The sequence below is a fragment of the Anomaloglossus baeobatrachus genome, chromosome 9 (assembly GCF_048569485.1).
Source record: "Anomaloglossus baeobatrachus isolate aAnoBae1 chromosome 9, aAnoBae1.hap1, whole genome shotgun sequence".
Lineage (NCBI taxonomy): Eukaryota > Metazoa > Chordata > Amphibia > Anura > Aromobatidae > Anomaloglossus > Anomaloglossus baeobatrachus.
This window is the reverse complement of record NC_134361.1, coordinates 76,908,768-77,485,483: the sequence shown is the minus strand read 5'-3', so window position 1 is coordinate 77,485,483 and position 576,716 is coordinate 76,908,768. Positions and strand designations below refer to the sequence as shown.

The following is a 576,716-nucleotide window of genomic DNA, read 5'->3' as shown; positions in this document are numbered from 1 at the left end:
ACTTTTTCTCCACTTTTTCTCCATTTTTTTCTCCACTTTTTCTCCATTTTTTTCTCCACTTTTTCTCCACTTTTTCTCCACTTTTTCTCCATTTTTTTCTCCACTTTTTCTCCACTTTTTCTCCACTTTTTCTCCATTTTTTTCTCCATTTTTTCTCCACTTTTTCTCCACTTTTTCTCCATTTTTTTTCTCCACTTTTTCTCCACTTTTTCTCCACTTTTTCTCCACTTTTTCTCCATTTTTTCTCCACTTTTTCTCCATTTTTTTCTCCACTTTTTCTCCACTTTTTCTCCACTTTTTCTCCACTTTTTTCTCCACTTTTTCTCCACTTTTTCTCCACTTTTTCTCCATTTTTTTCTCCACTTTTTCTCCACTTTTTCTCCATTTTTTTCTCCACTTTTTCTCCATTTTTTTCTCCATTTTTTCTCCATTTTTTCTCCACTTTTTCCCCACTTTTTCTCCACTTTTTCTCCATTTTTTTCTCCACTTTTTCTCCACTTTTTCTCCATTTTTTTCTCCACTTTTTCTCCATTTTTTCTCCACTTTTTCACCATTTTTTTCTCCACTTTTTCTCCACTTTTTCTCCACTTTCTCTCCACTTTTTCTCCATTTTTTTCTCCACTTTTTCTCCACTTTTTCTCCGTTCTTTTTCTATGGTTGGTCTACCCATTAGCTCTGCCATGCATACTGTAGCTCTACACCTACTGCACATGTTACTTTATGATTGACATCTCTTTCGTACCAGAGCTGTCTAAGCCTACTCTGACCCCATATTTGTCATTACTATATTGTCCTTGTACTGTATTATGACATTTGTATCATGTGTTTCATTTCTTGCTGTGTTGCAATTTTTTTGCTGCATCCCAATTGTACCTCTACATTGTTCGAGTTTATGTTATTGTTCTCTCACTCTTATGTGATACTGATTATTGTCATTTTTCATGATTACATGCAGATAAGTCCAATCTGACGAAGGCTCAGGCCGAAACGTCATTTGTAACTTGTTTTGGACAAAAACATATATGCTTATGAAAATTTTTTTTCTTAATACGGACCAATAAAGAGTGATTTTGCATTACTATCCGTTGTGACTTACTGACTTAGTCTGGGAGATTTAGAGTGCCGAGGTTACTCACTAATTTTATCTATTATTACCTCTGAGCACCTATATACCAGTGAGCAGAGCTTCCTCTACAGTAGTTCTCCTGATTAGGCATGCCCTTACCTCATGAGCAGGGCATTGCAGCTTTGGTAGCAACCATTACGACATGGACTCTGCTGCTGTGGACCCAAGAAGAGTGAGTGCAGATTCATTGCACCCACACTCCTCACATGAAGGGTCCGCACTCCTAGAAAATGGGGGATACGTTCCCTGAGTGTCACCCCCCATATTCTAGACGGTCCAGAGTCGTCGTGGGACCCCTTTATTTTTTTTCTTACAATAAATTGGTGAAAGAGGAAATGTTTTGGGGACTGTTTTTTCAAATAAATTTCTTTTGTCGATTTTTTTTTTTTGTTAGTACTGACAGTTTATGATGTTGGGTATCTAATAGACGCCATGACATCACAAACTGCTGGGCTTGATCTCAGGTTACTTTTCAGCTAGTATCAACCCGATTTATTACCCCGTTTGCCACTGCACCAGGGCACGGGATGAGCTGGGGTGAAGCGCCAGGATTGGCGCATCTAGTGGGGTCGAGACGTCTGGGGTGCCTGCGGCCTGCTATTGTTAGGCTGTGAAGGCCCAATAACTATGGACCTTCCCACCCTGAGAATACCAGACCACAGCTGTCCGCTTTACCTTGGCTGGTGATCCAATTTGGGGGGGACCCTACTTTTATTGTGTATTTATTAATATTTATAAAATAATTATAAAAAAGAGCCTGAGGGGACCTCCACATTGGATCCCCAACCACGGTAAAGCTGCCAGCTGTGGTTTTCAGGCTACAGCCGTCTGCTTTACCCTAGCTGGCTATCAAAAATGGGGGGACCCAACGTCATTTTTTTTTTTAACTATTTTTTAAATAGAAAAAATTAATGGGCTTCCCTGTATTTTGATTGCCAACCAAGGTAACGGCAGGCAGATGGGGGTGGCAACCCATAGCTGTCTGCTTTATCTGCGCTGAGAATCAAAAATACCGCGCAGCGCTACGTCATTTTTTTAAAGATTTATTTTTACAGCACTGTGATGTCCAGCAATCAAAATACAGGGAAGCCCATTTTATTTTTAGTTATTTAAATAAATAATTAAAAAAAATATATATGGGCTCCCGCTGCATTTTTTGTATTGCTAGCTAAGGGTAATCCAAGCAGCTACTGGCTGCTAACCCCCACTGCTTGGTGTTACCTTCACTGGCAATGGAAAATCCAGGGAAGCATTTTTTATTTTTTTTTGCCAAAAAACTACAAAAAAAGGACGTGAGCTTCGCCATATTTTTGTATGCTAGCCAGGTATAGCAGGCAGGTGCTGGAAGAGTTGGATACAGCGCCAGAAGATGGCGCTTCTATGAAAATGCCATTTTCTGAGGCGGCTGCAGACTGCAATTCGCAGCAGTGGGGCCCAGAAAGCTCAGGCCAACCTGTGCTGCGGATTCCAATCCCCAGCTGCCTAGTTGTACCTGGCTGGACACAAAAATGGGGCGAAGCCTACGTCATTTGTTTTCTAATTATTTCATGAAATTCATGAAATAATAAAAAAAGGGCTTCCCTTTATTTTTGGTTCCCAGCCGGGTACAAATAGGCAACTGGGGGTTGGGGGCAGCCGTACCTGCCTGCTGTACCTGGCTAGCATACAAAAATATGGCGAAGCCCACATAATTTTTTCAGGGGGCAAAAAACTTCTGCATACAGTCCTGGATGGAGTATGCTGAGCCTTGTAGTTCTGCAGCTGCTGTCTGTCTGTATGGAGAAGAGCAGACAGCAGCTGCAGAACTACAAGGCTCAGCATACTCCATCCAGGACTGTATGCAGAATTTTTTTGCCCACCAAAAAAATGACGTGGGCTTTGCCATATTTTTGTATGCTAGCCAGGTACAGCAGGCAGCCACGGGCTGCCTCCAACCCCCAGTTGCCTATTTGTACCCGGCTGGGAACCAAAAATATAGGGAAGCCCGTTTTTTTTTAATTATTTCACTTATTTCATGAAATAATTAAAAAACAAATGACGTGGGCTTCGCCCAATTTTTGTGTCCAGCCGGGTACAACTAGGCAGCTGGGGATTGGAATCCGCAGCACAGGTTAGCCGGAGGTTTCTGGGTGCCTCTGCTGCGGATTTCAGTCCGCAGCCGTCCCAGAAAATGGCGCTCTCATAGAAGCGCCATCATCTGGCGCTGTATCCAACTCTTCCAACAGCCCTGGAGCCGGGTGGCTTGTTGGGTAATCATGAGTTAATACTGGCTTTGTTTTACTAGCCAGTATTAAGCCAGAGATTCTTAATGTCTGGCACGTTTGACCCGGCCATTAAGAATCTCCAATAAAGGGTTAAAAAAAAACACCACACAGAGAAAAAATACTTTAATAGAAATAAATACACAGACACATTAGAGACTCCATCTTTATTACCCCCTGTCAGCCCTCCACGATCCTGCTCTTCTGTCTTCTTTCTTTCTAGTGTAGTAGTAGTGACGATTGTAGTGAGGATGAGGTGCCCCAGCTCATCACTTGGGGCTGGGGAACCTCCATCCTCACTACAATCCTCACTAGTGTAGTAGTAGTGACGATTGTAGTGAGGATGAGTTTACCCAGCTCATCACTTGGGGCTGGGGAACCTCATCCTCACTACAATCCTCACTACAATCGGGAAGCAGCGTGCAGCCTTCACTCCGTGAGTGATCAGTGCTGGCTGTCAGCGGTAACAGCGGTAACGCTGACAGACGCGTTACCATAGCAACGGTGCTCCCGGAGCCGCGGTTGGCGGTGACGTCACCGCTAACTGCGTTGCTATGGCAACGGTGATCTCCGTTAATGACCGGCTGTGTCAGCCGGTCCCTAACGGAACGGGGAGTCGACCGTGTGCTAGAGCATGTCGCTGGTACACGGCGATACACATATGTGCACCGTGTACCGGAGAGATGCACTCGCAGGTCCTACATGACGCGTCATAGTCATGTGACCAGTCTGTAGCCAATGAGATAATAGCTACGTGACTGGTCACATGGCTATTTTGACGTCACGATAGGTCCTGCTTCTCTGCTGGCAGTGCCGTCACCGGGAGGATTCAGCGATCATCGGATGGAATAGCGGCAGGAGACAGAGTGCAGAAGGGATCGCGAGGACCGGTAAGTGTTATGGCAATGTAAGTGTTATGGCAATGCATTTTTATGTGTTTGTGATTGCCTCCCATTATAGCCTATTGGTTCTAGTTCGGTTCGCTCATCTCTATTCGGCAGTCACAGCGACGACGCTGACCAGGTAAGTGCGTGTGATGCTGCCGTAGCGATAATGTTCGCTGCGGCAGCGATCACCAAATATCGGCATAACGATAGGGGCGGGTGCTATCACACTTGCCATCACTAGCATCGGCTAGCGATGTCGCAGCGTGTAAAGCCCGCTTAAGTTTCATGACAACTAGTTTGAGTTCATATGAAGACAATCTTTTAAAACAAGCTGCATGAAGATTAAAAAGAAATTCGACTTGGGGAATCCTACTTGTTGAAGCACTTGATAATTCTTCCCTGTAAAAATGTTTAGACTGCAACCCCCGGCAGGACATCTTGTCTGTTGAACATGATGCCATTTTTTATGATTTACCGTCTTTTCCCTATGGTCGCTCCTTTGGAATTTTACAGACAATTATAATAGAATTTCACCAGTGCATTATACTTTTTCATGTAAACCTTTACATAATGTCTTTTCCTTTTACAATCTTATAATTTTATACTGTAATAAATCTTTTTTATCTCTATTGCTTGGCTTTGAGGCATTGACTTATTAGGATCTATGAGTTATTTGGACTAATAAGAACTATTTCTATACGACTAAAGGGGGCTTTACAGGCAGCGACATCGCTAGAGATGTCGCTGGTGAAAGCAGCCGCCCCCGTCGGTTGTGCGTCACGGGCAAATCGCTGCCCGTGGCGCACAACATCGCTAGGCTCCTTCACACGGACTTACCTACCTAGCGACATCGCTGTTGCCGGCGAACCACCTCCTTTCTAAGGGGGCGGTTCATGCGGGGTCACAGCGGCGTCACTAAGCGGACGCCCAATAGAAGTGGACGGGCGGAGATGAGCGTGCCGAACATCCCGCCCACCTCCTTCCTTCCTCATTGAGGGCGGCCGCAGCTACGAGGTTGTTCCTCATTCCTGCGGTGTCACACGTAGCGATGTGTTCTGCCGCAGGAACAACGAACAACCAGCGTCCTGCAACAGCAACGATTTTATGAAAATGAACGACGTGTCAACGATCAACGATAAAGTGAGTATTTTTGATCCCTAACACTCGATCGGAGCTGTTACACGCAATGACGTCACTAACGACGCCGGATGTGCGTCATGGAATCCGTGACCCTAGCGATATATCGTTAGATACGTCGTTGTGTGTAACGGGGCCTTAAGAGTAAATCGTAGGGAAGGAAGACAGCTTACTAATGAGTGTGACAGTGACCATGTGCCTATGAAGACTGGCCCATTACATAAGTAGTAAGAACAGCCTGTGTGAAATAATCCCAATGAGAAGCATCAGATTGAGCTGCCAATGGCCCACCAGTAACACATGTATCTGTAGTACTATGTAATAATGTGCTGGGTAGTTTGTTGAGTGAATTATGAGATGCTGCTTTTTCTGTACATAGTGAATAATGTAAGGCTATGTGCCCATGGGGGAAAGTGTCCTGCGGTTATATCCGCAGGACATTCCGCAGGAGCTCCCAGAAAACCGCAGCACAACTTTGTCTGTTTCCATGCTGCGGTTTATTTGCGGAATGTCCTGCGGATATGGTGCGGGCATTCTGCATTGAGGATACAGTACCATGGCTTCGGCACTGCATCTGTGATGCCCTGGACTAGCCAGGTAGTCACAAACATAACATCACACACACCCCCTCCCCTGGATAGTCTACATCAGTGAAACAAAACCCTTGTTGCCTCCCTCCAAGGTCTGATGTCCACACCAGGTGGGGCGGAGCCAGGCGGTTGGCCCCACCCACCGAGGAGTTCACAGGCCTGGAGGCGGGAAAGGCAGTCAGTTCAGTTCAGAGTGGAGTGGAGTGAAGTTCAGTTTTGGAGGTGAAAGTGACAGGACAGAAACTGTTGGTGTCTGGGTAGGAGCCCAGGCACTGTCAGCAAGGTCGCCAGACGGTGGTGGCCGTCTGCAGGAGGTGGTGCAAGTCAGCGGAGCCGTAGGACCGGGGACGGGCGATGGCCCGCCGGTAACGAGCCGGGGAGCAGATTTGTACTAAGCACAAAGGCAGGGCCATGTGAGCCGCCGACAACGGTCAAATCCGAGAGTGACCGGAACCCCAGGAGTTTCCTAACACCTAAGACCCGACAGAAGGCAACCGTCCACACAGTGAGGATAAAAAGCCACCGCCATAGGCTAGAGATCCAAGGGCCAGCGCCTGCGGGCAAAAGGGGCTCCTTCGGTACATATACGCCGGGGAGTGGACTACCGTTGGGCAACCATCGGAGTCAGTACATACACAATGGTGCAGAGAAAGACAGCCACCATCAACCTGTCCGGGGAGAGCAAAGACACTGCAGCCAGCTGCGGGATCCGTCCATCCAGCCGTTTGGTTTACCAGAGACTCTGTGAATCTGTGCCTGAGTGAGTACAACAGTGCCATCCGGCACCACACCGCGCTGCCTCTGCAACCCTGTACCCCAGCTACCCTGCCTCCCCGTATCACCACAGGGCCCCGGGATCACCAACCCCTACCCACGGAGGGGGAACCAACATCCCAGCTGCTTCCTGCCATCGCTCCCAGGATCCCCGTCACCAGCAGTGGTGGTGCCCATTATCACCATGATCCATGGGTGGCGTCACGGACTATCTCCCCAAACAAACCACCCCCCTTTTCACTCGTGGGTGAGGAGCGCTGCTCAAGTCCCCCGAGTCCGGCCCACTGCTCGAGCCACCAAGCAGCAGCAGCAGCCGCAGACCCGAGCGTAGCGAGCGCGGCCCCTCCGCCCACGACACATCCTCAATGCAGAACAAGTGCTGAGTGATCGGGGCATTCATACTTACCTCCATCATACAGCACTTCTCTCCAATCTCCATCCATGTTTACAATGTGAAGGAGAAGGTGGGCGGGCCTGAACTAGCTCCGGCTGTCACATGACTGGAGCTCGTGCAGGCCCCACCCACCTCCTCCTTCCTGCTCCTGTGCACTGAGGGAAAATGACCGGGTGTCTGCTATCAAGGCAGGTAAGTATGGGACCAAGGCAGGGGATTTCCACAGGTAATGCCGCAGGAATAATTGACATGCAGTTATGTGCGGCTGCGGGATATCCGCAGTATATTCCGCAACCGCACATTCCGCAACGTGGACACAGCACTCCCCATGTCCCATAGGATAACATGGGGAGTGTCTGTACATGCTGAAACCTGCGGATTTATCTGTAAAATCCAGATAAATCTGCAGGTTTTCTGCGGCAAAATCCGCAGAAGCAAGCTCCCGTGGGCACAGGGCCTAATAGGACCAAATACTGCTCATATTGGAGGGTAAGTGGCTCATTACAGCAGAGGGGCCCACCGGGGAATTCTCCTGTTTCCGTGTGGGCCAGTCCGAGCCTGTCAGTGAGGTTGCCTAAGCCGAAAATCAAGGGGAGTCTAAATAAAAGTGTCTGCCGTGGAAAAAAATTGGTCAATAGGGCATAGCCTCCTAACACTCAGTGGAGTGGCTGTGCAGTCATGAGAATACCCAGGAATATTCCTCCTCTTTCTGAGAAAGTAGACACATTGACAAGTGTGACTGCAGACTTGTGAATCCTAACATCGCGCTCACTGCACGCTGTAGGGATTCTTCGGTGCCGTCGCTGGAGTATGTAAATTTCACATGACCGCCTGCTCCTGGTACAGAAAAATCCTCAAAACACATTATGCACAATGTGAGGATTCACAGTTCTGCAGGCACACAGAGTGACTGATGACTTGCAGCCTATAGAGTGCTTTACACGCTGCAACATCGCTAACGATATATCGTCGGGGTCATGTCGCACATCCGGCGCCATTAGCGACATCGCAGCGTGTGACATCAAGGTGCGACAATCAACGATTGCAAAAGCGGCAAAAATCGTTGACACGTCGCTCCTTTTCATAATATCGTTGCTGCTGCAGGTACAATGTTGTTCGTCGTTCCTGCGGCATCACACATCGCTATGTGTGACACCGCAGGAATGACGAACATCTCCTTACCTGCGTCCCCTCCTCTGCTATTGGGCGGCCGCTTAGCGACGCCGCAGTGACGTCGCTATGACGCCGAACGCACCTCCCCCTTGAAGGAGGGATTGTTTGGCGGTCACAGCGACGTCGCTGGAAAGGTATGTGTGTGTGACGCTGCCGTAGAGATAATGTTCGCTATGGCAGCAATCACCAAATGTCGCACGAACGACGGGGGCGGGTGCTATCGCGCACGACATCTCTATGTATCGCTAGCGATGTTGCAGCATGTAAAGCACCCTTAAGGCCGGACAACCCCTTTACCAACCAAAACTGAATCTAAAACCGTATCAATATATTTATATGTGTGTATTATTGACCAACCAAGAGTCAAAAAGTTACATGAAAAAAATATCTGAATATGCTCTGGTTGTGCATAAATCATAATATTTGTCAACGTAATAAAATTAATTACTTTATTGTACTGACATGTATTTTTTTCCCAAAACAATATAACCTGTCAGGAAGATCTAAAAACTTGACGAAAAACCTTTAGGACAGCATAGCTAAATTCTGCTAGTTATAGGCTCAACGAAAGAGGAATATAACTAAAACAGCAAAATAAATATAACATGGAAGGTTGAGCTAAAAGCAATCCTGATGTGTACACAATTAGCTATCTGCAGTGGTGCAGTCGGACTGTCCCGCCGTCCGACAATCCGGCAGTTAGGTCACCTGAGGTCACACCGGTGAACTGAGTGATGTCACCTGCTTACAACCGGGTCTTCCTCAGCTATCAGTGATTCCCAAAGCCTGCAGAGAGCGGACATGTTTTCCCTCTCTACAGCCTCTGAATGTAGCAGAGCTGAGGATCGTCGAGGGACTTCGTATGGATTACATCAGATCTGCAAGGGTGTTTTGGGGGTTAATAAAAGGGTGAAAGAGAGTATATGTATTTTATTTCAAATAAAGGATTTTTTCAGTGTTTGTGTTTTATTTTTTTCACTTACTGGATTAGTAATAGGGTTGTTTCATAGATGCCTCCCATTACTAATCCAGGGCTTGATGGCAATTGTCATTTTTTTGACAAGTCACAGCTGTCATAAATCCCTTATATTACCCCAATTCTCACTGCACCAGGGAAATTGGGATGAGCCCAGTAAAGAGTGGGCTGGTATTTTTAGGCTTGGGGAACCAATATCCATGACTCCTCCCATCCTGATAATACTAGCCCTCAACTGTCTGCTTTACCTTAGCTGGCTATCAAAAATGGGGGGCACGCTATACCTTTTTTCCCCTTTATTTTGATATCCAATCATGCTAAAGCTCACAGGTGATGACTGCAGCCTGTAGCTTTTGTTTTACCAACACTGTCTATCAAAATGTGGCGGGAGCTGTGTCAATATTTTAAAATTATTTATTTACTTTTTTTATACTAACATACAGCAAACTAACTGCAAGCAATCACAGATGTGGACACAGGGTGAAGGGCATGTATAGCAGTCTGCAACCAATCACAGACACTGGCACAGAGGGTGGGAGGGGGAAGCAGTGAATATTGATAAACCTTAATTAGTGGGTCTGGAAAAGAGTCTGACTGCAGTTAAACCTGTGGGAAACATAATATGTATAACTATCCTGCTTTTACTACAAATTCACTTCTATTTGTAGCCCACATAATTTTTTTTACAGTGATTTCCCTGGCCAATCACAGCCATGCCAACACCTGGCATGGCTGCGATTGCTCCGTAAATGCCCACAGCCTAAAAGCTTGCTGATTGGCTTCTCTGCAACCCTTCAACAAGCTTTATTCGGGTGACAATGCCAAACAGGAACCAGACGTACAGTAAAAGTCTGTGTTCGGGGTTCAGCACCGGTATGGACCCCGCACTTTACAGTTTAGATTGGCTCATCCCTAGATATGGCCTTTATGCATTTGACAAGAATGTTCTTTTGTGAAAAATACATGAATTGCTGTTTGATGGGGGCAGAAAGGTAGTGAGATCATTCACTATTTTCTGCTAAAATTAATGTTCCTATTCAGTATCTATCTATTTTGTTAAAAACCCATCTTGTCATATGTGAGAATATAATAGTTGTCTTGTACTTACTCCAGGCGTAAAACTAAATAGACAAGAAAACAATACAGTGAAAAAAAAATTAGCCCAGAGCAAACCGACACAGAAATGGTAGACTGACATAACGCGACAGATGCATTCAGTGCATTATATAATTAGGTTTTGTTTCACTACTTAAATCAATGTTTATATAATATATATCACATATGGTGTAATAGTAAGCTATACTAATAGCGCAGCAAATCTAAGTATGGTTATAGGGAGCTATTAAAACTAACAATAATATTCTCATAGTCCTAGAATTGTCTTCGAGGGGCACCGGCACAGGTCCTGCTCTTCTACCATCTATTTTGAGTCCTGTTGGCCCAGAGAGAGGTGAGTCACTAGATATAGGAACAAACCTGATTGGGTACAGCTTGGCGCAATGGGATGGCTTTTACACTTTTTCAACAAAAAAGGTTGCTTTCCGCCACTTGAAGGCTTAGTCTGACCAAGCTTTGGTCTCCGTATACACTGTTTTTTATATAGCACATACTGTATTTTTTGGTTTATAAGACGCACCCGAAATTTAGATAAAAAAAGAGTCCGTCTTTTAATTCGGTGGTGTCCTACCAGAGGGGGGCGTCAGCGGTGGTGGAGCAGGGTAACTGGAGGCAGGGGCGGTGGTGGAGTAGGGCAGTGCTGCAGGTGGTGCAGCGGGTGTCCCAGATGCTCGCTGAGGGCGGCTTGAAGTAGGTAAGATCCAGAAACTGCTGTAGGCTGCGTGCCGCTGTGCTGGGGGCTGTTGTCCTTCGGGCGGGGAAGCAGGGGCATCCTTAGGTTGGCAGTCCTGGCGTCAAAGAAATGGCGCCTGAGATCTCATCCGGACATGTGCCAGCTCCGTTCTCCATTTTCCTTAAGTCCACAGCTTGCTGGGCTAGAGGCGGTGATGAGATCTTGAGCCGAGAGCTCCATCTGTGCATGTGCCAACTTCGGGCCATTAGTTGAAGCCCTCACCACCAATCTAAGGATGACCCCTGCCTCACCGCTCACAGCAGCAGCAGCGGCCCCCAGCACAGAACAGCAGCAGCAGCAGAGGCCCCCAGCACAGCGCCAGCAGCAGTGGCCCCCAGTACAGCACCAGCAGCAGTGGAACCAGCACAGCGCCAGCAGCAGCAGCCACCCCCCCCCCGCACAGCGTCAGCAGCAGCGAACCCCGGCACAGTGACAGCAGCAGCCCCCAGCAGAGCGCCAGCAGCCTGCAGCATTGTCCCTGCCTTCTGCTACCCCACCCCCACCACCTCCTTGGTAAGCTACATTTGAATTATAAGATGCACCCCTCATTTTCCTTACAAATTTTTGGGAGGAAAAGTATGTCATATAATCCGAAAAATATGGTACATATTAGAGATGAACAGATTAAGCAAAATTAGAATTCGCCTGTCACTTGGATTTTCTAAAGAAATTAAATTTGCAGAGAAGTTATTTTCCATGAATTGATTGTTCCTTATTTTACTCCGGGGTCTTTCTCAGTAATATGTAAAAACTTAAAAAATGTCACCTCTCCGACTCCTCCGCTCCTCACCGTCACTCGTTCGGTCCTTCTCATATCTTCTGATCCCTACGTGAAGGGGTGAAAGCCCCTGGCCTCTCACTCTGAGCCAGGACTTCTACACAATCGTGTGAAAGGTCACAATATTATGGCGTTATGATATCCACCATGATCTTGTGCGCCCATGTGCACAATTATCATGGACCTCAGAAGAGCTAGTGTGAGAGGCCCGAGGACTTCAGCTCTCGCAGAGGGGATCAGGATATTCAATGGGGATCTGGACTGTGGAGGTGATGGGTAAAGGGAGTATATTAATTTGTTTTATTATTTTTTATCATTTGATGGACCTTAAGGCCCTGTGCGCACGCTGCGGATTTACTGCGGATTTGCCGCAGATTTGCTGCACAAAATGCTTTGCTGCAGAAAATGCAGAAAAGATTTGCTGCACTCATTCCCCAGCAAAGTAATATGAGTTTTAAAAAATGCTGTGCGCACACTGCGTTTTTTTATACTCGCGGATTTTCCACTGCGGAATTAATGAGCATGTGTCACTTCTTTTCCGCAGGTACCTGCGATTTTTGCCATAGATAACGGTAAAAACCAGCAAGGACCAACTTACGGAAAATCTGCAGTAAATCCGCGGCAAATCCGCAAAAAAACCCACACCAAAACGCAACAAATCACAGCAAAACCGCATTCGGATTTCGTTGCGGTTTTAGTGCATTTTTTTTACTATTATTTAAGAGGGTCCGGATTTTTCTTGAGGAAAAGGCACTCTCTCTAATGCGCACATAGCCTTACCGTTCTGAAAAATAGGGTCTGAATTCACGCAAAAAAAAACGATTTACGTAAACATTTTAGCAAATGTTTGTAAAATTCAAGTAGAATTCAATTCCACTCAAATATATTCACTCATCTCTAATACATATATAAAAACATAAATATTTATATAATTAAACAGAATACATTTTTCAGTATGTAATAATATATTTCATCTATTGTTTCTACGCATTCCTACATTTTACACTTTCCCTTTGTCTTTGCGTCTGACACCGATATATAAATAACTTTCAGGTTCCTGCTGAGTTTAATTAATCCTGTGCCAAATCAATCGTCTGATTAGCTGATGAGATCTGTAACAAAATAACTGTTGTTTGCTTTCATTTGCTCTATAAAAGTCACTTAAAAATGTGAAAGCTGCATGTCAGAAGATGGAAAACTAAGACGCCCAAGGCGGTTATTTATACATTTATAATTCTAAGCATTTCATGGTAAAGTGCAGTCACTTATTATAATCAGGGGATACGTCTAGGTAAAACATTTACTTCTTAAAGCTCCACTCTGGCATTTTTTTTTATTTCCCCACCGGTGTAGTATCACTAATATATGTTACCTACCTTTAGAAAAATCCTTACTAGCCACCGTCTTTAGTTCTTCTCTGGTCCCATGCCACCATCTTTTGACCGCTGCTCCTGACTGAGTCAGAGCTAACAGTCATAAGCTCTCAATTTACGTCTATGAGAGCCTTTTCTTGTTTTCATAGACTTTCATTGAGAATTGACCTTTGGAGCAATCCAGTAGGCCACAACCAGCAGAAGACAACAAGAAAACGGCACCAAAAAACAAAAGTAGATGACGGCTGTGAAAAATTAAAGCACAAAATTACTGTATATTTCGTTTTATAAGACGCACTGGATTACAAGACGCACCCCAAATTTAGAGGCGGAAAATAGGAAAAAATATTTTTTAATGTTAAAATGAGAGTCCGTCTTATAATCCTAGTGCGTCTTAATCCTATTGATCACCAGGGGGGAGCGGCGGTGGTGTAGTGGTACAGAGGGGTCACAGGAGGCAAGGTAGGCGATGCTACGGGCTTAGAGGACGGGGTGTTGCAGCTCAGGATGGATGGCAATGCTGTGGGCTCCAGGGTGTAGCGGCGGGCACTATTGAATCCCCCGAATATGGCTTACCAGGGCAACGGTGGTGGAGCGGGGTCATAGGAGGCAGGGTCACAGGACACGCTTGGGGATGTCACGATGGGCGCCATTGATCTGTGGGCAGGCGGTGGAGGTGTCACAAGACAGAGTGTCTTGGCGGCAGGTGTGTTGACCTGACTGCCGGCTCCATTGAATTGCCCATGGTTGACGAGATGGACTTCAAGAAAATGGCTGCAGAGGCGACGTGTGCGCAGGACTCCATGGCCATTTTCTTGAAGTCCATCACGTCAATCTATGCACGCGCCACCTCTCTGACCATTTTCTTGTAGTGGAATGCGTCAACCATGGGGGAGTCAATGGAGCCGGCAGTCAGCTCAATGCCGAGACAAGATAAGATGCCTGAGATGTATCGGGAAATCACTTAGCAAATGATGGTTAACGTTGGTACTGTAAATGTAGAGTAATGCACCTAGGACGGAGTAATCCTATAGCTGCGTATACATTAAAGGAAGTAAACTCGGGACTACAGAACAGGAGAAGGACTTGGGTATTCTTATTACAAGTAAGCTGAGCAGCAGCACTCAATGTCAGGCAGCAGCTGAAAAAGCCAACAAGATTTTAGGGTGTATAAAAAGCGATTAGATCCCGTGATCCCAACGTATTGTTACCCCTCTATAAATCACTTGTAAGGCCACATCTGGAATATGGGATCCAGTTTTGGGCTCCACATTTTAAACGGGATATTCGGAAGTTAGAATCACTTCAAAGGCAGAAACTAGATTATTACAAAGGATGAATGGTTTCTTCTATGATAAGAGTTTGAAAAAGTTGGATTTGTTTAGCTTAGAAATAAGGCATCTCAGAGGAGATCTCATTTATATGTATAAATACATGTGTGGTCAATATAAAGGACTGGCACATGACTTATTTATTCCATCATTAGGACCAGGGGTGGAAGAAACGCTATTCATGCAGCCAAATAGGGAAGGGTTCTTTACTGTTAGGGGTACTTTGCACACTACGACATCGCAAGCCAATTGTAGTGATGCCAAGCGCGATAGTCCCCGCCCCAGTCGCACATGCGATATCTTGTGATAGCTGCTGTAGCAAACATTATCGCTATGGCAGCTTCACATGCACTTACCTGCCCTGCGACGTCGCTCTGGCCGGCAACCCGCCCCCTTAGGAAGGGGGCGGGTCGTGCGGCATCACAGCGACATCACACGGCAGGTGGCCAATAGAAGCAGAGGGGCGGAGAAGAGCGTGATGTAAACATCCCGCCCACCTCCTTTCCTTCCTCATTGCAGCCGGGACGCAGGTAAGGAGATGTTCCTCGCTCCTGTGGCTTCATACACAGCGATGTGTGCTGCCGCAGGAACGAGGAACTACATCATACCGTCGCAGCAGCGACATTATGGAAATGCCCGACACTACACCGATCATACAATTTCGACACTTTTGCGCTCATTAATCGTAGTAAAAACTATTCACATACTCCGATGGCGACAACGACGCCAGATGTGCGTCACTTTCGATTTGACCCCACCGACATTGCAGCTGCGATGTCGTAGTGTGCAAAGTACCCCTTAGGGCAGTCAAACTTTGGAATGCCCTACCAGAAGAGGTAGTACTGGCTTATAACATATATTATATCATATATAATTATATTATATATTATATATTATAATTATAACAGCTTTTAAATAAGGACTGGATGCTTTCCTCAACAAAAATGGCATTATGGATTATAGATACATTATTTTCGTTTTATATGACGCATTGGATTATAACACGCACCCCAAATTTGAAGGAGGAAAATAGGAAAAAAATATTTTTTACTGTTAAAATGAGGGTCTGTCTTATAATCTTAGTGCCTCTTATATTAGCTCACCAGAGGGGAGCAGCGGTGTTGGAACGGGAAGGTCACAGGAGGCAGGGTAGGCGATGCTGCGGAGGAGGGCGTGTCACGGCTCAAGAGGATCAGTGTGCGGAGGTTCGGTGATACTGTGGTGTCACGGCGGCGGTCGCTAGGAGGAGGCAAAGCTGCGGCTCAAGAGGTTAAGTGTGCAGCAGCAGAGAGTCGGCAATACTGCGAGCTCGAGGGATGTCACAGCTGCGAGCGCCATTGATCTGCCGGCGGACTGTGGGCTCCATTGAGTCGCCGGCCGTTGACACGATGGACTTCAGGAAAATAGCCGAAGAGGCAGCATGTGCGCAGATTGGCCTCTGCGGCTATTTTCTTGAAGTCCATTGTCAACTGCCGGCGACTGAAAGCAGCCCACAGATCAATGGTGCCCGCCTCCATGACACCCCATGAGCCCACAGTATCGCCAACCCTCCACTGCTGCACACGGACCCTCTTGAGTTGCGAAACCCCCTCCTCCGAGCCCACCGGCAGATCAATGGCGCCCACCGCCGTCACAACCCATGAGCCTGCAGCATTGTCGACCCTCCGCTGGCACACACTGACCCTTCTCAGCTGCTCCACTGCAGTGACACCCTCTCCGAGCCCTCCGTATCGCCAACAGTGCCGCCCCGGTAAACCACATGCGGTTTGTAAGACGCACCCCCATTTTTCCCCAGTCATTTAGTGAAAAAGAATATTTAATGGTGGAAAAAGGTGAACTTGCTGCACCTAAGCCTTTTTTTCAGCCTATGTCACTAATTACTATGTAGCTATGTCCCACAAAAAGAAGCCCTCATACTGTTATGTCGTTGGGAAAATAGAAAAAGTTATTGCTCTTGGAAGAAAGGGAACAAAAAAACAGAGGTGCAAATGAAATGATGAGCCAGGGGCGCCTCTGACCTTGTAGTCGTGGCCCTTGAGGATTGACTTACCCCTGGCTCTACCATTACTGGAAAACCGGGCTCTTCTCTTGTGGGGCAGTGTGTGACGGCGCCTTCGCCGGATGGTGCACAAACAGTCTTCAGGCAAAAGCTGGTTATAATAAAAGATGACATTTATTGGCACAATACAATCCAGTCAGCAGAATCCGGCACTTTCTGTTGAGCTGGGGACAACCTGCCCAAACGCGCCCTCTGGTGGGGATATGCCCTGGGTACTCCGCTTCTCCGGGCTCCCACTCCTAGGTCAAGCACACACCGGACCCACACCAGCGGTTTCAGACCTTGAGGTTACGTTCCCCTCCGTTACTCCGGCGTCCCCTGGTGTTCCGCTCACACACACACTGCCACCGATGTTCACACACTGCTGTCCCGGATCCCTCTCTCCCCACACACACAGACCTTCCCTAGACATCCAGCCGACTCCTCCTTCCCCGGTGGCAACAGCCGTCCCACCCGGCCACTAGGGGGTGCCCTAACACTAGACATCAATATCAACAAACATTTTTATTAACAACATTTCCGGTCCTTTAGTAGGGGTTATGAGCACCCACTACACAAAAATAAAAATTGACCCTGATAACCCAAATACTGCAGACTGCCTATTAACAAAAATATTAATAACTCTTTGTTTAAAAGTGTTGGTTCATTAAATTACTTTAAGTGTTACTGGACATGTATGTAGAACCATATTAGAAGGAAAAGAATGTAACTGGGGCACACGAATCTGCAGTTTACTGGAAATAAGATTTCAGTCTCATTACCGCTTGACTAAACAGATGTACACATGTGATTCATTCATCCAGAACATAATGAGTGGTGTAATATGGAGAGAGTATGTGTGAACTCAAGCAAAATCTACATTCATCATATGTGCATGTAAATTGAAAGTGACGCAGCTGATTTTCTGATGAAGGCTATGAGATTACCATGTGGAACTTCATTCCTAATGCTATTGATAAAACATAACATAGGAAAATGTTGGTTGACCAAAGAATCTCATGTCATCGCCTACTCTTCAACGAGGGATTTGTTTTCTATGTCGTTTAAAGGTAATTCAAGGACAAACTAAAGACCTGCTAAGAATAAAGGTGTTAGTAATTCTCTTGTTTTTGAAGATTGCAAAAGTAACTTTATCCCTAAATGTAATCTGTCATGTGATTTCTAGTATGAAACTAATAGTATCCTGTAATAGGGCTTGGGTAGCCCTTTCAGGATCAGTAACTTTTATTGCTCTACCTTAGGCCCGTTTCACACGTCAGTGAAAAACAGTGACGTTTTTCACTGGCGTGTAAAACACGCACATGTCCCTGCGTGTGCCGAAAATCACGGCACACGTGGGTTGTCTAAGTGCAATCCGGGCTCCGTTCTCCGTGGCCCGTGATTGCACTTACAAATCAACTCACCTGCGCCCGCTCCCGCTCTCCATGGTGCTGATCGCTCCCGCGGTGCAGCATCCGGCCGGCGGTGACCCCTGCAGCAGCTGCTTCCGGGTCGGTTGTGTCGCGCATAATGAATATGCGCGACAGTAATCAGCCGGCTTAGAAGCAGCAGGGAGAACGGGCTACAGAGGACATCACTGGACGCCGGGTGAGTTAAAATGTTTATTATTTTAAATGCACGTTTTTTTCTGGCACGTGTTTCACGGACCACACCACTGCGGGGTCCGTGGAACATCAGTGATGCCAGAAAAAAATGGACATGTCTCCGTGCAGCAATCACGCACACGCGGGTACGCTGCACGGAGACACGTGCAGTGAAACATCACTGATGTGTGAGCAGACCCATTCATTATAATGGGTCTGCGTATGTCAGGGATTCTGGTACGTTTAAAAAAAAGCACAAACGTACCAGAATCACTGACGTGTGAAAGGGGCCTTATCCTGGTATCTTGCTGTAAGCCCCAGAGAATTCAGTGTTGCACACTGGCTAGTCAAGCACATGTAAATCCACACTGAATATGCACTGCTCCCCAAGCCCAACTCTTGATAAAAGCTGAAGGGAAAAAGCACAATAGGGTCTTAAGGGTGCTTTACACGCTGCGATATCGCTAACAATATATCGTCGGGGTCACAGTGTTTGTGACGCATAACCGGCACTGTTAGCAACATCGCAGCATGTAAAATGTACAAGCGACCTTAAACGATCGCAAAAGAGACAAAAATCGTTGGTTTTGGAGAGGTCGTCCAAAAAACAAAAATCGTTGTCTCGTACGAAGTGATGTTGTTCGTCATTCCTGCAGCATTACACATCGCTATGTGTGACACCGCAGGAGCGACGAACATCTCCTTACCTGCCTCCACCGGCAATGCGGAAGGAAGGAGGTGGGCGGGATGTTACGTCCCGCTTATCTCCGCCCCTCCGCTTCTATTGGTCGGCCGCTTAGTGATGCCGCACATCACGGACATATAAGACACATAATAATGGAATGTGCTCACCTTATGGGGTTATGTGTCACACAAACTATTATAAGTTAAAGTATGTAGTCAGCTGCTGCAGAGTCCATGTGCTAAAAAAACCAAAGCAGATCAGGAACAAAATTGATGTGAAACTATTACTGCGCCGCTGAAGATATGACATAAATCCAGGAAAGTTAACTGAAGGTCGTTTTATCCAACACATTTCAAAGTGTCACCCCACTTCTTCATCAGGAAATCCACCGATATAACCATATTAGTGGATTTCCTGATGAAGAAGTGGGGTGACACTTCAAAACGTGTTGAATAAAACCACCTTCATTCAACTTTCCTGGATTTATGTCTCATCTTCAGCAGCACAGTAACAGTTCCACATCTACTTTGTTCCTGGTCAAGCCCAACTCTTGGCAGTGATAGTAAAAATCTTCAATGTCATTCATTATCACTGATGTCAGCATTGGAGAGGTGGGTGTGGGACTCAGCTTGGATTTACATGTGCTTGAATAGCCATTCTCCGGGGCTTAGATACCAAGAAAAGATACCAGGAAAAGGTAGAGCAATAAAAGTTACTGATCCTGAAAGTGCTCTACAAGCTCTATTTCTTGATACCATTAGTTTTGTACTAGAAAATCATCTGAAATATTGCCTTTAAAGTCAACTTGTGTCAACTTATGCGACCCAAAGGGACAGGGCCTATTTCCACCTCCAAAGCAGGTGTAAGTGTGTATTATGTTTAGTTATTGGCTTCAAAGGGTCAATATATTATTCTGGAAAAAGGGCCTCTTCTGTTTGTTTCTGCTCCTGCCTTAAAGGGTTAACATAAGTTATATATTATATATGGGACACGAGGGTGCAAACGGCACAAGGTAAAATAGGTAACTCACTTCCTGAATACGACAGAGAAGGTTATGATAAAACTCTGCACATAATGAAGAAATTACCTAAACCTTTTAACTTTCCCGTAAAATAACAATCTATTGTTGGGCTTCAAAAGACTATAGAAGCCCCCTACAAAGTAATTTATTTTGTAGAACTTTAAAAGAACTACAGAGCATTTCAGCGTTCAATTCCATGGAGGCTGTTAGATACAATGACGATGTTGATGTCTGTATTATCTGTTGTATAAAGGAAGCTTGCAAGGAAGAAAAAGCCTATCGCTAAAAGAAAACATAAATGCATGGAATAGCTCGGCACACGCTGTAATTCTTTTATTCGCCGGGACTGCATAGAAAAATTGTGCAAAATTTAAATTATAAATAATTTTGATTGTAGAGACTATATAGATGAGTCAGAAACATGAATGCCACGGTGAGGTTAGAAAGGCGCTGCGAGCAACCCAGGCTATATTTGTTTTATATAAGTCGTTCGACCTCCATTGTGCCAAAGCTTCTTCATCCCCAAAAAAGTCAAAGATTAAAGACCTCAGCCCCCGGCTTCTGTAAATGTTAAACATGCTTACATCCTTTTCATCTAATTCTTATTTTTAATTTAAAAAAAATACCAATTTACTAAAATATAGCCTAAGTCCAATAGCATTTTAAATGAATTACAATTAATATTTAGTTATTTGTACATATTTAATAATTTCCAACATTTGATGTACCTGGTTGGTGTTAAAGCTGTCTCTTTGAAGATTTAGGCTAGTCTTTATTACTAGATTGGACTAGGAGCTCAAAAAAATACTATCAAATGTAAAAGATTACTGTTCACTTCTTTGATCTCATTTAATTGCTTTGACATGTAAAACAAAACTTGATTAAGAAAAGTATGTTGTCCATTTAAGACATTTATTTGATAGGTTTGTAGTGCCTGTGTAATGATGTGCCAGGGGCGCCTCTGGCCTTGTAGTCGTGGCCCTAGAGGATTGACTTACCCCTGGCTCCACCATTACTGGAAAACCGGGCTCTTCTCTTGTGGGGCAGTGTGTGACGGTGCCTTCGCCGGATGGTGCACAAACAGTCTTCAGGCAAAAGCTGGTTATAATAAAAGATGACATTTATTGGCACAATACAATCCGGTCAGCAGAATCCGGCACTTTCTGTGGAGCTGGGGACAACCTGCCCAAACGCGCCCTCTGGTGGGGATATGCCCTGGGTACTCCGCTTCTCCGGGCTCCCACTCCTAGGTCAAGCACACACCGGACCCACACCAGCGGATTCAGACCTTGAGGTTACGTTCCCCTCCGTTACTCCGGCGTCCCCTGGTGTTCCGCTCACACACACACTGCCACCGATGTTCACACACTGCTGTCCCGGATCCCTCTCACTCCACACACACAGACCTTCCCTAGACATCCAGCCGACTCCTCCTTCCCCGGTGGCAACAGCCGTCCCACCCGGCCACTAGGGGGTGCCCTAACACTAGACACCAATATCAACAAACATTTTTATTAACAACATTTCCGGTCCTTTAGTAGGGGTTATGAGCACCCACTACATGCCTCCCCTCTTAAAATCCGAGCCTCCCGGCACGGCTCTTCTTTAAAACACACATAACATGAGAAAACCTTTAGTCCAGTTCACAACAACAGAGACACCAGTCCAGCACCCGGCAGCTCAGCAGCGCTCCCGATCTTTAGGTGGCGCCCGGAGACGCAGCAGCGCTCCCGGTCTTACATGGCGCCCGGAGGCTCAACAGCGCTCCCGGTCTTAGGTGGCGCCCGGAGGCTCAACAGCGCTCCCGGTCTTAGGTGGCGCCCGGAGGCTCAACAGCGCTCCCGGTCTTAGGTGACGGGCAACAGGCCCGTAAAACTTTTAACCCTTTGGAACAAAAACTTCTGCCGGTCTAGGAACGATACCGGTCTTCAAACAGGATATCTGCGGAGATCTATTCCGGAGGCCAGGACCGCTTCCACTCCTCCGCCTGTGCCTGTATGTAGGCACCCAGAGACTGCCCCGGTTGGCGGCGTATTCTCCGGAATGACACGGGGGCAAAAGGTGGCTCCGCTGGCACAACTTCTTCAGCTCCCGGCGGGGGTGATGGCGTCGCTCCCCGGGGTGGTTGTGGCGCGGGTTCCGGCACGTCCAGAACTATGACCGGTCTGTTGGTCACACTCTGATTCACCGCTACCACCGGGGTAACCCTCTCCGGGTCAGCGGTCGGGCCAGATGGTACTTCCGGTGCAGCTGCCAAGGGACGCCTGGAATGAGAGGCCGCGGTCGGTACCGGTTTTGGGTGGCTCCGGTGCCGTTCCTGTTGCTCCTCCCATTCCAGCTCTTGCTGCCACTGGGCCGCTTCCCGGGCGGTCGGCATCCGAGTGACCCCCACCGCGAACAGGCCACGACTACCCGCATCGGGCAAGAATTGCACCCTCTCCCCCGGATAGAGCGTGTGGAGACGTTTCGGCAGCCCCTCTACGTCCAGGTGGACCCGATTGTAAAAGTAGTCGTCCCCGGTGTTTGCTTCGCGGATAAACCCGTAGCCCTCCTGCTGATTGAACTTCACCACTATGCCAGTGGTGAATTGCAGGGCCAGCTCCTCACCGCCGGGACCGGACAGCATTTCCCGGACGATGGTTTCGGCAAGCAGGCGTTCTCGGACAGGGTCGGGTACCGGTGACGGAGCTCTGGGGTGCGGTACGGGGGATGGGACGATTACCGGATCCCAAACAAAGCCCAGGTGGTCTGCCTCCAGCCGCTCGGCAGGCACTTCGGCCGGCTCCCCAGATGGGACAGATGGTGTGGCGGCGGTGGCGCCAGGCTGTGGTGTCTCCCAAGGGGAATATGTAATCCCCGGAATCCGGTCTCTCACTGGTGGCTGGGTGGCATACGTTGCCCGTACCTCCGTAATCGTACCTCCGGTCTTCGCATCCCAAGTGGTCTTCCAGGTCACCTTCTCGGGACGCGTGGAACCTCCCGGCCCGGTCGGAAGGTCTACTAGGGATGCCTCGCTTGCGGCAGCAAACTTGGGACGCCCCCGGCCTAGGCTGACCAGAGCCATGGTGGTGGCAAGTTCTTCTGGTTGTCCGGAAGTCTCCATCACTGTCTCCGATCGTTGTACTAACAATGGCGGCGGCGTCAGAGCTGAGACTGAGGAGAGAGGAGGCGGGCCTTTGTTTCCCGCTCTTAAACAGATCCCTCCACCAGCCTCACGCATCATCTTGACTCCTCCGCGGCGGTACTTCTTTTTCTTCCGAACACCGCCCACTTCGTATGTCTTCCTCAATGCCCTGGGACTGGCGCCTCCCCTCTTTGGGCGGAGTACTCTGTACCTCTCCTTCGGCACCGGCCAGCCCCAGGCTCTTCTTTTGGCGCCAACTTTTCGCGCCTTTTCTTCATCTTCACAGATAACGGCCCTCTTGCCGCCATCTTGTGCCCGGTCCAACGCTGCGGGCACTGTGTTCTCTTCCCACCAGGGGACTGGAAATCTTCTCCCGTAGTCGGGATCCTGTGCCCCAGGCACCACTTGATCTCCAGCTTCTTGGGTCCCTGGCAGGGGATTCGCATCCTGCCGACTACGCCACATGTAATGATGTGCCAGGGGCGCCTCTGGCCTTGTAGTCGTGGCCCTAGAGGATTGACTTACCCCTGGCTCCACCATTACTGGAAAACCGGGCTCTTCTCTTGTGGGGCAGTGTGTGACGGTGCCTTCGCCGGATGGTGCACAAACAGTCTTCAGGCAAAAGCTGGTTATAATAAAAGATGACATTTATTGGCACAATACAATCCGGTCAGCAGAATCCGGCACTTTCTGTGGAGCTGGGGACAACCTGCCCAAACGCGCCCTCTGGTGGGGATATGCCCTGGGTACTCCGCTTCTCCGGGCTCCCACTCCTAGGTCAAGCACACACCGGACCCACACCAGCGGATTCAGACCTTGAGGTTATGTTCCCCTCCGTTACTCCGGCGTCCCCTGGTGTTCCGCTCACACACACACTGCCACCGATGTTCACACACTGCTGTCCCGGATCCCTCTCACTCCACACACACAGACCTTCCCTAGACATCCAGCCGACTCCTCCTTCCCCGGTGGCAACAGCCGTCCCACCCGGCCACTAGGGGGTGCCCTAACACTAGACATCAATATCAACAAACATTTTTATTAACAACATTTCCGGTCCTTTAGTAGGGGTTATGAGCACCCACTACACCTGTAGGTAAAGTGCCAGGAGGAGCTTGTCGATGCATGGGAATGGGTTTTATACGGACTTGTTTATAATGGTTTTTGCCTGATTTACACTTCGGACCAGCACATTGTGTCACAGGTGTGTCATGGGTGACAGACAGTCATGTGGTGTTAGGTAATAGGAGGTCACAGTGTTCGGCTGCGCAAAATACTCCCGTCTTTCCTGGTCTGGAGCTGGTGATATTATTCAGTTCATTCTAGCTCTGATTGCAAGCAGGTGGCTTGCTCGCATCTGTAGTATTGTTGCTTAACCGCCTGCCTGAGTCATCTATGGATAAGTGGTTCTTGCACCTTTCCCTGTGTGTCCTACTTGCATCTTCCTTTAGTGTTTCCTGGGGTTGACAAAGAAGTCATCCCACCAGTTCCCTATTTAGGATCAAGCATAAGGGATAGCTAGGGTCAGGTATTCGGCTCGGCACATAGGTACGGAACCTATCTAGGGTGGTGAGGGGCCCCAGGGACCAGCAGTAGGTATGGTCAGGGGTCACCATCTCCCCCTTCCCTAGATACAGCAGTCCCATTCTCTTACCTTTCGCCGCTTGCTTTGCACTTCCCCTCACCTAGCATAACACATTATCACGCCACTCGCCTGATCTTTGTGCTCCAGACTTCCATATGAGACAGCTTTGTCTCTGCAGCATTAGAGGAGCAATAAAGCATTGAAGTTGGCCTGGATCGGGAGTTTACAGTGCACTCCAGTTATCCAGGGCAGCTTCAATGCAGCATTTAGAATCATTATTTTACTAAACCCTAAAATAATAACTATACTTTTTAAATAAATCAACATAACAATTAAAGGGAACCCTGTCACCAGTTTTTTCAGTATTGTCCCAAAAGTATCACCTTCTGCAGCTCCTGGGCTGCATTCTATAAAGGTGCACCTTGTTCCTGACTCCCCTTGTAGACCCCAGAAATAACTTTATAAAATCTGACCACCACGTATACAAATGACCTGTTCTGGTCGGATGAGTGTACTCTTTTTTAACTCCTGTCCCCCCCTTTGCCGCTGTTTGCCGTCCTCCTTTGATGATTGACGTGTCTGATGCCCCCTTCATCATCCACATAGCTGTGCTGAATCTCGTGCCTGCACAGTCATTCCTCACTCACGCAGGCCCACTTTGCTCTGCCCCACTGTGGGCAGACCCAAAAACATAGGTGCGTTTGCGTGAGCATCTGCGCGGAAAGCTCACGGGCTCGCGCAAGCGCACCTATGTTTTTGGCTCTGTGCGCAATGGGGCAGAGCATAGTGCACCTGCGTGAGCGTGGAATGACTGGGCAGGCGCGAGATTCAGCCCAGCTACATGGATGATTACAGAGGCGTCAGACACGTCAATCATCAAAGGAGGACGGCAAACATCATCATGAGAAGGGACAGGATCCGAAAAAGAGCACACCCATCCAACCAGAACAGGTAATTTGCATACGTGGTGGTCAGAATTTAGAAAGTTATTTCTGGGGTCTGCACGGGGAGTCAGGAACAAGGTGCACCTTCATAGAATTCAGCCCAGGAGCTGCAGAAGGTGATACTTTTGGGTCAATACTGAAAAAACTGGTGACAGGTTCCCTTTAAAGATAAAAACTTTGTAATATATCTGTGGGACCCTTGAGGCTTCAGTTGCCACAGACTATTGCACTTGATTTAAGGTGTAATGCTACACCTGGAACCTAAAGAGGTCGGTACCAGTTTCACCACTTACACACTCAAATACACAACTAGGTTGCCCTCCCCAATGGGGACCGGGCTAGGGTAGGGTCTTAAGCCTGCTTTACACGTTGCAATTTTGCATACGATATATGCGATTTGCAACGCCCCCATCGTATATGTGGCACGTTCAATTTGTTGAACGTGCCGCACAAACGATTACCCCCTTCACACGTACTTACCTTCCATACGACCTCGATGTGGGCAGCGAACGTCCACTTCCTGGAGTGGGAGGGACGTTCGGCGTCACATCGACATCACGCGGCAGCCGGCCAATAGAAGCGGAGGGGCGGAGCTGAGCGGGACATAAACATCCCGCCCACCTCCTTCCTTCCGCATTGTGGGCCGGGAGCCGCAGGACGTAGGTAAGATCTGTTCAACGTTCCCGGGGTGTCACACACAGCGATGTGTGCTACCACGGGTACGATGAACAATCTGACGTGCAATTCTAGAGAAAGGTACGATGTGTATGCGACACCTGCTAATAAGGACAAGAGTACTACTCGAGATGAACTAGGGTCTCCAAGTAGCTTCAAGCCACGGGGATCCAACGCACATAGCGCTAGGAGGAAGGAACTCACCGAGCACCACACCGGACTGACCTCTGAAAGGATCCGGGTTCGACGGAGCTCATCACAGCAGGTGACGGGTATTACCCGGTCGAGTGGCACTAAAGACTGAGTAAACCACCTGGAACCTAAGCAACTGGTTTGGACTCTATTACCGGCGGCGTCGCCCCGCTCCTCGGCGCCAAACGCCATCACTATTCCTCTCATCATCCTCCCCGTGGCCCGCTCCACCTGTGGGGGGTGATACCATCTCTGACTGCTACTATCATCTGCCCCAGAGGACAGTGACAGCAGCGGCAGCTAATTCCCTGGCCGCATACTACACGTGGTGTCACGACATTCATCCTACTACTACCCCCATCATCATCCCTCATTATTGGTGTACATCTCGGGGCACGAAGCCAGGCAGGCCACCGCGACGTCCAAGATCATAACACCAGCCCGGTGACGAGTAACACAGGTACGTGAGAATCCCGTGCCTGACACCCCTGCCCCCTGGGAGCTACATATCTTCTTAGAGAAAAAAGTACGGTAATATTTACCCCTTCTATCAGTCACTTTCTGTTTCCTGCACTTTCACTCTAAAAAACAAGCTCAAATCTGTCTACAAATCTGTCTGCTGTGAGGAATCAAATTATATCTGCTGCTCTAAGGGGTACTTTGCATGCTGCGACATCGCAGGCCGATGTTGCGATGCCGAGCGCGATAGTACCCACCCCCGTCGCAGCAGCGATATCCTTGTGATAGCTGCCGTAGCGAACATTATCGCTACGGCAGCTTCACATGGACTCACCTGTCCTGCGACCGTCGCTCTGGCCGGCGACCCGCCTCCTTGTTAAGGGGGCGGGTCGTGCGGCGTCATAGCGACGTCAAACGCCAGGCGGCCAATCAGAGCGGAGGGGCGGAGATGAGTGGGATGTAAACATCCCGCCCATCTCCTTCCTTCCGCATATTCTACAGAAGCCGCAATGACGCCGGTAGGAGATGTTCCTCGCTCCTGCGGCTTCACACACAGCGATGTGTGCTGCCGCAGGAGCGAGGAACAACATCGGACCGTCGCGTCAGCGTAATTATGGATTACGCCGACGCTGCAGCGATGATACGATTACGACGCTTTTGCACTCGTTAATCGTATCATCGAGCCTTTACACACTACGATGTCGCATGCGATGCCGGAAGTGCGTCACTTTTAATTTGACCCCACCGACATCGCAGCTGCGATGTTGTAGTGTGCAAAGTACCCATAAAATTCTGTTGAGAGTGAAGGGATGAGAATCTAGAGGGAAAAAAAAGCAGAAATGCACATGATGAAACTTCTGAAAATTCTAGAGCAGGAGGCAAACTCCTAATCATACAGGCAAAAGTATTATAAGGGCCAGAAAATTCGTTATCCCATACATGCTAGCATATACTGAAAAGTTACCTGAAAGGGCAGATACACTTTAAGGCCAGGGACAGACGGCTTTATCTTCTCTCACATGCAAGAGAATCTAATCGAATTTGCTGATGACACTTGGCTCAGACACTCATAGTTTGAGCCGAATGTCACTTTCTGCAATCAGATTTTCTTGCATGTGAGAACTGGAACCCAGGTGCAGAGAAGACAGAAAACTTAGTTTCTTCATCTTCTCCATTGTCTGTGTCGAGGTAAATCGGACTGCACGTAGATGACATCCAAGTGCAGTCCGATGTTTTGCACTTACCTATTGCTTTGAATGGGTGACCCATGGAGAGCCTAACCAGTCTCCAGACCTTAATCCCATAGAAAACTTATGGAGGAGCTGAAGCTCCGAGTTGCAAAGCAACAGCCTCACAATCTTAATCATTTAGGGATGCAAAGAGGACTGGACCAAAATTCCTCCTGACATGTGCGCAAACCTCATCATCAACTACAAAAAAGTCTGACTGTTGTGCTTGCTAACAAGGGTTTTGCCACCAAGCATTAAGACTTGTTTGCCAGAGGGATCAAGTACTTATTCCTCTCTGCAAAATGCAAACAAATGTATACAATTTATACAATGTGCTTTTCTGGATTTTATTTTGGATATTCTATCTCTCACTGCTAAAATTAACCTACCCTTAAAATTATAGACCGTTCATGTCTTTGTCAGTGGACAAAATTACAAAATTAGCAAGGGATCAAATACTTATTTCTTTCACAGTATACTCATGAGAGCGAGCTCTAAGAGTTATCTTCAAAAACGTAAGAAAAGCAGGCAACTCATCGATCAGTGGAAAACATTCAGAGGACTTTTAATCTTCAGGCCTGTAGGGGAGGGGTAGGGATGGATGCACACAAACGACGGCCGTTTCGCTCCTGACACAGGTGCTTCTACGGGTCAATGACAATCAATTTGCAGTGCACCACACCGAGTGGCAACTTGTTTGATCAGCGTGATACTGCGCTACTAGTAAACAGGTCTTCATAACAGCAGCAGCGCTACGTTGTTCCACTTAACTTACAGCAGGGAATAGTGCCCGCTTTTTTCCTTCTTAAAATTGTAAGGCCTTAGGGGTACTTAAGGTACTCGGCTAGCGATGTAAGTACCCGCCCCTGTCGCACATGCGATATGTGGTGATTGCTGCCGTAGCGAACATTATCGCTACAGCAGCTTCACATGCACATACCTGCTCGGCAACGTCGCTGTGACTGCTGAACTATCCCTCCTTCAAGGGGGAGGTGCGTTCGGCGTTACAGCGACGTCACCACGACGTCACTAATCGGCCGTCCAATAGAAGCGGAGGGGCGGAGATGAGCGGGATATAACATCCCGCCCACCTTCTTCCTTCCGCATTGCTGGCGGGAGGCAGGTAAGGAGATGTTTGTCGCTCCTGCGGGTTTACACACAGCGATGTGTGCTGCCGCAGGAACGACAAACAACATCGTACCTGCGGTTGACCCGACATTATGGAAATGAATGACGCTACACAGATCACCGATTTTCGGCGCTTTTGCGATCGTTTATTGTCGCACCTAGGATTTACACGTTGCAATGTCGCTACCGGCGCCGGATGTACGTCACTAACGACGTGACGCCGCCGATATTTCGGAAACGATGTCGCAACGTGTAAAGCCCCCCTAAGAGTTATAATTCTTTGACTTTGACACATTGTTCACGTTATCTTCATATTGAATTGTATCCCCTCCAAGATAGGGGAAAAAAAAGAACTAATCCTTCTGGTTCCTGGGGGGGCAGTATGTAAAGGAAGCAGGTCTTAGGCTGCTTTCACACATCAGTTTTTTTGCATCAGGCACAATCCGGCTCAAAAATCTATGCAACGGATGCGACGAAAAAAACGGATCCGTTGCATAGGTTTTTCCATGCGGCCCGTCCGTTTTTTGACAGATCCGTTTTGATACTGAGCATGCGCAGTTCAATAAATCGCATCCGGATGCCAGATGGGTTTTTTTGCGGCAGGACGCCGCATCCGGCGTCCATAGGCTTGCGATGTAAATCACGCCAGATCCAGCGCAATGCGGTTTTTAGCCGCAGACAAAAAATGCTGCAAGCAACGTTCCATCCGGCCGCCGCATTGGCTAAATATGCCGCATCCGGCAAAAAATGGACGCAATGCAAGCCATTCGGCACAATCCGGCGCCAATGCAAGTCTATGAGGAAATAACGCATCCGGCGGCAAAAACAAGGGATGCGTTTTTTATGCAAAGTGCCGGATTGTGCCTGATTACAAAAAACTGATGTGTGAAAGCAGCCTTAAGCCCCCGTCACATTTAGCGACTTACCAGCGATCCCGAAAACGATGTGACCTGATAAGCATTGCTGGTAAGTCGCTGGGAGGTCACTGGTGAGATGTCACACAGTCAGACCTTACCATCGACTCAGTAATGATACAGGTCGCAGTAGCGACCTGTATAACGACCTCTGCTGTCATTGGGACCCTGTCACACAGTGTCAAACACAGCGATGCGTCCTGCCCAGCATGACATCGCCTTTGAAGAAAATAGTCCAGGACATTCAGCAACAACCGGCGGCCTCATAGCAGGGGCCAGGTCGTTGCTGGATGTCACACACAGCGATATCGCTAGCAAGATCGCTGTTGCGTGACCAAAACCGTGCCTCAGCAGCGATGTTGCTAGCGATGTCGCTTAGTGAGACGTGGCCCATGGTCAGAGCAGACATGCTGCCTGCCCCTCTGGATAACATATCACTGGTGGGAGGGGATATATTAACTTAATTAATGTGGAAATAAGTAGTAATTGTCTTTCTTTATTCTTACAAGATCCGAATTTCAGTAAAACTGAAAATTTTGATGAAGTTCCATTTGCAGTGCATTTATAAAAATCATTGCACATATTGAGCTAAGTAACACATTTAAGAACAAATCTTTGCATAACAATGCCGAAAAGCTGGAGGGTGATATTCCCACACAGATAAGTCCCTTAGGAATCACATTAGGTAATAATGTTACCTGAGGATAGACTACTTGCTACAAATTTATATGAGTTCCTTATTGAGGATCTGTTATCTGATAATGTGTTCATGATTCTTGGGGGAGTTTTTAGCGGAGGTCCCAGGTCCACAATGTTCTTGCCATTGTCACCGTGTAGCTCTTGTCAAAGGTTCAATAGAGCTGTTGTGGGAGAAGTAAAAACTTTAATATACCCAAAAGCACCCTAAAATTTATCAGGGGGTAGATTACAACCATCAGAATGAATTAACGAACATATCAATTTGTTCCTTTAATCTGGATAACAAAGGGGGAACATGGTGGGAATGAGCAAGGAATATTACGTAATGGGAGCTTTGAGAGTTAAGTGATCCTACAATAAATAGCAGCAAAGTTTGAGTTCTATGTTGCTAAATGATATCGAGAGCAATATTATACCCAAAAGGTTATTAGATACTTATTTATTGTACTCACTTATATAGCACTGTTACTTCCACAATGTTTTACAGATGGGATCATTGATGTCCCCATTGGGGCTCACAATCTAAGTTCGCTATCTCTATGTCTTTGGAGTGTGCGAAGAAATCGGAGAACCCGGAGGAAACCCACACAAACACGGGAAGAGAATATACAAACTCCTTGCAGATGTTCTCTTTTGTTGGATATGAACCCAAGACCCCGCTACAAGACTGACTGACAGTCCATTAAAACGTTATTGATATTTTTTCCCAAAACGCCATAAAACATTGGTTAATCCACCTGGCAGGGTATGGTTCTGTCATAATTTCTCAACTGGTATTTGAGATTATTCTTAAGTCATGTTACTTTGCACTTAATGAATATAAAGGAACTGATACAGAATCTAAGTGACCTAAAATGTCAGGACTCTTAGAGGTTAATAATTATTGATTTTGTTAGCTTGCATACAAGAATACTCCATATGGATGGGATAGAGGCAATGAGAACCTTCATCAGAAGATCAGAAGGTCTGTTAAAGAAGATATATGTCCTTAATTTATATGATATATTATATATATGCCAATAATAATGGTGCTGGAAAGACAAATGGCGCAAATAGGGTCTTATTCTAGTATAAGGGATCAGAAAACACGTGGAATTGCTCACTTGGAATGATTGTGGAGCAGTTGCAACCACTATAATAGCGTAGATGAAACAGCTGTCATAGTCCCCATGGAAGGATATCACAAGATGGAGAGGAAAGCGTTAAAAACCACACTGCCGTGGAGGAAACAATCAATAATAGCCTGGACAGTCATTTTTTTTTTCTACGCGTTTTGACGAAAAACCTCCTTCTTCACTATGCAATCACAGATGTACATTACGTGGATTAAGGGTAAATCTCTGAGAAACGTAATTGAGACAAAATTCCCAATGAAAAATTCACTGTAATGAGGTAGAGGGAGTCTTTTTTAACTCCTCTCTGGCCCATGGTCTGACGGTGACCATCTTTTTAGACATGCCCAAAAATGCGGTGATCAACACTTTTGTTCACCTTTGAAAAGAGACCAACAGAGTCCTGAGTAAGGGGCACTTTGCACGCTGCAACATCGCAGGCCGATGTTGCGATGCCGAGCGCACTAGTCCCTGCCCCCGTCGCAACTGCGGTATCCTTGTGATAACTGCCGTAGCGAACATTATCGCTACGGCAGCTTCACATGGACTCACCTGTCCTGCGACCGTCACTCTGGCCGGCGGCCCGCCTCCTTATTAAGGGGGTGGGTCGTATGGCGTCACTGCGACGTCACACGGCAGGCGGCCAATAGGAGCGGAGGGGCGGAGATGAGCAGAATGTAAACATCCCGCCCACTCCTTCCTTCCGCATATCCTACGGAAGCCGCAGTGACGCCGGTAGGAGATGTTCCTCGCTCCTGCGGCTTCTCACACAGCGATGTGTGCTGCCGCAGGAGCGAGGAACAACATCGGACCGTCGCGTCAGCGTAATCATGGATTACGCCGACGCTGCACCGATGATACGATTACGACGCTTTTGCGCTCGTTAATCGTATCATCGAGCCTTTACACACTGCGATGTCGCATGCGATGCCGGAAGTACGTCATTTTCAATTTGACCCCACCGACATCGCACCTGCGATGTCGTAGTGTGCAAAGCCCGCCTTACTCTGCTGTCTCATTATTGAATGGATTTGTGGAGGGTTTCACCTGAATCACGTATTTTAGAGATCTAGTTGGAAACCCTGAGCACAAGATAAATGTGAATTGATCCAAAATGTACTGTACCCAAACCGACACTAAATAGCTATCAACTCAAACCACAATCAAACAAGTCCCCACTCGGGTCCTTTATTTGTTAACAGAAATATAGGGGCTTCCAAGTTACTGGACTGGAAAATGCTATGGCTCCCCTCCAAAAAAGAAATCCAGTATTTCTGCTCTCCCAAGTCCAAAATCCCCCCTCCCTTCTGAGCCCCACATTGTGCCTAAACCACAAAACCACAGTTAGCATCCACTTGTTTGGCATTCTTGTAGTGAGGAAAGCCCGCTTAATTTATGGGGTGCAGGTTCCCAGAAGCACGAGCTGAGCACAATGTACAGGCACTACAATCTACTGGGCACAACATCGACTTATTTGACATTATTAATTCTGCAATATTCACTGTGTTTGACTGCATGGGCTTTTTCCAGAGGCTAAATCTTCACTACACCCATAGACGAATTTCCAGAGGGGTGTAATTTCCAAAAATTGTTCACTCAAGGGGGTATCTGTTGTACTGGCACTTAGAGGCTCAGCAAATGGCGTCCGCAAACTATTCCAAGAACATTTCTGCTCAAAAAAATCAAATTGTCCTCCTTTCCTTCCGAGCCCTGTGGTGCAGCCAAACAGTACTGTACGGTCACATGTGGAGTATTGCCACGTTTAGGTGAAATTGTGCAACGCATTATAGCACTTTATGAACCAATTCCCCTTGTGAAAATTGGAAATCCGTGGTTAAAACAACATTTTAGTAGTAAAAATTAAATTAATTTTTCTTCACCGCCCAATATTATGAAATTTTGTGACACACCTGTAGTGTCAATATGCTCACTGCACCCCATTCATTGAGTGGGAACCCCATCCGTGCCCTTAGGTGAAGTCATTGAACTCAATGTCGGATTACTGGATTAGGAAATGTGTGAACAGTGAATATTTCGGTGCGGACATTTCTGAACCAAAACTGCATCTCCTAGCAAACATACGCACCAAAACAAAAACGCATCAAAATGCATGGTAACATTACAAACCATGACCATTCATTCATGGACACGCTGACAGAGCCACAGCTGTAAGCGGTGATGTTAATGAGGTCACCTGATTTCACAGGTGTGGTTTTCAATGGTACCTCAGCTGTGACCTCAGGTGAATTGACCTGAACTTATCTTATTGAACTCAGTGACATCACTTCAGGTAAAATCATTCAACTCAATGCCGAATTATTGAATTAGGCAATGTATGCACAGTAAGTATTTGTGTGCAGACATTTGTACACCAAATCTGCATTTTCTGACAAAAAAAGTGCACCAAAACCGCATGCATTTTGATGCAGTTTTGGTCCTTTTTTTCCAGGAGATGCAGTTTTGGTGTAGAAGTGTCTGCACCCAAATACTCATTGTGCACACATTGCTTAATCCAGAAATCTGGCATTGAATGTCATGACTTCCCTTGAGGTGAGGTCACTGAGTTCAATGAGTTCCTCTCATTTTAGATCACCTGAGGTTACACATAGGGTACTGTGGGAACCTCTAGCGGTGACCTCAGTGAAGTCACCGCTCACAGCTGTTGCTCTGTCAGTGTGTCTCTGAAGCCGCAGTGAGCCGTACTCAAATTTTCTAATGTAACAGCGTACTGCGATCTCAGATGTAGCAGAGCCATGATTTTGTGGGATCTCATGTAGATTTTGTCAGACCTGCAGGGGTGTTAATAAATTGGAGAAAGAGGGTCTTTTTTTTTTTTAAATAATTTTTCTCTGTGTTTATTTCTTTTGACTTGCAGGGTTAGTAATCGGGGATTTCATAGACCTCTCCCCATTACTAATCTCAGGCTTGATGACAGCTGTGATTTTTTGACAAATCACAGTTGTCATTAACCCTTTATTCTACCCCGATTACTACCACACCAGAGCAATCAGAATGAGCCCGGTAAAGTGCCAAAATTGTTGCATCTAATGTGACAATTCCAAGGCAGCTGTGGGCTGCTATTTTTAGGCTTGTGAGGGCACAATAACCATAGGCCTCCCCAGCCTGATAATACCAGCCCTCAGCTATCCACTTTATCTTGGCTGGGTATCAAAATGGGGGGGAAAGGGGACCGCAAGCCGTTTTTCTTAAATTATTTTTTTTAAAAAAAATCTGCATGCTGTCCCTCTTATTTTGATACACAGCCAAGATAACGCACACCTCTGGGCTGCAGCCTGTAGCTGTTTACTTTATCTGTGCTGGATATCAATATACAAGGGACCCTACATAATTTTTTGCATTTATTTATTTTTTACACTCTACAATCGATCACAGATGCCAGCACACCGGGAGACTGACTGCAACAAATCACAGACGTTGTCACAGAGGGTGGGCGGGAAAAGCAGTGAATATGCATGACATTTAATGAGCTACCCAGAAGCAGTGTGACAGCTGCGTGAGAGACTCGCTAAGTATAATTGTCCTGCTTTACAGCCCCTTAGCCTTTACTAACACTATTTTACAGCACAATGTTCGGATCCCCATAGACTTATATTGGGTTCAGCATCCAGACAGATGTTCAGGTTCAGGTCTGGTCCCAAATCAAACGTTTTTTAAAAGCTCGAACATTTTTGTGTTTGCCCATCTCTAACCATATATTTACAGGTTAATAGCAATATCAGACTTAGGTTCTGTTTACAATATTAATTGTACAATTATCATTATACATTAATGAATTTCTGTACTCTGCAGGTTCCAAAAAATTGTTGCAGAAGGGAGTTCATTTCTATACCACTAGCAACACTAATTTGACTACTCGGAATTGTTCTCATAATTAAATCCTACGAAGCGCCCCTATACTTATGAGCGTCTTGTCCTTATGGTCAAAAGTTTCCAAGAATTCTGCTTTTAGTGAAATGTGTTATCTTAATTATCAGCCTCAGCGGTAGAATAGATATAGTTAAAGGTTTGGAAATGTCACAAGTCTTGCAGCAACTTTTAAATCCACAGCACCATTTATTCTAAATGCTTTTTTCTCACTTATTAATAACCTGCTCTGGCAAATTACTCCATTGAGATGTTTCAATTTAGCACCTGCATGCTTTACATGGCTGGCAGTAATTGGGTTAATTGTTTGTTTTCATATATGGCATATGATGACAATTTTATCCCTCATTTAAGGACATCAACATCTTTGTTATCAGCTTTTATTATAGCTGCTAGAATTAGAAGAATTGCAGGCAACACTTTGATGACCCACTTCTTCTTTATGCTTAAGGCCAATGGCTATCGAATGCTATCTTAGGAATACACAATGCGCAGCCAGATGGCTTTGTTACAAGACATATATTCTCTACCAACGTGGACTGTTCCCTTATTGCATTTTATGTTTAAGCATTGTTTGTTTGGGATTTTTTTTCTTTAATTTACCCGTTCAGTGATATTTCAGAAAGTATTTTTGAACGCCTATAAGTTATGCGCAACATTTCCCTCTTCCTGCCCAAAAATACCCTTAATCAACCTAAAAGATGCCTAAAGTCATAACTTAGCAGATCAGTAAACTGGTGCCATATTAGACTTGTTGAGCTGGTCCAGAGGGTATGCGATACACAGAAGAACTAACATTTGTTTTAATTGTAAGCGCACTACTAAATATGTTCCGCCAAAGCTCATGCAAAAAAAGCTCTGCTATCGGCACCAGCCAAAAGACATAAATAACCTTTTACTTTTGGAGAAATCATTCCATAGTCATAATCAGTGTGAAATTCTTCTACCTACAGTATGATGTCAGGGGTAAATTGTACAATAAATCTTTGGTTAGGCAGTAATGAGTGAGAAGTTATGAGACAGCATTACTTTTTAGTAATTCTTTTCTCTAATAATCTTGTGTTAATGCACATTTTCAGTGACTTTATTTGTCATGGTGTGACTATGTAGGATAACGAGGGACAGGGGCTCCTGTTATGATCCGGAACCATGGAACACCACCACAAATCATTGGCAAAAGGTGACAAGAGCATTGGCAACTAATCTGGCCGCCATCCCCTTACTAACCATCACAACTAGAAGTAGCCGAGGGGTGAACTAACATCCTGTGCACCGCGAACCCAGCCAGAGAACTAACTATCCTAAAGGTAGGAAAGATGAATAACTCTCTGCCTCAGAAAATAGAAAGAATAGCAAGCCCCCCACATTCAAAGACTGCGGTGATATAGGAAAAACACAATACACAGGTAGATGACAGGATTAGCAAAAGGTGAGGCCCCCGCTGACTAAAATAGGAAAGGACAGGAAAGGGACTGATGGTGGCCAGAGAAAAACCCTGCAAAATACCAACTTCCTGATAGTACAAAAAGGCCCTCAGATCGCATGATCTGAACTCCGTCCTATACCAGGTGCCCTTGTCATACTAATGAACAGAAAACAAGAATCACAACAAATTCAACAAGCCACAAACACATGGACTCAAAGGAGCTATACTCCACACAGAACTGCAGGGAGTTCCCCAACAAACCACTGAGGGGGAAAATCCCTGCATGCAAATAAACTGAAAACAACCACAGCAAAAGACAAACCCAGATAAGCAAAAGAACCAGACAATAAATAAAGGGCAAGCACTTATCTGGGATAGATGTGGTGTAGAGCAGGATGAAGCAGGCTGGAGATACAAAGAACAACTGACATCCGGCAACAGCCTGCAATCAGACCAGGATTTAAATAAGCAGAGAGTTAGCAAAGGAAACACCCACTGCAAACACACCTGGTCCAAGTCCAAACCGTTCCTGGCCACCAGAGGGAGCCTCCCAGAAGCCAAAACATAACTAACATTCACAACAGGCTCCTATGCTGTCATGCTAGGGGACCCTAGGCTATCCCTAACCTCAGGGTTACTACTGATGGTAAAGATGCCTGAGCTCCATGCCTGGCTGTGCTTCTAGCCAGATCTAATCTGATACCACCCTCTCATCAGAGCTAAAGTGAAAAGGAAACACAGATAAAGATAGACAAGGGAAAACCAAAATTCTAAGGCCCCTTTCACACATCAGTTTTTTGCCATCAGTCACAATCCGTTTTCTCGATGTCGCAGATTGTGGCAAATGTAATCTGTTTTTCGACGGATCTGACTAGCTGGGGGCTAAATAATACTTGGAGCATGCTAAGTTAAAAAATTGGAATCCGTCGCCGGATTCCGTCATTTGACGGATGACGACGGATCCTGTGCCCATAGGCTTCCATTTTACCAAACAACGGATGGTGACGGATCCGTCGCTGTCAATTTTTTCAACGTACACAAAAAACATTACTGTGGGCGTCATCTCTGTTCGACGGAGAAACATTTTACGATGAATCCGTCAAACGACGGCTGAAACGTGAGGTCATCGGTCGCAATCCGTAGCTAAAACAAGTCAATGAGAAAAAAACTGATCCAGCGGCATCAGTCGCTGAATCCTTTTTTTCAAAATTCAACGGATTGTGGCTGATGGCAAAAAACTGATGTGTGAAAGGGGCCTAACACATTGCACACACACACTCATTGTCATTGAATAGACAATGAGAGACTCAAGAGAAAAGCAAGAGCAGGAAGGTAGCAGCAAAAGGCAACAAGAGTTAACTCCCCAAACACACTCAGCAACAAGTACCACAATCGCCCGATAGTCTGGATCACAACATTTTACCATCCCAGCTAAGATAAACTATAGCTGGCATAGAATTAAAGGGAACCAAACATCAGGATTTTGGTATATAAGGTGCAGCCAGTGCAGTACTGGCACTATCAGGCACATTGTGTACATACCATTAGTGGGCAGCTCGGGTGTTTAGGCTGTGAAATCCAAGTTTCTAAAGTTTGAACATTCATCCACTTTTTGATTGACTTGTGCACCTCTGCTGATAATGTCTGGGCGGGTTATGCACATGATAAACACCCCCCCCCCCCGCCGCCTGTTCCTCCCTCTCACTTGCTGTATGTCAATTTCTCTATTCAAAAACACGGCGTCGGAGTTGGCGCCTGCGCATATCGCTTATCTCCGGCGCCGTGTTTCTGAAGCCTGCAGTGCCCAGTATTGTTCATGAGAGGGCGGCGCATGCGCCCTCACTTCTTCAGATCTCGTTATGACCACGGGAGTGCGCGCGGTCACAACAGGACTGGAGAACAGCTGATCTTACCCCGATTAGCTGCAGCAGACGATATCGTAGCTGCAGCTAATCAGGGTAAGATCAGCTGTTCTCCAGTTCTGTTGTGACCGCGCGCGCATCCACGGTCACAACGAGATCTGAAGAAGCGAGGGCGCATGCGCCGCTCTCTCATGCACAATGCTAGGTACTGCAGGCTTCAGAAACACGACGCCGTAGATAAGCGCTATGCGCAGGCGCTAACTCCGACGCCATGTTTTTGAGTAGAGAAATGTACATACAGCCAGTGAGAGGGAAGAACAGACGGGGGAAGGGGGAATCATGTGCATAACCCACCCGGATATTATCACCAGAGGTGCACACGTCAATCAAAAAGTGGATGAATTTTCAAACTTTAGAAACTTGGATTTCACAGCCTAAACACCCGAGCTGCCCACTAATGGTATGTACACAATGTGCCTGATAGTGCCAGTACTGCACTGGCTGCACCTTATATACCAATAAAGAAAAAACAAAAAAGCCAGCACCAAATGTGCACTTCAGCACTAAACATTCCAAACTGTACTTATTATAAAAATTTTGAGATTTTTGGCAAAAAATTGCAATTTCTTGAGCTGCCTCGCCACGTCACGGCAAATCTCATTAGAGGCAGTCCTACACTAAAATATTTTTATAAAATGTGCCATACGGCCTCACATATGAATAGTAGAACTGCTCTCAGCAGCACTCACCTGGTCTATTTCAATCCCGTACCCATGACTGAGTCATGGCTGTGGGCGGGACAGGTCCAAGCAAATGCTGCATGAAGTAAATAGCCTGTGGACAAAGCCTGATGACTCAATGTGAACAGTCACCAACCGCCAAAATCTAGACAGATGGAATACATCCCAAATTGGGGTGCATAGCAAGGTGGAGGTCAACCACCGACCAATTCAATGAAGAAAAAACAAAAAAGCCAGCACCAAATGTGCACTTCAGCACTAAACATTCCAAACTGTACTTATTATAAAAATTTTGAGATTTTTGGCAAAAAATTGCAATTTCTTGAGCTGCCTCGCCACGTCACGGCAAATCTCATTAGAGGCAGTCCTACACTAAAATATTTTTATAAAATGTGCCATACGGCCTCACATATGAATAGTAGAACTGCTCTCAGCAGCACTCACCTGGTCTATTTCAATCCCGTACCCATGACTGAGTCATGGCTGTGGGCGGGACAGGTCCAAGCAAATGCTGCATGAAGTAAATAGCCTGTGGACAAAGCCTGATGACTCAATGTGAACAGTCACCAACCGCCAAAATCTAGACAGATGGAATACATCCCAAATTGGGGTGCATAGCAAGGTGGAGGTCAACCACCGACCAATTCAATGAAGAAAAAACAAAAAAGCCAGCACCAAATGTGCACTTCAGCACTAAACATTCCAAACTGTACTTATTATAAAAATTTTTGAGATTTTTGGCAAAAAATTGCAATTTCTTGAGCTGCCTCGCCACGTCACGGCAAATCTCATTAGAGGCAGTCCTACACTAAAATATTTTTATAAAATGTGCCATACGGCCTCACATATGAATAGTAGAACTGCTCTCAGCAGCACTCACCTGGTCTATTTCAATCCCGTACCCATGACTGAGTCATGGCTGTGGGCGGGACAGGTCCAAGCAAATGCTGCATGAAGTAAATAGCCTGTGGACAAAGCCTGATGACTCAATGTGAACAGTCACCAACCGCCAAAATCTAGGCAGATGGAATACATCCCAAATTGGGGTGCATAGCAAGGTGGAGGTCAACCACCGACCAATTCAATGAAGAAAAAACAAAAAAGCCAGCACCAAATGTGCACTTCAGCACTAAACATTCCAAACTGTACTTATTATAAAAATTTTGAGATTTTTGGCAAAAAATTGCAATTTCTTGAGCTGCCTCGCCACGTCACGGCAAATCTCATTAGAGGCAGTCCTACACTAAAATATTTTTATAAAATGTGCCATACGGCCTCACATATGAATAGTAGAACTGCTCTCAGCAGCACTCACCTGGTCTATTTCAATCCCGTACCCATGACTGAGTCATGGCTGTGGGCGGGACAGGTCCAAGCAAATGCTGCATGAAGTAAATAGCCTGTGGACAAAGCCTGATGACTCAATGTGAACAGTCACCAACCGCCAAAATCTAGACAGATGGAATACATCCCAAATTGGGGTGCATAGCAAGGTGGAGGTCAACCACCGACCAATTCAATGAAGAAAAAACAAAAAAGCCAGCACCAAATGTGCACTTCAGCACTAAACATTCCAAACTGTACTTATTATAAAAATTTTTGAGATTTTTGGCAAAAAATTGCAATTTCTTGAGCTGCCTCGCCACGTCACGGCAAATCTCATTAGAGGCAGTCCTACACTAAAATATTTTTATAAAATGTGCCATACGGCCTCACATATGAATAGTAGAACTGCTCTCAGCAGCACTCACCTGGTCTATTTCAATCCCGTACCCATGACTGAGTCATGGCTGTGGGCGGGACAGGTCCAAGCAAATGCTGCATGAAGTAAATAGCCTGTGGACAAAGCCTGATGACTCAATGTGAACAGTCACCAACCGCCAAAATCTAGGCAGATGGAATACATCCCAAATTGGGGTGCATAGCAAGGTGGAGGTCAACCACCGACCAATTCAATGAAGAAAAAACAAAAAAGCCAGCACCAAATGTGCACTTCAGCACTAAACATTCCAAACTGTACTTATTATAAAAATTTTGAGATTTTTGGCAAAAAATTGCAATTTCTTGAGCTGCCTCGCCACGTCACGGCAAATCTCATTAGAGGCAGTCCTACACTAAAATATTTTTATAAAATGTGCCATACGGCCTCACATATGAATAGTAGAACTGCTCTCAGCAGCACTCACCTGGTCTATTTCAATCCCGTACCCATGACTGAGTCATGGCTGTGGGCGGGACAGGTCCAAGCAAATGCTGCATGAAGTAAATAGCCTGTGGACAAAGCCTGATGACTCAATGTGAACAGTCACCAACCGCCAAAATCTAGACAGATGGAATACATCCCAAATTGGGGTGCATAGCAAGGTGGAGGTCAACCACCGACCAATTCAATGAAGAAAAAACAAAAAAGCCAGCACCAAATGTGCACTTCAGCACTAAACATTCCAAACTGTACTTATTATAAAAATTTTGAGATTTTTGGCAAAAAATTGCAATTTCTTGAGCTGCCTCGCCACGTCACGGCAAATCTCATTAGAGGCAGTCCTACACTAAAATATTTTTATAAAATGTGCCATACGGCCTCACATATGAATAGTAGAACTGCTCTCAGCAGCACTCACCTGGTCTATTTCAATCCCGTACCCATGACTGAGTCATGGCTGTGGGCGGGACAGGTCCAAGCAAATGCTGCATGAAGTAAATAGCCTGTGGACAAAGCCTGATGACTCAATGTGAACAGTCACCAACCGCCAAAATCTAGACAGATGGAATACATCCCAAATTGGGGTGCATAGCAAGGTGGAGGTCAACCACCGACCAATTCAATGAAGAAAAAACAAAAAAGCCAGCACCAAATGTGCACTTCAGCACTAAACATTCCAAACTGTACTTATTATAAAAATTTTGAGATTTTTAGCAAAAAATTGCAATTTCTTGAGCTGCCTCGCCACGTCACGGCAAATCTCATTAGAGGCAGTCCTACACTAAAATATTTTTATAAAATGTGCCATACGGCCTCACATATGAATAGTAGAACTGCTCTCAGCAGCACTCACCTGGTCTATTTCAATCCCGTACCCATGACTGAGTCATGGCTGTGGGCGGGACAGGTCCAAGCAAATGCTGCATGAAGTAAATAGCCTGTGGACAAAGCCTGATGACTCAATGTGAACAGTCACCAACCGCCAAAATCTAGACAGATGGAATACATCCCAAATTGGGGTGCATAGCAAGGTGGAGGTCAACCACCGACCAATTCATGCAGCATTTGCTTGGACCTGTCCCGCCCACAGCCATGACTCAGTCATGGGTACGGGATTGAAATAGACCAGGTGAGTGCTGCTAAGAGCAGTTCTACTATTCATATGTGAGGCCGTATGGCACATTTTATAAAAATATTTTAGTGTAGGACTGCTTCAAATGAGATTTGCCGTGACGTGGCGAAGCAGCTCAAGAAATTGCAATTTTTTGCCAAAAATCTCAAAATTTTTAAAATAAGTACAGTTTGGAATGTTTAGTGCTGTAGTGCACATTTGGTGCTGCTTTTTTGTTTTTTCTTCATTGAATTGGTCGGTGGTTGACCTCCACCTTGCTTTGCACCCCAATTTGGGATGTATTCCATCTGTCTAGATTTTGGCGGTTGGTGACTGTTCACATTAAGTCATCAGGCTTTGTCCACAGGCTATTTACTTCATGCAGCATTTGCTTGGACCTGTCCCGCCCACAGCCATGACTCAGTCATGGGTACGGGATTGAAATAGACCAGGTGAGTGCTGCTAAGAGCAGTTCTACTATTCATATGTGAGGCCGTATGGCACATTTTATAAAAATATTTTAGTGTAGGACTGCTTCAAATGAGATTTGCCGTGACGTGGCGAAGCAGCTCAAGAAATTGCAATTTTTTGCCAAAAATCTCAAAATTTTTAAAATAAGTACAGTTTGGAATGTTTAGTGCTGTAGTGCACATTTGGTGCTGCTTTTTTGTTTTTTCTTCATTGAATTGGTCGGTGGTTGACCTCCACCTTGCTTTGCACCCCAATTTGGGATGTATTCCATCTGTCTAGATTTTGGCGGTTGGTGACTGTTCACATTAAGTCATCAGGCTTTGTCCAAAGGCTATTTACTTCATGCAGCATTTGCTTGGACCTGTCCCGCCCACAGCCATGACTCAGTCATGGGTACGGGATTGAAATAGACCAGGTGAGTGCTGCTAAGAGCAGTTCTACTATTCATATGTGAGGCCGTATGGCACATTTTATAAAAATATTTTAGTGTAGGACTGCTTCAAATGAGATTTGCCGTGACGTGGCGAAGCAGCTCAAGAAATTGCAATTTTTTGCCAAAAATCTCAAAATTTTTAAAATAAGTACAGTTTGGAATGTTTAGTGCTGTAGTGCACATTTGGTGCTGCTTTTTTGTTTTTTCTTCATTGAATTGGTCGGTGGTTGACCTCCACCTTGCTTTGCACCCCAATTTGGGATGTATTCCATCTGTCTAGATTTTGGCGGTTGGTGACTGTTCACATTAAGTCATCAGGCTTTGTCCACAGGCTATTTACTTCATGCAGCATTTGCTTGGACCTGTCCCGCACACAGCCATGACTCAGTCATGGGTACGGGATTGAAATAGACCAGGTGAGTGCTGCTAAGAGCAGTTCTACTATTCATATGTGAGGCCGTATGGCACATTTTATAAAAATATTTTAGTGTAGGACTGCTTCAAATGAGATTTGCCGTGACGTGGCGAAGCAGCTCAAGAAATTGCAATTTTTTGCCAAAAATCTCAAAATTTTTAAAATAAGTACAGTTTGGAATGTTTAGTGCTGTAGTGCACATTTGGTGCTGCTTTTTTGTTTTTTCTTCATTGAATTGGTCGGTGGTTGACCTCCACCTTGCTTTGCACCCCAATTTGGGATGTATTCCATCTGTCTAGATTTTGGCGGTTGGTGACTGTTCACATTAAGTCATCAGGCTTTGTCCACAGGCTATTTACTTCATGCAGCATTTGCTTGGACCTGTCCCGCCCACAGCCATGACTCAGTCATGGGTACGGGATTGAAATAGACCAGGTGAGTGCTGCTAAGAGCAGTTCTACTATTCATATGTGAGGCCGTATGGCACATTTTATAAAAATATTTTAGTGTAGGACTGCTTCAAATGAGATTTGCCGTGACGTGGCGAAGCAGCTCAAGAAATTGCAATTTTTTGCCAAAAATCTCAAAATTTTTAAAATAAGTACAGTTTGGAATGTTTAGTGCTGTAGTGCACATTTGGTGCTGCTTTTTTGTTTTTTCTTCATTGAATTGGTCGGTGGTTGACCTCCACCTTGCTTTGCACCCCAATTTGGGATGTATTCCATCTGTCTAGATTTTGGCGGTTGGTGACTGTTCACATTAAGTCATCAGGCTTTGTCCACAGGCTATTTACTTCATGCAGCATTTGCTTGGACCTGTCCCGCCCACAGCCATGACTCAGTCATGGGTACGGGATTGAAATAGACCAGGTGAGTGCTGCTAAGAGCAGTTCTACTATCCATATGTGAGGCCGTATGGCACATTTTATAAAAATATTTTAGTGTAGGACTGCTTCAAATGAGATTTGCCGTGACGTGGCGAAGCAGCTCAAGAAATTGCAATTTTTTGCCAAAAATCTCAAAATTTTTAAAATAAGTACAGTTTGGAATGTTTAGTGCTGTAGTGCACATTTGGTGCTGCTTTTTTGTTTTTTCTTCATTGAATTGGTCGGTGGTTGACCTCCACCTTGCTTTGCACCCCAATTTGGGATGTATTCCATCTGTCTAGATTTTGGCGGTTGGTGACTGTTCACATTAAGTCATCAGGCTTTGTCCACAGGCTATTTACTTCATGCAGCATTTGCTTGGACCTGTCCCGCCCACAGCCATGACTCAGTCATGGGTACGGGATTGAAATAGACCAGGTGAGTGTTGCTAAGAGCAGTTCTACTATTCATATGTGAGGCCGTATGGCACATTTTATAAAAATATTTTAGTGTAGGACTGCTTCAAATGAGATTTGCCGTGACGTGGCGAAGCAGCTCAAGAAATTGCAATTTTTTGCCAAAAATCTCAAAATTTTTAAAATAAGTACAGTTTGGAATGTTTAGTGCTGTAGTGCACATTTGGTGCTGCTTTTTTGTTTTTACCTTATATACCAATATCCTGAGGTTTGGTTCCCTTTAAGGATCTAGCCAGCATTTACAGGAGAGGAGCATATGTAATTGGCTCCTCCACAACATGTGATCAAAGGAGACTAACAAGCAGACTAACAGAGAATAACTCTTGCTAGCTTGTCTATGAACTACCACTCTGCATGTGGACACCCGAGTCTGCCTGCATTGATCATAGCCACTAGAGGTTATAGGGTGGAGTGTCAGTATCAGTAGTCTGGACAGATCCCAACAAATCTCCATGTGACAGTATTATTAGTATAGCTCCTCAAACATGGCGCAGTCTGATAATTACCCTGAAGTTATGAAGAGAATATCCAATTTGCAAGGATGTCATTTGCTTTATGCTTGAGCTACTAGGCATAGTCAATTTTGGTAAGATAAAAAGATACTGTAACTATACTCATACAGGATTTTAATAATTTATCGTCTATTTAAAGAGGTTTTCTATGCTTAGAATATGTCATCTATATAATCTTTACAAGCTCAGTTGGGGTCCAGCACCTCCGACAATCAGCTGTTTCCAGCTCAGGTTGACTGTAAACAGTGAACGGAGCCAGAGCAGCACAGCTCCACTCACTGTGTAGTGGCCATTCTTGGGCATTGCAGCTTAAATCCTATTCACTTCAATAGAAGATGAGTTGCAGTATCTTAGAAAAGTCACTGCTTAGTGAACAGAACTGTGCATTTTTGGCACCATTCATTCACTGTTTACACTATGAAATATTCCTTTAAGAAATGTATGCCAAAAAATATATGATATTGAAAAATTTCAATCAGATATAATAGGTCTTCAAACATATTTTACAGAAGAGATAATGACTTGGAGGAAGGGAAAATGATGTGTGTGACAGAAACAAAAAGGTTACCGCTGTGCACTATAGTAATACCAATAACTGCAGTTCCAGTCCAACTCATGGACCTCCAACTGAAACATCCTCATTCTCGAACCAAGGCAATAGTGATCTAATAAACTGAACCCATCACTAGGTTTTTACTACACTACCTGAGAGCAGCAGGATGTAGGGAGGGAAGTCCTGATTCCAACAATGTGTCACTTACTAAGCTGCTTGCTGAAGTTTTGAAAAAAAAAACCCCATACTATTTCATTGGCTGCAGAACTACCAGTTTCATAAAAGAGTTACTGTAATCTACCACCGCAGTGCAAGACACTCGGCATGCACGGATCAAGCGCTCTGAACCGCAGGTAATCATGGACAAGGAAGGAAGGATCCTGCTTCCGATATATCTTTTAAAATCTTTTGATCTTTTATTCAATTAAAATCCCCAAAAAATGTAAAAAAGTGGACATATATCAAAATGATGGATTGAAGCCAAAGGAACAATGGAAACGGCAACGCTTTTCGAACGCAGTCTGCGTTGTTTGTCAAGCCTGGCACATTATAATAATAATAATTATAATAATAATAAAAAAGTTTGTTTATATAGCGCCAACATATTCCACAGCACTTTACAATCCGGTGGGGGGTTGTATAAACAAATACAAAACAAAATAGTACATAATTCAACAGCTACAGTAGGAATGAGGGCTCTGCTCGAAAGCTTACAATCTATGGGGAAGAAGGGGGACACAAAAGGTGAAGCACATTTGTATATCTGGCCGGCCATTGTTATGCTAGTTAATTGGTTACATATAAAGATGAATGATCTGGTCTTTAGACAGTAGCCTTTTGGGTGCCCTTACGTGCTATTGGTTGTATGTAGGATGTGTGGACAAAATTAGGAGAGAGAAGGTTACGAGTAGCATTTAGAAGGTGGGACGGGGGAGAGTTAGGTTAGTAAGTTATTATGATAAGCTTGTCTGAAGAGAAGTGTTTTTAATGTACGCTTAAAAACTTGGGGGCTGGATATTAGTCGCATTCTTTGGGGTAGTGCATTCCAGAAAACTGGCGCGGCACGAGAAAAGTCTTGGAGACGGAGGTGTGAGGTTCGTATTATGGAGGAGGTTAGTCTAAGATTATTTGCGGAATGAAGGGGGCGGGTAGGATAATAGACAGAGATGAGGGATGAGATATATGGTGGTGCAGAGCTGTGGAGAGCTTTGTGGGTGAGGGATATGAGTTTGTATTGTATTCTGTAGCTGATAGGTGGCCAGTGTAGTGACTGGCATAAGGACAAAGAACGCAGACTGTGTTCAGAACTACCAGTTCTCTGAATGAGTAGCTATGTATAACCCGGCCTACATCACTGATTGGCAGCTTTCTGTGTACACTGTGCATAGGGAGAAAGCTGCCAATCAGTATTGGAGCAGGCATATATAGAGCACATGAATATGTAGGACTAAATGGAATACTGTTTACTAGACTTCATGCTGATAAAACAGTGATTTTATCAAAACTGTAGCAAGCAGCCCAGTAAGTGATACATTGGTGGAATCAGGATCTCTGTCTCTAAATTGTACTGTGCTCAGATTCTTCTTGTCTTTTATCAGCCTTCAACTCAATCTCGAGCCATGGCGAATTGATGGATAAACGTTCTGTAGGAAGAGCGATGTTGTGCAGCCTAGATAGATCCACCAGGGTCTTCTCAACCGTTATCTTGATAGTATCAAGCCATCAGTTGCTGGTCTTCCTCTTCGCCTTGCTACTTCTACTCTTCCGACCATGATATCCTTTTCCACTGATTGCTCTCTTCATATGATGTCTTCAAAGTAGGCAAGTCGTAGCTTGGTGATCCTTGCTTCGAGTGACATGTCTGATTTGTTTCTTCTTCTTGCCATCCATGGTATTGATAACCACCTTCTCCAGCACCACATTTCTAAGGTGTTTGTTCTTCTTCTGTCTTGTTCCTTTATCGTGTCAAATCAGGTGACAAAAACCCTTTAAGGTCTCAGAGATTTCTCAAAAGATTGTAAGGTACCAGTAGCCTACCCAAGACACATCTTGATTCGTCTATAGTGCCCTATATGTAATTGACATCCAAAAAGAGGTTTATTGACCAGTAACTTCTCATATCTCTTTAGTTTCTTTAAATATCACAATAGGAGAATGTAAGTTTACCTTTTAATACCAAGGCTCTGTATTCTGATGTTACTCATTCCCCTTTTTTACATAAAAGGGTGATTTCATTCTATGGCCAGGCGCTGCTGCAAACCATACAGCAAGGCCACATGTTGTAAAGGAATGCCTTCAAGTCCAAAATAATCCTCATCCTTAGGAGGTTAAGAAGATAAAACACCTTCTGTAATGAAAAAAGGTTCTCTTTTTTATGTCTGAAGCCATCTGCTATTTCTGCAATGTCTGTTACTGTTAGAAAGCCTAACCTTCAGCTTTCCTCTAAAGACGTGCGTCGAACCTGATAACCTGTCTTTCCATTTGATGTCAATATTGAAGTAGATTTGGATTCTGATAGAGATAAAAGAAAATATCAATTTCAAGATGACGATATGGTGAACTGTTGTGTTGTCAGGAATACTATGGAATCTGAAAAAAAATAAAGTAGAGAACCTTGTAGCAATCAGCGGGAAATGTTTAGTGGCTTCAAGTGTTTAGAGCCTTAAAGAGGAGTAATTACTTCCAGTAGGCTAAGGTTAAAATTAGGGTTAGATTCCAAAAATAGCTGTTCCCTTTGTCGAGGTGCTGAAAAGATGCTTGTGCTCTTCTTAGACTTATTTGAAGAACTGAATATACTGGAGAACAGAAAATTATTTTTAAAAAACGCTAGCCTCTCCTGCTCTTATTAATCCTAACATTGTTTTCATCTGGTTAGAGAAGTCCATGGCATCATTTATAAAGCAGGATTAGCACTTAAAGAGGACCCACCACCAGAATTTTCCTATATAAATAAAGCCAGTGCTATACTGGCGCTATCATGCTGATTCTATACATACCTGTAGGTAAGCTGTCATAGAAAAGAAAAACAACAAAAGCCTCAAAAACTGTCCTGGATCTGACAAAGTTGTCTTAAAGAGGACCAACCACCAGGATTTTCATATATAAACTAAAGCCAGTGCTATACTGGCGCTATCATGCTGATTCTATACATACCTGTAGGTAAGCTGTCATAGAAAAGAAAAAAAACAAAAGCCTCAAAAACTGTCCCAGATCTGACAAAGTTGTCTTAAAGAGCACCAACCACCAGGATTTTCATATATAAACTAAAGCCAGTGCTATACTGGCGCTATCATGCTGATTCTATACATACCTTTAGTTGTGAGATCGGATGTATAGTTTCTGAAATATAGGCAAGTAAAGTTTGTGAAATGCACTGTCATTAGAGTTGAGCGAGTACCTAACTATTTGTACTCACTATACCCATAACAAGTACTGCCTAATACTCACGTATTCATTCCGAATAGCATGTGCAATGTAAGTCGATGGGGAAAACACATTTACTCGTTACTTTGTGATTTTTTCTCTATTGATTTGCATCGCACATGCTATTCGGAATGAATACGCGAGTATTAGACAGTACTTGTTATGAGTATAGCGAGTACCAATAGATAGGTACTCGTTCAACTCTATAGGGTGCTTTACACACTGTGATATTGCTAACGATTTATCATCGGGGGCACGGTGTTTGTGACACACATCTGGCGTCGTTAGCGACATCGCAGCTTGTGACACATACGAGCGACCTTCTACGATCGCAAAAGTGGTAAAAATCGTTGGTGTTGGAGAGGTCGTCCAAACACCAAATATCGTTGTCTGGTGAGTAGCAATGTTGTTCGCCGTTCCTGCGGCACATCGCTATGTGTGACACCGCAGGAGTGACGAACATCTTACCAGCGTCCACCGGAAAAGAAGGAAGGAAGGAGGTGGGCGGGATGTTTCGGCCGCTCATCTCTTCCCCTCCTCTTCTATTGGCCGGCCGCTTAGTGACGCCGCAGTGACATCGCTATGACGCTGAATGCATCTCCCCCTTGAGGGAGGGATTGTTTGGCCGTCACAGCGACGTCACTGATAAGGTATGTGCGTGTGACGCTGCCGTAGCGATAATGTTCACTATGGCAGTGATCAACACATATCGCACATACAACGGGGGCAGGTGCAATCGCTCGCGACATCGCTAGCAATAGCTAGCGATGGAGAAAGGACAGGCAGCAGACGGGGTGGAAATAAATAGCAAAACCGACCCATCTATTAGATATTCTGTATGAAGCACTTGCTTTATTCTTCTTTTCTTTCTTTTTTCTTTGATTTTTTCTTTTATTACCAGGGTGACCGGACCCGAAGAATTCCTTGAGAACTCCGGGCCTGGGGTCGGCACTCAAGTTCTTTTGAATCTTTGCCGATCCGGGCTATTGCCACATTGATTGCAAGATTTCAGTGATGACAACTTAGGGGTACTTTGCACGCTGCGACATCGCAAGCCGATGCTGCGATGCCGAGCGCGATAGTACCCGCCCCGTCGCAGCAGCAATATCCTTGTGATAGCTGCCGTAGCGAACATTATCGCTACGGCAGCTTCACATGGACTCACCTGCCCTGCGACCGTCGCTCTGGCCAGCGACGCGCCTCCTTGTTAAGGGGGTGGGTCGTGCGGCGTCATAGCGACGTCACACGCCAGGCGGCCAATCGGAGCGGAGGGGCGGAGATGAGTGGGATGTAAACATCCCGCCCATCTCCTTCCTTCCGCATATTCTACGGAAGCCGCAGTGACGCCGGTAGGAGATGTTCCTCGCTCCTGCTCACACTCGCTCACACACAGCGATGTGTGCTGCCGCAGGAGCGAGAAACAACATCGGACTGTCGCGTCAGCGTAATTATGGATTACGCCGACGCTGCAGCGATGATACGATTACGACGCTTTTGCGCTCGTTAATCGTATCATCGAGCCTTTACACACTACGATGTCGCATGCGATGCCGGATGTGCGTCACTTTTAATTTGACCCCACCGACATCGCAGCTGCGATGTCGTAGTGTGCAAAGTACCCCTTAGAATTATATACTACAACATCCATGCAAATTAAAAAAAAAAAAATCATGTTTCAATGGGCATCAAAGATTTCCAAATGTCAGCTCAAAGAAATTTCATACTATATTAGCTGCACCTGAAAATTTCACAAAGTTGATTGTTATATAATGTATGATGTGAGGATAAGAGACCTATCTGTAGTATTGTTCTCTAAATGTGCTTTTATATCAAAATCAGAGGCGACTCTAACAACAATTCCGGATGATATTCAGATTGTGGTTGCATTTTCACACTGAAAATATCTATAAGAAAACACTCATAAAAGTTCAATTAAACTATATATAATCTTGGACTATTTATATGAGAAATAAATCTATTTTTAAAGAGTAAATAAATCTATTTTTATTTCATTATCTTCCAGACATTGAAAAAAATTCTCCATTACCTTATTTTACTTCTTTTTATTCCAAACCCTACGTTGCAGAGCTGTGTAAATGCCCAGTTCGTGCTCATTTAGATGGTTCTCTCCACTGCTGCTCAGCCAAGAATCCATATAATGTATAAAGTCTGTATATGAGACATATCTGAAATCCTCTGCCCCTCACCCTTGAACTTTGTCAGGGAAATTCCAGTACACAGGCTTTCTGAATATATTATATAGATCTCTGCAGTTAAAAGCAGCCTCTAAAAGGAGCATGAGATGGGCAATGAAACAATGTTTGGAAGAGAAGCAGAATAAGGCAATGAAGTTTATTGCGAAAAATTATTAACTTTGCAATTCCTGAAGAATAATTTTTACATATATATATATATATATATATATATATATATATACACTGCAGTTCAAAAGTTTGGTGTCACCCAGACAATTTGTGTTTTCTATGAAAAATCATACTTTTATTTATCAAATAAGTTGCATAATGAATAGAAAATATGGTCCAGACATTGACGAGGTTAGAAATAATGATTTTTTTTCCTTGAAATAATAATTTTCTCCTTCAAACTTTGCTTTGGTCACAGAATGTTCCTTTGCAGCAATTCCAGCTTTGCAGACCTTTGGCATTCAAGCTGTTAATTTGATGAGGTAATCTGGAGATATTTCACCCCATGCTTCCCCCCTCCCACAAGTTGGATTGGCTTGATGGGCACTTTTTGCGTACCATACGGTTAAGCTGCTCCCACAACAGCTCAATAGAGCTGAGATCTGGTGACTGGGCTGGCCACTACATTAGGCCTGAAACACACTTCCGCATAATCGGATCGGTAAGTATGAGACAGGGGGAGATACAGACCGACCGACAAAGGGATATTGACTGACAACCACAGAAGAAAAGGGAGATTGACTGACAAAAACATAAAAAATAGACTGACATCACTCACTAAAAAACGCACACAGACGGTACGTGTAGCACACGGACATGCTACGTGTGCTGTCCATGCAGGCACGGACCCATTGACTTTAGCGGGTCCATGCCTGCATGATGCCGGCGAAAAACGGACATGTCGAGCAGGTTGGAAAACGCACACACGTACAAACGACACGGACACATGTTCCGTGTGGTTTTACGTGTGTGTGCATGCTACCATAGGGTAGCATTGGTCTACGTGTCTCTGTGCCGCCGGTACGTGCAAAAACGTACCAAACATGTACCGGCGGCACGGATGTGTGTCGGAGGCCTTACAGATAGAATACCAGCTTCCTGCTTCTTCCCTAAATAGCTCATGCATAATTTGGAGTTGTGCTTTGGGTCATTGTCCTGTTGTAGGGTGAAGTTGGCTCCCATCAAGCGCTGTCCACAGGGTATGGCATGGCATTGCAAAATGAAGTGATGGCCTTCCTTATTCAAAATCCCTTTTACATTGTACAAATCTCCCACTTTACCAGCACCAAAGCAACCCCAGGCCATCGTATTACCTCCACCATGCTTGCTTTTTTGCAGTAATACCTTGTGGGAATATGTGTGTATGTGCTTTTTTATAGTGGCTCAGTATTGACCTACCTGCTTTTTAGTGAGTCTTTTTTGGCTTCTAAGATCAGTTTTTAGATTTTTCTTAGGATTTTTTGTCCATATTTACATATGCTGAATCTAGGCCATTTTTTAGGGAGTTTTTCTTCCTTGCAGCCTGGGATTATTGTTCCTTCTTCTAATCTTTATCTGGTTCAATTTTACATCTTTTGTAAACAAATTTTATCTCACTTGCCGTGTCTGTAATTATATGTACTTTTCATGTAAAAGCAGGAATAAGAATTAAGTATGGCTTTTGTGATTTTTTATTGTGTTGATCTTACACAAACAACCCTTTTTTCTAAGGTTTTCTATTATCATGTGGGTTTATTGCATTTTACGTGCAAAATGAGGTCCCCTTTTCTTGGTATCTTTTCAATTTATAATGGACTCTGTAGCGGATAGGCAACCAGTGCAATGACTGGCACAGAGCAGAGGCATTGGTGAAGCGGTTGCAGAGAAAAATTATCCTGGCTGCGGTATTTAGGATGGATTGGAGAGGGGAGAGTTTAGTAACAGGAAGACCAATTAGTAGAGAATTACAGTAATCAGGCGAGAATGAATATGAGTGACAGTAAGAGTTTTTGCAGAGTCAGAGGTAAGAAAAGGTTGAATTCTAGAGATGTTTTTGAGTTGGTGGCGACATAAGTGAGCGAGTGAATGAATGTGGAGAGTGAAGGAGAGATCAGAGCCAAAGAGACCAGAGGAGAAAGAGATTGAATATTTTAGTTAGGTGAGTGGTGACAGCCGGGGTGACAAATTTAAGGAGCTGTGAGGGAATGGGGTCACTGGTGCAGGTAGTAGGGCGAGAAGATGCGAGGAGCCTGATAACTTCTTCCTCTGTGACCGGATCAAAGCGTGAAAGTGATATAGATGAAGTGTAGGAGGGAAGAAAATGTGTGCTACTATGAGGCTGTGAGGAAATTTTCTTGGTGCATATGGTCAATTTTTACATTAAAATAATTGGCCAGGTCATCTGCGCTGAGGTTGATGGTTGGGGCCGGAACTCTTGGTCCGAGGAGAGAGTGAAAAGTATCAAAGAGTCGTTTAGGATTGTTGGCTAGAGAGGTGATGAGGGTGTTAAAGTATGCTTGTTGGAGAGGTGAAGGGCAGCATTGTATGTTTTGAGCATAAACTTATAATGGATGAAATCTTTGGCTAGATTGGATTTTCTCCATTGACTTTCAGCGCACCTAGAGCACCACTGGAGAAAGCTTGTTTGCAAAGTGTGCCAGGACTGCTGCCATCTCTGCCGAGTTGCTCTGCGTGTAGCAGGTGCAGCTTCGTCCAATATGCTCTGCAGTGTTTCATTTAAATGTTTTACAGCAGAGTCAGGACATGAGAGGGAGGATATTGAGGTCAATAATGACTACAATTTCTTCAGAAGTTTCTGGGTGTCAATGGCATGTATATTCCTATAAGGGTTGTAAGTGGGGGTGTTCTGAGTGGGTAGACAGTTCTTGACAGAGAAATTTGTGGTCACGGAGTGGGAGAGGGGAGTCAGTAAAATCATTCACTGAGCAGAGACGGGAGAAGACCAGGTCCAGCGTATTCCTACCTTCATGTGTAGGAGAGTTAAGGTGGTGTCACACACTGCGACGGCGACAACGACGTCGCTGCTAAGTCACCATTTTCTGTGATGTAGCAGTGACGTCCCGTCGCTCTCGCTGTGTGTGACATCCAGCAACAAGCTGCCCCCTGCTGTGAGGTCGCCGCTCGTTGCTGAATGTCCTGCTTCATTTTTTGCTTGTCGCTCTACCGCTGTGAAGCACACATCGCTGTGTGTGACAGCGAGAGAGCGACGAACTGAAGCGAGCAGGGAGCAGGGAGCCAGGAGCCGGCGTCTAGCAGCCTGCAGTAAGCTGTAACCACGGTAAATATCGGGTAACCAAGGGAAGCCCTTTCCTTGGTTACCCGATATTTACCTTAGTTACTAGCGTCCGCCGCTCTCACGCTGCCAGTGCCGGCTCCCTGCTCCCTACATACGTAGCTGGAGTACACATCGGGTAATGAACCCGATGTGTACTCTTGCTAGGAGTGCAGGGAGCCAGCGCTAAGCGGTGTGCTCTCACGCTGCCAGTGCCGGCTCCCTGCTTCCTGCACACGTAGCTGGAGTACACATCGTGTAATTAGCGGCGGACGCTAGTAACTAAGGTAAATATCGGGTATCCAAGAGAAGTGCTTTCCTTGCTTACCCGATATTTATCTTAGTTACCAAGCGCTTACACGCATCGCTGCTGGCTGGGGGCTGGTCACTGGTTGCTGGTGAGATCTGCCTGTTTGACAGCTCACCAGCGACCATGCAACGACGCAGCAGCGATCCTGATAAGGTCAGGTCGCCCGTCGTGATCGCTGCTGCATCGCTATGTGTGACCCCAGTTTTAGTTAGTTGTAAAAGGCCAAGAAAGGAGGTTAGAGATAAAACATAAGCGGCAGCTGGGGAGAGAGGATCATCAATAGGGATGTTAAAGTCCCCCATGACAAGAGTGGGGAGGTCACAGGTAGGAAATGTGGAAGCCAGGTGGCAAAATTATCCAAAGATCCAAGAATTTAGCAGTGTTTAATGTATCTGTTATATTCATCTTAGTTCATCTTATTTTTTTCTACCTTCAGTCATGTGTCAATGTAATGTTATACTTCTGTGTCAAACAAAACAAAACTATTATGGAAGTGATATCTTTATTGGGTAACCAGAAATTTCATTTACAAGCTTTTGGAGCACAGCGACCTGATGAGAGGATCTTTGTGTTCAGAGAGCTTGCAAATTAGATATTTCTGGCTAGCCAATAAAGGTAACACTACTATAATAATTTTGGCTTTTTTATACAAAACTTTTGCTAACACATACAGTAGATATTTCTGCTTACCAAATTTTTTTTTTGTACATAGTTCATTTTTCGAGAAACTGATATTTTAGTAAAACATATGTAACTGGATTAAAACTAAGTAATAAGTCAGTACATAAAAAAATAGCTAAATCATTATTTAACCATTTATAGAACTACATATATGTTATGGTCAATATTTTCTACCTTGCATTTCTTCATTATTTAACTAATTTATATATCTAAATATCTTTGATAATTTTGTGTATTTGCATTAGTTTATAAATGCAATAACACTGGGTGTTGTCTCTGTTTAAGATGTCTTTGTCTAAAGTTTGTCTTTGTTAGTGAAAGTATAGAAAACTGGACAGAACTAGTTTGAAGGAATTCAGTTGGATCCGTAATTTATGATCTTGTTATTCCCAACTTACATATCCTTTTTAGGTAATGTACTAAGCCATTCCCCTTTTCTTTTTTGGTTGTAATAAACTGGTGTTTAGTAATGATGGGCGGACTAACAGATAACGAAGATCGGCGGGTCCAATTTATCTGCGTTTTAAAATCTGGTTCTGGGCCAGATTCCAGTATCCATATAAGTCTAGGGGAACCAGAATGTAGCGATTAAAAATGTTGGTAGAAGGGATAGGATGGTACCAATCGTGATGTACTTACCAAGGCCCCAATTTGGCTGTACACTGCTCCCGCAGCGGCGCAATCAATTCTGGGGCTGATAATTTACCTTCATTGCATATGCACTGCTTTCCCCGCCCACCGGCATCTGTGATTGGCTACAGTCAGACGCACTGCTACACTGAGTGACAGTGTGTCAGCTGACTGCTTCCAATCACAGACCCTGTCCACGGGTCAGTATCATACAGTAAAAATAGATAAATAAAATATTTGGCATAGGGTTCTCCCGTATTATGATACCCAGCACAGATAAAGCATACAGCTACAGGCTGTTGTGCACCTATCTTGACTGTGTATCAAAATAAGAGGAACTGTTTGGGGCTTTTTTTAATTATTTTAATAAATAATTTTAAACAATGGTGTTCAGTCCCCCCAATTTTGATACCCAGCCATGATAAAGCCAACAGCTGAGGGCTGGTATTCTCAGCCTAGGGAGTCCCATGTTATTGGGACCCCCCAGGCTAAGAATAGCAGCCTACAACCGCCCCGGAATTGTCACATCCATTAGATGTGATAATCTCAGAGCTTTATTCTGCTCTTCCCGATTGCTCTAGTGTGGTGGCAATTGGGGTAATAGGGCAGTGCACAACTGTCATGAACCCCAGAATTAGTGATGGGTAGGGGGTCTATGAGACCCCCCCCATCACTAATCCAAAAAAAATAAATACAGAGAAAAATTCTTTATTTGAAATAAATACAGCACCCTCTTTCCCCTCTTTATTAACCCCAAAAGAACCTTGAAGTTCCACCATAATCCACACGATGTCCCATGATGGTCCTGGTTCTGCTACATCTGAGCCTGGAGAGACTGAAAACATGGCTGAACTCTCCAGGTTCCAGGAAAAACCGAGAAGGGGGATCCAGATGGCAGCAGTAATGTCACTCAGTTCACCTCAGTTCATACTCGGGTTCCCATGGCATGACCTTTGGTGACCTGAGTATCGCACTCTGACTTAAAGTGCGAGGCCATGCCCCGCACCCCGCTAGCCCTTTAACAGTGACAGTGCCAGCTGGACTCCCCTGCCCACGGCCGGCACTGTCATTGTTAAAAAGCTGGTGGGGTGCGGAGCATGGCCTTGCACTTTAACAGTGACAGTGCCGGTCAGGGAGGAGGGTGCCGGGCATCCCCACACTTCCCAACCCCCGGCCGACACTGTTAGTGTTAAAGAGCTGGCAGGGTGCAGGACACGGCCCTGCACTGTAAGTGAGAGTGCTTCAGGTTACCAAAGGTCATACTGTGGGAACCTGGGTATGACCTCTAGTGAACTGAGTGACGTCACTGCTGCCAGCCAGGTCCCCCTAGTCATTGTTTCCCAGAACCTGGAGAGATCGGATATGTTTTTGATCTCTCCAGGCTTGGATGTAGCATAGCCAGGAGCATCATTGGATGTCGTGGATTATGGCAGAACTTCAAGGGTCTTTTGGGGGTTAATAAAAAGGGTAAAGAGCTTGCTGCATTTTATGTCAAATAAAGCATTTTTCTCTGTGTTTGTGTTTATTTCTTTTTACTTAAAGAGTTAATGAATGGGGGGGTCTCATAGACCCTTACCCATCACTAATTCTGGGCTTTATGACAGTTGTGCACTATCATTAACCCCTATTACCCTGCATTGCCACCGCACTAGGGCAATCGAGAAGAGCAGGGTAGAGGGCCAGTATTGTTGCATCTCATGGATGTCACAATTCCGGAGCAGCTGTAGGCTGCTATTCATAGCCTGGGGGGTCCCAATAACCATGGGACTCCCCAGGCTGAGAATACCAGCTCCCAACTGTTGGGCTCTATCATGGCTGGGTATCAATATTGGGGGAGACTGCACACCGGATTTTTAAATTATTTATTTAACTAATTAAAAAATAGCCACATGCGTTTCCTTTTATTTTTGATACACAGCCAAGATAGGCGCACAACTGGGGGCTGCAGCCTGTAGCTGTAGGCTTTAACTGTGCTGGGTACCATAATATGGAGTGACCCTACGTCATTTGTGTTATTTTTTTTTATTTCTATTACCACGATACTGACCCGCACACAGCGCCTGTGGTTGGTTGCAGTCAGATGCTGTCACACAGGTTGGGGGCACCTCTGACTACAACCAATACCAGATGCCAGGCTGGCTGGTGGGTGGGGAAAACAGTGCATATGGATGAGCAATGATGAGCGGCCAAAGAAGTTAAGGAGAGGCCGCGGAGTAGTATATGCCGCGCCAGAGCCTTCTTAAGTATGAAACGCTTGCTTTATTCTTATTTTATTTATTTTTTTTTTTTAATTTGCTGAGTGCTGAATCCGGATCAATATCTGGAATCCTGGGCCTGCGTCCGGCACCTGGGTACCTTTCAAACCGCGCGGATCTGGACTTTTACAGTCTGGTTCTGCCCCTCACTAGTGTTTAGGCATCTGTGATTCAGACATGATTGGTACACTTACAGATACTGGCTGTATGTTCTTGTCTCTGATGCATAGTTATTAATTGGACCAACTTTGGCAGATCTGGAGATCCCTTGCATCTCACCCAAAATTAGCTTTCCCAGGAAAGAGGTTTCCTCAACAATATGTATGTAGATTTTAAATATTATTTGAGCAGTGGAAGATATATGGATATACTGATTTTTTTTGTTCATATTAAGCTTTAGTCTAAATATCGTTTTTCAGGAACACACTGACCCCAACCTACAGACTCCCTGATTATTGTTGTAGGGCATGCATTCCTGCTTGAGTGACAGTTCAATCCAGCAGCATTATCCTTGGCCCAAACCCTGCACTCTATAAAGCTGTAAAAGATGCTGCTTTATAGGACAGTTTTGCCTCTGCAGCATCAGAATCACAAAGGGACTGAAGCTGGAAAGGATCAGAAGCAAACAGAAGCTACTCCAGCAATCCTGGACAACTGCAGGGCAGTGCTTTCAAACTCAGGAAAGAGCTTGTAAGCATAGGACCTGCTCAGCCACTGCTGCTAGACAGCAGTGATGGCCAGTCTCCTAGGCAAAAAGCAGGTAAGCAAAATTAAAATTGTGAATATGAGATTAGGAGTAAATTGGAAAGTTGCTTGGTTTTACAAAAACTACCCAACCAAACTCATCCATGAAGATCTGAATAACATCCAGTGGTGTTTACAATTTAATTCCATACACTATGGATAAAATCACAGGAAGGAATTTACCATTAAATTTATGGCATATAATGCTTACAAGAAAGTAATTGGCTTCGACATATGTCAGAAAATATGGCCCTTAGTTCATACATCAGACTTGCACTAGTAAGTGTTCACTCACTTCTTATAAGTGGGCTCATCATCAATTATTTGGTACTTCCCACTTGTTGCATTTTTATACAGGCATTATTTCTAATTTGCAAAAGGCAACTAAACCCCTAAACTAAAGACTCTTGATAAAACTTAACTTTTAATTGATATCTAATATATACAAACATGCACTAAAAAGGTTAAAAGAACATAGCGCAGGACTACATAATTGTTATACATTAAATCTCTATATTGTCATTACATCCTATAGGTGAGACACCGGCTGTGTGTCAGACCTTATTAACACAGAGAGAATTAGTATCAATAGTCCCTGCACTAGCAATCTAAAATGTTAGAAACTAAGCCTCCCCAACATGTTTCCCCCTTTCAGGCATCATCAGGGGGGATTTTATTTTTTGAGCCTCAATCCCCCTGATGACTCCTGAATGGGTGAAACATGTTAGAGAGGGCCTTTAGCAAATTGGAACTAATATTATTATCCCTACGCCGACTTATGAACTAATCTCATTAAGTCTTTATACAGGTGTCTAAATAAATAGGATTGAGTAGCATTGGTAGGATTGGTAATTTTCTATTTAACCTCTTGCACATACTTCAGATGACAAATTAGATGTCAGTTTATGGTCAATAAGACTGAATTCCAAGGGATCATGCACACAGCCATATAACAGCTCTAATGCTAAAGACAGAATTTGATCCCTTCTTGTGATATAACATAAGCCTTCTCCAAAGCTGGCTTTCCTGCTCAGAATTGAATTTAATCCCCTCATTGGCACTCCATTATAGATAATAAGCCGTCTATAGACGCCCATGAAGACATAATGTACTTCTGTATATTTCTATAAATCTTCCTATGCATACAGACTTTATTTCTTTGATTTAGTATGGAATCCACAGCAAAACAAATTGCTTCATGCTGCATGGGATTTTATATTACGGTGATTCTCCTGCGGAATCATTGCTTTTAATGGAGATTTTATCTGTAATATGGTGCCATTAGGAACCTTATTAAGGAGGCACATGTAGTGTCTAAAGCCTGCTTTACACGGTACGATCTATCGTGCAATTTCACGATCGATCGTACCCGCCCCCGTCGTTTGCGCGTCTTCCTGAAGGGGGAGGGACGTTCGGCGTCACAGCGACGTCACACAGCGGCCGGCCAATAGAAGCGGAGGGGCGGAGATGAGCGGGACGTAAACATCCCGCCCACCTCCTTCCTTCTGCATAGCCGGCGGGTGCTGCAGGACGGAAGTAAGCTGCTGTTCATCGTTCCCGGTGTGTCACATGGAGCGGCGTGTGCTACCCCAGGAATGATGAGCAACCGGCGCCATTTTAATTAAACGAGATTATGAAACCGAGCGACGAGTACACGACTCACGATTTGTGAGCGATTCTGCGTCGCTCGGAGGTGTCACACAGCCCGACGTCGCAAGCGATGCCGGATGTGTGTCACAAAAACCATGACCCCGACGATCTATCGCACGATAGATCGTCTCGTGTAAAGCACCCTTAAGGCTCAGAAGTACGGACCCATAGAGACTCAGCATGTGCCTTACAGGCTCTTTGCAATGCACCTTAGTAAGTAGATATTACTGTTTTCCAATTTGACATACGGTGCAAATAATCTCAGTGCGGAAAGTAAATCTTGAACAATGAATTCTGAAACTGAAGTGTCATGATTCCTCTTGTGCAGAGCATCTTGCCTTTGGAGATGATCTACTGCACTTTTCTGTGTTATCAATATAAATCAACACTAACAAATTTTGCATGGTGACCAAAAATGGTAATAGACCATATATAATGACCTAAAATCATGCAGAAGTAATGGACCTGAGAAAATCGCTAAAATAAACATAAGCCAGAGGAAAAAATGCGATCAGACACCCATGTACTAAAAAAAAAATGAGGGACTTTTTTAGATAAGTAAACAATGGTGGCAGGTAACACAAACAAACAAGGGGGCACCATTCCAAAGGGTAAACCCAAATAATAGATAGCGTCAATGCTTGGCAAAGAGTAAGTAATGACCACAAAGTATACTTAGACCCCGCACTCACATAGGGAGGAATGATGAGAGGTCCACTAAAGAGTAAATATACTAGCATGAAGGGCCCTTAATGTATTGCACACTCACCTATATGAAACAGGGTGGACCGGTAAGAATGGCATCCGCCCCAATGTCTGTTTTGGCTAGGAAGCCTTCGTCAGGGGGGCGGTGTCATGGAGGGAAGGGGCAGTATAAAAAGCGGCATCAACCAATCCATACTCGGTGGGCGGGGCTATGACGCATGCGTAACTATGGTAGCGGGAATGTCACTCGCACGCCGCGCCATACCGCACGTGACCCAACCGACCACATGACCGCCACGTGACAAAGTCACATGGCGGTCACGTGAACAAGAGCCACAAGGGGCAAAAAGACACAGAGGTACGTTGGCGCACCAGCACCTTTGGAGGCGCATGCGTATACACACACCGGGAAGTGAAGAAGGCCAAACTCAATGTATGTATTTCCACATAGAAACGGAAATATGTGGATTATGCAACAATTAGCAACTCACCATGATGGTATATACATATATCTATTATTGTATGTGAACAGTAACTACTTGTGTACAAACATCTATATATATATATAGACCCAATAAAACTGTATAATCTATAGACCTGCAATGCTGCAATTCATATATAAATATCCATAAAAATGTGATTAATTTTTATAAATAATTAAGTAAATATACATAAATAATTTCCTGTGATACTAGACAGCACTGTATTTGATAGCACGGGATTCCATGTTGGTACTGATTACTCAGGTGTTCCACCTCCCTAGTAATTGCTCAGGCTTCTTTATTGAGCGTTCTCACCCAGGACATTGCCAGTTGTATTCTCTGGTTCTGTAGTTGTGCTGTTGCCTTGTGTGTCTTCTAGTGTTCTGATCTTTGCTCTCTGACCCCATACTGTTATTTGACTACTCTCTGCCTGCCCCCTGTTCCTGTCATGATTTAATGCCTTTTGACCTCGGACCGTTACCTGACCACATCTCTGTCTGCTCCCTGAATCTTATACGTACTCTCCTGGAATTCTAACCCTTGGCCTGTACTTAACTACGCTTCTTCTTACTCCCTGTGTCCTCCTGTTTCCAAACCCTGGCTTGTCTGATTACTCTTCCATCTATACTATTTATAAGTAGTGACTAGCATCACATGAAGCCTGCTAAGATGTGTTTAGTATATTCCAATGTGTTTGGTACACTTCTATATTTTAATGTGAATGTGTTTTTAAAAGGTTTCACTTTGTGTATTTTTTCTAATGACTGCGGTCAACATTGTGGCTTTAATTTTTATTGCCTTAATTTCTGTTTGCGCTGATATAGAGGCGAAAAATGGTCAAACATTTAATAAATGTTCTCAATTCTAAAACATCAGTAGGTAGGAGAATGATATTGCCTAAAGTAACACTACTGGGAATATCTTTAAGTAATTAAACCGCAATGGGAAAGGATTCCTTTCACTTTATTAAAATACCAAGTGATCTGATCTATTCAGACTAATGAAAATAAGCCTAGGGCTTCAATTCCAAGGCCCAAACATCATTAAGTTTCTGCAAATCACAATATCCTCATCTAACTAGGTTCCAAGTACGATAACTATGGTGAGTTTCTATTAAAGCGCATTGTATGCAATAAACATTTCATTTTAGTAGTCTGCATTAAAGTGGAAACAAAACAAACTTATTTCTGATGTGTCATTCTCATCATAAATATACGGCACAAAATGAAATATTCAAATGCCTCCTTTGCTCTCTCCCCAGCCATTAAGTGTAATATTTTAGTAAGGAAAATTATTAAGGGGTGATACAGTAATGCACGTGACCACTTTATATTACACTGTTCTACATATTTTCAAAACTTGTCAGGTTCAGTTATGAAATGAGTCATTTTTTAATGATTTTGATTTGAATTCAAATCTGACAATGAATATTTTTATTTGGATCTTGTTTCTATGATATAAAGTTTTCCGTTTACTGCTACATATAATTAACGCATTAAAGTTTCAGTACTTTAACACATTATTGTTTTTGCAAATATAAAGATGCAGAACATTTTATGCCAGTTTTCTGATATTTATTTAGACAAAACTTAGCAGCAATTCAAATAACTAAACCTGTCTAAACACTATTATAGCGAATTATAAACAGTTGCAGAAATAGCACTACAAAATTTGGTTATAATTTAGTGACAACTAGAGATGAGCGGTGTTCGAATCGAACTGTTCGCCAATCTCAAATTCGACCTGTTTTAGGCGATGTTCGAGTCGTTCAACGAACGCGAAGAATTAGCTTCAAGTTCGACAGTTCGAGGTTATGTTCGATAACGGTTCGATCACAAAAAGCGTAACTCACAAAAAGTAATACTGTCATTCAATGTTAATTCAGTGGAACCTTGGTTAACGAGAACAATCCGTTCTGGGAGTTGGCTTGTTAACCAAGTTACTCGTTCAGCAAAGCAAGATTTCCCATAGGAAATCATTGCAATGCAGACAATTTGTTCCACAACTTGTTAAATGTCCCATCCTGGTCCCTATTGTGCTATTCCACACATGCACAAACACACACAAACACGTACAAATACATACAAACACACACAAATGCGTAAAAACACACACAAACATGCACAAACATACACGTACACACACATATTATGCTCACCTTACCTTCTGTTCCATCACTGGCCTCCTGGGACTTGCAGTTTGCTGGTATAGGATGTGTATCGGATAACCATGGGACCGATGCCCCGGAACTTCCGCTGCCAGAGCACTGAAATCAAAGGCAGGAGCCTCTTGCCTCTGATTGGCCAGCACGCTGCCTTTGAGTAGCGTCTGACAGAGGAAGTTCCTCCCTTGTCGCAATGGTTACCCGATACACATAGTTCGCCGCTACAGGATGTGAATTGGGTAACCATCGTGATGAGGGAGGAACTTCCTCTGTCAGACGCTACTCAAAGGCAGCGCGCTGGCCAATAAGAGGTAAGCAGCTCCTGCCTTTGACGTCAGCGCTCTGGTAGTGGAAGTTCCGGCATCGGTCGCAATGGTTACCCGATACACATCCTGTAGCGGCGAACTACTTGTATCGGGTAACCATCGTGAGGAGGGAGGAATGTCCTCTGTCAGACTCTACTCAAAGGCAGCACATACACATCCTGTACCGGCAAACTGCAAGTCCCCGAAGGTCGGCGATGGAACGGAAGGTAAGGTGAGCATAATATGTGTGTGTGCGTTCGTGTTTGTGCATGTTTGTATGTTTTTGTGTTTGCCTGCCATTGTTTTCAATGGTGTTCGAAGGTGTTCGAAAGTGTTCGACAAACACACCTGCCATTCGACGAACCGAACTCGAACACTAGGGTGGTGGCTCATCTCTGGTGACAACTCTTTTTTACTTGTCTCTTGTACTCCTGTATCGGATCATCTCTTACAATTATCCAACAATAATCTGCAAGCATTGATGGATCACATTTGTTTTATATCTATTGTCCATAGCCACAATATCTTGGTGAAATCTATCACTATGCTCATCATTCATTGCTTCGCAGTTTGGTGGCAAAAAATGTCTACAAGCATATGTAAGAAATTAATCTTTAAGAATATGTTATAGCCAAGATTCCTATACATTTTGAGGAGATTTTCCACCAACATTTCATAGTTGTCAGCTTCTGGTTTCTCAAAAAAATTAGTCACCACTAATGCGATGTTACCCATACAACCTTTTTCCTTGACCTGCAGCAAACTAAGAAACCCCTCATCTTCAAAAATCTTAAGAAGCTGAAGTCCAATAAAGAATCCATCCTTTATTTTTGCTTTACTTAACCATGGAAATTAACCAATGAAATACTTAAATGCCTTTGCATTTTTATCTAATGCCTTTATTAGATCCAACTTTATATGCAATGGTGGTAACAAAATCTTATCTCGGTCAAGTGTTGGATGGAGGACATTTTTACTCCCTGGCTGAAGTGACTGTCAGAGTGGCCGGTCTGTATTATTGGAGTGATATTCTCCTGCATGACTATCCCACTCACACAGAAAGCAGCAGTACTTTGTGTATCCACCCTGGAGACCTCGTAAAAAGGCAACCACCTTTAAGTCACCACAGAGAGGCCACAAATGTTGGTCATAGTTCAGGCACCTCAACAGCTGTTTCATGTTGCCATAGGTTTCTTTTATGTGGACTGCATAACCAACTGGAATTGAAGGTATCACATTGCCATTATGCGGCAACATGGCTTTTAGCCTTATTTTGGATGAATCTGTAAATAACCTTCATTCCTCTGGATTATGACTTATCTTCAGAGATTCCACTAAACTGTTGATGTTGTTGCATGCCCAAAGACTGCACTCCATATTGAAGTATTGGACAAAATCTTCATCACAGTTGCAGAGCAAAGAAATCCAAACATCACCCTCCAGGACAGGGTTCCCCAACTCCAGTCCTCAAGAGCCACCAACTATGCATGTTTTCAGGATCTCCTTAGCATTGCTCAGGTCATGAATCATCACCTGGGGACGTAATTAAATGATCTCCTGTGGAATACTAAGGAAATCCTGAAAACATGACCTGTTGGTGGCTCCTGAGAACTGTAGTTGGGGAACACTACTTTAGGACATTACACTGTTTAAGCATGGAACTTAAGAGCTCTTGGGTAGATCCAAATCTCTAACAAGATCACTCAGTTCACTTTGTGCTATAAGCTGTGATTCACTGGAGGTTGCTGACAGAAAGTCTGGATTGTGAGAGGAAGATGCTTCTCTTCACCAAGTGTCCTCTTCTTCCTTAGGCTGCTTTCACACATCCGGTTTTTGCAGTGCGGCTCAATCCGGCTCAAAAACCTATGCAATGGATGTGGCGAGAAAAAACGGATCCGTTGCATACGTTTTTCCATGCAGCCCGTCCGGTTTTTGAAGGATGTGGCTTGATACTGAGCATGCGCAGTTCAAAAAACCGCATCCGGCGGCCAGATGCGGTCTTTGCCGCAGGACGCTGCATCCGGCGTCCATAGGCTTGAATTGTAAATCGCGCCGCATCGGCACAATGCGTTTTTTTCGCCGCAGACAAAAACGTTTACTTGAACATTTCATCTGGCCGCCGCATCGGCTAAATATGCCGCATCCGGCAAAAAAACGGATGCAACGCAAGCCATGCGGCACAATCCGGCACTAATAAAAGTCTATGTGGAAAAACTGCACCCGGCGGCAAAAAAAACGGATGCGGTTTTCCCGCAAAGAGCCGTATTGTGCCACACAGCAAAAACCGTATGTGTGAAAGCAGCCTTGGGCTGCTTTCACACATTAATTTTTTGGCATCAGGCACAATCTGGCAAAAAAACTGATGCAACGGATCCGGCGAAAAAACAGATCAGTTGCATCAGTTTTTTCCATCAGTTCCTTCAGTTTTTTGACACATCTGATGTGATACTGAGCATGCTCAGTTCAAAAAAACGGAGCCGGCGGCCAGATCTGTTTTTTTTGCCGCATTACGCAAGATCCGGCATCCATAGGCTTCCATTATAAAACATGCCGTACGGCGCAATCCGTTTTTTTTGCCGGACACAAAAACGTTCACTTCAACGTTTCAACGTTTCACCGTTGCCGGACAAGTAAATTTTGCCGGATCCAGCAAAAAACGGATGAAACGCAAGGCCATCCGGCACAATCCGGCACTAATGAAAGTCTATGGAGGAAAAAATGGATCCGGTGGCAACAGACGCTGGATCCGTTTTTTCATGTTTTTGCCGGATTGTGCCTGATGGCAAAAAACTGATGTGTGAAAGCAGCCTTACTTGACTCGACTAAATATATTTCTGTTGCTTTTGGAACCGGTAGATCTTCTGTATATGGTACTAGATATATTGCACATGGAATGTTTGGATACCGTAAAGTCCACTTCTTCCTTGAAACTCCTTTCCTAATGAGGACACCATGCAGAAATACCAATTGGTAGTATGATCAGTGGTCTCTCTCCAGATCATTGAGACTGCAAAGGCATAGATTGACTCTTTCCATTCAACCACGGTATGAGATATGAAACACATATTGTAACATATGGTGTGGAGACCAAGTATTGTCCTCATCTCCTATTCTACAGCCAAAATATAGGTTGTAGGTTTCCCTACACTTTTCAAGTCACTTTTCCACATATGTTTCAAAAACTATATGCTTTGTTAATTAAAAAGTGAGGCATATCTAAAAAAACACATAGAAACATGTCAATATACTAAGATATAAAGGATAGGCTGTGGAAAAAAAGCACAATAGGGTCTTACCAGGCAGGGCAAAAGGTAAATGAAGGTGGACACACTCACCTAGTGCGTTTGTGGAAGTCACAACTCCTATAATTATAGGATAGTTGTAGGATAGGCGAACAGCTGCAGCCCTGGAAAGAATCGGTAAATATCAAATGGAAGGAATCGGGTTTATGCCCCACTATTACCAAAGGAATCGATGTTAATAGATTATTTCATCCCTTTATTCTTTGTACAGGTCAAGGCGTTTCAGCGATTGCAGTCTCCTTCATCAGGACATCAAAGAAAGAACATTAACAAAGATGTACAAAGAATAAAGGGATGAAATAATCTATCAACATCGATTCCTTTCGTGATAGTGCGACATAAACCCAATACCTTCCATTTGATTTTTAATAATATACTAAGATACTAAGCTAAGAAATTCTAAACCTGTATACCTTACACAGACAGCTGAGTTGGCCTTTTTTGATTGGTCACCCTAAGATGATAGAATACTGAAGGCTCAATAGACTAAATAGATGATGTAATACACTAGCTCCTAACAATGCAATAAAGATGGTGAAATAATAATGATGCAATTTTTCTATAAGTCTGCATGAAAGATGACATAAGTAATTACAACCTCCTCTGGTTCTTGAAAATTAGAGCCCATCTGTAAATGTAAGCACAACAAAATTGGTTATGTTCAACTGTTTTCATCTTTGAACCAATTTGGCTGTAGAACAGTGTTACCCATAATATTCAAGCTGTAGGTTGTATAGAGCCATAATACACTGACTATAAACTTCTATGGTGCTCTGGGCCATATGTACATTTACCTTGGTTACCAGCGTACACTGCTTAGTGCTGGCTCCCTGCACACGTAGCCAGGGTAAATATCGGGTAACTAAGCAAAGCGCTTTGCTTAGTTACCCAATATTTACCCTGGTTACCTGTGCAGGGAGCCAGTGCTAAGAGGTGTACGCTGGTAACCAGGGTAAATATCGGGTAACCAAGCAAAGCGTTTTGCTTAGTTACCCGATATTTACCCTGGTTACCAGCGTAAGCTGCTTACACAGAGTCGGTGCTCGTTGGTCTCCCACCGTCAAACACGCCGATGCGTGCTGCACAGCGGGAGACCAAAGAGCAAAAAAATGAACCAGAACAATGTGAAACGATCAGCGATTTCAAAGCAGGGACCAGGTCGCTGCTTAGTGTCACACACAGCGAGATCGCTGATGAGGTCACCGGTACGTCACAAAACCTGGGACTCAGCAGCGATCTCGCTATGTGAGAAGTACCCCTAAGTCACACGGCAAGGCTCATATAAAGGTCGATATTGACATTTAGGATTGCAACCTCCAGTTGGTGTCCTTAGAGTTCTAGTCATCTTCCTCTCTGAAGAAGATATTTGCATATATAAATTGTAAGAGGAGCATTGCATGGCCTATAAGTCTCCATATGTAAGCTTGGCACTTTCCATAACGGGAAACATTGCCTTATCATAAACTTGTTCAAAGGCAACTCACTTATCCTAATCAGACCTCCTACTCTGCACTAATGAGGAACATACATCCCAAAACAAAGGGTTTGCAGATGGACTGTGTGCTTTGGCTTTTTAACCTAAAGGCCCATTTACACACTGAGACTTTCAGCGATCCCACCAGCGATCCCAACCTGACCGGGATCACTACAAAGTCTCTGGTGAGTCTCTGGTGAGCTGTCAAACAGGCAAACCTGGCCAACGACGCAACAGCGATCCGGACCTGCAGAACGACCTAGCTAGTCAAACACTGGAAACGAGTGATGTGTCACAATATCTGTCAATCACTATTCTCTGTCAGTCGGTCTCTCCCTCTCGGTCTCTATTCTCTCTCTGTCGGACCGTCACTATCTCTGTCCCTCTCTCACAGTCTGTCGGTCATTTTCCCCTCCTCTCTTATACCCACCGATCCCCGATCCCCGGCGCGGCACTGCACGGCGTTCACACTGCTGCGGCGGCTTTTACTATTTTGAAAAAGCCGGCCGCTCATTAAACAATTTCGTATTCCCTGCTTTCCCTGCCCACAGGCGCCTATGATTGGTTGCAGTGAGACACGCCCCCACGCTGAGTGACAGGTGTCACACTGCACCCAATCACAGCAGCCGGTGGGCGGGTCTATACTGTGCAGTGAAATAAATAATTAAATAATTTAGAAAAACGGCGTGCGGTCCCCCCCAATTTTAATACCAGCCAGATAAAGCCATACGGCTGAAGGCTGGTATTCTCAGGATGGGGAGCTCCACGTTATGGGGAGCCCCCCAGCCTAACAATATCAGTCAGCAGTCACCCAGAATTGCCGCATACATTATATGCGACAGTTTTGGGACTGTACCTGGCTCTTCCCGATTTGCCCTGGTGCGTTGGCAAATCGGGGTAATAAGGAGTTATTGGCAGCCCATAGCTGCCACTAAATCCTAGATTAATCATGTCAGGCGTCTCCCCGAGATACCTTCCATGATTAATCTGTAAGTGACAGTAAATAAACACACACAACTGAAAAAATCATTTATTAGAAATAAAAAACACAAACAAATTCCCTCATCACCAATTTAATCAGCCCCAAAAAGCCCTCCTTGTCCGGCGTAATCCACGGACCTCCAGCGTCGCATCCAGCTCTGCTGCATGCAGGTGACAGGAGCAGCAGAAGACACCGCCGCTCCTGTCACCTCCACGCAGCAAATGAAGACAGCCGCGCGATCGGCTGAGCTGTCACTGAGGTTACCCGCTGTCACTGGATCCAGAGGTGGCCGCGGGTAACCTCAGTGACAGCTCAGCTGCTCGCGCTACTCACCTCAGTTGCTGCGTGGAGCTGACCGGAGCGGCGGTGAGTAGCGCGATCAGCTGAGCTGTCACTGAGGTTACCCGCGGCCACCGCTGCATCCACCGCTGGATCCAGTGACAGCGGGTAACCTCAGTGACAGCTCAGCCAATCGCGCGGCTGTCTTCAGTTGCTGCGTGGAGGAGACAGGAGCGGCGGTGTCTTCTGCTGCTCCTGTCACCTGCATGTAGCAGAGCTGGATGCGACGCTGGAGATCCGTGGATTACGCCGGACAAGGAGGGCTTTTTGGGGCTGATTAAATTGGTGATGAGGGAATTGGTTTGTGTTTTTTATTTCTAATGAATGATTTTTTTCAGTTGTGTGTGTTTATTTACTGTAATTTACAGATTAATCATGGAAGGTATCTCATAGACGCCTGACATGATTAATCTAGGACTTATTGTCAGCTATGGGCTGCCAATAACTCCTTATTACTCCGATTTGCCAACGCACCAGGGCAAATCGGGAAGAGCCGGGTACAGTCCCAGAACTGTCGCATATAATGTATGCGGCAATTCTGGGTGGCTGCTGACTGATATTGTTAGGCTGGGGGGCTCCCAGAGATCAAAACAGAGAGAAAACAGAAGCATTTTGGTATTACAGTCTAATTTACTATGCAAATTACCTCTTTCTATTGAAAGTAATAATCCTAAAATTAAATAACAACCCTTTAACAAGCCATGCCATTTGACTTAGGATATACTGTATAAGCCAAACCAGAATCTCAATTTGCAGACATCCTGTTTTGGGTTTTTGCCCCTCATCAGTGCAAAGTATGAGATCTGATTTGGCTAGGTGAGAGGCTAAAGGTCGCTTTACACGCTACGACATCGCTAAAGCGATCTTGTTGGGGTCACGGAATTTGTGACGCACATCCGGCCGCTTTAGCGATGTTGTTGTGTGTGACACCTATGAGCGATTTTGAATAGTCGCAAAAACATTCAAAATCGCTCATCGGTGACATCCCCCCTAATCTCGATTATCGTCGCTGCTGCAGGTACGATGTTGTTCGTCCTTCCTGTGGCAGCACACATCGCTATGTGTGACACCGCAGGAACAAGAAACCTCACCTTACCTGCGGCCGCCCGCAATGAGGAAGGAATAAGGTGGGCGGGGTGTTACATCCCTCTCATCTCCACCCCTCCACTTTGATTGGGCGGCCACTTAGTGACGTCGCAGTGACTCCGAACGGACCGCCCCCTTAGAAAGGAGGCAGTTCGCCGGTGACAGCAATGTCGCTAGGCAGGTAAGTAGTGTGACGGGTCTGCGCGATTTTGTGCGCCACAGGCAACGATGGGGGCGGGTACGCACGCTAGCGATATTGGTAATGATATTGCAGCATGTAAAGCGGCCTTAACACTAGGTCTAAGGGGTACGTTTTCTTCTTATGGAGAGTGACACACCAGGCCTGGCATGCTGCTATGAGGAAACTTAAAAACCTTGCATGCTCCTCTGGAAAATGTAATATACAAATGTCTTTTCAGAGAGGAAGAGGACTTGAACTCTAGTGCCATCTATTGGAAGTAACAATTCTAAAAGTCAATATCAAGCCTTTAACAAGCCTTGCTCTATGATAAAAGCCAAACAGAATCTCAATTTGCAAACACCAGGTTTTGGGTTTTTGCCACTCATCAGTGCAAAGTATGAGATCTGTTTTGGCTAGGTGAGAGGCTAAGGGGTACTTTGCACGTTGCGACATCGCTACTGCGATATTGCCGGGGTCAAATCGAAAGTGACGCACATCCGGCGCCAGTAACGGCGACGCAACGTGTAAAGCCTAGATGCACCGATAAACGACCGCAAAAGCGTCGTAAATCGGTGATCTGTGTAGTGTCGGTCATTTCCATAATTTCGCTGCAGCAACAGGTACGATGTTGTTGCTCGTTCCTGCGGCAGCACACATCGCTATGTATGAAGCCGCAGGAGAGAGGAACATCTCCTTACCTGCGTCCTGCCTGCAATGAAGAAAAAAGGAGGTGGGCAGGATGTTTACATCCCGCTCATCTCCGCCCCTCCGCTTCTATTGGTCGCCTGCCGTGTGACGTCGCTGTGACGCCTTACGAAGGAGGCGGGTCGCCGGCCAGAGCGACGTCGCTGGGCAGGTAAGTGCATGTGAATATCACAAGATATCGCATCTGCGACGGGGGCGGGGACTATCGCGTTCGGCATCGCTACAATCGGCTAGTGATGTCGTAGCGTGCAAAGTACCCCTAAGACTGGCATTTAAGGGGTAAGTTTTCTCCTTAAGGAGAGTGACATGCCACATCTGGCACGGCAGCATGAGGAGACTTAAAAACTAATTTATTGCATGTTAGTAGTGCAAGTGGGGGAAGCTTCTAAATACATCACTGATAAATATAATTATGTTAATGCTTTACTAAAACAAAAGCAACAATTTACTATATTTTAATTTGCATTAGTTTGAAATAATATGGATCACTCAAAATGATAGATTAGATCTTGACGTATATTTACATCTAAAGGAACTCGTGTTTTTAATAGCTAGATCCACCAAGTTTCTCTGCTGGTGAGTTTTAATTTAATATCCCCCCTCGCAAAGGATATTTAACCTTTTAATGCCAATAGCTTCAAATGTGGAGTTGTTTCCATTATGTTGATGAATAAAGTGTTTTGAAATTGCAGAACTTTTGTGCGAGATTTTATTGATTGCATCTGACAAATGACGCCTGATGTGGATTTTTAGGGGTCCACCTGTGCAGCCCACATACTGTAAGTCACAGGCTGTATATGTGATAAGTTAAAGGACATTGCTGATGTTGCAGTGTATATGTAATGATGTCATATAATTTCCTAGTTACCAATGAGGAGAACATTTTTTAATTTTTTATATATTTACAGCAAGTGCATATTGTGTGCTCACATTTATAGGAGCATATCATGCTCAGCAAAGTTTTTTCTTGAGATATGGTGTTACTAAAAAAATTAGACTTGGTGCAAGAATATCACTTAGTGTCAAAACAAAACAAAAGTGTATATAAATATAAATATACTAGAAGGTGGCCCGATTCTACCCATCGGGTATTCTAGAATTTACGTATTGTGTAGTTCATGTATGATTTTTGCTATATATATATATATAGATGTTGTTGTGTGTAGTTACCAAGTGTTTGTGTAGGCGCTGTACATGTTCTGGGTGTTGTCTGGGTGTGGCGGGGTGTGAGAGCGGTGTTGTATGTGTGTTGCGTGTGTTGCATTGTTTGTGGAGTGCTGTGTGTCTGTAGCGTTGTGTGTGTGTGTGTTGCGCGGTTTGTGTGGGTGTGGTGTGTTTTGGGGGGAGGTATGTTTTGTGCAATGTGTGTGTTGTGCGGTATGTGCGTATATTTATGTATGCCGCGGTGTTTGTGTGTTGGGTGTTGTGTGTGTGCGGCGTTGTCTGTGTGTGTCTGTGTATGGCGGTGTTTGTGGTTCCCAGTGTGTGTGTGGTGTGTTGTGTGTGTGTGTGTGTTGGGGGGAGGTGTGCACCTCCCATCATGCTCCATCCCCCATGCTGTGCACCCCCCATCGTGCCCCATCCCCCATGCTGCGCACCCCCCATCGTGCTCCATCCCCCATGCTGCCCACCCCCCATCGTGCTCCATCCCCTATGCTGCACATTCCCCATCGTGCTCCATCCCCGATGCTGCGCACCCCCCATCGTGCTCCATCCCCCATGCTGCGCACTCCCTATCGTGCTCCATTCCCCATGCTGCGCACTCCCCATGCAGCGCACCCCCCATCGTGCTACATCCCCCATGCTGCGCACCCCATCGTGCTCCATCCCTCATGCTATAATAGTTCTCCTATTATACTCAGAGAGAAGTATAATAGGAGGACTATAATAGGAGGAGTAGTCCTGGGGGGAGAGGAGTATAATGCCGGCTCCCTGCACATGTGTACCGGGAGCCGGTGTACGCTGGTAACTATGATACACATCGGGTAACTAAGGGACCTTAGTTACCCGATGTGTATAATGGTTACCAGCGTTCACCGGCTCCGTCAAGATCCCAGCATCGCAAGGTTATGTCTGGCGATGCGTGCGGAGGGCCGGGGCGAGTGGCCAATCCATGCGGAGGGCGGGGCCATGGCGAGCCCAGCGGCCAATCAGCTTTGTGTCACCGTAAGGACACAATTTTGGAGCAAGACAGACAGACAGACAGACAGACAGACAGACAGACAGACAGACAGACAGAATGAGGCAATTATATATAGAGATATTTAAAGTGATGCCAACTGTAATCAATGAGATTAAATGAAAATAGAAAATATTAATGCTTGACATCCAACATATATACAGTAGTGATTGGAAACACACACAGCAGAGTAAAACACCAAAAGTATACTATATTTTTTTTTTTTTTTGCGCACCCCAAATTTAGAGAGAAAAAGGGTAAAAAAAAAATATGGGATCCATCTTATAATCCTGTGGTCATACCGGGGTGGGGGCGGCAGCGGTGGTGAAGTGAGGCCACAGGAGGCAGAGGCAGTGCTGCAGTAGGGTGATGCTGTAGGCGGTGCGGCGGGTGTCCTGGATGCTTGTTGTGGGCATTGTGAGGCAGGAGCATCCAGATACTGTCGGTGGCACAGGCTTCAAAGAAATGGCACCAGGAGTCAGCGCATGTGCAGATTGAGCTATGGGCTCAAAGATGAGCCAAGATCTTATTTGCGCACACGTCACTTCCAGGAACCATTTTCCTTAAGTCTGCTGCTGGGAGATCAAAGGACCGGAGGCGGCACATGCGCAGATGAGATCTTGAACCCTATGCTCAATCTGCGCATGTGCCGACTTCGGGCACCATTATTTGAAGCCCGCACCACCAACCTTTTCAGAATGGCCCCTGGCTCACTCTCCACAGCAAGCACAGCCCGACATCAGCATCAGCACCGCCTGCAGCATCAGCACCGACCGCAGAAAGGCGGAACAGCCTGCAGCATCACCCCTGCCTCCTGTGACCCTCTCCACCATCCCCCGGTAAGCTACATTTGGCTTATAAGATGAACTCCCTATTTTCCTTCCAAAATTTTGGGAGGAAAAGTGTCTTATAATACGAAAAATATGGTAATTTAATAAAAACAAAATTCCACCCTGGTCAAATGCATGGTTCCAACTAAAGTAAATGAGGACTTTTAGTGCATGACATGTGTTTCACACCGAGTGCTTCATCAGGGGTACTTTGTTACTTTACATCAATGACTCATCCTAAGGGTATCAACATTAGATTAAGGGTGCGACATTTGACTCCCCCATCAAACAGCTGTTCTCAGGGCCAGTGGAGGGCAAATGTGTTTGGTTATAGAGCAGAACTACATATTATAATAGGAAATTAAAACATACCTTTAACTTTGATATTTTAGCTCTATTAAATTGCTCCTAGGGAACCCCATCTAGGAGGCCAGCACTTGTGTAATTAAAGCAGTAAGTTATGCAGTATTGATTTTGAGATTTCATAGCATCCTGCATAGAAATAACAGAGCATTTGGGCAGCTTCAGCCGTCATCAATGCAGTGTATGGAATCCACAAGATAAGATCTTTAATTTAGAGAATGTATATTTCTATGTGTAATTGTTATTACTTTAGAATCCATTTAATTGAACATCCTCCTCCAACCTTTTGGTTTTTCAAGGGCTATAATGTAAGTCCTTTATTGATTGAAGATTCTTAATGAAAGTACAAAAAATCCATTGTGTTGGATAATTTATATTCACCTAACACAAAGGGGCGATAGAGCAACAAATTATATTTTAATATTTGCTGTACAAATGAGTTATTTGTCACGAAGGCACAAAATATGTAAATTGCTCCCATCGTGACATTTCTTGGAGCAAAATTATTATTTGATAAGCCTTCAATCAGTGATTCCCACTACCAGCCATTTGCCTTTGTGCAGCCAATGCATATCCATAATTGGTCTACTCCAGGGATAAAAGTTGCTTCATAATTATGAAACTAATAATAGAAAATAAAATGATTAAAAAATGATTTATTTTTTTTCTAATTCAAGTTGGTAAATCTTGTATGTGAAAAATATCAGAGTTTTGCCATATATAACACTTGAACATTTAGCAGAACATTACAGCTACCAAGGTTAATATATACAGCTAGCAAACTTTTAAATTATAGTGTTCCAATTATTTCTTATTGATACATATTTGTACTAATGAATAGTTTAATAAGGGTTTCTAGCTGTATATTCAGTAAAATGTAAATGAATATGTTGTGCTTGCTATTACTAAGATCTACAATAACAGAAAGTAATAAAAATGGGTTTTCAACACCGCGCCAATGACCAAAAAGAATTGAAGATAGGATTAATATGTCTTTATTTTCATGCACAGGTCAACACGTTTCAGGAGTCTCAGCTCCCTTCATCAGGACAAACAGGCAAAAAAACATCAAACCCTGATGTTTGTCCTGATGAAGGGAGCTGAGACTCCTGAAACGCGTTGACCTGTGCATGAAAATAAAGACACATTAATCCTATCTTCAATTCTTTTTGGTCATTGGCGCGGTGTTGAAAACCCATTTCTATTACTTTCTGCTATCTGCCAATTCTGGGACTGCAGCCTTTCACCTGGAGTGTACATGCTTATATAGGAGTTGTGACTGGCACAACTTCTATAGGTGAGTTTGATTTTATTATTTAACCCCTTCCATATTGGGGTAAGACCCTATTGCGCTTTCTTTTCCACAGTTTTTTCCTTTATAAGATCTACAATAAGAAAGATTACAGAACAAGCAAGAATATCGGAAATACGATAAATGAGATCTACTAGAGATTGATTGCACATGTATCAGTGACACTGGCGGACACAGACAGATAAGGGCCCCTGTGCAAGAACAGTATAAGGGCCCTTTTCAGTCTAATAACTCATCAAAATTCACAATTTCCCCTTTTTTGGAGGTAGAAAGGAGTCCCCTAATCTCCTGAGCCCCTGTGCGACTGCACATATTGCACCAATGGTATGTCCTCCCCTGATCAGTGATCTTTTCTGGACACTCCACATGTCAAAGTATTGATTTACTATGTACCGAACTCTACATTAGTAAACATGGATGGATAGTACTATAGAAGTAAAAGACTGGAGGTGTTCAACTGTCTACATGCCAAAGGACATACTTAACAAGTAAAAAATGAAAAGGGGTGGGCGCTATATTTTTATATTAAAAAATGTGTTTCAGGCATGATTTTGTGGCACTTACTAATATACAATCGATATCGAAAAGTCTACACACCCCTGTTAAAATGCCAAGTTTATGTCATGAAAAATATAATATAGCTAGAAGTATTAATTTACAACTTTTTTCAAGTGGAAAAAAAAAATAAAGAACAAAAATAATGTATCTGCATAATTACGCACACTCTTCAACAAATACTTCTTTGACGTATCCTTGAATTTATGACAGCATTCAGTCTTTTTGGGTAGGCTTGGAAGCCTATGAGTGTGGTAGATCTAGAATTGGCAATCGTTGCCCACTCTGCCTTGAAGTAGGTTGGTCAAATGATGAGGGCAGCTCCTATTTACAGCACTCTTCAGGTCACACACAGATTTTCAATTAGATTCAGGTCTGGGCTTTGGCTGGGCCAGAACTGTGATCTTCATCTGGCAAAGCCATTCTTTTGTAGATTTGGAAGTATGCTTAGGGTACGTGTCCACAATCAGAACCCGCTGCATTCTGGATGCAGCGGTCCTGACCTGCAGGGCCGCAAGTTTCCTCCACAAGAGACCACAGCTGCCCATGCCCACGATCAGGGTTCAGAGCACTGTAGTCTCTCGCTTCTGTTCTTCCTGCAGAGAACGCTTCCGACTTTGCAGCAAACAATTGACATGCTTGCGGCTCGGAAAGCCGCACCACAGGTCAGTTTTCACTGCGGGCCATACACGCACAGTGGGCATGGGATTTTTATAAATCCCATCCATTGTGCTTGCACAGTACAGTGCAGCATTTTGGGAGCAGTGAAAACACGCTGGATCCAAAATGCCGCAAACACTGATAGATAGCACGTCCTCTTAGGGTCATTGTGCTGAATGGTGATATTGCTCTTCATCTTCAGCTTTTTAGCAGACGTATGAAAGCAAAATTGACTGATATTTCGAACTCTTCATAATTCCCTCCACTTGACTAAAGCTCCAGTTTCAGCTACCAAAAGACAATGTTAAAACATAATGCTGCCTCCCCCATGCTTCAGTGTGGGTATGGTGCTCTTTTGATAGTGTGCAGCATAATTATAATAATAATATTTTTTATTTACATAGTGTCAATATATTCCACAGTACTGTACAATTCAAAGGGGGACATATACAGACAATATCAAACATTACAGAATAACACAATTCAGCAGATATCAAGAGGAGTCAGGGCTCTGCTCACATGCTTACAATCAATGAGCAAATAGGTTGAGGCAAAAAAGGTAAATGGTAAAAAGTGCTTGTATTGTAAGGTCCAGCCATCAATATAATAAATATGGAATTCAAATAATGCTGCATGAACCGATCACCAGCAGTATGTGTACAAGTACTGGTAAAGAGTTTTATTAAGTGTATGGAGGGTGTATAAACAGATGATAAAAAGGACCAGATTTTGAAGAAAATATTGTAAGGGCAAACCAGGAATAGTTAGATAAGTGAGGTGCTAGGCTAGGCTAAAGAAAAGTGTTATTAGTGCACACTTAAAACTATTGGTATTGTGAATTTGTAAATTTTTTCTTGGTAGTGCGCTCCAGAGAATTGGCAGCTCGCAAGAAGTCTCAGAGACAGGATTGGGAGGTTCGGATTATAGAGGATATCTGTCTTAGCTCATTAGCAGAATGGAGGGTACGGGTAGAGTGATAGACAGAGATGAGGGAGCAGATGTAGGAGAACTTTGTAGAGCTATGTGCGTGAGAGTAATAAGTATATATTGTACTCTGTAGCAGATGGGCAACCAGTGCAATGACTGGCACAAGATGCAGGCATCGGTGTAGCAGTTGGAGATCAATATAATCCTTGCTGCAGCATTCAGGATGGATTGGCAAGGGGAAAGTTTAGCAAGAGGGAGACCAATTAGTAGAGCATTGCAATAGTCCACATAAGACTGAATAAGTGTGACAGTAAGAGTTTTCGCAGAGTCAATGGTAAGAAAAGGTCCAATTCTAGAGATGTTTTTGAAGTGTAGTTGACATAAGCAAGCAAGTGCAAAAAGAGAGACAGTTTGCACTCTGAAATGCTAAAGCATGAAAACCATGAATGTATGAATATAGATATGCATTACTCCTAAGGTAAATCTAAGAAAAATTAGATATTTAGCATACAAAAATAGCCATTTTTATATCTGCCCAATTGTCACGCCATATCTCGTAACTGGGTACTTACTCTATATTGAAGCCTCTCTCTGGGTTATAAAACTATCTCTTTTTTTGTAATTTTATGTCATGTTCAGTTATGCACCTGTTCACATTGCAGTTTTGTGTGTGCAGTCTTTCTGTCTAGATTAATAGGGGTCTTACCTTCTGATCGTGCATCCTTCCCCCACTAGCCACAGGTGATTTTATTCACCATATCAGGTTCCTACTTGCCCACACCCAGGAGGTTTTAAAAACCCAGAGAGAGGCTTCAATATAGAGTAGGTACCACCCAGTTATGAGATATGTCATGACGTGGCGACTGGGCAGATATAAAAATGGCCATTTTTGTATTCTAAATGTCTAATTTTTCTTAGATTTTTTTTAGCAGTAATACATATCTACTGTATATTCTTACATTCATGGTTTTCATGCTTTAGCATTTCAGAGTGCAAACTGTGTCTTTTTTTGCAATTTTATGTCATGTTCAGTTATGCACCTGTTCACAATGCATTATGGTGAGTGCCATCAGTCTTTTTGTCTATTAGCAAGCTAATGATCGGATGTAGGGAGTGAAGGATTTGATCTGAATCAAATTTGACCTTAAGACAGCAAACATGCTGCTGGGGAGTAATGGTGGAACCCCATATGGAAATGGTTATATTGGGTTTAGGAAGGCTAGTAGAGGGAGGAAACATGAGAAGTTCAGTTTTTGACAGATTCAGTTTTAGATAGAGGGAGGACATGATGTTGGAGACAGCGGACAGACAATCACTGGTATTTTGTAATAATTCAGTGGTGATGTCAGTATTGGCTTTGCATCAAACATTCCTTTTGGAATTCTGGCCAAAAAGTTTATCCTTGGTCTCATCAGTCCATTACAAGGTTTCCCACATTTTTTTGCAAATTTGATGTAGCTTTTGGCAAAACATAGCCAAATATATGAAGAATTAGTGTCATATCTGGGATACAGAATCAGTACTACCCAAAGGTTACTGCAGTTCCTACAGCGTGGCTGTAGGCCTCTTTTCAACCTCCTGGACCAATTTATTTTTTTTACTAATTTTATTGACAATTGTTGTTTATTAAAATTACATATATTTAAAAAAAATTTATGCTCAGGAAAATAAGTAAAATTGAATAATATGAATTGTACCTTTATAGATACAGTCATATGAAAAAGTTTGGGCACCCCTATTAATGTTAACCTTTTTTCTTTATAACAATTTGGGTTTTTGCAACATCTATTTCAGTTTCATATATCTAATAACTGATGGACTGAGTAATATTTCTGGATTGAAATGAGGTTTATTGTACTAACAGAAAATGTGCAATCTGCATTTAAACAAAATTTGACCGGTACAAAAGTATGGGCACCTCAACATAAAAGTGACATTAATATTTTGTAGATCCTCCTTTTGCAAAAATAACAGCCTCTCGTCGCTTCCTGTAGCTTTTAATGAGTTCCTGGATCCTGGATGAAGGTATATTTGACCATTCCTGTTTACAAAACTATTCCAGTTCAGTTAAGTTTGATGGTCGCCGAGCATGGACAGCCCGCTTCAAATCATCCCACAGATTTTCAATGATATTCAGGTCTGGGGACTGAGATGGCCATTCCAGAACATTGTAATTGTTCCTCTGCATGAATGCCCGAGTAGATTTGGAGCGGTGTTTTGGATCATTGTCTTGCTGAAATATCCATCCCCTGCGTAACTTCAACTTCATCACTGATTCTTGCACATTATTGTCAAGAATCTGCTGATACTGAGTTGAATCCATGCGACCCTCAACTTTAACAAGATTCCCGGTGACGGCATTGGCCACACAGCCCCAAAGCATGATGGAACCTCCACCAAATTTTACTGTGGGTAGCAAGTGCTTTTCTTGGAATGCCGTGTTTTTTTGCCTCCATGCATAACGCCTTTTTGTATGACCAAACAACTCAATCTTTGTTTCATCAGTCCACAGGACCTTCTTCCAAAATGTAACTGGCTTTTCCAAATGTGCTTTTGCATACCTCAGGCGACTCTTTTTGTGGCGTGCTTGCAGAAACGTCTTCTTTCGCATCCCTCTCCCATACAGCTTCTCCTTGTGCAAAGTGCGCTGTATTGTTGACCGATGCACAGTGACACCATCTGCAGCAAGATGATGCTGCAGGTCTTTGGATGTGGTCTCTGGATTTTCCTTGACTGTTCTCACCATTCTTCTTCTCTGCCTTTCTGATATTTTTCTTGGCCTGACACTTCTGGGCTTAACAAGAACTGTACCTGTGTTCTTCCATTTCCTTACTATGTTCCTCACAGTGGAAACTGACAGTTTAAATCTCTGAGACAACTTTTTGTATCCTTCCCCTGAACAACTATGTTGAATAATCTTTGTTTTCAGATAATTTGAGAGTTGTTTTGAGGAGCCCATGATGCCACTCTTCATAGGAGATTCAAATAGGAGAACAACTTGCAAGGGGCCACCTTAAATACCTTTTCTCATGATTGGATACACCTGCCTATGAAGTTCAAAGCTCAATGAGGTTACAAAACCAATTTAGTGCTTTAGTAAGTCAGTAAAAAGTAGTTAGGAGTGTTCAAATCAAGAAATTGATAAGGGTGCACATACTTTTGCACCGGTCAAATTTTGTTTAAATGCGGATTGCACATTTTCTGTTAGTACAATAAACCTCATTTCAATCCAGAAATATTACTCAGTCCATCAGTTATTAGATATATGAAACTGAAATAGCTGTTGCAAAAACCCAAATTGTTATGAAGAAAAAAGGTTAACATTAATAGGGGTGCCCAAACTTTTTCATATGACTGTATATACAGATGAATATCACCAGGGGATGCAGTTCCTTACACAGTTATGTCATCAGTAAATTGAACAATACCAATTAATATATTGATTTAGGTATATTAACAGACTACATGTAGCAACATATAATGATAACTAAATGAAAAAAATAAAAGAAACATATCTAACTTTAACAACATAAATTTGTGCTGCCAAACATAAATCAGTCACTTACGCCTAAAGTCTATGTTTCTCCTATGACCTTATGATAGGGGCAGAAAGTCAGTTGAGAGAAACAGTTAACACTGATGAGTTCCAGGAATCCCATTCCTTGGCATATTTTCTAAGTGCAGCCCCTATTGGTATAAACTGTTTTCTCGTATGGGATTGAAAGAGGTTTTCTCTGATAGGGTTTCTAGAATGATGGCATCATATTCCTTCCTTTAATATCCAAAATAAACAAATTTTAGAATGCTAAAATAACAGGGATGGATATTAAAGAGGATAAGAAAGTAACTATAGCAAACCACACCATGTCAGAAATCTGCGTAGAGTGTACTGTAGCACAAACACTCTGAAGATGATAGTCTACCCGTACGGCATAACCTTAATGAGGATAGATAGGATTGATTAATGCTTTCTAAAGTAATCATTCTGTTATTCGCTGAAGGAGAGACATAACTGAGAGATTCCAAGATCTCCTCCCAGTCCTCATCACAGATATTGGAAATAAGAAATTACCATTTGTCTTTTATTTTCACGGGTGTAGTTCCAATTTATATTTATACTCAGGTACTTAAATTGAGTATCTACAGGAGGATGTGATAAGGAATCTAGGTGCATAGTAGGATCGTGGGTGAGAGGCATTAACACCGATTTATTACCATTTATAGAGAGAGCAGGAAATGTGGTAAATGTCTGGATAAAGTGTCTCCAACCTGGTCCATAAAAATGATCATGCCATCTGCATCCAATCATGTCTGTCCGGTTACCTATGTATATGCCTTTTATTATTGGTCAGAAGCATATTCAGATAGCTTATGCTTCTATAGTTAAAGAAAATAAAGTGAGTGATAGAGAAAAACTCTGAAGGGTTCCCTTTTCTAAAGAATAGGACATAGATGAGAGGTTGCTCATTACTACCTTCGCCTTAGGGTGGCTTTACACGCTTCGATATTTGTCCCGATATCGCTAGCATGCGACCCGCCCCTATTGTTTGTGCGAAACGGGTATATCGCTGCCCGTCGTGCACAAAATCGCGCACCCGCGTCACACATACTTACCTGCATAGCGACGTCGCTGCAACCAGCGTACCGCCGCCTTTCTAAGGGGGCGGTCTGCTCGGTGTCACAGCGACGTCACTGAGCGGCCCCCAAATGAAAGCGGAGGGGCGAAGATGAGCGGGACGAACATCCCGCCCACCTCCTTCCTTCTGTATTATGGCCGGCGGCAGGTAGGAGATGCTCCTCGTTCCTACGGGGGTCACACACAGCGATGTGCACTGCTGCAGGAACGAGGAACAACAACGGTAAAGCGATAGTATCGATAATTGGGAGCGGACCCCCATGTCAACGAGGAGCGATTTTGGACGTTTTTGCAACGATCTAAAATCGCTCCTTGGAGTCAGACACTACGAGATCGCTACAGCGGCCGGATGTGCGTCACAAAATCCGTGACCCCAACGAGATCGCTGTAGCAAAATCGTAGCGTGTAAAGCCTGCTTAAGAGAAGCTAAGAAAAAGTGTGAAAAGTCCAAAAGACTATAGTAGGAATAGCTAAAACACATACATCCAAAATGAATGTGTGAAAGAAGCCTACTTTTAACATTTGTATCCATCTCCAAAGTTTTTGTCCAAATGCAAATTTTTAGAGACACAATGACAAAAAGGGCCATTCTACTGAGTTAAAAGATTTCATGGAATCAAGTGAAGCACCAGTGTCCATTTTTTTGTTGGGCTGTAATGAGCACAGTATATTGGACTACAGATTGGACTCTTCTGATATTGATAGAAGTGTTCTTACTGAGCATAAACCCATCTTGATATGTGATGTATAATTCCAATGGTAGTCCATTGAGACCTGCTGCTTTGCCCGAGGCCATGTCACTCATTGGCTATACTTATTTTTTTTAAAGTGACGTCAGCATCTAAAATGGCCTGCTGACTTTCACTCAGATTAGGGAATTTTAAATCAGTTAAGAAAGGCAGTCAGCTATATTAACATTACATTTAGATATATGAAGTTTCATAGTAGCTTTAAAAGCACTGGGAAATGCCCTCTGCAGATGCTACAATGGAGCCACTAGAAGCTCTGACATGTTATGTTGACAAACTATAAAAGCTAGTAATTTGCTACTTTGATACTCCAATTCAAATTAAGCCTGACAATTAAATAACAAATTGAACTTAGATTTAGTTTCAATGTGTTGTATATAAAGGCGCTGTTCCTGGACCAATTTTCCTGCTGGGTCTGTGGATGCTGAGAGCTGCTGGGCCTGTGGATGCTGGAAGCTGCTGGGCTGTAGGCGGTAAGGGCTTCAGATAATGGTGCCCAGAGTCAGAGCGTGCCCAAATGAAGCTCTCAGCTCCAGATCTCATCTGCACATGTGCCGCCTCCAGGCCATTGATCTCTCAGCAGCAGACTTAAGGAAAATGGTGCCTGGAGGTGGCGCGTGTGCAGATGAGATCACGGCTTATCATTGAGCTAATAGCTCAACCTCCTCACGCACCGACTTCAGGCACCATTTCTTTGAAGCACGCACCACCAACAATTTCTGGGACAGCATCTGGGAACACCTTCTGCACCGCCCGCAACATCGCCCTCCTCCACCACCGCCCCTGCCTCCTGTGATCCCGCTCCACCATCACTGCTACCCCCACTCCAGTAAGACACCATCGGATTATAAGATAATAGTCCGGTTCATGTTATAAACCAAAAAATACGGTGTATATATATGTGCTGCAAAATCACACTGTAACACATTTGTTAAAATAAAATAAAAGTGATCAATCCCTTTTAAGTGAATCGGTTTTAGAATTGTTATCAATGGAAACTGAGTGCAAAAAATAATGTGGCATGCTATTGTTGTACAAGGAGCAGTATGGTTATAGCTTTACAGAAAATCAAGGTCAAATTTATTTTTTACTGTAAAGCTCTACTCTTAAAAATAATATTAGGGCATTTTGGGAACAGTGCAACAAACTTTTAGTTTTAAGACAACACTCCTACAGGGGAGATTAGAATTATACAAATCCTACTGAATTCATTACATAGGTGGCATATGGCCCACAGAGAATATATGAGAATCTCAGCCAAAGAGTAAACCCTCTATAAACTGAGAATCTCATAATTTGATATTTTATGAGTATGAAAATTGTCAGGTTCAGGAAAGGATAAACCGGGGTAAAAATCTAAACAGTCAGATATTTACCGTAGTCTTCATTATTAGTAGGCAAGACCTAAAGCCATTTTATTGTTGATTGATTTTTTAAAACTTTGAGGGGTCTACCAAGAAGAAGGTATCTGCTGCAAGTTACCTGATTCCTCTTCAATCCTTTAGGAACGCAGCCAAATTTCATTTTCATAATTACATTTTTTCCTCCTCTTCTTCCAAGAGCCATAACTTTTTATATTTCTGTCTACATAGATGTGTCTCAGGGCTTTTATTGTGGGATGAGTTTTAATTTTCAATAAAATAGTTAAGTCTACTAAATAATGAACTAAAAAACTTAATGGTATTTACCATAAGTGTTAAATAACTTTACAATTTAATAGTTTGTACTTTTACATAAATGCCAGTACTATAGTGTATATGTTTTGCAGTTCTTTATTTTTAACTGGGGAAAAAGGGGTGATTTTTTAAAATATTTTTTAAAACTGTTTTTCATTTTATACTTTCTTTTTATCCCATAATGGGTCTTCACAGAAGTACCAAAATGGCAGCAATGAAGACCTTTAGCAGGCCCCCAGATGCCAAGACAACTCATCGGTTATGGGGGTTGTCACAAAAGGGCTGAAGGTTGCAGGAGAAATGCCCTTTCCAGAATTGGGCCATCTAAATGATGAACTGCGTAGCCAGCACCTGCTCATTTAGGAGTGTTTTCAACTGTCCTGAACTCGCTCCATATACCTGTGCGAACAAGTATGTCATGGTGATGGAATGGGATAAAAGTTTTCTTCTTTTAAGATCCTATCCCAGCTACCACGATAGAAAAATAACCCATCACTACATACTGTACTTCTACAGCTCCAGATAGCATATCACAGATTGTCTACATCTAAACTATTTGCTTTTGCAGAAATGGGACAAAAGCCATCATAATGTGTAGACCCAAAATCATCAATTTTCTGTACTGTCCATGAAGAAGCAAGCAACTACCATTTGGTTATTTTTCCATAGTGTGGCATAGTTTTCAAGGAGTTGATAGTGTAGCTGTTACCCTATAGGGTGGTTCCATCTGCTTTCTCTCACTAGTTGGGGGCAATTGGGGACACTACTTAGATATTTGCAGTATTTGGATATTTGTACTTTGAGCATTACACATCATTCCCATGTAGACCAGATATTTTTGCAGCTCATAAACCAGAATTATAGAATTGAGTGAGTACCTAACTAATCGTACTTGTTATACTCATAACAAATACTGTCTAATACTCATGTATTCATCCCAAATATTGTGTGCAATGCAAGTCAATAGGGAAAAACTCGCAATGTAATGAGTAACCCGAATGCTGTACTATTCGTGCGAGTAGTGAATAGTGTAAAATTCGGGTTACTCATTACATTTGCGAGTTTTTCCCCATTGACTTACATTGCACACGGTATTCGGAATGAATACGCGAGTAGTAGACAGTACTTGTTATGAGTATAGCGAGTACGAATAGTGTACAGAATTACCAATAAGTCAACCTTACGTTCACCCATACTGAAAAGAAACCATTTTTGGTAAATTTCCAAAAATTATCAATTTAGTACAATGACTATGAGAAATGTATACAGTCCACAAAAACATTATTCAACTGACACAAGTAGAGAATTGGGGCTTTAGCAGCTAAAAATATTGTAAGACGTTTTGTGAAGCCAATCTATTTCGGAAATTAGCTAATATGGACTATAAAACCCTAGTCTGATCTCCAGGTATTTGTAACATTTTGAAATAATTGAAATCAGCAAGTATCTTAGAGCTTTTGATATCAGGCTGGCGAGATACTGAAATTCTTTAGTGCTCAACTTGTGGCTGGGTTTTATTAGGTTAATATCTATGTTTTGGTATCTTTTCCACAAAGCAGAAGAATCCTGGCAGGTAAAAAAATAACAGCTTCCTATTTAGGAATTTATCTTGACTACAGTAGGTTTTGAATTTAAAAATAAGAAGCAAATTTTCTATAAATGGTATGAAAATGAGATATTTAAGGGTCAAAGTAGCTACTATTCTGCTGCCAAGTGGCATTAAAAAGGTCTGCTCAGCTTCCTAAAGGTCTGTTATTAAGGAATCTTCTAAAAATGCAACAAAGTATGATTTTTGTAAATATAAAGCATATAGGAACCGTAGGTAACATATAATAGGCAACAACTCAGAAAATGCTACAATCTTAGATTAAAGAGTCTTTAAATTTACCAAGTATGAAAATACCCAAGAAATAGACGTGATTGAAATGTATAAACATTTTATTTTCAATAAATTCATAGGGTATAACATAGAAAATGAACAAAAAGAAAGAACCAGAGTATGAGGAGTGATGAAGGGGAAGAAACCCCACGTGACCCAGGAAAGGATACCAGATCTGCACAAGTGCCTAGATAGGCAGCTAAATGCCGAAATGCAAGTGCAAAAAGTTGCTGGCAAGGAGATAGAAAAAGTCTCAATGCATAGCCTAACAAGGCAGAATGGCTTACCCAGCTGGCAGATCACCAAATTTGACCCAGGTCCCCCGACGAAGCACACCACGCGAAACACGTGTTGGGACGCCGGTCCCCACGTGTATACCTGGGTCAAATTTGGTGATTTGCCAGCTGGGTAAGCCATTCTGCCTTGTTAGGCTATGCATTGAGACTTTTTCTATCTCCTTGCCAGCAACTTTTTGCACTTGCATTTCGGCATTTAGCTGCCTATCTAGGCACTTGTGCAGATCACTTGTGAGATCTGGTATCCTTTCCTGGGTCACGTGGGGTTTCTTCCCCTTCATCACTCCTCATACTCTGGTTCTTTCTTTTTGTTCATTTTCTATGTTATACCCTATGAATTTATTGAAAATAAAATGTTTATACATTTCAATCACGTCTATTTCTTGGGTATTTTCATACTTGGTAAATTTAAAGACTCTTTAATTTAAGATTGTATGATTTTTGTAAATAGTATAAAATTCCGCGTCAGAAGGTAAATGGTAACATCCAGTTCTCCATTCATTCATAAACGTACGGGAGGAATGAAAGAGGAATGACACAGCACAAAGTTTAAGCAAACGATGGTACAGATTTATTTCATGAAGAATACAAGAATTTGCCAAAATTGATATATCGGAAGTAATGACAGGTCCTCTGTGTTATGTGCTGCAGGCGGCCTCCCTCACAAGTCAGACTCCGGGTGCCCTCTGTCTCTCCCTTGCCCGAGATTCCCTTTTGCGGCCACTAGCCCGCCTAGGCGCCGGTCTCAACGTCTGGCTCAACCTCGTGAATTTCTGCTGGCTGCTCTGCCGCCAGAGTCTAAGTGCAGAAAACGGGCCACTGCGCATGCGCGGGCTGAATCTGCTCAGCCAGAGTCTAAGTGCAGAAAACGGGTCACTGCGCGTGACGTGTCACCTTCTGATTGGCTGTTGGATGTCAGCTGCCCTGATGATGAGGCATCCCTGGAATGGCCGGTGGGCGACACCCAAGATCGGATCATAGTCACAGGACTCTTGGCTGACGCACGCAGCAGAGGGTCATTGGCATATCGCTTCCGATGCTTTTGAAGCTATGCGCAAGTGGAACCAAGGCCTAATGCACATTAAGTTCTCTTGACTCTTGACAGTGTTGAAATACAAAGGTGGATTTACAAAATACTAACAAAATAATACAAATTTAGTTTTTAGGAATAAAATATTCACATGACAATAATCTGCATAACTAATTATATGCTAAATAGTTGCAAGTCAGATTTATGTATGAGATAGTCAAGATGATTGTCTATAAAATGAAGGTCACATTGAAAGCTGTAGTGGATGGTGAGATATGGAGCCTGAAAGTCAAAAGTTAAAAATAGTGTTACCCTTTTGCTCATCAGTGTATGGTCCCCTTTATCCAGTACAAAAATGTAGCTTTGTTAGCCAAAGAAGTGGGGTCCTCAGGAAGATGCCCACAGAGAAGAGTGGAAGGATTACATACAGAAGACTAGATTTACATATGACTAACGAGACTAGATTTATATACGAGGAAGAGAGGGCCACATCCTAGGAACAGCAAGGAACAAAAGCAAAATAATGCCACATTCTTAAGAACATTGTGATTTACCCCAAGGAAAAAAATAAATACAAATATTGTATGTAGTGTATGTAGTGTTTTGTGCAGTTTCTGCTATTTTTCATTGTAACAGGCCTTAGTATAGAAATATTAAAATATACATTAGTAGACTTGTATAAATATTTCATGTGGGAAAGCATTCCTTGTGTGCCCTTGGCATTTACATTTAATTGAAAAATACCAAATGATAATCTCTATGCCTATGAGAACCCACACGCATACACAAGCATACTGCCCGTTTTATTTTAATTGTATTAAGGCACACAAACATTAAAGTTCAAAGTTACTATCAAAGTTTTCCAAAAACAGATAAAATTAAAAAAAATAATTTATGTTTCAAATGACCTACAAAACATGGATACAGAGTTCCTTGTATATTGTTATGCTATAGAATAGATATTTGCTACAAAAAAATTACCATTGTCACTACTGAAGCTTTCTGTTATGAATATTTAACTGTTTCTAGTATTTGATGGAATTTTAGTTTAGTTCTGAAAGGTAATGCACAGTTCTACAGCTTGATAATAGCCCCTTCACCCCTGGCGATTTTCCGTTTTTCGTTTTTTCTCCCCTTCTTACAAGAGCCATAACTTTTTTTATTTTTCTTTCAACAGCCATATGAGAGCTTGTGTTTTATGGGATGAGTGGTACTTTTGAATGACACCATTCATTCTGCCCCATATTGTACTGGAAAATGGGGAAAAAAATTCCAAGTACGGTAAAATTGCCCAAAAAATGCAATTGCTCAATTGTTTTTTGGGTTTTTTATTTTCCATGTTCACTATTTTGAAAAACTGATCTGGGATTATGATTATCCGGCTCAGTACAAGTTTGTAGATACCAAACATGTATAGTTTTACTTTTATATAAGTGGTGAAAAAAGTTCAGAAGTTTGTCCAAAAAAATTGCGCTTTTGTTGCCATTTTCCAAGACCAGTAGTATTCTCATTTTTTGGGATCTGGGGCTCAGGGATGGCTTATTTTTTGCGTCTTGAGCTGGCATTTTTAAAGGATACCATTTTTGCATAGATATGATGTTTTGATTGCCTGTTATTGCATTTTAATGCAATGGTGAGATAACAAAAACAATGTAATTTTGCCAATTGGAATTTTTCCTTGCTACACCATGTACAAATTGATTAATTGATTCTATATTTTGATAGATATGGCATTTCTGAAAGCGGCAATACCAAATATGTGGGGTTTTTTTTATTGTTTTATCTTCAATGGGGCAAAGGGGGGGGGGGATTTGAACTTTTAGGTTTTTTATGTTTTAATATTTTTAAAACTTGTTTTACTTTTTTTTAATTGATTTTACTAGTCCACCTAGGAGACTTTATCACTATACAGTCCGATCAGTTCCGATGCTTCGAACACAATCCCCGCCGGCGTGCATTACATTGCGCTTTCAGAGTTTGACAGCGGGATCTAAAGGGTTAGAAAACGCGGGTGGATCTTTCATCCACTCTCAAATGTTAGCCTCACATGTCTGATGATCAGATCAGCAAACATGTGCAAGAATTACAGCAGACCTGCCGCTGGAGTAGGACAGACACGACCAAGGACATACCAGTACGTTCTTAATCGTGAAGGGGTTAAACGATACAGCAGAGTTAAGTTACTTTTAAGATTATAGTTATGGTCTGCAGAATGGAAATTAAGATATTCACTATTATTAGTGATGAGCGAGTATGCTTGTCACTACTCGGTACTCGCACGAGTATCACTGTACTCGGGCTACTCGGCGGGGACCAAGTAATCTCGCGATACTCGTGCTGTACTCGTGGTCTTCATCTCTGCATGTTGGCGCTCTTTTGAGAGCCAGCCCTCATGCAGGGATTGGCTGGCAGACCACTGCAATGCCACAGCCCTGTTAGTTGTTGAATTGCAGTGATTGGCCGGCCTGCACAGCGTGACCGAGCCTTTATACCGGCGGGCGCGCTCTGCTCTGCACACAGCCATCCAGACAGTCAGTGCAGGGAGAGTGTTGCTGCTTCAGGGAAAGGTTTGCGGCCCTTTATAGTTATTTCCGTAGCAGGGCTGCAAGCAGTGTGACCAGAAGTCCTTCTCAGGACTATTATAGTTGTATACAGGCAGGCAGGGTATAGCCAGGTCGGAGTACAGTAGCAGAGTCCTTCTCAGGACTATTGTTGCTGTATACAGGCAGGGTATAGCCAGGTCGGAATACAGGCTAGTGACCAGAAGAGTCCTTGTCAGGACTATTGTAGCAGTATACAGGCAGGCAGGCAGGCAGGGTATATAGCCATTCCTAGTGGTGACCGTATACCAGCCTTCATCATATCTGGGGCTGGTGTACACAGTCTAAAACAGTCCTGATAGTGTCAGACTTCTCAGTAATTGTCGCTCCTAAAAACCTGTTAGGTTCTTATTGCGTCCGTGCTTGCATTTAAAAACCGCACGTGTGTGGCAGTCGGTGGCAGCGTCAGGCTCCATATTGTCCCTGGATAGAGACGTGCATGATGGCCTGTAAACCTGAAGTGCCCATTGTAAGGAAGTGGGTCTATTGTAGTATAGCCCTTTGGCAGGGCAGCCAAAAATTGGGAGGCTCCACATTGTCCCTGGATAGAGACGTGCATGAGGGCCTGTAAACCTGAAGTGCCCATTGTAAGGAAGTGGGTCTATTGTAGTATAGCCCTTAGACAGGGCAGCCAAAAATTGGGAGGCTCCACGTTGTCCCTGGATAGAGACGTGCATGATGGCCTGTAAACCTGAAGTGCCCATTGTAAGGAAGTGGGTGTATTGTAGTATAGCCCTTTGGCAGGGCAGCCAAAAATTGGGAGGCTCCACATTGTCCCTGGATAGAGACCTGTTAGGTTCTTAGTGCGTCCGTGCTTGCATTTAAAAACTGCACGTGTGTGCCTGTTGGTGGCAGCGTTCAGGTGCACTTGTGTGCGTTTTGCACAAACTTGGATATAACGCACAAGTCTAGTGAATACACATCAGCACAGCATTGCAAAATGCGCAAGGGCGTTGGCAACGAACAAGGAAGAGGACGTGATGGTGGTGCAGGCAGAGGCCGAGGTCGTGGGCAAGCTCTAATTTCGCCACAACAAAGGGCCACATCTACTCGCTCGCACGTCCTGTCCCAAATTCTTGGGGACCGCAGCAGTACACCACTCTTGAACCAAGACCAGTGTCAACAGGTTGTTAGTTGGATAGCGGATAATGCTTCCAGTCAGATTGGCACCACCACAAACACTCTGTCTTCCACACGGTCAAGTGTCAGTAGCCGTGATACTGCACCGCACATTTCAGAACCTGATCCTCCTTCCTACCACCAGGCTGAGTACACGTCCACGGACATTACTGATCCCACACTTGGACACTCGGAAGAGCTGTTCACGTTTCCATTCACACATTCTGGCCTCTCGCCAGCTCCTGTTGAAGTGGGCCATGACGAGATTGTATGTACAGATGCCCAAATATTTGAGCAGCCACATTCTCACAAAGTTGGCAACGTGTCTCAACAAGGGGTGGACGATGATGAGACACAATTGTCAGGAAGTCAGGAGGAGGAGCAGGGTGCGGAAGAGGAAGACGACGTGGTGGATGATCCAGTAACTGACCCAACCTGGCAGGAGGATATGCAGAGTGAGGACAGCAGTGCACAGGGGGAGGGAGGCGTAGCATCCCAACAGGCAGTAAGAAGCAGGGTGGTGGCCCCAGGCAGACGTCAGGCAACCGTTCCCCGGAACAACAACACGACACAAGGTGCCTGTACAAATGTTAGGTCTTCCCGAGTCTGGCAGCTTTTTAAGTTGGCTCCAGATGATTCTAAAAAGGCCATTTGCAACACCTGCCATGCCAGCATCAGCAGGGGTAGCAAAACTAGCAGCCTGACCACCACCAGCATGATCAGGCACATGTCAGCCAAGCACCCGACTTTGTGGGATGTACAACAGAGTCGAGGAGCAGTGCTTGCTGATGTCACTGCTACGTCTTTGCTTGTTGTGCATGCGAGACAATCCCCTGTCTATGCTGCCCGCGAACAAGCCTCCTCCGGCCCTGCACCTGCAGTTGCCCACGCAGAAATAACACCATCATCAAGCACGTCCTTGTCCCAGCGCAGCGTTCAGTTATCCATTCAACAAACCTTTGAACGCAGGCGCAAATACACTGCCAACGCCCCACATGCCACACAAGAATGTGGCTGCTCAAATATTTGGGCATCTGTACATACAATGTCGTCATGGCCCACTTCAACAGGAGCTGGCGAGAGGCCAGAATGTGTGAATGGAAACGTGAACAGCTCTTCCGAGTGTCCAAGTGTGGGATCAGTAATGTCCGTGGACGTGTACTCGGCCTGGTGGTAGGAAGGAGGATCAGGTTCTGAAATGTGCGGTGCAGTATCACGGCTACTGACAATTGACCGTGTGGAAGACAGAGTGTTTGTGGTGGTGCCAATCTGACTGGAAGCATTATCCGCTATCCAACTAACAACCTGTTGACACTGGTCTTGGTTCAAGAGCGGTGTACTGCTGCGGTCCCCAAGAATTTGGGACAGGACGTGCGAGCGAGTAGATGTGGCCCTTTGTTGTGGCTAAATTAGAGCTTGCACACGACCTCGGTCTCTGCCTGCACCACCATCACGTCCACTTCCTTGTTCGTTGCCAACGCCCTTGCGCATTTTGCAATGCTGTGCTGATGTGTATTCACTAGACTTGTCCGTTATATCCAAGTTTGTGCAAAACGCACACAAGTGCACCTGAACGCTGCCACCAACAGGCACACACGTGCAGTTTTTAAATGCAAGCACGGACGCACTAAGAACCTAACAGGTCTCTATCCAGGGACAATGTGGAGCCTCCCAATTTTTGGCTGCCCTGCCAAAGGGCTATACTACAATAGACCCACTTCCTTACAATGGGCACTTCAGGTTTACAGGCCCTCATGCACATCTCTATCCAGGGACAACGTGGAGCCTCCCAATTTTTGGCTGCCCTGTCTAAGGGCTATACTACAACAGACCCACTTCCTTACAATGGGCACTTCAGGTTTACAGGCCCTCATGCACGTCTCTATCCAGGGACAATGTGGAGCCTCCCAATTTTTGGCTGCCCTGCCTAAGGGCTATACTACAATAGACCCACTTCCTTACAATGGGCACTTCAGGTTTACAGGCCATCATGCACGTCTCTATCCAGGGACAATGTGGAGCCTCCCAATTTTTGGCTGCCCTGCCTAAGGGCTATACTACAATAGACCCACTTCCTTACAATGGGCACTTCAGGTTTACATGCCCTCATGCACGTCTGTATGCAGGGGCATTGGTGAACCTCACAATTTTGGACTGCCCTGGCAAAGGAAAATTCTACAAAGACTCACTTCCTCAAAATGGGCACATTAGACTCAAGAGGCCTTCATGTACGTCTCTTCTCAGGGACATCGGAGTGCCACACAGTGTTTTCACGTAAAATCTTTCATGTAATCTCCAAAAGTAACATACACCAGCTCTATCTCACTATTGGGTATGTGCCCTTAACATTTCCGCCATGAAAATTCATTTTGGTGTCATTTTGGAAGGTTTTCTGGTGAGTCCGTAAAAATGGCGTAAAACGCGGACAAAATTGTTCACAGCTGTGACTTTTGAGTGATAAATGCTTCAAGGGATCTTCCCCATGCTGTTGCCATGTCATTTGAGCACTCTTCTGAGACTTTTGTGACATTTTTAGGGTTTCTACATGCTGCCGGGGGTCATTTCATAAAAATACTCGGGTCTCCCATAGGATAACATTGGGCTCAGTGCTCGGGCCGAGTACATGAGTATCTTGGGATGCTCGGCCTGAGCCTCGAGCACCCGAGCTTTTTAGTACTCGCTCATCACTAATTATTATTTAAATATATTTTAATGCCAATGTATTACAAGCCATTCAATGTAAATCAAATTCATGCTAAATTGTTAGGAGTTTCACTAAACATGATTTGTGTGAATTGCCAAAAATGGACCCCATGTTATACACTTTGCAAAAAAAATTGACGTGGCTTTAACATAATTGCATTTTTGCTTGTATCTAGCAATTTTTTGTTGTTCCTATTTCCGAAAAGAGGAATTTTATTAAAAAAATACAAAGGAAAAATAATACAGACCTTTAACTCTGATGCTGTCTGCATCATAACGTGTGTGTGTGTGTGTGTGTGTGTGTGTGTGTGTGTGTTAGAAATCTGATGAATGGGAAAGTGTGAACTTTGAAATTCAGTGTAGTAAAAATATATGGTAAAAGAAAAAGCGGCACTGGCATTGATTGGATGGGGTAATTTAAAAACATTCCATGGCATCTGACAATAGGAATTTGTGAGCAGGTACCCTCAAGGTGTTTTTCCATAACGCAGTACAACTGGCTCTTCTGGTACACTTTTCACTTGGACACCAGGCAGTAGTGTAAGGAAGTAGACAGGTGAGAAGATGCATACAGTTAATATCTTACAAAGTGTCTGCAAGTGAACAGTGCCGTCTGCTGGTCAGGAATGATAGAGAAATGACAAGCAGGAACTTGAGAGTGAAGTGCATGTTTCCTCGGGGGAGAGATTAGAGGAAGTTATAAAAGGATTGAAAGGGCCGAGATTGGGGCTTAACCCCTTCGCGACCACGGGCCGTAAAATTACGTCCTTGCGGTCATAACCTTACTGCCTGCAGTCTGCCGGCAGCATCATGCTGCGATCGGCACACATCTCAGCTGATTTTCACAGATGAGATCTGTGGCCTGCTAGGCACGAGCAGAATCGTTATCTGCTCGTGCCGTTTAACCCCTTATATGGCGCTGTCAATATGTGACAGCGCCATTATAAGCGCGATCGCGGTAAAATTTTACTTACCGCCCGATACCGGAAGTCACGTGACACGATCACAAGACTCCCGATAGTTGTCATGGTAGCACAGGGTCATGTGATGACTCCTGTACTACACCTGACTTGCTTTCACTTTCGCTGTGCCAGCGGCACAGCAAAAGAGAAAGAGAGCGTATCTGCTGTTTACAGCCTTGTAGCTGTGATCAGCAGATACTGCAGAGCGATCGGATTGTTGATCGCAATAGCCCCCTAGGGGGACTAGTAAAATAAAATAAAAAGTTAAAAAAAAGTTTTAAAAAATTAAAAAAAAACTAAAAAAACCTAAAAGTTCAAATCACCCCCCATTCGCCCCATTGAAAATTAAAGGGTTAAAAAAATAAAAAATATACACACATTTGGTATCGCCGCGTTCAGAAACGCCCGATCTATCAAAATATAAAATCAATTAATCTGATCAGTAAACGGCGTAGCGGCAAAAAAATTCCAAACGCCAAAACGACGTTTTTTTGTCGCCACAACTTTTGCGCAAAATGCAATAAGAGGCGATCAAAACGTAGCATCTGCGCAAAAATGGTACCGTTAAAAACGTCAGCTCGAGACGCAAAAAATAAGCCGTCATTGAGCCTAAGATCCCGAAAAATGAGAACGCTACGGGTCACGGAATATGGCGTAAAACGTGCGCCACTTTTTTCGGACAAACTTCCGATTTTTTTTTAACCCCTTATATAAAAGTAAACCTATACATGTTTGGTGTCTACGAACTCGCACTGACCTGAGGCATCACACCCACACATCAGTTTTACCATATAGTGAACACAGTGAATAAAATATCTCAAAAACCATAGTGCTATCGCACTTTTTTTGCTATTTTTCAGCATTTGGAATTTTTTTGCCATTTTCTAGTACACAATATGGTAAAACTGATGGTTTCATTTAAAAGTACAGCTCGTTCCGCAAAAAATGAGCCCTCACATGACCATATTGACTGAAAAATAAAAAAGTTACGTCTCTCAGAAAAAGAATGGCGAAAAAAAAAAACGGAAAGCGAAAAATCGGCCGGTCGTGAAAGGGTTAAAGTAATTTAATCCAGATAACCAAATAATCCCTTTCCCATTTCTATTTCCTTAATACAACCCCCGATATTCTAAGATAGGGGTGGTATTGGATAGACTTTACAAGGCATGATGGAATAGAACTTCATGGTGTAAACCTAAGACAGTGAATATTTTCAATTTGGTGGGCTCCTGGACTTTGATGGGTCCTTCTCCATGGAATTGGCTGTAAACTCTTCAGTGCTCGGCTTCTATACTGTTTCGGTCACTTTCCCAGCACAAGTGCATAGAGGTGCCTAAATCATACATTAAACAATTGCATCAAACATCACATATAGAAAATGCAGCGATACAACACATTATAGTCATCATAATATCTTCATAGGGTGTTTTTCTTCTGCTATATACAGCCGCACAGAGCCCTAACGTCTCCTCATCCAATACCTTTCAGATGAACTAGAATAGAGATTGTAAGCCAAGGCTCCTCATCCAATATCAGTTTCTGACCTCACACATCCTGATGACTGGGCAAAAATTTCCACAAACACCTCCGAAATCTTGTAGAACGCCTTCGTTGAAGAGCAGAAGCTGTTTTAACCATAAAGGGGAGCAACTGCATATTAAAGAAACCTGTCAGGTGCAATCTGCACCCAGAGTCACGAGCAGTTCTGGGTGCATATTTCTAATCCTTGCATGTAGTAGCACAGATAAAGAGATTTTTAGAAAAAGTATTTCTAAAGATCCTTTATGATATGCTAATGAGGCCAGGAACTAGTCACAAGGGCGTTAGTTCCTTCGCTCATTCCGTTCTCTTAGCATGTTGGCACACACACAGGGGCAGGCTAACATGCTCGTCAATGTAGCATCACTAGCGGTGACGCGTGTACCTGTGTCCGCTGTCACCACTCTTCTGAATGCCTGACACTTCCGGTCATTTGCAGTATAAAGCCGGGTGTATGCGTCCTGGCTTCAGAGAGGTCTACTGCGCATAACCGGAAGTGCCGTGACTATGAATCAGCGGTGACAGTGGACAAAGGAACGCGCATCACCGCTGGTGATGGCGCATTGAATAGCATGTTGGCACGCGCCTGTGGGCATCCTGCCATGCTAAGAGGGTGGAATGAGAGCAGGAACTAAACGTACTTGCCACTATTCCCTGTACTCATTAGCATATCATAAAGGATCTTTAGAAATACTTTTTCTAAAGATTTCTTTATCTATGCTAGTGTATACAGGGACAGTTAGGCAGGGGTTAGCAATATGCACCCAGAACTGCTCGTGGTCAGGGGTGCATATTGCACCTGACAGGTTCCCTTTAATATGGGATGCTCCTGTAGGTGTAATGTACAGGTGTCTGAATACTTTTGCCCCACAGTGTATATTGAGCACAAAAGAAATGCTGTACATGTTATTCCAAAAATATGTATAATAATCCAGAATGGTGGATTAGCAATATAGAAACATACAACTCATTTTCATAGTGACTATACTTAAAATATCCATTCCTTCATGACAAAGCTAAAAGAAAAAAATATTTCAAAATTGATACAACTTTTTGGCATCAGTGTTTTTCATTTCTTCTGTTATTCACTGCACTGAATTATAGGACATCCATTTTAATAATACTAAAGTCATAGAGCGATAATACGTTTTTCTATCCATCATTTTAGAAACCAAAGTGCCATAAAAGATGTCATACTTGATATTCAATTTTAAGATATATTACATCCTTTAGATTTCCTACATAAAGGCAGAGAATGAATGTAAAAAACTGATAAGATTGAAGAGAACTTATATACCAACTGTATTTTTTGTACCTTGTTTGTTCCAAAAAAAAGGAATTATTTTACGATTTTATTTTTGTCACTTTATGCAATGAGTTGCTATTACATTACCTTATTTATGTCAAAGAGTGTTAAGTCTCGGCTATACGTCCAGTAAATGATATAGGCAGACAGTTGTTAACTGAACATAATCAGTACCTTGTACGTCAAATCCAATTATCACGCACTAAAGGAAACTACTGCCGAAAACATGGCCAGGGCCAAATACTAACTTTAGAATATTTTTAAGGAGGTTTCTCACTGCTTTTTCACTCCCTCACCATATATCATAGCTCTTCAAAGCTATAACTGCTTGTGATAGATGTACAGTTAGGTCCAGAAATATTTGGACAGTGACACAAGTTTTCTTATTTTAGCTGTTTACAAACACATGTTCAGAAATACAATTATATATATAATATGGGCTGAAAGTGCACACTCCCAGCTGCAATATGAGAGTTTTCACATCCAAATCGGAGAAAGGGTTTAGGAATCATAGTTCTGTAATGCATAGCCTCCTCTTTTTCAAGGGACCAAAAGTAATTGGACAAGGGACTCTAAGGGCTGCAATTAACTCTGGAGGCATCTCCCTCGTTAACCTGTAATCAATGAAGTAGTTAAAAGGTCTGGGGTTGATTACAGGTGTGTGGTTTTGCATTTGGAAGCTGTTGCTGTGACCAGACAACATGCGGTCTAAGGAACTCTCAATTGAGGTGAAGCAGAACATCCTGAGGCTGAAAAAAAAGAAAAAATCCATCAGAGAGATAGCAGACATGCTTGGAGTAGCAAAATCAACAGTCGGGTACATTCTGAGAAAAAAGGAATTGACTGGTGAGCTTGGGAACTCAAAAAGGCCTGGGCGTCCACGGATGACAACAGTGGTGGATGATCGCCGCATACTTTCTTTGGTGAAGAAGAACCCGTTCACAACATCAACTGAAGTCCAGAACACTCTCAGTGAAGTAGGTGTATCTGTTTCTAAGTCAACAGTAAAGAGAAGACTCCATGAAAGTAAATACAAAGGGTTCACATCTAGATGCAAACCATTCATCAATTCCAAAAATAGACAGGCCAGAGTTAAATTTGCTGAAAAACACCTCATGAAGCCAGCTCAGTTCTGGAAAAGTATTCTATGGACAGATGAGACAAAGATCAACCTGTACCAAAATGATGGGGAGAAAAAAGTTTGGAGAAGAAAGGGAACGGCACATGATCCAAGGCACACCACATCCTCTGTAAAACATGGTGGAGGCAACGTGATGGCATGGACATGCATGGCTTTCAATGGCACTGGATCACTTGTGTTTATTGATGACATAACAGCAGACAAGAGTAGCCGGATGAATTCTGAAGTGTACCGGGATATACTTTCAGCCCAGATTCAGCCAAATGCCGCAAAGTTGATCGGCCGGCGCTTCATAGTACAGATGGACAATGACCCCAAGCATACAGCCAAAGCTACCCAGGAGTTCATGAGTGCAAAAAAGTGGAACATTCTGCAATGGCCAAGTCAATCACCAGATCTTAACCCACTTGAGCATGCATTTCACTTGCTCAAATCCAGACTTAAGACGGAAAGACCCACAAACAAGCAAGACCTGAAGGCTGTGGCTGTAAAGGCCTGGCAAAGCATTAAGAAGGAGGAAATCCAGCGTTTGGTGATGTCCATGGGTTCCAGACTTAAGGCAGTGATTGCCTCCAAAGGATTCGCAACAAAATATTGAAAATAAAAATATTTTGTTTGGGTTTGGTTTATTTGTCCAATTACTTTTGACCTCCTAAAATGTGGAGTGTTTGTAAAGAAATGTGTACAATTCCTACAATTTCTATCAGATATTTTTGTTCAAACCTTCAAATGAAACGTTACAATCTGCACTTGAATTCTGTTGTAGAGGTTTCATTTCAAATCCAATGTGGTGGCATGCAGAGCCCAACTCGCGAAAATTGTGTCACTGTCAAAATATTTCTGGACCTAACTGTATAGCTTCTATGAGTATATCTCAGCTGCAGGACTACCATCAGGGCATTATAACCGTGACTGGTGTATGGGGCCCAGTGAAGAGAGGGTTCGGTCAGGCCCATGGTAATTACTTCACTTTACTAAGCCCCAGGCTTCTGTCACTACATATCGCTAATTTGCATTGCATGGAAATTAGCCATGTGTGCTGGAGGCAGGGTCAGTGGGGCAGAGCAGGGCTCAGCGTGCAGCAGTGTGATGAGGTCATCACTCTGCGACCTCACCACACTACTGCAGGAAAGCAGAGCCATGGAGGTGGTGAGGATTCGGCAGCTGGCGGGGACAGGTAACTAGTCTGTGAGACGAAGATAGGAACGGACGATCATCGTGGGGGGGTGGAGGGGCCCGCCGACTCGAGTACCTGCCTTGCTTCAGCTGGATGCATGTTGGAAGGCACTTATCCAACTGAAATGCATCACGGCTCTGAGAGGACGCAGCGTGTTGTAGGAGCCAGGGAGGATGAAAATGTTTTTTTTTTTTGTTTTTTTTTTTGCGGCATGTCAAGGCAATCTCACATTACTGGGAACCTAAACTGAACTGAAGCCTCTCTCTGGCTACTGGGCAGCACACGTGGCTAATGGGCAGTTATAGAAATGGCCCTTTTTATATGCTATATATCTAAATTCTTTCTTAGATTTTCTTTATCAGTAATGTATGTCTATATTCTTACATTCATGGTTTGCAGGCTTTAGCATTTCAGAGTACAGCTGTTGTGGGGTTTTTTTTTGTCATTATACAGTATGTCATGTTCAGTTAGGCACCTGTTCACACTGCAAATTTGGGAGTGCCGTCAGTCTTATTGTCTAGATTATGGGGTCATACCTACTGACTGTGCGCCCGTCCCCTATTAATCAAAGGAGACTTTATTGTTTAAGCAGGTTCCTACTTGCCCATACACATGGAGGTTTTTAACCCTGAGAGAGGCTTCCGTTAAGTGTAGGTTCCCAGTAATATGAGATTGCGTTGACGTGGCTACTGTAATGCTGGAGAGGAGAAATGGGGTTAATGCCGCGCTGCTGCCGAAGTAATAGACTGTTGATTTAATCAATTCTTCTTTATTTTACAGGTCTACGAGTTTCAGAGGTCAGAGCCTTCTTCATCAGGACAAAGAAAAATTGACAATGATACATTATGCACCATGCACACTGAGCCGAAATCCAATGTTGGGCTGCGATGGCAGCTGAGAGGTGAGCGCGACCATCCTCTGACACTGCGTATTCATTAGCATGATAGCACACTCACAGGGGCTTGCTAACATGCTTGTGGGGCCGACTAGCCAGGGAAATAACAAACTTGCGACTAGTCCTCGCGCTCATTAGCATATGATAAAAGATCTTTAGAAATATTTTTTCTAAAGATCTCTTTATCTATGCTAGTGTATATGTGGCGCCCCTACGGCTTCAGTCACCACAGAGTATTGCATCTGTCTTAAGGTGTTAAGGCTACTTTACACACTGCGATATCGGTCCCGATATCGCTAGTGTGCGTACCCGCCCCCATCTGTTGCGCGACACGGGCATATCGCTGCCCGTGCCGCACAACATCGCCCAGAGCCGTCACACATACTTACCTGTCCGGCGACGTCGCTGTGACCGGCGAACCGCCTCCTTTCTAAGGGGGCGGTCCGTGCGGCGTCACAGCGACGTCACTGAACCGCCGCCCAATCGCAGCGGAGGGGCGGAGATGAGCGGGACGTAACATCCCGCCCACCTCCTTCCTTCCGCATAGCGGCCGGGAGGCAGGTAGGGAGACGTTCCTCGCTCCTGCGGCGTCACACGCAGCGATGTGTGATGCCGCAGGAACGAGGAACAACCTCGTTACTGCTGAAGTAACGATAATTGGGAATGGACCCCCGTGTCGCCGATTAGCGATTTTTCACTGTTTTGCAACGATGCAAAATCGCTAATCGATGTCACACGCAACGGCATCGCTAATGCGGCCGGATGTGCGTCACGAATTCCGTGACCCCAACGACTCCGCATTAGCGATGTCGTAGCGTGTAAAGCCCGCTTAAGAGGAGGTTAACCGCTGGTGTTTGGAGCTTACACAATACACTTACATAAACACCCAGTTAGCGAGCCAGCACTTACATTACTCAGGAAGCCAGGCTGGGAAATTCCCGGGAAGGATGAGTCATCAAAAAGGTGGGGGCTGCCTGGGAAGTGAGCAAAAACACTTAGTTTCACTGAAGAAGGAGTTTTACCTCAGAACAGTCTTGGAGCAGAAGGGAGCAGGCAGCTTTAGGAGGGCAGAGTTTAGCAGACTGTTCCTGGGGACGGGAGGCTGGTGGAATTAGTCCCAGGACCAGGGGCCATGACACCGCACTGAGTTTGCACAGGACGGACAGAGAGAGAAGCAGGAGATAACCGAGTGGAGCTGTGAGACAGAGGAGCAACTCGGTAGCCGGAGGGTGAGCCCCCAACAGCTCCTTCAGGACTGGCGCCAGTCAGGGTGCAGAGCTCTCAGTTAGGGGAACCTTCATGGACTCTAACAAATCTGCAGAGAAAGAGGATTTCACGTCCCATTGCCCACCACCAAAAGACCCGGGGCACAGCAGCAGATAGGGACAGAAGTCACGGCCATGGTCGGGTCATAACAAATTTCGCGCTGCCTGCTTATGGGACAGCAACTAAAGCCAAGGACACTGTGGTCCCCAAGTAGCTTCAGGCCACGGGGATCCACACGGCAAGGCACAAGGAGGAAGGTCTCACATGCTTCACAACACCGGTGGTGACCTATGCTTCATCCGGGATCGGCTGGGGCCCATCATGGTGATGACTGGTACTCTGCGGGCATTTCTTTTCCCCTGAGAAGCCACACTTGTAGCGGCGATACACATGGGGTTCCACCATATATCACTCCCACCCCCCCTCTTCTTTTGGGCCGGGCACAACAATTTTCTCCACAGGAGTGTGAGTATGGGTCTGACCTTTTTTCTCCTACTGCTCCAGTAGTAACCTTTTTTTTTTGCTGTATTAAAGCAGCTCTTTGGAGATCTACCCACTTATTCTGAGGGATTCTTTTAGGCTTAGGACTATGCTATGATACATTTGGTACATTATTGTGATAAGTCCTCCAGTTGGTACAGTTTAACTTTATTCCTCAGCTTACACATTCATTGTGTGGGTATATATGCTTGAGCCCGGCCATATTTGATGTCTTTTCCTATTATCCAGGCTAGATGTACACTCCAATTGGAGCATAGAAAACTGTGACATAAGTCTGGTTATTTGTTATGTATTGCCTGTTTTCCTTTTTGATATATTAGCCACTTTGTGTATATATGCACTTGTCGCGGGCGGAGGGGCGCGCTCGCTACGCTCGGGTCCGGGGCTTCTGCTGCTGCTGCTCGGTGGCTCGAGCGGTGGGCCGGACCCGGGGACTCGAACAACGCTCCTCACCCGTGAGTGAAAAGGGACGGTTTGTTTGGGGGAGATAGTTCGTGACGCCACCCACGGGACGTGGTGATGATGGCACCACCGCTGCTGGTGATGGGGATTCCGGGAGCGATGGTAGGGAGCAGCTAGGGTGTTGTCCCCTCCGTGGGTAGGGGTTGGTGTTCCTGGGACCCGGTGATGATGCGGGGAGGCTGGATGGCTGGGGTGCAGGGTTGCAGGGGCAGCGTGGTGCGGTGTCGGATGGCACTGTTGTACTCACTCAGACAGAAAGTCACAAAGTCTCTGGTAAACCAAACGGCCAGATGGACGGGTCCCGCAGCCGGCTGCAGTGTTTTTGTGCTCTCTCCGGACGGCTGATGGTGGCTGTCTTTCCCTGCACCTGTTAGAATGTTCTGACTCCTGTGGTTGGTATTGTGAGTCCTGCACCTTCTTGTACGCTCCTCCTGTGCTCCGGCTTCCAGCTGGCTCCCCGGTTTGGTACCGGACGGGCCACCACCCTGTCCCGGCTACCTACAGTTCCACCAAGACTGTCTTCCCGGCTCCTGCAGATGGCCACTACCATCTGCCTGGCTGCCTACACGAGGGCCCTAGGCTCCAACCTAGGCCCCAGTCTGCATCTGCCTCTCTGCACACCTCCTCTCTCTTCCTCTGCCTGGACTTGTCTGAACTTGTTTTCTGCCTCAGGCCAACTAGACTCCTCGGTGGGCGTGCCCATGTGCCTCACTCCGCCCACCTGGTGTGTCTGTCTGAACCCGAGGGAAGAAATCAGGTCTCACTGGGGATGACTGCTGTGAACTGCGGGCGGTGGGGGGGTGTGTGTGCTGTTACCTGTGACCCCTGGCTAGTCCAGGGCGTCACATACTTTATGGGGTTTTGGCGTGATGAAGATTTGCCTTTATAGGCTTTTTAAGTGTTTTTATGTGTTGAGTTGTGTGTCCGCTACTGCTCTTTGAGCGGTTATTTTGTCTATCTGTCTTTTTCTGTAATCATAATAAAGTTTTTGTATTTTTTCTAATCTATTGTATTGGTGATCCCTGTTTGGTATACCCTTTTTTTTCCTTTTATTATATTGGTTTACACGTGTTTTGCATACCGGGAGTTTCCAATGGGTGGTGCCCTTCTTACTTTTATAGTGGTACTCTGCGGGCGCAGCACACAAACTATGAGTAAAACACCTGGAACCATAGCTTGCCGATGCCGCCACGTCACGCTTCGGCACCAACGGCCCTTCCCTCGTCACCACCATCCTACCCGGGGCTCGCTCCACCTGTGGGGAGCTGGACTATCTGGGCTGCAGTAACATCAGCCCCGGAGGAGAACGACATCTTGCAGCGGTGGCTAATCCCTGGCTGCACACCACGGGTGGCACTGCAAAGCATACCCCCCTCCATCCTTTTTGACTCTCTCTTTGCCTGTAGCCGAGGGGGCCATGGAGCCGGGTAAGGCCATTCACAGCAATCCCACAAAACCACTGCCTCGGTGACGAGTTATGCCCTGCAAGTCCCGTGGTGTGCTACATATACAGGGACTGCTAGGCAGGGATTAGCAATTTGCACCCACAACTGCTCGTGGTTCTGGGAGCATACTGCACCTGACAGGTTCCCTTTAATGCATTTGCATTAAAAGCCATGTGCTGCCCCTACTTATCATGTCCTCCCCTAGAAGCAATGCCTTCCGTAATATAATTCGTGGTGGAGCATACAATTACTTTGCTGTGATGTAAGGAATGGTATGGGCCAATACTACTCAGCAAGCACCATATTATAGACTTGTACATCATGGATCAATAATACAGTATGTGTGTGTCCTTGTATAAATGAATGGCCAAAAATTCCAAACTCTTACGGCTGCCTGGAACACTTTTTAACAAAACATGGACTTTAACTTTTCAATAGACTTTAACAGAAATTTTAACTATACGATATTCAATTCACACTACAAGGCAATTGTGCCATATTTTTTAAAGATAAAGATGTGCCGGACAATACAACAAGATGTATGACCACATTCGCTACTTGCTACTCTAGAAAGTAAATTAGACATGAATGGTAACTTCAAGAAGTTTTAATTTTGAGAATATAAATTAATAAATACAGAGATCAATGGGAGCATTTTGGTAATTGATCAAAGTTTTAAAATTGGAAACGTTAAAGGTGTGACAATTAGAGATGAGCGAACCGGTCGCGGTTCGGCTCGAGGTTGGTTCGCCGAACGGACCTCCCGTTCGAGTTCGGTTCGACGAACCGAACTCGAACTGCATAGGAAACAATGGCAGGCAATCACAAACAGAGAAAAAAACCTAGAAAACACCCTCAAAGGTGTCCAAAAGGTCACAAACAACTCACAACACATGGGAAAGTGACAAGGACATATACTCATGCGAAAACAAAAGAGCTGGACAAGGAAAAAGAGGAGGACACACAGATATATGAGTATATGCAAGGAAACATCGATTCCATTAATGTGCAACTTGAGCCCTGCTCATTCTTGGCTTCCAATCTTGATAAATTGCCTGAGCTCGCCACGTACGTCTTGGGGATCTTGTCGTGTCCTGCAGCCAGCGTTCTCTCGGAACCTGTCTTCAGTGCTGCTGTGGGTCTGCTGGCAGATAAGCACACGTGTCTGTCCACTGACAATGTGGACATGGCTCTCAGAGGACTTTTCTTCCCCTGGGTCAGCCAGGGGACGGGAAAGGCACGCGTATTTTTGAGAGTGCTTCATGCAAAGCATCTTTTTCTTTTTCAAAAGGGAGCTCAACCGATGCCAGTCAAGTGGGGTGTGTGTGGCCCAGTGAGTGGCAACCAGGGAGACTGTGGTTGGAGTCCCCTCGCTGTGTCTCTAAAAGAACCAAGATGAACAAGTCATGGCTCTCAGAGGACTTTTCTTCCCCTGGGTCAGCCAGGGGACGGAAAAGGCACGCGTATTTTTGAGAGTGCTTCATGCAAAGCATCTTTTTCTTTTTCAAAAGGGAGCTCAACCGATGCCAGTCAAGTGGGGTGTGTGTGGCCCAGTGAGTGGAAACGAGGGAGACTGTGGTTGGAGTCCCCTCGCTGTGTCTCTAAAAGAACCAAGATGAACAAGTCATGGCTCTCAGAGGACTTTTCTTCCCCTGGGTCAGCCAGGGGACGGGAAAGGCACGCGTATTTTTGAGAGTGCTTCATGCAAAGCATCTTTTTCTTTTTCAAAAGGGAGCTCAACCGATGCCAGTCAAGTGGGGTGTGTGTGGCCCAGTGAGTGGAAACGAGGGAGACTGTGGTTGGAGTCCCCTCGCTGTGTCTCTAAAAGAACCAAGATGAACAAGTCATGGCTCTCAGAGGACTTTTCTTCCCCTGGGTCAGCCAGGGGACGGGAAAGGCACGCGTATTTTTGAGAGTGCTTCATGCAAAGCATCTTTTTCTTTTTCAAAAGGGAGCTCAACCGATGCCAGTCAAGTGGGGTGTGTGTGGCCCAGTGAGTGGAAACGAGGGAGACTGTGGTTGGAGTCCCCTCGCTGTGTCTCTAAAAGAACCAAGATGAACAAGTCATGGCTCTCAGAGGACTTTTCTTCCCCTGGGTCAGCCAGGGGACGGGAAAGGCACGCGTATTTTTGAGAGTGCTTCATGCAAAGCATCTTTTTCTTTTTCAAAAGGGAGCTCAACCGATGCCAGTCAAGTGGGGTGTGTGTGGCCCAGTGAGTGGAAACGAGGGAGACTGTGGTTGGAGTCCCCTCGCTGTGTCTCTAAAAGAACCAAGATGAACAAGTCATGGCTCTCAGAGGACTTTTCTTCCCCTGGGTCAGCCAGGGGACGGGAAAGGCACGCGTATTTTTGAGAGTGCTTCATGCAAAGCATCTTTTTCTTTTTCAAAAGGGAGCTCAACCGATGCCAGTCAAGTGGGGTGTGTGTGGCCCAGTGAGTGGAAATGAGGGAGACTGTGGTTGGAGTCCCCTCGCTGTGTCTCTAAAAGAACCAAGATGAACAAGTCATGGCTCTCAGAGGACTTTTCTTCCCCTGGGTCAGCCAGGGGACGGGAAAGGCACGCGTATTTTTGAGAGTGCTTCATGCAAAGCATCTTTTTCTTTTTCAAAAGGGAGCTCAACCGATGCCAGTCAAGTGGGGTGTGTGTGGCCCAGTGAGTGGCAACCAGGGAGACTGTGGTTGGAGTCCCCTCGCTGTGTCTCTAAAAGAACCAAGATGAACAAGTCATGGCTCTCAGAGGACTTTTCTTCCCCTGGGTCAGCCATGGGACGGGAAAGGCACGCGTATTTTTGAGAGTGCTTCATGCAAAGCATCTTTTTCTTTTTCAAAAGGGAGCTCAACCGATGCCAGTCAAGTGGGGTGTGTGTGGCCCAGTGAGTGGCAACGAGGGAGACTGTGGTTGGAGTCCCCTCGCTGTGTCTCTAAAAGAACCAAGATGAACAAGTCATGGCTCTCAGAGGACTTTTCTTCCCCTGGGTCAGCCAGGGGACGGGAAAGGCACGCGTATTTTTGAGAGTGCTTCATGCAAAGCATCTTTTTCTTTTTCAAAAGGGAGCTCAACCGATGCCAGTCAAGTGGGGTGTGTGTGGCCCAGTGAGTGGCAACGAAGGAGACTGTGGTTGGAGTCCCCTCGCTGTGTTTCTAAAAGACCCAAAATGAACAAATCATGGCTCTCAGAGGACTTTTCTTCCCCTGGGTCAGCCAGGGGACGGGAAAGGCACGCGTATTTTTGAGAGTGCTTCATGCAAAGCATCTTTTTCTTTTTCAAAAGGGAGCTCAACCGATGCCAGTCAAGTGGGGTGTGTGTGGCCCAGTGAGTGGAAACGAGGGAGACTGTGGTTGGAGTCCCCTCGCTGTGTTATACATGCTTTTAGAAGGGCATGACATGGCTTGGAGGTTGACTTTCATAAAATGCAAACTGTTGGCTACCAAAATGCTGCCTTTCCAACAACTGTGGTTATAGGCAATGAGGAACATACTGATGAAGATGAGACGCAGATACCCGATTGGGATGACAACTTAAATATTCGGTCAGGGCAAGAAGAGGCTCGGTCTGAGGGGGAGGGGAGTGCAAACACAACAATTGATGATGAAGTTCTAGATCCCACCTACTGTCAACCCCCAGTCAGGCACTCGAGGAGGTCAACAGAGGCGGTGGAGGAGGATGCAACCGACGACGAAATTACCTTGCGCCTTCCTGGACAGAGTCGGAGCACTGGTAGCACGTCTACAACTGCATCCTCAGCCACCACTCTGCCTATGAGCATTATTCGGGGTGCATCAACAGGTCGCATGGCCTCTAAGCCTTGCCTAGCCTGTTCCTTTTTTGACATAGAAAAAGATCGCCCAAATCATGTGATATGTAAAATTTGTCATGATTCTCTTAGTAGAGGTCAAAACCTCAGCAGTTTGACAACTTCTTCCATGAATCGTCACATGAATAAATATCATAGGTCCCGGTGGGAAGCTCACTGTGCTGCAATGCGGCCTAGCGGAGCGAACCATCCACCGCCCGCCCCTTCCAGTGCATCCGCGCGCTCTTCATCTTCTAGGACTGTGGGGACAGCTGTCACACCTGTTTTTCCACGCAAAACTTCCACCACTGTAACCGCAACAGGCAGTTTGCTTGGTAGGTCGTCAGTTGGTTTGGAAGGGGAAACAAGTGAGTGTGTACAGCTCTCTCAGACATCGATAGCACCTACGTTGGATGAAGGCAACATCATGTCTCCGCCTGCACTTTCCTCACAAACCTGCATTTTTCCAGGGACACCCTACTCAACACCGTCTACACACAGCAGCCAGATCTCTGTCCCTCAGATGTGGTCAAATAAAAGGCCACTTCCTCCGACCCATGACAAAGCTAAGAGGTTGACTCTATCCCTCTGTAAGCTGTTGGCTACCGAAATGCTGCCTTTCCGCCTAGTGGACACACAGGATTTTAGAGACCTTATGTCTGTCGCTGTGCCCCAGTACCAGATGCCTAGTCGCCACTACTTCTCTAAGAAAGGTGTGCCCACGCTACACCAGCATGTCGCACACAACATCACCGCTTCCTTGAGAAACTCTGTGTGTGAACGGGTGCATTTCACCACCGATACTTGGACCAGTAAGCATGGACAGGGACGTTACATGTCGCTGACTGGGCACTGGGTAACTATGGTGATAGATGGTGAAGGGTCTGCTGCACAAGTCTTGCCGTCCCCACGACTTGTGTGTCAATCCTCTGTCTGTCCAAGTTCCGCCACTGCTTCTGCATCCTCCACCTCATCTGGGTCCTCCACCTCCGCCCCAAGCCTGCCTGGTCAGGCCACCAGCGTTCTCACTGCGCAGAAGGAATCACGCACCCCTCATTACTATGCTGGCAGCAGAGCGCAACGGCATCAGGCGGTCTTTAGCTTGACATGTCTTGGGAATAAGAGTCACACAGCTGAGGAGTTGTGGTCAGCTCTGCGGTCCGAGTTTAATAAATGGTTGTCTCCACTCAACCTGCAGCCTGGTAAGGCCGTGTGCGACAATGCTGCAAACCTGGGTGCGGCCCTTCGCCTGGGCAAGGTGACACACGTGCCTTGTATGGCTCACGTGTTGAACCTTGTTGTCCAGCAATTTTTAACACACTATCCCGGCCTAGATGGCCTTCTGACCAGGGCACGTAAACTGTCTGCAGTGCTCACTTCCGCCGTTCAACCGCCGCAGCTGAGCGACTTGCATCGCTCCAGAAGTCTTTCGGCCTGCCGGTTCATCGCCTGAAATGCGATGTGGCGACACGCTGGAATTCAACTCTCCACATGTTACAGCGACTGTGGCAGCACCGGCGAGCCCTGGTGCAATACGTCATGATGTATAGCCTGGGCCAACGAGATGCAGAAGTGGGGCAGATCACCCTGATGGAGTGATCTCAGATCAAGGACCTATGCACCGTTCTGCACAGTTTCGACATGGCGACGAATATGTTTAGCGCTGACAATGCCATTATCAGCATGACGATTACAGTCATTTACATGCTGGAGCACACGCTAAACACTATTCGGAGTCAGGGGGTGGGACAACAGGAAGGGGAGGAACTACAGGAGGATTCATATGCGCAAGACACAACAACATCACCAAGGTCCAGACGTTCATCATCACCAACGCGGCAGGCATGGGACCATGGGGGACAGGGATCAACAAGGGCGCATGGTAGCAGGCGAGATGTTGAGGAAGGTGCAGGAGGACATGAAGATATGGAGGACGAACTGTCCATGGACATGGAAGACTCAGCGGATGAGGGAGACCTTGGTCAAAATTCAGTTGAAAGAGGTTGGGGGGAGATGTCAGAGGAAGAAAGAACGGTTAGCACCTCTATGCCACAAACACAGCGTGGACTTGGTCCGCATGGCTGCGCAAGACACATGAGTGCCTTCTTGTTGCACTACCTCCAACATGACCCTCGGATTGTCAAAATTAGAAGTGATGATGACTACTGGCTTGCCACACTATTAGATCCCCGGGACAAGTCCAAATTTTGTGACATAATTCCACCCATAGAAAGGGACGCACGTATGCTGGAGTATCAGCATAAGCTGTTACTCGATCTTAGCTCGGCTTTTACACCAAACAACCGTGCAGGTGAAGGGAGTGATTCTCCCAGTTGTAACTTGACAAACATGGGACGGCATCGTCATCTTCAACAGTCTACCCGTACCAGTAGGACCGTATCTGGTGCTGGTAACAGCAATTTTATGGAATATTTTCATAATTTTTTTAGACCCTCCTTTGCAAGGCCACCAGAGACAACAAGTCTGACACATAGTCAACGGATGGAGAGGATGATACAGGAGTATCTCCAAATGAACATCGATGCAATGACTTTGCAAATGGAGCCTTGCTCCTTTTGGGCTTCAAATCTAGAAAAATTGACAGAGCTCTCCAGTTACGCCTTGGAGATTTTGTCGTGTGCAGCTGCCAGCGTTGTCTCTGAACGTGTCTTCTTCAATGCTGCTGGGTGTGTGCTGACAGATAAGCGCACGCGTCTGTCCAGTGACAATGTGGACAGACTGACGTTCATCAAAATGAACAAGTCATGGATCCAGAAGGAATTTACTACCCCTGTGTCATCCTGGGGAGAGTAAATGCTTGTGGATTTGGAATGTGCTTGATGCAAATCAAAACATCCTGTTTGCAACTAGGGCACAAGTGCTGCCACTGATGGGGTGTCTGTGTGCCCAATGTTGGGAAAAAAGGTAGACTCCGCTTGGAGTAACCCTTGCTTGATGTGTTTTTTAAAAATGATACAAGATGAACAGATCTGAAGGCAAGATGAAGGCAACATCATGTCTCCGCCTGCACTTTTCTCACAAACCTGCATTTTTCCAGGGACACCCTACTCAACACCGTCTACAGACAGCAGCCAGATCTCTTTCCCTCAGATGTGGTCAAATAAAAGGCCACTTACTGCGACCCATGACAAAGCTAAGTGGTTGACTCTATCCCTCTGTAAGCTGTTGGCTACCGAAATGCTGCCTTTACGCGTAGTGGACACACAGGATTTTACAGACCTTATGTCTGTCGCTGTGCCCCAGTACCACATGCCCAATCACCACTGCTTCTCCAAGAAAAGCATGCCCGCGCTACACCAGCATGTCGCACACAACATCACCACTTCCTTGAGAAAATCTGTGTGCGACAGGGTGCATTTCAACACAGATACTTGGACCAGTAAGCATAGACAGGGTCATTACATGTCACTGACTGGGCACTGGCAAACTATGGTGAGAGATGGAGAAGGGTCTGCTGTACAAGTCTTGCCGTCCCCACGAGTTGTTTCAATCCTTGTTCTGTATGTAGAAGTTAATACACTGCTTCTGCCTCTTCAACCTCGTGTGGGTCCTCTACCTTGGCGCAAACCCTGTGTGGTCAGGCCACCCTTCCTTGCAACTGCGCACAAGGACTACCACACACCTCCTTACTATGCTGGCAGCAGAGCTCAATGCCATCAGGCGGTCAAAGCTTTACTTTGAAATGTATGGGAAATGTGAGTCACACCGCTATTACAGAGAATAGTAGTCAGGCAGGGTCAAAACATTAATTGAGGAACAGGAACAGAATGGGACGGCCAGGAAAGAATCAGAAAACAAGCAGAGTTGAAATGCGTATCGGCCAACAAGGTACATAAACAGCAAGCAGGAAAAGTAGTCAGGTAACAAGCACACAAAATCATAAAACTGAACTGGGGGTAAAATTAACCAGAGGTTCATAGCTATGTCTGGCAGTGGTCTGCAGACAGGATGGGCATAAAAAAGGGTGTGGTGTCTTCCCATTGGTTGTAGCTGAATGATGGTATTTCATCTGTGAGATACCCACCAGCTACATTCAGCCAGAGATTCTGCATCTGTCAAGGTAATGCAGCCCAGTGGGTGAGCATAACCTGCGTCCACCTGCGCCGCTGGCATCGACTACTCTCACATCATCAGCACTATTCATGAAAGGAACACGTTGTCACCTGGCAACCGGAGTACAAATTGACGGAGCGGACTACGTTGGTGACTTAACAGCCGTGTGCGGCAATGATGCAAACCTGGCTGCGGGCCATCCTCAGGGCAATGTGACACACGTGCCTTTTAGGGCTCACGTGTTGAACCGAATTCGCCAGCAATTTTTAAAACACCATCACGGCCTACATGGCCTTGTGCAGTGGGCACGCTCGCTATGTGCTCACTTCCATCGTGCGCACACAGCAGCTCAACAACTTTCATCACTCCGGAAGTCTTAGGGTCTGGCAGTTAAACGCCGTAAATGCGATGTTTCGACACGCAGGAATTGGAATCTGCACATGTTGCAGCGTGTGTGGCAGCACCGCAGAGCCCTGCTGAAATACGGTAAGACATATAGCCTGGGATAACTTGATCCAGAGGTGGTGCAGATCACGCTGCTGGAGTGGTGTCAGATCAAGGACCTATGCACCCTGCTACACAGTTTTGAAATGTCGACGAAGATGTTTAGCACTGGCAATGTCATTCTCAGCGTGACAATTCTGGTCATCTACATGATGGAGCACACTGTAATTATTATTCTGAGTCAGGTGTTGGGACAAGAGGAAGGGGAGGAAGTACAGGAGGAGTCATATGCGGAAGGGATAACAAGATCTACGAGGTCCAGATGGTCAGCGGCACCTATGCGGCATTCATGGTGAGGGAGAGGGATTAACAAGGGCGCATAGTATCAGCAAAAAGTGTTGATGAAAGTGCAGGAGCCCATGAAGAAATGGAGGACGAACTGGCGATGGGCATGGAAGACTCAGCAGATGAGTGAGAGCTTGCTCACATTTCGGTTGTGCGAGGTTGTGGGTAGAGGGCAGAGGAAGGATGCACGATTCTCACCTCTCTGCCACCAACACACCAAGGACTTGGTCCTCCTGGATGCACAAGACACATGAGCGCCTTCTTGCTGCACTACCTACATGACCCTCGGATTGTATGAATTTGAACTAATCCTGAATACTGGGTTGCCACACTGTTACATCCCCGGTACAAGACAAAATTTGGCGAACTAATTCCTGCCATAGAAATAGACGCACGTATACAGGAGTATCTGCAGAATGTGGTACGCAATCTTAGATCTACTTGTCCACTAAACACCAGTGCTGCACAGAGTGAATCTCAACGCTTTGTCATGGATAGGAGGAAATGGTCTTTTACTTGTCCACATCGGAGGGACCGAGGGATGGCTGCTGTGCTAAGATGGCGTTGAGTACGGTGTCCCTGCACAGTTGCACTTTTGGTCATATCCCAAAATGAGTTGAAAAAGGACAGATGCTGTTGGAAAGGGGAACAGGTGTGTTGGAAAGGGGAAAAAAGTTTTGGTCCGTGGATTTGGTGGTTAAGCAACTGTAACATTTGCTGAAGAAACAACATCTGTTACAGTGGGACTGGCAGATTTGGATAAAGTGGTATATAATCTGTGACCGCTATATAACGAAAATTAATAAGAAAAGAAAGAGAAAGGTATATATCCCCATCAGCAGTCAGTGTCCACCGTGCTCCCAGTTGGAAAAGGAGAGGTTGGCAACTTGAAGGTTTGGTGGAGGATACAGAGCTGTGTGGCTATGAAACTAATAGTAGCCTGAACCGAGTTAGACGCCATTCGGATCTGGAGACTGTGAGCCCTGTTAGCGTCACAGGGTCCACATGCCCACCCAGCCCAGGAACTCCCTGTTAACAACACAGGGGCCATTGAGTACGCTGACCGTGTGCGTAGGGGCCACACCTGTGGACAGCAGGCGCATCAGCAGCAGCAGGCCTGTTAATGCCACTGGGCTGCACAAGCAGGACTGTTAGGACAGGAGCTGGTCTTAACCGTTCTGCGTTACCAACTGTGGTGGTGGCCTGCATCCACCACCCGATCCCTGCCTACCTCTGGCCTAAAGCCGCAATGGGTTCAACACATGGAGGTGTGCTCTTTCGGAGCATAATAGAAGACTGCGCACCTCCTTGTTGGCTCCAGCCCCTTTTATAACCTGGGTCCGCCCCAAACCAGGGTGAACCACAATGCACCTCCTGGAGACAAAAGTAGAGTGACACGTCATGAGTGGCATAACTAGCGTCCTATTTGGAAACGCAACTTCAATGATGACCTCATGGCTGCCATGACCCAAACACCTCACCAGTCATCGTCTGAGCATCAATAATGCGGTGACAAGTCATAGGTGTGGGCCTCTGCAAGCCATTTGGGAGGACACCTGATGCCCTGTGGTCTATATGGGACCCCCACATCAGGGGCAGGGCCAAAGAGTTCATTACCGGACCTAGTCTCTGATGCAGGAAGTGCCTGAGCATGCTCAGTAGCATGAAATACAGTCTCTGAAAAAAGACTATCAGCTTTAGCATGGTGTCTATGCCCAAAACAGGACTTAGACCCGGCACGGAATGCAAGCACCTGTGCAAAGAGGCTTTTCACACTTAGTGTGGGAGCATGCGCTGTATCCCGAAATGAAAACTTAGCGTCAGGAATGGCACAGTCAGGCTGAGCATACTCACTAGGCGAAACACTGTAATTATGCTGCAGCTGGGGTACATCGGCACACGCATGCGCACTAGCTGCCTCTCCACACTTAGACGTGGAGGAGAAATTTGTCTTGGAGATGCTGTCTATGAACAGAAGGAAAAGCTAAAGGAAGCCTGACTTTCTATCCCTCCGAATTATGAAATGCAGCAATGAATTCCATGAGTTTGCTATAACATTAGCGTAGCAAAATGTGCATGAGGGTGTGATGTAGAGGTGCTAGAAATAGCTTGTCACCAGTGGGGCACTAATGGAATACAACAGCCAGTTCTATGATGCCACAAAATGGCAGTATTTTGTGCTATCATTATAGCTTATTAAAAACAGAGCACGAGGTTGTCATGCAGAGGTGCTGCACATAGATTTGCAGTAGTGTGAATTGACAAAAGTACAATAGCCACGTTTAGGATACAACTAGGTACAGTGAGTGTTTGCTAGTAAAATTGCTTAGTTTAAAAAAGTTGTAGTGTGCAATGCAGGCAGACGTGCTATGCAAATGTCTTTGCACTAGTGGGACTATAGCAAAGTCCAATAGCCACGTATAGGATGCCACTAGGTACACTGAGTGTGTGCTAGTATAATGGCTTCGTTATAATTTGTTGGAGTGTGCAACGCAGGCAGATGCGCTCTGCAAATGTCTTGGCACTAGTGGGACTATAGCAAAGTCCAATAGCCACGTATAGGATGCCACTAGGTACACTGTGTGTTTGCTAGTATAATGGATGAGTTTAAAAAAGATAGAGTGTGCAATGCAGGCAGACGTGCTGCAAATAACGTTCCAATACTGTGAATTGACAAAAGTACAATAGCCACGTTTAGGATACAACTAGGTACAGTGAGTGTTTGCTAGTATAATGGCTTCGTTATAATTAGTTGGAGTGTGCAACGCAGGCAGATGCGCTCTGCAAATGTCTTGGCACTAGTGGGACTATAGCAAAGTCCAATAGCCACGTATAGGATGCCACTAGGTACACTGACTGTTTGCTAGTATAATGGCTGAGTTTAAAAAAGTTAGAGTGTGCAATGCAGGCAGACGTGCTGCAAATAACGTTCCAATACTGTGAATTGACAAAAGTACAATAGCCACGTTTAGGATGCCACTAGGTACACTGACTGTTTGCTAGTATAATGGCTGAGTTTAAAAAAGTTAGAGTGTGCAATGCAGGCAGACGTGCTGCAAATAACGTTCCAATACTGTGAATTGACAAAAGTACAATAGCCACGTTTAGGATGCCACTAGGTACACTGACTGTTTGCTAGTATAATGGCTGAGTTTAAAAAAGTTAGAGTGTGCAATGCAGGCAGACGTGCTGCAAATAACGTTCCAATACTGTGAATTGACAAAAGTACAATAGCCACGTATAGGATGCCACTAGGTACACTGACTGTTTGCTAGTATAATGGCTGAGTTTAAAAAAGTTAGAGTGTGCAATGCAGGCAGACGTGCTGCAAATAACGTTCCAATACTGTGAATTGACAAAAGTACAATAGCCACGTTTAGGATGCCACTAGGTACACTGACTGTTTGCTAGTATAATGGCTGAGTTTAAAAAAGTTAGAGTGTGCAATGCAGGCAGACGTGCTGCAAATAACGTTCCAATACTGTGAATTGACAAAAGTACAATAGCCACGTTTAGGATGCCACTAGGTACACTGACTGTTTGGTAGTATAATGGCTGAGTTTAAAAAAGTTAGAGTGTGCAATGCAGGCAGACGTGCTGCAAATAACGTTCCAATACTGTGAATTGACAAAAGTACAATAGCCACGTTTAGGATGCCACTAGGTACACTGACTGTTTGGTAGTATAATGGCTGAGTTTAAAAAAGTTAGAGTGTGCAATGCAGGCAGACGTGCTGCAAATAACGTTCCAATACTGTGAATTGACAAAAGTACAATAGCCACGTTTAGGATACAACTAGGTACAGTGAGTGTTTGCTAGTATAATGGCTGAGTTTAAAAAAGTTAGAGTGTGCAATGCAGGCAGACGTGCTGCAAATAACGTTCCAATACTGTGAATTGACAAAAGTACAATAGCCACGTTTAGGATACAACTAGGTACAGTGAGTGTTTGCTAGTATAATGGCTGAGTTTAAAAAAGTTAGAGTGTGCAATGCAGGCAGACGTGCTGCAAATAACGTTCCAATACTGTGAATTGACAAAAGTACAATAGCCACGTTTAGGATGCCACTAGGTACACTGACTGTTTGCTAGTATAATGGCTGAGTTTAAAAAACTTGGAGTGTGCAATGCAGGCAGATGTGCTCTGCAAATGTCTTGGCACTAGTGGGACTATAGCAAAGTCCAATAGCCACGTATAGGATGCCACTAGGTACACTGAGTGTGTGCTAGTATAATGGCTTCGTTATAATTTGTTGGAGTGTGCAACGCAGGCAGATGCGCTCTGCAAATGTCTTGGCACTAGTGGGACTATAGCAAAGTCCAATAGCCACGTATAGGATGCCACTAGGTACACTGAGTGTTTGCTAGTATAATGGCTTCGTTATAATTAGTTGGAGTGTGCAACGCAGGCAGATGCGCTCTGCAAATGTCTTGGCACTAGTGGGACTATAGCAAAGTCCAATAGCCACGTATAGGATGCCACTAGGTACACTGAGTGTTTGCTAGTATAATGGCTGAGTTTAAAAAACTTGGAGTGTGCAATGCAGGCAGATGTGCTCTGCTAATGTCTTTGCACTAGTGGGACTATAGCAAAGTCCAATAGCCACGTATAGGATGCCACTAGGTACACTGAGTGTGTGCTAGTATAATGGCTTAGTTATAATTCGTTGGAGTGTGCAACGCAGGCAGACGTGCTGCAAATGTCTTGGCACTAGTGGGACTATAGCAAAGTCCAATAGCCACGTATAGGATGCCACTAGGTACACTGAGTGTTTGCTAGTATAATGGCTTCGTTATAATTTGTTGGAGTGTGCAACGCAGGCAGATGCGCTCTGCAAATGTCTTGGCCCTAGTGGGACTATAGCAAAGTCCAATAGCCACGTATAGGATGCCACTAGGTACACTGAGTGTTTGCTAGTATAATGGCTGAGTTTAAAAAACTTGGAGTGTGCAATGCAGGCAGATGTGCTCTGCTAATGTCTTTGCACTAGTGGGACTATAGCAAAGTCCAATAGCCACGTATAGGATGCCACTAGGTACACTGAGTGTTTGCTAGTAAAATTGCTTAGTTTAAAAAACTTGGAGTGTGCAATGCAGGCAGATGTGCTCTGCAAATGTCTTTGCACTAGTGGGACTATAGCAAAGTCCAATAGCCACAGATAGGATGCCACTAGGTACACTGAGTGTTTGCTAGTATAATGGCTTACTTAGAATGAGTTGGAGTGTGCAGAGGACAAGAGGGTACAGTGGCAGGATTGTGGTGCTCTGGGTAGAGGAATGGAAGCCTGCCTTTCTATTCCCTCCTAATGGTGAAATGCAGGGAGGAAATCCCTGACCTGGGCTACACAGACGCTGTTGCTGTTTGCAGGACCTGTCACCTATGGCTCTCTGACCCTGCCGGTACGAGCCCTTAAAAGGACTGCTAGAATGTGCTCTCCCTAAGCTGTCTAACGCTGTGTATGCAGCGCATACAGCTGTATCGGCGATAGGACAAAGGACGGAACTGCGACAGTGATGTCTGACACCAAAGACGCAGAAGGCAGATAATGGCGATCGTGAAGAAAATGTCCGGTTTTATAATGCAGGGACATGTGACATGCAGATCCTATCACACATGCCGTTGCTTCTCTGCCTCAAAGTCCACTTAGGTGTGTGTGTGTCTGTGATTGGCTGACATGCTGGCCAGCCCCACAAGACGCGCGCGCTTAGGGAAGGAAGACAAGAAAAAAAAAAAAAAAAATGGCGATCGCCATTATAGAAACAGCAGTGATCTGAAGGCGCTGTTCACGCACACTATACACTGAAATGTGATAATAGTTTGATTCACAGAGTGACTTACACTATTACAGCAGAAACCAAGCTATGATTTAGCTGTTTTTTGGCTGCTAGAACCGTTCTCGAACGTTTCTAGAACTATCGAGCTTTTGCAAAAAGCTCGAGTTCTAGTTCGATCTAGAACATGCCCCAAAATCACTCGAGCCTAGAACTGGAGAACCACGAACCACGAACCGCGCTCAACTCTAGTGACAATACTAAAGAACAGAGGTTGCTTGAAGTGAAAAGGAGAAGGCGACCTTCTGCCTGGTAATAGGAACTGTCATAAATGTATAAGGGCACATTTGCATGAAGCAATATATATTTATCCAGATACTGGATCATCGCTTTTCAGGAGACATTTGAGTAAACTCTTCAAGGAGAATGTCACCTCATCAAAAGGACACTGCGGTATTGTTAAAGGGAACCAGTCAACAGGTTTTCTCAATATAAACTAAAGCCACAACCTTTAAAAAGAATCTGCCATCATGATTTTGTAATGTAAAGATATGGTTGTAATGGCACTGTAGTACTGATTACATTGATAAATTTGAAGAAAAAATTCACTTTGTTATCTGTAATCAGCATTTGAGATTTTCTCCTCCCTGTCTGTGATTCCCCAGCTTCTCTCTTTGTATGACAGATCACTGTTGAGAAGCAGGTCATACAAAGGCTGGATGCAGGTGGCAGTGCCGGGGAATCACAGACAGAGAGGAGAAATCCTGTGCATCGGAATCTAATTAGCAGGAAAGATCAGATGGTGATTAAAGAAGAACCACAAAGCGGATTTCTTCAGCAAATATATCAATATAATCAGTATTACAGCATCATTACAGCCATGTCTTTACTTTACTTTACTTTGCAAAATTGTGGTGCCGGGTTCTCTTTTACACTTATGTTAGTTTAGCAACCCGTATAAAAGTCCCCAATTTCTTTTGCATGTCCACAAAAAATATAGCCACGAGATTGTAGGCGCCGTGTGGATAGCATAGGAAGTGTCCTCCACATGAAGCAAGGCGTGAAGATAGCGATTGTGGGGCGGCGGCGCCCATTGGGCTAGACTGAACCATATTGTTGGTTTATAAAAGGCAATTTTTAGGATATGCAAAGGTGGTTGAGTACTTATATTCAGGTTGCTATATTGAGGTAAATGAAAAATTTAAGGTGTGTCTTCCACTAATATTGGGAAAAACTGGTAACAGGTTCCCCATAAGGCTAAGGCCAGTTAAAGCATTTGGTGAGTAGCTATGAAGCAGCCAATAATGCAGCAAAAGACGGTAAACAATTATTTGATTTTTACAAGGGACCCTGTGTTTCACCTATGAATCCATGTATTTATTTGTTTAGTTATGCTTCTGGTGTTGTCTATTGGTCATGAGTAGCTTGACATAAGGAATGCGACACTTGTAGCCCATGTCCTGGATACGTCTGTGTGTGGTGGCTCCTGAAGCACTGACTCCAGCAGCAGTCCACTCCTTGGGAATATCCCCAAATTTTGAATGACCTTTTTTTAACAATCCTATCAAGGCTGCGGTTATCCCGGTTGCTTGTGCACCTTTTTCTACCACACTTTCCTTCCACTCAACTTTCCATTAATATGCTTGGATACAGCAATCTGTGAACAGCCAGCTTCTTTTGCAATGACCATTTGTGGCTTACCCTCCTTGTGGAGTGTGTCAATGAGCGCCTTCTGGACATCTACCAAGTCAGCAACCTTCCCCATGATTGTGCAGCCTACTGTACCAAACTAAGGCAGGCTTTGCACGCTGCGACATCGGTAACAATGTGTTACCGATGCTGCAGCGATAGTCCCGCCCCCGTCGCACGTGCAATATCTAGTGAAAGCTGCTGTAGCGATTATTATCGCTACGGCAGTTTCACACGCACATACCTGCCGTGCGACGTCCCTCTGGCCGGCGACCCGCCTCCTTCCTAAGGGGGCGGGTCGTGCGACGTCACAGCGACGTCACACGGCAGGCGGCCAATTGAAGTGGAGGGGCGGAGATGAGCAGGATGTAGACATCCCGCCCACCTCCGTCCTTCTCATTGCAGCCGGCGGCAGGTAAGGTGATGTTCCTCGCTCCTGCGGCTTTACACACAGCGATGTGTGCTGCCGCAGGAGTGAGGAACAACATCGCACCTGTCGCTGCACCGGCATTATGGAAATGTCGGAGGCTGCATCGATGATATGATAACGACGCTTTTGCGCTCGTTCATCGTATCAAAAAGGATTTACACGTTGCAATATCGACTGCGACGCCGGATGTGCGTCACTTTTGATTTGACCCCACCGACATCGCACGTGCAATGTCGCAACATGCAAAGCCGCCCTAAGGGACAGTTTTAAACACTTAGGAAGCCTTTGCTGGTGTTTGGTGGTAATTATTCAAATTTTCTGAGATAATGACTTTTGGGTTTTCATTGGCTGTAAGCCATAATCATCAACAGTAACAGAAATAAACACTTGAAATAGATCCCTCTGTGTGTAATACTTTATATAATATATAGGAATAGATCCCTCTGTGTGTAATGACTCTATATAATATATAGGAATAGATCCCTCCATGTGTAATAACTCTATATAATATATAGGAATAGATCCCTCTATGTGTAATGACTCTATATAATATATAGGAATAGATCCCTCTGTGTGCAATGACTCTATATAATATATATTTCCCTTTTTGTATTGAATTACTGAAATAAATTAACTTTTTATGATATTCTAATTTACTGAGATGCACTAGTAATAGGTGTAATAATAATATTATTAGCAAACATCTTCAATTAGAAGTATAGTTTTCCTGGTTATCTATGTCTCTCATCTCATGTGCAGGGCATTGCAGCTTAGGTATCCATGGTTACAACCACAAGTAGCTAACTGTCACTATATAAGTAGTTGTAACCATGGATACCTAAGCTGTAATGTCCTGCACATGAGGCAAGAGACATGTTTATATCAGGAGAACTATACTACATTTCTAATACATAAAAGGTATGTTCCCTCCATACACAGCCCCTAAAACGACCACATTTCCCCCTTTGTCACTATATCCAGCAGTGGAAATCTTCACAAAATTAGTAATAAAAGATTTGGAACAGATTCCCACAAGGCGTAGGATAGACAATCTGACCTTTAATCAAAGAAGAGCGCTTAGAGAACTTCAGTCCTACGACGACATAGTAGTTAAACCAGCTGACAAAAGGGGAAATGTAGTCCTATGGCCAAAAATTATGTACAAGAGGGAGGCGCAGCATCAGCTGTGAGATAAAAAAAACATACCTAAAAATTGATTCTTCCCCATTGCAGGCCTTTTTGGCAGAATTAGACTCTCTCCTATATGATGCCTTTTCACAGGGTGTTATCACCATGAGAGTGTATGAAGGTCTTATTAATAAACAATCTAGGATTCCCACAATGTACTTCTTACCGAAGATTCATAGGAATGCCCTTGACGCGCCTGGTCGCCCTCTAGTCTCTGGCCTTGAGGGCCTCTGTGAGCCAATCTGTAAGTTTATAGATAATTACCTCAAATTGCTGGCTGAGACACTGCCGTCATATGTAAGAGACACCACTGATGTGTTACAATGAATAGATGGTGTAACCATGGAAGATGACATGGTGATGGTGACGGCAGATGTCGAAGCCTTGTACACTAGTATAAAACATGAACATGGACGTAGAGCAGTGCGTTTTTTCCTCATGGGCAGTAGATAGGATGGCAGAATAGTTGAACTGGTTCTGGAGCTCCTCGAGTTTGTTCTCACTCATAATTTTTTCGTCTTCAAAGATCAATTTTATATACAGAAGTGTGGCACCGCAATGGGTGCGGCCTGCGCACCCTCTTTTGCAAATATCTTCCTTGAATTTTGGGAGAGGGAGATTTTTGGCGGAGGAGGGCCGCAGGCCATGGCCCACATACATATATGGGCAAGATACATAGACGATATTTTTGTCAACTACCAAGGGAGTGAGAGCGAGCTCGGGGACCTCATAAGCCAGCTTAATGAGAATGATTTGAACATTAAATTGATATATCAATGCAGCAGGGAAAGAGTGGCATTCTGGGATGTCTCAATTGAGAGAGATTCTCAGAATCTTTTACAATCTGACATATACAGAAAACCAACGTCCACAAATTCCCTGCTGCATGCAACTTCATGCCATCCCAGATCTACTATAAAAGCCATACCCATAGGACAATATCTGAGGGCAAGACGCATCTTCTCTATGGACATGCGGTTTGAGGTGCAGGCACAAGATCTGCAGCAGAGGTTCAGGTCCAGAGGCTATAGTGGTCAAATCATAAAGGAGGGCTATAGAAAAGCTAAAAAGGAAAAATGTAGTGAGTTGCTGCAGGTTAAAACACGGTCAGCAGGCAATAACATCATAAGGTTTATTTCAACCTTTAATAGTGGATGGGAAGAGATGAGAGATGTCCTAAACCGGCATTAGCCGATTATCAAAAAGATCCGATTTTGGGGACATTTATCCTAGATCACCCAGCCATGACATCTAGACACAGTAAAAATCTACAAGACATACTTGTGAACAGCCACTATGTCCCACAGAATTTGCACCCCTTTGGTAATCGGATGCCCATTAAGGGATGTTACCCCTGTGGAACATGTGTGGCCTGTAAGAACATCTGCAGAGCAACCAAGTTTCATAATGTAAATCGAGATAAAGAATATAAAATTAAGAGTTATATTACCTGTAACACCATCAATATAATTTATTATGCAACTTGTACGTGTCCAAAGGTATATGTAGGATTGGCTTCACGGGCTCTCAAGGTGAGAACTAGAGAGCACGTAAGAGATATTTTGGCAGCTCGTGAAGTCACAAATATGGCCGAATTAAAAACTATCCCTAGGCATTATAAGGAATATCATGGGTGTAATCCCTCTGATTTGAAAGTTGTGGGAATTGAGGCCATCATCTGGGAATCAGAGGAGGGGATATTAAGAAAAAACTAGCACAATGGGAGTGCTACTGGATTACTATTTTAGGATCCTTAACACCAGCCGGTTTTAATGAAACAAATACCTTTTCCAGCTTTCTATGAATCCTTAATGCACATATAGAATGGACTTATGTATTTGCATTGTTTGTTCCTACCATGTGTCTTCTTCCTTTTCCTAGGCCCTTTAATACAATTGTTTAGAATGCTGTACTATCTATCTCTAATTCTCTGTTGTACCATGATTTAAGTTTATTGTATTTTAATATTTTTTTTATATTTTAATATTCTGCAGTCATTATAGTGGATAAAACCAATGTTTTGGATACCATGAAAGCTGGACTTCAGTGGAAAGAAATGTCTCCTTTTTTTCTGGTGTAATTGATTCAATGTGCATGAAATAAGATATATTAATAAATAATCCTATGATTTTTGAACATTGATGGATTCGAACCCTCTCATCTGTGGGAGTGTGTGTCCTTGCTGCAACCTGCGTTTCCTCAGGAAAGCTTGCCGCTCTGCTGTAAGGACCACCTCTGTGTCTGCAATAGTTTGGCTGGCAAGCAGATATGGATGTAAATCTGTTGAGCGGCGAGGTCTCCGGGGTTGCACTGGGGGCGGCGTGCATGCACCACAGAGCTCCCGCTGATTGGTGGAAATCGAATCATGTGATAAATGATCTAAGCTTAAAGTCACCGAAACCACGCCCCCCTGAAGAAGTGGACCTGTATCCGTGAAACGGTCGTAGAGGCTGGAGTCTGATTGCACTCGGCACTTTCAACCCACATGGGTAATAGCAGAGCAAATCACTGATGCTGTTTGTGTGTCTATCACTGCTCGCTCGTATACTATGCACTTTACTTCTGAGCTGCGGGCAGTGGCAGGCGTAACCTATTTGCACTTTGCACTTTGTAAACCCACATGGGGAATAGTGATATAATAGTGGCAGTATAGCGTTTTTGTTTGCTCATTTGCTTTCATGTTTTTTACTTATTGCACATAACCCTGTAACTGATGCTCTGTATACATGTGATGTTTAAGTCTAATGTAATATGGAATGGTTTGCAGAGCATTGCTTTCCATGTTAAAAGGACTTTGTTACAAGACTTTGTGATATATGACCTGCACACTAATCTAATTGCAGATTGAAATCTGAGTCGAGGTGCTTTAATTACCATTGTTTGTGCCATTGCTTAAAGGCCCTGTCACACTAAACAACTTACCAGCGATCCCAACAACGATACAACCTGATAGGGATCGCAGGTAAGTTGCTAGGAGGTCGCTGGTGTGATGTCACACTAAGCGACGCTCCAGCGATCCCACCAGCAACCTGACCTGGCAGGGATCGCTTTAGCGTTGCTACACGTGGAAGCATGCTGCGCTTGGTAACTAAGGTAAATATCGGGTAACCAACCCGATATTTACCTTGGTTACCAGCGCACACCGCTTATGCGCTGGCTCCCTGCACACCTAGCCACAGTACATACACATCGGGTTAATTACCCGATGTGTACTCTGCTACATGTGCAGGCATCAGGAGCCGGCTTCTGCGGACGCTGGTAACCACGGTAAACATCGGGTAACCAAGCCCTTACCTTGGTTACCCGATATTTACCTTCGTTACCAGCGTCCGCCGCTCTCACACTGCCAGTGACGGCTCCCTGTTCCCTGCACTCCTAGCCACAGTACACATCGGGTTAATTACCCGATGTGTACTCCAGCTACATGTGCAGAGAGCAGGGAGCCGGCACTGACAGCTGAGAGTGGCGGAAGCTGGTAACGAAGGTAAATATCGGGTAATTAAGGGAAGGGCTTCTTGGTTACCCGATGTTTACTGTGGTTACCAGCGTCCGCAGAAGCCGGCTCCTGCTGCCTGCACATTTAGTTGTTGCTCTGTCGCTGTCACACACAGCGATGTGCGCTTCACAGCGGGAGAGCAACAACTAAAAAATGGCCCAGGACATTCAGCAACAACCAACGACCTCACAGCAGGGGCCAGGTTGTTGCTGGATGTCACACACAGCAACATCGCTAGCAAGTTGTGCCTCAGCAGCAATGTTGCTAGCGATGTTGCTTAGTGTGACGGTACCTTTAGGCTCCTATATTATCCTTGTATCCGTGTATTTACCACTGAATGAATAATTGTTGATCCTTCTCTGTTTTAATGTATGCACTTTATACTGTAATAAAAATTAGTTTGATTGCACTTAGCAAGATATAAATTGGTGTAATGACTCTGTTTCGTTCGAATTTAAAGTAGATTTCTAATTGTTACTCACAGCAAGTTGGGCTGCAGTGTGTACATCGCCCAGGCCAAAAACTAATGCTCTACCAGGATACAGCTAAACCCCCACTAATGTGGAAGCATCACAGGTGCAGGAAGAGCAAATCACACACACACCTCCATGGAATGGAGGGGGGCGAATGCTAGATGATAAAACTGCACACTAGTGGCCTGCATAGAGCACTGTTCACACATGCAGATAACAGCGCTCTATGCAAGCCACTAGTGTGCAGTTTTATCATCTAGCATTCGCCCCCCTCCATTCCATGGAGGTGTGTGTGTGATTTGCTTCTCCTGCACCTGTGATGCTTCCACTTTAGTGGGGATTTAGCTGTATCCTGGTAGAGCATTAGTTTTTGGCCTGGGCGATGTACATACTGCAGCCCAACTTGCTGTGAGTAATACCTAATTTTTGGAGGATATTATCCTCTTTTTGTTGCTACTTTTACATTTCTAATTGAAGGTATTTGCTAATATTATAATTAGGGATGATCGAATACCACAAATATTCGGCTTTGTGAATATTCGCCGAATAGGTCGCCGCTATTCGTCTATTCGCGAATATTCGATGCACAATGTAAGTCTATGGGAAACCCGAATAGCACCCAAATAACAACTATTTGGGCTTCCCATAGATTTATATTGCGCATTGAATATTCGCATAGCGGCGACCTATTCGTCGGATATCTGCGAAGGCGAATATTCTGGTATTCAATCATCCCTAATTATTATGATTACATTTCACTTACAATACTGCATATTGGGATAGGATCTTGGGGAAGGGAATATCCCTTTAAGCATAAAGAATAACTATGTTCATGCATCATGAAATGCATGTTATTTTCTCATTTATTTTTATCAGCTGTGACAACAAAGTCACAAGGGAAAGAAACTCCCTACAGCTTCCCTGCAAGCAATCTGTAACATGCTGTCTAATGTGAACAGGCTCCAGGGCAACCTAAAGGAAACTGTTTTCCACATGATTACCTCTACCTGACAACAGACTACTGATACTAGGGCCTATTTTACTAAAATGTATAATAGAATTATGGATGGTGCAATGCCCTACAGAATTTCCCTGCCTTGTAAGTGATTTCCCTGATAAACAATTAGAAAGATAGATATCATGGGTCTTTCATGATATTGAACTTTTCATATGGGTCAAAGGGACTTTCTAGGACTTTTTAGGCTCAAGGGCCTAGGTGAGACTGCAACCCCTGCCCCCTGCACATACTATAGTTACACCCCTGATTAGACATACTGTAGCTACCCTATATGTCAATGTCTGGCATAAAACTAAGTCTAATTGTTTGCACTTGCTAAATAGTTGTCTATCCTTTTGATGGAGCTTACTTGCATTTTTTCTCTTGAAGCATTGCCAATCAGACTCCATATGCAGTTAGTCTTCTTAAAGGGAATCTGTCAGCAGGTTTTTGCTATGGGTCATTCCGTGTCAAGTGGACCAGTGGTCCCCACTCGACGTTCTCCGATTTTGCTGAAAATTTATAAGGATGTACATGTATGTTTGAAAAGAGGTTCTGTAAATTTTTAGGGCCAGATCTCAAATATATTGGGCACTGTTGACCTTTCACTGGAGGCCCCCCCCAAGCCTGCGGCTTCAGCTAAGAGGATTTTGCAAACTTTGGCACATAGCCATTAGAGTGCTATACTGGCTATGATGCTGAAATTTGGCATACTAGCTCAACTTTTGCTGCTAAACGCGATAAAATTATTACCGGCTATGACAAAACAATATTTCGGCCGCAATTTTGTGTCAAAGTAGCATGCAAAACGTGTCGCATAAAATTTATGCCAAACTTTGCCCATATATAACTCAAGACCAAAAACCAATAGGAACTGGTGCTTTACCCTGTACAACAAACATCTTAATGACTTTGCATTGCTGCAATATCACGGTCAAAGCATATGTATTTGTGGAAATATTCACACCCACATATGATGAAAAACTTAAAAAAAACGAATTTTACCTATTTTTAGGTCAAATTTCCCAAAAAGGGTACCCATAAAATATATTAATTCTGTTATCATTTGAAAGAGCACATTTTTCTCTACAAGGATCATTGGGTTTTTTTTTGGAGTCTCTCCATTTAAGAAAAGAAAAATGCCACTGAACATGGTGTTATGTATGCACGTAATGCATTGATTTTGTGTTTGATTTTCAGATTCTTATCACATGTTACAGAGTTGTATTGTTGCTAGCAATGTCTATTATAATCAAAAACCTATAAACCTATTGACTATTGTTACATTTTAATGCATATATTATTGATTTTTTAGTGATGGAGAATGAAATTGATGACGAATCGGCCCAGTGCTCTATTGGCCTTGCGAACAATTCAAAGTGCCACCTTAAGACATTCACCCATAGCAAGGATGAGTTGAAATTGTTTACTAGCTTTGGATTGGATGAACAGAAATTGCTGCGTCGACGAGTGGGGCTAAATTTTGACGAACATTCACAAATCTGTTTACACCATGAAGCTTCATTCTTGACCAAATATGAGCATTTGCAAAAATCGTGTTGCAATCCTTTTGGGAAGAAAGGTCATAACACCAAAAAGAATTTGCGAGCTATCAATTTGTTAGCAGCTGACCAGTTGAACAAATTCACAAAGAATGATGTGAAGCCTGGCCAGAAGATGTGTGTATCATGTCGAAAAGAATTTGCTAAAAAAAAAAATCAGCTGATCCAGTTTCCTATGAATCAGATCCAGATGGAATGGAATGTTCTCCTGAAAGTCTAAATTCAAGCTTAACATCCATTGGCATCTCTCTTCTGAAATATCCACGGGTAAGCCAAAAGGATTGCAACACGATTTTTGCAAATGCTCATATTTGGTCAAGAATGAAGCTTCATGGTGTAAACAGATTTGTGAATGTTCGTCAAAATTTAGTCCCACTCGTCGACGCAGCAATTTCTGTTCATCCAATCCAAAGCTTGTAAACAATTTCAACTCATCCTTGCTATGGGTGAATGTCTTAAGGTGGCACTTTGAATTGTTCGCAAGGCCGATAGAGCACTGGGCCGATTCGTCATCAATTTCATTCTCCATCACTAAAAAATAAATAAAATATGCATTAAAATGTAACAATAGTCAATAGGTTTATAGGTTTTTTATTATAATAGACATTGCTAGCAACAATACAACTCTGTAACATGTGATAAGAATCTGAAAATCAAACACAAAATCAATGCATTACGTGCATACATAACACCATGTTCAGTGGCATTTTTCTTTTCTTAAATGGAGAGGCTCCAAAAAAACCCCCAATGATCCTTGTAGAGAAAAATGTGCTCTTTCAAATGATAACAGAATTAATATATTTTAGGGGTACCCTTTTTGGGAAATTTGACCTAAAAATAGGTAAAATTCGTTTTTTTTTAAGTTTTTCATCGTATGTGGGTGTGAATATTTCCACAAATACATATGCTTTGACCGTGATATTGCAGCAATGCAAAGTCATGAAGATGTTTGTTGTACAGGGTAAAGCACCAGTTCCTATTGGTTTTTGGTCTTGAGTTATATATGGGCAAAGTTTGGCATAAATTTTATGCGACACGTTTTGCATGCTACTTTGACACAAAATTGCGGCCGAAATATTGTTTTGTCATAGCCGGTAATAATTTTATCGCGTTTAGCAGCAAAAGTTGAGCTAGTATGCCAAATTTCAGCATCATAGCCAGTATAGAACTCTAATGGCTATGTGCCAAAGTTTGCAAAATCCTCTTAGCTGAAGCCGCAGGCTTGGGGGGGGCCTCCAGTGAAAGGTCAACAGTGCCCAATATATTTGAGATCTGGCCCTAAAAATTTACAGAACCTCTTTTCAAACATACATGTACATCCTTATAAATTTTCAGCAAAATCGGAGAACGTCGAGTGGGGACGATTTTTAAAACTGGTCTACTTGACACGGAATGACCCCTATGTAAGCTGAGGACAGCATGCTGCAAGGGTTAAAAAAAGCTACTGTGCTTCTCTAATCTGTCTGTGATCTATTGTTTACTTAAACTAAAGGCTTTATCACTTGATTATTAAAAGGAACCCATGAAAAAGTTTTTCCCTTATGAGCTGTGGCACCACTATTGAGTCCTTATATACAGCATTCTAGAATACTGTGTATAAGAGCCTAGGCCCCTCTATGTAACATAACAAAACACCTTTATAATATTCACCTAGGAGGCGGTCTGGTCCGATGGGTGTGTCCACTATTCTGCGCGACCACCATCCTCGGTCACCTGAGGCTCCTGTGGATGACGCATCCTATATTATCCACATAGTTTGGCATTGTGGTCCTGCACAGGCACATTGTGATCTTCTCTGCTGAGGGCAGCTCAAAGTACTGTAATGCACAGGCGCAAGGAAAGGTCAAAGACCGTCTGCGCATGCGCACTACAATGCTTTGATCTGCCCTCAGAGGCCAGATCAAAGTGTGCATGAGCACAATACCGGCCTGTGTGCATGACATAGGACGTGTCATCCACATGGGCCTCAGAAGAAAATGGATGGTGTTCATGCATGATGGAGGAGGCACGGGACAGAGAGCAGCGACAGCCACCGGACCAGACCACCCCCTAGGTGAGTATTATAAAAGTGCTTATTACATTCTACAGAGCATTCTAGAATCCTATATATAAGGGCTCATTGGTGGTGGCCACAGCTCATAAGGGAAAAACCTGGTGACAGGTTCCCTCTAACATTCTTAGGGCTCGCTGGCTCATGCCCTGCAGTCCTGCACACACCCTGCTGTGATTAACACCTCACAGTCAATGCACAATCTCTATTGAGAGCCTGATGTGGGTGGGGAAGCTCAATCAGCTCCAATGGTTTCCTGGATCTAAATTCTTTGATTGTGTGAGAGTGGCTGCAGCCAGTAATCTATGTGATACACCTTTGGATTCAGGATCTCTTTGAATACAATATGTTGCTGTCAGATGAGGTAGCAAAAACCTGCTGACAGATTCCCTTTCAGTAGAGCCAGTCTCTGATCCCCCTCCCACCAGAGTTTCTGTTAAGAATAAATCCAACTTTTATTTAACCAAAGGTGCACTATGTTTTGACTTTTACTGCTGACCCACTTCAGTGTTAAAATTCCTTGCATGAACATCCATTGTGCATATCTTACACATTTTATCAGACAGTGCAGAATACTCCAGAAGATTGTGTTGACCTGTGATTAGATATAGTAGGTTGGCATCTGTATATTTCTCAACAGATTCAGTACTTACCAATAACCTTGACTTTATATTGTGGAGATGTTCCTCTTTTTTTCTATACACTTCACTTTACGTTACCCCAAGGGGCACCTGGCTGTGAATCAAATATTCTTTCCTTCGAATGCATTTTTCAATGTGGAAAAAAGAGACGTGGCTCAACCAAGCCTTTAATATATTTTTCCACTTTTTTTCCTATTATAACCTGCAAAAGACAGTTACATCTTAAAGAGGGGATCCGGCACGATTATACTATAAAAACATCAAAAATCTTTATTTCTATGGTTAGAAAAGTAAAGTCTCTTGTGAGGTACACCGCTTGGTCTCCACAGGTACTTTTCTAACCATGGAAATAAAGATTTTTGATGTTTTTATAGTATAATCGTGCCGGATCCTTTCTTCCGTTACTCCTTACACTCGTATTACCGGCTGGGACCTCCCGGTGGATGCCGTGCATTTGTGGACTTCAACACTCAGACAGCAGGTGAGCTGAAAAATCTCCTTTCTCTACATCTTAAAGAGGACCTGTCCTTTGTTACCAAAAAATTGAGTTAACTAACTTGTAGAAATCCTTGAGCATCCCAATTGTTCCGCTCTTTATCGCTTTGCGTTGCCTCACTCCATTGCAAAAATATACATATTATTTCTTCTGGAGCGCACCATGTGAAATCTCTGCATTGCAGTCCAACTGGACAGTTCTTCAAAGGTTTTTTTGGGCGTGTGAACTTTCATTTCACCTCTCAGTCCGAGTTGCTATCAATCACAGCTGATCTAGCAATTGATCAATCTTTGACATTACTAAACTGTGATTATGATTGTTTGGGATTGAGGAGTGAAAGTGCGCATCCCCAGGAGAAAAATGGGAAGATATGCCCAATTAGATTGCAAAGCAGAGATTTCACATAGTGCACTCCAGAGGAAGCAAATGTATATCCCTGGGTTATGAATTGCATACATTTTATTCATAACCCAATTAGGTATATAAGTTATAACAGGGCCAGGAAAAAACAAAAATAGTACTTCACCGCTGACAGCTCCACTGCTTTCTGTCCAACTTATGAACATCTAATTTATATATGACACCTAGTTATAAATGTTGGATTTAAAAAACAAAAGCAAAAAACATAATACTCATGACTGACCCGCCATCCGGTCCTCTTCTTTCCACCGTCAAGCACTGCATCTGTCATCAGGACTTCCAGGCTTTTCTAGATTTTGGCAGTTACTGCACAATGTAAGCTTTCAACATCTAGATTACGACCTTATGACGAGCGGTGACCTTCAGGGCCTGGGCTCAGCCGGAGGTCTTGACTTATAGTGGGGAAGCTGTAGATGTGGTATGTCACAGCAGAAATAAGAGGACTGGGCGATCAGCAGAGACGCTGTGGGTGGAGAGGTATTAGGTTTTTTAACCAATAATCACTTCTACTGGTGACCCCTTGCTCGTCATCTAGTCCTCTTATTTCCGATGTTGCATCACATTACCAGCCTTATCACCATAGGCAAGGATGTCAGGCCGCATACAAGTTCACGGTGCGTCCTAAGATAGCAAAATTGATGTTGCAACCTTATGATGAGCAGAAACCTCCAAGGCCTCGACAAGGCCGGAAGTCCTAAATTACAATGCAGAGGCCAGAGATAAGATGCTCCACGGTGGAAAGAAAATGACCAGATAATGGAAAGCAAGCAGCGAAGCAGCTGGAAAGGTCAATGGTGCGTATTATGTATTTTTGTGGGGGGGGGGTTTAATCCAAAATTTATAACCAAGGGTCATATATAAGTTGGATGTCCGTAAGATTGGAACTGCCTGCATCTTTAGCATTGAGTGACACAGCACAAAACGGTTAAAAGCGGAAAATCAGGGGAACTCTAATATTTACAAGGTCGTTGCACTCAATTTTTTGAGCAAGTGACAGGCCCCCTTAAAGAGGTTTGGTGGCTCTTTACTTTTGTAAATTTTTCTGAGGCCACAGTTATTTCCTTTATCACCACATATAATGCCTACAGGATCCAGAAAGTTAGTGACCCAGAAAACTTAAATTTTTTTGATCATTGACAAACATTTATGTGTCTTGACTAGAGATGAGCGAACCGGTCCCGGTTCGGCTCGAGGTCGGTTCGCCGAACGGAGGTCCCGTTCGAGTTCAGCTCGTCGAACGTTCGACGAACCGAACTCGAACTACATAGGAAACAATGGCAGGCAATCACAAACACATAAAAACACCTAGAAAACACCCTCAAAGGTGTCCAAAAGATGACAAACAACTCACAACACAACACAAACACATGGGAAAGTGACAAGGACATATACTCATGCGAAAACAAAACAGCTGGACAAGGAAAAAGAGGAGGACACACAGATATAGGCATGGCACGCCCTTCTAAAATCATGTAAAACACCGCAAGGTGACTCCAAGCGTAGTCTCCCTTTTTCTCCAAAAATTGGGCCCCACACACACCCACCCATTCAGTGGCAGCACTTGTGCCCTAGTTGTACACTTCACAGCTAGATTTGCATCAAGCACATTCAAAAATACGCCATTCTTATCCGTCCCCAGGATGACACCGGGGTAGGTAGCAAAGTCTTTCCTGATCCCAGCTCTGTTCATCTTGGCTTCTTTTAAAAACACAGCAAGCAAGGGTTACTCCAAGCGGAGTCTCCCTTTTTTCCAAAAATTGGGCCCCACACACACCCACTCATTCAGTGGCAGCACTTGTGCCCTAGTTGCACACTTCACAGCTAGATTTGCATCAAGCACATTCAAAAATACGCCATTCTTATCCGTCCCCAGGATGACACCGGGGTAGGTAGCAAAGTCTTTCCTGATCCCAGCTCTGTTCATCTTGGCTTCTTTTAAAAACACAGCAAGCAAGGGTTACTCCAAGCGGAGTCTCCCTTTTTTCCAAAAATTGTGCCCCACACACACCCACCCATTCAGTGGCAGCACTTGTGCCCTAGTTGTACACTTCACAGCTAGATTTGCATCAAGCACATTCAAAAATACGCCATTCTTATCCGTCCCCAGGATGACTCTGGAGTAGGTAGATAAAGTCTTTGCTGAACCATGACTTGTTCATCTTGGCTCTTTTTAAAAACAATGTAAGCAAGGGTTACTCCAAGCGGAGTCTCCCTTTTTTTCAAAAAATTGGGCCCCACACACACCCACCCCTTCAGTGGCAGCAGTTGTGCCCTAGTTGCAAACATGATGTTTTGATTTGCATCAAGCACATTCAAAATCCACAAGCATTTACTCTCCCCAGGATGACACAGGGGTAGTAAATTCCTTCTGGATCCATGACTTGTTCATTTTGATGAACGTCAGTCTGTCCACATTGTCACTGGACAGACGCGTGCGCTTATCTGTCAGCACACACCCAGCAGCACTGAAGACACGTTCAGAGACAACGCTGGCAGCTGGACACGACAAAATCTCCAAGGCGTAACTGGAGAGCTCTGGCCATTTTTCTAGATTTGAAGCACAAAAGGAGCAAGGCTCCATTTGCAAAGTCATGGCATCGATGTTCATTTGGAGATACTCCTGTATCATCCTCTCCAGCCGTTGACTATGTGTCAGACTTGTTGTCTCTGGTGGCCTTGCAAAAGAGGGTCTAAAAAAATTATGAAAAGATTCCATAAAATTGCTGTTACCAGCACCAGATACGGTCCTACTGGTACGTGTAGACTGTTGAAGATGACGAGACCGTCCCATGTTTGTCAAGTTACAACTGGGAGATTCACTCCCTGCACCTGCACGGTTGTTTGGTGGAAAAGCCGAGCTAAGATCGAGTAACAGCTTCTGCTGATACTCCTGCATACGTGCGTCCCTTTCTATGGCTGGAATTATGTCACAAAATTTGGACTTGTAGCGGGGATCTAATAGTGTGGCAATCCAGTAGTCATCATCACTTCTAATTTTGACAATACGAGTGTCATGTTGGAGGTAGTGCAACAAAAAGGCACTCATGTGTCTTGCGCAGCCATGCGGACCAAGTCCACGCTGTGTTTGTGGCATAGAGGTGCTACCCGTTCTTTCTTCCTCTGACATCTCCCCCCAACCTCTTTCAACTGAAATTTGACCAAGGTCTCCCTCATCCGCTGAGTCTTCCATGTCCATGGACAGTTCGTCCTCCATTTCTTCATGTTCTCCTGCACCTTCCTCAACATTTCGCCTGCTACTATGCGCCCTTGTTGATCCCTGTCCCCCATGGTCCCATGCCTGCTGCGTTGGTGATGATGAACGTCTGGACCTTGGTGATGTTGTTGTCCCTTGCGCATATGAATCCTCCTGTAGTTCCTCCCCTTCCTGTTGTCCCACCCCCTGACTCCGAATAGTGTTTAGCGTGTGCTCCAGCATGTAAATGACTGGAATCGTCATGCTGATAATGGCATTGTCAGCGCTAAACATATTCGTCGCCATGTCGAAACTGTGCAGAAGGGTGCATAGGTCCTTGATCTGAGACCACTCCATCAGGGTGATCTGCCCCACCTCTGCATCTCGTTGGCCCAGGCTATACGTCATGACGTATTGCACCAGGGCTCGGTGGTGCTGCCACAGTCGCTGTAACATGTGGAGAGTTGAATTCCAGCGTGTCGCCACATCGCATTTCAGGCGATGAACCGGCAGGCCGAAAGACTTCTGGAGCGATGCAAGTCGCTCAGCTGCGGCGCTTGAACGGCGGAAGTGAGCAGACAGTTTTCGTGCCCTGTTCAGAAGGCCATCTAGGCCGGGATAGTGTGTTAAAAATTGCTGGACGACAAGGTTCAACACGTGAGCCATACAAGGTACGTGTGTCACCTTGCCCAGGCGAGGAGCCGCACCCAGGTTTGCAGCATTGTCGCACACGGCCTTACCAGGCTGCAGGTTGAGCGGAGACAACCATTTATTAAACTCGGACCGCAGAGCTGACCACAACTCCTCAGCTGTGTGACTCTTATTCCCAAGACATGTCAAGCTAAAGACCGCCTGATGCCGTTGTGCTCTGCTGCCAGCATAGTAATGAGGGGTGCGTGATTCCTTCTGCACAGTGAGAATGCTGGTGGCCTGACCAGGCAGGCTTGGGGCGGAGGTGGAGGACCCAGATGAGGTGGAGGAGGCAGAAGCAGTGGCGGAACTTGGACAGACAGAGGATTGACACACAAGTCGTGGGGACGGCAAGACTTGTGCAGCAGACCCTTCACCATCTATCACCATAGTTACCCAGTGCCCAGTCAGCGACATGTAACGTCCCTGTCCATGCTTACTGGTCCAAGTATCGGTGGTGAAATGCACCCGTTCACACACAGAGTTTCTCAAGGAAGCGGTGATGTTGTGTGCGACATGCTGGTGTAGCGCGGGCACACCTTTCTTAGAGAAGTAGTGGCGACTAGGCATCTGGTACTAGGGCACAGCGACAGACATAAGGTCTCTAAAATCCTGTGTGTTCACTAGGCGGAAAGGCAGCATTTCGGTAGCCAAGAGCTTACAGAGGGATAGAGTCAACCTCTTAGCTTTGTCATGGGTCGCAGGAAATGGCCTTTTATTTGACCACATCTGAGGGACAGAGATCTGGCTGCTGTGTGTAGACGGTGTTGAGTAGGGTGTCCCTGGAAAAATGCAGGTTTGTGAGGAAAGTGCAGGCGGAGACATGATGTTGCCTTCATCCAACGTTGGTGCTATCGATGTCTGAGAGAGCTGTACACACTCACTTGTTTCCCCTTCCAAACCAACTGACGACCTACCAAGCAAACTGCCTGTTGCGGTTACAGTGGTGGAAGTTGTGGGTAGAAAAACAGGTGTGACAGCTGTCCCCACAGTCCTAGAAGATGACGAGCGCGCGGATGCACTGGAAGGGGCAGGCGGTGGATGGTTCGCTCCGCTAGGCCGCATTGCAGCACGGTGAGCTTCCCACCGGGCCATATGATATTTATTCATGGGACGATTCATGGAAGAAGTTGTCAAACTGCTGAGGTTTTGACCTCTACTAAGAGAACCATGACAAATTTTACAGATCACATAATTTGGGCGATCTTTTTCTATGTCAAAAAAGGACCAGGCTAGGCAAGGCTTAGAGGCCATGCGACCTGTTGATCCACCCCGAATAATGCTCAGAGGCAGAGTGGTGGCTGAGGATGCAGTTGTAGACGTGCTACCAGTACTCCGACTGTGTCCAGGAAGGCGCAAGGTAACTTCGTCATCAGTTGCATCCTCCTCCACCACCTCTGTTGACCTCCTCGAGTGCCTGACTGTGGGTTGACAGTAGGTGGAATCTAGAACTTCATCATCAATTGTTGTGTTTGCACTCCCCTCCCCCTCAGACCGAGCCTCTTCTTGCCCTGACCGAATATTTAAGTTGTCATCCCAATCGGGTATCTGAGTCTCATCTTCATCAGTATGTTCCTCATTGTCTATAACCACAGGTGTTACAGTTTGTGACAAAGGGTCAACATTATGCTCAGAAACTTGGTCCTCACGGCCTGAATCAGAGTCACAAAGGTTCTGGGCATCACTGCAGACCATTTCCTGTTCTGTACTCACTGTAGCTTGGGAGCAGACCTCTGATTCCCAGGCTATAGTGTGACTCAACAGCTCTGCAGACTCAGCCATCTCAGTTCCACCATACTGTGCAGGGCTGATGGAGACTTCAGAGCTGGGAGAAATCAAGTTTGATTGGGATGACAACTCAGAGGACTGGTGTTTTTTGGATGCGGTACTTGAAGTGGCTGAGAGGGCACTTGTTGGACCACTTGAGATCCATTCAAGCATTTTCCTTTTTTGGCCATCATCTATCTTTGTTCCTGTTGTTCGTGTCCGTAAAAAAGGGAGCACATCGGATTGTCCACGGTAAGTAGTAGACATCTTACTTTTGCTGGTAGATGGTCTATCTTCAGCAGATGATAATGGAGCTTTGCCACCTTCCCCACGGACAAAACCTTTTTTGCCTTTTCCACCACGCCTCTTCCCCTTTCCCCCAGCATCTGTCATTTTGCCACTCATGTTGATTGCGACAAGATTGTGCACTGAAAATGTGGTAGTAAAAATTGAGAGGTGGTGTAGATTGCAGTGGTGGTCTAGCTTTATTAACAGCAGAATAATAAAGAATAAATATCCCTGACAATGCAACTACAGCCCTTAAACTGGCAGCAAAAATTGATAGTATAATGGCTTAGTTATAATGAGTTGGAGTGTGCAATGCAGGCAGAGGTGCTGCAAATGTCTTTGCACTAGTGTGACTAGACAAAAGTCCAATAGCCACGTTTAGGATGCCACTAGGTACACTGAGTGTTTGCTAGTATAATGGCTTAGTTATAATGAGTTGGAGTGTGCAATGCAGGCAGAGGTGCTGCAAATGTCTTTGCACTAGTGGGACTAGACAAAAGTCCAATAGCCACGTTTAGGATGCCACTAGGTACACTGAGTGTTTGCTAGTATAATGGCTTAGTTATAATGAGTTGGAGTGTGCAATGCAGGCAGAGGTGCTGCAAATGTCTTTGCACTAGTGGGACTATAGCAAAGTCCAATAGCCACGTTTAGGATGCCACTAGGTACACTGAGTGTTTGCTAGTATAATGGCTTAGTTATAATGAGTTGGAGTGTGCAATGCAGGCAGAGGTGCTGCAAATGTCTTTGCACTAGTGTGACTAGACAAAAGTCCAATAGCCACGTTTAGGATGCCACTAGGTACACTGAGTGTTTGCTAGTATAATGGCTTAGTTATAATGAGTTGGAGTGTGCAATGCAGGCAGAGGTGCTGCAAATGTCTTTGCACTAGTGGGACTATAGCAAAGTCCAATAGCCACGTTTAGGATGCCACTAGGTACACTGAGTGTTTGCTAGTATAATGGCTTAGTTATAATGAGTTGGAGTGTGCAATGCAGGCAGAGGTGCTGCAAATGTCTTTGCACTAGTGGGACTATAGCAAAGTCCAATAGCCACGTTTAGGATGCCACTAGGTACACTGAGTGTTTGCTAGTATAATGGCTTAGTTATAATGAGTTGGAGTGTGCAATGCAGGCAGAGGTGCTGCAAATGTCTTTGCACTAGTGGGACTATAGCAAAGTCCAATAGCCACGTTTAGGATGCCACTAGGTACACTGAGTGTTTGCTAGTATAATGGCTTAGTTATAATGAGTTTGAGTGTGCAATGCAGGCAGAGGTGCTGCAAATGTCTTTGCACTAGTGTGACTAGACAAAAGTCCAATAGCCACGTTTAGGATGCCACTAGGTACACTGAGTGTTTGCTAGTATAATGGCTTAGTTATAATGAGTTGGAGTGTGCAATGCAGGCAGAGGTGCTGCAAATGTCTTTGCACTAGTGGGACTATAGCAAAGTCCAATAGCCACGTTTAGGATGCCACTAGGTACACTGAGTGTTTGCTAGTATAATGGCTTAGTTATAATGAGTTGGAGTGTGCAATGCAAGTAGAGGTGCTGCAAATGTCTTTGCACTAGTGGGACTATAGCAAAGTCCAATAGCCACGTTTAGGATGCCACTAGGTACACTGAGTGTTTGCTAGTATAATGGCTTAGTTATAATGAGTTGGAGTGTGCAATGCAGGCAGAGGTGCTGCAAATGTCTTTGCACTAGTGTGACTAGACAAAAGTCCAATAGCCACGTTTAGGATGCCACTAGGTACACTGAGTGTTTGCTAGTATAATGGCTTAGTTATAATGAGTTGGAGTGTGCAGAGGACAGGAGGGTACAGTGCCAGGATTGTGGGGCTCTGGGTAGAGGAAAGGAAGCCTGCCTTTCTATTCCCTCCTAATAGGGAAATGCAGGGAGGAAATCCCTGACCTTTGCTACACAGACGCTGTCGCTGTTTTCAGGACCTGTCACCTATGGCTCTGACCCTGCCGGTACGAGCCCTTAAAAGGACTGATGGAAAGTGCTATCCCTATGCTGTCCAGCGCTGTGTATGGAGCGCATACAGCTGTATCAGCGATAGGACTCAGGACGGAGCTGCGCCAGTGATGTCTGACACCAAGGACGCAGAAGGCAGATAATGGCGTCCTGGAGGAAAATGTCCGGTTTAATGCAGGGACATGTGACATGGACATCCTATCACACATGCCGTTGCTTCTCTGGCTAAGGCTATGTTCACACTAGAAAAATGATTTTTCTTAAGAAATTTCTTAAGAAATTTCTTAAGAGTGCACCTGTGTTAAAAAACGCACCAAAAACGCACCTGCGTTTTTGCCGCGTTTTCGGTGCGTTTTTGGTGCGTTTTCGGTGCGTTTTTGGTGCGTTTTTACCGCTGGTTGCTCCCTGCGTTATTGTGCCAATTATATATGGCAAAAAACGCAGTTAGCTGCAGAAAAGAAGTGACATGCTCATTCTTTTTCTTAAGAAAATCTACTGAAAGAATTTTCTTAAGAAAAAAACGCAGTGTGCGCACAGCTAATTTTTTTTGCCATAGGTTTTGCTGGGGAATGTCTGCAGAAAGGTTACAAGAATTTCTCAAGAAATTTCTGCAGCAAAAACGGACCAAAAACGGACCAAAAACGCAGGTGAAAAACGCAGTCTGTGAACATAGCCTTAGGCTATGTTCACACACTGCGTTTTTTACCTGCGTTTTTGGTCCGTTTTTGCTGCAGAAATTTCTTGAGAAATTCTTGTAACCTTTCTGCAGACATTCCCCAGCAAAACCTATGGCAAAAAAAATTAGCTGTGCACACACTGCGTTTTTTTCTTAAGAAAATTCTTTCAGTAGATTTTCTTAAGAAAAAGAATGAGCATGTCACTTCTTTTCTGCAGCTAACTGCATTAGTTACCATAGATAATTGGCACAATAACGCAGGGAGCAACCAGCGGTCAAAACGCATCAAAAAACGCACCGCAAACGCACCAAAAACGCACCGAAAACGCGGCAAAAACGCAGGTGCGTTTTTGGTGCGTTTTTTAATGCAGGTGCACTAATCCTTCACTCTTAAGAAATTTCTTAAGAAATTTCTTAAGAAAAATCATTTTTCTAGTGTGAACATAGCCTAAAAGTCCACTTAGCTGTGTGTGTGTCTGGGATTGGCTGACATGCTGGCCCGCCCCACAAGTAGCGCGCTTAGGGAAGGAAGACAAGGAAAAAAAAAATGGCCATTATACAAACAGGAGTGATCTGAAGGCGCTGTTCACGCACACTATACACTGAAATGTCATAATAGTGTGAGTCACAGAGTGACTTACACTATTACAGCGGAAAGCCAGCTAGGAATTAGCTGTTTTTTGGCTGCTAGAACCGTTCTTGAACGTTTCTAGAACTATCGAGCTTTTGCAAAAAGCTCGAGTTCTAGTTCGATCTAGAACAGGCCCCAAAATCACTCGAGCCTAGAACTGGAGAACCTCGAACCGCGAACCGCGCTCAACTCTAGTCTTGACCTCCACCTCTCCAATGTGTGAAACTAAAGGGTGCTTTACACGCAACAATATCACTAACGATATGTCGTCGGGGTCACGGAATTCGTGACATGACATTGTTGCGTGTAACAGCTACGAGCGAGTGTCAACGATCAAAAATACTCACCTAATCGTTAACACGTCGTTCATTTTCAAAAAATCGTTGCTCGTTGTGCACGCTGGTTGTTCGCCACTCCTGATGCAGCACACATCGCTACGTGTGACACCCCGGGAACGACGAACAACAGCTTACCTGCTTCCTCCGGCAACGAAGTTGGTGTGTCGTTAATGCAGCTGGTCTTCGCCCCTCCACTTCTATTGGCGGCCGCTGTGTGATGTCACTGTGACGGCGCATGAACCTCCCCCATAACAAAGAGGTTGTTTGCCGCCCACAGCGACGTCGCTAGGAAGGTAAGTACGTGTGACGGGTGTTAGCGATATTGTGCGCCAGGGGCAGTGATTTGCCCGTGATGCACAAACGACGGGGGCGGGTATGCTCGCTAGCGATATTGCTAACAATATCGAAGCATGTAAACCAGCCTTTAAACGATCCTCTCAGCCTCCTGGATCCATGTGTGTTGTGAATGTTGGTTGTGCTTTGGCTGCTGGGAGGCTCCCTCTGGTGGCCAGGAATGGTTTGGACTAGGACCAGGTGTGTTGTGCAGTGGGTGTTTCCTTTGCTAACTCTCTGCTTATTTAAGTCCTGGTCTGATTGCAGGCTATTGCCGAATGTCAGTTGTTCTTTGTATCTTCAGCCTGCTTAATCCTGCTTTACACCACATCTACTCCAGATAAGTGCTTGCTCTTTATTTATTGTCTGGTTCTTTTGCTTATCTGGGTTTGTCATTTGTTGTGGTTGGTTTCAGTTTATTTCCTTCCAGGGATTTTCCCCCTCAGTGGATTGTTGAGGAACTCCCTGCAGTTCTGTGTGGAGTATAGCTCCTTTGGGTCCATGTGTTTGTGGCTTGTTTAATTTGTTATAATTCTTGTTTTCTGTTCATTGGTATGACAAGGGCACCTGGTATAGGACGGAGTTCAGATCGAGCGATCTGAGGGCCTTTTTGTACTATCAGGAAGTTGGTATTTTGCGGGGTTTTTCTCTGGCCACCATCAGTCCCTTTCCTGTCCTTTCCTATTTTAGTCAGCGGGGGCCTCACCTTTTGCTAATCCTGTCATCTACCTGTGTATTGTGTTTTTCCTATATCACCGCAGTCTTTGAATGTGGGGGGCTTGCTATTCTTTCCTACCTTTAGGATAGTTAATTCTCCGGCTGGGTTCGCGGTGCACAGGATGTTAGTTCACCCCTCGGCTACTTCTAGTTGTGATGGTTAGTAAGGGGATGGCGGCCAGATTAGTTGTCAATGCTCTTGTCACCTTTTGCCAATGATTTGTGGTGGTCTTCCATGGTTCCGGATCATAACACATGTGTCACATGAGGATAAAGGGTTCTTGAGGTTCATTGTGGTCACACATGAATTTTGTCATTTTCTTATTTACATAGCCCTTTTCTTATTTTGTATTGAAACTAAGTCCCAATCACATTAGTGATTTTATTTAAATGAAGACATACATTTTAAGTTTCTATCATCTATTTTGGTACTAAGTACTGACGCAGCAAAGCTTAACAAACTACATATACATGCAATTTCTTACAATGTGCCTGAAAGCAATATAAAAAACGTGTTAAGGAACATAAATTTTGCTGTGTCTGTACATTTTTTTTCATTGTATTTCTTGCATTTTAATTTAATGGCTTCGGCTGTCAACCACCATGTTCTGTTTAGCGAATGTAATAGTTATGGTCTGAGGCAAGTATCACATATTGCCATGAACAGTATTTCTTGCCTTATTGGTTTAAAAATAGTTTCAGAACTTGTAGACTGCTTCAATTTCAGAAAAATGTGAAATTAGTCACCAAGGTCAATTCAATACCACAATCAATTACAGTCCGTACACATTATATACAGTATACCGCACTTTCCAACACTCCCAGAACACCAAAAGGGATCCCAGAAGAAGGGAAGACTACCTAAAGAATCAAGCAACCTTGAGAATAACCAAACCTACCATGAGGCCATGCTTCCCAGCATTTTCTTAGGATTAACTCTTCATGATTGGGCAATTTTCCATTTTTTTTCCTCTTTTTTTTTCTCCCCTCTCTTCCAAAAAACATTACTTTTTTTACTTTTCTGTTATTTGCGAGATGAATTGAACTTTTGAATGACGCCACAAAATATACTGGAAATCAGGAAAAATTCTAAGTGCGTTGAAATTGCAAGAAAAAAAGTGCAATTCCACAATTATTTTTTGTTTTACCATGTTCATTACAAGGCTAATTTGACCATATCGTATGATTCTTTGGGTCAGTATGACCAACTCCAAGATCCTATACCAATATGTAGTAGGTAAAACTTTAGTGCTGGAGAGGAGAAGGGATTAACACCGCCCTGTCGCCAAGGAAGGATGAAAAAATTGTTGATTAAATAATAAAAGTTTTTATTCCATAGGTCAACGCGTTTCAAGGTTCGAGGTTAACCTTTTCTTCAGGACCAAAAAAAAAGAAAAATTAACAATCCAACCATTTTTTTTGTCTTGAAGAACAGGTCTCGAACCTTGAAACGTGATGACCTATGGAATACAAACTTTTATTATTAAATTAACAATTTTTTTCATCCTTCCTTGGCGACAGCACTGCATTAACCCCTTCTCCTCTCCAGCACTGAAGATTTATCCACATGGGGCTGCGGCAGCCGCCATTATCTTTTTATGCTGTCTGGGTGGTTGTGACCCTCACAACCTCATAAGGTGAGTGTACATTGTTACACGCCGCTCTGTGAATATCTGATAAGACCCTATTTGTGCTTTCTTTCCTCAAATATGTAGTAGGTATAATAATAATATTAGCAAATACTTCCAATAAGAAATGTAGTCAACTTCTTCTGATTCACTATGTTGCTTCCTCATGTTCACGGCATTGTAGGACCTTAGGTATCCATGATTATGAGCACGATCAACTAACTAACTAATTGTGACTATATGCGTGGTTGTAACCATGGTTACCTAAGTTTCTGCAATGCCCCAAAAATGAGGTAAACAACAAAGTGAATCAGGAGAACTATACATTTCTAATTAGAAGTATTTCCTAATAGTATTATTACATCTACTACATATTAGGATAGGATCTTGAAGATGGGAATATCCCTTTAAGTTGTGAAAAAAAAATATGAAATTCATATAAAAAAACTATATTTAACTTGTGTCGCCATTTTCTGAGAACCATAGTTTTCATTTTTCAAGATATCGGGTTGTGTGAGGGCTAATTTTCTTGTCACTTTTAACTGTACTTAATAATCCCCTTAGGGGACTTGAACCTGTGATCGTCTGATCACTTGTGCTAAACTCATGTTCTCTTGTTCTAATGTTTAAAAAAAAAAATGTGAGGGCTGTCCTCCCTTTGGTGATATACTGTAATTATAAAACCAGCTGTCAAGTGCCGGGAAAAAATGCGAGCTCATCTTGTGAGCCTGCATCAAAGGCAGGGGACATGGCTGATGATGTACAGTACATGCACATCATTGGTAAAGAACCCCATGCAAATCAGTATTGGCAGTATCGGCCTGCAGTCTAATGTGTGTAGGGACCAACTCTACAATGACAAATGATGTAGGCAGAGAAAAAGATTTGGAACATTGGATTTCCAATGCCTGATTCTTTGGTTCTCTTGGAAATAAGTCCCCAACAGGGTAGTCTGGCTATGGCTCCCTCAAAGAGCACAGTGGTGTTCAACCGACTTGTGTAAAAAAAGGAGTTGGAGAGATAGCTGTTGTTTGAAGGTTTGTCCAACAGCTATCTAATGTGTATGGGGAACTATATACATGAAGCCTGTCAGTCACTCACTTGGCTCACTTACTAGACCGATAAGCTCAGAATCAGCAGATATATCAATGAATAGAGTAAAGTGAAAAAGCTGCACACTAAACACTATATTATAAGGAAATATTGGTAAAGCATAACCGCCATAGGAATATTAGAACAATGAAAAATACATTTGGCTAACTGGAAAAAATGGAAAACATGAAAAATAAAAATTGCATAACTGCAAAGGATATTTGAAATAGAAGAGATATTTAGCAAATGTATTGATCAATGCAATTGTGCCCGACTACCACAACAAGGTAATCTTTTATTGTTCGGGAACCTTACCGTAAATACCTCTCTATGTGCGACTAAAAATCTGCAGGTCTGGGCAGATAGGCTCCTGGCTATATAGAGTGATAAACAGAGCATTGCAGACAGGTGGGAAATAACTGAATACTAATAAGAAAAGACTGTCTGGAACACCAATGTGTTCCTGCAGTTTTTTAGTTGCACATAGAGAGACATTTATGGTTAGGTTCCCGAATAATAAGAGATTACCTTGTCATGGTATTTACCCACAATTGATTGTGCAGCTCTTTCACTTGACTATAATGTGTTTTTTAAGCTAGCACCTAGTTTACACACATTGGTGTTCCAGACTGTCTTTTCTCATTAGTATCAATGAATAGAGGCATGTATATTTCCATGGTGATAGACTACAATACAGTATGTAATTCATTTGTAGGCTATGACTTGATAATCTACCAAATATATGGCAATAAGATTTGGAGAGAACAAAGAAATAATTGTGATTGTAGATTGTTTATAATCTGTAACCATGGAAACACAAGTCGGCTTGGGACCTTTACACACAACTCAATAGTCATGAGAATTTCAAGTATTCTAAACTTTATTGAGAGCACAAAACATTACAATACAACATTTTTCTGCTCTCAGTAAAGAATTTTGCTAACCAAAGTACAGACATGGTCACATTGGAGCTCATACAATGAATAGCATGATAACTGAAGACATCTGTTTTGAAGATTCTGTGTAATGAGAGTTTAACGTTTTCTGGTAATCATAGCTTTGTACATTGCAATGGGAGTGTGCGGTGGGTCTTTAGCTCCTGACATGGCCCCTTGACTCCCTCTGGTATCTTTATTGTGTTCCTGGTCTATATTTTGCGCCTGCGCTGTCCTAGCCGTGAGCGACGCTTGAACAGATTGATTTCCGGGCAGTTTTCAGCAAAATGGCGCTTGTAGCTGCACATGCACAGATTGACCTCCCAATGGTCTTCACTAAAATGGTGTCACTTGAGATCTCAGCTCGTCATTGACCGGAGATCTAAATCTCTGCATGCGCTAACACCGGCACCATTTGGTCCCACGGCAGCACTGCTAGAGCTGTGGAAGCTGATTGGACTGTTGTCTTGAATGTCACCAAATGATGATCCTAATGAAGGAGGTTACTCCGAAATGTTTAGAGAATAAAGTCCCATATTGAATATCCACAATTCGTCTGTATTGCACAGCACCGCAGCAATTAACCTTTTCCACTCCTACATGCTATAATTGTCAATCAGGTAGGGCTATGATACAAGCCATCTCTATGGAGAGTAAACAGAAGCTGTAGCAAAGGCTTGGTTATGCTGAGATGTGGCCTGGATAGTAGATTTGTATAAAGAATTTAAAAATGGTCAGCTCACCCTTCCTCAAAGCATGAATTTAATGGAAGATTAATGTGCAGGACCACAATGAGTAAGGGCGTATAGTCCAAAGCATGTCTGCTGTTTCTCATTAATGCATATTTGTTCGATCTTTTTGGATGTCCATTGAGATGATTTTAATGCTTTTTTGGAATAAACATGATTATTAAAAGGTTTGTATGCTGGATACAACCTTTGTTTTCTGAGCAGACTTGTTTGGTGCATCTCTAGAGTTGAGCGACTACCTAACTATTCGTAGTTGTTATGCTCCTAACGAATACTGTCTAATACTCACATATTTGTTCCGAATAGCATGTGCAATGCAAGTCAATGGGGAAAAAGTCATAATGTAACGAGTAACCTGAATGCTGTACTATTCGTACGAGTAGCGAATAGTGCAGAATTCGGGTTACTCCTTACATTACAGGTATTCCCCATTGACTTGCATTTCACATGCTATTCAGAAAAAATATGTGAGTACAGCAGTACTCATTATGAGTATAGCGAGTACGAATAGTTAGGTACTCGCTCAACTCTGCATCACACAAGCCATTGTATCTCATCTATGGGTTGCAATGATATAGTGTATTGTGCCGTCTAAAGTGACCGTAGACAATAAGCTTTCTGTGTGACTGTATGTGTAGAGAAATGCAAAGTTGAACGGTCTAAATTACAATGTACTCTCGTTTATTAAAATGAGAACCTCTTGCAGAAACACCCACAGTACATGCCTGCCTGTCTTCTAGCTAGATTTCCCTTTTAGTAGTCTAGGATCCTCTGCAAGAACTGTAATGGCTATAATTACATGTTGTGACTTCTGAAAACGACAAAAGATGACACGGTAATAGCTCCGAAATGACTGAACAGAAGCATTGATCATACTGTACTGTTTGGATTGAGCTAGCCTATTTAATGTGTGAGGTTTTTCAGAAGGGATATGCTGTACCTTAGAATGCAAGGATATCGGTGAAAATGTTATTCGGAATCTTAGAATGCAAAATATAGCAAATGGAACTTTCTTTTTTTTTCTCAAATAAGACCAACATAAATTCACATATATCAGATATTGTATATTTTGTTCATTTAGAATAAGGACAAAGTGCATGATAACAGGCACATGGTGAAAAATGTTAAAAATAATTTTGAGTAAATGAAATGCATATAAATTGGCTGTGCATCTTGTTTAAACACATATGTCAGCCTGATTGTTATTTGTAACAACTGGGGACGGCTTGCTTTTAGCCCCCTCTGTCCCACCTTTGGATGTATCGACAAAGAGAAGTCTTGGAGTCCACAAGGCTATCAGTATTCTTTTATATTCTTTTCGGAAATTTTGATTGAGAAGACCGTAGATGACGGCGTTGAGACAGCTGTTAAAGTAAGCCATAAAATAACTCAAAACAAACAGCCAATTTGGTATCTTCGGAGCCACTTGAAAAGGATTAATGGCTACAGCAAGGCCAATGAAGTTTAGAGGACCCCAGCACACAGCAAAAAGTACAAATACTACAAACATAGTCAAAAAGTTTCGGAGATCTGTCGGTGTCAACTTCTGCTTGGAATCTTGTCTTACTCTGTGCTTGACTTGAATAACCAAGACCCAAATCCGGAAGTAGCAAAATGTTACTATAGCCAAGGGGACAATAAAGTGCACCACAACTACTGTAATTGTGTATGAAGAGCTGACAGTCTGGGCAAAAGTGCATGAGAATATCCGTGGGTCATACTGTAGAGATCCAACGAAAAAGTTTGGAACGATTGCAATAACAGTCAATATCCAAGTTAGGCAAAGGTAAAAAAATGTGCTTTTCTGGTTGTAAAGCTTATCGTATCGCAAGCTATGGCAGATGTAGCAATACCTGTTAATAGCTATGGCTGTAATGTTAAAAACAGATCCTATGACACTTAGCCCCATCAGAAAGCCACTTATTTGACAATGGATATTTCCCAGCGTCCATCCATTATGAAAAATTGCTATGAGAATAACTGGATATGGATATACTGCTACCACCAGATCTGCCACAGATAAACTGACGACAAAGATGTTGCCTGGAAAAAAAAAAGAAATAATTACAGTATAGGTAGATACATGAAAATTAGGCAAATTTTAAGTGACTGTGTAATGTATGAGAATTAAGTATTAAGTAATGGGCAATGAAAAACAATTCCCCCATGCATTTTTTCTCAATTACAGGTAAACCAACCTATTAAAGGGAACCTTTCACTGGATGTTCATAATACTTATTTAACGGTCGGTGCGGAGCAGACAGGTCGGATGGGCATCTCCGTTTTCCGGGTCCCGCGCCTCCTTTTTCGGCCATCTTTGTCCTCCTTCTGAAGCTAGTGTGGATGACGCGTTCTACGTCATCTACACTAGCCGACAGTGAGGTACTGCACAGGCACACTTTGATCTGTCCTGCTCAGGGCAGATCAAAGAGCGCCTGCGCAGGATCTTACTGTTGGCACACTTTGATCTGTCCTGCTCAGGGCAGATCAAAGAGCGCCTGCACAGGATCTTACTGTCAGCTAGTGTAGATGACGTAGAATATATCATCCACACTAGCTTCAGAAGGAGGACAAAGATAGCCAAAAGAGGAGGCCGGGACCCGGAGACACCCATCTGACCCGTCTGCCCCGCACTGACCGTTAGGTACGTATTATGGTACATCTGGTGACTGGTTCTCTTTAAAGAGTGTTGGTTTTCAACAGGATCTTTAAAGGGAACCAGTCATGTCCCTAATCACAATTATATGGGTTAATTTGCAAGTTAATAGCTGCCTGAATGCCTTACGGAAAGTGGAGTTACCAGGAGAAAATAACTTTATTCCTCCCTTAAGTCGCCAGCTTTCAGTCATAGAGAGTGCCAGAGCAAGTACAGTCATCATGCACATCATTGCCCTGCATAGGATAACTGCAGCCACATCTGCCAATCAATGTGACAGGTCGTGCCTCCAGCCACCGCTCACAATGCTCACAATGCAGTGACTGAATATGCTTTGGCACCCCTCTATGACTGAAAGCTGGCGACTTCCAGGATGAATAAAGTTAATTTTCTCCCAGAAGCTGCACATTCAGTAAGGTGACAACACAGTATTGCAATGGCATTAACCTGCAAATGAACCCTAAATCTGAATGATAAAGGGAATCTGTCAGCAGGTATTTGCTATGTAAACTGAAGTCAGCATGCTGCAAGGGTTAATACAGACAATTCAGGGATGCTTGTCTTGTCAAGGTCTGATCTGTTGTTTATTTGCAATATTTGTTTAAGCAGCAGGGCTTATCTTTGCTCCAGCTACAATGTCACATGGCAATCCGGTACACCGCCTCCTCTGATTGACACCTTACTGTCAATGTATAATCTCTATTGAGAACCTGGTGTGGGTTCAGCTACATGGCTAAGTGTAAAAATTCTGATTGCGTCAGAACGGCTGCAGCCAGTAATCTAAGTGATACATGGTTGGATTCAGGATCTTTTTGCCTACATTATGCTGATCTCAGATGAAGTAGCAATAATCTGCTGACAGTTTCTCTTTCATACTGTTTAGGGATGTGGCATGTTCCCTCTAACATCTAACTTTATAATCTTTAGCAATCTGACCAGTGAAGGTAAAGTTATTAATTGCATACCACTGAATTAGGGAACCAGTGCATTGTGTGCTTTAAACATCCGCAGGGCACAAAGCTTACAAAAAGATATATCTACCATATGTCTCACATCTTAACAGTGCTAGAATTTCTTATTCATTATTGATGAATCTTATTTCTTCCATAAACCGTAAGAATGAAGGGATTTTATTATAGTGATGTATTACTTCACAATATAAACCTGCAAACCTTAACAAGGAAAATACCATCAGCCAAAAAGTGAGGTATATTGAAATAATATTTATTACGTAGTTCCTGCCTCATAATAAATCTGCTGCATCTGAGGTCCATGTTCCAGAAATTGAAATCTACACAGGTATAGATATAGCTTTGTTATATACCTTACGCCAATTTATTATGTAAAGTAGAATATAAGTAATTTCAACCTGATGCTGTCACCATTGGACCTAGAAGATCTCAGAGTATTATACACATATTTTCAGGATAATTGGAATATTTGTGACTTGCCACCAATCAAACTCTTCAGAAAGACTGGCAAATTCAAGATTTACTCATCTCTGTTTATAACCTCATTACTAGACATGAGCTGATCTTTTGTAATTTGAATTTTCCAGCTTCACTAAACCTTTTTCAAAGAATTTTATTTGCGGCAAATACGTTTATGAGAATCTCAATACTGGAAAGCTTGTAATTGTTTTGAAAATATACATGAGATAGAGGAAAGAGAGAGAACTATTCTGTTAATAAGAGCTTATATAGTAGAGGAGTGAGAGGACCCCGCTGAATATAAGAGCTTACACTTCACAGGAGAGAGGAAGGGCCCCACCTGTAGGAGGGTCCCCTACGGATAGAACCCCCCTGAACATGCCAGATGTTATACTCTGAAAGTTTATTTTATCTGTTGACTCTATTGTGGCTTTAATGTACTTTAGAATATTAGTTGTGTTCCTGTGGGTTATGTCACAGTCCTGCCAGCTACCACTAGATGGCACTGGACTCACCAAATGCTAGGAGGAAGTTCAGATAGAAGATATAGTGGTAGGACTGCAAGGGTTAAGGAAGAATGCTCGGCCGAGAGTTCAGGGGAATATAGGAGGTACGTTTTCCTGGTTTTAGTCAGTGTTAGGACACACGGCGAGAAAAACGGTGACAGTGGAATGCGATAAAAAAAATCACATTCCACTCGGACCAATATTACTCTATGGGTCCGCACCCATAAGCGATTATTTTCTCAGCCCTAATCGGACCGAAAAAACAGTCACAGCATGCGGTGGTGGAATGCGATCTTGTTTCACTCGCATCCATACAAGTCTATGGGGCGAGTGAAACATCGCATTGCACTCACATTACACACTGGTGTAACGTGAGAGCAGTGTGATTCTCACATCAGCCGGCAACAGAGGAGATATGGAGATAAATCCCTCCCTCTCCTCTGCAGCTCCGGCCCTCCCCTCCGCAGCGTCAGCCCTCCCATCCGCAGCTGTCGTCTGATCGTACGATCGGACCACAGTCGCATGACACTCGCATGACACTCAGCTCCCGCTGTGCTGCTAGCTGAGCCGAGTGTCATGCAAGGACTCGCACCAATCCCCATGTGGCCTCAGCCTTAGCGATGAAGAGAAAACAAGTAACAGAGAGAAAGAGCAGTGTGGTATTCTAAAAACAGGCAGAAGCATTGGGCAGAAGGAAGAAAGAAGTTGGTGACCTGCAGAAGGTTGTTACAGAGCGGTTTCTGGGAGGTATATCAGCAGCCCCTCTGTGGCCAGCAGGCAGACTGAGGTAGTTCGGTAGAAGATCATTGCCTTATTCCGTTACTGCCAGTTCTGTGGTCCTCGGATGCAAACCTAGGGTAGCCTATTCTTAAGGGAGGAGCCACTTGCCTTAGACCCAGAGTGGAGAATCTGTATACTCCTAAGAGCCGGTGGGACTCGGTATATAGCCGGTATGGGAAGAGCCGTGTTGCACTGTGTAACAATGCCTGCAAAGTACTTGTGCCTCTACAAAGGAGAAGAATGTCGGTGTTCCAGTAAAGTTAAAGTGTCATTCAGCAACCATGAGTGTGTCTGTGATTCTTCCGGACCAAGACTGTTAGCCTGTGAAACGAATTCTCAGCACTCGGGTAACCATACCAAACCGGCTCCACCACACACTCCAACCCTGTTTCATATAGTGGGTCGGGCGAGTTTACGACGGCAACCCCAGGCCTCGGCCAACGCCCGGACCGACAATACATGCTGACCATAAGAGCTTACACTCTACAGGAGAGAGAGGGGACCCTGCTGACCATAAGAGCTTATACTCTACAGAAGAAAGAAAGGACCTCGCTGACCATAAGTCCTTGCACTCTACAAGAGAGAGGTCGAGCTGACTATAAGAGCTTACACTCTACAGGTGAGAGAGAGAGGATCCTGTTGAGCATAAGAGCTTACACTTTACAGATCAGAGAGAAAGAGGGTGCTACTAATCATAAGAGCTTACACTAAAACTTATACACATTTGTGAGAGGAGAGAGTAAACCCCAAGGCGCATAGGAACTTATACTTTACAGTAAAGAGCGAGAGGAATTTCAGGAAACTTGGCTCGAACTTGATCTTCTGTAGATCATGCCGCTCATTTCTACTCATTACTGTCAAAAATGATAAAGCTGCTTCTATCCTTCTTTAATTAGTGAAAAGGCATTTCTAACATTTTGGTGAACACTATATATATCTTCCTACTAGAGATGGACAGAATTCAGAATATACTTTAGCATTTTCTTAAATATTTCTATAATCCTGATCGGATCCAAGACAATTTATTTTATTTAAAATGACAGATATGGTTTGATTATAATTTTTAATTTGTAAATGAGACCTCAAGAATGACATTAGTATCTAAAATTGTAGTTGAATGTGACAGCACAAAGTGTACACCTGAAGTCAGATCTCAGGAAGACATCAAACCGTATGCTTAACTGCCTAGATTTTAATAATGAAGGAGAGAACTTGGGAAAATGATAAAATATGTTTAGAAATTCAATTTCAAAAAGTGTGTCTTTGTTTTATGCATAAATTTTAAATTGCGAGTAATTACTATTTTTGAAAAATGAAGAAATTTAAAGGGTAACTGTGCTTTCAAAAAACATTTCAGAAAAAGCTGTCTTGTGTTTGTATATGAGGGGCATAACACCATTTCTGGCCATTATGTGCCTCATATCCTGCATTCTCACCAGTTTTCCCCTCTACGTGTTCTATCTGTAACTTGCAATCCAATGGTAGTTGAGGGGAGGTCTTGCCGTTATTTCCACAATAGGCATGCAGCATAGAGAGGTGAATTCCTGCTCTTCATTCACTTTTTAGCTCACAGACACAAGTTATAGCCATATGTAGGATATTATACAGCAGAGGTGAGATGCCTTCTTGTGAACAAAGGTGAAAACCATAGTGAAAACCTACAGCAACACCACAACGGAATGTGAATGCTTCAAATTGGAAAAACTGCAGCATATTAAGTTGTAAAATGTAATCCATCTTCCTCATACAATAACCAGAGCAATTAATCCGAATGATACACAATGACTTTATAAGAGGAAAAACATGTATCAAGATCTAAGAGGACCTGTCACTTCTGACATGTTTGTTGTGTTAATACTTATATGCCCTATGAAATACAAATTTTAAAGCATCTCTTCTTTTAAATCTTAATACTGCTATCATGATGTGACTGCAGGATAGTGAGGGACAGGTGGCTACTATACTCTTCCTCATGCTAGGGGACCATGGGTTACCCCTAATGGTGGAGATGCTTGAGCCCTGGTCCTGGCTATTCTCCTGACTTACCTGTTCCCCTCTCCCCAGAAGGAAGGGGCAGGAGTGTGATGGCAAAACTGATTTAGACAGACAGGGAAAAAAAACAAAACTCAGACATAAACTCACAGGAACAAACAGTAAGAAACTAAGAAGAAAGCAGCAACAAAAGGACAAGAACAAAAACAGCTGAATTACTTGATCCACAGGCTGGCTTACCTGCATTTTATGCATTATTCCTTATATGCTAATATTTCTTGAGTCTGACCCTTTGGACACACACCCCTGTTTTTATTGTGATTTTTACAAGCACTCTCTGCACCATGTGTTTTTTGGATTGATATCCCTTTAATGAATTTTGTATACTTACTAATAAAATTGCATCTCATTATGAAATGAAACAAATTTTTGTGTACTTAATTTGATAGAGGTGTGATTAATATGAGATATTAAGGTCTCTCTGCTTTTTTCGAACAAAAGGACAAGGGTTAACACCACAACCGCATACAGTAATAAAGCACTACAACCAGCAGTAAGGGGTACTTTGCACGCTGCGACATCGCAGGCCGATGCTGCGATGCTGAGCGCGATAGTACCCGCCCCCGTCGCAGCAGCGATTTCCTTGTGATAGCTGCCATAGCGAACATTATCGCTACGGCAGCTTCACATGGACTCACCTGTCCTGCGACCGTCGCTCTGGCCGGCGACCCGCCTCCTTGTTAAGGGGGCGGGTCGTGCGGCGTCATAGCGACGTCACATGCCAGGCGGCCAATCGGAGCGGAGGGGCGGAGATGAGTGGGATGTAAACACCCCGCCCATCTCCTTCCTTCCGCATATCCTACGGAAGCCGCAGTGACGCCGGTAGGAGATGTTCCTCGCTCCTGCGGCTTTACACACAGCGATGTGTGCTGCCGCTGGAGCGAGGAACAACATCGGACTGTCGCGTCAGCGTAATCATGGATTACGCCGACGCTGCACCGATGATACGATTACGACGCTTTTGCGCTCGTTAATCATATCATCTAGGCTTTACACACTACGATGTCGCATGGGATGCCGGAAGTGCGTCATTTTCAATTTGACCCCACCGACATCGCACCTGCGATGTCGTAGTGTGCAAAGCCCGCCTAAGTCTGGATCACCTCTCCAGACCAGTATCGGTAAACTATAGCTGGCATTAATGAAAGCGTCCAGCCAGTATATATAGAAGGAGAGCAAATCTGACTAGTTCTCCCACACCATATGACCAAAGAAGATTAACAAGCAGTCCCTGAGAGAATAACTCTTGCTAGCCTGACTATGAATTACAAGTCTGTGGGTCAACAGCCATAGAAGGCAAGAATCTGAAGTTTCCACAGAACCTGAAGTCGCCAAGGTTTACAAAAACCTCCTTGTGACAAGTGCCATTCTTTTATTAAATGTATCTGTAAAGTAACAAAGGGATATTTTTCTTGACAGTAGGGTGTGTTCCTACGGATTATGATATTATCAGGACTGAACTGACAATCTTAGATTGCATAGATATGTGACGCCCTGGACTAGTCAGGTCGTCCCAGGTAGTCCCATGCACACATGCACACACACACCCCCTCCCTAAAAAGGTGACAGCAGCCAAACTTAAAAACCTTGTCACCACCCTCCAGGTTTGATGTTCACACCAGGGGGGTGGAGCCAGGCGGTTGGCTCCGCCCATCGAGGAGTTCACAGGCCTGGAGGCGGGAAAAGACACACAAGTTCTAGTGCAGAGTAGAGAGTAGTCTTGACAGTGACGGAGAGAGGTTGAGTTCAAGGACAGACCTGTGACCAGGCCTGCCAATAGTCTACTCAGGTGGCTGGGTTGGAGCCCAGTCACCTCTGGCAAGGAGGCAGACGGTGGTGGCCGCATGCAGGAGCTGGGATTACAGTAGGTGGAACCGTAGGGACAGGGGTTGGGCGGTGTCCCGCCAGTACCGAACCGGGGAACCGATTGGAAACCGGAGCACCAGGAGGGGTACTCAGACCCAGTGCAAAGCCCCGAACCGACAGGGCCGAGTCAAATCAACTGTGGGTCCTTTGCCACACAAGACCCGTTAGAAGACAACAGCCCAACCATACAGGGTAAAGCCACCACCAAGGCATAGAGACCCAAAGAGCCAGCGTCTGCGGGAAAACAGGGCTCTTCCGACAACCAGCAAGCCGAGGAGCGGACTACCATTGCTTAGGCATAGGAGTCAACCATTCACACAAAGAGGTGCAGGAGAAAGACGGAAACCACCAACCTGACAAGGGAGAAGCTGCAGCCGGCTGCGGGCCCCGTTCATCATCCCGTTTGGTTCACCAAAGACTCAAGTGTATTGTGTCATAGTGAGTACACCAGTGCCTTCGGGCCGCGCACCGCGCCTCACCCCAGCAGCATACGCCCGCACCCACTCCCCCGCCTCAGCACTTCCCTCGGGCCCCCGGGACCATCACTCCCCTACCCACGGAGGGGTCAACACCAAGCTGCGCAACACCATCCCCGGGAGGCCTAGTTAACGGCAGCGGTGGTGTCCATCTATTCACCACAACCCGTGGGTGGCGTCACGAACTTACACCCCTTTCAAACCACCGCGGCCCCGGCCGTGGAACTTCCCCCCACTGAAGTCCCTGCGTGTGGCACCAACCCCCTTGCAGAGCGACGTGACCCCCGGGTCCGTGAGGAGCTCGAGCCACCACCCAGTGTACGAGCACGGATCCGAGCGGCTTGGCGGTCGCAGCCAAGCCCGCGGGGCAGTACACACACACCACCCATGTTGTCATGCTGGCATTTTAAAATTTTCATTCTTGCAATGTTAAGCCATGACAGCAACTGTACGAAGCTAGAATTGTCCCTTCCAAAGAAATTTTACAGAAAGGGTCTTTACAGATATTGTGTGATTACCTGACCTCATTTAATTCTGATTATATTGCCTCCACCCCTGTCTTAAACCTCTCATTGATGGCACATTATAAGCAGTAAAAATAATTAATTTTGTACTTGGGATTTCCTTTAAACTTCATTGTTTCCTTACAGCTTGCTTCTCTTCTTCTCTTCCCAATCAGCAATAACATTTCACTTTGAATTTTCCACATGACCAGGTTCTACAGTACAACACCATGATGAAACTCCAGATGCAACGATGCCATGTATTGTATAGCATTGTTCAAGAGAAGAATCTCCGTTACGCACCCTATTTCCCATATTTATTTATATTATTAGAGCATATGGATTTAATGGAGGGGAATTCAAGCCCCCACCTAGTTGTCAGAAAGAGTTAGGCATACGATGTTCTAATAGGGTATATAAAAGAGTATTTCTAAACAATGCAACTGATAGAATTATGCCCTATTGTATGTGTTGACTGTGTGAGACTGTGACCGGGGTTATCTATGACGGCCGGTATGTCTCGCCCCGGTTGTGCTCACTCCATGATAGAAAGTAAATCCACTATAGGGTTAATGCTGTTTCCTTACAGGCTGAAGGAAGGGTTAAATAGAATCAGGAACAAGGGCAGGTGTGCCGGGTGTGAGGGAGTGAACAGAACTCCCTGAGTTTTCTGCTGGAGAGGCACATGTGTTTTTGTTATGGACTTTTGTTTGGACATTAAAACCATGTGCTGTGAACCTTAATGCCTGGATCCCGTGTCTTCTGCTGCGCAGCCGACCGTGCTACCTCACATATGGTGGCGAATGCGGGCATGACAGCCGGTGAGGTGTAGCATCCATCCCTGGTGACCCAGCTGCGCATGTCCTGGATTCGAGCGGCTATACTACAGCCCAAACCCGGCGACACCATGGAGGACATACTAAAGCATTTGGCTCAGGCTAATGCACAGCAGCAACAGACCAATGCACACCTGCTCCAATCCTTGCAAGTGCAGAAAAAAAAACTCCAAGAACAGATGGATCAAGCCAATGCACGTCAGCAGCAAGCCTTGCAATTGCAGGAAAAAGGCACCAAGAACAGATGGTTCTCCTGGCCAAGTCGATCCGTGCCGGACCGGCAGCAACAACCCCGGGACCGGGTGACGACGGCAGCGTCCGGAAAGCGGTGAGACAAGCGTTGCAAAAGATGACCCCGGGGGATGATGTGGAAGCGTTCCTGGCGGTGGCCGAGCGGGAAAAGCTGCCGACCCCGCAGTGGGCTGAGGTATTGTCGCCCTATCTGACAGGGGAACCCCAAAAAGCGTACCTGGACCTCTGTACCGAGGACGCCATTGACTATGTGACCCTGAAAGCCGACATACTGGCTCGGTTGGGGGTGAATACCTATGTACGGGCTCAGCGGGTAAATCAGTGGTTCTATGAGGAAGCCAAACCCGTACGCTCCCAGGCCTATGACTTGTTGCATCTTGTAAAAAAAGTGGTTGCAGCCTGACACTCTGAGCCCGGTGCAAATGGTGGAAAGGGTAGTAGTGGATCGTTTTGTGCGCACTTTACCCGTCACCGTTCAACGGTGGGTCGGACAGGGTGACCCGAGTACCCTGGACCAATTAGTGTCCCTGGTAGAGCGGCATGTGGCTACGCAGGACTTGATACGGGACACTGAGACTTTGCGTACCGCCCGTCGGTCCGGCCCCTCCAAGCCTAGGGCCAAGGACCCACCGCTGACAACGGTGCAGGAGTCCCCTACTGTCCCGTCTGAGGCCGCGGCCGCCATTCCTGAGGTCCGGAAGGTTCTGTACCCTAAACGACAACCCGTCAAGGGGGTTTCCGTCCCCATTAGATGTTGGCGGTGCCAGTGGGTGGGACATATGGAAGCCCAGTGTCCACTCACCACGGAGCCCATGGATTGTGGGGTTACCCGGCGGGGTTCAATGTATGCTCAGGTGGTGTGTACCGCTGACCTGGTCTCCCCAGAGACGGAGCCCCCTTGTGCCAAATACAGGTGAATGGATGTCCGGTTACAGGATTGTTGGATTCCGGAAGCTTAGTGACCCTTGTGCGATCCACCTTGAGGGCTAAAGTAAAGGCCACAGGACGCACCGTGGGGGTGGTTTGCATACATGGGGACCGCCGCGACTATCCCACGGGGATTGTCACCATCACAGCACCTTGCGGTCAGGTGCAACATGAGGTGGGACTTCTTAACACTCTTCCTTATGACGTGATCCTAGGAAGGGATCTGCCCTATTTTTGGACTTTATGGAGGGGACCCCCTAAGTCCCCTCAGATATTGGTCGGTCCGGGACCTGAGCCCTACAATCCTGAATCCGGGACACCTGCCGTAGGGGTCACCATGATAGGGACAGAGTGTGAACCCGATAGGTCGCCCCTAGAGGTATTGGCAGGAGAGGCTGAGACGGTCGAGCCCATCCCGGAGTTGGAGGCGTCCCCGGATACGTTTGGGACAGCCCAACTGCAGGACCCTACGTTAATACATGCTCGGAGTCGGGTGACAGTAGTTGACGGGGTGGCACAGCTGCCCGGTGCCCAGGTAACGTACCCCCATTTCGCTCTTAAACAGGATTTACTCTACCGGGTAGATGAAATACGGGGCGTGGGGGTAGAACAGTTGGTGGTGCCCCAGCCGCATCGCCGGCGGGTCCTCGACTTGGCTCATAAACACCTGATGAGTGGCCACCTAGGGGTCAAGAAAACGCAGGAGCGAATATTGCAAAGGTTCTATTGGCCCGGGGTCTTTGGGGAGGTAAAACGGTTCTGCGAAACCTGACCGGAGTGTCAGCTTACCGCACCCCCTGACCCATTTTCGCAGTCCGTTGGTACCGTTACCCATTATAGAAGTCCCTTTTGAACGGATAGGGATGGATCTGGTGGGGCCCCTCGTAAAGTCCGCTCGAGGGCACCAACACATCCTAGTGATCGTTGACTATGCCACCCGGTATCCCGAGGCGATACCTCTCAGACATACTGCAGCAAAGCTTATAGCTCGGGAGTTGTTTGCTGTGTTCTGCCGGGTGGGGTTGCCCAAGGAGATCCTTACGGATCAGGGGACCCCATTCATGTCTAAAGTGACCAAAGAGCTATGCCGGCTACTCCAGATCAAGCAGTTGCGTACGTCTGTGTATCATCCTCAAACGGACGGTTTAGTCGAGCGTTTCAATAAAACCCTGAAAACCATGCTAAGAAGGGTGATTTCAAAAGACGGGAAAGACTGGGATATGATGCTTCCCTATTTGATGTTTGCCATACGAGAGGTGCCACAGGCATCCACGGGGTTTTCGCCTTTTGAATTGTTATACGGGCGACATCCCCGGGGATTGTTGGACCTGGCAAAGGAAACATGGGAACAAGAGCCCACCCCCCATAAAAGTGTGATCGAACACATTTTGGGTATGCAGAACCGCATAAGCGCGGTCATGCCAATTGTGAAGGAGCATTTACAGGAGGCTCAGGCCGCGCAAAGCGGCCGCTACAATAGACAAGCCACCGTGCGGACCTTTAAACCCGGGGATCGGGTGTTGGTATTAATCCCCACGGCGGAGAGTAAATTCCTGGCTCAGTGGCAAGGCCCCTACGAGATAAAGGAAAGAGTCGGGGTGGTTAACTATAAAGTATTGCAGCCCGGTAGGCGGAAACCTGAACAAATATACCATGTCAACCTATTAAAACCTTGGCAGGAACGGGAAAGCCTGATGGCTGTTTTTTCCCCACCTCCCTCCTCTTCGGGTCGTTCACATCCGGCTCCAGCGACCTCCGGAGAGGACGAACCGGAAGTAAGGATTGGAGAAGCCCTCACCAAGACACAGAGGCGAGAGGCCAGACGGTTGGTTCAGCAGAACCCCGATGTCTTCTCCGAGCTGCCCGGTAGGACCAGTCTGATACGACATGATATTGTCACCGAGCCCCACCTGAAGGTACGCCTGAAGTCATACCGAGTACCGGAGGCTCGACGACAAGCCATATCGGAGGAAGTAAAGACAATGTTACGCCTGGGGGTCATCGAAAAATCCCGGAGTGAATGGGCTAGTCCGATTGTCCTAATACCAAAACCCGATGGCTCCTTAAGGTTCTGCAATGACTTTAGGAGATTGAACGAAATATCCAAGGTTGATCTCTACCCCATGCCCCGGGTGGATGAGCTGATTGATAGGCTGGGACAGGCGCGATATTTTACCACGCTCGACCTGACCAAGGGGTACTGGCAGGTGCCACTAACGGAGTCCACCAAGGAGAAAACCGCTTTTGTTACGCCGGAGGGTCTCTTCCACTATGTTGTCTTGCCTTTTGGGTTACATGGCGCTCCGGCCACGTTCCAGAGGTTGATGGACTTAGTGCTGGAACCCCACCAGGCGTATGCATCAGCGTACCTGGATGACATCATTATTTACAGCTCCGATTGGCAGACTCACTTGGAACAGGTACAAGCGGTGGTGGACGTGTTTCGAACAGCCGGATTGACAGCCAATCCCAAGAAATGTGCATTGGGACTCACGGAAGCCCGCTACTTGGGCTACGTGATAGGCCAAGGAGTGATTAAGCCCCAAATTAACAAGGTTGAGGCGATCCAGAAGTGGCCTAGACCCCTGACCACGAAGCAGGTTAGGGCTTTCCTGGGTATCGTGGGGTACTACAGGAGGTTTGTAAAAGATTTTGCGGGACTATCAGCCCCCTTGACGGACCTTCTCAAAGGCAAGAAGTCCGTCATGGTGCGCTGGACTCCGCAGGCCGAGGACTCCTTCCGGGCCCTGAAGGAGGTCCTGTGCGGACAGCCCGTTCTGGTCAACCCTGATTTCCGGAAGGAGTTCATAGTACAGACTGACGCCTCGGAGGTCGGCCTGGGGGCAGTGCTGTCTCAGGTGGTTCAGGGGGAGGAACACCCCGTCACCTTCTTAAGTAGGAAGCTCACCCCTCCCGAGCGGAATTATAGCGTAGTGGAGAAGGAGTGCCTGGCGATCAAGTGGGCCTTGGAGTCCCTACGCTATTACCTGCTGGGACGGCAGTTTCGCTTGGTGACGGATCACTCTCCACTGGTCTGGATGAGGTCCGCCAAGGAACGGAATGCCCGGGTTACCGGTGGTTCCTTTCTCTGCAGAACTTCCGGTTTACGGTTGAACATAGGGCCGGTGGGTTGCAGGGCAACGCTGATGCCTTGTCCCGCGGCCCGTGTTTGATGGCTGGAGTTCAACCCCGCACGCTTGAACTGAGGGGGGGGGGGTGTGAGACTGTGACCGGGGTTATCTATGACGGCCGGTATGTCTCGCCCCGGTTGTGCTCACTCCATGATAGAAAGTAAATCCACTATAGGGTTAATGCTGTTTCCTTACAGGCTGAAGGAAGGGTTAAATAGAATCAGGAACAAGGGCAGGTGTGCCGGGTGTGAGGGAGTGAACACAACTCCCTGAGTTTTCTGCTGGAGAGGCACATGTATTTTTGTTATGGACTTTTGTTTGGACATTAACCCCTTCACCCCCGGCCACTAAAACACCCTAATGACCGGGCCATTTTTTGCAATTCTGACCAGTGTCAGTTTGACAGGTTATAACTCTGGGACGCTTCAACGGATCCTGGCGATTCTGAGATTGTTTTTTCGTGACATATTGTACTTCATGTCAGTGGTAAATTTAGGCCGATATTTTTTGCGTTTATTTGTGAAAATTTAGGAAATTTGGCGAAAATTTTGAAAATTTCGCAATTTTCAAACTTGGAAAATTTATGCCCATAAATCTGAGAAATATGTCACACAAAATAGTTACTAAATAACATTTCCCACTTGTCTACTTTACATCAGCGCAATTTTCGAAACAAATTTTTTTTTCGTTAGGATTAGGAAGTTAGAAGGGGTCAAAGTTCATCAGCAATTTCTCATTTTTCCAACAAAATTTAGAAAATATTTTTTTTTTAGGGACCACATCACATTTGAGGTGACTTTGAGAGACCTAGGTGACAGAAAATACCCAAAAGTGACCCCATTCTAAAAACTGCACCCCTCACTCTGCTCAAAACCACATCCAAAAAGTTTATTAACCCTTTAGGTGCTTCACAGGAACCAAAGCAATGTGGAAGGAAAAAATGAAAATTTTACTTTTTAACACAAAAATGTTACTTTAGCCATAAAATTTTCATTTTCACAAGGGAGAAAAGAGAAAGTGCACCCTACAATTTATTGTGCATTTTCTCCTGAGTACGCCGATACCCCATATGTGGTAAAAATCAATTGTTTGGGTGCACAGCGGAGCTCGGAAGGGAAGGAGCGCCATTTGAATTTTTGAACGCAAAATTAGCTGCACTCATTAGCGGACGCCATGTCGGGTTTGAAGACCCCCTGAGGTGCCTAAACAATGGAGCTCCCCCACAAGTGACCCCATTTTGGAAACTAGAGCCCTCAAATATTTTTTCTAGATGTTTGATGAGCACTTTGAACACCTGGGGGCTTCACAGAAGTTTATAACGTTGAGCCGTGAAAAGAAAAAAAAATTTTTTTACCACAAAACTGTTGCTTCAACTAGGTAGCTTTTTTTTTCACAAGGGTATTGGGAAAAAATGCAACATAAAATATATTGTCCATTTTCTCCTGAGTACGCAGATACCTCATATGTGGTGGAAATCAAATGTTTGGACACACGGCAGTGCTCGGAATGCAAGGAGCGCCATTTGAATTTTTGAACGCAAAATTAGCTGCACTAATTAGCGGACGCCATGTCGGGTTTGAAGACCCCCTGAGGTGCCTAAACAATGGAGCTCCCCCACAAGTGACCCCATTTTGGAAACTAGAGCCCTCAAATATTTTTTCTAGATGTTTGATGAGCACTTTGAATACCTGGGGGCTTCACAGAAGTTTATAACGTTGAGCCGTGAAAAGAAAATTTTTTTTTTTTTACCACAAAACTGTTGCTTCAACTAGGTAGCTTTTTTTTTCACAAGGGTATCGGGAAAAAATGCAACATAAAATGTATTGTCCATTTTCTCCTGAGTACGCAGATACCTCATATGTGGTGGAAATCAAATGTTTGGACACACGGCAGTGCTCGGAAGGCAAGGAGCGCCATTTAAATGCAAAATTAGCTGCACTAATTAGCGGACGCCATGTCGGGTTTGAAGACCCCCTGAGGTGCCTAAACAATGGAGCTCCCCCACAAGTGACCCCATTTTGGAAACTAGAGCCCTCAAATATTTTTTCTAGATGTTTGATGAGCACTTTGAACACCTGGGGGCTTCACAGAAGTTTATAACGTTGAGCCGTGAAAAGAAAAAAAATTTTTTTTACCACAAAACTGTTGCTTCAACTAGGTAGCTTTTTTTTTCACAAGGGTATTGGGAAAAAATGCAACATAAAATGTATTGTCCATTTTCTCCTGAGTACGCAGATACCTCATATGTGGTGGAAATCAAATGTTTGGACACACGGCAGTGCTCGGAAGGCAAGGAGCGCCATTTAAATGCAAAATTAGCTGCACTCATTAGCGGACGCCATGTCAGGTTTGAAGACCCCCTGAGGTGGCTAAACAATGGAGCTCCCCCACAAGTGACCCCATTTTGGAAACTAGAGCCCTCAAATAATTTTTCTAGATGTTTGGTGAGCACTTTGAACACCTGGGGGCTTCACAGAAGTTTATAGCGTTGAGCCGTGAAAAGAAAAAAAAAAATTTTTACCACAAAACGGTTGCTTCAATTAAGTAGCTTTTTTTTTCACAAGGGTAACAGGAAAAAATGCACCATAAAATGTATTGTGCATTTTCTCCTGAGTACGCAGATACCTCATATGTGGTGGAAAGTAATTGTTTGGGCGCATGGCGGGGCTCAGAAGAGAAGGAGCGCCATTTGACTTTTCAAACGCACAGACGCAGTGCACTGATCGGCCGCTGCAGGACGCACGGTCGGATGCGATAAAAAAAGCGTCGGGGATACGTAAAAAAAAAAGTCACGCCAAAAATTGACCATGGATGCAGATATGTTATGTGCATCCCTGATCAGCGCTCGGCGGGACGCACAGACGGATGCCATACAAAAATTGTCGCGAATACGGAAAAAAGTCACGCCAAAAATTGAGCAGGGATGCCGATCCGTTATCTGCATCCCTGATCAGCGCTCGGCGGGACGCACGGTCGGACGCGATACAAAAAGCGTCGCGAATACGGAAAAAAGTCACGCCAAAAATTGAGCAGGGATGCCGATCCGTTATCTGCATCCCTGATCAGCGCTCGGCGGGACGCACAGACGGATGCCATACAAAAATTGTCGCGAATACGGAAAAAAGTCACGCCAAAAATTGAGCAGGGATGCCGATCCGTTATCTGCATCCCTGATCAGCGCTCGGCGGGACGCACGGACGGATGCGATACAAAAAGCGTCGCGAATACGGAAAAAAGTCACGCCAAAAATTGAGCAGGGATGCCGATCCGTTATCTGCATCCCTGATCAGCGCTCGGCGGGACGCACGGACGGACGCGATACAAAAAGCGTCGGGGATACGGAAAAAAAAGTCACGCCAAAAATTGAGCAGGGATGCCGATCCGTTATCTGCATCCCTGATCAGCGCTCGGCGGGACGCACGGACGGTCGCGATACAAAAAGCGTCGGGGATACGGAAAAAAAAGTCACGCCAAAAATTGAGCAGGGATGCCGATCCGTTATCTGCATCCCTGATCAGCGCTCGGCGGGACGCACGGACGGATGCCATACAAAAAGCGTCGCGAATACGGAAAAAAGTCATGCCAAAAACTGACCACGGATGCAGATCCGTTATCTGCATCCCTGATCAGCGCTTGGCGGGACGCACGGACAGATGAAGTGTAAAAATGGACAGGATACAAGAAAAAAAAAAAAAAAAAAGTTATACTCACAGTACCAAGAGGATCACTGACCAGAAGAGTTGCAGAGGAACAAGAAGGCAGTGAGATAGACAGCTTTACACCAGCAGCAGGCAGGACGTTGGACAGATCAGCAGAAGGACCCAGCGATGGAGGCAGATGTGATCGGGCCAGTGAAGACCTCGGACGACCCGTGAAGGCAGGTAAGAGGACGTCGGGGGGGGGCAGGGGGGGATGGGGAGAGGGGGGGGCAGAGGGGGGGCAGATGGGGGGGGTTAGAGGGAGAGCAGAGGGGGCGGAGAAGCAAAGGCAGAAGGAAGGAACCTTGGAAGCAGAATAGAGATGACAGAGGAGGCAGGCAGATCGCGTGGGGAGCAGATCGGGATGCCGGGGGGCAAATCGTGGCGTAGGGGGGGCAGATCGAGGCGTAGGGGGGCAGATCGGGGGGGGCACGGGCAGGGGCCTTCACGGGAGCGCGCAGGGGCCTTCACGGGAGCGCGCAGGGGCCATCGCCGGAGCGCAATACTTACCTTTGGAGATGGCGCGGTGACAGCAGAGGCGGCGTCTGCGGCGGCAGCAGCGGTGGCGTGGTACCAAAAGTACCAGCCACACCACGCTGCAGACATGTTGGGGGAGGGTCCCCAGAGCAGCACAGGCCTGAGGAGGGCGGCCACCGGCAGATCAGACCGCCCCACTGCACACTGATTGGAGCGATTGCGCGTCATAGCACGATCGCTCCAATCAGTGCTGCAGGGGCTGGGGGCGGCATGTTTGAGGTCCACCTATGATATGCTGCAGCAGCTGCGGCATCTCATAGCTGGATCTCACAGGATCACACTAATTCGGGCATTATTTTTGCCGAAATTAGTGCGATCGATGTGGTTGGCGGTTCAGATTTGAACAGCCAATCACATCGATCGTCGATAGGGGGTGGCGATGCCACCCCCCCTGGGGTCAAGCAAAGGTCCCCTGCTGTAAGAAACAGCAGGGGACATCATTTGAAAGCCGTTGCTATGGCCACGGCAATCAAATGAAGTTTAGGCCGTAAAATTACGTCCCTGGTCGTTAAGTCACGTTAAAATAGGACGTAATTTTACGGCCCGCGGTCGTGAAGGGGTTAAAACCGTGTGCTGTGAACCTTAATGCCTGGATCCCGTGTCTTCTGCTGCGCAGCCGACCGTGCTACCTCACAACTATGACCTAAGATTGAAAAGTAGTTCTGGTATCGTCATCTAAGAACATCGGATTTTGACTAATCATCATTTTTATTTTTTTATATTATGCATTACTTCTATTGTGAAGCCCATTCATATATCCTTTGTTTTCTGTATATGCGGTGACTTCCTTCTCAACTCCATCTAAATCTTTTTTGTAATTATTTTATTCCTGCACATTGACTTAATGGAATTTTAGCCCATTCCTCCTTACAAATCAACTTTAAATCTGTTATGTTGATGTTTTATCCCATCAACTGCTCATTTCAGGTCCTTCCACAACATTTATATAGAATAAATATCAGGACTTTGACATGGCAAATACAAAATTATTTTATTTTATTCTTTTTCTAACCATTTTTTGTAGAACAACTTGTGGACTTCGGGTCATTGTCTTAACTCATAAACATACTGTAAAGGGGGCTTTACACGCTACGACATCGCTAATGCGAACTCGTTGGGGTCACGGAATTGGTGACGCACATCCGGCCGCATTAGCTATGCCGTTACGTGTGACACCGATGAGCGATTTTGCATCGTTGCAAAAACATGCAAAATCGCTCATCGGTGACATGGGGGTCCATTCTCAAAAATCGTTACTGCAGCAGTAACGAGGTTGTTCCTCGTTCCTGCGGCAGCACACATCGCTCCGTGTGACACCGCAGGAACGAGGAAGCTCTCCTTACCTGCCTCCCGGCCGCTATGCGGAAGGAAGGAGGTGGGCGGGATGTTACGTCCCGCTCAGCTCCGCCCCTCCGCTGCTATTGGGAGGCCGCTCAGTGACGTCGCTGTGACGCCGCACGGACCACCTCCATTCACCGGTCACATTGATGTCGCCGGGCAGGTAAGTATGTTTGACGGGTCTGGGCGATGTTGTGCGGCACGGGCAGCGATTTGCCCGTGTCGCACAACAGATGGGGGCGGGTACCCACGCTGGCGATATCGGGACCGATATCGCAGCGTGTAAAGCCCGCTTTACTCTTTAAACCAAAAAGCTCTATTTTGGTCTCATTTATCCAATGGTCTTCTGGCTTGTCCAGTTGATCTTTACAAACTACAGACTCCTAGCAATGTTCTTTTTGGAATAGCAGTGTCTTTCTCCTTGCAATCCTGTCCTGCATACCATTGTTTTCAGTGTTCTCTTGATTGTGGAAGCAAAAACATTACCAATAGCTAATGTGAGAGAGACCTCAAGTTTTCTATAAGTTTACTTGGGCTCTTTTGTGACTTTATGGCAACAATCCCCAAATGTTCTTAAATTGAAAGCCACATTCAACTCTGTGAAATGGTTGCAAGTGCCCACCTACCCCATCCCAGTAGTGACACTCTGAATCTACCAATCACGAGTATGATGATTGCCAAACCTTCTCCACAAGAAGCACACTGGGGCCTTGTGGTCCCATCCCTTATAAATAGTATGCTTAAGTCCAAGGGTTCCCACTCATTTATTCAATATTGCCATATCTGGCACACTCACACCACTATTGGTTGCAATTTCAAGCACCCCTCTGAGTAACAGTAACATTGGACACGTTTCTTTTTTTGAGATCAACAAATAAAATCCAATATTGTCCAAATTCACATGAAACCAGGAATTTTAGGAAATTTAACTTGAGTTTGATCTTCCACAGATCAATCCACTCATCTTTAATCACCACCCTTAAGAAAGTGTTTGTGGTCATCAGATGTGTTTTGCAAATGCATACCATGCTAAGCCCTATTGCACATAACTGTTCTAACCCAGGATATCAGGATATACCAATTTATTGCAAATTTAAGCCAGATTTATGACCATGGCTACCACAGGATTCTGCAACACCATGTCATTCTAACTGGCTGGCACTTAGTGAGTTCATCATTTGTGATGCAACAGGACAATGATCCAAAATACAATTCCATGCAATATAAGGGATCAAGAAGGAGATGCATGTAGACTGCATCAGATCTCATGATCTCTAAAATCACGCAACCTCAACCCAATTGCTATTTTTTGGAATGAGTTTGACAGCAGAGTGGAGGGAAAGCAGCTGACAAGTGCTCAACCCCTTTAGGAACACCTTCAAGGCTGTTAGCAAGCTATTCCAGATCATTTCCTGAAAAAACTGCTTGAGACAATGCCAATGATATGTAAAGCTGTCATCAGAGTAAAAAAACGCATGTCCCTCTGTGTGCCATGATTCACGGCACACGTGGGTTATCCATGTGCAATCCGTAATTTGTGATTGCACAAACTCACCTGTCCCTGCTCCTGCTGTCCGTGGTGCTGAAGTCTTCGGCTCTGCTGTGTTTCCACCTCCGCTACAGTTACTGAGGTCAGCTGAGGTCGGAGACAGCTTCACTGGAGAAGGTGAGTATAAAATGTTTTTTATTTTCAATGTACACGGTCAGTGAAAAATCACTGATGTGCGCACAGACCCATTGATTATAATGGATCTGATTCTGGTACGTATAAAAACTAGCACATACGTACCAGAATCACTGACGTGTGACTGAGGCCTAAAGGCTGCTTTACACGGTACGACCGATTGTGCAATTTCACAATCGATCGTACCCACCCCCGTCCTTTTTGCATCACGGGCAAATCGCTGCCCGTGTCGCACAAAGTCGGTAACCCCCCGTCACACGTACTTACCTCTCGTGCGACCACGCTGTGGACGGCGAACGTCCACTTCCTGGAGTGGGAGGGACGTTCGGCGTCACAGCGACGTCACACGGCCGCCGGCCAATGGAAGCGAAGGGGCGGAGATGAGCGGGACGTAAACATCCCGCCCACCTCCTTCCTTCACATAGCCGGCGGCGGCCGCGTGACGCTGGTGAGCTGCTGTTCATCGTTCCCGGGGTGTCACACGGAGCGGCGTGTGCTACCACGGAAACGATGAACAACTAAATTAAATGATATTATGGAACCTAGCGACCAGTACACGACTCACGATTTGTGAGCGATACTGCGTCGCTAGGAGGTGTCACACATGCCGGCATCGCCAGTGATGCCGGATGTGCGTCACAAAAACCGTGACCCCGACGATCTATCGCACGATAGATTGTCTGGTGTAAAGCAGCCTTAACAGAGGGTACTTTGAGGAATCTAAAGTAAAATACATATTATTGTTTGTTTCGTATGTTTCTTTACTGCTTGTTTTCTTATGGGTTCCTTCGAGAGTTTGTTAGCTTCAATCTGAATCAACAACATGCACATTCCAATAAGAACAAGGAAAACCATTGCATGTGTGCCGCCCCTGCAGCGGTTGAACCGCTCGGATCCGGGGGTTACCGTGGCTTGAGGGTCTCCAGACCCAGGGGCTCGCGGCCACTTCAAATGAAGGGGGTATTTACAGTGGAGAAGAGTTTGTGATGCTACCCGTGGTTTGCGGTAAGGGGAGTACCACCGCTGCCAATTGGAGTAACCGGGGGAGATGGAGAGGGGCAGCCAGATGACGTTCCCTCCACGGGTAGGGGAGGCCCCGGGACTCGTGATGATGAGGAGTAGGGGAGCGTGGTGCAGATTGGAAGCAGGGGAGGACAGCGTACTCACTCAGGCCATGGTGGTATGGATGCGAACAGAAAGCAGACTCTGACACAGAGGTAAACTAAGTCTCTGGGTGTCGCTGCTACTTCAGGGGAGCTCGTCCATGAGTCCGCTCCCGTTGGTATTACTGATGGTCTGTACCTTGCCTCCATGCACTGTATTTTAGATGTTCTGTATGACCCCTCTGCTTGAAGCTGTCGGGGTCCCGCTCCCCACTGTTAAGTAGTGAAGCCGTGCTCTCAATAGCTGACACTTGGGATTTCAGTGGTCAGCATAAGCTGGAAAGCCCTATCCCCCTCTTTGTGTTGATGCCTTCGATCTCTGAGCTCTTGGGGAAAGTTCATAAAGAGACTATCCTCCACAGGTTAATTATCAGGTTGCGAGAAGCTACTCCCTGACCTAGGGTCCAGTACCCTGCTGTGCTCTTGGTACCAGTTCGGTTACTAGGTACTTCGGTGCCAGCCGTTCTCCTAAAATAAGCCGGGCACCCTTCTCCAATATCCTGCGGCCAGGTCTCCGACTCCTCCGGTCCCATACCACCGGCTGCGACCTAGCCAAAAGTCCCCAGGAAGCTCTAACTCCCAGCTCCTCACTCTTTGGGAGCTACTACTGCACTGACTAAGCTTTGCTCTCCCCTTCCTCTCTCTGACTTCCTCCCTCCCACCAATCTGCCTGAGCCCTAGGCGAGTGGCCCTTTTCCAGCTGGACCACCCACTGGTGTGCCTGACAGGGTGTGGTGTGAGGTGTGACTAGGATTTGAGTGCTGATGGAGCAATACCAACGTTTGGGATCCCAGAACCATGGGGGATGAGTCCTGCACCAAAGGGCAAAAGAGGGTGCAGTATCCTGGGACACCATGACTAGTTCAGGGGCGTCACACATGCACTGGCATATGCAAACTTTTTACCAGTACTGTATGCCAAAATACATACAGTATGTTACAAGAGTTTCAATGTGAGGTGCAATATTTCATCTCTCTTTAAAAAGTAAATGATTCAACTTCCATCCATCACCTTTTGCATTAAATTTACAGAAGACAATGAAGCTGGTGCAATCTTATTAGCAAATGTTTGAGTTGCTGGAGATATTTATTGACTATTTCTACATTATTCTCTTGACTGATACGTTGCACTAACCTTATCACATAAATGTTGCTTTTCAATTTAGACCTACCAGATAACTTGTGTTTGTATTACACAAGTGATAATTACAATTATATGATTTACAAAACCAACTGTCTGTTAGGCTAAGTTCACACAAGCGTAAATAAAAATGTCTGATTTTCATCCAAAAATAACAACTGATTTTTTTATAACTATGCAATCTGTAAGGCTTTTTTTTTTCTTTTATAAACACACATTGAATAAAATTTACAAGAAAAATACAGTTTCTTATGTTAAAGAATTGTAATGTATCTTTAAAATTTGGAGGCAATGCCATTGATCTGTATGGGATCTATTTTTTTTTCGGCACACATAAACTTGAAATAAGCATGTTTCATCCAAAATATGGAAGTGACAAGTGTAAAATAAAAATTTGTCATCTGACCATGGATAGAAAATATGGTGGTGTGAACACAGCCATAGGCCTGAGACACACAGCATGAAAATCGGAGCGAGTGGAATGCGATAAAACACCGCATTCCACTCGGACCAATATTACTCTATGGGGCAGCTCCCATGAGTGATTATTTTCTCAGCCCTATTCGGACCGAGAAAACAGTCGCAGCATGCTGTGGGTGGAATGCGATCCTCTTTCTCTCGCACCCATTCAAGTCTATGGGGCGAGAGAAACATCGCACTGCACTCACAGTACACCGGTGTACTGTGAGTGCAGGGCGAGAATGGCAATAGCCGGCAACGGAGGAGAGAGGGAGATAAATCCCTCCCTCTCCTCCTCAGCGCTGACCCGCCCCTCCTCAGAGCCGGCCCTCCCCTCATCACAGTGCTGGCCTGTCCCCTGCAGCTGTGGTCTGATTGCACGATCGGACCTCAGTTGCAATGACACTCGGCTCCCGCTGTGCTGCCGGAGTGAGCCGAGTGTCATGCAAGGATCGCAGTAGTCCCCATACATATGGCCCCAGCCTTACAATGATGATTTACATGTGACACAGTAAGTGAAGGTGATAACTCTTCTTGTAATCTTGGTTTTGACCACATTGTTTATTAGTCCTTAAGTATGAGAAAAATTATTCTTATTTCCAACAAATGGTCATTTTTCCAATATATTTAAAAGACGTCTCTACTCGTGATGGTCTGTGACGTCCCCTAACATTTGCTTGTACCTCTAGTTCTCCTCATGCTTTCATTCATGGTCCATCGTCTCGATAGGGTTTTTCAGGACTTAATTTTTCTGATTCATAGGCTAAAAATAGAAGTAAAAATAAGCAGATTTTACTTTACCATCCCCTCCTCCAGCATTGGCTCTTCACAACTGCCTTCTGTTTTTGTGGACCGACTGCACCGTTGACTTTATTTTACTGCTGCAGCCAATCACTGGACTCAGCCATTCAGCTAATGTAAACAGCACAAGCACATAAGTCGAGTAATTGGCTGCAGTGCTGCTGATGTCACCGCTGCAGCCTGTCTACAAAGACTAGAGGTGGTGCAGAGCCAGTACTGGAGCAGAAGATGGCAAGTACATAGCTGTTGGAAACTTTGAAGTAAATCAAAATAAATTTACAATTACTCCAAAAAGATACTATCGATTGGACAAGATTTCAAGAAAGGTTTTGGTTAAAGTACAAAGAATTACGAAACAAAACATTAATTTTTTCAAAGGGTCGCAGTTTATTTTTGATAAGCTCTCACTGTAAATCATTAACAATAAAGAGAATATTTCATTCATCTCAAATAATATGGACTTAAGTATCTCAATATAAATAGCAGGGACTAAAACATAATCTAATAATTTAATCTAGTAATTCAATAAAATTAGTAATATTAAAGTGCTTGTGCATAGATAGTGCAACGAACAAAAAGTCACATGGTAACAAAAAGGTTTGATCTCACCCACGCTTCATCCATGGACTGGACTTATACACTGGTCCTTAGAGACAAGGTCAACGGTCGGAAGAGTAGGGTAGACAAGTATGATGAGAAACCCCTGTCGTGCCCCGTGAATAAGCTTCGTGGTGGCGCCACCATTTGCCCAGTACATATGGGTTATCTGCCTGTGCTGATCCCTGCCACTGCAGGTTGATCATCTAATATATATATTTTTTCCTCCGTCTCCCCTGAGGAACTCTCGGTATTGAGAGGGAAACGCGTCGGGAGGATTTACACCTTTTTGGTTGCGGGGCAGACATCTTATTTGGTTGCTGCCCTTGTCAGGGCGGAAGCTTATTCACGGGGCACGACAGGGGTTTCTCATCATACTTGTCTACCCTACTCTTCCGACCGTTGACCCTGTCTCTAAGGACCAGTGTATAAGTCCAGTCCATGGATGAAGTGTGGGTGAGATTAAACCTTTTTGTTACCATGTGGCTTTTTGTTCGTTGCACTATCTATGCACAAGCACTTTAATATTACTAATTTTATTGAATTACTAGATTAAAAGTTATGTTTTAGTCCCTGCTATTTATATTGATTAATTTTGGACTATTGGGCATTACCTTTCTGCTTGGCAGACTTGCTATTGTACTTAAGTATCTCACTCATAGTGGAAACATCTGGAGTCAGTTACACACATGTGCATTCTTCAAATTGATGTATCCCAGTTGCCCATATTTTATACTAAATATAATATTCTAAATATCTTTAAAGGGGTTATCCAATTTGCTAATAAAAGTCTGCAGTCACTCTATGTGTGGTGTAGAGCGCACACTGTCAGGATTCACAAGTATCTTTCTATTATACCTTGTCTGATAAAGAGACCTGAGAAGTCTTGAAAGCTTGCTGTCATGATTCACGTATGGCTCTGCTTGTGCAGAAAAAATGTATGTGTTTGTCTTCCTGCTCTCTGCATTCTCCAGAGTTAGATCCAATGGGAGAAGTGTATTCTCTTATGCCTTCTTCCGGGGGTCATGCTGCCTTATCTTTGAACTGTTTTCCTCGGTACGCCGCCAGTGATAGTTATTGATCTGCAGTGTGCACTTCTGGTTCCTGTGAGTCTGTTGTGATCCTGCCCGCTACCTAGTACTCCTTTCCCTGACCTCCGTCCTTCCTGTCTTGTCTTACCTCCCTGTCTCCCTTTCTGCTTTGTTATCCCATCCCTCCTCTATACTTACTTGTCCTCTCGGTTTCCGACCCCAGAATGCTACCTGACTAGGGCTCTCCTCCCCTCTGGCTCCTGACGATACCTCCTGGCTTTCTCATCCTCGGCTCTCACTTGATTCCAGCTCCGCTTACTCCTCTGTACCTACGTGACTTCCCGGCACTTACCTGCTTGATCAACCATTCTGTTGTATCCTTCCGCGGATGCTAGTGACCTCTAGTGAGCTTGCACCTAATTACACTTAGATGCACTCTATCCTGCTTGAGTACCAGATCACCCTGGTGGTAGCATCACATTTGCTGTTTATTACCATCTTTTCAGTTAGCCAATAAAAGATATCAATCACTGAGGACTCTCAAATTTTAATATTTTTCAGGTGTTGCAGGTGAGAGTGGGCAATGATATAACTTTAAGTATGCACTTTGCACACATGCGGTTGTCGCGGGCGGGGGGTGCGCTGCTCGACCGCGCTCGCGGCTCGGGTCCGACTGCTGCTGCTGCTGCTCGGTGGCTCGAGCGGTGGGTCGGATCCGGGGACTCGAGCGGCGCTCCTCGCCCGTGAGTGAAAAAGGGGTGGTTGGATTGGGGAATTTAGTCCATGATGCCACCCACGGTTGTGGTGAGGTTGGGACACCACCGCTGCTCTGGACGGGGATCCCGGGAGCGATGACAGGGAGCAGCTGAGATGTTTTTCTCTCCCCTCCGTGGGTAGGAGGATTTGGTGGTCCCGGGGCCCGGTGATGGTGACTGGAAGGTGGATGGCAGGGTTTGGTGAGGTGCAGGGTCGCTGGGGCAGTGCTGTGCCAGACGGCACAGTGGTACTCACTCAGCCAATGACGTAGACGGAGTCTCTGGTAAAACAAACGGCTGGATGGACGGGTCCCGCAGCCGGCCGCGGTTGTCACTCCTGGTAGGTTGGCGGTGACTGTCTCTCCCTGCATCTGTGATGTGTTTTCAGGCTCCGATGGCTTGGTAACCCACTCCCTAGCGGTGTATTTGCCAGAGGAGCCCCTTTTTGCCCGCAGGCTCTGGCCCTGGGAACTCTAGCTGTGGCGGTAGCTGTATTTCCCTTCACGGTTGAGCGGTTGCCTTCAGTCGGGTCTTTGCTGCTGGGAAAGCCCGGAGGTTCCCGTCGCTGATGGATTTGACCGGTTTAACGGCGACTCCAAGCCTGGTCGGGGTCCGTAAGCCCTGCCGAATGGTGCAGGCTTCTCTTCGCTCGCCGGTTTGGTTCCGGCAGGCCACCGGCCGTCCCCGGTCCTTACAGTTATGCGTCAATCGGCCTCTCCTGCAGACGGTCACCACCGTCTGCCAACCTTGCTGTATGTGCCCGGGCCACGTACCCGGACACGGTCAAACTGCTCCTCTACTACCACTTCACTCCTTCCACTTCACTCTCCCTAACTGTTCTCTCTCTTCCTTTCCCGCCTCCAGGACTGTGAACTCCTCGGTGGGTGGAGACAACCGCCTGACTCCACCCCACCTGGTGTGGACACCAGCCCCTGGGGGGAGGCAACAAGGATTTGTGTGTGTGACTGATGTGCCTAACCGGGGTGTGGGGTGTGTTGTTGCAGTACCTGTGACGTCCTGGCTTGTCGAGGGCGCCACACGGTCATATGACAACTAGCTGTGCTTGGCTTCTCTCTATTCACTTGTATTAAGCTAGGCAAGTCTAGTTTGAATGTGGCCAGAAGCATGCAAATCACACAGAGCAGAATTTAGAGTTCTGCCATCATATACTTTAAAATGACTGCAGGAAATGTTGGATGCAAAAAAAATGGATACACTGACTGAAAATGGGGCAAAATTACACTGATGAAAATGTCGCTTTTTTTCTTTTATGTAAATAAAAAAATGAATATCAGAAGAAGGACTTGGAAGCATACAGGAAAAGTGGCTGCTACAAAATCTAAGCAGCATTGCTCCCAGACATGGAGAGTGGTCAGGCTACGAATGGTCAGGCTTCTTTGCGGCTTATCACCTTCTTCTTTGTCAAAATTGTGTCAAGACTTATTTTAGCACATTAAAGGGAATCTGTAAGCAGATTTTTGCTATGTAATCTGAGAACAGCAGGAGATGGAGGCTGAGTCACAGATGTCATTGACATGTCACTTATTCGGCTGTGTGCTGTTGTTTACTTACAATAATTTTTTTATTAGCAGGAGATTATCACAGCTCATGAAAGTTCTAGACTGATCATGTCCCTAAAGAAAGCTGTGGTGGGGGCGGGGTTAGTTTTCTAAGCTCTGCTGCACACTACATCTGAAAACTCTGACTGTGTCACAACTGCTGTACCCAGTTAGCTAAGTGACATATCATTGAACGAAGGTCTCTTTTTCTACATTATGCTACTCTAAAATGAGGTAGAAAACACCTCCTGACAGATTCCTTTTAAGTCCTGTCAATTTGGTAGTTTCATTGGCTGGTAATCACAGTCTTCACAATGCGTTTGTGAACAGGTTGTTCAAATATTCCTTCTTCTGAGAAGTGGCAAACTGTACCAGTGACATTGTCGTGCCTCTGGCTCTTCTGGTCCAAACTGAGCAATCTTCCATGCTTCTAGAACAGGTAGCTTTGCATTTGCAACATGCAATAAGCATAAGGAGTCTGAGGCAGGCCGAATCCAACAATCCAGCCTTCTTCAGAGCGATGCATGCAAGCTTAAAAGCAGACAACTTGCAAGAGGCGTGCGCTCCTTACTTATATAACCGGCCACATTAGCCAGTAACCTAGTCAACGAGTTGTATACTCTTAACTTAAGAATCTGTCACAATTCTTCTGTGCAGGGCATCTTGCACACAGGTGATGTTCTGCTGCGCCTTCCTGAACATCAGAGGTGGTAGTGACGTGTTTCCTTTGTGCAGAGTATCTTGCATTTGGAGATAGCCTGCTGTGTTTCTTTGAGCACTAGCTTACAGGTTGATTGACAGCATAGGATTCCAGGCAAGTTCTGAGAAGTGCTGATTACTCAGGTGTTCCACCTTCCTGGTAATTGCTGTTTCATTACTGAGCATGCTCTCCCAGAACCTCGACAGTCGTACTCTCTGGTTCTACAGTTGTGCTCTTGGCTTGTGTTTTTATCTAAGTTTTTTGACCCCGGATTGTTCATTGCCTCCTCTCTGCCTGCTCCCTGTTCTTTTCATATTAAAGATTTTTTTTCACTTGCGATACTACGTATGTGGTCTATTTGATCAAGTGTCCGTGCAGTCTCGGATATGTTGGGGAGACAATCCAGCATGTCCGAGACCGCATAGGAAAACATAAATCTACCATCAGATGCAAGTTGACAATGTTACCCATTCCTCACCATTTTCTCCAGTGCGGGCATACCATCTCTCAGCTTCGTTTTCAAGTCCTTGAACACGTTCCCCCGTTGAGACGTGGCGGCGACAGGGTGAGGATGTTAAAAAATAGAGAATCCTATTGGATCCATACACTTAACACCCTGTCCCCCCATGGTCTCAACAGGGAGTACGAATATCATTAACATTAAATGGAGATTTGAGGTCCGCCTTATCTTCGCACCGAATTGGTACATATTCAGGTTGATTATGACATTACATATCTCTAGTGTGTATATATATATATACAGTCAGGGCCAGAAATATTTGGACAGTGACACAAGTTTTGTTATTTTAGCTGTTTACAAAAACATGTGCAGAAATACAATTATATATATAATATGGGCTGAAAGTGCACACTCCCAGCTGCAATATGAGAGTTTTCACATCCAAATCAGAGAAAGGGTTTAGGAATCATAGCTCTGTAATGCATAGCCTCCTCTTTTTCAAGGGACCAAAAGTAATTGTACAAGGGACTCTAAGGGCTGCAATTAACTCTGAAGGCGTCTCCCTCGTTAACCTGTAATCAATGAAGTAGTTAAAAGGTCTGGGGTTGATTACAGGTGTGTGGTTTTGCATTTGGAAGCTGTTGCTGTGACCAGACAACATGCGGTCTAAGGAACTCTCAATTGAGGTGAAGCAGAACATCCTGAGGCTGAAAAAAAAGAAAAAATCCATCAGAGAGATAGCAGACATACTTGGAGTAGCAAACTCAACAGTCGGGTACATTCTGAGAAAAAAGGAATTGACTGGTGAGCTTGGGAACTCAAAAAGGCCTGGGCGTCCACGGATGACAACAGTGGTGGATGATCGCCGCATACTTTGTTTGGTGAAGAAGAACCCGTTCACAACATCAACTGAAGTCCAGAACACTCTCAGTGAAGTAGGTGTATCTGTCTCTAAGTCAACAGTAAAGAGAAGACTCCATGAAAGTAAATACAAAGGGTTCACATCTAGATGCAAACCATTCATCAATTCCAAAAAAAAGACAAGCCAGAGTTAAATTTGCTGAAAAACACCTCATGAAGCCAGCTCAGTTCTGGAAAAGTATTCTATGGACAGATGAGACAAAGATCAACCTGTACCAGAATGATGGGAACAAAAAAGTTTGGAGAAGAAAGGGAACGGCACATGATCCAAGGCACACCACATCCTCTGTAAAACATGGTGGAGGCAACGTGATGGCATGGGCATGCATGGCTTTCAATGGCACTGGGTCACTTGTGTTTATTGATGACATAACAGCAGACAAGAGTAGCCGGATGAATTCTGAAGTGTACCGGGATATACTTTCAGCCCAGATTCAGCCAAATGCCGCAAAGTTGATCGGACGGCGCTTCATAGTACAGATGGACAATGACCCCAAGCATACAGCCAAAGCTACCCAGGAGTTCATGAGTGCAAAAAAGTGGAACATTCTGCAATGGCCAAGTCAATCACCAGATCTTAACCCAATTGAGCATGCATTTCACTTGCTCAAATCCAGACTTAAGACGGAAAGACCCACAAACAAGCAAGACCTGAAGGCTGCGGCTGTAAAGGCCTGGCAAAGCATTAAGAAGGAGGAAACCCAGCGTTTGGTGATGTCCATGGGTTCCAGACTTAAGGCAGTGATTGCCTCCAAAGGATTCGCAACAAAATATTGAAACTAAAAATATTTTGTTTGGGTTTGGTTTATTTGTCCAATTACTTTTGACCTCCTAAAATGTGGAGTGTTTGTAAAGAAATGTGACAATTCCTACAATTTCTATCAGATATTTTTGTTCAAACCTTCAAATTAAACGTTACAATCTGCACTTGAATTCTGTTGTAGAGGTTTCATTTCAAATCCAATGTGGTGGCATGCAGAGCCCAACTCGCGAAAATTGTGTCACTGTCCAAATATTTCTGGACCTAACTGTACATGCATATTTACATGCATATTGTTTATTCCTGTTATTTCCTGATATTTCCTCATAATGTTTGCTCCTTATTTTCATTATGTTGCCCATTCTCTCCTTATATAATGTTCTTTATATATATTCTCATGATATTGTCATATCAAGTACTAGCCTCATAATCTATCATAATTTGCTTTGTTCATGGTTTCTCTTCCTCTCCTCCTCCTCCCTTATAGACACGCTGTTGTTTACCGTCGTCTCCATGGAGCTCTGGGTCTTAAACACACCGCTATCTCATCCTTTTCACTGCGCATGCACGCACTTTCCTGTCTCACTGCGCATGCACGCCATGCGCTCCACCATGCATTTCACAATAAGGAAATCACTCAGCATGTCCCGCCCCTCTCGCTTTAAAAACTCCACTGCGATCTTGTTTCTCCACATTTCACCGCTGACTACACCTGGATACAGGTAACACCACACTGCAGCACTTTCTATGGGTTTTTTTCTTCATTGAATTAATTATGCTTATGTCCACCATAATTATCTTTTTTGTCTCTGGTTCTTTCTCTAGTTCCTCACATAGCGGTATTTTACCCTTTACCCATAGGATCTTACTATACTTCCTCTCACCCAGGTAATTTGTTTATGCTGATTTGTCAATCTTTATTTCTTGTTTTTCTATACTCCGTGCCCTTGTCCCATGAATTTACCCTCTGATTGATCTTATATGCTGTTTTATGGGTATATATCCCTGTCTCTCTATATATACATGTAAATATATATATATATATACATATAGCAATTAATTCTCTTCATATTGTGTCTCTTATGTGACAAGTCCTCTCCTTTTCTTCCTTTTAATGGACCTGCTCTTGATGTCTCTCACAGGATTATCATTGAAGTCTTCTACATTAAGAATACACCTTATTGTCTTCTTATACCAAATAGGTATAATTTAAAAACATTTTTTTCATGTTCACATATACTGTAATGATATGGTAAATTACGGTACTGATATTTTGTATGTCTCTTCTTTATATCTAGTTTCATTTTGATGAAGGCAAATAGCCGAAACGTCAAAAAATCAATAAATACTAGTTTCAACATCATCTTCTTGTCTCCTAAACTTTTCTCATGAGTGCTGGGATTTTTTGATATATTTGACTATTTTTCCCTGAGCACCTTCCAGTGAGCCAGACCATCTTTTGGACTTTGATTATTGCTCCCTGTTCTTCTCGTTACCTCCTGGCTTTTGACCTCGGACCGTTACCTGACCACATCTCTGTCTGCTCCCTGAATCTTATACATACTCGCCTGGAATTCTGACCCTCGGCCTGTGACTTGTCTGCGTTTCTGCTTACTCCCTGTGTTCTGTCGTGTCCTCCTGATTCCTTTACCCCGGCTTGACTGGCCTTCCATCTACACTATCCGTAAGTATTACAGAATGTCTTTTTAATAGGAGATAAATTGCACATTTTCTTGCAAGCACATTTTCATTTTACAAGCACAAGCACTTTTTTTATTTTACAAGCACAAGCACTTTTTTATTTTACCCATTCAAGAATTTGAGACATCTCTTGTAAGGCAATGTTGACATCTAGAACAAGTGGCAAGTTTGCTATGAATGTGTAAAGTGTATAGAAATACCGATGTAAACATGGAGAACAGGTGATCTATTTTATATAAATTTAATTTGTACTTATTAAATGCTTAACAAAGTATATAAACTCATCATGCACATATTTCATAAGCTAAAGATGTGACGATAAAGATTTCCAAATACTGAAAATCTCCAATAATGACTATTTGCCTATGTGTCTAGTGCCAGAGAATAGGTCCAGTGAGTGTCAGTTCAGTGAATAAGAGAGATCAGAGTAGAATGGAGAATGGATTAATGGTTCATATTAACACAAAGGCAGCAATGATTTTCGATATGTGTTTTTTTGTCCCTAACATGCATGTGATAAGAATTTGGCATAAAGTACAAAAATCCAAAAACAGATCCTGCACTGTGTCACTGCTCAGACTGGTGGTGTAACGATATGAGGAGCTATGTTTTTTGTGGCACGCATTAGTTCCTTTAATGCCAATGAGAATGATAAACATGCCACTGCCTAGAAATTTAGTTGCTGACCGTGCATTTCTATCCCTTTATGGCCATAGTGTACTACCAGGAGGTTAATGCATCATTTCACTAAGGAAAAGTAATCGCTAGCTGGTTCTATAAATATGACAATGATCTCAAGGTAATCTATAGCTTCTGTAGTCACCGAATTTATGAATATGAAGCTGTCAAATTTGCAGAAACAGTACAGTACTAACAAGTCAACCTATAAGAATATATGAAATGACTCGAACACCTACTCATGTTGCTGCTTTGCATTATGGTATAGGCGGAGATGAGCAGATCAATTCGCAGAGGATTGAGTTCAAATTTTCTAATATGTGTGAGTTTATATAAATTCAAACATCTTGAGATTCGATTCATGGTTTGCAAAGAAAAAACCTTACCTGCACCCTTTCCCACACTGCTGAAGCATCAGTGTAACGCCTGCCGGGATCCACAGACTCAGATGGGCTGTAATGGGGAGGCTAGAGGGAAGCCACTCACCAAGCAGGACCCCCAGAACCCTGAAACCCTTTAACCCCTATACAGGGATTTGGAATTACACAGGGCCCAGGAGATCACTACCTGTGGAAGGCTGCAGTCTGATAAGAGTAGTAGTCAGGCAGGGTCAAACCAGGAATTGCGGAACAGGGACAGAATCGGCAGGCAATGACGTAGTCAGCAAACGTAGCAGAGGTCAAATCCGGATCGGGCAGCAAGGTACAGAAACAGTAGGCAGGAGGGTAGTCATAAAACACGCAGAAGTCAACAAACAGGAATCACCAAACAGAATAAGACATAACAGGAGCCAGGAAAATAAGAACTATTTCTGGCAGTGGTCATGTGACAGGAGGGAGAATAAGAAGGGTGTGGTGTCTTCCCATTGGCTGTAGCTGAACGCTGGCAACTTCAGCTGGAAGACACATGCCATCCACAGTCAGATCTTTGTACTGCAGATCCCAAGCTAACCCAGCCCAGTGGATGATCGGAGCCTGCGCCCACCGCTGGCATTGACTCCTCTCCCATCACCAGCATCATCCACGGCAGGAACACAGCGTCGCCTGGCGATCGGAGCAGAAATCGCTGGAGCAGACGCCGGCGGTGACGTAACAATCAGAGAGCAAGCTAATGTCATTTTGCATTGCTGCCTAGGCTTCCCCATGAAGCAAGTAGAGTGTAAGCTGTTTTGCTCAGCAGAGTCATCTGTCTCTCTCTACTGTAGCATGTAAGCTATTATGGTCTGCGGGATGCTCTCTGCCCTTTAGAGTGCAAGCTCTTTTAGTCAGTGGGGTCCTCTCTCTTTATCCATCTCTCTTGCTTGTCAAGTATAATCCCTTATGATCACTTGCAATACCGCTCTCCTGTAGCGTGTAAGCTTTATGGTCAGTGGGGTCCTCTCTCTCTCCTGAAGATTGTAAGTTCTTATGGCTAACAGCGTCCTTTCTCCTATAAAGTGTAAGATCTTATGGTCAGTGAGGTCCTCTCACTCCTGTAGGTTGTAAGCTCTTTTAGCCAACAGGGTCCTTTTTTGCTCTCTCCTGTACAGTGTAAGCTCTTATGGTCAGCAGGGTTCTCTCTCTCCTGTAGAGTGTAAGCTCTTATGGTCAGCAGGGTTCTCTCTCTCCTGTAGAGTGTAAGCTCTTATGGTCAGCAGGGTCCTCTCTCTCCTGAAGAGTGTAAGCTCTTATGGTCAGCAGGATCCTTTCTCTCCTGAAGAGTGTAAGCTCTTATGGTCAGCAGGGTCCTCTCTCTCCTGAAAAGTGTAAGCTCTTATGGTCAGCAGGGTCCTCTCTCTCATGTAGAGTGTAAGCTCTTATGGTCAGCAGGGTCCTCTCTTTTGCCTATAAAGTAAAATCTCTTATGGTCAGCATGATTCTCTCTCTACTGTGGAGTGTAAGATCTATTTGTCAGCGGGGTTCTCTCTCTCTCTTCTACCCCACTTAAACAGAGTGATTATACCAGATTCACTGGCTTTTGCATTCATATTACTGCAAATATATATATTTCACCCGTTTGTAATAATGATGTATAGAAAGGTCACATATCAGAGTTTATAACTCGTGTGCGCTGACTCATTTGTGACTCACCGCGTGTCAGGGCAGCATCTGATCCCAAAATGGCGACTATGGAAGAGAAAGCATTTTGTGTTGTATAGTTTGAGAAGGTAAATCAATTATTACTGTGCAGCGAGCACTCCAAAGACAGTATGAAAGTGAGTCCCCTGGTCATCAGAGCATTCTGCGGTGGTATCGAAAATTTAAGGACACAAGATGCTTGTGTGAACGTAAAAGTCACGGACGACTGAATGTTACAGGCGAAGCAGTGGAAAAGGTTCGAGAGACCTTTGCACATAGCCCACAGTAATAAACACGCGCAAGTTGCGAACTTGTCATTTTTGGGTCGACTGTTTGGAAGATTCTGCAACAGCGACTGTGCCAGAAAACATATCGCTATTGCAACATTTATGGGCAGGTGACCATGTCATCCGATATAAATTCTACGCCACTCTAATGACCATTGATGGAGCATGTTTGGGTCAACCTGGATGACCACATAGATGTGTGTAATGTAAAAACAGGAGGACACATACATTTGTAAACGTGCTAAACTTGGAGATTTTACGTTCTTTATCTTGTGCCATTAATTATTGTGCATCTAATACGTTTTGAAATTTACCTCTTTGAAATCCGATGAATCTTTTAGAACCACCTTGTATTTTCAAGCAATTACGAGCCTTCCAGTATTGATATTTCCACAAATGTATGCACTGTAATTTTTTGGCAAAATTCGGCAAATTTGAATTTCAAAAGATCTGCTATAGTTATAGTCATTGAAGTCATATTGTTTTTCATTCCAAAGCATTAGATATATAATTTAAGCAAGTAAAAAATAGACATGAAAAGAATATACCATTTGCTTTTAATTACCATATCCTTTTTATCCTTTATATGTGTATTTTTAGTTCATATATTTTGCTTTGCTATCAACCACAGGATCCAACTGAAAATAATCTCATTCAATGTGCTGATCAAGATAACAGAGGTTCAATATCAGATAGGACGCCTTAAGAATGCATCAGTAATGGATGCCTAAGAAACAATTACACATATGATGGTAATTTAGTTTTTGTCAATATCACAGCGGTAAAGTTGCAGTCTTATCTTACTCAATTTCAAGCTTTATACATTCTATACACTTTACAATGAGGATCAGCTCAGTAAATCTGTCACTGTTGTCCTTTGACTATAATATAATGAATTACTTGTTAACTATAAAGTCACCTAAAAAGTGAAAACGAGCAATAAAGTTTAATCCTGATGTGACAACAGCTGCGCACTCTCTGTACTGTTACCGCTTAGGACAAAAATCTGTCCACTTGCCCAGCAAAATACTAACATGATCAATTTCATAATTAATAGCTGTGGCACATGTAGATTCACAAACCCATACCCAGGTTGACTTCCACTATTTTATCTAAGGCTCAGATGTGCCCTATCGGAAGGTGATTTATGTGGATAAAGATGGAAGGGAAACAAGGTTGAGTTCTTCTTTACATTGATGGGGAATTTTGAAATAGCTAAATCCTTGGGCCTCAATCCTTCAGGGATTTTTTTTCTAGTTTTCTTGAATAAAACTCCTTGAAATGTTGCAAAATCTTGGGGCAATTCAAAGTTGATAAAAATGTTAGGAATGTTGGCTATTTTAGGCTAGTTTCACCAAAGTGGCCAGAGTTAGATCTGTACGTAGGGTGGTAAACTCGCCTATCAAATTCATCATAATGTGCATCACAAAAGTGGTGTAATTTAAGCCAGTAAAGAATTGGGGGTCTTCATCCACAAAGGCACAAGTTGGTATTTTTGGAATTTGAAATTATCTACTGCCTTCTAAGGTATTACAGGACAACTGCTCTTAGATGCAATATACAACAAGACACAAGGTCCTCTTGGAAAAAGTGGATCCCTTGGTAGGCGAAAGTAAGGAGTGGAATCTATTGAATTCCGATATTCAACTTTTAACCACTAAATAGGTATGTAGCGTTCATTACAAAAAATTCCCAGGTCACAACTTTAAGGTAGTCCCTGCAACAATTTACAGATGATGCTATTGTGTCGCCCGGGGACCAGAGGGTACTCAGATCTGGATGTTAGTTCTCCCCTCCGTGGGTAGGGGGGTTGGTTGTCCCGGGGCCCGGTGATGGGGTAAGCAGGGAGCAGGGCGCAGTGCTGCAGTGCGGTGCCCGAGGGCACGGGTGTACTCACAAGTAAGTCACACGGAGTCACTGGTAAACTAGGAATTGCCGGTGTCCGCAGCCTTCGGTACGGGGGTGTTAGTGTCCCACACACGGTGCAGCAGCCCTTGTTGTTCTTTCCCTGCAGCCAGGTGCCTTTCTCTCCACTCTCTTCCTCTTTCTCCTCAGCCGGGAACGGGGAATCCACTCCCCTGTAGTGATCCGGGTACCCAGGTACCGAGGGGCCACCGCCCTGCTCCGGCTACCTCTGGCCCCTTCCTCACTATAGCCTGTCCCAGCCCTCTCGGAGCACGCTTCACTTTCAGCCTGGGAGCTACAACTCCAGGCTCCACTTCTGTCTCCTCTCCAAACACTCTGCTCCAGCCCCTCCCCTCTGCTCTGCTTTTCTCTTACCCTGGGGGATGTGGTTTGTCTTGCTGCACCAGTGTGAGATCAGATTACCAAGGAGGATTAACGCTTTCTGTGACAACCTGGCTGTGCCAGGGCGTCACACACCCCCTTGGTAAAACACGGCCCGTCCTCGGGCCATCTGGCCACCAACATTTATTAAACTGGGAAAAGAATAAAACATTTTAAACATTTTCACACATCCATTTTCAATCTTCCCACAGCGGGAGGTACATTGCTTCAATGTTGCAATAACAGTCGAACACTTTTAATAATAACAGTGTAACGGGTCCTTCAGTCACCCACCCAAACAACCTAGCCTTGGTGCTGTCCCTAAAACCCAGGCAGCACCCCTTGACCCCAGTCCAGAAACGGCTCCAGATTGGTCAACGGGACCGGTACTTCACTGCCGTAGCGGCCGGGCGGACTGCCGGAGCCGTCGTCATCTCCGTCGCGGCCGGGCGGAGTGCCGGGGCAGGTGGCAGGGCGGTGACAAAGGTGAGGCCTGGGGACCCCAGGTCTGGGTCCTCCCCCACAGGTGCTGCGGGCTCCGTTACCGGTAACAGGGGTAACGGGTCGGTGCATCGCTGCGGCGGCCTCTTCCAGGAACCAAATGCTGGCAGAGTCCTGGCGTCCCTGCCTTTACAGTCCTGGTCACATAAACTGCGGTTCCTTCTTCCTGCTCCCCCTTGGTACTCGGGAGCAGTCCTTCCAGCAACTTTTAAAGTTTCCCTTTCGCTTCCGGTCCTCCGGAGCTTCACTTCCGCCCGCGTTCTCAGGGGGGCGGAGCCTCTTTTTCGCGCCCAACACTTGGGGAAGAAGGTGCTGGGCGGGAGATTTTCGCGCCCAAAATGGCGGCAAAGATGGTGACTTTAAAAATTTTGCAGCGGATCACCGCTGACAATCCAGAACAAGGCGCACTTCCTCCAGGTAACTGGATGGGTTCGATCCTGTTCGTGACGCCAGATGTGTCGCCCAGGGACCAGGGGGTACTCAGATCCAGGCCACAGAGTCACTTCTGTGGGTATCACGGTGGCGTGACCCGGTCTGTGATCCCAGGCTCCACAGTATAAAGGGATTTGGTAAGGGAGATTTATATTGTCCGTGACGCCACCCACGGTTGTGGTGATTGGGACACCACCGCTGCTCTAGACGAGGATACCGGGAGTGATGGTATGGAGCAGCTAGATGTTAGTTCTCCCCTCCGTGGGTAGGGGGGTTGGTTGTCCCGGGGCCCGGTGATGGGGTAAGCAGGGAGCAGGGCGCAGTGCTGCAGTGCGGTGCCTGAGGGCACGGGTGTACTCACAAGTAAGTCACACGGAGTCACTGGTAAACTAGGAATTGCCGGTGTCCGCAGCCTTCGGTACGGGGGTGTTAGTGTCCCACACACGGTGCAGCAGCCCTTGTTGTTCTTTCCTTGCAGCCAGGTGCCTTTCTCTCCACTCTCTTCCTCTTTCTCCTCAGCCGGGAATGGGGAATCCACTCCCCTGTAGTGATCCGGGTACCCAGGTACCGAGGGGTCACCGCCCTGCTCCGGCTACCTCTGGCCCCTTCCTCACTACAGCCTGTCCCGGCCCTCTCGGAGCACGCTTCACTTTCAGCCTGGGAGCTACAACTCCAGGCTCCACTTCTGTCTCCTCTCCAAGCACTCTGCTCCAGCCCCTCCCCTCTGATCTGCTTTTCTCTTACCCTGGGGGATGTGGTTTGTCTTGCTGCACCAGTGTGAGATCAGATTACCAAGGAGGATTAACTCTTTCTGTGACAACCTGGCTGTGCCAGGGCATCACACTATCCAAAATCTAGGACTCTGATATGAAATGATGAAATGATATATGTAAAGTCCTATTAGATAAGCCGAGGTTAGAACAGGCAGCGTTCGCTCAATGCCGTTGAAAAACAGAGAGTCAGGGCAGGCAGCAGACAAGAGACTTGGAGACAGTTGTTGACTCTCTAAGGGACCAGATATCAGTGCTTGTGCCCTAGAGGTAGTGAGAAAGTCCCAGCACTATGAAAGTGTAGGCAACTATTTGACTGCATCTGGAGAGTAGGAGAGAGGACATCTGTAGACCGCTGCCAGACAGTGGATTATCGGCAGTATTGAGTAACCTTGACAGTATTCTGTACATTTTAGTCATTTCATTTTAATGCCATTCTATTTATTCTCCTAATTCTTGTAATATTGGTGTTCCAACTTCAGAAAAGGCAAATTAAGATGATGATTAGGGCCAAATTATTCCAGTTATGTGTACCATGGATTAGTTCTCCAGTGTTCAGAACTTCAAGTTTCTGCGTGTTGAATTGATGACACAATTACTGCTGTAGGTATATTTTGGTATATTTTGTATACCAAGGGGTTACATAGCAGACAGGGCCCCATTCACATTATAGTCATGGCTTCTGTTCAATGTATATTTTGGGAAAAGCTTCAGATACATCAATGTGAAAACGTTTTAGGCAGGTTTAGACAAAATGCTGCAGTAAGAATGCTTTCAAATATAAAAGTGTTAACAGTTTATTTTGATCAATTAACAAAATGCAAAGAGAATGAATAAGAAAGAAATCTAAATCAGATCAATTTCTGGTGTGACCATCTTTGCATTCAAAACAGCATCAATTCAAGGCTTGACAAAGAATGCAAGCAGCGTTCGAAACGCGTAGCCGCACTTGGGCTCACTATTTTGTCCCTTGTAATTATAATTTTTACGTCCTTTAAAATAAAGCTTGAACACCATTTTATATTATTCCGGAAGCTGGATTGTTTTTTTCTTCTATTGGATCCCTGCACTACCAGAGCGTTATCCTTGCATGCCGGACCTTGCCACAGCTGAGCTGGATCATCTTTTTTTACTACAGGGAACTGCATCCTCATGGGAATGCAGGACCTGTCCCCTGGGACCTGGAGTATTAGTGCCGATACCACCAAAGCACAACCAAAATCCTAGTTCTCCACTCCACACCGGGCATAGAGGGTTAACCATGTAAGGGGATGGTTGCCATGGAAAGGAACGAGTCCCTGGGATTAGCCAGCCTGGTGGGAGGGGTCAGCAGTCAGTAGAGAGTCTAGAGTGTGTGGCACACAGGAGAGGTGTGCAGACGTGCCTGAGCTGGGTCCATGCAGCGGTGACCCGGGGGAACAGGAGAGAGGTCGCCAGGATGGGTACCGGAGATACTGCTGGGACCGGAGCACACACGGGCCACAGGACCCTAGATCAGGCGCCAGTTCTACACGGCTTGATAAATACCTGCCTGGTGAGGACACCTTCACGGACTTCACCGAACCAAAGAATCCGGGGGCATCAGCAGTAAACTAGGATCGAGGTTCGGACACTTACCTCCCCACAGGTTCCGCACTGCCCGCCGTACGGAGAAGGAGACTGTACCCTAAACGGGACAGTCGGGCCCCAAACACTCCACGCTACGGGGACCCAACAAACAGCGAGTGCCGTGGACAGAGCAACCTGGGTCACTACATTGGCACTGATACTCCAAGGGACCTGAACCAGCAACTCCTGGGTCCAAGTGAGTAGCGACTGTTAAAGACAACCTGGTGTGGTCTCCGTTATTTTCCCTCATCATCTCCCAGGCACGGCCCTACCTGTGGAGGGCCTAACACCATTGCTGCAATCACCACCAGCTCTGGGAGTTCCCACATTTAGCAGCGACGGTTCTCTATCCTTAACCACAACCCACAGGTGGCGTCACATGACATTAACTCTATTTACCCCTGTAAATATATTCCCTTACAAAAAGGGGCCCAGGGCATGGAACCGGGCAATGGCCACCAGAGTGACATTCCCATTTGTTACCGCCTGGGTCCGAGTACCCCCTTCCCTGGGTGCTACATAAGCCTATGCAAAATCCTTCTGCCTCTTCATATAATTGCAGAAAGACTCAATGATGCTTAGATAGGGTTCCCTGGGAGCCATATCATTACTTCCAGGACTCCGTGTTATTTTTTTAAACTGAAGATAGTTCTTAGTGATGTTGGCTGTATATTTTGGGTCTTTTGTAGAACATACAGTATTTGGAGCCAATCAGATGTCTGCTGGATAGTATTCCATGATGGATAAATATCTGCCTGCATGTCTCAGTGTTCAGAACATCAAGAAATGGACAAAGTTTAATACTGTAGATACATAGGTATGCCAAAAAAATAATATAGCTCATGAAAAATCACGCTTACTTCCCTTCCAAACTAAAAGATATCCAGTTGTGCCATCAGCTCTGACCTGGCAGCAATCAGTGGGAGCATCATAAGCCCATCTGCTGTTTGGAGAAGTCTGGCCAGGAGTGGTCTTCATGATAGAATTGTGGTAGAAAAAACACAGCTTCAACATGGAAACACGACCAAGTGATTCAACTATGTAAGAAAACAGGAACTGGGGTGCAGAAAATGGCAGCTGTTGCTTTGGAGTGATGAATGAAAATGTGAAATATTTGGCTGCAACAGAAGGCTGTTTGTTCTCTGAAGGGCTGAAGAGTGGTATAATGAGTGTCTGAAGGTGCTAGTGAAGCATCGTGGAGGTATCTTGCAGGTTTGTGGCTGCATTTCACAAAAATGCAGTTGGGTATTTGGACAGGAGTAATGGTGTCTTCAATGTTGAGAACCACAAAGTTATAAAGCGATGTCAGATTTACAATTTATACAGATTGTTATTTGCCAAAAAGGCGCCAACAGAGCACATGACACGCTTTGTCAGAGTTCAAGAAACACTTATAGAGAAAAATCTAAGACAAACAGCATGCTATATGCCCTGTTGGTGCCCTTTTTTGAAAATAATGATCTTTATAAATTGTAAAGTTGACATTGCTATGTAACTTGGTTGTTCTCCTGCAAAGGAAATGTGACCAGTTCAAAAAGCATTGAGAAATAAATCGCCCTTTATCTGGATAAAGTGCATTGTTCTCTGTTACTTCCCAGCAGCGCAGTCATCACCAGGCCGTTTTCCCAATACTTCTGCATCACTTCAAGCCTTACAGCTTGTGGTTCGTGCAGCAGCTGGTTCAAATCTCTGATTTTGTTGTATACTACACAACTCAGCAAGGTGAGCACATACATCGCATATACCAATATCAGTCTATTGGATAAGACACTGTTCTGTCTTATAGTTTCTCATTTTCAATGCTGAGAAACACAGATATTTATACATCCAGAAATATCATCAGGGAAGCATCTAATGGGCTTCAAATTTATTCTGCTGCCGGACAACAATCTCAAAAATACAGCCAATGTTATTAAGAACAATCTTCAGTATACAGAAAAATAAGGAGTCCTGTAAAAGGATGATCCGTCCCCCACAGAACCCTGATCTCAACATCATCAAGTCTGTCTGGTATTATATGAATTCCTTAAAGAAGAAAAGAGAGGATAATGCTGCACAACTGTGGAAAAATCCAGACAAGATGATACAAAGCATTTCTGAGAGCAATTTCTCCTTCTTTAGGACTAAAATCACAGAACATGTGATTTTTGTCCTGAAGAAGGAGATATTGCTCTCAGAAATGCATAGACAATAAAAATCACCATCTTATCTGGATTTTTCCATGGTCACGTAACAATATCCCGTCTTTGGTTCTTTAAGAAATACTACTACCCCCAAGGATGCTGCAGCAGCTGTCTTTGCCTTCTCAGTAGTTGTGGATTTTCACAACTACCCCAGGTGAGCTTCTTTTTCTTTCTCCACGTTATCCACCATCCTCAGATAAGACCCTATTTTTTTCTTCCCTGATACTAAAAGTACCTTCACACATAGCGAGATCACTAGCGAGATCGCTGCTGAGTCACAGATTCTATGACGCAACAACAACCTCGCCAGCGATCTCGCAATGTTTGACACATAGCAGCGACCAGGCCCCTGCTGTGAGATCGCTGGTCGTGTCGGAATGGCCTGGACCATTTTTTGATCGTCGACATCCTGCTAGGCAGGATGCATCGGTGTGTTTGATGCCTTACCAATGACCTCGTTGATGACTCAGAGGTCAGACACGTACAGCCACGTAGGCGTGCACTAGCTGCCATGTGACAGGGTCCCAACGACCACTGAGATCGTTATACAAGTCGCTATGGTCGCTGTATCGTTGCTGCGTCGTTGGGAAGATCTGATGGTTTGACATCTCACCAGCGACCACGTAGCGACTTACCAACGATCCTTATCAGGTAGTATCGTTGTCGGGATCGCTGGAAAGTCGTTAAATGGGACGGGGGCTTTAGTGAAAAGACAAAGATTTGTACTAGATCTTTCAAGATATTTGGAACAGCTGCCCTGCCAAATTCCTTCACAAACTACAGTAGGGGTAGCTAGAAGAACTGATACTGTTTTGAAGGCAAAGGGTGGTCACAGCAAATAATTATTTAATTTACATTTCTCTTTTGATCATTCACTTTGCATTTTGTTAACCAATAGAAAATTAATTAAAACTTTTATTTTCGAAAGCATTCTTAGTTTGCAGCACTTTTTCCACAACGGCCTAAAACATTTCCACAGTGCTGTTTACGTTTCAGATAGGCAATAACAGATGCTATACTGTCGCATCTATCGCTTATGCTTAAAAATATATACTGTGTAATATATCAATTTTACTGGAGAAAATGGAATAGTATAATAAAGTCTGCTACACTATTCACTCCTCTTTTAGATATATACTAATTTGTACCAGCCAGATGGAGGCCAAAATGACAGATTTTGCTGACAAGGTAATGGAATCCTATGACTATGTGGAGAGTATACGGTGCAGCGTAAATGCTAAGCACACATCACAAAACATTATGTGAACTGAGGGCTGAGTTCAGACAGCAGTATTAATTCACAGGCCAGTCAAGTCTTCAAATTAGGGATATGACTGCATCTGTATGTAGCTCCATGCACTCGCCAACATTGAGAACAAGTCTATGAGTTGTGTGCCGTTTGGCAAAGTTGAAACTACCATAGGGTCAGCTGCAAAATCGATGTGACTGGTAAATGTTGTATTTTTTTCCCCATATGTGGAAAAGTGGAAAATGCTGATTTGAATGATCACTTTGACCTACTCTGGTCTTTGTACTGTCCATATGCACTCCATTCTGCACAGGATCGGCGCAACGACCAAGATAACATCTTTCTGAACTTAGCCTACACCACCTGTCATGTATTGAATATCTATTAAATAGTAATTGCATATCTCAGTAGTGCCTATTTAAATATAATTGATTGTGCCTAGATGTTAAATGGTTTATCTCAGAGTGAAATATTGATTTCATCTCGTAGATCACACAAGGAAATCAAATAACAGCAAGGGGCACAACCATAAGTATATAAAAGAAATATCTGAATGATTCCAATTGAAAAGTAATTTGGGCGTATTTATCATGACTGTCTATTTTTTAGACAGTGCAAACTTTGACTAGACAGTCTTAAAATGTACTAAATTTTTCAAGGTGGTTCACATTTTTTGTTCAACCTGTATGCCGTATTTTCGTTTTATAAGACGCACCGGATTATAAGACGCACCCCAAATTTAAAGGAGGAAAATAGGAAAAAATATTTTTTAAAGTTAATATGAGAGTCCATCTTATAATCTTATCTTAATCCTAATGTTCACCAGGGGGAGCAGCGGTGGTGGAGCAGCTCAGGAAGGTCACAGGAGGCAGGGTAGGCGATGCTGCGGGCTCGGAGGAGGGGGTGTTGCGGCCCAGAACGGTCAGCGTTACTGCAGCTCGGCGGTGTAACAGTGGGTCCCATTTAATCCCCTGGATATGGCTTACTGGGACGACGGTGATGTAGCAGGTTCACAGTAGGCAGGGTCACAGGACGCACTCCGGGGTGTTGCGGCGGGCACCATTTATCTTTGGGCGGGTAGGCAGGCTGCGGAGGTGTCACAGGACGGGGTGTTTTAGTGGCAGGTTTATTGAGCTGACTGCCGACTCCACTGAATCGCGAGATGGACTTCAAGAAAATGGTGATGGAGGCGGCGTGTGCACAGATAGGACTCTGCGGCCATTTTCTTTAAGTCCATCGCATCAATCTGCACATGGGCTGCCTCTGTGGCCATTTTCTTGAAGTTCATCGCATCAACCGTGGGCGATTCAATGGAGCCGGAAGTCAGTTCAATGCAGCCGCCGCCTAGACACCCCGTCCTGTGACACCCTTGCAGCCCACCTGCCAATTAATGCTACTCACTGCAACACCCCCAAGCGCGTTCTGTGACCCTGTCTTCTAGGACCCCGCTCCCCCACTGCTACCTCGGTAAGCCGGTAAGATGCACCCCCATGTTACTCCCAGTTTTAGTTGAAAAAAGTGCATCTTGCAAAGTGAAAAATACTGTAATTTAAAAAAAAAAAAAACAGACAGCTGCACTCTGTAGATCTACAGAATGCAAACATTAAATAAGGGAATTAAGGACATGCATTACAGCAACGACGAAAACAAACTAACTGAGCCAGAACAAATCAATGAAAGATGGAAATAATACACGATGCACCTGTACAAGAACAACTCAGTGATACGGGAAGAAACTGAGCCCTTTAAATTATAGCAAATCTTGAAAGGAGAAGACGTTGCTTTGATAAAGCTTATGTCAAAAAACAAAGCACCTGGATGTGACAATATTCCAATAGAGCTAATGAAGTCTTCTGAAGCAGCATTTGATGTCATCACACGCTTGTGTCAACTTATATGGACAACTGGTAAATGACCGAAGGACTGGACAAAATCAGTGTTTATTCCTATTGCAAAGAAAACCAAATATAGTTCTGTATAATTGTAAGACTGTCTAATCTAAGCTTATGCCACCTACAAGTTGGCTTACTTTGTACCAGAAATATGCACCAAAATTTTGGCATTCTGTTTGGTGCATGGTGACTCATTTTAGGCCATGGCTCTTCCCGATCAGCTACAACCTTTTTCAGAGCCATTTGCCACCTTGTCAGACAAGATGTAAAAGTGTTAAAAACTAATAAATATGATGCAAGTCATGAAAGATTTTAATTTTGGAACAAGTTATACAAAAGTTCGGACACATTTAGCTTGATAACAATGCCTTATTATTTTTTACGTAATCTAGTTGTGATAATTAATATCTCTTCTTAGGAAACCTCTCAGGACTTCTGGAAATGTAACTTCTTTCATTATTCTTGCAAAGCAAGAAAATTCCAGACCTGGTGATCAGTAGTAAAAAAACTCAGTGGACCCTTTCTCTACGTAGACCTCAGAACATAACATTTTTAAAAATGAAGGGCTTTAAGCAAGAAATTGTGTTTGGGCGTAGGTCTGATACCTGTTTTTTAAAGTATTTTAAGTCTGTGAGTAGATCAAAAAGTTCACACATTCTCTGAAGCTCTGAGGCTGTGGATCTGAAGCACAGAATTGTCAGTTCATCGGGGACCACAGAGAAAATAGCACACAATTTGTCAAATTTTTCAATAAATTTAACCTGATCCAAGTTGTTAATACAGATCATTTTTTTATTTGTCATAGATGAAAGAAAAGTATTTTGGGGTACAAACATTTTTTTTTTTCTGAGAACTGTCCTATTTTCTTTTGGTTTCTGATGACCTAACAATCCTTCTAAGCACTTTAGTCATGGTGTTGTCAGATTTGTTTATGCTGTAGCAAATGTGAGGGAACACAATGAAGAATGGTCTACTTAACTGATGATGATGTCACTGGCATAGACTTGACTCTGTGGTTTACCATTTATATTGGAATTTATCCAGAGAAGGCCAGTGGAGTAGATGTGACCATTAGTGATGAGCGGACTCGCAGATAACCGTGACCGGTTGATCCCAAAGATCCAGTTTCTAGAATCCGGTTCCAGGCCAGATTCCAGTCCTCTTATAAGTCTATGGGGACTAGAATCTGGTGACTAAAAAGGGTGGTAGAAGGGATAGGGGGATAGGAGCAAGTGTGCTGTACTTATCGAGACACTGGGACGGTGGTACGCTGTTCCCAGGCCGCGCATTCACTTCCATTGCCACACATTAGGCTCATTTCATATCCACTGCTTTGCCTGCCCAACGACAGCTATGATTGGTTGCAGTCAGATGCACCCTGAGTGGCAGCGTGTCAGCTGACTGCAACCAGTCACAGGCGCTAGGACGGCAGTGTACAGTTGCGCCGGAGCCTTCATAAGTATGAAGTGCTTGCATCATTCTTATTTTCTTTATTTTGCCATTATTTGTTTTTTAATTTCCCCAGTGCCAGATCTGGATCAATATCTGAAATCCCGGGCCTGTGTCCGATACCCGGGCAACTTTGAAACTGAGCGGATCCAGACTTTTACAATCCGGGTCCGCCCATCACTAGTGACCTTGACTAGTCCTCAAGAGAAAGGGGTCACCAGTTGTCAAAGCTAATTTCAATTGCATACACATTCTCAGTGCCAGTTGCTTTCGAAATGCCACAAATCAAAGAGCCATGTACTCACATAAGCTACAAATTCTACGATCAAACAGAAGTCGACTCCCGCGCTGTTGTAAGAAGATGGTCAGCGGAATTGGTTAAATCGTGATGTGTGATTTATCTGAGGAAGGAGATGTGATCTCCGAAACGCGTAATAAAATCACGATTTAACCATTTCTGCTGCCCATCTTCTTACAACAGCGTGGGAGTCCACTTCTGTTTGATAATTTAATGCTAACCTCCTCGTGGTGCCTACTGCAGCCATAACTTATACGCTTTAATAGTAGTTGTGACTGTTTTACAACTACATCAGGTGAGCACATCTGATATTATCTATGTACGTTCTTTAACAGTCCTACCCTATTAGCGGCTTTTGTCTTTTCAGTCCCTTTCATATTAAGTTACAAATTCTGTTAGGTCTGCAGCCTAATAGCAAAAAAAAAACCAGAAGCCACTGGCAAACACTGGAGAGCAGATGAAAGGTAAATTACAGGTCTGAACAAGGATGTAGATGAGAGTTGTAGAAAACACGGAAGTTTTGCACAAATCAGTACAGCATAATGTGAATAGTCACTAGATTGCAGTTTGTAATGCATACAGCAAATAATGGCTTAACCACTAGGTTGTAGTAGATGCAAGTCACATAAACCACAGGAACTTGCAGAAATGATAAGTGTAATGATAATGATGAATAGTCCCTAAATGACAGTTCATAATGCTTACAGCAAACAATGGGTTAGCAACAAGCTTGAGGAGAAGTAGTTATAACTTGTAAAAATTACAGGAGTTTGAAAAGATGATTGTTGTTGAAGATACTAGATAATGACAAATTCTAAACAAGCAGTAAATGATGAAGAAAACACCGACTGAATATGTAGAGACAATAATGTGTCTGAGTGGATGCTAAAAGGTCTTGAATGACACAATCACACCATGGCCGTTTGTCGTTTATTCATTTTTTATTTACTTCTCCTTGTTTCAAGAGCCATAACTTTTTTTTTATTTTTCCATCAATATAGCCATATGAGGGCTTGTATTTTGCGTGATGAGTTGGGTTTTTTATTAACACCATTCACTTTACCATATAGTTTTCTATTTAACATGTTCACTATATGGTAAAACTGACAAATCAGTAGGATTCTCCAGGTCAGTACGAGTATGTATATACCAAACATGTTTTTTTATTTATTTATAAAATGAAAAAAAAAAATCAGAAATTTCTCTCCCCCAAAATTTTGTTTTGTTCACCATTTTCCCAGAACTATAACTTTCGAATCTGGGGCTAAGCGAGGTTTTTACTGATACCATTTTTGGGTAGATGTGATGTTTTGATCGCCAGATTATATTTTACCCCACTGCTGAGGAGGGCAAAAAAAACATAATTCTGGTGTTTTAATTATGTTTTTGTTACGCTGCTTACTGATGAGATAAATTTATTTTATGTTTTAATAGATCAAACATTTCTGAAAGCAGCAATACCAAATATGTGTATTTTTTAAAAAAAATGTTTTCTTTTCAATGGGGAAGAGGGGATAATTTGAACTTAGTTTTTTTTTTTTCCTATATATAAAACCTTTTTCTTTTTACCTTTTACTGGATTTATTATTAGTACCCTACTTGAAACTGCGATCAGCTAATGACTTGTGCTATACAGATCAGTACATCAGCATCAGCACCGCTCTGTATAGCAGAAATCACAATCTATGAATGACGGCTCACAGCCGGCATTCACAAGAAGAGCGTAATGATAGACACAGGGGTCATCAGACTACCCCTGACTGTCATGACAACCCATCAATTCCCCACAATCCAGTCACTAGTGTACCGACAGGAGCAGGGAATGATGCACCACCCTGCCGGAGAGTGTTAAATCCCACTGTCCTGTGCGAGCGAATTGCAGTATTTGAACGATGCACACTGGGGGTAACAAGAGTGATCACTTGTAGTGTGCAACAAAAAAATTTGAAAAAGCCCACCATCCCCCGAAAGTGATCTGCTTATGGCTAGCTGTATGTGGGCAGAGACTTAAACTGCCAATCAGTGACTTAATCCGGGGTTTGGGTCAAATCAGCCAATCAAGAAAAACCTTGTCACCCCCCTCCAGGTTTGATGTCCACACCAGGGGGGTGGAGCAAGGCGGTTGGCTCTGCCCACCAAGGAGTTCACAGGCCTGGAGGCGGGAAAGAAAGAGAGACTAGCACAAGTTCTAGTGCAGAGTAGAGAGTAGTCTGGACAGTGGAGGTTGAGTTGAAGGGCAGGCCAGGCCTGCCAATAGTCTACTCAGATGGCTGGGTCGGAGCCCAGTCACCCCTGGCAAGGAGGCAGACGGTGGTGGCCGCCTGCAGGAGCTGGGATTACAGCCGGTGGAACCGTAGGGACCGGGGTCGGGCGATTGCCTGCCGGTACCGAACTGGGGAACCAATTGGAAACCGGAGCACCAGGAGGGGTACTCAGACCCAGTACAAAGCCCCGAACCAACAGGGCCGAGTCAAATCAACTGATTGAGGACTGGACTTAAGGACCTATCCCACACAAGACCCGACTGAAGACAACAGCCCAACCATACAAGGTAAAGCCACCGCCAAGGCATAGAGACCCAAAGGGCCAGCGTCTGCGGGCAAACAGGGCTCCTCCGACAATCAGCAAGTCGGGGAGCGGACTACCGTTGCTTAGGCATAGGAGTCAAACATTCATATAAAAAGGTGCGGGAGAAAGGCGGAAACCACCAACCCGTTCAGGGAGAAGCTGCAGCCGGCTGCGGGCCCCGTTCATCATTTCGTTTGGTTTACCAGAGACTCCAGTGTTTCTGTGTTATAGTGAGTACACCAGTGCCTTCGGGCTGTGCACCGCGCTGCACCGCGCCAGCCTACGCCCGCACCCACTCCCCAGCCTTTGCACCTCCCTCGGGCCCCCGGAACCATCACTCCCCTACCCACGGAGGGGTCAACACCAAGCTGCGAAACACTGTCCCCGGGAGGCCTAGTCAACGGCAGAGGTGGTGTCCATCTATTCACCACAAACCGTGGGTGGCGTCACGAACTTACATCCCTTACCAAGCCAACGCGGCTTTGGCCGTGGAACTTCCCCACCAGGGTCCCTGCGTGTGGCGCCAACCCCCTTGCAGAGCGGCGTGACCCCCGGGTCCGTGAGGAGCTCAAGCCAACACCCACCGTACAAGCACGGATCCAAGCGGCTCGGCGGTCGCAGCCGAGCCCGCAGGGCGGTACACTGCAACTGTGAGGTGGATGGATTATATTGACACAGGAGCAGTGCTCATTTCATTATTACAGATTTAGACAAATTTGTGAATAATATTTGAGAGAAAAAAGCCTTTTGTCTACATAGAAAAAGTCTTACATATTTGAGTTCAGCTCATGAAAAATGGGAGCAAAAATAAGTGTTGCGTTTATATTTTTATTTAGGATAGATACAGTACAGAGCAAAAGTTTGGACACACTTTCTCATTCAAAGAGTTTTCTTTATTTTCATGACTCTAAAAATTGTAGATTCACATTGAAGGCATCAAAACTATGAGTTAACACATGTGGAATGAAATACTTAACAAAACAGTGTGAAACAACTGAAAATATGTCTTATATTCTAGGTTCTTCAAAGTAGCCACCTTTTGCTTTGATTACTGCTTTGCACACTATTGGCATTCTCTTGATGAGCTTCAAGAGCTAGTCTCCAGAAATGGTTTTCACTTCACAGGTGTGCCCTGTCAGGTTTAATAAGTGGGCTTTCTTGCCCTATAAATAGGGTTGAGACCATCAGTTGTGTTGTGCAGAAGTCTGGTGGATATACAGCTGATAGTCCTACTGAATAGACTGTTAGAACTTGCATTATGGCAAGAAAAAAGCAGCGAAGTAAAGAAAAACGAGTGGACAATCATTACTTTAAGAAATGAAGGTCACTCAGTCCGAAAAATTGGGAAACTTTGAAAGTGTCCCCAAGTGCAGTGGCAAAAACCATCAAACGCTACAAAGAAACTGGCTCACATGAGGACCGCCCCAGGAAAGAAAGACCAAGAGTCACCTCTGCTGCGGAGGATAAGTTTATCAGAGTCACCAGCCTCAGAAATCGCAGGTTAACAGCAGCTCAGATTAGAGACCAGGTCAATGCCACACAGAGTTCTAGCAGCAGACACATCTCTAGAATAACTGTTAAGAGGAAACTTTGCGCAGCAGGCCTTCATGGTAAAATAGCTGCCAAGAAACCACTGCTAAGGACAGGCAACAAGCAGAAGAGACTTGATTGGGCTAAAGAACACAGGGAATGGACATTAGACCAGTGGAAATCTGTGCTTTGGTCTGATAAGTCCAAATTTGAGATCTTTGGATTCAACCACTGTATCTTTGTGCGACGCAGAAAAGGAAAACGGATGGACTCTACATGCCTGGTTCCCACCGTGAAGCATGGAGGATGAGGTGTGATGGTGGGGGGGTGCTTTGCTGGTAACACTGTTGGGGATTTATTCAAAATTGAAGGAATACTGAACCAGCATGGCTACCACACCATCTTGCAGCAGCATGCTATTCCATCCAGTTTGTGTTTAGTTGGACCATCATTTATTTTTCAACAGGACAATGACCCCAAACACACCTCCAGGCTGTGTAAGGGATATTTGATTAAGAAGGAGAGTGATGAGGTGCTACACCAGATGACCTGGCCTCCGCAGTCACCAGACCTGAACCCAATTGAGATGGTTTGGGGTGAGCTGGAGCGCAGAGTGAAGGCAAAAGGGCCAATATGTGCTAAGCCTCTCTGGGAACTCCTTCAAGACTGTTGGAAGACCATTTCCGTTGACTATCTCTTGAAGCTCATCAAGAGAATGCCAAGAGTGTGCAAAGCAATAATCAAAGCAAAAGGTGGCTACTTTGAAGAACCTAGAATATAAGACATATTTTCAGTTGTTTCACACTTTTTTGTTAAGTATTTCCTTCCACATGTGTTAATTCATAGTTTTGATGCCTTCAATGTAAATCTACAATTTTCAGAGTCATGAAAATAAAGAAAACTCTTTGAATGAGAAGGTCTGTCCAAACGTTTGGTCTGTACTGTACATAGATAGATAGATAGATATATAGATAGATAGATAGATAGATAGATAGAAAGTCACAATGGTAACATAGTAACTGGGAATAGGAGCTTCTAAACTGGCCCTCAGGCTAGGGAGTCCTAACTGTCCCTTATCCCAGAGGTACTTCTGAAGGTGAAGAGGTCTAGACTGCCAGCATAGCTCTGAATCCTGATAAGCCCTAGGTCTAATACCCTCTCACCCTCAAACCAGCAGCAGACTGAAGTGGTAAATCCCACACAGAAAGACAGACGGGGACAAAACAAAACTCAAACTCTCAGCAATCACTCACAAAGGTATAGACAAAATGTGCTCAGGAGGAAATAAAGAAAGGGAAGGAAATAATCAAATGACAAGAGTATTTCTACAACACACCAGACAGCAGTACACCAGAAGCTGGATCACCATGCACATAAACCGGACTCGCATAAAACTGTTAGCATAAAGGAGAAGATTCCACCATCTTTTAAAAGGTGAAGGCAGTCGTGATAGGTCTTCAGGAACCCATCACCCTAGCAGTAATTCACAGGCCAGCAGAAATTAACTCCTGCTTGACCAATCACTAGTAAGCACACAACAGGTCGGCGCCCTGCTCTAGCTAAGTAACTCTAAAGCAACAGGTGGCATGTCAGACTCTGCAGTGTGAACAGGGTCAGAAGGTGTTATGACACCTGGCGAGTTTAGAGCTGTACACCGTGTGACATAGATAGCGAAATAAATAGATATCCTGCATCTTTATAATAACACAACTGACCCTATACATTATACACTTGTGTGGCACCCCACGGGGCAGGTGTTTTAACCTACTCATCGCTGGGCCAGGGGTGCAGATCCTCTGCACTGTCACTGGGTGGCTTGGCCCGGTCCCGTTACCCCCAGGCATACGGGAAGGGAAGAATGGCGGTAGATGGAAGGCAGGAGTGGAGAATGAGAGTGGTAGTTGGAGGTGGAGGACGGGAGTGACGGTTAGGAAAGTCTATGTGAATGATCGTGACACCACCTGTGGTACACGGGCAGGTATGCGGCCGCCGCTGCAGGGTCTCTCGGCTGAAGTTGGGGTGCAGCCGGGATGGTGTTGCTCCCCACAGGATTACCCCAGGGAAGATGATGGAGGATGGGGGTGGTGGTAGTCCCCGTTGGCGCATCAGCGCTGGGACCCAGCAAATGAGAGGCAGAAACAGGGGCTGCGGTTCCAGGTGTGTTTACTCACAAGTCTTTAAGACGCTGCCCATGGTACCGTTCTCTGCCACAATGGGCTCCAGCTGATCCCGGATCCGTGAAAGGTCAAGTCCGGTGTGTGTCAGCCTGTGAGCCCTCTCCTCCTTTGATGCGCTAAGTATCGGATCCCCGTGGCGTGAAGCACTTGAGGGTCCCCTTGTCAGTAAAAAGGGTTCCGTTCTGTATGCTGATAGCGCGGTTCCGTTATGGGGCCAGTCCTCAACATTGGATCCTATGTGCTAATTGCTGCAGACTCGTGGGACAGGTCCGGTGACTATCCTACCATTCCCCGCGACCCTTGCAGAGTTAGTAGATAACGTGTAGTATATCTGCCCTAGGATTCTGTATCCCGACAGCGCCAGTCCTATGGAAACAGCTGCCTTGTTCCTCCCCAGCGACTGAGTTGAACGCCTTGGCCCACAGAGCCGCTCACGGCACGTCCGCTCTGCTCTGTGTTTGAAGCTGTTCTCTCTTTTGTGGTACTTGTGTTGTGTGTTCCAAGCTGTTGCCCCCAGCCTCTGCCACTGGCTGGTTTACTGCTCTCACCAGGTAAACCTGCTCTACCCACTGTGTGCTCCTGACTCCCCTTGGTGGTCGCTTCTCCCTGACCCTGAGTCCCCAGTCCAGTGGATCTGGGGAGCCCCTGGTGCAGTGGCGTCCTGTTAACCCACCTCTGTAGTGACCTCCTACTGTGATCTGACCCTGGCCTGGTCCCTGTTGGGGAGGGCAACCCTGTGTTACTGCATGTTTGTGTAGTAGAAATCGGTACTGACCTTCCCAGAACCCGAGATAAGTACTACAACACCCTAATGGGGGTGCAGTACCCTGTGGCGCCTGACACCTCAGGGGCGCCACACTTGCACCTTTTTTTTTTAGCAGTTTTATAGTAGTTTCTGTCATGATGAAAGTTATACTTTGAAACGTTAGCGCGGATATTAACCACTCAATTACTATTTTCTGATTTTTTTATTGGAGCGATTATTTTATACACTAGTGGGAGCGAGGCCTAAGGGGTACTTTGCATGTTGCAACATCGCTAGCATTGGCTAGCGATGCCGAGCGCGATAGTACCCGCCCCCGTCACACATGCGATATCTTGTGATAGCTGCCGTAGCGAACATTATCGCTACGGCAGCTTCACACGCACTTACCTGCCCTGCGACGTCGCTCTGGCCTGCGACCCGCCTCCTTCCTAAGGGGGCGGGTCGTGCGGCATCACAGCGATTTCACATGGCAGGCGGCCAATAGAAGCGGAGGGGCGGAGACGAGCGGGACGTAAACATCCCGCCCACCTACTTCCTTCCACATAGCCGGTGGAGGCAGGTAAGGAGATGTTCCTCGGTCCTGTGGCTTCACACACAGCGATGTGTGCTGCCGCAGGAACAAGGAACAACATCGTATCTCATATTGGTGCGACATTATGAAAATGACTGACGCTACACAGATCACCGATTTTCGACGCTTTTGCGATCGTTTATCGGCGCATCTAGGCTTTTCACGTTGCGACGTTGTTACCGGTGTCGGATGTGCGTCACTTTCGATTTGACCCTGATAATATCGCAGTAGCGATGTCGCAACGTGCAAAGTACCCCTAAGAGTCCATTCCCCAACTGCCAGTGCATAAGCAATAAGGTCCATTACATACTGCTCGCTGCTAAGGTGTTATTTTGTTAAGTCCTTTTGTCGTTTGACCTGGCTTGTCTTTTAACCATGTCTACCTGCCACAAAGTCAGGAATCCTGCAAAAGTTTGAAAGGTGAATACCGGTCAATTCCTCCGAGTCTACTCTGAGTTTCAGCACTAGTTACTGTATATTTCTAGCACCACATTTACAGTAAAGCGGGCTTTACACGCTACGAGATCGCTACAGCGATCTCGTTGGGGTCACGGATTTTGTGACGCACATCCGGCCGCTGTAGCGATCTCGTTGTGTGTGACTCCTAGGAGCGATTTTGGAATGTTGCAAAAACGTCCAAAATCGCTCCTCGTTGACATGGGGGTCCATTCTCAAATATCGCTGCTGTCGCGTGGGCGAAGTTGATCCTCGTTCCTGCGGCAGCACACATCGCTACGTGTGACGCCGCAGGAACGAGGAACCTCTCCTTACCTGCCACACGCCAGCAATGAGGAAGGAAGGAGGTGGGCGGGATATTTGTCCCGCTCATCTCTGCCCCTCCGCTATGATTGGCCGGCCGCTTAGTGACGTCGCGGTGACGTCGCTGTGATGTTGAATGTCCCTCCCCCTTGAGGGAGGGATTGTTCGGCAGTAGAGTTGAGCGCGGTTCTAGGTTCGAGGTTCTCCAGTTCTAGGCTCGAGTGATTTTGGGGGCTGTTCGAGATCGAACTAGAACTCGAGCTTTTTGCAAAAGCTCGATAGTTCTAGATACGTTCGAGAACGGTTCTAGCAGCAAAAAGCAGGGCTTTTTACAGCTACAGTGTGCAGGAGCCATCGCTGGCAGCCTGCCAGAAGCTGGTAACCAAGATAAACATCGAGTATCCAACCAAAGCGCTTTGGTTAGTAACCCGATGTTTATCCTAGTTACGTGCAGGAAGCCCACACTTCCCCGCTCAGCTCGCTCCGCCCCCTCCTGCCCGCGGCATGTACACATACATACATACACACACACACACACACACACACACACACACACACACACGGTCCCGCTCGGCTTACCTTTCTCCACTTTTTCTCCACTTTTTCTCTATTTTTTTCTCCACATTTTCTCCACTTTTTCTCCATTTTTTTCTCCACTTTTTCTCCATTTTTTTCTCCACTTTTTCTCCACTTTTTCTCCACTTTTTCTCCACTTTTTCTCCATTTTTTCTCCACTTATTCTCCATTTTTTCTCCACTTTTTCTACATTTTTTTCTCCATTTTTTCTCCACATTTTCTCCACTTTTTCTCCACTTTTTCTCCACTTTTTCTCCATTTTTTTCTCCACTTTTTCTCCACTTTTTCTCCAATTTTTCTCCACTTTTTCTCCACTTTTTTCTCCACTTTTTCTCCACTTTTTCTCCACTTTTTCTCCATTTTTTCTCCACTTATTCTCCATTTTTTCTCCACTTTTTCTCCACTTTTTCTACATTTTTTTCTCCATTTTTTCTCCACTTTTTCTCCACTTTTTCTCCACTTTTTCTCCACTTTTTCTACATTTTTTTCTCCATTTTTTCTCCACTTTTTCTCCACTTTTTCTCCACTTTTTCTCCACTTTTTCTCCATTTTTTTCTCCACTTTTTCTCCACTTTTTCTCCATTTTTTCTCCACTTATTCTCCATTTTTTCTCCACTTTTTCTCCACTTTTTCTACATTTTTTTCTCCATTTTTTCTCCACTTTTTCTCCACTTTTTCTCCACTTTTTCTCCACTTTTTCTCCATTTTTTTCTCCACTTTTTCTCCACTTTTTCTCCAATTTTTCTCCACTTTTTCTCCACTTTTTTCTCCACTTTTTCTCCACTTTTTCTCCACTTTTTCCTCCACTTTTTCTCCAATTTTTCTCCACTTTTTCTCCACTTTTTTCTCCACTTTTTCCTCCATTTTTTCTCCACTTTTTCTACATTTTTTTCTCCATTTTTTCTCCACTTTTTCTCCACTTTTTCTCCATTTTTTCTCCACTTATTCTCCATTTTTTCTCCACTCATTCTCCATTTTTTCTCCACTTTTTCTCCACTTTTTCTCCACTTTTTCTCCACTTTTTCTCCATTTTTTTCTCCACTTTTTCTCCATTTTTTTCCACTTTTTCTCTATCTTTTTCTCCATTTTTTCTCCATTTTTTCTCCACTTTTTCTCTATCTTTTTCTCCATTTTTTCTCCATTTTTTCTCCACTTTTTCTCCACTTTTTCTCCATTTTTTCTCCACTTATTCTCCATTTTTTCTCCACTCATTCTCCATTTTTTCTCCACTTTTTCTCCACTTTTTCTCCACTTTTTCTCCACTTTTTCTCCACTTTTTCTCCATTTTTTCTCCACTTTTTCTCCACTTTTTCTCCATTTTTTCTCCACTTTTTCTCCACTTTTTCTCCACTTTTTCTCCATTTTTTTCTCCACTTTTTCTCCATTTTTTCTCCACTTTTTCTCCACTTTTTCTCCACTTTTTCTCCATTTTTTTCTCCACTTTTTCTCCACTTTTTCTCCATTTTTTTCTCCACTTTTTCTCCACTTTTTCTCCATTTTTTTCTCCACTTTTTCTCCACTTTTTCTCCACTTTTTCTCCATTTTTTCTCCACTTTTTCTCCATTTTTTCTCCACTTTTTCTCCATTTTTCTCCATTTTCTCTCCACTTTTTCTCCACTTTTTCTCCACTTTTCCTCCCTTTTTTCTCCACTTTTTCTCCACTTTTTCTCCATTTTTTTCTCCACTTTTTCTCCATCTTTTTCTCCATTTTTTCTCCACTTTTTCTCCACTTTTTCTCCATTTTTTTCTCCACTTTTTCTCCACTTTTTCTCCATTTTTTTCTCCACTTTTTCTCCACTTTTTCTCCATTTTTTTTCCACTTTTTCTCCATTTTTTTCTCCACTTTTTCTCCATTTTTTCTCCACTTTTTCTCCACTTTTTCTCCACTTTTTTCTCCACTTTTTCTCCACTTTTTCTCCATTTTTTTCTCCACTTTTTCTCCACTTTTTCTCCACTTTTTCTCCATTTTTTTCTCCACTTTTTCTCCACTTTTTCTCCATTTTTTTCTCCACTTTTTCTCCATCTTTTTCTCCATCTTTTTCTCCATTTTTTCTCCACTTTTTCTCCAATTTTTCTCCACTTTTTCTCCACTTTTTCTCCATTTTTTTCTCCACTTTTTCTCCATTTTTTCTCCACTTTTTCTCCACTTTTTCTCCACTTTTTCTCCATTTTTTTCTCCACTTTTTCTCCACTTTTTCTCCACTTTTTCTCCATTTTTTTCTCCATTTTTTCTCCACTTTTTCTCCACTTTTTCTCCACTTTTTCTCCATTTTTTCTCCATTTTTTTTCCACTTTTTCTCCATTTTTTTCTCCACTTTTTCTCCATTTTTTCTCCACTTTTTCTCCACTTTTTCTCCATTTTTTTCTCCACTTTTTCTCCACTTTTTCTCCATTTTTTTCTCCACTTTTTCTCCACTTTTTCTCCACTTTTTCTCCATTTTTTTCTCCACTTTTTCTCCACTTTTTCTCCATTTTTTTCTCCACTTTTTCTCCATCTTTTTCTCCATCTTTTTCTCCATTTTTTCTCCACTTTTTCTCCACTTTTTCTCCACTTTTTCTCCATTTTTTTCTCCACTTTTTCTCCACTTTTTCTCCATTTTTTTCTCCACTTTTTCTCCACTTTTTCTCCACTTTTTCTCCATTTTTTTCTCCACTTTTTCTCCACTTTTTCTCCATTTTTTTCTCCACTTTTTCTCCACTTTTTCTCCACTTTTTCTCCATTTTTTTCTCCACTTTTTCTCCACTTTTTCTCCATTTTTTTCTCCACTTTTTCTCCACTTTTTCTCCACTTTTTCTCCATTTTTTTCTCCACTTTTTCTCCACTTTTTCTCCATTTTTTTCTCCACTTTTTCTCCATTTTTTTCTCCACTTTTTCTCCACTTTTTCTCCACTTTTTCTCCATTTTTTTCTCCACTTTTTCTCCACTTTTTCTCCACTTTTTCTCCATTTTTTTCTCCATTTTTTCTCCACTTTTTCTCCACTTTTTCTCCATTTTTTTTCTCCACTTTTTCTCCACTTTTTCTCCACTTTTTCTCCACTTTTTCTCCATTTTTTCTCCACTTTTTCTCCATTTTTTTCTCCACTTTTTCTCCACTTTTTCTCCACTTTTTCTCCACTTTTTTCTCCACTTTTTCTCCACTTTTTCTCCACTTTTTCTCCATTTTTTTCTCCACTTTTTCTCCACTTTTTCTCCATTTTTTTCTCCACTTTTTCTCCATTTTTTTCTCCATTTTTTCTCCATTTTTTCTCCACTTTTTCCCCACTTTTTCTCCACTTTTTCTCCATTTTTTTCTCCACTTTTTCTCCACTTTTTCTCCATTTTTTTCTCCACTTTTTCTCCATTTTTTCTCCACTTTTTCACCATTTTTTTCTCCACTTTTTCTCCACTTTTTCTCCACTTTCTCTCCACTTTTTCTCCATTTTTTTCTCCACTTTTTCTCCACTTTTTCTCCGTTCTTTTTCTATGGTTGGTCTACCCATTAGCTCTGCCATGCATACTGTAGCTCTACACCTACTGCACATGTTACTTTATGATTGACATCTCTTTCGTACCAGAGCTGTCTAAGCCTACTCTGACCCCATATTTGTCATTACTATATTGTCCTTGTACTGTATTATGACATTTGTATCATGTGTTTCATTTCTTGCTGTGTTGCAATTTTTTTGCTGCATCCCAATTGTACCTCTACATTGTTCGAGTTTATGTTATTGTTCTCTCACTCTTATGTGATACTGATTATTGTCATTTTTCATGATTACATGCAGATAAGTCCAATCTGACGAAGGCTCAGGCCGAAACGTCATTTGTAACTTGTTTTGGACAAAAACATATATGCTTATGAAAATTTTTTTTCTTAATACGGACCAATAAAGAGTGATTTTGCATTACTATCCGTTGTGACTTACTGACTTAGTCTGGGAGATTTAGAGTGCCGAGGTTACTCACTAATTTTATCTATTATTACCTCTGAGCACCTATATACCAGTGAGCAGAGCTTCCTCTACAGTAGTTCTCCTGATTAGGCATGCCCTTACCTCATGAGCAGGGCATTGCAGCTTTGGTAGCAACCATTACGACATGGACTCTGCTGCTGTGGACCCAAGAAGAGTGAGTGCAGATTCATTGCACCCACACTCCTCACATGAAGGGTCCGCACTCCTAGAAAATGGGGGATACGTTCCCTGAGTGTCACCCCCCATATTCTAGACGGTCCAGAGTCGTCGTGGGACCCCTTTATTTTTTTTCTTACAATAAATTGGTGAAAGAGGAAATGTTTTGGGGACTGTTTTTTCAAATAAATTTCTTTTGTCGATTTTTTTTTTTTGTTAGTACTGACAGTTTATGATGTTGGGTATCTAATAGACGCCATGACATCACAAACTGCTGGGCTTGATCTCAGGTTACTTTTCAGCTAGTATCAACCCGATTTATTACCCCGTTTGCCACTGCACCAGGGCACGGGATGAGCTGGGGTGAAGCGCCAGGATTGGCGCATCTAGTGGGGTCGAGACGTCTGGGGTGCCTGCGGCCTGCTATTGTTAGGCTGTGAAGGCCCAATAACTATGGACCTTCCCACCCTGAGAATACCAGACCACAGCTGTCCGCTTTACCTTGGCTGGTGATCCAATTTGGGGGGGACCCTACTTTTATTGTGTATTTATTAATATTTATAAAATAATTATAAAAAAGAGCCTGAGGGGACCTCCACATTGGATCCCCAACCACGGTAAAGCTGCCAGCTGTGGTTTTCAGGCTACAGCCGTCTGCTTTACCCTAGCTGGCTATCAAAAATGGGGGGACCCAACGTCATTTTTTTTTTTAACTATTTTTTAAATAGAAAAAATTAATGGGCTTCCCTGTATTTTGATTGCCAACCAAGGTAACGGCAGGCAGATGGGGGTGGCAACCCATAGCTGTCTGCTTTATCTGCGCTGAGAATCAAAAATACCGCGCAGCGCTACGTCATTTTTTTAAAGATTTATTTTTACAGCACTGTGATGTCCAGCAATCAAAATACAGGGAAGCCCATTTTATTTTTAGTTATTTAAATAAATAATTAAAAAAAATATATATGGGCTCCCGCTGCATTTTTTGTATTGCTAGCTAAGGGTAATCCAAGCAGCTACTGGCTGCTAACCCCCACTGCTTGGTGTTACCTTCACTGGCAATGGAAAATCCAGGGAAGCATTTTTTATTTTTTTTTGCCAAAAAACTACAAAAAAAGGACGTGAGCTTCGCCATATTTTTGTATGCTAGCCAGGTATAGCAGGCAGGTGCTGGAAGAGTTGGATACAGCGCCAGAAGATGGCGCTTCTATGAAAATGCCATTTTCTGAGGCGGCTGCAGACTGCAATTCGCAGCAGTGGGGCCCAGAAAGCTCAGGCCAACCTGTGCTGCGGATTCCAATCCCCAGCTGCCTAGTTGTACCTGGCTGGACACAAAAATGGGGCGAAGCCTACGTCATTTGTTTTCTAATTATTTCATGAAATTCATGAAATAATAAAAAAAGGGCTTCCCTTTATTTTTGGTTCCCAGCCGGGTACAAATAGGCAACTGGGGGTTGGGGGCAGCCGTACCTGCCTGCTGTACCTGGCTAGCATACAAAAATATGGCGAAGCCCACATAATTTTTTCAGGGGGCAAAAAACTTCTGCATACAGTCCTGGATGGAGTATGCTGAGCCTTGTAGTTCTGCAGCTGCTGTCTGTCTGTATGGAGAAGAGCAGACAGCAGCTGCAGAACTACAAGGCTCAGCATACTCCATCCAGGACTGTATGCAGAATTTTTTTGCCCACCAAAAAAATGACGTGGGCTTTGCCATATTTTTGTATGCTAGCCAGGTACAGCAGGCAGCCACGGGCTGCCTCCAACCCCCAGTTGCCTATTTGTACCCGGCTGGGAACCAAAAATATAGGGAAGCCCGTTTTTTTTTAATTATTTCACTTATTTCATGAAATAATTAAAAAACAAATGACGTGGGCTTCGCCCAATTTTTGTGTCCAGCCGGGTACAACTAGGCAGCTGGGGATTGGAATCCGCAGCACAGGTTAGCCGGAGGTTTCTGGGTGCCTCTGCTGCGGATTTCAGTCCGCAGCCGTCCCAGAAAATGGCGCTCTCATAGAAGCGCCATCATCTGGCGCTGTATCCAACTCTTCCAACAGCCCTGGAGCCGGGTGGCTTGTTGGGTAATCATGAGTTAATACTGGCTTTGTTTTACTAGCCAGTATTAAGCCAGAGATTCTTAATGTCTGGCACGTTTGACCCGGCCATTAAGAATCTCCAATAAAGGGTTAAAAAAAAACACCACACAGAGAAAAAATACTTTAATAGAAATAAATACACAGACACATTAGAGACTCCATCTTTATTACCCCCTGTCAGCCCTCCACGATCCTGCTCTTCTGTCTTCTTTCTTTCTAGTGTAGTAGTAGTGACGATTGTAGTGAGGATGAGGTGCCCCAGCTCATCACTTGGGGCTGGGGAACCTCCATCCTCACTACAATCCTCACTAGTGTAGTAGTAGTGACGATTGTAGTGAGGATGAGTTTACCCAGCTCATCACTTGGGGCTGGGGAACCTCATCCTCACTACAATCCTCACTACAATCGGGAAGCAGCGTGCAGCCTTCACTCCGTGAGTGATCAGTGCTGGCTGTCAGCGGTAACAGCGGTAACGCTGACAGACGCGTTACCATAGCAACGGTGCTCCCGGAGCCGCGGTTGGCGGTGACGTCACCGCTAACTGCGTTGCTATGGCAACGGTGATCTCCGTTAATGACCGGCTGTGTCAGCCGGTCCCTAACGGAACGGGGAGTCGACCGTGTGCTAGAGCATGTCGCTGGTACACGGCGATACACATATGTGCACCGTGTACCGGAGAGATGCACTCGCAGGTCCTACATGACGCGTCATAGTCATGTGACCAGTCTGTAGCCAATGAGATAATAGCTACGTGACTGGTCACATGGCTATTTTGACGTCACGATAGGTCCTGCTTCTCTGCTGGCAGTGCCGTCACCGGGAGGATTCAGCGATCATCGGATGGAATAGCGGCAGGAGACAGAGTGCAGAAGGGATCGCGAGGACCGGTAAGTGTTATGGCAATGTAAGTGTTATGGCAATGCATTTTTATGTGTTTGTGATTGCCTCCCATTATAGCCTATTGGTTCTAGTTCGGTTCGCTCATCTCTATTCGGCAGTCACAGCGACGACGCTGACCAGGTAAGTGCGTGTGATGCTGCCGTAGCGATAATGTTCGCTGCGGCAGCGATCACCAAATATCGGCATAACGATAGGGGCGGGTGCTATCACACTTGCCATCACTAGCATCGGCTAGCGATGTCGCAGCGTGTAAAGCCCGCTTAAGTTTCATGACAACTAGTTTGAGTTCATATGAAGACAATCTTTTAAAACAAGCTGCATGAAGATTAAAAAGAAATTCGACTTGGGGAATCCTACTTGTTGAAGCACTTGATAATTCTTCCCTGTAAAAATGTTTAGACTGCAACCCCCGGCAGGACATCTTGTCTGTTGAACATGATGCCATTTTTTATGATTTACCGTCTTTTCCCTATGGTCGCTCCTTTGGAATTTTACAGACAATTATAATAGAATTTCACCAGTGCATTATACTTTTTCATGTAAACCTTTACATAATGTCTTTTCCTTTTACAATCTTATAATTTTATACTGTAATAAATCTTTTTTATCTCTATTGCTTGGCTTTGAGGCATTGACTTATTAGGATCTATGAGTTATTTGGACTAATAAGAACTATTTCTATACGACTAAAGGGGGCTTTACAGGCAGCGACATCGCTAGAGATGTCGCTGGTGAAAGCAGCCGCCCCCGTCGGTTGTGCGTCACGGGCAAATCGCTGCCCGTGGCGCACAACATCGCTAGGCTCCTTCACACGGACTTACCTACCTAGCGACATCGCTGTTGCCGGCGAACCACCTCCTTTCTAAGGGGGCGGTTCATGCGGGGTCACAGCGGCGTCACTAAGCGGACACCCAATAGAAGTGGACGGGCGGAGATGAGCGTGCCGAACATCCCGCCCACCTCCTTCCTTCCTCATTGAGGGCGGCCGCAGCTACGAGGTTGTTCCTCATTCCTGCGGTGTCACACGTAGCGATGTGTTCTGCCGCAGGAACAACGAACAACCAGCGTCCTGCAACAGCAACGATTTTATGAAAATGAACGACGTGTCAACGATCAACGATAAAGTGAGTATTTTTGATCCCTAACACTCGATCGGAGCTGTTACACGCAATGACGTCACTAACGACGCCGGATGTGCGTCATGGAATCCGTGACCCTAGCGATATATCGTTAGATACGTCGTTGTGTGTAACGGGGCCTTAAGAGTAAATCGTAGGGAAGGAAGACAGCTTACTAATGAGTGTGACAGTGACCATGTGCCTATGAAGACTGGCCCATTACATAAGTAGTAAGAACAGCCTGTGTGAAATAATCCCAATGAGAAGCATCAGATTGAGCTGCCAATGGCCCACCAGTAACACATGTATCTGTAGTACTATGTAATAATGTGCTGGGTAGTTTGTTGAGTGAATTATGAGATGCTGCTTTTTCTGTACATAGTGAATAATGTAAGGCTATGTGCCCATGGGGGAAAGTGTCCTGCGGTTATATCCGCAGGACATTCCGCAGGAGCTCCCAGAAAACCGCAGCACAACTTTGTCTGTTTCCATGCTGCGGTTTATTTGCGGAATGTCCTGCGGATATGGTGCGGGCATTCTGCATTGAGGATACAGTACCATGGCTTCGGCACTGCATCTGTGATGCCCTGGACTAGCCAGGTAGTCACAAACATAACATCACACACACCCCCTCCCCTGGATAGTCTACATCAGTGAAACAAAACCCTTGTTGCCTCCCTCCAAGGTCTGATGTCCACACCAGGTGGGGCGGAGCCAGGCGGTTGGCCCCACCCACCGAGGAGTTCACAGGCCTGGAGGCGGGAAAGGCAGTCAGTTCAGTTCAGAGTGGAGTGGAGTGAAGTTCAGTTTTGGAGGTGAAAGTGACAGGACAGAAACTGTTGGTGTCTGGGTAGGAGCCCAGGCACTGTCAGCAAGGTCGCCAGACGGTGGTGGCCGTCTGCAGGAGGTGGTGCAAGTCAGCGGAGCCGTAGGACCGGGGACGGGCGATGGCCCGCCGGTAACGAGCCGGGGAGCAGATTTGTACTAAGCACAAAGGCAGGGCCATGTGAGCCGCCGACAACGGTCAAATCCGAGAGTGACCGGAACCCCAGGAGTTTCCTAACACCTAAGACCCGACAGAAGGCAACCGTCCACACAGTGAGGATAAAAAGCCACCGCCATAGGCTAGAGATCCAAGGGCCAGCGCCTGCGGGCAAAAGGGGCTCCTTCGGTACATATACGCCGGGGAGTGGACTACCGTTGGGCAACCATCGGAGTCAGTACATACACAATGGTGCAGAGAAAGACAGCCACCATCAACCTGTCCGGGGAGAGCAAAGACACTGCAGCCAGCTGCGGGATCCGTCCATCCAGCCGTTTGGTTTACCAGAGACTCTGTGAATCTGTGCCTGAGTGAGTACAACAGTGCCATCCGGCACCACACCGCGCTGCCTCTGCAACCCTGTACCCCAGCTACCCTGCCTCCCCGTATCACCACAGGGCCCCGGGATCACCAACCCCTACCCACGGAGGGGGAACCAACATCCCAGCTGCTTCCTGCCATCGCTCCCAGGATCCCCGTCACCAGCAGTGGTGGTGCCCATTATCACCATGATCCATGGGTGGCGTCACGGACTATCTCCCCAAACAAACCACCCCCCTTTTCACTCGTGGGTGAGGAGCGCTGCTCAAGTCCCCCGAGTCCGGCCCACTGCTCGAGCCACCAAGCAGCAGCAGCAGCCGCAGACCCGAGCGTAGCGAGCGCGGCCCCTCCGCCCACGACACATCCTCAATGCAGAACAAGTGCTGAGTGATCGGGGCATTCATACTTACCTCCATCATACAGCACTTCTCTCCAATCTCCATCCATGTTTACAATGTGAAGGAGAAGGTGGGCGGGCCTGAACTAGCTCCGGCTGTCACATGACTGGAGCTCGTGCAGGCCCCACCCACCTCCTCCTTCCTGCTCCTGTGCACTGAGGGAAAATGACCGGGTGTCTGCTATCAAGGCAGGTAAGTATGGGACCAAGGCAGGGGATTTCCACAGGTAATGCCGCAGGAATAATTGACATGCAGTTATGTGCGGCTGCGGGATATCCGCAGTATATTCCGCAACCGCACATTCCGCAACGTGGACACAGCACTCCCCATGTCCCATAGGATAACATGGGGAGTGTCTGTACATGCTGAAACCTGCGGATTTATCTGTAAAATCCAGATAAATCTGCAGGTTTTCTGCGGCAAAATCCGCAGAAGCAAGCTCCCGTGGGCACAGGGCCTAATAGGACCAAATACTGCTCATATTGGAGGGTAAGTGGCTCATTACAGCAGAGGGGCCCACCGGGGAATTCTCCTGTTTCCGTGTGGGCCAGTCCGAGCCTGTCAGTGAGGTTGCCTAAGCCGAAAATCAAGGGGAGTCTAAATAAAAGTGTCTGCCGTGGAAAAAAATTGGTCAATAGGGCATAGCCTCCTAACACTCAGTGGAGTGGCTGTGCAGTCATGAGAATACCCAGGAATATTCCTCCTCTTTCTGAGAAAGTAGACACATTGACAAGTGTGACTGCAGACTTGTGAATCCTAACATCGCGCTCACTGCACGCTGTAGGGATTCTTCGGTGCCGTCGCTGGAGTATGTAAATTTCACATGACCGCCTGCTCCTGGTACAGAAAAATCCTCAAAACACATTATGCACAATGTGAGGATTCACAGTTCTGCAGGCACACAGAGTGACTGATGACTTGCAGCCTATAGAGTGCTTTACACGCTGCAACATCGCTAACGATATATCGTCGGGGTCATGTCGCACATCCGGCGCCATTAGCGACATCGCAGCGTGTGACATCAAGGTGCGACAATCAACGATTGCAAAAGCGGCAAAAATCGTTGACACGTCGCTCCTTTTCATAATATCGTTGCTGCTGCAGGTACAATGTTGTTCGTCGTTCCTGCGGCATCACACATCGCTATGTGTGACACCGCAGGAATGACGAACATCTCCTTACCTGCGTCCCCTCCTCTGCTATTGGGCGGCCGCTTAGCGACGCCGCAGTGACGTCGCTATGACGCCGAACGCACCTCCCCCTTGAAGGAGGGATTGTTTGGCGGTCACAGCGACGTCGCTGGAAAGGTATGTGTGTGTGACGCTGCCGTAGAGATAATGTTCGCTATGGCAGCAATCACCAAATGTCGCACGAACGACGGGGGCGGGTGCTATCGCGCACGACATCTCTATGTATCGCTAGCGATGTTGCAGCATGTAAAGCACCCTTAAGGCCGGACAACCCCTTTACCAACCAAAACTGAATCTAAAACCGTATCAATATATTTATATGTGTGTATTATTGACCAACCAAGAGTCAAAAAGTTACATGAAAAAAATATCTGAATATGCTCTGGTTGTGCATAAATCATAATATTTGTCAACGTAATAAAATTAATTACTTTATTGTACTGACATGTATTTTTTTCCCAAAACAATATAACCTGTCAGGAAGATCTAAAAACTTGACGAAAAACCTTTAGGACAGCATAGCTAAATTCTGCTAGTTATAGGCTCAACGAAAGAGGAATATAACTAAAACAGCAAAATAAATATAACATGGAAGGTTGAGCTAAAAGCAATCCTGATGTGTACACAATTAGCTATCTGCAGTGGTGCAGTCGGACTGTCCCGCCGTCCGACAATCCGGCAGTTAGGTCACCTGAGGTCACACCGGTGAACTGAGTGATGTCACCTGCTTACAACCGGGTCTTCCTCAGCTATCAGTGATTCCCAAAGCCTGCAGAGAGCGGACATGTTTTCCCTCTCTACAGCCTCTGAATGTAGCAGAGCTGAGGATCGTCGAGGGACTTCGTATGGATTACATCAGATCTGCAAGGGTGTTTTGGGGGTTAATAAAAGGGTGAAAGAGAGTATATGTATTTTATTTCAAATAAAGGATTTTTTCAGTGTTTGTGTTTTATTTTTTTCACTTACTGGATTAGTAATAGGGTTGTTTCATAGATGCCTCCCATTACTAATCCAGGGCTTGATGGCAATTGTCATTTTTTTGACAAGTCACAGCTGTCATAAATCCCTTATATTACCCCAATTCTCACTGCACCAGGGAAATTGGGATGAGCCCAGTAAAGAGTGGGCTGGTATTTTTAGGCTTGGGGAACCAATATCCATGACTCCTCCCATCCTGATAATACTAGCCCTCAACTGTCTGCTTTACCTTAGCTGGCTATCAAAAATGGGGGGCACGCTATACCTTTTTTCCCCTTTATTTTGATATCCAATCATGCTAAAGCTCACAGGTGATGACTGCAGCCTGTAGCTTTTGTTTTACCAACACTGTCTATCAAAATGTGGCGGGAGCTGTGTCAATATTTTAAAATTATTTATTTACTTTTTTTATACTAACATACAGCAAACTAACTGCAAGCAATCACAGATGTGGACACAGGGTGAAGGGCATGTATAGCAGTCTGCAACCAATCACAGACACTGGCACAGAGGGTGGGAGGGGGAAGCAGTGAATATTGATAAACCTTAATTAGTGGGTCTGGAAAAGAGTCTGACTGCAGTTAAACCTGTGGGAAACATAATATGTATAACTATCCTGCTTTTACTACAAATTCACTTCTATTTGTAGCCCACATAATTTTTTTTACAGTGATTTCCCTGGCCAATCACAGCCATGCCAACACCTGGCATGGCTGCGATTGCTCCGTAAATGCCCACAGCCTAAAAGCTTGCTGATTGGCTTCTCTGCAACCCTTCAACAAGCTTTATTCGGGTGACAATGCCAAACAGGAACCAGACGTACAGTAAAAGTCTGTGTTCGGGGTTCAGCACCGGTATGGACCCCGCACTTTACAGTTTAGATTGGCTCATCCCTAGATATGGCCTTTATGCATTTGACAAGAATGTTCTTTTGTGAAAAATACATGAATTGCTGTTTGATGGGGGCAGAAAGGTAGTGAGATCATTCACTATTTTCTGCTAAAATTAATGTTCCTATTCAGTATCTATCTATTTTGTTAAAAACCCATCTTGTCATATGTGAGAATATAATAGTTGTCTTGTACTTACTCCAGGCGTAAAACTAAATAGACAAGAAAACAATACAGTGAAAAAAAAATTAGCCCAGAGCAAACCGACACAGAAATGGTAGACTGACATAACGCGACAGATGCATTCAGTGCATTATATAATTAGGTTTTGTTTCACTACTTAAATCAATGTTTATATAATATATATCACATATGGTGTAATAGTAAGCTATACTAATAGCGCAGCAAATCTAAGTATGGTTATAGGGAGCTATTAAAACTAACAATAATATTCTCATAGTCCTAGAATTGTCTTCGAGGGGCACCGGCACAGGTCCTGCTCTTCTACCATCTATTTTGAGTCCTGTTGGCCCAGAGAGAGGTGAGTCACTAGATATAGGAACAAACCTGATTGGGTACAGCTTGGCGCAATGGGATGGCTTTTACACTTTTTCAACAAAAAAGGTTGCTTTCCGCCACTTGAAGGCTTAGTCTGACCAAGCTTTGGTCTCCGTATACACTGTTTTTTATATAGCACATACTGTATTTTTTGGTTTATAAGACGCACCCGAAATTTAGATAAAAAAAGAGTCCGTCTTTTAATTCGGTGGTGTCCTACCAGAGGGGGGCGTCAGCGGTGGTGGAGCAGGGTAACTGGAGGCAGGGGCGGTGGTGGAGTAGGGCAGTGCTGCAGGTGGTGCAGCGGGTGTCCCAGATGCTCGCTGAGGGCGGCTTGAAGTAGGTAAGATCCAGAAACTGCTGTAGGCTGCGTGCCGCTGTGCTGGGGGCTGTTGTCCTTCGGGCGGGGAAGCAGGGGCATCCTTAGGTTGGCAGTCCTGGCGTCAAAGAAATGGCGCCTGAGATCTCATCCGGACATGTGCCAGCTCCGTTCTCCATTTTCCTTAAGTCCACAGCTTGCTGGGCTAGAGGCGGTGATGAGATCTTGAGCCGAGAGCTCCATCTGTGCATGTGCCAACTTCGGGCCATTAGTTGAAGCCCTCACCACCAATCTAAGGATGACCCCTGCCTCACCGCTCACAGCAGCAGCAGCGGCCCCCAGCACAGAACAGCAGCAGCAGCAGAGGCCCCCAGCACAGCGCCAGCAGCAGTGGCCCCCAGTACAGCACCAGCAGCAGTGGAACCAGCACAGCGCCAGCAGCAGCAGCCACCCCCCCCCCGCACAGCGTCAGCAGCAGCGAACCCCGGCACAGTGACAGCAGCAGCCCCCAGCAGAGCGCCAGCAGCCTGCAGCATTGTCCCTGCCTTCTGCTACCCCACCCCCACCACCTCCTTGGTAAGCTACATTTGAATTATAAGATGCACCCCTCATTTTCCTTACAAATTTTTGGGAGGAAAAGTATGTCATATAATCCGAAAAATATGGTACATATTAGAGATGAACAGATTAAGCAAAATTAGAATTCGCCTGTCACTTGGATTTTCTAAAGAAATTAAATTTGCAGAGAAGTTATTTTCCATGAATTGATTGTTCCTTATTTTACTCCGGGGTCTTTCTCAGTAATATGTAAAAACTTAAAAAATGTCACCTCTCCGACTCCTCCGCTCCTCACCGTCACTCGTTCGGTCCTTCTCATATCTTCTGATCCCTACGTGAAGGGGTGAAAGCCCCTGGCCTCTCACTCTGAGCCAGGACTTCTACACAATCGTGTGAAAGGTCACAATATTATGGCGTTATGATATCCACCATGATCTTGTGCGCCCATGTGCACAATTATCATGGACCTCAGAAGAGCTAGTGTGAGAGGCCCGAGGACTTCAGCTCTCGCAGAGGGGATCAGGATATTCAATGGGGATCTGGACTGTGGAGGTGATGGGTAAAGGGAGTATATTAATTTGTTTTATTATTTTTTATCATTTGATGGACCTTAAGGCCCTGTGCGCACGCTGCGGATTTACTGCGGATTTGCCGCAGATTTGCTGCACAAAATGCTTTGCTGCAGAAAATGCAGAAAAGATTTGCTGCACTCATTCCCCAGCAAAGTAATATGAGTTTTAAAAAATGCTGTGCGCACACTGCGTTTTTTTATACTCGCGGATTTTCCACTGCGGAATTAATGAGCATGTGTCACTTCTTTTCCGCAGGTACCTGCGATTTTTGCCATAGATAACGGTAAAAACCAGCAAGGACCAACTTACGGAAAATCTGCAGTAAATCCGCGGCAAATCCGCAAAAAAACCCACACCAAAACGCAACAAATCACAGCAAAACCGCATTCGGATTTCGTTGCGGTTTTAGTGCATTTTTTTTACTATTATTTAAGAGGGTCCGGATTTTTCTTGAGGAAAAGGCACTCTCTCTAATGCGCACATAGCCTTACCGTTCTGAAAAATAGGGTCTGAATTCACGCAAAAAAAAACGATTTACGTAAACATTTTAGCAAATGTTTGTAAAATTCAAGTAGAATTCAATTCCACTCAAATATATTCACTCATCTCTAATACATATATAAAAACATAAATATTTATATAATTAAACAGAATACATTTTTCAGTATGTAATAATATATTTCATCTATTGTTTCTACGCATTCCTACATTTTGCACTTTCCCTTTGTCTTTGCGTCTGACACCGATATATAAATAACTTTCAGGTTCCTGCTGAGTTTAATTAATCCTGTGCCAAATCAATCGTCTGATTAGCTGATGAGATCTGTAACAAAATAACTGTTGTTTGCTTTCATTTGCTCTATAAAAGTCACTTAAAAATGTGAAAGCTGCATGTCAGAAGATGGAAAACTAAGACGCCCAAGGCGGTTATTTATACATTTATAATTCTAAGCATTTCATGGTAAAGTGCAGTCACTTATTATAATCAGGGGATACGTCTAGGTAAAACATTTACTTCTTAAAGCTCCACTCTGGCATTTTTTTTTATTTCCCCACCGGTGTAGTATCACTAATATATGTTACCTACCTTTAGAAAAATCCTTACTAGCCACCGTCTTTAGTTCTTCTCTGGTCCCATGCCACCATCTTTTGACCGCTGCTCCTGACTGAGTCAGAGCTAACAGTCATAAGCTCTCAATTTAAGTCTATGAGAGCCTTTTCTTGTTTTCATAGACTTTCATTGAGAATTGACCTTTGGAGCAATCCAGTAGGCCACAACCAGCAGAAGACAACAAGAAAACGGCACCAAAAAACAAAAGTAGATGACGGCTGTGAAAAATTAAAGCACAAAATTACTGTATATTTCGTTTTATAAGACGCACTGGATTATAAGACGCACCCCAAATTTAGAGGCGGAAAATAGGAAAAAATATTTTTTAATGTTAAAATGAGAGTCCGTCTTATAATCCTAGTGCGTCTTAATCCTATTGATCACCAGGGGGGAGCGGCGGTGGTGTAGTGGTACAGAGGGGTCACAGGAGGCAAGGTAGGCGATGCTACGGGCTTAGAGGACGGGGTGTTGCAGCTCAGGATGGATGGCGATGCTGTGGGCTCCAGGGTGTAGCGGCGGGCACTATTGAATCCCCCGAATATGGCTTACCAGGGCAACGGTGGTGGAGCGGGGTCATAGGAGGCAGGGTCACAGGACACGCTTGGGGATGTCATGATGGGCGCCATAGATCTGTGGGCAGGCGGTGGAGGTGTCACAAGACAGAGTGTCTTGGCGGCAGGTGTGTTGACCTGACTGCCGGCTCCATTGAATTGCCCATGGTTGACGAGATGGACTTCAAGAAAATGGCTGCAGAGGTGACGTGTGCGCAGGACTCCATGGCCATTTTCTTGAAGTCCATCACGTCAATCTATGCACGCGCCACCTCTCTGACCATTTTCTTGTAGTGGAATGCGTCAACCATGGGCGAGTCAATGGAGCCGGCAGTCAGCTCAATGCCGAGACAAGATAAGATGCCTGAGATGTATCGGGAAATCACTTAGCAAATGATGGTTAACGTTGGTACTGTAAATGTAGAGTAATGCACCTAGGACGGAGTAATCCTATAGCTGCGTATACATTAAATGGAAGTAAACTCGGGACTACAGAACAGGAGAAGGACTTGGGTATTCTTATTACAAGTAAGCTGAGCAGCAGCACTCAATGTCAGGCAGCAGCTGAAAAAGCCAACAAGATTTTAGGGTGTATAAAAAGCGATTAGATCCCGTGATCCCAACGTATTGTTACCCCTCTATAAATCACTTGTAAGGCCACATCTGGAATATGGGATCCAGTTTTGGGCTCCACATTTTAAACGGGATATTCGGAAGTTAGAATCACTTCAAAGGCAGAAACTAGATTATTACAAAGGATGAATGGTTTCTTCTATGATAAGAGTTTGAAAAAGTTGGATTTGTTTAGCTTAGAAATAAGGCATCTCAGAGGAGATCTCATTTATATGTATAAATACATGTGTGGTCAATACAAAGGACTGGCACATGACTTATTTATTCCATCATTAGGACCAGGGGTGGAAGAAACGTTATTCATGCAGCCAAATAGGGAAGGGTTCTTTACTGTTAGGGGTACTTTGCACACTACGACATCGCAAGCCAATTGTAGCGATGCCAAGCGCGATAGTCCCCGCCCCAGTCGCACATGCGATATCTTGTGATAGCTGCCGTAGCAAACATTATCGCTATGGCAGCTTCACATGCACTTACCTGCCCTGCGACGTCGCTCTGGCCGGCAACCCGCCTCCTTCCTAAGGGGGCGGGTCGTGCGGCATCACAGCGACATCACACGGCAGGTGGCCAATAGAAGCAGAGGGGCGGAGAAGAGCGGGACGTAAATATCCCGCCCACCTCCTTTCCTTCCTCATTGCAGCCGGGACGCAGGTAAGGAGATGTTCCTCGCTCCTGTGGCTTTATACACAGCGATGTGTGCTGCCGCAGGAATGAGGAACTACATCATACCGTCGCAGCAGCGACATTATGGAAATGCCCGACACTACACCGATCATACAATTTCGACACTTTTGCGCTCGTTAATCGTAGTAAAAACTATTCACATACTCCGATGGCGACAACGACGCCAGATGTGCGTCACTTTCGATTTGACCCCACCGACATCGCAGCTGCGATGTCGTAGTGTGCAAAGTACCCCTTAGGGCAGTCAAACTTTGGAATGCCCTACCAGAAGAGGTAGTACTAGCTTATAACATATATTATATCATATATAATTATATTATATATTATATATTATAATTATAACAGCTTTTAAATAAGGACTGGATGCTTTCCTCAACAAAAATGGCATTATGGATTATAGATACATTATTTTCGTTTTATATGACGCATTGGATTATAACACGCACCCCAAATTTGAAGGAGGAAAATAGGAAAAAAATATTTTTTACTGTTAAAATGAGGGTCTGTCTTATAATCTTAGTGCCTCTTATATTAGCTCACCAGAGGGGAGCAGCGGTGTTGGAACGGGAAGGTCACAGGAGGCAGGGTAGGCGATGCTGCGGAGGAGGGCGTGTCACGGCTCAAGAGGATCAGTGTGCGGAGGTTCGGTGATACTGTGGTGTCACGGCGGCGGTCGCTAGGAGGAGGCAAAGCTGCAGCTCAAGAGGTTAAGTGTGCAGCAGCAGAGGGTCGGCAATACTGCGAGCTCGTGGGATGTCACAGCTGCGAGCGCCATTGATCTGCCGGCGGACTGCGGGCTCCATTGAGTCGCCGGCCGTTGACACGATGGACTTCAGGAAAATAGCCGAAGAGGCAGCATGTGCGCAGATTGGCCTCTGCGGCTATTTTCTTGAAGTCCATTGTCAACTGCCGGCGACTGAAAGCAGCCCACAGATCAATGGTGCCCGCCTCCATGACACCCCATGAGCCCACAGTATCGCCAACCCTCCACTGCTGCACACGGACCCTCTTGAGTTGCGAAACCCCCTCCTCCGAGCCCACCGGCAGATCAATGGCGCCCACCGCCGTCACAACCCATGAGCCTGCAGCATTGTCGACCCTCCGCTGGCACACACTGACCCTTCTCAGCTGCTCCACTGCAGTGACACCCTCTCCGAGCCCTCCGTATCGCCAACAGTGCCGCCCCGGTAAACCACATGCGGTTTGTAAGACGCACCCCCATTTTTCCCCAGTCATTTAGTGAAAAAGAATATTTAATGGTGGAAAAAGGTGAACTTGCTGCACCTAAGCCTTTTTTTCAGCCTATGTCACTAATTACTATGTAGCTATGTCCCACAAAAAGAAGCCCTCATACTGTTATGTCGTTGGGAAAATAGAAAAAGTTATTGCTCTTGGAAGAAAGGGAACAAAAAAACAGAGGTGCAAAAATAAAAATTGACCCTGATAACCCAAATACTGCAGACTGCCTATTAACAAAAATATTAATAACTCTTTGTTTAAAAGTGTTGGTTCATTAAATTACTTTAAGTGTTACTGGACATGTATGTAGAACCATATTAGAAGGAAAAGAATGTAACTGGGGCACACAAATCTGCAGTTTACTGGAAATAAGATTTCAGTCTCATTACTGCTTGACTAAACAGATGTACACATGTGATTCATTCATCTAGAACATAATGAGTGGTGTAATACGGAGAGAGTATGTGTGAACTCAAGCAAAATCTACATTCATCATATGTGCATGTAAATTGAAAGTGACGCAGCTGATTTTCTGATGAAGGCTATGAGATTACCATGTGGAACTTCATTCCTAATGCTATTGATAAAACATAACATAGGAAAATGTTGGTTGACCAAAGAATCTCATGTCGTTGCCTACTTTTCAACGAGGGATTTGTTTTCTATGTCGTTTAAAGGTAATTCAAGGACAAACTAAAGACCTGGTAAGAATAAAGGTGTTTGTAATTCTCTTGTTTTTGAAGATTACAAAAGTAACTTTATCCCTAAATGTAATCTGTCATGTGATTACTAGTACGAAACTAATAGTATCCTGTAATAGGGCTTGGGCAGCCCTTTCAGGATCAGTAACTTTTATTGCTCTACCTTATCCTGGTATCTTGCTGTAAGGGTACCTTCACACTTTAGCGATGCAGCAGCGATCCGACCAGCGATCTGACCTGGTCAGGATCGCTGCTGCATCACTACATGGTCGCTGGTGAGCTGTCAAACAGGCAGATCTCACCAGCGACCAGCCCCCAGCCAGCAGCAACGTGCAAGCGACGCTGCGCTTGCACGGAGCCGGCATCTGGAAGCTGCGGACACTGGTAACTAAGGTAAACATCGGGTATGGTTACCCAATGTTTACATTAGTTACCAGCGCACACCGCTTAGCTTAGCGCTGGCTCCTTGCTCTCCTAGCTACAGTACACATCGGGTTAATTAACCCGATGTGTAATGCAGCTACATGTGCAGAGAGCAGGGAGCCGCGCACACTGCTTAGCGCTGGCTCCTTGCTCTCCTAGCTACAGTACACATCGGGTTAATTAACCCGATGTGTACAGCAGCTACATGTGCAGAAAGCCGGAGCCGGCAGCACAGGCAGCGTGAGAGCTGCGGAGGCTGGTAACTAAGGTAAATATCGGGTAACCACCTTGGTTACCCGATGTTTATCTTGGTTACAGCTTACCGCAGCTGCCAGACGCCGTCTCCTGCTCCCTGCTCGCTTCATTTGTCGCTCTCTCGCTGTCACACACAGCGATCTGTGTGTCACAGTGGGATAGCGCCTTTGAAGAAAATGAACCAGGGCAGAGAGAACGAGCAGCGATCTCGCAGCAGGGGCCAGATCGCTGCTCAGTGTCACACACAGCGAGATCACTAATGAGGTCACTGCTGCGTCACAAAAAGCGAGACTCAGCAGCGATCTCGGCAGCGAGCTCGCTGTGTGTGAAGCACCCCTAAGCCCCCGAGAATTCAGTGTTGCACACTGGCTAGTCAAGCACATGTAAATCCACACTGAATATGCACTGCTCCCCAAGCCCAACTCTTGATAAAAGCTGAAGGGAAAAAGCACAATAGGGTCTTAAGGGTGCTTTACACGCTGCGATATCGCTAACAATATATCGTCGGGGTCACAGTGTTTGTGACGCATAACCGGCACTGTTAGCGACATCGCAGCATGTAACATGTACGAGCAACCTTAAACGATCGCAAAAGAGACAAAAATCGTTGGTTTTGGAGAGGTCATCCAAAAAACAAAAATCGATGTCTTGTACGAAGTGATGTTGTTCGTCATTCCTGCAGCATTACACATCGCTATGTGTGACACCGCAGGAGCGACGAACATCTCCTTACCTGCCTCCACCGGCAATGCGGAAGGAAGGAGGTGGGCGGGATGTTACGTCTCGCTCATCTCCGCCCCTCCGCTTCTATTGGCTGGCCGCTTAGTGATGTCGCACATCACGGACATATAAGACACATAATAATGGATTGTGCTCACCTTATGGGGTTATGTGTCACACAAACAGAGTTAAAGTATGTAGTAAGCTGCTGCAGAGTCCATGTGCTAAAAAAAACAAAGCAGATCAGGAACAAAGTTGATGTGAAACTATTACTGCGCCGCTGAAGATATGACATAAATCCAGGAAAGTTAACTGAAGGTGGTTTTATCCAACACATTTCAAAGTGTCACCCCACTTCTTCATCAGGAAATCCACCGATATAACCATATTAGTGGATTTCCTGATGAAGAAGTGGGGTGACACTTCAAAACGTGTTGAATAAAACCACCTTCATTCAACTTTCCTGGATTTATGTCTTATCTTCAGCAGCACAGTAACAGTTCCACATCTACTTTGTTCCTGGTCAAGCCCAACTCTTGGCAGTGATAGTAAAAATCTTCAATGTCATTCATTATCACTGATGTCAGCATTGGAGAGGTGGGTGTGGGACTCAGCTTGGATTTACATGTGCTTGAATAGCCAGTGTGCAACACTGAATTCTCCGGGGCTTAGATACCAAGAAAAGATACCAGGAAAAGGTAGAGCAATAAAAGTTACTGATCCTGAAAGTGCTCTACAAGCTCTATTTCATGATACCATTAGTTTTGTACTAGAAAATCACCTGAAATATTTCCTTTAAAGTCAACTTGTGTCAACTTATGCGACCCAAAGGGACAGGGCCTATTTCCACCTCCAAAGCAGGTGTAAGTGTGTATTATGTTTAGTTATTGGCTTCAAAGGGTCAATACATTATTTTGGAACAAGGGCCATTTCTGTTTATTTCTGCCCCTGCCTTAAAGGGTTAACATAAAATATATTATATATAGGGCACGAGGGTGCAAACGGCACAAGGTAAAATAGGTAATTCACTTCCTGAGTACGACAGAGAAGGTTATGATAAAACTCTGCACATAATGAAGAAATTACCTAAACCTTTTAACTTTCCCGTAAAATAACAATCTATTGTTGGGCTTCAAAAGACTATAGAAGCCCCCTACAAAGTAATTTATTTTGTAGAACTTTAAAAGAACTACAGAGCATTTCAGCGTTCAATTCCATGGAGGCTGTTAGATACAATGACGATGTTGATGTCTGTATTATCTATTGTATAAAGGAAGCTTGCAAGGAAGAAAAAGCCTATCGCTAAAAGAAAACATAAATGCATGGAATAGCTCGGCACACGCTGTAATTCTTTTATTCACCGGGACTGCATAGAAAAATTGTGCAAAATTTAAATTATAAATAATTTTGATTGTAGAGACTATACATGAGTCAGAAACATGAATGGCACTGTGAGGTTAGAAAGGCGCTGCGAGCAACCCAGGCTATATTTGTTTTATATAAGTCGTTCGACCTCCATTGTGCCAAAGCTTCTTCATCCCCAAAAAAGTCAAAGATTAAAAACCTCAGCCCCCGGCTCCTGTAAATGTTAAACTTCCTTACATCCTTTTCATCTAATTCTTATTTTTAATTAAAAAAAAATACAAATTTACTAAAATATAGCCTAAGTCCAATAGCATTTTAAATGAATTACAATTAATATTTAGTTATTTGTACATATTTAATAATTTCCAACATTTGATGTACCTGGTTGGTGTTAAAGCTGTCGCTTTGAAGATTTAGGCTCGTCTTTATTACTAGATTGGACTAGGAACTCAAAAAAATACTATCAAATGTAAAAGATTACTGTTCACTTCTTTGATCTCATTTAATTGCTTTGACATGTAAAACAAAACTTGATTAAGAAAAGTATGTTGTCCATTTACAACATTTATTTGATAGGTTTGTAGTGCCTGTAGGTAAAGTGCCAGGAAGAGCTTGTCGATGCATGGGAATGGGTTTTATATGGACTTGTTTATAATGGTTTTTGCCTGATTTACACTTCGGACCAGCACATTGTGTCACAGGTGTGTCACGGGAGACAGACAGTCATGTGGTGTTAGGCAATAGGAGGTCACAGTGTTTGGCTGCGCAAAATACTCCCGTCTTTCCTGGTCTGGAGCTGGTGATATTATTCAGTTCATTCTAGCTCTGATTGCAAGCAGGTGGCTTGCTCTCATCTGTAGTATTGTTGCTGAACTGCCTGCCTGAGTCATCTATTGATAAGTGGTTCTTGCACCTTTCCCTGTGTGTCCTACTTGCATCTTCCTTTAGTGTTTCATGGGGTTGACAAAGAAGTCATCCCACCAGTTCCCTATTTAGGATCAAGCATAAGGGATAGCAAGGGTCAGGTATTCGGCTCGGCGCATAGGTACGGAACCTATCTAGGGTGGTGAGGGGCCCCAGGGACCAGCAGTAGGTATGGTCAGGGGTCACCATCTCCTCCTTCCCTAGATACAGCAGTCCCATTCTCTAACCTTTCGCCGCTTGCTTTGCACTTCCCCTCACCTAGCATAACACATTATCACGCCACTCGCCTGATCTTTGTGCTCCAGACTTCCATATGAGACAGCTTTGTCTCTGCAGCATTAGAGGTGCAATTGAAAGCATTGAAGTTGGCCCGGATCGGGAGTTTAAAGTGCACTCCAGTAATCCAGGGCAGCTTCAATGCAGCATTTAGAATCATTATTTTACTAAACCCTAAAATAATAACTACACTTTTTAAATAAATCAACATAACAATTAAAGGGAACCCTGTCACCAGTTTTTTAAGTATTGACCCAAAAGTATCACCTTCTGCAGCTCCTGGGCTGCATTCTATGAAGGTGCACCTTGTTCCTGACTCCCCTTGCAGACCTCAGAAATAACTTTATAAAATCTGACCACCACGTATACAAATGACCTGTTCTGGTCGGATGGGTGTGCTCTTTTTTGACTCCTGTCCCCCCCCTTTGCCGCTGTTTTCCGTCCTCCTTTGATGATTGACGTGTCTGATGCCTCCGTCATCATCCACATAGCTGTGCTGAATCTTGTGCCTGCACAGTCATTCCTCACTCACGCAGGCGCACTTTGCTCTACCCCACTGTGGGCAGACCCAAAAACATAGGTGCGCTTGCGCGAGCATCTGTGCAGAAAGCTCACGGGCTCACGCAAGTGCACCTATGTTTTTGGCTCTGTCTGCCCCGCAATGGGGCAGAGCATAGTGCACCTGCGTGAGCGTGGAATGACTGGGCAGGCGCGAGATTCAGCCCAGCTACATGGATGATGACAGAGGCGTCAGACACGTCAATCATCAAAGGAGGACGGCAAACATCATCATGAGAAGGGACAGGATCCGAAAAAGAGCACACCCATCCAACCAGAACAGGTAATTTGCATACGTGGTGGTCAAAATTTAGAAAGTTATTTCTGGGGTCTGCACGGGGAGTCAGGAACAAGGTGCACCTTCATAGAATGCAGCCCAGGAGCTGCAGAAGGTGATACTTTTGGGTCAATACTGAAAAAACTGGTGACAGGTTCCCTTTAAAGATAAAAACTTTGTAATATATCTGTGGGACCCTTGAGGCTTCAGTTGCCACAGACTATTGCACCTGATTTAAGGTGTAATGCTACACCTGGAACCTAAAGAGGTCGGTACCAGTTTCACCACTTACACACTCAAATACGCAACTAGGCTGCCCTCCCCAATCGGGACCGGGCTAGGGTAGGGTCTTAAGCCTGCTTTACACGTTGCAATTTTGCATACGATATTGTATGCGATTTGCAATGCCCCCATCGTATGTGTGGCACGTTCAATTTGTTGAACGTGCCGCACAAACGATTAACCCCCGTCACACGTACTTACCTTCCATACAACCTCGATGTGGGCAGCGAACGTCCACTTCCTGGAGTGGGAGGGACGTTTGGCATCACAGCGACATCACGTGGCAGCCGGCCAATAGAAGCGGAGGGGCGGAGATGAGCGGGACGTAAACATCCCGCCCACCTACTTCCTTCCGCATTACCGGCCGGGAGCCGCAGGACGTAGGTAAGATCTGTTCATCGTTCCCGGGGTGTCACACACTGCAATGTGTGCTACCCCGGGTACGATGAACAATCTGACTTGCAATTCTAGAGAAAGGTACGATGTGTATGCGATGAACGTTTTAACGTTCAATCGCAATCGCACGTACCTGTCACACACTGCAATGTACCTTACAATGCCGGATGTGCGTCACTTATGACATAACTCCGCCGACACATTGTAAGATATATTGCAGCGTGTAAAGCGGGCTTTAAGGTAGCCTTTAGAGTTGAGCGCGGTTCGTGGTTCGTGGTTCTCCAGTTCGCGGCTCGAGTGATTTTTGGGCTGTTCGAGATCGAACTAGAACTCGAGCTTTTTGCTAAAAGCTCGATAGTTCTAGATACGTTCGAGAACGGTTCTAGCAGCAAAAAGCAGGGCTTTTACAGCTACAGTGAGCAGGAGCCATCGCTGGCAGCCTGCCACAAGCTGGTAACCAAGATAAACATCGGGTATCCAAGCAAAGCGCTTTGGTTAGTAACCCGATGTTTATCTTAGTTACGTGCAGGAAGCCCACACTTTCCCGCTCAGCTCGCTCCACCCCCTCCTGCCCGCGGCATGTACACATACATACACATACACAAACACACACACACACACATCCACCCCCCCCCGCCCGCCACCCCCCCCGCCCGCCCGCTCGCTCGCTCGCTCGCTCGGCTTACCTGCGGTGATGAAGTCCCGCCATCCCGACCTCAGCGCTGTCACTGTCCTCCATGGCCGCCGCTTGTCACATCACCTATCGCTTCCGACCCGAGACTGACACTGGCGGTGACGTCACGGACCTCTCGCGATACTTGATGTGAAGGCGCCGGTCATTGACCTCAGTGACAGGGGCTGTCAGTGTGCTGGAGATCAGCGCAGGTAATGTACCTCACTGACAGCAGCACTTGTCATCCCCTGCAGTGACCTGGGCTGACCCATTGATGTTAGCTCAGGTCACTGCACTGCTCTCCCAGCCAATGGGGAACATCCTGCTCTTCATTGACTGGGACAGTGTGCATCGTCATGGCAACCCCTTGGATTTCACCAGACCTGGATTTGTTTTTCAATCTAATAAATTGGTTAAAGAGGGAATGTTTTGGGGAGTGTTTTTTCAAATAAAAATGTGTTTGTCGTGTATTTTTTTTTTATTACTGACTGGGTTGGTGATGTCGGGTATCTGATAGACGCCTGACCTCACCAACCCCAGGGCTTGATGCCAGGTGACATTACACATCTGGTATTAACCCCAAATATTACCCCGTTTGCCACCGCACCAGGGCGCGGGATGAGCTGGGGCGAAGCACCAGGATTGGCGCATCTAATGGATGCGCCACTTCTGGGGCGGCTGCGGCCTGCTATTTTTAGGCTGGGGAGATTCCAATAACCATGGACCTCCCTAGTCTGAGAATATCAGGCCCCAGCTGTCTGCTTTACCTTGGCTGGTGATCCAATTTTGGGGGACCCCTACGTGTTTTTTTTTTTTAATTATTTATTTAATTTAAAATAACAGCGTGGGGTGCCCTCAGTTTTGGATTACCAGCCAAGGTGAGGTTGCCAGCTGTGGTCTGCAGGCTGCAGCCGTCTGCTTTACCCTAGCTGGCTACAAAACTAGGGGGAACCCTATGTCATTTTTTTTTCATTTTTTTGGCTAAATACAAAGCTAAGCACCCCTTAGTGCCACATGAAAGGTACCAAAGGGTGTTCCACTTTTTCTCCATTTTTTTCTCCACTTTCTCTCCACTTTTTCTCCACTTTTTCTCCATTTTTTTCTCCACTTATTCTCCACTTTTTCTCCACTTTTTTCTCCACTTTTTCTCCTCTTATGCTCCACTTTTTCTCCTCTTAATCTCCACTTTTTCTCCACTTTTTCTCCACTTTTTTCTCCACTTTTTCTCCTCTTATGCTCCACTTTTTCTCCACTTTTTCTCCACTTTTTCTCCACTTTTTCTCCACTTTTTCTCCTCTTAATCTCCACTTTTTCTCCTCTTATGCTCCACTTTTTCTCCACTTTTTCTCCACTTTTTCTCCACGTTTTCTCCACTTTTTTCTCCACTTTTTCTCCTCTTATGCTCCACTTTTTCTCCACTTTTTCTCCACTTTTTCTCCACGTTTTCTCCACGTTTTCTCCACTTTTTTCTCCACTTTTTCTCCACTTTTTCTCCACTTTTTCTCCACTTTTTCTCCACTTTTTCTCCACTTTTTCTCCACTTTTTTCTCCACTTTTTCTCCACTTTTTCTCCTCTTATGCTCCACTTTTTCTCCACTTTTTCTCCACTTTTTCTCCACTTTTTCTCCTCTTATGCTCCACTTTTTCTCCACTTTTTCTCCACTTTTTCTCCTCTTATGCTCCACTTTTTCTCCACTTTTTCTCCACTTTTTTCTCCACTTTTTCTCCTCTTATGCTCCACTTTTTCTCCACTTTTTCTCCACTTTTTCTCCACTTTTTCTCCTCTTATGCTCCACTTTTTCTCCACTTTTTCTCCACTTTTTCTCCATTTTTTTCTCCACTTTTTCTCCACTTTTTTCTCCACTTTTTCTCCTCTTATGCTCCACTTTTTCTCCTCTTAATCTCCACTTTTTCTCCACTTTTTCTCCACTTTTTCTCCACTTTTTTCTCCACTTTTTCTCCTCTTATGCTCCACTTTTTCTCCACTTTTTCTCCACTTTTTCTCCTCTTAATCTCCACTTTTTCTCCTCTTATGCTCCACTTTTTCTCCACTTTTTCTCCACTTTTTCTCCACGTTTTCTCCACTTTTTTCTCCACTTTTTCTCCTCTTATGCTCCACTTTTTCTCCACTTTTTCTCCACTTTTTCTCCACTTTTTCTCCACGTTTTCTCCACGTTTTCTCCACTTTTTTCTCCACTTTTTCTCCTCTTATGCTCCACTTTTTCTCCACTTTTTCTCCACTTTTTCTCCTCTTAATCTCCACTTTTTCTCCACTTTTTCTCCACTTTTTCTCCACTTTTACTCCACTTTTTCTCCACTTTTTTCTCCACTTTTTCTCCACTTTTTCTCCTCTTATGCTCCACTTTTTCTCCACTTTTTCTCCACTTTTTCTCCACGTTTTCTCCACGTTTTCTCCACTTTTTTCTCCACTTTTTCTCCTCTTATGCTCCACTTTTTCTCCACTTTTTCTCCACTTTTTCTCCTCTTAATCTCCACTTTTTCTCCACTTTTTCTCCACTTTTTCTCCACTTTTTCTCCACTTTTTTCTCCACTTTTTCTCCACTTTTTCTCCTCTTATGCTCCACTTTTTCTCCACTTTTTCTCCACTTTTTCTCCTCTTATGCTCCACTTTTTCTCCACTTTTTCTCCACTTTTTCTCCTCTTATGCTCCACTTTTTCTCCACTTTTTCTCCACTTTTTTCTCCACTTTTTCTCCTCTTATGCTCCACTTTTTCTCCACTTTTTCTCCACTTTTTCTCCACTTTTTCTCCTCTTATGCTCCACTTTTTCTCCACTTTTTCTCCACTTTTTCTCCATTTTTTTCTCCACTTATTCTCCACTTTTTCTCCTCTTATTCTCCACTTTTTCTCCACTTTTTCTCCACTTTTTCTCCTCTTATTCTCCACTTTTTCTCCACTTTTTCTCCTCTTATTCTCCACTTTTTCTCCACTTTTTCTCCACTTTTTCTTCATTTTTTTCTCCACTTATTCTCCACTTTTTCTCCTCTTATTCTCCACTTTTTCTCCACTTTTTCTCCATTTTTTTCTCCACTTTCTCCACTTTTTCTCCACTTTTTTCTCCACTTTTTCTCCTCTTATGCTCCACTTTTTCTCCTCTTAATCTCCACTTTTTCTCCACTTTTTCTCCACTTTTTTCTCCACTTTTTCTCCTCTTATGCTCCACTTTTTCTCCACTTTTTCTCCACTTTTTCTCCACTTTTTCTCCACTTTTTCTCCTCTTAATCTCCACTTTTTCTCCTCTTATGCTCCACTTTTTCTCCACTTTTTCTCCACTTTTTCTCCACTTTTTCTCCACTTTTTCTCCTCTTATGCTCCACTTTTTCTCCACTTTTTCTCCTCTTAATCTCCACTTTTTCTCCTCTTATGCTCCACTTTTTCTCCACTTTTTCTCCACTTATGCTCCACTTTTTCTCCACTTTTTCTCCACTTTTTCTCCTCTTATGCTCCACTTTTTCTCCACTTTTTTCTCCACTTTTTCTCCTCTTATGCTCCACTTTTTCTCCACTTTTTCTCCACTTTTTCTCCACTTATGCTCCACTTTTTCTCCACTTTTTCTCCACTTTTTTCTCCACTTTTTCTCCTCTTAATCTCCACTTTTTCTCCACTTTTTCTCCACTTTTTCTCCACTTTTTTCTCCACTTTTTCTCCACTTTTTCTCCTCTTATGTTCCACTTATTCTCCACTTTTTCTCCACTTTTTCTCTACTTTTTCTATGGTCGGTCTACCCATTAGCTCTGCCATGCATAGTGTAGCTCTACACCTACTGCACATGTTACTTTATGATTGACATCTCTTTCGTACCAGAGCTGTCTAAGTCTACTCTGACCCCATATTTGTCATTACTATATTGTCCTTGTACTGTATTATGACATTTGTATCATGTGTTTCATTTCTTGCTGTGTTGCAATTTTTTTGCTGCATCCCAATTGTACCTCTACATTGTTCGAGTTTATGTTATTGTTCTCTCACTCTTATGTGATACTGATTATTGTCATTTTTCATGATTACATGCAGATAAGTCCAATCTGACGAAGGCTCAGGCCGAAACGTCATTTGTAACTTGTTTTGGACAAAAACATATATGCTTATGAAAAAAAAATTTTCTTAATACGGACCAATAAAGAGTGATTTTGCATTACTATCCGTTGTGACTTACTGACTTAGTCTGGGAGATATAGAGTGCCGAGGTTACTCACTAATTTTATCTATTATTACCTCTGAGCACCTATATACCAGTGAGCAGAGCTTCCTCTACAGTAGTTCTCCTGATTAGGCATGCCCTTACCTCATGAGCAGGGCATTGCAGCTTTGGTAGCAACCATTACGACATGGACTCTGCTGCTGTGGACCCGGGGAGAGTGAGTGCAGATTCATTGCACCCACACTCCTCACATGAAGGGTCCGCACTCCTAGAAAATGGGGGATACGTTCCCTGAGTGTCTCCCCCCCATATTCTAGACGGTCCAGATTCGTCGTGGGACCCCTTTATTTTTTTTCTTACAATAAATTGGTGAAAGAGGAAATGTTTTGGGGACTGTTTTTTCAAATAAATTTCTTTTGTCGATTTTTTGTTTTTGTTAGTACTGACAGTTTATGATGTTGGGTATCTAATAGACGCCATGACATCACAAACTGCTGGGCTTGATCTCAGGTGACTTTACAGCTAGTATCAACCCGATTTATTACCCCGTTTGCCACTGCACCAGGGCACGGGATGAGCTGGGGTGAAGCGCCAGGATTGGCGCATCTAGTGGATGCGCCACGTCTGGGGTGCCTGCGGCCTGCTATTTTTAGGCTGTGAAGGCCCAATAACTATGGACCTTCCCACCCTGAGAATACCAGACCACAGCTGTCCGCTTTACCTTGGCTGGTGATCCAATTTGGGGGGTCCCCTACTTTTATTGTGTAATTATTAATATTTATAAAATAATTATAAAAAAGAGCCTGAGGGGACCTCCACATTGGATCCCCAACCACGGTAAAGCTGCCAGCTGTGGTTTTCAGGCTACAGCCGTCTGCTTTACCCTAGCTGGCTATCAAAAATGGGGGGACCCAACGTCATTTTTTTTTTTAACTATTTTTTAAATAGAAAAAATTAATGGGCTTCCCTGTATTTTGATTGCCAACCAAGGTAACGGCAGGCAGATGGGGGTGGCAACCCATAGCTGTCTGCTTTATCTGCACTGAGAATCAAAAATACCGCGCAGCGCTACGTCATTTTTTTAAAGATTTATTTTTACAGCACTGTGATGTCCAGCAATCAAAATACAGGGAAGCCCATTTTATTTTTAGTTATTTAAATAAATAATTAAAAAAAATATATGTTAGCTCCCACTGCATTTTTTGTATTGCTAGCTAAGGGTAATCCAAGCAGCTACTGGCTGCTAACCCCCACTGCTTGGTGTTACCTTCACTGGCAATGGAAAATCCAGGGAAGCATTTTTTTTTTTTTTTGCCAAAAAGCTACAAAAAAAGGACGTGAGCTTCGCCATATTTTTGTATGCTAGCCAGGTATAGCAGGCAGGTGCTGGAAGAGTTGGATACAGCGCCAGAAGATGGCGCTTCTATGAAAATGCCATTTTCTGAGGTGGCTGCAGACTGCAATTCGCAGCAGTGGGGCCCAGAAAGCTCAGGCCAACCGGTGGTGCGGATTCCAATCCCAGCTGCCTAGTTGTACCTGGCTGGACACAAAAATGGGGCAAAGCCTACGTCATTTGTTTTCTAATTATTTCATGAAATTCATGAAATAATAAAAAAAGGGCTTCCCTTTATTTTTGGTTCCCAGCCGGATACAAATAGGCAACTGGGGGTTGGGGGCAGCCGTACCTGCCTGCTGTACCTGGCTAGCATACAAAAATATGGCGAAGCCACATAATTTTTTCAGGGGGCAAAAAACTTTTGCATACAGTCCTGGATGGAGTATGCTGAGCCTTGTAGTTCTGCAGCTGCTGTCTGTCTGTATGGAGAAGAGCAGACAGCAGCTGCAGAACTACAAGGCTCAGCATACTCCATCCAGGACTGCATGCAGAAGTTTTTTGCCCACCAAAAAAATGACGTGGGCTTCGCCATATTTTTGTATGCTAGCCAGGTACAGCTGGCAGCCACGGGCTGCCTCCAACCCCCAGTTGCCTATTTGTACCCGGCTGGGAACCAAAAATATAGGGAAGCCCGTTTTTTTTAATTATTTCACTTATTTCATGAAATAATTAAAAAACAAATGACGTGGGCTTCGCCCTATTTTTGTGTCCAGCCGGGTACAACTAGGCAGCTGGGGATTGGAATCCGCAGCACAGGTTAGCCCGAGGTTTGTGGGCGCCTCTGCTGCGGATTTCAGTCCGCAGCCGTCCCAGAAAATGGCGCTCTCATAGAAGCGCCATCATCTGGCGCTGTATCCAACTCTTCCAACAGCCCTGGAGCCGGGTGGCTTGTTGGGTAATCATGAGTTAATACTGGCTTTGTTTTACCAGCCAGTATTAAGCCAGAGATTCTTAATGTCAGGCACGTTTGACCCGGCCATTAAGAATCTCCAATAAAGGGTTAAAAAAAGACACCACACAGAGAAAAAATACTTTAATAGAAATAAATACACAGACACATTAGAGACTCCATCTTTATTACCCCTGTCAGCCCTCCACGATCCTGCTCTTCTGTCTTCTTTCTTTCTAGTGTAGTAGTAGTGACGATTGTAGTGAGGGGCATCACTTGGGGCTGGGGAACCTCCATCCTAACTACAATGCTCACTACAATCGGGAAGCAGCGTGCAGCCTTCACTCCGTGAGTGATCACTGCTGGCTGCTAGCGGTAACAGCGGTAACGCTGACAGACGCGTTACCATAGCAACGGTGCTCCCGGAGCCGCGGTTAGCGGTGACGTCACCGCTAACTGTGTTGCTATGGCAACGGTGATCTCCGTTAATGACCGGCTGTGTCAGCCGGTCCCTAACGGAACGGGGAGTCGACCGTGTGCTAGAGCATGTCGCCGGTACACGGCGATACACATATGTGCACCGTGTACCGGAGAGATGCACTCGCAGGTCCTACATGACGTGTCATAGTCATGTGACCAGTCTGTAGCCAATGAGATAATAGCCACGTGACTGGTCACATGGCTATTTTGACGTCACGATAGGTCCTGCTTCTCTGCTGGCAGTGCAGGTCACCGGGAGGATTCAGCGATCATCGGATGGAATAGCGGCAGGAGACAGAGTGCAGAAGGGATCGCGAGGACCGGTAAGTGTTATGGCAATGTTTATTAACTGTTTGTGTACATTTATAATGCATTTTTATGTGTTTGTGATTGCCTCCCATTATAGCCTATTGGTTCTAGTTCGGTTCGTCGAACGTTCGACGAACCGAACTCGAACGGGACCCCCGTTCGGCGAACCGGCCTCGAGCCGAACCGGGACCGGTTCGCTCATCTCTAGTAGCCTTCAAACATGGGGGCACCACCCACTAGTGACAGGAACCCGGGGAGGGACGGCCACTTAGGGGGGAGTTAGGAGCCAACACAACAGTTAGAGGGAGTTCTCCGGCAGAAGAGGAAAGGAGCAGACATGTCTCACTGGTGCTCCGGTGGGACAGAGGAGTTCACGCAGTTGCCGCAGGTAGAGTATCACTGCTCCCTCGGATCGGCGCCATGCAGGGTGCAGGACCCTAGGGAAGATCATTCTCCAAGTTGGTTTTCCAGAATCTACCGGACAGGGAGGTTTCAAGCTTTTCTGGCCACAAAGAGCCCGAAAGCACAGTGTCAAGATAGGATCCAGGACCTTGGACAGCACCAGGCCATAGTGTGGAGCCGCAACACCTGCTAATAGGGACAAGAGTACTACTCGAGATGAACTGGGGTCCCCAAGTAGCTTCAAGCCACGGGGATCCAACGCATATAGCGCTAGGAGGAAGGAAATCACTGAGCACCACACCGGACTGACCTCTGAAAGGATCCGGGTTCGACGGAGCTCATCACAGCAGGTGACCGGTATTACCTGGTCGAGTGGCACTAAAGACTGAGTAAACCACCTGGAACCTAAGCAACTGGTTTGGACTCTATTACCGGCGGTGTCGCCCCGCTCCTCGGCGCCAAACGCCATCACTATTCCTTTCATCATCCTCCCCGTGGCCCGCTCCACCCGTGGGGGGTGATACCATCTCTTACTGCTACTATCATCTGCCCCAGAGGACAGCGACAGCAGCGGCGGCTAATTCACTGGCCGCATACTACACGTGGTGTCACGACATTCATCCTACTACTACCCCCATGATCATCCCTCATTATTGGTGTACACCTCGGGGTACGAAGCCAGGCAGGCCACCGCGACGTCCCGGATCATAACACCAGCCCGGTGACGAGTAACACAGGTACGTGAGAATCCCGTGCCTGACACCCCTGCCCCCTGGGTGTTACATATCTTCTTAGAGAAAAAAGTAATATTTGTCCCTTCTATCAGTCACTTTCTGTTTCCTGCACTTTCATTCTAAAAAAAAAAAAAGCTCAAATCTGTCTACAAATCTGTCTGCTGTGAGGAATCAAATTATATCTGCTGCTCTAAAATTCTGTTGAGAGTGAAGGGATGAGAATCTAGAGGGAAAAAAAGCAGAAATGCACATGATGAAACTTCTGAAACTTCTAGAGCAGGAGGCAAACTCCTAATCATACAGGCAAAAGTATTATAACGGCCAGAAAATGCATTATCCCATACATGTTAGCATATACTGAAAAGTTACCTGAAAGGGCAGATACACTTTAAGGCCAGGGACAGACGGCTGTATCTTCTCTCACATGCGAGAGAATCTAATCGATTTTGCTGATGACACTTGGCTCAGACACTCATAGTTTGAGCCGAATGTCACTTTCTGCAATCAGATTTTCTTGCATGTGAGAACTGGAACCCAGGTGCAGAGAAGACAAAGAACTTAGTTTCTTCATCTTCTCCATTGTCTGTGTCGAGGTAAATCGGACTGCACGTAGATGACATCCAAGTGCAGTCCGATGTTTTGCACTTACCTATTGCTTTGAATGGGTGACCCATGGAGTAGCCTAACCAGTCTCCAGACCTTAATCCCATAGAAAACTTATGGAGGAGCTGAAGCTCCGAGTTGCCAAGCAACAGCCTCACAATCTTAATCATTTAGAGATGATCTGCAAAGAGGACTGGACCAAAATTCCTCCTGACATGTGCGCAAACCTCATCATCAACTACAAAAAAGTTTGACTATTGTGCTTGCTAACAAGGGTTTTGCCACCAAGTATTAAGACTTGTTTGCCAGAGGGATCAAATACTTATTCCTCTCTGCAAAATGCAAACAAATGTATACAATGTGCTTTTCTGGATTTTATTTTGGATATTCTATCTCTCACTGCTAAAATTAACCTACCCTTAAAATTATAGACTGTTCATGTTTTTGTCAGTGGACAAAATTACAAAATTAACAAGGGATCAAATACTTATTTCTTTCACAGTATACTCATGAGAGCGAGCTCTAAGAGTTATCTTCAAAAACGTAAGAAAAGCAGTGGAAAACATCGGTCAGTGGAAAACATTCAGATGACTTTTAATCTTCAGGAATGTAGGGGAGGGGTAGGGATGGATACACACAAACGACGTCCGTTTCGCACCTGACACAGGTGCTTCTACGGGTCAATGACAATCTTTGCAGTGCACCACACTGAGTGGATCCACTTTGGCAACTTGTTTGATCAGCATGATACTGCGCTACTAGTAAACAGGTCTTCATAACAGCAGCAGCGCTGCGTTGTTCCACTTAACTTACAGTAGGGAATATTGCCCGCTTTTTTCCTTCTCAAAATTGTGAGGCTTTAGGGGTACTTTACACGTTGTGACATCGCTAGCATCACCTAGCGATGCCGAGCGCGATAGTACCTGCCCCCGTCGCACATGCGATATGTGGGGATTGCTGCCGTAGCAAACATTATCGCTACAGCAGCTTCACACGCACATATCTGCTCGGCAACGTCACTGTGACTGCCGAACTATCCCTCCTTCAAGGGGGAGGTGTGTTCGGCGTCACAGCGACGTCACCGCGACGTCACTAATGGGCCAGCCAATAGAAGCGGAGGGGCGCAGATGAGCGGGACATAACATCCCACCCACCTTCTCCTTTCTGCATTGCCGTCGGGACACAGGTAAGGAGATGTTTGTCGCTCCTGCGGGTTTACATACAGCGATGTGTGGAGCTGCAGGAACAACAAACAACATCGTACCTGCGGTCGACCCCGGCGATATTTCAGAAGCGATGTCGCAACGTGTAAAGCCTCCCTAAAGCTGGGTTTACACACTGAAACTTTCTAGCGATCCCACCAGCGATCCCAACCTGGCCGGGATTGCTACAAAGTCTCTGGTGAGCTGTCAAACAGGCAGACCTGGCCAACGACGCAACAGCGATCCGGACCTGCAGAACGACCTAGCTGGTTGTTGGGGACGTTGTAAAGCAGCTTTTTGAAAGGGAAGTCGCTGTAAAGTCCCCTTTACACACTGAGACTTTCTAGCGATCATGCTGCACAGCGGGAAACAAAGGACCTAAGAATGGTCCTGAACGATTTGTAGCAATCACAACTTCACAGCAGGGGCCAGGTCGCTGATGTGTTTCACACACTGCAATGTCGCTGGGGAGGTCGCTGTAACGTCACAAAACCGGTGACGTAACAGCGATGTCGTTTGCGATGTTGCAGTGTGTAAAGCCACCTTAAGAGTTATAATTCTTTGACTTTGACACACAATGGAACATACATTGTTCCCGTTATCTTCATATTGAATTGTATCCCCTCCAAGATAGGGGGAAAAAAAGAATCAATCCTTCTGGTTCCTGGGGGGGCAGTATGTAAAGGAAGCAGGTCATGGTCAGAGTAGACATGCTGCCTCCCCTCTGGACAACATATCACTGGTGGGAGGGGATATATTAACTTAATTAATGTGGAAATAAGTAGTGATTGTCTTTCTTTATTCTCACAAGATCCAAATTTCAGTTTTACTTTGATGAAGTTCCATTTGCAGTGCATTTATAAAAATCATTGCACATATTGAGCTAAGTAAGACATTTAAGAACAAATCTTTGCATAACAATGCCGAAAAGCTGGAGGGTGATATTCCCACACAGATAAGTCCCTTCAGAATCACATTAGGTAATAATGTTACCTGAGGATAGACTACTTGCTACAAATTTATATGAGTTCCTTATTGAGGATCTGTTATCTGATAATGTGTTCATGATTCTTGGGGGAGTTTTTAGCCAAGGTCCCAGGTCCACAATGTTCTTGCCATTGTCACCGTGTAACTCAAAAGTGTAGTCAAAAGTTCAATAGAGCTGTTGTGGGAGAAGTAAAAACTTTAATATACCCAAAAGCACCCTATAATTTATCAGGGGGTAGATTACAACCATCAGAGTGAATTAACGAACATATCAATTTGTTCACCAATCTGGATAACAAAGGGGGAACATAGTGGAAATGAGCAAGGAATATTACGCAATGGGAGCTTTGAGAGTTAAGTGATCCTACAATAAATAGCAGCAAAGTTTGAGTTCTATGTTGCTAAATGATATCGAGAGCATTATTATACCCAAAAGGTTATTAGATACTTATTTATTGTACTCACTTATATAGCACTATTACTTCCACAATGTTTTACAGATGTGATCATTGATGTCCCCATTGGGGCTCACAATCTAAGTTCGCTATCTCTATGTCTTTGGAGTGTGCGAAGAAATTGGAGAACCCGGAGGAAACCCACACAAACACCGGAAGAGAATATACAAACTCCTTGCAGATGTTCTCTTTTGTTGGATATGAACCCAGGACCCCGCTACGAGACTGACTGACAGTCCATTAAAACTTTATTGATATTTTTTCCCAAAACGCTATAAAATATTGGTTAATCCACCTGGCAGGGTATGGTTCTGTCATAATATCTCAACTGGTATTTGAGATTATTCTTAAGTCATGTTACTTTGCACTTAATGAATATAAAAGAACTGATACAGAATCTAAGTGACCTAGAATGTCAGGACTCTTAGAGGTTAATAATTATTGATTTTGTTAGCTTGCATACAAGAATACTCCATATGGATGGGATAGAGGCAATGAGAACCTTCCTCAGAAGGTCAGAAGGTCTGTTAAAGAAGATATATGTCCTCAATATATATGATATATCATATATATGCCAATAATAATGGTGCTGGAAAGACAAATGGCGCAAATAGGGACTTATTCTAGTATAAGGGATCAGAAAACACGTGGAATTGCTCACTTGGAATGATTGTGGAGCAGTTGCAACCACTATAGTAGCGTAGATGAAACAGCTGTCATAGTCCCCATAGAAGGATATCACAAGATGGAGAGGAAAGCGTTAAAAACCACACTGCCATTGGAGGAAACAATCAATAATAATAGCCTGGACAGTGATTTTTTTTCCTACGCATTTTGACGAAAAACCTCCTTCTTCAGTATGCAATCACAGATGTACATTACGTGGATTAAGGGTAAATCTCTGAGAAACGTAATTGAGACAAAATTCCCAATGAAAAATTCACTGTAATGAGGTAGAGGGAGTCTTTTTTAACTCCTCTCTGGCCCATGGTCCGACGGTGACCATCTTTTTAGACATGCCCAAAAATGCGGTGATCAACACTTTTGTTCACCTTTGAAAAGAGACCAACAGAGTCCGGAGTAACTCTGCTGTCTCATTATTGAATGGATTCCTGGAGGGTTTCACCTAAATCACGTATTTTAGAGATCTAGTTGGAAACCCTGAGCACAAGATAAATGTGAATTGATCCAAAATGTACTGTACCCAAACCGACACTAAATAGCGATCAACTCAACCCACAATCAAACAAGTCCCCACTCGGGTCCTTTATTTGTTAACAGAAATATAGGGGCTTCCAAGTTACTGGACTGGAAAATGCTATGGCTCCCCTCCAAAAAAGAAATCCAGTATTTCTGCTCTCCCAAGTCCAAAATCCCCCCTCCCTTCTGAGCCCCACATTGTGCCTAAACCACAAAACCACAGTTAGCATCCACTTGTTTGGCATTCTTGTAGTGAGGAGAGCCCGCTTAATTTATGGGGTGCAGGTTCCCAGAAGCACGAGCTGAGCACAATGTACAGGCACTACAATCTACTGGGCACAACATCGACTTATTTGACATTATTAATTCTGCAATATTCACTGTGTTTGACTGCATGGGCTTTTTCCAGAGGCTAAATCTTCACTACACCCATAGACGAATTTCCAGAGGGGTGTAATTTCCAAAAATTGTTCACTCAAGGGGGTATCTGTTGTACTGGCACTTAGAGGCTCAGCAAATGGCGTCCGCAAACTATTCCAAGAACATTTCTGCTCAAAAAAATCAAATTGTCCTCCTTTCCTTCCGAGCCCTGTGGTGCAGCCAAACAGTACTGTACGGTCACATGTGGAGTATTGCCACGTTTAGGTGAAATTGTGCAACGCATTATAGCACTTTATGAACCAATTCCCCTTGTGAAAATTGGAAATCCGTGGTTAAAACAACATTTTAGTAGTAAAAATTAAATTAATTTTTCTTCACCGCCCAATATTATGAAATTTTGTGACACACCTGTAGTGTCAATATGCTCACTGCACCCCATTCATTGAGTGGGAACCCCATCCGTGCCCTTAGGTGAAGTCATTGAACTCAATGTTGGATTACTGGATTAGGAAATGTGTGAACAGTGAGTATTTCGGTGCGGACATTTCTGAACCAAAACTGCATCTCCTAGCAAACATACGCACCAAAACAAAAACGCATCAAAATGCATGATAACAATACAAACCATGACCATTCATTCATGGACACGCTGACAGAGCCACAGCTGTAAGCGGTGATGTTAATGAGGTCACCTGATTTCACAGGTGTGGCTTTCAATGGTACCTCAGCTGTGACCTCAGGTGAATTGACCTGAACTTATCTTATTGAACTCAGTGACATCACTTCAGGTAAAATCATTCAACTCAATGCCGAATTATTGAATTAGGCAATGTATGCACAGTAAGTATTTGTGTGCAGACATTTGTACACCAAATCTGCATTTTCTGACAAAAAAAATGCACCAAAACCGCATGCATTTTGATGCAGTTTTGGTCCTTTTTTTCCAGGAGATGCAGTTTTGGTGTAGAACTGTCTGCACCCAAATACTCATTGTGCACACATTGCTTAATCCGGAAATCTGGCATTGAATTTCATGACTTCCCTTGAGGTGAGGTCACTGAGTTCAATGAGTTCCTCTCATTTTAGGTCACCTGAGGTCACACATAGGGTACTGTGGGAACCTCTAGCGGTGACCTCAGTGAAGTCACCGCTCACAGCTGTGGCTCTGTCAGTGTGTCTCTGAGGCCGCAGTGAGCCGTACTCAAATTTTCTAATGTGACAGCGTACTGCGATCTCAGATGTAGCAGAGCCATGATTTTGTGGGATCTCATGTAGATTTTGCCAGACCTGCAGGGGTGTTAATAAATTGGAGAAAGAGGGTCTTTTTTTTTTTTTTAATAATAATTTTTCTCTGTGTTTATTTCTTTTGCCTTGCAGGGTTAGTAATAGGGGATTTCATAGACCTCTCCCCATTACTAATCTCAGGCTTGATGACAGCTGTGATTTTTTTGACAAATCACAGCTGTCATTAACCCTTTATTCTACCCCGATTACTACCACACCAGAGCAATCAGAATGAGCCCGGTAAAGTGCCAAAATTGTTGCATCTAATGTGACAATTCCAAGGCAGCTGCGGGCTGCTATTTTTAGGCTTGTGAGGGCCCAATAACCATAGGCCTCCCCAGCTTGATAATACCAGCCCTCAGCTGTCCACTTTATCTTGGCTGGGTATCAAAATTGGGGGGAGAGGGGACCGCAAGCCGTTTTTCTTAAAAAAAATTTTTTTAAAAAATCTGCATGCTGTCCCTCTTATTTTGATACACAGCCAAGATAACGCACACCTCTGGGCTGCAGCCTGTAGCTGTTTGCTTTATCTGTGCTGGATATCAATATACAAGGGACCCTACATCATTTTTTGCAATTATTTATTTATTTTTTACACTCTACAATCGATCACAGATGCCAGCACACCGGGAGACTGACTGCAACCAATCACAGACGTTGTCACAGAGGGTGGGCGGGAAAAGAAGTGAATATGCATGACATTTAATGAGCTAACCGGAAGCAGTGTGACAGCTGCGTGAGAGACTCGCTAAGTATAATTGTCCTGCTTTACAGCCCCTTAGCCTTTACTAACACTATTTTACAGCACAATGTTCGGATCCCCATAGACTTATATCGGGTTCAGCATCCAGGCAGATGTTCAGGTTCAGGTCTGGTCCCAAATCAAACGTTTTTTAAAAGCTCGAACATTTTTGTGTTTGCCCATCTCTAACCATATATTTACAGGTTAATAGCAATATCAGACTTAGGTTCTGTTTACATTATTAATTGTACAATTATCATTATACATTAATGGATTTCTGTACTCTGCAGGTTCCAAATAATTGTCGCAGAAGTGAATCAATTGCTATACCACTATCAACACTAATTTGACTACTCAGAATTATTCTCATAATTAAATCCTACGAAGCGCCCCTATACTTATGAGCGTCTTGTCCTTATGGTCAAAAGTTTCCAAGAATTCTGCTTTTAGTGAAATGTGTTATCTTAATTATCAGCCTCAGCGGTAGAATAGATATAGTTAAAGGTTTGGAAATGTCACAAGTCTTGCAGCAACTTTTAAATCCACAGCACCATTTATTCTAAATGCTTCTTTCTCACTTATTAATAACCTGCTCTGGCAAATTACTCCATTGAGATATTTCAATTTAGCACCTGCATGCTTTACATGGCTGGCAGTAATTGGGTTAATTGTTTGTTTTCATATATGGCATATGATGACAATTTTATCCCTCATTTAAGGACATCAACATCTTTGTTATCAGCTATTTTTTTAGCTGTTAGAATTAGAAGAATTGCAGGCAACACTTTGATGACCCACTTCTTCTTTATGCTTAAGGCCAATGGCTATCGAATGCTATCTTAGGAATACACAATGCGCAGCCAGATGGCTTTGTTACAAGACATATATTCTCTACCAACGTGGACTGTTCCCTTATTGCATTTTATGTTTAAGCATTGTTTGTTTGTTTTTTTTTTCTTTAATTTACCCGTTCAGTGATATTTCAGAAAGTATTTTTGAACGCCTATAAGTTATGCGCAACATTTCCCTCTTCCTGCCCAAAAATACCCTTAATCAACCTAAAAGATGCCTAAAGTCATAACTTAGCAGATCAGTAAACTGGTGCCATATTAGACTTGTTGAGCTGGTCCAGAGGGTATGCGATACACAGAAGAACTAACATTTGTTTTAATTGTAAGCGCACTACTAAATATGTTCCGCCAAAGCTCATGCAAAGAATGCTCTGCTATCGGCACCAGCCAAAAGACATAAATAACCTTTTACTTTTGGAGAAATCATTCCATAGTCATAATCAGTGTGAAATTCTTCTACCTACAGTATGATGTCAGGGGTAAATTGTACAATAAATCTTTGGTTAGGCAGTAATGAGTGAGAAGTTATGAGACAGCATTACTTTTTAGTAATTCTTTTCTCTAATAATCTTGTGTTAATGCACATTTTCAGTGACTTTATTTGTCATGGTGTGACTATGTAGGATAACGAGGGACAGGGGCTCCTGTTATGATCCGGAACCATGGAACACCACCACAAATCATTGGCAAAAGGTGACAAGAGCATTGGCAACTAATCTGGCCGCCATCCCCTTACTAACCATCACAACTAGAAGTAGCCGAGGGGTGAACTAACATCCTGTGCACCGCGAACCCAGCCAGAGAACTAACTATCCTAAAGGTAGGAAAGATGAATAACTCTCTGCCTCAGAAAATAGACAAGAATAGCAAGCCCCCCACATTCAAAGACTGCGGTGATATAGGAAAAACACAATACACAGGTAGATGACAGGATTAGCAAAAGGTGAGGCCCCCGCTGACTAAAATAGGAAAGGACAGGAAAGGGACTGATGGTGGCCAGAGAAAAACCCTGCAAAATACCAACTTCCTGATAGTACAAAAAGGCCCTCAGATCGCACGATCTGAACTCCGTCCTATACCAGGTGCCCTTGTCATACTAATGAACAGAAAACAAGAATCACAACAAATTCAACAAGCCACAAACACATGGACTCAAAGGAGCTATACTCCACACAGAACTGCAGGGAGTTCCCCAACAAACCACTGAGGGGGAAAATCCCTGCATGCAAATAAACTGAAAACAACCACAGCAAAAGACAAACCCAGATAAGCAAAAGAACCAGACAATAAATAAAGGGCAAGCACTTATCTGGGATAGATGTGGTGTAGAGCAGGATGAAGCAGGCTGGAGATACAAAGAACAACTGACATCCAGCAACAGCCTGCAATCAGACCAGGATTTAAATAAGCAGAGAGTTAGCAAAGGAAACACCCACTGCACAACACACCTGGTCCAAGTCCAAACCGTTCCTGGCCACCAGAGGGTGCCTCCCAGAAGCCAAAACATAACTAACATTCACAACAGGCTCCTATGCTGTCATGCTAGGGGACCCTAGGCTATCCCTAACCTCAGGGTTACTACTGATGGTAAAGATGCCTGAGCTCCATGCCTGGCTGTGCTTCTAGCCAGATCTAATCTGATACCACCCTCTCATCAGAGCTAAAGTGAAAAGGAAACACAGATAAAGATAGACAAGGGAAAACCAAAATTCTAAGGCCCCTTTCACACATCAGTTTTTTGCCATCAGTCACAATCCGTTTTCTCAATGTCGCAGATTGTGGCAAATGTAATCTGTTTTTCGACGGATCTGACTAGCTGGGGGCTAAATAATACTTGGAGCATGCTAAGTTAAAAAATTGGAATCCGTCGCCGGATTCCGTCATTTGACGGATGACGACGGATCCTGTGCCCATAGGCTTCCATTTTACCAAACAACGGATGGTGACGGATCCGTCGCTGTCAATTTTTTCAACGTACACAAAAAACATTACTGTGGGCGTCATCTCTGTTCGACGGAGAAACATTTTACGATGAATCCGTCAAACGACAGCTGAAACGTGAGGTCATCGGTCGCAATCCGTAGCTAAAACAAGTCAATGAGAAAAAAACTGATCCAGCGGCATCAGTCGCTGAATCCTTTTTTTCAAAATTCAACGGATTGTGGCTGATGGCAAAAAACTGATGTGTGAAAGGGGCCTAACACATTGCACACACACACTCATTGTCATTGAATAGACAATGAGAGACTCAAGAGAAAAGCAAGAGCAGGAAGGTAGCAGCAAAAGGCAACAAGAGTTAACTCCCCAAACACACTCAGCAACAAGTACCACAATCGCCCGATAGTCTGGATCACAACATTTTACCATCCCAGCTAAGATAAACTATAGCTGGCATAGAATTAAAGGGAACCAAACATCAGGATTTTGGTATATAAGGTGCAGCCAGTGCAGTACTGGCACTATCAGGCACATTGTGTACACACCATTAGTGGGCAGCTCGGGTGTTTAGGCTGTGAAATCCAAGTTTCTAAAGTTTGAACATTCATCCACTTTTTGATTGACTTGTGCACCTCTGCTGATAATGTCTGGGCGGGTTATGCACATGATAAACACCCCCCCCCCCCGCCGCCTGTTCCTCCCTCTCACTTGCTGTATGTCAATTTCTCTATTCAAAAACACGGCGTCGGAGTTGGCGCCTGCGCATATCGCTTATCTCCGGCGCCGTGTTTCTGAAGCCTGCAGTGCCCAGTATTGTTCATGAGAGGGCGGCGCATGCGCCCTCACTTCTTCAGATCTCGTTATGACCACGGGAGTGCGCGCGGTCACAACAGGACTGGAGAACAGCTGATCTTACCCCGATTAGCTGCAGCAGACGATATCGTAGAACAGCTAATCAGGGTAAGATCAGCTGTTCTCCAGTTCTGTTGTGACCGCGCGCGCATCCACGGTCACAACGAGATCTGAAGAAGCGAGGGCGCATGCGCTGCTCTCTCATGCACAATGCTAGGTACTGCAGGCTTCAGAAACACGACGCCGTAGATAAGCGCTATGCGCAGGCGCTAACTCCGACGCCATGTTTTTGAGTAGAGAAATGTACATACAGCCAGTGAGAGGGAAGAACAGACGGGGGAAGGGGGAATCATGTGCATAACCCACCCGGATATTATCACCAGAGGTGCACACGTCAATCAAAAAGTGGATGAATTTTCAAACTTTAGAAACTTGGATTTCACAGCCTAAACACCCGAGCTGCCCACTAATGGTATGTACACAATGTGCCTGATAGTGCCAGTACTGAAAATAAAGATAGCGCATATGAGAAGCACCCGTGGGACAATTTAGTTATAATGTATTAAAAACTGCTCACCTGATTAGGTTGTGTGCCCTATACCTGAGGAAAGCAGTATATCCTGCTGAAACGCGTAGTGATAACAAGAGCTTTATTTTTATCTAATTGTCACGAATAAAGCATAATTATTCACAAAGAAAACTTGAGATAATAGATGTATTATTAGCGCTCAAAAGACCGGCTTATCTATCTCCATGATAGTGCCAGTACTGCACTGGCTGCACCTTATATACCAAAATCCTGAGGTTTGGTTCCCTTTAAGGATCTAGCCAGCATTTACAGGAGAGGAGCATATGTAATTGGCTCCTCCACAACATGTGATCAAAGGAGACTAACAAGCAGACTAACAGAGAATAACTCTTGCTAGCTTGTCTATGAACTACCACTCTGCATGTGGACACCCGAGTCTGCCTGCATTGATCACAGACACTAGAGGTTATAGGGTGGAGTGTCAGTATCAGTAGTCTGGACAGATCCCAACAAATCTCCATGTGACAGTATTATTAGTATAGCTCCTCAAACATGGCGCAGTCTGATAATTACCCTGAAGTTATGAAGAGAATATCCAATTTGCAAGGATGTCATTTGCTTTATGCTTGAGCTACTAGGCATAGTCAATTTTGGTAAGATAAAAAGATACTGTAACTATACTCATACAGGATTTTAATAATTTATCGTCTATTTAAAGAGGTTTTCTATGCTTAGAATATGTCATCTATATAATCTTTACAAGCTCAGTTGGGGTCCAGCACCTCCGACAATCAGCTGTTTCCAGCTCAGGTTGGCTGTAAACAGTGAACGGAGCCAGAGCAGCACAGCTCCACTCACTGTGTAGTGGCCATTCTTGGGCATTGCAGCTTAAATCCTATTCACTTCAATAGAAGATGAGTTGCAGTATCTTAGAAAAGTCACTGCTTAGTGAACAGAACTGTGCATTTTTGGCACCATTCATTCACTGTTTACACTATGAAATATTCCTTTAAGAAATGTATGCCAAAAAATATATGATATTGAAAAATTTCAATCAGATATAATAGGTCTTCAAACATATTTTACAGAAGAGATAATGACTTGGAGGAAGGGAAAATGATGTGTGTGACAGAAACAAAAAGGTTACCGCTGTGCACTATAGTAATACCAATAACTGCAGTTCTAGTCCAACTCATGGACCTCCAACTGAAACATCCTCATTCTCGAACCAAGGCAATAGTGATCTAATAAACTGAACCCATCACTAGGTTTTTGCTACACTACCTGAGAGCAGCAGGATGTAGGGAGGGAAGTCCTGATTCCAACAATGTGTCACTTACTGAGCTGCTTGCTGAAGTTTTGAAAAAAAAAAACCCATACTATTTCATTGGCTGCAGAACTACTAGTTTCATAAAAGAGTTACTGTAATCTACCACCGCAGTGCAAGACACTCGGCATGCACGGATCAAGCGCTCTGAACCGCAGGTAATCATGGACAAGGAAGGAAGGATCCTGCTTCCGATATATCTTTTAAAATCTTTTGATCTTTAATTCAATTAAAATCCCAAAAAAAATTAAAAAAGTGGACATATATCAAAATGATGGATTGAAGCCAGAGGAACAATGGAAACTGCAACGTGTTTCAAACGCAGTCTGCGTTGTTTGTCAAGCCTGGCACATTATAATAATAATACTAATAATAATAATAAAGTTTATTTATATAGCGCCAACATATTCCGCAGCACTTTACAATCCGGTGGGGGGTTGTATAGACAAATACAAAATACAATAGTACATAATTCAACAGCTACAGTAGGAATGAGGGCTCTGGTCGAAAGCTTACAATCTATGGGGAAGAAGGGGGACACAAAAGGTGAAGCACATTTGTAGATCTGGCCGGCCATTGTTATGCTAGTTAATTGGTTACATATAAAGATGAATGATCTGGTCTTTAGACAGTAGCCTTTTGGGTGCCCTTATGTGCTATTGGTTGTATGTAGGATGTGAGGACAAAATTAGGAGAGAGAAGGTTACGAGTAGCATTTAGAAGGTGGGACGGGGGAGAGTTAGGTTAGTAAGTTATTATGATAAGCTTGTCTGAAGATAAGTGTTTTTAATGCACGCTTAAAAACTTGGGGGGTGAATATTAGTCGCATTCTTTGGGGTAGTGCATTCCAGAAAACTGGCGCGGCACGAGAAAAGTCTTGGAGACGGAGGTGTGAGGTTCGTATTATGGAGGAGGTTAGTCTAAGATCATTTGCGGAATGAAGGGGGCGGGTAGGATGATAGACAGAGATGAGGGATGAGATATATGGTGGTGCAGAGCTGTGGAGAGCTTTGTGGGTGAGGGATATGAGTTTGTATTGTATTGTATTCTGTAGCTGATAGGTGGCCAGTATAGTGACTGGCATAAGGACAAAGAACGCAGACTGTGTTCAGAACTACCAGTTCTCTGAATGAGTAGCTATGTATAACCCGGCCTACATCACTGATTGGCAGCTTTCTGTGTACACTTACACTGTGCATAGGGAGAAAGCTGCCAATCAGTATTGGAGCAGGCATATATAGAGCACATGAATATGTAGGACTAAATGGAATACTGTTCACTAGACTTCATGCTGATAAAACAGTGATTTTATCAAAACTGTAGCAAGCAGCCCAGTAAGTGATACATTGGTGGAATCAGGATCTCTGTCTCTAAATTGTACTGTGCTCAGATTCTTCTTGTCTTTTATCAGCCTTCAACTCAATCTCGAGCCATGGCGAATAGATGGATGAAGGTTCTGTAGGAAGATCGATCTTGTGCAGCCTAGATAGGTCCACCAGGGTCTTCTCAACCGTTATCTTGATAGTATCAAGCCATCAGTTGCTGGTCTTCCTCTTCGCCTTGCTACTTCTACTCTTCCGACCATGATGTCCATTTCCACTGATTGCTCTCTTCATATGATGTCTTCAAAGTAGGCAAGTCGTAGCTTGGTGATTCTTGCTTCGAGTGACATTGTTATGGACAAGATTATGAATTATTATGAGTATATAAGAGTTACATGGAGATATCCATAAAGAACAGGATTTAAGATGGTGTTTGAACTGTACCACACATATCTCTTGGCATAAGACTCAGACAGACAGTCTGGGCTATTCTTGTGACAAGTGGATCATGCTGACATTGCTAAATATAAATGAGGAACCAAGCACATTACAGTAAATTGTATATCACAGAATAAGCTGTTCTACTTTATCCAATAGGAGACGTGTTACGTATTCTTGGCACCTAGCCAATAAGGTTATATATATCCGTACAACTTCCGTATTAAAGTCAGTCTTACTTTCTATTCATATCCGAGTACGTCTCTCTGGTGTGTGTGAAAGAGAGTGGTTATGCATGCTACCACGAGTGACTCATAATTTGGACTGCAGACAGTTTAAGAGGGATGCATGATTAGATTGCATCAACTTAAATTAAGGCCTTATCATTTGGCGCCCAACGTACCTTAGGACGGAGCTCTGGATGGCGGACAGCCGTGCTGACACCTTCAGTCGAAAGGCAACTACGCAAGAGGTGGAGATGCGCACTCCAGCTGCAGGTGAGAACATTTGTATAATCTCACCTTGCAACCTCATGCGTGTACTTGCATTTCGAAGGGGGGGTTGGGCTGTCCCAGTCTAGACACCTAATGACCGCCATCTCGCATGAGATAAGCCGTCCTAAGAGATCCCACACCAAGGTGGTCAGGTTCACCTTAAGCTGTCTGTAATTTATGTAATGTAATTGTAAATCACATGAAATGTAATGTGGTTTGAGGTTTTTTTGTCTGCTCTAGGAGAAAAGCAGAAGTTCTATGTTTTATTTTTCTCTGACTTAACTGCAAGGGAAAATGAGGAAGTTGTTATATACGCTGGATATATGGATATATATGGTTATATCTGCAGGTGAGATCAGCCACCTGGATGGTGTATATAGTGTCCTTATTGTTATGTCATTGTATTGACCTGTGTCTACCTGTTGAAATGTCTGTCTATTTGCAGCAGGTGGAGTACTTGCTGGTATCGCTCTAATCACTGTGTTTGCAGCAAGGCTGGCTGCCTGAAAAAGAGGAAGTTCTATGTGCTTTGTTCGTACTTACTGGTTTATGCAAAAAGAGGAAGTAGTGTCTCGAGAATGTACTTTGATATATTGAAGCTGTTTCTTCTTTGAGTGAATGAGAAACTTGGAAAAGTATGCTGTTTATACTGTTTATGTTTATAGTGTATACACTGGTGTGTGACGTGTCCGGTGGACAGTCAGTAATTGATAAGACTGAAGGTCAGGTACCGAGTCATGGTAAGAGTCCTGACTGTATCCTGGTGCGTCTTCCACAGAGAGGAGACGATAGGGGGATTGGTTTTGGCCGATACAGTGTCATGGTGAGACCCTGACTGTATTTGATGTTCTCCGCAATCCTAGGTAGGAGGAACATTGGCAGAATCCCTTGACTTTGGTTTTAAACAGTATTATTGATGTTCTGTACGGACCGTTCAAAGAAGGTGTATATAGTGTGAACAGAGGTTACCAGTACATGAAGTAAGAGATAGTGAGGGTGAATTTAGTTCCTATCACCCGCGTGACACTTCTTCCTGGTAGGACAACCCGTTTGTGTTGTGGTTTGTGGACTGAGGTAGAAATTCTGTGTATTCTGTGGATGTGTATAGTCGCTGGTTCAGGAGAGAAAGTGCACTACAGCACAGATCAGACATCCAGGTTGACGTGTTAGGTTTAGGTCGTGTACCCTTGAAGCATGGGGTCTAATCAGTCCACACCTGTCAAGTTAACGGCAGAAGAATTAGTAAGCGAACGAGAAGGAAGGAAGTATGTTAAAAATATGAAGTCGCTCTTGAAGGTGGCAGGAATCACTGCCAAGAAAGGGAGATTAGAGGAGCAGGAATGGAAAGATGTTTTGTTAAATAAGCGAGGGATCTTGAAAGATAAAGATCTCCTTATGGATGCTGAGGCATGGTATAGAACGTCAAAGGACGTTAGAAAATTGGCATGGAAAGAGGAATGGGATGGAGATAGTAGATATTTCTATATTGCACCAACTCAGAAAATGGCACCTCAGGAAGTGGCCAAGCCCATTAGGAAACAACGCCCCCCTCCTTATAAGTCGTCCCCAAAGGGTTGGACTTGTGTAGTTGTCCCCCTGCCCACCAAACGCCCTCCCTAGCCTGCCCAGACGTCATTTCAGGTTGGGCCGCACCTAGTTCCCTTTTCCAGCCATCTTAAGTCCCAAGGCCACTGGCCTATTTGTTGCTGGAGCAACAGAAGCCACCGAGGGGGGGCAGGAAGATGACAATGATTTAACAATGATCTACCCCACCACCAAAACTGTCCCTAGTAGAGGTAAACCACAGGTGCTGTCCTTATTTGAGGACATCAGGCCACACATGGCATCGCACCATTATTCCGATAGTCCCAGACAAGAACACCCTAAATATCTGACATGGAAGCCTCAAGAGGCTGCAGTCCTTGTGAAGGAACACTGAGATATTTACACCTATGAGTGACGTGTCATCAATAATTGATGTTTGATACCTTGGACCTGATCTTCGGGGATAGAAGATTTGAAAGGGGGGGTTGTCTATGTACAGGTGCAGTGTTAAGGAAAAAGTGGGTGAAAGAGCCCTGACTGTTACCTGGTACGGTTTTCATGCTAAGCAGTGAGTTGAACGTTGTATGCGTACTCACTGGTCTTGTTTTAGTGGATGTCAATGTATTCTTACCTAGAATTGAATACATTGGGGAAGACCCCTAAACTTTGGTCTTAATCGGAATTATTGAGTATTCGATAGACCGTTCTCATGGAGGTGTATGTATATCGTGAATTCTCTCCCTGACATAATATCTCATATATAGTTTTCCCTGAAAGATGTTTTCACCCAAATTAAAGCTGGGGATTCTTTCTGGCCAGTAATGGAGCCAGGTTTGCGGGTTTACAGTGAGGGTGCGTGTACCTTATCACCCAAGTGACACTGGAAGATGTTTTATGTATATTGGTGTATAACACCATAGCGTTGAAGTTGAAGGAAAAAAAAAAAAAAAAGGGAAGTGTTAGTTTCTATTTCAGTGTCCTGTGAATGTACGTATGTTGAAATGGAGAATTCTCCCAAGGGGAGAGATTAGATGAGAATTGATGAGTAATTCTGAATCTAGCAACTACACTGTGTATTTTACCTGTCTGTGAAAATAAGAAACATAAGCTGATATATAGGGTGGACTTGTGTGCTGTCTGTGGAGCACTGCGTCCACGTAAGCCCACCCCATTATTTCCTGTCCTGAATGTAGATTGCTTTCTGTCACTCTGTGTTTTACCCAACCCTGCGTGGGGTATGGTATGGGGATAGTTATCAGGGTCTGACAGGAGATAGGGATACGCTGGAGGCTCGGCCCTGACCACCATCAGGTCAACCGTCGAGATGAGGGCAAGCACCTGGTCCCTAGTTACAGGGTCAGCCCAAGGGTCTCTATATAATCCGTATTCCCAGTGACAGATTGAATACCTCCTGAATGTAGATGTCACAATACATGTCACTCCCTCCCAGGACTCTTCAGACGCCATTTTTGGCCAACACCTACTTCCCCTTTTAGCGGCTGTTTTTTATTGGTAATTATTTTCAGTGGACGTTTTAACTCAGACACTACATAGTTCATCTTTAGACGCCATTTGACATAGCAGGGACTGCAGAGGGGGGAGACAGGGACCTGGAACACACACACTCCATTTTTGGTCATATATGCAGTTTTTCCCACTAATGAACCTTAGCAGAGGTTATTGCTGATAGTCCTGTGGAAACCTTTTCCCTTCACTTTTGCATGTTTATTTTTGCTGTATCTAGTATACAATTTAGTAGACCATATAGACTGCTCACCATTAGTCCTGGTGGACAGTGAATATTTTTCTGCCTATGGCAGTTGCTGCTTAGCCTGGTTTGAGATATTCTCACTTGTATGTTATCCTACCTGGTATCTTGCACAAGAGTTCCCTGATAGAGAGAGTGGAGGTTCATGTGGTCCCAAGGGGACATTGATCATCAGGAGTTGGCATATATTAGGGTTTTCGTTGGCAGCACCCAGTAATCCTTTGTGTCTTAGTTTGCAGGGTCTGATAGGAGAGAGGGATACGCTGGAGGCCCGACCCTGACCACCATCAGGTCTACCGTCGGGATGAGTGAGAGTGCAGGGCCCCCAGTTACAGGGTCAGCACAGGAGAGGTAGAGTAGATACGCTCCACTGCTTTTTCCTAGTTGTGTATATGTAGTCAGGGGGTGCTGCTTGGTAGTTTCCAAACCCTCTTGTGCTCTTTTCTCTTTCCCCGGGGTTTTAGGGAGTCTTAGTTTTTAGAATTTCAGTGTTCTCCTGACCCCAAAGTTACACCCATTGCTCTTTCTTACAAACCTGGGTATAGTCCTTTGTATCAGGTCTCCGAGAGCCCACATGTAAACTACAGCTGGTAAGGACCAAGACACCCTCCTTCAAATGGCAGGACGTGTGGAGATGAATCTAGCAGCTTACAAGATCACCCCACATACAGATGTGCTACAGTCACAGTCACCTGAGGTACAGTCACAGTCACCTGAAGAGTCTCATCACGTCATCTCCAGCCCAGAAGTCATTCTACCTGTTTGCCATGGAGGAAGACAGCAGCCTCGGACATCTAAGGGACAGCAGCCCTTTGAACACTACTCAGCCAGATTGAACACCTACCTAAAGCACCAGTTGAAGATCAGTGCCCGTATGACATCACTGCTCCCTGACAAAGTCACCAACTCCCGGTGTGGGGTCCTTAATCCTGCTGAACTTCTCCCTCTTCCAAGGGGGAAGTGTCCCACCTCTGACACCTTGGTGGAAGAGGTAGTCGACTCTGGCATAGCTGAAACTCTGGATTCGATACAGTGACGGATACACCTTTGGACCCTGACTTAACACCTTTGCGGATGGATCAAGATGTGCATCAAGAAGACGGTTCCACATGGGTATGGTGCTGGTAGCAGAAGACTTTGTGCTGATAGAGCAGTCGCTACCCGCATGCCTGTCTGTGAAGAAGCAGATGTATGTGCTCTCGCTGAAGCCTGCAAGATGGCAGCCAGCATCTACTCTGTGGAGGACAAGAGACTTGATCACTGCCAATGGAACTGTACGCCGCCATGAGGCCATAGAAGAACGGATGGAAGCTTTGCTATTGCCAGACAGAGTCGCGGTGAGCAGGGTTGAGGCCTACATTGGAGGAGTCAAGGGAAGCAGTAAGAAGTGCCCTCACTGACAGAACATCCAAAGAAGCCCCAAGACCACTTACCAAAGAAACAATCAGTCAATCTGTGCTTTTAAATGACCCCGATGTGAAGAAGAGAGGAAAGATGGAAAGTCTTGAGAAAACATTGTCCTGACCCTACAAGAGCAAGTCTCAAAAGAAGAAGAGGACTGAGATAGGGTGCAGCTGTGGGCTTTCGGAGACCATGGAAAGTGGCTAGTGACCTGCTTTCACTGCCAGCCAAAGAGATATGGCAGGCCTTAGACACAGAACTGACTCTACACACCCCATACCAGCCACAGAATAGAGGGAAGGTTGGGAGGATGGGGCAGTGTAGAAGGCAAGGGCATGAGAGTCTTCCCCTTGAATTGTTCAGTGTCAGACACACCCCAGCAGGGACCACTAGGTTGAGACCCTATGAAATCCTGTTTAGAAGTACCCCCAGATACTTCAACTAAGCTTGTTGTTTGTTTAAACATTTGCCTAATACACGTTTGAGTTTTCTCCTCCAGATCCAGCCAGATCTAGATTTCTTCTCTTTTCTCTTTCTCTCGCTCCTCTTTTTCTCTCTCTTTTTCTCTCTCTTCCTCTCTTACCTCAAATCTTTCTCTCTCTTCCTCTCTTCTCAATCTTTCTCTCTCTCTCTTCCTCTCTCTCCTCTCACTCTTTTTTCTTTCGGACGAAGATCCATGCATTCCACTACAAAGAGATGTCGGACCTGAGACCAGGAGATGGCTGTCTTCCCTCTTCTACCTGATACTTTGTGCCAGGATGATGATATCTAAGCATGTGGACCAGAAGACGACTGTGCATCCCACCTTTGATGATGTCCCACCATCACCGCCTAAGGACTGAGGGAGCATGAGACTCTGAGTGGACCCAACCCTGATAAATATTAGCCAATTAAAGGACTACTGCCACGTTCCCCCTTCCTGAATAACGTGTGCCAGCGGAACATAGCCACGAGGACAGTCTAGAGAATACGATCAGGATCTGACTTCCTATGCATAGTCTGTTGGGTGGAGAGATTCATCCACAAGGGATGGGTTATCTCGTATGTGAGTGAGGTAACCATCGGCATTAGGACAGATCAATAGGCTCGGGAAAAGTAAGGAAAGACTTTATGGCTATCTCCAAAGGGGGGACTGTTATGGACAAGATTATGAATTATTATGAGTATATAAGAGTTACATGGAGATATCCATAAAGAACAGGATTTAAGATGGTGTTTGAACTGTACCACACATATCTCTTGGCATAAGACTCAGACAGACAGTCTGGGCTATTCTTGTGACAAGTGGATCATGCTGACATTGCTTAATATAAATGAGGAACCAAGCACATTACAGTAAATTGTATATCACAGAATAAGCTGTTCTACTTTATCCAATAGGAGACGTGTTACGTATTCTTGGCACCTAGCCAATAAGGTTATATATATCCGTACAACTTCCGTATTAAAGTCAGTCTTACTTTCTATTCATATCCGAGTACGTCTCTCTGGTGTGTGTGAAAGAGAGTGGTTATGCATGCTACCACGAGTGACTCATAATTTGGACTGCAGACAGTTTAAGAGGGATGCATGATTAGATTGCATCAACCTAAATTAAGGCCTTATCAACATGTCTGATTTGTTTGTTCTTCTGGCAATCCATGGTATTGATAACCTCCTTCTCCAGCACCACATTTCTAAGGCGTTTATTCTTCTTCTGTCTTGTTCATTTATCATGTCAAATCAGGTGTCAAAACCTGGTGAAAGATTCCCTTTAAGGTCTCAGAGATTTCTCAAAAGATTGTAAACTACCGGTAGCCTACCCAAGATAGATCTTGTTTCATCTATAGTGTCCTATATGTAATTGACATCCAAAAAGAGGTTTGACCAGTAACTTCTCATATCTCTTTAGTTTCTTTAAATATCACAATAGGAGAATGTAAGTTTGACTTTCAATACTAAGGCTCTGTATTCTGATGTTACTCATTCCCCTTTTTTACATAAAAGGGTGATATAATTCTATGGCCAAGCGCTGCTGCAAACCATACAGCAAGGCCACATGTTGTAAAGGAATGCCTTCAAGTCCAAAATAATCTTCATCCTTAGGAGGTTAAGAAGATAAAACACCTTCTGTAATGAAAAAAGGTTCTCTTTTTTATGTCTGCTATTTCTGCAATGTCTGTTACTGTTAGAAAGCCTAACCTTGAGCTTTCCTCTAAAGACGTGCGTCGATCCTGATAACCTGTCTTTCCATTTGATGTCAATATTGAAGTAGATTTGGATTCTGATAGGGATAAAAGAAAATATCAATTTCAAGATGACGATATGGTGAACTGTTGTGTTGTCAGGAATACTATGGAATCTGAAAAAAAAAAAGTGGAGAACCTTGTAGCAATCAGCGGGAAATGTTTAGTGGCTTCAAGTGTTTAGAGCCTTAAAGAGGAGTAATTACTTCCAGTAGGCTAAGGTTAAAATTAGGGTTATATTCCAAAAATAGCTGCTCCCTTTGTCGAGGTGCTGAAAAGATGCTTGTGCTCTTCTTAGACTTATTTGAAGAACTGAATATACTGGAGAACGGACATTTATTTTTAAAAAATGCTAGCCGCTCCTGCTCTTATTAATCCTAACATTGTTTTCATCTGGTTAGAGAAGTCCATGGCATCATTTATAAAGCAGGATTAGCACTTAAAGAGGACCCACCACCAGAATTTTCCTATATAAATAAAGCCAGTGCTATACTGGCGCTATCATGCTGATTCTATACATACCTGTAGGTAAGCTATCATAGAAAAGAAAAACAACAAAAGCCTCAAAAACTGTCCTGGATCTGACAAAGTTGTCTTAAAGAGCACCAACCACCAGGATTTTCATATATAAACTAAAGCCAGTGCTATACTGGCGCTATCATGCTGATTCTATACATACCTTTAGTTGTGAGATCGGATGTATAGTTTCTGAAATATAGGCAAGTAAAGTTTGTGAAATGCACTGTTATTAGAGTTGAGCGAGCACCTATTTGTACTCGCTATACTCATAACAAGTACTGTCTAATACTCACGTATTCATTCCGAATAGCATGTGCAATGCAAGTCGATGGGGAAAACACATTTACTCGTTACTTTGTGATTTTTTCTCTATTGACTTGCATCGCACATGCTATTCGGAATGAATACGCGAGTATTAGACAGTACTTGTTATGAGTATAGTGAGTACGAATAGATAGGTACTCGCTCAACTCTATAGGGGGCTTTACACGCTGCGATATTGCTAACGATTTATCATCGGGTCACGGTGTTTGTGACGCACATCCGGCGTCGTTAGCGGCATCGCAGCGTGTGACACATACGAGCGACCTTCTACGATCGCAAAAGTGGTAAAAATCGTTGGTGTTGGAGAGGTCGTCCAAACACCAAATATCGTTGTCTGGTGAGTAGCAATGTTGTTCGCCGTTCCTGCGGCACATCGCTATGTGTGACACCGCAGGAGTGACGAACATCTTACCAGCGTCCACCGGAAAAGAAGGAAGGAAGGAGGTGGGCGGGATATTCCGGCCGCTCATCTCCGCCCCTCCTCTTCTATTGACCGGCCACTTAGTGACGCCGCAGTGACATCGCTATGACGCTGAATGCATCTCCCCCTTGAGGGAGGGATTGTTTGGCCGTCACAGAGACGTCGCTGACAAGGTATGTGCGTGTGACGCTGCCGTAGCGATAATGTTCACTACGGCAGTGATCAACACATATCGCACATACGACGGGGGCAGGTGCAATCGCTAGCGATGGAGAAAGGACAGGCAGCAGACGGGGTGGAAATAAATAGCAAAACCGACCCATCTATTAGATATTCTGTATGAAGCACTTGCTTTATTCTTCTTTTCTTTCTTTTTTCTTTGATTTTTTTCTTTTATTACCAGGGTGACCGGACCCGAAGAATTCCTTGAGAACTCCGGGCCTGGGGTCGGCACTCAAGTTCTTTTGAATCTTTGCCGATCCGGGCTATTGCCACATTGGTTGCAAGATTTCAGTGATGACAACTTAGGGGTACTTTGCACGCTGCGACATCGCAAGCCGATGCTGCGATGCCGAGCGCGATAGTACCCGCCCCGTCGCAACAGCGATATCCTTGTGATAGCTGCCGTAGTGAACATTATCGCTACGGCAGCTTCACATGGACTTGCCTGTCCTGGGACGTCGCTCTGGCCAGCGACCCACCTCCTTGTTAAGGGGGCGGGTCGTGCGGCGTCATAGCGACGTCACACGCCAGGCGGCCAATCGGAGCGGAGAAGCGGAGATGAGTGGGATGTAAACATCCCGCCCATCTCCTTCCTTCCGCATATTCTACGGAAGCCGCAGTGACGCCGGTAGGAGATGTTCCTCACTCCTGCGGCTTCACACACAGTGATGTGAGCTGCCGCAGGAGCGAGGAACAACATCGGACTGTCGCGTCAGCGTAATTATAGATTACGCCGACGCTGCAGCGATGATACGATTACGACGCTTTTGCGCTCGTTAATCGTATCATCGAGCCTTTACACACTACGATGTCGCATGCGATGCCGGAAGTGCGTCACTTTTAATTTGACCCCACCGACATCGCAGCTGCGATGTCGTAGTGTGCAAAGTACCCCTTAGAATTATATACTACAACATCCATGCAAATTAAAAAAAAAAAAATCATGTTTCAATGGGCATCAAAGATTTCCAAATGTCAGCTCAAAGAAATTTCATACTATATTAGCTGCACCTGAAAATTTCACAAAGTTGATTGTTATATAATGTATGATGTGAGGATAAGAGACCTATCTGTAGTATTGTTCTCTAAATGTGCTTTTATATCAAAATCAGAGGCGACTCTAACAACAATTCCGAATGATATTCAGATTGTGGTTGCATTTTCACACTGAAAATATCTATAAGAAAACACTCAGAAAAGTTCAATTAAACTATATATAATCTTGGACTATTTATATGAGAAATCAATCTATTTTTAAAGAGTAAATTAATCTTTTATTTTTATTTAATTATCTTCCAGACATTGAAAAAAATTCTCCATTACCTTATTTTACTTCTTTTTATTCCAAACCCTACGTTGCAGAGCTGTGTAAATGCCCAGTTCGTGCTCATTTAGATGGTTCTCTCCACTGCTGCTCAGCCAAGAATCCATATAATGTATAAAGTCTGTATATGAGACATATCTGAAACTCTCTGCCCCTCACCCTTGAACTTTGTCAGGGAAATTCCAGTACACAGGCTTTCTGAATATATTATATAGATCTCTGCAGTTAAAAGCAGCCTCTAAAAGGAGCATGAGATGGGCAATGAAACAATGTTTGGGAGAGAAGTAGAATAAGGCAATGAAGTTTATTGCAAAAATTCTTAACTTTACAATTCCTGAAGAATAATTTTTACATATATATATATATATATATATATATATACTGCAGTTCAAAAGTTTGGTGTCACCCAGACAATTTGTGTTTTCTATGAAAAATCATACTTTTATTTATCAAATAAGTTGCAGAATGAATAGAAAATATGGTCCAGACATTGACGAGGTTAGAAATAATGATTTTTTTTCCTTGAAATAATAATTTTCTCCTTCAAACTTTGCTTTCGTCACAGAATGTTCCTTTGCAGCAATTCCAGTTTTGCAGATTTTTGGCATTCTAGCTGTTAATTTGATGAGGTAATCTGGAGATATTTCACCCCATGCTTCCCCCCTCCCACAAGTTGGATTGGCTTGATGGGCACTTTTTGCGTACCATACGGTTAAGCTGCTCCCACAACAGCTCAATAGAGCTGAGATCTGGTGACTGGGCTGGCCACTACATTAGGCCTGAAACACACTTCCGCATAATTGGATCGGTAAGTATGAGACAGGGGGAGATACAGACCGACCAACAAAGGGATATTGACTGACAACCACAGAAGAAAAGGGAGATTGACTGACAAAAACATAAAAAATAGATAGACTGACATCACTCACTAAAAAACGCACACAGACGGTACGTGTAGCACACGGACATGCTACGTGTGCTGTCCATGCAGGCACGGACCCATTGACTTTAGCGGGTCCATGCCTGCGTGATGCCGGCGAAAAACGGACATGTCGAGCAGGTTGGAAAACGCACACACGTACAAACGACACGGACACATGTTCCGTGTGGTTTTATGTGTGTGTGCCTGCTACCATAGGGTAGCATTGGTCTACGTGTCTCTGTGCCGCCGGTACATGCAAAAACGTACCAAACATGTACCGGCGGCACGGATGTGTGTCGGAGGCCTTACAGATAGAATACCAGCTTCCTGCTTCTTCCCTAAATAGCTCATGCATAATTTGGAGTTGTGCTTTGGGTCATTGTCCTGTTGTAGGATGAAGTTGGCTCCCATCAAGCGCTGTCCACAGGGTATGGCATGGCGTTGCAAAATGAAGCGTTAGCCTACCTTATTCAAAATCCCTTTTACATTGTACAAATCTCCCACTTTACCAGCACCAAAGCAACCCCAGACCATCACATTACCTCCACCATGCTTGCTTTTTTGCAGTAATACCTTGTGGGAATATGTGTGTATGTGCTTTTTTATAGTGGCTCAGTATTGACCTACCTGCTTTTTAGTGAGTCTTTTTTGGCTTCTAAGATCAGTTTTTAGGTTTTTCTTAGGATTTCTTGTCCATATTTACATATGCTGAATCTAGGCCATTTTTTAGGGAGTTTTTCTTCCTTGCAGCCTGGGATTATTTTTCCTTCTTCTAATCTTTATCTCATTCAATTTTACATCTTTTGTAAACAAATTTTATCTCACTTGCCGTGTCTGTAATTATATGTACTTTTCATGTAAAATCAGGAATACGAATTAAGTATGGCTTTTGTGATTTTTTATTGTGTTGATCTTACACAAACAACCCTTTTTTCTAAGGTTTTCTATTATCATGTGGGTTTATTGCATTTTACGTGCAAAATGAGGTCCCCTTTTCTTGGTATCTTTTCAATTTATAATGGACTCTGTAGCGGATAGGCAACCAGTGCAATGACTGGCACAGTGCAGAGGCATTGGTGAAGCGGTTGCAGAGAAAAATTATCCTGGCTGCGGTATTTAGGATGGATTGGAGAGGGGAGAGTTTAGTAACAGGAAGACCAATTAGTAGAGAATTACAGTAATCAGGCGAGAATGAATATGAGTGACAGTAAGAGTTTTAGCAGAGTCAGAGGTAAGAAAAGGTTGAATTCTAGAGATGTTTTTGAGTTGCTGGCGACATAAGTGAGCGAGTGAATGAATGTGGAGAGTGAAGGAGAGATCAGAGCCAAAGAGACCAGAGGAGAAAGAGATTGAATATTTTAGTTAGGTGAGTGGTGACAGCCGGGGTGACAAATTTAAGGAGCTGTGAGGGAATGGGGTCACTGGTGCAGGTAGTAGGGCGAGAAGATGCGAGGAGCCTGATAACTTCTTCCTCTGTGACCGGATCAAAGCGTGAAAGTGATATAGATGAAGTGTAGGAGGGAAGAAAATGTGTGCTACTATGAGGCTGTGAGGAAATTTTCTTGGCGCATATGGTCAATTTTTACATTAAAATAATTGGCCAGGTCATCTGCGCTGAGGTTGATGGTTGGGGCCGGAACTCTTGGTCCGAGGAGAGAGTGAAAAGTATCAAAGAGTCGTTTAGGATTGTTGGCTAGAGAGGTGATGAGGGTGTTAAAGTATGCTTGTTGGAGAGGTGAAGGGCAGCATTGTATGTTTTGAGCATAAACTTATAATGGATGAAATCTTTGGCTAGATTGGATTTTCTCCATTGACTTTCAGCGCACCTAGAGCACCACTGGAGAAAGCTTGTTTGCAAAGTGTGCCAGGACTGCTGCCATCTCTGCCGAGTTGCTCTGCGTGTAGCAGGTGCAGCTTCGTCCAATATGCTCTGCAGTGTTTCATTTAAATGTTTTACAGCAGAGTCAGGACATGAGAGGGAGGATATTGAGGTCAATAATGACTACAATTTCTTCAGAAGTTTCTGGGTGTCAATGGCATGTATATTCCTATAAGGGTTGTAAGTGGGGGTGTTCTGAGTGGGTAGACAGTTCTTGACAGAGAAATTTGTGGTCACGGAGTGGGAGAGGGGAGTTAGTAAAATCATTCACTGAGCAGAGACGGGAGAAGACCAGGTCCAGCGTATTCCTACCTTCATGTGTAGGAGAGTTAAGGTGGTGTCACACACTGCGACAGCGACAACGACGTTGCTGCTAAGTCACCATTTTCTGTGATGTAGCAGTGACGTCCCGTCGCTCTCGCTGTGTGTGACATCCAGCAACAAGCTGCCCCCTGCTGTGAGGTCGCCGCTCGTTGCTGAATGTCCTGCTTCATTTTTTGCTTGTCGCTCTACCGCTGTGAAGCACACATCGCTGTGTGTGACAGCGAGAGAGCGACGAACTGAAGCGAGCAGGGAGCAGGGAGCCAGGAGCCGGCGTCTAGCAGCCTGCAGTAAGCTGTAACCACGGTAAATATCGGGTAACCAAAGGAAGCCCTTTCCTTGGTTACCCGATATTTACCTTAGTTACTAGCGTCCGCCGCTCTCACGCTGCCAGTGCCGGCTCCCTGCTCCCTACATACGTAGCTGGAGTACACATCGGGTAATGAACCCGATGTGTACTCTTGCTAGGAGTGCAGGGAGCCAGCGCTAAGCGGTGTGCTCTCACGCTGCCAGTGCCGGCTCCCTGCTTCCTGCACACGTAGCTGGAGTACACATCGTGTAATTAGTGGCGGACGCTAGTAACTAAGGTAAATATCGGGTATCCAAGAGAAGTGCTTTCCTTGCTTACCCGATATTTATCTTAGTTACCAAGCGCTTACACGCATCGCTGCTGGCTGGGGGCTGGTCACTGGTTGCTGGTGAGATCTGCCTGTTTGACAGCTCACCAGCGACCATGTAACGACGCAGCAGCGATCCTGATAAGGTCAGGTCGCCCGTCGTGATCGCTGCTGCATCGCTATGTGTGACCCCAGTTTTAGTTAGTTGTAAAAGGCCAAGAAAGGAGGTTAGAGATAAAACATAAGCGGCAGCTGGGGAGAGAGGATCATCAATAGGGATGTTAAAGTCCCCCATGACAAGAGTGGGGAGGTCACAGGTAGGAAATGTGGAAGCCAGGTGGCAAAATTATCCAAAGATCCAAGAATTTAGCAGTGTTTAATGTATCTGTTATATTCATCTTAGTTCATCTTATTTTTTTCTACCTTCAGTCATGTGTCAATGTAATGTTATACTTCTGTGTCAAACAAAACAAAACTATTATGGAAGTGATATCTTTATTGGGTAACTAGAAATTTCATTTACAAGCTTTTGGAGCACAGCGACCTGATGAGAGGATCTTTGTGTTCAGAGAGCTTGCAAATTAGATATTTCTGGCTAGCCAATAAAGGTAACACTACTATAATAATTTTGGCTTTTTTATACAAAACTTTTGCTAACACATACAGTAGATATTTCTGCTTACCAAATTTTTTTTTTGTACATAGTTCATTTTTCGAGAAACTGATATTTTAGTAAAACATATGTAACTGGATTAAAACTAAGTAATAAGTCAGTACATAAAAAAAATAGCTAAATCATTATTTAACCATTTATAGAACTACATATATGTTATGGTCAATATCTTATACCTTGCATTTCTTCATTATTTAACTAATTTATATATCTAAATATCTTTGATAATTTTGTGTTTTTGCATTAGTTTATAAATGCAATAACACTGGGTGTTGTCTCTGTTTAAGATGTCTTTGTCTAAAGTTTGTCTTTGTTAGTGAAAGTATAGAAAACTGGACAGAACTAGTTTGAAGGAATTCAGTTGGATCCGTAATTTATGATCTTGTTATTCCCAACTTACATATCCTTTTTAGGTAATGTACTAAGCCATTCCCCTTTTCTTTTTTGGTTGTAATAAACTGGTGTTTAGTAATGATGGGCGGACTAACAGATAACGAAGATCGGCGGGTCCAATTTATCTGCGTTTTAAAATCTGGTTCTGGGCCAGATTCCAGTATCCATATAAGTCTAGGGGAACCAGAATGTAGCGATTAAAAATGTTGGTAGAAGGGATAGGATGGTACCAATCGTGATGTACTTACCGAGGCCCCAATTTGGCTGTACACTGCTCCCGCAGCGGCGCAATCAATTCTGGGGCTGATAATTTACCTTCATTGCATATGCACTGCTTTCCCCGCCCACTGGCATCTGTGATTGGCTACAGTCAGACGCACTGCTACACTGAGTGACAGTGTGTCAGCTGACTGCTTCCAATCACAGACCCTGTCCACGGGTCAGTATCATACAGTAAAAATAGATAAATAAAATATTTGGCATAGGGTTCTCCCGTATTATGATACCCAGCACAGATAAAGCATACAGCTACAGGCTGTTGTGCACCTATCTTGACTGTGTATCAAAATAAGAGGAACTGTTTGGGGCTTTTTTTAATTATTTTAATAAATAATTTTAAACAATGGTGTTCAGTCCCCCCAATTTTGATACCCAGCCATGATAAAGCCAACAGCTGAGGGCTGGTATTCTCAGCCTAGGGAGTCCCATGTTATTGGGACCCCCCAGGCTAAGAATAGCAGCCTACAACCGCCCCGGAATTGTCACATCCATTAGATGTGATAATCTCAGAGCTTTATTCTGCTCTTCCCGATTGCTCTAGTGTGGTGGCAATTGGGGTAATAGGGCAGTGCACAACTGTCATGAACCCCAGAATTAGTGATGGGTAGGGGGTCTATGAGACCCCCCCCATCACTAATCCAAAAAAAATAAATACAGAGAAAAATTCTTTATTTGAAATAAATACAGCACCCTCTTTCCCCTCTTTATTAACCCCAAAAGAACCTTGAAGTTCCACCATAATCCACACGATGTCCCATGATGGTCCTGGTTCTGCTACATCTGAGCCTGGAGAGACTGAAAACATGGCTGAACTCTCCAGGTTCCAGGAAAAACCGAGAAGGGGGATCCAGATGGCAGCAGTAATGTCACTCAGTTCACCTCAGGTCATACTCGGGTTCCCATGGCATGACCTTTGGTGACCTGAGTATCGCACTCTGACTTAAAGTGCGAGGCCATGCCCCGCACCCCGCTAGCCATTTAACAGTGACAGTGCCAGCTGGACTCCCCTGCCCACGGCCGGCACTGTCATTGTTAAAAAGCTGGTGGGGTGCGGAGCATGGCCTTGCACTTTAACAGTGACAGTGCCGGTCAGGGAGGAGGGTGCCGGGCATCCCCACACTTCCCAACCCCCGGCCGACACTGTTAGTGTTAAAGAGCTGGCAGGGTGCAGGGCACGGCCCTGCACTGTAAGTGAGAGTGCTTCAGGTTACCAAAGGTCATACTGTGGGAACCTGGGTATGACCTCTAGTGAACTGAGTGACGTCACTGCTGCCAGCCAGGTCCCCCTAGTCATTGTTTCCCAGAACCTGGAGAGATCGGATATGTTTTTGATCTCTCCAGGCTTGGATGTAGCATAGCCAGGAGCATCATTGGATGTCGTGGATTATGGCAGAACTTCAAGGGTCTTTTGGGGGTTAATAAAAAGGGTAAAGAGCTTGCTGCATTTTATGTCAAATAAAGCATTTTTCTCTGTGTTTGTGTTTATTTCATTTTACTTAAAGAGTTAATGAATGGGGGGGTCTCATAGACCCTTACCCATCACTAATTCTGGGCTTTATGACAGTTGTGCACTATCATTAACCCCTATTACCCTGCATTGCCACCGCACTAGGGCAATCGAGAAGAGCAGGGTAGAGGGCCAGTATTGTTGCATCTCATGGATGTCACAATTCCGGAGCAGCTGTAGGCTGCTATTCATAGCCTGGGGGGTCCCAATAACCATGGGACTCCCCAGGCTGAGAATACCAGCTCCCAACTGTTGGGCTCTATCATGGCTGGGTATCAATATTGGGGGAGACTGCACACCGGATTTTTAAATTATTTATTTAACTAATTAAAAAATAGCCACATGCGTTTCCTTTTATTTTTGATACACAGCCAAGATAGGCGCACAACTGGGGGCTGCAGCCTGTAGCTGTAGGCTTTAACTGTGCTGGGTACCATAATATGGAGTGACCCTACGTCATTTGTGTTATTTTTTTTTATTTCTATTACCACGATACTGACCCGCACACAGCGCCTGTGGTTGGTTGCAGTCAGATGCTGTCACACAGGTTGGGGGGACCTCTGACTACAACCAATACCAGATGCCAGGCTGGCTGGTGGGTGGGGAAAACAGTGCATATGGATGAGCAATGATGAGCGGCCAAAGAAGTTAAGGAGAGGCCGCGGAGTAGTATATGCCGCGCCAGAGCCTTCTTAAGTATGAAACGCTTGCTTTATTCTTATTTTCTTTATTTTTTTTTTTAATTTGCTGAGTGCTGAATCCGGATCAATATCTGGAATCCTGGGCCTGCGTCCGGCACCTGGGTACCTTTCAAACCGCGCGGATCTGGACTTTTACAGTCTGGTTCTGCCCCTCACTAGTGTTTAGGCATCTGTGATTCAGACATGATTGGTACACTTACAGATACTGGCTGTATGTTCTTGTCTCTGATGCATAGTTATTAATTGGACCAACTTTGGCAGATCTGGAGATCCCTTGCATCTCACCCAAAATTAGCTTTCCCAGGAAAGAGGTTTCCTCAACAATATGTATGTAGATTTTAAATATTATTTGAGCAGTGGAAGATATATGGATATACTGATTTTTTTTGTTCATATTAAGCTTTAGTCTAAATATCGTTTTTCAGGAGCACACTGACCCCAACCTACAGACTCCCTGATTATTGTTGTAGGGCATGCATTCCTGCTTGAGTGACAGTTCAATCCAGCAGCATTATCCTTGGCCCAAACCCTGCACTCTATAAAGCTGTAAAAGATGCTGCTTTATAGGACAGTTTTGCCTCTGCAGCATCAGAATCACAAAGGGACTGAAGCTGGAAAGGATCAGAAGCAAACAGAAGCTACTCCAGCAATCCTGGACAACTGCAGGGCAGTGCTTTCAAACTCAGGAAAGAGCTTGTAAGCATAGGACCTGCTCAGCCACTGCTGCTAGACAGCAGTGATGGCCAGTCTCCTAGGCAAAAAGCAGGTAAGCAAAATTAAAATTGTGAATATGAGATTAGGAGTAAATTGGAAAGTTGCTTGGTTTTACAAAAACTACCCAACCAAACTCATCCATGAAGATCTGAATAACATCCAGTGGTGTTTACAATTTAATTCCATACACTATGGATAAAATCACAGGAAGGAATTTACCATTAAATTTATGGCATATAATGCTTACAAGAAAGTAATTGGCTTCGACATATGTCAGAAAATATGGCCCTTAGTTCATACATCAGACTTGCACTAGTAAGTGTTCACTCACTTCTTATAAGTGGGCTCATCATCAATTATTTGGTACTTCCCACTTGTTGCATTTTTATACAGGCATTATTTCTAATTTGCAAAAGGCAACTAAACCCCTAAACTAAAGACTCTTGATAAAACTTAACTTTTAATTGATATCTAATATATACAAACATGCACTAAAAAGGTTAAAAGAACATAGCGCAGGACTACATAATTGTTATACATTAAATCTCTATATTGTCATTACATCCTATAGGTGAGACACCGGCTGTGTGTCAGACCTTATTAACACAGAGAGAATTAGTATCAATAGTCCCTGCACTAGCAATCTAAAATGTTAGAAACTAAGCCTCCCCAACATGTTTCCCCCTTTCAGGCATCATCAGGGGGGATTTTATTTTTTGAGCCTCAATCCCCCTGATGACTCCTGAATGGGTGAAACATGTTAGAGAGGGCCTTTAGCAAATTGGAACTAATATTATTATCCCTACGCCGACTTATGAACTAATCTCATTAAGTCTTTATACAGGTGTCTCAATAAATAGGATTGAGTAGCATTGGTAGGATTGGTAATTTTCTATTTAACCTCTTGCACATACTTCAGATGACAAATTAGATGTCAGTTTATGGTCAATAAGACTGAATTCCAAGGGATCATGCACACAGCCATATAACAGCTCTAATGCTAAAGACAGAATTTGATCCCTTCTTGTGATATAACATAAGCCTTCTCCAAAGCTGGCTTTCCTGCTCAGAATTGAATTTAATCCCCTCATTGGCACTCCATTATAGATAATAAGCTGTCTATAGACGCCCATGAAGACATAATGTACTTCTGTATATTTCTATAAATCTTCCTATGCATACAGACTTTATTTCTTTGATTTAGTATGGAATCCACAGCAAAACAAATTGCTTCATGCTGCATGGGATTTTATATTACGGTGATTCTCCTGCGGAATCATTGCTTTTAATGGAGATTTTATCTGTAATATGGTGCCATTAGGAACCTTATTAAGGAGGCACATGTAGTGTCTAAAGCCTGCTTTACACGGTACGATCTATCGTGCAATTTCACGATCGATCGTACCCGCCCCCGTCGTTTGCGCGTCTTCCTGAAGGGGGAGGGACGTTCGGCGTCACAGCGACGTCACACAGCGGCCGGCCAATAGAAGCGGAGGGGCGGAGATGAGCGGGACGTAAACATCCCGCCCACCTCCTTCCTTCCGCATAGCCGGCGGGTGCTGCAGGACGGAAGTAAGCTGCTGTTCATCGTTCCCGGTGTGTCACATGGAGCGGCGTGTGCTACCCCAGGAATGATGAGCAACCGGCGCCATTTTAATTAAACGAGATTATGAAACCGAGCGACGAGTACACGACTCACGATTTGTGAGCGATTCTGCGTCGCTCGGAGGTGTCACACAGCCCGACGTCGCAAGCGATGCCGGATGTGTGTCACAAAAACCATGACCCCGACGATCTATCGCACGATAGATCGTCTCGTGTAAAGCACCCTTAAGGCTCAGAAGTACGGACCCATAGAGACTCAGCATGTGCCTTACAGGCTCTTTGCAATGCACCTTAGTAAGTAGATATTACTGTTTTCCAATTTGACATATGGTGCAAATAATCTCAGTGCGGAAAGTAAATCTTGAACAATGAATTCTGAAACTGAAGTGTCATGATTCCTCTTGTGCAGAGCATCTTGCCTTTGGAGATGATCTACTGCACTTTTCTGTGTTATCAATATAAATCAACACTAACAAATTTTGCATGGTGACCAAAAATGGTAATAGACCATATATAATGACCTAAAATCATGCAGAAGTAATGGACCTGAGAAAATCGCTAAAATAAACATAAGCCAGAGGAAAAAATGCGATCAGACACCCATGTACTAAAAAAAAAATGAGGGACTTTTTTAGATAAGTAAACAATGGTGGCAGGTAACACAAACAAACAAGGGGGCACCATTCCAAAGGGTAAACCCAAATAATAGATAGCGTCAATGCTAGGCAAAGAGTAAGTAATGACCACAAAGTATACTTAGACCCCGCACTCACATAGGGAGGAATGATGAGAGGTCCACTAAAGAGTAAATATACTAGCATGAAGGGCCCTTAATGTATTGCACACTCACCTATATGAAACAGGGTGGACCGGTAAGAATGGCATCCGCCCCAATGTCTGTTTCGGCTAGGAAGCCTTCGTCAGGGGAGCGGTGTCATGGAGGGAAGGGGCAGTATAAAAAGCGGCATCAACCAATCCATACTCGGTGGGCGGGGCTATGACGCATGCGTAACTATGGTAGCGGGAATGTCACTCGCACGCCGCGCCATACCCCACGTGACCCAACCGACCACATGACCGCCACGTGACAAAGTCACATGGCGGTCACGTGAACAAGAGCCACAAGGGGCAAAAAGACACAGAGGTACGTTGGCGCACCAGCACCTTTGGAGGCGCATGCGTATACACACACCGGGAAGTGAAGAAGGCCAAACTCAATGTATGTATTTCCACATAGAAACGGAAATATGTGGATTATGCAACAATTAGCAACTCACCATGATGGTATATACATATATCTATTATTGTATGTGAACAGTAACTACTTGTGTACAAACATCTATATATATATATAGACCCAATAAAACTGTATAATCTATAGACCTGCAATGCTGCAATTCATATATAAATATCCATAAAAATGTGATTAATTTTTATAAATAATTAAGTAAATATACATAAATAATTTCCTGTGATACTAGATAGCACTGTATTTGATAGCACGGGATTCCATGTTGGTACTGATTACTCAGGTGTTCCACCTCCCTAGTAATTGCTCAGGCTTCTTTATTGAGCGTTCTCACCCAGGACATTGCCAGTTGTATTCTCTGGTTCTGTAGTTGTGCTGTTGCCTTGTGTGTCTTCTAGTGTTCTGATCTTTGCTCTCTGACCCCATACTGTTATTTGACTACTCTCTGCCTGCCCCCTGTTCCTGTCATGATTTAATGCCTTTTGACCTCGGACCGTTACCTGACCACATCTCTGTCTGCTCCCTGAATCTTATACGTACTCTCCTGGAATTCTAACCCTTGGCCTGTACTTAACTACGCTTCTTCTTACTCCCTGTGTCCTCCTGTTTCCAAACCCTGGCTTGTCTGATTACTCTTCCATCTATACTATTTATAAGTAGTGACTAGCATCACATGAAGCCTGCTAAGATGTGTTTAGTATATTCCAATGTGTTTGGTACACTTCTATATTTTAATGTGAATGTGTTTTTAAAAGGTTTCACTTTGTGTATTTTTTCTAATGACTGCGGTCAACATTGTGGCTTTAATTTTTATTGCCTTAATTTCTGTTTGCGCTGATATAGAGGCGAAAAATGGTCAAACATTTAATAAATGTTCTCAATTCTAAAACATCAGTAGGTAGGAGAATGACATTGCCTAAAGTAACACTACTGGGAATATCTTTAAGTAATTAAACCGCAATGGGAAAGGATTCCTTTCACTTTATTAAAATACCAAGTGATCTGATCTATTCAGACTAATGAAAATAAGCCTAGGGCTTCAATTCCAAGGCCCAAACATCATTAAGTTTCTGCAAATCACAATATCCTCATCTAACTAGGTTCCAAGTACGATAACTATGGTGAGTTTCTATTAAAGCGCATTGTACGCAATAAACATTTCATTTTAGTAGTCTGCATTAAAGTGGAAACAAAACAAACTTATTTCTGATGTGTCATTCTCATCATAAAGATACGGCACAAAATGAAATATTCAAATGCCTCCTTTGCTCTCTCCCCAGCCATTAAGTGTAATATTTTAGTAAGGAAAATTATTAAGGGGTGATACAGTAATGCACGTGACCACTTTATATTACACTGTTCTACATATTTTCAAAACTTGTCAGGTTCAGTTATGAAATGAGTCATTTTTTAATGATTTTGATTTGAATTCAAATCTGACAATGAATATTTTTATTTGGATCTTGTTTCTATGATATAAAGTTTTCCGTTTACTGCTACATATAATTAACGCATTAAAGTTTCAGTACTTTAACACATTATTGTTTTTGCAAATATAAAGATGCAGAACATTTTATGCCAGTTTTCTGATATTTATTTAGACAAAACTTAGCAACAATTCAAATAACTAAACCTGTCTAAACACTATTATAGCGAATTATAAACAGTTGCAGAAATAGCACTACAAAATTTGGTTATAATTTAGTGACAACTAGAGATGAGCGGTGTTCGAATCGAACTGTTCGCCAATCTCAAATTCGACCTGTTTTAGGCGATGTTCGAGTCGTTCAACGAACGCAAAGAATTAGCTTCAAGTTCGACAGTTCGAGGTTATGTTCGATAACGGTTCGATCACAAAAAGCGTAACTCACAAAAAGTAATACTGTCATTCAATGTTAATTCAGTGGAACCTTGGTTAACGAGAACAATCCGTTCTGGGAGTTGGCTTGTTAACCAAGTTACTCGTTCAGCAAAGCAAGATTTCCCATAGGAAATCATTGCAATGCAGACAATTTGTTCCACAACTTGTTAAATGTCCCATCCTGGTCCCTATTGTGCTATTCCACACATGCACAAACACACACAAACACGTACAAATACATACAAACACACACAAATGCGTACAAACACACACAAACATGCACAAACATACACGTACACACACATATTATGCTCACCTTACCTTCTGTTCCATCACTGGCCTCCTGGGACTTGCAGTTTGCTGGTATAGGATGTGTATCGGATAACCATGGGACCGATGCCCCGGAACTTCCGCTGCCAGAGCACTGAAATCAAAGGCAGGAGCCTCTTGCCTCTGATTGGCCAGCACGCTGCCTTTGAGTAGCTTCTGACAGAGGAAGTTCCTCCCTTGTCGCAATGGTTACCCGATACACATAGTTCGCCGCTACAGGATGTGAATTGGGTAACCATCGTGATGAGGGAGGAACTTCCTCTGTCAGACGCTACTCAAAGGCAGCGCGCTGGCCAATAAGAGGCAAGCAGCTCCTGCCTTTGACGTCAGCGCTCTGGTAGTGGAAGTTCCGGCATCGGTCGCAATGGTTACCCGATACACATCCTGTAGCGGCGAACTACTTGTATCGGGTAACCATCGTGAGGAGGGAGGAATGTCCTCTGTCAGACTCTACTCAAAGGCAGCACATACACATCCTGTACCGGCAAACTGCAAGTCCCCGAAGGTCTGCGATGGAACGGAAGGTAAGGTGAGCATAATATGTGTGTGTGCGTTCGTGTTTGTGCATGTTTGTATGTTTTTGTGTTTGCCTGCCATTGTTTTCAATGGTGTTCGAAGGTGTTCGAAAGTGTTCGACAAACACACCTGCCATTCGACGAACCGAACTCGAACACTAGGGTGGTGGCTCATCTCTGGTGACAACTCTTTTTTACTTGTCTCTTGTACTCCTGTATCGGATCATCTCTTACAATTATCCAACAATAATCTGCAAGCATTGATGGATCACATTTGTTTTATATCTATTGTCCATAGCCACAATATCTTGGTGAAATCTATCACTATGCTCATCATTCATTGCTTCGCAGTTTGGTGGCAAAAAATGTCTACAAGCATATGTAAGAAATTAATCTTTAAGAATATGTTATAGCCAAGATTCCTATACATTTTGAGGAGATTTTCCACCAACATTTCATAGTTGTCAGCTTCTGGTTTCTCAAAAAAATTAGTCACCACTAATGCGATGTTACCCATACAACCTTTTTCCTTGACCTGCAGCAAACTAAGAAACCCCTCATCTTCAAAAATCTTAAGAAGCTGAAGTCCAATAAAGAATCCATCCTTTATTTTTGCTTTACTTAACCATGGAAATTAACCAATGAAATACTTAAATGCCTTTGCATTTTTATCTAATGCCTTTATTAGATCCAACTTTATATGCAATGGTGGTAACAAAATCTTATCTCGGTCAAGTGTTGGATGGAGGACATTTTTACTCCCTGGCTGAAGTGACTGTCAGAGTGGCCGGTCTGTATTATTGGAGTGATATTCTCCTGCATGACTATCCCACTCACACAGAAAGCAGCAGTACTTTGTGTATCCACCCTGGAGACCTCGTAAAAAGGCAACCACCTTTAAGTCACCACAGAGAGGCCACAAATGTTGGTCATAGTTCAGGCACCTCAACAGCTGTTTCATGTTGCCATAGGTTTCTTTTATGTGGACTGCATAACCAACTGGAATTGAAGGTATCACATTGCCATTATGCGGCAACATGGCTTTTAGCCTTATTTTGGATGAATCTGTAAATAACCTTCATTCCTCTGGATTATGACTTATCTTCAGAGATTCCACTAAACTGTTGATGTTGTTGCATGCCCAAAGACTGCACTCCATATTGAAGTATTGGACAAAATCTTCATCACAGTTGCAGAGCAAAGAAATCCAAACATCACCCTCCAGGACAGGGTTCCCCAACTCCAGTCCTCAAGAGCCACCAACTATGCATGTTTTCAGGATCTCCTTAGCATTGTTCAGGTCATGAATCATCACCTGGGGACGTAATTAAATGATCTCCTGTGGAATACTAAGGAAATCCTGAAAACATGACCTGTTGGTGGCTCCTGAGAACTGTAGTTGGGGAACACTACTTTAGGACATTACACTGTTTAAGCATGGAACTTAAGAGCTCTTGGGTAGATCCAAATCTCTAACAAGATCACTCAGTTCACTTTGTGCTATAAGCTGTGATTCACTGGAGGTTGCTGACAGAAAGTCTGGATTGTGAGAGGAAGATGCTTCTCTTCACCAAGTGTCCTCTTCTTCCTTAGGCTGCTTTCACACATCCGGTTTTTGCAGTGCGGCTCAATCCGGCTCAAAAACCTATGCAATGGATGTGGCGAGAAAAAACGGATCCGTTGCATACGTTTTTCCATGCAGCCCGTCCGGTTTTTGAAGGATGTGGCTTGATACTGAGCATGCGCAGTTCAAAAAACCGCATCCGGCGGCCAGATGCGGTCTTTGCCGCAGGACGCTGCATCCGGCGTCCATAGGCTTGAATTGTAAATCGCGCCGCATCGGCACAATGCGTTTTTTTCGCCGCAGACAAAAACGTTTACTTGAACATTTCATCTGGCCGCCGCATCGGCTAAATATGCCGCATCCGGCAAAAAAACGGATGCAACGCAAGCCATGCGGCACAATCCGGCACTAATAAAAGTCTATGTGGAAAAACTGCACCCGGCGGCAAAAAAAACGGATGCGGTTTTCCCGCAAAGAGCCGTATTGTGCCACACAGCAAAAACCGTATGTGTGAAAGCAGCCTTGGGCTGCTTTCACACATTAATTTTTTGGCATCAGGCACAATCTGGCAAAAAAACTGATGCAACGGATCCGGCGAAAAAACAGATCAGTTGCATCAGTTTTTTCCATCAGTTCCTTCAGTTTTTTGACACATCTGATGTGATACTGAGCATGCTCAGTTCAAAAAAACGGAGCCGGCGGCCAGATCTGTTTTTTTTGCCGCATTACGCAAGATCCGGCATCCATAGGCTTCCATTATAAAACATGCCGTACGGCGCAATCCGTTTTTTTTGCCGGACACAAAAACGTTCACTTCAACGTTTCAACGTTTCACCGTTGCCGGACAAGTAAATTTTGCCGGATCCAGCAAAAAACGGATGAAACGCAAGGCCATCCGGCACAATCCGGCACTAATGAAAGTCTATGGAGGAAAAAATGGATCCGGTGGCAACAGACGCTGGATCCGTTTTTTCATGTTTTTGCCGGATTGTGCCTGATGGCAAAAAACTGATGTGTGAAAGCAGCCTTACTTGACTCGACTAAATATATTTCTGTTGCTTTTGGAACCGGTAGATCTTCTGTATATGGTACTAGATATATTGCACATGGAATGTTTGGATACCGTAAAGTCCACTTCTTCCTTGAAACTCCTTTCCTAATGAGGACACCATGCAGAAATACCAATTGGTAGTATGATCAGTGGTCTCTCTCCAGATCATTGAGACTGCAAAGGCATAGATTGACTCTTTCCATTCAACCACGATATGAGCTATGAAACACATATTGTAACATATGGTGTGGAGACCAAGTATTGTCCTCATCTCCTATTCTACAGCCAAAATATAGGTTGTAGGTTTCCCTACACTTTTCAAGTCACTTTTCCACATATGTTTCAAAAACTATATGCTTTGTTAATTAAAAAGTGAGGCATATCTAAAAAAACACATAGAAACATGTCAATATACTAAGATATAAAGGATAGGCTGTGGAAAAAAAGCACAATAGGGTCTTACCAGGCAGGGCAAAAGGTAAATGAAGGTGGACACACTCACCTAGTGCGTTTGTGGAAGTCACAACTCCTATAATTATAGGATAGTTGTAGGATAGGCGAACAGCTGCAGCCCTGGAAAGAATCGGTAAATATCAAATGGAAGGAATCGGGTTTATGCCCCACTATTACCAAAGGAATCGATGTTAATAGATTATTTCATCCCTTTATTCTTTGTACAGGTCAAGGCGTTTCAGCGATTGCAGTCTCCTTCATCAGGACATCAAAGAAATAACATTAACAAAGATGTACAAAGAATAAAGGGATGAAATAATCTATCAACATCGATTCCTTTCGTGATAGTGCGACATAAACCCAATACCTTCCATTTGATTTTTAATAATATACTAAGATACTAAGCTAAGAAATTCTAAACCTGTATACCTTACACAGACAGCTGAGTTGGCCTTTTTTGATTGGTCACCCTAAGATGATAGAATACTGAAGGCTCAATAGACTAAATAGATGATGTAATACACTAGCTCCTAACAATGCAATAAAGATGGTGAAATAATAATGATGCAATTTTTCTATAAGTCTGCATGAAAGATGACATAAGTAATTACAACCTCCTCTGGTTCTTGAAAATTAGAGCCCATCTGTAAATGTAAGCACCACAAAATTGGTTATGTTCAACTGTTTTCATCTTTGAACCAATTTGGCTGTAGAACAGTGTTACCCATAATATTCAAGCTGTAGGTTGTATAGAGCCATAATACACTGACTATAAACTTCTATAGTGCTCTGGGCCATATGTACATTTACCTTGGTTACCAGCGTACACTGCTTAGCGCTGGCTCCCTGCACACGTAGCCAGGGTAAATATCGGGTAACTAAGCAAAGCGCTTTGCTTAGTTACCCAATATTTACCCTGGTTACCTGTGCAGGGAGCCAGTGCTAAGAGGTGTACACTGGTAACCAGGGTAAATATCGGGTAACCAAGCAAAGCGTTTTGCTTAGTTACCCGATATTTACCCTGGTTACCAGCGTAAGCTGCTTACACAGAGTCGGTGCTCGTTGGTCTCCCACCGTCAAACACGCCGATGCGTGCTGCACAGCGGGAGACCAAAGAGCAAAAAAATGAACCAGAACAATGTGAAACGATCAGCGATTTCAAAGCAGGGACCAGGTCGCTGCTTAGTGTCACACACAGCGCGATCGCTGATGAGGTCACTGGTACGTCACAAAACCTGGGACTCAGCAGCGATCTCGCTAGCGATCTCGCTATGTGAGAAGTACCCCTAAGTCACACGGCAAGGCTCATATAAAGGTCGATATTGACATTTAGGATTGCAACCTCCAGTTGGTGTCCTTAGAGTTCTAGTCATCTTCCTCTCTGAAGAAGATATTTGCATATATAAATTGTAAGAGGAGCATTGCATGGCCTATAAGTCTCCATATGTAAGCTTGGCACTTTCCATAACGGGAAACATTGCCTTATCATAAACTTGTTCAAAGGCAACTCACTTATCCTAATCAGACCTCCTACTCTGCACTAATGAGGAACATACATCCCAAAACAAAGGGTTTGCAGATGGACTGTGTGCTTTGGCTTTTTAACCTAAAGGCCCATTTACACACTGAGACTTTCAGCGATCCCACCAGCGATCCCAACCTGACCAGGATCACTACAAAGTCTCTGGTGAGTCTCTGGTGAGCTGTCAAACAGGCAAACCTGGCCAACGACGCAACAGCGATCCGGACCTGCAGAACGACCTAGCTAGTCAAACACTGGAAACGAGTGATGTGTCACAATATCTGTCAATCACTATTCTCTGTCAGTCGGTCTCTCCCTCTCGGTCTCTATTCTCTCTCTGTCGGACCGTCACTATCTCTGTCCCTCTCTCACAGTCTGTCGGTCATTTTCCCCTCCTCTCTTATACTCACCGATCCCCGATCCCCGGCGCGGCACTGCACGGCGTTCACACTGCTGCGGCGGCTTTTACTATTTTGAAAAAGCCGGCCGCTCATTAAACAATTTCGTATTCCCTGCTTTCCCTGCCCACAGGCGCCTATGATTGGTTGCAGTGAGACACGCCCCCACGCTGAGTGACAGGTGTCACACTGCACCCAATCACAGCAGCCGGTGGGCGGGTCTATACTGTGCAGTGAAATAAATAATTAAATAATTTAGAAAAACGGCGTGCGGTCCCCCCCAATTTTAATACCAGCCAGATAAAGCCATACGGCTGAAGGCTGGTATTCTCAGGATGGGGAGCTCCACGTTATGGGGAGCCCCCCAGCCTAACAATATCAGTCAGCAGTCACCCAGAATTGCCGCATACATTATATGCGACAGTTTTGGGACTGTACCTGGCTCTTCCCGATTTGCCCTGGTGCGTTGGCAAATCGGGGTAATAAGGAGTTATTGGCAGCCCATAGCTGCCACTAAATCCTAGATTAATCATGTCAGGCGTCTCCCCGAGATACCTTCCATGATTAATCTGTAAGTGACAGTAAATAAACACACACAACTGAAAAAATCATTTATTAGAAATAAAAAACACAAACAAATTCCCTCATCACCAATTTAATCAGCCCCAAAAAGCCCTCCTTGTCCGGCGTAATCCACGGACCTCCAGCGTCGCATCCAGCTCTGCTGCATGCAGGTGACAGGAGCAGCAGAAGACACCGCCGCTCCTGTCACCTCCACGCCACGCAGCAAATGAAGACAGCCGCGCGATCGGCTGAGCTGTCACTGAGGTTACCCGCTGTCACTGGATCCAGAGGTGGCCGCGAGTAACCTCAGTGACAGCTCAGCTGCTCGCGCTACTCACCTCAGTTGCTGCGTGGAGCTGACTGGAGCGGCGGTGAGTAGCGCGATCAGCTGAGCTGTCACTGAGGTTACCCGCGGCCACCGCTGCATCCACCGCTGGATCCACCGCTGGATCCAGTGACAGCGGGTAACCTCAGTGACAGCTCAGCCAATCGCGCGGCTGTCTTCAGTTGCTGCGTGGAGGAGACAGGAGCGGCGGTGTCTTCTGCTGCTCCTGTCACCTGCATGTAGCAGAGCTGGATGCAACGCTGGAGATCCGTGGATTACGCCGGACAAGGAGGGCTTTTTGGGGCTGATTAAATTGGTGATGAGGGAATTGGTTTGTGTTTTTTATTTCTAATGAATGATTTTTTTCAGTTGTGTGTGTTTATTTACTGTAATTTACAGATTAATCATGGAAGGTATCTCATAGACGCCTGACATGATTAATCTAGGACTTATTGTCAGCTATGGGCTGCCAATAACTCCTTATTACTCCGATTTGCCAACGCACCAGGGCAAATCGGGAAGAGCCGGGTACAGTCCCAGAACTGTCGCATATAATGTATGCGGCAATTCTGGGTGGCTGCTGACTGATATTGTTAGGCTGGGGGGCTCCCAGAGATCAAAACAGAGAGAAAACAGAAGCATTTTGGTATTACAGTCTAATTTACTATGCAAATTACCTCTTTCTATTGAAAGTAATAATCCTAAAATTAAATAACAACCCTTTAACAAGCCATGCCATATGACTTAGGATATACTGTATAAGCCAAACCAGAATCTCAATTTGCAGACATCCTGTTTTGGGTTTTTGCCCCTCATCAGTGCAAAGTATGAGATCTGATTTGGCTAGGTGAGAGGCTAAAGGTCGCTTTACACGCTACGACATCGCTAAAGCGATCTTGTTGGTGTCACGGAATTTGTGACGCACATCCGGCCGCTTTAGCGATGTTGTTGTGTGTGACACCTATGAGCGATTTTGAATAGTCGCAAAAACATTCAAAATCGCTCATCGGTGACATCCCCCCTAATCTCGATTATCGTCGCTGCTGCAGGTACGATGTTGTTCGTCCTTCCTGTGGCAGCACACATCGCTATGTGTGACACCGCAGGAACAAGAAACCTCACCTTACCTGCGGCCGCCCGCAATGAGGAAGGAATAAGGTGGGCGGGGTGTTACATCCCTCTCATCTCCACCCCTCCACTTTGATTGGGCGGCCGCTTAGTGACGTCGCAGTGACTCCGAACGGACCGCCCCCTTAGAAAGGAGGCAGTTCGCCGGTGACAGCAATGTCGCTAGGCAGGTAAGTAGTGTGACGGGTCTGCGCGATTTTGTGCGCCACAGGCAACGATGGGGGCGGGTACGCACGCTAGCGATATTGGTAATGATATTGCAGCATGTAAAGCGGCCTTAACACTAGGTCTAAGGGGTACGTTTTCTTCTTATGGAGAGTGACACACCAGGCCTGGCATGCTGCTATGAGGAAACTTAAAAACCTTGCATGCTCCTCTGGAAAATGTAATATACAAATGTCTTTTCAGAGAGGAAGAGGACTTGAACTCTAGTGCCATCTATTGGAAGTAACAATTCTAAAAGTCAATATCAAGCCTTTAACAAGCCTTGCTCTATGATAAAAGCCAAACAGAATCTCAATTTGCAAACACCAGGTTTTGGGTTTTTGCCACTCATCAGTGCAAAGTATGAGATCTGTTTTGGCTAGGTGAGAGGCTAAGGGGTACTTTGCACGTTGCGACATCGCTACTGCGATATTGCCGGGGTCAAATCGAAAGTGACGCACATCCGGCGCCAGTAACGGCGACGCAACGTGTAAAGCCTAGATGCACCGATAAACGACCGCAAAAGCGCCGTAAATCGGTGATCTGTGTAGTGTCGGTCATTTCCATAATTTCGCTGCAGCAACAGGTACGATGTTGTTGCTCGTTCCTGCGGCAGCACACATCGCTATGTATGAAGCCGCAGGAGAGAGGAACATCTCCTTACCTGCGTCCTGCCTGCAATGAAGAAAAAAGGAGGTGGGCAGGATGTTTACATCCCGCTCATCTCCGCCCCTCCGCTTCTATTGGTCGCCTGCCGTGTGACGTCGCTGTGACGCCTTACGAAGGAGGCGGGTCGCCGGCCAGAGCGACGTCGCTGGGCAGGTAAGTGCATGTGAATATCACAAGATATCGCATCTGCGACGGGGGCGGGGACTATCGCGTTCGGCATCGCTACAATCGGCTAGTGATGTCGTAGCGTGCAAAGTACCCCTAAGACTGGCATTTAAGGGGTAAGTTTTCTCCTTAAGGAGAGTGACATGCCACATCTGGCACGGCAGCATGAGGAGACTTAAAAACTAATTTATTGCATGTTAGTAGTGCAAATGGGGGAAGCTTCTAAATACATCACTGATAAATATAATTATGTTAATGCTTTACTAAAACAAAAGCAACAATTTACTATATTTTAATTTGCATTAGTTTGAAATAATATGGATCACTCAAAATGATAGATTAGATCTTGACGTATATTTATATCTAAAGGAACTCGTGTTTTTAATAGCTAGATCCACCAAGTTTCTCTGCTGGTGAGTTTTAATTTAATATCCCCCCTCGCAAAGGATATTTAACCTTTTAATGCCAATAGCTTCAAATGTGGAGTTGTTTCCATTATGTTGATGAATAAAGTGTTTTGAAATTGCAGAACTTTTGTGCGAGATTTTATTGATTGCATCTGACAAATGACGCCTGATGTGGATTTTTAGGGGTCCACCTGTGCAGCCCACATACTGTAAGTCACAGGCTGTATATGTGATAAGTTAAAGGACATTGCTGATGTTGCAGTCTATATGTAATGATGTCATATAATTTCCTAGTTACCAATGAGGAGAACATTTTTTAATTTTTTATATATTTACAGCAAGTGCATATTGTGTGCTCACATTTATAGGAGCATATCATGCTCAGCAAAGTTTTTTCTTGAGATATGGTGTTACTAAAAAAATTAGACTTGGTGCAAGAATATCACTTGGTGTCAAAACAAAACAAAAGTGTATATAAATATAAATATACTAGAAGGTGGCCCGATTCTACCCATCGGGTATTCTAGAATTTACGTATTGTGTAGTTCATGTATGATTTTTGCTATATATATATATATATATAGATGTTGTTGTGTGTAGTTACCAAGTGTTTGTGTAGGGCGCTGTACATGTTCTGGGTGTTGTCTGGGTGTGGCGGGGTGTGAGAGCGGTGTTGTATGTGTGTTGCGTGTGTTGCATTGTTTGTGGAGTGCTGTGTGTCTGTAGCGTTGTGTGTGTGTGTGTTGCGCGGTTTGTGTGGGTGTGGTGTGTTTTGGGGGGAGGTATGTTTTGTGCAATGTGTGTGTTGTGCGGTATGTGCGTATATTTATGTATGCCGCGGTGTTTGTGTGTTGGGTGTTGTGTGTGTGCGGCGTTGTCTGTGTGTGTCTGTGTATGGCGGTGTTTGTGGTTCCCAGTGTGTGTGTGGTGTGTTGTGTGTGTGTGTGTGTGTTGGGGGGAGGTGTGCACCTCCCATCATGCTCCATCCCCCATGCTGTGCACCCCCCATCGTGCCCCATCCCCCATGCTGCGCACCCCCTATCGTGCTCCATCCCCCATGCTGCCCACCCCCCATCGTGCTCCATCCCCTATGCTGCGCATTCCCCATCGTGCTCCATCCCCGATGCTGCGCACCCCCCATCGTGCTCCATCCCCCATGCTGCGCACTCCCTATCGTGCTCCATTCCCCATGCTGCGCACTCCCCATGCTGCGCACCCCCCATCGTGCTACATCCCCCATGCTGCGCACCCCATCGTGCTCCATCCCTCATGCTATAATAGTTCTCCTATTATACTCAGAGAGGAGTATAATAGGAGGACTATAATAGGAGGAGTAGTCCTGGGGGGAGAGGAGTATAATGCCGGCTCCCTGCACATGTGTACCGGGAGCCGGTGTACGCTGGTAACTATGATACACATCGGGTAACTAAGGGACCTTAGTTACCCGATGTGTATAATGGTTACCAGCGTTCACCGGCTCCGTCAAGATCCCAGCATCGCAAGGTTATGTCTGGCGATGCGTGCGGAGGGCCGGGGCGAGTGGCCAATCCATGCGGAGGGCGGGGCCATGGCGAGCCCAGCAGCCAATCAGCTTTGTGTCACCGTAAGGACACAATTTTGGAGCAAGACAGACAGACAGACAGACAGACAGACAGAATGAGGCAATTATATATAGAGATATTTATAGTGATGCCAACTGTAATCAATGAGATTAAATGAAAATAGAAAATATTAATGCTTGACATCCAACATATATACAGTAGTGATTGGAAACACACACAGCAGAGTAAAACACCAAAAGTATACTATATATTTTTTTTTTTTGCGCACCCCAAATTTAGAGAGAAAAAGGGTAAAAAAAAAATATGGGATCCATCTTATAATCCTGTGGTCATACCGGGGTGGGGGCGGCAGCGGTGGTGAAGTGAGGCCACAGGAGGCAGAGGCAGTGCTGCAGTAGGGTGATGCTGTAGGCGGTGCGGCGGGTGTCCTGGATGCTTGTTGTGGGCATTGTGAGGCAGGAGCATCCAGATACTGTCGGTGGCACAGGCTTCAAAGAAATGGCACCAGGAGTCAGCGCATGTGCAGATTGAGCTATGGGCTCAAAGATGAGCCAAGATCTTATTTGCGCACACGTCACTTCCAGGAACCATTTTCCTTAAGTCTGCTGCTGGGAGATCAAAGGACCGGAGGCGGCACATGCGCAGATGAGATCTTGAACCCTATGCTCAATCTGCGCATGTGCCGACTTCGGGCACCATTATTTGAAGCCCGCACCACCAACCTTTTCAGAATGGCCCCTGGCTCACTCTCCACAGCAAGCACAGCCCGACATCAGCATCAGCACCGCCTGCAGCATCAGCACCGACCGCAGAAAGGCGGAACAGCCTGCAGCATCACCCCTGCCTCCTGTGACCCTCTCCACCATCCCCCGGTAAGCTACATTTGGCTTATAAGATGAACTCCCTATTTTCCTTACAAAATTTTGGGAGGAAAAGTGTCTTATAATACGAAAAATATGGTAATTTAATAAAAACAAAATTCCACCCTGGTCAAATGCATGGTTCCAACTAAAGTAAATGAGGACTTTTAGTGCATGACATGTGTTTCACACCGAGTGCTTCATCAGGGGTACTTTGTTACTTTACATCAATGACTCATCCTAAGGGTATCAACATTAGATTAAGGGTGCGACATTTGACTCCCCCATCAAACAGCTGTTCTCAGGGCCAGTGGAGGGCAAATGTGTTTGGTTATAGAGCAGAACTACATATTATAATAGGAAATTAAAACATACCTTTAACTTTGATATTTTAGCTCTATTAAATTGCTCCTAGGGAACCCCATCTAGGAGGCCAGCACTTGTGTAATTAAAGCAGTAAGTTATGCAGTATTGATTTTGAGATTTCATAGCATCCTGCATAGAAATAACAGAGCATTTGGGCAGCTTCAGCCGTCATCAATGCAGTGTATGGAATCCACAAGATAAGATCTTTAATTTAGAGAATGTATATTTCTATGTGTAATTGTTATTACTTTAGAATCCATTTAATTGAACATCCTCCTCCAACCTTTTGGTTTTTCAAGGGCTATAATGTAAGTCCTTTATTGATTGAAGATTCTTAATGAAAGTACAAAAAATCCATTGTGTTGGATAATTTATATTCACCTAACACAAAGGGGCGATAGAGCAACAAATTATCTTTTAATATTTGCTGTACAAATGAGTTATTTGTCACGAAGGCACAAAATATGTAAATTGCTCCCATCGTGACATTTCTTGGAGCATAATTATTATTTGATAAGCCTTCAATCAGTGATTCCCACTACCAGCCATTTGCCTTTGTGCAGCCAATGCATATCCATAATTGGTCTACTCCAGGGATAAAAGTTGCTTCATAATTATGAAACTAATAATAGAAAATAAAATGATTAAAAAATGATTTATTTTTTTTCTAATTCAAGTTGGTAAATCTTGTATGTGAAAAATATCAGAGTTTTGCCATATATAACACTTGAACATTTAGCAGAACATTACAGCTACCAAGGTTAATATATACAGCTAGCAAACTTTTAAATTATAGTGTTCCAATTATTTCTTATTGATACATATTTGTACTAATGAATAGTTTAATAAGGGTTTCTAGCTGTATATTCAGTAAAATGTAAATGAATATGTTGTGCTTGCTATTACTAAGATCTACAATAACAGAAAGTAATAAAAATGGGTTTTCAACACCGCGCCAATGACCAAAAAGAATTGAAGATAGGATTAATATGTCTTTATTTTCATGCACAGGTCAACACGTTTCAGGAGTCTCAGCTCCCTTCATCAGGACAAACAGGCAAAAAAACATCAAACCCTGATGTTTGTCCTGATGAAGGGAGCTGAGACTCCTGAAACGCGTTGACCTGTGCATGAAAATAAAGACACATTAATCCTATCTTCAATTCTTTTTGGTCATTGGCGCGGTGTTGAAAACCCATTTCTATTACTTTCTGCTATCTGCCAATTCTGGGACTGCAGCCTTTCACCTGGAGTGTACATGCTTATATAGGAGTTGTGACTGGCATAACTTCTATAGGTGAGTTTGATTTTATTATTTAACCCCTTCCATATTGGGGTAAGACCCTATTGCGCTTTCTTTTCCACAGTTTTTTCCTTTATAAGATCTACAATAAGAAAGATTACAGAACAAGCAAGAATATCGGAAATACGATAAATGAGATCTACTAGAGATTGATTGCACATATATCAGTGACACTGGCGGACACAGACAGATAAGGGCCCCTGTGCAAGAACAGTATAAGGGCCCTTTTCAGTCTAATAACTCATCAAAATTCACAATTTCCCCTTTTTTGGAGGTAGAAAGGAGTCCCCTAATCTCCTGAGCCCCTGTGCGACTGCACATATTGCACCAATGGTATGTCCTCCCCTGATCAGTGATCTTTTCTGGACACTCCACATGTCAAAGTATTGATTTACTATGTACCGAACTCTACATTAGTAAACATGGATGGATAGTACTATAGAAGTAAAAGACTGGAGGTGTTCAACTGTCTACATGCCAAAGGACATACTTAACAAGTAAAAAATGAAAAGGGGTGGGCGCTATATTTTTATATTAAAAAATGTGTTTCAGGCATGATTTTGTGGCACTTACTAATATACAATCGATATCGAAAAGTCTACACACCCCTGTTAAAATGCCAAGTTTATGTCATGAAAAATATAATATAGCTAGAAGTATTAATTTACAACTTTTTTCAAGTGGAAAAAAAAAATAAAGAACAAAAATAATGTATCTGCATAATTACGCACACTCTTCAACAAATACTTCTTTGACGTATCCTTGAATTTATGACAGCATTCAGTCTTTTTGGGTAGGCTTGGAAGCCTATGAGTGTGGTAGATCTAGAATTGGCAATCGTTGCCCACTCTGCCTTGAAATAGGTTGGTCAAATGATGAGGGCAGCTCCTATATACAGCACTCTTCAGGTCACACACAGATTTTCAATTAGATTCAGGTCTGGGCTCTGGCTGGGCCAGAACTGTGATCTTGATCTGGCAAAGCCATTCTTTTGTAGATTTGGAAGTATGCTTAGGGTACGTGTCCACAATCAGAACCCGCTGCATTCTGGATGCAGCGGTCCTGACCTGCAGGGCCGCAAGTTTCCTCCACAAGAGACCACAGCTGCCCGTGCCCACGATCAGGGTTCAGGGCACTGTAGTCTCTCGCTTCTGTTCTTCCTGCAGAGAACGCTTCCGACTTTGCAGCAAACAATTGACATGCTTGCGGCTCGGAAAGCCGCACCACAGGTCAGTTTTCACTGCGGGCCATACACGCACAGTGGGCATGGGATTTTTATAAATCCCATCCATTGTGCTTGCACAGTACAGTGCAGCATTTTGGGAGCAGCGAAAACACTCTGGATCCAAAATGCCGCAACCACTGATAGATGGCACGTCCTCTTAGGGTCATTGTGCTGAATGGTGACATTGCTCTTCATCTTCAGCTTTTTAGCAGACGTATGAAAGCAAAATTGACTGATATTTCGAACTCTTCATAATTCCCTCCACTTGACTAAAGCTCCAGTTTCAGCTACCAAAAGACAATGTTAAAACATAATGCTGCCTCCCCCATGCTTCAGTGTGGGTATGGTGCTCTTTTGATAGTGTGCAGCATAATTATAATAATAATATTTTTTATTTACATAGTGTCAATATATTCCACAGTACTGTACAATTCAAAGGGGGACATATACAGACAATATCAAACATTACAGAATAACACAATTCAGCAGATATCAAGAGGAGTCAGGGCTCTGCTCACATGCTTACAATCAATGAGCAAATGGGTTGAGGCAAAAAAGGTAAATGGTAAAAAGTGCTTGTATTGTAAGGTCCAGCCATCAATATAATAAATATGGAATTCAAATAATGATGCATGAACCGATCACCAGCAGTATGTGTACAAGTACTGGTAAAGAGTTTTATTAAGTGTATGGAGGGTGTATAAACAGATGATAAAAAGGACCAGATTTTGAAGAAAATATTGTAAGGGCAAACCAGGAATAGTTAGATAAGTGAGGTGCTAGGCTAGGCTAAAGAAAAGTGTTATTAGTGCACACTTAAAACTATTGGTATTGTGAATTTATACATTTTTTCTTGGTAGTGCGCTCCAGAGAATTGGCAGCTCGCAAGAAGTCTCAGAGACAGGATTGGGAGGTTCGGATTATAGAGGATATCTGTCTTAGCTCATTAGCAGAATGGAGGGTACGGGTAGAGTGATAGACAGAGATGAGGGAGCAGATGTAGGAGAACTTTGTAGAGCTATGTGCATGAGAGTAATAAGTATATATTGTACTCTGTAGCAGATGGGCAACCAGTGCAATGACTGGCACAAGATGCAGGCATCGGTGTAGCAGTTGGAGATCAATATAATCCTTGCTGCAGCATTCAGGATGGATTGGCAAGGGGAAAGTTTAGCAAGAGGGAGACCAATTAGTAGAGCATTGCAATAGTCCACATAAGACTGAATAAGTGTGCCAGTAAGAGTTTTCGCAGAGTCAATGGTAAGAAAAGGTCCAATTCTAGAGATGTTTTTGAAGTGTAGTTGACATAAGCAAGCAAGTGGAAAAAAAGACACAGTTTGCACTCTGAAATGCTAAAGCATGAAAACCATGAATGTATGAATATAGATATGCATTACTCCTAAGGTAAATCTAAGAAAAATTAGATATTTAGCATACAAAAATAGCCATTTTTATATCTGCTCAATTGTCACGGCATATCTCGTAACTGGGTACTTACTCTATATTGAAGCCTCTCTCTGGGTTATAAAACTATCTCTTTTTTTGTAATTTTATGTCATGTTCAGTTATGCACCTGTTCACATTGCAATTTTGTGTGTGCAGTCTTTCTGTCTAGATTAATAGGGGTCTTACCTTCTGACCGTGCATCCCTCCCCCACTAGCCACAGGTGATTTTATTCACCATATCAGGTTCCTACTTGCCCATACCCAGGAGGTTTTTAAACCCAGAGAGAGGCTTCAATATAGAGTAGGGACCACCCAGTTACGAGATATGTCATGACGTGGCGACTGGCCAGATATAAAAATGGCCATTTTTGTATTCTAAATGTCTAATTTTTCTTAGATTTTCTTTAGCAGTAATACAGATCTACTGTATATTTTTACATTCATGGTTTTCATGCTTTAGCATTTGAGAGTGCAAACTGTGTCTTTTTTTGCAATTTTATGTCATGTTCAGTTATGCACCTGTTCACAATGCAGTATGGTGAGTGCCATCAGTCTTTTTGTCTATTGGCAAGCTAGTGATCGGATGTAGGGAGTGAAGGAGAGATCTGAATCAAATATGACCTTAAGACAGCAAACATGCTGCTGGGGAGTAATGGTGGAACCCCTCATGGAAATGGTAATATTGGGTTTAGGAAGGCGAGTAGAGGGAGGAAACATGAGAAGTTCAGTTTTTGACAGATTCAGTTTTAGATAGAGGGAGGACATGATGTTGGAGACAGCGGACAGACAATCACTGGTATTTTGTAATAATTCAGTGGTGATGTCAGTATTGGCTTTGCATCAAACATTCCTTTTGGAATTCTGGCCAAAAAGTTTATCCTTGGTCTCATCAGTCCATTACAAGGTTTCCCACATTTTTTTGTAAATTTGATGTAGCTTTTGGCAAAACATAGCCAACTATATGAAGAATTATTGTCATATCTGGGATACAGAATCAGTACTTGCCAAAGGTTACTGCAGTTCCTACAAGGTGGCTGTAGGCCTCTTTTCAACCTCCTGGACCAATTTATTTTTTTTTACTAATTTTTTTGACAATTGTTGTTTATTAAAATTACATACATTTAAAAAAAATGTATGCTCAGAAAAATAAGTAAAATTGAATAATATGAATTGTAACTTTAGAGATACAGTCATATGAAAAAGTTTGGGCACCCCTATTAATTTTTACCTTTTTTCTTTATAACAATTTGGGTTTTTGCAACAGCTATTTCAGTTTCATATATCTAATAACTGATGGACTGAGTAATATTTCTGGATTGAAATGAGGTTTATTGTACTAACAGAAAATGTGCAATCTGCATTTAAACAAAATTTTACCGGTGCAAAAGTATGGGCACCTTAACATAAAAGTGACATTAATATTTTGTAGATCCTCCTTTTGCAAAAATAACAGCCTCTCGTCGCTTCCTGTAGCTTTTAATGAGTTCCTGGATCCTGGATGAAGGTATATTTGACCATTCCTGTTTACAAAACTATTCCAGTTCAGTTAAGTTTGATGGTCGCCGAGCATGGACAGCCCGCTTCAAATCATCCCACAGATTTTCAATGATATTCAGGTCTGGGGACTGAGATGGCCATTCCAGAACATTGTAATTGTTCCTCTGCATGAATGCCTGAGTAGATTTGGAGCGGAGTTTTGGATCATTGTCTTGCTGAAATATCCATCCCCTGCGTAACTTCAACTTCGTCACTGATTCTTGCACATTATTGTCAAGAATCTGCTGATACTGAGTTGAATCCATGCGACCCTCAACTTTAACAAGATTCCCGGTGCCGGAATTGGCCACACAGCCGCAAAGCATGATGGAACCTCCACCAAATTTTACTGTGGGTAGCAAGTGCTTTTCTTGGAATGCCGTGTTTTTTTGCCTCCATGCATAACGCCTTTTTGTATGACCAAACAACTCAATCTTTGTTTCATCAGTCCACAGGACCTTCTTCCAAAATGTAACTGGCTTGTCCAAATGTGCTTTTGCATACCTCAGGCGACTCTGTTTGTGGCATGCTTGCAGAAACGTCTTCTTTCGCATCCCTCTCCCATACAGCTTCTCCTTGTGCAAAGTGCACTGTGTTGTTGACCGATGCACAGTGACACCATCTGAAGCAAGATGATGCTGCAGGTCTTTGGATGTGGTCTCTGGATTTTCCTTGACTGTTCTCACCATTCTTCTTCTCTGCCTTTCTGATATTTTTCTTGGCCTGCCACTTCTGGGCTTAACAAGAACTGTACCTGTGTTCTTCCATTTCCTTACTATGTTCCTCACAGTGGAAACTGACAGTTTAAATCTCTGAGACAACTTTTTGTATCCTTCCCCTGAACAACTATGTTGAATAATCTTTGTTTTCAGATCATTTGAGAGTTGTTTTGAGGAGCCCATGATGCCACTCTTTATAGGAGATTCAAATAGGAGAACAACTTGCAAGTGGCCACCTTAAATACCTTTTCTCATGATTGGATACACCTGCCTATGAAGTTCAAAGCTCAATGAGGTTACAAAACCAATTTAGTGCTTTAGTAAGTCAGTAAAAAGTAGTTAGGAGTGTTCAAATCAAGAAATTGATAAGGGTGCACATACTTTTGCACCGGTCAAATTTTGTTTAAATGCGGATTGCACATTTTCTGTTAGTACAATAAACCTCATTTCAATCCAGAAATATTACTCAGTCCATCAGTTATTAGATATATGAAACTGAAATAGCTGTTGCAAAAACCCAAATTGTTATGAAGAAAAAAGGTTAACATTAATAGGGGTGCCCAAACTTTTTCATATGACTGTATATACAGATGAATATCACCAGGGGATGCAGTTCCTTACACAGTTATGTCATCAGTAAATTGAACAATACCAATTAATATATTGATTTAGGTATATTAACAGACTACATGTAGCAACATATAATGATAACTAAATGAAAAAAACAAAAATAAAAGAAACATATCTAACTTTAACAACATAAATTTGTGCTGCCAAACATAAATCAGTCACTTACGCCTAAAGTCTATGTTTCTCCTATGACCTTATGATAGGGGCAGAAAGTCAGTTGAGAGAAACAGTTAACACTGATGAGTAGAGATGAGCGAACCGGTCCCGGTTCGGCTCGAGGCGGTTCGCCGAACGGGGGGTCTGGCTCGAGTTCGGCTCGTCGAACGTTCGACGAACCGAACTAGAACCAATAGGCTATAATGGGAGGCAATCACAAACACATAAAAATGCATTATAAATGTACACAAACAGTTAATAAACATTGCCATAACACTTACCGGTCCTCGCGATCCCTTCTGCACTCTGTCTCCTGCCGCTATTCCATCCGATGATCGCTGAATCCTCCCGGTGACCTGCACTGCCAGCAGAGAAGCAGGACCTATCGTGACGTCAAAATAGCCATGTGACCAGTCACGTGGCTATTATCTCATTGGCTACAGACTGGTCACATGACTATGACACGTCATGTAGGACCTGCGAGTGCATCTCTCCGGTACACGGTGCACATATGTGTATCGCCGTGTACCGGCGACATGCTCTAGCACACGGTCGACTCCCCGTTCCGTTAGGGACCGGCTGACACAGCCGGTCATTAACGGAGATCACCGTTGCCATAGCAACGCAGTTAGCGGTGACGTCACCGCTAACCGCGGCTCCGGGAGCACCGTTGCTATGGTAACGCGTCTGTCAGCGTTACCGCTGTTACCGCTAGCAGCCAGCAGTGATCACTCACGGAGTGAAGGCTGCACGCTGCTTCCCGATTGTAGTGAGCATTGTAGTTAGGATGGAGGTTCCCCAGCCCCAAGTGATGCCCCTCACTACAATCGTCACTACTACTACACTAGAAAGAAAGAAGACAGAAGAGCAGGATCGTGGAGGGCTGACAGGGGTAATAAAGATGGAGTCTCTAATGTGTCTGTGTATTTATTTCTATTAAAGTATTTTTTCTCTGTGTGGTGTCTTTTTTTAACCCTTTATTGGAGATTCTTAATGGCCGGGTCAAACGTGCCTGACATTAAGAATCTCTGGCTTAATACTGGCTGGTAAAACAAAGCCAGTATTAACTCATGATTACCCAACAAGCCACCCGGCTCCAGGGCTGTTGGAAGAGTTGGATACAGCGCCAGATGATGGCGCTTCTATGAGAGCGCCATTTTCTGGGACGGCTGCGGACTGAAATCCGCAGCAGAGGCGCCCACAAACCTCGGGCTAACCTGTGCTGCGGATTCCAATCCCCAGCTGCCTAGTTGTACCCGGCTGGACACAAAAATAGGGCGAAGCCCACGTCATTTGTTTTTTAATTATTTCATGAAATAAGTGAAATAATTAAAAAAAACGGGCTTCCCTATATTTTTGGTTCCCAGCCGGGTACAAATAGGCAACTGGGGGTTGGAGGCAGCCCGTGGCTGCCAGCTGTACCTGGCTAGCATACAAAAATATGGCGAAGCCCACGTCATTTTTTTGGTGGGCAAAAAACTTCTGCATGCAGTCCTGGATGGAGTATGCTGAGCCTTGTAGTTCTGCAGCTGCTGTCTGCTCTTCTCCATACAGACAGACAGCAGCTGCAGAACTACAAGGCTCAGCATACTCCATCCAGGACTGTATGCAGAAGTTTTTTGCCCCCTGAAAAAATTATGTGGCTTCGCCATATTTTTGTATGCTAGCCAGGTACAGCAGGCAGGTACGGCTGCCCCCAACCCCCAGTTGCCTATTTGTACCCGGCTGGGAACCAAAAATAAAGGGAAGCCCTTTTTTTATTATTTCATGAATTTCATGAAATAATTAGAAAACAAATGACGTAGGCTTTGCCCCATTTTTGTGTCCAGCCAGGTACAACTAGGCAGCTGGGGATTGGAATCCGCAGCACAGGTTGGCCTGAGCTTTCTGGGCCCCACTGCTGCGATTTGCAGTCTGCAGCCGCCTCAGAAAATGGCATTTTCATAGAAGCGCCATCTTCTGGCGCTGTATCCAACTCTTCCAGCACCTGCCTGCTATACCTGGCTAGCATACAAAAATATGGCGAAGCTCACGTCCTTTTTTTGTAGCTTTTTGGCAAAAAAAAAAAAAAATGCTTCCCTGGATTTTCCATTGCCAGTGAAGGTAACACCAAGCAGTGGGGGTTAGCAGCCAGTAGCTGCTTGGATTACCCTTAGCTAGCAATACAAAAAATGCAGTGGGAGCTAACATATATTTTTTTTAATTATTTATTTAAATAACTAAAAATAAAATGGGCTTCCCTGTATTTTGATTGCTGGACATCACAGTGCTGTAAAAATAAATCTTTAAAAAAATGACGTAGCGCTCCGCGGTATTTTTGATTCTCAGCGCAGATAAAGCAGACAGCTATGGGTTGCCACCCCCATCTGCCTGCCGTTACCTTGGTTGGCAATCAAAATACAGGGAAGCCCATTAATTTTTTCTATTTAAAAAATAGTTAAAAAAAAAAAATTACGTTGGGTCCCCCCATTTTTGATAGCCAGCTAGGGTAAAGCAGACGGCTGTAGCCTGAAAACCACAGCTGGCAGCTTTACCGTGGTTGGGGATCCAATGTGGAGGTCCCCTCAGGCTCTTTTTTATAATTATTTTATAAATATTAATAATTACACAATAAAAGTAGGGGACCCCCCAAATTGGATCACCAGCCAAGGTAAAGCGGACAGCTGTGGTCTGGTATTCTCAGGGTGGGAAGGTCCATAGTTATTGGGCCTTCACAGCCTAAAAATAGCAGGCCGCAGGCACCCCAGACGTGGCGCATCCACTAGATGCGCCAATCCTGGCGCTTCACCCCAGCTCATCCCGTGCCCTGGTGCAGTGGCAAACGGGGTAATAAATCGGGTTGATACTAGCTGTAAAGTCACCTGAGATCAAGCCCAGCAGTTTGTGATGTCATGGCGTCTATTAGATACCCAACATCATAAACTGTCAGTACTAACAAAAACAAAAAATCGACAAAAGAAATTTATTTGAAAAAACAGTCCCCAAAACATTTCCTCTTTCACCAATTTATTGTAAGAAAAAAAATAAAGGGGTCCCACGACGACTCTGGACCGTCTAGAATATGGGGGGGGAGACACTCAGGGAACGTATCCCCCATTTTCTAGGAGTGCGGACCCTTCATGTGAGGAGTGTGGGTGCAATGAATCTGCACTCACTCTCCCCGGGTCCACAGCAGCAGAGTCCATGTCGTAATGGTTGCTACCAAAGCTGCAATGCCCTGCTCATGAGGTAAGGGCATGCCTAATCAGGAGAACTACTGTAGAGGAAGCTCTGCTCACTGGTATATAGGTGCTCAGAGGTAATAATAGATAAAATTAGTGAGTAACCTCGGCACTCTATATCTCCCAGACTAAGTCAGTAAGTCACAACGGATAGTAATGCAAAATCACTCTTTATTGGTCCGTATTAAGAAAATTTTTTTTTCATAAGCATATATGTTTTTGTCCAAAACAAGTTACAAATGACGTTTCGGCCTGAGCCTTCGTCAGATTGGACTTATCTGCATGTAATCATGAAAAATGACAATAATCAGTATCACATAAGAGTGAGAGAACAATAACATAAACTCGAACAATGTAGAGGTACAATTGGGATGCAGCAAAAAAATTGCAACACAGCAAGAAATGAAACACATGATACAAATGTCATAATACAGTACAAGGACAATATAGTAATGACAAATATGGGGTCAGAGTAGACTTAGACAGCTCTGGTACGAAAGAGATGTCAATCATAAAGTAACATGTGCAGTAGGTGTAGAGCTACACTATGCATGGCAGAGCTAATGGGTAGACCGACCATAGAAAAAGTAGAGAAAAAGTGGAGAAAAAGTGGAGAATAAGTGGAACATAAGAGGAGAAAAAGTGGAGAAAAAGTGGAGAAAAAAGTGGAGAAAAAGTGGAGAAAAAGTGGAGAAAAAGTGGAGAAAAAGTGGAGAAAAAGTGGAGATTAAGAGGAGAAAAAGTGGAGAAAAAAGTGGAGAAAAAGTGGAGAAAAAGTGGAGCATAAGTGGAGAAAAAGTGGAGAAAAAGTGGAGCATAAGAGGAGAAAAAGTGGAGAAAAAAGTGGAGAAAAAGTGGAGAAAAAGTGGAGATTAAGAGGAGAAAAAGTGGAGCATAAGAGGAGAAAAAGTGGAGAAAAAAGTGGAGAAAAAGTGGAGAAAGTGGAGAAAAAAATGGAGAAAAAGTGGAGAAAAAGTGGAGAAAAAGTGGAGAATAAGAGGAGAAAAAGTGGAGAAAAAGTGGAGAAAAAGTGGAGAATAAGAGGAGAAAAAGTGGAGAATAAGTGGAGAAAAAAATGGAGAAAAAGTGGAGAAAAAGTGGAGAAAAAGTGGAGCATAAGAGGAGAAAAAGTGGAGAAAAAGTGGAGAAAAAGTGGAGAAAAAGTGGAGAAAAAGTGGAGCATAAGAGGAGAAAAAGTGGAGAAAAAAGTGGAGAAAAAGTGGAGAAAAAGTGGAGCATAAGAGGAGAAAAAGTGGAGAAAAAGTGGAGAAAAAGTGGAGCATAAGAGGAGAAAAAGTGGAGAAAAAGTGGAGAAAAAGTGGAGAAAAAGTGGAGCATAAGAGGAGAAAAAGTGGAGAAAAAGTGGAGAAAAAAGTGGAGAAAAAAGTGGAGAAAAAGTGGAGAAAAAGTGGAGAAAAAGTGGAGAAAAAGTGGAGATTAAGAGGAGAAAAAGTGGAGAAAAAGTGGAGAAAAAGTGGAGCATAAGAGGAGAAAAAGTGGAGAAAAAGTGGAGAAAAAGTGGAGAAAAAGTGGAGCATAAGAGGAGAAAAAGTGGAGAAAAAGTGGAGAAAAAGTGGAGCATAAGAGGAGAAAAAGTGGAGAAAAAAGTGGAGAAAAAGTGGAGTAAAAGTGGAGAAAAAATGGAGAAAAAGTGGAGAAAAAGTGGAGATTAAGAGGAGAAAAAGTGGAGAAAAAGTGGAGAAAAAGTGGAGCATAAGAGGAGAAAAAGTGGAGAAAAAAGTGGAGAAAACGTGGAGAAAACGTGGAGGAAAAAGTGGAGAAAAAGTGGAGAAAAAGTGGAGAAAAAGTGGAGCATAAGAGGAGAAAAAGTGGAGAAAAAAGTGGAGAAAACGTGGAGAAAAAGTGGAGCATAAGAGGAGAAAAAGTGGAGATTAAGAGGAGAAAAAGTGGAGAAAAAGTGGAGAAAAAGTGGAGAAAAAGTGGAGAAAAAGTGGAGAAAAAGTGGAGAAAAAGTGGAGCATAAGAGGAGAAAAAGTGGAGAAAAAGTGGAGAAAAAAGTGGAGAAAAAGTGGAGAAAAAGTGGAGAAAAAGTGGAGAAAAAGTGGAGATTAAGAGGAGAAAAAGTGGAGAAAAAGTGGAGAAAAAGTGGAGCATAAGAGGAGAAAAAGTGGAGAAAAAAGTGGAGAAAACGTGGAGAAAACGTGGAGAAAAAGTGGAGAAAAAGTGGAGAAAAAGTGGAGAAAAAGTGGAGCATAAGAGGAGAAAAAGTGGAGAAAAAGTGGAGAAAAAGTGGAGAAAAAGTGGAGAAAAAGTGGAGAAAAAGTGGAGAAAAAGTGGAGCATAAGAGGAGAAAAAGTGGAGAAAAAAGTGGAGAAAAAGTGGAGAAAAAGTGGAGAAAAAGTGGAGATTAAGAGGAGAAAAAGTGGAGCATAAGAGGAGAAAAAGTGGAGAAAAAAGTGGAGAAAAAGTGGAGAAAGTGGAGAAAAAAATGGAGAAAAAGTGGAGAAAAAGTGGAGAAAAAGTGGAGAATAAGAGGAGAAAAAGTGGAGAAAAAGTGGAGAAAAAGTGGAGAATAAGAGGAGAAAAAGTGGAGAATAAGTGGAGAAAAAAATGGAGAAAAAGTGGAGAAAAAGTGGAGAGAAAGTGGAGAAAAAAATGGAGAAAAAGTGGAACACCCTTTGGTACCTTTCATGTGGCACTAAGGGGTGCTTAGCTTTGTATTTAGCCAAAAAAATGAAAAAAAAAATGACATAGGGTTCCCCCTAGTTTTGTAGCCAGCTAGGGTAAAGCAGACGGCTGCAGCCTGCAGACCACAGCTGGCAACCTCACCTTGGCTGGTAATCCAAAACTGAGGGCACCCCACGCTGTTATTTTAAATTAAATAAATAATTAAAAAAAAAAACCACGTAGGGGTCCCCCAAAATTGGATCACCAGCCAAGGTAAAGCAGACAGCTGGGGCCTGATATTCTCAGACTAGGGAGGTCCATGGTTATTGGAATCTCCCCAGCCTAAAAATAGCAGGCCGCAGCCGCCCCAGAAGTGGCGCATCCATTAGATGCGCCAATCCTGGTGCTTCGCCCCAGCTCATCCCGCGCCCTGGTGCGGTGGCAAACGGGGTAATATTTGGGGTTAATACCAGATGTGTAATGTCACCTGGCATCAAGCCCTGGGGTTGGTGAGGTCAGGCGTCTATCAGATACCCGACATCACCAACCCAGTCAGTAATAAAAAAAAATACACGACAAACACATTTTTATTTGAAAAAACACTCCCCAAAACATTCCCTCTTTAACCAATTTATTAGATTGAAAAACAAATCCAGGTCTGGTGTAATCCAAGGGGTTGCCATGACGATGCACACTGTCCCAGTCAATGAAGAGCAGGATGTTCCCCATTGGCTGGGAGAGCAGTGCAGTGACCTGAGCTAACATCAATGGGTCAGCCCAGGTCACTGCAGGGCATGAGAAGTGCTGCTGTCAGTGAGGTACATTACCTGCGCTGATCTCCAGCACACTGACAGCCCCTGTCACTGAGGTCAATGACCGGCGCCTTCACATCAAGTATCGCGAGAGGTCCGTGACGTCACCGCCAGTGTCAGTCTCGGGTCGGAAGCGAGAGGTGATGTGACAAGCGGCGGCCATGGAGGACAGTGACAGCGCTGAGGTCGGGATGGCGGGACTTCATCACCGCAGGTAAGCCGAGCGAGCGAGCGAGCGAGCGGGCGGGCGGGCGGGCGGGCGGGCGGGCGGGCGGGGGGGGGGGGTGGATGTGTGTGTGTGTGTGTGTTTGTGTATGTGTATGTATGTGTACATGCCGCGGGCAGGAGGGGGTGGAGCGAGCTGAGCGGGAAAGTGTGGGCTTCCTGCACGTAACTAAGATAAACATCGGGTTACTAACCAAAGCGCTTTGCTTGGATACCCGATGTTTATCTTGGTTACCAGCTTGTGGCAGGCTGCCAGCGATGGCTCCTGCTCACTGTAGCTGTAAAAAGCCCTGCTTTTTGCTGCTAGAACCGTTCTCGAACGTATCTAGAACTATCGAGCTTTTAGCAAAAAGCTCGAGTTCTAGTTCGATCTCGAACAGCCCAAAAATCACTCGAGCCGCGAACTGGAGAACCACGAACCACGAACCGCGCTCAACTCTACTGATGAGTTCCAGGAATCCCATTCCTTGGCATATTTTCTAAGTGCAGCCCCTATTGGTATAAACTGTTTTCTCGTATGGGATTCAAAGAGGTTTTCTCTGATAGGGTTTCTAGAATGATGGCATCATATTCCTTCCTTTAATATCCAAAATAAACAAATTTTAGAATTCTAAAAGAACAGGGATGGATATTAAAGAGGATAAGAAAGTAACTATAGCAAACCACACCATATGTCAGAAATCTGCGTTCAGTGTACTGTAGCACAAACACTCTGAAGACGATAGTCTACCCGTACGGCATAACCTTAATGAGGATAGATAGGATTGATTAATGCTTTCTAAAGTAATCATTCTGTTATTCGCTGAAGGAGAGACATAACTGAGAGATTCCAAGATCTCCTCCCAGTCCTCATCACAGATATTGGAAATAAGAAATTACCATTTGTCTTTTATTTTCACGGGTGTAGTTCCAATTTATATTTATACTCAGGTACTTAAATTGAGTATCTACAGGAGGATGTGATAAGGAATCTAGGTGCATAGTAGGATCGTAGGTGAGAGGCATTAACACCGATTTATTACCATTTATAGAGAGAGCAGGAAATGTGGTAAATGTCTGGATAAAGTGTCTCCAACCTGGTCCATAAAAATGATCATGCCATCTGCATCCAATCATGTCTGTCCGGTTACCTATGTATATGCCTTTTATTATTGGTCAGAAGCATATTCAGATAGCTTATGCTTCTATAGTTAAAGAAAATAAAGTGAGTGATAGAGAAAAACTCTGAAGGGTTCCCTTTTCTAAAGAATAGGACATAGATGAGAGGTTGCTCATTACTACCTTCGCCTTAGGGTGGCTTTACACGCTTCGATATTTGTCCCGATATCGCTAGCATGCGACCCGCCCCTATTGTTTGTGCGAAACGGGTATATCGCTGCCCGTCGTGCACAAAATCGCGCACCCGCGTCACACATACTTACCTGCATAGCGACGTCGCTGCAACCAGCGTACCGCCACCTTTCTAAGGGGGCGGTCTGCTCGGTGTCACAGCGACGTTACTGAGCGGCCCCCAAATGAAAGCGGAGGGGCGAAGATGAGCGGGACGAACATCCCGCCCACCTCCTTCCTTCTGCATTATGGCCGGCGGCAGGTAGGAGATGCTCCTCGTTCCTACGGGGGTCACACACAGCGATGTGCACTGCTGCAGGAACGAGGAACAACAACGGTAAAGCGATAGTATCGATAATTGGGAGCGGACCCCCATGTCAACGAGGAGCGATTTTGGACGTTTTTGCAACGATCTAAAATCGCTCCTTGGAGTCAGACACTACGAGATCGCTACAGCGGCCGGATGTGCGTCACAAAATCCGTGACCCCAACGAGATCGCTGTAGCAAAATCGTAGCGTGTAAAGCCTGCTTAAGAGAAGCTAAGAAAAAGTGTGAAAAGTCCAAAAGACTATAGTAGGAATAGCTAAAACACATACATCCAAAATGAATGTGTGAAAGAAGCCTACTTTTAACATTTGTATCCATCTCCAAAATTTTTGTCCAAATGCAAATTTTTAGAGACACAATGACAAAAAGGGCCATTCTACTGAGTTAAAAGATTTCATGGAATCAAGTGAAGCACCAGTGTCCATTTTTTTGTTGGGCTGTAATGAGCACAGTATATTGGACTACAGATTGGACTCTTCTGATATTGATAGAAGTGTTCTTACTGAGCATAAACCCATCTTGATATGTGATGTATAATTCCAATGGTAGTCCATTGAGACCTGCTGCTTTGCCCGAGGCCATGTCACTCATTGGCTATACTTATTTCTTTTAAAGTGACGTCAGCATCTAAAATGGCCTGCTGACTTTCACTCAGATTAGGGAATTTTAAATCAGTTAAGAAAGGCAGTCAGCTATATTAACATTACATTTAGATATATGAAGTTTCATAGTAGCTTTAAAAGCACTGGGAAATGCCCTCTGCAGATGCTACAATGGAGCCACTAGAAGCTCTGACATGTTATGTTGACAAACTATAAAAGCTAGTAATTTGCTACTTTGATACTCCAATTCAAATTAAGCCTGACAATTAAATAACAAATTGAACTTAGATTTAGTTTCAATGTGTTGTATATAAAGGCGCTGTTCCTGGACCAATTTTCCTGCTGGGTCTGTGGATGCTGAGAGCTGCTGGGCCTGTGGATGCTGGGAGCTGCTGGGCTGTAGGCGGTAAGGGCTTCAGATAATGGTGCCCAGAGTCAGAGCGTGCCCAAATGAAGCTCTCAGCTCCAGATCTCATCTGCACATGTGCCGCCTCCAGGCCATTGATCTCTCAGCAGCAGACTTAAGGAAAATGGTGCCTGGAGGTGGCGCGTGTGCAGATGAGATCACGGCTTATCATTGAGCTAATAGCTCAACCTCCTCACGCACCGACTTCAGGCACCATTTCTTTGAAGCACGCACCACCAACAATTTCTGGGACAGCATCTGGGAACACCTTCTGCACCGCCCGCAACATCGCCCTCCTCCACCACCGCCCCTGCCTCCTGTGATCCCGCTCCACCATCACTGCTACCCCCACTCCAGTAAGACACCATCGGATTATAAGATAATAGTCCGGTTCATGTTATAAACCAAAAAATACGGTGTATATATATGTGCTGCAAAATCACACTGTAACACATTTGTTAAAATAAAATAAAAGTGATCAATCCCTTTTAAGTGAATCGGTTTTAGAATTGTTATCAATGGAAACTGAGTGCAAAAAATAATGTGGCATGCTATTGTTGTACAAGGAGCAGTATGGTTATAGCTTTACAGAAAATCAAGGTCAAATTTATTTTTTACTGTAAAGCTCTACTCTTAAAAATAATATTAGGGCATTTTGGGAACAGTGCAACAAACTTTTAGTTTTAAGACAACACTCCTACAGGGGAGATTAGAATTATACAAATCCTACTGAATTCATTACATAGGTGGCATATGGCCCACAGAGAATATATGAGAATCTCAGCCAAAGAGTAAACCCTCTATAAACTGAGAATCTCATAATTTGATATTTTATGAGTATGAAAATTGTCAGGTTCAGGAAAGGATAAACCGGGGTAAAAATCTAAACAGTCAGATATTTACCGTAGTCTTCATTATTAGTAGGCAAGACCTAAAGCCATTTTATTGTTGATTGATTTTTTAAAACTTTGAGGGGTCTACCAAGAAGAAGGTATCTGCTGCAAGTTACCTGATTCCTCTTCAATCCTTTAGGAACGCAGCCAAATTTCATTTTCATAATTACATTTTTTCCTCCTCTTCTTCCAAGAGCCATAACTTTTTATATTTCTGTCTACATAGATGTGTCTCAGGGCTTTTATTGTGGGATGAGTTTTAATTTTCAATAAAATAGTTAAGTCTACTAAATAATGAACTAAAAAACTTAATGGTATTTACCATAAGTGTTAAATAACTTTACAATTTAATAGTTTGTACTTTTACATAAATGCCAGTACTATAGTGTATATGTTTTGCAGTTCTTTATTTTTAACTGGGGAAAAAGGGGTGATTTTTTAAAATATTTTTTAAAACTGTTTTTCATTTTATACTTTCTTTTTATCCCATAATGGGTCTTCACAGAAGTACCAAAATGGCAGCAATGAAGACCTTTAGCAGGCCCCCAGATGCCAAGACAACTCATCGGTTATGGGGGTTGTCACAAAAGGGCTGAAGGTTGCAGGAGAAATGCCCTTTCCAGAATTGGGCCATCTAAATGATGAACTGCGTAGCCAGCACCTGCTCATTTAGGAGTGTTTTCAACTGTCCTGAACTCGCTCAATATACCTGTGCGAACAAGTATGTCATGGTGATGGAATGGGATAAAAGTTTTCTTCTTTTAAGATCCTATCCCAGCTACCACGATAGAAAAATAACCCATCACTACATACTGTACTTCTACAGCTCCAGATAGCATATCACAGATTGTCTACATCTAAACTATTTGCTTTTGCAGAAATGGGACAAAAGCCATCATAATGTGTAGACCCAAAATCATCAATTTTCTGTACTGTCCATGAAGAAGCAAGCAACTACCATTTGGTTATTTTTCCATAGTGTGGCATAGTTTTCAAGGAGTTGATAGTGTAGCTGTTACCCTATAGGGTGGTTCCATCTGCTTTCTCTCACTAGTTGGGGGCAATTGGGGACACTACTTAGATATTTGCAGTATTTGGATATTTGTACTTTGAGCATTACACATCATTCCCATGTAGACCAGATATTTTTGCAGCTCATAAACCAGAATTATAGAATTGAGTGAGTACCTAACTAATCGTACTTGTTATACTCATAACAAATACTGTCTAATACTCATGTATTCATCCCAAATATTGTGTGCAATGCAAGTCAATAGGGAAAAACTCGCAATGTAATGAGTAACCCGAATGCTGTACTATTCGTGCGAGTAGTGAATAGTGTAAAATTCGGGTTACTCATTACATTTGCGAGTTTTTCCCCATTGACTTACATTGCACACGGTATTCGGAATGAATACGCGAGTAGTAGACAGTACTTGTTATGAGTATAGCGAGTACGAATAGTGTACAGAATTACCAATAAGTCAACCGTACGTTCACCCATACTGAAAAGAAACCATTTTTGGTAAATTTCCAAAAATTATCAATTTAGTACAATGACTATGAGAAATGTATACAGTCCACAAAAACATTATTCAACTGACACAAGTAGAGAATTGGGGCTTTAGCAGCTAAAAATATTATAAGACGTTTTGTGAAGCCAATCTATTTCGGAAATTAGCTAATATGGACTATAAAACCCTAGTCTGATCTCCAGGTATTTGTAACATTTTGAAATAATTGAAATCAGCAAGTATCTTAGAGCTTTTGATATCAGGCTGGCGAGATACTGAAATTCTTTAGTGCTCAACTTGTGGCTGGGTTTTATTAGGTTAATATCTATGTTTTGGTATCTTTTCCACAAAGCAGAAGAATCCTGGCAGGTAAAAAAATAACAGCTTCCTATTTAGGAATTTATCTTGACTACAGTAGGTTTTGAATTTAAAAATAAGAAGCAAATTTTCTATAAATGGTATGAAAATGAGATATTTAAGGGTCAAAGTAGCTACTATTCTGCTGCCAAGTGGCATTAAAAAGGTCTGCTCAGCTTCCTAAAGGTCTGTTATTAAGGAATCTTCTAAAAATGCAACAAAGTATGATTTTTGTAAATATAAAGCATATAGGAACCGTAGGTAACATATAATAGGCAACAACTCAGAAAATGCTACAATCTTAGATTAAAGAGTCTTTAAATTTACCAAGTATGAAAATACCCAAGAAATAGACGTGATTGAAATGTATAAACATTTTATTTTCAATAAATTCATAGGGTATAACATAGAAAATGAACAAAAAGAAAGAACCAGAGTATGAGGAGTGATGAAGGGGAAGAAACCCCACGTGACCCAGGAAAGGATACCAGATCTGCACAAGTGCCTAGATAGGCAGCTAAATGCCGAAATGCAAGTGCAAAAAGTTGCTGGCAAGGAGATAGAAAAAGTCTCAATGCATAGCCTAACAAGGCAGAATGGCTTACCCAGCTGGCAGATCACCAAATTTGACCCAGGTCCCCCGACGAAGCACACCACGCGAAACACGTGTTGGGACGCTGGTCCCCACGTGTATACCTGGGTCAAATTTGGTGATCTGCCAGCTGGGTAAGCCATTCTGCCTTGTTAGGCTATGCATTGAGACTTTTTCTATCTCCTTGCCAGCAACTTTTTGCACTTGCAGTTCGGCATTTAGCTGCCTATCTAGGCACTTGTGCAGATCACTTGTGAGATCTGGTATCCTTTCCTGGGTCACGTGGGGTTTCTTCCCCTTCATCACTCCTCATACTCTGGTTCTTTCTTTTTGTTCATTTTCTATGTTATACCCACTGAATTTATTGAAAATAAAATGTTTATACATTTCAATCACGTCTATTTCTTGGGTATTTTCATACTTGGTAAATTTAAAGACTCTTTAATCTAAGATTGTATGATTTTTGTAAATAGTATAAAATTCCGCGTCAGAAGGTAAATGGTAACATCCAGTTCTCCATTCATTCATAAACGTACGGGAGGAATGAAAGAGGAATGACACAGCACAAAGTTTAAGCAAACGATGCTACAGATTTATTTCATGAAGAATACAAGAATTTGCCAAAATTGATATATCGGAAGTAATGACAGGTCCTCTGTGTTATGTGCTGCAGGCGGCCTCCCTCACAAGTCAGGCTCCGGGTGCCCTCTGTCTCTCCCTTGCCCGAGATTCCCTTTGCGGCCACTAGCCCGCCTAGGCGCCGGTCTCAACGTCTGGCTCAACCTCGTGAATTTCTGCTGGCTGCTCTGCCGCCAGAGTCTAAGTGCAGAAAACGGGCCACTGCGCATGCGCGGGCTGAATCTGCTCAGCCAGAGTCTAAGTGCAGAAAACGGGTCACTGCGCGTGACGTGTCACCTTCTGATTGGCTGTTGGATGTCAGCTGCCCTGATGATGAGGCATCCCTGGAATGGCCGGTGGGCGACACCCAAGATCGGATCATAGTCGCAGGACTCTTGGCTGACGCACGCAGCAGAGGGTCATTGGCATATCGCTTCCGATGCTTTTGAAGCTATGCGCAAGTGGAACCAAGGCCTAATGCACATTAAGTTCTCTTGACTCTTCCCCTAACAGATGAGCAAGCCTGATGGATTTTTTTTGTTCAGAGCAGATATAAGCCTCTGCCAGACAAGTATAGCAGCGCATCTTTCATAGGGGAAACATAAGCGTTCAACTGAGCTGAGCATTCTGATGCATGGGGGAGTCAGCACCGATAACTAGCTATTGTGTATGGAGACCTTTACATTCAAATTGACCAGAACACAAGTAATCATTATGTAACATAATCACTAGTGGGATCAATAATTACAAAAATGAAAAAAAAAAAAAGCTAGAGTGAATACAGCAATGCAATATCAACAGTTCATCTGCAGACACTGCCATGTACAGGTGATATATTGGGTTTTTAGAATAGAAAAATGAAGGTCTAATTTTTTCTACAAATTGCACCAAACGTACCGTTCTATATGCAAACTTTTAGAACTGGCGAAAATGGAAGAGAGACAGTGGTAGAAGCTGGAGATGAGCAAATATATTCGAGTGGAATTGCATTCTACTCGAATATTAAAAAAGTCCACATTCACCAAAATGCTGATTTTTTTGTAATTTGCCCCTTGCATGAATCTGATTGAGAGCATGCCCAGAAGGATTCAGTGTTGAAAGACAAAGGTCGATTTACGAAATACTAACAAAATAATAAAAATTTAGATTTTAGGAACAAAACATTCACATGACAATAATCTGCATAACTAATTATATGCTAAATAGTTGCAAGTCAGATTTATGTATGAGATAGCCAAGATGAGTGTCTATAAAATGAAGGTTGTCTCACATTGAAAGATGTAGTGGATGGTGAGATATGGAGCCTGAAAGTCAAAACATAAAAACATTGTTACCCTTTTGCTCATCAGTGTATGGTCCCCTTTGTCCAGTACAAAAATGTAGCTTTGTTAGCCAAAGGAGTGGGGTCCTCAGGAAGATGCCCACAGAGAAAAGTGGAAGGATTACATACAGAAGCCTAGATTTACATATGACTAACAAGTCTAAATTTATATACGAGGAAGAGAGGGCCAAATCCTAGGAACAGCAAGGAACAAAAGCAAAATAATGCCACATTCTTAAGAACATTGTGATTTACCCCAAGGAAAATAAATAGATACAAATACTGTATGTAGTGTTTTGTGCCGTTTCTGCTATTTTTCATTGTAACAGGCCTTAGTATAGAAATATTAAAATATACATTAGTAGACTTGTATAAATATTTCATGTGGGAAAGCATTCCTTGTGTGCCCTTGGCATTTACATTTAATTGAAAAATACCAAATGATAATCTCTATGCCTATGAGAACCCACATGCATACACAAGCATACTGCCCGTTTTATTTTAACTGTATTAAGGCACAAAAACATTAAAGTTCAAAGTTCCTATCAAAGTTTTCCAAAAACAGATAAAATTAAAAAAATAATTTATGATATTTGGGAACAGTGTTTCAAATGACCTACAAAACATGGATACAGAGTTCCTTGTATATTGATATGCTATAGAATAGATATTTGTTACAATAAAATTACCATTGTCACTACTGAAGCTTTCTGTTATGAATATTTAACTGTTTCTAGTATGTGATGGAATTTTAGTTTAGTTCTGAAAGGTAATGCACAGTTCTACAGCTTGATAATAGCCCCTTCATCCCTGGCGATTTTCCGTTTTTCGTTTTTTCTCCCCTTCTTACAAGAGCCATAACTTTTTTTATTTTTCTTTCAACATAGCCATATGAGAGCTTGTGTTTTATGGGATGAGTGGTACTTTTGAATGACACCATTCATTCTGCCCCATATTGTACTGGAAAATGGGGAAAAAAATCCAAGTACGGTAAAATTGCCCAAAAAATGCAATTGCTCAATTGTTTTTTGGGTTTTTTATTTTCCATGTTCACTATTTTGAAAAACTGATCTGGGATTATTATTATCCGGCTCAGTACAAGTTTGTAGATACCAAACATTTATAGTTTTACTTTTATATAAGTGGTGAAAAAAGTTCAGAAGTTTGTCCAAAAAAATTGCGCTTTTGTTGCCATTTTCCAAGACCAGTAGCATTCTCATTTTTTGGGATCTGGGGCTCAGGGATGGCTTATTTTTTGCGTCTTGAGCTGGCATTTTTAAAGGATACTATTTTTGCATAGATATGATGTTTTGATTGCCTGTTATTGCATTTTAATGCAATGGTGCGATAACAAAAACAATGTAATTTTGCCAATTTGAATTTTTCCTTGCTACACCATGTACAAATTGATTAATTGATTCTATATTTTGATAGATATGGCATTTCTGAAAGCGGCAATACCAAATATGTGGGGGTTTTTTATTGTTTTATTTTCAATGGGGCAAAAGGGGGGGTGATTTGAACTTTTAGGTTTTTTATGTTTTAATATTTTTAAAACTTGTTTTACTTTTTTTTAATTGATTTTACTAGTCCCCCTAGGAGATTTTATTACTATACAGTCCGATCAGTTCCGATGCTTCGAACACAATCCCCGCCAGCGTGCATTACATTGCGCTTTCAGAGTTTGACAACGGGATCTAAAGGGTTAGAAAACGCGGGTGGATCTTTGATCCACTCTCAAACATTAGCCTCACATGTCTGATGATCAGATCAGCAAACATGTGCGGGAATTACAGCAGGCCCGCTGCTGGAGTACGACAGACACGACCAAGGACATACCAGTACGTTCTTGATCGTGAAGGGGTTAAACGATACAGCAGAGTTAAGTTACTTTTAAGATTATAGTTATGGTCTGCATAATGGAAATTAAGATATTCATTATTATTTAAATATATTTTAATGCCAATGTATTACAAGCCATTCAATGTAAATCAAATTCATGCTAAATTTTTAGGAGTTTCACTAAACATGATTTGTGTGAATTGCCAAAAATGGACCCCATGTTATACACTTTGCAAAAAAAATTGACATGGCTTTAACATAATTGCATTTTTGCTTGTATCTAGCAATTTTTTGTTGTTCCTATTTCCGAAAAGAGGCATTGTATTAAAAAAATACAAAGGAAAAGGAAAAATAATACAGACCTTTAACTTTGATGCTGTCTGCATCACAATGTGTGTGTGTGTGTGTGTGTGTGTGTGTGTTACAAATACTGATGAATGGGAAAGTGTGAACTTTGAAATTCAGTGTAGTAAAAATATATGGTAAAAGAAAAAGCGGCACTGGCATTGATTGGATGGGGTCATTTAAAAACATACCATGGCATCTGACAATAGGAAATTGTGAGCAGGTACCCTCAAGGTGTTTTTCCATAACGCAGTACAACTGGCTCTTCTGGTACACTTACTGGCTCTTCTGGTACACTTTTCACTTGGACACCAGGCAGTGTGAAAGGAAGTGGACAGGCGAGAAGATGCATACAGTTAATATCTTACAAAGTGTCTGCAAGTGAACAGTGCCGTCTGCTGGTCAGGAATGATAGAGAAATGACAAGCAGGAACTTGAGAGTGAAGTGCATGTTTCCTCGGGGGAGAGATTAGAGGAAGTTCTAAAAGGATTGAAAGGGCTGAGAATGGGGCTTAATCAGCGCCTGGACTAGTAGCAGGAAGGTTTTGTGATCAGCGGATTTGGCTTACAGCCACTAATCCAAGAGAAGACCCAAGACATGCCAGATCCGAGTGAAGACTCAAGAGAGACCAGATCCGAGATAAGACCTGAGAGAGATCAGATCAGAGAGAAGACCGGAGAGAGACCAGATCAGAGAAAAAACCTGAGAGAGATCAAATCGGACAGAAAGCCCAAAAAGGATCAGATTCAAGAGAAAAATTGAGAGAGATCAGGTCTGAGAGAAGACTCAAAAGAGACCAGATCAGAGAGAAGACCCAAGAGTCAGACCTGAGAGAGAGATGACTATGCTGTAGCAAAGGACTTTTGTGTGAGCCGTCATTTCTGGCGTGAACGTACAATACCAAGTGGGGACTGGGGCCGCGCTTCAAGGAACGAAGGAGGTCACTGTGCTGAGTGTGCAAAGTAACCCACCAATTGATTACTATGGGAGTACTATGGGTATGAAAACAAACAACATAGTGTTCCAGAAGGATAATGATCTGAAGCATATGTCAAGATTGGTGAAGAAACGGTTCAATGAGATATAGGTGCTGGATTGGCCCCACAGTCCGCAGACCTCAACCCAAGCAAACATTTGTGGGTAGAGTTGAAGAAATAGCTGTATACATACCCAAAAGAACCAACCAGTATGCACCAACATTGGGAACATGTAGAAGAGACCTGGGATCAGATTTTGATAGAGACATGCTTGAATCTGATCAAGAGCATACCCAGAAGGATTCAGACAGTGATGAAAACCAAAGGTGGATTTAAAAAATACTAACAAAAAAATAAAAATTGACTCTGCATAACTAGAGTTGAGCGCGGTTCGCGGTTCGAGGTTCTCCAGTTCGCGGCTCGAGTGATTTTGGGGGCTGTTCTGGATCGAACTAGAACTCAAGCTTTTTGCTAAAGCTCGATAGTTCTAGATACGTTCGAAAACGGTTCTAGCAGCAAAAAGCAGGGCTTTTTACAGCTACAGTATGCAGGAGCCATCGCTGGCAGCCTGCCAGAAGCTGGTAACCAAGATAAACATCGGGTATCCAAGCAAAGCGCTTTGGTTAGTAACCCGATGTTTATCCTAGTTACGTGCAGGAAGCCCACACTTCCCCACTCAGCTCACTCCGCCCCCTCCTGCACGTGGCATGTACACACACACTCACACACACACACACACACACGTCCCCAGCCATGCAGTCCACGACACTGACATCCTCCTGGCACTCTGCACACATGGTCCCGCTCGGCTTACCTGCGGTGATGAAGTCCCGACCTCAGCGCTGTCACTGTCCTCCATGGCCGCCGCTTGTCACATGACCTTCTCTCGCTTCCGACCCGAGACTGACTAGCGGTGACGTTACGGGCCTCTCGCGATACTTGGCTGTGAAGGCGGTGGTCATTGAACTCAGTGACAGGTGCTGTCAGCAGTGCAGGAGATCAGCGCAGGTAATGTACCTCGCTGACAGCAGCACTTATCATCCCTTGCAGTGACCAGGGCTGACCCATTGATGTTAGCTCAGGTCACTGCACTGCTCTCCCAGCCAATGGGGAACATCCTGCTCTTCATTGACTGGGACAGTGTGGATCGTCATGGCAACCCCTTGGATTACACCAGACCTGGATTTGTTTTTCTTTCTAATAAATTGGTTAAAAAGGGAATGTATTGGGGAGTGTTTTTTCAAATAAAAATGTGTTTGTCGTCTATTTTTTTTTTATTACTGACTGGGTTGGTGATGTCAGGTATCTGATAGACGCCTGACCTCACCAACCCCAGGGCTTGGTGCCAGGTGACATTACACATCTGGTATTAACCCCATATATTACCCCGTTTGCCACCGCACCAGGGCACGGGATGAGCTGGGGCGAAGCACCAGGATTGGCGCATCTAATGGATGCGCCACTTCTGGGGCGGCTGCGGCCTGCTATTTTTAGGCTGGGGAGAGTCCAATAACCATGGACCTCCCTAGTCTGAGAATATCAGACCCCAGCTGTCTGCTTTACCTTGGCTGGTGATCCAATTTTGGGGGGACCCCTACGTGTTTTTTTTTTTAATTATTTATTTAATTTAAAATAACAGCGTGGGGTGCCTCAGTTTTGGATTACCAGCCAAGGTGAGGCTGCCAGCTGTGGTCTGCAGGCTGCAGCCGTCTGCTTTACCCTAGCTGGCTACAAAAATAGGGGGAACCCTACGTCATTTTTTTTTTCATTTTTTGGCTAAATACAAAGCTAAGCACCCCTTAGTGCCACATGAAAGGCACCAAAGGGTGCAAAATTACAAAATGCAGGAGAGTGGGACATTATGTGTCTTTCTGCCATTATAATGACAGAAAAGACTGATATGAAGTGTACAAGCACAGGAAAATCACCAGAGCGCTCTACGCTGTGAAAAGCAGTAGAAAATGGCACTGGAGTGAACATGTGACCGCCTCATGTAGGTTGAAGCTAAGGATCCTGGGAAAATTTATGTATTTTCCCTCCTTCAGTTTTTTTGCAGTACACAAAAAGAAACGGAAGGCACACGGATGACAAACAGATGACATACGGACCGTCTACGGAACGGAAACGGATGCCACATGGATGCACCCGTGAAAAAAAACAGACTGTTTTTTGCAGACCACAAAAATTGATCGGTTGTGTGAATGTAGCCTTATTCTGATCTGCCGTTTATAAACAGCAGGCAGAAATAAGTGAATAACGCCCCCCAGCGTCAGAAAATCTCCGGGGTTTCAGGGCTAGCTGTGACCCTGGAGATCATGATTCAGGACGCTTTTTCCGGTCCCCGCTCACGTGATCACAGGTATACACCGTATACCGATGATCATGTTACAGTAAATGACAGCGCCGGTAAAAAATTATTTATCTCCCATCTGGCATGAACAAACATGATAAATCTAATCCCCGGTCTCCTCCGGTCCCCCGGTGTCGCCAAAGTGCCCCCCCTGATGCCCTCCCAGAAATCCAAGATGGCCGCGCGCACAGCAGCGCGCCGGCCGCATTCACCCTACTCCTCTGATTTCTGTATCATGTGCCATGACACATGCGACAGAAAACTCCTCCCCAGGCCCTGCCAAGTCACCCCCTATAACCCCACCGGTGTTCCCCGGAGTCCCACGGTACCTGGGCAGCGTTGATCCCCCCCACGGCCCTCTCCTTCACAATAGACGCTGCCGCATGCACAGAGCGGCTGTCAGCTCAGCTTCCTGTGTTCAGACACAGTGAGTGATGGTTATGCATCTGTAAGCTAAATGGGCGGTACGGTGGCTCAGTGGTTAGCACTGCAGTCTTGCAGCACTGAGGTCCTGGGTTCAATTCTCACCAAGGACACCATCTGCAAGGAGTTTGTATGTTCTCCCCGTGTTTGCGTGGGTTTCCTCCCACACTCCAAAGACATACAGCGTTTAATTAATAACGCTATATAAATGAATAAATTATTATTATTACTGCAATGCCCTGCTCATGTGGTAAGGAACATAATTGATCAGGAGAGCTATATACTACATTTCCAAATGGAGGGATTTGCTTTTATAGTTTGCCTGCTGAACGACTACCAAACATGAGAGTCCGTTATACACCACAAGAAAACACATCTAAATAGCGAGCTCTATTGTTAAGTATTCATTCAGCTGGATAACTGGACTTAAAGGGGTATTCCATCTCCAAGATCCTATCCCCAATATATAGTAGGTGGAATAGCAATAATATCAGCAAATACCAATATTTGGAAATGTAGAATAGTTCTCCTGATTAGGCATGCCCTTACCTCATGAGCAGGGCATTGCAGCTTTGGTAGCAACCATTACGACATGGACTCTGCTGCTGTGGACCCGGGGAGAGTGAGTGCAGATTCATTGCACCCACACTCCTCACATGAAGGGTCTGCACTCCTAGAAAATGGGGGATACGTTCCCTGAGTGTCTCCCCCCCATATTCTAGACGGTCCAGAGTCGTCATGGGACCCCTTTATTTTTTTTCTTATAATAAATTGGTGAAAGAGGAAATGTTTTGGGGACTGTTTTTCAAATAAATTTCTTTTGTCGATTTTTTTTTTGTTAGTACTGACAGTTTATGATGTTGGGTATCTAATAGACGCCATGACATCACAAACTGCTGGGCTTGATCTCAGGTGACTTTACAGCTAGTATCAACCCGATTTATTACCCCGTTTGCCACTGCACCAGGGCACGGGATGAGCTGGGGTGAAGCGCCAGGATTGGCGCATCTAGTGGATGCGCCACGTTTGGGGTGCCTGCGGCCTGCTATTTTTAGGCTGTGAAGGCCCAATAACTATGGACCTTCCCACCCTGAGAATACCAGACCACAGCTGTCCGCTTTACCTTGGCTGGTGATCCAATTTCGGGGGACCCTACTTTTTTTGTGTAATTATTAATATTTATAAAATAATTATAAAAAAAGAGCCTGGGGGGACCTCCACAATGGATCCCCAACCACGGTAAAGGTGGCAGCTGTGGTTTTCAGGCTACAGCCGTCTGCTTTACCCTAGCTGGCTATCAAAAATGGGGGGACCCAACGTCATTTTTTTTTTAACTATTTTTTAAATAGAAAAAATTAATGGGCTTCCCTGTATTTTGATTGGCAACCCATAGCTGTCTACTTTATCTGCGCTGAGAATCAAAAATACCGTGGAGCGCTACGTCATTTTTTTTAAAGATTTATTTTTACAGCACTGTGATGTCCAGTAATCAAAATACAGGGAAGCCCATTTTGTTTTTAGTTATTTAAATAAATAATTAAAAAAAATATATATGGGCTCCCGCTGCATTTTTTGTATTGCTAGCTAAGGGTAATCCAAGCAGCTACTGGCTGCTAACCCCCACTGCTTGGTGTTACCTTCACTGGCAATGGAAAATCCAGGGAAGCATTTTTTATTTTTTTTGCCAAAAAACTACAAAAAAAGGACGTGAGCTTCGCCATATTTTTGTATGCTAGCCAGGTATAGCAGGCAGGTGCTGGAAGAGTTGGATACAGCGCCAGAAGATGGCGCTTCTATGAAAGTGCCATTTTCTGAGGCAGCTGCAGACTGCAATTCGCAGCAGTGGGGCCCAAAAAGCTCAGGCCAACCTGTGCTGCGGATTCCGATCCCCAGCTGCCTAGTTGTACCTGGCTGGACACAAAAATGGGGCAAAGCCTACGTCATTTGTTTCTAATTATTTCATGAAATTCATGAAATAATAAAAAAAGGGCTTCCCTTTATTTTTGGTTCCCAGCCGGGTACAAATAGGCAACTGGGAGTTGGGGGCAGCCGTACCTGCCTGCTGTGCCTGGCTAGCATACAAAAATATGGCGAAGCCCACATAATTTTTTCAGGGGGCAAAAAACTTCTGCATACAGTTCTGGATGGAGTATGCTGAACCTTGTAGTTCTGCAGCTGCTGTCTGTCTGTATGGAGAAGATCAGACAGCAGCTGCAGAACTACAAGGCTCAGCATACTCCATCCAGGACTGTATGCAGAAGTTTTTTGCCCACCAAAAAAATTACGTGGGCTTCGCCATATTTTTGTATGCTAGCCAGGTACAGCAGGCAGGTACGGCTGCCCCCAACTCTCAGTTGCCTATTTGTACCCGGCTGGGAACCAAAAATAAAGGGAAGCCCTTTTTTTAATTATTTCACTTATTTCATGAAATAATTAAAAAACAAATGACGTGGGCTTCGTCCCATTTTTGTGTCCAGGAGGGTACAACTAGGCAGCTGGGGATTGGAATCCACAGCACAGGTTGGCCCGAGGTTTCTGGGCGCCTCTGCTGCGAATTGCAGTCCGCAGCCGCCCCAGAAAATGGCGCTCTCATAGAAGCTGTATCCAACTCTTCCAACAGCCCTGGAGCCGGGTGGCTTGTTGGGTAATCATGAGTTAATACTGGCTTTGTTTTACTAGCCAGTATTAAGCCAGAGATTCTTAATGTCAGGCACGTTTGACCCGGCCATTAAGAATCTCCAATAAAGGGTTAAAAAAAACACCACAAAGAAAAAATACTTTAATAGAAATAAATACACAGACACATTAGAGACTCCATCTTTATTACCCCCTGTCAGCCCTCCACGATCCATGGTCTTCTGTCTTTCTCGGTCAACAAATGCAGCTCTGCTCCATCACTGCTGCATGGGGGAAGACGCTGCTTCCCGTGCAGGCTGCACGGGAAGCAGCGTGCAGCCTTCACTCCGTGAGAGATCAGTGCTGCTGTCTGCTGGCGGTGACAGACGCACTACCATAGCAACAGGGCTCCGATCATGTGATTCCCGGAGCTGCGGTTAGCGGTGACGTCACCGATAACTGCGTTGCTATGGCAACGGTGATCTCCGTTATTGACCGGCTGTGTCAGCCGGTCCCTAACGGAACGGGGAGTCGACCGTGTGCTAGAGCATGTCGCCGGTACACGGCGATACACAAATGTGCACCGTATACCGGAGAGTGCAATGACAGGTCCTACATGACCTGTCATAGTCATGTGACCAGTCTGTGGCCAATGAGATAATAGCCACGTGACTGGTCACATGGCTATTTTGACGTCACGATAGGTCCTGCATCACTGCTGGCAGTGCCGGTCACCGGGAGGATTCAGCGATCATCGGATGGAATAGCGGCAGGAGACAGAGTGCAGGAGGGATCGCGGGGACCGGTAAATGTTATGGCAATGTTTATTAACTGTATGTGTACATTTATAATGCATTTTTATGTGTTTGTGACTGCCTCCCATTATATCCTATTGGTTCGAGTTCGGTTCGTCGAACGTTCGCCGAACTGAACTCGAACGAGACCTCCGTTCGATGAACCGAACTCGAGCCGAACCACGGCCAGTTCGCTCATCTCTATGCATAACTAATCATATTCTAGATAGTTGCAAGTTAGATTTATGTATGAGATAGCCAAGAGGTCAAAACATTGTTACTCTTTTGCTTGTCACTGCATATGTCACTTACTTGGCTGCTTGCTGTAGTTTTTATAAAATCACTGTTTTATCAGCAGAAGATTATCCCTCAAGGACTACCTGGCCTTTTGCCATGTATTCAATCTCTGCCTACAAATAGGAAGAGTTGTTTCTTTTATCAAGCTATTGTGCCCTGCCGCAGTGCATTATAATTGGTGGAAGGTTGAACTAGATGGACCTAGGTCTTTTTTCAACCTAAGTAACTATATAACAATGTAACTATGTAACTTCAATAAAATGTTCAGGAACAGTGTGAAAAACAACTCAAAGAGTTCTAGGTTTAAACTTAACTTCCTTAGCATTTCAGTAATGTGCTTGAAAAGCAAGTCTGACCCATGGAGGACCCACATGTGCAACTTACAGGATTTAAGGAATCTACTGCTAACATCGTGGTGCCAAATACCACAAGACAATCTGCAGAGTCCATGTTTTAATGGAGCAGAGCTGTTTTGGCAGCATGAGGTGGACACATAGAACACTATACAGATGTTTTTAATCTTATTATTGATCAGGGTATATTGCACTTGTTCAACCGGTGAGAATTAAATTTACAGATACCTGTAATGAATGATATTTATAATATGTGTGTGCGCACAATCAATTTTGATTGATGGTAAAATGGTAAGTTTATAATTAGTCATGAATAGTTTGATGCATTTAAACTAAGGATTAATCATAATTATTACTGACACTTGAAACTGATTGGATAAAAGTTTACCTGACAAAGTATTGCTCATATAATTTGTGATTATGTAACTTCAAACTCTTTTTTCACTGTTTGTTATTATTATTTTTTTTAATAAACCTGTTTCCAAAAAGTTCACAATATGCCAGTATCTTTATAATAGCTAGAATTTTAATCTCTAATCATCCTAATAATAATAATCTTAAATAAAGGAGACTACAACAATGCTAACATGATAAGAGATTCTACGACATCACAAACAAATAAGGCTTGCAAAATCCACAAGAATCTATCTAAATCTGTAAAAGAAGTAATATGAAATAAAAAAGAATCATAAAAATGGTGGCCTTATGCACACAGCAGAGAAAACTATTCCTAGGAACCACATGTGCACCTACATTTCTTTAGTACACAAGACAAGTCATCAAAAAGGTAAAATTAGGCTACTTAGGAACAATCTAATAAAAAATAGACCATGGTGGCCAATGATAGGATCCAAAGTCAGTCCTAAATGATGAGACTGGCACCCTACACTTGCCTCATCTGTGTGCATTTGAAAAACCAAGCAACTATCTCCACCATGAATTGGTAGGTTTGTGAGTGGCTGTTTCCTCACTTTGCTCCTGTGCTGCCCTCACCTTTATCATGGGGTCTTCGGTATCCTTCTAGTGCATTAGTAATCTGACCTGGTGTTGATAAGGCTGTTTCTTCTTCTGTGACTTTTTTTTAAATCTTTCACGTTCTTCTAGGCCAACAGTTTACTAATCCTGGAAAAGCAGGATTCATACAGCTACCAGAAGATATAACATTTTGTATCCTTGCTACTAGAGATGACTGAATGTCTTGAACCTCAAATTTGCCAAGTTTGTTAGGTACATGCACAAAAATGAACCTGCGGCAACATACTGCAGCATTGTTGCATGGTGTACGGCTGCTAAAATGGACTAGTAAAACAGGTAAATGTGTGTACTATTCTTTTTTTGTTTTAAACATTATTGTCCACCCCTAATACAAACACGTAACCAAGAATGCTGCACTGGATGGTAGGAACACACACAAAAAGAAGATGTGCAACCAGCAAGGATTATTGTGAGGTGTAAAGCAGCGAAACAAGAGTAGTAAAATAGGTATGCCAAAAATAAAATATGGGTATAATAATTTAAGAAAAAAAAAATTGTCTCTGACCCTTGTTGACAAAATGCCATAACCAAGAATGCTATGTTGGTTGATACCCAGCCAAGATAAAGCAGACATCTAAGTGCTGGCATTCTCAGACTGTGTGGTTATTGGGCCTTCCCCAGCCTAAACATAGCAGTCTACAGCCACCCCAGAATTGGCACATCTATTAGATGTGTCAATTCCAGTGCTTTCCCTGACTCTTCCCAATTGCCCTGGTGTGGCAGCAATCAAGGTAATTTTAGGGGTTAATGACAATTGTGATTTGTCAAAAAATCACAGCTGTCATCAAGACTGATGTTAGTAATGGAAAGTGTTCTATGAGACCCCGATTACTATCCCTATAAGTCAAAAGAAATAAACACACAACACAGAGATAAATCCTTCATTTAAAAGAAAAAACCTATTTATCCAATTTATTAACCCCCAAAAACACCCCTGCAGTTTTGTCGTAATCCACACGTACCATGACAATTCCAATTCTATTACATGTGAGGTTGCACTGTGCTGTCACATTAAAAACCTTGACTCACTGCAGCATCAAATTTTCAATCATTTTTATTGTATTTTAAATTTGAACAAATAAAACAGAATTAATTTCATTAATAAATTTGTTCGACTACATTATGAATAAGTATACTTACATTAACCATTTAGTATATATAGGGGGTAAGGAAGGAGGGTTAGGGAGGATAAATTAGGGAAGAACAACTTTATTGGGGCAAACCTGGGAAAGATGAAGGAAAAAAGGTGGAAAGGGTAAGTAGTAAAAGGGAGAATTAACCTTAAGTAACGAAGGAGGGGAAAAAGAAAAAATTATAAAAGTAAAGAAAGGAAGGAAAGGAGAAAAGATAGAAAAAGAGAGAGAGGGTTGGGTAGTGAGGAACAGAGGTTTTTGTATCTTTGGAGTAGAGTCTCTTTGAGAAAATCTATAAATTTATAAGAGTGTCAGAGAGTTGTAGAAGTCAACCTATACAGTTCCTACAAGTAGTATTCAACCCCCTGCAGATTTAGCAGGTTTGATAAGATGCAAATAAGTTAGAGCCTGCAAACAAGAGCAGGATTTATTAACAGATGCATAAATCTTACAAACCAACAAGTTATGTTGCTCAGTTAAATTTTAATAAATTTTCAACATAAAAGTGTGGGTCAATTATTATTCAACCCCTAGGTTTAATATTTTGTGGAATAACCCTTGTTTGCAATTACAGCTAATAATCATCTTTTATAAGACCTGATCAGGCCGGCACAGGTCTCTGGAGTTATCTTGGCCCACTCCTCCATGCAGATCTTCTCCAAGATATCTAGGTTCTTTGGGTGTCTCATGTGGACTTTAATCTTGAGCTCCTTTCACAAGTTTTCAATTGGGTTAAGGTCAGGAGACTGACTAGGCCACTGCAACACCTTGATTTTTTCCCTTTTGAACCAGGCCTTGGTTTTCTTGGCTGTGTGCTTTGGGTCGTTGTCTTGTTGGAAGATGAAATGACGACCCATCTTAAGATCCTTGATGGAGAAGCGGAGGTTCTTGGCCAAAATCTCCAGGTAGGCCGTGCTATCCATCTTCCCATGGATGCGGACCAGATGGCCAGGCCCCTTGGCTGAGAAACAGCCCCACAGCATGATGCTGCCACCACCATGCTTGACTGTAGGGATGGTATTCTTGGGGTCGTATGCAGTGCCATCCAGTCTCCAAACGTCACGTGTGTGGTTGGCACCAAAGATCTCGATCTTGGTCTCATCAGACCAGAGAACCTTGAACCAGTCTGTCTCAGAGTCCTCCAAGTGATCATGAGCAAACTGTAGACGAGCCTTGACATGACGCTTTGAAAGTAAAGGTACCTTACGGGCTCGTCTGGAACAGAGACCATTGCGGTGGAGTATGTTACTTATGGTATTGACTGAAACCAATGTCCCCACTGCCATGAGATCTTCCCGGAGCTCCTTCCTTGTTGTCCTTGGGTTAGCCTTGACTCTTCGGACAAGCCTGGCCTCGGCACGGGAGGAAACGTTCAAAGGCTGTCCAGGCCGTGGAAGGCTAACAGTAGTTCCATAAGCCTTCCACTTCCGGATGATGCTCCCAACAGTGGAGACAAGTAGGCCCAACTCCTTGGAAAGGGTTTTGTACCCCTTGCCAGCCTTGTGACCCTCCACGATCTTGTCTCTGATGGCCTTGGAATGCTCCTTTGTCTTTCCCATGTTGACCATGTATGAGTGCTGTTCACAAGTTTGGGGAGGGTCTTAATTAGTCAGAAAAGGCTGGAAAAAGAGATAATTAATCCAAACATGTGAAGCTCATTGTTCTTTGTGCCTGAAATACTTATTAATACTTTAGGGCAACCAAACAGAATTCTGGTGGTTTGAGGGGTTGAATAATAAATGACCCTCTGAATAAACTTTTCTCAATTTAAAAAAAAAAATAAAAAAGAAATAACATTCTTTTTTGCTGCAGTGCATTTCACACTTCCAGGCTGATCTACAGTCCAAATGTCACAATGCAAAGTTAATTCCGAATGTGTAAACCTGCTAAATCTGCAGGGGGTTGAATACTACTTGTAGGCACTGTATATTTGGGATTCAATAGTCATCCAGTATCTATTAAATTGTCTAACCATACTCCCCATCTTTTATGATAAGAGCTGAATGAGTTATTAAATATAGCATGTTTCCTTTCAAATTTGTGATGTAGTATCAGCTTGTTGTTAATTTCCATTATATTTGGTATATTGTCACTATTCCAATTTGCTGCAATGAAATTTTTTATTATGAGGAGAATATGTATAATAATTGGAGTATGACAAGGGTTAATGGATTCTAGGTCCATTGAGAGTAGAGCCATTTGAGGTGTTATTTTAATTTTAGAATGTGTAATTTTATTTATCAAATTAGTAGCTTCTGTCCAAATGTTTCGTATTTTTGGGCATTCCCAGAATATGTGTGAGTGTGCCTTTATTTTTACATCCTCTCCAGCAAAGGGGGGAAATTTTATTATTAATTTTATTAAGTCTTGCCGGCGTGTAATACCAGCGAGTCAGTAGCTTATAAAACGATTGGTGCAATAAGGAACAAATGTTAGAAGAATATGTCGCTTTTAGGCTATGTGCGCACTTACCGGATTTTGCCGTGGATTTTCCGCGGATTTGCTGCATGTTTCACTGCAGAAAATGTTCATAACATCTCTGCAGTGAATCACCAGCAAATCCTATGGAGAAAAAAAATCCTGTGCGCACTGGGCGGAATTTGACAGCTGCATGTTTTGCTGCGGTAATCCCGCAGCAAAAACAAGTGCATGTCACTTCTTTTCCGCACATCGCTGCGGGATTTCACTCCATTGACTCAATGTTAATCATGAAATCCCGCAGGGAATAACGCAGGCAGCAAATTCTGTGCGGTTCACTGCGTTTTCCTGCGTTATTCCCTGCGGTTTACCTCCGGTAATGTGCATCGCTTGTCTGCGGTTTTGCAGGGAAGTGATGTCATTACAGGAAGAGGAAGCCGTGCAGAGAGTAAACACACACACACATCACAGACATAGAACACATAGACACAGACACATAGAACACACATAGAAAGAAAACGGAAATATAGGAAAAAAAGAACGTGGGCTCCGCTGCATATTTACCGTCCAGCCGAGGTAAGCACACAGCGGCGGGCCGGTATTCTCAGGCTGGGAAGGGAGAGGGGCAGGGGTAATGTCCCCCGCCTCACTCCCCCTCCCGCAGCCGAGAATATCAGCCGCAGCTGCCCCGGCACTGTCGCATGCAATATGCGGCAGTACCGGAGTGTCCTCGGCTCTTCTTGCCACCATGTAGCAGTGGTGGCAAAGTAATACAAGGGGTTAATGTTGGTGGGGGACCACCGCCATTAACCCCAGGCTTGATCATGGCAGCGTCTATGTGACAGCTGACATGATCAACCCGTAAGTAAAGTGAATAAAACACAGACACCGAAAAATCCTTTATTTTAAATAAACCCAACAAGCCTCGTTCACCATTTTATTAACCCCCCCCAAACAAAGCTCCGGCGTAATCCACAGGGTCCTGCGCTGCTTCCATCCAGCCGCGACTGTCACAGACACAGCGCTGAATGAAAGCACAGCAGAGGTAATTACCGGTCATTTCCCACGGCCGGTAATGTGAACTCACTGCCGACCGTGGGAAATGTAGCGATCTGTCCTCTATCTATCCCTCTATCTATCTGTCTGTCTATCTATCTATCCCTCTATCTATTCTTCTGTCTATCTACTATCAGAATTAAATGTATTTTTTTTTTTTTTTTTCTTCAATGTGCTTTATTGCATTGAATGCAATAAAGCACATCCCAACCCGCACGCGGCAAAACCGCGGCAATACCGCGAACAATACCGCGGTAAAACCGCAGCAAACCGCGGCAAACCGCATGCGGTTTTCGGGTGCGGTTTCCCGCGGTTTTTTACCGCGGTGCGGTAATCTTTGAGAGCATGCGGAATTTACGCAAGGAAATTTCATTTCCCAGTGCGCACAGAGCCTTAAAGAGAAAATCCATTTCTCCTCAGGAATTTCTATATTTAAATTCTTCATTCTTCTCCATTTTACCATATAATGTAGCTTTTCAAATTTTAGATTATTATCTCACTGCAGCATCAGAGACACACTGACTGAGCCACAGCTGTGAGAGCGGTGACGTCACTGAGTTCACCTGACTTCACAGCTGGGGTTCCCACAGTACCCCAGTTGTGACCTCAAGTGAAGCCACATCAGGTGAACTCATTGAACTCAGTGGCCTCACCTCAGGTGAACTCATTGAAATCAATGCTGGATGACCAGATTAGTGCACACTTTGAATATTTGGGTGCAGACATTTCTGCACCAAATCTGTGTCTACAGGCAGAAAAATGCACCAAAATCACATCAAAAACGCAGACGGTTTGGATGTGTTTTTTTGCCAGGAGGTGCAGATTTGGTGCAAACATGTCTGCAACCGAATACTCAACACGCACACATCTCCTAATCCAGTAATCTGGCATTGACTTTAATGAGTTTGGGTTGTTAATTACAATTATTGTGTAATATACGACTTTTCATCAGTATTGTGGATTATATCTTACGATGTGACATCTCGCTAATATTGTATAACCTGAATAGAGCTGTTTCTTGCTAATTAGCAGATGCATTTTACTTCCAGATTTTTATACTAGGTACAAAATAGATCATTTTATTATCTTTATTCTATAATTAGGTTTATGTTTTTAATTAACATTTTCTCATGCATGTTCAAATTAAGATTTACGAATTCTTTTACTTTTTGGTGCACATTAACTCTATTCCTCTATAAAAGCTAATTGCTATCTTTAGTGGCATACCTTAATTAATTTAGTATTTAAAGCTCTTTGTCCCTTGCTATGATCATATCAAATATGTAAAAAAAAATGTATTTTAGTACTTGTTATTCATGTATCCTCACAAAATCTAACAGGTCACTCAGAGTGTTAATAAGTTGTAACTTGTAAAGTGTTAGGTCCCAGTTCTTATCAAAGTTGAAAAATAGATAAAATTCATGGGGCCCCATAGCAAAAAGTTTTAACTGGCCCCCTCACACTTCAAAAAATAAAATAAACTATTTGCAGAGTAGGCTGGGTCATATCTCCGAACTTTTTAAACAGGTAGAGAGACGTATTTTGGCACATACACACTAATTATGCTCCCATTGACGCCCCCGTAGTGTTCATGAAACCATTTTATAACCATTGAAAAGTTTGATTCTCTCAAAAATGCCCTAAACCACATATAGAGAAGAAATTGAAGATTGTTATGTGTTAAAGATGTGCGTAGATGTATAGATAGATAGATAGATGGATAGATAGATACATTTACAACTATTATTCAAATAAATAATTAATTGAAAAAAACGATGTAAGGTCACCCCCATTTTTTTTAAAACCAGCAAAAGCAAAGCAGCAGTAATGGTAGCTGTGGATGATGTCAGCTGTGTAATGTCAGCTGGCATCAAGCCCTGGCATTAGTAATGGAAAGGCATCTATCAGACACCCACATTACTAACCCAGTAATAAAAAAAGCATACACACAAAAAAATTCAATTAACACTCCCCTAAACTTTCCCTCATTTACCATTATATTAGAAAAAAACATGGAGCTCTGCCATAGTCCAAAAAAGGATATCTGAAAAGAAAACAGAAACATACAAACACAAAGAACTAGAACAAGACACCTACCCTTGTTCAGCACTTTATTCAAAAGAAAAAAAAACAGTTAGTCTGACATTGTACAGAGCAAATGTGAGGAACAAAGTCTATGGAGCATCATTCTGATACTCCATAGACTTTGATTACAGATAATTTTGAGTCACACTGCGCAAGACCCGGCACCTCTGAACAGTAGTGACATCAGTAACATTGCCACTGTTCGGGATTGTTGGGTCTCACCAGGCACAACGTGACTCAGATTGACCCTATATTGAAACCCCTGAACAGTGATAATGTTACTGATGTCACTGATCATCAGAGGCATCTGTGGTCTCATGCAGCGCAGCTTGACCCAGAAATGCCTGTAAGCAAAGTCTATGGAATGTCAGAACGATGCTTCATAGACTTTGTTTGTCGGAACGGAATCCTCCCTGGATTATATCAGAGCAGCTGGGAACTTTTTTCTCTTGACTTAAGTGGTGAACGAGATAAAGTGTTTGTTTTATTTCTCTATGTTTGTATATTTGTGTTTTCTGTCAGATATTCTTTTTTGAACTACTACGGATTTGGACTATGGTGGCGCTCAATGATTGCTTTTTTTTTATAAAATGGTAAAAGATGCAAAGTTTTGGGGAGTGTTTATTAAAACAAATGATTTTTTGAGTGAATGTCTTTTTTTTTCTTACTGGGTTAGTAATGGGGGTGCCTCTCCATTACTAACACCGGGGCTTGATGCCAGCTGACACTACACAGCTGACATTAACTCCAGCTACCATTACCTGATTGCCAACGCACCATCAGCCCAGGTAAAGCACCAGAATTGGTGCATCAGATTTGTTGCGCCACCTCTGAGGCAGCTGCGGCAAGATAATTGACAGATCAATAATAATATTTGTTTTTATTTTATTTGCAACTTTTGGGAAGTGGGTTGAATTTTGTTGAACAAATAGAAAAGAAAAAGTTGTAGAACGAACATATCTGTTTTTCACACCTGTTTGACTAGCATTTACTTGCTTATATAGTACCATTAATTCCACAGTTCTTTACACACATCATTATTACTGACCCCAATGGCGCTTACAAGCAAGAGGAGATCATACAAACTCATGGCTGTCGTTGGTAGGATTTGACCAAAAGTTGAAGCAAAGCTACAATGTTAGGCCCCTTTGACACATCAGTTTTTTGCCATCAGTCCCAATCCGTCGAATTTTGACGGATTCGTTTTTTTTCTCATCGACTTGTATTAGCGATGGATAGCGACGGATGGCCTCACGTTTCATCCGTCAAAAATTGTTTGTCCGGCGGATAAAGACAACGGACAAAGTAACCTTTTTTGTCTACGTCAAAAAATCGGACAGCGACGGATCCGTCGCCATCCGTCATTTGGTAGAATGTACGCCTATGGGGGCAGGATCCATCATAACCCATCAAATGACGGAGTCCGTCAACGGATTCCGTTTTTTTTAACTGAACATGCTCCAATTTATTTAGTATCAAATTAGCCAGCCAGCCCCCAGCTAGTCGGATCCGTCGAAAAACGGATCAGTTGCATCAATTTTTCTACAATCTGCTATGGATCCGTCGAGCCATCAAGCCAATGGATTGTGACTGATGGCAAAAAACTGATGTGTTAAAGGGGCGTTATTGGAACCTTTTTGACAAGAGTTAAAGAACTGATGTTTAAAAGATTGGCAAAGGTTCATTATAGTGTTGTGCAAAACATATGACAAAAGAAAAACTGGCAGTGGCTATAGATGGGCTAGTGTAAAAGGAAATAAAATAATAAAACATACCACGATTAAGAAAGAGAAACCTGCTAGCAGCAGCAAAAGCACCGTCACCATAAAACCTAGTTATTTTCTCAAAAAAGGGATAATTTTTTGAATATTTTTGAATTTTAAAAAGTCCAACAATGCAGTTTGTTATTGGTTTAGTTACCATCCATATTTACCCATAGACAAATATGTTTGACATTACTTATGGCTAATTCAGACATCAGTTTTTCTCATATGAGTGCTAACCATGTTTTTACAACTAGCACCTACCTATGATAATTTATGGGGATGTTCACATATTCAGGATTTTTTGCTGACTGAATGGCTCATACAAAGTAATGGAGACATGTCCTATATTGAGTGTTGTATCAAACTCAACAATGCAAAACTGTGGGTCCGTGAAAAAAATTGAACAGGACTTTTTTTTCTAAATATGAGAAAATCTGATTAAAATGATTCCAAACTGATGAAACATTGATGAATCTCTGTGAAAAATCACTGATCAAACTCAGTCTGTTTTTCTCCTACATGAAAAAACCTAATATCTAATATAGGCTTAAAGGGGTTTTCCCACGAACAACGTTCATTTTAAAGTTGATTTTAATAAATAGATCTTACAATAATAATAATTTATACAATTGGATGTATTGTTAAAAAAAAAGCACCTGTGCTGACAGATAATCTTATATATGTGTCCCTGCTATGTACTGTGCAATGGCCGTGTCTGACTGTACAGGGACATGGTCAGATTGTACCACATCTCCTGGGCCGGAGATGAAGTAAGAAAATATGCAGACATTACAGCATGGGATCGCAAATTATTCCATGAAGTCAAAAAAAATTTTAAAAACAGGCAAGGAAATGCTTTACCTCAAAAAAAGAATCAGATACGAACCCATGCTGTTTAATCTGTATACTCTCTTCTTTTATTTCATCCCGAGCCCAGGTGTATGATCAGACCATGTCCCTGTACAGTCAGACACGGCCATTACACAGTACATAGCAGGGACACATATATAAGATTATCTCAGCACAGGAACATTATGTTAAACACATCCAATTGTATAAATTATTATTATTCTAAGATGTATTGATTAAAATCAACTTTGAAATAAATGTTGTTTGTGGGGAAAACCCCTTTAAGGCCTTTTTCACATGTCAGTCAAAAACACACACGTTTTTCACTGACATGTTAAAGGTGCATTTTGCCCTCCGAGTGCCGTGATATAGGCACACGTGTGTTCTACGTGTGCTATCCGTTATTGCACATGGAGATCAGGCACTCCTATACGCACCTGTCCCTTGCGCTGCTCTCCGTGGTGCTGATGTCTCCAGCTCTCCTGTCTCCAGCCGCTGCTGTCTCCCCTCTGCAGTTACTTCTGGGTTGCAGTGCAGTGAATATTTACTGTATGAGCATAATTAGCCGGCCTGAAAGCAGGAGACAGCAGTAGCCGGAGACAGCATCACTGGAGATAGGTGAGTATAAAATAATTTTATTTCACAGACACATGTTTTCTCTGGTAAGTGTCATAAAAATCACACCACTGTGTGGTCCGTGTGACATGAGTAATCCAGAGAAAAACGGACTTTTCTCCGTGTGGAACACACAGACACACATCTGCGCTACATGGAAGCACAGTCAGTGAGAAATCACTGATGTATCCCCAGACCCATTGATTTTAAAAGGTCCGGGTATGTCCGTGATTCTGGTATGTGTAACAGCAAAATACATACCAGAATCACGAACGTGTGAAGGAGGCCTAAGGCTGATTGCTTTAAAGAGCTTGAAAGGGGTTGAATACAGCCCTTGGAAACCTCCCAGTATCATACTGGTCTTTTTAGCGCAGTTCGAGATCTTTTGATTTGTGGTGAATTGGTTCATTGTGAATCGAATTTTTGGTGAACCTGATGAATTTGAATGTCAAAAATATGCATATCTCTAATAAACATATAAAATATTGCCTTGTGATTGAAAAAAAGGAAAAAAGCTAGAAAGAAAACCTTTACTGCCACTGACAGCAGACTGTCACAGGAGAATGTAGGCTACATTTTCTACAATCTAGTTCCTATTTTCTATTTATTTGTGGTGTAAAATAATAAATCTGCAATCACAGTACTAACATCTCGGGAAAATTCTAGTTTTAATATCCATCCTAGAAACGTAATAAAGTGTCAATCTAATGAGTATTTACAACCCTTATAGACCGAAATAGTGTCTTAGCCAATGCATCTAGATATCTGCAGGATCAGAGCTTCACGTTAGGTGACCTCTGTCATCCTATGATTTACATTACCCTATAAAACAGATTAGAATTCACAGATTTAATAAATTTATAATCCGCTCTTGGTCCACGAAAATTTATTTTTGGAAACCTCAAATAACCTATCGTTTTTGGTTTTTTTGTTTAAGGGGAGTAAAACAAAACTTGTTTAACTCTTTCATTACACTTAGAGGTTTGTTTTTTTTTATTACACAGCATATATATAGGGCATCCTAGATTCCAATATCTAGATAAACTAAAAATGTAGTCTTGAAAAAATAAATTCCTCTATCATGTGAAAAATTTACGACATGCTGTATACTTTCCAACCAACACTAAATAAAGAAAATAGACAAACATTTATAAAACTCCCAGCTATTCGTTTCTTAATCTCCTTTTTTTTCTCCTATGATTCTATTTCGTCTCATATTACAATCAAAACTATGAGAAATATATTTGTCCCAGAAGATCGACCTCCCCTCACTCCGGTTTCTCACAATCTTGTCTGGATGTAAGGCCACAGTATTTGCTGAGTTTTTTACCTCAGTATTTGTAAGCCAAAACCAGATGTGAGTAAGGCCACTTGCACACGTCAAGTATTTGGTCAATTTTTTACCTCAGTATTTACCAGGAGTGGGTAAGGCCACATGCACACGTTAAGTATTTGGTCACTGTTTTACCTCAGTATTTGTAAGCCAAAGCCAGGTGTGGATAAGGCCACGTGAACATGTTGAGTATTTGGTGAGTTTTGTACCTCAGTATTTGTCAGACAAAACCAGGAGTGGAACAATAAGAGGAAAAGTATAAGGATGGTTTCACATTTGCGTTGTTTTGACGGAAACGGAATCCAGCACAGATGCAGTATAGTTCATTTATTTACAGTGGAAGCGCGACACCCCGTGGACACATGTGGTTGTGCATGAAGCACACAATCGCATGGTGTCACGCTTCCACTGTAAATAAATGAACTGTACTGCATCTGTGCTGGATTCCGTTTCAGTCAAAATGACGCAAATGTGAAACTGGCCTAATAGAAAAACGGGCACCACTTCTGTGTTTATTATCAAATCCTGATTTTGACTTAAAAATACTAATAAAAAAAAACTCACCAAATACTCAACCATTCTATGTTCAGTAGTCCTGTCGGGGCTTCCATCCGAACTCCCACAAAATGAGTTTTGGACGTATGTGCTGATGGGGTCATTGACTATAATGGTGCACACAAAGTCATTCTGTGGTCTGTTGTGGACCATTTTCAGGGATTATACGCTTTATGGAGGCGGACACCCAGATGTAGTAGACTGCATCTGGGTGTCCACCACCAGAAAGCGTATATTCGCGAAAATGGTGATCGACAGAACACACAGTGACTCCATCTGCACCATTATAGTCAATGGCCCATCAGAGCATACGCCTGAAACTCATTTTGAGGGGGATTCGGACAGAAGCCTCAACGGGACCACTGAATCGAGATCAGAACGCAATGTGAAAGGGGCCTTAGGCAACTGGCTACAGAAAATATCTTCTCCCACTATCATTTCTGCCATTGGAGATGCCAACACCTTGTAGTGGCTGTACCAGGTACTGCAGATTTCTGCAGTTCTAAAAAAATTAATTCCGACATTAGTTTTTAGATTTTCATTTTAACGCTTTCATTAAGCGTTACAAATTACCATAACCATAACCACCAGCAGTACATTGTACATCAGTTGTAATGTAATTTCAGACATTTGCATTGCATGAAACTACAGCTTTCAATATGTCCTAAGAAATAGTACAGAGATACTTGGAGTTGTTATTATCAGTCATCATCAGGCAGTGGTCCTTACAAGAACAATGGAACTGATAACATGTATTCAGTATAACAAATAAACATTTACATCCAGGTGCTTTATAGATTACGTTGATTCCAATAGGAGTTGTTCTCTTCCTTTTCTTCATCTTGTCCAGATGCCGTGATGACTTTTCACATCCAGAGCTCATCTCTGCAGACTTCCATCTCCTCTGGTCTTCTGCAGCACATCTCAACACAATGCCCTTAAAAATAGTAGTGGTATTATAATGCTCCAGAATAAAAAGATCTGCCCTATGCTGTGCACCTGAATAAGTCATTGATCCTCATTGTGTTCCCTGCATTAAATTTGATGGACACACTGTCCCTCTAATGGTACATGCCCACCCCACTTCCCTTCTCCTTTCCATAGGGGTCCCATCTTGACACTGTGTCCTCCCTATACTGCCCAGTTTCTATATTGCACTTCTCATCACACTCCCCATTCTTGGCATACTGTGCCCTGTTAGCTACGGCTTCACACTATCCCACCATGCTACCCCTTCTCCATACTGCCCCTACACATTATTCAGTCTCTATTATGTGCTGCCTCACATTTTTTTTCCATCCCAAACTGCCTCCTCACTATCTCCACACTCTCCACTTATCACTCATACTATGACCACATACATTCCCCCTCACTCCCCATACTGTGTCTACACCCACACTGCTCCCTTGCTCCCCATACAGTCTTCTCTTTTCTTCCCCATACTATGTCCACACACACACCCCCCTTGCTCCCCATACTGTGTCCAAATACTTTCCCCCACCCTCTCTCCTTATACTGTATACTCAAATTATTCTCCTTCCAAATTACAATACATCTTCAGTGTCTTCAGCTCCATTGGAGCACTTACCACACCAAACGTCTGCAAATAATGCGACGCCGAGGAGAGACATCAGCAGTGTGATCAGCTGACCTGACCATGATGCTGATGTCACCTTGTCTCAGAAGTGCCTTTGGTCAGGGCTTCAAAAGTACCGGCACCCAAAAGAAGCAAGTACAATTGTTCACTGGGAGTCGGCACGCTGCACCTTCTCTGGGTCAGCTGTCCTCTTGAGAATGGCCAACTCCGACTATGAGGAGGGTAATATGTTGCCACCTGAGAGAAACCTCAGGTGTCTGCATCAGGGGGCCCAAATGCCCTGCCTGCCCCCTTCTAGTTATGCCAGTGATTATAAGTATAACACGATCAGCAACCATGATGGATATATTGAAAATAGTCAGGATGAAATTAAAGAGGGGTTATAATCCTGGTGTGGTTAGCAAATAAGTCAGAAAAAAAGTTGCAGACTCACTTTGTAAAACCGATTTCACACATTTGCCTATGAAGCAGTTAGCGCAGTCAGCCCCAGATGTGAGAACAGTCCACGTTTGCTTGACGTGTCAAACCAGTTCAAGTGGAAAATCACTTTCAGAAAGAGTAAATCCAGCCATAGACAGAAGTCTTAAGTCTAAAGATGCACCAAATTTATCATCCATTATGCAACATCGTATGATAAATGTGGTGTACTTAATGGCAATGCAGTCAAAAGTCTCATGTCAATGGAGCAGAAACTATAGATTTATAAATAAATAACAGAAATTTTAACTGAATGCACAAAATGAATATGAGTAATTCATTAAGAAAGTGGACAGCATGCTAAATAACCAGCCAATATGCTTAATTAAAGCTGACTTGTCACTTGATGTCTGTGACAGGTTTTAATTTGTATAGTAAGTGCAAAAATGTTTCAGAACCATTTGTAAATGAAATAAAACGTTGTTTTTCTTTTTTTAAATACTGACTATTGACACATTAATCACTGTTATTACAGCCAGCCATGATTAATAGAGGCTACAGAGAAAAATAAAACTAGTAAGTGAAGCAAAATAGATGCTGCCATCAAGCAGACGACAACTCTTACCACGCAAATGAGTAATAAAGCATCATTGATGCATTACTTTATATTAAAATCGTGGCTTGACTAGCCAAAAAAAGTAACAGAGGATCCATAAATTTGGGCCCCAAAGGCCAACACAAGACAGTTCCACCGGGGCCGATCGCTAGTCTTTTGTCTCTCTGTGGATTGATTTACAGATAGCACATTATACCCTGCTGATTATGAGTCCTGGTGCGCAATAATGTTTACGATGCAATAAACACTAAATATGTGAAAATTTTGCATTTATCAGTTCCAAATCCCCAGTCTGGTACTAGATAAAATCAACAAAGGGAATTTGTCATTAGAAAATGGCACATTGCTTAAAATGGAACAGTACTTTCAAAAAACTTTTAATAAATCAATAGTACAGGGGAATAGAACAAACTTTGCAATATGTCTTAGGAGAGAAATTAGTTTCCTTCCGCACTCATTAGACAGTTATTTCCCTTCTCTCTGCTTCTTGAACTTGCCATCCACACAAAAAAATAGCTCAAATCCTTCTTGCTTAGACAAGACTGAGTGGATGCTCACTCTGGTGTCAGGTGACAAAGTCTGTTATACTCTAAAGATAGGTGAGGAGTAGTTGGGAGCAAAGAGAGGAAACAGGCAAAGGAAGTCACAGAAAGTTCATGCTGAGCTTTCTGACAAGTCTTTTATCTAACATCAGTTGAGTATTGAAGTACAATTTCCTTCATTCTGCTTATTTCTGAGTGCTAAACAAATTAAGGAAGACTAAAGGCCACTTTACACGCAGCGACATCGCTAGCGATGTTGCTAGCGATCGCACCTGGCCCCGTCGTTTGTGCGTCACAGGCAAATCGCTGCCCCGTGGTGAACAATATCGCTAGGATGGGTCAAACGTATTTACCTTCCTAGAGACGTCCCTGTGGGCGGCGAACAATCTCTTTTTTTAAGGGGGAGGTTCGTGCGCTGTCACAGCGACGTCACACAGCGGGCCACCAATAGAAGCAGAGGGGCGGAGAGCAGATGCATGAACGTCACTCACACCTCTTTGCCGGAGGACGCAGGTGCGCTGTTGTTCGTCGTTCCCTGGGTGTCACACGTAGCGATGTGTGCTGCCTCAGGAGCGACGAACAACCTGCATACCAAACGAGCAACGTTTTTTGGGAAACAAACGACGTGTCAACAACCAACGGTTTTGGGCACTTTTCGGATCATTAGTGGTCACTGGTAGGTGTCACACGCAACGACGTCGCTAACGAGGCCAGATGTGCGTCACGAATTCCGTGACCCCAGTGACATCTCGTTAGCGATGTCGCTGCATGTTAAGCGGCCCTAAAAATTCTCCCCTATGTGCAGTGCTGTAAGATCTCATAGCAGCTAGTCTCTTCCCACCAACTTAGAGTGGATTGCAAACTAAGAGAAGCTAAGAAAAAGTGTTAAAAGTTCAATAGACTATAGTAGGAATAGCTAAAACACATACATCCAAAATGAAAGTGTGAAAGAAGCCTAGAAGGCTGTAAAGATCCTAGAACAATAATAACAATGATGAATGATATTTGTTTTATAGAAATGAAAATAAAAACAACAGCTTGAATGGAAAATTAAAATGGAACTTTTACTGCAAAGTCATGTAAACCTTTCCCATGAAAGGGAACCAATATAAATTTTGAAAAGATACACAATCCACTACCCCATTAATGCTGGAACAAAATCACCAAAATACTGCAAATTAAACTCAAGCTCATCATAGACATTACATAATTGCACCAAATCTGCAGTGTGTGTATATACCTTAAACCTTATTATGATAGTGTTGAAGTTTAAGGTTCACACGAAATTATAAATTTCAGAAACGGTACCCCACAAAATATAATCAGTGTATCACATGCAGAAAACAATTTTTTCAACTCCCAGGATACTTTTCATTTTGCTTTTTTCTTTCTTGTATTAATCCGCTGTGTCACCCCTAAAAACTCAGGATTTAAATAAACATGCAAATTAGCCAAACAATGCATCGGGGGCATGTCAGTGCACCCCAAGCACATAAGCTTTGATGACTCTTCGCTTGATGCCGCCTTACTTGCCTTGATTGACAGGTCCATTCTCCAATATGATCAGTGGAGGATGAGCTGTCAATGAAGAAGAGGAAGGCTTTGCTCGGGGGAGAGTAAACTTATTCATTAGGAGATCATCAACATATGATCATGTTGAACAAAAAGCCCACTCGTCTTGGATGTTTGGGGTGTACATTCATCAGAAAAAAAATCAGATGTCTAATATTGCTTATATGATTTTTGGGCATAAATTACGGTAAATTTGTTGAACTGTGGTTGTTCACTGCCCCTTTGTCTAAGCACAAATAGCAAAAAGACATAAAACGTATACATAAACACATGTTAAGCAAAACTTTGTGTTTTGTTTCTGCCAGAAAACTAGCATAAAGAAGTTTAAATTCTCCCTTTAGTTCTAAATGTTTAGAAGCGTTTTCTTGTGGCTTATCTGCAGATCATTGTAATTTGCATCAAAGTGGTATATTGGCAATCTAATCCTAGGGAACAAAGAATTACTAATAAAACAGTTTACAAGTACAACTTTAGAGTTGGCTGCCTTTACAATATGAGGTAGAGCTGAAGTTGTTAACTAGATGAAATAGAAATCTGATGAGTCCAACCCAAAGTGCAAATTCTGCTGGAGAGAAGGCAGCAGATATTTAGCTACAACACAATATGCAATCAATAAGTCATCTACCTACGCCTCCGGCATAATATGCACACAGAAACTAAATGAGTTTATAAAAGTTTTCTGGTTTAATACATTCTATTAGGACTTTTGAGTTAAAAGAAGTGATCCCTCATTATGATGTCATTTCTTTTAACTGTGCGCATATTATTAACCCCTTTACGGAAAAGGACGTTGTATTCATAACCTGGGATGGGGTGCTCAGGTGTGGACGGGGCTCAAGAGCTGAGCTCCCTCTACACAGCAGATGCTGCAACTTGTCTCCAACAGCCGTGGCTGGCCCTGACTTCCAGTGTGCCTACTACCATCAGACCCCCCGATACAATGGTAGAAGACCGATGAGTTAGCATGGCAGCCAGATATCTGCTGAAGACCACCAAGTCACTGTCATCTCCATCTTCCCATGACGCACAGCCATGGTTTGAACTCCGTTGGAGACCAAAATTTTCACCATACACTGTCTGCATAATTTTTAGTAAATTTGTATCTTCGATGGTTAATTTTATTATTGAACAACTACAGTGCTGCTGGACAATCCAAAAAGTTAATAAAGCTGAAACCCGAATGTTTATGAAAAATGAGGTTTTGTTGTTTTTTGTAGAATTTCTATGTGTGTACAATTATTATGCAACTAAATAGAAAACATACCGTATTTTGCGGATTATAAGATGCACTTTTCCCCCCAAGACTAGGAAGAAATTGGGGTTGCGTCTTATAATCAGTATATGCCTTACCGGGTCGGCAGTGGTGGAGCAGGGTCACAGGAGGCAGGGTCGGTGATACTGAGGGCTCGGAGGAGGGGGTGTCACTGCAGTGGAGCGGCTTAAGGTGGTGTCACACACAGCGACAACGACAACGACGTCGCTGCTACGTCACCATTTTCTGTGACGTTGCAGCGACGTCCCGTCGCTGTCGCTGTGTGTGACATCCAGCAATGAGCTGGCCCCTGCTGTGAGGTCAACGCTCGTTGCTGAATGTCCAGCTTCATTTTTTGGTCGTCGCTCTCCCGCTGTGACGCACAGGTCGCTGTGTGTGACAGCAAGAGAGCGACGAAATGAAGCGAGCAGGGAGCAGGAGCCGGCATCTGGCAGCTGCGGTAAGCTGTAACCAAGGTAAACATCGGGTAACCAAGGTGGTTACCCGATATTTACCTTCGTTACCAGCCTCCGCCGCTCTCACGCTGCCAGTGCCGGCTCCAGCTCTCTGCACATGTAGCTGCAGTACACATCGTGTAATTAACCCGATGTGTACTGTAGCTAGGAGAGCAAGGAGCCAGCGCTAAGCAGTGTGCGCGGCTCCTTGCTCTCTGCACATGTAGCTGCAGTACACATCGTGTAATTAACCCGATGTGTACTGTAGCTAGGAGAGCAGGGAGCCAGCGCTCAGTGTGCGCGGCTCCCTGCTCTCTGCACATGTTGCAGAACAGCGACGCGTGTCATTATGATCGCTGCTTTGGCTGCTGTGTTTGACAGCTAAGCAGCGATCATAACAGCGACTTACAAGGTCGCTGCTACGTCACAGAAAATGGTGACGTAACAGCGACGTCGTTGTCGCTGTCGTTTAGTGTGACCCCAGCTTTAGGATTTTCACAAGACGGAGAGTTGGCGATTCTGCCGGCTCGGGGGTGTCACGGCGGTGGGCATGATTGATCTGCCAGCGGGCTGTGGGCTTCATTGAACTGCCAGCAGTTGATGCAATGGATTTCAATCTGCACACTCGCCACCTCCGCAGTCATTTTCTTGAAGTCTATTGCGTCAACTGCCGGCGGCTCAATGGAGCCAGCAGATCAATGGTGCCCACTGCTGCAACACTCCCAAGCCCGCAGTATCACTGACTCCCCCGTCCACTGACCCTCTTGAGCCAAGACACCCCATACTCTGAGCCCGCAGCATTGCCCAACCCTTCTGTGACCCTCCTGAGCTAATCCACCACCACCGCTCCACCCTGCTGAGCTAATATAAGACACACTAGGATTGTAAGATGAACCCTCATTTTACCATTAAAAATTATTTTTTCGTATTTTCCTCCTCTAAATTTGAGGGGTGTCTTATAATCCAGTGTATCTTATAAAACTAAAAATACAGTACATTTTCCCATCTCAATTTTTTTCATCTGTTAAAGTGATAATAATAACCAAACAACTCAAAATGTACAAAAATCCACATGTATTAACTGACATTTAAAAAAAATCCCAATGACCTATATAGCCTCCATTCTTTTCAATAACTGACATAAGCCGTCCATCCATGGAGTTTGTCAGTTTCTTAACCCCTTCACGACCCATGATGTACATGTGCGTCATGGATTGTGTGAGGGTAATCCCTGCGGCCTGCCGTGGGCAGCCAAGGCGATCCGCACACATAACAGCTGATTTCAACAGCTGACATGTGTGCCTGCTAGTCGCGAGCGGAATCGCTTCCATCCGCGACTATTAACCCGTTACATCTTGCTGTCAAAATCTGACAATGAGATGTATATGCGCGCCGCCATTACCCAGCCAGATTGGAAGTCATGTGATGTGATCACATGACGTCCGGTGGTTGCCATGGTAGCACAGGGTCATGTGATGACGCCTGCAGCTATCATGAGTCACTTTCTCTTAATGCCGACATTGCTCCGGCATTGAGAGTAAAGCAGCGTATCTGCAGATCTCAGCTGTTTAGCAGTGATCTGGAGAAATAGAAGAGCGATCAGGTTGCTGATCATTATAGTCCCTTAGGGGGACTAGTAAAATTTAAAAAAGTTAAAAAAAAGTTTCAATTCTGAGGTAAAATCTGTGTTCAGTGAAGACTTTCCCATTACTGATATAAAGGAGATGGCGACTGTTACTGATGAGATTCCATGATAATGGGAGGAGGGAGGAGCTAGAGGCAGTGGGATGAGCTAGATACACAGGGAGGAGCTAGAGGCAAAGGGAGCGATAGAAGAACAGGGAGTAGCTAGAGGCAAAGGGAGGAACAAGAGGTAGGGGAGAGCTAGAGACAGAGGAAAGAGCTAGAGGTAGAGGGAGGAGCTAGATGCAGAGGGCGGAGATAGAAGAGGGAGGAGCTAGAGGCAGACGGAGGAGTTAGATGTAGAGGTAGGGGCTAGAAAAAGTGTGAGTAGCTAGAGGCAGAGGGAGTGAGCTAGAGGTAGAGAAAGGAGATAGAGGTAGAGGGAGGATCTAGATGCAGAGGGAGGAGATAGAAGAGGGAGGAGCTAGAGGCAGATTGAGGAGCTAGATGCATAGGGAGGGGCTAGAAAAAGCGTGAGGAGCTAAAGGTATAGCTCTGCCCCTTACTTCCTCTTCTATCTACATGGAATCTCATCAATCCACTGCACCCCTAGTGTTTGATGATTGAAATTCTGAAGCTTAGATAAAGGATTTTTAAACAGTCAATCATCGACTCTCTAAACTAATGGTGTTCTTTGAATCAGGACCCTAGTGTCAATATGGCAGTGCCTGTACTTTGTATGTTAAAAGGAAAAATAGTAGTTCCAGCATTACATCTCATAAATAAAAAAAATATATATATTTCTTCATATTCAAAGCCAACAAGCATGTTAGCACTACATCTAAAAAATTTTAAAATGCACGTTTACGCGTTTCGAACGCCTGTAGTGGTTCTTAATCATAGACATATAATACAAGACTAACAGAGACTAAATACATGCATAAACGACTATATTTTCCGCAACTGGAATTGTGCTTCCTTGAACACGGAGCCGACCTCCTTTCACCGTCTACTGATAGAGGATCCAGACCAAGTAAACTCCTGCGGGTGAACTGAATTTTTTTATTTCTTGTATGTGAAAAATCTGCTGCTTGGTTCCCTTTAAGATAGCAAAGCCCTGAAGAAATGTACAAGAGTAGGATTTAGTCAGATTTGAATGTGCTTTACTCTGGTACCATAAGATGCACAATATTGGGAAAATGGGTGTCCATAAATCTTTGGCACCCTTTGGGAGCAATGTGACTGCCACCTAGAAACACACAAGCATCTACCAGAAACCATAAAGAAAGCTAAGCATTCCAACTGTAAGCTTTATAAAGTCTCTACTGCGTCTATCACTTGTCTCAGTTTTCAGAAAGACCCTTTAAAAGTGTACAGTTTATTGGTCTGCGCCATACTACCTCCACTAGAGCCAAACTACAAGTAACTGATATAGTCCACAGTTTGACTGTAAAGTAATATATATGCTCTTTTGGTAGAATCTTTCTTCAGGATGGGACGTTCAAGTTTTAATCAGGAACTCAATTTCCATCTGAGATAAAATTAAAATGAACAAATGAAATATACAAAATAAGTTGAGCAACAAGAGCAGGCTGTGGATATAAAATATTAATTATTTGATGTGCTAGGAGTTAGAACCTAGGCTGGGCCATATTTGCTACTTAGCACCAGAGGGCAGATGCCGAGAACGGCAGTGATTACAGGATGGTGATTAAATTACAGATTTTTTTTTTTAATTTGCCTTTCTAACTGCCCTGACAGCTCAATAGATGCGGAGGAGGGGTGCTTTGGATGTGTACATGGATGTGAATCTGTTAAATGTCAGGCAGCACTAAATAAACTATGTTGCTTGGTCTGCCAAACAGGAAGGTATATCACTCATCATCACTCAGAAAATCAGCACTGTTTTCAGTGAGAAGTTCAGACTATAGAGCACAGAGGACATGACGGTGCTCCAACAATCACAGCTTCTTATTAATCAGGGAAGCGCTGACACAGATGAGTGATATAGCGTCCTCCATTAAAGGTACTGTCACACATAACGAGATCGCTAGCGAGAACGCAGATGAGTCACCATTTTGGTGACGCAGTAGCGATCCCGTTAGCGATCTCGTTATGTGTGACACCTACCAGCGATCAGGCCCCTGCTGTGAGATCGCTAGTCGTTGCCGAATGGTCCAGGTCATTTTCTTCAAAGGCGACGTCCTGCTGGGCAGGACACATCGCTGTGTTTGACACTGTGTGACAGGGTGACAGTGACTGCTGAGATCGTTATACAGGTCGCTACTGCGACCTGTATTGTTCCTGCATCGCTGGTAAGGTCTGACTGTGTGACATCTCACCTGTGACCTCCCAGCGACTTACCAGCGATCCCTATCAGGTCGCATCGTTTTCGGGATCGCTGGTAAGTCGTTGTGTGTGACTGGGCCTTTAGACAAAGCAGCAAGGAGCACCACTGACATCTGAACACTATCACTGGAGGACTTTAATGGCCCATTTAGATGAGCAGATAATCAGGAACAATATAACCAATTATCAGTTTGTGTTATCAGACCGTTAATCATTCAACGAACGATCAAAACACTCATTTGTTTGGTGATTGGATAGTTCATGTAGGCATTAAAAATATCTTTATTGACAGCACATAGTCCTGTGTAAACAGATGTGTTGCTGTGTACGGAGAATTGTGGTTGGCCTATCTATGCAGGCCACTAAATGACCAATGATTGACTCAATTATACCCAATCAATGGTCGTTTAAAGGGGTTCTCCAAGAATAAAATAGCATCCGTGATATAATTCAAACTTCAGCCTGTCTTAAGGTACCGTCACACATAACGAGATCGCTAGCGAGATCGCTGCTGAGTCATGGTTTCTGTGACGCAGTAGCGATCCCGTTAGCGATCTCGTTGTGTGACATCTACCAGTGATCAGGCCCCTGCTGTGAGGTCGCCAGTCATTGCAGAATGGTCCAAGTCATTTTCTTCAAAGGCGATGTCCTGCTGGGCAGGACACATCGCTGTGTCTGACGCTGTGTGACAGGGTGACAGTGACTGCTGAGATCGTTAAACAGGTCGCTACTGTGACCTGTATCGTTCCTGCATCGTTGGTAAGGCCTGACTGTGTGACATCTCACCAGCAACCTCCCAGCGACTTACCAGCGATCCCTATCAGGTCGCAGCAATTTCAAGATCGCTGGTAAGTCGTTGTGTGTGACTGGGCCTTTAGTCACTGATCAGGATGGAAGACATACAGCTCCTGAGACATATGTATCAACTGACAAGAACTGTAACTCAGTCAGTGGCCAAGAGCATGACTGTAATGTGAGAAGAAATATGTTTTAACCAACGTCGTGCTCTTCAAGGAGATTTCCCACTTCATCCTCCTTCATCAGTCTGATATCTTTATAGCAGTGTACAGAGACTGACTGGGCCAACTGGAAAGCAAACATTGAGGACGGTAAATCTGGAGATAACACTTTTGTGCTCAGTGAGGAACAGATATATTTCTTCACACGTCCCAGCCCTGTTCCTGGCTGACTGAGCTACACTGACAAGCAAAAGAGTAACAATGTTTTGAACTTTTCAATTGTAGGCACTATATCTCACTATCTACTACAGCTTCATACATGAGACTAACTTCATTTTATAGACAATCATGTATGGACCACCCAAGGAAGCCCACGCGAAACTCGTTTCAGGGTTACTGCGGTGCCACATGTCAACGGGGAATATGATGGGTGAGTGTATAGACATTTTTGTGCCATACTTTTCTAATTATTAGATTGGCTGTTTTTTGCTACTAAATGCTAAATATATACTGTGTATGCACCCCACTGAAAGTGGAACCCTCCTCCTAGTGGTATTGGCATTTTTCTAAAACCCCAGCTAGTTCATAGTCTGCACTATGCACTTTCACTATGTATGTATTTATCTTGTTTGTTTAAATTAATGTTAAACAAAGAATAATTTTTAATCTATCTTGGTGAATATATAGCTCCACTTTTCTATAGGTTTATATAATTAGTTATGGAGATTGACTTGTTACTTTTTTCTCCTGGTGGTGAAAAAATGGTGGTGGAAAAGGGGCTAACGAATCAAGAAATTGAAGGAATTGTCACATTCGGTGGAGGAAGTCTGTTGATATGAGAATGTTTCACAGCCAAAGGCGTTAGATACTTGACCAGGATCAATGGTGGTCTCAATGCTGAGCTATATGTGAGTATCCTACAAGATGAGATACTTTGTACACTTGAGTACTATGGGTATGAAAAGGATGACAGTGTTAAAGCAACACAACGACCTGAAGCATACATCGAGATTGGTGAAGAAATGGTTCAGTGACAATGAAGTAGAGGTACTGGATTGGCGCCCACAGTCCCCAAACCTCAACCCAATCTAACACTTGTGCATACATACAGTTGAAGAAAAAGCTGTATACATACCCAACTGAGTCAACCAGTATGTATCAATATTGGAAGTGTGTGGAAGAGACCTGGAATCAGATCTCTTCTGAGAAGACATGCTTGAATATGATCAAGAGCATGCCCAGAAGGATTCAGGCAGTGTTGAAATCCAAAGGTGGATTTACAAAATACTAAAAAATAATAAAACTTTAAATTTACATTTTTAGGAGTAAAATAGTAGCAGCTTATGTTTGAGATAGCCAGGATGATTGTCTATAAAATGATCATAGTCTCAAGTTCAAAGCTGTAGTGGATGGTGCGATATTGAGACTGAAAATGAAAAGTTCAAAACCTTGTTACCCTTTTGTTCATCAGTGTATATGGGATATAGCTCTGGTCAGATGAGACAGAGGTCTTAGGAGCTGTATGTCTTCAGTCTACATCCTGCTTTGACAAGTGACTAAAGCCTGCTTTACACGCTGCAATGTATCTTACGATGTGTCGGCGGGGTCACGTCGTAAGTGACGCACATCCGGCATCGTAAGTTACATTGCAGTGTGTGACAGGTACGTGCGATTGCGATTGAACGTTAAAATGTTCATCGCATACACATCGTACCTTTCTCTAGAATTGCATGTCAGATTGTTCATCGTACATTGCAGTGTGTGACACCCCGGGAACGATGTTATTTCACAGCGCCAGGTTACGACTTATCACTTCTGTTACTTTACAGAAGCAAATATATATATGTACGAATAGGGTGTATTTAGTGGACAGTGCCGTATCCCACAATGGAAGAGACTCAAACGGTGTGTAGAGGAGTCAATGAGGTCACAAGCTCCTATCAAGGACTACTGTGGAGTTCCACCGGCTAACCACCAGTGAACCCAGTACTAGTGTAGCCCAGAAGTTCTGCCTAACCAGCAACTGACCCTTAACTGATCTGATGTAACCGCGACGGCTCGCCCTACACCTGCCTCCTAACCCTGTATCAGTCCCAGAGGACTTCGACGCCTGGCCCTGTACTAACGTGGTAAGTGCTTGTTGCACCACATATGAAGATGACTGGGCGCGGTCATGTGGGTGCCCAAGGCTTATATAACCTAAGGACAGCCCACAAGATGGATATCCCTATGGCAGCCCAAACCATAACCAATGAGCGGTCTTCCATATGACCACACGTCACTAATGATGTCACTGCGGCCAATGGGATCGTTCCACATCATCTGTGATATCACTATGGCCAATGGGATCGCGCCACGTCATCTGTGATGTCTCTAGGCCAATGGGATCGCCCCACGTCATCTGTGATGTCACCACGGCCAATGAGATCGCGCCAAGTCATCTGTGATGTCACCACGGCCAATAGGATTGTGCCATGTCATCTGGACACCTGATGCACTAAGTGCCAGAGCATGCTCAGAAGCCTGACTTAAGGCCCCGTCACACACAGAGATAAATCTTTGGCAGATCTGTGGTTGCAGTGAAATCATGGACATATTGTTCCATTTCTACACAGCCACAAACCTGGCACTGATTGTCCACAATTTCACTGCAACCACAGATCTGCCGCAGCTTTATCTCTGTGTGTGACATGGCCTTTAGTCTCAGATTTGAGACTATCAGGCTGAGCATGCTCAGAAGGTACAACCCAGGACTTAGGCTGAAAACACCTAGATGTTCGGGTCAGTACCTGAGACTCAAGGAAGCGAACCGAACAAGGCCGAGCATAGGGGGAAATCGTCCCAGGAGGCATCCAGGAAGACGCCGCAACTTGGTTTGTGACAACTATTCATTTGGTTCTAATTAACCTGCTAACAACTAAGTAAGTAGCACCCTACAACAGTCAGCATGCCTTTAATCTTCACTTAATTAGTCACAATTAGCATATGCAGTCTGGGCCTTTATAATCCCAGCACAGTGGGGAGCGACACATCCCTGAGGAAGAAAGCTCACAAGCCTTTGAAACTAGGACTATGTTTTCCTACACAGGCTTCCGTAAGCCTGAACATTGTGACGTCAGCCGCTCTCCTGCATTTCGTGTCTGGTATCCAGGAACGCATTCGGCTTAGGCCCTGGTTACCAACGCATGCCTCCGCTCTCCACGCTACCTCACTGGTCTGTGTTCTCGGCGTCCTTATGAGACCAGCCGGCGTATTAATTCCCTGCAGGCACTTATAACTTCACACCGCAGAAATAGTTGATTTCAATTTTCAATGGGGCACTTCTACAAAGGCAAGTCCTATTCGTATTATACCACAAGAATTGTACACACTTTTTTTTGTTACAGCCTACATATGATTAGTTCTACAAGCTTCTCACTATTCTCTTTATCCAGTACTATAAGTTGTATCTGCTAATCAAAGTATTTTCACAACACCCACAAAATAATCAGCTGTTATCAGGTATTGTGCCATTATTCCTTTTATTCCTATCAGGATACAAACCTCTCATCCTAGTCTATAACAGATTCCTGAATTACCTCCTCCTTTTTTTATCTTTTCTTTTCTATCACCAGACTGATTCCTGTTAAAGCTTCTATCATTAACCCACCAAAGCCAGTTTCCTTTTAAATCGGATAGGGCACATTTTCCTACAGGAAAGCCAGGCAGATGGGGGTGGCAGCCCGTAGCCCGTAGCATTATTGCTAGCAACCTTGTTAGCTTTCATCTTAGAAGCACTGTAGAGCCTTAATATTTATAATTTTTGTATCCTCCTTCCAAAGCAGCCTTTACTAGCAGCTTGGGGGAGTGCTTTATTTGGACCATCAGTCTTCAGCACTGCATTGCCCCTGGCAAACAGGAAAAAAGGCAGCAGATGAGTGGTGTACGTGTAATGTGGTGATGGGGCAGTAGCTGTAGGTGAGATACTCAAAATTTACAGCCCGGAATGTTACATGAAGGTCGGGGTCCTGTCTGGGTGTGTGGACTTGTGCTATGAAGGTGCTATGCCCTTGCAGACCACATTATGCCAATGACTTCAGCTTTCCAGGACCAGATGTTGAACAGTTCAATGAGAAAGTCGACCATTCTAAAATAAACTTTTTACTAAATGGTAACTTGGTAGGGATTATGTAAACAAGATGGCGGGTGCATAACTTTGCAAATGTTTCACTTGCAACACAAGGCATTTTCACACACAGACTCTTTACTTCTTCAAATTTACTTGTTTTTGCCTCATCTAGTCTTGTTTCCTTCACCACAACCCAACACGATACTACGGTCCAGTTAGTGAAAGGCCTATTCTCAAAAGGCAGTTCCGTGTCTTCTTACCTCTTAAAGGAACTAGTTTGCCAATATGACCTGTACATAGCTTCTCTACTTCTGGCACCTTAGAAGTCCTGCCTGAGGCATTCTCTTCATCTCACATCTTCTGTTCCATCTTGGCTCATTATCACTCTGCATTATAAACTTGGGCCCGTACTGGAAGCGTCCTACCCCAGAACCTGTCTACAGTCAATCATTCTGTCCTCCAGTTAATTCCCTCTCTTTCCTCACGCTAACTAATGGTCTCCTCTCATATCAGGGACATCCATGTCACGCAGAGTCAGACCATAGGTATGCTTTAACTGCCTGCTGGCCCTATCTAACTTCCTGACAGGAAACTGTCTCTGTCCCTTCCCTTTAGACCCTCCTACTCTGGGCTAGTCCCAAACATTAACCCTAACTCTTCCTACTGTATGGCAAAATACAATCTATCACTAATAACACATGTCACAATACACATTACACATCATAAGAGAACTTGTATGTCCAAGGGGGTATTTGGGCAGTGTGTCCATCGCCATACATACTCCTGAAGAAAGATATTATAAGACAAACTCTTTAACTTAGCTTAAAGCTATAATAATTCAGTTATGTTTCACATCAAGCTGCCTATAGATATAAGGGTTGAATAGAATTATTCTGAGTTAGAATGTTCTGTAGAAAATGTAAATAGACACTTCAGAAGTGCTGGTAATGATACTTCCTTTGATCATATAACTTGGTGTTTTCATCTTAATCCTGTTGTTTTATCCCTGTCTTTTCATAATAAGCCATGATTTGTGTGTACATGAGGAGCAGCTCTATTTCTGTTATTTATAGAACTTGTAACCTGCATTTATCAGCTGAAATCCTCTGCAGGATCCATTTATAATTGGCAGTTTTGTCTAAAATGAAATTTAGAGCGAATGTAGACAAGCTTCTATGACAACTTCCATATTCTGTATACATAGGAGTATGGTTGCACTAGGAGGCACAAGACACCTAGTCCTGTAATGATAATCTCCTGGTGATAAAACACTAAGGGTATGTGCGCACGTGTGCGTATTACATGCAGTTACGCTGCGTTCTGCACCGCAGCGTAACTGCATGCGTCCTGCGTCCCCTGCACAATCTATGGAGATTGTGCAGGGGCCATGCGCACGTGGCATGTTAGAACGCAGCGATTCGGCTGCTTGCCGAATCGCTGCGTTCTAAGAAGTGACATGTCACTTCTTTCGTGCGTTCTGCATGCTGTCTATAGGGAGAGGCAGCATGCAGAGCGCACGAATCTGCCGGCACCATGCGCTTCAGAACGCAGCTTTTCAGCTGCGCTCTGAAGCGCACATTTTCGGTGCGGTGCAGAGCGCACACGTGCGCACACGTGCGCACATAGCCTAACAGTATTGAAGCAGCAAAACAAAACCTAATAAGTAACCCATTGCTATAATCAGTGCCTCTGCTACTATATTATCTTATTTTTTGGATTATAAGATGCACTTTTCCTCCCAAAAAGTTTGGAGGAAAATTAGGGGTGCGTCTTATAATACGAATGTCACTTACCAGGGAGGTGGTGGAGCTGCAGGCGGTGTGCTGTGCTGCGGGCTGACTGCGGGGTGTGCGCTCTGCTATGGGCACTGTGCCATGGGCTGTGCTGCGAGCTGTGAGGCAGGGACTGCCATTCTGAAAATGTCGGTGGTGCAAGATTGAAATAATGGCACCTGGAGTTGGCGCGTGTGCAGATGGAGCTCTCTGCTCAAAATCTTATCTGCACATGCGCCACCTCCTGCCCATTCAACCCCCTGCAGTGGGTTTAAGGCAAATGGCACCCAGAGGTGACGTGTGCTCAGATGAGATCTCGGCTTGTCATTGAGCCGATAGCTCAATTTGTGCACGCGCCAGATCCGGACGCTATTTCTTTGAAGTCCGCACCGCCGACAGATTCTGGATGTTTCTCCTGCTTCAGCACCCGCAGCGAGAATCTGGGATACCCGCTGCACCGCCTGCAGCATTGCTCTACTGAAACACCGTCCCTTACTTCTGTAGCCCTGCGACACCACCGCTGCTACCCCCCTCCAGTAAGACATCACCGGATTATAAGACGGACTCCATATTTTTTTTTCCTTTTTCTCTAAATTTGGGGTCCTTTTTATAAAACAAAAAATACTGTAATTATGGTGCTCATAGTAAAAACCTGCTGACAAATTTACCTTTAAAGTATTTGTTTAATGAAAAAAGAAGCAATAGTCTTCTAATCTCATACAACCATGCTGGGAGGCACTACAGGGCCATTTAGTTTATCATATAACCTATTGCATGCACCTAATGGCTTCCACTCGCTTATTGCACTAATCTTATCTCACTGGCATTTAATTCATGATCAGGATAAACAGTTTTTTATTAGCTAAACAGTCATCAGTGTGAATTTGCATAATATTCTCCATTTTTGATTAGTAAACTGTTTGACAAAAATGGACAAAAATAAATGCATATCATTATGTATTGATGAGTTAAAGTACAATACGTGTTAGATTCTGGAAAGGTAATGATTCTGAAATACATTGAAGTGACTGAATAACTACTTAACATCTGACATTTCATAAAATATCCAATGCTAAAAAATAGCAAAATCTGTATCAAGGCATTGATTTTGGTACATGTGATGTCCACCACCATAACTGTGATAGGCATTGTCAATGTAGCCACGTGAGACAAATGAAGTCTCAGGCGTCCATTCCGGCATAGTTATGACCTTCTCTATGGGCGTCTCATTTCAGGGGCTGCTCCAGTCCCTGCTGTTTCCCTGCACTATGCACTGTGTGATGTGCATAGTGACATTGTCCACTCTGTTGTCGGCTCAGATCAGTAATAATCTGCCGGCAACAGAGCGGGGTCCATACCCAGCATGCAGACCAGTGACATCACTAGGGCGCTCTGTGCTAGTCTCCCGCATGCCGGGTATTGCCACCACTTTGTTGCAGACAGATTATTACTGATCTGAGCCAAAAACTGAGTGGAAACTGTCACTGTGCAGGTCGCACAGTGCACCCAACAGGGAGGGACAGCTCAGGGACAGAGTAGTCCATGAAATGACCATCAATGATGACGCTTCATTTCAGGGAAGGGGCAGAGGCTGTGGTCACTGCCACAGACCCTGCCCCCTGATGACACTTCCTTTGAGTATCCCAGCATGCACAGGCATTCTTAAACAAAGCGTCATCAGATAGGAAGTAGAAAAAAATAGAATAGCATTTAGTGTAATCAGGGAATAGTAGGGGACTTTTAATGCAAGTATATTAGAAAATAGTTAGATTATGGCATCAAATAGGAATTTAGAATACAATTTACTTTTGCCTTTGGACCACGCTTTTATCATTAAATTTCCCACCCCATAATACTCTGGAAACTTGTAGAATAAGTGCATAGAATATACATCCCAGTCAGCCTACAAGCCTAGACATTGTGGATGTGTCTTCTCTCATGCTTGGACTAGCTGTGCATAGAACTAAACTTCAGACCCAACAGGGAAACAAATTATTAATATGGAGCAAGTCTTAGAATTATGAAGTGTTCTGTTTTGTTTTTCCACATGAAATTCCTTCTATGATTTTGGTGGTACATCCTGTAAAGGCAGAATGAAGACTCTTATCTATTCTAACAACCTGTTCTCCGTACAGCTCATCGTTCATCTTTAGCTCATGTATTTCATCACGCTTTATAAAGTAGACTTGCTTTAATTGGGTTATACATCTGCTTCATACTAATGCAGAATATTATCTCACATTACAACTGCCTTACTAAGTAAATGAAAAAGAACGAATTGTCTGTGCACTTATCAACCTTACCTTGGTTCCCTTTAGCTAAATTAAATTCTTGGGCATATAATCCCTTTATATAGACATGACGAGCATTGACGCGACCTTGGAAGAAGTTGGAAGTGAGAATATACTCTTTATAGAAACATTACATTTAAGAGAGGTTACATACAATGCATCGAGCGGGATGACTTTGTTAATTTATTGCTTTGTAATATTAAGATCTCATTGTAAATTAGACTCTGCAGAGGAGGAAGACACTAGAGACCATGCTTATTGAGTTAATGTATGCTCTCAGTGTTTCGGTCTCATCATAGGCTTCTGATGACTATCGTAAACACATTATCATCATTATATCTTTAGTTACATCAGGAATACACATTTTCTGAGAATTAATTCTTAATAATCACTGAATATAGTGAAAAATCAATCATTTTTACTTTAGTAACCCTTGACTTATTAGGCATCTGAGAAATGGTCGGCATGCAACCTTCAGACACAGGTAAAGCATTTACTACTGGGGCATTGTAATGCAGGTCACAGAATAGCAAGAAAGACTTTCAGTTTCTAAATATTAGCAATTCCATAAATGTCTGTCCTTGATTGCATGCAAAGCATTTTGGCATCGCAATATATAAAAAAAAATATTATTTCGGAAGCAAGAATTGTAAACATCGCGGTTCCAATCTAGTTTATAGGATGAGTAATAAATCACTAAATACAAGTTAGAAGGATGTTAGTATTTGAAAATAGAACACATTTTGTAAATTTGTTTTTGAATGTTGCTCGTCCTAATGTACATACCTGGTGTGCTACCTTACTAAATGTATAAATCCACCATTGAGTTAAATTTTAGCTCCTAGCAACTGTAAGGAAGCCCTGTTCTTCGTTTGTTCTAAAATTATAGCTGTTTCTTATTTTTGGCCACTCACTTTCTATTTGCCCTTGAATTTACAAGTTTTGATCTTACATGATCTTACATGATCTTATACATGGTCTAGCAATTAGTCTCTATTAATCACACTGGGAAACATATATTTATTTTTTTTTTGTTAGATCTGACACTTATTTTTTATTCAAAAGAAGTAGCTGTGGAATAAAGAAGCGCAATAGGGTCTTACCCGGTAGGGAAATTGATAGTTACCAGAAAAGGCACACTAACCTTTGAGGGTTGTGAACAGTCACAACTCCTTGAAACACATGTAATGGTGGTGATCAGCCACAGCTTCGAAGTGTAGCCGTAGATATCCAAGGTAGAAGAAATCAGGTTTTAAGCTGCGCTGAAATCCCAGATTCCAATGTTGATATAATTCCTTTATTGTTTATACAGGTCTACGCGTTTCAGAGATATATCCATCTCCATCATCAGGACATCAAAGGAAAAATGACCCATCCGCTGCAAGAGTGTTCTTATATATACAAGTGAAGCGCCACTTCAGCAGACCGCCTGTCACAATTCAAATCACGAGGGTAAAAATTCCACACACCCAAGCACCAGATAACAGCAGCAGCAAGAGACATGTCTATCCACCTCCAAGCCTAGCTCCAGAAAGATCCTGAATAACCAGCCTTAGCCAGGCTGCTCTTACTGCTGCTATTATCTGGTGCTTGGGTGTGTGGAAGTTTTACCCTGGTGATTTGAATTGTGGCAGGCGGTCTGCTGACATGACGCTTCACTTGTATATATAAGAACACTCTTGCAGCGGATGGGTCATTGTTCCTTTGATGTCGTGATGAAGGAGATGGATATATGATATATCTCTAAAATGCATAGACCTGTATAAACAATAAAGGAATTATATCAACATTGGAATTCGTGATTTCAGCGCGGCTTAAAACCCGATTTCTTCTACCTTGGATATCTACATTTATTTTTTATTAACTTTTGCTTCCTCAAAGCAAAAGTGACCCCAATTTTTCACAACAACTTTTTAAGCTACAGGATACCCTCCCTACAAAATGTACATATGATAGAAAATGATGCAACAAAAATCACATGAGTGTAATGTTTATTTAAAGCTATTCGTTCACACAAAGGATATATTGTAACTGTAAGTCAAATTGTGTGCAAGTAGTAAAGTAACGTAGCAGTTAAGGTAAAAAGGTACGCTAAAGGGGACTTTACACACAATGACATCGCTAATGAGATGTCGTTGGGGTCACGGAATTCGTTATTATTATGCAAGTGAGGATCCAAATCAAAGACAAGACATTTTAGAAAAATACTGAACATATGGATTTCAAAGTAAACTTGATAATGCATTATAATGTTGTGTTCTTGGGTGCTTCTCAAGAAATAACCCAGTATGCATAATATATGGTGGAACTAGACTCTACCACAGGAAGTCTAGTCTGGGTGAGGAGGTGGTCTTTTCGAAAGATTTTACCATGTTCATGAAATAGAAAATTCAATAGTAAAGATGTATTTGTGCTTTTATTTGCTTGTAAATAAAAAAAACACTGGAATGTGAATGAAATGAAATTATCTAATCCACGATACAATCAATCTCTGTTTTTATAAACAATGTGTTCTCTTTTACTGGAATTCCAAAACATATTCTTATCATAAGACCATCTACTGCAGCTCTCAGCCTAAGGCTCTGAATACAACAGTCAAATATTTTACTAATAACTGTAGCGGTGTATCAAAAAGGCTAATTGTATAAATAAAAACATTTATCCTTCCCTATTAGAGGGGCCGGTATTCTGCTTCTGGGTTTTCCAGCAGATTTTAGTCTTGAACTTGGAGAAACACAAGCCAAAGCCTTGAAGCAATGAAAAAACTCCCTACTGCACCGTAACAGCTGTTTCATTATGTTTAGACTGTATGATCTTTTCAGATATCTCCATCAGCTTTGCCCCTAAGAACAACTCACCCGGTCCATTGTTTCCTAATAATGAGATGTGTGATTATTTTTTTATTACCCATCACGCTACAAAAACACCATTTATCTGTTTCATAATCATAACAAATAGTTACATAATTGCATTATATGATTGGAAAAAGACACCTGTCCATCAAATTCCACCAAGGGATGGGAGAAGATAAAGGGACTGAGTGATAGGTAAATTAACAGTGCATGATCCATTCTGCTCCTTAGGCCCGTTTCACACGTCAGTGAAAAACAGTGACATTTTTCACTGGCGTTTAAAACACGCACATGTCCCTGCGTGTGCCGTGAATCACGGCACACGTGGGTTGTCTAAGTGCAATCCGGGCTCCGTTATCCGTGGCCCGTGATTGCACTTAGAAATCAACTCACCTGTGCGCGCTCCCGCTGTCCTTGGTGCTGATCGCTCCCGCGACGCAGCATCCGGCCGGCGGTGACCCCCGCAGCAGCTGCTTCCGGGTCGGCTGTGTCGCGCATCATGAATATGCGCGACAGTAATCAGCCGGCTCAGAAGCAGCAGGGAGAACGGGCTGCAGAGGACATCTCTGGACGCCGGGTGAGTTAAAATGTTTATTATTTTAAGTGCACGTTTTTTTCTGGCACGTGTTTCACGGACCACACCACTGCGTGGTCCGTGGAACATCAGTGATGCCAGAAAAAAATGGACATGTCTCCGTGCAGTGAAAAATCACTGACGTGTGAACAGACCCATTCATTATAATGGGTCTGCGTATGTCAGTGATTCTGGTACGTTTAAAAAAAAGCACAAACGTACCAGAATCACTGACGTGTGAAAGGGGCATTACCCTGAGTGTTGACGAACTGGATCAGCATTCAGAAATTTATACAATTATTCAATTATACAAGTATTTGTTATATTTTTCTCAAAGCATTACCATATTTTTCATTTTATAAGACACACCAGATTATAAGATGCACCCCAATTTTAGAGGAGGAAAATAGGAAAAAATAGTTTTTAATGTTAAAATGAGGATCCGTCTTATAATCCTGTGTCTTATAATATCTCACCAAGGATGAGCGGCGGTGGTGGAGCAGCTCTGGAAGGTCACAGGAGGCAGGGTAGGCAATGCTGCGGGCTCGGAGAAGTGGGTGTCACCGCTCATGAGGGTCAGTGGACGGAGAGTCGGTGATACTGCTGGCTCAAGGGTGTCGCAGCGGCAGTCACCATTGATCTACCGACAGACTGCGGGCTCTATTGAATCGCCCGTAGTTGACAAAGTTGACTTCAAGAAAATGGTTGTTGAGGCAGCGCAGGTGCAGATAGGACTCTGTGGTCATTTTCCTGAAGTCCAGCGCGTCAATTTGCGCACGTGCTGCCTCCGCAGCCATTTTCTTGAAGTCCATCGCATCAACCATGGGTGATTCAATAGAGTCGGCAGTCCACATTCAGATCCATGATGCTCGCCGCATCGCCGACCCTCCATCCAATGACCCTCCTGAGCCGCTCCGTGCATTGACACCCCCTCCTCCAAACCCTCAGTATCACCAACCCTGCCTCCTGTGACCCCACTCCACCACCGCCGTACCACATCACCGATTATAAGACGCACCCCCATTTTACCCCCAGTTTTAGGGGGAAAAATGTGCATCTTATAATCCGGAAAATACTATAAGTAATTTTTTAAACCATGGCGGCATCAGACACTGTTCAGATTACAGACTCTGACACTCTACACTATGCTTTCTCTGGTGCTTCTGAGTTGTACAGACAGGCTCGAGCGTCGATCAGCTGTGATCAGGCTAGTAGGAGTTAATTTTTGCTAGGCTGCTGGTTACCTTCTGGATCACATGTTGCAGGAGACCTATCACAGTTAACGTCCGCCTTTTTAACATGGAGGAAACTGTCTTCCCATGCCGACTATAGCTTTTTCTAATCCAGTCCATGTGCTGTTGTGTTCCAGTTGCTGATGATTTACTGCATGCTGCTTGGTGTGATGTGGAAATCTTCTCGACATCTGTTTATTTCCTCCTTGCTCTTTATTTCCTCCTTATCATGAATTGTCTTATATCTCCGTGTGTTCTAGCTGTGTGATACAGTTTTGGTTTTCCCATTTATCCATATCTGTGGGTTTAACTACTCCTGTCCCAGCTTACCCCTGGAGTTGGGGAGAGGGGTTATTAGATCAGGAGCAGGGCAAGGAAGGCAGCCCAGACATCTTCACCATAATAGGAATCTCTGAGATCAGTGACAGCTAGGTCCCCCTAGTTTGAGGGCCAGATTAGGAGCCCCGGACCCATGTTATACCCTCACACCTTGTAACAGTTTCTAGGAACACTAGTTTCACAATATTCTTGCAGTGTAAAAAGGCTGCAAAAAGGCGATGACACTTGTTCATCAGATGAAATAATCTTTTGATCTGTACACAGTGCATCGTTTGGTGTGAATAACAAATCTGCTGACAAGAACAATGGCAGACTATATACACTGAATCTACTATTACTATTACAGATCATTCAGCGCACATCTGAAGCGCGGTCTGCCTGAGTAACCAGCAAGTAAAGGGTTGCAAATGAACAAATAAATAAAATATAACCTCCCACCCTTCTTTTTCTCAATATCTACCGATAGTTCCCTAATCAAAATGGAACATGGACTGTACCACTCAAATTAGTGGGTTCATCAGCTTAGCCCAGGGATGCTCAACCTTTTCTAACCTGAGGGTCACATTGGCCGACTGACCTAATCCCAGAGATTTCACTAAGGGGTATTACACTGGCAAAGCAAAAATTATATTTCGTAAATGATACAGAGGTCAGGAAACCCCTATTCTGTTAATAAATTAAGAAATCAGACATGGTAACATAATGCTATATCCCTGCTTCTATAAAACATGCTACAAATCTGCACCCTCATTGAGAAAATACGAGAAGCCACAAAACTTTGACAAATATGTCTTTGAAGAGATGGACATGAGCTGCATAGAATGGCATTGTGGGTCACATGTCCCCTGAGCGGCAGATTATACATCAATGGCTTATTCACACTCTGCTTGGCCACATTTAGATATCCATTTTTCACATACATGTTCTATCCATGTTTTTCCAGATGGGACACATCCTCATTATAGTCAATGGTGCTGCTCACATGTTCACACTGAGTGCCCACGCCCCTCCCCACAAAAAATAAAAAATTGAGATATATCTGTTTTTTTACTTTGCATATGCAAAATAAATATGGCACACAGTTGTATCCTAGTGCTGTCTTTTTTTTCCCTCCAGTTTGACACATTGACCAAATGAAATTCTGATCCAGCACATTGATGAAAAACGGTCAATGTTTTTAACATGCAAGAAAAAAAAACAGACGTCTGAATAAGCCTTAGAGGGGAGGGGTTGACGGGGCTACCTTGCCTTGGCTCACATTAGCGCAGAAGCACCATAAGGTTATGTGCACACGATGCAAATTTGGTTACAGAAATTTATGCACCAATTCTGTATCTCTTAAAGGGAATGTATCACGGTTTTTTATTTTTGTATTAAAAATAGTGATTATGAAATCAAGTATTTTTAATACAAAATGAAAATCGCAGCTTTTTTAGTTTTTATGTAATTCTAATTTTACTGGAGGCACTGGGGGCTGCCATGCTGGATTTTCTGTGTGTGTAACAACAGTAACTCACTCCTTTATGGCAGCCCATGTACATAAAGAACAGTGGTCGGGATCCGACCCCATCATTTGCTTTACTGTGGGCGTCTGCTGTGACCTGGACGCGCCTCCTGGGCTGTCCAGATCACAGCAGAGGGAGGAGATCGGAGCCATCATTGTGGAGCTCACAGCGTATGCTGTTTGCTCCACTATACCCCTGTCAACCGCCGGGATATGTGAGTACGGGCCGCCTCCCTTTCCCTCCCCCCGCCGTTACCGTCTCCGATGACACCCCATCCCTCCACTCTCCCCAGCCCCTACTCTGCCCCTGCTACTGCTACCGCCGCCCCTCCCCCCCGCCGTTACCGTCTCTGATGACACCCCATCCCTCCGCTCTCCCCAGTCACCGCTCTGCCCGCCGCTGCTGTGTGTGTGTGTGTGTGTGTGTAACTGCATGTGAGTACCGCCGCTGCTACCGCTGATACTGTCTGCACAGCTCTGTATCTAATCCTCTCCTGTGTGATACTGTCTGCACGGCTGTGTATCTAATCCTATCCTGTGTGATACTGTCTGCACGGCTGTGTATCTAATCCTATCCTGTGTGATACTGTCTGCACGGCTGTGTATCTAATCCTATCCTGTGTGATACTGTCTGCATGGCTGTGTATCTAATCCTATCCTGTGTGATACTGTCAGCACGGCTGTGTATCTAATCCTCTCCTGTGTGATACTGTCAGCATGGCTGTGTATCTAATCCTCTCCTGTGTGATACTGTCTGCATGGCTGTGTATCTAATCCTATCCTGTGTGATACTGTCTGCACGGCTGTGTATCTAATCCTATCCTGTGTGATACTGTCTGCACGGCTGTGTATCTAATCCTATCCTGTGTGATACTGTCAGCACGGCTGTGTATCTAATCCTCTCCTGTGTGATACTGTCAGCATGGCTGTGTATCTAATCCTATCCTGTGTGATACTGTCTGCACGGCTGTGTATCTAATCCTATCCTGTGTGATACTGTCTGCTGAGCCGTGTATCTAATCCTATCATGTGATACAGTCTGCAGGGCTGTGTATCTAATCCTAGCCTGTGTGATACTGTCTGCAGGGCTGTGTATCTAATCCTATCCTGTGTGATACTGTCTGCACTGCTGTGTATCTAATCCTCTCCTGTGTGATACTGTCTGCTGAGCTGTGTATCTAATCCTATCCTGTGTGATACTGTCTGCTGAGCTGTGTATCTAATCCTGTCCTGGGTGATACTGTCTGCTGAGCTGTGTATCTAATCCTATCCTGTGTGATACTTTCTGGTGAGCTGGTTATCTAATCCTGTCCTGAGTGATACTCCTGCTGTCCTTGGTGACACTTTAGACATGTCTGGTCACCAACAAAATGGCTCTGCACTATGTCCCTACATGTCATTCTCTGTTATCTGTTGTAAACACTCAGATTGGGAGGGGGAGGTGTGGCATCACACACAGGAGAGCAGACTCCGCCCACTTTACTGCAGCTGTAATGTGATTTTTTTCTACAGTAGGATTTCTGTAGGATTTCAGAAGCTGCTCCCCCTAGTGTTTAACAGTGGAAACAGTGGAAAATATCAAACTTTTTAATTTTTTTTGTTTATATTTTGTTCAATTAAAAAAAAAAAAATTATTTAAACAAAACATTAAAATATTATTACTTTACACTTTTTCAGTTATTGAATTTGTTTTTTTCTGACGATACATTCCCTTTAACAGGAAAAACACATGCGTTTTGATGTATTTTTTCATGCATTTTTATTACAGTTTTTCATGTGTTTTTGCATGCATTATTTTCATTGTTTTCAATGGTGAAAAACACAGCCAAAAATGCAGAAATATTTGACATGCTACATATTATTTTCTGCACCAAATCTGCAAGTAGAAAATCCTGAACGTGTGCACTACACTTCAGAATTCCCATTGACTTTGCTGGCAGCAAAAATGCAATGTACGCACACAGCCTAACTGACACAGACCAGAAGTGCTAATCACCTGTTCTTCTCCATGAAAAAGAGTTGTCTGGTAATACTTTTTTTTGGCTTGCACATGTTGAAAACAATAAACGCATTGATACTCACCATTCCTAGTTCTGCTGCTGCCTCTCTCTCGCAGCTCCAGTCCCTGTTAACCAGCTGCAGCAATGACGTAGGCAGTGGTGTAACTAGAGTTCAATGGCCCTCTTCCTTATGTTGGTCAGATGTATGTATATGTGTATATACAGTTAGCATTCTAAATCCTATAAAGACATACAATTTGCCCTCATTATGTAGTAATGTCCCCCACCCTGTTCTAATGTTCCCCATCCTGGGCTCCTTCCTCGTAAATATGTCCCCCATCATGGTATATATGCCCCCCATCCTGGTATGTTCCCCATCCTGGCATATATGTCCCCCTTATTCTAGTACACATGTTCCCCATTCTAGCCCACATCCTGGAGTATATGTAACTCCATCCTTATACAATGTCCCCAACCTGATATATATGTCACCATCCTGGTATATATTTCCCCATCCTGGGCCACTCCTGGTATATACTGTCCCCCTCCTGGTATATACTGTCCTCCTCCTCCTGGTATCTATTGCCCCCCTCCTGGTATATTCTATCCTTCTCCTCCTGGTATCTACTGTACCCCTCCTGGGGCATACCTGGTGTGTACTGTCCCCCTGCTGGGCCCCCTCCTGGCATATTCTGTCCCCCTTCTGGTATATACTGTCCCTTTCCTAGTATCTACTGTCCCCCTCCTGGAATATATCTATATCCTGATAAATATGTATCCTGTTCAGTCTAATGCAGAAACCAACATTGTACTCACCATCCCTGGCTCCCACATCATGCAGCATCTTGTTGTGTAGCCAGCGCACAGTGGCCGGCAGCTTCCATCAGTGACGATGCTATTGCCACGCATGACATCATTGCCATGTGCCGTCCTCAGTCACTGGGACACAGATGTAAGATGCCGGCTTCTGTTTGGCTGGCAGCGTGTATCACAGTACAGGGACCCAATGGGTGGCTGCACCGCGATGCATTTCAGCTGGATGTGCAGCCTCAGACACACATCCAGCGGAAGCAGGGGCTGGCCCTGGACATCCACCCCTGGACGTACGAACTACAGCACAAATAAATGCTGCAACTAGTCACATATACTCTCCAATATTGTTGGATCTGAAATAGCAGATCAGAAATCCAAGTCATTTTGTTAGTGTTGGGGAATTGAAAATAAGTTTGGACTATCTGAAGTATAAAGACCTCAGTTATGGTGGATTGTGCAGCTGATAGAGTTGTTGGTTTTCACAGAGAAGCTGTCACATGTATTGGGTTATCCCTTGTTGAGTTGCAGATAATGAGTTATCGGCTATATATTTACCGGTAATTGTGTTGTCCACGTCTTGTTAATATATTAGAAGTAATGCTGTTACATTTGATAAAGAGAGTGCACTTCGCACCATATTAGAGGGTTAATTTTGGATGATGGGAGGGTTAATTAAAGAATGACTAAATGGTATATTACAATATCCTAGTATAAAAAAATAATCACACAGTATATTATCATTTAAAATAAACAAATTACAGCTTTCAGGCTCCTTGACCTTAAGTACACTGTATCCGATTGTAATTAGAACACTAGCGAAAGTCAGAAAAATGAGACTTGCTAAACGCTATAAAAAGAATATACTTGTTAACAATAACAGTGCGGCATAAATCACCCGCCAACTTTATTTATTCTACGGGTTGGTACAATTATCACAGTGTAAAATTGATAGTTTGTTATTGTTTTACTTTACAGAAGAGAAATACATTTAAAGGGAATCTGTCTGTCACACTGTCATCTTTATATCTTTTAGGAGGAGTAGCCAACACTAGAGAGGAACGAGATCATATTCAAAAGGATCTAGACACACTCGAACAATGGGCTGAGGAAAACAGAATGGGGTTTAACAGGGACAAATGCAAAGTCCTACATCTGGGTAACAGAAATGTAAAAAGCATATATAGTATGGGAGGAATAGAACTAGGTGATAGCATCGGGGAAAAGAACTTGGGCATAACAGTAGATCCCAGATTCAACATAAGCCAACGGTGCGGAGCTGCAGCTAAAAAGGCCAATAACATTCTGGGATGTATCAAGACAAGTATTGAAGCTAGATCAAGAGAGGTCATTATTCCCTTATACTCTGCCCTGGTCAGACCCCACCTGGAATACTGTGTACAGTTCTGGGCACCCCAATTCAAAAAAGACATCAATATATTGGAGCAAGTCCAGAGAAGAGCCACCAAGATGGCAGAAGGTCTGCAAACCATGTCCTATGAAGAACGGCTAAAAGAACTAGGAAGGTTTAGTTTGCAAAAGAGAAGGCTGAGAGGAGAAGTAATAGCGGACTACCAATATCTGAAAGGTAGTCACAGAGCAGAGGGATCTACCCTATTCTCATTAGCATAAGGAAGTACAAGAAGCAATGGGAGGAAACTAAAAGGAAGGAGATTCAGATTAGACATTAGGAAAACCTTTCTGACAGTGATGACAGTCAAAGAGTGGAACAGGCTACCAGGAGAGGTAGTGACTGAGCTCTCCATCAATGGAAATCTTCAAGCAGAAACTGGATAAACACATGGCTGGGATGATTTAAGAAAACCTGCACTCGTAGAGGGTTGGACCCAACTCTACCATTCTATGATTCTATGATTCTATGAACTGTTGCTGTATCCCCAAGTAATTAGTGTTTTCAAACATAGGAAAATGAGGCATTACAGAGCCCTCAAGAGGGTTGTCCACTACTAGGACAACTCCTTCAGATTCCACTTGTTTCCCCCTGTTAAAATTAAAGACCCCATACTCACCTCCCATTCTGGTGCTGTCCAGCACTGTCGGTAACCACAGTTCTGGCTAATGTGACATTGTGATATCATGGGAGCCCCGCATCCAATCACCACTGGCTTCTCTCTTCCCACCTTCAGATCAAAGGAACTAATCATCAGGAAATGACCCTGTAGCTGACACTCACTACTTGTTGATTACTCATTTGGCCTCAATGAGGGATGAGAGAAGAAGCCAGCGGTGATTGGACGTGGAACGTCACAATGTCACATGAGCCCTGAGAATATTGTCACAAGAAATGGTCATAACCACACACTCTTCACCCTTATCATAGTTATACATGCTGACAAATCCACTTCTGTAAAACTTAGTATATTTTACAGACAAAGCCTGGAATTATGGGGTGTAAGGAAATTATAAAAAAAAAGAAAAAAAACATTGGTACTACCATTAAACTTCCATTTTAATATCTCCACAAATTGTGAATACTACAGACAAAGTATAGTCATAATGTAACAATGGAAGGACTCCATGCTAGCATTATAAATATGGAATTATAAATTTAAAACATTTCTGGCTTAAAAAATAAATCTGGTAGTAAAGGAGACTTTAAACTGCTAGTAGGGTCTTTCCCGGCGCCTATAACCTTGAATGACCTCACTGCCCCACCACCGTGCGGAGCTGCCGCCCCACCACCGTGCGGAGCTGCCGCCCCACCACCGTGCGGAGCTGCCGCCCCACCACCGTGCGGAGCTGCCGCCCCACCACCGTGCGGAGCTGCCGCCCCACCACCGTGCGGAGCTGCCTCCCCACCACCGTGCGGAGCTGCCGCCCCACCTACACCCCACCTACTGTCTCCTCCCCATAATCCTATAGAATGTAAGCCCGCAAGGGCAGGGCCCTCTTCCCTCTGTACTAGTCTGTCTACTGTAACTTGTACATGTATTTTGTATGTAACCCCCTTCTCATGTACAGCACCATGGAATCAATGGTGCTCTATAAATAAATAATAATAATAATAATAATAACCACGGTTAACGACAGTGCTGGAATGGGGCCAAAATGAGAGGTGAGCACAGGGTCTTTTATTTCAATAAGTAATCAAAAGGAGTAGTCCTAATAGTGGGCTACCCCATTAAGTGGCATCTGCTGGTAGGATCAACCCTCCTAAGCAATCTATATGGGCATGTAGGTTATAAGAAGCTGAATAATATGATACTTTATATGTTTGTATGTTCTCCTCGTATTTGCATGGGTTTACTCCGGGTTCTCCGGTTTCCTCCCACACTCCAAAGACATACTGATAAGGAATATAGATTGTGGGCCCCAATGGGGAGACTGATGATGATGTCTGTAAAGCGCTACATAATACTATGGCACTATATAAGCATGTATAATAAATAAAATATTAATGCAAATTGATGTCTTGATGCAGAGAAATCCATTTTTTTCTTCTATGTAAATGAGTTGCTAAGATCTATGGGCTGGAAACAGATCTCTTTGAGAATCTCCCTTCAGAGCTTATTTAAATGAAAGGGGGTGCTACCAGTGTGAGACATGTAATGACTGACAGTCTACTCTGTGTAACAGTGGCCCTATCTCAGCAGTATGCACAAAATCACCATAACAAAAATGTATGTCATGGATCAAGAACTAGAACCTGAGACCATGTTGTATATTTTTGGGGGTCAAAGGATTTTTCTCACTGTGAACATCCATGGCATATTGATTGTATATTGAGAACATTAAGCTTTTACATAGGCAACAGTTAAAACATAAGACAACTCTGTTTCCAAAAATCACCAAGACTGTCTGAGTAAATGGGTAAATCCTAGAAATAGCATGACAACACATCCCTGTAATCACTATTGATTACAGTACATAATGACTTAGAACTGTGCTTCAGACATTTATTGTGGACGCACGGCTGTTAATCACAGAGGCGTTTGGAGTCTACAAAAGTGAGATTCAAAGTACTGAGAAAAGTTAAGCAAGTACATCTTTTAGACTCCCAGGAAAAAATGTTAAGTTGGTGAATAAGAGCTCATGCCATATATATGTGTATCTACAAAATACAGTATATCACAAAAGTGAGTACACCTCTCACATTTTTGCAAATATTTTATCTTTTCATGGGACAACACTGACGATCTGACACTTTGATACAATATAAAGTAGTCAGTGTACAGCCTGTATAACAGTGTAAATTTGATGTCCTCTAAATAATTCAACACACAGCTATTAATGTCTAAGCTGTTGGCAAGAAAGTGAGTACACTCCTTAGTGAAAATGGCCAAATTGTGCCCAAGGTGTCACTATTTTGTTTTGCCACCAATATTTTCAAGCACTGCTATAACTCTCTTGGGCATGAAGTTCACTAGAGCTTCACAGGGGCCGCTGGATTCCCTTCCACTCCTAATTATGTAGTCCACATGAAAGAAACGTATGAAAACATGAAACAGCTGTTGAGGTGCCTGAGCTATGACCAACATTTATGGCACCTCTCTGGTGACTTAGAGGTGGTTTCCTTCTTATTTGGTCTTCATGTTGGACACACAACGTACTGCTGCTTTCTGTGTGAGTGGGATAGTCGTGTAAGATAATATCACTACAATAATAGAGACCGGCCACTCCAACATTCAGTTCAACCAGGGAGTAAAAATGTCCTCTATCCAACACTTGTTGACCCACATAACATTTTGTTACCACCATTGCATATCACGTTGGCCCATATAAAGATGTTTGTAAAGCCAAAAATGCAAAAACATTCAACCATTCAAGTATCTCATTGATAAATTTCCAAGGTTGAGTGAAGCAAAGATAAATTAAGAAATCTTTATTGGACCTCAGATTTATAAGTTTCTTCAAGATGATTTCTCAGTTTGTTGCAGGGCAAGGAAAAGGCTGCAAGGGTCGCATTTTATTTATTTCATTTTAACATCCTTCAACTCAATTTTGAGTCATGGCGGCTTGATGTATGACAGCTGTGTAGAAAGATCGATCTTGTGTAAGCCAAGATAGGCCCACCAGGGTCTTTTCTGCCTTGATATTGATCATATCAAAACACTGGGTTGTTGATGTTTCTTTTCACTTTCTTCTTTCTGTTCTTCCTACCTATATGTCTTTCTACAGTGATTGTTCTCTTCGTTTGATGTGTCCAAAGTAGGCAAGTCATAGCTTGGTGATCCTTGCTTTGAGTTACATGTCTGGCTTGATGTGTTTAAAACATGCTTTATTGTTTCTTTCAAAGTCGACCTTGTTTCTTTATCGTCCAGGTTTTGCATCCACGCTACTACTGAAAAGACCAGACTACGTACGAGCTATTTGTTCGTCACCGGTGAAATGTTCCTCAGTTTGAAGACCTTATCTAGTAACTTTATCAATAGATATTTTCCTATTGATTCCTGGTGTCGTCACTGCATCTTGAGTGATCATTTATCAGAGTAGGTTGAAGTCCTTTACAACTTCCAGTTCATTGCCATCCATCTCAAATATTTCCAGGTTATACCTGGCAGTAGTCAATATCTTTGTCTTATTTGTATTGCGTGGGAGTCCCAGGTTCAAGCTCTACATCTTGTCACTTCGTAATAAGTCTTTCACTCCATCTATGCTTGTTGCTATCCATATTGTATCATGTGCATATTTAAGATTGCTGATGATTCGTCAAGCAATTTAGATTCTTCTTTTTTTAGCAAGTCCAGCCTTCCCCAAAATAGCTTCTGTATATAAATTAAAGAGAAATTGTAAGAGGATGCAGCGTTGTCTGACGGCTCGCTTTACTTTGAACCATGCAAAGTTACCAAGTTCCATTCAGATTGTTGCTTGTTGATCGGTGTACAGATTCCCAATGAGGCTGATCAGATGGTTCGGCACACCCATATCTTTTATGATATTCCAAAGGTTCTGGTGATCAACATAGTCGAAGGCTTTGTTGTAGACAATGAAGCAATAATAGATCTCTGTTATATTCTTTGGCCTTTTCCATTATCCATCTAATGTTAAGGCCACGTCTCACTAAGCGACATCGCTAGCAACATCGTTGCTAAGTCACGGTTTTCGTGACGAAAGAGCGATCTTGCTAGCGATGTCGCTGTGTGTGATATCCAGCAACGACCTAGCCCCTGCTGTGAGGTCGCCGGTCGTTGCTGAATGTCCTGGGCCATTTTCTTCAAAGGCAATGTCCTGCTGGGCAGGACGCATCGCTATATTTGACACTGTGTGACAGGGTCCCAATGACAGCAGAGATCGTTATACAGGTCGCTACTGCGACCTCTATCGTTAATGAGTCGTTGGTAAGGTCTGACTGTGTGACATCTCACCAGCGACCTCCCAGCAATCCTTATCAAGTCGCATTGTTTTCGGGATCGCTGGTAAGTCGCTAAATGTGACGGGGGCTTTAGGAATTACATTTCTTGTTCCTCTGCCTTTTCTGAATCCTGTTTGTTCTGCAGTTCTTTGTCAAAGTAAGGTTGTAGCCATCTTTGCAGGATCTTCAGTAGTATTGTGCTGGAGTGAAGTATGAGCACAATAGTCCTATAGTTTCAAGGTCATTATCCTATCACCTCTTCGGAATAGGAATAAACACCAATCTTGTCCAGTCTTTGGGCAATTTATCAGTTGTCCATATCTGTTGACACCGATGTGTGATTACATGAACTGCTGCTTCAGAAAACTTTATTAGCTCTATTGGAATATTGTCACATGCAGGAGCTTTGTTTTATGACAGATGTTTTATCGCAGTAACGACTTTGACCTTCAAGATGTTCAGTTCACTATCATTTCCAGTCTCCTTTTCTTCCCGTATCACTAACTTGTTCTTGTAGAGATGCTCCGTGTACATTTTACATCTTTACTTGATCTGTTCTGGCTCAGTTACCTTGTTTACATTGGCATCTTCCAACATTCCCACTCTTGTTTGAAACTTTTCTCGTATCTCTTTAATCTTTTGGTGTGACTTCATGGTTTTGCCCTTCAGATGTTCGTTTTCTATCTCTGTACATATCTTTTGGTAATAAAGTTCTTTGTCTGCTTGAATGGCTCTGTTTAGTCTTTTACCGATGTTGCCTGCGTCCTGCTTTTTACCTTTTGCTATTGTCATTTGTCTTTCTTTGATGATCTTTAGGGTCTTTTGTTAACCATGGCTGCGGGGTCTCCTCTGCCTCTTGTTTATTGGCTTTCTGGCTTTTTCAGTAATAATAGTCCTTATATGTGTCCATAATTCCTTAGGTTTACTTTCATCCTTGTCCACTGATATAAATCAGTTGTGCAGACCATTCCAAAAAATTTCAAGTATATTGGTCAAATCAAAGTTGGAACTGACCTGTTGTCTAGTCCGTTTGCGCTGCTTAATTCTAATCTTTGCTGTCAAAAGTTCATGATCAGTTCCACAGTTAGCTTCTGGCCTTGTTTTTCCAGTTCTGGTCAACGACCTTTATCTTTAACAAACCCATATGTAGTCAATCTAATTCTTAAAATCTCCATTCTGTGATGTCCATGTGTAGAGTCTCTGTAATTTTAGAAAAAGGTGTTCATGATCGAAAGTTGATTGGTCACACAAATGTCAATGAATCTTCCTCCAGCCTTGTTTCATTCAACAAGTCAGAAGTTTCCAACAACGGTTCAATGTTTGTCATGGCTGACTTTGGCATTCAAGTCTCTCAGAGGAAAAAAGTCACAGTATGCACGTTTTGCTTCCTTCAATTAGATGGCACTCGGCCATTCAAGTCTATGGGTCTGTGAAAACAATAAGACCACACTTGGATGAAATAAGTAGTCACTGACCGACATAACGGAGAAGATGGAGAATTTTTTTTATTATTATTCTCCACATATAAAAAAAAACGAATCACGCTCTGATCTAAGTCTGATGAAACTGTGATCAGAGTCTGTTTAGCATAATCGGACCATTTTTCTCAGATGGAGAAAATACGTTCATGTGACTATAGCCTAAGATTGATGTAAATGCAAAACGTAACAGAATTGTTTGTTTTTTTTACCATGTCACCAGACTTGGATTTTTTTCCCCATTTTCAGTACATGAGATGTTAAAATCAATAGTGTCATACAAAACAAGAACTCCTCCCACAAAAAAAGAAATCCGTATGTGGCTATTGGCTATGTTGATGAAAAAATACAAAATCATATGACTCTTGGAAGGATGAAAGGAAACAAAATTTGCCCGTGATAGAAAAGGTTGTCACTGTTATCAAAAAATGCTTATGCATTGGACAACAATAAAAACCTTAAAGGGAACTTGTCACCAGATATGGTGACTATAAGCTGCGGTCACCACCACTGGGCTCTTATAAAGAGCATTCTAGCATGCTGTATATAAGAGCCCAGGCCGCTGTGAAGAGCATAACAATGACTTTATAATATTTACCTAAACGGTCGGTGCGATGTAGACTGGTCAAATGAGTGTCTCCGTTCTTCGGTACCGGTGCCTCCTCTTTTGGCCATCTTTGTCCTCCTTCTTCCGAAGCTTGGGTGCATGACGTAGAACGGGTCATGCAAACAGAAAGGCATTGATATCCCGCTCATGCGAACTACAATACTTTGATCTGCCCTGCTCAGGGCAGATCAAAGAGCGCCTGCACAGGACCTCAATGCCTGCCTGTGTGCATGACGTAGGACACGTCATGCACCCAGGTTATAAAAGAAGGACCACAAAGATTGCTGAAAGAGAAGGCGCCACACCTGGAGAACGGAGACACCCATCTGACCCATCTGCACTGCACCGTCTGTTTAGGTGAGTATTATAAAGTGTTTTTTATGTTCTACACAGCGGCCTGTATACAGTATTCTAGAATGCTGTATATAAGAGCCCAGTGGTGGCTGCAGCTTATAGTCATCAAATCTGGTGACAGGTTCCCTTTAATAAACTTTTCACAGTTTCTGACAGGAGTCAGTGAGGATCTTGGCTGCTGCCCTTGTTAGAGCGGAAGTATTACATGGGCCATGACAATGGTTAGTTTTCAGATTTTCCCTCACGTTGTCGACTATATTCTGGCCCTTCATTTCTACAGATAACTTGTGACTGGTCCCCACATGGAGAAAGACTGGGTGAGATCTATGATAATCTGTATTGTGCTTTTTGCACATTGTTTTTTAGAGCACTACACTTTCTATCATGTCTGACGGATTTTAGATTGATATATTAAAGGGAACCTGTCATCGGATGTTCATAATACTTACTTAACAGTCGATGCGGAGCAGACTGGTCGGATGGGTGTCTCCATTCTCCAGGTCCCACACCTCCTCTTTCGGCCATCTTTGTCCTCCTGAAGCTAGTGTGGATGACGCGTTGTACGTCCCCTACACTAGCCGACAGTGAGGTCCTGCGCAGGCGCACTTTGATCTGCCCTGAGCATGACCTCAATTCCTGGCTAGTGTGGATGATGTAGAACGCGTCATCCACACTAGCTTCAGAAGTAGGACAAATATGGCCGAAAGAGGAGGCGCGAAACCCGGAGAACGGAGACGCCCATCCGACCAGACTACTCTGCAACGACCGTTAGGTAAGTATTATGAACATCCGGTGACAGGTTCCCTTTAAAGGCTTGCACTGGGTGTAACAACAGCGTGATCGGATATAGCGTGTATAAAAAAAAAAAAAAATGGAAAAATCCCCACCCGCCCCAGAAGTGTTTATGGCTGGCTGCATGTGAGCGGAGACATGAACTGCCCAATTAGTGACTTCATTGGGTTTCAGGTCAAGTCCTGGTCACAAACTGAACTTAAGTCCGGATGAACTCGCCGAACCAAATAACCACTAGTCAGATCATCTCTATAGGTAATTACTTTGCTTCCCTTGACAACCACTTTAATTGGTTTCCTATGAACTGATCCTAGTTTGTGTAGGCAAGATAGAAAATTTAGACTGAGTCCTATTACTGACAAGAAAGTGATGAAAGTCCCTGTGCAGCACTCTGAAATATCTTGATGCAACATTTGCAACTGGAAATTAATAAACTAGGATGGATAAAGGAGAATTTATTACAGAGAAGCAGTGGGAAAGATCTCAGATTATATAGTGTAAATGTCTCCTACATTGTGTATTCAGACTGAAAACTATCAGCGTATCATAAGTTCAGGGCATTGATTTAAAGTTAAAAGCCAAATTAAGCTGGATTCACGCACAGCGCATTACATCATGTTTAGTGTTTTTGTTGGCATTTAGAACAGCATTTTGCTTCCTAAAGGGAATTATAAAATGCACTAAATACAAATACAAAGCATTTTGATGTCAGTGGTCAGTGGTATTATTTTTAGAAAAAATGAGGCATACTCTAAGTAAGGGTTTTTTTTTTCCTAATTAAAATACACCAAAAAAACCTCAAAAACTCTCAAACAGCATGTTAAAACAAAATCCATCATTAAAAATAGGTATAAAAAACACACTAAAACATTTTTTTTTCCAACCGTAAAAATCTAATGTAGTAACTGTCTACTATTGTCAGATGACATAAAATGTAAAGTTCAAAGTTCTTGACACGGAGCAATAAAATGGTACTATGAAGCTTAGGGGTTCCTAACTTGGAGCTCTCAGGAGCCACATGTGGCTCGTGGACCAAAGATGTGTGGCTCGCAGGCGTCGTCCATCATGGCGCATTAGCACGAAGTCTCACAAATAGCTATGAAGAGCAGGTCTCCAGATGGTGATATTTGTGAGTAGCCCCACACTGAAGAGCAGAATGGGGGAAAAAGGTAGGTATCCCTGGTTCTTGGTATATTGCCTCAATGGGATTTCTGCTGAAAAGGTGTGGCTGTCATTATATTACTGGTAGTAAAGAGGGCTCTGGGTGTCTCTACTGTGAGGGGTGAAGGGAGCTGCGTGTGGCTCGCGACCCTTTGTCAGAAGTGAATGTGGCTCAAAGGGTTCAATAGGTTGGGGATCACTGGACTAAAAGATGCATGGCTACATGACACATGACACCTATTGTTTAAGATGTCTTGTCTTGATGACCCAAATACTCCCTAATGTGAATTGCAGACACCTAAGCTAAAAGGGTTAGCTAAACAGTAATTAAAATTAAAAAAAGCTCAGAATCGTTCAATAAAATAAGTCATACTCAGCTGACTAATTATCATCACCCACTGCTTTCATTATGATGCTTCCCAACACCCCAGACGGTCTATATATTTCTACTTGAAGGTATATTGTCCCGATACAGATGAGTGACCACTGCAGCTAAACACTGTTGTTAGTGGTTTACCTCTCTGTCTAGTGATTGGCTGTAATGATCACAATGGAGTATGAAGTACAGACACTGGCAGGAAAGCGCTGAAGCAAGAATAGCAGTAAGGTGTCTGTCACATGGCGTTCAGCTCTAAAGTCACCAGGTGTCATAGCGCCTTCTGACCCTGTTCACACTGCACAGACTGACACACCACCTGGTGCATTTGAGTTGCTCACTTAGAGAGCCGAGCGTCAACCAAATGTATGCTTACTAGTGATCAGTCTAGCAGGAGTTAATTTCTGCTGGCCTGTGAATTGCTGCTAGAGTCATGGGTTTCTGGAGACCTACCACAGCTGCCTCTGTCCTTTAAAAGATGGTGGAATCTGTTACTAAATACCGATAATAGCTTTTGCGATTCCGGTCCATGTGCATGGTTATCCAGCATCTGGTGTACTGTCGTCTGGTGTGTTGTAGAAATACTCTTGTCACTTGATTATTTACTTCCTTTTCTTTATTTTCTCCTGATCACATTTTGTCTATACCTCTGTGAGTGATTGCCGGGAGCTTGAGTTTTGTTTCTGCCAGTCTGTTTTTCTGTGTGGAATTTACCAATCCAGTCCCAGTCCTCTCCTGGTTTGGGGGTATTAGACCTAGGGCTGATCAGGAGTCAAGGCTATGCTGGAGGTCCAGACCTCTTCACCTTCAGAAGTACCTCTTTGATAATGGACAGTTAAGGCTCCCTAGCCTGAGGGCCAGTTTAGGAGCCCCTGTTCCAAATTATTACGTTACCATTGTGACAGTGACTATTACTTTTTATTCATTTATTCCTTCTTTTTATAAAACTATTTTGACTTTTTTCTACATTTTTTGCCTGATTGGCCCAATATAAGCCGACCAAAAAGTTCACATAACAGTATTCTTAGAGATATGATGGTATCAGGATCCTTTACATAGAAAAGATGAATTTAATCAAAGTTATATAAAATGAGTCTTATGACTTTTATTTTTCTCCTCATATTATTGCATGTGCATCATATCTGGCAGATTTCTGTCATCATTTAATAGGGTATAAATCTTACATATTTTATCACGCTCCGTTGCCAGGTTCTCTTACTCATATGAATACCCTAGTAAAACCGTGACTTTCATATGATATATAACACCATAATAGTCCATACAAGCCCTTATTCTAGATAAGGTGCCAAAATGCAATTACACAATAAAATCAAATTGTACCATTCTTACAAAATTCTCCCAGGCCATTAATGAGACCATAGCAAAATAAAAACATTGCAGGAATATAGAAAAATGTGCTAATTCTCAATTAAAGCGGGCTTTACACGCTGCAACATCGCTAGGCAATGTTAGCGATGTCGAGCGTGATAGCCCCCGCCCCCATCGTACGGCCGATATGTGGTGATCGCTGCCGTAGCGAACATTATCGCTATGGCAGCGTCACACGCACATACCTGCCTAGCGACGTCGCTGTGACCAGCGAACCGCCTCCTTTCTAAGGGGGCGGTTCGTGCGGCGTCACAGCAACGTCACTAAGCGGCCGCCCAATAGAAGCGGAGGGGCGGAGATGAGCGGGATGAACATTCCACCCACTTCCTTCCTTCATCATTGCTGGCGGGACGCAGGTAAGGAGAGGTTCCTCGTTCCTGCAATGTCACACGTAGCAATGTGTGCTGCCGCAGGAACGACTAACAATATCATTTCTGCAGCTGCAACGATAATTGGGAATGGGGGGCATGTCACCGACGAGCGATTTTGAACATTTTTGTGACAATTCAAAATCGCTCATAGGTGTCACACACAACGACATCGCTAAAGCGGCCGGATGTGCGTCACAAATTCTGTGACCCCCAACGACATCGCTTTAGCTATATCGTAGCGTGTAAAGCCACCCTAACTCTGCCACATTCATTATCAGTGATCAGGGAATAATTGCAGGTCAATCAAGTTCTGGAATATGCACATTCAAGCAGACATACGGTATACACTAACATTAATCTTTAGTGAAAAGTGCCATGGAGAATGTATGCTCTGGTAGGTGCATGTATGTATAATCCTATATAATTAATATCCACATTGATTTACAGACCAACAGTTTATGCACCTTAACTCATTTATGCATGAGAGATAAGCACAATGCTGAGTATGAATAGTAAGACATCATAATGGCAAAAACATGGCCTTAAACAGTTTCTAGAATTCAGGTAACTTTGAGTATAAGCTGTGCATATGTCTTTATGAGGAATAACACTATGTGCCATTACACAACATGTATCCTCAATTTTTAACAATTTTCCGCTCTGCAAGCTCTATGTCTAATTTTAAAGTCTCTTTGACCTAGTGGGAGGGAGACAAAATGTGCCATAATGTTACATACGCAAAATACAGAAATTGACAGATTTCTGCTTCTTTCTCTGTTTGGCACATGTTTATGAGCAGCAGCAGCATGCAGGACATTTTACAGTACCGTGTTTCTTCAAAAATAAGATGGTGTATTATGTTCCTTTTGTTTCCAAAAAAAGGCTAGGTCTTATTTTTGGGGGAGGGCTTATTTGTTTCCATGAACAACAATCATACATTTATGTTTCAGTTTACCTTGAAGGTGTTTGACCAGCTTTAGCTTGAAGGTGTATGGCCAACTTTAGCTTGAATGAAGGTGTATGGCCAGCTTGAGCTTGAAGGTGTATGGCCAGCTTTAGCTTGAAGGTGTATGGCCAGCTTTAGCTTGAAGGTGTATGGCCAGCTTGAGCTTGAAAGTATATGGCCAGCTTCAGCTTGAAGGTGTTTGGCCAGCTTCAGCTTGAAGGTATATGGCCAGCTTCAGCTTTAAGGTATATGGCCAGCTTCAGCTTGAAGGTATATGGCCAGTTTTAGCTTGAAAGTGTATGGCCAGCTTCAGCTTGAAGGTGTTTGGCCAGCTTCAGCTTGAAGGTGTTTGGACAGCTTCAGCTTGAAGGTATATGGCCAGCTTCAGCTTGAAGATATATGGCCAGCTTCAGCTTGAAGGTATATGGCCAGCTTCAGCTTGAAGGAATATGGCCAGCCTCAGCTTAGCTTAAAGGTGTATGGCCAGCTTCAGCTTGAAGGTGTATGGCCAGCTTCAGCTTGAAGGTGTATGGCCAGCTTCAGCTTTAAGGTGTATGGACAGCTTCAACTTGAAGATATATGGCCAGCTTCAGCTTGAAGGTGTATGGCAAGTTTCAGCTTGAAGGTGCATGGCCAGCTTTAGGGTTAGTAACCTTAACCCTAACTTACATTGACAATTACTGGTGCAGTGTCAGTGTGTCTTATGGTAACACTTACTGGCACTCTCAAAACACTTTGTGTGGCAGTGGCACTTTTTTTATGTGGCTGGGAGGGGGCAGAAGGCAGGAGTCTGGAGTGGGACTATGACGTCACATGTGTCTGCTTCTGCAGGAGCGAGCGGGGCCGGACTGGAGGTGGGAAGCAGCAGGATGACTTGGGAGCTACATTATGCCTAATGCAGTGCTTCCAGTGTTAGGTTCTGTCTCCATGATGTTATTGACATAACCTAACGTCACTAGCGCTACAGGCGCTGAATACCTAGGGCTTATTTTTGGAGTAGGGCTTATATTTAAAGCCTACTTCAAAAATCCCTAAAAATCAAGGTAGGGCTTATTTTTGTGGGAGGGCTTATTTTTTGATAAACAGGGTAGTACTGAGCTGTGTGGCTGTGAATCCTGCTTTGTGATATGCTAAGTCACTAACTAAGATCAGCACGAACTGCCTCTACTTGTTTATCACATTGCTCCTCACTCCTAATACCCTCTTCCCCCTTCAAATATAATATAATAACAGATGTAACCTGACCCTTCACTGTGCTGACAGTAAATTTTATTTTGACCAAGACTAATTTGAACTTTTTTTTCCAGAGATTATGGCAGGGAGTGGAGAGGAGAAGTGTCTCATAAATGGAGAAAGTAGCAAATTATCTGTTAAGTCATACACTATTAAAATTTCCTTTTATTTGCCTTTACTATTGATTCATGCAAAGTCTGTAGTGATCATTTAAATCTTAACCACCAGCAAACAGCCTATGGCAATCTTTGATCTTGAAAAACCCTGTGAGGATCAATGATTTCTAAATCCATACCCTAAATATGAAGGAATGCTTACGTGCAATGATTGGAAGCACACAAAACCTTTCTGTTAAACCAACTAGCAAGGAGTAGGAAATAATATACTACGAAAGCGCTAATATGTATAATTATATTCCAGACCCCGCGCTACTTTTTTTATTTTTAGCTGTGCTTGTGTTTATCTTACAAACATAACATTCTAAAATTTTTGGCTGTTCACTGCAGCATAGGTTAGGCTGGTCTCCTCTGATATTTTCATGTTAGCAAAGGCATTGACTGATCTACTGGGAGAATACATCGAGAGAGAATAACAAACATTTGGACACATAATGAGGACTTGTCACCAAGTCAAAGTGGCCAATTTTGTTTTATTTTTTTATTTTATTCTTGCTGTTTCCCTAAATATTCTGTTTTTTGTCTTTTTTTGTTTGTTTTTTGTTGACTTTTGCTGATATTATTTTATAACTCCCATATGATTCCAAAGATCCAAGCCTTTTTAATTTAGTGCCTTTTTATTTACTTCTTGTCTAATATGCAAATTTTAATGGTATTTAGGAGTCATTGCTCATAGGAAGAAATTAGGGAAAAACATCCACTGTGCAGCATGTCACAGATGAAAACTATATGGACAAAAGTACAAAAGATATACAGACAAGGGCCAGCACTCCTACAATATTAATGTGTATGTGCATGTATGCTGTGGGCCAATATACAGACAAATATGCACAAAATATGCAACAGTATCCTGAAATGAATGAATACAAGAATTCCACTATTGCCAATTGAGTAAAAAGTTTCTGTCATGATTCCTCCGTGCAGAGCATCTTGCACACAGGTGCTCTGCTGCCCCATCCTGAATTACGAAGCCGGCAGTAACATTATTCTTTTGTGCAGAGCATCTTGCATTTGGAGATGCTCTGCTGTGTTTCTTTGAGCACTAGCTGGCAGGTTGTTTGACAGCACAAGAATCCATGCAGGTTCTGGGAGGTGGTTTTACTCATGTATTCTACCTTCCTGGTAATTGCACTGTTTCTATACTCAGCATGCTCTCCCAGAACCTCGCCAGTCGTACTCTCTGGTTCTGCAGTTGTGTTCTTGGCTTGTGTTAGTTCTTGTGTTCTGATCTAAGCTTCTTGACACCGGACTGTTGTTTGACTCCTCTCTGTTTGCTGCGTATTCTTGTCATTTTCTCCTGGCTTCTGACCTCGGACTGTTACCTGACCACGTCTCTATTTTCTCCCTGAATTTAATATGTACTCTCCTAAAATTCTGACCCTCAGCCTGTGACTTGACTGCATTTCTGCTTACTCCCTGTGTCCTGACATGTCCTCCTGTTACCGGACCCCAGATTGCCTGACTACGCTTCCCTCTATACTATCCGTAAGTTGAGACTAGCATCACAGGTTCTTTGATCAGACAATATATAAAAACATTCATAAGCGACAAGGTGTCCTCATTGGATGGACCCTAACTGCACTGATTTACCTGTTTATGTGGCTAACCAGGCCTTACATAAGCTAGAAGAGAGGCAAAATCCAGCTTAGTTATAATTAAAAAGTAAAAAAACACTATTGGGACACCTGCACATTATATATATATATAGGATTTTTTCTGACAAACCCATGCTAAATTCATAGGCATTATTGTGAACTTAGTAATGGCCACATCTTTGCAGTTTTCTGTGATGGCTTTTTGTAAAATTTTGGAGATGTCTGCTAAAATTTTTAACCATTGATCCAAAAGTGCATTTGTGAGGTCAGACGTCAATATTGGACGAGAGGTCTGGGCTTGCAATCTCCATTCTCGTTCAACCCAAGGTGTTTGATAAGGTTTGTACAGCCGGTCAAGTTCTTCCACACCAAAGTCACCTAACCATGCCCTTATTGACCTTGATTTGTGCACAGGTCACAATCATGCTGAAACATAAAAGAACCTCCCTAATATGTTCCCACAAATGGGAAGTTATTCTTGTCCAAAATGTCATAGTATTAAAATCTTTAAGGTCTCACTTCACTGGAACAATGGGGCCTAGCCCAACCCCTGAAGAACAACCTGATAGAATTACTCCTCCTCCTCCTCAAACTTTACAGATGGCACAATGCAGTCACACAAGTAACGTTCTCCTGGCATTTTCCAAACCCAAAGTCATCCATTAGACACCAGATAGAGCAGTATGATCCATCACTTCACAAAACATGTTTCTGCTGTTCCTGAGGCAGTGTGCTTTACACCATTATATCCGACACTTGATACTTGGTGATATAAGGCTTGCATGCAACTTCACGTCTATGGCTCTTGGTGCGCATACAGTTTTAGAGCTAATGATGAGGCAGGGGAGGTTTGGACTCTGCAGTTATGGAGTCAGCAGAACATTGATAATTATGTTCTGCTGACTTCATAACTGTAGAGTCCATCAACGTTAGCACTAAAATTAATTTTTATGCACTGTGTGCATCAGTATTTGGTGATCCTGCTATGTGTTCTTATGTGGTCTCCACTTTGTTTCTGGGCTGATGCAGTTCCTAAACTTTTCCACTTTTCAATAATTTCAGTTACAGTTGATTTTGAAATATTAGCAAGAAATAAAATTCACAAACTGATGGTTGCAACGGTGGAATCCTATAACTGGAATTCAGTGGGATCATAAGAACGGCGCATTAGTTCACAAATATTTATAAATGCAGACTACACCTGTGGCAATGGGACTGAATGAAAAACCTGAATCCAAAGATTTAGAAGTGTGTACTAATGCATTTCTTCATCTAATATATTACTCCATGACACTTTCTTCTCACACTAACAAAGATGAAAACTTGAAAGCAAGCAGTCAAAAAAATTATTCCATTCTACAGCGCTGTGCAAAAGTTTTTGGCAGGTGTGGAAAATATGCTGAACACTAAGAATACTTTCAAAAATAGAAATGCTAATACTTCATTTGTATTAATTAACAAAATGCAAAGTGAATATACAAAAGAGAAATCCAAATCATTTTTGTAACCTCCTTTACTTCAAAATAGCAGCTATACTCATATACTGTTTGGAGAATCTGGTTATAAGTGTTCTTCATAGAATAATTCAGTAATCCATTTGACATGAAAACAAGGCTAAAAAATCAAAATGTGAAATATTTGGCTGTAACTGAAATCAGTTTGTTCACTGAAGGGCTGGAGAGCAGTATAATAAAGAGTGTCTACAGGCAGCAGTGAAGAATGGTGGAGGTTCCTTCCAAGTTTGGGGCTATATTTCAGCAAAAAAAAAAAATAGGAATTTAGGCAGGATTAATGGTGTCCTGAGTGACCAGAAATACAGGCAAAAACTCATCCAACTTGCAATACAATCAGGGAGGCATCTGATTAGCTCCATGTCTATTCTGAAGCTGCACAATGACCCCAAAAATGCATCCAATGTCAATAACCCTTTCGCGATATTTGACATAAGCTTATGTGATGGTCAGGAAGAGGTCCTGGCAAAATTACATAAATAACTTATAGCCGCAATTCGGCTGTCACAGCCAGGGATGGTGCCCACAGAAACCCTAACTGTTTAACCCTCCAAATGCCGTAATCGCACTATTTAGGGTCTGGGAGAGTGAGTGCACTCCCTCTCCCACCTGATTGGGACCCATGACCTCATCACAAGGGCCTGACCATTACCATGGCAACCCAAGGTCATGACGACGTCTGGATCAGCCAGCTATGGCAAGCCTGTTAGACCATGCCAGGAGCATGGTCTAAGAGGCTTCTATCAGGGCAGGTATTATGTATGCTGTTGCATTGCAATACATTATACAAGCGATCAGGCTAATATAAGTCCCATATAGGGAAAAAGTTAAGAAGAGGGGAAAAAATGTTAAAAAAATCAGAAAATAAAAAACTAATAAATAATAAAAATATTATACCAATAAAGGTGTCTATCAATGTAAATACAAAAATAAATAAAAAAAAAGTACACATCACCGCATCCATAACCAGATCTATAAAACTGTCATACTTGTTAACAACTTCAATGAACACGGTAAAAAAAAAAAAATACAAAAGCTATGTGTTTTCATCATACAGTAAACTAAAATGTGGGGAAAAAAGACTATCAAAATCTGATATGTCAATAAAAAAGGTATCAGTAAAAAAGCTGTCTGAACGGTGTTAAAATCAAACAAACCTGAATTGATGTTTCTCCTTCATTCTGTATTGTAAAAATTGTAATAGAAAGCGAATAAAAAATATGTTGTGGTCCAAAATGATACCAATAAAAACATCAACTCATCCCGCAAAAAATAAGTCCTCACATGACTTTATCAGCAGAAAAATAAAAAACTATAGGCTTCAAAATTCAGTGATCCAAACAACCTATATTTTGTAAAAAAAAAAAAAAAAGTGTTTTTAGTGTGATAGTAGCTAAACCTAAAAAAAATATATAGCCCTGGTATCGCTGTAATCATACTGAGCTGAAGAATAAAACTGCTTAACAATTTACACCACAAGGTCAGCAGCATAAAAAATAAATTAATAAAGCCAATTCTTCAAATTCAATGCTCACTAATCACTACTCTATCTTAGGCCCCCTTCACACGTCCGTGAAAAACACGCACGTGTGTTACGGGCCGTTTTTCGGGTCCGTGTCCCGTTTTTGTGTCCGTTTTTATGGTCCGTGTGGCACCTGTGTGAATTGCGTATGCTAGCCGTGTTTGTGTGCAGAACGTCCGTGTGTGCGTGTGGAATTAACGTGTATGTGTACGTGTAATGTCCGTGTGTAATGTCCGTGTGTGTGATGCACAATGTCGTTTATAAATGTCGGCTGACAGCAGACAGAGTTGCGCGATGAGAATGAACTCGGGTGAACTTCACCCGACTTCATCCTCATACCGCGGCTCTGTCTGTGTCGAGTACTGATTAGCGGTCACCTGTGAAGGATTCACCGGTGACCGCTAATCCCCCGATTGACTGAAGTGTCCCCCCCTCTCTCATACTCACCGATCCCCGATCACCGGTGCTGCACGGCATTCACACGGCTGCGGCGGCTTTTACTATTTTGAAAAAGCCGGCCGCTCATTAAACAATCTCGTATTCCCTGCTTTCCCCGCCCACCGGCGCCTATGATTGGTTACAGTGAGACACGCCCCCACGCTGAGTGACAGGTGTCACACTGCACCCAATCACAGCAGCCGGTGGGCGTGTCTATACTGTGCAGTAAAATAAATAAATAAATAATTAAAAAAAAACGGCGTGCGGTTCCCCCCAATTTTAATGCCAGCCAGATAAAACCATACGGCTGAAGGCTGGTATTCTCAGGATGGGGAGCTCCACGTTATGGGGAGCCCCCCACCCTAACAATATCAGTCAGCAGCCGCCCAGAATTGCCGCATACATTATATGCGACAGTTCTGGGGCTGTACCCGGCTCTTCCCGATTTGCCCTGGTGCCGTTGGCAAATCGGGGTAATAAGGAGTTATTGGCAGCCCATAGCTGCCAATAAGTCCTAGATTAATCATGTCAGGCGTCTATGAGACACCTTCCATGATTAATCTGTAAGTTACAGTAAAAAAACACACACACCCGAAAAAATCCTTTATTTGAAATAAAAAACACACACAAATTCCCTCATTACCAATTTATTAACCCCGACAAACCCTCCATGTCCGGCGTACTCCACGGACCTCCAGCGTCGCGTCCAGCTCTGCTGCATGGAGGTGACAGGAGCAGCAGAAGACACCGCCGCTCCGGTCACCTCCACACAGCAAATGAGGTGAGTAGCGCGATCAGCTGCTGTCAGTCAGGTAACTCGCGGCCACCGCTGGATCCAGCGCTGGCCGCGGGTAAACTCAGTGACAGCAGCTGATCGCGCTACTCACCTCATTTGCTGTGTGGAGGTGACCGGAGCGGCGGTGTCTTCTGCTGCTCCTGTCACCTCCATGCAGCAGAGCTGGACGCGACGCTGGAGGTCCGTGGAGTACGCCGGACATGGAGGGTTTGTCGGGGTTAATAAATTGGTAATGAGGGAATTTGTGTGTGTTTTTTATTTCAAATAAAGGATTTTTTCGGGTGTGTGTGTTTTTTTACTGTAACTTACAGATTAATCATGGAAGGTGTCTCATAGACGCCTGACATGATTAATCTAGGACTTATTGGCAGCTATGGGCTGCCAATAACTCCTTATTACCCCGATTTGCCAACGGCACCAGGGCAAATCGGGAAGAGCCGGGTACAGCCCCAGAACTGTCGCATATAATGTATGCGGCAATTCTGGGCGGCTGCTGACTGATATTGTTAGGGTGGGGGGCTCCCCATAACGTGGAGCTCCCCATCCTGAGAATACCAGCCTTCAGCCGTATGGCTTTATCTGGCTGGCATTAAAATTGGGGGGAACCGCACGCCGTTTTTTTTTAATTATTTATTTATTTATTTTACTGCACAGTATAGACACGCCCACCGGCTGCTGTGATTGGGTGCAGTGTGACACCTGTCACTCAGCGTGGGGGCGTGTCTCACTGTAACCAATCATAGGCGCCGGTGGGCGGGGAAAGCAGGGAATACGAGATTGTTTAATGGGCGGCCGGCTTTTTCAAAATAGTAAAAGCCGCCGCAGCAGTGTGAATGCCGTGCAGCGCTGCGCCGGAGATCGGGGAACGGTAAGTATGAGAGAGGGGGGGAAACTGACCGACAGACTGTGAGAGAGGGACAGACAGACAGAGAGACCGACAGAGAGACAGAGAGACTGACCGACGGACTCAGGGAGATTGACCGACATACACAGAAATAGAAAGAATAGCCGACAACACTAGAAATAAAAACACCAAACGGACACGGACTATAGGTATATGCATACGTGTTTACTAACGTGTGTGCACATACCCATAGACTTTCATTGTGTCCACGTGTGCGTGCTCCGTGCAGATAACGGACATGCATCCGTGCCAAACGCAAACACATACGGATCACGGACACGCACACACGGACATAATGAAATAACGGACGTGTGACCACAATCATAGATTAACATTGGTGCACGTTTGGCCGTGTCTCCGGTATATACGGAAACGGACCAAACACGCACGTGTATCACGGACGTGTGAAGGGGGCCATACAGGTACTGCTGTGGGCCAAAACATTAGTTTTCCACTACATATGGGTATCCCTGTACTCAGGGGCAATTATACAAATAATTGTATGGTCCATTTTCTTAATAACTCAACAAATTTGCGGTTAAAGCAACATTTTTGAGGTAAAAAAATATTTTCTCATTTTCACAGCTCAAAGTTATAAAATTGTATGAAGCACCTGTGGGTTCAAGGTGCTCTCCAAACATCTAGATAAATTCCTTGAGGGGTATAGTTTCCAAAATGAGGTGATTTGTGAGGGGTTTCCACTGTTTAGGTACATTAGGGCTCTACAATGGTGACATGGCGTCTGCCATCTATTCAAGCTGAAATGGTGCTCCAAAATTCAAATATTGCTCCTTCCCTTCCCTTTTCCACCACATATGTGATATTAAGCCCGCTTTACACGCTACAATATATCTTACGATGTGTCGGCGGGGTCACGTTGTAAGTGACGCACATCCAACATCGTAAGGTACATTGTAGTGAGTGACAGGTATGTGCGATTGCGATTGAACGTTAAAACGTTCATCGCATACACGTCGTTGAATCCTGACGAATTGCACGTCGGGTTGTTCAATGTTCCCGAGGCAGCACACATCGCAGTGTGTGACACCCCGGGAACATTGACCAGATCTTACCTGCCTCCCTCCAGCCGGCAATGTGGAAGGAAAGAGGTGGGCAGGATGTTTACGTCCCGCTCATCTCCGCCCCTCCGCTTCTATTGGCCGGCTGCCGCGTGACGTCGATGTGACGCCGAACGTCTCTCCCACTCCAGGAAGTGGACGTTCTCCGCCAACATCGAGGTCGTATGGACGGGTAAATATGTGTGACGGGGGTTAATCGTTTGTGCGGCACGTTCAACAAATTGAACGTGCCACACATACGATGGGGGCGTTGCAAATAGCATATGATATCGTATACGAAATTGCAACGTGTAAAGCAGGCTTTAGAGTCCTCAGGAGAAATTGCACAACAAATTGTACAGTGCATTTTATCCTGTTACCCTTGTAAAAATGAAAAATTTGGGCCTAAAGCAATATTCTTGTGGGGAAAAAGTAAAATTCATTTTTTTCTTTCTACGTTGCTTTAGGTCCTTTGAAGCTTAAGGTTAATAAACTTCTTGGTGTGGTTTGAGAACTTTGAGGGGTGCAGTTTTTAGACTGGTGTTACTTTTGGATATTTTCTGTCACACAGGACCCTGAAAGTCACTTCAAATGTGATGTAGTCCTTAAAAAAATTGGTTTTGTAAATTTTGTTGAAAAAATGAGAAATTGCTGATAAACTTTTAACCCTTCTAACTTTTTAACAAAAAGAAAGTATTGAATATTATGCTGATGTAGAGTAGACATGTGGAAAATGTTATTACTTTTTGTGGCTTAACTCTCTGGTTTAACGGCATAAAAATTCAAAGTTTGAAAATATTCACATTTTGTATCAATTTTTTTTATTCTCATAAATAAATGATATCAACTAAAATTGACCACTAATATGAAGTGCAACACAAAAACTCTCAGAATCACTGCGAAATATTGAAGTGTTCCAGAGTTATTACCATATAAAGTGACACTGATCAGAATTGTAAGATATGGCCATGTCATGAATATGAAAACAGGTTCCGGGGTGAAGGGGTTAAGAACTGTCTTCAGCATAAAGAAGAACAAGAAGTCCTGGAAGTGATGGTATGGTCCACACAGAGACTGGATCTCAATATCATCAAGTCTGTCTGGATTTAGGGGTACTTTGCACGCTGCGACATCGCTAGCATCGGCTAGCGATGCCGAGCACGATAGTACCCGCCCCCGTCGCACATGCGATATCTTGTGATAGCTGCCGTAGCGAACATTATCGCTACGGCAGCTTCACACGCACTTACCTGCCCTGCGACGTCGCCCTGGCCGGCGACCCGCCTCCTTCCTAAGGGGGGCGGGTCGTGCTGTGTCACAGCAACGTCACACGGCAGGCGGCCAATAGAAGCGGAGGGGCGGAGATGAGCGGGACGTAAACATCCCGCCCACCTCCTTCCTTCCGCATAGCCGGTGGAGGCAGGTAAGGAGATATTCCTCGCTCCAGTGGCTTCATACACAGCGATGTTTGCTGCCGCAGGAACGAGGAACAACATCGTATCTCCTATTGGTGCGACATTATGAAAATGACCGACGCTACACAGATCACCGATCTTCAACGCTTTTGCGATCGTTTATCGGCGCATCTAGGCTTTACACATTGCGACGTCGTTACCGGCACCGGATGTGCGTCACTTTCGATTTGACCCTGACGATATCTCAGTAGCGATGTCGCAACGTGCAAAGTACCCCTTAGGTGAAGAGACAGAAGGATTTGCCCAATTCTACATCCACTAAAGATCTTGTTAGTTAACTCTCCAAGATGTTTCAACCAATCTCCCTGCAGAATTCCTTTAGAACCTGCGTATTAGTGGACCTAGAGAAGAACTGTTTTTTATGCTATTTTGAATGCAAAGGTTGTTCCCACAAAAAAATTGATTTGATTATGTTTATTCACTTAGCATTTTGGTAATTTTAAAAAATACACTTTAAACACTTCTATTTTTGAAAGCTTTCTTACTTGCCAGCATTTTCTCCATCACCTGCCTAACACATTTACAGAGTAATGTGTGTTTGATTGGCTTCAAACAGCATAAGAGCAAAACATGGAGGATTTATGATTAGCACTAGAGATGAGTGGACTCTTGGACATTCGAATTGGCGGGTTCAGCCAGACTTTAGATAAAGTTCGGTTTGGGATCCAGACTTGATCTGAACCCCAATGGAAGTCACTAATTGGGCAGTTCGGTTCTCCATCCACATGCAGCCAGCCATAAACAGATCACAGAAGCTGTTTTCCATATTTTGTATTGGGTGCACACTACATTCGATCACGCTGTTTTTACTCCCAGTCCAAGCCAATGAAACACTACAAGCAGCTCCCACTGGGCCGAGCACCAAGCTTACCTGAACACAGTGATGCTCGCATGAGTGATTTGCCAACGTAAAGCACTCAAACTCTGTTTTTTTGTAAAGTCAGTGTTTGGTTTGAACACCAAACCTATTTCTAATGAGCACACATCAAAGTGTTTACCAGAACTCTTGTCCACTTAGGTGACACTTTTTGGATTTTGTGCAGAATTGGAGTTTTATCCAAACTGTACATTTATTGTTCTGTCTGTAGAAAAGTTCAAGATGCGTCAATTTTGCTAAATATTGCACCTCTTAAAATAATTGACATATTTCCCTCACAACATCAATTTCAGATTGGCATGTAAAACCATTAGTCTTAATTTGTCATCTGTCTTTTCCTTGTAAATGTAAAAGCTTAATAAACCATTATCAAAATATTATTTAAGGGTAGTTATTGACTTTTGGATTGTATTATTTTTCATTATTAAAAATTTATAATTTTCATATATTTTATAGTGTCTTTGTAATAGTACAGTATGGAAACCTCCAGACATGTTGTTCACGTCATTGCTCTAGACCAGACTTGTTGGAGACGGAGTCCTTACAAAAAATGTTGTCTCAGTGTTGGATGTATAGAATTAAAGGATTTGTAATCTATGCAAATAAAATACACAGCTTTTGTGCAGATTTCAAATATGTATTTCATCCTTCTTTATCATATGAAACCTAATTATTTATCACAGGTTTCTAGCATTTCGTATTCAATACAGGTGTGTTTATCAGCTACCGGTCCTGAATAAGGCATGGGTGCTCAGATGCCTTATGGAAATTTGCTGAGAAATACTCTTTGATTAATGCAGACTCAACACTTCACTGAGTGCCGTCTATATGTATGAAAGGGATATTTTATCCACAAATACATATCTGCAAAAATAAATACCGGTACAAATATTACACTGTGGAGCGCTTTTCCAGTGTATAACTCCTGGATGGTCATTTTCATCCTCATAAAATGGGAAACTAAAAAAAATATATTTTTATGGTCGCAGTAGTATTCCGACACATAAATATCTCAGATATTATGGCGTCAAAGGCTAAAACCTAAAGTTATACAAAAACTGTAAAAAGCCCCTTCCACCACCCATATGCAATTGATAACACTGGTGCCTTCTCATGTGTCAGATGAACTTTTGGTTTCCATCAGGCTCCAAGGACTGCGTGTGGTTGCCTCTTCTAGACCCCCTGCAGCTAGTGATTTACTAATATGGCAGATTACACAATTTTGGAAAATATCTCCAATAGACTTTTTAACATCCTTGCACTGTGTTTAACGTGAACACCTGTCAGGTGCAATATGCACCCAGGACCACGAGCAGTTCTGGGTGCATATTGCTATTCCCTGCCTAATTGTTCCAGCATCTAGTAGCATACATAAAGAGATCTATAGAAATAGTATTTCTAAAGATCTTTTATAACATGCTAACGAGGCCAGGGACTAGTTGCAAGGGTGTTAGTTCCCTTAGCTAGTTGGCCCCCTTAGCATGTAAGCATGCAGCTGTGGGCGTGCTAACATGCTAATTGATGCACAGTGTCAGAGGCATGGTCGCTCTTACCTCTGCTGCCACCGCTGGTTTTCAGCTTTTTGCACATGATTAGAAGTCCAGGACTTCCAGTCATGTGTACTATGAAGCTGGGTGTACACGTTCCGGCTTCAAACTTTTGTATTGCGCATGACCGGAAGTCCAGGGACGTTTTGATCATGCGCATTGAGCTGAACACCAGCGATGGTGGTAGAGGAGAGAGCGACCATGACTCTTACCTGCTCACTCATTGGTATGTTAGCACGCCCACAGGGGTGTGTTTATTTGCTAAGGGGGCCGACTAGCCAAGGGAAATAATGCCCTTGCGACTAGTCACTGGCCTCATTAGCATATTATTAAAGATCTTTACAAATACTTTTTTTAAAGATCTCTTTAGCTATGCTACTAGACACAGGGACAGATAGGCAGGGATTAGCAATATGTACCCAGAACTGCTCATGGTTTTGGGGGAATATTGCACCTGACAGGTTCACTTTAAAGGGAACCTGTCGCAAGATTTGGCAACTATAAGCTGTGGTCACCACCAGTGGGCACTTATATACAGCATTCTAACATGCTGTATATAAGAGCTTAGGTTGCTGTGTAGAACGTAAAAATCACTTTATAATACTCACCTAAACGGGTGGTGCAGTGCAGACTGGTCGAATGGGTGTCTCCCTTCTCTGGTACCGGCGCCTTCTGAAGCCTGGGTGCATGACGCGTCCTACGTCATCCACACAGGCCAACACTGGGGTCCGCAGTGCCCTGACCAGAACAGATCAAAGTATTGTAGCGCTCCTGCGCAAAACCTCAATGCCGGCCTGTGTGCATGATGTAGGACCTGGAGAATGGAGACACCCATCCTATCAGTCTGCACCGCACCGCCCGTTTAGGTATTATAAAGTGATTTTTATGTTCTACACAGTGGCCTGGGCTCTTATATACAGTATGCTAGAATGCTGTACAGTCATGGCCAAAAGTTTTGAGAATGCTACAAATATTAATTTTTACAAAGTCTACTGCTTAAGTTTTTCTAATGGCAATTTGCATATACTCCAGAATGTCATAAAGAGTGATCAGCTTAACAGTAATTACTTGCAAAGTCAATATTGGCTAAGAAAATGAACTTTAACCCCCAAAACACATTTCAACATCATTGCATTCCTGCCTTAAAAGGAGCAGCTAACATTGTTTTAGTGATTGTTCCATTAACACAGGTGTGGATGTTGATGATGACAGGGCTGGTGATCAATCAGTCATGATTAAGAAAGAATGACACCACTGGACACTTTAAAAGGAGGCTGGTGCTTGGTATCATTGTTTCTCTTCAGTTAACCATGGTTATCTCTAAAGAAACACGTGCAGCCATCATTGCTCTGCACAAAAATGGCCTAACAGGGAAGAGTATCGCAGCTACAATGAATGCACCTCAGTCAACAATCTATCGCATCATCAAGAACTTCAAGGAGAGAGCTTCCATTGTTGCCAAAAAGGCTCCTGGGCGCCCAAAAAGGACCAGCAAACGCCAGGACCGTATCTTAAAACTGTTTCAGCTGCGGGATCGGACTACCAGCAGTGCCAAGCTAGCTGAACAATGGCAGCAGGTTGGTGTGAGTGCTTCTGCACGCACTGTGAGGCGGAGACTCTTTGAGCAAGGCCTGGTTTCAAGGAGGGCCGCAAAGAAGCCACTTCTCTCCAGAAAAAACATCAGGGACCGACTGATATTCTGCAAAAGGTACAGGGAGTGGACTGCTGATGACTGGGGTAAAGTCATTTTCTCAGATGAATCCCCTTTTCGATTGTTTGGGACATCTGGAAAACAGCTTATTAGGTGAAGAAGAGGTGAGCGCTACCACCAGTCTTGTCTCATGCCAACTGTTAAGCATCCTGAAACGAGTCATGTGTGGGGTTGCTTCTCCGCCAAGGGAATCGCACCACTCACAGTCTTGCCTAAAAACACAGCCATGAATAAAGAATGGTACCAGAATGTCCTCCAAGAGCAACTTCTCCCAACTGTCCAAGAACAGTTTGGCGCCCAACAATGCCTTTTCCAGCATGATAGAGCACCTTGCCATAAAGCAAAGGTGATCACTAAATGGCTCATGGAACAAAACATAGAGATTTTGGGTCCATGGCCTGGAAACTCCCCAGATCTTAATCCCATTGAGAACTTGTGGGCAATCATCAAGAGACGGGTGGACAAACAAAAACCAACAAATTCTGGCAAAATGCAAGCATTGCTTATGCAAGAATGGACAGCTATCAGTCAGGATTTGATCCAGAAGTTGATTGAGAGCATGCCAGGGAGAATTGCAGAGGTCCTGAAGAAGAAGGGTCAACACTGCAAATATTGACTTGCTGCATTAACTCATTCTGTCAATATAACCTTTTGGTACTCATAATATGATTGCAATTATATTTCTGTATGTGATGTAAACATCAGACAAACACAATTAAAAACCAGAGGGCAACAGATCATGTGAAAATATAATTTTGGTGTCATTCTCAAAACTTTTGGCCATGACTGTATATAAGAGCCCACTGGTGGTGGCCGCAGCTTAGAATAACCAAATCTGGTGACAGGTTCACTTTAAGCATATGCAATTCATCAATGCAGTGAAGGGGATCATGGTGATCCAGAATCCAATGAATTTTGTCTCAGCATTATGTTTAGCTATTTGTCCATGAAAATGTAATAAAAAATAGCTTATTTCTTTAGAACCTGGTGCTTCTATTTCTAACCGAGGACAGGTTGTGTGACTTGCTGATTATTGAGTAAACTATTCAAGGTCCTAAATATTAAATTCACAAAACCAGCAATTACAACTAAGCAAGATAACTCTATGAAGACAGAATTCGGAGAGACCAATTGGTGGCTTTCTACAGTGGTGCCATGTTAAAAGTCCCTGTGCAACTGATTTCCTTCCTAGAATTTGTCGGCAGAGATCACATGGCCGTATGTTTAATTTTTGCTTATGTTAGCACTGACTTTGATTGGAGTGGACAGTTCCCCCAAAATCAGATTTAGTATATACATACATTTGCTAATTTAGAATACATATGAGAAATGTGTGTGAAAACTTCAAAGCTCACATTAAAATCAACCTTTAATCTCAGGTTGCCTCATTATAAAAGTTTTATCTGTGTTCCTGCAAAAATATATTTAGGCTTGGTAAAATTAGGTTAGGTATTCAAATGAGTGACTAAAAAGGATGGAAGAAAATACTGGTAGCACAGTGGCTAGCACGGTATCCTTCCTGGGGTCTCGGGTTCAAATCCTTCCAAGGACAACATCTGCAAGTTCTCCTCATTTTTGTATGGGATTTCTCTAGTTATTCCAGTTTCTTCCCACACGCCACAGACATACTGATAGGGGACATTAATGATGTCTGTAAAGTGCTGTTGGTGCTATATAAGCTAGTTAAATAAATACGTCCACACATTACACTTCTGATGAAGTAGGCCACTGCCATTTGGTAAGAAAATGGTCATAAATGGAGTTGAGCAAACACAAACTATAAAGTTCTGTGTTTGTACAGAACAGCAGATGTCCGGGTCTCGGACTCGAACAAAAAAAAGTCTGTTCACGTGTTGTTCGTATGCTAACAAAGTTTGTTGAAAGGCTTCAGCAGAGCAGAGAGAGGCCAAGGCCATTTTACACTACATAAGTTTGGGTTGCCATTAACTTACTTGGGGTTTGAAGTCCGAGGTCAAGTCCGGGTGCCAAACTAAACTTTTAACTAAACTCCAGATGAACCCAGTAAGCCCAAACTTCCACTTATCCACTGACCTTTAGTCATTAATGATCAGTAACATGTCTGAATAACACTCACAGGTTCACAGGTATGCAAAAAACATCCAAATAAATGTGCCCGAAGCCTCCTAGTGAGAGCTTGTCAAGAGTACTAGAGCTCCAGGAGCGAGTATAAAATATAGCTTTAGGTTCTGTACATGGCTGAGCAACATCCACATAAATGTAAGGACTCAGTGTTTCCTACCAAGGCATTACTTTTCTTGCAATGGCTTGTATTTTTCGCTAGCGTCATTCCTTAACTAATTATGTGGGGCACACACTCGGCTATTTTCATTATGGAAAAGGAATCGTTGCCTTCTTCTATTGCACCGTGGTCTAAAGGGTACTTTGCACGCTGCGACATCGCAAGCCGATGCTGCGATGCCGAGCGCGATAGTCCCCGCCCCCGTCGCAGCTGCGATATCCTCGTGATAGCTGCCGTAGCGAACATTATCGCTACGGCAGCTTCACATGGACTCACCCACCCTGCGACGTCGCTGTGGCCGGCGACACGCCTTCTTATTAAGGGGGCGGGTCGTGCGGCGTCACTGCGACGTCACACGGCAGGCGGCCAGTAGGAGCGGAGGGGCGGAGATGAGCGGGATGTAAACATCCCACCCACCTCCTTCCTTCCGCATATCCTACGGAAGCCGCAGTGACCCCGGTAGGAGATGTTCCTCGCTCCTGCGACTTCACACACTGTGATGTGTGCTGCCGCAGGAGCGAGGAACAACATCGAACCGTCGCGTCAGCGTAATTATGGATTACGCCGACGCTGCACCGATGATACGATTACGACGCTTTTGCGCTCGTTAATCGTATCATCTAGCCTTTACACACTACGATGTCGCATGCGAAGCCGGATGTGCGTCACTTTCAATTTGACCCCCTGCGATGTCGTAGTGTGCAAAGCCCACCTAAGTCTAATGTTTACATTTGTTGGTGCTTTCTGTGGTCAGCACTATGCTACCGTACACACAGCGAGCTATGATGCCCAATATGTCCTAACACCTCTTGAACATAGTCAGTATTAAAGGGGTTGTCTACTACTCGGACAATCCCTTCTCAACCACTATGTTTCCCCCAAGAAAAATAATAACACTTGTAATCAACTCCGGTGATGGCGCTATTCCAGTGGTGTCGACACTGGTTCTCCCTACCAATTAGCAGCTGCTACATTGTCACTTCCTTGAGACAAATCAGTAATCTGGAGGAAGTGAGAGAGCAGCTGCAACTCTAATTTCCTCCAGATCTCAATTACAGTAGGTAAGTACAGCTGCTATTTTCTTACTTGGGAGAAACATAGTGATTGAGAAGGGATTGTCTGAAAAGTGGATAACCCCTTTAGCTTTTCAACAATTTGTAGCACTTTATGAGATCAGACAAAACAAGCTAGACTCCACTACCAATTTGTTTCAATTAAGGGCGCTTTACACGCTACAATATATCTTACGATGTGTCGGCGGGGTCACGTCGTCAGTGACGCACATCCGGCATCGTAAGGTACATTGTAGCATGTAACAGCTACGTGCGATTGCGATTGAACGGTAAAACGTTCATTGCATGCACGTCGTTCAATTCCTAAAAATTGAACGTCAGGTTGTTCATCGTACCCGGGGTAGCACACATCGCAGTGTGTGACACCCCAGGAACGATGAACAGATCTTACCTACGTCCTGCGGCTCCCGCCGGCAATGCGGAAGGAAGGAGGTGGGCGGGATGTTTACGTCCCGCTCATCTCCCCCCCTCCGCTTCTATTGGCTGGCTGCCACGTCACGTCGATGTGACGCCGAACGTCCCTCCCACTCCAGGAAGTGGATGTTCGCCGCCCACATCGAGGTCGTATGGATGGGTAAGTATGTGTGATGGGGGGGTTATTCGTTTGTGCGACACGTTCAACAAATTGAACGTGCCGCACATAAGATGGGGGCGGGTACAATCGCATACGATATCGTATGCTGGATCGTATGGTGTAAAGCAGGCTTTAGCTTTCTGCAGTCATGTCCAAGTCAGCAATTTTTGGTTATCTGCCTTGGACCACTTTTCTTAGAAACTACTTTATTCCAGAAACGCAACATAGGACCTACAGTTTTGGAGCTGCTCTGACACAGTCATCTAGTCATCCCAATTTGGCCCTTGTGATTCAGATCCTTACCCCTTTCCTTTTTTTCTACCCTCAACACATCGACTTCACTTGCTATTACATTGAAGAGCAAAAGGGTAACAATATTTTGAGGTTTTGACTTTCAGGCTTCATACCTTACCATCCACAACAGCTTTGAGCATGAAAACACATTCATTTTATAAATAATCATCTTGGCCATCTCATACATAAATTTGACGTGTAACTATTTTGCACATGATTAGTTATGCAGATTATTGTCATGTCACTGCATTGTTACTGTTTTGCTCCTTAAAATCTAAATGTTCATTTTTATCATTTTGTTAGCATTTTGTAAATCCACCTTTGGTTTTCAATACTGCCTGAGTCCTTCTGGGCATGCTGTCTATCAAATTCCGGCATGTCTAGACCGAAATCTGATCCCAGGTCTCTTTAACACATTTCCAATGATGGTGTATACTGGTCGAATCACTTGGGTATGTATAAAGCTTTTTTTTTCAACTTTACCCACAAGTCTTCAATTGGGTTGAGGTCTGGGTACTGTGGGGCCCAATCCAGTACCATTACTTTATTCTCATTGAACCATCTCTTTGCCAATCCTGACATATACTTCAGGTCATTGTCCTGATGGAACACTATGTCATTCTTTTCATACCCATGGTACTCGAGTGTACTAAAGCCTGCTTTACACGGGACGACCGATTGTGCAATTTCACAATCGATCGTACCCGCCCCTGTCGTTTTTGCATCACGGCTAATCGCTGGAGCACAAACTCGTGTAACCCCCATCACACGTACTTACCTTCTGGACGACCTCGCTGTGGGCGACGAACGTCCACTTCCTGAAGTGGGAGGGACGTTCGGCGTCACAGCGACATCACACAGCCGCTGGCCAATAGAAGCGGAGGGGTGGAGATGAGCGGGACGTAAACATCCCGCCCACCTCCTTCCTTCCGCATAGCCGGCGGGTGCCGCGGGACGGAGGTAAGCTGTTGTTCATCGTTTCCGGGGTGTCACACGGAGCGGCGTGTGCTATCTCAGGAACGATGAGCAACCGGCGCAATTTTAATTAAACGAGATTATGAAACCGAGCGACGAGTACACGACTCACGATTTGTGAGCGATACTGCGTTGCTCGGAGGTGTCACACAGCCTGACGTCACAAGCGATGCCGGATGTGCATCACAAAAACAGTGACCCCGACGATCTATCGCACGATAGATCGTCTCGTGTAAAGCACCCTTAAGTAACTCATCTTGTAGGATATTCACAGATAGCTCAGCATTGAGACCCCCATTGATCCTGATCAAGTATTCAATGACTTTGGCTGTGGAACAACACCATATCATCAGGCTTCCTCAAACGAACTTCACAGTTCCTGCAATTTGTTGATCCGTTATCCTCTTTTTCACTTCTTTCTGCCAGGCCCATTTGCACCCATCAGAGCATAGTTTAGTGACTTTCGTCTCATCTCTCCAAATCGCCCGTTTCCAATCTTCTACTGTCCATTTTTCATACCTTTTGGCAAACTTGAACCGACGCTTGAGGATATTAAAGTTTAGGTTTCTTCCCCCTTTTTCGGGCCACCTTTCCAGACTCGCATGGTGCTTGTATGGATGTCTGTGATGCCACTATTATGAAGTATATGAGCCACCTCTGCTGCCATGTTTGTCACACCAGAACTGATAGACCTTGTGACCTTGTTGATTCTGACATTTTCAGTGGACTTTGATGTTGAATGGAAGCACGAACTTCATTTCATATTCTTCCAACTGTCATGGTACTCACGTGATGCGGTTCGGCAAGTTTTTTGACCAAGAGACCACTATCGATGAACTGGATGATGCAGTTTCTCTTTTCTTGGGAAATCTTCTTGATGGCTGCTCCTCAATTTGAATCAGTGACCTTTTGCTTGGGAATCAACCTACCATAATAACAAACTGAACTATTAGGGAATGTGAGAACAGGTTGTAATTTGTAGTATACAGGAATAAAAAGAGTTTTCAAACACCAGGAGCAAAACAATAACAATGCAGTGACATGAGCAGGATCTTCATAACTAATCATATGCTAAAAAGTTGTAAGTCAAATTTATGCATGAGATAGCCAAGATGATTGTCTATAAAATGAAAGTAGTCTCACGTAGAGTTGAGCGCGGTTCTAGGTTCGAGGTTCTCCAGTTCGCGGCTCGAGTGATTTTGGGGGCTGTTCTAGATCGAACTAGAACTCGAGCTTTTTTGCAAAAGCTCGATAATTCTAGATACGTTCGAGAACGGTTCTAACAGCAAAAAAAACAGCTAATTCCTAGCTGGCTTTCCGCTGTAATAGTGTAAGTCACTCTGTGACTCACACTATTATGACATTTCAGTGTATAGTGTGCGGGAACAGCGCATTCAGATCACTGCTGAATGGATCATGGCGATCACCATTTATTTATTTTTTTTCCTTGTCTTCCTTCCCTAAGCGCGCGCGTGTAGTGGGGAGGGCCATTATGGCAGCCAATCCCAGACACACACACAGCTAAGTGTACTTTTAGCCAGATAAGCAACGGCATGTGTGATAGGATGTCCATGTCACATGTCCCTGCATTATAAAAACGAGTATCTGCCCGTCCGGACGCCATTATCTCTTCTGCGTCCTTGGTGTCAGACATCACTGGCGCAGCTCCGTCCTGAGTCCTATCGCCGATACTGCTGTATGCGCTCCATACACAGAGCTCTACAGCTTAGGGATAGCACTTTCTATCAGTCCTTTTAAGGGCTTGTACGGGCAGGGTCAGAGCCATAGGGGACAGGTCCTGAAAACAGAGTTTAACAGCTACACAAGATGACAGCGTCTGTGTAGCTAAGGTCAGGGATTTCTTCGCTGCATTTCCCCATTAGGAGGGAATAGAAAGGCAGGCTTCCTTTCCTCTACCCAGAGACCCACAACCCTGGCACTGTACCCTCCAGTCCTCTGTACACTCCAACTCATTATAACTAAGCCATTATACTAGCAAACACTGAGTGTACCTAGTGGCATCCTAAACGTGGCTATTGGACTTCTGTATAGTCCCAGTAGTGCACAGATATTTGCAGCATGTCTGCCTGCATTGCACACTCCAACTCATTATAACTAAGCCATTACACTAGCAAACACTGAGTGAACTTAGTGGCATCCTAAACGTGGCTATTGGACTTCTGTATAGTCCCACTAGTGCAAAGATATTTGCAGCACGTCTGCTTGCATTGCACACTCCAACTCATTATAACTAAGCCATTATACTAGCAAACACTGAGTGTACCTAGTGTCACCCTAAACGTGGCTATTGGACTTCTGTATAGTCCCACTAGTGCAAAGATATTTGCAGCACGTCTGCCTGCATTGCACACTCAAACTCATTATAACTAAGCCATTATACTAGCAATTTATGCTGCCAGTTTAAGGGCCGTAGTTGCTTTGTCAGGGATATTTATTCTTTATTATTCTGCTGTTAATATAGCTAGACCACCGCTGCAATCTACACCACCTCTCAATTTTTATTACCACATTTTAAGTGCACAATCTTGTTGCAATCAACATGAGTGGCAAAATGACAGATGCTGGTGGAAAGGGGAAGAGGCATGCTGGAAAAGGAAAAAAAGGGTTTGTCCGTGGGGAAGGTGGCAAAGCTCCATTATCATCTGCTGAAGATAGACCATCTACCAGCAAAAGTAAGATGTCTACTACTTACCGTGGACAATCCGATGTGCTCCCTTTTTTACGGACACGAACAACAGGAACAAAGGTAGATGATGGGCAAAAAAGGAAAATGCTTGAATGGATCTCAAGTGGTCCAACAAGTGCCCTCTCAGCCACTTCAAGTACCGCATCCAAAAAACACCAGTCCTCTGAGTTGTCATCCCAATCAAACTTGCTTTCTCCCAGCTCTGAAGTCTCCATCAGCCCTGCACAGTATGATGGAACTGAGATGGCTGAGTCTGCAGAGCTGTTCAGTCACACTATAGCCTGGGAATCAGAGGTCTGCTCCCAAGCTACAGTGAGTACAGACCAGGAAATAGTCTGCAGTGATGCCCAGAACCTTTGTGACTCTGATTCAGGCCGTGAGGACCAAGTTTCTGAGCATAATGTTGACCCTTTGTCACAAACTGTAACACCTGTGGTTATAGACAATGAGGAACATACTGATGACGATGAGACGCAGATACCAGATTGGGATGACAACTTAAATATTCGGTCAGGGCAAGAAGAGACTCGGTCTGAGGGGGAGGGGAGTGCAAACACAACAATTGATGATGAAGTTCTAGATCCCACCTACTGTCAACCCCCAGTCAGGCACTCGAGGAGGTCAACAGAGGCGGTGGAGGAGGATGCAACCGACGGCGAAGTTACCTTGCGCCTTCCTGGACAGAGTCGGAGCACTGGTAGCACGTCTACAACTGCATCATCAGCCACCACTCTGCCTCTGAGCACTAGTCGGGGGGACTCAGCAGGTCGCATGCCCTCTAAGCCTTGCCTAGCCTGGTCCTTTTTTGACATAGAAAAAGATCGCCCAAATTATGTGATCTGTAAAATTTGTCATGATTCTGTTAGTAGAGGTCAAAACCTCAGCAGTTTGACAACTTCTTCCATGAATCGTCACATGAATAAATATCATAGGTCCCGGTGAGAAGCTCACAGTGCTGCAATGCGGCCTAGCGGAGAGAACCCTCCACCGCCTGCCCCTTCCAGTGCATCCGCGCGCTCTTCATCTTCTAGGACTGTGGGGAGAGCTGTCACACCTGGTTTTCCACGCAAAACTTCCACCACTGTAACCGCAACAGGCAGTTTGCTTGGTAGGTCGTCAGTTGGTTTGGAAGGGGAAACAAGTGAGTGTGTACAGCTCTCTCAGACATCGATAGCACCAACGTTGGATGAAGGCAACATCATGTCTCCGCCTGCACTTTCCTCACAAACCTGCATTTTTACAGGGACACCCTACTCAACACCGTCTACACACAGCAGCCAGATCTCTGTCCCTCAGATGTGGTCAAATAAAAGGCCATTTCCTGCGACCCATGACAAAGCTAAGAGGTTGACTCTATCCCTCTGTAAGCTCTTGGCTACCGAAATGCTGCCTTTCCGCCTAGTGGACACACAGGATTTTAGAGACCTTATGTCTGTCGCTGTGCCCCAGTACCAGATGCCTAGTCGCCACTACTTCTCTAAGAAAGGTGTGCCCGCGCTACACCAGCATGTCGCACACAACATCACCGCTTCCTTGAGAAACTCTGTGTGTGAACGGGTGCATTTCACCACCGATACTTGGACCAGTAAGCATGGACAGGGGCGTTACATGTCACTGACTGGGCACTGGGTAACTATGGTGATAGATGGTGAAGGGTCTGCTGCACAAGTCTTGCCGTCCCCACGACTTGTGTGTCAATCCTCTGTCTGTCCAAGTTCCGCCACTGCTTCTGCCTCCTCCACCTCATCTGGGTCCTCCACCTCCGCCCCAAGCCTGCCTGGTCAGGCCACCAGCGTTCTCACTGCGCAGAAGGAATCACGCACCCCTCATTACTATGCTGGCAGCAGAGCGCAACGGCATCAGGCGGTCTTTAGCTTGACATGTCTTGGGAATAGGAGTCACACAGCTGAGGAGTTGTGGTCAGCTCTGCGGTCAGAGTTTAATAAATGGTTGTCTCCACTCAATCTGCAGCCTGGTAAGGCCGTGTGCGACAATGCTGCAAACCTGGGTGCGGCCCTTCGCCTGGGCAAGGTGACACACGTGCCTTGTATGGCTCACGTGTTAAACCTTGTTGTCCAGCAATTCTTAACACACTATCCCGGCCTAGATGGCCTTCTGACCAGGGCACGAAAACTGTCTGCTCACTTCCGCCGTTCAACCGCCGCAGTTGAGCGACTTGCATCTCTCCAGAAGTCTTTCGGCCTGCCGGTTCATCGCCTGAAATGCGATGTGGCGACACGCTGGAATTCGACTCTCCACATGTTACAGCGACTGTGGCAGCACCGCCGAGCCCTGGTGCAATACGTTATGACGTATAGCCTGGGCCAACGAGATGCAGAGGTGGGGCAGATCACCCTGATGGAGTGGTCTCAGATCAAGGACCTGTGCACCCTTCTGCACAGTTTCGACATGGCAACGAATATGTTTAGCGCTGACAATGCCATTATCAGCATGACAATTCCAGTCATTTACATGCTGGAGCACACGCTAAACACTATTCGGAGTCAGGGGGTGGGACAACAGGAAGGGGAGGAACTACAGGAGGATTCATATACGCAAGGGACAACAACATCACCAAGGTCCAGATGTTCATCATCACCAACGCAGCAGGCATGGGACCATGGGGGACAGGGATCAACAAGGGCGCATAGTAGCAGGCGAAATGTTGAGGAAGGTGCAGGAGAACATGAAGAAATGGAGGACGAACTGTCCATGGACATGGAAGACTCAGCAGATGAGGGAGACCTTGGTCAAATTTCAGTTGAAAGAGGTTGGGGGGAGATGTCAGAGGAAGAAAGAACGGGTAGCACCTCTATGCCACAAACACAGCGTGGACTTGGTCCGCATGGCTGCGCAAGACACATGAGTGCCTTCTTGTTGCACTACCTCCAACATGACCCTCGTATTGTCAAAATTAGAAGTGATGATGACTACTGGATTGCCACACCATTAGATCCCCGGTACAAGTCCAAAATTTGTGACATAATTCCAGCCATAGAAAGGGACGCACGTATGCAGGAGTATCAGCAGAAGCTGTTACTCGATCTTAGCTCGGCTTTTCCACCAAACAACCGTGCAGGTGCAGGGAGTGATTCTCCCAGTTGTAACTTGACAAACATGGGACGGTCTCATCATCTTCAACAGTCTACCCATACCAGTAGGACTGTATCTGGTGCTGGTAACAGCAATTTTATGGAATCTTTTCATAATTTTTTTAGACCCTCCTTTGCAAGGCCACCAGAGACAACAAGTCTGACACATAGTCAACGGCTGGAGAGGATGATACAGGAGTATCTCCAAATGAACATCGATGCCATGACTTTGCAAATGGAGCCTTGCTCATTTTGGGCTTCAAATCTAGAAAAATGGCCAGAGCTCTCCAGTTACGCCTTGGAGATTTTGTCGTGTCCAGCTGCTAGCGTTGTCTCTGAACGTGTCTTCAGTGCAGCTGGGTGTGTGCTGACAAATAAGCGCACGCGTCTGTCCAGTGACAATGTGGACAGACTGACGTTCATCAAAATGAACAAGTCATGGATCCACCAGGAATTTACTACCCCTGTGTCATCCTGGGGAGAGTAAATGCTTGTGGATTTGGAATGTGCTTGATGCAAATCAAAACATCCTGTTTGCAACTAGGGCACAAGTGCTGCCACTGATGGGGTGTCTGTGTGGCCCAATTTTTTGAAAAAAGGGAGACTCCGCTTGGAGTAACCCTTGCTTGCTGTGATTTTTAAAAATGATCCAAGATGAACAGAGCTGGGATAAGGAAAGACTTTGCTACCTACCCCGGTGTCATCCTGGGGACGGTTAAGTATGGCGTATTTTTGAATGTGCTTGATGCAAATCTAGCTGTGAAGTGTACAACTAGGGCACAAGTGCTGCCACTGAATGGGTGGGTGTGTGTGGGGCACAATTTTTGGGAAAAAAGGGAGACTCCGCTTGGAGTAACCCTTGCTTGCTGTGTTTTTTAAAAATGATCCAAGATGAACAGAGCTGGGATCAGGAAAGACTTTGCTACCTACCCCGGTGTCATCCTGGGGACGGTTAAGAATAGCGTATTTTTGAATGTGCTTGATGCAAATCAAAACATCCTGTTTGCAACTAGGGCACAAGTGCTGCCACTGATAAGGTGTCTGTGTGGCCCAATTTTTTGAAAAAAGGGAGACTCCGCTTGGAGTAACCCTTGCTTGCTGTGTTTTTTTAAAAATGATCCAAGATGAACAGAGCTGGGATCAGGAAAGACTTTGCTACCTACCCCGGTGTCATCCTGGGGACGGTTATGTATGGCGTATTTTTGAATGTGCTTGATGCAAATCTAGCTGTGAAGTGTACAACTAGGGCACAAGTGCTGCCACTGATGGGGTGTCAGTGTGGCCCAATTTTTGGAAAAAAGGGAGACTCCGCTTGGAGTAACCCTTACTTACATTGTTTTTAAAAATGATCCAAGATGAACAGAGCTGGGATCAGGAAAGACTTTGCTACCTACCCCGGAGTTATCCTGGGGACGGTTAAGTATGGCGTATTTTTGAATGGGCTTGATGCAAATCTAGCTGTGAAGTGTACAACTGGGGCACAAGTGCTGCCACTGAAGGGGTGTCTGTGTGGCCCAATTTTTGGAAAAAAGGGAGACTCCGCTTGGAGTCACCTTGCGGTGTTTTACATGATTTTAGAAGGGCGTGCCATGCCTATATCTGTGTCTCGTCCTCTTTTTCCTCGTAACGCTGTTTTGTTTTCACATGAGAATTTGTCCTTGTCACTTTCCCATGTGTTTGTGTTGTGAGTTGTTTGTCACCTTTTGGACACCTTTGAGGGTGTTTTCTAGGTGTTTTTATGTGTTTGTGATTGCCTGCCATTGTTTCCTATGCAGTTCGAGTTCGGTTCGTCGAACGTTCGACGAACCGAACTCGAACAGGAGCTCCGTTCGGCGAACCGACCTCGAGCCGAACCGCGACCGGTTCGCTCATCTCTAGTCTCACGCTCAAAGCTATAGTGTATGGTGAGATATGAAGCCTGAAAGTCAAAAGCTTAAAACATTGTTACCCTTTTATTGTACTCCTCAGTGTAGATCCCAACCTTGGTAGGAACTATTAAAGCATGTTCAGTGGTTTTAATCTAATATATAAATTGGAATGTGTGTATGTATATATGTGCGGGATTGGCATCTGCACCGTCGCAGCTACAGCCACAAAATTTTGCACACTCATGCGTCTAGACCCCGAGAGCGTCATAGGCTATGTTGTGAGGCGAAATTTTAACCCAGCGCATTCCAATTTACCAATCAATTTTTTCCCTACAAAATGGGGAAAAAGTGAAACGAAAAGTGTATCCACACCGTCGCATTTACTATCACGAAATTTTGCACAGACACCTCATGTGACCCAGTGAACATCGTAGACTATGTTTTGACAGGAAAATGTAACCCCGCGCTATACAGTTACTCTCCAAAAAACATGCCTTCATTAAAGTAAAGGAGCCTGGAACTACAAGTTATTAGTAGGAGCTGTGAGTGGTTGCTATAGGAACAAAAGACATTCATAGTATAAGAAGCTTATATGTGAGGTAATAAGATGTCAGTGGGGAGATGGATAGAGAGAGACAGACAGAGAGACAGAGAGATAGAGACAGACAGGGAAAGAGACAGACAGACAAATGGTGTGAAAGAGACAGACAGAGACAGACGGTGAAAGAGACAGACAGAGACAGACCTGGAAAGAGACAGACCTGGAAAGAGACATACCTGGAAAGAGACAGAAAGAGACTAACCTGGAAAGAGACAGATGGGGAAAGAGACAGATGGGGAAAGAGAGACAGATGGGGAAAGAGACAGGCAGACATGCAGACAGGGACAGAGACAGGCAGACAGGGACAGCCAGAGAGACAGACAAAGATAGATGGAGAAAGACACAGACCTTGATAGAGACAGACGGGAAAAGAGACAGAGAAATAGAGACAGACAAGGAAAGAGACAGACAGAGACAGGCAGACAGGGAAAGAGACAGACGAGGAAAGAGACAGAAGAGACGAGGAAAGAGAGACAGATGGGGAAAGAGACAGGCAGACATGCAGACAGGGACAGAGACAGGCAGACAGGGACAGCCAGAGAGACAGACAAAGATAGATGGAGAAAGACACAGACCTTGATAGAGACAGACGGGAAAAGAGACAGAGAAATAGAGACAGACAAGGAAAGAGACAGACAGAGACAGGCAGACAGGGAAAGAGACAGACGAGGAAAGAGACAGACGGGGAAAGAGACAGACGGGGAAAGAGACAGACGGGGAAAGAGACAGACCTGGAAAGAGACAGACCTGGAAAGAGACTGACGGAGCACATTACTTGGCCAATTTAGTTAAATCTGTGTGGAATATCTGTGGTATTGAAATATATGTTGTGAAATGCTTCTATTAGCTTAGTTTTTGCCTTTTAATAATTACAATTCTATTTATTTGTTTTGTGATTTTTGTGTGCAGAAAATTTTTTTGTTAATACATTCTATTTTGTTAACAACAGTTATTAACCCGGGCGAAGTCGGGTAGTACAGCTAGTATTATAATAAATTTGTGTATATTTGACATAAACTTTTCATTACTGGAAAAAAAAATAGATTACCGTAAATTCACCCCAAAGCAGTGAGGAGTGTCTCACACTAGAGAAACACATTGTGCACAGATCAATGACCAGGAATCAGCGAACCTTTATCTATACATTCCCTAATGTTAACTTTTTATGGAGAACCGCAGGATCTACTTAATATCTTAGTGACACATACAACACCTTTTGAGGTTTTACAGAGTTTGTGCCTCATTGGGTCAGAGCTGGTTTGGCGACACAAGGTTGACCTGCACAATATTAGGTAGTTGGTTTTATCATGGCTAACTGGTGAATGCGATCAATTCCAGTTTAGTGATCCTGTCATGGTCAGCAGTCAAGACTTTCCTGGACATGCCAATGATACTTACTCTACAAGGTTGCAGTTCATTTATGCCATAGTTAGTAAAACAGATGTGGCAGAACTGAATACTATACAGTGAAATGATATCTAGTGTTCCCAGCAAAACAAATAAATGTAGACTTGGTAACAATAGCTTTAGTATTCAGTTTGATTAACAATGACCTGATTAAAAAGCAATTCGGAAAATAGCCTGTGACATCTCTCTCCAAATTTCCAACATATTTGGATTTTCTGTTATGTTGACTCGGCACTCGTTAAACGACAACACTTTTGTAGTGCCACAACCTAAGTTCAACTTTGCTGAATCTTTGTAGTTTCATTGTATATTTTTCTACGATAACTCTTTGAACTTTGATAAGACTTGTAATCCCAATGAAAACTGAACACCGTGGCACCATAGTAAGTTAAGCCTAATGGCAACTTTTCTGCCTCTCTATACAAACTTGACTGCCATGAATAATGCCAATAACCAATTTTTAACGATCAAGTAAAACTATACTTATTATATAAGCTACATTTTTTAATGGTCAACCCTCAATGGTCACATTAATAAGACACTGATGTAAACAATAAAACATCCCGTGGGTGTATGAAAACAGACAAGACAATCATCAATACTAGTGTAAGAAATAGAAAAGTATGCCAGCTCACCGATGTGTCTATCCACAGACCACGGTTCTGAGTTCTACCGAGAGTCTACGCACGGAGATGGGAGAGCAACCAAGCACAATGGCAAAACAGCAGAATAGGAGTGTTCAAGCGAAAAAAAGGCTCCAAGGTAGGTATATGTAAAACTTTTTTATTTCTTGTATAAAAAGTATTTAAAAATAGGAAACCAGCATAGATATGTAGGCAAAACATATAAACAATACTCATGTTTTGGTATGAAGCCTTCGTCATGGACCATGATGAAGGCTTCATACCGAAACGCGTAGTCTTGTTTAAAATATATTTTGCCTACATATCCATGCTGGTTTCCTATTTTTAAATACTTTTTATACAAGAAATAAAAGTGAAGTTTTATATATGCCTACCTTGAAGCCTTTTTTCGCGGGAGCACTCCTGTTCTGCACCAGTTTACTAGAACCTACCTATGCTTTGTTCCCACACATGCGCAATGATATGTCTATGTTGGATATGTCTGCCATGGACTCTAATTATAAAAGTCTAAAAATATTTTTTTGTCTTAGAAGTTATATTAATGACTATATTGAAATATGCTTTTTAATGTATATGTACACCAGGTAAATATGCTGAAATGAGCACTCGTCTGGTATTTGTCTGGCCAATAGAACTTTTTAGGCACAATAGATATACATGTCAGTTGCATTTTTCACAGTATATTAACAGCATGTAGCGGATTTTCTTTGCACTTGCCGGATTCTTTGAACAGAATTTACTCAATCGATTTATATTGAGGGTTTGGTTCTTTTAAGGTTTCTCTTGTTTTCACGCTAAGAATAGCGATTGCTGTGAAAAGTGATGTAACCCGCAAAGAAAGCTCTCAATGTGAATGGAGACTAAAAATAATGGAACAAAAACTGTTTATGTGAAATCCTAACAGACTGTTGTTCTGGAGAATTTAAATAAAATAAAACTAAGTGAACAAACTAAATGAAGAAAACATGAAAGATCATTTATAAATAGATGTCCTCAAATGAAGCATTGGGAAAGTAGAAATCTAATCTCTTTCCTTCCAATATAATCTCCCTCTGGAGGAATTAAATTACAGCAAAATTTACAACTGATGTTGGTAAAACAAATAAACTGCGTTCATTTAATTGTTCATGATGTCCCTAACATTGTAAAAGTTAAAAAAAGCAATAAAAAAAATCATAAAACCAAACTAGAGAAATGATAGAATTAGCTTGCCTTTATGTGCTTGCACCTTGAAATTGCATTTGCATAGTTATGTAATTGATGCTGTAAAGCGTCTGACATTATGGAAAATCATCTAGATGGAAGTGTGTTCTGATGGATCTTTAACTTCTGAAAGGCATTATCAGCCCGGACATAGTGGACAGTCCGACACCTCCTACCCTATGTGACCCCCTCCTGCCCTAGGTGAGCCCTCCTACCCTAGGTGAGCTCTCCTGCCCTAGGTGAGCATTCCTGCCCTAGGTGAGCATGCCTGCCCTAGGTGAGCATTCCTGCCCTTGGTGAGTCCTCCTGCCCTAGGTGAGCCCTCCTGCTTTATGTGAGCCCTCCTGCCCTAGGTGAGCCCTCCTGCCCTAGGTGAGCCCTCCTGCTCTATGTGAGCCCTCCTGCCCTAGGTGACCCTCCTGCCCTAGGTGACCCTCCTGCCCTAGGTGACCCTCCTGACCTTGGTGAGCCCTCCTGCCCTTGGTGAGTCCTCCTGCCCTAGGTGAGCCCTCCTGCTCTAAGTGACCCCCACCTGCCCTATATGACCTTCAGCTAGTTCTTGCTGTCACACAATCCTAGAGTTTGTCACCTCAGTACGATGCATGAACTGAGGTGACTCAAAGAAAGGTGGCACATACCTGATATCAGCAGGAGCCTTCCAGATATACTCCACAACTATGATTAATATTGCCAGAATTGCAGCCTACACTAAAAACACATTCATTATGAATCACAAAGAAAGAACTTACTGCACAATAAGCAAATTATTTTAGAAGCGTGTGTTCCCAGAATTGCTCGACCTCAATATCTTTTTTCTACTTGCTTTTTTTGTATGCTTGATTTTGTGTTTATTATTCTGAAAAGTGACAGAAAACATCAATGTGTAGAGGAAAAGTTAGCAAACAATCATTAATGTGGTTTGGATCTCACTATTAGGATGCTGCCACTTCAAGTATTAGATAGTTTTTTGCATCGAAAGCAAGGAATTATCCCTCTACAAGTCACTCTATATCACACCCTCCCACCGATATTTGGTACCCACCAGCATTCTGGAGCTTCTTGTTCCTGAGGACTGACAGAATGACCAGTAGATTGCCCAAGATGTCCACAATAATGGTGAAGATGAGGACAGTGGCCAGAGCAGTGGTCAGCCCAGGGGAGGCTTGGTCCTCTCTCTCTGTGCCAGCTGTTCCAGGTGTCCAGCAGTCAAGACAGGTCCTGTTCACCTCCTTCATCTCTGGTCTACTGGATGGGGCTATCAGAACCAAAGTGGATCACTACACAGATTGCTGTTCTGTTCATAAGCAGTGGGCAGGTCTTCTGGACTCAGAGGAGTAAGACATGGACTTCTTTGGTTGCCCACACTAGCTTCCTTGGTGCCAATGTGTTCCTCACCAGCACCATAGCTGCAGACTCTTGATCATAGTAGGAGGCAGGCAGGGGTAGGTGCTGCCCTCCTCCCTGTTTCAGGTTCTTCTTTAACCCATGCATTGTCAGTTCCGAGGACTTCACACATTCACATCAAAAGGCATTCCCATTCATAAAGTCCAAGCTTCCTTACAGATGGCTGAGGCATTGTGCTCCAGTGTGCGCTCATGTGGTTACTGTTGCTCTTGCAGAGAGCATGCCTGTGTTCATGTCTCAGCTGTGCATCCAGTACAAAGTCTGGGAATCTGCTGTTTGGTTGCACATACTCTAATCTCCAGCCTGTTCTGTGCATGTAGTGAGTAATATGTGAGCAACCACTGGGAAAAGGCACAAGGAAACTGACAGCGGCAGTAAATGTATCTACTGGTAATAGGAAAATTGCAGATTTAATGAAATTTCTTCTTTCCAGCAGCACTCATTGCATCCAAGTGCACAAGAAATAAAGTCAAATATGTACGTGTTGTTAGTCTTTTAGAAGTATTCAATAACAGATGGTTATAGCATCATAAATTATTTCTTCATATGTGCTACAACATAGCTATGGGGCATTTTGCATCAAGAAGCAAATACCAACCAGGCATCTGTGTTTATGCAGAAGTACAGACTTTCTAGGCACAACATTACCAAGCAAAAGGGAGCAGCACCTGCTGATATCTATAAGAATAAAATCAAATTGTACTCACCACCCCCTCACAATAATGCTTTACCCCCCCCACCACCACATCCACCCTCCCCAGGTTTCAGCATTGCATCTGGTTATGGTGTACAGGCTGCAGCGGGAATATCACAACAGCAGCGCTGCAGCCAACCACTGCACTCAGCGGTAGAAGACAGGTCACTGAGCATAGTGATAGGCTGCAGCGCTGCTCATGTGACATCACTGCTGCAGGCTGTACACAATCACAGGGCAGGACTGAAGTCAAGATGAAATTGTAAAAAAAATGTTGAAAGGAAAAACCCCATGAGAAGCGTCTTTTAAGGAAAAAACCCCATGAGGTAGGTCTATTAAGGAAAAACCCCATGAGGTAGGTCTATTAAGGATAAACCCCATGAGGGGCATCTTTTAAGGAAAAACTCAATGAGAGGCGTCTTTTAAGGAAACTTGCATGAGGGGCATCTTTTAAGGAAAACCCCCTGAGGGGTGTCTTTTAAGGAAAAACCCCATGAGGGACATCTTTTCAGGAAAAACCCCAGCAGCGGCGTCTTTTAAGGAAAAACCCCCTGAGGGGCGTCTTTTACGGAAAAACCCCATGAGGTAGGTCTATTAAGGAAAAACCCCATGAGGGGCATCTTTTAAGGAAAAACCCAATGAGAGGCGTCTTTTAAGGAAAATTGCATGAGGAACATCTTTTAAGGAAAAACTCCATGAGGGGCATATTTTAAGGAAAAACACCCTGAGTGGTGTCTTTTAAGGAAAACCATGAGGGACATCTTTTAAGGAAAAACCCCATGAGGTAGGTCTATTAAGGAAAAACCCCATGAGGGGCATCTTTTAAGGAAAAACCCAATGAGAGGCGTCTTTTAAGGAAAATTGCATGAGGGGCATCTTTTAAGGAAAAACTCCATAAGGGGCATCTTTTAAGGAAAACCCCCCTGAGGGGTGTCTTTTAAGGAAAAACCCTATGAAGTAGGTCTATTAAGGAAAAAACCCATGAGGGGCATCTTTTAAGGAAAAACCCAATGAGAGGCGTCTTTTAAGGAAAATTGCATGAGGGGAATCTTTTAAGGAAAAACTCCATGAGGGGCATCTTTTAAGGAAAACCCCCCTGTGGGGTGTCTTTTAAGGAAAAACCCCATGAGGAACGTCTTTTAAGGAAAAACCCCCGCAGCGGCGTCTTTTAAGGAAAAACCCCCTGAGGGGAGTCTTTTAAGGAAAAACCCCAGGAGCGGGGTCTTCTAAAAAAAAACTCTTTGAGGGGTGTCTTTTAAAGAAAAACATTCCACGCTCACATTTCATACTGTCTCCTCATATTTCCCCCTTCTCCATAATGTTAATGCATGCAATCCCCCCTGCACCCCATAATGTTTTCTCATACGAGGGGCTGCTGTTAAGTCTTAGGTGGGCTTTGCACGTTGCGACATCGCAAGCCGATGCTGCAATGTCGCACGCGATAGTCCCCGCCCCCGTCGCAGGTACGATATCTTGTGATAGCTGGCATAGCGAAAATTATCGCTACGCCAGCTTCACATGCACACACCTGCCCTGCGACCGTCGCTCTGGCCGGCGACCCGCCTCCTTCCTAAGCGGGCGGGTCGTGCGGCGTCATAGCGACGTCACACGGCAGGCAGCCAATAGCGGCGGAGGGGCGGAGATAAGCAGGATGTAAACATCCCGCCCACCTCCTTCCTTCCGTATAGCCGCCGGCGGCAGGTAAGGATGTTCCTCGCTCCTGCAGCTTTACACACATCAATGTGTGCTGCCACAGGAACGAGGAACAGCATCGTACCTGTCGCGGCAGCGTAATTATGAAAAAGTCGGAGTCTGCACCGATGATACGATAACGACGCTTTTGCGCTCGTTTATCGTATCATCTAGGATTTACACACAACAATGTCGAAAGTGACGCCGGATGTGCGTCACTTTTGATTTGACCCCACCGACATCGCATGTGCGATGTTGCAACGTGCAAAGCCACCCTTAGGCTTTACCCAGAAAGAAACAAGATATGATGAAATTTGGTACTCTTGAGGTGTTTCTTCAGGTTTGGAAACAGATGATAGTCGGAGGACTTAGATCTGGTGAATAAGGTGGATGGTCAACCAGCTGGAGGCCTAGCTCTGCCAGTTTTGCCATGGTCGCTTGTGCAGTGTGAGCGGAGGTGTTGTCTCAAAGGAACAAGATTCCTTTGGACAGCATGCCGTGACTTTTGACCTTCAGAGCTGCCTTCAATTGGTCCAAAAGTTCAATGTAATACCTTGCATTGATGGTGGACCCCTTTGAAGGTAGTCCACTAGCAGCACACCCTCCTTATCCCAGAACACAGACGTCATCACCTCAGTGGTTGATTTTTCCACCCTGAACTTCTTTGGATGAGGAGAACCACTGTGCCTCCACTCTTTTGACTGCTCCTTGTTTTCAGGGCAATACAAATAAATCCAGATCTCATCCATAGTGACCAGTCGATCCAGGAAGTTCTTATCAGTCCAGAAACACTGACAAATGGACCGGGAAGTTTTCACTCGCATACTTCTCTGATATGTTGTCAAACATATGGCCGGCTTTAGGCATGTGCGACTTGTGCGGCCACACATAAATAAATATGCATGACAGTAGTTGTCGCGGGTGGGGAGGGCGCTGCGCTCACCCACTGCTTGGGTCCGGCTGCTACTGCTGCTCGCTCGGTCGGTGGCTCGAGCGGTGGGCCGGATCCCGGGGACTCGAGCAGCGCTCCTCGCCCGTGAGTGAAAGGGGTGGTTTGGTTTAGGGATATTGTCCGTGACGCCACCCACGGTTTGTGGTGAGGTTGGGACACCACCGCTGCTCTGTATGGGGATCCCGGGAGCGTTGACAGGGAGCAGCTGAGATGTTTTCTCCCCTCCGTGGGTAGGGGGGTTTTGGTGGTGCCGGGGCCCGGTGGTGGAGGTGGGTTGCGGGGCCTGGCTGGGTGCAGGGTCACGGGGCAGCGCAGTGCCAGACGGCATGGTGGTACTTACTCAGCCAGTAACGCACACGGAGTCTCTGGTAAAAGAAATGGCTGGATGGACGAGTCCCACAGACGGCTGCGGCGGTCACTCCCGGTAGGTTGGCGGTAACTGTCTCTCCCTGCACCGGTGTTCTGTTCTCGGCCCCAATGACTCCCCATCGGTATGTTGGCTAAGGGAGCCCTTCCTTTGCCCGCAGGCTCTGGCCCTGGGAGTTCTAGCTCTGGCGGTAGCTTTATCTCCCTCACGGTTTGGACGGTTGCCTTCAGGTTCCCGTCGCTGACAGATTTGACCGGTTTTACGGCGACTCGTAGCCTGGTCGGGGTCCGTAAGCCCTGCCGGATGGTGTTGGCGTCTCTTCGCTCCCTGATCCGGTACCGGCGGGCCACCGCCCGTCCCAGGTCCTTACTGTTGTACGTCAATCAGCCTCTCCTGCAGACGGTCACCACCATCTGCCAACCTTGCTGTTTCTGTGCCCGGGCCACGTACCCGGACACGGCCAGTCAGTTCCTCTACTACTTCTTCCCATGACTCTCACTCTCTCCTCTCTCAACTGTTCTTCCCTTCCTTTTCCCGCCTCCAGGACTGTGAACTCCTCGGTGGGAGGAGCCAACCGCCTGGCTCCGCCCCACCTGGTGTGTACATCAGCCCCTGGAGGGAGACAACAAGGATTTGTGTCTGACCTTGATGTTCCTAACCGGGGTGTGGGATGTGTTGTTGGCTTGTCAAGGGCGCCACATTCCCCCTTGGTTAAGCGCAGACCGTCCGCAGGCTGCTCGTCCATCACCGGTTTTATTTTCCCAACTAGGAAAAATAGAAAACGGTAAAACGTATAAAACACAAGCATTTCTATAAAACTTCCCTTAACGGGAGGCACTTTCTTTTAACGTCACTAAACATTTTTATTTAACGGTACGGCTTCTGCTCTCCCCCCCGCCCAAACAACCTGGCCCTGATGCTGCCCCTAAGAAGTGGGCAGCACCCCTTGCCCCAGTCCATATCCAAGTTGCCCGAGCGGGTACGGTCCCTTTCAGGGGACCCACGTCCATGGGGAACCCCTGACCCCCGGAGGATCGCCACCAGTCCAGGTGGTGGCCGGGCCCCAGCCTACTCCACTGCGGCCCTTCCTCCAATCTGCCTCTCCGGAGGCGGTCACGGTATTAAGCCAACAAATATATTTACATGCCATTAAGTTTGTGGTTGCCCTGCAAGTTCACAGGCGTGTCCGTAAGCAGTTCCTTACGCACGGTGGGGGTTAACGGTATAACAGGGACAACTCCAGTCCCAACAGGGACGGTTCTTCTCGGACGGTAAGGTCCCATCGGGGACTTGCTGTAGGGTCCCAGCGGGGACTATCAGTTGGGTCCCAGGGGTTATTCACTACACCTGACTCCGGGACAACTTCCTCCTGCAGCTTTCCCACGGTCCACCACCGGACAGCACGAGCCCCCAATGCCACCCTCACACAGGGGTGACACTGTCCCACAGGACTCCACTTCAAACTGCCGGCAGTGCGGGTACGGCTGTTCCTCCCCCCGGACTCTTGGAATCGTGAGGGCCAACGGGAACATCACAGGGTCCCAACGGGGACCGACAGCAAGGTAGCCGGGAACCGCTGCCACATCCTTTTTCTCCAAGCAGCAGCCGCTCCAGGTCAGTCGGTGTGGGGGACGGGCCCAGCCGGAGTCCCTCCGTGCCGGCTACGACCGGCACCTTCAGTAGTGAGGGGCCCCGCTGTGACATCGCCTGCTCTGCCGCTTGGCAGCTACATCCCCACAGTGCCTCAGCCGAATCTGGGTGTCTGGGAGCGGTCAGCAGGACTGGCGGTGCTGGCGTTGGGTTGAAGATCGCCTCCGTTGCGGCCGGGCGGACTGCCGGGGCCGTCGTCATCTCCGTCGCGGCCAGGATGGAAGCCGGGACGGGTGCCAGGGCGGTGGTAAAGGTAAGGCCCGGGGGCCGCAGGTCTGGGCCCTCTCCCACAGACGCTGCGGGCTCCGCTACCAGTGACAGTGGTAACGGGTCGGTCGGGGCGGTGGCCGCGTACAGGGGCAGTAAGGGAGGTGGCATAGTGGATGGCAGCAGTCCGGGCCCCTCAGACGCAGCGGCCGTTCCCTCGGGGACATAGGGGCGTGGGCCGCTTACCTGCTCTGCTGGAACCACCTCCACTCCGCATGCCCACACGGTTGCAGCCAGGCCCTTCTTCTCCGACGTCCACTCTGCCATCATGGAGTGGACCGCGGCCTGGAGCTCCTGGCACGTCTTGCTGCTGGGCCCAGGAACTTGTTCTGGCAGAGTCCTGGCGTCCCTGCACTCTGCAGCGTTAATTACATGCAATCTTCAAGCACTGCCGCTCCTGCGGCCAGCGCTCCTCCGCCAGACATAGACATCTTCTCTCCGTCAGGCGCAGACATCTTGTTTCCGTCCCCCCTTGGAGTCTTTCCGGTACCTCCTCTTCAGGGTTGGAGCTTCGGCTTTCGCGCCTCCACTGCTCGGGAAGACGCTCGAGCGGGGACTTTTCGCGCCCAAGATGGCGGATTCTGAAAATTTTCGGCCGGACACCTCCGGCGGGACACAAGGCGTACCTCTACCAGACGGCAGAGCGGTAAGATCCTGTTCGTGACGCCAAGTTGTCGCGGGCGGGGAGGGCGCTGTGCTCACCCACTGCTTGGGTCTGGCTGCTGCTGCTGCTCGCTCGGTCGGTGGCTCGAGTGGTGGGCCGGATCCCGGGGACTCGAGCGGCGCTCCTCGCCCGTGAGTGAAAGGGGTGGTTTGGTTTAGGGATATTGTCCGTGATGCCACCCACGGTTTGTGGTGAGGTTGGGACACCACAGCTGCTCTGTATGGGGATCCCGGGAGCGTTGACAGGGAGCAGCTGAGATGTTTTCTCCCCTCCGTGGGTAGGGGGGTTTTGGTGGTCCCGGGGCCCGGTGGTGGAGGTCGGAAGGTGGGTTGCGGGGCCTGGCCGGGTGCAGGGTTGCGGGGCAGCGCAGTGCCAGACAGCACGGTGGTACTTACTCAGCCAGTAACGCACACGGAGTCTCTGGTAAAACAAACGGCTGGATGGACGAGTCCCACAGATGGCTGCGGCGGTCACTCCCGGTAGGTTGGCGGTAACTGTCTCTCCCTGCACCGGTGTTCTGTTCTCAGCCCCAATGGCTTCCCACTGATAGCCCGCTCCCCAGCGGTATGTTGGCTAAGGGAGCCCTTCCTTTGCCCGCAGGCTCTGGCCCTGGGAGCTCTAGCTCTGGCGGTAGCTTTATCTCCCTCACGGTTTGGACGGTTGCCTTCAGCCGGGTCTTTACTGCTGGGAAACCCCGGGGGTTCCCATCGCTGACGGATTTGACCGGTTTTACGGCGACTCCTAGCTTGGTCGGGGTCCGTAGGCTCTGCCGGATGGTGCTGGCTTCTCTTCGCTCCGCGATCCGGTACCGCCGGGCCACTGCCCGTCCCCGGTCCTTACGGTTGTACGTCAATCGGCCTCTCCTGCAGACGGTCACCACCGTCTGCCAACCTTGCTGTTTCTGTGCCCGGGCCATGTACCCGGACACGGCCAGTCAGTTCCTCTACTACTCCTTCCCCTGACTCTCACTCTCTCCTCTCTCAACTGTTCTTCCCTTCCTTTTCCCGCCTCCAGGACTGTGAACTCCTCGGTGGGAGGAGCCAACCGCCTGGCTCCGCCCCACCTGGTGTGTACATCAGCCCCTGGAGGGAGGCAACAAGGATTTGTGTCTGACCTTGATGTTCCTAACCGGGGTGTGGGATGTGTTGTTGCAGTACCTGTGACATCCTGGCTTGTCCAGGGCGCCACATAATTAGCCGGGCAGGAAGCAGCAGCCAGCAGAGGCCGTAGACACCTGGAGAAGTTGAATGTAAAAATCACTTTATTTTCAATGTCCGTGTTTTTCTGGTACATGTTTCACGGATCACACCATTGGGTGGTCTGTGGGACATCAGTGATGCCGGAAAAAAGTGGACATGTTTCTGTGCACATAAGATAAAGTGTGTGAGCAACAGGGAGTACCTGCCTAAAAAAGCTCTGCAAATACACCATAGCAAAGGGACATGATGCACAGCAATTTCAAAATGATTTTGCTGTGCACATGTTCCGTCTCTGGTTAATTATTTTAGCTGCTGTAGGCTTCAAAAGCCATGAAACGGCTAAAAGAAGTAACCTTCTCATTCGTGGGGCGTCTAAAATTGGAAGAAGCCCCTCGCTCTATATACTTAAAGGACACAGAATACAGCCATTGCATAGACACCAGAAATGAAGCCAGTAACAACGGTGCATACATATAGACTTTCAGGATGTTTTTTGCAAATGATTTTTATTTTTTTTTAAATAACTAAATTGCAGTATGCTTAGGGTGAGGCTTTTTTGTCATTTTACAGTAGATGAAAAAAACAAACGCAGCAGAAAAGCAATACAACTGGGCACCGGGGTCTTGTGATCTGCAGCCAATCAGCAGCTGCTTCACTATCCCTCTTTCAAAACTGTAATCCAGCTGCTGCTGTTTTATGACTTCCTCTGGATGTCAGTTTTATCTAAAGGATGAGAGAGTAAAGCAGCTGCTGATTGGCTGCAGGTCGCCTGTGACATGGTTTGGGGGCACCAAAGCGTAATTTGGCACAGGGCGCCATTGAGCCTAAGGCCGGCCCTGGTCAAACATATAGGGACCCACTTTTGCAGATCACTTCCTTATTTCCTCATGTCCAAATGTTCTCATGAACATAATGACAAACACACGTTCACAGGAAATCCCCATGATGTCTGCTATTGCTTTATCTGAAATTTGTTGATTCTCCAGTATGAGGTTGAGCACAGCATCGACTATCTCCAGAACAACAACCACTCTCAGTCATCCAGGACGTTCCTCATCATTGGTGCTGAAGTGGCCAATTTTAAATTTGGCAACCCAATTCTTAACTGTGGAATATGAAGGGCATTGATCCCCCAATGTCTGGAACATATCACCATGAATATCCTTCGTGGACTTTCCTTGCAGAAACAAGAATTCTATCCCTCCTCTGCTCTCAGTTGCTGTGAATATCGCATTAGGCTCCCCCATTTTGTTTTCCCGCGTGTGTAGAACACTGTTGCCATAAGCAACAAACACAACATTTTGAAAACATATATTAGACACATAAGGCTTTCATGTGATGTAACATTCGTTACCATAGAAACAAAGATCATAACGCCAAAGACTTATCAGCAGCCCCTCGTATATCCCCCCTCCCCCCTCACTCCCCATAGTGTGTCAGCACCTATTCCACCATTCCCCTCTCCATACTGTTTCCTCATACATTCCCCCCTCACTCCCTATACTGTGTCCACGCCAATTCCACCCCCTATCGCTCACCATACTATTTCCAAAAACATTCCCCACTCAGTCATGCTGAGTCTGCCTCCATTCTCCCTACTTAGCTCACTATACTGTTTTCTCAAACATCCCCGCCTCGCTCCATATACTGTGTCGCACCTATTCCCCTCCCTCTCACTTTCCATACTGTCTCTTCTTACATCCTCTTTCCTTTACTGTTCATGCCCCATCTTCCCCTCCTTGCTGAGTGTCATGTGTCCTCACACAGTATTGTGAAGCCCCACAGGTGTTGGGTCGGTGCATTACCTTCAGGGACTCCACTCGGCTGGATCTTGTTACAGGTAGGAAATCTTCTATTTGTCGTGACGCCACTCTCAGAATTGCGGTCAGTGGGGACCGCCACTGCAGATTAAGGGATGCCTGGGGCTGATGGTGAGTGCAGTTAGTTGGAATAGCCTCCTGAGAGTGAGGCAAGCCCCAGGGCCCTGTGTAGGTGCGTAGTACCACAAGGCGCAGAATAACTCCACACACGCAGAATGTCTTTCAGGGGTTTTACTCACTTCAGATGGCAGGGTGAGTAACCCGGGCGTAGCTGGGATGAACCAGGCTGGAACCAGGTATCCTTCAGGCTGACTTCTGATGGTGACTACCAACTCGCCTTCCTTAGCCCTTGGTGGTTTGGGGTAACCCCGACTTTTAGTCCCTATGGGGGTCACCCAGGGAAGTTGCTGAAGCCTCACTCCCCTTCGTTTGCCGTTTGCTTGTCGCCTGGGCCAGATCACTCCAGCTGCTTGCCTCCTGTGAACTGTGGGCCCTAACTGTGGCTACGTGGCTGCGGCTTTTAGGTGTTGTGGTGTGGGCTTTGAGGGCCCCACACCGGCAGGTTTAGCAGGGAAAGGTGGATCTATCCCCGCTCCGGGATCTGCCGCCCGTTTGGGCCTGGTTCTCCCTAGCAGTCTCCTTACTTCCCACTCTGTGCTCTCTCTCTAGCTGGAGATGGGTTTCGGGTAGCACTCCTAGGTGACCGTTCTCCCCCGTCGGTAGCCACTGCGCGGACGCTGTCAGACTACAGCAGCCCAGGGGAAGGGGTCAGCTCTCCTCGGAGCTCCCTGGACTCTGCTCTGAACCGGCTCACATCTGGGACCTTCACCGCTGCTCCTGTCTGAGCTCCACTTCCATGCTCCTCACTGCTCCACCCTCTGCTGCAGACTGTTTTCTCCTCCTTCTCTTTTCCCTTTGTGCCTGCCTACGCCACCTAGCAACCAGGCTCTCTTACCACACCCCTTGAGAGGAGATGGAGGCTTTTGGCCCCCTCCACTATTCCAGTGGAGGTGAAGGCTTTTCCCCCCTCCTGGGATCCCCAGGGGTCCTCTCATAGGTACATGTGTGAGACCTGATCACTATGCGCCTGTGTAGTCACACCTCGGTCAGCCTTCTGGATTACCTGTTTGTACTGTCCCCAGCATGGGTGCAGTACTCAGTGGTGCCTGACCAGGTCAGGGGCGCCACATTCCCCCTTAGTTATCACCAGCACGTCCTCGGGCTGCAAGACAACATTTTAAAATGCATAAAACATTAAAACATGTAAAACATTTTTAAAAGCACCAGGTACCATACATCACCACCCTCCACCCACAAGTCCGTTAACCCACCCAAACCCTTTTACGTTGGCCGCGCCTTCAGCCACTTCTGGCAGGATGTAGAGGCGGCTTTCATGGTCTGGTGGTCTTCAGGGTATACCTGGCCTGGTGGATCCGCGCCTTCAGCCTCTTCTGGCAGGATGTAGAGGCGGCCTCCACAGTTGGTGCTGACCAGGTACCCTCTTTGTGGTGGAGAGCCAGGCCCCATAAACAGGCATGCTCTCTGGTTGCAGGTAAGCCAAGGCCCTATATACGGATGTGCCCCCTGGTTGCAGACGAGCCAAGCCCCTAAACAGGCTGGCTCTGGTGGTGGTGCCCTCTGGTGTAACTATTTACACTGCGAGAGTTTGTGGCTATAGCCAGTTCATAGCCTTAAGGTTCATTTCTCACATCAGTTTATGTGGGCACATACTTAAACTTTAAAACGTTGCAAACTTCAAAACTGGTAACTTGCTGTATTTCTTATTTTAGGCAGATTCCTCTTCACCAGGGCTTGGGCCTGTAGGGCTGCGGCACCTGTTGGTTTCTCCATCTTGGTCATCAATGGGTTCCTTTTCTTTTCTTTCCTCTGTATCTTCTGTATCTGTTTCTTTCTCCGTATCGGTTTCTTTTTCTGTAGGACATGGTGTTACGTCTAGCGCATACCACCCTCTTTCTCCTTGATGCATGGTAAACTGTACGGAATCTCCCATTCTTAAGTTTCTTCCAGGATGTCCTCTGGGCAAATTAGCTCTGACGTCTCTCCTATTGACAAAAATGCCTTCTTTGATACCAGGTGCAACGATGAATCCGTATCCTGACTTCAGGCTAAAGTCTTCCACAATTCCTCTACAAAGGGGTCCTCTGACCTGTGCTTTGGCTCTTCTCAGGAACCGTTTTTCTTCTAGGTCTCTGGCCGTGACTTCTCTCTGCTCTGGGGATGGCGGCGCAGGGGAAGACTGGGTTCTGCTGCGGCGCCGTGTCTTGCGGGCTGGATTCTGCGAGGTGCAGCTTACAAGCTCCCAGGTGAGGCTTTGGGGCAGATCCTCTTCAGCAGAAGGTGTTAGGTCTTCCTCATCCCAGCGGGAATATGGCAACATCTCCGGCTCTGGGCATGGATCCACTGCTGGTATCTCCGGGGTCAGCTCCTCAGCTTCCTGGCCTCCTCTCCCCCTTAGTTCTTCTTGGCACTCCTTTGGTGGCGGTGCTGGGGGTGAACTTCCTTCAGCAGGCCCAGGCGGGGGACTCTTTGGCGTGATTGCTGCAGGGGTTGCCGGAATCCTCTTGGGGGTATGCGGAGGGAGCATGTACCGGTCCACCATCCATTGTGGAAACTTGGCCTCCATGTCAGCCTTCAGCTGCCAGTATGCGGGGTCCTCCCCCAGTGTGGGCTTTCCAGCAGGGACCTCTTTGGACTGGGGAGCGGTGTCTGCTCTTGCCTTGCAGGCCGGGGAAAATGGTGATACAATCTTATCTTGGCGGGCCGCGCCCGATATGGCGGCGGCCTGGTCTTGGCGGGCCGCGCCTGGCATGGCGGCGGCCTGGTCTTGGCGGGCCGCGCCCTGTGTGGCGGCGGCCTGGATCGGCGTCGCTGTCGCGATGGGATCGGTGCAGGCTGGGCTGGGCGTCGCTGCAGCGATCGGAGCTTGGCGGGCCGCACCGGACGTGGCTGCGGCCTGGTTCAGCACCTCACTTGCGGCGCGGACGAGCGTTGCTGCTGCGGTGGGGTCTCGGCGGGCCGGGCCTAGCATGGCGGCGGCCTGGGTCAGCGTCACACCTGCAGCGCGGATGAGGGTCGCGGTGGCAGCCGGTTCTTTACGGGCCGGGCAGGGCATCGCTGCAGGGACCGGGTCTTGGTGGGCCGAGCAGGGCATCGCTGCGGCGGCCTGGGCTTGGCGGGCCGCACCTGGCGTGGCTGCGGCCTGGCTCAGCGTCGCCGCGCCGGGCGCCTCTTCAGGGACCGCGGGCGTGGCAGCAGGGGTCGGGGCACTCGCGCTGGCAGGGGCATCACTGGACTCACCCATCGGTGGCAGCATCGGGGTCTGAGTCGTTGCCACTCGGTCTGGCGCTCGGCGCGCGGCTCTCCCTTCATAGGCCTGAACCGCGGCAGCCATCTCCAGAAGTTCCATGCGTTCTTCTCTGATCTGCTCCACGACCCGGGTCTCCAGTCGGTCGCAGAACTGGGCCAGCTCCCGATACCACCAGGCAGCGGAGCCCGGTTCTGGGTTTCTGCGGTCAGACGCCATTTCTTCTGCGCCCTCTTCTGCACGATTTCCCAGCAGTGGACTCGTCGTTGCCTCTAGTAGCAAGCTGTTCAGTTTCCGCTCTGCCTCTTTCAGCAGCTCCTCTCCCAGCAGCAGGCTTCTGGCTCCCTTTCTGTCCCGACGTCTCTGGACGCTTCCGCTCTCTTCACAAGCGAGGTCAGAACTCTGCAGGGGATCTCTGGGTAGCCACACCTCTTCGTGGGCGGTAACTTCTCCCAGCGCGGGCTGCTGTTGTTTTTCAGCGCGCTTTTCATGGTGGCAATATGGCGGCGCTTCCAATTTTTCAAGCGGACCGCCCAGGCACATGGTCACCTGTCTGGACAGGTCTAGTCCTTATCCTGTTCGTGACGCCAGATGTGAAGCCCCACAGGTGTTGGGTCGGTGCATTACCTTCAGGGACTCCACTCGGCTGGATCTTGTTACAGGTAGGAAATCTTCTATTTGTCGTGACGCCACTCTCAGAATTGCGGTCAGTGGGGACCGCCACTGCAGATTAAGGGATGCCTGGGGCTGATGGTGAGTGCAGTTAGTTGGAATAGCCTCCTGAGAGTGAGGCAAGCCCCAGGGCCCTGTGTAGGTGCGTAGTACCACAAGGCGCAGAATAACTCCACACACGCAGAATGTCTTTCAGGGGTTTTACTCACTTCAGATGGCAGGGTGAGTAACCCGGGCGTAGCTGGGATGAACCAGGCTGGAACCAGGTATCCTTCAGGCTGACTTCTGATGGTGACTACCAACTCGCCTTCCTTAGCCCTTGGTGGTTTGGGGTAACCCCGACTTTTAGTCCCTATGGGGGTCACCCAGGGAAGTTGCTGAAGCCTCACTCCCCTTCGTTTGCCGTTTGCTTGTCGCCTGGGCCAGATCACTCCAGCTGCTTGCCTCCTGTGAACTGTGGGCCCTAACTGTGGCTACGTGGCTGCGGCTTTTAGGTGTTGTGGTGTGGGCTTTGAGGGCCCCACACCGGCAGGTTTAGCAGGGAAAGGTGGATCTATCCCCGCTCCGGGATCTGCCGCCCGTTTGGGCCTGGTTCTCCCTAGCAGTCTCCTTACTTCCCACTCTGTGCTCTCTCTCTAGCTGGAGATGGGTTTCGGGTAGCACTCCTAGGTGACCGTTCTCCCCTGTCGGTAGCCACTGCGCGGACGCTGTCAGACTACAGCAGCCCAGGGGAAGGGGTCAGCTCTCCTCGGAGCTCCCTGGACTCTGCTCTGAACCGGCTCACATCTGGGACCTTCACCGCTGCTCCTGTCTGAGCTCCACTTCCATGCTCCTCACTGCTCCACCCTCTGCTGCAGACTGTTTTCTCCTCCTTCTCTTTTCCCTTTGTGCCTGCCTACGCCACCTAGCAACCAGGCTCTCTTACCACACCCCTTGAGAGGAGATGGAGGCTTTTGGCCCCCTCCACTATTCCAGTGGAGGTGAAGGCTTTTCCCCCCTCCTGGGATCCCCAGGGGTCCTCTCATAGGTACATGTGTGAGACCTGATCACTATGCGCCTGTGTAGTCACACCTCGGTCAGCCTTCTGGATTACCTGTTTGTACTGTCCCCAGCATGGGTGCAGTACTCAGTGGTGCCTGACCAGGTCAGGGGCGCCACAGTATGAGAGCCCATGTGGCTAATAAAGTCCACTTGTATTTCACTTTATTGGTGTGCTGCCGCCATATTTTTTCATGTTGTTTAACAGGCTTGGCAATTCACAGGAGGGCTTGCACCTGAACTATCTACACCGTGTGCAGAATTATTAGGCAAATTGTATTTTAGAGGATTTTTTTATTATTGATCAACAACAGTGTTCTCAATCAACCCAAAAGACTAAATATCAAAGTTTAATATTTTTGGAAGTTGGAGTGGGGTTTTTTTTACATTTGGCTATCTTAGGAGGATATCTGTTTTTGCAGGTAACTATTACTGTGCAGAATTATTAGGTAACTTAATAAAAACAAAATATATTCCCATCTTACTTGTTTATTTTCACCAGGTAAACCAATATAACGGCAGAAAAATTTAGAAATAAACATTTCTGACATGCAAAAACAAAACCCCCAAAAATTAGTGACCAATATAGCCACCTTTCTTTATCATGACACTCAACGGCCTACCATACATAGATTCTGTCAGTTGCTTGATCTGTTTACGATCAACATTGTGGGCAGCAGCCTCCCAGACACTGTTTCGAGAGGTGTACTGTTTTCCCTCCCTGTAGATCTCACATTTTATGAGGGACCACAGGTTCTCTATGGGGTTCAGATCAGGTGAACAAGGGGGCCATGTCATTATTTTTTCATCTTTTAGACCTTTAATGACCAGCCACGCTGTGGAGAAGGTTGGATGCATGTGATGGTGTGACGCCCCTGGTCTATCAGGTCGTCACAGCGTATTCCACAATCTGCCCTCCCATGCAGTGTCCACCTCCTTCTTGGTTTTGGGTCCCTAACTATATGGTGTTGCCTACATCAGCTAATCAAATCCTAGGTACACTCTGCACCACACCCACCAAACACACCAGTGGACGGCTTGAGTTGAACAGAGTCGCCCACCTGGGGGGGTTGGAAAGGGGATGTCAGGAATGCCAGAAGCAGAGAGTTGAGTCTGGGAAGTGAGAGAGAGAGGAGGTAAGAAGCAGGGCTCCTGGGAAGTAATCTAGGTGGCAGACGGTGGTCTGGGCCTAGAGGAGCTGGACCCCCGGTCGCAGGGGATCATGGCAAGGGGCATGGATCTGTCGAGGAGAACAGCCAGCGGCCTTACACCATCACCAGGCTGGGACCAAGGCACGACGGGGTACGTGGACCCTAGGTCGGGGAGTAGCTTCAGGTAACTCGATAATTTACCCGAGGAGAACGGAGTCTTCAAGAGCCATTCCCACCAGCTCCAGAATCTGGCTACTAGCGCAACGAGGGAAATAGGACTTTCCACCCAAAATAGTCCAGAAAATCCCAAGTGTGAACCTGAGAGCAAGCTCCCACACTTAACCACAGTAGGGAGCGGGACCCGGCAGGTTTCATACTACCGGGACGAACAGAAAAGCAAACTTAGTGCCAGGAGGCAGGTCACGGATCACCAGGCAGCACCATTGGTGATGGAACCCAGACTAAGCTCCCCTCTGCGGCAGCGGTATCCAGAACTTTAGTTTACCCAGTTGTTGGTGTCAGCTAATGGACTGAGTGAGTACGCAAGTGACCCTTTTACATCCAACGGCACCCCCCCTCACCATCACTGAATCCCGGGGTATTCCCCCCTACCTGTGGAGGGTCACAACATCTGGCTGCCCTATTCCATCATGCCCGGGTACTCCCAACTGCAGCGGTAGTACTAATAATTACCACATACCACGGGTCGCGTCACAAACTCTAATACATCGCCTGTGAATACCCCCCCCCTTCCGCGGAGACCCTTGAGCCACTGCGGATCCGGATCCGAGCAGCTCGGCTGCTGGCAGGCGGGCGGCACAATGGAGCATTGTCCTGCATGAAAATCATGTTTTTCTTGAACAATACCGACTTCTTCCTGTACTACTGCTTAAAGAAGTTGTCTTCCAGAAACTGGCAGTAGGTGTGGGAGTTTAACTTCACTCCATCCTCAACCCGAAAATGTCCCACAAGTTCATCTTTGATGATATCAGCCCTTACCAGTACCCCACCTCCACCTTGCTGGCATCTGAGTCGAAGTGTAGCTCTCTGCCCTTTACTAATCCAGCCTCTGACCCATCCATCTGGCCCATCAAGAGTCACTCTCATTTCATCAGTCCATAAAACCTTTGAAAAATCAGTCTTAAGATATTTCTTGCCCAGTCTTGACGTTTTATCTTATGTTACTTGTTCAAAGGTGGTGGTTTTTCAGCCTTCCTTACCTTGGTCATGTCCCTGAGTATGGCACACCTTGTGCTTTTTGATACTTCAGTAATGTTGTAGCTCTGAAATATGGCCAAACTGGTGGCAAATGGCATCTTGGCAGCTTCACGCTTGATTTTCCTCAATTCATGGGCAGTTATTTTATGCCTTTTTTGTCCAACATGCTTCTTACGACCCTGTTGGCTATTTGCCATAAAACGCTTGATTGTTCGGTGATCACGCTTCAAACGTGTGGCAATTTCAAGACTGCTGCATCCCTCTGCAAGACATCTCCCAATTTTGGACTTTTCAGAGCCCGTTAAATCTCTCTTCTGACCTATTTTGCCAAAGGAAAGGAAGTTGCCTAATAATTAAGCACACCGTATATATGGTGTTGATGTCATTACACCACACCCCTCCTCATTACAGAGATGCATCACCTGATTTACTTATTTGGTAGTTGGCTCTCAAGCCTATACACCTTGGAGTAGGACAACATGTATAAAAAGTATCATGTGATCAAAATACTCATTTGCCTAATAATTCTGCACACAGTGTAGCTGGCACTGCTTTTGATATGTATTTTTACATAGATAGATAGATAGATAATATTCTGCTGAGGATACAAAGAGAGAAGCACAGTAGTGTCGTGGATCAGCACTGTCATTTTTTTTGCCTTCTCCCCACACTGACAACATTAAAAAGATTTTAAACTGGTTGAGAATCTGTTTAAATGAGAAATATAATCCTAAAAAACATTTTTTTCATTTTATTGACTACAAAGGGGAGATTGGAAATGATTGAATACTATTTTATTTATAAGGCATTTGTCAAATATTTTCATAAATGGCTGGAAATGAAGGGATATGATAAAGTAATTTACATAATAAATTTCCCATCAGTCTAATGTTGCTGGTCTTAGCTGTCCAACACTGATAAAATTCCAACTAACCTAACGTAATTGTTGCTGCTAATTATTTTCCCAGCAGATATGTGCCGGCTATCCCAGCTGAGGTCAGTGATTGGCTGCAGTAGTCAAATGAGGATGTCAGTATATCATCATAAGTGAACAGTTGACAAAAACTAACGTTTGAAGATCGGCAGTGTTGTGGCGCCCCTGACCTGGTCAGGCACCACAGAGTATTGCACCCATGCTGGGGGCAGTGCTTCCAGGTAATCTCCAAAGGCCAGGATGAGGTGCACACACAAACACATAGTGACCAGGTCTTGCACACCATTAGAAGGGACCCTTGGGTAGCCAGAAGGGGTTAACTTTCAATTCCCAGCAAGGGGTATGATCAGAGGCTGGTTGCTAGGAAGCAGGGCAGACAGGAAGAGAAGGAGGAGCAAGTAGTTTGAAGCTGAGTGTGGAAGAGTTTGGAAGGGAGCAGAGGGGCTCTGATGTCAGCCAGGCCCTGTGGAGTGCAGTAGCTGAACACGGGGGAGAAAGGGTACCTGTGGGTCGGCCTGAAAGACACCCAGAGAGAGGGGTGGCTGAGTAAGGAGATCCCTGGTATTCCAGCACGCAAGGGGAGACAGGTCCCCAGAGCAGGCAGCAAATCATCCAGAGCTGCTCAATCTTCAGGTGGGGGTACTTCATGCCCTCACCACCACCACACAGAGTCCGAGCCAAGCAGCAATCACCAGGCCCATAAGGGGACAGGGCCAGAAGCCATCCCACCAAGGTCACGCTGCCGGCAGACGGGCCAGAGAGGGGAGCGGGGTTTAGAAACAGCTTCCCTGGAGGAATCCTACCACACTTCAAGTAAGGGATCCTCCCAAACAAAAGGAGGGCGAGTGGACAGCTACCCTCAGAACGGCCTTCTGGAATTCCTGGTTCCACCTGGTTATCGCAGTGTCGCCCAGGCATCTCACAGTGACCACCAAACAGTGAGTAAACACGTTAAAAGACTTTTTGTACTGTTTGAGTTATTCTGCGACCTGTGGTTCCACACACCTAACCAGGGCCCTGGGGCTTGCCTCACTCTCAGGAGGTTATTACAACTAACTGCACCCACCATCAGCCCCAGGCATCCCTTAACCTGCAGTGGCAGTCTCCACTGACCGCAATTGTGAGAGTGGCGTCACGACAATCCCAAAACGAAGGTTCCCTACCTGTGACCAGACCGACCCATCACGTGGAGTCCCTGAAGGTAATGCACCGTTACACCGCACCTGTGGGGCTTCACATTCTGGCGTCACGAACAGGATAATGACTAGACCTGTTCAGACAGGTGACCGTGCGCCTCAGAGGTCCGACGGAAAAAATTGATCCGCCGCCATATTGCCATCTTCAAAAGCGCACGCTGCAGCCCGCACGAGGAAGAAGAGCACCGCCCACGAAGAGGTGTGGCCGCCCCAGAATCCCCAGAGCATTCTGACCCAGGAAGTGGAGGGAGCGCGCAGATTTTAAAGAAGAGAAGCGGGACCTGGAAGAAAAATGAACGCTGCGGGAGGTAATGCCCCCTGGCAGGGCGACGCAGGCCAAGCGATGCCAGCCCCCGGCGCGGTGAACGCAGCAGCGCCTGGTGCCGGTGCCGCGGTCACAGCTGCACCGGCTGAAGTCGCCCCGATTATGCCGATTTCCTTACCGTATGTCCCAGGGGCGCAGTGGCTGCCCCAATATGCCGGCAAAATAGACACACTGACCGGATTTAAGAAAAAGATCAACACCCTGCTGGACATGTACGCAATGACCGGTAAGCAGAGGGCCGCCAAGGTGCTGGGACAATTGACTGGAGCAGCAGAATTGGAGGCTGAGTCCTGGATCAGTGATGAGCGGAGCTCTGTAGAAGCCATCTTTGCCAAACTAGCAGCTGCTTTTGAACACCGCACAGAGGGAGAGCTGAGGATGGACTTCTATAACTGCCGCCAGAAGCCCCAAGATAGCATAAGAGACTATGCCCTCAGGCTGCAGGCTGCACTACGGGCTCTCAAGCTGGTGGACCCTGTCAGTGACCAGGAAGGAAGCCGGATGATGAAGGAACAATTCTTGCGGGGCCTGCACTCTCCTGAGGATGGGAAGCAGATGAAGCTGTGGTCCCTGGAACACCTTGATGTGGACTTCGCCATTCTGAAAGACAGGGCGGTGAGAGCACTCCAACCTCCTGGGGACACAGACCCCGTCTCACCAGCATGGCCTGCCAGTTCCCCGGCTGCAGGAGCAGAATCCTCTTCGCAGGCCCTGATAACTGCAAAAGGACTCAACACGCCAGCTGAGGCCATAAATACGCTATCCACCCAGGTGCAACAGCTCAGCAAGGACGTCGCACGAATCCTGAAAGCAATGTAGCTGCCCTTAGAAACCAAAGTCCCTCATCGGATCCTGCTAGCTGACAGCCCGGAGGACGTCCCTTGGATGCGGGGGAGAAGAGGTCCTACAGCCCGAGGCAGGAACAGTGATCGCTATGACTCATCTGGACAACCCATCTGTCGTCGTTGCCAGGAGGCAGGCCACTATGCAAGGGCTTGTCCTTTAAACAAGCCAACCCTGGGGCTGAGGGCCAGTCCTCAGGATTAAGAAGATCAGGCCCAGTTCACTGCCGTGATCAGTACGTGGGTGGATGTCCTGTCCTGTCCATCGTCCTGGATGGGATCCCTACCCCGGCATTATTGGACACCGGCTCTCAGGTAACCACGATCCCGTATGTTCTTTATCGTAGATTTTGGTCAGACGACGATCTCCGACCACCGGACCCTGCCCTCACCATCTATGCTGCCAATGGACAACCTATAGACCAGATTGGGGTCAAAGAGGTAACCATAAAGGTGGGAAGGCAGGAAATGAAAGGACAAGGACTGATTGTTGTGGACACTGATGTTAGAGAAAAGAACCCACAAATGATTTTAGGCACTAATGTCATAGAAAATTGCCTAGGAGAAGTGTTATTATTGCTTCACCAGATTGTTGAAGGTGCTGAGGGCGGATCGCGGAGAGCCTTGCAAAAAGAGATCTGGGTCATTCTGAGGAAGCAACAGGTAAAACAGACTGGCGGTGAGATTGGTAGTGTACGGGTAATGGATGCTAACCCCATTGTGGTACCCCCACGGAGTGAAATGATAATGTGGTGTAGAGCAGCGGTAGGTCTCAGAGGACAGGATTACCAGGCTGTACTAGAGCCCACTCATTCAGAACACTGGCCCACGATTCTGACAGCCAGGGGGGTAGTTGACGTACACAAGGGAGGAGTGCCTGTACGAGTGTTGAACTGTGGGGAAGACGAGGCCAGACTACCAAGGTACGCTACCATAGCCAAACTGTTTACTTGCCCAAATGACGCTATAACACCTGTAGGTCCCCTGACACAAGCTGACTCCAAAGAGGACGAGACCTCCCAAAAGCAGTTAGAGGACTGGTGCCAGAAACTCCATGTGGGGACTGACTCTACACCCACCTACCAGAAACACGGGGTTCATAGGGTCGTGCAGGAATATGAGCAGGTCTTTAGTAAGAACCCACTAGACTTCAGTAGAATCAAAGGGGTACAACATCACATACCCACAGGCAGTCATCCTCCCATTAAGGAAAGACATAGGCCTATACCACCAGCCCATTACCAGCGCACAAACGACATGCTGAAGGGCATGAAGGAGGCAGGAGTCATAAGGGACAGTTGCAGCCCCTGGGCAGCTCCCCTGGTCCTGGTAAGAAAGAAGGATGGCATGATGAGGATGTGTGTAGATTACAGATGGATAAATCAGATAACACACAAGGATGCCTACCCTTTGCCAAGGATAGAGGAATCCCTCGCTGCCTTGAAAGCCTCTAACTACTTTTCTACCCTATATCTTACTAGTGGCTACTGGCAAGTATCTGTAGCAGAGGAAGATCGGGAGAAGACAGCCTTCACCACCCCCATGGGCCTCTGTGAGTTCAACAGCATGCCATTTGGACTCTGCAACGCCCCCGGGACCTTCCAGAGGCTGATGGAGTGCTGCCTAGGGCACCTCAACTTTGAAACCGTCCTGCTCTACCTGGATGACGTCATCGTGTATTCCAAGACCTATGAGGATCACCTGAAACACCTGGCCGAAGTCTTTGAAGCACTATCGCAATATGGGATGAAGCTGAAACCATCCAAGTGCCACTTACTGAAGCCAAAGGTCCAGTACCTCTGTACCTGGGTCTTGTGTATTCAGTGCAGAAGAAGTAGCGCCAGACCCAGAGAAGGTCACAGTCATCCAGGAATGGCCCACACCCACCACCGTCCAGGAGGTACGTCAGTTCCTTGGCTTGGTAGGCTACTACAGAAGATTCATCAAGGGCTACACGAAGATGGCAGCGCCTTTGCAAGAGCTCCTGGTAGGCCAAGCAAAGAAGAAAGGAAAGACCTCCGGCCCACCATTTCACTAAGGAGAAGCAGAAGAACAATCCTTCAGACAAATGAAAGGGGCCTTGACGGGTGAAGAGATCCTAGCCTACCCTGACTACAATCTACCATTTGTACTGTATACAGATGCCAGTAATGTGGGACTGGGAGCAGTGCTTTCACAGGTGCAGGAAGGCAAGGAACGTGTGATGGCGAATTATGATTTTACTGTCAAATATCGAGCTGGCCGCAAAAATGGCAACCCAGATGCTCTGTCCAGGATGCCTCACCTAGCAGACGAGGGTGAAGACGTAGATGACCTCGAAGAGATTGAGCTGGCAGAGTTCCATCGCCATGGGGCCAAACAATGTCGGCAGTCACGTGTCAACCGCCAAGAGGTGACCCTGAATCCACTACCTCACTACAACTGGAAAGAGACCCAGGAAAATGATCCAGCGGTAGGCTTGGTAAAGAAGCTGATCACCCAACCTAGCCCAGCCTTGACAAAGGAGCCCCACCTGAGGCACAGAACCTATGGAAGGAGAGGGGTCGATTATTCATCTATCAAGACAAACTCTACAGGAGCATCATTGACCCGAGGACGCATGAGAAGGTGTGGCAAGTGATTGTACCACAGAAGGATACAAGGATGGTGCTAGAAGCCTATCACAATGGCGCAGGCCACTTTGGTTGGAAGAAACTCGAGGCACTACTTAAAGTAAGATTCTACTGGGTAGGCATGAGATCCGCCCTAGAGAAGTGGTGTCGAAACTGCGGGCCCTGCAATCTTAGAAGAAAAGACCATCACAGCCAGAAAGCACCACTCCAGCCAATCCAAACTAAACGGCCCCTGGAGATCGTGGCCCTCGACCATGTGAAGTCGCCCAGCAGACAAGGCTACAACTACGCTCTCACTATAGTTGACCATTACTCCAGATTCCTGGTGGTAGTACCAGTCAAGGACTTGACCGGTCAGACTGCAGCCAGAGCTTTCCAGACACATTTCTGTCGACCACATGGTTATCTAGACCAAGTGCTCACTGACCAAGGACCAACATTTGAAGCTGAGGTGTTTAAGGAATTTTTGTAACCTTTACGGCTGCAAGAAGATCCGTACCACGCCTTACCACCCTCAGACTAACGGCATGTGTGAGAAGATGAACCACATTATTCTCGACCTCCTGAGAACTCTCCCACTAGAAGAACGAAGTCAATGGCCAGAAAAGCTCCCTAACATAGTGGACATGTATAACAACATCCCTGTGAGTTTCACGAACTGCACACCGGCATATCTGATGAGAGCCAGACCAGGAAGATTGCCAGTAGATCTGGAAATGGGAGTTTAGACCCCTGAAGATCCTCTACAAGGTGCTGATTGGGATTCCAGCCGCCAAGCCCAATACAAGAAAGTACAAGAGTTTGTGGAGCGAAGCTTGACTCAGCAGCATGAGAAACAAGAAAAACTTGACTTATGACTAAGGACTTTTTTGTTTTTATTCAAGTCCGAAACGCGTAAAGCTCCCCCGTTATAGATACAATCTTGGGTCTCCACTACATGTTGGTTTTTAACGTTTAAAATAAAGGCTACGATGTTTTTACTATAAGGAGTTTTTTTGTGCCGGATCCTTCCTTCAACTTCTTACCACCAGAAACAAGAAAAAGCCTACAATCAAAAAGCACCTGCTGTTCCTTTGATACCTGGAGACGTAGTCCTCAAGAGAAAGAGAAGACATCATAAACTTGACAATCACTGGGAAGAAGAACCCTATATTGTGTTACCATTGACGCTTAGCCGTGAAAAGACATGCCTCATCAGCAAACATGGAGGAAAAACAACAGCTGTCATTTCTAGAGATCGCCTTAAGAGATGTCCTGAACAGCTAAGAGTCCCTGAAGAAGTTTCCAACCCTTCAACAGTCGAAGAACTAAGAGAAAAGATGATCCATACTGTACTTGGAGATTTTCCAGCGAGTTGGGCCTCAATACAATGGAGCAGTTGTTATTCCAGTCATTACATTCCCTCAACTTAGAGAAGAAGTAAGAGAACCAGAAGAACCTGTTCAGAACCTTGAAGAGCCAAATGTAGCTGAAGCAGAAGACCATGCACTTGTATCAGCACCCAGTACACCCATCATTCACATTGAGACACATACACCGGGTGGGAGGACACAACCTCAGACAGATGACAGTATAGTACTGCGTAGATCAACCCACAGCAACTTTGGTCAGCTCCCATTACGCTATAGAGAAAGTACAGTTTAATCCAAAATTACGGTATAAAATGTAATGTTTAACCTGTTTACAGTTAACTAACGTTTAAGAATGTGCCCACAAGGACTATTGTGAGAACTTTTTAAAATGTTTTCTTTGCATCTGGTTACGTGCACTTTAAAAAATGGACCACAGGTTATGAACTGGCTATAACCACGAACTCTCGCCTTGTAAAAAGTTACCTCCTTGGTACCAACCATCAGAGTCTGCCTGTTGAGGGGCATGGCTCTGCACCAACAAGGGGGCACGCCTGTTTATGGGGCCTGCCCTTCAACACTCTGAAGCGGGTACGCCTGTTTATGGGGCGTACCTTACACCACCCTCCTCAGGAGAGGAGGATTGGAGGAAAGGTCTGAGGAAATGGATGGCCCAGACCTGGTTACCAAAAGGACCGATGACCTACCTCCTGGAGGTTTTTGGGTGGGTCTCGGACTTGTGGGTGATTGGTGGTGGAATGGTACCTGGTATGTTTAAATGTCGTCAATGTAAATAGTTGCCCCTGTGTGGGAAAAGTTTGTAATTACCCTTTTCTTCTTGTCTTTGCTGCCCGAGGACGTGCTGCTGATAACCAAGGGGGAATGTGGCGCCCCTGACCTGGTCAGGCACCACAGAGTATTGCACCCATGCTGGGGGCAGTGCTTCCAGGTAATCTCCAAAGGCCAGGATGAGGTGCACACACAAACACATAGTGAAGAGGTCTTGCACACCATTAGAAGGGACCCTTGGGTAGCCAGAAGGGGTTAACTTTCAATTCCCAGCAAGGGGTGTGATCAGAGGCTGGTTGCTAGGAAGCAGGGCAGACAGGAAGAGAAGGAGGAGCAAGTAGTCTGAAGCTGAGTGTGGAAGAGTTTGGAAGGGAGAAGAGGGGCTCTCATGTCAGCCAGGCCCTGTGGAGTGCAGTAGCTGAACACGGGGGAGAAAGGGTACCTGTGGGTCGGCCTGAAAGACACCCAGAGAGAGGGGTGGCTGAGTAAGGAGATCCCTGGTATTCCAGCACGCAAGGGGAGACAGGTCCCCAAAGCAGGCAGCAAATCATCCAGAGCTGCTCAACCTTCAGGTGGGGGTACTTCATGCCCTCACCACCACCACACAGAGTCCGAGCCAAGCAGCAATCACCAGGCCCATAAGGGGACAGGGCCAGAAGCCATCCCACCAAGGTCACGCTGCCGGCAGATGGGCCAGAGAGGGGAGCGGGGTTTAAAAACAGCTTCCCTGGAGGAATCCTACCACACTTCAAGTAAGGGATCCTCCCAAACAAAAGGAGGGCGAGTGGACAGCTACCCTCAGAACGGCCTTCTGGAATTCCTGGTTCCACCTGGTTATCGCAGTGTCGCCCGGGCATCTCACAGTGACCACCATACAGTGAGTAAACACGTTAAAAGACTTTTTGGACTGTGTTTGAGTCATTCTGCGACCTGTGGTTCCACACACCTAACCAGGGCCCTGGGGCTTGCCTCACTCTCAGGAGGTTATTACAACTAACTGTACACACCATCAGCCCCAGGCATCCCTTAACCTGCAGTGGCGGTCTCCACTGACCGCAATTCTGAGAGTGGCGTCACGACAATCCCAAAACGAAGGTTCCCTACCTGTGACCAAAGCGTCCCATCACGTGGAGTCCCTAAAGGTAATGCACCGCTACACCGCACCTGTGGGGCTTCACAGTGTCACACAGAGTTTTGCACAAACTTAGTTGAGACTGTTATGGCGGCGTCGGCCTCTGTTCAGATTGCAGATGCTGACACTATGCTCGATGGCTCTGGGATCAATACAGGCAGACTTAGGCGTGAACCTGCTGTATGCTGATTCATAGGCAGGCTAGCAAGAGTTAATCTCTGCTGGTCTGCTTGCTTCTTGGATCAATTATGGATCCTTTTGTCATTTCCATAATTGATCCTTTTTTTTTTCACATCCTCATTGAAAAAATGATCAATTATGAAATCGACAAAAAATCAGTTAGATGGATACACAACTGGTTTAATGATCAGGCACAACAAGTAATACTAAATGGATACACGTCAACCTGGAGGAAAGTCAAAAGCTGGGTGCTACAAGTCTCTGCCATGGGCCAGTGCTGTTTAATATCTTCAGAAGTGATCCGGATAACGGAATTATTGGAAAACTCAAACTTCACAGATGATACTAAGATAGGAGGAGTATCCAACACTAGAGAGGAAAGAGAGTGTATTCAAAAGGATCTAGACACACTCAAACAATGGGCCAAGGAGAACAGAATGATTTTTAACAGGGACAAATGCAAAGTCCTACATCTGGGTAAAAGAAATTTAAAAAACACATACAGTATGGGAAGAATAGAACTAGGTAATAGCACCAGGGAAAAGGACTTGGGCATCATAGTGGATCCTAGATTCGACATGAGCCAACAATGCGGAGCTGCAGCTAAAAAAGGCCATAAAAATTCTGGGATGTATCAAGACAAGCATTAAATCTAGATCAAGAGAGGTCATTATTCCCCTTCAGTATACTCTGCCCTGGTCAGACCCACCTGGAATACTCTGTACAGTTCTAGGTACCCCATTTCAAGAAAGACATTGACATATTGGACCAAGTCCAGAGAAGAGCAACCAAGATGGTAGAAGGTCTTCAAACCATGTCATATAAAGAACAGCTAAAAGAACTAGGAAGGTTTAGTTTGAAAAAGAGAAGGCTGAGAGGAGACCTAATAGCGGTCTACAAATATCTGAAAGGTAGTCACAGAGCAGATGGATCTACCCTATTTTCATTAGCACAAGTAAGTACAAGAAGCAATGTGATGAAACTTAAAAGAAGGAGATTCAGATTAGACATTAGGAAAAACTGTCTAACAGTGAGGGCAGTCATGGAGTGGAACAGGCGACCACGGGAGAAGTTGGATAAACAGAAACTGGATAAACATGCACTTGCAGGGGGTTGGACACGATGGCCCTTGAGGTCCCTTCCAACTCTACCATTCTATGATTCTATGATAACATGTTGTGGCATGATCTGTCATTTCTGCTGTCCTCCTATTTTTGCCGGTTGAATCCCTCTACCCATGCCAGCTATAGTTTGTTTTATAAAAAGCATAAAAACAAAAAAACATTTTTTTTCCTTGGTTTCTCTTCTTATAGTTTGTTTTATGTTGGTCTATGAGGTGTGGTGTCCCAGACTCGTGAAAGTTATGCTGATTTGCTTGGTGTGGTTGTGGAGTTTATCCGTTTTGTTTGGTAGCTTCTTTCCTGCTCTTGTTTCCTCCTGAATCTGTTATTGTCTTATTCTGTGTATATGCATGCTGTTTGACAGAGTTTTGGTTTTCCTTTATTTGTCTTTATCTGTGGGTTTTATTACACTACTGTCCCATCTCTCCCTCGGGGGAGGGGAATGGAGAATATCAGATCAAGACTGGTAAGGAGCAGGGCCAGGAAGGAGACTCAGGCATCTCCACCGTCATGAGTATCCCTGAGATTAGGGCTAGCATAGGGCCCACGCTAGTTTGATTGATAGCTTAGGAGCCCCGATTCCTCGCTATCCCATAGCCACTGTGATAGGCAAGGGATCTACCAGGTAACTAGATATTTTGTTCTTTTATCACATGAAATTGTTGTACAATGTTTTAAAGTTGAATATATAAATACTATGCAGTGACTTCTAATGCTCCACCTAGTGGTGACTTTTCACAGCCTGAATTCCACCTCTACACAGGGAATATGGAGGGAATATATTCCCTCTGTATCAGGGAAAATTGCATCAGAGAAAATTGAACCAGAACATTATATTGAAAATTTCTAGATATAGAAGTGCAATAGAGGTTTCATGTAAAACTAGAGAAGACGCGGTACTCTTTACTATCCTCGATCTTCAGCCATCATCTGCAATGTATACATATAAACACAACAAACAGTTAACTTTATGACACCGTCCATATCCATTCTCTTTGACATTGTAAAGCGTTGTGTTGTTCTTTGCCCAGACAGCATGATGCTTTTGTATAAATTATGCTGTGTATTTGCAATTTTTGCAGCTCAACGAAGTTCTGATCAAAGCACAAAAAAAAAAAATCAAAAACACCTTGGATATTTCATGTGGTTTTTCATGTCATAGTTTGGAAACAAACTGAAAAGTCTGGATAGAGAGGAATGAGACCTTAGAGAACATGTCAACCTCCCGGCAAACTTCACTCGTTTTCAGAGTGTTTTATGATGGAATTCAAAGCCGTCAGTGCAGTCATGTAAAGATCATCGCATACAAATGACAAGCGACTGGAAATTCATCGGGACACTGTATAATAGGGTTCTAGTGGAAAAGCAGCTAACGATTTATAACTCTTGGTACCTGTGCAAAAACTTTTATTGAGTAATAATCTAAAATGCTAAGGAAATGCGGGACAGCAATCACAGACAGGATGGTAAAGAGAAGTGGTGGCAATAGTATCAAGGGGAATTTGTAGTTTGCAAGAAAGCGGACATTTTAATGGGACATGTCCTTGAGATGGTAGCTGGTAAAAAGGATTCATTACTACAACGTACAGATTTACAGGCTTTTAAAATGTGACTTGACTTCTAATGGAATGAGATTGTCGTCCTCCTCTTGCTCTGCTGTACCACTTCAGCATGAACAAAACTCTTTAAAAGTAACTTTTGGGTGTTTTTTTATCATACATCGCCAGTTTACAAGAAAATAGCAAACTTTGTAATATATCTTATCAGAGAATCTTTCTCCTTCTGAGCTAGTCAATTATTCGCAATATTCTCAATTCAAAGGTAGTGTTGAGTGAGTAGGTAACTATTCGTAGTCAATATGCTGTTAGAAAGTACTGTCCACTACTCACATATTCGTTACAAGTAGCGGGCGCAATATAAGTCAATGGGAAATACTCGCTAAGTAGCGAGTAACCCGAAAGCTGTACTATTTGCTACTCGCATGAAAAGTACGGTTTAAGGTTTCTCGTTACTTAGCGAGTTTTTCCCATTGATTTACTATACATTGCGCCCGCCACTCGTAATGAATATGCAAGTTGCGGACAGTACTCACTAACAGCATAGTGAGTACGAATAGTTAGGTACTTGCTCAACACTATTCACAGGTAATGTACTGTATGTCTTGAATGAATGCTAATTTCTAAGTATTGAGATAGGAGATGACAGTTGGTACTTATAAAGTTCTATGGAGAACTGTATTGTTTCAGAAGAACTTGCAGCAGAATCTCTGTGTCTGCCTCTAGCTCCTCCCCATCCCTTCTCCATAGAATTTTAAAAGCACCAACTATCATCTCCTATCTCTGTAATGGGAAAGTGTCATGGACAGACTAGTGGAAGGTCCATCCTGAGGCAAAACACACGACAAACAGGGGTTTCACCACAACAAACAAGGGGTACACCAGCGGCACTTTAGCAATGGTGGGCCCTGGTGAGTGGGAAGATGGACACCTCCTCTACTTACCTGCAACTGTACCCTGCACTCCTAGCCAATCCCTATACAGGTTCCTCACCTGTCGCCGGCCATGAACCTGAAGCCCTGAGTGACCCGATAATAATCATGACTAGTTAGTAGACAGGTAAGGATCACTAGTCCCACCGCTGCACAAACAACACACATGGGAAGGAAGGCAAACAGGGGAAACAAGGAAGTATAACTCCAACTTCTTGGCTGCAGTCAGGCACCAGGACTGCAGCCTACACCACAACAGACAGTTAGGATTCCAACAGCTCCTTCCATCTCCAGGCCAAGTCTCACAATGATGATTCAGTATATCCGACACCCTCTACATGGAGCAGAGGGTATATATAGGGACAGAGAGTGGTCGCAAATCGGGAGCACCTGAAAAGGTAATGAGAAGGCTGCAAGCAAGGAAAAATTGACATTAACCCATTAATTGCCAAAAGAAAGGAAACTACATTTAATATTGAGAGCCTTGCATGGAAATGACTCTCTAGCCCTGAATCTGTCACTTGTCTCATAATGCAGAGAGACAGCCGTGACAGAAAGCCTGTCTTCATTGAATTCAGTTTTTACAGATTTTTTGTAAGAATTGAAAGTGAAAGATCAATCCAACAGGTGAAAGAAGCAGATTTCTCTGATAATTTATATTACAAAATAGCTTATGTTCGTGTGTACTATTGATTTATGAAATACAAATTCTAACAACAGTTATACTTTAATAAATTCTGTACCAACATCACTGTCAACAATATCCTGTCGGCAGCCTGGTGTTTGTACAGCAAATTAGGTAAAGAGGTGGCTGGAATAACTTGCACCAAATTAATAGGCTCCTAATAAATGCATCACATTTTTACCCACTAAGGCTGCTTTCACACATCCAGTTTGAGCCGTGCGGCTCAATCCGGCTGTGAAACCTATGCAACGGATGCGGTGAAAACACTGCATCCTTTGCATACGTTTTTTACATGCAGCCCGTCCGGTTTTTGCCGCTTACAGCATGCTACTGAGCATGTGCAGTGGACAAAACCGCATGTGACAGCCGGATGCGTTTTTTGCCGCATCACGCCGCATCCGGCGTCCATAGGCATGCATTGAAAAATGCGCCGCATCGGCTGGATGCGGCGCGATGCGTTTTTTTTTGCCGCACAAAAAAAACGTGCCAGGCAACGTTCCATCCGGCCGCCGCATCGGCTAAATCTGCCGCATGCGGCAAAAACCGGACGGAACGCAAGCCCATGCGGCACAATGCGGCACTAATTAAAGTCTATGCAGGAAAAACGCAACCGGCAGCAAAAAAAACCGGTTGCGTTTTTCCTGCAAAGTGCCGGATTGTGCCGTACAGGAAAAACCGGATGTGTGAAAGCAGCCTTACTAATAAAGAAATCAAATCAGCCCCTGCTATAAATACTAGGAGCAAATCTGCAGATTACCTGCATTACCTATTCACTTTTCTCAACAGTTTCTACATTTTGGAAATCAATAAGTTGCAAATTTTACAGTATAGTTATGGCACAACATCACTTAGAATATTTTAGCACCGCGGCTTTATAGTCTATTGATTTTTTGCAAGGTTTACTGAACAACAGTGACTAAAGTAAACACTAAACATCTGATTATGCTATTCAAAAAGTTCCAGATTAGCATATTTTGGCTGTAGTTCATAGCGACTCATAAAATAACGTTAAATAGGAGGAAACTGCATCACTACAGCTATTAAAATCATTCAATTCCTCTTTTACATCATAGTTAAATTAAATAAAATAATGATTTTAATAGCTATATTGACTCAGTGTCCTATTTAACGCTGAACATCTGATTGTCATGAGAATCCTGAATACGGTATTTAATAAGGATTGTCTGAAACAGATCATTTCTATTAAGTCTTGTATCAAAGTAGTAAAACAGTTAATAAAGTCTCGTAGAAACACTGTCTGATGGTTGGAATGACCCTGGTGCTGTGGCTGTATTGTACATATCAGATTTCTGCAAGGTTTCTGCAAATAATTACTGGAGGCAATGAATACGCTCTGAAGCTATCTAGCCACTCAGCAACCTTGGTTTATAATCCTTGCTTTACTCGCCTTGACAACTTTCTAGGGAAACTCTAGGATAATTCTAATCTGATCTGTCAAACCATTAATACAATATTAAAGACGGGGTTTTCATGGGTGAGTTAGGAAAGCAGTGAAGACCTGAATTGGTCCACAGACTGGTATCCCTGCGCTGACTGTTCTCCCAGAGGTAGGCTTGATGGTAGCCAGGTCTGGGCACCCAGGATGTCCCTGTCTCCTCACCAGGCCCTGACCTAACTCACCGTACCACTAACCCCGGTTGGCAGGACACAACAAAATAACCCCCCTCCTCCCAAAAGACACAGACAGGGGGTTGACAAGAAACTCTCTCACTCTGCAAACAACCACAAAGGTCTCACAAAAAGGTATAGGGGGAAATAAAATGTGACGCCCTGGCAAAACCAGGTAGTCACACACAGTAGGCCCCCGCATAACACCATCCCACACAGGGTTACACACAGCCGACCAGAAAACCTAGTCACCCCCCAGAGTAGGAAAGGCACACCAGTGGGCGGGACCAAGCGGATGGAGAACGCCCACCTAGAGGTCTGGAGAACCCAGAACCCGGGGCGGGAAAAGCAGTAGTCTAAGTTGAAGTTCAAGTGCAGAGGAGTGGAGTAGTTGAGGAGAAAGTGAAGGCTGAGACAGAAAGAAAAGGCATTGGGGTTGGAGCCCCGGCATACTGGCTAGGTGGCAGACGGTGGTCCGTGTCAGTCAGGAGACGGAAAGACGGCTGTCAGAGATCCGAGGTGGACCGGGACAGAGTTGGAGCCTGCCAGTACCGACACCAGAGAACCGACCTGGAAACCGTGCACAGAGGGGGGTACTTGGACCCTGAAGCCAGGACCGGAACCAACGGCCTAGCTAATTAACCAATTGAGGGCAGGATTATAGGTCCTGCCCCAACCAAAGTTCCAAAAGCAGACAACAGCCCACCACGGTGGATAGGGCATCCACCAGGGCCCGGTAGATCCCAAGGGCCAGCATCAGCAGGCACGGCTCCCAACAAAAGGACCGGGAGCAGACTCCCGTGTTTCACACCGAGAAGTCCACCACACCAAACACAGAGTGCAGAGGAAAGTGACACAGACCACCAGCCCGGGTGTGGGAACAGATACACCCGACCATGGTGGCCGGCCACCAGCACCTTGGTTTACCATTGGACTTGTGTGATTCATTTAATCGTGAGTAAACTAACATTCCCCGGTCTGACCGGGCGCGCCGGCACCTGTAATTACCATCCTCATCATAAGAGACACTGGGCCCCGGGGCATCCATCCCTACCCACGGAGGGATTAACATCCAGCTGCCATCCCATCGTCCCCTGGGTGCCCCAAGACAGCAGCGGTGGTGCCACATTTCACCACAAACCATGGGTGGCGTCACAGTTTATGGTAAATACGTCCCCTTTTATTTGAAGTGTCCGCGCAACCCCCGGGTCCGGTAGAATCCCTCGAGCCACACTGCGGATCCGGATCCAAGCAGCCCGGCTGCTGGCACGGGGACGGCACAAAAATATAAGGGAGGACGAAAGGTACACCAAGGGACACTTCCACAACACACAAGCAGTAGATCGCAGGTCACCAAAGTGGATCGCCAAGGACACTGGATATTCGCTAGAGCATAAGCAGATGCTATCGTTCATCCATGGATATAGTTTACCTAAACCATGATAGGTTTCCTTATTAGGCAGTCCCATATTCTTCAGGAGGCCCCCAATATTGTGAACTTCCTCATTGAGTCATCCCCATCCAATCCTGGGGTAAATATCTTCTACGGGGCTTCTAATGCCAGGAGTCCAAATGTTCCCTGGTCCATTATTTCTAGTCCACCCATTTTTGCTGTCATTCGGAGATTCCTCTTTTCATATATCATCTTCCAGGTAGAACAGTGCTTTAGGAATTTACAGGAGATTAGGCATTTCCTGTCTTCATCCTCAAACCTAGGGGTCCGGAGAGGAATTCGATGTAGTTCTTCATAGGGTCCTCGTATATCTGTACATCGCCTTGAAACAACCTCCATCCCAGGCAGGCAACCTCAAACTCAAATTCATGGTCCTCTCCAAACAGAAGGATTGAGACTGTAAGAGAAGATGGAAAATCATTTAGAATTGACAGTGAGTATGATCACGCCTCTATTCTGACTGTAATCTTCTAATAGTCTGCTTCTGAAATGGTTAAATGTTTAGATAAAGGCAAGCCCCAGACAAGCTTCTTTTTACCTAACCAGCACTTCAGCATTCTGCGCCTGCGCAATTAAATACATACAAACATGATTAAGAAAGTGCAGTTCACAAAACAAGTTACTCCGATGGAGTAACGCTGTGAATCCCTGAGCACGCGCACTGCAGTATTGGGGCGCGGCATGAATGTATCATGTGACTTGGGCAAGATGGCGGTTGCCATCGATATTGCTGCACCACAGGACGGCGTTAGACTCACAGCCTGCGGACTGGTAAGCAATTATTTCATTACTGTTTTATTTAAATAGGGCACACATTGGGACATGGTACACTTTTCTCCCTGAGGAAGTCACACATGTAGTGGCGACATGCGTGGGGTCTTTTCACGCTACAGAAAAAGCTCCCCCCCTTCCCTCCCCCCCTTGGCATACCTGTCTCTCCCCATTTTGTGAGTATGGGCCTGATCTTTCTCCCACTTCTCATGTTGCACCTTTTTCCTTAGCTGTTGTGATATGAACAGAAGTATGGAATTAACTCTTTCAGGAGCAGGGAAAATATCAGAGTTTTTTTGGTGAGCAGATTATAGGATCTTGTTGATACGGCCCTGCTCCTAAATACAAATATTGATTGATTAAATGAGAGTGTGGGGTGTTAACATGGTATTGTTCATTGTTTAGTCAGGTCCAGTATTTATCATTTCCATCTGGATACACTAAGGAATATTGTTTAAGTGCAATTATCCATTGTCTCACTGGCAATAACGTATGTAACTAAAGCCTGCTTTACACCATACGATCCAGCATACGATATCGTATGCAATCGTACCCGCCCCCATGGTATGTGCGGCACGTTCAATTTGTTGAACGTGTCGCACAAACGAATAACACCCCGTCACACGTACTTACCCGTCCATACGACCTCGATGTGGGCGGCGAACACCCACTTCCTGGAGTGGGAGGGACATTCGGCGTCACATCGACGTCACACGGCAGCCAGCCAATAGAAGCGGAGGGGCGGAGATGAGCGGAATGTAAACATCCCGCCCACCTCCTTCCTTCCGCACTGCCGGCGGGAGCCGCGGGACGCAGGTAAGCTGCTGTTCATCATTCCCGGGATGTCACACACTGCGATGTGTGCTACCCCGGGTACGATGAACAACCTGACGGTCAATTTTTAGGAATTGAACGACGTGCATGTGATGAACGTTTTACCATTCAATCGCAATCGCACGTAGCTGTTACATGCTACAATGTAACTTACGATGCCGGATGTGCGTCACTTACGACGTGACCCCGCCAACACATCATAAGATATATTGTAGCGTGTAAAGCGCCCTTAAGCCTCTATACCTGAATAGGCATTGTATAAGTTTCAAATTTAGTTGGATTTGAGATATACCAACACTTGAGCATGCTCCTATGTACTGTTATATGTTTGACATCATATGCCGGCTTGTCATAACTCCCTTGACTTGACAATTCATATATCAGCCTTAGGGGAGGGTAATTTTGTACCGCACATTATTTATGCAGATAATCTGTACTGATCATATAAATATCAGAATAGGAGGTTGGTGTGTTGGGGATTTATGTCTTTATGCCTTGTTGGGCTTTTTAAGTGTTTTTAATGTCTATCCTTTTGTGTGCTCTTGTTGCTCTTTGAGCCAGGACATGTTTATACTATATGTATAATATGTATTATAATGTACAATAAAGTTTTTGTCACAAACTATTTAGTGTTTGGTGATCCCTGTATGGTATACCCTTTCTCTTTTCCTTAAATGTCTAAGGGATACTTTACACGCTGCGACATCCTTAGCATTTGCTAGCGATGTCGAGCGCGATTACACCCGCCCCCGTCGCACAGCCGATATGTGGTGATCGCTGCCGTAGCGAACATTATTGCTACGGCAGCGTCACACGCACATACCTGCTCTGCGACGTCGCTGTGACTGGCGAACCGCCTCCTTTCTAAGGGGGCGGTTCGTTCAGCGTCTCAGCGACGTCACAGCAGCGTCACTGAACCGCCGCCCAATAGAAAAGGAGGTGAGATGAGCGGCCGGAAAATGCTGCCCACCTCCTTCCTTCCTCCTTTTCCGGTGGACGGAGGTAAGGAGATGTTTGTCGTTCCATTGGCGTCACACATAGCGATGTGTGCTGCCGCAGGAACGACAAACAACATCGTACCTGCAGCAGCACCGATATTATGGAAATGAACGACGTGTCAACGAGCAAGGATTTTGCATGTTTTTGCGCTCGTTGATCGACGCTCATTTGTGTTACACGCTGTGACGTCGCTACTGGCGCCGGATGTGCGTCACTAATGACGTGACCCCGACGATATATCGGCAGCGATGTCGCAGCGGGTAGAGTACCCCTAAGAGGCAAGCAGGCACAGGGGTACACGGCTCCACCCACACCTAGTAGCCCCACATGTCTGCTGTTCAAATCAGAAGACATGTGCAGGGCTCGCCGCAGCAGCCAGCGGTGATTACCACTATACGACTAAGGATGTAGTGGTACGTCTTTGGTCGTGAAGGGGTTATGATGATCTCGCTGAATTTGAGTGTGGCCCTTTAATAGCATCCATCTGTGTTCATCATATTTTTTGCTTCTTAAAACTTGAACTATCACCTGTAAGTGGTTTAGTTTAAAAGTGGAAGTGCTTTGGAACCACAGCACCTCAACCATAATATGACAGACCACGTAATAAAGGTACAGAGTACGATCAGCAAGTGATCAGTTGTAATGGCAGGAAACCATAGCTGTGGGGAAAAAAAAAGACATGGACCGCACATTCAAAAATCATATTTTCAGCTAATGCCATGAGGCAAAAAATTTACAAAACTGAACATTAATTAGGTCCTTAGTTTATCATTCTGATCAGACTATATTAAGCCCATTACCTTGTCACAGTGAACCTACCAGTGGATCACTAACCTAAAAGGTACGACACCATGCGCAAACCACCACTGAAGCAACAGTACACCAGCAGGGGGAGCAACCTTGTGCACAATAGCACCCCTGTTGCAAGGCAAAGCACACATGGCTCAAGGTCATACAATCCCACAGACACAAAAAAATCTCAGCTGTATCCCTGGTGGCCAAAAGGCACTGTTGTCCAAAAGTGGAGACCTAGTTCCAGAGAGCCCTTTTGAAAAAGAGAGCTGGAAACTAGTCTGGTCTCCTAAGGGGAATGTGAGTCAAAGGCTAGTTTGACAGCCCAGACAAGGGAGGATTCGGTCCATACAGCCTTCCCCCTGTAGCCTCTGTTGAAGAGAATAAGATTACATCTATAACTCTTGCTAAAGAGCCTGTTACTTTTAAAAAGAAAAATGGAGAAAGTGCTCTGCCCTGTGTCAGCGGCCGAGCCGCTCGGATCTGGAACTGCGGTGGCTCGAGGGGTCTCCCGAGAGGGGGGCACGCGGACACTCAAAGTGAAAAGAGGGAACATGTACAGGGGATTTAGAAGTTCATGATGCTATCCATGGTGCGTGGTAAAATGGAGTACCACGGCTGCTGTTGGGAGCGTCCGTTGGCGGTGGTATGGCAGCAAGGTGTTTAACCCCTCCGTGGGTAGGGGTTGTGCCCCGAGGCCCAGTGATGGTAGCGAAGGGATGCCATTGTGGAGGAAATGGTTTCTGCGTACTCACTCAGCCCAAGAATACTGACACCGACAGCTTCTAAACCAGAATTCTGAGCACCGCTGCAGCAAGGAGGGAGCACGCATGCATCCGTGCCCTTGGTGTTGCTTGTTAGCCTGTGACCTTTTCCGTGGCACCTTCTTCACTATTTGGACCCTGTAGTGGGGAACTAGTCAGGTCCCGCTCACCCGTATGGCTAACGGAATGAACTTGCTCTCAGGGTTCACGCTTGGGATTTTCTGGACTATGTGTTGGGAAAGTCCTATCCCCTCATTGCGCTATTAACCCCGATTTTGGAGCAGGTGAGGGCTGAATCTTGAAGACTTCACCCCTGTTGGGTAAATTACCGGGCTGCGTGAAGCTACTTCCCGACCTATTGTCCACGTACCCCATCTTACCCTGGCCCCTGCCCGGAGATGGCTCAAGGCTGCCCTCCTCGGCAGATCCGTGCCCCTTGACACGATACCCTGCGACTGGGGTTCCAGTTCCTACCAGGCCCAGACCAACGTCTGCCACCTAGCCACCTAGCATTTTTAGGGAGCTCTGCTCTGGACCTCCTCTCTCCTTCCCCTCTCTTCTCTTCCGCCCCTAACACTTCTCTCACTCTCCCCAACCAACCAATGTATAACTGCGAAGGCGATGAAGGTTCTGGACTCAAGGTACCAATGTAGCAATACCACACTTCCACTGACTTATCACAATTTTCTGTGTGGTGTGCCCAGGTGAGGAAAATGACACCCTCCACCATGGCTACTGCCCCGAGCACGTCTACAGAGGGGCACAATATTTTTCTCAATATAATGTATGCATAAGCAGTTATAGAATCGCACAGATTCTCAGAAATTAAGTTATCGAATGTCATGTATTTTTTCCTTCACCTAGCATCCGTATATCAAGTGCTATGCGCGTGTGCGTTTATTATTAGGTAAAAAAAAAAAACACACACACACTTGCATAGCTCTTGCTTGACATACAAATGCTAGGCAAGAAAAAAAACATGCTCACTTGCATGATATATGGATGTTAGGTGAAGAAAACGGATAATACTCATCTAACACATGCCAACTTTTGTGGCTGAGCATCTGTGTGATTTTATATACGCTAATGTGTGCACAGCTTTATAATTTCTAGCAATTGAAAATGGCGGTGTATAAAAGATATTGCACAGCAATAGTAAAGTATAATAATTGAAGATTCATATAAATAAAAATAAATGTATAATATGTCCAATAGATGGAATAGGAATAATAGAAATAAATAATACAATACAAATATGAAATTACAAACATATCATAAGTAAAGGCGAGACTGACATAATAATCAAGAACACAGTACATTTCGCCTTGACTTTCTATTGCATTGTATCGTTACTGTATTATATATACATAGCACTTTCTATTATTATACTTTACTATTTCACTGTTATATCTTTTATATACACCCATTTTCAATTACCAGAGAATATAATATTGACTATTTATACTATACCCATACCTGATACTATTGTCATGAACTTACTTCTGTGTATCGCCTCCCGTGTTTTTAATACAGTTTTTAATAGTAATATCTATCAATAAAAAAAATTTGGGATTTTTTTTTTTTAGACTATCCACTTACTCTATAGATGCATTATTTATATCATTGTATGAATTTACCTATAAGAAGGTTGGCAGGCTGTCACATTCCCTCCTGATGATACCAATCATATTAAAATAATGTTTTGATTTCTGCAATGTTTTCCTGTGGTAGGAAGTGTTAATTTCCCTGTGGGCTGCAGTACTAACCACTGCCCACAAGAGGTAACCTTCTTCCTCTTTACTCATATAGACTCTTCTTTAGTTTCATAGTTTCATAGTGTTTAAGGTTGAAGGTAGATTTACGTCTAACCCATTACCTAACCTACCTTTTGATCCAGAGGAAGGCAAAAAAAACCCATGGGGCAGACAGTAAGCGCCCCATAGGGAAAAATTTCCTTCCCGACTCTACATATGTCAAACAGACTAGTTCCCTGGACCAGAGAAGGACAGGGTTAATACCTAGTCATCCAGGTAGAGGGAAGAGTGATAGAGAACAGGTGAATCAGTCCCTATTAGAACGTCAGTTGAGTGTAGTGAGTGAACAAAGCAGGAGTAAAGGACACCTTTAGAAAGAAGGCAATTGTTGGGTGTGTGTGGCAAGTACAAGGGAGCAAGTTACAGCAAGAACCTTTATTGACGACAGAGATCTACTATATAGACAAGTAAGTCATAACTGCTAGTAAGCTAGTGAGTCCAGTGTTGGCCAGTCATGGGGGACCTTTGGAAGGAAAAGAATCTGCCCAGCTTAGTACACAAGAAGAGGGAAGCGGCTCTAGGAGCAGCCCTTGTAAGGGATCAGAGCCAGTAGTCTGGGTACAGAGTTCACAAGATAACACATTGACTCATGTGGCGCTATGCCGGGAAGATGGAGATTCATATCATCTGTTCTGTCTGTGTTCAGAAATGAAATGCCATTGCCCGAATCCATTATGTATGTTCCTCTGTATTATGCAGGAGAGAACTTCAAGTTTACTACCTGCTACCCTTTGTACCTAAGTTTATTTTTAAGTAAAGAAAACTTTGTTTCTATCAACTTATCTTATTATGTTGGGGATAAAGGGGTCTGGCACCGCTCAGAGTGTGGTAGGGCTTAACCTGAAGGTATCCACAGCAGCAACAGTACCATCACATACACATACCAAGGACCCCCATTTTCCTTTATCATGCCAGGACGTGGAAAGCGAGTATCTCTCCCCCATCTGCTGCCTCAAGCCACGTTTCAATCCTGACTGGTAAATGCTGTAAAGGGAAAATTAATGCCATAAAAATAAAGCACAAAAACCAATGGCGGAATTGCAATTTTTTTCAATTTCACCACACTTGTAATTTTTTTGTCATTCTCTTTTACTCTATATGGTGAAATACATTCCAACGGTCTCTATTCTGGCCCTCATGGGGTTCACATGGCATTATTATTTCACATAATCCCTGTAACCACTTCACTGTCTCCTCCTTTGGACTTAACTAACAAGCAACAGCTGTCGCTGTCATCCCTCTTCCTCCAGATGTCTGATTTGTCTGAAGGATGGGACAGTGAATGATCACAGGGATTGAGTGACATAACAATGTCACGTGAGCCCCAGGAGAGCCAGAGCAGACACCACTGGAATGACTCCAGAGGTGAGTATAGGTATTAGCATTTTACTTGAACATAATATTTGAAAAGGGTGTTATTTTAGTAGTGGAAGCCCCTTTAATTTTAAGTGTTAGTGTCATACTGCTGACTCAGGGACCAAGACACTGTTACAGTTATTAGATTGGTAGGAATAAGAATAGGTAAGTGTTGTGACAGGTGAACAGTTTTATATTGAGCACTTTGTGTGGAACTAAAGTGCACATACAGTATACAGTTAGGTCCGTATATATTTGGACACTGACACAAATTTTGATTTATTTTTTTGTTACCTGTTTACTGAAACATATTCAAGTTATAGTTATATAATGCAAAAGGACATAAAGTCCTGAATTTTAGCTTTCATTTGAGGGTATCCACCTTAAAATTTGATGAAGGGTTTAGGAGCTTCAGCTCCTTTACATGGGCCACCCTGGTTTTAAAGAACCCAAAAGTAATTGGACAATTGATTCAAAGGCTGTTTCATAGGCAGGAGTGGGCAATTCCTTTGTTATTTCATTCTCAATTAAACACATAAAAGTCCTGGAGTTGAACTGAGGTGTGGTGCTTGCATTTTGAAGTTTTTGCTGAGAAGTAAACATGCGGACAAAGGAGCTCTCCATTCAAGTGAAACAAGCCATCCTTCATCTACGAAAACAGAAAAAAAACATCCAAGAAATTGCTACAATATTAGGAGTGGCTAAATCTACAGCTTGGTACATCCTGAGAAAGAAAGAAAGCACTGGTGACCTCAACAATGCAAAAAGACCTGGACGCCCACGGAAGACAACAGTGGAGGATGATCGCAGAATAATTACCAAGGTGAAGAGAAACTCCTTCACAACATCCAACCAAATGAACAACAATCTCCAGGATGTAGGCGTATACACCGTGTTCCAAATTATTATGCAAATTGGATTCAAGTATAATAGCGATTAATTTTTTTTTTCAATGAAACTCATTGATGGTATTGTGTCTCAGGGTTCTTTGGATCACTGAACTCAATCTCAGATACCGGTGATAATTAGTTTGCCAGGTGAGCCCAATAAAAGGAAAACTAGATGCTCCACAATATTAAGCAATATTAAGCAGGCCACAGTTTTCAAGTAACATGGGAAATAAAAAGGATCTCTCTACTGCCAAAAAGCATCAAATAATGCAATGCCTTGGACGGGGGATGAAAACATTAAATATTTCACGAAAACGTAAATGTGATCATCGTACTGTGAAGAGATTTGTGGCTGTTACAGAGCACATACGTGTTTGTGCTGATAATGGCAGAATGAGGAAGGTTTCTGCAAGACAAGTCCATCAGATTAAAAGAGAGGCTGCTAAAAAGCCGTTACAAACCAGCAAACATATTTGAAGTTGCTGGTGCCTCTGGAGTCCCTCGAACCTCAAAGTGTAGGATCCTTCAAAGGCTAGATGTGGTGCATAAACCTACTATTCAACCACCCCTAACCAGTTCTCACAAGCAGAAATAATTGTAGTGGGCCCAGACATACCTGAAGACTAATTTTCAAACAGTCTTGTTTACTGCTGAGTGTCGAGCAACCCTGGATGGTCCAGATGGATGGAGTGGTGGATGGTTGGTGGATGGTGTCCGTGTACCAACAAGGCCATGACATCAGCAAGGAGGTGGAGGAGTCATGTTTTGGGCTGGAATCATGGGGAGACATCTGGTAGGCCCCTTTAGGGTTCCTGAAGGTGTGAAAATGACCTCTGCAAAGTATATAGAGTTTCTGACTGACATCTTTCTTCCATGGTACAAAAAGCATTAATGTGCCTTCAGGAGCAAAATCATCTTCATTCATGACAATGCACCATGCTGCAAAGAATACCTCTGTGTCATTGGCTGCTATGGGCATAAAAGGAGATAAACTCATGGTGTGGCCACCACATTCACCTGACCTCAACCCTATAGAGAACCTTTGGAGTATAATAAAGAAAAAGATCTATGAGGGTGGGATGCAGTTCACATCAAAACAGCAGCTCTGGGAGGCTAATCTGACATCATGGAAAGAAATTCAAGCAGAAACTCTCCAAAAACTCACAAGTTCAATGGATGCAAGAATTGTGAAGGTGATATCAAAGAAGGGCTCCTATGTTAACATGTAACTTGGCCTGTTAGGATGTTTTGGATTTAAATAGCTTTTTATTTCGGTGAATGGGACCTCCTAATGCTGCAAATTCCACAATTGAGCATTTTCAGTTCTTTAAAACATATAGAATGTTTAGAAACTCTACTGTGCCTAATAATTTGGAACAGTGCATTTTGAGGTTTGTTTGTTTTTTTTTAAAAAAATGAAGATTACACTGTTATCATTGGGAGGTTTCTTCAATAAAATTAGATGTATACTCAACGGGTGATGACTTTTATTAGACTGACTCTTATTTGCACCGACCATTTAGGAAAATCAGAGAAAAATATAATTTGCATAATAATTTGGAACATGGTGTAAATATCCAAATCTACCATATAGAGAAGATTACATGAAAGAAACTGCAGAACGTTCACTGCTCGGTGTAAGCCACTCATAAGACTCAAGAATAAGAAAAAAAATCTTCCAACAACCAGCACAGTTCTGGAACAACATGCTTTGGACAGATGAAACCAAGATCAACCTCTAGCAGATTGATGGTAAGAAAAAAGTATGGTGAAGGCGTGGTACAACTCATCATCCAAAGCACAGCACATCCTCTGTAAAACAGGTCGGAACTGGTGTGATAGTCGGTCATGCATGGCTGCCAGTGGCACTGGGTCTCTAGTGTTTATTGACGATGTGACACAGGACAGAAGCAGCCGGATGAATTCTGGGGTTTTCAGAAACATTACTATGTGCTCAAATCCAGCCAAATGCAGCCAAACTGATGGGTCGGCGTTTCATGATACAGAAGGACAATGACTTAAAATATAAAGATAAAGCAACTCAGGAGTTTATTAAAGCAAAGAAGTGGAATATTCTTGAATGTCCGAGTAAGTCACCTGATTTCAACCCAATCGAGACACATTTCCCTTGTTAAAGACTAACTTGAGATAGAAAGGCCCACTAACAAACAGAAAACTGGAAACTGCTCCAGTAAAGAGCAGCAGATCTTTAGGAAACACAACATCTTGTGATGACCATGAGTTCAAGCCTTCAGGCAGTCATTGCCAACAAAGGGTTTTCCACCAAGTATTAGAAATTAACATTTTTTTTCCAAATATTTAATTTGTCCAATTTCTTTTGAGCCCCTGAATTGAAGGGATTAATTTTAAAAAATGCTTTAGTTCCTCACATTTTTATACAATCATTTTATTCAACCTACTGAATTAAAGCGGAAAGTGTGAACTTCAACTACATCTGAATTGTTTTATGCAATATCCATTGTGGAAATGTACAGAACAAAAACGTGAAAAATGTTGTCTTATGCACCTAACTGTATACTCCTATAGGACACATAAATAGAGTATCTAGTATCTGATTATCTGGCTTGCTCAGCTGCTTAAGTGTAGCGCCCCTGAAACAATCAGGGAGCTACAAGGTACTGCATCCCCACCAGGATGCAGGGCCTACCTCTAGGGACCCAGAAGACCAGTGCCGGTAACACACAAACACTCCAGAAAATCCCAGCTTTTCCCCAACAATCCCCCATAGAATAGTACAAGGCTAGGGTTGGACAAATGGATGGCCGCCTAGAGGTGCAGTTACTCCAGTCCACTAGACAACCAGGTGGGAGGGACAGACAGTGGACAGTCAGTCAGAGTCGGTGTGAGAGTGAGAGGAGTAGGAGTCTAGTAGTGACAGTGAAAGTGAGCAGATGTGCCGACAGGAGTGAACAGTGACCTGAGGGCCCGGGCGGTTAGTTGCCGGTGAAGTATGGTGGAGTACTTACGGAACTACGCACCAACGGGGTACAGGACCCTAGGTCAGGCAAGAGCTCCAAACAGACCTGATAAAATCTGCACAGCGAGGGGACCATCAAGGACCCCACTGACCTTGAAGTTCGGGACTCAGTAGCAATGGGAGAATCGGGGACAGGACCAGAGACTCCAACACCACAGGGTTCACGCTACTGTGATGCCCTGGACTAGCCAGGTAGTCACAGTTAGTGCCCCACATAACACCTGTCCCCTAATAAGGTGTCATCAGCCAACCACTAAAACCCTAGTCACCCCCCTCAGGGCTTGATGGGCACACCAGGGGGAGCGTAGCCAGGCGGTTAGCACGCCCACCGAGGAGTTCAGAGAGCCTGAGGCGGGAAAAGTTCAGTGCAGATTAGTTTTGGGTGTGAAGGAGTGTGGAAGCAGGCCTGTGTAGCAGGTCTGCAGTAGTCTGACAGGTGCCAGGGTTGGAGCCCGGGCACCTTTGGCTAGGAGGCATATGGTGGCCTCAGCCTGCAGGAGTCGGGAAGATCGCTTGGCGGAACCGTGGTGGACCAGGACAGGGTAGTGGCCCGCCGGTACCGACCCGGGAAACCGACTCGGAAACCGGATCACAAAAGGGGGTACTCAGACCCTGAAACAAGGTCCAGAAGCTACTGGACTGAGTTAATTAACTGATTGCGGCCAAGACTATAGGTCCTTTCCCACCCAAAGTCCCGATTGAAGACAACAGCCTAACAAGGGGGATAGAAAGCCACCGCTCAGGCAGAAAGATCCCACGGGCCAGCGTCTGCGGGCAAAGGGCTCTCCCGACATCCACAAAGCCAGGGAGCAGACTCCTGATGCTAAAGCGCAGGCAGCCCACCAACACTCAAAAAGGTGCAGGAGAAAGGCAGAGACCACCAACCAGGTGGGGGACCAGACCGCAGCCGGCTGCGGGCACCGACCACCATCATCTTGGTTTACCAGAGACTTGTGTGTGTTACTAATCGTGAGTACAACAGTGCCCTCCGGCCGCGCACCTCCCTGTACCGCCCAACCGGCTCATCCCCAATGGGTCCCGGGGCCACCATCCCTACCCACGGAGAGGTTAACAACTTGCTGCCTAACATCTCCCCCCTTGGTACCCCGTAAACAGCAGCGGTGGTGTCTACCTTCACCACAACCCATGGGTGGTGTCACGAACTCAAACATGGCTCCTGCCGTGCCCCTACATCCCTTAAAAGCGCCAGCCCCCCCTTTCAGATCGAAGTAGACCACAGGGCCCCCCGGGTCCGGAGACGCTCGAGCCACCACCCGGCAAGTCCGGATCTGAGCGGCTCGGCTGCAGCCGAGCGTGGGGCAGTACACATCTATCATACGGACTGCAAAAGAAGTCCACCAGGAGGGGATCCCCAGCTCCTCTACGCCACGGGGACCCACCAACCAAAAGACAGGTGCAGGGGAAGAAGCCACCACGTTACTAAACCGGCACTGGGACTAAGGGGACCTGAAGGTGAAACCAGCCGGCCTCGGGTAACCAGTGACCACCTGAAAGTGAGTAAAGAACCAGTTGCACTGAAACCCTTGTGGGGCCTACCTTCTTCCGACACCCGTCATATCACCTACCCTCTGGGGCCCAGCCCTGCTTGCGGATGGCCTAACATCCAGGCTGCCATTAACACCAGCCCCAGCAGCAGGAACTGTGCAGCGACGGCTCCATCTACATAGCCGCAAAACCGCAAGTGGCGTCACGTGTGAACATTATTCAAATTCCCTGTAAGTATTCCCCTTTCAAAGAGCACCCAGGGCACGGGACCGGACAACGACCACCAAAGTGACATTCCACTGTTATACACCGCCCGGAACCAAGTACCCCATAACCCTGGGCGACACATAAGGAGTAAGACATAACCCTTTTCACATTGGCGGAAATGTTGCCTTGCTTTCTACTCTCTGAAATGCAAAAATAATTTATTACTATTTTCTCTATTCATAAGGTGGAGGGGAAGGAAGGATCGATCATTCAATTAAGGGGAGGTTGTGTCACAGTGACATGGTAAATCATAGAAGGACATTAAAAGCAACTTAACAAGGAATACTATAATCAAAGTCTGTAATATTGTAATAAAAATAGAGATTGTACATTGTAATAACTGTATCCAGGAACCTGGCATTTAGCTATAAAAGAAAATTTGGATTTTTCCTTGTTACTAATAATATAGATTTTGTTTGCAACTATTAATGCTGCTAAAAATTGGTTAATTTGTAATAATTATCATTTTCTGGCTATTGCATAGAAACGAATAGAAGTAGTAGTAATTCAATTTAGAGAAAATAAATAGATGCCTGTCTGTAATTTGCAATATCTTCATACTGTATACAAATCTGTGAGATTTATTGTTTTCCAGGGGATGAATATACAGTGCCTATAAGTAGTATTCAACCCCCTGCAGATTTAGCAGGTTTACACATTCGGAATTAACTTGGCATTGTGACATTTGGACTGTAGATCAGCCTGGAAGTGTGAAATGCACTGCAGCAAAAAAGAATGCTATTTCTTTTTTTTCTTTTTTTTTTAAATTGTGAAAAGTTTATTCAGAGGGTCATTTATTATTCAACCCCTCAAACCACCAGAATTCTGTTTGGTTCCCCTAAAGTATTAAGAAGTATTTCAGGCACAAAGAACAATGAGCTTCACATGTTTGGATTCATTATCTCTTTTTCCAGCCTTTTCTGACTAATTAAGACCCTCCCCAAACTTGTGAACAGCACTCATACTTGGTCAACATGGGAAAGACAAAAGGAGCATTCCAAGGCCATCAGAGACAAGATCGTGGAGGGTCACAAGGCTGGCAAGGGGTACAAAACCCTTTCCAAGGAGTTGGGCCTACCTGTCTCCACTGTTGGGAGCATCATCCGGAAGTGGAAGGCTTATGGAACTACTGTTAGCCTTCCACGGCCTGGACAGCCTTTGAAAGTTTCCACCCGTGCCAAGGCCAGGCTTGTCCGAAGAGTCAAGGCTAACCCAAGGACAACAAGGAAGGAGCTCCGGGAAGATCTCATGGCAGTGGGGACATTGGTTTCAGTCAATACCATAAGTAACGTACTCCACCGCAATGGTCTCCGTTCCAGACGAGCCCGTAAGGTACCTTTACTTTCAAAGCGTCATGTCAAGGATCGTCTACAGTTTGCTCATGATCCCTTGGTGGACGCTGAGACAGACTGGTTCAAGGTTCTCTGGTCTGATGAGACCAAGATCGAGATCTTTGGTGCCAACCACACACGTGACGTTTGGAGACTGGATGGCACTGCATACAACCCCAAGAATACCATCCCTACAGTCAAGCATGGTGGTGGCAGCATCATGCTGTGGGGCTGTTTCTCAGCCAAGGGGCCTGGCCATCTGGTCTGCATCCATGGGAAGATGGGTAGCACGGCCTACCTGGAGATTTTGGCCAAGAACCTCCGCTCCTCCATCAAGGATCTTAAGATGGGTTGTCATTTCATCTTCCAACAAGACAACGACCCAAAGCACACAGCCAAGAAAACCAAGGCCTGGTTCAAGAGGGAAAAAATCAAGGTGTTGCAGTGGCCTAGTCAGTCTCCTGACCTTAACCCAATTGAAAACTTGTGGAAGGAGCTCAAGATTAAAGTCCACATGAGACACCCAAAGAACCTAGATAACTTGGAGAAGATCTGCATGGAGGAGTGGGCCAAGATACCTCCAGAGACCTGTGCCGGCCTGATCAGGTCTTATAAAAGACGATTATTAGCTGTAATTGGAAACCGAGAAACCTCAATCATCAGTATAAAATAATAAACTTTATTGTATAATCGATATTAGAAAAACACACCCAGTGATTGTGAACACACACAGGGGTATATTAAGAGATTGTGGGAGCAACCTAAATGGGACCCTTTTATTCTCTTTAAGAGGTCAAGCTCCTATATAACCTACGGGGTAATATGTACCAATATATATATACAAAGCGCCATATTTTTCTCTGGGCGCCCCCGTTCAGATTCAATTTTTCTCTCAATGCACCCTCAATAAAAAGTATTAGCCACTAACGGGGCAGGGAGATGGAGGAGAGGGGAGAAAACATTCTCTATGGGGTCCCTATCTCACCCTATGAATCTCACTCCTACCTACCAACGGAGGGTGTGACGCCGTAACTGTTTTGGGCGCCCCCGTTCCACGTCGGCTTGCCCTTGATACGCCCTAACTACAAGTGGGTAATTTGCTAAAAAATGGCACAACACTCGTACGTGATTCAAGATGATAGAGTAATAAACCCACAACCTGTGTTTTAAGTCCGTACGTTTGTAACCATTATGCATGGAAACACACAAAACCTCAAAATATGCAGGTATATCAAAATGCACTTAGATAGTCAAAAAAAGATAACAGATTCCTCAATCATGCATTTTTGTTTTGGAATAATCCTACATGTTAAGAGGCAAAACAACACATAAAAAATGCAACAATTTAAACCTCAAAGGGGGAATTGTTAAATTCCAACTACTTCCCTTCAGATGAATGTTTTCATACCGCCTCGACGCGTTTCCCCTTCATTTTAGATTCAAGAATCATCAGGAGGCAAAAAGAATCCTAGCTGTCAGATGTGGTGATCCATGGCTGTGTGCCCTGACCACAGAGTGGTTATGGGGGTATATGCAAGCGTCTCTTGGAGGATAAAACAACCTATGGGGTCCTTGAGACCGACCCCACGAGTGTGTATTTGGTGGAGCTTACAGGGATCTTGGATCAGGCCCTGGAGACACATTTAATTTCCAAGAAAGAATACGAATTTATGTTACCAACTAAACCGGCAGTGGCCACTTTCTACACACTCCCGAAAATTCACAAGGGGTTTCCCCCACTCAAGGGACGCCCAATAGTATCGGGAGTGGGGTCAATTACCCAAAATGTTGGCATCTATATTGATGTAATCCTCAAACCCTTCGTCCTTGCTCTACCATCCTATATCCGGGATACTTCTGATCTCCTTTTGAAAACAGACGGGGTCTTGATCGAATCAGAAATGTTCCTTGCATCAATTGATGTGGAAGCCCTTTATAGCTCCATACCACATGCTAGGGGTATTGAAGCAGTACGTCATTATCTCCGGTCTAGAGCAGTGTACTTGCAACCCCATAATAACTTTGTTTTGGAGCTCCTGACATATACCTTGACGCACAACTATTTTGTTTTTGACGGTAAGTACTTCCACCAGCGCAGGGGCACCGCGATGGGGAGTTCTTGTGCCCCATCGTACGCCAACTTGCTCCTGGGCTGGTGGGAGGAAACCGTCATTTTTTCTGATGACTCCCCCTGGTGGGTCAAATTGATCCACTTTTGGGGGAGGTTCATCGATGATATTTTTTTGATTTGGTCAGGTAGCAAGGTAGACTTCCATAGATTCATCAAGGAGATTAACACTAATGAATTTGGTCTGTCGTTCACAAGCGAAATAGAGTCATCATCACTAGCCTTCCTGGATATTGTTTTTTCAGTGGATAACCAGGGACACCTTTCCTCTCGAACTTATAGGAAACCAACGTCGACAAACAATCTCTTAAGATGGGATAGTTTCCATCCGATCCCTCTAAAACGTGGAATACCTAAAGGGCAATATCTCCGTATGAGGAGAAATTGTTCTAAGAGAAATGATTTTTTTGAGCAGTCTAGAGACCTACAAGAGCGTTTTAGACAAAGAGGTTATCCGGATGAAGTTTTGAGAGGAGCTTTTAAGCATGCCCTTAATAGAGATAGGGAATCCCTTCTACAACCTCGGGTAAGGGCAAACGATGAAGAGATCATTAGAGTTATAGGAACATTCGACTGCCAGTCAGAAAGAATTTATGGCATACTCCGAAAACACTGGGGAATTCTTCGTGCAGATCCAGATATTTGTAACAATGTTGCTCCCCGTCCATCAATTACTTACAGACGTGGAACTTCGCTTAGGGACCAACTAGTCCATAGCCACTATCAGAGACCAGTTCCCCCAGGCACTTGGCTTGATAGGAAACCTTTAGGATGTTTCCGGTGTGGGGACTGCAAATATTGTAATTGGGTTGTCAAATCAAAAAGTTTTTGCAGTGCCAGTACCGGTAAAAAATATGTTATCAATGATTTTTGCAATTGCAAGACAAGTGGGGTGGTCTATATGGCTACTTGTAGCTGTCCCCTAAATTATGTAGGTAAGACGACAAGGGAGCTACGCAGACGTATCGGAGAGCATTTAGGGGACGTTAGACACAAGAGGGACACCCCCCTGGCCCGTCACGTCTGGGAATATCATCAGGGTGTTAGTAAGTCCATCTCGTTTGTTATTATTGAAGTGGTTAAACCAAGCCCTAGGGGTGGCGATCTGGATAAGAGGATTCTACAGAGAGAATGTAGATGGATTTATTTTCTAAAAACACAAGTGCCGAATGGTCTAAATGATAGGCTAACTTATTCCCCATTTCTATAAAAAATATATATATAAAATGTTTTCATATACAATATAACTTTTCCTCCTTTCTCATTTATTCCAATTGGTCTCATATTGATGAAGAATAAAAATATTATATCTTGTCCCGAATATTATATACCCAACCCGTCATTGCCCCGAGAAAGGGGATTTACGGGCATTAGTTCTATACACCTTTATAATCTTTAGGTGTTCAAAATCACTGGCGTTGACAAGTTGGTTTTGTTTACTGCCTTTAAAAATTAAGGCCCTGTTTTCATCCTATCATAATTGGGGTTTTTTTCTTTCCCCTCTCCTTTCCCCCCCCCCCCCTCTTCCTCTTTTTAATGGTGCTGCTATTAGATAGTATGTGATATCCCTTTAAAATGCGCTGTTATTAGACAGTATGCTTATACTTCTCTAAAATTTCATTTAATCACCTTTGAACCCTGTAAGGGTTAAGTATTGTGTCTTGTACTTCACAGAAGTCTTTGTGTCTCCGCGCGTGCGCAGCTGTGCTGCTGGCATCAGATCGGACGCAGGAGTGGGACGCTTATGCGAAGCCGGGATCCATCGCGCATGCGCGATGGAGTCTTTTCATATGTCGGCGATGCTGGCGCCCTGACGCGCATGCGCGGTGACGTCAATCTATATGCATATCCTGATTGGACGGCTGTGAGACGCCCTTGCTGGTGACGTAGACGCTGCAGATTGGGCTAGATGCGGTTGCCCTTATGATTGGAGGGTTTTCCGAATCGCAGCATCTGATTGGGTGCTGCGAGTGGAGGCTTTTGGTGATATGTTATGCTGGATGTTCAGCGTACAGGCACGATTGTGTTATATCACCCAGGATTTAGGGTGTCATGTTGTTAAATATAGATATCAGAATTGATATCTTACAGTATATAGTAGCTCGATTAAACAGAGCGTATGTGATATATAAGCATCGCTCGATTCTATCACCATTTATGGGGGATGGTGTTTGTGTTAGTCTGGGGGTTGATTTCATCTGGAGTCTTTTAAGGGAATAAGGGCGGTATTTGTTTACCTGCCGCACCTGTCTGAAACTGCATATAACTGCACAGCGCCTGCGTGCATCTGGGTGGCGTGTGCAGTGAATCAGCAGAGACAAATTAGCCAGTGATTTTGTTTGGCCGACATTTCCATGTGACTTAATGGCGCCGGCTTTTAAACCCTGCACACTCTGTGGTCAGGGCACACAGCCATGGATCACCACATCTGACAGCTAGGATTCTTTTTGCCTCCTGATGATCCTTGAATCTAAAATGAAGGGGAAACGCGTCGAGGCGGTATGAAAACATTCATCTGAAGGGAAGTAGTTGGAATTTAACAATTCCCCCTTTGAGGTTTAAATTGTTGCATTTTTTATGTGTTGTTTTGCCTCTTAACATGTAGGATTATTCCAAAACAAAAATGCATGATTGAGGAATCTGTTATCTTTTTTTGACTATCTAAGTGCATTTTGATATACCTGCATATTTTGAGGTTTTGTGTGTTTCCATGCATAATGGTTACAAACGTACGGACTTAAAACACAGGTTGTGGGTTTATTACTCTATCATCTTGAATCACGTACGAGTGTTGTGCCATTTTTTAGCAAATTACCCACTTGTAGTTAGGGCGTATCAAGGGCAAGCCGACGTGGAACGGGGGCGCCCAAAACAGTTACGGCGTCACACCCTCCGTTGGTAGGTAGGAGTGAGATTCATAGGGTGAGATAGGGACCCCATAGAGAATGTTTTCTCCCCTCTCCTCCATCTCCCTGCCCCGTTAGTGGCTAATACTTTTTATTGAGGGTGCATTGAGAGAAAAATTGAATCTGAACGGGGGCGCCCAGAGAAAAATATGGCGCTTTGTATATATATATATTGGTACATATTACCCCGTAGGTTATATAGGAGCTTGACCTCTTAAAGAGAATAAAAGGGTCCCATTTAGGTTGCTCCCACAATCTCTTAATATACCCCTGTGTGTGTTCACAATCACTGGGTGTGTTTTTCTAATATCGATTATACAATAAAGTTTATTATTTTATACTGATGATTGAGGTTTCTCGGTTTCTAGTTTCAAAACTCAATTCAATTGAACCGTTTTTTTGATAATTAGCTGTAATTGCAAACAAGGGTTATTCCACAAAATATTAAACCTAGGGGTTGAATAATAATTGACCCACACTTTTATGTTGAAAATTTATTAAAATTTAACTGAGCAACATAACTTGTTGGTTTGTAAGATTTATGCATCTGTTAATAAATCCTGCTCTTGTTTGAAGTTTGCAGGCTCTAACTTATTTGCATCTTATCAAACCTGCTAAATCTGCAGGAGGTTGAATACTACTTGTAGGCACTGTATGTACCTTTCATAGTGGACCAGTTGCCCATACTTTTATATTAGTAACTTCTATACAGTGTCAGAATCAGTGTGCTCCACATACAGAACCAGCCGGAGGTGTAAAGTTACAAAGACCTTAGAGGAGTTTTCCTACAAACAAAGCTCATTTTAATAAATAGATCTTGGATAGTGATGGGCAATCCCGAATTGTAAAGTTCGGGGTTTGTACCGAACATATAGTGAAGCTCGTGTTACAGTTCGGGTCCAGTTGGGGTCCAGGGGCTGTAAAAAAAACACATTATTAAAATACATTCTGATTATACTTACAGGGCCTGTCTCATAGCCGCTTCTGCTTCCACGTCCGATCATTGCTGTGCCCCCCGGTAAACACCACTGACTAAAAGAACCTTCCATGACGTCATAGCCATGTGACCAGTCTAGTGTGAATGTTGTACAGACATTGGCTTACAGACTGGTCACATGGCTATGACGTCAAGGAAAGTCTCTAACCCACGAGTTATCTACATTCATACCAGACTTGTCACATGGCTATGATGTCATCGAAGGTCCTGTTAACTGAACTTTGTCTGTCACTGTGCAAGTGTCGCATCGGCATCACCCGACAGGAGCGGTCGGCTGCATATATTTCCATGCAGCTGAGGCGCTTGTGTCCGGAGAGTGTCAGGCTGTATCGGGTGATACCTATTTGAGACACAAGTGGAATCATCTCCTCACTGTCAGCCTGCTTCTCGCTCTGTACAGGGAACTCCGGGTAACTATCTGTACCCGGCAACTCAGGTGATTAAAAAAAAAATAAAGGAAAAATAAAGGAAAAAAAGGGAAAAGCAGGAGCGTTATACTTACCAGTGCCCTGAGCAGCTGTAACACTACTTCCGATGCGCTCATACTACTTCCGGGGCCGCTCATTACCCTCATGGATATGTACTGCTTCCCTCGCCCACTGGCAGCTGCAGCGTTTCCGATTGGTTGTAGTCAGACTGCACCTCCACCCTATTTTTACACCATGATAGACACACACAGCGTCTGTGATTGGTTGCAGTCAGATACGCTGTCACACAGGGTGGGGACATGGCGTGACTGCAACCAATCACATATTCTGAGACCATTAGTGGGCGGGGGAAGCAGTACTTATGCATGCAGTTAATGAGCGGCCCCGAAAGTAGCGTTACAGCTGCATGGGAGATTGATAAGTATAATACGCCTGCTCTAGTCCCCTATCCCTTCTACCACCATTTTAAAGTTCTTGATTCGGGTCCCCATAGACTTATATGGGCACCAGTGTTTGGCCAGATAACATGGATTAGTATTGGGCCCAAACTGATTTTTTTCTTTAAACCCAGTTGGACCAGCTGATCCCGGGTATCTGCGGATCTGCCCATCGCTAAAGAGGATGTGGAATATATACAAAATATAAAATATTGTGTTGAAAGTTACGTTTTGCTTCCAAAAAAATCTGAAAGCAATATGAGCAAATTGATTTCTTAGGAATCTCTCAAAAAAAGTTAGTAAATTTTGGGGGGATTTTGACAAATCCATTAAAATATGGATGATTTGAGCAAATGTGCCTGAAACAAATTTCACGAGATTCATTCATCTTTATTCAGAATCCATAACACAGGTCTGCAAAAAAAATGTTTTCGAGAGCTGTTTTGGTTATTCGACATAATATTTATGTTTTTGAGTGCTCTGAATCCAAAAATGACATCCGTTTTGTCATAGGACATCACGTTTTCTGACAATTTAAGTAACTATGTTAAATAAGACAATACCTCAAAATAAATTAAAATAGACTCATAAAATTAATTTTTTATTACAAATGTTTCATGAAAATCATTTTTTTAACTGCAATGAGGTCAATAACACACACTAAAATTGATTCTTCTTCCCTGTGAGGCTTCTCTTGGTACATTTACGCTTGTGAGTAGCATCTGTAATGTCTCTCTGAAGCGTCCAACAGTAGTCTGCCATCATTGTAATGCTCCATCTCCCCTGGTATCTTCTTGTAGTCTGCCATCATTGTAATGCTCCATCTTCCCTGGTATCTTCTTGTAGTCTGCCATCATTGTAATGCTCCATCTTCCCTGGTATCTTCTTGTAGTCTCCCATCATTGTAATGCTCCATCTTCCCTGGTATCTTCTTGTAGTCTGCCATCATTGTAATGCTCCATCTTCCCTGGTATCTTCTTGTAGTCTGCCATCATTGTAATGCTCCATTTCCCTGGTATCTTCTTGTAGTCTGCCATCATTGTAATGCTCCATCTTCCCTGGTATCTTCTTGTAGTCTGCCATCATTGTAATGCTTCATCTTCCCTGGTATCTTCTTGTAGTCTGCCATCATTGTTATGCTCCATCTTCCCTGGTATCTTCTTGTAGTCTCCCATCATTGTAATGCTCCATCTTCCCTGGTATCTTCTTGTAGTCTGCCATCATTGTTATGCTCCATCTTCCCTGGTATCTTCTTGTAGTCTGCCATCATTGTAATGCTCCATCTTCCCTGGTATCTTCTTGTAGTCTGCCATCATTGTAATGCTTCATCTTCCCTGGTATCTTCTTGTAGTCTGCCATCATTGTAATGCTCCATCTTCCCTGGTATCTTCTTGTAGTCTGCCATCATTGTTATGCTCCATCTTCCCTGGTATCTTCTTGTAGTCTGCCATCATTGTAATGCTCCATCTTCCCTGGTATCTTCTTGTAGTCTGCCATCATTGTAATGCTTCATCTTCCCTGGTATCTTCTTGTAGTCTGCCATCATTGTAATGCTCCATCTTCTCTGGTATCTTCTTGTAGTCTGCCATCATTGTAATGCTCCATCTTCTCTGGTATCTTCTTGTAGTCTGCCATCATTTTAATGCTCCATCTTCCCTGGTATCTTCTTGTAGTCTGCCATCATTGTAATGCTCCATCTTCCCTGGTATCTTCTTGTAGTCTCCCATCATTGTTATGCTCCATCTTCCCTGGTATCTTCTTGTAGTCTCCCATCATTGTAATGCTCCATCTTCCCTGGTATCTTCTTGTAGTCTGCCATCATTGTAATGCTCCATCTTCCCTGATATCTTCTTGTAGTCTCCCATCATTGTAATGCTCCATCTTCCCTAGTATCGTCTTGTAGTCTGCCATCATTGTAATGCTCCATCTTCCCTGGTATCTTCTTGTAGTCTGCCATCATTGTAATGCTCCATCTTCCCTGGTATCTTCTTGTAGTCTGCCATCATTGTAATGCTCCATCTTCCCTGGTATCTTCTTGTAGTCTCCCATCATTGTAATGCTCCATCTTCCCTGGTATCTTCTTGTAGTCTGCCGTCATTGTAATGCTCCATCTTCCCTGGTATCTTCTTGTAGTCTCCCATCATTGTAATGCTCCATCTTCCCTGGTATCTTCTTGTAGTCTGCCATCATTGTAATGCTTCATCTTCCCTGGTATCTTCTTGTAGTCTCCCATCATTGTAATGCTCCATCTTCCCTGGTATCTTCTTGTAGTCTGCCATCATTGTAATGCTCCATCTTCCCTGGTATCTTCTTGTAGTCTGCCATCATTGTAATGCTCCATCTTCCCTGGTATCTTCTTGTAGTCTGCCATCATTGTAATGCTCCATCTTCCCTGGTATCTTCTTGTAGTCTCCCATCATTGTAATGCTCCATCTTCCCTGGTATCTTCTTGTAGTCTCCCATCATTGTAATGATCCATCTTCCATGGTATCTTCTGTCCATCTCTTTAATGTCCTGGTGGAATCGTTCACCTTGCTCTTCACTCACAGCTCCCAAATTTTCTGGAAAGTTGTCAAGGTGGTAATGGAGGAAATGCACTTTCAAACTCATCAGGCAACCTAAAGCTTGAAATGCTTTCAGCATTCGTCCTGATGATTTGTTTGTAGTCAGGGTCTTTGTTATTGCCTAAACATTTCTCTACGACCTCTTTAAATGCAATCCACCCTTCTTTTTGAGGATGCGTCATGGTATTGATAAACTCTTGATCAGCTATAAGCCTTCTAATGTCTGGTCCGACGAATACACCTTCCTTCAATTTTGCCTCCGAGAGGCCTGGAAACTTGGCAACCAAGTATTTGAACAATTCTCCATCTTTTGGAAGTGATTTTACGAATTGCTTCATCAATCCCAATTTGATATGGAGAGGTGGTAGAAGAACTGTATGGGGAGCAACCAAAGTTTCGCGGAGGACATTTTTTTCACCAACTGTGAGCATCCTCGGCTGCCAATTCTTCTTGGTCCAGTGATTTTGTCGGTCTCGACTGTCCCATAGACACAGAAAACAAGGGTATTTGGTATACCCAGCTTGTTGCCTGAGCAGCATGCACAAGACTTTCAAATCCCCGCACACTTGCCAACCGTGGTCTTCATATTTAAGTTTACGAAGAACCAATTCCAAGTTCTCGTAGGTTTCCTTGCGGTGTACGGAATGACCTACAGGGATGGAAGCATAAAAACCACCGTTGTGGAGTAAAACTGCTTTGAGACTTCTTTTTGAAGAATCTATCAAAAGACGCCATTGCGCTGAATCATATTGGATTTTGAATTGACCCATCAAACCTTCGACATCGATGCAATAAACCAACTTATCTTCCTGGGCAAAGTAAGGAACAAACTCGTCTTCACGATGTCTGAACCATGAAAAGGACACTCCTGGCAACAATAAATTCTTGCTTTTGAGCCTTGAGCCGTGTAACTCAGCGGCATCTTTGGGAAGATTTAAGTCTCTTACCAAATCATTCATCTCCTCCTGGGAAAACAATTTTGGTCTTGTATCATCTTCAAAGTCAGAACTTGATTCATCTGGTTCAGGTATGACTCCACCTTCATCGGACATAGTTATCTCTTCCAAGGTAGCAGGGGCCTTGGGTACTGGTATATCTGTGCCATGGGGGATGGGATGAATTCCTGAGTGAATATTGGGGTATGAAATGGAATGCTTCCATTTTGAATTATACCCTTTGACATCGCATGAACAAAAGTAACAATCGTCACAATGGTTTTTTTGCTCTCGCCATACCATAGGAATCCCATAACGGAAAACTTTTTTCTTACCCTTGAACCAATTTCGGAGGTCCTCAACACACCGTTTGCACACTTTATGAGGCGCCCAAGCTTTATCTTGATCTCCAAGATTTAGTCCGAAATATGCGAAGTATACTTTTCTCACAAAGTCTGTAATATTCATCTGTTGCTTCAACACTGTATATTCACCACAAATGTAACAGAAACTGTCAGGCAAATTAATATACTTCCGCTGAGCCATAATGCTAATTTTGGGAAACACGGTTGACTATGAAAAACTAACATGAACTGAGATTAAAAAGTGTGAACAGGCGAGAACAAAGATAAAACAATTGTCAGAGCAGCTTGCAAAATGTTGATGCTTGTTTCATTACATTACTCTGAAAGTTCTTTTCTTTGAAAGTTATATTTTTTTGGCATTATATATCTTCAATTCATTGATGTGAATTAATTAATAGTAATTTTGACTTTCAAAACCTTAAAAAAAAAAAATTATGAAAAAATTACTAAATTTGAAGAGCATTTTGTGGCAAATCCTGACGTCCAGGATTTTTTAAAATATTTTTTTCATTTTCAGCACACCAAAATGCATGGAAATTAGATGAAAATAATCAAACAGCTTTTTAGTCGCAGACCTGTGTAATTTTACCACTGATACGGAAAATAGAAATAGAAAAGAGACCAAACATGCAGTTTCACAGTATTGATTATTTTTGCTTTTAGAGACAAAAATGCCACATGTAATTTTTTTTCTATTTGTCCATAGACTTTAACACAGTTATATCATGAGATACAGCCTTTTTCATGTGTCTACTGCTGGAACTAGCCGGAAAAAGCTGATTTTTCCTGTGGAAGCAGCAGCTATCTAGGCTTTTCCTGTAGAACGGGTCAGATTGAGTCTGTTAGAATAGGAGCTGCTTCTCAGAGGAATCACACAAGGGGACCAGCAATCTAGGACATAAAATGAACATATGGACAAAACAGAAGGCTGTTTTCATGAGTGAACCCCTAAAAAAGAAGATGAGTGTCCACTTCTGAGCTATACTGCTGGGGCCACAATATAAATAATTGATCAACCCATTTCAATGATTGAATAATCCTAGGATTAAATACAGGTGTTTTCAAAAGTTTTAAAATCAGAAGATCTATGATAAATCTACAGTATGTTCAAAGACCCAAGTGTGATTTTAAAAGAACAATCTATCATTGGTCTCCATTCTGCTAATGATCCAAGTCTAACATCCCGCATAATCCGACCTCCCACTCCCATCTTCTAGAATTCTTTTGTGCTGCACCAGTTCTCAGGAAAGTACTACCTCATTTTTAGCCACGTCTGAAAAATAATTTCTTTAGACTGGCCTATGAAATTTCCAAACCAATGTTCTCTGTTCTCCCTTCTTAAATTTTCAGAATCTGATCCTTCTGTCATCTGTTCCCTCATCCTCTATGCACTCAGTAGCATTTATGTCTAGATATACACAGATACTGGCTGGTGCTGGATCATGGAGCTTTACTTGGATACCCTTATTTATTATAAAGATGGCTGAACCTAAGGCTAGTTTCACAATGTGTTATTACCTATGTTCAGTGATCCCAACGGAGCTTCCATCCAAACCCTCCTTCAAAACGGGTTTCAGATGCATGCGCTGACAGGGGCCATTGACTATAATGGAGCAGACGGAGTCAGAATGTGCTCTGTTTTGCACCATTTTCAGACACATATGCTTACTGCAGGCGGACACCCAGATGAAGTCTACTACGCCCAGGTGTCCACCTGCAGAAAGAGTATGCGCCCGAAAATAGTGCAAGACAGAGCATAAGTTGACTTTGTTTTCACCATTATAATCAATGGCCCCATTGGCGCATGTGTCCGAAACCCGTTTTGCAGGTGGGTTCGGACGGAAGTTCTGACGGGACCACTGAACATAGGTAAAAACGCAATGTGAAGGGGCCCTTACATGACAAGTACTTTTTACATTTGTGTTCCCCCTATTTCCTTATACTGTAGATTGTAAGTTCTTGCGAACAGGACCCTCACTCCTCTTGTGTGAATTGATTAGTATGTGTTAACCTGTAGTGTCTGATACCGTTGTACCTGTTCCTTCTGAATTCTAAAGTGCTGCAGAATATATTGGTGGTATATTAATAAAAATATATTATTATTATTATTATTATTATTATTATTATTAAAAAATAGTGCCAAACTAAATAGTGCAATACAATGCACCCAGCAAAAATTTTGTGGAATTTTGTAGAAAAATGTATACTCTACCCATTATGGTTATTTTGTGCATGTAGATTAATAAAGTTGAGTAAATGGCACAAAATTCTGTTGATTGTTTCTCAAGTCACCTAGAAAAAAATGATGCTCCCTTTTTATCTATTGTTGGAAAACAGGAAAATAAATTATTTAAAATATGAAACATTTACTTTGTAAAGGAAACAATGTGTTATATAAAAAATATGAAACAATGAAATCAATAAAATACTGTTTGTTTTTTCCCCAAGGTTTATACATGATTCAAAGTCATTCATTTTCTATGAACGGTAAACAATGGCGCCTCCTAATATGTAACCTCTATTGTTCACCATGAGTTAAAATCTATGAACCGGATGGAGTATAAATGATTACGAAGTGTGAGCTAGGAAGTAAGAGAGAGCGCCTTAGAAATCCGTAATCATAGGTTCAAGGTACAGCATTGTTCACATGGAAGATGGAGTGTTTTATACATCTCATACAGTAGTTGAATCTATTTGCTTAAAGTTTAGGTGCAAATCTTCTAATTTATACAGTTTTCCAATCATAACACATACCAAGGGGACTCAGGAAAACAACAGATCATGGATGCAATTTTTTGGAGGAAATCTGTTAATAGGATCAATCTTCCTAAGCCATCTATATGGACATGTAGGTCATGGAACGGTGAGTATAATGATACCACAATGTTTATGATCTGATGTACATTTTTCTGAAATATAAATGAGCTTTTAGAATCTACGGGAAGGACATAGATCTCCCTGAGAATCGGCCACCAGAGTGTATGAAAATGGGGATTATCAGTGTGAGACATGTAATGACTGACAGTCAGCTCTACTGATTTACGTGTCTCACTCTTGTAACACCCCATTTTCATGAGTCAGCTTCTTATACAGATCTATGTCCAGCTCATAGGTCGTAACAGTTTATTTACATTTAAGAGGAATGTGGATTTCTCTGAAATAAGCATAGGATCGCAGATATCAAGATATCATTGTATTCAGCTTCCTATGACCTACATGCCCATGTAGACAGCTTAGGAAGGTAGATCCTACTAACAGATTCCCCTTAAGTTGAATTCACAAGTGCATTTACAAATGACATGTTTAATTATTCTATAGTTTCTTCTCTTTCTTTTAGAATTCATTGGTTTTTGAATGAACAAAATGCAAAAACTGCAGAAAACTAACCTGTGTACCTAACGTCAAGAAGAGTGTTAGGCTATGTTCACACAGGACTTTTTTGGTAAGTTTTTTTCCTGACCAAAACCTGATCTTGGGACAGGAAATCTCCTTTGAGTCATCTGCATTTTTGGTGCGTTTTTGATGCGTTTGTTTCTACAAAATGGGTTGTATCAATAAAAAAACGTCCCAAAAACCCTGCAAAGAATTGACATGCTCATTGTTTGAAATCTGCAGCAAAAACGCAGGTATTTGACAAAACAGTCAGGAAAAAATCTGCAGGTGTTTGTGCGTGTGCATGAGATTTCAGAAATCTCATAGACTTTATTGGGGCTGTAAAAAGCAGCTTTTTATTAGCATGGATTTGTATAAAACCAAGTCAAATCTGCAACTCAAAAACGCAGCAAAAACTTACAAAAAGAACTTGTGTGAACATAGCCTTAGTAGTATGGCAGGACAAATTGTGTACACAGAAGTATAGTACAGATATATACATCGCAAACCACCCAGGATCCAAGAACAAGACACATACATACAGCAGGCTACACATCTAAAGCCTGCTTTACACGAGACGACCGATTGTGCGATAGCACGATCGATCGTACCCGCCCCCGTCATTTTTGCATCACGGGCAATTAGTTGCCCGTGGCGCACAAAATTGTTTAACCCCCGTCACATGTACTTACCTTCCGGATGACCTCACTGTGGGTGACGAACGTCCACTTCCTGGAGTGGGAGGGACGATCGGCGTCACAGCGACGTCACACGGCAGCCAGCCAATAGAAGCAGAGGGGCGGAGATGAGCGGGATGTAAACATCCCGCCCACCTCCTTCCTTCCACATAGCCGGCGGGAGCCATGGGAGGCAGGTAAGCTGATGTTCACCGTTCCCGTGGTGTCACACGGAGCAACGTGTGATGCCACGGAAACGATGAACAACCGCCGCTATTTTAATTAAACAATTTTATGAAACCGAGCGACGAGTACACGACTCACGATTTGTGAGCGTTACTGCGTCGCTAGGAGGTGTCACACGAGACGACATTGTAGATGATGCCGGATGTGCATCACGAAAACCGTGACCCCGACGATGCATCGCACGATCAGTCGTCTTGTGTAAAGCCCGCATAAGGTAGTAGAAAACATACAACCTTTAAGGTTATGTTCCCACGATCAGGATCAGTTGAGCTTTTGATGCTGCAGAATTTCTGACCCATCTCCGCACCTTAAGCCCGCTTTACACGCTGCAATGTATCTTACAATGTGTCGGCGGGGTCACATCGTAAGTGACGCACATCCGGCAACGTAAGGTACATTGTCGGGTGTGACAGGTACGTGCGATTGCGATTGAACGTTAAAACGTTCATCGCACGCACATCGTACCTTTCTCTAGAATTGCACGTCAGATTGTTCATCGTACCCGGGGTAGCACACATCGCAGTGTGTGACACCCTGGGAATGATGAACAGATCTTACCTGTGACCTGCAGCTCCCGGCCAGCAATGTGGAAGGAAGGAGGTGGGCGGGATGTTTACATCCCGCTCAGCTCCGCCTCTCCGCTTCTATTGGCCGGCTGCCGCATGACATCGATGTGATGCCGAACATCCCTCCCACTCCAGGAAGTGGACGTTCGCCGCCCACATCGAGGTCGTATGGACGGGTAAGTACGTGTGACGGGGGTTAATCGTTTGTGCAGCACGTTCAACAAATTGAACGTGCCACACATACGATGGGGGCGTTGCAAATCGCATACGAGATCGTATGCGAAATTGCAACGTGTAAAGCAGGCTTTAGATTACTTGCATTTTTCATTGCGTGTTTGACGCTGCGTTTTTTATGCTGCGTTTTTTGTCTCTATTTGGTGTATCATACTTTCAATAAAGCTGTTTTGTTTTCTAAACTTCCTGGTGTTGACATTTTAGCAGATTATGCATTTTGGGTGAGTTTCCACAATCTACTAAAAACGCATGGGTGTCTTTTAGGCCCCTTTCACACATCAGTTTCTTGCTATCAGTCAAAATCCTTCGGTACAACGGATCGTCGGATACATCGCAGATTGTGGAAAAACTGATGCGATGGAAGCGTGTAAAAAACGGATCCGTTGTACCTGTTTTTTTAGGCCAAACGTTGAAAACCTATATATACTGTGTGGAGAGAGAGAGAGAAAGAAAGAGAGAGAGAGAGAGAGAGAGAAAGAGAGAGACTTGTTTTCAGCCGAACAGTGAATTTACACCCCATCTGAGCATGCTCAGTTACAAAAAACGGATCCGTCGATGGATTCCGTCATTTGACGGATTACAATGGATCCTGCGCCCATAGGCTTCCTTTCTTTCAAACGAGGATGGTGACGGATCCATTGCTATCCATTTTTTTGACGTACACAAAAAACGTTAGTGTGGACGTCGTCTACGTCCGACGGATAAACATTTTCTGACAGATCAATCAAACGACGGATGAAACGTGAGGCAATCCGTCGCAATCCGTCGCTAATACAAGTCTATGAGAAAAAAAAACAGATCCAGCGGCATCAGTCTCTGGATCCTTTTTTTTTTAAATTCGACGGATTGTGACTGAAGGCAAAAAATGGATGTGTAAAAGGGGCCTTACCTGCAGACTTTCTGCATCTAATGTAGGTGTATGGACAAAATCTGCACCGAAAACTGAGTGTTCACACAAGAGAAATTGACCTGCTGTGGATTGGAAAAACCTACCATAGGACAGTTTACACTGAGTAAAAAAGAAGTACAGTGCGCAGGAGATTTCTATTAATCCCATCCACTTTGCTTGTACTGTAAAATGCCGCATTTTGAATGCAGAGAAAATACACTGCGTCCAGAACGCGAGTAAAGGGTGCTTTACATGCTGCGACATCGCTAACGATATATCGTCGGGGTCACGTCGTTAGTGACGCACATCCGGCACCGTTAGCGACATCACAGCGTGTGACATCAACGATCGCAAAAACGTCAAAAAGCATTGCTCGTTGACACGTCGCTCCTTTTCATAATATCGTTGGTGGTGCATGCCGCTGGTTGTTCGTCGTTCCTGCGGCGTCACACATCGCTATGTGTGACACCGCAGGAACGACAAGCATCTCCTTACCTGCAATGAGGAAGGAAGATGGGCGGCATGTTCCGGCCGCTCATCTCCGCCCCTCCTCTGCTGTTGAGCGGCCGCTTAGTGACGCCGCTGTGACGCCAAACGAACCGCCCCCTTAGAAAGGAGACAGTTTGCCGGTCACAGCGACGTCGCTAGGCAGGTAAGTAAGTACGTGTGACGGGTGTTAGCGATGTTGTGCGCCACGGGCAGCGATTTGCCCGTGACGCACAACCGACGGGGGAAGTTACGCTCGCTAGCGATATCGATAGCGATATCGCAGCGTATAAAGTATCCTTTAGGATACGGTTCCACTTGTGTTTTGCGCAGATGAATGCAATCCGATAAAACATCAGATTGATCTCACTCTAGTGCAAAACTATGGGGTAGTGTCCATCTGCGGTTGATTTCTTACGCCATAGCGGCCTGAGAAATGAATCGCAGCATACTGCGTTTGGCAGCGATTCTCGGCTCACGCACCCTCATACAAGTCTATGGGAGCGTGTGAAACATCAAACTGTACTTGCATGTCATCCGACTGCAGTGCGATGTACGCAGAGACAAGCAGCAGAGGAGATGGGGAGAAAGTGCTCCCTCTCTCTCCTCCGCAGCTGTGATACGATTGCAAGATCACATCACAGTCACATCACCCTCGGCTGACGCTCGCAGCAGAGGATTATTAGTATATCACTTATGATGCTCTCACAAATAGACCCGAGGCCTAACATTGATCATAACAAATATTTCAAAAAAACTGACCCGCACATCCAACAAATGTGAACAGGTGCTATCTGAAAAAACATAGTAAATATAAGATGCATACAGCTGCACACTAAAAAGCCAACAATATATAAGGGAACTCTGGTACTGCATTACTGCTATATGAAAAATTGAGATTTTTAGTTTATGTATTGGCCAATGATTGTAATCTCGAAAACCAATGGCAAGGTAATCTCTATAATCCGGGTCCCTAACTTAAATGCCACTATCTAGGTTAAAAACATCCATTTTATGGGCAGCTAGACTAAAAAACAATCTAACTTGAAATGCCACTATTTGGACTAACCTCCATGTTTGGGCAGCTAGGACTCCTGCTATAAAGGTTATGAACACAGCCTGGTTTATAGGGCGGGGGGGTGCACAGTTAGAAAGAGACTCACTACAAACATTTCAAAAAAATGACCTGCACATCCTACAATTGTGTATAGGTGCTAGCTGAGAAAACATAGTAACTATAAGATGCATACAGCTGCACACTAAAAAGCCAATAATTCAGCTACCACCTGTTCACATTTGTTGGATGTGCGGGTCAGTTTTTTGGATATTTGCAGTGAGTTTCTTTCTGACTGAGCACTCCGCCCTATAAACCAGGCTGTGTTCATAACCTTTCTACCAGGAGTTCTAGCTGCCCACACATGGAGGTTAGTCCAAATAGTGGCATTTCAAGTTAGATTTTTTTAGTCTACCTGCCCAGAAAACGGATGTTTTTAACCTAGATAGTGGCATTTAAGTTAGGGACCCAGATAATAAAGATTACCTTGTCGTTGGCGTTGGCGTCCGGGCTTACATGCATTGGCCAATACATAAACTAAAAATATCATTTTTTATATAGCAGTAATGCAGTACCAGAGTTCCCAATTAAGCAAATTGTGAAATAAACCATAGGTTCTGATGTGAGAACAGCAACCCGTACACTTCTAATTACAATCATTTGGAAAACCATAGGCATATATTTATTTTTTACCTCTTTTCACTCCATACTGGTTACTGGCTCATTCTTTCCCACGGCAGCGCAGATGTTTAACCCTTATCGTCCATTGTCAGCTGTTGAATTACAGGGTCTTGAGTTGCTGTGTCCACCCTCTTCAAGTGGTTGTGTCTCACACATTCCCACCAGGTGAGCAAATCCCTGTGTGTATTATCACCTTCATCATGTAGTAAAAACCTTATTGCGCTAGTTTCTCCCATATTTAAAGGGAACCTGTCAGCAGATTTGGAGCCTATAAGCTGCAGCCACCACCAGTCGTCTCTTATATACAGCATTCTCACATACTGTATATAAGAGCCCAGGCCGCTGTGTAGAACGTAAAAATCACTTTATAATACTTAACAAAACTTTCGTTGCGGTGGAGTTGGGTCATATGGGCGTCTCCGTTCTCCGATGCCAGCGCCTCTTCTTTTGGCCATCTTCATCCTCCTTCTGAAGCTGGGGTGCATGATGCATCCTACGTCATACACACTCGCCGATCCCGCGCAGGCGCACTACAATACTTTGATCTGCTCTGCTCAGGGCAGATCAAAGTGTTCCTGAGGAAGACCTCAATGCCGGCGAGTGTGGATGACGTAGGAAACGTCGTGCACCCCGGCTTGAGAAGAAGGATGACAAAGATGGCCGAAAGAAAAGGCGCCAACACCGGAGAACGGAGACGCCCATGTGACCAATTCCACCACATCGACCGTTTAGGTAAATATTATAAAGTGTTTTTTACGTTCTACACAGCAGCCTGGGCTCTTATATACAGCAAGTTAGAATGCTGTGTATAGGAGCCCAGTGGTGGTGGCTGCAGCTTATAGAACCTAAATCTGGCGACATGTTCCCTTTAAATCTCTGACAGCAGTATTGAAGTAGTGCAATCCCATTGGGAGAACCAATTCCAAGAGACAATCGGGGGATGATGATGGGTTGACATAAAAGTCAAAGGCCGGCTGAAAGCCCCTGTTACTGCCTTTTGGCCTGGACACATTCTGGTCTTCATGGGATATCATTGCCTCTACTATTTATTTTTCTGTCTGTAGCTGAATCATACTTCACAGCACTTTACAGACATCATAATTATTGCCATTTTCCAGTTGTCAAACCTTCCCAAAAATGTAACATAAAGCATTAAAAACACTGTGAGTTCCCTAAAATTGTACCAATACAAACTACAACTTGCCTTGCAAAATCAAGTTTCATCACTAGCTCCTATTAGAGGACTGAGCTGAAATTCTGTGAGTTCTTTAAAAAGCGCCATTCTGTTATGGATGTTAGCATAAATACAGACTGTATGGCAAAGGGCTGGAAGTGATGGGACGGAATGTAAAACCTTAATCCAAAAATTAAGTGATGTGCCAGGTGTGAAGAAGAAGGAGAGTGAGAAGGAGAAGAAGCAAAGAAGAAGAAGGAAAGAAGAAGAGAAGAAAAAAAGGAGGAGAAGAAGAATAGAAGAAGAAGGAGAGTGAGGAGTAGAAGGAGAAGAAGGAAAGAAGAAGAGAAAAAGAGTAAAAGAAAAAGGAAAGCAGAAGAAAAGGAGAAGAAGGAGAAGAAGAAGAAGAAGAAGGGGAAGAAAGAGAAGAAAAAGAAGAGAAGATAAGAAGGAGAAGAAGAATTACTAGTTATCTGTGATTAATTACATGGGACATTACAGATAGGCACATTTCCTTGGTTGCGATGAGTAGGTTTTAGCAATTAGTTAAGCCTTGCTAGGTTCATGTTTCTCCAACAAACCATTCCAGACATTTACATGAAAAGTGATATTCACTTGTGTTATGGCGCCATCATGTGGACACCAGTGGCATTAAGAGTATTACAGCTAAACATTACTAGAAATATCCAGGTTGGATTTTTTGCCAGAAATGTTTTGTTGTTTTTTTTTAATCTATTTGGATAGATAAATAAATAGACAATTCTCTTCTGGTGCAGAGAAGATTTTAAGTCTGGCAAATGACTGCCTTGGACTTAGTCAGGTTCAGTTTCCTGCTGATATTATAGGCAGTATTAACCCAGTACCAGTAATAAAAACATTAATAATCAGATATCTAACTCATGCAGGTATATTAATAAATTGCATAGTGAGGACTGTGGAAGAAAAGCGCAATAGGGTCTAATCCACAAAACTGGAAATTTAATAAAAGGTAAAATCTCACCTATAGGAGTTATACCAGTCACAACCCCTATAAACGTATGTATGCAACAGTGAAACAGCTGCAGCCCCAGGTGTAGTAGTTCACAGTTTGGAAGGAGATGAGTTGTTATGCCGTTCTATTCGCTACTCCAGAAATCAGCTCCCTTCATCAGGACTGCCGGGGTTTGATGTTCTTTTGCCTGATGTCCTGATGAAGGGAGCTGAGTACTCCTGAAACATGTAGACCTGTGCATGAAATAAAAAGACATTAATCATTTATATTTCTGGAGTGGTGAATAGCGTGGCATCACAACCCGTCTCCTTCCAAACTTTGAAAAATTGCATAGGAAAGTTTCTGTGTTGAATCCATTAGGGGCAGATACAGTATATCATTGGTGCAACTGAGGCCCAAGAGGTAATGGAGCCACTGCCACCTCCAAAGCAGGAGAAATTGTGCATTACAAAGAGCTATTGGTCTACAAAAAGCTCATATATTTTTCCTGCACAGGGGCCCTTTTCTGTCTGTGTCGGCCAGTGGGATTCATCACTGATGTATTCCACAACCTTATGGGCCAGTTCACATATGTTGAATTTCATCCAATGAATTTCACAACCGGTATTGAGGTCTGCGCAGATGTGCTACAATACTTTGATCTGCCCTGAGCAGGTCAGATCAAAGTTTGCCTGTGCAGGACCTCAATGTCGGCGAGTGTGGATGACGTAGGACGTGTCATACACCGCAGCTTCAGAATAAGGAGAACAAAGATGGCCAAAAAAGGAGGCACCAGCACCGGAGAGCGGAGATGCAAATTCGACCAGTCTGCTCTGCACCGGAGCGACCTTCTAGGTGAGTATTATAAAGTATTTTTTATGTTCTACACAGCGGCCTGGGCTTCCTATATACAGCATGTTAGAATGCTGTATATAAGAGCCCACTGGTGGTGGCCGCAGCTTATAGGCCCCAAATCTGGTGACAGGTTCACTTTAAGTATATGACAGAAAATCACAGATCCTGTATATGGGACTCACTGTTCATATTACCAAACCTCTTTGGCAGACATTACCTTCCTCTTGGAAAAATCATGGATGCTTATATCTGGGTATTACGCTGACTTACCCGACGTCACAATTATATTCTTCAAATTATAGCCCTCTCCTAGAATTAGAAAATTATCTGAATGAGTACCTTACGTGGGTAAGACGCATTGCTGTGAAATCCTGTGTTTATTAATACATTTCCCATTTTCTCCATTGCTTAAAGTCTACAGAAGATATCTATCAATACTATGTTTCCACTTTATGAGGTTGCTGAACTAAAGTAGATATCCTCAAACTTTGCAGTATCCAAAGTGGGTCTAAATGTGTGGGAAAAATAAAAGTAATTATCTCAAAACGCCTTCCCTGAAGATTTTGTGGCGTTCCTGTGTCAGTTCTTTCTAACATTATTCTAAACATTGGCTTATCACTCTCGTGTCTGGTAGGGTCTGTATTGGGAATCATTAGTGAGAAACTCAGTTCAACATTGGAATGAGAACTTGGAATCTGTCAACTACTCAGAATAGAAAAAACATCTTATTAACAATAGCTTCTTAAAAGTTATGAATTCAGGTGTACATCCCACCCTGTGGATCCTAGGAAGCTTCTTTATTGATAGCACTTGCTCCCATATCACCTCTCCCTGTCATACCAAACATTTGACATTGACACATAAGGCTAAGTTCACACATCAGTTTTTTCCAATCAGGCACAATCCGGTTTGTGCCTCATGCAACGGATTCATTTCAGGTTGTGTAAAAACTCATACAACGGATCCGGTAAAAAAACGGATCCATTTTTTTTTTTAATGCTGAGAGAGAGAGACCCCATCATCACCGAACAAACACCAGCACTACCGCCCCCATCATCACTACACAAACACCGGCACTACCGCCCCCATCATCACCGCACAAACACCATCACTATCGTCCCCATCATCACCACACAAACACCGTCACTATCGCCCCCATCATCCCCGCACACACCCTGGCACAACCGCACGCATCATCACCACACACGCAGGCACTACCGCACGCATCATCACTGCACACGCAGGCACTACTGCAGGCATCATCACCGCACACGCAGGCACTATCGCACGCATCATCACCGCACACGCAGGCACTACCGCGCGCATCATCACCGCACACGCAGGCACTACCGCACGCATCATCACCGCACACGCAGTCACTACCGCACGCATCATCACCGCACGCGCAGGCACTACCGCACGCATCATCACCGCACACGCAGGCACTACCGCACGCATCATCACCGCACACACCCCGGCACTACCTCAGTGACATCACCGCTGACAGCGCGATTCACTTCAGTTGCTGTGTGGAGCTCCCAGGAGCGGCGGTGTTCTACTGCCGCTCCTGTCAGCTTCATGTAGCAGAGCTGAAAGCGTCATGGGACCTGTGTGGATTACGTCGGACCTGCAGGGGTATTTTGGGAATTTTAATAAAATAGTGAAAGAGGGTGTTTTTTGTCTTTTATTCCAAATAAAGTATTTTTTTGGGTGTATGTGTTTATTTACTTTCACTTACAGGTTAATCATTGGGGGTGTCTCATAAACGCCTGCCATGATTAACCCCTTATTACCCCGATTGCCACCGCACTAGGGCAATTCGGGATGAGCCGGGTAGAGTCCCGGGACTGTCGCATCTAGTGGATGCAGCAATTCCGGGCGGCTATTGGCTGATATTGTTAAGCTGGGGGGCTCCCCATAACGTGACGCTCCCCATCCTGAGAATACCAGCCTTCAGCTGTGTGGCTTTATTTTGGCTGGTATCAAAATTGGGGGGGACTGCACGTCGGGTTTTTTTCATTATTTTTTTTTTTTACTGCAAGATATAGACACGCCCACCGGTGGCTGTGATTGGCTGAAGTGAGACAGCTGTCACTCATCATGGGGGGTGTCTGCCTGCAACCAATCATAGGCGCCAGTGGGTGGGGAAAGCAGTGAATACAAGATGGAATAATGAGCGTCCAGCATTTTCAAATCAGGAGAAGCTGCCAGCAGTGGGACAGCCATACAGCGCCGCGCCAGTGATCGGTGAGTGGGTGAGAGTGAGTGAGTGAATGAGTCAGTGAGTGAGAGAGTTTGAGAGTGAGTGAGTGATTGATTTTCTGACAAGCAATGAATTTATATCACTTCTGGGCATGCTAAGAAGTAAAAACCAAATCCGGTACATGCTTCCGGCGTTTGACGCATGCCACCGGATTCGGCGCGCATAGACTTTCATTATGCACCATGCCGCACAGCGCCGCATACGGCGTTATGTAGTTTTTTGCCGCTGGCAAAACGTTTCTCTCTGCGTCCTGTGCGGCCGCCGTAATATTGTAACGCTATAGGTCATATCAAACATATATTGGAATTGTGTCACATGCTTCAGTCAATGGAGCACTAAAAGAAGTTAACGAGAAAGCAGTCGGCATGTAACTGTAAATATGCAAATCACATATGATCGGTCACATGACAACAGCACAAACTGCCAAATAGAGCAGAATCCTAACAGTGTGTATAACACACTGTTAGGATTCATCATAAAACTCTTAAGACACTCTTAAGAACTCTTAAAACATCATAACACGCTGTCAAAAAATTATGCCTGGCCAAGAAAACGCCTTTCATGCAGTGTGTCCTCCTCCTATAATTTTAGATGCAAACAGTCGACTCCTAGGAAGTGTTAATTTTATGACTGTGGATTTAACACCATTGAGTCAAGAAACTAATAATTTCTATCAAACATGTAAAAATGTATATGTAAAGAGTATTGTCAGTTCAGAACTAGAAGCAACCAGTGAGACCCAGTTATACTTGTAGGGGTCCAGAGGACGGTAGTCTTGGGCGTGTTTTCACTGCAGGATCACACCATGGCACACTACAGAAAAAGTGGTGTCCCCAATAATTGTGTGGGATGTATGACACTATCTTGCTCACTGCTGCCTTCAGTTTCCTTCGTCTGAAGATGTCCAACACACGGGAATCAGGCAACATTTGTTTTATACAAAAGAACTTAACTTGGTAAAAACGTTAATGTCCACTGGATACATGTCATACACTTCAATGGTTCCATTTCACATCACAATACTCTTCAAGGCTGTTCCCCTCTTTAGGCTCCCAACACCTCCAGGGTCCCTTCCCCCACATATCTGCAGCTCCACATCCATACTCCTCCACCGGGAGTGGGTTCAGGTGCCTCACTTAGGCCATCCCACTCAAGCCTCTTGCCCCAGATGCTTCAGGAGAATCTTCCTGTAGAGGACTGGTCTGAATCCATATTGCATCGGATGTAGTGCCTTCACCAGCACTACCCAGCCTTCGCTCTTTCAGCTTCAGGTTCCCTGACTTTTCCTCCCAACGACTTCTTGTCTACTACCCCAAATCCAGACTTTTCAAGCCCAGGACATTGGGAGTCCTGCCCGACTTGAACCGACTCGACACCTTGCTCTTTCTTTGCCCTTGAGGAAGTCACCATAGGTGATGATACGCGTGGGCTGTGGGCCGCTAGGATTTCATTAGGGGTTTTATGCTTAGGCACATAGCATCCTTGTGTGTAAGCTCAATATCTCCTTGTCATTTCAGGATATCTGTTTGGTATTTTGATCCCTTACTTATAACAGCTAAGTCTTTCTTTTTATTCCAGCCTTATTAGCTTGGTTGCAAAACCAAAAGAGAAAAAAAAACGAACAAGGGGTCACAAATAACAATATCTTTATTGGTATTCAATTAAAAAACAATTATTACATATTAAATATTTTTAAAAAACACAACCATTGGCTGGAAGGAAAAGGGGCGTCACACACAAGGATCAGTGCTCCAACTCCTTCTGGAAAATCTTCTCATTTACTTGTACTTATTTTGTACCTATTTCTGGCTTCATGTGATTCCATATGAATATTTAGCATTTGGTTATCATTTACACTACGGAGCAGTTTCCTCTTACAATTTGTTACCTGCAACCCCTCATGGCTAGTATATACCTTATTATAGCCATATTTTTGGTATAGGCTACACATATATTTGGGTGAATAACTCTGTGGTTTCACCATTGTTGCATATTAAGGCAACAAGTAGGTGTACATATTGTGGCTTAATTTATGGCTACTCTTTTTCAGCCCGTGACACTTTAATCCCCTTGCTGGTAATTATTTTTGCACTTAACCCCTTTTGCAGGTTACCTCCTTTGTGACGCCCCTTTTCCTTCCAGCCTATGGTCGTGTTTTTTAAAAATATTTAATATGTAATAATTGTTTTCTAATTGAATACCAATAAAGATATTGTTATTTGTGACCCCTTGTTTGTGTTTTTTTTCTTTTGTTTTTGTGTGTTAATCTCCGAATGGTCCCATTGATCCCATATACCCCCACACCCATGATTATGACCGTATTATAAATTTACAATTTTACTCTTTCTGTGGGTGTTGGTATGGGTTTGCTCTCTAACAATGGGTGATTTTTAGCTTGGTTGGTATATATGGTCTGTATGGCTGTTGGGGTCTCGGCTTACAATACTTCTTTTGCCTTGATTAGAGTGTTTCTTACTATCAGTACATGGCTCAAGTTACCATTGTGAATATTCATACATATAGTACTTATTTGATTGGTTTTTCATTTTCATTTGAGCTGTTGCTGATAGCTTGATGTGAGTCTTCTGTTCGCATCTCCATCAATACCCAGATTTGTACATCTATTATTATTATTATCATATGCGCTAATTCTCTTTTCCTCTGTACCAACATATTTAATCCTGTATTTGTTGCATTATCAGATAGGCGGTCCACTGGTGTGTGTTTTTAAATGTTTTTTATTGTGTATTTTAGGCTGCTTTCACACATCCGGTTTTTGCTATGCGGCACACTCCGGCACTTTGCAGGAAAACCGCAACCGTTTTTTTTTGCTGCCAGTTGCGTTTTTCCTGCATAGACTTTAATTAGTGCCACATTGTGCCGCATGGCCTTGCGTTCGGTCCAGTTTTTGACGCATGCGGCAGATTAAGCCGATGCGGCGACCGGATGGAACGTTGCCTGGCACGTTTTTTTTGTGCGGCAAAAAAAACCCCATCGCGCCACAGCCGGCCGATGCGGCGCTTTTCCCAATGCATCCCTATGGATGCCGGATGCGGCGCGATGCGGCAAACACCGCATCCGGCCGCCGCATGCGGTTTTTGCCACTGCGCATGCTCAGTAGCATGCCGCAAGCGGCAAAAACCGGACGGGCCGCATGTAAAAAACTTATGCAAAGGATGCGGTTCACCGCATCCGTTGCATAGGTTTCACAGCCGGATTGAGCCGCACGGCTCAAACCGGATGTGTGAAAGCAGCCTTAGTGCTTTTGTAATACACATTTAATCTATGGCTTGACACCACATTGTATTTTGCATTTCTATGTGTCTTTATCTATCACATACTGAATAAAATTTATATATCTTTGGTGGCACGGTGGCTCAGTGGTTAGCACTGCTGTCTTGCAGCGCTAGGGTCCTGGGTTCAATTCCCACCAAGGACACCATCTGTAAGGAGTTTGTATGTACTCCCTGTGTTTGCGTGGGTTTCTTCCGGGATCTCTGGTTTCTTCCCACACTCCAGAAATATACTCATAGGGAACCTAGATTGTGAGCCCCAATGGGGACAGTGTTGCCATTGTATGTAAAGCACTGTGGAATTAACAGTGCTATATAAATGAATCAATATTATTATTATACATGATTGTTTGTTTGGTGATCCTCCGTTATTGGCACTTTCTTTCTCTTCCTCATTCATTCGGCTCCTTCTTTAGTGCCAGGGGTGATCCCAGGGGATTTTTGGTTCTCTCCTTTCTTCTAATTATTTGACCCTGACACACCTGGTCACACTAAACCCTCTCTGGCTCTAGCTTCATTTAACTTTAACATGGAGTCTCGCCTCTACCCGACTCCTCCCCTGTAGGCTAATCCCACAGCTTAACTCTTTCTTATACCTCTATCTCTAAACGCACCTAAACTGACCACTAGATGGCAACATTTCCTACAATCATTACTATTGTCATCATCTTATACTCTACTCATTATGTACACAGTTATGCTTGTGTCTTCAGGGGGCAGAAGTTTGGCCACCTCCTCACATACCCATCCAGTGTTTGGAGAAGTGTGGCCAGAAGTGGTCTTCATGGAAGAATAATGGCAAAAAAGCCACATATCTAACAAGAAGACAAAGCCAAGAAACTCAACTATGCATGAAAACATTGATACAGGTGTACAGAAAAATGTCAGCAGATGTTCTGGACTGATAAATTAAAATATGAAATATTTGGCCGTATCTGAAGGCAGTCTGTTTCCTGAAATCCAGTGGAGTGGTACAATAATGAGTGCAGATAACAGTGTAGCATGGTGGAGGTTCCTTGCAAGTTCAATGCTGCATTTCAGCAATTGGAGTGGGGAAGTGGGGTAAGATTAATCCTCAGTGCTGAGAAATAAAGGTAGATATTTACCCATTATGAGGCATGCAGGGACAGACATACCAATGGTGCCACAGCACAGGGGCCCAAGAGGTAAGGGGGCCCACTTCTACCTCCAAAGCAGGTGGAATTTTGCATTCTGATCAAATACTGAACTGCATATATTGTTATATATATTGTTATATTGCCCCATATATTGTTCTTACACAGGGGCTCTCTTCTGTCTGTGTCCACCAGTGCAGTCAGGTGTATGATTGGCTCCAAATTTATTCTGCAGCAGGACAACAACCACAAACATAGAGAAAATGTCATTAAAAGCTATTTTCCGTGTAAAGAAGAACAATGAGTCCTGGAAGTGATGATGAAGGAGGTGGTCACGTTTACCCTCACACCTTTCATGGTATGCTATTCCCTGTGTTCCTAAAGAAGAGTTTTGAATTAAGCGCATTGTACATGTTAGATGCGGTGTTTTGATGTAGCAGAAATGAGACCAAAAAGCGGCCGCAATACCAGGTATTGAGGCCTCGTAAGACAAAGTATGTTGTTCAAGTAAGGAAGACATGACAAAGTAGTCTAGCCTGTAAGGATCCCGAAGGTATACTTGGAAGGTCCGGAGCCTATGGCTCACCCTGAGTGGGCTTAGGGAAGTCAAGTAACTGGACAACCATCGAGGCAGCATATAGCAGTGCTAAGAAGAGGAATGGAGGCACTGGCCCGGCAGCTTGAGAACACAAGATCCAGGAAGGTGAGGATAGGCCAAGACAGAGTACCCCAGGAAGCAGTGGTAGCAGAACTGTACATGTCTGTAGCAATGGTGGAGGAGAAAATCAAAAGTTCAAATTTGGTTTGACCAGAGAAATTCAGTATTCTGTGTTTCAATACTGCATCTATGATGGTGACTGGCTGCGAGGTGATGGACACTACCCTGAAGAGAAAAATAAGTGTCGCAGACCCCGCACAAAGTGATCCACAGATATAGACTCTCACCGGCAAAGGGTTGCGGGGCATGCCTGTCCAGGTGCCCTCGCCTCCCTTCAGTGATAGAGCCCTGATTTCAACATTATTGAGCCGGTATGGGATTACATAAAGAAACAGAAGGATGTGCACAGTCTTCGTCCACAGAAGATCTGTGGTTATTTCTCCAAGATGTTTGGAACAACCTCCCTCTCTGCTAAGTTTCTTCAAACACTGTAGGCAGGTATACCTAACAGAAGTGATGTTTTGATGTTGTTTTGAAGGCAAAGGGCAGTCGCACCAAATATAGATTTGACATATTGATATATTTAGAAGAGACAGCAAGTAGAGGAGCCTTGACAAGCGTTTCTTGTATATAACTCGTATTGCAAATATTTGAATCAGTGAATAACCTGTGAATCCCAAGACAAATTCTTAAGCTGCACACTTTATAATACTTTCCTAAATGGTCGCAGAGGTGGAGTTGGGTCATATGGGCTTCTCCATTTTCCGGCGCTTTCTCTTTCGGCCATCTTCGTCCTCCTTCTGAAGCCTGTGTGCATGATGCGTCCTACGTCATACACGCTCACCGGTCCCGCGCAGGTGCACTACAATACTTTGATCTGCCCTGCTCAGGAGACGCCCATGTCACCCCATTCCACCGCAGCAACCGTTTAGGTAAATATTATAAAGTGATTTTTACGTTCTACACACCGGCCTGGGCTCTTATATACAGCATGTTAGACTGCTGTATATAAGAGCCCAGTGGTGGTGGCCGCCAGCTTATAGGCCCCAAATCTGGTGACAGGTTCCCTTTAATACTGGATCTGCTACAAACAGATGACAACTAGACGTGTGAACAGAACCTAATAGAAAATGTACCTCTAACAATACCTGGCACACTGTCATATACAGTGGAATAAAAACTTCCTAAATAATAATATTTTGTTCACCAACCACTCATGGAGTTCTGAAGAGCAACGAAAGACCTGGCAGATCCAGAAGGTTTCTGCTGTGCAGCTGTACCAAAAGGGTTTCATTACACTGTTCAATGACTTCAGTAATGCAATGTGCCAGGTAGAAATAGTTCTAATTTGAAATGAATTCATGCTGCACGGACTCCAGGAATTTATCACTTAACACCTGTTCTAATAAATATGGTATAACAATTAGGAGGTTTTTTGTTAAACGTATACGTTTTTCAATTAGCATCTATAACATTATTAGTTATATGCTTTCATTATAATAAACTGCAGTTATTTTGTATATTGGTATATATTCCACTATAGTACATAATTCTAAAGAGTAACCATAATATTTTTTTTTCCATAAATCAATAGTACACATGAAAATCAGAAACTTTGTCATATATCTTTTCATGGAAACCTGCTTCTTTCTCCTCCGAGACTGGTTTTTCATTCTCAATATTTTGTATTCAGGAATAAATGTTCTTTGAATACAGATTTTCCCATTACTGAGATAGGAGATGACAGTTGGTGCTCATAAAGTTCTATGGAGAACTGTAACTGCCATTTCAGGAGAATTTGCACCAGATCGGCATTACATCTCCCATCAGTCTCTTAACATTGTTATTGCTACTAGGTTAATGTATCCAGAGTCTTCATGCCCCTGTAATCTTCCAAATTATGGATCAGATGAACTTATGAAAAATTGTTCGCTTTTCATAAAAAAAAAAAAATTGATTATTTTTATACATATATATCCCATATGCCATCCTTGTGTCATCCTATGTCCATTTTTTACATCCATTTTGCATCCGTTTTCAAGCATCAGTAGATAATAAAACTTACAAGAACAAATACAGTTTTCTCTTCTTAACCCCTTCACCCCTGAGCCCATTTTCATCTTGATGACCGGGCCATCATTTTTTTGCAATTCTGACCAATGTCACTTTGACAGGCTATAACTTTGGAACACTTCTACGGATCCCAATCTTTTTGAAGGCCATGTGCGCACTAGAAATTGACTTTTTCTTAAGGAAAAGTCAGACCCTCTGAAAGAATCCTGCACCTGCGATAAAAAAAAGCAACAAAATCCGCATGCGGTTTTGCCGCGGTTTGGTGTGGTTTTACGTGGGGATTTGCTGCGGATTTGCCACAGTTTTTCCGCAGGTTGGTCCCTGTGGATTTTTACCATTATCTATGGCAAAAACCGTAGGAACATGCGGAAAAGAAGTGACATGCACATTAATTCCGCAGCGGAAATTCTGTGGCTAAATCCACAGGTATAAAAAAAACGCAGTGTGCACACTGCATTTTTTTATACCCATAGGTTTTGCTGGGGATTGACTGCAGAAATGTTAGAAACATTTTTTGCAGCAAATCCACAGCAAATCAACTGTAAAATCCGCGGTAAATCCGCAGCGTGCGCACATAGCCTGAGAATGTTTTTTGTGACATATTGTACTTCATGTTAATGGTAAATGTAAAGCAATTTTTTTTTGTTTATTTGTGAAAATATCAGAAATTTAGCAAAAATTTTCAAAATGTCACAATTTACAACTTTTAATTTTTATGCCCTTAAACCAGAGTTAAGTCACACAAAATTGTTAATAAATTACATTTCCCGCATGTCTACTTCACATCACCGCAATTTTTGAAACCTAATTTTTTTTGCTAGGAAGTTAGAAGGGTTCAAAGTTTAAGAGCAATTTCCCATTTTTCCATCAAAATTTACAAAACCATTTTTTTTTTAGGGACCACAAAACATTTGAAGTGACTTTGAGAGGCCGAGGCGACAGAAAATACCCAAAAGTGACACCATTCTACTAACTGCACCCCTCAAACTGCTCAAAACCACACCAAGAAGTTTATTAACCCTTTAGATGCTTCACACGAACTAAAGCAATGGGGAAGGGAAAAAATGAAAATTTTACTTTTTACCACTTTAGCCCCTAATCTTGTATTTTCACTAGGGTAATAAGAGAAAATGCACCATAAGATTTGTTGTGCAATGTCTCCTGAGTAGTGATAGCTGAACTCACAGATAGATCTGCGGGACTAAATTTACTTTGAAAACAAGATTGGGACCAGGCCAGAATTGATCCCTGATATCTGGCCGGATGCTGGCCCCCATATAAGTCTATGGGGACCAGAATCTGGCGATTAAAAATGGTCGTGAAGGGATAGGGGATAGGAGCAGGCGCGCTGTACTTACTGAGGCTTCGGTACGGCTGTAACTGCTCCCGTGTCCGCCCATTACTCCTTCTCCTGTCTAATCAGTGCCCCATGACATCATCATGAGGGCCCGATTGTTGCCATGGTGAAATGAGGTTGTGCGCAGACCGGGGTGCTCTGAGCCGGGATGGTCGTAGCTCGAGGGTCTGGACCCGGGCTCGGCACGCACTCCGATCCTTGAAAGGGGATTATTTAAAGGGGAGAAGTTCGTGACACCACCTGCGGGTTGCGGTAATGGTATAGAATGCATCTGGCCATTCGCCGATACCTTATACTTACATAACTTGTTATAGCTGATGCTGTGTTCCCTAGATAGTCTGGTCTGACGAAGGCCAGTAGGTGGAAACATCACCTGTGGCGGACATAACTTTGTACAGCACTGTTCACTGAAGTATTTGAACCAATAGATAAAAGAAAAGAACAGCAAAAAAACCCCTGTGTTTTTCGATTTCTTGGGGTATATATGTCGCGGGCGGGGAGGAGGGTGTCAGCACACCGCGCTCACCCCTTCTGCTCGGGTCCGGCGGCTGCCGGTGCTCAGTGGTGGCTCGAGCTGTGGGCCGGATCCCGGGGGTTCTCGAGCGGCGCTCCTCGCCCGTGAGTGAAAGGGGGGATTTGGGGTGTTGGGATAATGTCCGCGACGCCACCCACGGTTGTGGTGATTTCACCACCGCTGCTCAATATGGGGCTCCCGGGGATGGTGATGCAGAGCAGCCAGGTGTTGTGTTGCCCCTCCGTGGGTAGGGGTTGATGATCCCGGGGCCCGATAATGGAGTGCAGGGTGCAGGGACTGGTGGGCGCAGGGACGCGGGGGGGCAGCGCTGTGCCTTGCGGCACTGTGGTACTCACTCAGCCTGAGACAGTGACACAGTTCTCGGTAAACAAACGGCTGGTTGGTCGGTCCCACGGACGGCTGCACTTGCTCACCCAGTCGGTAGCGGTGATGTCCCTTTTCCTTGCACCTAATGTTGTCTGTTGGTCGCGATGGGTTCCCACCGGTAACCCGCTCCCCGGCTTCAAGCTGGACCGGAGGAGCTCTACTCTTTGCCCGCAGGCGCTGGCCCTCAGAAACTGGTGCCCTGGCGGTGGCGGTGTCTCTGTTGTACAGGTTGGGCTGTTGCCTTCACTTGGTTGTTGGGGGATCTACGTCCCCTTCACTGACGGATTTGGCAAATTTGGCGACTCCTAGCCTTGCCGGGGTCTGAGAGGCCCCTGCCCTGGTGCTGACTGTCTTTTGGTACGCTGCTCCAGACCGCCGGGTCACTACCCGTCCGCGGTCCTTCCAGGAACTTCCAAACGGTCACCCCTTCAGACAATCACCACTGTTGCTGACCTTGCTGACCCTGTCCTACACACAGCTGGACACACTTCAAGCTTTCCTTCTGTAACTGTTCTCACTTTCCTTCAGCTTCTCTTACTCCTCCTTTACCACCTCCACTTCACTTCACTACTTTCACTTCCTTAGCTCATCTTAGCTGTTTACTCCTTCCCGTCCCTAGCTTATCTGCTGGTTTTTCCCGCCTCCAGAGCTGTGTCCTACTCGGTGGGCGGAGCCTACCGCCTGGCCCACCCCCCTGGTGTGAACCCCAGCCTCTGTGTCAGGTTTCCAGGTTTTCCAGTTCTCTTTGGAAAGAGCTTGCCCTCGGTTAACATGGAGTTTACTGTTCTGTTGCCCTACTTCCTGTCCAGCTGCTTAAAAGGCCGCCTCTAAGCCTAGTCCAGTGCCTGAGTATACTGCTTGCTGTGTGCTCCTGCCTTGCTGCTTCTACTTCCTGATTACCTTTGGATCCTCCTGAAAGACTACCGACCGACTCTGGACCATACCCGGTTTCTTCAAGCTGTGCCCGGACTCCGTCTGCCGTCTTCGGTCAGCACTTCTGCCCGGTTCCTTCCGGTTCATAACCACTCTGGACTATCATCCCGTACGGACACTTCTGGACCTTACCGTTTGCCCCTTGTGTCCCGGCTGCTGCGCATTTAGGCCTTCCGGGGTGATTGCCGGACAGTCCCTGTATAGGGGTTCGCTCTGGTGGTCTCCCTGGGGGAGTCCGGTGCGTGGCCCCGGGAATTCCCTCCGCTCCGTTATGGGAAGGTATTTCGTGTGTTTGTTCTGCTGTGTTTGTTCTGCTGTGTTTGTTCCGTTGTGTATCTACCGTGGTTACATATTATAAACATCTTGTACCAAGAACTCGTCTCTGGTTGTCATTGCCCTAACGCTATCGAAATCCTCAGAACATACAATAGTATTACATTATACTCAGGCCACAAGAGGATTTCGCTGGGGCAATGACTGAGACACGAGTAGACCAGCTCTTTTCCATGATTAACTCCTTACAGCAGGAGATGGAGGCTGTGCAGACTAAACTTAGAGATGTGGAGGCACAGCTGGGCCATGATCACCAGGTACTGGGTCCGGCTATTCAGGATTTGCGAGTCAGAGTGGAGGCTCAGGAAGCCGTCCCCACTACGTCTGTATCAGCTGCCGGTATGCCTAGGTTACCCCCATTCCGTTTCAATGGTGATCGTAGTCAGTTTCGTGGATTTGTTAACCAATGTATACTGTTTTTTGATGTACATGCTGATTATTACTGTTCTGACCGGTCAAAAGTGTTATGTATAATCATGTTATTAACCTCACGAGCACTGGCTTGGGCTAATCCGATGATAGAGAATCGGGACATCCGTTTAAATCACCTGGAGGACTTTCTGACCGCAATGGCGCAAATGTTTCATGATCCGAATCGCCGTGCTACCGCTGAATCGGCTCTCCTTTCCTTACGTCAAGGAAAGCGTTCTGTTGTTGAATACGCCACTGAGTTCCAGAGGTTAGTGGTAGACACCGACTGGGGAAACAATGCATTATTGTCTGTTTTCAGAAAAGGTTTGTCCGGTATCATCAAGGACGAGTTAGCTCGTTCCGAATCTCCAGGGGAATTTGAAATGTTTCTTCAGCACTGTGTGCGTATTGATACCCGCTTGACGGAACGTAGACAGGAAAAATGGGCAGCTATAAACCGTGTAAACAACTTTGCGTTTCCTTCCAGAGAACCCGCTCTCAGGACGCCACGGGAGGCCGAGGACGTTCCTATGCAAGTGGACTCTCTGCAAAAGCGAGAGACCAACGAACGTCGTGAACACCGGCTCCGTGAGCGTTTGTGTTTCTATTGCGGTCAATCGGATCATTTCTTGATCGACTGCCCGAAACGTCCAAATCGCCCAAATAAGGTATTGGCAGCCATGGCAGAGTGTGACCACGCTGATGTAGAGTCCAATATCTCTGAGGCAAGTGGACACTTGGATGCGGTATTTCCCTTGACTGTAATGTCAACCTCACCGAAGGACTCAGAAGGGAAACATACCCATTGCTCGCTCCCCATTCAGATCCGTTGGGAGGGACAGCTAATACCTACCTCTGCAATGATAGACTCTGGGGCTGGGGGAAATTTCATGGACTCTTCTTTTGCCAGGAAACACGGTATCCGGACTCAGCAAAGATCCTCACCGGTTACCATGGAGACGGTAGACGGATCTCCGTTAATCTCTGGACCAGTTGATCGGGAAACAGTACCGCTAGAATGCGTGATGAAGCCAGGTCAGCAGGAGACCCTTGTTTTCATGGTAATTTCTTCTCCTCATTTTCCGATTATTTTAGGTATTCCGTGGCTACGGTCTACAAATCCGGTTATCGATTGGGAGACTAAGGAAATATTCTTCCCACCGCAGAGTGGTCCGACCATTAGTCCAACTGTTCCGGTTCCAGTAACACCGAATGCGGAGGGCACTGTACAGGTACCTGTTTTACCCCCGGTTTATCAAGACTTCGCTGATATATGCGACAAAAGAAAAGCCGATCGGCTTCCCCCGCATAGACCGTATGATTGCCCCATAGACTTACTCCCAGGGGCGGAGATCCCGTTTGGTCATGTCTACCCGTTGGCGGCACCTGAGCTAGAAGCACTCAAAGAGTACATTGATGAAAGTCTAGCCAAGGGATTTATTCGCCCGTCTACCTCACCAGCAGGGGCACCCATCTTTTTCGTGAAAAAGAAAGAGGGGACTCTGAGACCCTGTATTGACTACCGGGAACTGAATAAAATAACCATCCGGAACCGGTATCCGTTACCGTTGATTCCTGAGCTATTGGAGAGGGTCCAACAGGCAAAAATATTCACTAAATTGGATCTCCGTGGGGCATATAATCTACTTCGCATACGTCCCGGAGACGAGTGGAAGACCGCGTTCCGATGTCGGTATGGACATTTTGAGTACCTAGTGATGCCTTTTGGACTTTGTAACGCTCCCGCGGCTTTCCAACATCTGGTTAACGATATTTTTAGGGATATAATGGACCAATTCATGGTGATTTATCTGGACGATATCCTAATCTTTTCTGATTCCCTACAGGAACACCAGGAGCACGTCAAGACCATACTAACCCGGCTGAGGGACAACCACCTGTACATTAAACTGGAGAAATGCGAATTCCATTGCTCACAAATACAATTCTTAGGGTATGTCATCTCTCCTCAGGGGCTGAACATGGAGTCTGGCAAGATACAAGCAATAGACTGGCCGGAACTGGGAAACATCAAAGAGGTACAACGCTTTGTCGGTTTTGCCAACTTTTACCGACGCTTTATCCGTAACTTTTCAGAGATCGTTCGTCCCATCACGCTGTTAACCAAGAAAGGACAGAAGTTTGTGTGGTCCGCTCAGGCCCAGGAAGCTTTCCATCGTCTCAAGGTTTGTTTTACCTCAGCGCCAATATTAGTACATCCGAATCCCGCACTTCCCTTTATCGTGGAAGTCGACGCTTCCGACTACGCATTAGGGGCCATCCTTTCTCAAAGAACTGGGGACAAGAGTCTCTTGCATCCGTGTGCTTTCTTTTCCCGCCGGTTGTCCCCTGCAGAGAGGAACTATGACATTGCGGACAAGGAATTGTTGGCGATTATTTCTGCTTTTAAGGAATGGAGACACCACTTACAGGGAGCTGCGCAGCAAGTGATAGTACTCACGGATCATCGTAACCTGGAATTTCTTAAGTCTGCCAGGTGCCTGTCTCCACGGCAAGCCCGTTGGAGCTTATTCCTTAATCAATTCAATTTTATCGTTACATACCGTCCAGGTTCACGTAATGGGAAAGCCGATGCCTTGTCCCGAATCCACGCCGTGGACTCCGTGCCTGGAACCCCGTCTCAGACCGTGTTATCGGATGCCAATTTCGTTGGAGTAATCCAGGACCAGGACTTGTGGAAGGACATCAAGCTGGCCTATGATGGTGACGTATTTCTTGCTGCCCCCCCCGAATGATGTAACTCTTGTTCTTCGGAATGGAGTGTGGTTGAGAGAGCGACGCATTTATGTCCCGGAGGCCGTAAGACTTCGAGTTCTCAAGTTGGTCCATGACTCCGTGTTGGCTGGTCATAGGGGGGTACAGAAGACGCAGGAGTTTCTGAGCCGTTTCTTCTGGTGGCCTACCTGTGTAAAGGATGTAAAGGACTATGTCCACTCATGTGTGGTTTGTGCCCGGTGCAAGGTCCCTCGTGTGGCTCCTACGGGACTCCTCCAACCGTTACCCGTTCCATCTCGCCCTTGGGGGTCTATCTCAATGGATTTTATTGTGGAGTTGCCAGTCTCCGGCGGTCACAATACCATTTTAGTGGTGGTGGATCGGTTGACAAAAGCTGCTCACTTTATTCCGTGTACCGGTCTTCCCTCAGCCGCAGAGACAGTGGATTTGGTTATCCAGAACGTATTCCGATTGCATGGGGTACCAGACGAGATCATCTCTGACCGGGGCGTGCAGTTCACGTCTAGGTTCTGGAAGGGGTTTTGTACGGCACTCCAGATTGATGTCTGTTTGTCTTCTGCATACCATCCTCAGACAAATGGGCAAACAGAACGGACTAATCAAACCCTGGAACAATACCTTCGATGTTATGTCAGCCATCTACAGGACGATTGGTTGAAGATTCTTCCGTTGGCGGAGTTCTCGTATAACAACACTCAGAGCAGCTCCACTAAGGTAACGCCCTTTTTTGCTAACTTGGGTTACCATCCGCATGTTTTGCCTAGGTCACCGGTTGCGGTTTCGGTACCAGCAGTGGAAGACAGATTGACGGAACTACGACATAATCTGGAGATTCTAAAGGACACTGTGGCTACGGCTCAGGAGCGTTACAAGAGGTCGGCAGACACTCACCGGAAACCGGCCCCCATGTATAAGGTAGGGGACTCTGTATGGTTGTCCACCAAAAACCTGAGATTGGGTGTTCCTTCGCAGAAGCTGGGACAAAAATTCATCGGTCCGTTTAGAATCACCGGGATCGTGAGCCCTGTGGCCTGTCGGCTGCGGTTACCGCACCATCTGAAGGTACACCCGGTCTTTCATGTTTCTCTCCTCAAGCCCGTTTCTCCTAATACGTTTCGTGGTCGTGTCGTGCCTCCTCCTCCGCCTGTGATGGTCGATGGCGAGGAGCAGTTCGTGGTTGAGGACATTATTGACTCCCGGCTCCATCGTCGTCGGCTTCAGTATCTGGTACGTTGGCAGGGGTACGCCCCCGAGGACGATTCCTGGGAACCGGTGGGTAACATTCGGGCACCCCGGAAGATTGCTCAGTTTCATCGACGGTACCCGGACAAGCCTGGCCCTGATCCGTCCTGAGGCCGTTTCTGGGGGGGGGGAGTAATGTCAGGTTTCCAGGTTTTCCAGTTCTCTTTGGAAAGAGCTTGCCCTCGGTTAACATGGAGTTTACTGTTCTGTTGCCCTACTTCCTGTCCAGCTGCTTAAAAGGCCGCCTCTAAGCCTAGTCCAGTGCCTGAGTATACTGCTTGCTGTGTGCTCCTGCCTTGCTGCTTCTACTTCCTGATTACCTTTGGATCCTCCTGAAAGACTACCGACCGACTCTGGACCATACCCGGTTTCTTCAAGCTGTGCCCGGACTCCGTCTGCCGTCTTCGGTCAGCACTTCTGCCCGGTTCCTTCCGGTTCATAACCACTCTGGACTATCATCCCGTACGGACACTTCTGGACCTTACCGTTTGCCCCTTGTGTCCCGGCTGCTGCGCATTTAGGCCTTCCGGGGTGATTGCCGGACAGTCCCTGTATAGGGGTTCGCTCTGGTGGTCTCCCTGGGGGAGTCCGGTGCGTGGCCCCGGGAATTCCCTCCGCTCCGTTTCGGGAAGGTATTTCGTGTGTTTGTTCTGCTGTGTTTGTTCTGCTGTGTTTGTTCCGTTGTGTATCTACCGTGGTTACATATTATAAACATCTTGTACCAAGAACTCGTCTCTGGTTGTCATTGCCCTAACGCTATCGAAATCCTCAGAACATACAATAGTATTACACTCTGGAGGAAGGCAACAAGGATTTTAGTTTAGCTTTGGTGTTCCTAACTGGGATGTAGGGTGTGATGGTGCATGACCTGTGACCCCTGGCTTGCCCAGGGCGTCACATATAGAGTGCCAGAGTTTCCTACCTCTGAGCCTTAGATTACAGGCCCTTAGTGGGAGGAGTGGTAGGAGACGAGAAGAGAAAAGGTGTTCCGGTTTCATATTTGGGTTGGAAAGGAGTTGAGGCATGGAGTAAGGAACACAGGTGAAGCATAGACGAGAGAAACAGAAGAGAAGGTTATGAAAATCTGACAGTACAGAGGCGGCAGGAGAACTTGAGCAAGTAGGCGATACCTGCGGAAAAAAAACTTTACCCAGTGAGTCCGGTGTTGACCGTTGTGGGGAAACTTTGTGAGGAACACGGATCTGCTCAGCAGTGGACATATTAAGAGTGGCCTTTGTCAGGGATCTCTATATAAAGTCTAGACTCAGGGCACACAGTGTGTATCAGCAAAAATACAGGCAATGCAACTATCACCGTGCTTCTTTGTTGTTGCTAGGCCAAAGATAAGATGGTCTTTGTGTCTCTTGGAAAAGAACCATTGTATTGAACTGAATGTAGAAAGAAATGTGTAATACGTTTTTCCCTGCTCACCAGTTTGACCCTCAGTAAAGAAAAACCATTTCCAAAAGTTGGTTTGGCTTCCTTATTGCCTGGCTCAGACGAAACGGCACCATACAAATTGCAACTCAAATGACAGTGGAGATCTCTGACTATGAGGTACCATCACAGAACGATACACAGAAATCCACCATCACAGACTAACACCTGGAAATCCCATTTTTCTTTAGAGCATCCAGGCGTGGAAGACGAGTCTCTCACCCATGAATGCCGCCTCGGGCCACATTATATAGCTACATTCAATTATCATATGTGCACCAAATAACAGCAGATCATTGGGAGTGCTGGATGTTGAAACCCATTAATCTCATATTGATGACCTATCCCGTAGGTAGTTCATTAACCCCTTCACCCCTGTGCATTTTTCCATTTTTCATTTTCGTTTTTTTCCTCCCCTTCTTCCGAGAGCTGTAAAATTGTTATTTTCCATCAATATTGCCATATGAGGCCTTATTTTTTGCTGGTCTAGTTGTACCTTTGAATGATATCATTAGATTTACCATATAGTGTACTGGAAAACGGGAAACAAAACTTCAAGTGCGGTGAAATTGCAAAAAAGAGCAATTGCAGGTTAGTTTTTGGGGTCTTTTATTCAAAGTGTTAACTATATGGTAAAAATGATGTGTCAGTATGATGCCTCAGGTCAGTATGAGTTGGTAAATATCAAATCTTGTATACTTTTACTTTTATCTAAGGGGTTAAGAAAAAGTCATAAGTTTGCCCCAAAAAAAGTAGTGCTTTTGTCGCGATTTTCCAAGAACCCTAGCGTTCTCATTTTTTGGGATCTTGAGCTCAGTGATGGATTATTTTTTGCATCTTGAGCTGACATTTTTAATTATACCATATTTGTGCGGATGCTACATTTTCATTGCCTGTTATTGCATTTTAAAAAATTTTGCAGCACTAAACAATGAAATGTGGGTGTTTGGAATTTTTTTTCTCGCCACGCCGTATACCGATCAGATTAAATGATTTTATGTTTTGATTGATCGGGAATTTCTGAATGCGGTGATATCAAATATGTGTCATTTTTTATTTTTTTAACTGTTTTATTTTCAATGGGGCGAATGGTGGGGTGTGATTTTAACTTTTAGGTTTTTTTTAGTTTTCATATTTTTAAAAAACTTTTACTTTTTATTTATTTCACATCATTATTTTATATCACTGCCCAGTCTGATTGCCTGTGCATTTCTCCTGATCAGAGCAGCATTGCTCTGATCAGGAGAAATGCTGCTTTCCTGTGGGTGCTCTGTTGGCTCACATAGGAAGTTCATTATGGTAGCACCAGGGGTGCAGGGTGCATCAGCTGACCCCACGCTACCATGGCAATACATTGGCACCCCGTGATCACGTCATGGGGCCGCCGATGGCGGCGAGAAACAGCGCGATCGCGCTGTCAGTATTTGAGAGCGCGATCTAAAGGATTAACAGGTGCAGGCAGATCTCCGGTCCACCTGCGCCTGTTAGCCACACATCTCTGCTGATCAGATCAGAGCCTGCAGTAACGGGAGATAAGCGACCAAGGATCTACCGGTTTGTCCTTGGTCGTAAAGGGGTTAATAAAGTTTTGACAGGACAACAGGTTTAAATTATACAATTTCTCACATTGAAGTGACATAGAGAACAGAAACAAATTTTGCCAATCTGTCACTTCACTAAAACTATATTAGTTCTGCTGTTCTGACTATTCTAAGGTCTGGGAGTGATGGAGCATGGTTTAGTCGCCAGATGTTCTGTTATCTGAGTGAGAGGAGGGAGCCATAAATCTATCACCTATCTCAATCTGAACATGGCTCTTTTTTTGGCACTGCAATGTAATGACACAGGGACAGGAGAGGCTATAAACAAATAAACAATGGTCTCCCTGTAGAAACTCCAGTGGGGAGGGGGTAGAGGTGTCCTATGTCCTACTACTAGTGAGCGCTACTGTTGTAACAGCCAGCCAGGCACTGAGACTGCTTGTCAGCAGTAAAAGAGTAAAAAACAGATGCCATGAACTGAATCAACCTGTGTCCGCTGACGAGCAGTATCAGTGCCTGTGCGGCCAGAACTAGCACTCACTAGAAAAGCAGTGGATGTAATGCTTAATACATTTTGCTCAACGCTTTTTAGTCTGCAAGTGCCCAGTCACTGTGTAGCTGCCATAACAGTGGCCTTCTTAGGTGCAGTGTCAGTCAGGCACAGTGTGTGATAGCGCCCCTCACATACTCCTATCATGCCGGCAGTGTTTGAGTGGTGTTCCTTCTGCCGACATACTGTACGAGTGCTGCCAGAACATTTAAAGTTGCCTCATTCTTAAGCATTAGGTAGCCCCAAACGTCTACTAAGAGACCGGCCTGGGGGGCATATGCCCCTCTGACCCCCGGCCCAGCTTGCTCCTGTGTAAATGTGCCGCCCTGGCAAAACCAGGGTGTCACAGAGGTCTGCAGCCATCTTTTTGGTGCAGATCTCACTCTCCCTTGGGGAGTTTCCCACACAGATACAAACCAGACAATCAGGCCCTACTCACCCCCTCCCCAGGAAAATGGGAGGGGGCGAGAGGAGCTTAGTAAGGGCAGAGCAGAGTTTGAGCTGTAGTCAGTCAGCAGGAGGAGAGAAGTCTGGAAGGCGCTCCATTGTGGAGCTAGGAGGAGCAGCAGCAAGGGCCTCAGGAATAGACCAGCCGCTTGTAGGGAACCGAAGTGGACCGGGGCAGGGTAGTGTCCCGCCGGTGCCGACTGTCAGGACCCTGTCCGGACCTGTGCACGGAACAGACACAGACATCAGGCAGGAGAAAAACACCTGAATTACACACATGGGTGTGGGACCCGTCCGCACAGCATCCGTGGGCACCAGTTACCAGCAACTTGGTTAATTCCTGGACTCGAGTCAGTTATTGCCTTATACTGTGAGTACTCCTGCACCACCCGGTCCAAGCTGTGGATTGCACCCGTCACTCCCCAATCCATTACACCGGGGTCCCAGGACATCAACGCCCTACCCGTGGAGGGAAAATCACCACCTTGCTGCCCATCACCATCCCAGGGATCCCCTGACCGGCAGCGGCGGTGTTCCATTACCTCACCGCACACCACGGGTGGCATCACAGATCATAGACTTACAAATTTCCCTTACATAATCCCCTTTTTGTTCTGGAACCAGGGATCACAGACCGGGTCATGCCACCTTGATACCTACAGAAGTGACCCCTTGGCCCAGATCTGAGTATCCCCTATCCCCGGGCAACACATATACGGAAGGCAGCCTCTTCAGTTTAGGGGCGACGTTGGCACAGGTTCAGAAAGGGTGATAGCCTATGCCAGAGACTTGAAGAAGAACCCCGAAAATTACAGCTCATTCAAATTAGGGCTATTAGCCCTGGTGTAGGTCATGACGGAGAAGTTAACCAAGTACCTGTCGGGGTCAGAGGATCATGTGTGGACTGATAACAATATTCTCGGCCACCTAGAGAATGTGGAGTTGGGGGCCCACAAACAGCGATGGGTTGCAAAATTGTTCAAACATCAGTATAATATTTCCTACCAGTCAAAAGTCAAAAATAATTCTGCAGAGACCCTGACAAATGTGACCCAAGAGTGACCCACTTGTAAGCTGGCGGGAGATAAACACCGAACTTCAAACAGTTTGCCACGGCCCTGGTAGCTGCCAAAAAGTCGTCGGGAAAGCCTCAATCCATGCAAGTACTGGGACACCAAAGAGATGAAAGGGTGCAGGTGCAGCACTCCGACCTTGAGCTGGTAGAGTTGCAGAAATGGGTAGCCCTCTGTCAGAACCCCATCATGGAAGAGAGGGGAACTCTATCGGACAGTGCTCTACAAATATTTGGCCAGTGGGAATGTCTCCACATGAAGCACAGTTTATTGTACTGATGAATTCAGCTGTCAAAGGAATCCTGGAACATGTGCAGGCGGTAATGGTGTCGATCTTGGCAAAAGAGGCTCGGTGGGAGTGGACACATGGACGGGCTCCCGTGTAGAGACTGTGATGCACAGAGCCTTTGGTTTATCATCACTGTGAGTGTCTGCTTTATAATCCTCATCCTGCACCACGACTACCCACAGTGAGTAACCTGGTCCCCCTGCAACCTGTGCTCCCAAACATCCCACCAAAAATCCCCAGAGGCTGGGACCTTCCCTACCTGTGGAGGAACTGACACCTTTCTGCTCCACACAATCTGCCCTGATTCTCCGTCCAGAAGCAGCTGTACTCCCATTACCGCAACCCGCAGGTGGTGTCACGAACTTCTCCCCTGTAAATATCCCCTCACCAAAGATCGGATTGTGGGAGCCGAGCCCGGGTCCGGACTTCTCGAGCCACGACCACCCCGGATCCGAGCACCCCGGTGTGCGCCGGGGCGGCACACTAGTGTACTGGCCTCACTGACGTCAGGCGGTAGAGGAATACTGCCGAAGATGTGTGAGCTGGCCAAGCCGCCAGAACAAAGGGACCCCATCCAAGTAATCAACATGTCTGGACAGCTGGAAGTGCTGATGGTCGACTACTTCATGATTAGTTTTCCCACAATGGTTACTGCCTGGTGATGACCGACCACTTTACTAAGCTCACAGTGGTGACCCCGATGAAGAACAAGATAGCTAAGTCAGCAGCCTGGGCTATTTGTTGTGACCATATTCGTGTGTATATTTCTCTTGTTTTAAGGAAAGTTACTAGCTATATCCTATAGGAGGGAGCTGTTGATATTATTATTTTTTTCACAAAATAAAGTTTTCAGTGTAACTGTGATGCCCTGGACTAGCCAGGTAGTCACAGACAGGCCCTTGCACAAACACCAGTCCCCTAAAAAGGTAACAGCAGCCAACCTAAAAACCCTGAGTCTCCCCTCTCAGGCTTTGATGTTCACACCCGGGGGTGGAGCCAGGCGGTTGGCCACACCCACTGAGGAGTTCGGATAGCCTGAGGCGGGAAAAGCAAGCAGATTAGTTTTGAAGGTGAAAGAGAGAGGAGTTGAGAGGAGTAAAACGTCTAACGGGGATCTGGGTCGTAGCCCAGATACCCTGTGGCCAGGAGGCAGACGGTGGTTGCCGCCTGCAGGAGCCGGGAAGACAGCTGGTGGAACCATAAGGGACCGGGACAGGGTAGTGGCCCGCCGGTACCGAACCAGGGAACGAACTGGAAACCGGAGCACCAGGAGGGGTACTCAGACCCAGAACGAGGCCCAGAAACTACTGGACCGAGTCAAATTCACTGATTGGGGTCTGGACCTTAGGTTCTTTCCCACCCAAGTCCCGACTGAAGACAACAGCCCAATGAGGGGGATAGAAAGCCACCGCTCAGGCAAAGCGATCCCACAGGCCAGTGTCTGCGGGCAAATGGGCTCTCCCGACACAAAACACAGCCGGGGAGCGGACTCCCGTCGCGGACGTGCAGGCAGTCAAAGTCTACAAAACGAGGTGCAGGAGAAAGGCGGGGACCACCAAACCGAGTGGGAGACCAGACGCAGATGGCTGCGGGCACCGAGCACCATCTTTTTGGTTTACCAGAGACTCCGGTGTATCTGTCATAGTGAGTACAACAGTGCCCTCGGGCCGCGTACCGCCCCGCATCGCACCAACACGCCCACACCCCCGCACTCTAACCCCAACAACCGGGCCCCGGGACCATCGATCCCCTACCCACGGAGGGGCTAACACCTGGCTGCGCAACACCGTTCCCGGGAGCCTAGTCAACGGCAGCAGTGGTGTCCACACTCACCACGACCCGTGGTTGGCGACACGAACTTAAACCCAAAACCGCGGCTCCGGCTGTGAACCTCCCCACCGAAACCCCTCACGTAGCGCCAGCTTCCCTTCAGAGCGACGTGACCCTCGGGTCCGGAGGCGCTCGAGCCACCCACCGACGAGCCCTGATCCGAGCGGCTCGGCTGCGGCCGAGCGCGGGGCGGTACATAACCACTAGGTGAAAACTTCTCTGGTATAACAAAGATCTATATTGTTTTGGATTATTTTTATAACAGGTAACCTTTGATGTCTATTAGCATGACTTTAACTATATCTATGCAAAAAGTCCTTTGCTCCTATTTATAAAGCAATTAGATGTGTTTGTGGGGAATTTACACAATAGTTTCCCTTCATCTAAAATGGTGCATTAAGCCTCCTTGATGCACGCTCACAGTACGAGTGGTCTCTCCCTCATTCCCTTTCATTCATCATGCTGCATGCACATGCACAATCGATGATCAGGAAGCCAGGCACGGCATGTGAGAGAGACTGGCGGGCGATGTGCACCGCTTCTCGAGCAGGGGAGTACTAATAGAGCACACTGGACCTATAAAAATCCGACCTGAACACTGCTACAGTGCCTCCTGACAAAGCTGCGGGTGAAACACGCGTTGGTACATTGGGCAGTGTGGTCTCTTACTGGTGCATGTATTATGGTGCTTTATAAGGAGATTTAAAAGGAGATCTAAAAGCAATAGTTTATTACTTGCTGTATGGGATGTCATTTAGTATTATTGGTACCATCTTACTGGTACCTTTCAATTTTGTTTGACCTGTTCAAGGTTTGATCCTTATTCATATTTATTGATATGCAGTATGTATTGTATGTTATTTGAATAGTGCACAGTACACATTGAGGCTATCATGTTATTTGCTATTTTAACCACACTGCCTTGTTTTTATAGGTTGTGGGGTATTTTTTATAGGGTTACTTTGGTAGTAATGCATAAATAAACTTTTGTACCTCCAATGTATTTTTCATGTTTTTCATTTAACTTACTGGTAGTCTATCTTGGTCACATATGGCTAAACGAAGAGGATTCATTTGTTTGAAAGTTGTCACAATGTGACTACAGGTGTCAAGCCAGGTCTGAGAAATCTCCCAGCAAATGGTGCAACACAGCGGGAACACTTTGATAGTGTTAAACCGGGGGAGGGGAAAACCACTGGCGAGCGGTGCAACACAAAGGGTACACAATACAACAGTCAGCCCTTGCGCTAGGGAGGGGATTAGCTAGGTCACCTCCTAATACTCACCTGAGGCTGGTCCCTGCACTCCCTAATATCCCTAGATGGGTCCTTCCCCCAGTGCGCCAATCACGTACCTAGGTCCTTGCTGGCCCTAAACTCACCCTGACTAGTGAGGGCCAGTGAAATGCTAGTCTCGCCACTAAAACAAGACAACACAAGGTATGAAAGACAAACAGGTGGGCAAAGACACAATGAAAAGCACTCCTAGGTTTCTTCAGTAGGAACCTGCACAGCCGCAATAGAAACGATATGCTATATATGATATATAACAGCTATGCAGCGACAAGTTTCTTCCACATAAGCAGCTTAGGTATGAGCTATAGCCGGCATAGGGAGGCATGAGGACGGAATATTCATAGCAGAAGGGAGTGGATGCAGTTGAGGTTACAACTAACTGTTAGATCATTGCAGGATAACGATCCTTAGCCCCTTCAGTACCTGATAGAATTAAATACACAACAACTGAGGGTAAATGATGAGTGGGCAATACAGCAGATCAGAAAGCCACGGACCCACTTGGGGGGAGGGGCGACATGACCAAGGGGGAGGTAGGGAGTGATGGGTTAATAGGGACAGTGGTATATGCCTAATATGGCTTTGGGGGATGGTTTTAGCCGGGGAGGAAGAGGAGGAGCAGGGAAAGGGTTAGCTGGGAGAGGAAGGAGTTACCTCCTCTTCTGTTTCCGGACGCCGAACGATCTGCACGTGCACCTCCATGGCAGATCTTCAGGAGCTCCAGCGTCTGATTCAGGCAGCGGTCGCAGCGCACGGGCCCCTGGCAGTGCAGACCCACATCAGGGCTGCCGGGGTTAACCCGTCGGCGCTTGCCCCTCGTCCCCCCAGCAGCGGCGGGCGCCAGTCGCGGCCCCCCCGCAGGTATTCCCCGGGCGCGGGGGGGGCGAGGAGGAGATGTAAGAGCCCCTCCAGGGACCCTCCGCAGAGTGCAGCGCAGCAGCAGCGTCTGGCTGCTGCAGAGGCCGGCGGGAGGAATCTTCGTTCCAGCCGCGGCGGTCGGGAGGTGGGAGTGGCCAGCACGGGGCCTGCTTCCGGTCCCGGCCTCCGGGCTGGAGTTACTGAGACTGCAGCGGCTCCAGGCCGGGAGCGCGCTCGGCGCAGGAGAGAGGCCAGCAGATCCCCCTGCAGTCGGCGGGGGGACCGCGGGGCTGCACGTGGCGGTAGGTCCGGCGCCGGGGGGGGGTCTGCGGTGCCTGACCCCGGTGCGGCTGAGAGAAGGAGTGACGGCGGGAGCCCTGCGGCAACCGCCGGGTCACTCAGTACCGCTGTGCAGCCCCCGGATGTGGCAGTCTCCCGTGGGAGCGGGAGGACTCGGCGGATGGAGGCCTGCAATAGCCCAGGAGGGCCAGAGGCGACGACGGCTGAGATCCGGAGCCGGGCGTCTGGTCGTCCGCGCCCAGAGGCCCCTTGCAGTCGGCAGGGGGGCGGGCGCAAGAGGTCGAGGCCCGGGGTGCCGGCGCGGGGGACAGGACGGTCTCCTGGGTTGTCACCCCGGGGCAAGAGATGGAGCGGGGATGACTCTGCCCACGCGGCGGCCCTGTCTGGCGGCCGTGGTGGGGGGGGTGCTGCGGCGGCGCCCCCCGGATGTCGGATGGAAGATGAGGCCAGCGGCGAGGAGGGGGAAGAGGCTTTCGGTTCGGAGGAGTCGGATGGACGACAGACGGAGGACAGCGAGGCGGCGGTCTCGGGAGACGCCGAGCGGCGGTCGGGTGAGACGGCCGCGGAGGCGGCAGGGGCTGCGCTGGCGGGGGGCTTCGGGGGGGGGGGCGGCTGCGGCTACGGCAGCGCCCGCTGGTTTCGCAGTGTGGAGTCAATTGTTGGGGCTGTTGCAGGGGCTGGCGGCGGCTTCGGGAGCGGGGGGGGAGGGGGCCCAGGCGCCGGTGGCGGCGTGGGTGGGTGCAGCCGGTTTAGGGTCCTCGGCGGCGACGGGGGGTGACGGAGCGGGTGCGAGTAGAGGGGGGGGCGAAGGGGGGAGTGAGACGGGGGGGGGGAAGGAGAAGGAAAAGGAGAAGGAAAAGGAGAAGGAAAAGGAGAAGGAGGATGAGGTGGTGCGCTTAGATGATAGGGCTAAAAGCGAAGTTTATGTTTGTTTTGAGGGCCCGCTGGGGGCCCATTTAAAGAAGGAGGTGCGGGAAAAAATTTGGAAAGGGGAATATGTGGAGATATTTTCTCTGCTTCCCCTGGAGAAATTTAATTTGGATAGGGTTAAGCCGAGTGATTCCAAAAAGGAGAAGGACGAGGAGGAAAAGCGCCGTTATAGGCTTATTCCTCGGACTTTTGCCAACTGGCTACAGGCATTTGCGATTTTGGCGAGCGTGGTCGGGGAGAAGGAGCCGGAGCATTGTTCGGCTTTGTTCGGCTACATGGATGCGATAGGGGAGGCTTATCGAGTTTATGGCGGACTGGCGTGGCTGCGCTACGACGAGCAATTTAGGCAGCGGAAGGCATTGCGGCCAGATATGCGTTGGGACCATAAGGATATTTCCTTATGGATGCGATTGATGTCGGCACCGGCTCAGCCCTTTCGGGGGGGCGCCGGGGGTTCGGGGGGGGCCGGGTCCCCGGCAAGTTTCAAGAAAGGTTTGTGTTGGCAGTACAATGAAGGGCAGTGCAGGTTTGGAGCGGCGTGCCGTTTTAAGCATGAATGCTCCGGATGTGGGGGGGGACATAGCTTGTCCAAATGTTTTAAAAAAGGAAAAGGAAAGGCTGGTGATGGGGCTGGTAAGAGGGACGACGCCGGTGAAGGTAGAAGTGATGGTTCCGTTTTTAAATAGGTATCCGGACAAGGAGGCGGCGGCGTTGTTAAGTTCTGGTTTTTCGGATGGTTTTCATATTCCGTCGGTTGTTAATGCATCGGTTCCGCCGTATCGTAATTTGCGTTCCGCTCGGGATCACCCGGAAGTGGTGGATGAGAAGCTGGAAAGGGAGGTGGCTTTGGGCAGGATGGGCGGCCCTTATGTCGCCCCGCCGTGCGGGAATTTGGTGGTGTCACCGTTGGGGGTGGTACCAAAGAAGGAGCGGAATAAATTTCGGCTGATTCATCATTTGTCTTACCCGGAAGGGTTATCGGTGAATGATGGCATTGCGCCGGAGTTGTCGGCGGTATATTATGTGTCGTTCGATAAGGCGTTGGACCTGGTTAGGGCGGCGGGGCGGGGTGCATTGATGGCAAAGGCGGATGTGGAAGCAGCGTTTCGGTTGTTACCGGTTCATCCAGATAGTCAGCATTTGTTGGGTTGCTGGTGGGATGGCAGTTATTATGTTGATCGTTGTTTGCCAATGGGCTGTTCCATTTCGTGTTCGTACTTTGAGGCATTTAGTTCGTTTGTTGAGTGGGTGGTTCGGGACGTGTCCGGGCTTACGTCCATCATTCATTACTTGGATGATTTCCTGTGTGTCGGGCCGGCGGGTTCGATGGTTTGTGCGGGTTTGCTATTTGCGTTGCAAAAAGTTGCGGCCAGTTTCGGGATTCCTTTGGCGCCGGATAAGACGGAAGGCCCGGCGCCGGTGATGTGTTTTCTGGGAATTGAAATTGACACCATTGCTATGGAATGCAGGTTGCCGGCGGAGAAGGTCCGTGATTTGAGGTCCGCAGTGTCAGGGGTAAAAGCGGCGAAGAAGGTGCGGCTTAAGGCGGTGCAGTCTTTGCTTGGAAAATTGAATTTTGCTTGCAGAATTGTGCCAATGGGGAGAGTGTTTGCGAGGCGTTTGGCGACGGCGACGGCCGGGGTACGGTTGCCGGCGCATTTTGTGCGGATCACAAAGGCGATCAGGGACGATTTGGAAGTATGGGATCAATTTTTGCAGCATTTCAACGGCCGGACGCTGGTGATGGAGAGGGTGGCGTCTAACGGGGCGTTGCAGCTGTTTACGGATGCGGCGGGGTCGGCCGGGTTTGGGGCTGTCTTCAGAGGTCATTGGTGTGTCGGGCAGTGGCCACAGGCGTGGCGGGAGAGCGGCTTGGTTAGGAATTTGGCTCTGTTAGAGCTATTCCCCATTGTAGTGGCAGTGGAGCTATGGGGGTCGCACTTTGCCGGAAGGAAAGTGTGTTTTCATTGTGATAACCAGGCGGTGGTGCACGCGATTAACAACTTGTCTGCTAAGTCGGAGCCGGTGGTGGTGTATTTGCGGCATTTAGTGTTGAGATGTCTGCAGTTGAATGTGCAGGTAGTGGCAAGGCACGTTCCGGGTGTTGACAACGAGGTGGCTGATGCTTTGTCTCGTTTTCAGTTCAGCAGGTTTCGGGCGCTGTTGCCGTGGGCGGACGAAGTTGGAGTGGAGTGCCCCGAGGATTTGTGGCATCTGGTGAGGCGGTGATCTCAGACTTGATTCGGAACTCGGTGACCGAGGTGACTTGGTGCCGGTATGCTAAGGTGTGGGCTGCATGGGAGGAGTTGTTGCGTCTGATGTTTGGTGGGGAAAGCGTGGATTACTTGGTGGCTTTGTTGTCATTGGTGAGTACGGATTTTTCAGCCGGGCGCTCGGCATCGGCTGTGGCACATCGGGTGTCGGCAGTGGCATTTTGGTTAAAAATGAGAGGGGAGCGTGATGTTTCACAGGATTTTCGGGTTCGTCAGGCTTTGCGGGGCTTTCGCCGTGGCGTACGGGAGAGGGACAAGAGGCGCCCTGTATCGTTTGGTTTGTTGAGACGGATGGTGGGTGGCCTGAGCGGCATTTGTGAGTCTGTGTACGAGACGGTTCTATTTACAACGGCTTTCGGTCTCGCTTTTTATGGGGCGTTCCGGATAGGCGAGCTGGTGAGCCCGTCCAGGGTGACGGGTGGTGGTTTGATGTTTGAGGACGTGCAAGTGAGCAGTAGTCAGGTGGAGTGCCGGATTCGCCGGTCAAAAATGGATCAGCTGGGCCGTGGTAGATTGGTGGTGTTATATGCGGTTCCAGGAGAGGAATTGTGCCCTGTGCGTTTAGTCGAGAGATTTATGGCCGTGAGGGGAGGCTTACCTGGCCCGTTGTTGCGGCATTTGAATGGGTCGTTTTTGTCGAGGTTTCAGTTTGTGGCGGTGCTGCGGCTAAGTCTACGTAACGCGGGGGAGCGCCCGGAGGAATTCGGGTCGCATTCATTCCGAATTGGTGCAGCAACGGAGGCAGCCCGTTGGGGGCTTGGAGATGAGGTGGTAAAGCGTATTGGTAGATGGGAATCTTCTTGTTTTCGGCGGTATGTGAGACCGCAGTTGTTGTAGCATCATGGGACTTTGGTTACGTGCGGAAGGTTTGAGGAAAGGGGTGTTTTTTGATGTGTTGGTGGTTGTGCTGTTATTGGTTTTGATATTTTCGTTTTTGTTTTATTTGTTATAGGGAAGTGCCTGATCTGGATCTTGGGGCACTCCTTCGTATTTTGGGGTGCCCGTCGGGCGGAGGTCCGCCCGAATGGTCGACAGCTGGGTTTGGATCGTGCGCAGGCGACTGTTCGATGGATCGGAGTTCGGGGCATGGAGTGGGGCAGGGTGGTCCCGGAATTTCGTTTCCATTGTAAAGTTGAGCGGCCCCCGGATGTGCTGGTATTGCATGTGGGGGGTAATGATCTTGGTGCCAGGGCGTCGCGGGATTTGATCCGAGACATAAAGATTGATTTACTGCAGTTGTGGAAGCGGTATCCTGGTTTGCTGGTCGTATGGTCTGACATAGTGGCCAGGTTGGCATGGAGAGGGGCTCGGTCGGTGGAGAAGGTTAATAAGGCCAGGGCCCAGGTGAATAGGGTAGTGGCTAGGTTTGTGACCAGGAATGGTGGGATTGTGGTACGGCACAGGGATTTGGAGCCGGCTGATTGGCGATTTCGGAGGGGTGATGGTGTGCACCTCAACGAGGTCGGTCTGGATTTATGGGCGTTGGGTCTGCAGGATGGTGTGGAGCGTGCTTTTGGTGTGTGGCGGGTCCAGGCCACGTAAGGTGTCACGTGGTCTGTCCTGTGGCGGGGGGGTAGGTCTGGTCCAGAGGTTTGGAAGTGATTGGTGGCTGGACCGGGAGTCATTGTCTTGGTATGGTGGCTCTCGGTTTCCGGGATGTGGCAGGCACGGGGTTCTGCCAAAGTGTGGGGGTCAATCCGTGGGTGATTGGCACCTCGTCTCTGGGTCGGTGTGTTGCGGCCGGGGACAGGGGGAGTAGTAGTAGTGGACTGGGCCTACCCCGGGGGGTATTGTAAATGTTATTGTCTATTGTTACCGTTATGTGGTTGTTTTGGGTCGCCCGTTGGACGGCGTCCCTAAGGTACTAGTCTGTAAAACAATAGGCAATAAAAAGGCTGCTGTGGCCATTTGAACCAAGTCGCATGCAGTCCGTGTGTTTATTTTTAGAGGATAAGGGGGTTTGGTTACACAGACATCATGACCGGAGAATCCTCCCTCAGCTGGTCAAGAAAGCCACGGACCCACTTGGGGGGAGGGGCGACATGACCAAGGGGGAGGTAGGGAGTGATGGGTTAATAGGGACAGTGGTATATGCCTAATATGGCTTTGGGGGATGGTTTTAGCCGGGGAGGAAGAGGAGGAGCAGGGAAAGGGTTAGCTGGGAGAGGAAGGAGTTACCTCCTCTTCTGTTTCCGGACGCCGAACGATCCCCGCCCACCCTCCCTTTGTGTTGTCATGTGGGAGATGTTTTTGGGTAGTTGGGATACCTTTTGTCACAGTAGCGGTGGGGGTAGGTCTGGTCCAGAGGTTTGGAAGTGATTGGTGGCTGGACCGGGAGTCATTGTCTTGGTATGGTGGCTCTCGGTTTCCGGGATGTGGCAGGCACGGGGTTCTGCCAAAGTGTGGGGGTCAATCCGTGGGTGATTGGCACCTCGTCTCTGGGTCGGTGTGTTGCGGCCGGGGACAGGGGGAGTAGTAGTAGTGGACTGGGCCTACCCCGGGGGGTATTGTAAATGTTATTGTCTATTGTTACCGTTATGTGGTTGTTTTGGGTCGCCCGTTGGACGGCGTCCCTAAGGTACTAGTCTGTAAAACAATAGGCAATAAAAAGGCTGCTGTGGCCATTTGAACCAAGTCGCATGCAGTCCGTGTGTTTATTTTTAGAGGATAAGGGGGTTTGGTTACACAGACATCATGACCGGAGAATCCTCCCTCAGCTGGTCATGTGATCCACAATATGCAGTGATCTTCTGATCTCAGATCTCCAAGATCACATCAGGCCATAACACACTTGTGACAGTACCCCTTCTTCTGCGAGAGGCATCCGGACTCTCAGGACCAGGTTTGTTCGGATGAGACACATGAAAGGAATGTCCCAACCTACTGGCATTAACTTCTGAGGCTGGTCCCTATATCCTTTCTTCTGAACCATAACCCTTCCAATGTACCAGATATTGGAGAGAACGGTGAACAAAATGAGAATCCACGATTCTTGTCACCTGAAACTCTAAATTACCATTAACAATAACTGGAGGTGGCAGTAAGAGTGATGGCTCCAAAGACACACCATATTTTTTGCGCAATGACCTATGAGAAACATTATGGATATAAAGCACTTGGAGCTCAAGATGAAAGACCACAGATTAATAACAGCAATCACTTTGTACAGACCAATGATTCTAGGACCTAGTTTCCAAGAAGGAATCTTCAAATTATTATTACACATAATCACTCACACACAGGTCCGGACCTGACAAATGTCTTTTATCAGCCATGCGTTTGTATCTGTCCCCATAACATTTAGGTTGTTTTTTACTCCTTAACATACAGAAGAGAGCGATGAAGAAAATCGTTCCACCTCAGGAACCCCCAAAGACCCATCTCTACTGAAAACACAAAACTGAGGGTGACAGTCGTATGCACCAAAAAATGGTGACCTACTGGTAGACTTATTATGATGATTGTTTAATTCAATGGTAGGAGAGACCTAGACAAATGAGTATGCAAAGTCTTAAAACGCACACAAATATTGCAGACAGACACAAAATCGACCACATTCTGACGCAACCTTGGTCACCAAAAGCTATGAGAGAGGAGGTCTAATGTTGCTTTACTACCTGGATGACCCACAAGAGCCAAGTTATGATGCTCCCCTAAAATATTGGGAACGCAAATGTAAAGGCTCAAATGATTTCCCTGAAGGACAAGCAGCAGGGGTGCCCCGCTGAGCCTTCAACACCTCAGGAAGGAGCGAGAAGGCTCAACACATGATTATTGCATCAGACATGTGGTATGTCAATGGTGGGTGACATTAAAGCTGAAGTGGCTGCAATGAACCAGAAAATAGAGGAAAAATTTCAGCACACCCAATTTAAGATAGATAAAAAACTATTTTATTTCAAAAACATGTTTAAAAAACCGTCAGGAACCTGACATGTTTCTGGCATACGTAGATACCCTTAGGGGCACGTTGCACACTACGACATCGCAAGTTGATGCTTGCGATACCGAGCGCGATAGTCCCCGCCCCCGTCGCAGCTGCGATATTATGGTGATAGTTGGCGTAGCGAACATTATCGCTACGCCAGCTTCACATGCACTCACCTGCCCTGCGACATCGCTGTGGCCGGCAACCCGCCTCCTTATTAAGGGGGCGGGTCGTGCGGCGTCATAGCGACGTCACACAGCAGGCGGCCAATAGAAGCGGAGGGGCGGAGATGAGCGGGACGCAAACATCCCGCCCACCTCCTTCCTTCCGCATAGCCGGCGTGAGCCGCATGACGCAGGTAGGAGATGTTCCATCGCTCAGCGATGTGTGATGCCGCTGGAACGAGGAACAACATCATAACATCGGTCATTTCCAAATTATGGAAATGACCGACGCTACACCGATGATACGATTACAACGATTTTGCGCTCGTTAATCATATCAAAAAGGCTTTACACACTACGATATCGACTGCGACGCCGGATGTGCGTCACTTTCGATTATTTGACCCCACCAACATCGCAGCTGCGATGTCGTAGTGTGCAAAGTGCCCCTTAGTCAAAGGAATACAATGCAAAATGGAGAGGGAGCCGTATTTAAAGCATGCATAATTATACTCAGCAAATACACCTCTGCATATTAATTAAATTATGACAAATCCAGGAATACTAACAGAATCCACATATAACCAAGAACAAGGAACAACAGTGGAAAAAATACCATCTAAATAACTATTTGCAATAAAAAAAAAAGATGTAAATAAAGAGCAAAATATACATTCAAAAATATGAACAGCAGAACAAAAAAATAAACAAAAAATCAGGAACAAAACAAACAGCAAAATATCAGGAACAAAAAAAAAACAGCAAACATTTCAGGGGGAAAAAAGCATAAAAAAAAAAAATACTTTTTCAGGAACAAACACTTCACCCTCAAGTTCAAAGCACACAGTGAAGATGGTAGAGAGAAGAGAGGCCAGACAGTAAACCTTGCAGAAATCACTCCACCCGATAATCTCCCTAGACTGATAATCAACCACCAGATTGTGCTTAACCAGCCAGGAAAGGCCCAGTACTATAGCAGCAGGAAGGCCTTAAAGAACATGACATCACATCAGCTCACTATGAAGGATCCCCTATGCAAAGTTCAAATTATGCACAATTCGCGTCAAACACCCCTATCCGAGTAGCGCAGAGTTGATAGTAAATATGGGGACAGGTTTCGCCAGAACACTATGAGAGACCATGAGTCTGAGCGAACCGAGAACACACCATATTGGTCCCTGTCCCACTATCGAAAAGAACAGAAATAATCTCAGTCTTCATACACAGGTCTGTCCCTTAGGCGTCTGTCAATCCGGATGGCTAAAGCCATGGTGGCCTGTAAAGACTCCAGCGCTTTGTACGTAGCCAGGGCAATCTTAAGCTTTTCTGACACGCTCTGGAAAAAATGGCTTTTGAGGGTGCGGTCATTCCACCTGGTATCAGTAGCCAATCAGCGGAACTCCAAACAAAACTCCTATGCTGACCGATCAACTTGCCGAACCTTACGTAGCTTGGACTCAGTAAGGGATACTCAGTCCGAGTCATCACAAAAAGAACTTAGGCCACAAGAAACTTTTCTTCTTACTGAAAGGACTGCAAATCGATAGGAAGAGAGAAGTCCCAGGACTGCGGATCTCTTGGCAGGAGAGAAATAACAATCTCCACCCTCTGTTCCTCACTGAGCGAGGGCAGTGTGAAATAAAAATTACAAGCCTCCCTAAAAAACACAAATGTATCCCTTTCCCCAGAAAACCTATCCAAGACGGCCATCTTGGGTTCAGGTTCAGTCTGGCTGCGAGCTGAGACCAGCAGACCCGCAAGCTGCTGCAGCTGATTCACAACCTGCGACCGCAATTCTGTGACTTCCAGAGACAAACTCAATCTGCAATTGTGGAGCAAGAGCTGCAACTAGATTCATAATGAAATCCTGCAAAAAAAATTTGGGCTGGCTATAAGGTCACAATGAGACACAGGTCTCTCGGTGAATGGCACAACACAGCGGGAAAACCTGGTTAGTGTTATGCCAGGGAAAGGAAAACCGAGCGGCACAACACAAAGGGTACATAGTACAACAGATAGCCCTTGAACTTTATCTAAAGTCTGGGTGAACCTGCTGAACCCAAACTTCAACAGGTCCCCTCATGTCTATTATCTGTTAGTCTGATGGACAAATCTAGGTTTGGTGAATACCAGGAGAAATATACTGTATCTAGCTGACTGCACTCTGCCAAATGTATCATTTGGTACAGAAGGGATAATGCTATTTGGCTCTTTTTAAAGGGTTGGCCAAGCCCCCCTTGTGGCAGTTAGTGAAAATATTAATTCTTCAGCATAGCAAGACATTTAGACAATTGGATGCTTCCAACTTTGTGAAAACTAGCCCTTTTTTGTTCCTCATGATTGTGCTCAGTGCGCATAGCAGTGTCCATAAAGACACAGTTGGGGAAGTTTAATGTGGAAGAACGTGACTGGTTATAGAGAGACCTGAATTCAAACCCATTTGACACCTTTTAGAAGAACTAAAATGGAGATTGGAAATCAGGTATTAGTGTCTGACCTTACAGATGCTCTACTGGATGAATTGGCGAATTCTACCACCGTCACCTCCAAAATCTTGTAGAAATCCTTACCAGAAGAGTAGCAGCTATTACACTGCAAAGAAGGGATCAGCCCTATATTAATGACTAAGCATGTGCAATGTACAACGTAGAATGGGAGGTCATAAAAGCTCCTGTAAGTGTAATGTGTAGGTGTCACAATAAATTTGACCATAAAGTAGCAACACCCTTCCAGTGGATTGGTTACTTCTCAATATAAGTATGAGAATCACATCAAAGCTATAGTAGACTTAAGCCACCCATATACCCTGGAAAGTTGGCAGCTATATCGGCCGCCTCTTCCATACACAGGAGCACTCTCATGGCCAAATACTGCTAAGTACTCTATTAAAGAGATACTGCCAGGCCAGACATCTCTGGTGGGAACAAGTGGATTAGCAGTACGAAATCGGGCAAGCCGTATCCTTAACTACACTGATCATCTGTGTCAGAGCATTTATACAGATTACATTGTAGCCCAAGCTAGTCGATATTGTCGGGTTCAGCTGACTTTGGTTTTGATGTGTATGGGAGGTCTTTGTTTCCACGCAGAAGATGATGTGTGAGCTGGCTAGTCTTAACTGCACTCACATAGTGCCGAAGAGGGTCGGAACACCACTAGAAATGGAAGACAACAATTGGTAAGTATTTGAACACATGCACACTTTACTACCAAAAAATTAAGAGACTAATACATTAAAAAATTGGTAATTGTTTGTTTTATAAATCAGTAATATTTATTATGCTGAATTTGAGGAACCAAAGGTGTTGGGGTCACTCTAAAAACACCACCTTGTCTACCAAGATTGTGGTCTAAAGACAACTTCTGACATCTTTAGGACAGTCCTCTTTACTTATAGTTAAAAAGTTTTTTTAGAAGAGCTTTTTGAATACCTTCTGAATATAATGATGAATTGTTATCCAGTCCCTTTATTGTTGACTTTAATCCATTAACTATAAAAGGTTACCTGCAATGATCTGTGTTTATCGTTGGGGCAGTGAGATGTGATCATTATGTATGACTGAAGGATTCACAACACAAGATTTCACTTGTAACTGTGTAGTAATGGGATGTATCAAGCTGTGCCGCTACCATTTTCTTCACAATAAACACATCAAATACCATGTCTGAAGTTGAGAGTCTGCATGAAATTAAAGACAGATGATTAAACACCTTCCACTTTCATGTGGACGCCTGCTGAACATCAAGGTGTCTACCTCCAGGGTCATTCATTATTCCTTTTCTGAGGTTGGTAAAAACACAAGAACTTTTAAACACTAAGACTGAATATACAAATATATATTTACATTTACATTTTTTATTTCCTTTACTTTGTGAAGTTATTAACTTCTCTCACAGATATTATACTTCTTATATTACCTTAAAAAATCCCATGTACCGATCAGTTTTGTACAGCGAAAGCAGTCATTGTGGAGGGGAACTGCAGAGACACCGTATTAGTAAATGTAAAATTGGGTATACATGATTTCAAACAATTAAGGCCGCTTTACACGCAACAACATCACTAACGAGATGTCGTTGGGGTCACGGAATTCGGGACGCACATGCGGCCTCGATAGCAACGTCGTTGCGTGTGACACATACGCGCTAATGATCAAAAATACTCACCTAATCGTTGATTGTTGACACGTCGTTCAAATCCAAAATATCGTTGATGGTGCCGTACGCAGGTTGTTTGTCGTTCCTGAGGCAGCTCACATCGCTACGTGTGACACCCCAGGAACGACGAACAACAGCGTTCCTCCATCCTCCGGCAACGAGGTGGGCGTGACTTTCACCCAGCTGCTCTCCGCCCCTCCATTTCTATTGGACTCCTGCCGTGTGACGTCGCTCTGACGCCGCACGAACCGCCCCCTTAGAAAAGAGGCTGTTCGCCGCCCACAGCGACGTCGCTAGGAAGGTAAGTATGTGTGACGAGTACTGGTGATTTTGTCTGCCACGGGCAGCGATTTGCCCGTAACGCACAAACGTTGGGGGCGGGTGTGAACGCTAGCAACATCGCTAGCGATGTCGCAGCGTGTAAAGCCCCCTTTAGAAGAATGTCAGGATCTGTCATCAATCTTACAAGGGTGGCGGATCTCCGATTCTATCCTAATAGCAGATGTGTAGAATAAGAGGGATCAGGCATTTTTTAATTCAACAGTAAAAACATGTTGAGCTCTAAATTAGTGATCATCTGTCTGTCACGGCTATCTCTCTTGTATATGAGACTTCTGACAGACCCTGGACTTGAGTCATTTCCATTCTTGACTCTAAATATAAGGCCTGTGTCACACATTCGTGCCTCCGGCACATGTTTGGCACTTTTCTCACGTACCGGAGACACGTACACACGTGGACCAATGTATTCCTAATGCACCTCCACCAGCCCTGCAGAATCTTCCACTGCAAACAGTTGCTGGCGACCGACGCTCATTATGAGAGTGTTCAGGAGGTGGGTGTGATGTCACGGACGCTAATCTTCGCCACTCCACTCGGCCGGAAGCAGCATCAGCGGGGAGTGGGCGGGGCTGGAGCCGAAGATCAGTACCCTGGACAGCAGCAAGAATCATGTGAGTATTCAAATTACCTATTCTCTGTGTGTTTTCACGGATAGCACACGGAGAACACACGTGGCACGCACGTACCGGAGACACATACTTACCTCATGCAACACGCAAGGAAAATACGTGTCTCGTGGCACCTGCATGATTTTCACGTGAGTGTGGCACAGGCCTTAACCGTGTTTTCCTTTCTTTTGGCAGTTGTGAGGTTAATGTCAGTATTCCTAGCCAGCTAGCAGCCTAATTACCAGCTCAGGTGTTTCCGGTTTGGGACCACTCTCAGTCCCTTTATATACCCTCTGCTACCAGCAGAGGGTACTGGTTATTCTCTTTGTCATTTGAATACTAGTCTGGAAGGTGGAAGAAGCTGCTCAACCCCTCTGCTGATTTGCTGTGGTAGCTGCAGTCTTGGTGCAGACTACAGCAGTTTTTCCTTGTTTCCCCGTCTGTCTTCCTTCCTTGGTGTGTTGTTTCAGTGCAGCGGTGAGGCTACCATCCTTCACCTGCCTATTCCCTAACCAGATATTATTGTAGAGTCTTTTCAGGGCTTCAAGTTCCTGCTCGGTGACAGGTGAGGCACCTGTATAGAGACTGGCCAGGATTGCAGGATACAGTGCCAGGTAAGTAGAGAAGGTGTCCACCTTACTTCTCACTAGCGCTAGGGCCCACCATTGTTAAAGTGTCCCCGGTGTACCCCTTGTTTGTCATGGTATGACCCCTTTTGGTGTGTGTTTTGGCTCACGCCGGATCATCCCGTGTTTATGCCATGACACTGTCTTCATTCATTCCTCACTGCTTTGATGGGCTATAGGAAGGGCCCGTCACTTGCTATAAACATGCAATTTCTTTACCTTGTGTGAATCTGACATTGTTTTTTCTTTTCTTCCTATGCTTTCTGTTCCTATAACAATAAAGTTAATTTTTATAGTGCCAACATATTCCACAGCACTTTAGTATTAAGCGGGGGTGTGTACAGACAAAAACAAAACAAAGTAGTACACAGTTCAGCAGCTACAGTAGGAATGAGGGCTCTGCTCACAATCTTACAGTCTATAGGAGGTCCGGAGATATATCTCCTTGAATCCATAAATGTAAATCCAGTTTTGTTAGACAAGTTGACATGGACACTTCTGAGCTCATTCAGAAGACGATATATTCTGTCTGTGATCTGTCCATGTGTAAGGGTATCGCCCCTGAAAAATGGTTAGGGCACTATGACTTTAAGAGGAGAGCTGCCCTGTTTTCTGTATGTTATGGACTGGTCGGCTCGGCCGGCGCTCACCCTGTGACCTGTGAACTTGGACTAACCTGGCCCAAAACAATGTGGGAAAGAGAGAAAGAGTGGAAGAAGAGTTTACGCGGGAACAGGACCAGTTGAGCCGCCTGAGAGAAGTGAGAATGAAGGGATGCTGTCAGTGTTCTGTCCGAGAGTGGCGGTTTAGGAAGAGGCATGGTGCTGATTGTGAGAGATACTGCGAGCCAGACCATGAGAGTGCCCTGATCACTGTAGAATGAGTGCAAGACTGAGACGTTCTTGAGATTAAACCAAAACAGGAAATAGAACTCCATGTTTAATAATTATTAGGCATGGCAAATCTCACCATATCAGAACTAACCACCAAAAATTGAGTTTGGATCTGAGACGTTCTTGAGGTTGGCGAATCCGAGGAAGAAGAGTTCTCCCCGCCCTGCAAGGAAAAGTGCGCACCGATGAGCATCACAGCACAGAGCTCCCTGGAGTGGACATGTCCCACCTCAACTGGGCCGTGAATCTTTGCCGGTGTGCGCACTTAATAGGGTGCAGCATAGACCTCAGTAGCCAGAGCGTGGTATCCGTGCTGCTGAATACCAGAGGCAAGCTAAGTTACTAGTACAGTGTAGTTGTAATTAGTTCGTATCTGCCAAGTTTATAATTGTAGTAATCTTTGCAGTAGCTGGAGCAGTATACTATTGTGCGCTCCAGCTAGTATTTGCAGTGTGTTAAAAACTTTACTGTTGCCAGAATAATTACTCACTACCCCTGCCCACTTGTCTAAACGCTTATTTTCTGCGTGGAAATAAAACCTACCCTTGATTCTGCAATTTTGTCTTGCGTTCTATAATTGCATCCTGCACTATGGTGATTCCTAGGTCATCGCTACACATGTGCACCTTGGACCCATTATATCCAGTGTGCCAGTGCACTGCAGAATGCGCTATTGTGGTTCATTTCATGGGACAGAAATAGGTTACATACACACATCGAGTATTTGGTTACACAAATTTCTGCACCATTTCTGCATCTCTTGGCAGGAAAAACGCAGCACAAAAACACACGTTTTTGATGCATTTTTGCATGCATATTTCAATTCACTTTAATGGATGAAAAAACACTAAAAATGCTGAAAGAATTGACATGCTGCAGATTATTTTCTGCACCAAATCTGCAAGGAGAAAATACTAAACGTGTGGACTACACTTCAGAATTCTCATTGACTTTGCTGCCATTAGGATTTGCTTGCAGTTTTCTGACAAAACTGCACTAAAAATTCATTAAAAAAAGCGATAAAAACACACTATGTGCCTACAGCCTAAGGCCTCTTTCACACGTACGTGCCTCCGGTACGTGTATGGTCCGTTTCCTCACGTACCGGAGACACGTACACACGTAGACCTATGTCTTCCTATGGTGGCGGACACACGTATGTATTTTCGCACTGAACGTGTGTCCGTTCCATACATATGTGTGTCCGTTTGTTTCTCACGCCGACATGTCCGTTTTATCTCTGGCATCACACGGAACGCAATCGGGTCACAAGTAACACATGTGTTCCGTGTGACACGCACCGGAGAAAAGACATGTGTCTGCGAGAAAAAAACAAAACATTACTCACCTTCTCCAGCCCTGCTGTCGCTGTCGCTGCTGTCACTTGCTGCCAACCCCCACTCATTATGCTAATTGAATATTCACTTCACTGCGGCCGGAAGCAGCAGCAGCGGTGAGTCGGCAGGACTGGAGACCGAAGATCAGCACCACGGACTGCGACGCCAGGGACAGGTGAGTAGAAAGTTCCCGTTCTCCGTGTGTTATCACGGATAATACACGGAGACCACACGTAGTACCATACACACGGCACACCGAGGGCAATACGCACCTTTGACATATCCGTGAAACACGTGCGTGATTTTCACGGACGTGTAAAAGAGTCCTAAAGCAGGTATCTCCAGTACCCTTTCACAATTCAGATGTGCACACAGACCTGCACATAGAGCTAGTCACATATGTAATTTTTGGACACTAGTGATCCTTTTTCTATGTGGCCTTCTGAACCTGACCTCTATCTGGATTTATTTTTGAGGACCGAGCCATTTGGCTAAACACAGTAGATGTTTATACAGAAAAGAGTGGGGCCATATCTCTGGAACGTAGAGACAAAGAAATAACACTTAGGAAAAAGGAAACATTTTACACCATGTAAAAAAATTACTATTTTATGGCATGTGACATATCCTCTTTAAAAGGTAAGAACCAAGGTAACATATTCCAAGCTTCCGTCAGACCTCACTTCCCACTATAGGCTAAAATTAGAACATTTCCTGGACAGATACTTACAGCTTAGCACCATAAGAAAAGAAACAACAGATTTTCTTACTAATCTCCACCTGGTCATACTGTTCTTCTATGCATCATCAAAATATATAAATTATCATATTGTCACAATGAGTTTGGGATCGTAGGGAACCAGGGCCCCTAAGCTGCCCTTTAAGCAAGAGGATGCTGCACAATCCTTAACTCAGGGATACTCCTAATGGTGGAGAGGCCTGAGTCTCCTTCCTGGCCCTGCTCCTGACCTAATTCCCCTCCCCCTGCCCCCAGGGAAACACGTGACAGGAGTGTACTGAAACCACAGATAAAGACAGACAAGGAAAAAACTAAAACTCTTACACACACACACACACACACACACTCACACACACTAAGAGATTCAGGAGGAAAACAAAAACAGGAAGGAAGTACAAAACAACATAGGTACACTCCACAACTGCAGCAAGCATAAAGCAACAACTAAGCACAACTTTTACCAGAGAGAGTTTTGGACACCACACCTCAAAGACCAACACAGAGTAAACTGTAGCTGGCATGGGTACACTATAAATAGGAGGGGAGCAGATGTGATAGGTCTCCCCACAACATGTGATTATAGGAGCAAGCAGACAAGCAGTCATTAACATTTGCTAGCCTACCTATGAATCAGCACACAGCTGGTCGACGCCCAAGTCTGCCCGTGTTGATCTCAGACACCAGAGAAACCATCGGGTTGAGTGTCAGAATCTGCAGTGTGAACAGTGCCCAATGCCGCTATGTCAGTCAACTATGTTTGTGCAAAACTTCATGTGACATTTTGAGTGGCATGAGTTTTCGGTATGAACGTGAGGCTGACTGTAGACATGTGCTGGTCCGGACCTATGTGTTAGTGATCTGGTTAGTGATCATTAAACTTAAAATACCCTCATTGAAGTTAAGACCCCGGTTTATTGGTCTGTACAAAATTACTGCAGCCATTAATCCTGCTGCTTTCTGTCTGGCATTAAAATCTGTAATGTATGTCACATGTCTCTGTTAAAAACATAAGTGGCTTTGGGAACCTTTCTTCCCTTACCTTCGCCTCCGGTCTTAAGCGGCCTTTACACACTGCGACATTGCTAGTCGCAGTAATTGCTAGCAATGTCGAGCGCGATAACACCCGCCCCCGTCATACGGCCGATATGTGGTGATCGCTGCTGTAGCGAACATCGTCGCTACGGCAGCGTCACATGCACTTACCTGCCCTGCGACGTCGCTCTGGCCGGCGAACCGCCTCCTTTCTAAGGGGTGGTTCATGCAGCGTCACAGCGTCATCACACGGCAGCCGTCCAATAGAAGCGGAGGGGCGGAGATGAGCGGGACGTAAATATCCCGCCCACCTCCTTCCTTCCGCATTGCCGGTGGACGCAGGTAAGGAAATGTTTGTCGCTCCTGCGGTGTCACACACAGCGATGTGTGGTACCGCAGGAACCACAAACAACATCGCTAAAAAGCAGAAAACGATTTTTTATTTCAGGACGACCTTTCCGCGGCAAACGATTTTGCCCTTTTTTGCGATCGTTTCAGATCGCTGTTAAGTTTTACACACTGCGATCTCGTTAATGAAGCCGGATGTGCGTCACAAACAACGTGACCCCGACGATAATTAATTAACGATATCGTAGCATGTAAAGCCCCCTTTAGTCGATCGATCTTTTGAGTTTTAGGTGTCTAAGATTGTTGATGCGCGTTTGATTCACCTTTTCATTACAATATTTAGTTAATTGATGAGGTTATAGTCCTGAGGAAAGGACTTGGGTACCAGCCTCTAATATCCATGCTGAATGCCTGGTTAAGAATTTTCATCGTCTTCGTCCGGAGAAATGGGGTCCTTTCCTGATGATCCAGAGGCCTTTTTAGAGGGAGGGGTACTATCAGAAGGAGGTTTTTGCAGGCATCGCTGACTGTCATGGCAGCGTCAGTATCTAAGGAAGCTCTACCTGCTAACTTCCCTGATGTCTGTGATTAGCATAGCGTGACTCAGGCATCGACTCACAGACATGCAGTTCATGAGCAGGCTAGCAAGAATTACACTGACAAGCATAAGGGTAACAATGTTTGCAATTTTAAATTTCAGGCTCCAAATCTCACCATCCATAGCTTTGAGCATGACACTACCTTCATTTTATAGACAAATGTCTTGGCTATATCATACATAAATTTGACTTGCAACTTTTTAGCATATGATTAGTTATATTATGTACAGTTGAAACCACAAGTTTACATACACTATCTAAAAACACACATATGTATGTTTTTCTCACTATCTGACATGAAATCAGACTAAAGCTTTCCCGTTTTAGGTCAAGTAGGATTACCAAAATTATTTATATTTGCTAAACGCCAGAATAATGAGAGAGAATATTTTAAGGTATTTTTATTACATTCCAGGATTGTCGCATCTAATGGATGTGACAATGCTGGGGGCAGTTAGAGGCTGCTATTTTTAGGCTTGGGGGTCCAATAAGCATGGGTCTTCCCTGCCTGAGAATAACAGCTAACAACTGTTGGCTTTATCATGGCTGTGTATCGAAACTGGGGGAGACCACACACCGTTTTTTAATTATGTAAATATTTTTATAAAAAAAAAGCCGCTTACAGTCTCTCCTTTTAATACACAGTCAAGAGTGCACAGCAGGGGGCTGGGGGGACCCTATGCCAATTTTTTATTTATTTATTTATTTTTATACCATGATGAAAACACGCAGACAGGGTATGTGATCGCAAACAGTCACAGACACTGTTACACAAGGTGAGGGACATCTGACTGCAACCAATCAGAGACGCGGGGACTGCTGGTGGGCAGGGGAAGCAGTGCATATGGATGAAGGATAACGAGTGCCTGAAGTAGAGTGAGAGACCTGGTAGCAGTTACAGCCTCGCCGGACACTCGGTAACCATAGAGTGCTTGCTTTATTCTTTTTTTTCTTTATCTTTCCTTTATTTTTTGATTATCCTAGTTGCCGGACCCAGCACTCAGGTACTTTTGAATCTGAACTTTTACATTGCGGGCCCGCCCATGACTAGTCTTGATGAATGTAGTACCCCTATGGCATCCCAACTGTTGACTGATTCTACTATATGAATATTCAAGATAAGTGGTATATACATATATTGTATTGATTCCCCTTTTTCACCATGTGCAATAAATGAGGGAGTATAGAGTCAGGCATAAGGGACAGCCATCAAGGAGTGGGGGCATACACCCATTTTTCAACTCGACCTATTGAGGGGTCTCATATTATCAATTTTTATATTTCTGTAGTCTTTTTTCATTTTTTTTCCATACGTTTTTTAATAGTATTTAATAAAGTTTTGCGTTTTATTATATTCATTCCCTCTAGCAAGGTATATACTGGTAGTTCATTATTGTTTGCATACCTATATAGTCTATAAGATATTATTTTAGTGTGGTGTTAACCCTTGTTGTCTTTTTGTTGCTGCCTTACTTCTCTTGCTTTTTGCTTAGTTTCTTACTGTTTATTTCTGTGAATGTGCAGTGTGACTGATTTTCTGTTATCCCTATTGGTCTCATCTGTGTTTCCATCACACTCCTGCCCCTTCTTTCCCAGGGGTGAGGGGGGAACAGATTAGATCTACTCAGGAGTATAGTAATGCATGGGACTCCGGCGTCTCCACCATCAGGGATAGTCCAGAAGACAGGCATGAGGAACAGCATAGGACCCCTTTGTCCCTCACTATCCCACAGTTACATTGTGACATAACCTGCGGATATGGGATTAATCTGCAGGATAATAGCATTTTGATACTGTGTCACCACCACTGAGAGCCCCACTGATGGGAGGGGGAAATTAACTTTGTTCCTCCTGGTAGTCTTAAGCTTCCAGTCACAGGGATGTGGTTTGGGTGAATTCAGCCAACTCTGTACTGTTCCTGTGAGGGTGCAGTGTGACTTATTTTCTGTTATCCCTGTCTGAATCATCTGTGTTTCCATCACACTGCTGCCCCTTTCTTCCCTGGGGTGAGGGGGGAACAGATTAGATCTACTCTGGAGTATAGTAATGCACGGAACTCTGGCGTCTCCACCATCAGGGGTAATCCAGAGGACAGGCGTGAGGGACAGTATAGTTCCCTTTGCCCTCACTATCCTACAGTTACATTGTGATGTAACCTGCAGAAATGGGGTTAAATTGCAGGATAACAGCATTCTGACACCGTGTCACTGCCACTGAGAGCCCCACTGTCGGAAGGAGGAAACTAACTTTGTTCCTCCTGGCAGTCTTAAGCTTCCAGTCACAGGGGTGGGGCTGGCGCGAATTCAGTCACTGCTCAGTGCATAGTGAGTGGCAGCTGTAACCATGCTACTGGCACTGACAGTCGACTCTGTACTGATGCAATGCAGTGTTGAGGGGCTGAAACTCCACGGCTGGCGTGAGGATCAAAGTTAGTTTCCTGCCGGCATTGGGGTTCTTAGTGCGGCAGCTATATGGCGTAAGAACACTATTTACCTCCAGATTATCCCCATATTTGCATGTGAATAGTGTTTTTTACATGACAGGTTCCCTTTAAAGCTGCATAGTGACATATGTTGTGTGATACGGAAATCACAGTGTCACATTGCACCAAATTATTGCCTATAGTGTATGCATTGTAACATGGGATCTCCTGTGAGTAGGACATCATTTTGCAAATGTTTCCAAATGTGTTGGATTTTCTGGTCGCAAGTCACCCGACTCACTTGCCATAGGCTTCAATGCAAGTCACAATGCCGCTGAAACCTGCGTGCGATTATAACTGCGATTTGGCCCTTTTTTTACTGCTAAATCACAGCTCTAAAATAGTTGCACGACAGCAAGTGGCAGACAAGTTTCACAGATGCTTTTGTTGCATTAATGTCTGAAAATTTAGCTTGCGAAACACATCTATCCCCCAGCCTAATGCTTATAGCACATTTTTAATTGATTATTTTAAAGCAAATGAATACATTTCTGCCTCTAAAATGAAGCACAGCCGTCATCTACAGTATGTGAAATCTACATTATTATTTATTTGTTTTGTACATGACATAGAATGTCTCTGCTGCTGTATCTGGAAGCTATTTATAGTGAGGCAGCCAGCTTTATCCATCCCAACATGACCTGTAGAGGTTAATCACCCATATGGACTGCTGCGTCCTTCACTTCTACTGCACATTCCAAACCGTTAATTTACTGGATTCTTCGATATCGTGACTGCGTTTTTAGATGTGGTTTACTAATTGAATGTAACACAGCATCTGTTATTATAACACTTTATGGTTAGGGACTGGGAATTAGCTTGTGCTATGAACTCATGTGGAATTTTGGCAGCACCAAGAATACATTGTGATTTTCATTGCTGGCTATGTTTAATTCATCACACATCACACATGCATTGTTTATTATTTTGCTCTACTAAACTGCTCGAGTGCTCGGTACCCGAGTTGAGCAGGTTGGATGCTCTGACTGGCTCGACTCGAGTAATGAGTGTGGCGCCCCGGGCAAGCCAGGACGTCACAAGCACTACACCAACACACTCCACACTCCCGGTCAGGCACACCTAAGTCAGACAAAAACCCTTGTTGCCTCCCTCCAGGGGCTGATGTCCACACCAGGGGGCGGGCCAGGCGGTTGGTCTCGCCCACCGAGGAGTTCACAGTCCTGGAGGCGGGAAAAAGAAGAGAGTTGAGTTTGGAAGTGAAAGGGAGAGGAGAGTGAAGTGGTAAAGGAGCAGACAGAAAGTGGTCCTGGTGTGTGGCCCGGACGGAACAGCAAGGTTGGCAGACGGTGGTGACCGTCTGCAGGAGAGGCCTATTGGAGCTAGCCGTAAGGACCGTAGACGGGCGGTGGCCCGGCGGTACCGGACCGGTATGCAAAGAGAAGCCAGCACCATCCGGCAGGGGCTACGGACCCCGACAAGGCTAGGAGTCGCCGTGCAATTTGTCAAATCCGTTAGCGAAGGGAACCTCCTGGGTTTCCCAGCAGCCAAGTCCCGACAGAAGGCAACAGTCCAACCGTTAGAGGGAAACACAGTCACCGCCAAGGCTAAAGTTCCCAGGGCCAGAGCCTGCGGGCAAAAGGGGCTCCTTCGGCAACCTTCAAGCTGGGGAGCGGGTTACCGGTGGGAACCCATTGGAACCATTTACACTACACAGGTGCAGGGAAAGGCAGTCACCATCAACCTGCCGGGAGGAGAAACACCGCAGCCGTCTGTGGGACCCGTCCATCCAGCCGTTTGTTTTACCGAAGACTCTGTGTTCATCATTGGCTGAGTGAGTACCACCGTGCCGTGCGGCACAGCGCTGCCCCCGCGACCCTGCACCTCACCAGGCCCTGTAACCCGCCTGTCATCCATTCCTACCCCCTCACCGGACCCCGGGACAACCAACCCCCTACCCACGGAGGGGAGAACTAACATCCAGGCTGCTCCCTGTCATCGCTCCCGGGATCCCCGTCCAGAGCAGCGGTGGTGTCACCAATCTCACCACAACCGTGGGTGGCGTCACGGACAATATCAAATCCCCACAATCAATTCCCCCCTTTCACTCACGGGCGAGGAACGCCGCTCGAGTCCCCGGGATCCGGCCCACCACTCGAGCCACCACCGAGCAGCAGCAGCAGCCGGACCCGAGCAGTGGGATAGCACAGCGTCCCCTCCTCCGCCCGCGACAACTTTGCGTCACGAACAGGATCTTACCGCTCTGCCGTCTGGTAGAGGTGCCCCTTGTGACCGCCGGAGGTGTCCAGCCGAAAAATTTGAGAAGCCGCCATCTTGGGCGCGAAAAATTCCCGCTCGAGCGTCTCCTCGAGCAGTGGAGGCGCGAAGGCCAAAACCCTGCCCCTGTAGAGGAGGAGCTGGAAAGAGACTAAGGGGGACTGATGGCGTCTGGCCGCATGTAGCTCGCGGCTATACGAGCAGGGACGCCGGGACCCCGCGATCTGCTGAGCCCTGCAAAGGATGTCTGCCCCACCCAGCTATGCGGAGGCTACCGAGCCGGTGCCTGGAACAGCGGCGTGGCTGAGGGCCCGAACGGCAGGGATCTGCCGACACTACCGAAGTCAGATCTGCATACTGATGGAACAGTGGACCGCCAAGGTGGAGGAGGTAGCTGCAGTCGCCCGGGTGTATGGAATGGAGGCAATGATGGAGAAGCTGGTGAGTGACCCACGCCCCTGTGTCCCCGAGGGACCGGCCGCTGCGGCTGAGGGACCCGGTCTAACCCTGGCCCCCATGCCGCCTCCGTCTTCCTTGCCCGTGCACCATGCTGCGCCTGGTCCGTCTGGCATTCACCCCTTCGTGGCAGTGGCTGAGAGAGTGGCGAGCCCAGAGGCTGCGGTAGCTGGCGGCGACCTGCCTGCCGCAGGGACGGATGATAGCGACTCCGGACCGGACACGGAGCCTGTTTCCGAGGAAGACGAAGGGGTCGTCACCCTGTGTGACATGGAGGCCACTTACATCCCCCGGAGCGGAAATAATGGGTACCGTGCGGCCCTCCCCCATCGCACCTGCTATGAGCTGGAGGGGCTGATTCCCGTGTTCCTCCACCCGGGGCCGGCTGAGGATGATGAAAGCGAGCAGTGAAGCCGGCGGTCCTCCGCCTAAAAGTTGTCCCCGTTGGGACCACCAGCAACGTTGTTTAAAGGTTCCTGAATGATAAGAAAAGAAAAAAAATGATTATCTGAGAAGTTCACCTGATTGACAAAACCCTGATTTGAACCAGTCGTTGCCGGCAGCTGTTGTCCCCGTGGGGACTGTTTGCAAGTTTATGCGTAGAACCTGTTACGGACAAGCCCGAGAACTGGCAGGGCAACCACAAACTTGTGGTATGTAAATAAAAATGTTTTTAATGGCTTGAAACCGTTACCGCCTCCGGAGAGGCTGATTTGGAGGATGGGCCTGGAGGGAAGTGATGGCCCAGGCCCGCCACTACCGCAACCGGTGGCGATCCTCCGGGGGTTTCAGGGGTTCCCCATGGACGTGGGTCCCCTGAAAAGGACAGAACCCGCTCGGGTAACTTGTGCTGGACTGGGGTCAAGGGGTGCTGCCCATTTGCTTAGGGGCAGCATCAGGGCCAGGTTGCTTGGGTGGGAGAGAGCGGAAGCCATTACCGTTAGCAACGTTTAAGAATGTGCCTCCCGATGTGGGAAGATTGAAAAATGTTTTTATTTGTTTAACCGTTTATCTTTTTCGGTTGTGAAAATAAAACCGGTGATGGACGGGCAGCCCGCGGACGGTCTGCATTTTACTAAGGGGGAATGTGGCGCCTGGGCAAGCCAGGACGTCACAAGCACTACACCAACACACCCCACACTCCCGGTCAGGCACACCTAAGTCAGACAAAAACCCTTGTTGCCTCCCTCCAGGGGCTGATGTCCACACCAGGGGGCGGGCCAGGTGGTTGGTCCCGCCCACCGAGGAGTTCACAGTCCTGGAGGCCGGAAAAAGAAGAGAGTTGAGTTTGGAAGTGAAAGGGAGAGGAGAGTGAAGTGGTAAAGGAGCAGACAGAAAGTGGTCCGGGTGTGTGGCCCGGACGGAACAGCAAGGTTGGCAGACGGTGGTGACCGTCTGCAGGAGAGGCCTATTGGAGCTAGTCGTAAGGACCGTGGACGGGCGGTGGCCCGGCGGTACCGGACCGGTATGCAAAGAGAAGCCAGCACCATCCGGCAGGGGCTTACGGACCCCGACAAGGCTAGGAGTCGCCATGCAATTTGTCAAATCCGTTAGCGAAGGGAACCTCCTGGGTTTCCCAGCAGCCAAGTCCCGACAGAAGGCAACAGTCTAACCGTTAGAGGGAAACACAGTCACCGCCAAGGCTAAAGTTCCCAGGGCCAGAGCCTGTGGGCAAAAGGGGCTCCTTCGGCAACCTTCAAGCTGGGGAGCGGGTTACCGGTGGGAACCCATTGGAACCGTTTACACTACACAGGTGCAGGGAAAGGCAGTCACCATCAACCTGCCGGGAGGAGAAACACCGCAGCCGTCTGTGGGACCCGTCCATCCAGCCGTTTGTTTTACCGGAGACTCTGTGTTCATCATTGGCTGAGTGAGTACCACCGTGCCGTGCGGCACAGCGCTGCCCCCGCGACCCTGCACCTCACCAGGCCCTGTAACCCGCCTGTCATCCATTCCTACCCCTTCACCGGGCCCCAGGACAACCAACCCCCTACCCATGGAGGGGAGAACTAACATCCAGGCTGCTCCCTGTCATCGCTCCCGAGATCCCCGTCCAGAGCAGAGGTGGTGTCACCAATCTCACCACAATCGTGGGTGGCGTCACGGACAATATCAAATCCCCACAATCAATTCCCCCCTTTCACTCACGGGCGAGGAACGCCGCTCGAGTCCCCGGGATGCGGCCCACCGCTCGAGCCACCACCGAGCAGCAGCAGCAGCCGGACCCGAGCAGTGGGAGAGTGCAGCGTCCCCTCCTCCGCCCGCGACATGAGTATAGTGGAAGTCAATTATTGGCAGCCCGGCTCTCCATCCACATACCACCAGCCATAAACAGAGTATTTCCAGGGGAAGGTGGGCTGGGTTTTTTTTTTGTTTTTTTACACACTGTATCAGAACACATTGTTTTGACCCCCATGAGAGCCATTCAGAGACCCTAAGTGGCTCACTTGGGTGCCGGCTCCCGTTATTCATTGAAGGGAGACGGCTCTTTGTGTTGTATCGTTCACGAACAACATGTGGCGCCCTGGACAAGCCAGGCCGTCACAGGTACTGCAACAACACACCCCACACCCCGAGATAGGCACATTAGCCAGACACCAAATCCTTGTTGCCTCCCTCCAGGGGCTGATGTCCACACCAGGTAGGGTGGAGCCAGGCTGTTGGCCCCACCCACTGAGGAGTTGACAGTCCTGGAGGTGGGAAAGGAAGTCAGTGAAGTTAGGGAGGTCAAAGAGTGAGGAGTAAAGTGGTAGTAGAGGAGCGATCTGACCGTGTCCGGGTACGTGGCTCGGGCACCGAGAGCAAGGTTGGCAGACGGTGGTAGCCGTCTGCAGGAGAGGCAGATCAACGCGGAACCGTAGGACCGGGGACAGGCGGTGGCCCGCCGGTACCGAACCGGGGAGCGAAGTGAAGCCAGCACAAACCGGCAGGGCCTGCGGACCCCGACCAGGCTTGGAGTCGCCGTTAAACAGGTCAAATCCGTTAGTGACCGGAACCCCAGGGGTTTCCAAATAGCCAAGACCCGATTGAAGGCAACCGTCCAAACAGCACAAGGGAAATACAGCTACCGCCACAGCTAGAGTTCCCAGGACCAGAGCCTGCGGGCAAAAGGGCTCCTCCGGCCCATATACACGCTGGGGAGCGGGTTACCGGTGGGAAGCCATCGAGACCGAAGATACACAAAAGGTGCAGGGAAAGGCAGCCACCACCAACCGTCCGGGAGAAACCACAGCAGCCGGCTGCGGGACCCGTCCATCCAGCCGTTTGTTTTACCAGAGACTCTGTATCCATTCTTGGCTGAGTGAGTACCACCGTGCCATCCGCCACCGTGCTGCCCCCGCGACCCTGCACCTCACCAACCGTGCCTCCCCGTCACACCTCACCGGGACCCGGGACAACCAACCCCTGCCCAAGGAGGGGGAAACAACATCCCAGCTGCTCCCTGCCATCGCTCCTGGGATCCCCGTCACCAGCAGCGGTGGTGCTCCAACCTCACCACAAACCGTGGGTGGCGTCACGGACCAAATCCCCAAACCACACAACCCCCCTTTCACTCACGGGCGAGGAGCGCCACTCGAGTCCCCGGATCCGGCCCACCGCTCGAGCCACCGAGCAGCAGCAGCGCCAGACCCGAGCATGGTGAGCGCAGCGCCCTCCCCGCCCGCGACAACTACATCTGAAGACCCACAATATTCGGCCAAGTACCGAGCGTACCGAGCACCCCGATGCGCTATCGAGTATCAAGCAGTGGTGCAAACGCTCACTTACAATTAATAAAGAAATAAACACAAAGACATAAATATTTCACAGAATATTTAAAAATTGCCTCTTACCCCTGGTACCTGTATAAACCATGCAGCAGGTGTATGCTTTGCACATAGATATGTCTATATACTCACAACACGGTTTAGGGTATGTGCACGTGATCAGGAGATTGCAGCTACTCATGCCCATGATCCCGACTCAGGAAGTTGCGGTCTTTCGCTGTGCTCTCCCTGCGGAGAACACTCAAGTCTCTGCACCAAACAATTGACAGGCTGCGGCTCGGGAAGCTGCAACGCAGGTCAGTTTTCAATGTGGGAAAAACAAGCAAGTAGGCATGGGATTTCTTGAAATCCCATCCACTGTGCTTGTACTGTACAATGCAGCTTTTTAACTAATCGTGGGCACACTGCCTTACGCTGCATTCACACATTGCAACTAGAGATGAGGGGACTCGTGGAAGTTCAGTTCGGCAGGTGCAGCCAGACTTTAGATAAAGTTCAGATTGGGACTCGTACTTGACCTGAATTCCAATGGAAGTCACTATGTAGTCAGTTCGGGTCTCTGCTCACATGCAGCCAGCCATATACGGATCACTTCCGGGAACAGGTGGGCCGGTTTTTCCATTTTTTGTTTGGTGCACACTACATCCGATCACGCTGTTGTTAACCCCCAGTGCGAGCTGATCAAACATTGTAAGCAGCTCGCACTGGGCTGAGCACCAAGCAATGCTCGCGCAAGTGGTTTGCTTAGGTAAAGCCCCCGATTTCAGGGGGGGGGGGTTAAAGTCAGTGTTTAGTACAAACAACAAACACCGAACTTCAGGTTCGCTCAGCTATAGTTGCGACCACACTGCGTGTTTTTTTTTTTTTGCTTAGGTGGGTTGAACCATTGAAACCCCCAAAGGTTTCAATGACATTCTAGTCAGATAAGGAACAAAAATGCTCAAGTAGGCCACTGTGTAAAAGTTGTTCATGGTCTCCTCCAGTGCAGCTAACAATTTTAATTACCTCTACCTCTTTAAAGCTCAGAGGCAATTGTGGTGGTGCTGTAAGAGGCCATTATAGGCTTCCTGCATTGCGCTCTCACATCTTCTGTAAGACAATGTTGGTGAAAAGATAGTGGGAAGAGCAGCTGGCCAAATAGGAGAGTGTCATGTGAGGTGTTTATTGCTGTTCCATTACAGACCCAGGGGGCACAATATACGCAAAATACATTTTTCTGTATAGAGTGCATACATTATATTTTTTTATATTTTCAAGTAATATATATAACATACGTATTTCAACGCTGAATTTGCAACAGCACGAAGGAAAAGTGGAATTATGGAACTCACCGGATTGATAAACCTGTTACCTTATATACAAATATCCAGGATGAGCTTGATGGGAGACAAGTCCGGAGACGCTGCAGGCCATGATAGTACATTTAGGCCATGAAGGTCGCTCACAGTAGCACAATCAACATTCGGCCTGGCACTGTTATGTTGAAAAAAGGCTGTACAAAGCATTTTTTTGGAAAGCTTGTCGGTAACGGTGGGTCCTTGGTTCCCTGCTGGAAACTACAAGGTCAATTGACATTACTTGGAAATTTGACTGCATCTTGCATTACAGCAAAAAACTAAAGGGCAAGATTCCATAATACTAACAGTAACTCCAAAAGTAATTTTTGTATATAAACTTATACTGAGAAGAGACTATGCCATAATATGATTGAATATATCAACTTTTATTAGGTCATAATAAAAACATAAAATACATTTAAAAAAATGACTAAAAGGCAGTGCATGATACAGGAAGGGAAAAATCCTGTTTGTGGTTCCATCCCAGCATGCATACTTTTATTAAGTTCAGCAAAATTCCAAAATATATAAAGAATCATACAGTTTGTAAAAAAAAATTAAATCACAAAAATATTATTTTTATTCACTTTATGTGGCGCCCTGGCCTAGCCAGCTCGTCACAGATAACATACAAACACCCCCCATTCCCATTAGACAGGGACACCAGCCAAACAAAAATCCTTGTTGCCTCCCTCCAGTGTGTGATGTCCACACCAGGTGGGGCGGAGCCAAGCGGTTGGCCCCACCCACCGAGGAGTTCACAGGCCTGGAGGCGGGAAAAGTGACAGTTTAGTGTTGGAGTTTGAGGAGTGAGGAGTAAGCACTTGGGTGTCTGGGTTTGTGGCCCAGGCACTGACAGCAAGGTTGGCAGACGGTGGTGGCCGTCTGCAGGAGTGGTGGAGCAACGCGGAACCGTAGGACCGGGGTCAGGCGACGGCCCGCCGGTACTGACCGGGGAGCAAAGTGAAGCCAGCACACACAGGCAGGGCCATCGGACCCCGACCAGGCTAGGAGCCGCCGTCAATAGTCAGATCCGAATGTGACTGGAACCCCAGGGGTTTCACAACAGCAAAAGTCCCGATTGAAGGCAACAGCCCACACTGTGAGGGTATACAGCTTCCGCCTAAGGCTAGAGACCCAAGGGCCAGCGCCTGCGGGCAAACGGGCTCCTCCGGTACCCATACACCAGGGAGCAGACTACCGTTGGGAATCCATAGTAGTCAGAAGGAGAACATCAAGGTTCAGGGAAAGACAGCCGCCATCACCTGTCCGGGGAGAAACACTGCAGCTGGCTGCGGGACCCGTCCATCCAGCCGTTTGGTTTACCGAGGACTTTGTACCTTTCTTGCTGAGTGAGTACACCCGTGCCATCCGGCACCGTGCCGCGCTGTCCCTGCAACCCTGCACCTCGCCAACCCTGCCTCCCCGTCACCACATCACCGGGCCCCGGGACCACCGACCCCTACCCATGGAGGGGGAAAACAACATCCCAGCTGCTCCTTACCATCGCTCCCGGGATCCCCGTCATCAGCAGCGGTGGTGCCTATCTTCACCACGACCCGTGGGTGGCGTCATGGACTAAATCCCCCAAACCAACCACCCCTTTCACTCATGGGCGAGGAGCGCCGCTCGAGTCCCCGGATCCAGCCCACCACTCGAGCCACCGAGCAGCAGCAGCAGCCGCAGCAGCGCCGGACCCGAGCGTTAGTGAGAGCGCAGCAGCGACGGCGTCCTCCCCGCCCGCGACACTTACACTTGCCGAATGGTTAATTGTTAAAAAATACAAATACTCAAGCAACAAGTCCCAAATAAGATTCAAATGGACAAGATAGTCAGATAATCCTTGGGATTCCCAAAGGGACCACCTGAGAGTGCACAAATGCTAAGTGTAATTGTGAAAAGGCCCAGTAAGGCGGGCATCACACGGTACAATCTATCGTGCGATCGCACGAGCGATCGTACCCGCCCCCGTCGTTTGTGCGTCACGGGCAAATCGCTGCCCATGTCGCACAAAGTCGTTAAACCCCCGTCACACGCACTTACCTGCTGAGCGACGTCGCTGTGGGTGGCGAACATCCTCTTCCTGAAGGGGGAGGGACGTTCGGCATCACAGCGATGTCACACAGCCGCCAGCCAATAGAAGTGGAGGGGCGGAGATGAGCGGGACATAAACATCCTGCCCACCTCCTTCCTTCCGCATAGCCGGCGGGTGCCGTGGGACGCAGGTAAGCTGTGTTCATCGTTCCCGGGGTGTCACACGGAGCGATGTGTGCTGCCCCGGGTACGATGAACAACCGGCGCCATGAAAAATAAACGATTTTTTAAAAATAAGCAACGTGTACACAAGTCACGATTTGTGACATATTCAGCGTCGCTCGGACATGTCACGTGAAACGACATCGCAAACATGTGCGTCACGAAAACAGTGACCCCCGACGTTGCATCGCACGATAGATCGCCTCGTGTGACGCCCGCATAAGGCAAACAAGCCATAGTTCAAGCTTATGTTTATCATGAAATAATTTACATGTGCATTCAAATTGACATTAAGTGAGTATCACATAGACAAAGCCTGGCATATGTGAACTTGAAACTTATATATAAGTAGCTTAAGCCCGTAGTGTATGATAGTAAAAGATGCACAGAGGATGAGAAACTTATACAATATTACCAAAGTGGATACGGTACAGAGGGATGGTGCACACGATTAGGCAGTTCTGGGTGCATATTAGTGATTCCTGCCTAATTGTCCCTGTATACACTAGTATACATCAAGAGATCTTTAGAAAAAGTATTTTTAAAGATCTTTTATCTTATGCTAATGAGCACAGGGACTAGTCCCGAGGGCGTTTCTCTCCTTAGCTAGTCGGCCTACATACAGTCATATGAAAAAGTTTGGGCACCCCTATTAATGTTGACCTTTTTTCTTTATAACAATTTGGGTTTTTGCAACAGCTATTTCAGTTTCATATATCTAATAACTGATGGACTGAGTAATATTTCTGGATTGAAATGAGGTTTATTGTACTAACAGAAAATGTGCAATCCGAATTAAACAAAATTTGACCAGTGCAAAAGTATGGGCACCCTTATCAATTTCTTGATTTGAACACTCCTAACTACTTTTTACTGACTTACTAAATCACTAAATTGGTTTTGTAACCTCACTGAGCTTTGAACTTCATAGGCAGGTGTATACAATCATGAGAAAAGGTATTTAAGGTGGCCACTTGCAAGTTGTTCTCCTATTTGAAGCTCCTATGAAGAGTGGCATCATGGGCTCCTCAAAGCAACTCTCAAATGATCTGAAAACAAAGATTATTCAACATAGTTTTTCAGGGGAAGGATGCAAAAAGTTGTCTCAGAGATTTAAACTGTCAGTTTCCACTGTGAGGAACATAGTAAGGAAATGGAAGAACGCAGGTACAGTTCTTGTTAAGCCCAGAAGTGGCAGGCCAAGAAAAATATCAGAAAGGCAGAGAAGAAGAATATTGATAACAGTCAAGGACAATCCACAGACCACCTCCAAAGACCTGCAGCATCATCTTGCTGCAGATGGTGTCAATGTGCATCGGTCAACAATACAGCGCACGTTGCACAAGGAGAAGCTGTATGGGAGAGTGATGCGAAAGAAGCCGTTTCTGCAAGCACGCCACAAACAGAGTCGCCTGAGGTATGCAAAAGCACATTTGGACAAGCCAGTTACATTTTGGAAGAAGGTCCTGTGGACTGATGAAACAAAGATTGAGTTGTTTGGTCATACAAAAAGGCGTTATGCATGGAGGCAAAAAAACACGGCATTCCAAGAAAAGCACTTGCTACCCACAGTAAAATTTGGTGGAGGTTCCATCATGCTTTGGGGCTATGTGGCCAATGCCGGCACCAGGAATCTTGTTAAAGCTGAGGGTCGCATGGATTCAACTTAGTATCAGCAGATTCTTAACAATACTGTGCAAGAATCAGTGACGAAGTTGAAGTTACGCAGGGGATGGATATTTCAGCAAGACAATGATCCAAAACACCGCTCCAAATCTACTCAGGCATTCATGCAGAGGAACAATTACAATGTTCTGGAATGGCCATCCCAGTCCCCAGACCTGAATACCATTGAAAATCTATGGGATGATTTGAAGCGGGCTGTCCATGCTCGGCAACCATCAAACTTAACTGAACTGGAATTGTTTTGTAAACAGGAATGGTCAAATATACCTTCATCCAGGATCCAGGAACTCATTAAAAGCTACAGGAAGCGACTAGAGGCTGTTATTTTTGCAAAAGGAGGATCTACAAAATATTATTGTCACTTTTATGTTGAGGTGTCCATACTTTTGCACCGGTCAAATTTTGTTTAAATGGAGATTGCATATTTTCTGTTAGTACAATAAACCTCATTTCAATCCAGAAATATTACTCAGTCCATCAGTTATTAGATATATGAAACTGAAATAGCTGTTGCAAAAACCCAAATTGTTATAAAGAAAAAAGGTTAACATTAATAGGGGTGCCCAAACTTTTTCATATGACTGTAGCATGGTAGCATGCCCCTGTGGGCATACTAACATTCAAATGAATATGCAGGGATGCCGCACATACCTCACTGTTCATGGCAGCCGGCAGAGGATGGATGCGCACTGGGCATGATCTGGAGTCCTCAGCACTTTCGGTCATGCATACTATACCTCACTAAAGCCGGGAAGCTTACACCCGGCATCAGTTTAGTGCGCATGATCTGAAGCCTCGGGTAGTCCAGATCATGCACATCCATCCTCCGCTGGCTGCCATGAACAGTGATGTATTTGCGGCGTCGCTGCGTACTCATTAGCATGTTAGTACACTCAGACGGGCGTGCTAGCATGCTATATGAGCCGACTAGCTAAGGGGAGAAACGCCCTTGGGACTAGTCCCTGCACTCATTAGCATAATATAAAACATCTTTAGAAATACTTTTTCTAAAGATCTCTTTATCTATGCGAGTGTATGCAGGAATTATATATATATATATATATATATATATATATATATATATATATATATATACCCAGAACTGCTTGTTGCTCTGGGTGCATATTGCACCTGACAGGTTCCCTTTAAGGCTCTGTTGCATGGATTGTGGTTGGAAGAGCGTAAGGCTGATTTTTATTAGAGCTGTATCCTTCCTGCCCTTTAAAGGGAACCTTTCACCAGTTTTTCCAAGTGCAGCCATCACCAGTAAGCCAGTAAGCCCTTATATACAGCATTCTAGAATGCTGTATATACTGTATGTCTTCAATCCGCTCTGCATAACGTAAAATATAGCTTTTATTATACTCGGTTGTCCAGTCTAATGGGCATTGCAGGTCTTCATCCACGACCTCCTCTCTTCTTGCTTCATGTGGATGATGCGTTCTGCCTTATCTACACAGTTTCCCCCATTACAGGCACATTTCTCTCTAACTAACCAAGGGCAGAGCAAAGTGTTGTAGTGTGCATGCACAGGCGCTCTTTGGTCTTTTCCCTGCACATGCACATTACTATACTTTACTCTGTCGTCAAAGCAACTTTGGGAGATACTTTCTTTTTCGAGCATCCTAAAGAGGCACTAAGGTGGATGGATCTAATTGAGCAAATAATTTGCCACAGCCAGCGGCATTAACCCTTAAGGGGGCTTTACACGCTACAACAAATCTAACGATGTGTCGGCGGAGTCACGTCGTAATTGACGCACATCCGGCATCGTGAGTGGTGTTGTAGCGTGTGACAGTTACATGCGATTGCGATTGAATGTAAAACCGTTCATCACATACACGTCGTTCATTTCCTTAAGATTGCACGTCGGGTTGTTCAATGTTCCCGAGGCAGCGGACATCGCAGTGTGTGACACCCCTAGAACAATGAAAAGATCTTAACTGCGTCCCGCAGCTCCCGCCAGCAATGCGGAAGGAAGGAGGTGGGCGGGATGTTTACGTCCCGCTCATCTCCACCCCTCCGCTTCTATTGGCCAGCTGCCGCGTGACGTCGCTGTGACGCCGCACGTCCCTCCAACTCCAGGAAGTGGATGTTCGCCGCCCACATCGAGGTCGTATGGAAGGGTAAGTACGTGTGACGGGAAATAATCGTTTGTGCGACACGGTCAACAAATTGAATGTGCCGTACATACGATGGGGGCGGGTACGATCTCATACAATATCGTATGTCATATCGTAAGGTGTAAAGCAGGCTTTATACTTCAAGCTAGGTGCCATCGGTGTTTGTAACGCCTGCCTGGATCAACAGACTCAGATGGGATGTAATGGACAGGCTAGAGGGAAGCCACTCACCAAGCAGGAACCCCAGAACCCTGAAACCCTTTAACTCCTATACAGGGATTTGGAATTACACAGGGCCCTGGAGATCACTACCTGTGGAAGGCTGCAGTCTGAGAGAGTAGTCGTCAGGCAGGGACCAGGAATAGCAGAACAGGGACAGAATCGGCAGACAAGGACGTAATCAGAAAACGTAGCAGAGGTCAAATCTGGATCGGGCAGTGAGGTACAAAAACAGCAGGCAGAAAGGTAGTCAGAAAACATGCAGAAGTCAGCACACAGGAATCACAAAACAGAATAGGGTGGATCAGGAGCCAGGAAATCAGAACTATCTCTGGCAGAGGTCAGCAGACTGGAGGGGAACTAAGAAGGGTGTGGTGTCTTCCCATTGGCTATATCTGAACGCTGGCAACTTCAGCTGGAAAACACATGCCACCCACAGTCAGCGAGTGGTACTGTGCAGATCCCAAGATAACCCAGCCCAGTGGATGATCGGAGCCTGCGCCCACCGGTGCCGCTGGCATCGACTCCTCTCCCATCACCAGCACTATCCACAGCAGGAACACGGCGTCGCCTGACGATCGGAGCAGAAGTCGCTGGAGCGGACTCCAGAGGTGACGTAACAGTGTTACACCGATTGATTACTGGAGCTGGCTCTTTCTCTAGTTACTCCAAGACCCAATGGACTGTCATATTCTGACTTGGATCCTGTTATGGCAAGCTCCCAAAAAACATTTAATTACTTACTAGTTGATTCATCTGTTCTCAACTCAGTTAAATGATAAACTTTTGCCTTATTCCATCTGCGACTGTCAGATGGATTTGTAATTTTATGCTATTTGTCTGTTTTGGAGGGTTCTAAACAAAATGTTCTCCATGAGTCTAAATATTATACTGCTCATAACTATTTTGTATGCAAATGGACTAATTCATTTATTTTTGTACTGCCACACGAGAAGGAGGGTAATGCATATTCTGTATATTCTATACTTTTTAGCTCATTGACAGATTGATGTAATGGCTAATAATAATGTCAACTTTTTATCATGCAATGTCAGATGGTTAGGGGATACTTCAAAATGGATTGCAGCCATGATATTTATCCGGGCACCCTGACCGGCAGTTGTGAGTCTGCAAGAAATCCATCTTGAAAAAGATAGAACAACAATAATGAGTCAACCATAGTTTTCATTCAACCTACACGAGGTATTCCAGAGGAGTATTTTACTCTATTAGTCTATTGTCTTTGAAGCCAAGTCCTCCAAGATTGGTGGAGATGGTAGATTTGTAGGGCCTCACTGTAAGCTCACTCTCACCGTTTATGTTCCTCCTCTATATAATAAGGTGTTGAAGTCGATAATGCTACCTATGGAATAAAATCCGGGGATCCTAGTGTTAATTATAAGAGACTTTAACAATATTATTCACCCATATTGGGACAAGTTCAGGTTAGAACAGTCCACAGAGAACACCAACATATCTACATTTGACATGCTGTTTTCAGAATTATCATTGTCAGATTTTTAGCTTGTAAGAGACCAAAGAATAAGGCAAATATCCTGTTATACAAAATCACATTAATCATGTTCCCGTACTGACTTAGAATTGGGCACAGAACACATTTTTCCTTTAATGGAAAAAGTTTTATAATTGCTTAGGGTCCTATCAGATCATTCACAATTGCTAATGAGCTTGTGCGTCTCACCTAAACTTACATCATCCCTTACACTATGGTCGGTGAACCACTTTTGGCTCCAAATTATAGATAAGTTGGTCACTTACACTCTTTAATATTCCTTTAAAGAAAATAGCAACCTCATCTCTCTGTCATGTGTCTGGATTCAAGCCCTTGATTCTGTGCTCTTCCACTGGACAACAGTAGCTTCACTTTTTCTTCAGGTGTTTAGTTTCTGATATCTGTGCTTTGGTTCTGTTAGGATAACAAGTGTATTCACTTACTCGATTCCTTGACCAATCCACCTTTTGGGTACAGCTTTAAATACCTTCCTCCTGCTGGAGATTTTCTGATTTTGACGTTAGGTCATATTGCTGTTAGTTTCTGTCAGTCAGTGGAATACCAGGTAGGATATTTCTCTCTGCTGTTTATGTTCTCCACTCTGCACCTGTCTAATATTTGTTGTCAGTAAGTAGGCAGCATATTCTTTAGCAATAAAATTTCACCTTCTCTGGTATATTGTTATTTGTCTTACTCAATGTAGGATAACTTTCTATTTCATAGTGGGAGAGGTAAGAAAAAGACCGCACTCCATCCGCTGTACTTGTGCTGGAAGACGTTTATTAAGTCAGGTGCATGGGTGAGAGGAGGGCTGGAGGCAACCTGCCAGGTGGCTCCCAAGAGAGGACGACGGCCGTTTCGCCTTGATTAGGCTTCCACAGGTCCACATGTGGAAAGGGAACGTCACACCTAGGAGCGCCCAGACAGGCTGCAACCCAAACCACAATTAAAAACAATCACAATGGAGAATGCCAATAAAATACATTGTATACAGACAAGAAATGTCTCAAATACAAAATTCACAAAAAACAAAGATACCAAAAGACACATAGGAATATACATACCCTATGCTAAAAAAGAAGGATAACTGAAGAATGAACGTCTAGCCTACAAGAAAACCGTAAGGTCCACCCGATCATTCATACCCAGGTTGCCCTGCGCCCCATAATTAATTATAAGTTTCGCTTCAGCTTGTAATAATAATTTGTGTAGATCGCCCCCCTTAGGAGGGAGGGCGATCCTCTTCAGGCCCGCGAAACGCAAAACACTGGGGTCGCCCCCGTGTTGTTCCTGTACATGGGTGATCAACCTGGGAGAACCTTTACCAGAAGCAATGGAATTGTAATGTTCTCTGAATCTAACATATAGACACCTAATAGTTTTGCCTATGTAGAACCTTCCACAGACACAAAGGACCACATAGACAACAAACTTAGATTTACAAGAAATGAACTGACGCACCTTATGAACATGAGGGCCCACCTGCACAGATCCACCAGTGACATGCAGGTTGCAGAACTTACAGTTGCCACACCGGTAATTACCTGGGGGGCAACACTTATCCAACCATGTAGAAGTGCTAGTAAGCCTGTTCCTAACCAACATGTCACGTAAATTGTTACAGCGTCTGAAAGTGACCAAAGGACTGGCCACAGTCATTTCGGCCAAGTCGGAATCCTTCTCCAAAATATGCCAGTTTCTACGTAACACTCCCCTAATTACGTCATCCAAGGGTCCAAATTTGAAACTAAAAATAAATCTTTTTGGACTGTTTTTCTTGTCAATGGTACGGCCACGCTGGACAGGGAACGCGGGACCGGATCTAACCCTCTCGAAGGCTCTGTCGACAAGCCTCTTAGGATAACCCCTCTGTTGCAACCTATCCCTGAGGTCGGCCGACTGTTGCAAAAAAGACTCATCTGTATTGTTGACCCTACGAACCCTCAAAAATTGGCTGTAAGGTAAGGCCGTCTTAGTATAAAATGGATGAGCACTATTATAGTGCAAGAGTGAATTGGAAGCCGTGGGCTTCCTGAACACCTGGGTGTGAACTACACCATCCCTGATAGAAACATCAACATCCAAAAAACTGAGGGTGCTGCCACCAAATGAGGAAGTGAAGGACATATTCATTGTGTTGACGGAATTGAGATGGTGTACAAAACCCGAGAACAGAGTCTCTGGGCTGTCCCACACAATGAATATGTCGTCCACATACCTCAGATAGTGGCGAATATACCTCAGATAAGGATTGGTGTCAGAAAAAACATATTCGCATTCGAAGGCGCCCAAAAAAATGTTGGCCATGGCACAAGAGACGGGGGTACCCATAGCGGTACCCCCGCACTGCAGGTACCATTGGTCCAAAAACATGAAAGCATTCCTGGATAACAGAAAATCCAGGGCTTCACCCACGAAATTGCAAAAAAGATCACTCTTGCCACATTTAGTTACCATATCCTTCACGGCGCGTACACCCAACCCTTGAGGGATCCGAGTATATAAACTCTCGACGTCAATAGACGCCAAGTTGAAACCCTGCTGCCACGTTACCCCTTTCAGCAACTCCAAAAAGTCCCCACTGTCTCTCACATAAGAGGGAATATGACCCAACATAGGTCTCAACAACCAATCCAGGTAGTGCGACAGCGGCTCGGTCAAGGATCCGATCCCGGCCACTATTGGACGACCCGGTGGGTTCTCCCTGCTTTTGTCCACCTTGGGGATACAGTACCAGCAAGGTCTCGTAGGGTGGAGGGGAATCAATTTATCCGCCTGCGTACGAGAGAGCAGGCCAAGGCCCACGTACCGATCCAGCAACCGTACCAATGACTTCTTAAAGCCCTGTATAGGATTAGATGACAGGGGAGTATAGGTAGTCCTGTCCGCCAACTGTCTACGACATTCCTGAACATAACCACTACGGGTTAGGAGGACCACGTTGCCCCCCTTATCGGCCTCACGGAACACCGTGTCCTCCCAACCCTGCATGGTACGAATGGCGGACAGCTCCCCTTGACTCAAATTAGGAACAGGGCTTTTGTAGACCAGTGCCTCAACATCCCTCAATACCGTCTCCTGGAACAGATCAACCAAATTTACCGGGGTGGTGGGAGGAAAAAAGTCCGACCTGACCCCCTTAGTGAACCTGTCGGGCTCAAAAGAGGTAGGAACGGAAACAGGGCCTGACTCAAGAGGTGGTTCATTTAGGCTAAGCAATAAGCCAGCACCCTGAATAATATCAGAGTCAAAAGCTCCTGTAAGATCAAACCGTCCACTTTCCACCCTGCAGGGGATATGTCCCTCAGGAGCGGCACTCAGGGTATCGGGCACAGACCTAAAATATTTGTATAAATGAATTTTTCTAATTGCCTTAAAAAGGTCAACTTTAAAGTTCGCAAAATTGAAATTCTCAGGAATACAATATTTTAGACCCTTGGACAAGACGGACAGCATATCAGGAGATAACGTGTGGGAAGAAAGATTGATGACAGTGCTAGCCAGGGACTGGGCGTCAGGAATACTACCTAACTCCTCCAAGACACCGATTTTCTCTTGCGACCCCTGCCTCTTCCACCTCTTCCTACCCCCCCGCCGGGTGCGTCTTCTAAAGGGGCGGTGGTTCTTACAGACGAGGACACCCCACCAGAGGGCCCTGGAATCACGTCCTCCGAGCCACTGGACTCTGAGTCCGTGGTCCAGTACCCCCTGTTGGTGGTATTTGCACCTTTCCTCTTTTTATATGACTTTTGTCTGTAATTTCTGGTTTTATCCTTGGTCCAACAGAAAACCTGCTTCAGATCATAATCTCTTTTGTCCCTCAAGAATTTCTCTCTTTTTTTATTTTTAATATCAGTCTGCACAGTAATCAATTTTTTATCCAACTTTTGAGAAAACGCTGTCCATTCCTCACTAGACATGCGTGCACAGGTCTCCTGTTTAAGAGTGTCCAACTCAGTAGTCAATGAGGCATAATCCTCTTCATTCTTTTTCAATACCAATTGTAATAGCTGCATGGAACATTCAAGCTGTATGCTCTCCCATTGCTGGGTGAACAAAGTATCATCCTGGAAGTGAGAGAGGGATTTAATAATTCTGAGTCCACGTGGGACCCGACCACACTCCACATAAGACTGTAAAGACTGTACAGTCCAAAACAGCCTCACTTCTTTATCAGCGAGGTTCTGGATCTGATATTCAAGTGTCTTTAATCCAAGAACCTCAGTGTCTTTTTTGAAATTGCATTCACCAAAAAAGGAGCCGGCATCGGCCCGTCCAGCCTGCACACCACTAGCACCAGCTGGCACATCGCTGCAAACATCAGAGACCTCCATAATTAACATGCGGGTTTTAACACACCGCAAACAAACAGTCAAGGTAAACAAACAAAGCAGCGTGCAAAGGGACCTGTAACATGTAGTCCAGAGCAGTTCAAAGAAAAAAGGGGGGGTCCAGCACCATTCCGCATTTTTACCTGCGGTACTGCATGTATCCGGAGGGATGTAGCTGCAAAGTGACTAATCCAGAGCGGGGGTGCACGTCAGCACTGAAGATCCGAAGATAGTGGGAGAGGTAAGAAAAAGACCGCACTCCATCCGCTGTGTTTGTGCTGGAAGACGTTTATTAAGTCAGGTGCATGGGTGAGAGGAGGGCTGGAGGCAACCTGCCAGGCGGCTCCCAAGAGAGCACAACGTCCCTTCTGTAAGCAATTTGCACTCATATCTGCCTTCCGGTTCCTTAGGAGGAACGTAAAGTGCTCGATGGACATTAAGGCAGCATAGGCCCGAGTTGCCATAGTTTAGTCTGTAGTCAGGGCTATTACAACTCCAGCACGACCACTAGGGAGTGTAAGGTTGGTATCTCTAGCCTGTACAAGAACCGGCAGGGTCAGTTGCAGTTTTTAGTGTGTTACCTTTACCACTTTAGTAAAGTGCTGATGAGCTGGAAAAAAACAATGGCGCAGATAGGGTCATATCCTATTATGGGAGTGGGGTGAATTGCGTGGAACTGCTCACCTTAGGGAGTTGTGATCAGTTAAAACCTCTATTGCATATGTAGAACATGGCTGCCATGACCTTCATGGAGGTTCTGTTCTAAAAGTAAAAGAAATGGTTAAAAACCTGTGCTACTATGAAGAATCCAAAAGACACTTGTAAAGTTGACCAGTGATTTATTCAATGAGTTTTGCAGAGCATAGTCTCCTTCATCAGGAAAATAACATATGTACCCATCATGCATCTCACAAATTTGTTGCTGAAATCTGATGCAGACATTTCAGCACCAAATTTGCAACTCCTGCCAGAAAACTGCACCAAAACCGTTTTTGTGCACTTTTTGGCCAAGAGATGCAGATTTACTGCTGATATTTTTACACCATATTCTTGCACCAAATCTAAACCGCCTGGCAAAAGATCCCATCATTATCGCATCCAACCCTCATTGTGTTTTGATGCAATTTTTTGCCAGGAGGTGTAAACTGGCTGCAGGAATATGTTGTACAAATTTCAGCACCAAATCTCTGAATCTTTTGGCAAAAAAACATGATTTTCTGTCAGGAGATGCAGGTCTGTGAATGAGGTAACCTGAGGTCAGGATACCTGTGGTCACAGGTGGGCGACCATGGGAACTTCCAGCTGTGACCGCAAATAACCTGAGTGATGTAACCACTCATCAATGAGGCTCAGTCTCTGTCTGAAGCCCACAGCGGGCGGTCATGTTCTGTGCCCGCGCGCTGTGGATTCAGTAATGTAGCAGAGCCGGAATCAGTGCGGGACCTTGTGTAGATTACATCAGACCTGGGTATTTTGGGGGTTAATAAAGGATTGAAAGAGGGTGGGTTTTTTGCATTGTATTTCAAATAAAGGATTTTTTTCAGTGTTTGTGTTTACTTTTTTTCACTTCCAGATTAGCAATTGGGGAAGTCTCATAGATGCCTCACATTACTAATGTAGGGTTTAGTGGCAGCTGTGAGCTGTTATTAACCTCTTATTACCCTGATTGTCACCGCATCAGGGCAATTGGGATGAGCTGGGTAACGTTTTGGGACTGTTACATCTAATGGATGCGACAATCCTGGGTGGCTGCAGGCTGCTATTTTTAGGCTGGGGGGCCCAATAAGCATGAGTCTCCCCAGCCTGAGAATAACAGCCCCCAGATGTTGGAGTTAACATGGGTGGGTAACAAAATTGGGGGGATCGCACACCTTTTTTTAAAATGATTTATTTCAATAATTAAAAAAACGCATGAGGTCCCTCTTATTTTCATACACATCCAGGATAAGCGCATGGCTGGGGGCTTAAGCCTGTAGCCGTATGCTTTATCTGTGCTGGGTATCATAATATAGAGGGACCATATGCCAAATATTTTTTTTTTTACTCCAATATAGACACACACAGCCCCTCTAATTGAAAGCAGCCAGACAAAGTGGAGATGCATCTGACTGCAACTAATCAGAGAAGCGGGGACTGCTGGTGGGCAGGGGAACCATTGCATATGCATAAGGGATAATGAGTTGTCACGGAAGTAGCGTTACAGCAGCACGGGAGACTCAGTAAGCATAGCCCATCTGTTTTCCCCTTTTGGTCTTTATTTTTCACTTATTTATTGATTTATTACCCAAGCTGCCGGATCCAGATTGTTACCCAGAGTTCCCTGAGAACTCCAGGCCCGGGGTCGGTGGTCGGGTTTTTTCAAACCGCGGGGATCCAGACTTTTACAGTCCAGTGCACCTATCACAACTTCTCACACAAAGGAGCAGATACCAATGCATCTGCTGCATTAATTCCCTCCCTGCCCAGCATTCCTTGTCCAATGTGTCCTGAAGAATACTTTATACTTTTTAAGACTCTACTAGGAGATACAGAAAACCTTCTTGCAAAAGCATATATTTATATGCCATTCTGATGGAGCTGGACCCCCTGTACTGTCTCATACTTCCAGTAGTGAGAAAGACACTCAGTAAATGCAAAACTAGAAACGAAAGATTTGGGAGAGAAACAACTGTCTGTGGCCACCACCTGGATAACACCTTTTGGGGGATTATCTTGCTGTTGCCTCTCTAGTGCACCTGTTGTAAATTTCATTTGCTCTAAAATAGGTGAAAATGACTCAGAATTACAGATGGCAAGTTTATGCTACTTTGAAAGTCCCTTTCAGCTGCTACTCAGCAATGCCTTACAAAAGTATTCGTACCTCATGAACTTTTTCACATTATTTCCACGCTACACTCGCTAAATTAACTGTATTTTATTGGGATTTTATGTGATATACCAACACTAAGTAGCAAGTATTTGTGAAGTATAAAGGAAATGATAGATGGGGTGTGGTCACGAGATACACCGAAACGCGCATCAGGACCTGGTGCTTGCACAGCAGCTGTTTGTTATGACTACAGGTAATAGTCTTTAATGTAATATTGTCACTACTATTATGTATATTTACAGGTGATTACTTCCTTGTCTTGCCACCAGCATTGCCAAGGCATAACCTTCTACGCAGTCACACTTACTGTGGTCCATATCTGATTATATGCTTTTTTATATATATATATATATATATATATATATATATATATATACTCCCAAGTTACGCATTTTTTGCACATTGAAAAAAACACCAAAAAAAACTGAGCTGTGACAATTGTTCAATAAACATGCAACATTACAAGCATGTGAATTGCAGCCTCAAGACTAGAAAAAAAACAAGGAGAAAATTGTAGAAAAAATACCCTGACTATAAATAAATAAATTGCAAGTGCTTAATAAACAGGGTACTTAGTATATACATTTTTGCAAAAAGGTAAGAAGCTGTCTCACCTCGTCACGGTGTACCCATCTGAGACAGTCCCTAACCTACTAAAGTTAAAAACATATTCTGTACCTGACTTGTGTCATGTCAAAACTTCAATATGGATGGTAAAGTGGTTAGCTGGGTCCCAGATTAAATACACAGCAAAAGGTGAGACGCAGGTAATTGTTCAGCCTCAGTATCAGGAGGGCTGCACCCCCAACTTGCATTAAAGCAAGATAACAGACAAAAAACACCAAAAAAACTGAGCTGTGACAATTGTTCAATAAACATGCAACATTACAAGCATGTGAATTGCAGCCTCAAGACTAGAAAAAAAACAAGGAGAAAATTGTAGAAAAAATAATTTTTAACTTTAGTAGGTTAGGGACTGTCTCAGATGGGTACACCGTGACGAGGTGAGACAGCTTCTTACCTTTTTGCAAAAATGTATATACTAAGTACCCTGTTTATTAAGCACTTGCAATTTATTTATTTATAGTCAGGGTATTTTTTCTACAATTTTCTCCTTGTTTTTTTTTCTATTTTTTGCACATTGGTAGCATTTGTTTGCACAATTGCACTTTGGTAGCATACTTTGTACTATATTAATATACTTTTCAGATAAATACTATCTATTAAGTGTTGTATGATTATAATTTACTTGTATTTACACATATTTATTTTTGCTGTGGTGGACCAATTCTTTTCATTGTGTAATTATTTTTTCCTTGATTTTCTTTTGTTTATTAATTTTTCTTTAAATATAGTCTATATTTTTATTATTTGCGATTATGGCTATTCTTGTGAATCGGTTTGCTCAAAATATTAAATGTTAACAAAGTGCAAATGCATGTGACAAGTGAGGATCACAAGGAATGCCTGTCAATCACAAAGGATCCCCCATTAAAAAGTGGTTGAATAATTAAAGAGGTAGTATTGAACACATATAGACAAACAGGTTGTGCCTGAAATAGTAGCATATATGTTATAAAAAATAGAAATAATGTATTAAGAAGCAGCAGACAGCCTACCACTTAGGGTATGTGCCCACAATCTGGACACGCTGCATCCTGGACGCAGCGTGTCCTGCGGGGCCACGAGTGCTCTCCATGGCCACAATCAGGGTTTAGGCAGCTGTGGACTTTTTACCTGCATAGAACACTCGCGGCTCCGCAGCATAAATTGACATGCTGAGGCTCGGGAAGCTGCACTGTCTGTCAGTTTGGGTTGCTGGAAAAACAAGCACAGAGGATGGGATTTCTATAAATGCCATCCACTGTGCTTGTACTGTACAATGCAGTGTTTAGCGTTTTGGAAGCAGTGAAAACACGCTGCATCCAAAACTCTGTGCGTTATAAAAACTGAAAAGACAAAGAAGGGGGTGGGGGTGCAAATGGTGGCTTATCCATTGGTACCAAAAAGGATTTAAGTAGGTGCACTAGTCCTTCCTCAGGAACAAAAACAATAATGTGCACTACTGTCAGGGCCAGGTGGACGGGCAGACCCAGGAGGTGGATCCACTGGGCCGAACTCCTAGATGGTGGTAAGGGGTCCGGTAGCTGGAGCACTCTAGGCAGCAGAACAGTCCGTGCACAGGAGTATAATGGAGAAGTCCCTGGGACTACGGAGTCACTGGTGGTAGTCCGGGTGACGCAGCTCAGGTTCGGAAGCCGAGAAGATGTCAGGCGGGGTCCGGAACCTTTGGAGCGAGATGACAGGTCACCGCAGGGATCCGAGATGGTACGGACTGTCAGGATGGCAGATGGACTGCGTTCGGGGTTCGGGATTCGGTCTGGACCGGATGGCGAGGCAGGCACGGCTCTACAAGAGAGATAGGTGAGTATATACACATATACACCAGGAGACCTGACTCCTAGCTTAAGAAACACGAAGATCAGGCCCCGCCCCCTTGGACATAAACCCCCTTTATACCCTGTACCTGTTTTGCATCATTTCCTGTTAATGGACGCTGGCCCTTTAAGAAAGGGTCAATGACCGCGCGCGCGCCCTAATGCGCATGCGCGCGGCCCGAGTGATTTGCTAAAAATCTCATTTTTTTATTGTAGTACAGTTGGAATAAATCTGTGAATTTTCACTTTTTATATGATGCATGCCAATTTCAGATCGTGCTGGCTCCCCTCTCTCTCTGTTTGGTCGTAGTTATGCTACAAATTCTGGTGGCCGGTCACCACCATGCCATGCACGCCTGATTTTGGTTTGCTTTGTATTCCTCCTGTTGGTAGCTGTTCAGATTCAGTTGCCTCACCCTTTCCACAGGCATTGCTAATTAAGCACCATCTTGGATCTGGTCCGCCTTTATCAATGGTTGCTGTTTGGCACTGGGAGGATCAGTTCTGATATAGTCCTGGTATGGTGCAGAGCTTGCTCCACATGCTGGGACCTGGGCTGGTCTCTATCCACAAGTGCCTTTTTTGCAACATAGAAGCGGTTATATACAGGTTACAGGTATGTGTGCTGTATTATGGTTCTGCTTTTAACTTTATCTAGGAGGCCGCATGGCACATGAAATACAGAATGTAGAGTAGGACCCCCCTATTGAGATTTGCCGTGACGTTGGCAGGGGTGGCTCAAAAAATTGATCAATTATTTGCTAAAAATCTCATTTTTTTATTGTAGTACAGTTGGAATAAATCTGTGAATTTTCACTTTTTATATGATGCATGCCAATTTCAGATCGTGCTGGCTCCCCTCTCTCTCTGTTTGGTCGTAGTTATGCTACAAATTCTGGTGGCCGGTCACCACCATGCCATGCACGCCTGATTTTGGTTTGCTTTGTATTCCTCCTGTTGGTAGCTGTTCAGATTCAGTTGCCTCACCCTTTCCACAGGCATTGCTAATTAAGCACCATCTTGGATCTGGTCCGCCTTTATCAATGGTTGCTGTTTGGCACTGGGAGGATCAGTTCTGATATAGTCCTGGTATGGTGCAGAGCTTGCTCCACATGCTGGGACCTGGGCTGGTCTCTATCCACAAGTGCCTTTTTTGCAACATAGAAGCGGTTATATACAGGTTACAGGTATGTGTGCTGTATTATGGTTCTGCTTTTAACTTTATCTAGGAGGCCGCATGGCACATGAAATACAGAATGTAGAGTAGGACCCCCCTATTGAGATTTGCCGTGACGTTGGCAGGGGTGGCTCAAAAAATTGATCAATTATTTGCTAAAAATCTCATTTTTTTATTGTAGTACAGTTGGAATAAATCTGTGAATTTTCACTTTTTATATGATGCATGCCAATTTCAGATCGTGCTGGCTCCCCTCTCTCTTGCTGGAAAAACAAGCACAGAGGATGGGATTTCTATAAATGCCATCCACTGTGCTTGTACTGTACAATGCAGTGTTTAGCGTTTTGGAAGCAGTGAAAACACGCTGCATCCAAAACTCTGTGCGTTATAAAAACTGAAAAGACAAAGAAGGGGGTGGGGGTGCAAATGGTGGCTTATCCATTGGTACCAAAAAGGATTTAAGTAGGTGCACTAGTCCTTCCTCAGGAACAAAAACAATAATGTGCACTACTGTCAGGGCCAGGTGGACGGGCAGACCCAGGAGGTGGATCCACTGGGCCGAACTCCTAGATGGTGGTAAGGGGTCCGGTAGCTGGAGCACTCTAGGCAGCAGAACAGTCCGTGCACAGGAGTATAACGGAGAAGTCCCTGGGACTACGGAGTCACTGGTGGTAGTCCGGGTGACGCAGCTCAGGTTCGGAAGCCGAGAAGATGTCAGGCGGGGTCCGGAACCTTTGGAGCGAGATGACAGGTCACCGCAGGGATCCGAGATGGTACGGACTGTCAGGATGGCAGATGGACTGCGTTCGGGGTTCGGGATTTGGTCTGGACCGGATGGCGAGGCAGGCACGGCTCTACAAGAGAGATAGGTGAGTATATACACATATACACCAGGAGACCTGACTCCTAGCTTAAGAAACACGAAGATCAGGCCCCGCCCCCTTGGACATAAACCCCCTTTATACCCTGTACCTGTTTTGCATCATTTCCTGTTAATGGACGCTGGCCCTTTAAGAAAGGGTCAATGACCGCGCGCGCGCCCTAATGCGCATGCGCGCGGCCCGAGTGCCAGAAGCCAGAGCAGGAAGCTGCGAGGAGGAAGCAGCAGGGCCAGGATGGGGCTGTGAAGCCGACGGACGCCGGGTGCGGGGACCAGGACGCTGGGGACGCGTTGGCAAGGGGTGCTGGAGAGCGGGGAGCGGCGGTGACCGGACCAAGGAACCGGGAAGCGAGACGGGGGACCCGGGGAGCGTGACAGGTGAGCCGGAGGGCAGCACAGGGGACCCGGGGAGCGTGACAGTACCCCCCCCACGCCCCTCTCCCCGCAACCGGGACAGGAAGGCACGGATCAGCGGAGTACCCACATTCTCCCGGGGCTCCCAGGACCTATCCTCAGGACCATACCCTGCCCAGTCCACCAGGAAGAACTGTCGACCCCGTACGGTCTTCATGGCCACGATATCCCTTACCGCATAGATGTCGTCATCGGCAATAGGTGGAGGAGCCGAACTGGCAGCAGCGGAGAAGGGACCCAGGACAACCGGCTTGAGCAAGGAGACGTGGAATGAGTTGGGTATCCTCATCGTGGCCGGGAGCTGTAGCTTGTAGGAGACCTCATTGATCTTGTTGAGGACTTTAAACGGCCCGATGTAGCGAGGACCCAGCTTGTAGGATGGTATCTTCAATCGGACGTACTTGGATGCAAGCCAGACTAGATCTCCAGGAGAGAAACACGGAGGATCCAGACGTCTCTTGTCTGCGTGTCTTTTCATCCGCAGGGAAGCACGCCCAAGGGACGCCTTGACAGAGTCCCAAATGGTTGCAAAGTCACGGGCTACAGTATCAGCAGCAGGGACATCCGAAGAAGGGGATACAGGCAATGGGACGGAGGGCTGAAGTCCGTAAACGACATGGAAGGGAGAACTGGAGGAGGACTCACTGATGTGGTGGTTATGGGAGAATTCAGCCCAAGGAAGAAGCGTGGACCAGTCGTCGTGATGGGCGTTGACATAGTGACGTAAGAAAGAGGTCAATATTTGATTGACCCTCTCCACTTGGCCATTAGACTGAGGATGGTATGCAGATGAAAAGTCCAGAGTCACTCCCAGATGGTTGCAGAGAGCCCTCCAGAAGAGGGAGGTGAACTGAGTTCCTCTATCGGATACGATGTGAGATGGAAAGCCATGCAAGCGGAAGATGTGATGTATGTAGGCGTCCGCGAGTTCCTGAGCAGAGGGCAATCCAGCCATAGGGACGAAATGAGCCATTTTAGAGAATCGATCCACCACGACCCATATGACTGTGTGTCCGGAGGACAATGGCAAGTCTGTAATAAAGTCCATCGCTATGTGTTGCCACGGAACTGAAGGTATCGGCAGAGGCAGAAGACGGCCATATGGCAGGTGTTTGGGCGTCTTGTTCCTGGCACAAGAGGAGCAGGCAGAGACAAAAGCAGCGACGTCCGTGCGAAGGGATGGCCACCAGTAATGGCGTACAATCGCACCCCATGTTCTCTTCTGACCAGCATGACCGGCTGTTTTCGAGGCATGACCCCAGTGTAACACTTTTTGCCTGTCTGTCTCAGAGACATAGGTCTTCCCGGGCGGTATCTGGGCCAGGGTGACAGGGGCCACCGGAATGATTTTGCTAGGACAGATGATGGGTTGGGTAGTCTCCTCCTCCTGCTCCATGGGCATGAAAGACCTGGACAAGGCATCAGCGCGTACATTTTTGTCCGCGGGTCGGAAATGGAGCTGGAAATCAAACCTGGCAAAGAATAAGGACCACCTGGCTTGCCGTGGGTTCAGTCACTGAGCAGACCGCAGGTATTCCAGGTTCTTGTGGTCCGTGTAAATGATAACGGGGTACACTGCTCCTTCCAGAAGGTAGCGCCATTCCTCCAGAGCCAGTTTGACTGCCAAGAGCTCTCGGTCACCGATGGTGTAGTTGCGTTCAGGCGCTGAGAAGCTCTTGGAGAAGAATCCGCAAGTCACCATCTTCCCGGAGGAGGACTTCTGCATGAGCACTGCTCCGGCTCCTGAGGAGGAGGCATCCACCTCCAAGGTGAACTGGCGGTTTAACTCCGGACGGTGAAGTACAGGAGAGGAGGCAAATGCCCGCTTCAGCGAGCCAAACGCGGCGTCGGCCGCAGGTGACCAGTCCTTTGGGTTAGCCTCCTTCTTGGTCAAAGCGGAGAGAGGAGCAGTCAGAGCCGAGAAGTGAGGGATGAACTGGCGGTAGTAGTTGGCGAATCCCAGGAAGCGTTGGATTGCCTTCAGTCCAGAAGGAGGAGGCCAGTTGAGAATGCAGGAGACCTTCTTTGGATCCATCTGCAGTCCGGTATCAGAGATGATGTACCCCAGGAAGGGGAGAGAAGACTGCTCAAAGACACACTTCTCATACTTCGCGTACAGACGATTCTCTCTCAGTCTTTGTAGAACCAGCTGCACGTTCTCTCTGTGGGTCTGGAGGTCCGGAGAGAAGACAAGGATGTCATCCAGATATACTACCACACAGACGTAAAGAAGGTCCCGGAAAACGTCGTTCACCAGTTCTTGAAAGACGGCTGGGGCGTTACACAGGCCGAAGGGCATCACGCAGTATTCATAGTGCCCATCGCGCGTATTGAACGCGGTCTTCCATTCGTCCCCAGAGCGGATGCGTACCAGATTGTAAGCACCCCGAAGATCCAGCTTGGTGAACACACGAGCTCCTCTAAGCCGTTCAAACAATTCAGGGATGAGCGGCAGAGGGTACTTGTTTTTTACGGTGATTTGATTCAAACCCCGGTAGTCTATGCATGGGCGTAAGTCGCCCTCTTTCTTCTTGACAAAGAAGAAACCTGCTCCAGCAGGAGAGGAGGATCTCCGGATGAATCCCCTTGCCAGGCTCTCTGTGATGTAAGTAGACATGGCCCTTGTTTCGGCTGGAGACAATGGATATATCCGTCCTCGAGGTGGTGTAGTTCCAGGGAGCAGGTCGATGGCACAATCGTAAGGACGATGTGGCGGAAGTACCTCGGATTCCTTTTTATCAAAGACGTCTGCAAAGGACCAATAGGCCGAGGGCAGCCCCGATAGGTTCTCTGGAACCGGAGGTCGTCGGATGGGTTGTATGGTCTTCAGGCACTTCTCATGGCACGAAGAGCCCCATCGGGTGATTTCGCCAGTGCCCCAGCTGACTGATGGTTCGTGTGTCCGCAACCAGGGAAGTCCCAGCAGGATTTGATGGGACATGTGTGGGAGGACGTAGAAAGCGATGTTCTCGGTGTGCAGGGCACCGATACGCAGTTCCACCGGCTTGGTGATCCAGGAGATGGTGTCAGAGAGGGGTCTCCCATCCACAGAGGCAATCACGAGGGGCTTGTCGAGTGGAGTAACAGGCACCTGGTACTTGTCCACCGTGGCCTGCTGGATGAAATTGCCTGCTGCCCCGGAATCGAGGTATGCCTCAGCCGTGAACCGCGTCTCTCCCGTTGTCACTTGCACAGTCCACGTAACCGGGTCTGAGAGAGTCCCAGCACCTAGGGTGGCCTCTCCTACCAACCCTAGGCTTTGGAGTTTCCCGGCCTCTCAGGACAGGAGCGTAGCAGGTGTGTGTCCTCTCCACAGTAAAAGCAGAGGCCCTTGGCGAGCCGCTCAGCTCTACGTTGTTCAGACTGCCGCACTCTGTCGATCTGCATGGGCTCGTGGACGGGGACCCCAGCTGTCGAAGACTGAAGTACGGCGGGCTTCTGCGGAGGAGAGGAATGCCGTACCGGTCGTCTCTCACGGGACACTTCCTTGGATCGCTCCTGAAAGCGGATGTCCACTCGAGTCGCTAGGGCGATCAGGGCATCCAGGGTGGTCGGTACGTCACAACCCGCCAGCTCATCTTTAATTCGCCCCGAGAGTCCTTCCCAGAAGGCGGCGGTTAGGGCCTCGTTGTTCCACCCGAGTTCCGAAGCCAAGGTGCGAAACCGGATTGCGTATTGGCCCACCGTCAGAGTCCCCTGACGCAGCCGAAGAAGAGACGAAGCAGACGCGGAGGCGCGTCCGGGCTCATCAAAGGTGCCACGGAATGCCTGCAGGAAGTCCTGGATGTTCGTGGTCACAGGATCCCCCTTCTCCCACAAGGGGTTCATCCACGCCAGTGCCTCACCCTCTAGATGGGACATGATGAAGGCGACCTTGGCTTGATCAGAGGCAAACAAATGCGGCAGCTGCGTGAAATGGAGGGAGCATTGGTTTAAGAATCCCCTGCAGGTCTTGGGGTCTCCGGCGTACCGGGGTGGTGAGGCCAAACGAAGTCTGGAAGTATCTGAAGAAGTCGCCACGGGAGCTGGAGCCGTGGCTTGACTAGTGGAGGCCCGGGATGCTGAAGACGTGACTGCCGCTTGTAGCGTGTTCAGGCGGGCGTTCACAGAAGACATAAATTGCAGCATGCGGGTCTGAGTCTCACGCTGGCGTGTGAGTTCCTCCTGTACGGCTGCTAGTGCTGCAGCGGGATCCATGGCCTGATCTTACTGTCAGGGCCAGGTGGACGGGCAGACCCAGGAGGTGGATCCACTGGGCCGAACTCCTAGATGGTGGTAAGGGGTCCGGTAGCTGGAGCACTCTAGGCAGCAGAACAGTCCGTGCACAGGAGTATAACGGAGAAGTCCCTGGGACTATGGAGTCACTGGTGGTAGTCCGGGTGACGCAGCTCAGGTTCGGAAGCCGAGAAGATGTCAGGCGGGGTCCGGAACCTTTGGAGCGAGATGACAGGTCACTGCAGGGATCCGAGATGGTACGGACTGTCAGGATGGCAGATGGACTGCGTTCGGGGTTCGGGATTCGGTCTGGACCGGATGGCGAGGCAGGCACGGCTCTACAAGAGAGATAGGTGAGTATATACACATATACACCAGGAGACCTGACTCCTAGCTTAAGAAACACGAAGATCAGGCCCCGCCCCCTTGGACATAAACCCCCTTTATACCCTGTACCTGTTTTGCATCATTTCCTGTTAATGGACGCTGGCCCTTTAAGAAAGGGTCAATGACCGCGCGCGCGCCCTAATGCGCATGCGCGCGGCCCGAGTGCCAGAAGCCAGAGCAGGAAGCTGCGAGGAGGAAGCAGCAGGGCCAGGATGGGGCTGTGAAGCCGACGGACGCCGGGTGCGGGGACCAGGACGCTGGGGACGCGCTGGCAAGGGGTGCTGGAGAGCGGGGAGCGGCGGTGACCGGACCAAGGAACCGGGAAGCGAGACGGGGGACCCGGGGAGCGTGACAGGTGAGCCGGAGGGCAGCACAGGGGACCCGGGGAGCGTGACAACTACCAACATTATTGATTTTGTTCCTGAAGAAGGAGTTATAAAGCTCTGAAACGTGTAGAACAATGAAATCAGATGTTTTAATATCCATCAATCTCAAGTGATCTTCTGGTAGCGCGGATTAACCCTTTTCTTCCATCTACTTCATCCAAAACGCTGTGAATACTGATCTACTTAGGGAAATGCAGAGTGGAAGACAGGCCCGATAAAGAAGGCCCCCAATAGCTACATATGGTAAACCAAAAAATACAGAAATTCATACAAATGCTGGTGAATCAATATAACCAATTATTACAATACAAGGACACATATTCTGTGGATATCACTATGATGTCACTTTTGGGTATTTTCTGTCACCTAGGCCTCTCAAAGTCATTTCAAATTCATCATTCAGTCATTGATTTTGTAAATTTTGCTGGAAAAATGAGAGCTAATACTCATAAACTTTCAACCCCAATAAGTTCCTAACACAAAAAAAAATCAAAAAATGATGCTGATTTAAAAAATAGACATGTGGTAAATGTTATTTATTAACTATTTTGTATGTTAAAAGTATTTGGTTTAAGAGCATAAAAATTCAAAGTTTAAAAATTGTGAAGTTTTCACAATTTTGGCAAAAATTCCAATATTTTCACAAACGCAAAACATATTGACCTAAATTAACCGCTAACATGAAGTACAATATGTTGCAAAAAAACAATCTCAGATTCATTGGAATATATTAGAGCGTAACAGAGTTATTACCACATTAAAGGGTGCTTTACACGCTGCAACATCGCTAGCGATCGCACCCACCCCCGTCATTTGTGCGTCACGGGCAGTTCACTGCACGTGGCGAACAATATCGGAGGTACGCGTCACACGTACTTACCTGCATAACGACGTCGCTGTGGCCGGCAAACAACCTCTTTTCTAAGGGGGCGGTTCGTGCGGCGTCACAGCGACATCACACAGCAGGCTACCAATAGAAGCGGAGGGGCGGAGAGCAGACACATGAAGGACACTCCCACCTCGTTGCCGGAGGAGGCAGGTACGCTGTTGTTCATCGTTCCCAGAGTGTCACACGTAGCGATGTGTGTTGCCTCAGGAACGACAAACAACCTGCGTCCACAACGAGCAACGATATTTTTAAAATGAATGACGTGTCAACAATCAACGATGTGGTGAGTATTTGCGATCGTTAGCGGTCACTCGTACGTGTCACACGCAACGACGTCGCTAACGAGGCCGGATGTGCGTCACGAATTCTGTGGCCCAGCGACATCTCGTTAGCGACGTTGTTGCGTGTAATGGGGCCATAAGTGTTGTTGGTCAGATTTGAAAAAACTGTGCAGGGGCAAGAAGGCGATAACAGGCTCAGGGGTGAAGGGGGTCAATAGTTTCTGCCATGTTTTCTCCAAACATGAACGAGACAGGCGAGCATGGGTTCATTCACTAAGTGTAACATAGCTCAAAAATATAAAATGACCAGTACAGATATTTTTTTTCTCCTAAGCTTTATTTATCTACGGTACTTTTTATCTTTGTATAACAAGTAATATGCCATTAGAGTACATTTTATTTTACTACCTCTATAACCACCGCTTAGCTTTGGCTAATTAGACTAAACATAGGATTTTGTTTTTTTAAAGCTAATTATGAGAAATAAAGATGCAAAATAATGAACTGGTGTTTGAATTGTTTTAGTCTCTATGGGTTTAGAGTAAGGATTTTACCATTAATTATTATTGTCTTACTTAAAAGAGCGTACGGGAAGATGCCTTACTTCCAGAAAGTAATTAATGTGGTTGGTCAATAGATAAGCGCTTTCATTATTTTAAAGCAAGTTTGTAACGTATCTTACTTATTATATCACAGAGTGGTATAGGTCAATTTATTTTAATGGGGATGGAAAGATTAAGCAGATATTTAACGGTCAATAGGGAAAAAAAAAGTATTTTCAATATCAACCAACTACTTATTAATGGTATTTATCCGTGCATGTAAGTGAGCATATCTATTGTACAAAGAGAGGTGAGTCCAATGCAGTACAGAATGATGCTAATCAATGAACCCATGATAGATGACAAGTGTAGTGCTGGTGTCCCTGCACTCCTTGCTCCTCTCCCTGCATGGAGGCACGCTCACTCAATGCCGCGGCTGACTCCCTCGACGCTACCCAGCGTTCCTGTGCTCCTCCTTGTGGTTGCCTACAACTTCTCCCTCCCGGGGCCTATGCACAGGTCCTCCAGAAGTTTTTATTAGGGCCTATCGCTGAGAGGCACTGGGTACTTAAGGCATTCTACCACTAGAGGAGGTGCCTGATCAACACACTAGTTTAGCTAGTTAATGTCCAGTGCTTTTGTGACGCCCTGGGCAAGCCAGGGGTCACAGGTAATGACACCACCACACCCTACACCCCGGATAGGTACACCAAAGCTAAACCAGAAACCCTTGTTGCCTTCCTCCAGGGGCTGATGTCCACACCAGGAAGTGGGCCAGGCGGTTGGCTCCGCCCACCGAGGAGTTCACAGTCCTGGAGGCGGGAAAACCAGGCAGTTGAAGGGAGATTAGAGTTGAAGAGAGAGCGAAGTGGTAGAGGAGCAAGGGAGAGGAGTTGACGTGAAGGAGAAAGTGACAGTTTGGAAAGCCTGAAGTTGGTCCGGGTGTGTGCCCCGGACTGAGACAGCAAGGTTAGCAGACGGCGGTGACCGTCTGCAGGAGAGGCTGATCGGAGGTTGCCGTAAGGACCTTGGATGGGTGGTGGACCGGCGGTACCGGACTGGTATACAAGGAGAAGCCAGCACCATTGGCAGGGGCCTTTCGGATCCCGGCAAGGCTAGGAGTCGCCGTGAATTTGCCAAATCCGTCAGTGAAGGGGACCTCCGGGTCTCCCAACAACTAAGTCCCGATTGAAGGCAACAGTCCAACCGTAGGAGAGAGACACCGCCAAGGCACCAGTTTCTCCGGGCCAGCGCCTGCGGGCAAAGAGGGGCTCCTCCGGCCCATATCCAAGTCAGGGAGCGGGTTACCGGTGGGAACCCATCGCTACCAACATTACACAAGGTGCAGGGAAAGAGACAGTCACCGTTAACTACCGGGGAAAAGCAACAGCAGCCGTCCGTGGGAACCGTCTTTCCAGCCGTGTGTTTTACCGAGAACTGTGTCAACGTCTCAGGCTGAGTGAGTACCACCGTGCCGTACGGCACAGCGCTGCCCCCGCGACCCAGCACCTCACCAGGCCCCGCACCCGGCCTGCCATCCACCCCTACCCCATCACCGGGCCCCGGGACAACCAACCCCCTACCCACGGAGGGGAAGAATAACAACAAAGCTGCTCCCTGTCACCGCTCCCGGGATCCCTATACAGAGCAGCGGTGGTGTCCACACAATCACCACAACCGTGGGTGGTGTCACGGACAATAAATCCCCAAAAACAACCCCCTTTTCACTCACGGGCGAGGAGCGCTGCTCGAGTCCCCGGGATCCGGCCCATCGCTCGAGCCACCGAGCAGCAGAGGCCGCAGCAGCAGCGGCAGCCGGACCCGAGCAGTGGGAGAGCGCGGCGTCCCCTCCTCCGCCCGCGACACTTTTGTCAGCTAGTTGTCTGGTGCCTTTGTCTGTCCTGTCCATCCTGCCCTGTTGGCACCTGGTTCCAGTTCTGTCCTGCCTGTACCTGCTACCTGTCCATCTAGTCATGTTGGTGCCTGCTATCTGTTGGTCCTGCCCTGTTAGTACTAGTGACTGTGTCTGTCCTGGCTGCGCCATCTGCCTCAGCCATCCTGGTGGTCCAAATCTTGCTAGTGACTCTGCCTGTCTGTCTTGGCCGTGTCATCTGCTCAGCCACTCCGTTGGTTCCAGCCTTGCTAGTGACTCTGCCTGTCTATCTTGGCCATGACATCTGCTTCTGCCACTCTGGTAATCCCAGCCGTGCTAGTGACTTGGCCAGTCTGTCCTGACTGTGCCATCTGCCTCAGCCATCTCGGAGGTTCCAACCTTGTTAGTGACTCTACCTGTCCGTCCTGCCTGTGCTATCTGCCTTAGGTGCTCCAGTGGTCCCAGCATTGCTAATGACTCTGCCTGTCCGTCCAGGCCATGCCATCTGCCTCAGCCATCACAGTGGTCCCAGCCTTGCTAGCAACTCTGCCTGTCTTTCTTGGCCGAGCCATCTGCTTCAGCCACTCCAGTGGTCCCAGCCTTGCTAGTAACTCTGCCTGTCCATGCTGGCTGTGCAATCTGCCTAAGCCATCTCGATGGTCCTAGCCTTGCTAGTGACTCCACCTATCCATCCTGGCCGTGCTATAAACAATAAAGTTGTCCAATCTGCTTGCTATGTACCCCTGGTATGTTTTTGCACAAAAATCTCAAATCTGTGTTCTGTGTTGATGAGGTCAAAGGGCTGAAACAAAAGATGAGTGGAACTGGCAATATTCAAATTTGCCCATTTGCGTATATTTTCCCAGGGAATCCAATTTGTGGAGAATCTCGAGACCTGTCACGATGACTATGGAATATCAGGGAACCGGGGCTCCTAAGCTGTTCTTCGAGCTAGGGGGCCTGGGTCTCATTCCTGGTCCTGTAACTGTCCAGAAATTCCATGCAGCCGATAAAAATAGGGTACTTTTTTGCCCTGTCCATAAAAAAATAATGAAGCTGAAAAGGTTATAAAGATTATTTTCACTTTAATTTTCATAATTTTACAGTTTACAGTGACTGCAGCTTCATATCAGAATTAAAGGAAACCTGTCACCAAATTTGGGGTCTATAAGCTGCGGCCACCACCAGTGGGCTCTTATATACAGCATTCTAACATGCTGTATCTAAGAGCGCAGGCCGCTGGGTAGAACATAAAAATAACTTTATAATACTTACCTAACGGTCGCTGCGGTGGAGCTGGGTCATATGGGCATCTCTGTTCTCCACTGCTGGCGCCTCCTCTTTCGGCCATCTTTGTTGTCCTTCTTCTGAAGCCAGGGTGCAAGACGCATTCTACGTCATCCACACTCGCCGGCATTGAGGTCCTGCGAGAGTGGCGAGTGTGTATGACATAGGACGCGTCAGGCACAAAGCCTTCAGAAGGATGACGAAGATGGCCGAAAGAGGAGACGCCGCCATCGGAGAACGGAGACACCCATATGGTCCAACTCCACCGCAGCGACCGTTTAGGGTAGGTATTATAAAGTGATTTTTACGTTCTACACAGCGGCCTGGGCTCTTATATACAGGATGTTAGAATGCTGTTTTTAAGAGCCCAGTGGTCGTGGCCGCAGCTTATAGGCCCCAAATCTGCTGATAGGTTCCCTTTAAGAGCTGTAAACATCTATCACTTATTCTCATAATGATTTATTAAGGTTTTTCAATGTGTCTGTAAAAAATATTAATTTCTTTGTTAAACTATCCAGAAAAAAAATAAAAAGTCCAGTTGGCAATTCTGCTCCCAGCCCAATAAAAGATGTAAAGGCCCAGCACATAAGATGCCTAAAGACTCCAGCGTGAATGGCGGGGGATCAGTCGAGTGTTGGTGAGTAGCGAAGAGGCCAGATAAGATTTTTTTTTTAACTTTGAGGATCTTTTATGGTTCAGGAAAATAGTGGCCACTTCTCATGGATTTACTGAATCCGCATTATGCGAGTTACTAAAAATACGCATGTTGGCAAATGCAGATTTTGGTAAAATTTGAGTAGAAAGTTAAGCGGGCTTTCACGCTACGATTTTGCTACAGCGATCTCGTTGGGGTCACGGATTTTGTGACGCACATCCGGCCGCTGTAGCGATGTCGTAGCGTGTGACTCCTAGGAGCGATTTTGGATCATTGCAAAAACGTCCAAAATCGCTCCTCGTTGACATGGGGGTCCGGTGCCAGTTATCGCTGCTGTCGCTGGGACGAAGTTGATCCTCGTCCCTGCGGCAGCACACATCGCTACGTGTGACGCCGCAGGAACGAGGATCATCTCCTTACCTGCCTCCGGCCACAATGCGGAAGGAAGGAGATAGGCAGGATGTTACGTCCCGCTCATCTCCGCCCCTCCGCTTACATTGGGCGGCCGCTCAGTGACGTCACTGTGACGCCAAACGGACCGCCCCCTTAGAAAGGAGGCGGTTCGCCGGTCACAGCGACGTCGCTATGCAGGTAAGTATGTGTGACGGGGGTGCGCGATTTTGTGCGCGACAGGCAGCGATATGCCCGTCGCGCACAAACGATGGGGGCGGGTGTCATGCTAGCGATATCGGGCCGGATATCGCAGCATGTAAAGCCACCCTTATTCTGTTCAAATATATTCACTGATCAGTACACAGGTGGTTAGCTAATAACAAAGTCATGAAGTTAAATACTGACCTAACAGGATAATAAGTAGCACCTGGGATGAAATTTTCTTTCAACAAGATAAGTAAAAATGCTGTTCAGCTACCGTATTATTAGCAAGAGACTACTAATTTATGTATAAACACAAGCGCTCTTCCACATTCTTGCTGAAATCATGATTTGTCCAAAAAAACAAAACCTGACATCTTGTATCAGTCTTGCATGCACTCAATTTTATTCTTGGGCCTCAATTAGACATTAATTTTCTTGAATACAAATTAAAACATAAAACATTTTTTATTAGTGTGCTAGATCTGACTTTCAACCATTTATGGTCATTGTATATATTTTTATGATTAGTGTGGCATCCGTCATCATTAGTAGAGATGAACAAACCTTAGGTTCAAGTTTCATGTTCGGAAACCGACTTCCAAAAACACCAAACTTCGGGTTCCAAGTTCGAATGAGTTACGAGTGCAAACCACTCAGCGCTGTGCTTGGGTATGAGTGATGCTCAGCCCTGTGCGAGCCGCGTGCAGTGTTTGATCAGCTTGTACTGAGGGTAAAATCAGCGTTATCAGATGAACAAAGAAAAAAAAATTGAAAAACCACACCGTTCCCCAGAAGTGTTCTGCTTATGGCTGTCTGCATGTGGGTGAGGCCATGATCTGCCCAAATACTGACTTTCATTGAGGTTCGGATCAAGTCAGGGGCACAAACCAAACCTTATCTAAGATTCGAATGTGCCCTCCAAATAGAACTTCGAAAGGTTCGCTCATCTCTAATTATTAGTTGCGAGAAAAAAAAAATTCAAGCTTCTCCTACCCAACCCATTAGACAGTAAAAAAAAAAACAGCTGACTCATGGATAACATCCGAGTGCCATTGATGTTTTTGATGGACCCTTTTACTTGATTTATCCACAAATCAAATAAAGAACAAGTATCTCTGCTTTTTTGTGGACAAGCGGTCTCCAAAAAAACCACATGAGAATCTGGCTATATACCCTGTTTACTCAAAAATAAAATCTACCCCGAAAATAAGCCTGAGGCTATGTGCACACACTGCGTCTTTTTGACGCTGCGTTTTTGTGCGTTTTTGGCCGCTAAAAACGCACAAAAACGCACCTGCGTCGAAAAAACGCGGCAAAAAACGCACGCGTTTTGCCGCGATTTGGTGCGTTTTTTTGCTGCGTTTTGCTGCGTTTTTGCTCACTGCGTCCTTATGCGTTTTTTATCAGTGAACAAAAAAAAAAAGGTCTGATGTCATTTCCTTCTTCAATGTGTTCTTCATTCTCCACTAGTGTATGCAGAAGAGCAGACAGCTGCAGAACTACAAGGCTCAGCATACTCCATCCAATAGTGTATGCAGGAGAGCAGACAGCAGCTGTCGAACTACAAGGCTCAGCATCCTCCATCGAATAGTGTATGCAGGAGAGCAGACAGCAGCTGTCGAACTACAAGGCTCAGCATCCTCCATCCAATAGTGTATGCAGGAGAGCAGACAGCAGCTGTCGAACTACAAGGCTCAGCATCCTCCTTCCAGGACTGTATGCAGGATTTCTTTGCCCCCCCCAAAAAAAAAAATGACGTGGGCTTCGCCATATTTTTGTATGCTAGCCGGGTACAGCAGGCAGGTACGGGCTGCCCCCAACCCCCAGCTGCCTATTTGTACCCGGCTGGGAACCAAAAATATAGGGAAGCCCTTTTTTTTTAAATTATTTCATGAATTTCATGAAATAATTTAAAAAAAAAATGACGTGGGCTTCACCCAATTTTTGAGTCCAGCCGGGTACAACTAGGCAGCTGGGGATTGGAATCCACAGTGCAGGGTGCCCATGCTTTCTGGGCACCCCCGCTGTGAATTGCAGTCCCTCAGCCACCCCAGAAAATGGCGCTTTCATAGAAGCGCCATCTTCTGGCGCTGTATCCAACTCTTCCGGCTGCCCTGGTGACGGGTGGCTCGCCGGGTAATAATGGGGTTAGGGCTAGCTGTATATTATCAGCTGGCCCTAAGCCCGAAATTCATGGTGTCACGCCAATATTAGACATGGCCACCATGAATTTCTAGTAAAGATAAAAAAAAAACACAACACAGAAAAATATTTTTATTAGAAATAAAACACAACACAATTAGTGACTCCATCTTTATTGAAATAAACCCCCCTCCGCAGTAATCCTGGGTCAGGGTCCCGCGCCGTCCAATCCGGATCCAATATCATCTGATCGGTTTGCTGGAAGGCAAAGCGATCAGATGATGTGTCAGGATCAAGTGCCTGAATCACATCACACATCAGCTGATTGTATAAAAGCCGATTATACAATCAGCTGAAGCATCGGTGCAAAAAAAAAAAAAATAAATAATAATACTCACTTATGTGCTGATTACCGATTACCGGCAGCTCCTGCAGCGATGGGGCAGGAGTCTGATCCTGTCCTATCGCTGCAGCAGCTGCCGGTAATCAGGGATGAAGTCTCCTGACGCATCCGCTGATACCGGCCGGGCGCCCGCGTCAGCCCGAGACTCGATCAGCTGACGCGTCAGGTGACTGCATCAGGTGATCCATCGCCAGGTCCTGCATCCGTCGGAGCTTTCCCGGCTGTCTGCACACAGCCGGAGCGGGGGTGGCGATACCGTGAGAGGATCTGGGAGCGGGCATGGCACCGGGAGTCTGCACACAGGTGAGTATAACTTTTTTTTTTTTTTCTACTGTTAACTTTTGTTTTCGCAGCCGCTTCCATCTCCCGCCCAGACATGGCGCCGCACGGCAGCATACATGCCCAGGACGGGAGATGGACGTGGCGGTGACGGTACCGGGAGGATTCACGCTTCTGTGTTTACTGACAGAAGGAATCCTCTTCCTGTACATGTCACTTTACTACCCACCTCCTGCGTTTATGGCTGCGTTTTTGGTCTTAGAAACGCACCAAAACGCAGCTATTTGCGTTTCTCATTGCGTCTTTCAACATCCCATTGAACTCAATAGATGAAAAGCGCAGTGAAAAACGCGGGAATAATTGACATGCTGCGTTTTTGTGGTCACCACAAAAACGCAGCTGAAAAAAAAACGCTGTGTGGGGACAGCAAAAATGAAAACTCATTGACTTTGCTGGGGAAGCAAAGTCATGCAGTTTTGAGGCCAAAAACGCACCCGAAAAACGCACAAAAACGCCGAGAAAAACGCACCGTGTGCACATAGCCATAGCATGATTTTTCAGGATTTTTGGAGTGTGCTTGAAATATAAGCCCTTCTTCAAAAATAAGTCCTAGTTACAGACAGTTGACATTTGGGGAAGTCAAATTGGGCAAATTCTCAGGGCGACACCCTCTTAGGGGCCCCCAGAGTTTTTACTGCAAGGTTAAGACTGCTTAAAGGGAACCTGTCACCACTTATTTGCCCTATAAGCTGCGGCCACCACCACCAGGCTCTTATATACAGCATCCTCCATCTTCTGAAGCTGTGGTGCATGACGCGTCTGACGTCATACACACTCGTCGGCATTGAGGTCCTGCGCAGGCGCACTTTGATCTGCCCTGAGCAGGGCAGATCAAAGTATTGTAGTGCACCTGTGCAGGATCGGTGAGTGTGTATGACGTAGACGCGTCATGCACACAGGCTTCAAAAAGAGGACGAAGATGGCCAAAAGAGGAGGCGCCAGCACTGGACAACGGAGACGCCCATATGGCCAACTTCGTGCCCGTTAGGTAAGTATTATAAAGTGTTTTTTATGTTCTCACAGCGGCCTGGGCTCTTATATACAGCATGTTAGAATGCTGTATATAAGAGCCCGGTGGTGGTGGCCGCAGCTTATACGCCAAAACAGTGGTGACAGGTTACCTTTAAGGACCTTTATGTGACCATGACGTCACCAAAGGTTTCTTAACTGCAGGAGTCTAGAGCTGAAGAAGAGACAGGCTGATATGTATGTGCAGTGTGTGTATACATGTGTATGTGCAGTGTGTGCGGATAGATAGATAGATGATGGATGGATAGATAGAAAAATAGATGGGTAGATAGATAGATAATGGATAGATAGATAGATAGACAGACTAAGGGGTACTTTGCACGATGCAACATCGCAAGCCGATGCTGAGATGCCGAGCGCGATAGTCCCCGCCCCCGTCGCAGCTGCAATATCATTGTGATAGCTGCCGTAGCGAACATTATCGCTACGACAGCTTCACATGTACTCACCTGCCGTCCGACGTTGCTCTGGACGGCGACCCGCCTCCTTATCAAGGGGGCGGGTCGTGCGGCATCACTGCAACGTCACATGGCAGGCAGCCAATAGGAGCGGAGGGGCGGAGATGAGCGGGATGTAAACATCCCGCCCACCTCCTTCCTTCTGCATATCCTACGGGAGCCGCGGTGACGGCGGTAGGAGATGTTCCTCGCTCCTGCGGCTTCACACACAGCAATGTGTGCTGCTGCAGGAGCGAGGAACAACATCAGACCGTCGCGTCAGCGTAATTATGGATTACACCGACGCTGCACCGATAATACGATTACGACGCTTTTGCGCTCATTAATTGTATCATCTAGGATTTACACACTACGATATCGCCTGCGATACCGGATCTGCGTCACTTTCAATTTGACACCACCGACATCGCACCTGCGATGTTGTAGTGTGCAAAGTACCCCTTAGAAGATAGATAGATAGATAAATAGATAGATGATGGATAGATAGAGAGAGAGAGAGAGAGAGAGATACATTTGGAAAGTTATGTTGATGTTCCAGAATGTGATATGATTAGATTTGAATAAATGTTGGGGGTTTTTTTTGTTCAAGAATAAATGTGATTTGTAGTTCAAAAAAATAAGACATCACCTGAAAATAAGCCCTAGTGCATCTTTCCAGCAAAAAATTATTATAAGACACTCTTATTTTTGGAGAAACACGGTATATAGCCTATAATGGGCACACATCCTATCTGATACAAACATATAACATGGACACCAAATAAGGCCTAGCTTTGGGCTCTTCATTTTTGAATATTTTTTCCATCTGATAACTGCAATAATATCAAATAACTAAAATATATTTATGGAGGTCTTCTAATATATTTTTTTCGCACTGTGGTAGGCCATATTTCTTTTACTATGCCCACTCCACCCCTCTTAGGGCTGCTTCTCACTTGCGAGTTTCTCGCAGTAGAGCAATGCGAGAAAATCTCGCATTGGAATCGGACACATGTTAGTGAATGATTCAGCTCTCATCTGCGATTTTTTTTCTCAGTCCGAATCGGACTGAGAAAAAAATCGCAGCATGCTGCTTTTTTGCGAGTTTCTACTGCGAGTTTCTCCAATGCAAGTCTATGGGAGCGTGTAAAAAATCGGATGTCACGGGACGGCACTCACACCATCCTAGTGACATCCGATTTTCTAAATACATTTCTTGCATGTTTCCTAAAACTCTGGAAACGAGCGATGTCTCCCAATGTCTGTCAATCACTATTCTCTGTCAGTCGGTCTCTCACTCTCTGTCTCTATTCTCTCTCTGTCGGTCGGTCACTATCTCTGTCCCTCTCTCACAGTCTGTCGGTCATTTTCCCGTCCTCTCTCATACTCACCGTTCCCCGATCTCCGGCGCGGCGCTGCACGGCTTTCTCACTGCTGCGGCGGCTTTTACTATTTTGAAAAAGCCGGCCGCTCATTAAACAATCTCGTATTCCCTGCTTTCCCCGCCCACAGGCGCCTATGATTGGTTGCAGTGAGACACGCCCCCACGCTGAGTGACAGGTGTCTCACTGCACCCAATCACAGCAGCCGGTGGGCGGGTCTATACTGTGCAGTAAAATAAATAAATAAATAATTTAAAAAAATGGCGTGCGGTCCCCCCAATTATAATACCAGCCAGATAAAGCCATACGGCTGAAGGCTGGTATTCTCAGGATGGGGAGCTCCACGTTATGGGGAGCCCCCCAGCCTAACAATATCAGCCAGCAGCCGCCCAGAATTGCAGCATACATTATATGCGACAGTTCTGGGACTGTACCCGGCTCTTCCCGATTTACCCTGGTGCGTTGGCAAATCGGGGTAATAAGGAGTTAATGGCAGCCCATAGCTGCCAATAAGTCCTAGATTAATCATGTCAGGCGTCTATGAGACACCCTCCATGATTAATCTGTAAGTTACAGTAAATAAACACACACACATGAAAAAATCCTTTATTAGAAATAAAAAACACAAACACATTCCCTCATTACCAATTTAATAAGCCCCAAAAAGCCCTCCATATCCGACGTAATCCACGGACCTCCAGCGTCGCTTCCAGCATGAAGGTGACAGGAG

General features: G+C 44.9%; 1 protein-coding gene across 1 annotated transcript; it reads right to left on the bottom strand.

Moving 5' to 3' along the window:
* Positions 1-151,888: 151,888 nt before the first annotated feature.
* LOC142251211 (melatonin receptor type 1C) lies at positions 151,889-414,597 on the bottom strand. The gene is made up of 2 exons (XM_075323811.1): positions 413,935-414,597; positions 151,889-153,042 (listed from the first exon to the last, which is right to left on the bottom strand). Exons 1-2 carry the CDS (start codon positions 414,125-414,127, stop codon positions 152,177-152,179), a joined length of 1,059 nt encoding a protein of 352 aa, XP_075179926.1. The 5' UTR covers positions 414,128-414,597; the 3' UTR covers positions 151,889-152,176.
* Between the last annotated feature and the right edge of the window lie 162,119 nt (positions 414,598-576,716).

Bases quoted from the DNA above. Each gene is read 5' to 3' on its own strand.
- LOC142251211 (XM_075323811.1), bottom strand. From the start codon at position 414,127: ATGAAGGAGGTGAACAGGACCTGTCTTGACTGCTGGACACCTGGAACA. The intron at 153,043-413,934 runs GTGGGTACCAAA...TTTTTTTTCCAG, and splicing joins CAAGAAGCTCCAGAATGCTG to GCAACATCTTTGTCGTCAGT.